Source organism: Dermacentor variabilis, chromosome 2, assembly GCF_050947875.1.
Source record: "Dermacentor variabilis isolate Ectoservices chromosome 2, ASM5094787v1, whole genome shotgun sequence".
Classification (NCBI taxonomy): Eukaryota; Metazoa; Arthropoda; class Arachnida; order Ixodida; family Ixodidae; genus Dermacentor; species Dermacentor variabilis.
The window spans coordinates 53,833,150-54,409,865 of NC_134569.1; the positions used below are offsets into that span (position 1 = coordinate 53,833,150).

The 576,716-nt window shown below is 46.7% G+C and overlaps 17 protein-coding genes, 2 long non-coding RNA genes and 1 pseudogene across 33 annotated transcripts in view; 11 read left to right on the forward strand and 9 right to left on the reverse strand.

Annotated features, from left to right (window-relative positions):
• LOC142571863 (ribitol 5-phosphate transferase FKRP) overlaps positions 1-6,412 on the forward strand; it is an 8,450-nt gene extending 2,038 nt beyond the window's left edge. Inside the window, exon 2 of the mRNA XM_075680536.1 lies at positions 1-6,412. This exon is cut by the window's left edge and continues 322 nt beyond it. Within this exon, the coding sequence (XP_075536651.1) occupies positions 1-479 (479 nt within the window). The 3' untranslated portion in view covers positions 480-6,412.
• Positions 6,413-7,503: 1,091 nt separating this feature from the next.
• LOC142571867 (protein FAM219A-like) lies at positions 7,504-19,377 on the forward strand. Of its 2 annotated transcripts, none has more exons than XM_075680540.1 (5): positions 7,504-7,851; positions 8,534-8,671; positions 11,670-11,763; positions 12,765-12,848; positions 16,402-19,377. In XM_075680540.1, exons 1-5 carry the CDS (start codon positions 7,702-7,704, stop codon positions 16,464-16,466), a joined length of 531 nt encoding a protein of 176 aa, XP_075536655.1. In that variant the 5' UTR covers positions 7,504-7,701; the 3' UTR covers positions 16,467-19,377. The 2 variants fall into 2 exon arrangements, with proteins under 2 accessions (XP_075536655.1, XP_075536654.1); XM_075680539.1 differs by having other exon boundaries at positions 7,516-7,851; positions 8,534-8,618.
• A 7,338-nt stretch (positions 19,378-26,715) lies between these two features.
• COX5A (Cytochrome c oxidase subunit 5A) lies at positions 26,716-30,677 on the reverse strand. Of its 2 annotated transcripts, XM_075680547.1 has the most exons (5): positions 30,200-30,409; positions 30,053-30,101; positions 29,711-29,949; positions 28,985-29,133; positions 26,716-26,822 (listed from the first exon to the last, which is right to left on the reverse strand). In XM_075680547.1, the coding sequence occupies exons 1-4, from the start codon at positions 30,392-30,394 to the stop codon at positions 28,987-28,989; spliced, it is 630 nt and encodes a 209-aa protein (XP_075536662.1). In that variant the 5' UTR covers positions 30,395-30,409; the 3' UTR covers positions 26,716-26,822; positions 28,985-28,986. The 2 variants fall into 2 exon arrangements, with proteins under 2 accessions (XP_075536662.1, XP_075536663.1); XM_075680548.1 differs by lacking the exons at positions 30,053-30,101; positions 30,200-30,409 and adding an exon at positions 30,519-30,677.
• Positions 30,678-31,955: 1,278 nt separating this feature from the next.
• Ncc69 (sodium chloride cotransporter 69) lies at positions 31,956-183,658 on the forward strand. Of its 2 annotated transcripts, none has more exons than XM_075680543.1 (24): positions 31,956-32,429; positions 135,297-135,389; positions 137,438-137,513; positions 139,048-139,143; positions 139,960-140,099; positions 142,184-142,297; positions 143,959-144,070; positions 146,611-146,738; positions 148,439-148,642; positions 149,327-149,434; positions 150,139-150,262; positions 152,918-153,019; positions 155,773-155,928; positions 157,759-157,858; positions 159,189-159,300; positions 161,291-161,425; positions 162,217-162,323; positions 162,517-162,716; positions 163,667-163,933; positions 167,061-167,175; positions 169,395-169,481; positions 171,064-171,181; positions 177,366-177,433; positions 179,433-183,658. In XM_075680543.1, exons 1-24 carry the CDS (start codon positions 32,058-32,060, stop codon positions 179,566-179,568), a joined length of 3,270 nt encoding a protein of 1,089 aa, XP_075536658.1. In that variant the 5' UTR covers positions 31,956-32,057; the 3' UTR covers positions 179,569-183,658. The 2 variants fall into 2 exon arrangements, with proteins under 2 accessions (XP_075536658.1, XP_075536659.1); XM_075680544.1 differs by having other exon boundaries at positions 135,300-135,389.
• Positions 87,697-99,073, reverse strand: LOC142571873 (uncharacterized). The gene is made up of 3 exons (XR_012825967.1): positions 98,788-99,073; positions 91,430-91,564; positions 87,697-87,921 (listed from the first exon to the last, which is right to left on the reverse strand). It is a non-coding gene; the product is annotated as an uncharacterized LOC142571873 (long non-coding RNA).
• An 8,517-nt stretch (positions 183,659-192,175) lies between the features above and the next one.
• On the forward strand, positions 192,176-279,119 carry LOC142571868 (solute carrier family 12 member 2-like). The gene is made up of 24 exons (XM_075680541.1): positions 192,176-192,776; positions 245,910-245,990; positions 246,263-246,338; positions 250,076-250,171; positions 250,794-250,933; positions 251,484-251,597; positions 251,706-251,817; positions 253,055-253,182; positions 253,739-253,957; positions 254,537-254,644; positions 254,810-254,933; positions 255,468-255,569; positions 257,652-257,807; positions 259,571-259,670; positions 261,722-261,833; positions 262,452-262,586; positions 262,684-262,790; positions 265,943-266,157; positions 269,086-269,448; positions 273,053-273,167; positions 273,845-273,931; positions 274,062-274,179; positions 274,285-274,352; positions 277,389-279,119. Exons 1-24 carry the CDS (start codon positions 192,423-192,425, stop codon positions 277,522-277,524), a joined length of 3,366 nt encoding a protein of 1,121 aa, XP_075536656.1. The 5' UTR covers positions 192,176-192,422; the 3' UTR covers positions 277,525-279,119.
• Positions 279,120-281,348: 2,229 nt separating this feature from the next.
• Positions 281,349-324,648, reverse strand: LOC142571871 (betaine--homocysteine S-methyltransferase 1-like). The gene is made up of 8 exons (XM_075680546.1): positions 324,517-324,648; positions 305,326-305,464; positions 302,155-302,273; positions 299,158-299,349; positions 297,865-298,012; positions 287,188-287,370; positions 285,302-285,533; positions 281,349-281,654 (listed from the first exon to the last, which is right to left on the reverse strand). The coding sequence occupies exons 1-8, from the start codon at positions 324,517-324,519 to the stop codon at positions 281,483-281,485; spliced, it is 1,188 nt and encodes a 395-aa protein (XP_075536661.1). The 5' UTR covers positions 324,520-324,648; the 3' UTR covers positions 281,349-281,482.
• A 442-nt stretch (positions 324,649-325,090) lies between these two features.
• On the forward strand, positions 325,091-365,877 carry LOC142571870 (dimethylglycine dehydrogenase, mitochondrial-like). The gene is made up of 16 exons (XM_075680545.1): positions 325,091-325,499; positions 330,405-330,594; positions 332,232-332,330; positions 333,642-333,806; positions 335,834-336,041; positions 348,631-348,740; positions 349,685-349,823; positions 353,555-353,753; positions 354,463-354,582; positions 355,853-356,007; positions 356,283-356,500; positions 357,249-357,379; positions 358,005-358,225; positions 360,598-360,755; positions 362,876-363,070; positions 365,536-365,877. The coding sequence occupies exons 1-16, from the start codon at positions 325,399-325,401 to the stop codon at positions 365,737-365,739; spliced, it is 2,613 nt and encodes an 870-aa protein (XP_075536660.1). The 5' UTR covers positions 325,091-325,398; the 3' UTR covers positions 365,740-365,877.
• Positions 365,878-380,329: 14,452 nt separating this feature from the next.
• eIF3f1 (eukaryotic translation initiation factor 3 subunit f1) lies at positions 380,330-382,460 on the reverse strand. Its single transcript, XM_075680563.1, has 2 exons — positions 381,930-382,460; positions 380,330-380,973 (listed from the first exon to the last, which is right to left on the reverse strand). The coding sequence occupies exons 1-2, from the start codon at positions 382,345-382,347 to the stop codon at positions 380,573-380,575; spliced, it is 819 nt and encodes a 272-aa protein (XP_075536678.1). The 5' UTR covers positions 382,348-382,460; the 3' UTR covers positions 380,330-380,572.
• On the forward strand, positions 381,002-391,101 carry Galt (Galactose-1-phosphate uridylyltransferase). 3 transcript variants are annotated; one of them, XM_075680557.1, is made up of 11 exons: positions 381,002-381,517; positions 382,865-382,955; positions 383,068-383,240; positions 383,379-383,454; positions 384,134-384,324; positions 384,825-384,881; positions 385,297-385,419; positions 385,509-385,641; positions 386,741-386,824; positions 387,913-388,067; positions 390,031-391,101. In XM_075680557.1, exons 2-11 carry the CDS (start codon positions 382,937-382,939, stop codon positions 390,085-390,087), a joined length of 1,068 nt encoding a protein of 355 aa, XP_075536672.1. In that variant the 5' UTR covers positions 381,002-381,517; positions 382,865-382,936; the 3' UTR covers positions 390,088-391,101. The 3 variants fall into 3 exon arrangements, with proteins under 3 accessions (XP_075536672.1, XP_075536671.1, XP_075536670.1); XM_075680556.1 differs by lacking the exon at positions 381,002-381,517 and adding an exon at positions 382,641-382,758; XM_075680555.1 differs by lacking the exons at positions 381,002-381,517; positions 382,865-382,955 and having other exon boundaries at positions 383,010-383,240.
• On the reverse strand, positions 390,951-418,357 carry LOC142571876 (uncharacterized). Of its 4 annotated transcripts, none has more exons than XM_075680553.1 (13): positions 418,245-418,357; positions 417,156-417,306; positions 415,067-415,312; positions 413,386-413,518; positions 410,152-410,213; positions 408,132-408,254; positions 406,822-406,911; positions 405,270-405,317; positions 402,550-402,608; positions 401,774-401,842; positions 399,647-399,731; positions 397,418-397,529; positions 390,951-392,701 (listed from the first exon to the last, which is right to left on the reverse strand). In XM_075680553.1, exons 2-13 carry the CDS (start codon positions 417,264-417,266, stop codon positions 392,301-392,303), a joined length of 1,539 nt encoding a protein of 512 aa, XP_075536668.1. In that variant the 5' UTR covers positions 417,267-417,306; positions 418,245-418,357; the 3' UTR covers positions 390,951-392,300. The 4 variants fall into 4 exon arrangements, with proteins under 4 accessions (XP_075536668.1, XP_075536665.1, XP_075536666.1 ...); XM_075680550.1 differs by having other exon boundaries at positions 406,822-406,914; XM_075680551.1 differs by lacking the exon at positions 418,245-418,357 and adding an exon at positions 417,913-418,022 and having other exon boundaries at positions 406,822-406,914.
• On the forward strand, positions 417,984-439,322 carry LOC142571878 (uncharacterized). 5 transcript variants are annotated; one of them, XM_075680561.1, is made up of 9 exons: positions 417,984-418,117; positions 418,864-419,032; positions 426,175-426,307; positions 426,629-426,748; positions 426,839-426,950; positions 427,090-427,149; positions 432,903-432,971; positions 434,388-434,483; positions 438,979-439,322. In XM_075680561.1, exons 2-9 carry the CDS (start codon positions 418,885-418,887, stop codon positions 439,018-439,020), a joined length of 780 nt encoding a protein of 259 aa, XP_075536676.1. In that variant the 5' UTR covers positions 417,984-418,117; positions 418,864-418,884; the 3' UTR covers positions 439,021-439,322. The 5 variants fall into 5 exon arrangements, with proteins under 5 accessions (XP_075536676.1, XP_075536674.1, XP_075536675.1 ...); XM_075680559.1 differs by lacking the exons at positions 417,984-418,117; positions 438,979-439,322 and adding exons at positions 418,538-418,786; positions 435,721-435,768; XM_075680558.1 differs by lacking the exon at positions 417,984-418,117 and adding an exon at positions 418,539-418,786.
• On the forward strand, positions 422,948-424,723 carry LOC142571874 (uncharacterized). Its single transcript, XM_075680549.1, has one exon. The coding sequence runs from the start codon at positions 423,092-423,094 to the stop codon at positions 423,506-423,508; it is 417 nt and encodes a 138-aa protein (XP_075536664.1). The 5' UTR covers positions 422,948-423,091; the 3' UTR covers positions 423,509-424,723.
• On the reverse strand, positions 425,016-434,444 carry LOC142571881 (uncharacterized). Its single transcript, XR_012825968.1, has 3 exons — positions 434,367-434,444; positions 432,517-432,545; positions 425,016-425,110 (listed from the first exon to the last, which is right to left on the reverse strand). It is a non-coding gene; the product is annotated as an uncharacterized LOC142571881 (long non-coding RNA).
• Positions 439,323-445,093: 5,771 nt separating the features above from the next.
• Positions 445,094-446,919, forward strand: LOC142571882 (RNA/RNP complex-1-interacting phosphatase-like; annotated as a pseudogene).
• A 6,900-nt stretch (positions 446,920-453,819) lies between these two features.
• On the reverse strand, positions 453,820-477,323 carry LOC142571883 (uncharacterized). Of its 2 annotated transcripts, XM_075680564.1 has the most exons (12): positions 477,064-477,323; positions 476,941-476,980; positions 474,756-474,908; positions 470,930-473,626; positions 469,469-469,593; positions 467,426-467,599; positions 465,103-465,168; positions 463,647-463,738; positions 462,958-463,031; positions 462,546-462,777; positions 458,770-458,872; positions 453,820-454,358 (listed from the first exon to the last, which is right to left on the reverse strand). In XM_075680564.1, exons 1-12 carry the CDS (start codon positions 477,204-477,206, stop codon positions 454,118-454,120), a joined length of 4,140 nt encoding a protein of 1,379 aa, XP_075536679.1. In that variant the 5' UTR covers positions 477,207-477,323; the 3' UTR covers positions 453,820-454,117. The 2 variants fall into 2 exon arrangements, with proteins under 2 accessions (XP_075536679.1, XP_075536680.1); XM_075680565.1 differs by lacking the exon at positions 462,546-462,777 and having other exon boundaries at positions 454,249-454,358.
• A 175-nt stretch (positions 477,324-477,498) lies between these two features.
• On the forward strand, positions 477,499-488,515 carry LOC142571895 (peptidyl-prolyl cis-trans isomerase A-like). 2 transcript variants are annotated; one of them, XM_075680580.1, is made up of 6 exons: positions 477,499-477,963; positions 479,395-479,483; positions 481,206-481,310; positions 481,599-481,895; positions 488,034-488,203; positions 488,275-488,504. In XM_075680580.1, the coding sequence occupies exons 2-6, from the start codon at positions 479,475-479,477 to the stop codon at positions 488,414-488,416; spliced, it is 723 nt and encodes a 240-aa protein (XP_075536695.1). In that variant the 5' UTR covers positions 477,499-477,963; positions 479,395-479,474; the 3' UTR covers positions 488,417-488,504. The 2 variants fall into 2 exon arrangements, with proteins under 2 accessions (XP_075536695.1, XP_075536696.1); XM_075680581.1 differs by lacking the exons at positions 479,395-479,483; positions 481,206-481,310; positions 488,034-488,203 and having other exon boundaries at positions 477,513-477,963; positions 488,275-488,515.
• A 1,024-nt stretch (positions 488,516-489,539) lies between these two features.
• Positions 489,540-501,645, reverse strand: LOC142571898 (uncharacterized). Its single transcript, XM_075680585.1, has 5 exons — positions 501,404-501,645; positions 496,303-496,433; positions 495,042-495,118; positions 492,846-492,926; positions 489,540-489,721 (listed from the first exon to the last, which is right to left on the reverse strand). The coding sequence occupies exons 1-5, from the start codon at positions 501,503-501,505 to the stop codon at positions 489,603-489,605; spliced, it is 510 nt and encodes a 169-aa protein (XP_075536700.1). The 5' UTR covers positions 501,506-501,645; the 3' UTR covers positions 489,540-489,602.
• A 24,567-nt stretch (positions 501,646-526,212) lies between these two features.
• LOC142571894 (uncharacterized) overlaps positions 526,213-576,716 on the reverse strand; it is a 118,192-nt gene continuing 67,688 nt past the window's right edge. Inside the window, exons 2-7 of the mRNA XM_075680579.1 lie at positions 555,633-555,685; positions 553,343-553,615; positions 551,840-552,064; positions 547,832-547,924; positions 546,899-546,932; positions 526,213-536,118 (exon numbers count right to left, since the gene is read on the reverse strand). Of these exons, the coding sequence (XP_075536694.1) occupies positions 536,003-536,118; positions 546,899-546,932; positions 547,832-547,924; positions 551,840-552,064; positions 553,343-553,615; positions 555,633-555,685 (794 nt within the window). The 3' untranslated portion in view covers positions 526,213-536,002. The remainder of the gene's footprint in view (positions 536,119-546,898; positions 546,933-547,831; positions 547,925-551,839; positions 552,065-553,342; positions 553,616-555,632; positions 555,686-576,716) is intronic.
• LOC142571893 (uncharacterized) lies at positions 556,477-558,077 on the forward strand. Its single transcript, XM_075680578.1, has one exon. The coding sequence runs from the start codon at positions 556,542-556,544 to the stop codon at positions 557,919-557,921; it is 1,380 nt and encodes a 459-aa protein (XP_075536693.1). The 5' UTR covers positions 556,477-556,541; the 3' UTR covers positions 557,922-558,077.

The following is a 576,716-nucleotide window of genomic DNA, read 5'->3' on the forward strand; positions in this document are numbered from 1 at the left end:
ACTGGCTAGAAGGCGGTAGCCTCCTCGGTGCTGCTAGAAATCACGACATCATTCCATGGGACTACGACATTGACATTGGTGTGTATAGCGATGACGTGCAGCGCTGTGAGTGGCTGCGAAACTCTCAAAAAGGTTCTGTGATTGATGCTGATGGCTATGTGTGGGAGAAGGCCACAGAGGGAGACTTTGTTCGTGTTCAGTACAGCAGCACCAATCGAGTGCATGTGGACATCTTTCCCTTTTACTCCCGAAACGGTGTCATGACTAAAGACACATGGTTCAAGAGCCATCCGCAAGACAGGGAGTTCCCAGAGCACTTTCTGAAGCCTCTATCTACTATCCTCTTTGTAGGAGTGTTTGCATCAGCACCCAACAACATCACTCAGTTTCTGGAGCTGAAGTTTGGGAAAGGTGCTGTAGGGAAGCCCGAGTATCCAAACCCAGCTTTGTTGGCCTATCCGAAAAGCACTGGTGCTTAGCGCTGGACTAGAGCAATTGGTATGTGAATTCAAAACATGGTGATAATAGTTTCCATAGCAATTTGTGCAACGTTTTTGCTTAATTATTGTAGAGCATAACATTGTGAATTTGCAACTTTTTTGTCCTCTTGGATTCTTGTAGGCTTCAGCAAATTCGGTGCAGTGCTTTACCTTCATAGGCATAATGACATAATATCAAGCATTTTATCAATCTGTGATTTACTCATGCCTTGCTCAGAATTTGTTTTCCTTCTGTGGAACCTATAGAATGTTTTGTAAGTCGGCAGCCACTGCAGAGCGAACCTTTTAAAGCAGAAAATACATATTTAAAAGGCTAATTATAAGTATAGCTGTGGCATTTCGTCCTCATTGCTGTCATTGTGTCATTATGTCCTCATTGCTGTTTTTAAAAAGAAATAGGCAGTCATTGACTATGTGTTATGATATGGCGATGTGTTGAAATCTGTGCGGAATCTACGATTACAGCTTTGTTCTTCATTTGCTGCATCCCTGATAATTACACACTCCTTTATGACTTTTCATATGTTCCTGGTTGATTCACAGTTGAATTTCGTTACTGAAGTCTCATCCACATGAAAATACCTTCGTCATATCTGATATTTGTTACTCTGGTATTGGTGATAAACGTATTAGATTTCCTTTGTTATATCCAATAATTTGGTATATGTGTTTGGTACATCAAGGTTGGACTCTGTGTTTCTGAAGGTGTGCCTTCTTTTTGCCCAGTTTGTTTGTATGGTATGATACAACTAATACACTTTATCCAGATGGATCATCACGCAGGCACAGGGTCATCCTGTTGGGGAGTGTGTTAATTGCCACATACCACACCCCCTACCCCTTTTGTTCTGTTTGTTACAAGAAAAAGTGGTCTCTTTAATTGTTTTGTGCATTGTGTGTCATATCGCCGCCACCGACGTCGTAAACACCATCTGGCGAACAGAGGGGCACACTTGTGCAAAGCGCGTGTAACGTAATCAAACCACGCTGAGAGTTGGGCAGGAACTGATTTTAATTAACACAGTCTGAGTATATAAAGCTCTGTGCACTACATGGTTGCATGACTAATGGAGGTGCACTTCACCATCCACTTAAGAACTTAAAACATTGATTGAGAATCCTCTAATTCAGTTTGAATAGAGGAAGACCTCACTTAAGTGAACTCCAAGCGTTGGTAGTTATCCCAAGAAACAGCTTGCCCACCCAAAAGCTCATTCAAGTGAAACATGAATGCGTACACTTTCTAAGCACACTGGGACATTGCATCTGTTTGCCAATATGAATAGGTTGTTCAATTGATGTTCAAGCAAGCGATATTTCATTCTGTTTGACCGTCATGTTTAGCCAGGCGCTGCACACTGGTTGTGTGACCAAAATGTGTTTTTGGGACCACTTTATTGCAGGTGGAAATAGCAGGCAAGACTATATTAGTGCATCACGTAGTAGGTCAGAAGCCATTTTTGTCTAGCATTTTCTTTTATTGTGTTCAGAACTATGGGTTTAGTCAGTTTATTGCATATTTTTGTCAGACAGGGCTAATAATTTTAAGAGAATGCATATCATTTACTTTTTATAGCGAACATTTACCTCAAGTTTTGCATTTCCATGATCAGTACTGTAACCAGAAGCTTTATTCGAGAAAAATTTTTTTCAGCCTGCTAATAGCCTGTTTCAATTTCTCAAGAGGGTGTTACAAAATTTTAAGAAGAGCTATGCCACCGAAACAAACTTCATGGCTATGCCTGCGGCCATGATCATGTACAGAAAACAGAAGTGCTGAGTTGCATGTTTTCAGGCACGGCATGGCAATCAGACTAGTACATAAAGCAGCTTTAATACTCGATTTGTTGCAGAATATTTAAGGAGTACTGACATGGCAACTTTTATATCATTTTTTTGCCTTAACTGAAGGTTCAAATCCTCTGAACCTTGGCAAAAATAATGGCAAGTACCAGAGTGGCCTGACTAATTTAACTCAATACTTGTTTCTGTGAAGCAGTTTCAGTTTTGAGACTGAGGAGTTGGATGCGTCATGATATCGTGACACACCGACTTGCTTCGTTCCCGCGATCGCTACAGCTGCAAAATGTGAGCAGAGCCTGGAGGAACACACGCAGCACTCTTCTCCTTATATCGGCAACGCCATCATATTTAACTTTATTGATACACAACGTTAGCAAATTTGCCATGGCATCATGTTGATGTCAGGTCTGGAATTGCGAGATGACTTTAGCTTCAAGTTAAATGTATCTTCAACCTTCATACTTGCTAAATGTGGTCATTTTGTTCAAGAGGAACGTGTGGTTGAGTATATACAACTTTGAAAATATGTCAGTACTCCTTTAAGCTTTCATATATTTATCTGCTGAGGGGAAATGGGGGGGGGGAGGGGTGAAGCTGGTATGTTACTCATCTGGAATTGCACGAAGCCAGTTTTAGCATGGATGGAGACCTTGTAAGCCAAAAATTGGTGGAAAAAAAAAAGGCTGGTGGCGCCATCTTGAAATTCTTGCAGAAGCTGCCTGTGACATCATAAAGTTTGGCAGCGTGTCTTCACTGCTCATTAACTCGAAATCAATAAACAAATCTCAATTCCGATGGGGGGCCCAATGCAAAAGCATTCATGCACTAAAATTTGGGTGCTAAATAAGAAACCCTAGAGGCTCAAAATTTTGTGACTTTGGGTTTTTTAGATCGAGCTCTACAGTTAATTTGTTTTCACCTTAACACCTTTACTGCTGTGATCAATTTCGAAAAAATGTTAGTTAAAAAAAGAAAAGACGGAGAAAATCATTGTGTATTATTTTCTTGTCGAAATTACAAGAAACTGAATACGTACACATGTGCAAAAATTGCCAAAAATTCACGAGTTCACCTGTCATCGGCACCAAAGGATGCTCATTGTGATGGCGATTTATTTCGTCAGTGGCAGTTAAAGGGTTAAGGGCCCAAAGGCATTGAATAATGGAGGGCCCAATTACGTGTGAAAGTAGTAACTGTAAAAACACGGTAAAAAATAATGATTAAAAAAAAAAGCACTATGAAGTGCCTAAAGTCATAAATACCAAGCACAATGGTGTTCCCAGCAGTGAAAACAAGTTGCATAGAGGAAACACAAAAGGCACAAAAGTAAGGGTAACGAAGAAAAATGTGTAGTATAGGTTGGTGCTTCAACTGCAATGGCAAACAACAAGCAACACAAGGCATGTCCTAATGGGGAACACATAAAAAAAGAAAGTTTTGTGTAGATTGGCTCTAAGTCACATTTGGTTAGTAAGGTAGATGTCTACTTTTTGCTGAATTTTATGCGGTCTGTAGACATCCCAATGCTGTTTGGTAAGCTATTCCAAAGGCTTATAGCATCTAAAAAAAATTAGCTTTGCATATTAGACATGGGGCTTCAGATATGTGCTATAGAAAGGTCGTGACTGGGATGCAAAGGTGTCCTTAAAGGTTGTTTTAGTAGCAGGTTCTGAGTCTTTGGGTTATAATAGAAGGCATGTAAAAGGCATAGTCCTGAGATGATGCGGCGTGAGGCGAGGGTTGTTTGTTCTAGTGATAAATTTAATAGTGTGATACTGGTATGCTTTGCATAGTTTGGTGTTATAAAACGTGCAGTATGGTTCTGAATCTTTTTATTAGTCAGTCGTGAAGTAAGGCTGTCATGGATGCTAGACAGATGATGCATACTCCAATTTCGGTCAACTGAACATTGTGTAGGCTAGTTCTTACTTCAGGAGATGCATATTTCAGATTGCGTCTTAGATAGCTAAGTCTGCTTGAGGCACTTGAGCACATGGATTCTGTGCAGTATGTCCATGTTAAAGATGGGATCATGTGCAAGCCAAAGTATTTGTATGATTCTGCACAGTTGTTTAGAACTGATTTTATGTAATAATTGTTCAGGCTAATGAGCTTTCTGATTGAGTTTAATTGAGTTCAGATATATTGCTGTTACACTTGTTGACCTGCAGATTTCTGAGATATTACATGTTGTTAAACATTTCTTTCTTTCTTTTTCAGTAAAGTGTTATAAGTAAAGATTTCTAATTTCCAACATGGTAGCTTCTGCTCTTTTTTTTTTTTTCAGAGAAAAGTTTTCTTTTCTGTATCCCATCAGCCATCAGTTATAGTATTTACATTAATCAGATAGTATTTGCTCTGTTTAGATGAGCAGTACCCCCACAGCACTGTTAATGCTTCCTGTTACTGGAATACTCCAAGTTTTCAGTTCATTTCATACTACTGAACTACTGTTGCTTCTTGTGTCATAGCATTGCTGTGCACTTAGCAGAATTTCTAGCATTATGAATACTTAAAGAACAATTTTTGCACTGTCTTTATACGTGATAAGGTTAAAAACTTGTGCTCCGTGATGTGGGCTTGGGGTCACAGACCTTTTACCCGAACTGCAAGTGATTTTCTGAGCATTGCTTATTATTGCATTTAAACAAAACTTTGTTTCACGTCTCTGATTTATTTGTTTTTACACTGCAGATGCACTTTGTGTGCACTGTGCACCTGTATTTTTGTTGGAGTACGTATTTGTACGTGCATGTGCCATTTTTAATATTTAATGACGTTTAAGCATTTAAGTTCAATTGCAGTGCCAATTTTCCCCTGCGCGAACTCTTAATGCGAAACTTGAGAGTTATTTTCTATTAATAACTTCATAATTCATGTCTAAATTTTTCTAGTCATATTGTACAATGCTCTTATGTAAGAAAAAGATATTTACCTTCCTCTGTGAACTGGTTGGTGTTGTCATTTTACCCACTACAGCGGATGTGGCATTCTGCTGCTAAACACAGGCTTACGGGTTCCATTCTCACTAGCATTTGCCGCACTCTGACATAGAAGAATGCAAAAGTACTTGCTTGATAAGAAAATTAGTGCTGATAAAAAAAAAAAAGAAAAAACTTGTCCAAATTAACTCGAAGCCCCCACTACAATATCTCATAGCCAGACCTCCACTTTGGGCTGTAAAATCTCTTCAGTTATATTTGATGTTACTGATACCGTTATATTTTATTGTTAAAAAGGAGAGACAATATGAGGGAGTCTGTTAAGGGGGAGACATAATAAGATATTTAATCTTTCTAGGTTTTACTTAATGTTCTGTCATTCCTTTTCTTGTCGTGCATGTTGAATAAGCTGTGATGCAGTTTAATAGAACAAAATAAAGTCGGACATATTTGTGCACCTTTTCTGTGCATTTGAAAAATGCCATTCACCTCTCATTGCTATGTGCTTACACATGACAAAGCCCAAGCTAAATTACTTTGTGTTCTGTCGTGCCTTTCCTTTCAAGGACGTATAAGAAGGTATATGTTATAGGAGAAAGGTAGCATCTTTGTGTGTTTAACTATGAGATTTCACACTCAGGTTGACAGTGTCGTTTGTTTTGTATAAGCAGGCCTGTACAACTTTATTTATGTATATATAAATATATACTAAACACCAGATCTTTAGAGAAGAAAATGGGTATAACAAAAATAAATAAAGGAAAAAGAAACCCACGTAGCACAACAACATGCAATATGATACAGCATTAAAAGGATTTGTTGCTTGGCAATTTGGTGCAGCTTACTCTACATTAATTTTAATGGTGTGAAGGACAGATTCCACACAGGTGTTTGTGTGTGTTGTTTCCTTTATGGTGTCTGTTCATTGCTAGCATTGAAAAGAATGCATTGCATGTACAATGATAAGTGCAGTTGTATTAAAAGAATATTATTCAAGCCAGACACAGTAAAAGGCAAGACGAGTCACATACAATGTTTAGTGAAGAAATACAAACATTGACTGGCAAGAAAAGGAAGAGATTCATTAGTCTGTTATTTATAAACTGTCAGCAAGAAGGTGGTTCATGTGTAGTATGTGGTGTAGATGAATAAAAATGTGTTCTTGTCTTTCTGAGAAGGGACCAAACATTGTTGTGGTGGTTAAAATAGGAAAATATATTGTGTGAGTATTCTGTTGCACTTACTGGGTAACAAAACTGGTGACAAATATTTGTAAAAAGCAAAGGTGACAACACATTCTGCATGGAGAAAAGGACAGCAAAGGTAAAGTGGCTTTCATTACAACAATGTTAATGGTATATATAGTGTAATTAAATGTGATAATATGATGCATTATTCTGTAACGGCTCAAGAAAAATGAGTTTGGTATGGTAACTCCTTTGGAATCTGGCTACTTATGTGCAAGACTGCTTTTCAAGATAGTCGGTTAAAAACGTTGCAGCAGGGCTCGTGTGCAGGGCAGCCGCAGTACTGGACTTTTATTCGAACTACATTATGCACTGTTTTGTTATGCACCAATGTGATCCATGTGTAACCAACCACAACAACACATCACATTTTGTGTTGCCATAGTTCTGAGTACTTGAGACAGTAATAACGCTCGAAATTCATAAATTAGAAGACATTAAAAATTTTTAGAAGTGTTGTGTTCTGTCTGGACCAGAGTCCGTATTCTGAAACTGTACTATCGTCTTGACCACGCCTTCACCATCGGCATGCGCTGACTGGCTGTTTTAGCAAAATTGGATGAGCTGTTTGGCTGTTTGAGCACTACGTCATCCGATTTTGCTCAACCAGCCAATCAGCGCGCACCTGACGGCGATAGTATCGCCAAGTGGATCATTTGAATACATGTGCGATGGTTTGGCTTTACTCCCCCCCCCCCCCCCCTTAAAGCCTACGACGTCAATGTACCTTCATCTAGACTGTTCGTACGGGTCAGAGACAGTCAAGTACGTGACATTCGGACAACTGCCAAGTTTAGCTGATCCAAGGCCACAAGGCGCAAACGTCGTCCTCACGCAAATTGAATTTGGCGCCAATTGCCTTACCTGACGTCAGCGAGGGAGTCGCGATCAAAGGCTAGCGAAGCTAATCGTCAAAAGAAGCAATCATTACACCGTGTTATCGGTTCAAATTGAAAGGTTTATTCAGTGCACAGCGATCATGTCTTCCTCGTACATTCACCCTTGCCTTCAGTGTGCTGTCAGGTGTTCCGCGCACGCTGTTGTCGAGGCTGCAGGTAAAGCCACCCGTCTGCAATGTGTTGATGCGATGCCTCCGTAGCTTCGCGGTTCGAAGGCGTATGTGGGTAGTTTAGCATAGCGAATGTTACAAAATGAGGTATTACACGTGCAACCAAAGGCTAAACGCCCCTCGCTAGCAGCCTTGGTACCATGGAAGATAGCGGGATCGACAGTGATTCCAAGACGAACAGCTGTAATGGTGGCGATCGGCCGCAGCAAGATCTACCGGTTCCTGTGAAGACACTGGATGGCTGTGAAGCGGACATGAACGAAGCAGAAGGCGCTGAGAAAAAACCACAGGCTCGTAGATTTGCATCTTTACCGTAGCTTAAGTTTGTTTGGGTGTTACCCTTCGCCATTTCCTAAACCTTCGTCGACGCACCACAACACACGAGGACGCTGGCAGCAACCATCTGTCCCAGTCGGCGTGTTTTCTTGTTTTATTTATTCATTAAGCATTCCTTAAAAGCCTAAAGAGAGTCAAACATGTGCGGTCTCGTAGTGCCTAGGAGAAAAAATTAATTTCTTGGGTATTCACGCGACGTAACGACGACGTTTGTATTTCTTATTCATTTAATGAGACATCTAAAGTAATGAAAACGCAGTCGCGTTTACGACTTCATCTTATTTGGCCCCTGATAGTGCTTTTCGCGGTTGCTGTAACAATAAGCAGACGTGTTCATTTGTCATCGCTACATACGCGAACACGTTTGCATTTTAAGATCCGCCGAAACAAATTCATAACAGACCATCGCAGGGCTGTCATCGGCGTACTATGTTTTGACATTCAGGTTACATTGCCGTTCTGACGATTTGTACAGTAAACTCCTTTGTCAATGTGCCCAAAAACTATGGCCTTAAAAACTGGAGCAAACAAGCAGTAGTGAAGGCAAGATATCCAGCTAAGGTTCTCATAAATTAGCTGATCTTTACGATTTACCCGTTAATGAAGGCGTCCATATGCATCTCTGCTGCGTTGCAGGAGGCACCGCCAGAAGAACCGCAGAAGACGCCTCAGGAGCAGGCTGCATCAAAGTCGAGAGCCCTTCAACTCCATAGACGATTAGGTATGCCATCACATCACATGCATCATTTGACGCCTCCTCTTCAAAACGTTAAGGTAAAGAAAGCAAATTTATTGGCGGCAACACTGTCATAGTTTGTAGTGCAAAAGGTAACAGGAAAAGAAGAACAGCCGAACAAAAAGAATAACTCGTATAACTAGCTTTATTTAGTGAAAAACGTGTGCATATATTGAACACTTTTATGCGCAGATCCAAACAGCACAACAAAAGTTAATGCCTGCAACCCAAAACGCAATTGCACAGCCATATCAAGAAATTGAAACTCGCTCTTGAAAAGCAACACGGAAGGCTCACTGATGCATAAGCCACCCTTCTTAATATATGCTTAAATTAGCTTCCATGCCCTCATATCATGGCTTTTTTCGAGAATGCGCATGCCCTCAAACTGCAGTGCACAGCCGCATGAGCCACGCTGGAAGGGTAGGGATAAACCAGTTCTATTCTTGATCAAGAGGACATGTTACCACGTTTGGTCATTAACACACCAGCTTGTTTGGCCGATGTGTGTCTTGCCATAGCTCAAAGGTATTTCATATACCACACCTACAATGCTGCGCAAATAGGGCCTAGCGGGCTTCTTCTCGCATGCCAACTTGACCTTCTTTGTCAGAATGCAGGCATGAAACCTCAACAACTAGTTCGCTGCTGAAAACACCACAGGCACATTGTGCCAGTTCGCCATCCATTTCAGGTTGTGGGCGATCTTATGCATGTAAGACAATGCCTGCGGTCTTCTTTTTGGTGGAGTCAGGCCTACTGCCACAACCTTTCAGCCTTGACAGCTATGTACCAACTACCCCAACCTAGTTCTTTGCTGGCTGCAACACAGAATTAGAATATATCAATATATAGTTTTCTTTAGATGCGGCAAGGTTTATGTCTCTTTCAATTGTTTGTATATATGTCAAAGTTACACAATTTTATTGCGAGGCAAGGTAGAAGGCAAGGTGATAAAGGTGAAGGGAAGGCAAGGTGATAAAATGATGCTTTGTGCATTTTCCAGTGAGCCCACATAATCAGAGTAATTGAATTCAATTTATTCAACAGTCAGTTGATAATGTTTTTCTTTAATTATAGTTAAAGGAATTGGATCGTCAATATGAAGCACATGCACAAGTTAATTATTGGCTGCAAGGATTACACAAAAGGAGAAGATATCCATTCACCGTAGCCAACGGAACACAGCATGTCAAACACCCTCTTAAGCATGATAGTACATTTAGCAGAGGGGTTGTATACAGGAATATTCAGCTGATTACAGTGAAATGGAGCAACTTTGAGCATTCAGGGGGTTCAACTTAAGTGGAACACAGCATTTGTGGGTTTTAACACTTTCGCATTAAAGGCAAACTTCGTCCACTTTGGATCGACAGTGATCAGCCCACATATTTTAACAGAAAATTGGGCTGATCTTGAAGGCAGTGCGGTTTAACACAGCATTTCAAAGCGCTAGTTGTCACGAGGAAAGAAAGTGAGATATTGATAAGTGACGCCAAACGTTTCCAAAGAGGGTCTTTGCTGCGAGAGAAGCATGTGTGTGATTGTGGCCTAATATTTAGAGCATTCGGCTGCTGGCTGGAAGACGGATGCTTGATGCCATCAACAGTCATGCATTTCTTTACAGCATTGTAAGTGGACTTCACCCGCTTTGGAAGTACCTAACAGAAAACCCGAGGTGTGTTGAGCGCGCGTGAGCACATCGCAGTGTGCATGAAATCACAAGTTTGTTAGAGACACAAGATATAGAAACGTCACTTTGATAAATGACAACGTGCAAGGTTGCCCGTTACGCTGAGCTGTCAACACATCACAATCATCGCAGCTTAAGTATGCAACAGCATATTTAGAGAAATTGTGGTGTTAAGTTCTTGCCTAGTTCATATTTTGTTGCCACCACCGGGCAGGGGATGTATTCTCGGACAATCACTTTCGGTGATACTATCACCTTCACGTGATATAGCGCTTAACCACCCAATCAGTCATCTGATTTTGCTCAGCCAGCCAATCAGTGTGCACCTGATGGCCAAGGCTATAGTAGTATTGCCAAACGTGATCGTCCCAGGATATGTCCTCTGGACTACGAAAAGCAAGTTGTGTGCACCAACTTGTGTACCGTAACTTAAGGGGATATCAGGCAAAAGGCGGGTGCATACATAAATTACAGGCTCCTTGAGCACATAAACAACGTAAGGGTAAACGAAATTGTCCGGCTGCCTCTGCATTGCAGGAAGTGTGGGTGTGAACCAGTTTTTCATGACACAACCGTGCTAGGCCATGGAAGATATCAGGTTGTTAGTTTGTTGAATTAACTCGCATTATTGAAGGGGAAAAAGTGTGTGAGCATTGGCTCGAGGTACGTCGCTTGAAAAGCAATGGGACTGCTCTCCCATTTCACTTGATACCTACTGTGTTTAACTTGACAGTCATCAGTCGAGCTGTTCTGAATGCATTGTCCTGCACCTGCAGAACATCATTGTGGATGGTACTTTTTTTTAGTAAATTTTAGCTGTAAGAGCGTGCTTGTCTCATGGTCGCCTCGCTGTGTTTTTTTATTTTTCACTTTCTTGTTATTCATGAAAAGGTCTGCAATTTCGAAATGAAAACGTCTCAGGAGAACGAAAAAAAGAAAAAAATAAGAAATGAAGTTCTAACAAGCAGGAAAGGCTAGTTGTGTAGTACAGAGTGAGACATTGCAAAAGGCTTAGTGGAGTGGACAGTCACTGCAGCGTGTATAAGTGTTGCCTCCTGTTTCTCTTTTATTTGTTTATTCTTACCTTTTTCTGTGTGTCTGTAGAGTAAGCAGTATCACCATCACTTCCATTAAGAAAGGTCATTCACATTTTGTTAAGTAGTGCTTATTGATTAATGCTTGACTGAGAAAGTGCTTAATTAGTGTTCTGCACTGAAGCTGCACATGGGGGCACAGATTCCCATAAAGATTGGAAGAAAATTAATTAGGCCGAATGCAATCTGTGCTTGCTCTCTCTCTCCATGTTTGTTGTCCTGACTGCTCTATTTTTGCATTTTGCTCAGAGCGGCACATACAGCAGTCAAAGAAAATTCGGCAGCAGACACGAAATGCGTGCATCGACACTCAGCCCAAAAAGACACTCCTACCACGAAGCAGGTAAAGTATGCTCACATTATAGCCCTCAAAAGTCATACTCTATGTCACAGTGCTCATTCAGTGCAGCTAAGCCTTAGGAAGCATGGGAAACAGCAGAAAAACAGACGTAAGTGGCACTGACACTTAGAAAGACACAACACAAGCGCCATGTTGTGCCCTCCCTACCCTTGGTCCAAATTTTTGTTGTGCCGTTTTCCATGTCTTCTTAGATGAAGCAACTAGCCCAACATCACACCTTCTTTCAGGTAAATTATCAAGTTGAATCATGAACTCAGAAAAATGAGGACACTTTCGCACTGTATCAACTGGAACAGTGCAGGAAGGGGATGAAAGAAGAGACAGACAACACAAAGTCATTGGAGCAGCATTGTGTGTTCCCATGTGCCTAATTCACTTCTTCCTTTTGGCCTGTTTTTGTACTGTTCCACTTTAGATGCAAGAAAAACTAACACAGCCCTTCTGAATTCTCTTGTGTTTCTCCAAGATGTTTGAAAGTGCAGTTACCTTGTCTACAGATACAAACAGTGCTTGCACTGCATATAGCAGGGTCCAGGGTCTGTGTTCTTGATTGCTTAACTTTCACACCATTGACAATATCCATTGGCACTCCAATACCAGAGGTCTAACCTCCATCAAGGTGTACCAAACGGTTTCCCCCACAGTGCTGCCATTTCTTTCTTCATACAGGCATATTACTAAAATAGTATCGAAATTGGCTTGAACTTGCTAAAAAGATTTTGCTGTGGAGAATTTCAGGAAGGAAGATCAGTCATGGTAAACTTGTCTCTAACTATTTCTTTCTCGCATCTTGTGTATTGTGCTTTCCGTTTTCAATATGTCTTAACAACTTGCCTAAAGGAACACCCTTCTAAAGTTTACAGATCCGTTTGTCAAGAAACTGAGACTTGTTTCTTTCTTTATTGCGGGGTAAAACAGCATCAAAATTACGTAGTGCACTGATACTACTTTTCTATTTAATTTTTTTTTTCTCCCACGAACAGGCTTCCTGTGCCCAACAAAGGCCAAGGGTCAACTGCTCAGCCATCAGGAGACACTGAGCCTTTGGTTACATGGAAGTCTGACAGGTGAATGGGCTCTGTTGTCACTTCTGTGAAGTCTGCACAACCCAAGTTATGGCCATTTTAGCTTGAGTCAGTGTGCTTTGGCGTGTCAGCACTTGTACTGTGCACTCACTGCTGAATGTATAACAGTAGGCCCTAACTGAAGGCCAACTGCAACAAACCATAACTGGCCCTTGCGCCATAACAAGCCATACATCATAATCAAAATTACAATCACTTGTTTACAAATGACTGGTGCTATATAACATTCAAGCAATCTCGATAAAGCTGCAGGGCTAATGATTTTCTAACTTTCCCATTAAGAACCTTTAAATCACACCTAAGCAGATGATGTGTGCACCTGGTGCTTAGTGGCTATGATGCAAATCACAGCACGTTGCCTCTGAGATTTTCCGTGTGCCGTGAGTTTGCTGTGCTCATTCTTAATCTTCTGGGTTCTGTTTCATTTACATTGATCAACAATGGCCATGTTCTTCCAGTTTCTATATTCATTGTTGCAAGCTATTTGTGACATGTCGACTCTTACTTCAAACAAAGTTTTGCACTGAGACTGCTCTATATTTACACTTTCTGAAACTAGCCTTCTTATGCAGTGAAAGTTTGATTGGAGTTGGCCATTAATGTATTAATGTAAAGCATTCTTCGGCTCCTCCTAGGAACCTTGAAGTTAGTTCTCGTCTCGCCTTGTTTTTGGTCTTTTCAATAAAAAGAAAATTCAAGTTTCCTATAGTTTTCCTATAGTTTTCTTATTTCCTATAGTTTCCTATAACACAGCAGTCCGATGCTCTATCTATTAAGCTATGATTGTGTGCATCGACGTACCTAGGGCCCCTATTAAGCTATGATTGTGTGCATCGACGTACCTAGGGCCCCCTACCCCCCCTGAAATTAAGCTGCATACCCCCATTGCCTGCCTACTCCACCACTCCTCACACACATTCATAAAGCGCTGACAAATCAATCTATTCGGCGGTAAACATTTTGCTGCTTTATAGCGAGAGCTGTATATGGCTTACCTTACATAGTTTTTTTTGCCATCCGTCAACAGAAAAAGTCTTCATGTGGGTCGATCCTGGTAATAGTGAAAAAAAGGATGAAGCTAAATGTCACATACCCCTGTGGGCTCAGAAACCTGTAACACACCCTTCGAAATCTTTGGGATGGGCCCACGTATGGGGAGTGCTTAACGCCTTCTTCACCTCCGCCGTGGGTCGGCCCGGCATTGCACTACTTTTCGATGAACCCACGTATACGGAGTGCTCAACGCCTGTTTCACCTCCGCCGAGGGTGGGCCCGGTACTGCACTACCTTAGGGTTCGGCCCACGTAGGGGGAGTGCTTAATGCCTGTTTACGGTTCACCTCCGTGGCGGGTCAGCCCGGCATTGCACTACCGTCGGGCCTACCCACAGCGGACGTGAAGCACTTTGCTTTTCGTTTGAGAGCTTTGACTTTCATCAGCTCTCGTTGCCATTCCACCTTCACAGAGGGGAATGGTTGTCCATTTTTTCACTCCTTTTGGATGGCGGTAGTTATTGGCATCTCCTGGGGTGTGAAGGCCAGTTTTCTCATCGATTTGGTGCCCGCGCAATGAACTCGAGATGAGTTCAGTTGTCACCATCTATTCAATGATCATGTGCATCATTGTTGCTTTGTTAGTTCAACCTTTGTTTAGACTGATCCAGGGACCAAGAAAGGGATTCGGTTCATAGCCAGCTGGTCTGTATGCTCGTGGAACGAGTTGTGGCCGGAGAAAATGCCAGTTGCATTAAGCTTTTCGTTTTGCTTCATTATTTCCTCGAGTGACTGCTCGCCACGATGCTAGCAGATGTACCTGCGATATGGGTTAGATAGCGTAGAAAATAAAATAATGCGAAACAACATCCATCATCAGACCCTGCAATAACCGCTAAAACCATAAGCAATATGACTGTTACCCATTACCTCGTCTGGCTGTTGCTTAGTTGTACAGCACCTTTCGTGCAATACAGTATTGGCAACTGGAAAGAAGTGCCACAAGGAGTTGAGAAATTAAGCGATCTACTAAAGGAGAGAGCCAAGGCAACAGCCAAACAGGAAGGAAAAGCGAAAATTAACAAATTTAATCATTGTTTGTGAAAATATTTATGGATGAACATCTCTTTATATAAAAAGAAAGTAGAGAAAATGTTTCCAGAAGTGGAGAATGATTCCGTGTGTTTTGAATTGCGCTTCTACAGTTATCAGTGGAGCCGCCTGACGCGGCCACTTCTCTGCTGTGCTAATGTGAGTGTTGTTTTAACCTTCCGTGATGGGCGCAGTACGTCTAGAACCGCAGCGTCCTGCGCTCTATGTGGTTGTACGGGACTGGTGACCACGCATCGTTATGCAATGTCTCAAATAACATTAGTCAGTTTTGGCACTTAAATTGGTAGAGCAGTAAATGAGGGATCCAAAAGAACTGCGATTGATCTGCAAACATATATATTTCTCTATAATTCTTCCAGGGCTAATTAAGAAAGCGGTACTAGAAATCTTTATTTTACACTTTCCCTTGTTTACTTGTTCTTGGCACCATTCTTCCTACGCTTCTGTCATGCGTGAGTGCATTTGATGTGGTTCCTTGTTTGCCAAGTAAAGGAGAGGTGTACCTCACAGGCGTACCTGTGAGGTACACCTTATTTCAATTCTCTTCCGCGGGTTTACGCATCTTTGTGGGCATTATTCACATTTGTACTAGTAAAGCTACCTCCCCCCCCCCCTCTCGTTTGCATAGAAAGAGTTACCTTGGGTTGCCCCCACCCCCCGAAAAAAAAAAATCCTGGGTACGTGCCTGGTGTGCATGTTTCTCTCGTGCCAATGCCAACTAGCCCTTGGAGACAACTGGCGTGTGCGTCATGTCACATAGCACGAGTCCCTGCGTCAGTTTCTTCCATTGTTGCATCATGGCAGGTAGCTCTTTCAGGCTGTGTGTTAGACTGTGCCGTCAGGATCAGCCCACATTCCCCAGTCGTTTCCTCGTAGCAGATAATGCTATGAAGACGCTGTGCGACATTTTAAGGTCTTCGAGATCAGCCCCGTCTGTAACGGAACAGGCTTTAGTGTTTCTTTACCAGAGTTAACTCAAAACTGCCATCATACTGTCGTCATTTTGCATCTGTCGCTACACACAGGCTCATACAACACACACAATTGCTTGCTTTACGCAAACATGTTGGTCCATCTGGTAACACATTGAAGGACTCCAAATGATGCTGGATAGTTAACTACCCACAAAATGGTTTGCATAACATCTGATTCCCGCAGACATGGGATCTGCATAATTTTTTCCCCAGTTATAATGCTGCCGCAGGCCAGTCCATGTAAAGCTAATAGCATGATTTACACTGTATGCTTCCTTTTTTGGTGTGACTTTGTTATACTGCATATGCTAGAGGGAAGCTAAGTCAGTGGGTCACAGTTTTGAGTGAGAGAGCCCTCCAGATTTGGTTCGTGTATTAGCACACATGAAAAGCTTGTTTGGTTTTTATTCAGCTGGCCATTTAAATGAAAACCATGTTTTCTGTCATTTCATTACAGTGAAGAGGATTTCGAATTTCAGCCCACTTCTAAGGCAGCTGCCCGTGAAATCACCCAACAGCTGATTAGAGATGGGTATGATCTTGACCTGACCCCTGACGATGATGATCTGGACCTTATTCCACCAAAACCACTGACTCAAAGGTGTTCCTGCTGCAACCCATCTCAGACATGCTCCATTATGTGACCAGCTGTTGTTACTTTGCTGACATGATTATTTCTATGTGGAAAAGACAATCTTTTTCTGATAGGAGGCCATGGAGTACAGGTGTGAATGGATTGACTGCCCGGTTTAACATTCCATATTTTTTTCTGCTGCTGCTGCCACTAGCTACATTCGTGTTGTTGCAACAGCTATAGTGGATGAACTTATGATGTACCACGATGATTGTTGCATGAAATTGCACAAAACTCGAAATTTTCTTTGCTGCCTTCCTCCTAGTCACCAGGGGATGCTTCAAATCTCAAAGTTGTTATTAGATGATTCCACTATGTTCAGTGGCAGGCATTGTGTAAGCCTCATTGCTTTTAACTGCCCTCCATTTGCCAGGGGTGTGCTTCAAGTTTTTGGACCCTGGCTCCTGAACTGGCTCATAATGTGCAATTTATTTAATTGCAAAAAAATTGTGGAATCTCTCAATTTGCAATTCTGTATATAATGCCCACTATGCTTTACTGAGACAGAAAATCCTACTATATGTGCTGTGATACATTTGTTCAGCATTGCACTTGAATAATGGTATTGCACAGAAGATTGGGCAGTAGTAGAACCTCGCTGGTTATAAGGGCGACCTATGTCTGTGGCCGTATGGCACATTTTCACGCCGTGGCACAATTTTAGATTGCATAGCAAATTGGACGCAAATGTTACCACCAGAGGGAATGACACAATGATGCATTAATTTTTCGGAGCCGATAAGGTGATTTGTGCGGTGTTACTGAAGTGTTTATAGCCCTGCACAGCTATATTCGAACCTGAGAGTAGTATTAGAGTCACATGATGTGAAACCTTTGTCAGCAGTCTTTATGAGACAAAAGCTTTCTATTTTGCACCAGTCTTGCCAATTACCTTTGAACACATGAACCGAGTTGTCGGGTAGCACAGGCTAAGCTGAAACGTTTTGCATTTTACTGTAGATTTCTGTTGTAGTCAAGGTTGTGTACGTTAGTCAAGGTATCATCGTGGCAGAATCTTCACAATGCCAGCATTGTTTAATGTTAGTAGGAAACATTTCAGTGCCAAAACAATTTTTACACCAGAACTAAAACATTGCTTGATACTCCTTTCTTGCCCTTAGTAGAGCCATGTAAGTTTAGCGAGTGATTTTCTATGTGGACGTCAGACTGTTTGAACTTAACTATGTATTGATTTGTATTTCAAATTTAAGTCAAGTGGCACACGAAATTATGTGCTTTAAATATTTGATGCTGGAACCCGCACTGCTAGTTTGAGAAAGCAAAGTTTATTGTCGTTATTCTGCTACAATTGTGTTTGCATTGAATAATCTGCACTTCCTTAAAACCATGCATTTATTGACATTTGGTACTCGCAAAATGTTTCATGACACTCATTATGCTTGCACTTATGAGTGTTAGCCAAAAGAATGGCCCTTCACATGTGTGCATAGCAGCAAATGTCACCAGTCTTTGCCATTAGCAGTTCATTCACACATCAACCTATAGTTCTCATTACTGTAGTGATCTGTTTTACTGATCTGTGCGGAACAGCTTTGGTTATGAGAATGTAAGAGTAACTTGAAAAGTTACTCTTGGATGTGCTAAAAATTCGTAAAATGATGCGATTCTGTGTATACTCATTGCACTGATTGAAACGACAGGATCTGTGCACGGCGCTAACATCGTTCTTATGAAGAGTTTTATTATTCTGACACTCGGTGACACTACAATTGCGAGTTGATGCTTGTGCATGGCATGCTTTGTTCATGTGAGCTTCATCAGTATTGTATTGCTTCAGAACATTTCCATTTACTCTAGTCATTGCCTTATACGCAATTTACTTGGCCACCTTGGGCGCACATGTTTTTACGTAACTGTTATGCATTAAAAATGTGGTATTTCGATGTCTGGTGCTGTGAATTGTGGGGATGCTCGACTCATACATGTTTCCTGACATTTGTCTTCCCTGCATGGCTCTCACATCTCTTCACGTTCAGCTTCCCCGCACAGTACCCACAAGTGATGGGGGAAGTTGGTGTTGTAGTCATGGAGGAAGGAAAATGATAGGAGAGAGCATACTGCAACGCGATTGAAGCCAACCTCGTGGCCCAACACATGTTCACGTGTCAAAGTATGCGGTTAGTTTTAGTGTTCCCGCTCTGCAGGCAGTGCCATGGCAGGGCAGATGAACAAGCGCACACTGAATAAAAACTACTGGCTTAGCTACTGGGAATCAAACGTTTCAACGAATTTCGATTCTTCCTCCGTTATCTTGACCCAAGAGGTGACGTGTTGGGCCACCACTGCGGCTTCACGGAATGTTCGCTTGCCAAGGCTGGTTGCGTGACTTAATGCTCCCTCCTGTATTTTTCCTTGCTTCATGGTTGTAGTTATGCAGCTGCGATGCAAGGTGGTGTACATGTTCCTATGTGAGTGTCAGTTGATGGCATTGATAACTCGGGTGCGAGAATAACCTGCCTCCTTCTCTTTGGCTTCGCATTGTTGGCACACTCGTAGGCGTGCTCTCAGGAACTAACCTGCAGGAGGCTTCTCGTTCGGTCTTGGAGTACGGCACCAGCTTGGGCAAACGCTATTGCGCACATTCATTTGCAGAATTGCAGCTGTGAACAACTTTGGTGTAGGACACAGGCAAGCAATGCCTCAGTATCCTCGTATGGTGAGTCGAACGTCAGTTTCTCAGTGCATCTTCATTGATTGAGGAGCTATTCCTTGTATGTAGCTCATCTAGCGGGTTTGTTGTATAGGAGGAGCAATAAATGCTCTTTTTGTATGTTCGCACTGCTGTGGTATGTGTTATTTTTACCAAGATCATTCCAGACCCCATAATGTTGTTGCTGACAATGTTCCCAATCCAACATGCCTACGCTGTGATAATACAGATCTTCAGGGTATCTTCAAAGGAGCAAGTGTTGCCAAAGCAAGCCTTTTTCTTCGTTTGGTGCATCAATTACCTGCTCAGATGTAATTGGCTGAAGACATGTCAAGACATGTAGATGCGGCTTGAATATCAAGGCTAAAGGCTAAAAGCAAAATATCAATTCTTGTCGACTGGCTGAACAGAAATGTTGCACAAATGGTTTAGATTTTCACTTTGCCATGTGTGTGTGCAGCATGCGATATTTATGGAATACTTTGCTGCCACTGAGGGTTACGCTGTCGCTAAGTGGAATGGTAATGGTAATGTGGAATGTTTGCCATAAGGCTGTTTCTGTCATAATTAATAGCAGAAGTATGTACGTACCTGTGCCTCTGAATGGACATTAAAGGCAAAAATTGAATCAATTTGGCAGTGTTTGATTATCCTTCTGGAAGCCTGCCATTATTTATGCTGGGGGATTGATCTAGTTGGGAAGTAAGTCGGGACTCGAAGGACTGCAATTTTTAAACAAATTCAAATTGCCCGCACTGATCGAAGTGGGTCACGTAGGTGCCATGAGTTCCAATGGCAGTCTGGGCATCGATAACCTACTGGGCACCACACTGCTGCAAATGGTAAAGTTAGCGGGCTGAAGTCAAAGATTCCACGTTTTGTCATCGTGCACAGAATATCTTAGACATACTGACACATATTTTTGAAGTTGTAGAAACTCTACCACATGCTTTTCTCACATAAAGAGATGACACTTGGCTAACATAAAATACGGGGAACACTATCTTAATTTCGTGCTACAGTTCGTGTCGAAATGCCAGACCTGGTGTCATCAACATTATCATGACTTCTTTACTACTTGGGAAACAAAACAGTCTGCATAATCCAGAGACCTCGCCAGGAGCACCACGGAGGTTGCTTTTAAGTATAAAAGTATTTCTCTCTCTCATCACATCCGCCCCCAGATGCCAAAACTGAAACTGGTTCCTAGAAACAAGTATTGTAAATTATTTAAGATGCTCTCATGCTTGCCGCTACTCTTCCTTGCGTTTAGAGGACTTGGAATCTTCATTTAATAAAAAACTCTGGTGGAACCAACCCATCTATGATGACAGTCAATGTTAATGCGATTAGCATTCAAGAAATGTAGCCACAAACCATATTGGTGTACACATCTTTATTCAGAATCTGTAGTGGTGGAAATGGGCAAAGAATGTTAATCGCATTAATACACGCACGTGCCGCAGTGTCACCACATACCACAGAGTGTACACCTTCAGACGCCACAAAGAAAGCTTCATTAAACGCCGCCAGTCCCCACAGACCATGGCTTCTACACCTTTGGATGCTACAAAGAAAGTTTCACTAAACACAGCCTCCCAACTACAGCCAGTTTTGTCCCGCTGGCACTGTAGTATTAGGGTTCAGCATATCCAACTTCAAATTTGAAGTAGCATTGACGAAGCCGGTCCAGAACCAAAGGCGTTTAATGCCCACAAGCGCGGCCTTAAAGCTGCCAGCAACAGTGACATCATGAAGTGCCGTGTGCAGTCATCAGTTTGCCCCACATTCTGCACTCCATGCTTGCACTGCAACAGAATTAACTACATCATGATTGCATAGGTGTCTATTTCAGGTGTCGGCTCGACGAGCAGGTGCTCTCAGTTGGACATGCACCTGTGGAGTGTACTTGCAGCAATTGAAGGGCGCTATGAAGAGGTCAGGCATCGGCAGGCCAAAAAGTGCGTTAAGTATTGAAAGAATGCTAATTGCATTAGAATGGCAAGTCAGAAATGTCATGTCGGTACTCCTTTAAGGGACTGTCAAGGCAAGGCAGCAAGAAGAATGGGCCTGGCTGCAGGTTTGTCACCCCGTTCCTAAGGGGATGCTCATATATTATTCACATAGCGCTGATGGAGCAGTATGAAGAGGTAGCATCGGTAGGTTCTTCTGTAGACAAATGGTTATATGTCATGGGATTTTCAGAACAGATGCCAAGAGAAGGAAAGCGCAGTACAGGATGGCAGAGAACTAGGTGGTGTGATGAAATTAGGAAATTTGCAGGCATAAGATGAGGTCAGACGACACAAGACAGGGGTAATTGGAGATCGCTGAGAAAGGCCTTCGTCCTGCAGTGGACATAAATAGGCTAGTGATAATGTCATAGGAGCTGGTGTTGCATCTTAAATGGTGGTGTCGATCTTGTACTATGTTTATGTTAATTTTACTGTTGCAAGAGCTCTGTTCTTGGCATTGTTGACATCTTGAAGGGCTAACTAGGGTATGCTTGAATATAGAAATTTCTGAATTGAATGCGATTATCCAGAAAAGTGACCTTTGAATATCAAGTTGAATAATGAATATCTTCTCATTTATAAAATATAAAGTTTGTGAGAAGGCTTATTTACATCATTTGGTACATGTCAACTTGGGTTATGAGAAATTACTGAAACCTAATTGTATCTAGCACACCATCATTATGGCAGCAATCGAAACGGGAACAGCACATCACCAGATGCATGTAGGGTGTATTCTTGAAGGAAACATTAATAAATAAACTGGTTTGCTTACATTAATAAATCAATATCGTAAGCTGCCCAAAGGCAAAGCATCCTTATTGAGCTCTGAAACTGATGCCTCTAAGCAACAGTTCTGGCTTTTCCGCAGCAGAATCATTCACAGGTCTCCTCTTGCATCTGTCCTTTTCCCTGTAGACTGCAATAAGTGCTGTTATGTCTTAAATTCAAACAGAAATGATTATTAATGCGCTGGCATTAGGAGTGCCAAAAAGAAATAAAATTTTGCGAAGTTGTGCATAGCCGGTCATGCGACATGCATTATGTGCGTGTGTTATACAGGATGTTTCACATAACTTGAACTAAGGAGTTTAAAAAAGTAGTTGACTGCAGCTGAATGAAACAAACGACATGCGGTCGTTGGTTACAATAGTGCTGCAATACGATAGCGTATGAGCACAGTCACATGGTTTTATGTCATATTTTGTAATCTTTCTCTACACACCGACCCCCCCCCCCCCCCAAAAAAAAAATATCACCAGGTAGCATGTACATTGCCACAAAAAATTGAATCGGTCTTTTCTGAACCCATGGCTAGAACATAACGAAAGGTGTTTGACCTTAAGGTGATAACATTTTTTTCATAATTGATCAGTTAATTAACTAATAAAGTGTAATATAAAAAATGTTTCGAGGAGCACCACATGATGGCAAACCATATATTGTTGGTTTCACCCAGCTGCGGTTAACCACGTTCTTAAAATCTGTGGATCAAGTTACGTGTAACACCCTGTGTATGTAAACGAGAAGAAAGGGGGTTAACCAGGGGGCCCGATTTTTATTAGTCATATCATGAGAAGCCAACAAACACTGACACCAAGGAAAACATAGGGGAAATTACTTGTGCTTAATAAATGAAATAAAGAAATGATAAATTATTGGAAATGAAAGCGGATGAAAAAACAACTTGCCGCAGGTGGGAACCGAACCCACAACCTTCGCCTTTCGCATGCGATGCTCTACCAATTGAGCTACCGCGGCGCCGTTTCCCCATCCACTTTCTTGGGTATTTATGTGTCCTAGTAGAACCGTGGAAGTGTTAGCCAGCGCCACCACTCACAGACCTTGGCGGCGGACGTGGAACGTTCTTTCTGCCGCAGGTGTCACGAGAATGTGATCTTTTCGGGTGAAGGCAACTGGTCAATAAACCCACACATGCTACCTGAAGGCATCAATGTAGCCGGATTCAAGACCCTCGTTTAATAAACGAAAAGAAGGGGCGTTAACCGAGGGGCCCGATTTTTATTAGTCATATCATAAGAAGCCAACAAACACTGACACCAAGGACAACATCGGGGAAATTACTTGTGCCTAATAAATGAAATAAACGATACATTAATGGAAATTAAAGTGGATGAAGAAACTGTGTGTATGTGGCCCAACCGTGCAGTCATTTGCAGTTCACTCCTTAAGATGCAGGACTTGTCGCGTCAGCTCCTGAACAGCACCTGACACACTTTGCAAAGTTGTTAATGCAGTTTAAATCGTGGATCTGGAGCCGTAAACAGGTGCTGAATTTTCTGACAACTTCAAATAGCAAAGACATTTTGTATCCGTACACAAGTAGCGCTAACCATTTACTTGACTTAATATGTGCCAGAAGTACTTTGTTGCGAACTAATTGGTTCATACTGAATGAGCAACACACTACGCAATATGCATGGAGAGTGGAAAGAGGTCTGCGCTCTGCCTCATGTATTTTTCACAGCGTGTTAGTTTAGTGCATGCCTTTAGCATCTCTTAAAGGGACACTAAAGAGAAAAACGATTTTTTTTGCATCAGTAAATCACCTTTCTACGACGCCAAAAACACCACTCTTACCATGCTTGGTAAGCCAGAAAAAATGCACAAACAAAAGAAGGGTAGCAACGCCTCCTTCAAGTTCCCCACCTGGTCGCTGTGACGTCGTGGGTTTTGATGGCGTCTTCTAGGGCCTACTGATTATATATAGCGGTACAGATTGATTACATTGTGTTCTAAAGCAACCAAATATTAAACATGGCAAGTTTCGGGAACCTTTACTCAGCCAACGTGGCCCAAATGTGAAAACATACTTTGGAATCCCCGACGTCACACTGGCGTACCGGCATCAGCGTTTCGGTGCGAAATTCGAACACCGATACTTCGACCTTCATTTCCTCACCTAATAAACTATTATTTTGAAATGACTGCCTGCAGGGTTCTCATGCAATGTTCTATTAGTCTAAACTGATTTATTGTTTCTCTTTAGTGTCCCTTTAAAGAATGCTGCTGTTTACAGCCACAAACTGCACTGTAAGCATGAAATGCTTTGGCTACACTTCAAATCTCTTTATCCTTTTGCTGTTCACCATGCAAAGAGCTGGTCATCGCATATATAACTCTACTCATGAATGAGTCTTTAACCACCACTTCAAATTCGTTGAGCTTTGCTGTGGCCATTACTCAAAACTATTGCCATCTCACTGGCTGATAACTGCATTGTGCCAGAAACTACAAACCACATGCTTTCCTAATTTTTTTTATTCATGCGCATCCACTTTCTCTCTCTCGTTTCCCCTTCTACATTGCTGCTACCTGTATTATTCCTTGCCGCATGACGGGTTGCTAAATTCCGTAAATGAGTGCATTAAAGAACAAGTGCAAGAGTCGGCTTTTATTGACAGATGCGGTGTTTCCACGGGAGCTTTTCTAGAAATTTTTTCAATGTACTTGAAGTCGACGCTGATTGGGTGGAGAGATGGCGTTTTTCTGCAGAAATCAGGCATTTGTATTGGCTCAAAGGTTGCCCCTATTCTTAGCAACATTTACCTGTGTAAGGTTGACAACTGCTTAGAGAAAGCCTTAGGTGATAGTGTTATCACGATATTTCGTTACGTTGATGATTACCTGATTTTCTGTAATAGGGAAGAATTCGATTCCGCTGCTACCTCAGTAAGTGAGCAGCTTAAACTTTATGGGGGAGGATTAAAGTTTACCAAGAAATTTCCTCAGCGACGCGTAATTCAGTTTCTTGACATTTCCTTGATCTTCGAACAAAATCATGTTTGTTGGCAGTACTCCCCAAGATCTTCGAAGCCGTTGCTAAACTTTCAATCCAAGCATTCTAAATTAGTAAAAAACGGAATTGCCATGTCGTGCCTTAAGTCTTCCCTCACCAGATCGTGCATGCACAAAATGAGCGCCAGTTTTAATGCGCAGGTCCGGCGTCTATTAGAAGCAGGGTATCCTAGTGTAGCGGTGGCCACTGTGGCTGAGCGCCTAAAGAAGTCGGTTTCGAGAGGGACGGACGTGATTACAGAAAGCAGTAATAGCAAAAAAAGAGTAGTGGCTATTCCATATATTCATTCAGTGTCGCACTGGCTTAAAAAAGTTGCTAGTAGATATGATGTTAATGTTGCTTTCACTGCTCCCAATAAGCTAGGTAAGATATGCGCTGCCGTACAGAATAAAAAGGAGCGGGTAAAAGGCAAAAAACGGAACAGATATTTGTCCAGTGAAGCACAATAAGAACAACTGTTTTACTGACTGTCGTATGAGTGTGGTTTATAAAATTCCCCTTAGCTGTGGCCAGTTCTACGTAGGGCAAACGGGACGGTGTATCAATCAGAGGCTAATGGAACATAAAAGGTCGTTAACCGGTGGATCGCCTTCTAATCTTTCGCTTCATTGCCGAGATTGTAACTGCATGCCAGAGTTAGATGAGTGCGCGATATTGTACAGGCATAAGAATAATAATAATATTTGGGGTTTTACGTGCCAAAACCACTTTCTGATTATGAGGCACACCGTAGTGGAGGACTCCGGAAATTTTGACCACCTGGGGTTCTTTAACGTGCACCTAAATCTAAGCAAACGAGTGTTTTCGCATTTCGCCCCCATCGAAATGCGGCCGCCGTGGCCGAGATTCGATCCCGCGACCTCGTGCGCAGGCATAAGAATGAAGATACGCGTCTTATGGTAGAGGCATGGCATATCTATAATGGTGGAAGTGCGTGCGTGAGTCAGCCTTCGATTACTTTACATAAGGAAGAGATTAAGTACCTTAACAGTTATCTCTCACGTAGGCCGGCACGTTTACCCGATCGACACGTGGTGTTACCATTCCTGAGCATGCGCAGATGAGTTTTGTGCCTTCTTTCTTTTTTCGCCTCAGTGCCCCCTTCAGTTGATAGTCGGCGTTCGTGTTGTCCACTTCTCTACTCTTGTGTCCTGTCTGCACGCCTCACTTCTATTTTGCATAATGAATACTTACCAACTAGCTCAGCTTTCTGTCGTTTTAGGATAAGCGAATTTCCCTTGCAGCTGATGTGCAGTCTTCGCACTACTCCTAAAAAGTTATGAAACTTTTAGTTATGCTGCAATCGGGTGCAGATGTGCATGCTTTTTTCCAGATGCAGAAAGTTATTTAGCGGCATTAACAGCTTCATTGGAACAACAAAATGGGGATATTAATCTTTTCAGTGGTGATGCACCCTCAGCATTTGGAGTCCTTTTCTCGGCTATTATAAAATGAACACAATGGTTTATATTTAGTTGTGCAGAAATGAAAAATAACAGGCAAATGCTCTCTTGGTGTGGTCCTCGCATTCCTATCTGACAAAAGGAATGACAAAGAACATGGAAACATACTGTTACATCAGTGACGCTGAAGGGGTTAATGAGAACATAATTGCTAGTCAGAAACGGAGAAACTCTCGCCAGTGCTTCATTTATTTTGTTAAGCCTACGCAGCAGAAACAAACAATCTTGCAGACTAAGCCACGGCAGGTACCATCCTTCCAGCACACAGTCCAAACCTGTAAAGCAACAGAAGATGCATTTAATAATTGGTGAAATTTATTTATTTATTCAGGAACTTGCATCGCCCAGTCGGGCATTATTTTAGGAGGGTCAAAACAATAACCACACTGACAACATGGAAGCAAAGAGGCACACTTGTCACTTGAACATTCATCTGAAGTAGGTATCTTGCAAGGATGAGGATACATATTTCAGGGAACATCTACAACACTTGCATCCAACTGATTCCACTTGCTAACCATAAAATCAAAAGGGAAAAAAATGCACTAATTCATCTGCATGACATCTTATTTCTTTAACTATTTTAGCATGACCATTTCTGTACGATATGTAGTATTTGCTCATCATCTAGAAACTTAATACCACTTTCATCATGAAAAGTGCGATGGAAAAATTTTGACTGAAAATTTTCCTTTGCAGGTGAATAGCTTTCCAACCTAGTTCAATTTAAATGTTAGTTACATTGGAATTAAGGTTACATAGTTACAACTGACAAAGCATGCAGCACAGTTTTGTATGCGTTCAAGTTCATAGATTAGCGCTTGGCCATGAGTGTCGCATAACGTACCGTACAGTCAAAGCCTTGAAAGCAAGAATTTAAAGTGCACTGAAAGAGACCATACTTCCAATGCATTCCTGCAGTAAGACAGCATCACTAGACTAAGCAGTTAAAAAGGCCACACCAGTGTGTTTTCTTCAGCAATGGGTTGCAAGCAACTAATGGACAACCTGGGCAGATGTTTTGATAACTTGTGCACATTTTTAAAACAGCAACTGCAGAGCAAACTTGCAACCTACTCTATTTTCAGCATGGCATTGCTGAGCAATGGAACATCTATATTAAATGCGAGCGCATTTCTTTGGCTACCCTAACCCACTGTGGTCCGTCTATACGACTTCAATACGATGACCATGTTAAAAAAAAAAAAAATAGCCCCTAGGAGGTATTGAACCCAGGCATGCAGTGCAGTATGACGTATCTATCCTCAGCGCCACACTAACAGTTGAGAAGGGGTCTGGCATCCGTGTGACAGTAGCGTGAAAGAGCATTGCCACCATCATGTTATCACAATATAGATGTGCATGCATGGCTTGTGCACGGAGGGTTGGAAGGTCTCGAGAGATGTGCATTTATGTTTGGCTGACGAAGCCAAACAGACACACCGTCACGCTCCGCTCTATCAGCTGTACTGCAAGTTTAATAGTGGGTCTTTGCTGTGTGAATGCTCTTGCATAACTTAGATAATCAACGCAGATGGGCTCTGCCAGAAATATTATGTTGCACAATAACCATTGCTGTTATTGTGACAGAAATGGTGACAAATTGACGGTGTCCACTTGAATGGCATAACCGTAGAGAACACGTTGTGGTCAAGGTTACAACTCGATCAATTGGCAAAATTAAAAGCTGAGCAAGCCAGTCCAAAGAGCACAGTGCATTGTGCATATAAAGCTTGTCTTGTAGAGCCGGCAGCATTGCAACAGTGAAACAGTGATACCAACTGCTGTCCTAACTTAGCAGTGGCATATAGCAATGTGCCAATTTTTGTTTGTCGTTCACAGAACTAGGCGTGAAATCTGGTGCATGTTGCATTCGACTCTAGTCAATTCAAACTCCTACAGACCTTAGACATTTTCTTCCATCATTCGAAATTATATTAACATATTAAGACAGCATTAAGAGATACACAGATATACACACAAATAATTTTTTACAAAGCAGAAGAGTTAGCAACTGGCCGCCATCTAGGTTCTGTTGCAGGCAGAAGAGAAAAGGTCACTGCACACACACACATGCAAGATATCAGAGCTGCAAACCTGCAGTCTGGTTGGTGGCACCACGTGTATGGAGCACCTGCCAACTTACACATCTCAATATCAAACATGGGCCCTCTTTGACTCTTCTTTCTAAAGAAGCGTGCTCTTGCCAGCCTATTCTAGTGGCACTGCTCTGCCTTTGGAAGTCTGAAAGCTTAATTTTACCGTCAGCTTTTAACTGTGCTTCTCAGTGCACTACAAATGCAGTGGGGGTCAACACATCCGATGTTTTGAGGGTTGCTTGGAGAAACCAGAACTTCAAGCTATTGGCGTTTGAATCATCACGCATGGAATGTGCGCAGAAACTGCAAGAAAATGGCTGCAACCCTGCGTGGCTCACCTCTACGTTTCATAGTCCAGGGGCACATAGTACTCTGGCTTGTCGTAGCCTAGCTCCTCGGGGGTGTTGATGCCCAATTCGGTGAGTGTAGGGCGAATCTCTTGAAGGATGTATGGGTAGATCTCCTTCACCTTGCTTCCACACTTGTACTGGATGGGAATGATAAATTTGTGACCACCAAAAGCAAAATGTTTATGGCTGTCTGTATCAAGCTACAAAATATACTTAGATGACGATATGTATGGGGCTTTATGGCGCAAGGCCCAATAAGAAAGATACTTCAACACACAAATACAAATCAATTTCGAGGAACGTATGGCACTCCAAACACAGGGTATACACATGTTCTCGCTTACCACACAGTCTATAACATGGCATTTGTACCGAAATATTTTCCCTGTTTGTGTAATGTTTCACTGCAAAAACATTTTCTAAAGTTGCAATGCCACTTTTGAGACTAGAATGTGCCCTGGCACAAAATCAACAAGAGGCTCCGAAAGGTGCTAGCTTGATTATGTGACATTTCTTAATTTCACACAGACACACATGTTCATTAAACGCCGGATCTCAAGACCTGGACACGTCAAACGTCACACAAGTAACTTATGAAAGCTCGAGCACCTTGGAGAGGTTTATGTGACAGCTTTCACTGATGAAGCATTAATCTGATCAGTGACTGCAACAACAGCACACAACTATTGGCCCATTCGCGACGCTCGAGCTCACCTGAATGGACTCTAGGAATCGAACAGCCAGAGCGAAGTCGTTGAGCCGTCGACAGGCCTTTAGTGCGGCGATGACGATTTTGGGTTCGGGCACCACGTCGAAACCCTGGAGGTCGTTCATGGCCTTGCGGATCTCCCAGCCGTCAATGTCCTTGCGGTTGAAGTACGCTTCGTAGCGGGCGTCGAACTCCTCATCGGTCTCCTGGCTGTGCTTGGACATCTGCCGCGCAGAGGGAATTGCTAGAAAAAAAAAAAAGTCGACATAATACAGCTTTTAATTAATGGCACACACAGAGTAACGCCTTCGTCTTTAGCCGCAAGAATGGGAGGCTTCACGACACACCAAGTCGCCGGCGGGCAGTCAGCAATCGATTATGTATGTTACACAGGTCCTGTGAAGGTCAAGTTGTTCGCATGGGCAAACGAAACTGTCAGCATTACCGAACGTTACCGAAGGTATTGGGCAAGAAATGCAGAAAATAACACATACTATATCGCACACGTTCAGAAAACGCAAGATCTCGGATCGGAAACAGCACTCCGCGAGCCGGCGTAGCACGCACACTGCAAGCCAAGGTGCAAAATAACAGCCAGCGAGGCCCACTGGCACAAATCTGTAGCGAGAGAGGCACACGACGTGAAGCACGCTCCCGAGGGGATGACACAACGGGTTAAATTCGGGCATTTTCAGCGTTCTCCCCTCGATGATAAAAACGCGTACTGAAACCGTGCACACCACAGTCAGGGTTAGCGGCACTGAACGCAACATAAAAAGAACTCGAGGTCAAAAACTAACATCGTGCTCGTACCAATTGGAAGAACTGCATTTTTTGGGATGGTGGCGGCTCGTAGTGCGTTCACACCGGAACGGGCAAGCACCGCAAACATTTTGCACGAAATAGTTCACTTCGACCTACACCGCTCCTTCCTCTCCTCTGCTAGGACAAGTGACGTCACGCCCATTGTGGTCTGGAGCAAAACGCACTAGCGCTAAAGCTTTACCTTTTGCAAAAAATTATCAATTAATCTAATAAATTTAATAATATTTTATTGCAAATAGCGTACACGGTAACACAAGCTATTGTGTAACGACCTCAAAAATGAACCGAAACCGAAACAATATTTTAAGTGAGCGCCTAGTTCGGCGTACTGGAGCTTTTTTTTTTTTTTTTGCCCCGTACTATATTTTGTTGCGCTGAAAAGAAAGAAAGAATAAAAAAAAAGAAGCTAGAAATTAATGAAAGCTTTTACCCGGGTTTCTGCTTTCTGTAATCAGCCGAATGCTTCCTATTTTTCCGAACACTGATTGTTGCGGCTTTTCATCGAATTTTTATATATTTAAAGTCAACGAGCTCTTAAATAAAGAGTATTTTGATTTTTTAACATCGTTTCTCATAAAGTATGACTGTGTCAAAAAAAAAAATATGAAGCACTTTGATTCACAGCAGTAACGAGAACTGTTAAGGGTTTGCGAAACCGACGCTTTTCTGAGATGTGCCTTGCCGTGTGCATGTTACCGCTTCTTTAATTTTCTCGTTTAATCGCGCGAGTTTGTTCTTTGTTTATTCAGCTTGCGATAAACCGCCGCGCATCGGGGGCACGTGTGCATGTTTGTGGACTGAAGAAGGAAGAAGCGAGACACATTGGCGCAGATATATGTAAGTCTCTTGCGTTCGTAAGTACTGTCGAATATTCTGCGCCAAATTCTTTTCTGGCGGCTCGTATTTTATACCAAACTAGCACGCATTTCACAACTAGAATGAGTCGAGAAAACTTGACTTAAGCCAACGAACAAGGGCATTTCACGCACGACCCTGTAAGCGTCGGTGACTGGTGATATGTCACTGACAATCAGTGTGACAGGCCGGCCTGAAGGTTAATTAAGGAGAAAACGCGGGGTGTCTCGGAGGTGAATGGTTCGCTGTTACGCTCTTCAGAGCTCGCCGAAGAATCACGAAGCAGCATTGGAGGCGTCGGTGACGACTGACGGCGCCCGCCGCGGGAGTCTCTGTTTAAGCTAAGGCACTGCTACCGAAGAAAAACAAAAGAAACAAAATATTTAGAGGCTGGAGAGTGGTTCGTTTTGAGGGCGGCGTTCTCTACAGAAAGAGGAGTGCGTGCGTTACTGTTTGTATCATTCATGTCGTCACAATGGCGTCGACCGACTTGCAGCGCCCTCTCTCTACGCATCACTTTTCCCATCCGCTCTCCGCGGGACAGGCCTGACTATATAACCATCGTCTGCTCCAGCGCAGCGCCAAAAACGACTTGCGGCGTCGAGCGATCGCGAGCTTCGCCGGCGCAAGCAAGCAAGCGCAAAAGTCCGAGATCGTCGCGTGACGGCGAACATGGAGCGGTCCTCGCTAGCCGAGAAAAACGAGGAGTGGATTAAGATGGACGACCGCAAGGACAACCCGAGCAAGAAGCAGTCGCGGTTCCAGGTGGCCAAGGTGGACTTCGCCGTCGAAAAGCACTCGGACGACGAGAGCAGTTATGAGGAGGACGGTCATGATCAAGACGCCGACGGCCAGCCGGACGGCCAGTCGTGGAACGCCTGCTCGTACGACACGCACAATGTGCGCAGCCTGCGCCACTACACGCGCGAAGCCCTGCCGCGGCTCGACCACTACAGGAACATCATGTCAGTGCACGGACACATGGAGCGACCCACGCTCGACGAGCTGCACAACGCTACGCTGTCGCTGCTGCCGGACCAGAAGGTGAGCAGCTGGTTGCCGATCCTGTCGCGCGCAGCGCGCTTGTCTTGCCTTCGAAGCTCTCTCTTTCCTTTCTCCAATTTTTCTTTCTTTTTTTTTTATTAGTATTCTCGCGGTCGTTCGTACGGATCGCGTAATCCGATATACTGACTCGCGCGGGCGCACTCACGAGCTCACCGCAGCAACTCGTTTCAGTCGCTGTCGCCCAGCGGCCGTCGTTCAAAATGCCGGTGCGCGGCGCAAGCTTCCTGGCCCGTCCCCTTTCTCAGTCTCCCCTTGCCGCCGACTCATTGAGCCGCCGCTGCTGCTTGCACTGTCTGGGCCGATCGAGGGATGCGGTTCTCGCGCGCGCGTTTTATTATCGTCCGCGATGCCACACTCAGAGAGGCCCAGATCCCCGCACTCTCGCCACCACCACTCTGAGACATTTCAGCCCGTCATCTCCATTTATTGTTTTCTCCTTCCTCGCGACGCGCAGGTTTTTCCGACCACATGCGCACGAGCGCCGGCGAGGAGAATTCGGCGTCTACGTATCCGATCTCTCTCGCCGACAAATAGAACCCGGCAGGAGCGAGAAGGAGCGGATTATGATCGCCGTTCAAAAGGCGGACGAGGAAAAAGAAACGAGCAGACGCCGCGTTACGAAAGCTGCACGAGAGAGATATGCGCCAAAAGTGAGGCAACGACAAAAACAAAAACAAAAAAAGGAAAGAAAAAGAAAAACGCCGCCCGACACGACGGGTTCATCCTTACCGCCCTTCGTTCATTGAAAAAGAAACTAGTAATAATAAAGAAAGAGGCTCGGAACAACGTGTACAGCGCGCTTCTTAAAACGGCGTCTCCCGACACGCTGTTACGTGAACACACACAGCTGTCTGGAAAGGCAGCTACTCCGCATGCGCCGCACTCGGGTCGTCGTCGCTGATACCGGTGGCAACGCAAGCGCGGGCGCGAATTTTAAGCGGACATAGCTGCGCACAGAGCGCCAACCGCAAGGAGGTCCCTCAAAACTTCGCTTACGAGCGCGCTCGCGGCCTGCGAGAAAGAGTGAGCGACGTTGCGAGAGTGTGATGCACTTCCTTTTCTTTTCTTCTTTTTAACTCGCTATTTTCGCTGAAAGAACGACGGCCTTTTCAAAGCAAGCGGGCTTGAGTGCTCTGCTGCTCCCGCAACGGCGGCAGCCACGCCGATTCGGAGGAGGGAAGCAGTCCGCTTTACGTCGTCGTCTGCTACTGTCGTCTACTGTTGCTGCTGCTGAATGGCCGCCGCGGGGAGAACGACTGCCCCCTTCTCGTTTCATTCTTTTCTTGCGCGTGTGGGCACCCCCCTACTACCGTGTTTTCCCGCGCGTAACTTCGCCGCGTCTGTTTTCGGTGATTCTGGCCACAACGATGGGACGAAGCTCTACCATGAAAGTGTATAAAGCGCTTATGACAGTGCTCTTCCATGAAGTGTGCAAACGACGAATGCGCTCTTCTGCGCAAGTGCAATTACTATGTTCGGTTTCCTGACGCTATGACTACTGCTGTTCCGTGCGCCGCAAAACGGTAAAAAACATCCTGTACTGCGCCGCCGCTTTAGCTTCTTAATGCATTTTGCCTGAGTGGAAATAAAAAAAGAAGAACGAGGAAATAGGACATTTCAAGCACAACTATTGCGTCGCTCATTGCGCATTGCGAGCAAGCCCATTTTGTTTGTTCTTATTCCCTTACAACGAAAGTATAGCAGAAACTAAGTCAAATGAGCTCCTGTTGGCTGCCCACGGCACGAAGATCGTGGGTGTTATAGCCGTTTTGGGCTCGCCAGCGTACGAAAACTAAAACCACCAATGCGCAATATTATATACGAGCTTAATAAATCCGATGACGCCTCCTATTTCCCGGCCACGATGCTGTCAACATATCATAACCGAGCACATAAAATTGATGCTGTGAATCTCAGTAAAAGATGCAAACATCGGCTTGATGTGCAACTTTTTAGAATTGGCTTAATATCCACCACTGACTGGAATTTCCAGGGTTCCACATTTCAAATGAAGAGAGATAGAGAAAAAAGCTAATTAGCAGCATGTCTGAGCGCTACCTCCTTTATCCTTTCTATAATGCCGAATTATATAAACCTATATGTTCTTTATATTTTTTTTACTCTGTGTGGTGTTACTGCCGGGATTTATTCATAACCTATCATTTTTGACAATAGAATTACGTTCGTAATTCTTTCTTTTTGCCTCGAAAAAAAAAAAAATGCCACTTTTACGTTAGGTTTGCCTTCACAAAAAATTATTCACAGTTTATATAATGTCTGCTCACGTTACTATCATTATTATTATTTTTTTTTTTGTGGGACTTATACAGGTTGGCTCTAAACAGCCTTTGTCGACAAATATAGACTGTTCGTAGACAAACCGACCCCAGGTATGGAGGCCTAATGGTATAGACATTTAGCAACTTTTGTTGGTAGGCACACTTCATATATAGATAAGTAAAAGAACAAACGTGCTAAGAAATCGCGCAATTCTAATTTATGGGCTGATTATAAAAAAGTGTTTAAAGAAGTACTGCGCTGAAGTAACCTCGGCTAAGAACAAGTACTACTCCCACGACCTACCTTCATTACTAGCTTCTGATCCTAGAAAGTTTTGGCGAACCACTGCTCCAGACAGCACTATCCACCACATATCGCTACAAAATGATGACCAAGTCGAGCTATCAGATCAAGAGAGCACATATGAATTCAACAGGTCCTTTTCATCTGTGTTTACTGCTAAAGATAATTCCGAAATGCCTATTATTCCTGATCGTGAATTTTGATACATGGAGCCCATTGCCATCACAATTCAAGGAATCGCATGCCTCATTACAAACCTTAAAGTATCTTCCTCTGCTGGTCCCGATAACATATGTATGTTCCAAAATCTTGAGGAATACATTGTCTAGCTCTAGTAAAATGTTATATCACATTTTTACACAATCTTTATCAACAGGCCATCTTCCACTTGATTGAAATGTTGGAAAAGTAATTCCAGTGTTTAAAAGCGGTAACAGAAATATGGCGGGGAACTACCGCCCTATCTCGCTCGCTTGCATATGTTGCAAAATGCTTGAGCATATTATTGCATCAAATATTTATAACCACCTCCAGTTTAACAACTTCGTTTTTAATAATCAGCAAGGATTCCGAATATCTTTTTCGTGTGATACGCAGTTACTGGAATTCACGACTGACTTGCACTTTAACATGGATAATAACCTTCAAACTGATTGCATCTTTCTTGACTACTCAAAAGCATTTGATCGCGTTGCTCACTGCCTCCTCATCGCTATAGGCTATCTACTCTTAGACTAGACTCACTAACGCTATATTGGCTTGTAACTTTCTATCTTTTCGCAAGCAGTTCACAGTCGTCAATAATTTTGCTTCTTCCTTTCTGATGTCACATCCGGTGTTCCCCAGGGCAGCGTGCTAGACCCTTTGCTTTTTAAAAATTATATTACTGACCTACCTTCTAACATTTCCTCTTGCATGCGACTATTTGCTGACGACTGCATCGTATACCGCACTATTGAAAGCCATGATGACCATTTGATCCTCCAAAAGGACCTTAACTTCGTTTATGCCTGGTGTGATAACTGGCGTATGACGTTGAACTCGAATAAGTGCAAAACAATTTCCTTTACTCGTAAACAGTCACTTTATAACTTCACATATTCTATAAACAACGCTTCACTGCCCCGTGTGGTGTCATATAAGTACTTAGGCTTGCATCTTTTATCCGACATTTCATGGAAATTGCATATCACCAACATACGTGCTAAAGCGTCACAAACGCTGGGTTACTTACGTCGAAATTTGCGTCGTTGCTCAGCTCATACGCGCAAATTGGCATATTTAACTTTCGTCCGCCCACAGCTTGCATTTGCTTCGTCCATCTGGTCGCCTCATCAAGAGTACTTATTTTCACTGCTGGAAGCCGTACAAGATAGAGCCGCCCGATTCATTTCATGTAACTATAACCGCCATTCCAGTATAACAAAAATTAAGCTGGGCATTCCACTCCAAACGTTAAGTATTCGTCCTTCTGTTGCTCTTTTATGATTAGTACACAAATATATTCACAGCGTAACGCCATCCCCACTGCCACTTGAAAAACCATTACGTACATCCAGGCGCCTTCATAATCGCCTCAGCATCAAACGCATAATTGGTAAAACTAAAGCTTTCAATTCTTCGGCTTTGCCACGAGCCATCGCACTTTGGAACGATCTTCCAGATGCCATTGTTTCAATCACTAACTGCGAATATTTCCGTGAGCGCTTATATGCACATTTTACGAACTGAGACTGTGTAATGATGCATTCTTTTATTTTGCTTACTGTTACTTTTCTTTGTTCTTGTTCATGCTCATCGCGTATTTTATTGTATAATCCCCCATCACTCAATGCTCCAACCGGAGCCTGTGATGTACCTTCAAATAAAAAAATAAAAGTGTAGAAGAAGGCAAATCGCTCTACAAAGAATCTGCGGAAAATCTCTCTCTCTCTCTCTCTCTCTCTCTCTCTCTCTCTCTCTCTCTCTCTCTCTCTCTCTCTATATATATATATATATATATATATATATATATATATATATATATATATATATATATATATATATATATATATATATATATATATATATATATATATACACACACTTGCGGATGAGTAGGTGGCGCTCTCGTTCGGTTGAATATTGAAAGACTCTTGTAATTTGGTGTTTCCGCATGCACATCTCATGCGAATTTTGGTTTCGCTGCCCGTTTCTCTACCAACTTCCCAAAGTCGGATTGGTGGGCAACGCCGTGGCCCTTCTTTCTGGATTAGGTGAGCGGGCAAACACCCTTCGGTGAAAATTTTCGAGGTGCGCATATGTCCGGAAAAATGCGCACTATATGACATGTGACGAGTACGCACACGAGACCAATGTTTTATCTTGTTTGCTTTTTCTGCATGGAACTATTTGATAATTGGCGCCTTTCTTTTTTTTTCTCTTTGAAGCTTTCTTGAGGAGGGATCGGTGCATAAAAGAAAACACAGCTCGTTCGCGCCACTTCGCGGTTGTACAGGCATCATTAGGCCCGCGCGAGCGCCTAATTTGAGGCGGCGCACATGTGAACGCGTCTCCGCATTAGGCTATTTATTGAGAATGCCTGCTTCGGGTATGTGCGTACATCCGTCCGCTGTAAATGCAGCCGCGACATCCTCTTTACTACAGAATACTACTACCTGGCTCTATATATGGTATACGCTCTTGTAATGTAGTTGTTGTTATGTGTATGCTATCTGCGCGGTAATGGTTGCCGTGTGCCTATGTCTGTGCGTATGTATATATTCAACGGATGATTTCTTGACGCTTGTAACTAAAGGTGACAGTGAAAACCCGAAGCACTTCGAGGGGTGCTAGAAGGACTTCTCTCGTGTTTACATCCTCCATTACATCTACATAGCGCCGATATGCGCGTAGTCTTAACACACCGTAATAAGGATGTGTGCAAGTACATCTCGACTCAAAAAAAAAAAAAAATTAACGCCTATAAGGGTTTTGGAAAGATTGGATGCGCTTTGTAGACAATCACAAGGAAGAAGACCGGACAGGCGCAATGACGGACAGGCGCCTGTCCCGTCTTCTTCCTTGTGATTGTCTACAAAGCGCATACAATCTTTCCAAATACAATGAACCAATTGCTCGACAACGCACCCTGCTAAGTCTATAAGGGAGCCGGATGGGTGGTTCAAGATCTATAGCACAAATGTTTTCATGGCACCGGCGTGAGCCAGTAAAAGGTTTCAGCTGCTGCGGTACTGACGACTGTTTGGGATCGCGACACTGGAGCGATCGGATGGGAACTCGGCGCTGACGCCCGTGGTTGTACCTGGGTCGCAAGCCCCAAGGGTAGCGTTGGCCTGGCGGCCTGGGGTACAACTGCAAGCATCCGAAGGTCCCGGCAAAGCATGAGTCGACAGGTAACAACGAAACAACTTGTTTATTTTAACATCGCAAAGAGTTGGCGGTCAGGTTTGACCGAAGTAGAGAGACGGGAGAGCACTTCACTCAACGGAAGAAATCGGAGCCCTCCTCTGGCGTCCGGGGGCAGCTGTTTTTATACTCTCGCAGTTGAGGGCAAGAAGGAACCCCTCAAAAGACGAGCACGTGAATGTACAATGGGCTAATGGTGACGCACACTGTCGTAGCGATGCCGTAGCACCATGTCGTGGCGCTGCGCACGATCTCGTAGCACCTGGTCGTGGCGCTGCGCAGCACACTGTCGTGGCGCTGCGCAGCATACTGTCGTGGCGCTGCCGGTCGGACACAATGACTGTAACGAGAAGATGGTCCCTGCTTTGGCTTCGCCTGTTTCGGGCACAATGACTGGAACGAGATCCCTGCTTTGGCATCGCCTGTTTCGGGCCCAATAACTGGAATGAGATCCCTGCTTTGGCATCGCCTGTTTCGGGCACAATGACTGGAACGAAATCCCTAGGCGGTCGCATCGCCGCAGACGCGCCTGGAAACACCTGGCGATGAGTGTTGCGGTGACGACGATCGGGCCAAAATGTCCGCCGCCCCGCCGCCGTCGCGCCGGCAAAACCACGTGTCGCAGGCGAAACGCAACAGACCGCCCCGCCGGGGAAAGGAGATCCCGATGGACAGGGGACTGCATCCGCTGTCCGGAGGGATGTCGCTCGATGATGCTCATAACCGAAGTCGGGCGTCCCTTGACGTTTCTTGAGCGCAGCGCACAGAGAAGGCCTCGTTCTCTCGTTCAGGTTCGCACGGGACACTGCAAAGTGACTTCGGGAGAGTTCACATTTTTGTTCTCGTTCCCGGCAAGCGTTAGAACTACGCTGAAAACTCAACCGCTCAGTCAGCAAGCACGGCACAACCCTCACTAAGCCCTGCCAGGCTCTTTCCCCTTTTTATACCACTGCCTAGTTCCTTACAGTAGTCTAGCATCACTCAGAACGCGTCCACAAATTGAAAAATTGCACTAGAAAGCATATCATCACTTTGAAACACTAAACAAAAGCAATATGTTAAAAAAAATCCTGCCTCAGGAAGAAAAACATCAGTAACAAACAATTTTGAGGCTGATTCCTACGTTAGGGGCTTCGACTTAAGCCATCGGCGTTACCGTTGAGACTCCCCTTTTTGTAACGCACCTCAAAGGAATATTGTTGTAAAGCGAGGCTCCAGCGCAGGAGGCGGCCATTTTTGGGAGAGATGGTCTGCAGCCATTGGAGAGGGCAGTGATCTGTCTCAATGATAAACCTCGAGCCGGCTAGATAGCATGACAATTTCTGAACGGCCCACACGAGACATGCACACTCTTTCTCGGTGGCGCTATACGCCTGCTCACGACTGGTCAGCTTACGACTAGCATACAGGACGGGGTGTTCTACTTCTCCATTTTCCCGTTGGCACAGTACAACGCCCATGCCTCGCTCACTAGCATCGCACTGAACAATGAACCCTTTTGTATAGTCTGGCGATCGTAGCACAGGCTGGCTTGTTAGGGCACTCTTTAGGGCGCTAAAAGCTCTTTCCTTTGTCTCGTCCCAGACGACTGTTTGAGGCTCTGTCTTTCTTAGAGCATCCGTCAGGGGAGCCGCGATATCAGAGTACCTAGGGATGTACCTCTGATAGTAGCCGGCGACACCTAAGAACGACCGAATATCGGTCTTTGTGCGCGGTTGCGGAAAGTCTCGCACAGCGGCCACTTTTATTTCAGAGGGGCGGCGACGACCCTGACCAATCACGTGACCGAGGTAGACAACCTCGGCCTGTGCTAACTGGCACTTAGGAGCCTTTACTGTCAAGCCTGCTTCGCGCAGGCGGGTTAGCACTGCCCGCAAGTGTGTCATATGCTCAGACCAGGATGCGGAGAATATCGCTACGTCGTCTAGATACGGTAAAGCGAATTCTTGCTGTCCCCGCAACACTTTATCCATGAGACTTGAAAAACAGTATGGCGCGTTCTTCAAACCAAAACTCAACACTTTAGGACGGAATGTTCCCATTGGTGAAATGAACGCCGCATACCTACTAGCCTCTTCTGTAAGTGGAACCTGCCAATAACCCCTGACAAGATCTAGGGTGGAAATAAACTGAGCGCTACTAACTTTCTCAAGGCGCTCCTCGATGTTAGGGATCGGATAAATTTGATCCTTAGTGATGGAATTAAGCCTGCGGTAGTCGACGCAAGGACGAGGTTCCTTGCCCGGTACCTCAACTAAAATCAAAGGGGAGGTATAATCACTCTCACCTGCCTCAATAACACCGAGCTGTAGCATTTTCTTTACCTCAGCCTCCATAATATCGCTCTGGCGGGGTGACACCCGATACGCCTTGGATCGTACTGGCTCTGTGGAGGTAAGTTCTATATCATGAGTAAGTACAGAAGTCCTACCAGGCCTCTCAGAGAACAGACCTTGAAACTCTTGTAATAGCTGGTGTAGTTCGGTTTTCTGCTCAGGCGACAGCGGTGCTTTACTGATAAGGTCACTAATGACTTGACCGGTGTCTTCCCTGTTCGTCACTGAGCCTAGTCCCGGAAGCTCGACTGGAAGCTCTTCAGGAACGTTTATCATCATGCACACCACTGCTTCCCGTTGTCTATAAGGTTTGAGCAGATTACAGTGGTAAACTTGCTGTGCTTTCCGCTTTCCTGGCAGACTTACCACGTAGTTAACGTCAGACAGTTTCTGAACAATTCGCGCTGGGCCCTCCCACTGCACGTCTAGTTTGTTGTTTAGCGATGTGCGCAATATCATGACCTCATCGCCAACCTCAAAACGACGGGCCCTGGCTGTCCGATCATAATAAACCTTGGCCCTCTGCTGGGCCTTTGCCATTGCTTCACCTGACAACTCCTGTGCCCTTCTTAAGCGTTCGAGGAGCTTAAGCACGTACTCCACCACGACTGGGTCGTCGCCCCTACCTTCCCATGATTCTCGAAGCATGCGAAGCGGAGATCGAAGCGAGCGACCGTACACCAGTTCAGCTGGCGAAAACCCCGTAGCCGCATGCGGCGCGGTCCTTAAAGCAAACATCACCCCAGGCAGACACAGCTCCCAGTCAGTTTGATGTTCAAAACACAAGGCTCTCAACACGCGCTTCATGACGGAGTGGAGCTTCTCAACGGAATTCGACTGTGGGTGGTACACTGAGCTGTGTAGCAGCTTTACCCCACACCTTTCGAGAAAAGTTGTCGTCAAAGCGCTAGTAAACATTGTGCCCTGATCTGATTGGATTTCCGCAGGAAAACCAACTCGCGCAAATATGGACAGTAGTGCATTAACTATCTCAACTGAGCTGAGTTCTTTAAGCGGCACTGCTTCAGGGAACATTGTCGCTGGGCAGATCACAGTCAAAATGTGTCTGTACCCCGTGGCTGTTACCGGCAGAGGTCCCACTGTATCAATAACGAGCCGTCTAAAAGGCTCCGTAATGATAGGTACCAATTTCAACGGCGCCCTCGATTTGTCCCCTGGTTTGCCCACCCGCTGACAAGTGTCACATGTCCTCACGAAATGGTCTGCGTCCCGAAAACACCCTGGCCAATAGTACTCTTGCAAGAGACGGTCCTTAGTTTTCTTAACTCCTAGGTGTCCGGACCACGAACCCCCATGTGACAAGCGCAACAGATCCTGACGATAGCATTGAGGCACGACCAGCTGATCGAACTCCACTCCTCGGCGGTCTAGATACTTCCGGTACAGGACTCCACCTCTTTCCACAAAACGCGCAGTTTTCCTGGCGATACCTTCTTTGACATTGCAGCGCACGTTTTCCAGGCTGCCATCCTTTTTTTGCTCGGCTATCAAAGCCGTCCGGCTGACTTTTAGCAACCTATCAAGTCCGTCTGACGTAGGCGCGATGAGCAAATCAGTAGATAGCTCTTCTAACTTTCCCGCGTCGGGATTTTCCTCTCCAGTATCTGGCGCCTTCAACGCTACAGACTCAATTTTATTCTGTTCGGGCGTGCTCTGAATATCAGCTTGCTGCGCCTCTGACCCTTTTTCGTTGTTTGATAACGTCGGCCCCGCAACTACCGCCTTTGCAGCGAGCTCCCGAACCTTCGATCTGGTTAAGGCCTGAACACTAGCTTCACCAAACAAAAGCCCCTTCTCGCGCAGGAGGTGATCGGACCTGTTTGAAAATAGGTACGGGTACTGGGGTGGCAGCATAGATGACACTGCCGCCTCTGTCTCAAGCGCTCCGAAAGGTCCTTCAATAAGCACTTTTGCTACTGGCAGACACACGCTATGAGCTTCCACGGCTTGCTTGATCCATGCGCACTCGCCCGTGAACATATGGGGTTCTACGTAGGAGGGGTGAACTACATCCATTGTAGCTGCGGAATCGCGAAGCACTCGGCACTCTTTCCCGTTCACGAGGAGGTCTCGCATGTAAGGCTCGAGAAGCTTCATGTTCTCGTCAGTGCTGCCTATTGAAAAAAACACAACTTTTGGTGTTGTTTCCGGACACTGCGCCGAAAAGTGACCCGGCTTCTGGCACGTATAACACAAGCGCGCTCGCCTCATCTCGAACCGCTTTCTGCGTTTGGCTGCCGCCGTCTCTTTACGTTTGGTCGGACTGCTTTCGCTCGCATCCGCACTACGCGTGTCCCCCTTTAATCTCATGGGCGTGAACTTCGGCCTCTCAAACTTCGAGCCAAATTCACCCTTTTGACCGTCCTTAGCTCCGCGAGCTCGACGCGTCACAAACTCCTCGGCTAGCTCAGCGGCTCTAGCCACCGTACTCACGTCTGGCCTATCCAAGACCCAGTATCGCACGTTCTCCGGTAACCGACTATAAAACTGTTCTAGCCCGAAGCACTGCAGAACTTTATCGTGGTCACCAAACGCTTTCTCTTCTTTGAGCCACTCCTGCATGTTCGACATAAGCCTATACGCAAACTCTGTATATGACTCACTTCTGCCTTTCTCATTTTCCCGAAACTTCCGACGGAACGCCTCCGCAGACAGCCGGTACTTTTTTAGAAGACTCGATTTCACTGTGTCGAAATCCTCTGCCTCCTCTCTATCCAAGCGAGCGACTACGTCGGCCGCCTCGCCGGGTAACAAAGTGAGCAAGCGCTGTGGCCACGTTTCCCGAGAGAACCCCTGCTTCTCGCACGTTCGCTCAAAGTTAACCAGGAACAAACCAATGTCCTCTCCAAGCTTAAACGGCCGCATCAGGTCAGTCATTTTGAACAATACGCGTTCTCCTGCACCGTGTGCCTGACTTCCATTACGAGCGCGTTCCATCTCTACCTCAAGACGCTTCATTTCCAAAGCGTGTTGACGGTCACGCTCTTGTTTTTCTTTCTGTTCTTTAAGTTCGCGCTCTTCTTTTTCTTTTTGCTCTTTAAGTTCGCGCTCCTGTCTTTTTGCAGTCTCCCTCTCCTCCATGGTCTCAAGGCATTCCGACAGCTCATCATCCTCAGCCTCTAACTCAAGAATAGCCTTTATCAGTTCTGGTTTTCTGAGTTTGTCCGAGACATCCAGACCCAACTCTCTTGCAAGCTCCAACAATTTCGGTTTGCGCAACGACTTCAAATCCATGGCTGCTCTGAATGCTGCTTTCTCTACTGCTTACTATTGTCTTGCCGCAACTAACCCGGCAGCAACGACAACCACAATTACCAGCTCTGTTTCTAACACTAAGAAAAGCCTGGCAAAGCTCAGAAGAAGAAAGTCCCGCACTCACCAAACCTCGCAGGCAGGAATTCCGCGCAGTCGTTCCGCTGCAGGCAACCAGTCGACACACAGGGCTCGTTGCACTGCTCCCGGATCGTCGTTGAGCTGCTCAGCATACAGTCAACTGCATCTCTTTGCTGCTGGCCTCCGTTGTCGTGATCTCGCCGCTGGCAGACCGTTGTTTGAAGTCGTAGGCGATCTCACCGCTGGCAACCAGATATTTGGATCCGACTGCTGGTACGATCTGTTGGGAACTCGGCGCTGACGCCCGTGGTTGTACCTGGGTCGCAAGCCCCAAGGGTAGCGTTGGCCTGGCGGCCTGGGGTACAACTGCAAGCATCCGAAGGTCCCGGCAAAGCATGAGTCGACAGGTAACAACGAAACAACTTGTTTATTTTAACATCGCAAAGAGTTGGCGGTCAGGTTTGACCGAAGTAGAGAGACGGGAGAGCACTTCACTCAACGGAAGAAATCGGAGCCCTCCTCTGGCGTCCGGGGGCAGCTGTTTTTATACTCTCGCAGTTGAGGGCAAGAAGGAACCCCTCAAAAGACGAGCACGTGAATGTACAATGGGCTAATGGTGACGCACACTGTCGTAGCGATGCCGTAGCACCATGTCGTGGCGCTGCGCACGATCTCGTAGCACCTGGTCGTGGCGCTGCGCAGCACACTGTCGTGGCGCTGCGCAGCATACTGTCGTGGCGCTGCCGGTCGGACACAATGACTGTAACGAGAAGATGGTCCCTGCTTTGGCTTCGCCTGTTTCGGGCACAATGACTGGAACGAGATCCCTGCTTTGGCATCGCCTGTTTCGGGCCCAATAACTGGAATGAGATCCCTGCTTTGGCATCGCCTGTTTCGGGCACAATGACTGGAACGAAATCCCTAGGCGGTCGCATCGCCGCAGACGCGCCTGGAAACACCTGGCGATGAGTGTTGCGGTGACGACGATCGGGCCAAAATGTCCGCCGCCCCGCCGCCGTCGCGCCGGCAAAACCACGTGTCGCAGGCGAAACGCAACACGACAAATTGTGACGTCATTCTTTAGCAAAGTGAATAGAACTCTCATCGCTGGCGTGCACGTGTCCGCAGGCAGACTTAATGATAACGAATACATTTTGATGTTTGTTTTTTTCGAAGAATCATTTAGCGCAAGAACACCTGCAGAGGGCACAGTAGCGTATAGACTTCGTTTTCAGAGGGTGCTGGTGTTGCAAGACTCGAACGGGCGCGTCCCAGCTCCTTTCGTCTGCAGATGATGCCGGCCTGATGGGCCTTTGGTGAAGCTATTCGCAGTGCGCTAGTTTGCCAAGGAGGGCTGGAATCTCGTGTATACTGGGTAACATAGCGTCATACTCATCATATATCACCACACCGCGTGACATATCATCACCAGCACCCACTCTATACTAGATTACTTTCACTCCGAAGGCACAGGCAGGGAGGGGGGCAGAGGTAGGTGAGCCGGCAACGTCTCCCTGACTCGCGGCTTATACGGCTACGCAAGCTGTCCCCTTACGGCGCTGCCCGCATCTAAATGAAGGACACATCGACCCTTTTCTTTCCTTTTTCTTAAGGGAACTTATTCTGCGTAGCTACGCCACCGACAATTTGATTGAGACACAACAAAATGAAACCAAAAACAACAAAATAAGTTACGCCCCGCATTTTCTGCCTGCGCATACAAATGTATGATCAATGAGGCAACAAAGCCCTGCTCGTTCTTTTTACTGTAACGGTGCAACCCGTTGCTTCTATAGACTTCTCACTGCACGTGACCTGCTGTATATATTGATTTGTCGCGAACCGAGTGTCGGCTTTCCGCCGTAGTTGCGCGTATGACCTTGCGGAAGCGTCCTGTATATTTGGTTTCTTCGCAAGGAAGGCAGAGCGAGGCGTCGAATACCGCGGATGACACGGTACTGGCGGTTTTCGGCCACCAGTCTTCGGAGGCGCGTCGCGTGCAGCACCACGAAAGCGGCGCGTTTCTGGTCTGAGGGCGTGGAATACGTTCCCGACCCTCGTGGAGCTTTCCGGCACGTCGGCTCGTCTGGTATCAATCGAATCCCTCGCTGTGAAGCGGTGGTCGTTCACTGTAGGCGCCACGTACGTGCTCGAGTGAGCGTAGACGCCCCGCCGTTGCACAGTACACCCTCGAGAACGGGAGCGGCGGACCGCATACGCACGCAGCGTCATCAACATCCACGGCGCTGCACTAAACAGAGAGTAGCGCGCCGCGGAAGGCACCCACCCCAATACTCTCCGCTTCTCCTTCTTCCGAAGAGCAGCATCTTCTACCCGTCTCCGTCCTCCTCACCCCGAATCCGGAGCGGTCCCCAAGGGTTCTTCTCTGGCGTTTTCTGGTCCGGGCTGCACGCGGGTCGCTGTTTGTTTTGTCTCGCCGCCGCCCGAAGAGGTGCGCCGACCGAGCACGTGACACAGCGGGGAGGGGGGCCGGGGGGGGGGGGAGGTCCGTGAGGTGAAGGCTGCCTCCAAGCACCGGTCTTCCCGTTTTAGGCGGCCGCGCGTTTATTTGCCCTTCTTCCTTTTCTTACTTTTTCGGCGTTATTTTCTTTCGCCGTGTCTGCGTCCCTCCCCTCGCCCTCCTTCACTTTCCAACCCCTTCTCTTTATTTTCGAATACTATACTTTTTCACCCGTGGGGGGGTTCCGTCTTCTCTCTTACGCGGGCACCGCGTCGATGCCTTCGTCCCTCGAACCCGCGACCGAGGGAGAGAGGTGTAACAAATGAACCGATTCCAAAAATTTCGTCACTCTCTCCTTTAACTGCGCTGTGCCAGGGTCGGAGCGACCAGTTCCGCTTACATGGCGCTGGTCGTTTTCACCGAGCCACTTAATTGTGCGTATGTGTTCTTGTGGCTTGTCGGACCATTCCTTAATGAAGAAATATAAAAAAAAGAAAGAAGAGCGAAAGAAGCAGAATACGGAACGTTTTTGTATTGTCGTCGGTTTCTTGGGCCCTTTCACATGGCCAAGGCTTAAAACGACGAGTTACAGGTGAGAGGAGTCTCTGGTACAACCGCCATCACAACGACGGCGCACCTATAGCGTCTTAACCAAGGACGGATTGTAATGTGCAAATATTGACTGCTTTGGAATGAAGACGCATTAAGCCAGCACATTCAAGGCACCGTAACCAGAAATTTCTACTATCATTCACAGGAGACGCAAAAAGGCACGTTTGGGTTAAGTACAACGTTGACAGTAATTCGGGGGAAGCAATCACTAGCGCATCGACGGTCCGCATACGCAGCGCGGATAATCGGCTTACGCAGAGCGGGAACAACAATGCGCGTTGGTTTTTCAAACACATGCTGCCATAACATCTGCGACAAGCTCATTCGCGCGGTCGGCTAAACTGAAATGTCTTGTTGCGACAGGCTTGCCACACTTTGCTGCGATACATATACAGCAAGAAATAAAGACAAAAAAGACAAAGAATGGGCGAAAAGAATTATTGGCTAATGCTCAATGGCTCTTCTCCACAGAACTGATATCTTTTGTTGGTCGGCAGTTACCGCTATATCTCTTTTCTTTTAGTTAGCCTTCGCTTGCTCCTTACAGTTGTTTCTCAAGCTTACCATTCATCGCGCCACTGTTTCGGGCCGATAGCTCAGTGCGTGCACAATAGAGCGCTTATGTACATTTTCTCTTTCAAGGGGTGTCGAAAAACTAGCGTCAACAATACTGGAGCCACTGCCAAATGCGCTACAACCTATTTCATTCGTCATGAGATTTCCCTCTCTTCCTCGAAATGTATACATGTGACTCTGACTCTCCAGTGCTCCAAGTGTCCGACTACCATTCGTTAAGCGCTGTTCCTTCAACAGCGTATTGAAGATGCTAATCTTCAGTCCTCTACTCCTAGAACTTGGCGGATCGTGTCCGCGATTATTTGGTACAAGTCTTCCCCAACGTTACTTAATTACAAAGGCAATGTCGTCTCCAAGCCGCATGTTGCCGAGATGGCCTCCGCTAATCCTTGCGTCTAATATTTCCCACTTTTGCTTGAGCGTGGATAGATTTCGTAGATGGAAAGCTCTTTCATGGTGGTGCCGCCGCGTCTCAGAGAGCGACTCCAGGTGCGTAATAGAAATCCGTGTGCTTGTCTGAGTTCGCGCAGCCAATCTTCCCTCTCCTGAAACGTCCCTGGCGAAGTTGCAGAAGTTCTTGCGGTCGGCATGATAGGATTTGAACCGATGTCCAGTATTTGCTGCTGTGCTTGTCAACGCTGTTAACCTCCAGTTCGTTCGCACTGGGTGCAAGTTTTTCATAACTTTTGCAGCCACGTCGTGAGCGAATGGCAATATTTGTTGCCAGGACCCCTCTCATGCATACCTCGCCTGTATGGCGTCAGTCTGAAGCTCAGGAGAATGAAGAACACTGTCCCTCTTAACCCTTGCATTGGAGAAACGAAAGTTGTGCACTCTTACTGAACTAGTGCAGATCACAAAAATAAACTCTGTTGAAATCGATAAAAATGCAACGCCATATTAATACAGTATTAGAAAGCTTTCCGGATGGGTGGCGGACAGCAGTCGTACGAAACGGCTGGATGGACGGGTCCGTCAGGTCGCGCGCGTAATGGTGTTGAAAAAGTAAGAAAGCTTCTTGACAGGCTATACAGGGTAGTCAAATGTGTGAAAGGCGCATATACTCCTTGTTCAAGCAACAATTCTTGCACAAGGCTAGGTTGAAACCTCGCATGGTGACCGTGGTGCCCTAGTTTTCCTGCACAAGAATGTGAACCGTCGTACGTTTCCTCTTTAAACTCTGAATCGAGGGCATTTCACAGCCTTGAATGATAATCAGGGACCATGTTCTTTTTCGAACACTTCCGAGAATATCACTTTCAGTTCTGATTCATTGGGTAAGTCCGCGAACAGGATGCATGCTCGTCGCTCAAATGAGGCTTCGCGTTGGACGTTACTTAGTGCAAAGGTGAAAGTATCCTTGAAAGTGATCCGTACACGGTGCAAAGGTGAAAGTATTCATGAAAGTGATCGATACGTAGTGCAAAGGTGAAAGTATCCCTCAAAGTGATCGGTACGCATGCAGTGCAAAAGTGAAAGTATCCCTGAAAGTGATCGCTATTTGTTGTGCAAAGGTGAAAGTACCCTGAAACTTATCAATATACGAGTTCAAAAGTTAGTTTCCGTTAAAGTGATCGATACATAGTGCAAAGGTGAAAGTATCCCTGAAAGTGATCGATATACGTAGTTCAAAAGTTAGTTTCCCTGAAAGTGATCGGTACGTAGGGCAAAGGTGAAAGCATCCCTGAAAGGGATTGATACGTAGTGCAAAGGTGGAAGTATCCCTTAAAGTGATCGACCATGAATACACGGTCCCAAGAATGAATACACGGTCCCAAGAGTTTTCTTCCTCATTGACTTCGCGTATGAATGTCCATTCGTGAGCGATATGAGAAAGGCGAGCACCGGGTTTGTTTTCAAGGAACGATTACTCGTCACCTGTGAATACGAACGTGTCGTTCGATTACGGGCGAAATAGCTTTGCTGCGGAATATATTGTCTCGTAAAACACTATAGCCCTAAGTAGGGCCGGTCGTTGGGCCAGCGTTGCTTGTCCGTAGTATAGGGCCAGTGTTCTCCAGCGCTTGGCCTTGAATTCCCCTGATTTGAGCACATTGGCTCTGCTTGTAAAGCTGATGTGGTTGTTACCTTCGGCGCACTGGCTGAACCACTGCGGTCTCTTGCATGCAAGTCTGTCGAACTGCTCCGTGCGAGACATCATTTCTCCATAGCGAGGCTTTCAACCACCGCGCACTCCGCTCGGAGTGAGCGACTCGCGATCGCAGCAGGGAGGATGGCGTTGCCCCGCAGCGCGAACCGGTGTGTGAAGTCCGGGGCTTCCAGTTCATGAACACCCTCTCGGTTTGTCGGCGGCCACCACTTTCTGGGAAGCGGCGGCCCCCCCGCAGGTCTTTCCTCCTTGTCGATCGCTGCCACCGCCGCAGCTCGGAACAAGGGACCCGCCGCGGACGCTCGCGGCTGTTACATTTTCTTGTTCTTTCTCGACATTTGCAAAAGGTGAAACGACACTGACCTTGAAGTCCTTGTCGGCGCGGTCTTTCTCCGCCCCCCCCCCCCCCCTGCCGCTTTGGGCGCGGTCTTCTGTCTGAACTCACGCCCGCGTGTCGACGTCTTTGGGGGAGGGGGGCGCGGCTGGAACTCGACATCATTTGGGACTGCTACGTGATGTAAATGCGTGCCTCGCGTGTCTAGATTTATTTTGTCGCCCTCCCTTTCACCCCTTTATTTACCGTGACCTTCCCTCTATTCTTACCCACTCCTCGCTTACCCTCCTAATTTCACGCAAGTTGGAGCGCGCGCACAAACCTCGTCGGACGCAGTCGAAAGCACGGCAGAAGCAGCCGTGTGATAAGTGAAGTGAAAACGCGCCTTAACCGACGTAAAGAGCAAGGACGAGTGAGAAAAAAAAGAGAGTAACTGTGATTCGCTCCTCCTGGATTTCAAGCTTGCCCTAACTTCCATGTCTATACGAGAGCGAGAGTGACGCACCATATAGGGTGTAATTATGTTCCGCGACTAGTCGTCGTTCTTCAACGCACGTTCTTTGTTGGACGCTGTGCGCTGTGGTGTGTGTGCTTTCCTTTCGGGAACCGTTTTTTTATTATTTTTTTCGCGCCTTCGCCGTTCCTTGCAGAAATGCGCAGGCCAAAGATTGTTGGAGAATAAGCGGCCCGACCGAATGACGAATCTTTTTTATTCATTTATCTTGCTCGCTAACTTGAAGAATAACTAAATAATATAATGCTTGTATCTTTGCTTATCTTATATTAATTTAGCTTGGGGATAATGAATTACACCCCAAAGGGATAGCCTCTAAGCATCCCGAATGTTGGAATGAAGTTTGTTTTGATTTGAATTAATGAAATAGAGTGCTGACGACACTTCTTCGCTGGAGTAATCAACTGCTTGCCTCATACTGAACTCCGTTGCCGGAGAGTTCTCTTGCCCACAAAATGGAGCACGAGTTCGAAAATAGGGTTTGATGCGAGACAAGCGTGTTACTCTCGCATAAAAGAGTAACACGCACTCTCTCTCTTGAATTGTATATCCTCGTGCCACCCCTTTTACATTGCGCAGCGCACCGCCTTCATTCCATTCAAAAAAATAACTCGGGTGTGATTACGTAAAATATTCATCCCGCGTATAAGGGCGTATGCATGGGGAACCGTGTTTCAAGCACATTTTTTACTTCGGCTTTTGTTAAAGTGGACGCTAATTTGATCCACACCGTTGCGTCGTCATAGACGACGAAAGAAATCCGGGAAGTGCGTGTCAACTTATAGGTTGGAATGATGATGCTATAGCACACGATGTTACGCCATCATTTCTGTCTTTAAGCGAAGAAAAACGGTCTTTAAGCCAAAAAAAAAAAAAAAAAGCACGAGAGTGATGGTTACTTCCTTCAGGTACACAGATAATTTCGGATGTATTGCCCACGGCCGGAGTGTTACAGGGCACTGAACGACTGTTACGTACACCTTTTTAGTTAATGATGGGAAAACCGAACGTAAAACAGAAAAGACGTATGGTGCGATTCCGCGTGCAATTCGCGACTCAAGTACGGCCGGTCCTGTCCACCAACCGCATCCAACAAGTGTCCTACACATTTTACCGCAGTAGCTGTCTTTCTTTCAGACTTGCGTCGCATCGGACGCCACTTCGTATCACACACGCGTGTCCTCCGCTTAATGCTGCCTCAAATTTATTTCTATTCCCGGCCTTTGCACTTCGCCGCCGGATGTCCCACGCACTCTTTCCATTCGTCTTTCCTGTCCGCTTTTCTTTTACGGGGTTTTCCAGCTCCTTGGGTAGCTTTTAGCTATGTAGCGTGTGCCCGCTGCATTGTGTGATAAGTTCTTTTTTTTTTTTTTTTTAACGCGCTAACTCGGGTTGTCCTGCGTATAACCTTTTGCCGCAACAGTGAACTGGGCGAGTCAGCAGCGCGGCTTCACTGCTATGCATCCCACAGCTCGGTGGCACCCCATTATTGCGCCGCCCTTGTACTGTTCTTCGCGTCGTCTCTTTTTCGTTGGTTCCTATAATGATGGGCGACGACCTGCGGAGTAATCGTTTTCGAACTACAGTGTTCTTGGAAAAAAAAAAAAAAAAGGCGGGAGAAGCCTTCTTTGTCGACTCATTTGTTGGCCGTTGTTCTCAGACTTCACGTGGGGGCCGATGTGGCATACATAATCCGGAGCACCTGTGTGACCGTGTGGAACACGCCGGATGCACAATTACGCACAAAGTATAGTGGGTAGCCACGGTCGTGAGGCTGCGTGTTGATTGCTTGGGTTATAGTTGAAAGAGTCACTGGAACAAGCCGCCCAGCGCCTTGTGCAGTTTAACAGATCAGATCGCCAGAGAGGGAGAGAGACAAAGAGAGAACGAAGCGACAGGCAGCTTTTCGGTTGAACAAAGGCGATGTCACACGTTCGTGGAAGAGCCCCTCTTTTTCCTCACACTGACGTAGTTTTTAACTTGCCGCGTTGTTCTATACGACATAAAATAAGAAAGAAAGGAAATCAGTTGTGCGGAGTTCATTGTACTTGTATTTGCGGGAACATTGTAGCATATTAGGTAACGACGCCTTTTCAGAACTTTCTATATAAAAAAAAGAAAAAAAAACGAAAGAAGAAAGAAAAATTAAGTCATTTGGGATTATCTTGTCCCCAACAATAATCGTTATCAATCTCGCGCGCTTCGTTTATTTAACACTGTGCGCCCACTATATATACTTTACTATCAGCAACGCCATGTTGCGCTTATGCAGGCGTATGTTCGTGATCTGAAAGTACCGGCAACGCAGCGCCAAAGAAAGGAAATGCACGCAAAAATCGATGACGATTGTTCTTGGGGCCAAGGTAAGCCCCACAGTGTGCAAACGTAAGAACGAAATTGAGTGTCGGCGACTCTTTTCGAAGGGTTCACCAACACCCGCATTTGACTTGTTTTTTACAGCGCACGTTTACACAGCGATAAGTGCATAAGTTCACCCCGCGTGGGTCCGATGTGAAAATGGACCTCCTCCACAGAGGAGTGCGATAAATCTCGAAGTCGGAGTAAAGTGTATACACTCTTAGACAAATGTACACCCTTCGGGTCGTATCTTGCCACACAACGATAATCGCCATCTGTCTTGCTTGCGTTTCCTTTCTCGAAAACGCTGCGCTCCCTACTTTCCTGTCGAGAATGCTCTGGCATGCTGATAACTCGCACATATCGTCCGGACTTGGAAGTTCTGGGCTCGCAGCGTTGAAGGATGGAAATGCGGACAAGACAGACGACGATTATTGTTGCGTGGCAAGATACGACCCGAAAGGTGCAATTTTGCTTAAGAGTGTAGTAACTTACGCAAAGGGAGTCAGCAACACTCCTCTTTTGTCCTTAGAGTGTGCCGGCTTATGTACGACTCCGAATAATGTTCATTTTACCGCTTCGTGGGCGAAACCTCAGGACGAGTGCACTCTACAGAGCCTTTGGTGTTTTTTTTATTTTTCTTTTCGAAATTTGCATCGACCTTCGCCTCATCGCCCTGCGACCTGGCTTGGTTAGTCGTTTAATTTCCTACACGTGGGGCAATCTATTTACTCAGGCGAGTTTCACTCTGTACTGCTCGCACGCAAGTTAGGCGGAAAACGCGAAATTCTTAGAAATGGAGCCCCGACGTTCAGCAGTATACAAGAGAGGCGAGGTGCAATATACGCGGGCGGCGATCGGGTTATAGTGCGCGTATTTCTGCGCCCTCACACGTTGTATGTAGACAATAGCGCACGCAGGATGAGTTGGAGCGCAGAAGCGCTCTCGGCGCGTTGTCAATGCCAACTGTACGTGTACTCTGGATAGCTCGTTTGTCTGCGGACCGCTCTTCTGTCGAGAGCGACACCCGTGTAGAAGTTTAGCACCGAAGACGTCTGCTGCATTCAACTGCCGTGTGTAGAGCACCGCGGAGAATGCCGGGGAAACAGCTTTGCAGCCGTCGCCAATGGCCGCAATGAGTATACCGTCAAGCCATTATATGTGCGTTTGAGCTTTATACGTTCGGCAGCCGCTTCTTGAGTTCGTGGGCATCTGCTATAGACATATATCCGGTCTTTGAACGTTATCAGCGTTCAAAGGTCACATCAGGTTCTAGACTCCGTGCTCGATGAGGACAGTCCGAAGTATTTCTAAACTCTACAGGGTCCAGAAGGTATACTATTGTCGTGGATTCATATTAGAAAGACAGTTAAGAGAACGCCGACCAAAATGATGTTGTCATTCTACCTCCCGACCAGACGATATGTCCAATTATTGATTTCGTTGTCATAGATCGAATGACATTTCAGCTTTTAGGTCATGCGAGATATCTATCTATCTATCTATCTATCTATCTATCTATCTATCTATCTATCTATCTATCTATCTATCTATCTATCTATCTATCTATCTATCTATCTATCTATCTATCTCTTGCACTCAGTGTTAACTAATGCTCGCGTGAATCCATTGCATTCTGCGCTGACAGTAATTACATGTAATGAGCACAAGAACATGAAGGTTTGTCGGTGTATAGGGTAGTTCTCGCACAAATGAACGACCTGCAAGTGACTCACTTAGGCGCCTTTAGTGATTACGGTGTTTGGCTGCTGAACACGAGTGAGTGAGTGAGTGAGCGAGCGAGCGAGCGGTGATCGGCGCTTGGAATTTGGCCGCTCCCCGATAACAGCACGGGCATGGCGTCTGGAGGATTTGCCAGCGGCACGAACATCACAGCGGCCGCCTGATCGTTCGTACGCCCTATTGTTACGCCACGAATACCGCATGCGAATCACACTGCCTACATAGTGTACATTGTGTGTAGAGCGCGTATACGTTTCTCAGCGTGCGCCCGGCATGCTGTGCGTGGAAAGCTGAGCCTTCCGCGGTGGATGCCGTTAACAACTGCCTCCGCGTGTGTGGACTGTCGCGACGTTCGTCGCAACCTGTACAGGTGATCACTGCACGTGCTTGTTGCATGCGCTCGAGAAACGTATTTATGAGTCCGCTGTCTGTCTGCATAAGTCATCCGGTTTCTCTGTCTGTTCACCGCGGGCTAGCCGCTTGGAAAAATCACTCCACTCAGTCGCACTCACCAATATTTTGTCTGCGTATGTGCGCTCACATCCGTGTACACCTGCACTCGTCAGCACGCACTATGTACGCTCGAAATCGCGCCCAGTCACGCTCGTTGAAACTTGCTCGCACTCACATTCAAGTTCGCTCTCACTTCAAAGCGGAGTTACTTACAGCGAGTCGAAGGCCGTCGGGCAAGTATGCCAAATATGGCTACTGTGCTTGCGCCCGATTGGTTGCTACTGTGAGAAAATGTGGCTGCGCTCCCTATAGGATACTTTATCGGGGTCTTCTGACAACGGTAGTGGGCGCCCCCCGGGACATTTCCGTATATAACTACCAGTATTATCGAATTTGATTGTTGTGTTCATATAGGAGGTTGTGGCCAAGTACTGCACCAGGGTGCGTTGCCGGTTCTGGTCACCGGGATCAGGCCACACTCCAGGCCTGTTTGTGCAATTTTATCAACACGCGGATTTTTTTTTAATCCGGTGGAAAATTGCCGGCACCGGGATTCGAACCACGGACCTCTTGCACGCGAGGCGGGTGTTCTACCTCTACGCCACCGCTGCAGACTTGTGGGAACAAACGCGAGGGAACAAACGCGAGTTAATGGACATCTTAGTTGAAATCAAGAAAAAGAAATGGGCATGGGCAGGACATTTAATGAGGAGGGAAGATAACCGATGGTCATTAAGGGTTACGGACTGGATCCCAAGGGAAGGGAAGCGTATAGCAGGGGGCGGCAGAAAGTTAGGTGGGCGTATGAGATTAAGAAGTTTGCAGGCATGACATGGCCACAATTAGTACATGACCGGGGTTGTTGGAGAAGTATGGGAGATGCCTTTGCCCTGCAGTGGGCGTAACCAGGCTGATGATGATGATGATGATGATGATGATGATGATGATGATCGAATTCTAAACAGCTTGTTACATGCTTTGCCCTACAACAGCAGCGTGCCCTTGTCATACATATACGAAAGTGTATCCTGTGTCGCGTTAAAACACAGTACCTCCGCTTTCGCTTCATCAGTTGGAATTAAGTCTTGCACACATTCAGTGAGCGACACGGAGTACGCAATCTGTTGCTGTCATTTAAGCTCACAGCTTGCCTGTATGACTTTTCCTCAGTCGTGGCTGTAGTGTGGCCAGATTTATTGCTATATAGTTTGACGAATTTCGTTGCTGATTTTGATACTTGTCGACTGTGGTACCAGCCCTTGTTAACTTGTAACAGATTATATGTACAGTTTGTTCCGCGTAACCTCAACGAAAGTTTCCCACTAGAATTTCGCCTTCAAATGTTCTAGATACGAGTACTTAACATTGACATAAACAATGTTATGGAATTACACATAATTATAGGAGCAGCACAATTGTAATAAACGAAGTTCATGTATGCTGGAGCGGTTCGTATAGAGCAGGCATCTGCCAATCATGATAGCAATCGTATCGTATTACGTATGAAGCGGCTGGTCAATGATGGTCATTCTGAAGTCTTAATTACGAACAAAAACAAATTCGCTAGTCTTTCACTGCGCCGTTTCAGTGCGTGTAACATTGAGAGAAAGTGGAAGTTGCACTGTGCGGAATCGCAGTGATGTAGCACCCATAGTGACTTTTTTCAAGGTGGTTAAAAAGATAAACACACGCACGCACACGCACGCAACCATTTATTCGGCGGTGGATTCGTGTGGCGCTATCACTAAGCCGCTTGTATGAGATAACGATCAATTGTGTCTAAATTGTGTCCTCCTATGAAGGGCATATTCACTCTAGAAACAGCCATCGATCACTTTCAGAGAGCGCTTTGTTCACATGTATAACATGTCTGCATCGGCTGCTGTCTTTCGCCACAAAGACCACGGCCTTCAAGGCGTCATTTTTCCACAGGCCCGTAAGGCGATTGAGTGCATGAAACTCCTTTCTGCGAGAGTAATCACTTGTCCCGAATCTGGCTCAATTTAGGAGAGTCACTCCCTCATAAAGAAGCTTGATCACTCCCTTCGTTCCAAGAGTGTATACAGTATTGCGCCTTCTACACACCTTCATGCTCATACTTACGCTTCGTCCTTGCGGTCTGAATGACGACTGTCAATGCGTAGCCTTTATGTACTGCCTGAGCTAACTGAATGTTTGCGTATACTTACGAATTAATTGATACTTAGCATCAATTATCTGCCGCCCTCGGCGGCGTTTCGCTTCCCTTGGCAGCCATTCTACGATTGCCCTGATAGATCACCACTTACCTGTTCTAGGCATTACAGGCCTGCCCAACTCCATTTTCGTCTCCTAATCTAGTTGCACGTTGTGAATATATCTGCATAATCGTACTCCACGTAGAAGCAACGCTCAAGCTGTAAAGGCGCACGGCATAACGGCGCCGAGGGGAAGCGTTCGCGCGAAGCTTCAGAATAGCACACGATGCGCGCTTGTCTGCGTGGGGGAGCTTGTTTTGGGCGACGCGGAACTGTTCGACAGACATAGCAGGGGAAAGACATAAAAGACAAATAAAAAGGAATGAAAAAAAAAGAGGGTGGGGGGTGAACGAAAGGGAGCCGATGGATGGGTCGCAGTGCATGCGCATGGCGTCTACTAAGATGGAAACAAGCTCTCTCTCTCTCTCTCTCTCTCTCTCTCTCTCTCTCAATGCGGGCTACCTCGTGTGCATACAGATCTTGTCGGTCCTCCAGCCGCTTGCTTTCGGTTTGTTTTTTTCGTCCTCGTTGAAAGAAAAGACGCAGGGGGTGCGCGGGAATGGGAAGTTTCGAATACAAATCAGGTGTCTGCGCGATACTCGACTTTTTTCTTCGATTATTTGGTCATTGCCGAATATATATGTTTTATATATATAGTTGTTGGACCCTTGCCTGGTCACAAGAAGGGCACCAGCTTATAATCAACCGGCCGCTTAAAGAGCCCGCTGTAAGCGGGCAAGGAACTGGGGTGACCGTTTCACCTTTTGCTAATATGCGAGCTGTCCTCTATAACAACACCGATGCGCATATCGAACGACGAAAGTCTGTTTATTTTTACAGCGAAAGCTATATATGACTAACCTTCCGTAGTTTTTTCGGCGTCCGGCAACAGAAACGGACTTAGTGATTTCTAACAAACCCATACGGGTGGAGTGCGGCGGCGCAGATGTCAAAATGCGTAAACAGATTAGAACGCTTGCCGTGAATAGTGACGTAATGGTTATCGCAGTATATAAGCGTATCGGCGCTAAAAACAGCTACGTTGTCGATGGGGCGGACACGTGTAGTTCGTACCCTTGAAGAGCAACATGCGTGCGAGGAGCGCCGAATGGAGCAGCAACGAGAATGTAAACGGCGCCGACGCGAAACGACCACCGACGAAAAACGTTCCCGCGTTGCTGAACGAAAACGACAGTCACGAGCCCGGGCATCTCCGAACGAGCAACGACGCCAGACTCGCAACGCAAAAAAATGACAACCATTCCGCTCTGTGAAGGTGGAATGGCAGCGAAAGCGCTTTGCGTTTCGTTTGAGAGCTTTGACTGTCGTCAGCTTTCGCTGCCATTCCATCTTCGCAGAGTGGAATGGTTGTATTTTTTTCCGTCTCTCTCTTCAAGCTATCTTTATGATACATATATTTCTTCCACCTGTAGAAGCACACATATATGCGACATTCGATTTGGCATTCGGAGCCACTATATAGTTCTCATATATATTCGAGAAATTGCGAGTGGGACAAGTCGGTGGACGAAAGAAACAGGGATAAGAAGGCACGACGTCAGTGCTTTTCTTGTTGTTTTTTTAAGACTGCTGCAATTCCTGTTTTGTCCTCGTCGAGCTGTTTCTGCTTCGATGCCGAATATTCGCGTTCGATTCGTATTCGAAATTTCGGATGCTCGCACACCGCCACGCAAAAACGACGTTTGCGGTCGCCGTATGTGGGAAGCCTGCATGCATACTTGGCATGGCGGCTGCAGTTCCACCGCCGACCTCCACTGCCGGCGCAGTGCACACTGCAACAGTTTTGTCAGCCGCGCGACGCAGCAGCGGTGTGGCTTCGCTTCTCGCAAGCCGCCGTAAGCATGCAGTGCCCCAGCGGCGTGGTTGCGTGATCGGCGCAGTGCCCCTGCGTGCACGTTTCGTTTCCCACCGGTGACGTAAGCGCGCGTCTCTTTCACTCGAGCAGCGGTTACAGCTGCCGCGGTGCTCCTCTCTGCCGCCGCCCACAGTTACAGCGGTATCTACTGAAGGCCCTTCCGGCTCGAGAAACAATATTGCTTCCCATAACAGTATCGCCATCTCGTCACTATGCAAACGTCTGGTATTACTTTATTGTGAACCGCTGAATGAATGGATGAATGAATGAATGTGTAAAATGTTGAAGAAAGTAAGGCAACACTTTTGATTCAGGGGAACCTATGAGAGACGTATGAAAAACGTATGGAACGTGTGAAAAAGAAAAAGAAGAAAAGTGCACACATAGTGTGGCCACGGGGCACAGCTTTGCTCGCGGTGTTCACTCGGTGCATCCTTGTTCACTGGAGATCCCCAAACTAGCGCTCGCATCAAGGCGCCCGTTGCTAAGGTGGTGCATCACCAAATATCAATTGGCGTCGCAAAATCATGGGTATGTGACGGCATTGCCTTCGTCAAAGGAACGATGTGAATGAGCACCTGACTGTGCCCGACTCCGGGACGTGTATAGCATTTTTGTAGCTAATCAGTAGAGTTTAGAACACTCGGTGAGGGAGCTTAACTTGCGCTCTCTCCCCCCAGATGCGTCTAGTCCCATGTGCCACACAGACAAGACCGGATCCCGTCAGGCCCTCATAGCAGCACCCAACCTCCAAGTGACTTCGTGTCCTTTGACAAATGCTACGCGAGCCTATATATTAACCAGGATTATCTTTTTTGTAGAATCTAAACGAAACGCATGTGCATAGCGTGCGGCAAGATTATACGATGCATCTGTAGCTATATAGCATCGCGGTGTGTGTGTGTGTGTGCGTGTGCGTGTGCGTGTGTGTGTGTGTGTGTGTGTGTGTGTGTGTGTGTGTGTGTGTGTGTGTGTGTGTGTGTGTGTGTGTGTGTGTGTGCGTGCGTGCGTGCGTGTCCGTGTGTGTGTCCGTGAACCACGGCTTCTTGACCCCTCGCTGCCTTGGTATACAGAAACGGCGCGCCTCCTTAACTTATCCGCGCAAGCTGCTGAGCTGCGCGTACGTCAGCCGCGCGCGAGGCTATTGCTCGAAGAGAATTCGAGCCTCGCCGTCAAGGTTACGCACCGCGCTTTTTGCCACTCGTGAGCGCGTTTTGTTGTTCTCTTTTAAACTTTTTTGAGGGCGCAACCCCATGAAGATGCTGATGAAAAAACAAGAATAAAGAGGGCACTGTCGTATACTTTGGACGGCGGCTGCATCTAGCGTCCCCTTCCGCCGGCCGTCGCTCTCGCAGGCTGCAGGGCGGGACTTCGCGAATGTGTGGCGGGGCTTTGGGCGCATTTAGTGCAAACAACAACTGCCCGCGTAGTCGTCGGTACTGGTTTGTAAACTTTTGTTTATGAACTTTCCCTCAGGGTAAATGGATGACGTGGCAGTGTACTGCATACGTTTGTTGTCGAAACTTCGTGGAGAATCGTTCGAGGGAGTCATGCTGTGCCGAAGTTGCTGCATTCTCCTGACCAGCGTTAAAAACTTCCACTACGCAGGACGGTTGCACGTGGGGCCCCTTCTAAGAAATAGCGATAAGTCACGCTTTATTTCTTTTCTTTTGTTTACAGTCCTTTGCTGCACGGAAAAGAATTTGTTTTCCTCTTTAGTCAACGAAATGCGTTTCCGCCTGCTCGGTGTTTTCGCACCTGCGTGGTTGGCGCAACTAGTTTTCCGCTCGTGTTAGCAAGCTTGAGGCAGCTGGGCTTTAGGCAGAGACTGATGTGTTTCCTTCTCGAGGGAAGGGAAAACCGACCGATCGGTCGGTTTGAGTTAACGTCGAAAAAACAAGAATGCCTGAGGTGACGAGAGGCGCCGTATTACATAGGTTACTTTGATTTGGCCGCCTTGAGGGTGTTCTTTTCAACACGCACCCAAATGTTAGAACAGTGACGTTCTCGCGTTCCACTCCATCGGAATGCGGCCGCCGCCGCTGGGTATCGAACCGGCGACCTTGTGCTTAGCAGCGGGACGCCAGTATGTCAGTTGGCCGTCGAATTGGGTGAGGGAGAACTGGAAGGAGAGACAGTCTACTCCAGGCCCCCTCCCTCCCGTCTCCTCCTCCTCCTTCAGTGTGGGCAGCTGGCCGGCAGAGATGCTCCGCTGAACGAGCACTTCCGCTGTTTACACTGCGGGGTCGAAACGCGCGTTTCACGCGAGGAATGTTCGCGCGGCCGATATCCATCCTTGCGCTTGCCAGCGCGCGCTCGTTCGATCGCTCGTTCGCTGTAACACACGACGACAGGCAGAAGAACGCTGTTCTTGGAAAGACGTTGTGCGCGCGGCAGTTTGCGCTGACCGTTGCACGAAGTTGCGCGCACTTCCCCAGAAATGTAATAAAAAATGTTACCGTGGGCGTTGAAGGTGCTGCGCCGGGACACACGCAGGAAAAAAAAAAAAAGAGGAAAATCAGTTTCGTAATACCGCGAAGCGCCGAGAGATGCTCCACGGTGCATTGCAGCGACGCGCAGCAATGCCATGCAGCGTCGACCCGTGGGTGTTGAGGTGTGGTGGCGGTGGAGACCGGTTGGGCGAACGAACGAGTAGGTGTACGTCCTCCGTTGAGCGGAATTGAAGATTAAAACGAGAAGAAAAACAGAGTAAAGGCACGCGCGGCTGGCGTGAAGAAGTGCATTCGTAAGAGGCGAAGCGAGGGTACGTGGTCGCAGTCGCCTACAGCGGCGCCGGTTCCTAGCAGCGGGGTTGTATGATAATTTCTCGGACACCTGAAGCTCCGCACGCCCCCGTCCCGGCACGTAGATCTATCTGCGACCCGCTGCGACGATGCCAGACTACACGAGATAGAATAATGGGCTTACTTGAGAATAAAAACGAAGTGCAGCGCCAAACGTGCCGAGTCTGCGCGCTGTAGTGAAGGATTCTGCGATTTTTTAAAACACCTCGCATGCCTTAATGTGCACCCAAAACACGCAACGCGAGTGCTTTTGCATTCCGCCCGCAATCGAATGCGGCCGCCGCGGTTGGGAATCGAACCCGACACCTTGTGCTCGGCAGAAATCCACCGAGCCATCGCGGCGGTTTCTCGCCGAGAGAATAGCAGCAGGGCTTCGCTTTAGAGAGAAAGCGAAGATCGGGCGATAGTCGTTTCGCTATCGCTGTTATTTCACTATAGTTGCGTAGCTTTACGGCCGCCTATCTTTCGGAGAGAATTGCAGTTGTTTGGGATCCGACTGCTGGTACGATCTGTTGGGAACTCGGCGCTGACGCCCGTGGTTGTACCTGGGTCGCAAGCCCCAAGGGTAGCGTTGGCCTGGCGGCCTGGGGTACAACTGGAAGCATCCGAAGGTCCCGGCAAAGCATGAGTCGACTGGTAACAACGAAACAACTTGTTTATTTTAACATCGCAAAGAGTTGGCGGTCAGGTTTGACCGTAGTAGAGAGACGGGAGAGCACTTCACTCAACAGAAGAAATCGGAGCCCTCCTTTTTGCGTCCGGGGGCAGCTGTTTTTATACTCTCGCAGCTGAGGGCAAGAAGGAACCCCTCAAAAGACGAGCACGTGAATGTACAATGGGCTAATGGTGACGCACACTGTCGTAGCGATGCCGTAGCACCATGTCGAGCACGATCTCGTAGCACCCTGTCGTGGCGCTGCCGGTCGGACACAATGACTGTAATGAGAGGATGGTCCCTGCTTTGGCATCGCCTGTTTCGGGCACAATGACTGGAACGAGATCCCTAGGCGGTCGCATCGCCGCAGTCGCGCCTGGAAACACCTGGCGATGAGTGTTGCGGCGACGACGATCGGGCCAAAATGTCTGCCGCCCCGCCGCAGTCGCGCCGGCAAAACCACGTGTCGCAGGCGAAACGCAACAGACCGCCCCGCCGGGGGAAGGAGATCCCGATGGACAGGGGACTGCATCCGCTGTCCGGAGGGATGTCGCTCGATGATGCTCATAACCGAAGTCGGGCGTCCCTCGACGTTTCTTGAGCGCAGCGCACAGAGAAGGCCTCGTTCTCTTGTTCAGGTTCGCACGGGACACTGCAAAGTGACTTCGGGAGAGTTCACATTTTTGTTCTCGTTCCCGGCAAGCGTTAGAACTACGCTGAAACTCAACCGCTCAGTCAGCAAGCACGGCACAACCCTCACTAAGCCCTGCCAGGCTCTTTCCCCTTTTTATACCACTGCCTAGTTCCTTACAGTAGTCTAGCATCACTCAGAACGCGTCCATAAATTGAAAAATTGCACTAGAAAGCATATCATCACTTTGAAACACTAAACAAAAGCAATATGTTAAAAAAAAATCCTGCCTCAGGAAGAAAAACATCAGTAACAAACAATTTTGAGGCTGATTCCTACGTTAGGGGCTTCGACTTAAGCCATCGGCGTTACCGTTGAGACTCCCCTTTTTGTAACGCACCTCAAAGGAATATTGTTGTAAAGCGAGGCTCCAGCGCAGGAGGCGGCCATTTTTGGGAGAGATGGTCTGCAGCCATTGGAGAGGGCAGTGATCCGTCTCAATGATAAACCTCGAGCCGGCTAGATAGCATGACAATTTCTGAACGGCCCACACGAGACACGCACACTCTTTCTCGGTGGCGCTATACGCCTGCTCACGACTGGTCAGCTTACGACTAGCATACAGGACGGGGTGTTCTACTTCTCCATTTTCCCGTTGGCACAGTACAACGCCCATGCCTCGCTCACTAGCATCGCACTGAACAATGAACCCTTTTGTATAGTCTGGCGATCGTAGCACAGGCTGGCTTGTTAGGGCACTCTTTAGGGCGCTAAAAGCTCTTTCCTTGGTCTCGTCCCAGACGACTGTTTGAGGCTCTGTCTTTCTTAGAGCATCCGTCAGGGGAGCCGCGATATCAGAGTACCTAGGGATGTACCTCTGATAGTAGCCGGCGACACCCAAGAACGACCGAATATCGGTCTTGGTGCGCGGTTGCGGAAAGTCTCGCACAGCGGCCACTTTTATTTCAGAGGGGCGGCGACGACCCTGACCAATCACGTGACCGAGGTAGACAACCTCGGCCTGTGCTATCTGGCACTTAGGAGCCTTGACTGTCAAGCCCGCTTCGCGCAGGCGGGTTAGCACTGCCCGCAAGTGTGCCATATGCTCAGACCAGGATGCGGAGAATATCGCTACGTCGTCTAGATACGGTAAAGCGAATTCTTGCTGTCCCCGCAACACTTTATCCATGAGACTTGAAAAACAGTATGGCGCGTTCTTCAAACCAAAACTCAACACTTTAGGACGGAATGTTCCCATTGGTGAAATGAACGCCGCATACCTACTAGCCTCTTCTGTAAGTGGAACCTGCCAATAACCCCTGACAAGATCTAGGGTGGAAATAAACTGAGCGCTACTAACTTTCTCAAGGCGCTCCTCGATGTTAGGGATCGGATAAATTTGATCCTTAGTGATGGAATTAAGCCTGCGGTAGTCGACGCAAGGACGAGGTTCCTTGCCCGGTACCTCAACTAAAATCAAAGGGGAGGTATAATCACTCTCACCTGCCTCAATAACACCGAGCTGTAGCATTTTCTTTACCTCAGCCTCCATAATATCGCTCTGGCGGGGTGACACCCGATACGCCTTGGATCGTACTGGCTCTGTGGAGGTAAGTTCTATATCATGAGTAAGTACAGAAGTCCTACCAGGCCTCTCAGAGAACAGACCTTGAAACTCTTGTAATAGCTGGTGTAATTCGGTTTTCTGCTCGGGCGACAGCGGTGCTTTACTGATAAGGTCACTAATGACTTGACCGGTGTCTTCCCTGTTCGTCACTGAGCCTAGTCCCGGAAGCTCGACTGGAAGCTCTTCAGGAACGTTTATCATCATGCACACCACTGCTTCCCGTTGTCTATAAGGTTTGAGCAGATTACAGTGGTAAACTTGCTGTGCTTTCCGCTTTCCTGGCAGACTTACCACGTAGTTAACGTCCGACAGTTTCTGAACAATTCGTGCTGGGCCCTCCCACTGCACGTCTAGTTTGTTGTTTAGCGATGTGCGCAATATTATGACCTCATCGCCAACCTCAAAACGACGGGCCCTGGCTGTCCGATCATAATAAACCTTGGCCCTCTGCTGGGCCTTTGCCATTGCTTCACCTGACAACTCCTGTGCCCTTCTTAAGCGTTCGAGGAGCTTAAGCACGTACTCCACCACGACTGGGTCGTCGCCCCTACCTTCCCACGATTCTCGAAGCATGCGAAGCGGAGATCGAAGCGAGCGACCGTACACCAGTTCAGCTGGCGAAAACCCCGTAGCCGCATGCGGCGCGGTCCTTAAAGCAAACATCACCCCAGGCAGACACAGCTCCCAGTCAGTTCGATGTTCAAAACACAACGCTCTCAACACGCGCTTCATGACGGAGTGGAGCTTCTCAACGGAATTCGACTGTGGGTGGTACACTAAGCTGTGTAACAGCTTTACCCCACACCTTTCGAGAAAAGTTGTCGTCAAAGCGCTAGTAAACACTGTGCCCTGATCTGATTGGATTTCCGCAGGGAAACCAACTCGCGCAAATATGGACAGTAGTGCATTAACTATCTCAACTGAGCTGAGTTCTTTAAGCGGCACTGCTTCAGGGAACTTTGTCGCTGGGCAGATCACAGTCAAAATGTGTCTGTACCCCGTGGCTGTTACCGGCAGAGGTCCCACAGTATCAATAACGAGCCGTCTAAAAGGCTCCGTTATGATAGGTACCAATTTCAACGGCGCCCTTGATTTGTCCCCTGGTTTGCCCACCCGCTGACAAGTGTCACATGTCCTCACGAAATGGTCTGCGTCCCGAAAACACCCTGGCCAATAGTACTCTTGCAAGAGACGGTCCTTAGTTTTCTTAACTCCTAGGTGTCCGGACCACGAACCCCCATGTGACAAGCGCAACAGATCCTGACGATAGCATTGAGGCACGACCAGCTGATCGAACTCCACTCCTCGGCGGTCTAGATACTTCCGGTACAGGACTCCACCTCTTTCCACAAAACGCGCAGTTTTCCTGGCGATACCTTCTTTGACATTGCAGCGCACGTTTTCCAGGCTGCCATCCTTTTTTTGCTCGGCTATCAAAGCCGTCCGGCTGACTTTTAGCAACCTATCAAGTCCGTCTGACGTAGGCGCGATGAGCAAATCAGTAGATAGCTCTTCTAACTTTCCCGTGTCGGGCATTTCCTCTCCAGTATCTGGCGCCTTTAACGTTACAGACTCAAGTTTATTCAGTTCGGGCGTGCTCGGAATATCAGCTTGCTGCGCCTCTGACCCTTTTTCGTTGTTTGATAACGTCGGCCCCGCAACTACCGCCTTTGCAGCGAGCTCCCGAACCTTCGATCTGGTTAAGGCCTGAACACTAGCTTCACCAAACAAAAGCCCCTTCTCGCGCAGGAGGTGATCGGACCTGTTTGAAAATAGGTACGGGTACTGGGGTGGCAGCATAGATGACACTGCCGCCTCTGTCTCAAGCGCTCCGAAAGGTCCTTCAATAAGCACTTTTGCTACCGGCAGACACACGCTATGAGCTTCCACGGCTTGCTTGATCCATGCGCACTCGCCCGTGAACATATGGGGTTCTACGTAAGACGGGTGAACTACATCCATCGTAGCTGCGGAATCGCGAAGCACTCGGCACTCTTTCCCGTTCACGAGGAGGTCTCGCATGTAAGGCTCGAGAAGCTTCATGTTCTCGTCAGTGCTGCCTATTGAAAAAAACACAACTTTTGGTGTTGTTTCCGGACACTGCGCCGAAAAGTGACCCGGCTTCTGGCACGTATAACACAAGCGCGCTCGCCTCATCTCGAACCGCTTTCTGCGTTTGGCTGCCGCCGTCTCTTTACGTTTGGTCGGACTGCTTTCGCTCGCATCCGCACTACGCGTGTCCCCCTTTAATCTCATGGGCGTGAACTTCGGCCTCTCAAACTTCGAGCCAAATTCACCCTTTTGACCGTCCTTAGCTCCGCGAGCTCGACGCGTCACAAACTCCTCGGCTAGCTCAGCGGCTCTAGCCACCGTACAAACGTCTGGCCTATCCAAGACCCAGTATCGCACGTTCTCCGGTAACCGACTATAAAACTGTTCTAGCCCGAAACACTGCAGAACTTTATCGTGGTCACCAAACGCTTTCTCTTCTTTGAGCCACTCCTGCATGTTCGACATAAGCCTATACGCAAACTCTGTATATGACTCACTTCTGCCTTTCTCATTTTCCCGAAACTTCCGACGGAACGCCTCCGCAGACAGCCGGTACTTTTTTAGAAGACTCGATTTCACTTTGTCGAAATCCTCTGCTTCCTCTCTATCCAAGCGAGCGACTACGTCGGCCGCCTCGCCGGGTAACAAAGTGAGCAAGCGCTGTGGCCACGTTTCCCGAGAGAACCCCTGCTTCTCGCACGTTCGCTCAAAGTTAACCAGGAACAAACCAATGTCCTCTCCAAGCTTAAACGGCCGCATCAGGTCCGTCATTTTGAACAATACGCGTTCTCCTGCACCGTGTGCCTGACTTCCATTACGAGCGCGTTCCATCTCTACCTCAAGACGCTTCATTTCCAAAGCGTGTTGACGGTCACGCTCTTGTTGCTCTCGCTCTTTCTGTTCTTTACGTTCACGCTCTTCTTTTTCTTTTTGTTCTTTAAGTTCGCGCTCCTGTCTTTTTGCAGTCTCTCTCTCTTCAATGGTCTCAAGGCATTCCGACAGCTCGTCATCCTCAGCCTCTAACTCAAGAATAGCCTTTATCAGTTCTGGTTTTCTTAGTTTGTCTGAGACATCCAGACCCAACTCTCTTGCAAGCTCCAACAATTTCGGTTTGCGCAACGACTTCAAATCCATGGCTGCTCTGAATGCTGCTTTCTCTACTGCTTACTATTGTCTTGCCGCAAACTAACCCGGCAGCAACGACAACCACAATTACCAGCTCTGTTTCTAACACTAACAAAAGCCTGGCAAAGCTCAGAAGAAGAAAGTCCCGCACTCACCAAACCTCGCAGGCAGGAATTCCGCGCAGTCGTTCCGCTGCAGGCAACCAGTCGTCACACAGGGCTCGTTGCACTGCTCCCGGATCGTCGTTGAGCTGCTCAGCATACTGTCAACTGCATCTCTTTGCTGCTGGCCTCCGTTGTCGCGATCTCGCCGCTGGCAGACAGTTGTTTGAAGTCGGAGGTGATCTCACCGCTGCCAACCAGATGTTTGGGATCCGACTGCTGGTACGATCTGTTGGGAACTCGGCGCTGACGCCCGTGGTTGTACCTGGGTCGCAAGCCCCAAGGGTAGCGTTGGCCTGGCGGCCTGGGGTACAACTGGAAGCATCCGAAGGTCCCGGCAAAGCATGAGTCGACTGGTAACAACGAAACAACTTGTTTATTTTAACATCGCAAAGAGTTGGCGGTCAGGTTTGACCGTAGTAGAGAGACGGGAGAGCACTTCACTCAACAGAAGAAATCGGAGCCCTCCTTTTTGCGTCCGGGGGCAGCTGTTTTTATACTCTCGCAGCTGAGGGCAAGAAGGAACCCCTCAAAAGACGAGCACGTGAATGTACAATGGGCTAATGGTGACGCACACTGTCGTAGCGATGCCGTAGCACCATGTCGAGCACGATCTCGTAGCACCCTGTCGTGGCGCTGCCGGTCGGACACAATGACTGTAATGAGAGGATGGTCCCTGCTTTGGCATCGCCTGTTTCGGGCACAATGACTGGAACGAGATCCCTAGGCGGTCGCATCGCCGCAGTCGCGCCTGGAAACACCTGGCGATGAGTGTTGCGGCGACGACGATCGGGCCAAAATGTCTGCCGCCCCGCCGCAGTCGCGCCGGCAAAACCACGTGTCGCAGGCGAAACGCAACACAGTGTATGCTCTCCTTGCTATTCCTGTTGTCTCGAAGGGCGTTCGGATAGTTTTCTGGATCACCCTTATTTCTTTTGTATAACCTCGTACTGAGGCGTCGGTGAACAACGCATAAACAGTGCGTCAGCCAAACTTAGTTACTTCTCATCGTCCATGGCAGCCGTTCGCAACCATTGTCGGGGCAGTAAGACGCATGCTATATAGCCGACATGTGAAGCGCGCGTCGCTGGTAGCATGCGTTTTGATATATTTCTCTGTTACGTCATGGTGGCGTACCGACATCTCTCCGGTAAGCTCACGCGGACAGAGTTAGGTTGTGCGCACAAAACGATGACGAAAGTTCGACGTCGCCGGTTTAAACGCCACAGGTTCTCAGTGCGTCGCCTCGCGGCGGTCTGTTTTCACTGAGGGGCGAAGCCGGATTATACGCTGCCGTGCTGCAGTTTCCGTAGATCCGCGACATTTGGAAGCTCTGCACCTCCGTAGTCGGAAGGCGTGAACTATAAGCGTATAATGTGACTCTGCCATTAACCGTGGATAATCGCTACGCGTCCATTCGGTGCGGGCTGGTCGAATGACAGCGTGTGCTCCACTTTCTAAAGGACATCATCTCTCTCATCTTCGCTAGTGTGCAGAAGAAAAAAAAAGTTGCACAGAATCCATAAGAGGTTCGTTGTCAAAGTCAAGCAATAGCTTCCCGAGACCTGTTCAGGTATGCTGCTGGGGACGCGCTTATCGGTTAGCGCTTTTGGTCAATGCTACATGGATGCGTGTGGGTGCGTGTGACATTGCATGCTTGGAGGGTTGCTGCGCGTTATGCAAGCCACATTAGGATGCCTTCGAGGACACTTATCGTGCGCTAGTATCAGGATCGGGCCACCGAGTCAACGCCTTTGATTGCGCTGCGTCTCAGGTCGGCCCTGCTTTCCTTGGTCAGACAGGCCTCCAAGCAATGTGGGTACAAGAGGCTAAGAAAGCTTCGCTTAACCCCACAGAGGCCAAACACCACTCCACATCAAATAACATTAAAACGACTTGTTCACATTTATTTCTGGCCGTGAAGAGAACAATCATACCAAAGAAGAAGAAAAAAAAAGTGAATGAACGACTGATGAGTAAAGTTATCAGTATGCTAATTTATTAATTAATAGATTGCTGATGAGTCCACAACTAAAACGTACCCCCATTTTATGAAAAGCGCTATGCTTATGGTTTTCGCGTTAATCTTAAAGGGCTTACGTATAAATTTCGAGGTAAATACAGCGTATCAAAAAACGACACGTTGGGCTTTGCAAGATTAAAAGAAACGGTAATGATCCGGTATAAGCTTATGGCGCACGAAAAGTCAAGGACGCAGAAAGACGTGGTACACACAGACGCTGCGTGTGCGCGTCTTTCCGTGTCCTTGTCTTTTCGTGCTCTACAAACTTCAGCACGTCGTACGAACACGCCGCAAAACGCTATACGGTAGTGATCGGCGGCTGAGGCTTTTTCTTCGGGCTCGCGCATATACGCGCGCGCACGTGATACGCGCGTTGTATACCCGCGAGCGTTGGAACGTTTTTGCCGTTTGGCCCTGCACTGCAACGGCTGACCTCCGGCATCTTCTCGTTGCCTGTATGCAGCTTCTCCGCGGAGCGATAAGCCTAGAGATTGCGCCCGTGGAGGGTGGCACTATGGGCGTTGCACGTGCTCAAACTCCACGTGCTAAGACTTCGAGATAACAAAACCGCGTACAGATAGGGAAACGTGCGCAACGTAATTACTCGTGCGGAAGATATGAGAGTTCCCGCTAAGCGAGATCGTATCGCTAGTGGCGTTGTCCGCTTCTAATGCCTTAGGAACGACACAAACGGAGAGCTAAACTTTAGTAAGGACGATGGAAAGCTCAGCTAGTTGGCAGGGAGTCGTAAACCTGTGCGTTTAAAGAGCAGGCGTACGAAAGAACACGAACACAACAAAAAGGGACGAAAGGAACAACACTAGCATCCACTGTTAAAAATGTCCCACGGTAGCGAAAAGGGCATTTTTATTGCTCCCCCCCCCCTTTTTTTTTTAATCTATCTTGCGTTCATTTATTTCGTGTCATGCGTGTGAAAACTACCCTCCATGGTGTAGTGATCGAATTGCCACTGCGGCCTTGTGTCGCAGAGTAATAGGTCGCAGGTTTGACTCCAGATAGCGGGCTTCATTTCGACCGCAACGCTGTACATGCAGTATGCCCGCGTATATTGACAGTTCGCTGCTCGTTAACGTCAGGTGGTCACAGTTAATTCGAAGCCCTCCTCTATGCCATCTCCCATAGGCCTGGCGCAGCCTCGGGACGTTTGATCCACATACACGCCGTGGCTCGCAAAGCTGTGACAAAAGCAGTACGTAAAAGAAAAAAAAAAAAAAAAGGTGGAAGTGCCTGCTTAAGCATTTGAAGATCGTGGAGTCAGGGAAAATAATAATAACACAAAGGAAGACAAGAGAGAGAGAGTCTGTCCTGTATATGCCTATCGCTCTTCAAAGTGCGGGGGCAATGTACTTAAGCTCGAGTGGGGATGCCGGCAGCCGCGTCGTCTCTATCGTCTTTCTCACGTTTCTGCAGATGCATGTTCCGGTATGTTGAAACAGGGCGAAGGGGAGGAAGTGGGGTGGCAGTCTATTTCGGTACCCGCCCGGACTCCGTGCCCTTGAAATAGCGCCGTGAAGAGAACTCCTGCAGGGCGGAACAGATGCGCCCACGTGATTTTTTTTTTCCCTTCGGTTAAACCGTAAATATTTTATTTACCATCTCCTGTCTCGTGTTTTCGCTTAGTTTTGGGGCCGCAGAGAGAGAGAGAGAGAGAGAGAGAGAGAGAGAGAGGGGGGGGGGTTGTATACAACAGGCAGCTCGGATGTATCCGTCTCCACCGTGTTACACGGTGGAGGCTCAATGGTTTATTACACTATACCAAGCACAAGGTCGCTTGTTCGATTCCTTGTTGCGGCAGCTACATTCTGATCGGGGCGTAAATGCAAAGCTCTCGTCAACCTGGACAAAATAATAATGCAGTGTCGTCCGCTATGCGACTTCTCTCGTAGTCTGTGTTGTTTTGGCGACGTTATGCGGAGGTTAATTTGCTTGACATTAAAACTCCGCCATGTTTGCATTTTGAGCCAATCGGAGCTAGCCTGATAATATTCGACAGAGTCCAGGTTAGCGCTCCTGGAACGAAATCGCTCCCCGCCTTGCTGTCTAATGTATACCTCGGAGAGTGTTGAAAACACGCCAATTGATAAAGGTTAGCTTCTAAGCTGCGGCTGTCTCTTCACTCTGTCGATTTCGTTTGACGGAAAAGGAAGGAAGGATATTTCCGCGCTTATGACGCAGACAAAACACCGCGGCGGATTCCGGGGCGTTGGCCTCACCGCTCCTGGAAGTCGAGCGTCCCGCGAGCGTCTGCAGTGCGGTGAAGCGCGCGACGGCAACTTCCTCAACTGTGTATTTCACGTCGCCGTGTTCGTTAGCGGACGCCGCATACGCGCGAGCACGGTGTCGACATCGCGCAAAAGTAAACAGAATCGTCGAGCGGCGGGCTCTAAATATCCGCCGGAAGATCGTAGGCGCCGGATAAGGCACGTTCCACCCTGTATCGACTTGGCCGGGGGTATGGGGCGTGTGTCTTTTCCTGCCTTCGCGTGGCCTTGACATTTTCGTTCGATTACCTGCAAAGCGCGCCGCGAATGGGTGACTGTTTCGCTAAGAGCCAGCTACAATAGCATAACTATCCGAAGTAACACAGGATGTATCACGTAGTAGAAAGCGAGAACTAAATGCATGCTGAACAGAAAATTGGGTATCTTAGAAAATAAAAGAAAGTAAACGATTCGGCTTCCACAATGAAATGAAGTTTTGTTCATAATGGCACGGGCAAAACTTACTCATATATGCTACAGCACGCTATTAGATAAGCCTTAACTTAGGGCCCGTGAGTAACATTGACCACATGGCATTCTTCAACGGGCACACAGCGCTTCTATATTTCGCCCAATCAAAATGTGACCGCCGTAGCTGGGATTCGATCCCGCAACCTCGTGCTCGGAAGCAGCGCTGATACAGTGACCACGGGAAAAAAAAAAAGAAAACATGCAGAGGAAAGTTTATGGGCACCGTGTCAAACACTAACGTGCATGACTACATCTATACTGCCGAAGCTAGCAGCAGCGTATATGTAAATGCACTGTAGCTGCACAAGTGCAAGGGTGTAACGAACCACATCGTGCAGCTCTCTTTTAACACCAGGTATTAAACAACGCTGACGGAGCGGGTTCTTTTGGTATCGTGAGCGAATTTTTTTTCTTTCTTCAATGCTGCTCCTTCAGCGCTGATAACAGCAGAAGGCGAGCTGTTTGAATGCCAAGCAAAGGAATTTGACGACGTTCTCTTTCAATTGCTTTACTTGTTTAAAGGCTACTACCCTTGCAACGTAACGCGGAACACAGCTGTTTCATAGCTTTTTGGTTCAGAATATACATTCAGCGGCGATAGGGCTTATATTTCCGACGAGCACGAAGTCGTGGCTCACGAAGTCGTGGCTCTAATTTCAGGTCGCAGTGGCCGCACCCGACGAACGCGATTTCGGTGCTCGTTGAAGAAGGAACGTGCGACCTCTCTCCCGGAATGAGTGCGAAAATGCACGAATAATTAGGACTTGTAGGAGCAAGTGTACCGGTCTATGCACTGGTACAAGCGTATACAAGTTCACCGCGGTGAGGCTCTTAATTTGTCAAAAGCGAACGATACTCGGTGGCGACCTATATAAGAACTCGGCATATGCAAAAGCTCCGCCCGCGAAAACGCACTGCAGCTGCCTGCGGCGCCTCAGCGCTCCGAAACATAGTTCCTGAGCGACGCCGATAGTGAGACGAGTTCTCCTCCGCGATGACGTCGCGGAAACGAGCGAACGTAACTGACTGGCACATCTACACAAATTATCGTTGAGTGCAACAAGCGCCGTATATTTGTCACTGCATTTTCATATATGCTGTCACCGGCTGTGTAGTCATCTGCAGACATTTCCCCAAATTTGGCGCAAATGACAATTTAATAATAATATTTGGGGTTTTACGTGCCAAAACCACTTTCTGATTATGAGGCACGCCGTAGTGGAGGACTCCGGAAATTTTGACCACCTGGGGTTCTTTACCGTGCACCTAAATCTAAGCACACGGGTGTTTTCGCATTTCGCCCCCATCGAAATGCGGCCGCCGTGGCCGGGATTCGATCCCGCGACCTCGTGCTCAGCAGCCCAGCACCATAGCCACTGAGCAACCACGGCGGGTGCAAATGACAATTTCGATTTCCAGTGAACCCGCGAATGACATAACGCGCCGGTCACGCAAGGAGACAAAAAAAAAAGAATTACGACATCGAAAGAGCGACGCAGTTAAAACGGCAACTCGTATATAATACACACGGCACGAGAGCACTGCTGTGTGGCATGTGCAGCAGTTCGATCTATATGCAAGAGCTCTGCAGAACAACAGTGTGCCTGTACACAGTCTACTATATTCGCTCGATCTGTATGACGGTGCACCGACCAATGCAGCTCGAGACGTCTACATAAAGGAAATGGCGCAGCCGCGAACGGCGAACCACCGGTATATGGTCAGTGAGTCCGGCACGTCGTCAGCTGCCTGTACCGGCTGCCATAGATCTCCCGTTGGTAAAGCGCCAGGCCCGCTGGGCAGTCACGCACCCTCACGTGTGTGCCAGTGGCCGAGGAAGATAAGTCGACACCAACCGCACATTCGCGGAAAACGAATTGCCGACAAAATATGTAGTGGGGGATACTTCCGATATTTTGCCACCTTAAAGTGGCACCTGCAAAAGCTCCCGCCAACGCGGATTTTTTTTCTTCTTCTTCTTTCACTCTTCTAATTGCGGACTGGTAGATTATGTCTAGCGAAGTGTGCGAGCACTGTCATAAACAACTGGAACGCTACAATCTCAGCATGTTTAATCTTTATTGCGTCATGAAAATGAGCGAATATCGGGGGCTTAAGGAAAACAGCGAGAAGCCTGTGATTAGCACGCTGTAACACCACTAATCTTAAGATGTCCATAAGTGACAAAAAAAAGAAAGAAAAAAGAAAAGGATTTTTTTTTTTTTGCGAAGTGCTTCGAGCGGCCAGTTGCGCGGCAATTTTGCGTGTAATTCGCGGGCTACTTTCATGCTTGGAAAAATACTTTTATGGAGCACGTATTGAGCAACAGAAAGCTGCTGTATCGGGAGTTTCTCATGTTGCTTTACAATTTTCTCATTGACACTTTTCATCCAATTAAAATATTTTCAGAATTTGAATAATTAACGAAGGCCTAATTATGTAATTAGGCGAAATGCAAAGAAAATATCTGAGTACCTCCAAGCGACGGCCAACAATATTACCCTGGTTCTGTCCAGCTACGTGGCATTTGCATATCTTTAGTGTTTGGCTCGAGTTACGTAGGCCACCTTTTATATATATATGTATATATATATATATATATATATATATATATATATATATATATATATATATATATATATATATATATATATATACAGTCACGTACAAACGCATCCATGTTTCTCTGTTCACTTGTCCAAGCAAATACTGAGTAATGGTATACCATGCAGCTTCTATCCTTAGCGGCGCCATGATGCATATCGTGACGCAAAAGAGGGCCATAAAGATTGCGAAGGGCCTGAAACGCAGAGAGGGTCGCGGTGAGGACTGTTGTAAGGCCGTATATTTAATAACATGCAATGGAAGAGACAACAGAACGTTATTGCGGATTCGTCAAAATTGCCACACGCTTTTGCTCTGCAACGTTACCGTTATACCGCTGCTTCATACAAAAATGCATCTTTGCTTTCTTTAGAACTATTTCCAACTTTCTATCAACTTTGTTAACATCCCATGGCGCCTAGTACAGGCAATGTATCGGGTAACGCTATGCTAAAGCATTCTGTTGACACCATTTGTTTCCTTAAAGGGTGCTTATTAATGTTTCTTTGCGTGTGTGGACAATTTATATTTAACGCGATTCTTGCGTCATAGATAAAGGCATAGAGCGGCAGAACGGTTTAAGAATTCCGATTTTTTTTTTTTTTCGTTGAGCTTTGTGGAGCGGTTCGCGAATACCGACTCCGCGCCTGGACTCTCATAAATTGTAAACGAATGTTGTCGACTATTTCACCCGTATTGGGGCTTTCAAAATCAGCGAGAAACTTCAGCAGTTTGTCTAGCGCGAGTGATTACTATCAAGAACAAGGAAAGAACAGTTATCGCTACACGATGACATTAAACTTGATGTCGCACTATACATGCGTACGCATATATATTTATTCGAATACACTATCTTCTACAACACATATGGCGCGTACTAATAAATTCTGTAGCACAGACAGGACCAATCAAAAAATGATTTAAGATGTACTCAACGCATTTTGAACATCGCTATTTTCATTAGTGTTTACGATTTATAGGCGTTATCTTGACACGGAGCGCATGAGGGGGATATATCGCACTTACTCGAATATAAGCGTTAGATCACCTTCTTTAAAAACTTACAGCTTTGTTTTAATTTTATTCTGTGCAGAGCGACCGCATTCCTCGCGAGATTACGCACCTCTCAGCATCGTATATGGGCCACATTACGGAAGCGGTGAGATCAGGAGATCCCGAAGCGTCAGCTCAAAAAAAAAAAAAAAAAAAAAAAAAGGTCGTAGTGCGGCTTGTATACTACGATTTGCCATATAATAACGAACGGCGAACCCGCCGCGGTGGCTTGGCGGCTATGGTGTTGCGCTGCTGAGCACGAGGTCGCGGGATTGAGTCCCGGCCACGGCAGCTGCGTTTCGAGGATGGCGGAATGCGAAAAGCGCCCGTGCCCCGTGCACTGGGGGCACGTCAAAGATTTCCATGGTTGTCCAAATTAATCCGGAGTCCTCCAATGCTGCGTGCCTCACGAACAAATCGCGGTTTTGGCACGTGAAACCCCAGAATTCAATTCAACTCAATTCGATAGCGAACGGCAAATGAGAGGACGCGAGTAAGTCGTCGAATATCCTTTGTTAGCGCGCTTGCGTTGTGCTAAATAAGTCTGCACTTCCATACATGGTCCTTTAGCAACCAACATTCTGGAATTCTTAGTGGCCAATGCGCCAAGTCTCTCTCTTTTAGTTTAAACTCATCCGTAAGTCGACGCCAAGCACTGCTCTTAAATGTTCAGAGCCCTCGCAATGGCGTATTCGATTGCCAGTTTCGATAGGATGGTTTCTGGAGTTCGTTAATTTCTTTGTGTTTACATTTGTTTGTTTGTTTGCATAGGCGTCGAACGTTCTACCGCTTTGAATGTTTTCTTTCATTCAGGAAATCACGCGCTTTCCTCTTTGACAGTCTCCCTTTGCTTGATTCCGAAAAGGGCCTCCTGGTGCACTTAAGAGCTCAACCAAGGCCAGCCTTCTCTGTGGTGCATTTGCGGGACCGGTTCTGACGCATCCCGTGCTGTACATAGTGAATCTCTGTGTTTCTTTTTAACTTTTGCCGCGCTGTCAGAACTGGTCGCTGCCAAGACGGAGAGAAAGAAAAGAAAGACCCTTCTTCCGTGTTCGGTTATCAGTACGTACCTCTTTCTCAAGTTCATTTTTGGTTACAGAACTGGTTCGTTAAGCGGTTAGCTTCCTCGCGCCTATAGGACAACATCGACTTGGCTGCGAACTCTGTTTTGTTTCTTATCTGTCTGCGAAGTGCCAAGTGTCTGTAAAGGGGCGCATAGTCCTATATAGTTAGACCAAGTATTCGTGCTGGCTTCTCGTCGGCACCCATAACGCGGAATAGCTGCCGAATTAAATTCGAATTAAAACCAACTGCACCAATACGGCCGCATCTGAGTTGTTCGGCCTTCTATCAAATATTTGAAGTTGTACGTTTTAGTACCCCTCGTCTCAATTTCGCATGTGCGTGTTGAATTTAGTTCCATCTGCAGCCAGCACAGTTATGTTTTTTTATAACAATGCTGTCTACTTGTACCAGTTTTAAGGGTCCTTAAAGCATGCGCTTAATATTAAACAAAAAGATACATCCGCATATAGAGAATGCATTGGCAGAAGCACGTGTTTGGGCATAGCTTATATGTCCCTTGATAATCAGTCTCTTAATGTCGTTTGACAATTCGTTGCCAATTTTCGTATAACGCAATTAGGATGTGGTTCTCTTACATGTCTACTATAGCTTCAGGCTCTAAGGTGAGACGGTAAACATTCGAGTGACATCAGTCAAGTTGGTAAGCGCAGATTGTCCGGTCTGGTTAGAGCTTGTGGTAACGTGCCCAGCTGCGCTTGCTTCCCGATCGTTCCGTTCCCCCTTGACATCCATCGATTCTGCGTCGCGACAAGGTTTTTGGCGCGACATGATTAATAGAAAATGTTATACCGAGGCCTAGTTTATAAGAGTAGGAAGTAACGCACCAAAACTGTGTACCGTGTGAAGTAACGCAGAAATGTTAATTATTGATGCGTTTCTTGTCTGCAAGGGCAAGCAAAGTAAAAGCCAAGCTTGGTTTTTGACTCTGGAAGAGTTAGCAAACGCAACACTGTAGGAAAAAGAACGAAGGGCGAGCACCGTCCTGCCTTTATTAGCGTAATGTTTCAGCGACGTGACAGTCGTAATCGGACTCTCATCGCACACGTTCTGTCAGCCACAGTGACTATGTATAATATGCCATTGTCTGGCGGACAAGCGATGCAGACGCCCCACGCTAGCATTATTGCGGCTACAGATCAGTCAGCATTAGGACTGCGTCGACCTAAGTTCTTCTGCCGCGTTACGTAACGGCAAACGTTGTTAGGAAAAAAGCACCGCTGGTGTGCTTATTTCTCGCTGTCGGTCTATACATACGTACATTAGCTTGAGCTTCTTGGATTGTCAGTCAATCAATCAATCAATCATAGAAACCTTTATTACGTGATTTTATATATATATATATATATATATATATATATATATATATATGTATGTATATATATAACCTAATCGCTATAATGACTGGTCCAATACAAACAACGACTTGCAATACTGGTAATAAACGCAAACGATTGCTAAACGCAAGAACTCAATAGTCAACAGTTATTTGTACAACACGAACAACCATGCACTTAATAACCAGCAGTTTCTTTTGGACGCGGGATTAGCCCGGGGAGCGAAAGAGTGGGCCGTAGTGATGTTCGGGGCAGTTTTCGAAAATTTAGACTATATAGAGTCCGTCTTTTTCTTCGTATGAGAAATTAACGGCGAACTTTTCTAGCGGCTCCTCGTGCCATAGTTTTGTTTTGATCGCACCGCTGGTACGATCGGTTGTTGGGAACTCGGCGCTGACGCCCGTGGTTGTACCTGGGTCGCAAGCCCCAAGGGTAGCGTTGGCCTGGCGGCCTGGGGTACAACTGGAAGCATCCGAAGGTCCCGGCAAAGCATGAGTCGACTGGTAACAACAAAACAACTTGTTTATTTTAACATCGCAAAGAGTTGGCGGTCAGGTTGACCGAAGTAGAGAGACGGGAGAGCACTTTACTCAACAGAAGAAATCGGAGCCCTCATTTTGGCGTCCGGGGGCAGCTGTCTTTATACTCTCGCAGTTGAGGGCAAGAAGGAACCCCTCAATAGACGAGCACGTGAACGTACAATGTCGTAGCACAATGTCGTAGCACAATGTCGTAGCACAATGTCGTAGCACACTGTCGTAGCACACTGTCGTAGCGCTGCCGGTCGGGCACAATGACTGTAATGAGAGGGTGATCCCTGCTTTCGCATCGCCTGGTTCGGGCACAATGACTGGAAGGAGAGGGTGATCCTTTGCGGTCGCATCGCCGCAGTCGCGCCTGGAAACACCTGGCGGGGAGCGTTGCGGCGGCGACGATCGGGCCAAAATGTCTGCCGCCCCGCCGCAGTCGCGCCGGCAAAACCACGTGTCGCAGGCGAAACGCAACAGACCGCCCCGCCGGGGGAAGGAGATCCCGATGGACAGGGGACTGCATCCGCTGTCCGGAGGGATGTCGCTCGATGATGCTCATAACCGAAGTCGGGCGTCCCTCGACGTTTCTTGAGCGCAGCGCACAGAGAAGGCCTCGTTCTCTCGTTCAGGTTCGCACGGGACACTGCAAAGTGACTTCGGGAGAGTTCACATTTTTGTTCTCGTTCCCGGCAAGCGTTAGAACTACGCTGAAACTCAACCGCTCAGTCAGCAAGCACGGCACAACCCTCACTAAGCCCTGCCAAGCTCTTTCCCCTTTTTATACCACTGCCTAGTTCCTTACAGTAGTCTAGCGTCACTCAGAACGCGTCCACAAATTGAAAAATTGCACTAGAAAGCATATCATCACTTTGAAACACTAAACAAAAGCAATATGTTAAAAAAAATCCTGCCTCAGGAAGAAAAACATCAGTAACCAACAATTTTGAGGCTGATTCCTACGTTAGGGGCTTCGACTTAAGCCATCGGCGTTACCGTTGAGACTCCCCTTTTTGTAACGCACCTCAAAGGAATATTGTTGTAAAGCGAGGCTCCAGCGCAGGAGGCGGCCATTTTTGGGAGAGATGGTCTGCAGCCATTGGAGAGGGCAGTGATCCGTCTCAATGATAAACCTCGAGCCGGCTAGATAGCATGACAATTTCTGAACGGCCCACACGAGACACGCACACTCTTTCTCGGTGGCGCTATACGCCTGCTCACGACTGGTCAGCTTACGACTAGCATACAGGACGGGGTGTTCTACTTCTCCATTTTCCCGTTGGCACAGTACAACGCCCATGCCTCGCTCACTAGCATCGCACTGAACAATGAACCCTGTTGTATAGTCTGGCGATCGTAGCACAGGCTGGTTTGTTAGGGCACTCTTTAGGGCGCTAAAAGCTCTTTCCTTTGTCTCGTCCCAGACGACTGTTTGAGGCTCTGTTTTTCTTAGAGCATCCGTCAGGGGAGCCGCGATATCAGAGTACCTAGGGATGTACCTCTGATACTAGCCGGCGACACCCAAGAACGACCGAATATCGGTCTTTGTGCGCGGTTGCGGAAAGTCTCGCACAGCGGCCACTTTTATTTCAGAGGGGCGGCGACGACCCTGACCAATCACGTGACCGAGGTAGACAACCTCGGCCTGTGCTAACTGGCACTTAGGAGCCTTTACTGTCAAGCCCGCTTCGCGCAGGCGGGTTAGCACTGCCCGCAAGTGTGTCATATGCTCAGACCAGGATGCGGAGAATATCGCTACGTCGTCTAGATACGGTAAAGCGAATTCTTGCTGTCCCCGCAACACTTTATCCATGAGGCTTGAAAAACAGTATGGCGCGTTCTTCAAACCAAAACTCAACACTTTAGGACGGAATGTTCCCATTGGTGAAATGAACGCCGCATACCTACTAGCCTCTTCTGTAAGTGGAACCTGCCAATAACCCCTGACAAGATCTAGGGTGGAAATAAACTGAGCGCTACTAACTTTCTCAAGGCGCTCCTCGATGTTAGGGATCGGATAAATTTGATCCTTAGTGATGGAATTAAGCCTGCGGTAGTCGACGCAAGGACGAGGTTCCTTGCCTGGTACCTCAACTAAAATCAAAGGGGAGGTATAATCACTCTCACCTGCCTCAATAACACCGAGCTGTAGCATTTTCTTTACCTCAGCCTCCATAATATCGCTCTGGCGGGGTGACACCCGATACGCCTTGGATCGTACTGGCTCTGGGGAGGTAAGTTCTATATCATGAGTAAGTACAGAAGTCCTACCAGGCCTCTCAGAGAACAGACCTTGAAACTCTTGTAATAGCTGGTGTAGTTCGGTTTTCTGCTCGGGCGACAGCGGTGCTTTACTGATAAGATCACTAATGACTTGACCGGTGTCTTCCCTGTTCGTCACTGAGCCTAGTCCCGGAAGCTCGACCGGAAGCTCTTCAGGAACGTTTACCATCATGCACACCACTGCTTCCCTTTGTCTATAAGGTTTGAGCAGATTACAGTGGTAAACTTGCTGTGCTTTCCGCTTTCCTGGCAGACTTACCACGTAGTTAACGTCCGACAGTTTCTGAACAATTCGTGCTGGGCCCTCCCACTGCACGTCTAGTTTGTTGTTTAGCGATGTGCGCAATATCATGACCTCATCGCCCACCTCAAAACGACGGGCCCTGGCTGTCCGATCATAATAAACCTTGGCCCTCTGCTGGGCCTTTGTCATTGCTTCACCTGACAACTCCTGTGCCCTTCTTAAGCGTTCGAGGAGCTTAAGTACGTACTCCACCACGACTGGGTCGTCGCCCCTGCCTTCCCACGATTCTCGAAGCATGCGAAGCGGAGATCGAAGCGAGCGACCGTACACCAGTTCAGCTGGCGAAAACCCCGTAGCCGCATGCGGCGCGGTCCTTAAAGCAAACATCACCCCAGGCAGACACAGCTCCCAGTCAGTTTGATGTTCAAAACACAAGGCTCTCAACACGCGCTTCATGACGGAGTGGAGCTTCTCAACGGAATTCGACTGTGGGTGGTACACTGAGCTGTGTAGCAGCTTTACCCCACACCTTTCGAGAAAAGTCGTCGTCAAAGCGCTAGTAAACACTGTACCCTGATCTGATTGGATTTCTGCAGGAAAACCAACTCGCGCAAATATGGACAGTAGTGCATTGACTATCTCAACTGAGCTGAGTTCTTTAAGCGGCACTGCTTCAGGGAACTTTGTCGCTGGGCAGATCACAGTCAAAATGTGTCTGTACCCCGTGGCTGTTACCGGCAGAGGTCCCACTGTATCAATAACGAGCCGTCTAAAAGGCTCCGTTATGATAGGTACCAATTTCAACGGCGCCCTTGATTTGTCCCCTGGTTTTCCCACCCGCTGACAAGTGTCACATGTCCTCACGAAATGGTCTGCGTCCCGAAAACACCCTGGCCAATAGTACTCTTGCAAGAGACGGTCCTTAGTTTTCTTAACTCCTAGGTGTCCGGACCACGAACCCCCATGCGTCAAGCGCAACAGATCCTGACGATAGCATTGAGGCACGATCAGCTGATCGAACTCCACTCCTCTGCGGTCTAGATACTTCCGGTACAGGACTCCACCTCTTTCCACAAAACGCGCATTTTTCCTGGCGATACCTTCCTTGACATTGCAGCGTATGTTTTCTAGGCTACCATCCTTCTTTTGCTCGGCTATCAAAGCCGACCGGCTGACTTTTAGCAACCTATCAAGTCCGTCTGACGTAGGCGCGATGAGCAAATCAGTAGATAGCTCTTCTAACTTTCCCGTGTCGGGCGTTTCCTCTCCAGTATCTGGCGCCTTCAACGCTACAGGCTCAATTTTATTCAGTTCGGGCGTGCTCTGAATATCGGCTTGCTGCGCCTCTGACCCTTTTTCGTTGTTTGATAACATCGGCCCCGCAACTACCGCCTTTGCAGCGAGCTCCCGAACCTTCGATCTGGTTAAGGCCTGAACGCTAGCCTCACCAAACAAAAGCCCCTTCTCGCGCAGGAGGTGATCGGACCTGTTTGAAAATAGGTACGGGTACTGGGGTGGCAGCATAGATGACACTGCCGCCTCCGTCTCAAGCGCTCCGAAAGGTCCTTCAATAAGCACCTTTGCTACCGGCAGACACACGCTATGAGCTTCCACGGCTTGCTTGATCCATGCGCACTCGCCCGTGAACATATGGGGTTCTACGTAAGACGGGTGAACTACATCCATCGTAGCTGCGGAATCGCGAAGCACTCGGCACTCTTTCCCGTTCACGAGGAGGTCTCTCATGTAAGGCTCGAGAAGCTTCATGTTCTCGTCAGTGCTGCCTATTGAAAAAAACACAACTTTTGGTGTTGTTTCCGGACACTGCGCCGAAAAGTGACCCGGCTTCTGGCACGTATAACACAAGCGCGCTCGCCTCATCTCGAACCGCTTTCTGCGTTTGGCTGCCGCCGTCTCTTTACGTTTGGTCGGACTGCGTTCACTCGCATCCTCACTACGCGTGTCCCCCTTTGCTCTCATGGGTGTGAACTTCGGCCTCTCAAACTTCGAGCCAAATTCACCCTTTTGACCGTCCTTAGCTCCGCGAGCCCGACGCGTCACAAACTCCTCGGCTAGCTCAGCGGCTTTAGCCACCGTACAAACGTCTGGCCTATCCAAGACCCAGTATCGCACGTTCTCCGGTAACCGACTATAAAACTGTTCTAGCCCGAAACACTGCAGAACTTTATCGTGGTCACCGAACGCTTTCTCTTCTTTGAGCCACTCCTGCATGTTTGACATAAGCCTATACGCAAACTCTGTATATGACTCACTTCTGCCGTTCTCATTTTCCCGAAACTTCCGACGGAACGCCTCCGCAGACAGCCGGTACTTTTTTAGCAGACTCGATTTTACTTTGTCGAAATCCTCTGCCTCCTCTCTATCCAAGCGAGCGACTACGTCGGCCGCCTCGCCGGGTAACAAAGTGAGCAAGCGCTGTGGCCACGTTTCCCGAGAGAACCCCTGCTTCTCGCACGTTCGCTCAAAGTTAACCAGGAACAAACCAATGTCCTCTCCAAGCTTAAACGGCCGCATCAGGTCAGTCATTTTGAACAATACGCGTTCTCCTGCACCGTGTGCCTGACTTCCATTACGAGCGCGTTCTATCTCTATCTCGAGACGCTTCATTTCCAAAGCGTGTTGACGGTCGCGCTCTTCTTTTTCTTTCTCTTTTTGTTCTTTAAGTTCGCGCTCCTGTCTTTTTGCAGTCTCCCTTTCCTCAATGGTCTCAAGGCATTCCGACAGCTCGTCATCCTCAGCTTCTAACTCAAGAATAGCCCTTAGCAGTTCTGGTTTTCTGAGTTTGTCCGAGACATTCAGACCCAACTCTCTTGCAAGCTCCAGCAATTTCGGTTTGCGCAACGACTTCAAATCCATGGCTGCTCTGAATGCTGCTTTCTCTACTGCTTACTATTGTCTTGCCGCAAACTAACCCGGCAGCAACGACAACCACAATTACCAGCTCTGTTTCTAACACTAACAAAAGCCTGGCAAAGCTCAGAAGAAGAAAGTCCCGCACTCACCAAACCTCGCAGCCAAGAGTCCAGCGCAGTCGTTCCGCTGCAGGCAACCAGTCATCACACAGGGCTCGTTGCACTGCTCCCGGATCGTCGATGAGCTGCTCAGCATACAGTCAACTGCATCTCTTCGCTGCTGGCCTCCGTTGTCGCGATCTCACCGCTGGCAGACAGTTGTTTGAAGTCGGAGGCGATCTCACCGCTGCCAACCAGATGTTTTGATCGCACCGCTGGTACGATCGGTTGTTGGGAACTCGGCGCTGACGCCCGTGGTTGTACCTGGGTCGCAAGCCCCAAGGGTAGCGTTGGCCTGGCGGCCTGGGGTACAACTGGAAGCATCCGAAGGTCCCGGCAAAGCATGAGTCGACTGGTAACAACAAAACAACTTGTTTATTTTAACATCGCAAAGAGTTGGCGGTCAGGTTGACCGAAGTAGAGAGACGGGAGAGCACTTTACTCAACAGAAGAAATCGGAGCCCTCATTTTGGCGTCCGGGGGCAGCTGTCTTTATACTCTCGCAGTTGAGGGCAAGAAGGAACCCCTCAATAGACGAGCACGTGAACGTACAATGTCGTAGCACAATGTCGTAGCACAATGTCGTAGCACAATGTCGTAGCACACTGTCGTAGCACACTGTCGTAGCGCTGCCGGTCGGGCACAATGACTGTAATGAGAGGGTGATCCCTGCTTTCGCATCGCCTGGTTCGGGCACAATGACTGGAAGGAGAGGGTGATCCTTTGCGGTCGCATCGCCGCAGTCGCGCCTGGAAACACCTGGCGGGGAGCGTTGCGGCGACGACGATCGGGCCAAAATGTCTGCCGCCCCGCCGCAGTCGCGCCGGCAAAACCACGTGTCGCAGGCGAAACGCAACAGTTTCCAACGAAAAATTTAGTACTAAAGGGAACCCTGGCACTTTGGTTGTTCAGCTACCATCGAAATTGCGTTTGGATTTTTCTGATCTTCGTGCTTATGGCTTCAGACGTCTTCGTGGCGTTACTTATTACGCTTCATCTGTCTAAATTTCGAGGAAGTCAAATTTCTCTAAAACGCAAAAACAGCAAGATTCCGCATGCACGCATAAATCATTGCTAATCGTTATATTTATGGCGCAGTGTTTTGTTAAATATAATCAGTTTGCAAAGTCCTTAGAAGCCAGAAATAAGGACAATGTTTAGCCAAATACCCATCATTGCCAAGTACCCAGCATTGCTGTAGTACTGCCCATATCATTGCCATGCTCGGGTGCCGCCATCTTACACCTTCCGTAGGCACTATAGCGCCAGAATTTCCTCTAGTAATTTTTGTGGGGAACTCTGTGGCTCGTGTCAGTACCATGCACTTAGCTAACGGAAGAACCTTTAGTATTAAGAGCAACGACACTGCTCTCTGAAGTCCTAACTCATTGTTACTTGGAATATAGCGCGACACGGTATAGAACGACAACGTGGACAGAAAATAAGAAGTGGCACAAGCGTTTGCCCCGTCCCCTCTATTCCGTATGTTCTCATCCTAGTGTTTTCGGACTTGAGTCCGGAGTCCATACGATCGAACGTGGGGCGCCTATAGAAGCGAGCGGCAGTGCTTTCCGTTTCCGTGACCAGTATCCGTGCACACAGATGCTCTCTGTTTTTTGTACTTCGCACCTTGCGCGTTCTACATCTATATGTGCCTCAGACGTAACAGGATGAACTTGTTGGCGCCTTGGTATGCAACTCACACCGACAGTGTGATCGCCCGATTGTCTCAGCGCGCCTCCAGCAGCTCGTGTATGACAGCATAGAACCTTCATTGTATACGAGGCGAAACCGGCTCCAATGTGCGCAACGAAGAGTAACGATCACTTTTTTTTTTAGACCGCTTACTTTCAAAATACAGCCTGAATGTTGTATGGTAGCCGCCGTAGTTGCTCAGTGGCTATGGTGTTGGGCTGCTGAGCACGAGGTCGCGGGATCGAATCCCGGCCATGGCGGCCGCATTTCGATGGAGGCGAAATGCGAAAATACCCGTGTACTTAAGAGTCAGGTGCACGTTAAAGAGCCCCAGGTGGTCAAAATTTCCGGAGTCCTCCACTACGGTGTGCCTCACAATCAGAAAGTGGTTTTGGCACGTAAAACCCCACAATTAACAAAAAAAAAAAATTGTATGACAAATATTATCACCTCCGTATCGGAGCGATCCGATACGACCTATCGAACATCACAAGAATTTCGTCGCGCGGGACATGCGGAGCTGTCTTCGCTTTAAGTTTATAAAGACTGTCTCAGACCTGTTGCCGTTTGTGCTATGCAGAATTTAGAATCGCGGTCAGTTTCATCTCTTCTCCAAAGCTCTGCCGCCTGGCCTCATGCCTGGGTACTTCTGTAGTGCTTTAGTTGCTGAAAAGCTCTAAGTATTGAGAAAGCACATTGGTCCTCGTTCTCATGTACTTCGGAGTGTCAGACGTACTACTGCTAAATGTCCCGGAGGCAGGTCTTGCATTCCCGAGAGTTGCGTCGAAACTTTCGATGGTCTTCTTCTTTCTGGAGTTTCCTTCAGTCTGAAGAGATCGCGTGAGCGTATTAGAAGTGTGGTTATGCTGCATACGGCCGAGGTGATGTTGCAGAAAGATACCAGCCCGTCATAAGAGCACTTGACTCGTGATAAACGTGACGTATTGATTGAAACTTTTATGCTGCGACCACTTCGCCCAGGAAGGTTACTGATCTCTTGCCAGGAAGCGGCGTATTTTCCACTGCTGCATACTTCCGCCAAATGACCGGAAAGTTCCACGACGCGTCACTTCACTTTTCTCCCGTGTCGCTCACTCGCGCACTCTCTTATCCTCTGACATTCCGGCAGCAATGCAAATGATGCACGTCGACGCTCAAAATTTAGACCTCTCAGTTTTAATTATCAACCATCATTTGTTTGCCTTCTTGCCTTCTGTAAGAACATTAAACTTCTCCGCACTGTATGGAAGTTTGCTTTCTTTCTGCGTCTAAGTCATATTGAAGTATGGATTGTGATAATCGCTTGGTCGAGAGAGCACGATTGACACGGGAATAAGGACCGCCTACATTCTGTAGCGATGATGTACTTTGGAGTCATTTGTTCTACCATCACCCGCCGCGATGACTTAGCGGCTATGGTGTTGCGCTGATAAGCACGAGGTCGCGGAATCAAATCCCGGCTGCTGCAGCCGCATTTCGATGGGGCGGAATGCAAAAAAAAAAAAAAAAAAAAAACGCCCGTGTCTTTTTCATAGGGGGCACGTTAAACATCCCCTGGTGGTCAAAATTAATCCGGAGTCCTCCACTACGGCGCGCCTGATAATCAAATCGTGGTTTTGGCACGTAAAACCCCCGAATTCAATTAAAATATTGTACAAGTGCTTGTCTTCGGTGACAAAATCACCACGCATTTTAACAGGACGGTACGTCGGCGCACGCTACAACCGGCCTACATTGACACTGTTTGTTACAGCCTTTCATTTCAACTTTTTTTTTTTTTCGTTCTGCACCTGGAAAACGCAGGGGCTCGCAAAACGGCTCGCCTTAATGGAACGTGTCGCGCATGTCACATATATAGGTACGGCGTTAATGTACTCGCTCAATTAGTGTTTACTGCGCAGTTGCCGTTGCGCATACGTTCAACTGTCATCGGGATGGAATTCTGCCGCCGCCAACGGAGGCCCGTTTTGCCATAGCCGTAGGGCTCAGCGTCCGACGCCGCATTTCTTCCGTCTTGGGCAAAAAAACGCGGTGCGGATGGACTTCCGAGCCGTTATGCGCGCGAGGAGGTGGGAGAGCAGGTTCTGAGCAAATGCGGTATCGAACTCGAAGCAGGAAACTGGGCGGATCCTATAAAAAAAAAAAAGTAGGAATAAAAATGTAAAGAAAAAGATATAACCGGGGAGAGAAAAGTGGATGTCGGGAATATAAAGAGATAAATAAAGAATAACGGGCGCTGAGCGTATCAAAAATTCCATCGGTGGAAGGAGCGAACTGCAGTGGCACGCAGGAAAGAGAAGGCGTGTGTGTGTGTGTGAGTGTGTGTGTGGCGGGGGGGGGGGGTCACGCCCGCCTCGACCTTGAGTGAAAGCCCCCTCCGGGTCGGCCTTGGGTGACGTGTCGCTGGCGGCGTCGGTGACGGGGGCACGTCCAGACGTCGTGTCGAACTCTCGCTGCTGGCGGTGTGCCCGCCGCCTCTCCACTCCTGCCCGAACCCTTCCCCTCCAGCACCGCCGGCGCTGCAGGGTGGCACCCCGCCTGGCAGCGACGCTAACGTGGTCGCCGCCGCCGCGTTGGCGCCTCGCCGCTCATTTTTCGGTGCCGCAGAGACAATGAGCGTCCATCTCCCAATCTCTTCGTCGCTGTCTCTCGTGCTCGCCTCGCCGAAAAGGAATCTGCAAGGGGGGGGGGGGGAGGGGGGGCAATCGCACGCCCCCTCGGTGACGTTCACGCGCACCCCTCGCTCACATACGCGCCCCCTCACGCTCAAAGCTCCGCGCGGAGCCGTTGCTGCGAGCCGGACGAGAAGGAAGTCGAAGAATTGTCCGCGTAACGGCTTTCGCGGCAGGCGCGGCGCGACCTTTTTGATCGTCATTGCGCGCGCCAGCGAGGGCATCTCCGTGCGCTGCGTGTCGCGAAGGGAACGCGACGAAGGAGGTTGACGATGTGCCGCAGCTAACACGCGCCGGTGTGAGAGGTGGCTGCAGACGGTGGTGGTATACAGTTCCAGCGCTGCAGGATAGGGGACAGGCATAGTGAAACGCGAAATTTTGCCGCGAATGGGAGCCTTTCTTGTGTGTAGTTTTCTTTTTTTATTGTTATCAAGGCCGACTAAGGTCCTGCAGCGCCAGTCCTGTGCATTTCGTTTCTTCTGTAGCGCGGTATACCATTGTTTCGTAATGCCAGTAAGTCGCTCTGCTTTCAGCGATAGTAACAAGGGACAGATGGAAAAAGAACAAAAGAAAAGAAAAGCAAACAGTCGAAACGTTGCAAGCCCAGACAGCTCTGCGGTGGTGCTTCCCTGCCTTGTACCTTTTGCGCATTTTACCTTAGTATTTCCTACAATGTCCCCTATATTACTAAGAAAGCTCACTTTGCAACCATTTTTAAAGCCTGCTTAATTGACCGTTATCGTCGTCTATCTCGTCCTTTGTGATGTAACCGGCACTATTACCCTGTACTGCTGACCGTGTCCGTGCGGACCGCAAGAGTCCCAATTTTGAGAGATGGACCACGAACGCTTCCAGTTTCGGTTTTAGGTAGCCGTACGTGCGGGGCTCTATTTGAAAGAGGGAAAGACACAGTAACAATATCGGGCCACGTATGCCTCAGCCGTGCCCAAGAACGCGAATTAACCTAGGGAAAGAGAGAGAGAGCTAGGCAGAGAGGGAGAAAGCGGATGAACAAGTTATGAATTTAGTGCACATAATCGATGACTTCGACCGCGACGTAGTCGCCTGCATCAGTCCCGCTGGCGCCGATTGTTCGCTGCGTGTCATCGTTGACCTTTATTTCGAGGCCGAAGGAAAATGCGCGCAAGTATGCGACAACGGCATCGCGAGGCAGGTCACCTTGGCATTTGAGCGTCCCTGGTTTTTAAACCTCTGCGGGCGAGGTCGTGCGACAGGTCCCGTAACTTTGCACGTCTCCTAACGCTTAGGCGGCAGCTCTCTTTTTCTTGCGGGAACCGCGTTATTTTCTATTCTTCGTTAACGCGTATTCGTTGCTGCGCGTATTTCACACGATCGGAGATTCGTCGGTGGTAAACTGATAAGTTAGGGCCGTAGCGCAACAGGCATCGCGCTAGCATTGTATCGTACAAATAAAATGAAACATCTGATAATAAAATTTACGAAATGACGCGTGAAGATTGAAATAACTAACAAAAAATGGTCTTACCCTATACAGAATTAACTGTTCAAAGAGCACAGACGAGCCAATCGATATTAGAGATACTCTTAGTAAAATGTAGCTCGCCGATGGAAAGAGCACTTACAAAGGGGAAAAACAAAAAAAAAGAGTCTTTTTTTTTTTTTTTTTGGCCCCAGTACGTACCGTACACTGTATTTTGCAGTTCAGGCGCTAGTACGGCATCTTCGCCGGGCACCAGAAAGCGCGGCATTGATCGAACAAGCAGTGGCTGCACGCTTTGGGAACAACAGATTCCGCAAATTGCCGCACACTCGGAGGCTGTAGGACGCACATGCGAAATCGAAATAGCCTAATGTTAAATGCTGAAGTTCGAAAGAGAGCGATGACAGTGAGTGAGAAACACAGGACACTAAATCAGTTTATATTTAGGTATTCGTGCAAAACTATATTTTCGTTGATCTCGCTACAATGTGTTGATTATTAGAGGTGAAAATGAAGGTCAAACTTGCTTCTCTGAATTTTCGCGCCGAAACCCCAGCGGCTAGTTGTACGGTTCAGGTATATTATTTTTCGCGTTATAGCCGTTGTGGCTTATTGCCAACTTATTGCCAAGTTTGGTCTTATAATAGTTTGGTCCTTTATAATAAAGGGTAGTCCAGATGTAGCGATGAAATAAATAAATTAGGCTTCAGCATGCAGGCACCGTCAAAATGCATTACGTCACGGCGAACTGGTGGCACCCGTCTTTTGATATAGTGTCTTTTCTCGCTTACCCAGCGGCTTTACTGGCACTCTAGAAGGGTAATACGCTAATACAACTCAAGTTATCTTTCTCTTTATTGGCCCTCAAAATCATAAGCGTCTATTATGGGGACGCAGGGGTGCCCTTGCCCCTCCTCCCCGAACGTATGCCCACGGGGCCGCGAGCCTTAGCCAGTTACAAGATCACAATGTTACAAGTTACAATGTTGAATTCTGGGGTTTTGCGTGCCAAAACCACGATTTCATTGTGAAGCACGCCGTAGTGGGGGCCTTCGTATTAATTCTGACCACGAGGGGATCTTTAACGTGCCCCCAATGCGCGGAACACGGACGTTTTTTTTTTTTTTTTTTTTTGCATTTCGCCTTTCATAGAAGTTGCGCCGCCGGAGCCGGGATTCGATCCCGCGACCTCCTTGTTAGCAGCGCAACATCATAGCCGACGAGTTACGATGTCACAACTTACAGTTACACAGTGGCAAGGAGGTTCTTTTATTTTATAGAAAGGAAATTAACCACGCGTAAGCATAAGCTTACAAACTTCGATCACAAGAACGACTGATTTATTTTGTGCTTCCGGGAAGAACGCCACACCTCTGCTTTAAGTGAACGTCGAACAAACCTCTGCGAAATATTCCTTATAGATATCAACAGTCTTGCGTGTACAGCTCGTCATTTGCCCATCGTATTAGCGCGCTATGGTAGCATGTGCGTGTATCTATCTGTATACGTACACCTCGCGTGTCATCATCGCGCGCCGTGGCCATGCTTGACGGGCTCATGTTTCAGGATCGCGGCTGCAGGGAGCTCGCGAGGCGGGAAGGCGCGCACCGCCCTCGACGTCTGTCGGCGTCGTGCGCGAGTCACCCGTATATAACGCGCGCGCTCCATCGTGGAACCACAACCGGCTCGTACACGACTGGCGGCGTGACGCGCGGGAACGCGCTCGCATCCGTGCCTGTCACACACACACATCACGCGGCGTTATGCATAAATCCGTCGCTCGCGTCTTCGCGCGTCGCCTCGGCGCTGTATATAGAACGGCGCACAGAATGGCGCGGTCGTTGCCGTTGTGTGCACAGCGTTATACTTGAATACGTTTAGTCGGTGTTCTGCGGTTGCCTGCTGCTTTTCGTCTTAAATTCGCAAAAAGAAAAAGAGAGAAAGAAACACCGCTCCCGTAATAATAATCCGCCCCTAACATGTCCCCCCCCCCCCGCGCCTCATAACCAGATCATGGTTTAATCGCGTAATATCCCAGAATTTATGTTTTCATTTTTTCAGATATGTACCAACTCGTCCAACAATGCACATTGCCTCAGCATGTCTCTTTGGAGTGCCTCATGCAGTGTCACTCTTTTCCGTGTGCTTTGTCTGGGCGCTGGTCCTCCAAAATCGGAAGCTCTAATGCCGTGTTTTGACCGGTAAATTTTTTTTCTCTGTTCTCTCTTCTTTGTCGCATATCGGCTACTTGTCATAGCTTTGCCATAGTGGAGGCTGCTGTAATGCTGCTGCTGCTCGACCGGCGAATAAGGCAGCCACACTTGTTCTCTATACGTGCCGCCTTTGTCTCACGACCGAGGGTCACGCAGAGACAATTATACCGTAGCCGCATGATTCCATGGTTGCGCGCATAGCAGCGCGTGGCTGCGAATCCCTCAATCAACACGCCGGGCCGCACCACGGCCGGTTGCGACGGCCCGCAGAAGCGCGTTGTCATCACTCCAGAAGAAGTCAAAAAAAAAAAAAAAAAGAAGCTTGGACCTTTGGGCGACGTTGTCTCACTCGATGGAGGACCACCCGCTGACGTCACCCGCTAAAGCATAGCACAGGCGCGGCCATAGCGCGAAGCTGTGCAGCGTTTCTTTGCGCCGTCCTTGCGCTGTACGCACGCACGCACTCGTCGTGAATGCGTTCTCGGATGTTTCGCTTCCGTAATGGTTTTGCGCCGCTTTCACGTCGCCCGTGTTGTTCTTTTTCTACTTTTGCCGCGACTGGTCACGCGGTTGCCTTCTTTTTTTCTCTCTCTCTTTTCCGTGTCTCTTGCTCCTGCTTCACTCGTCGTATAGCTCTTTCATTCGAACCTATCCCCGCCTCCGTCACTCCCATTTTTGTTCTATATTGCTTTTGCAGCTTCACTTGTCCTGCCCCTTTTATGTGGCGCAGGTGTGGCCTTGGGTTATCGTCAGCGCCACACAGCCGCCACCTGTCGCGACACCGTGGCGCAACAGCGCTGCGTGCGCCGCGACTGCACTGATGTACACCCGTGAGCAAAAGTATACGGACCAGGGGTTGCGCAATAAAGCCGTTTTTTTTTCCCTCTGCCTGTAAACGCAAATTGATATTGAGGACTGCAGTCCAAACTTGGCATTTGCAAACTTTTGAGTCTACTCATCAATTCTTTGTTGATTACGCAGAAATTCAGTTTTTTCGGCGATCCTGTGGTCCGTATACTATTGTTCACGGGTGTACCTAGCTGCTCAGCACGCACGCGTGTGTGTATAGTGCGAATTTGTATACGGCGTCCCGAAACGAGGGCACAGCGACAGGGAGTTCATTAGCGGGGGAAGTTTTGTTTCCGCAAAGTTCGTGTTGGCGATACAGCTGGATTCCGATGTGCTTCTCCAGGCCACATATCGACCCAGAAGGTCGGGATCGTCACCTCCATCATGTTTTACCTGAAATGATGCGAGAAGCAGGTTATTACGCGGGAGAAATCCGGTCGTGCAGTTGCGTTGTCGGTATTTTACTTTTATTTTATTTTCCCCGTTTATCCAACATATTTAGGCTGTGACGGCGAATTCCTTGTAACATTCTCGCGAACCACTCCGCGGCTTGCCAACTGTGGAGCAGCCTATTGCTATGCGACTCTTTTTTTTCATTTCTGAGAAAGACGCTGCTGAACCTACCGCCCGTCCTCGGGCGCATTAGTGACTAATTCGTCGCCTGCACAATCATTGTGCGCAGCAAACGTCGCCTGTCTTTTTTTTTTTTTCCTTTTCCTTCTTCTTCGCATGGGCGACTCAGACCGGCCGACCACCGGGTTTCTCTTTTCTACCGTGTCACTTTCAAATAAAACAGGCGCGCTTATGCGTGCACGTTCCAGGACACTGAGTTGTACACTGTCGCCGGTTCATTTCCGTCCTGAGACGAAATCTCTTCGTCACGCAAGCCTACGTCAGCTTCCCGAACGGGCACTTTCGCATGATTGTAGAGCGTCTGGCTGTACGTTCTATCGTGCTCATCGTAAGTACCCGCCGCAGCTGACGATTACTTTAGCAGTGTCCGTTTCCTCGAAATTTCCCATTGGCAGCTTGCGTAACGCTGCCTGTAGCGAATGGAGATAACGCGGAGCTTTTCAATAACAACATGGCGGCTGCAATGACGTCAATGCGCGCACGCTTTACCCAAAGCTGGAATCGTTTAGAAAATCTTTCTTAGCTTCGCGCGAACAGCGTATAGGCCACTCGTCATTTGTAAAGCCAGGAAATGGCTTGCGGGAACGGGTGAGCGCTGTTGCTTACGTCTGCATGTGAATACATTCGACAGAGCACATGTTGGTTGCGTTCGAAAGTGTACGTATCATCTAGAACTTGTGAAAGCGCGTTGGGGTAGCGGTATCTAAATGAAAACCGATCGACATGAAGGACAAAATATTTATTTGCCGCGCTTAACCGGCGTTGTCGGTGTCGCACACCTTTGCGGTATAACGCGGTATCCCGCTAGCGGTAATACGTTTGTTACTGGCACGCGGAATCTCGAACAATTGTTGGGATGCAATACGCGCTAGTCATGTCCGACAACGTATTGCCTGCGGACAATGTCGGCCAAATGAGTGACCAGCTCGACATCGAGTGGCTGATGATACCTCGCCTGGTCGACACGCAGAAAACAAAACGGACGCCTACTGCGATGAATTAATTATTTAATTATTTAGTTACAGTTAACTCTACGGAATTATTAAAAACGACTTTCTGGCCTCCGCACGGGAGGATTTGTTCACAATGAAATGGAAACAGGAAGGGCGCGAGGCTAATGTGCGTCTCAGCACATGATCGACGTAGGATGCCAGTGTATATGGTGTTTCTGCAGTCTTGTCCTTTGTGCACTCTATAAAAGCTCTCTGAAGGTTATTCCATCAAAATATAAGAAAGTTGTCCCGATATATATATATATATATATATATATATATATATATATATATATATATATATATATATATATATATATATATATATATATACACTAAATTTTAGTACTTGACGAATCCTCATCCAGGCCCCGTGCCTCTTCATTCAGCTAGGGCTTTCCGATGAGTTCCACTGTGGCTTAGCTCCCGCAAGGGTTGTACGTCGTGTCGATGGACGTAACCCCATAGACGTCTTAGATTATATAGATCATAGTCAGCTCTCACACGGGTTGTACCTCGTGCCCCCCCCCCCCCCCCCCCCCCCCCCCCCATGCCCGTGCCCGAAACGCGAGCGGTGGCGTCCGCGGCGGAAGTCTCCGAAGGATGGAGACGCAGAGAGAGAGAGAGAGAGAGAGAGCGGGTGGAGGCAGAAAAGGGTCGTCGTCGTCGAAGGGTGGCTGAGCCGTCGGAGGAGGCAGGCATCCGCTTTTCCCCGTAACCGCCGCTTCCGGTCACGAACGCGTGGCGCCGGCTCCGCCTGGGGCGCGAGGCGGCCGCGTGCTCGAAGCGCGAGTTCGGTCGGGACCCGGCGCCGCCGCGTGGTGGTGGTAGCGGGCAGCGGCTGCACGTCGCACGCAAGGCCGCCGCTGCTGCAAGCAGCCGCCGTCGCACTACTCGCACGGGTCACGTGCATTCAGGCAGCGGTCTTTTTTCGAACACGCCTGCTTGGCGCACGCGATGGCACCGCGCCGAACGTTCTTCGTCCTTATAGATTACGTTACCGAAAGTGGGGCAAAAAGAAAAAAGAAAGAGGCACGCAGTTGCTTCTTGGTGCATGTACGGTGCCTTCGTCGCAGAAACAGTGGCCGTTACCACGTAACAATAGTTTCTTTTTCTCTTCTTTTGCTGAGCACCGTAATGTAGATTGAAAAAGAGAGAGAGAGAGAGAGAGAGAGAGAGAGAGAGAGAGCAGCTTGACCGATCACGATAAGATCTTAAACGCTATGGATTTTGACTGAGGGTACTTCGCTCTAGCTAAACGTTTTTCGGTGAATTCTGCATAATCTGGAGGGTCCAGAAATTCCACCTGTCAAGTTTATAGAACTTATGCTGCGCCAGAATGACCCGAATACCAAAATATGCATCAATATGCGTGACGTCACAGGTTCCGGCATTATAGTAAAAAAAAAAGGAAGAAAGAAGGAATATGTAGTTTAGCCTTCATTTCTCTCTTCAAGTATAGCCAAACCTACATCAACAAGTGAATGGAAATAACATTAAAAAATACTTCATGATTTTACTCTCTCACTCTACTTTTTTTTTTTTTTCGGCCATCCGTTATCACTGCCGTTTTGATCGAAGTGAGCGGTGGCTGTGTCGCCGGCGACAAAACGCTGTCGTGTCGCTGTGGTTTACGTTGAAACTATAGATGACACACCGTAGTTGACAACAAGACCGGCACGTCTACTCGACAGCAGTGTCGGCATTTCTCACCGACAGTTCCTGGGTGAATTCACGCTTGCCCGTCACGCTTCCTGTAGACGGCGGCGCGCACCTGGCATGTCGCCTTTCCTCGTTTTTTTAATTACTCTCGGTTTTGTCGGGGCACACGATCTATAGCGAAGATGAATGTGCCGGTGTTTCGAAATCGGCAGCTGAGCGCTCGACGAATTTGCCCCGAGGAAACAGCGTGCGGCACCCGGATATCCTTGTTTCTTCTTATCTTATTTCTTGTAAGTGATGCGCTCAGGGCCAGAAGCGTTACAGATAAGGGGTCGCAACAAGCAAGAGACGTATTGTTACCGGCAGGAACAACAATGTAGATACACACAACGCACAAACCACTTCGTCGTCTTCTTGACAACACCCGATCGCCTCTTCTTTCATACAAATTAGACTTATCATATGAAGAAATGCAGTGAGTTTTAAATATAAAATGCAGAGGCTTAAGATTATGCAGTTTTAGCCAAGGCTTCAAAAATTCGCAGTTAAGTGGCTACAAAAATGAACGATAAATAACATACGCGAGTGCTGCTGGTTGCGAATGTGAAATACAAAGACTTCTTAGGCAATATTAGGTTAAGCTGATTGAAATAATTGGTTATTGATGATATAGATACAACTATCACGGAGGATAGTTCCAATCAATGAATGAACGAGGGAATGAAATGACTGCGGAAAAGATTTAGTGCGACATATTACTTCGAGGCCAACCTTATAACAGTGACAAATTCAAGGAGATATTAGCTGTGGTTGAAGAAACGCATTGGGAAATGTGGTTGACAAATAAGAGATGCTCCGTGGCTCCTTACATTTTGTGTAGTTACTGTCTTTTTTTATTTTAATAAATGTATACGTCGGAACAATTTAGCATTTCCAAGCTCAGATACTGATGATCCAATCGCCGTACTCATTGAATTTTTTTTTTCACTTCGAACAAAACTTTACAAGGAAGGAGTAACCCAAAAAGCTACTCAGATCAGCCGCTCGACACGGTTGCCTCTTTACACAACAGTGTACGAATGCTTAGCAAACACATAACAAACGGTGTATACACTGTTCGCAGAAACAGCACGTAAACATTGTTCCCACATAACGGCTCTTTCACAGACGGTTGCCGTAGAACGAATTCTCTGCGTGATTGAATTCTCACTTTGAAGCGCCTTCCAGCTTTCAGCTCGCTCTGAACTTGTATCTCTCGCGGATCCATAATGACGTACACAGACACGTACAAACGACTCGACGTGTCTCTTACTGAGTGCCCCCGATGTCCTGCACAGTACATTAAACCAACTCCACTCGTCGGCATCGCACCTGGCCACTCTAACATCCGACCTGCGTGCCAATGCACGACGTCGAACGCGATACGAAAGCCGAGATAAGAGGTTTCCATGCGCTCGAATGCTTGAATAAAACCGCACACCTGGACTGGACTCGACTGCGCGGCGCCTCGCAGGCGCCTCTGCACGTCTGTGCGCGCGCGCAATGTCCAGGTGTTTGCACTGCGCAGGAGGACTAGCCGGGGACGCGGCAACGGGGACAGGTGCTCTCCGGTATAGCGCGTGCGCCCCCTACTCCTTTCCTTACCAACCGACCTCCCGTCGCCCGCCTGCAGTGTTGCACGCACTCGCTCACTGCGCCGACGTCCCCGTTTCTTCTTATCGCGTTAACGCGCCAGGTCGTGCCCGTGGAATGTGTACTAACCGCGAGCTGTGCTCAGCCCTTTAATAGTCGAGACACGTTGGTAAACGGACGCACTGTCGGAGCCCTAACCGGCGATAAAGGAGCGCGGCCCGTTACAAGTGTCGCGGCGGTTTTACGAGCGCGGGTTGTAAACGCGTCCCGCCCGCGTGCCCGCGGCGCTACAATGCTCGAGGGTAAAGTTTTCGAAAGGCCTCGCGGCGCCGGACGCCAAACCGCCACGCCTTCGTCGAACTGCGGTCCGCGGACTCCGTGCAGGTCTGTTCGGGGAATTCCGACGAGTGCGCGAAGATCGTCCGTGCAGAGCCATCGCGTCGTTGAGCTTCTGGCGCGACACCTGCCATAAGCCGTTCCGTCGCGCCGTACGCGTATGGAGACGGAAGTTATTCTTTGGCGTTCCAGGTGGTGGTGAGATGGGCGAGCACAGCGCAGAATATAAATGTCAGCTTCTGCTAACGAATAAAAAAAAAACAATGTCACAATCCTCTTATAGAACAGGGAGTAATGTCAAACGATGACGTTTTAGGAGGTGTACACTATATATGCTTATACCCGAAGTTCGGCGTGTTGCATTGTGGCAACTGATACGATGCTGCTAAGAAATGTCCTTGCTTGTATCAGGAGGCCTTAAGCTAATTAATAACAAGCGCGCCTACTTGCATAAGAAAGGTTTCGCATCTTTTCGGGAAATAGCGGATCATCAATGCTGGTGCAGTATCCTAAATAACTTTTTTGTAATTATGTCGACTGTCCAGAGATGGCTAAAAACTTCTTGCTGTGGGATAAGTGTTTTTCTTTTTTTTTGTCATATCCGTACCAAGTTTCCAGAAACCTGAAAGCCAGAACATCTATCGGTCATAATTCGGGACTTAAGAGGAGAATAATATGTACACCCAGCCACAAAATATTACGGATCATAAAATTTGAGAAAAAGCTGAATATCTCCGCAACTTCACAACGCAACCTGGTATTTGCATTTCGGGCATCGACTAGAATATGTTAACAACACAGTCGTATACAGTTCTACTGGCTACTGCTACAGACTGCTTGGAAATTCAACGTTTTCTACAATTCCCTGGTCCGTATACTTTTGTGGCCGGGTGTACGTGCTTGAGTCGCTTGGGCGTTATCCACGTGCATGATCTCGTTGAAACCAAAGACAAAAAGACAAAGTAAGCTGAGTCTATGATAGGACTTGCAACTGCCATTAGCTCCAACTGGCATCAGCACCGTGATTTTAAAAGCTAACATTTCGTACAGGCACAATGTCCGTTCGCGGTAGGGACACATAGCGCATGCCCCTAGTCGGGACCTTAGCAACTCTAAATGACCTTAAGCTATTGCTCGAAATTTTGTGGCTCGTAAGTCTTCGAGTAAGAGAGGGAGAGAAACTTTATTTTTTAACGAATCTTAGTCCGAGCCACCACTGTCGGAGTCCAGCTTGGTCCCCACCATTGGTGCTAAGTCCATTTAACTTCATACATTGCATACATTGATGTGTTTTATGTGTGCCACTGACAGTAACCCTAGTGTAGCACGAAGCTTTTGCGATGAAGTGGTTCAGCTCTCCCAGGTGTTGAAAGGAAAGTGGAATGCTTGAGCGAATTAAAAAAAAGAAAATGTGCGGAAGCGAGTGCTTTGTGGCATCTCCAGTAAGTATGGCGTGTGTTTTGGTATAGTCACAACGTTTAAGTGGGTCAAATGGATCTGCGGCTTTAGGGAATTAGAGCCTGACAGCTCGAAAGCATAACGGGGAGGAGACTAAAAAAGAAGAAAAACAAAAGAGGGAAGCTTGTTGTGATCAACTGCTGCAAAATGCCTGACTCATACGCTCCCCGAACACCTGTTGGAAACATCGCCGCTATAGTAGATGTAAGGTGGTACATAGGCATAGAATCTATTCTTACTCGGAGCGAGGCTGTGCTCGTTTGCGTCGAAATAATAGTGGTTCTTCGCTGTCTTTTTAACGTGCCGCTTCTTTTACTGAACCTCTTGTTCGTCTAAGAACGCCTATATCTGCGTAAGCTACTCTGCTTTCTACAGCACAAAACGTATTGTCCGTCCCGGCGAAGGAGAAATGATTAATTCGGGGTCGATGATCGCTTGGTCCTCCTACCCTTGTCCGCGTTCCTTACTGTGATGCCTAACGTATCATAACGTGCTATGCTGTTTTGGTGCCTCTGACACTGTTTTAATAATTTAAGCACTGGTAATTTTACGCATAGCCTATAGTAACGGTTTTGATACGCTTGAAATAGTTTTCGGTTGTGAATAGCTTATCAAATCATTTACTAATTGCGAATTAATCAATTAATAGACGAATTAAGCAACTCAATGACGTTTTAGTGTTTTTATGCGTGTGTGCGTGCAAAAGAACTCTGTGACGCGAGAAATGAATGGGAACAACCGTTCCTAATTTTCCATTACGCGGAGGTGTGTTTGAGCAGTACAGTGTTAAAGGTGCAGGCAGGATCGAAAGTTAACGGGATGCGTCATCTGAGAACCAGTATATTTTCCGAACCTGGGGTCGCAGTCTGGATTTCAAATGTGCTACGTGCACCAGTGTACGCGGCCAGCATAGCGTTGTACTGTTTCAGTGGATGCAAGTTAAAACTGGGCTGACATTCGACATTATCGCGTAATCTACATCCCACAATGTTTGGCCCTTTCTGTGCAATAAAAATAAGCTTGTAATCAGGTTAAACTAGTATGCCACTCTTGCGACGCCGTTTCTGTATTTGTTCTTCGTGACAATAATAATAATAATAAAAGAAACGTATCAAATTACCTCCCCCCCCTCCCCTCCTATGTTATTATGTCTCCATTGCTTCTTAAATGTCGTGACAAACTGCGGTACCGTTGACGTCATCGATAACGTCACATTTCGTGTTTCGATTTTTTCGTTGTGTGAAGAAAAAGCCTGCGTTAAAGCTGCCGGGTAAAGTTTTCAGTAAATTTTCGAAGCACATTGTAATCACGTCCCTTCTTTTTTTTTGTTGCACAGTCGGCGCATCCCGTTCAGATGTTTTCACATCTATGACGTCACGAGCTGCCGCTAGTGCAGGCATTTCTCGGAGACGTCGCCGCCCGTCAATCTCTTCTGTACGTCACCGTCTGACATATACCAGGTCGATGTCCTCGGTATCGTGCGCGTTCGTTCAGTATTTCCACAGCGCAGTAAACCAATTTAGCTTATCTGGAATATTTTACATTTATGCTGTCCCTTTAGTGAAGCTCGTTACAAGATTGCGCCGCCACATATGTTGTCGCTGTTGCGATCTCTTCTGATTTCTAACTCGCGCCTTTTACAGCACCAGATACGAGTCATTTGCGCTCATTTCAACGCCCGTGTTGGCGAGATGCTGGAAGATGCAACCACGACGTGTTGCGTATACGCCCGCAAACTCTATATCAGTCGTGCCCATAAACGCAAAGTTGGCGTTCGAGTCCCGGCGTTAACGCGATAAGATGCACCGCGGAAAGCCACGTCTGCGGGAACATGTGTCACAAGAATAGCGATTGCGCCGACACCCGGACGCCTGCGTTTATGCACACTCGTGCGATAAGCTCGTGTGTCGTCACAAGAGATAGTATCAGAAGAGTTCCAGGATTCTAGAGCGGCTGCGTGTATAACGGTATAAGCTTGTTCGTATTGCAGTATTGTCATTAATTTTACGTGAGAGCTGTAAAACCGCTTTACAAATGGCGATGCGCTGGCAGTGTTGCATGTGCGTGTACTCTCATGCTTACCACAGGTAGATAGCATGATCCGTCTGCCATCTTATTGTTCTATTCTGCTATTTAATATTATGCGCATGTATTTCTCTACGAGCACCACGGCTATATGGTGGTGCTATTACACGGTATAACGTAGGCGACATTATAAGGAGCGCTGTTAAATTGAGTTTTTTTTTTTTTTTTTCAACAATACGCTCTATTCAAAAGCTTATAGTCAAGGTTGGCAAGGAGTGGCTGCCCCGCGTTCCTTTTATGAAAATGTAGCTTATTTGATATTTTCTATGCCCTCACATACGTACGTACTCCCCTCAGAAGAAAAAAAAAAAAAAGAAAAAGGAGCAGGCATTCCGCGATTTTCTCCTCCGCCTGCGAGTGTAACTTGAAATTGAGGACTGCACTCCAAACTTGGCATTGCGTACTTTCCTGTGCACATGTCAATTTTAATTTCTCTTAATTGCATAGAAATTAGGTTTTTCTTCGTCGAGCCTGTACTCTGTGTACTTTTGCACATACATACATACATACATACATACATACATACATACATACATACATACATACATACATACATACATACATACATACATACATACATACATACATACATACATACATACATACATACATACATACAACCGTGTCCATGGAGGAGGAGGAAAAGCTTTATTTGCTCTAATTGGTTAGAAATTAGCGGTGGCGGATGTTGTGGTCGGCCGTGTCCATGGAAGACTTCCGATCCTTCGGGCAGAGGGAGACATTAAGCGCTGCTTAGTGACAAAGTAGCTTTTTTTACGAGGACTCGCCTTAGCAACGTGTATAATTGGTGTTGGCTGAACGCCACCTCGTACTAGCAACCGTCACTGTATGCGGCCTCTGACGCGCCGCATCATTAGCGAAAGTTTAGAATTTTCGTCATCAGGGCAGGCGTAAGGTCTGCCAAAGACGTGCTCCAATTATTACGCTGCATGGTCAGTTTATACCACTATGTGAACGCTCTTGTGAACAGCGTGAACATTCTTCTTTTTGATGGGTAATTTTCCTCTCCTTTTACAAAGACGCGCCAGGAATTCTATACGCAGCACATTACCCACGTGGCGGAGTCATCGTCAAGGCAAGGGGCCCGTGACGCGGGAGCTCGGGTTGCTCGCCTGCTCTGCGTGCGGTGGCTTCCGCGCAAAAGCCGCTCGTGTGCGGCGAATTTCAGTGCTCTGTGCAACGGGCGTGACGTCACTGGCGGATGAGACGCCGCACGGACTCCTCTATTGTGCATACTCTCTTGACGGTCGCTAATCCCTAAACTCAAGAAACGGGCAATAAATCTCCAGGAACGCGCCATTCTCTTCGGTTCAGAAAAAAAGGAGGAAAAAAAAAACAAGAAGAACGAAAGAAAGAGACGAAAAATAATATGAAGAAGCAAACAAGGAAGAAATCTTGTTAACGGACTAACGCAGAGAGAGAGAGAGAGAGAGAGAGAGAGAGAGAGAGAGAGAGAGAGAGAGAGAGAGAGAGAGAGAGAGAGTAAACATTTATTTCAAGAACGAGCGTGGAATAGTTCTTTCTTTGCTTATAGAGTGGGCGGCTCCCTTAGTGAAACTGAGGAAAGTATCCTGTGAAGTAGCTTAGAAGGGCGGCGCATTTGGCTAGCTGGTTTTTCATAGTGATTGTAATAGATGTGCAGTTCGAAACAAGACGAGAGGTTTGTGCTCCTGTCCTGTTTTGCGCCACCACTGATCGCTGTGAAGTAGCCATACATACATGCATGTATGTATGGCTACTTCACATCCGTTGGTACCAGCAACGTTCCGTGTCTCTTTCCTGCGGTGTTGTACAACTTGTCTGCCGCATTCTAGAACAACAAGAGCCAGCTACTTCAGTATAGGACCAGCAGCGTTAGTGCCTGTAATTTCGTTTGATTTATATGACGAATCCTTTATAAAGTTAGGTACACTGGTCCTCTCATGCTTCACGATGGTGGCAGCTGAGGAATCGATACGCATTGTCCTTTAACTGAATTGAATGTTGGAACTAATGTCGGAGGCCTAATAAATGTGTATTTAATGCCCATGATTTGTTTCCCGTTTCACTAAAGGTTCTGAGTCATTCATGTAGGCAAGTGGTCTATTTAGGCAGGCACGCTGCAGTCTTATGTGACACACCCACACAATAATGTTTATTACGCACATTGTTTAAGAATGTATATATACGCGTGCGTTTCCTGGTTTCGACGCGCTGAGGCGCTTTCCCCTATAGGTGCCGCAACACTTGGCGACGCCTTCGCACACTGCCGAAGAAAGACGCTAAAAGCAGCAACGCATTCGTACGACGATTTCTGCGAACCATAATTGCTACAGCGGCTTTAGCTTCTCGGTCGTGCACGAAGCGCAGCCGACTCGTGACGTGTATTTTGCCGAGCGTATACACACGTATTGGCTTGGCTCCGCGTTTTGCTTGTAGCTTTCTTTGACGCCACAAGGTGATGCATGCGTTTTCCTTTCTTCTTCTTCTTTTTTCTTTCTTTCTTTCTTTTCGAGACGCGCGTTCATTACGTATTCTTCGCCGTGTTGATCACGCATCGATTTGAATTTCTCGTCGGTCGACCGACAAGGTTGAGACCCTCTCCTTTCTTCGTCCCTTCCGCGGCCTTCAATAACGCCTCTACGTATTCACAATTGCACTCTCTCTCCCATAGGACTATCCATTTTTTTTTAGCAAGAAAACACAACCGACGCGACCGATTTCATTTTGCAATTCACGTTGACGAAGTCACAGTAACGCGCGTTTACGTGGCGGGGCAATTTGTTTTTCGTCGTTATACCAGTTGTGTATCACAGTGGAAAAACAGCTAGGGGACTGAAACAGTGGCGGAAAATTCGCTCGTGAGCAGGTCGGAAGCAAGGTACCATGTAGAATTTATATCTGTGAAAGCGACGGTGCTTTGGTATACGACAACGCTATTGAACGCGCATATTTTTTTGCTGCAGACGTCTGGCCACTAAAGCTTCTGCAGTGGCGCGTGTTGTCAGGAGGCTAAAATACTTCGCAGTGCAAAGTTTGCAGCGCCTTAACCTGGCGTGCGTGTGGCCTACGCAATGCATCTCTTAATTCAACGCCGCGTAGCCGCGAACTCTACTTGAGCTTCTACGCCAGTTCCGCGTTCCGTGAACTCTTGTGGGCGAGTGTTGCAGTGCTGAGGTTAGCATTGGGCGCACAAGAAACATCTCTAACCGGAGCCTCAAACTCCGGGATTCATGCTTCTAATCGGTCCACTGTCAATAAATTTGTCCCCATCTTCCCGTGATGCATTTGTCGTGCTTTAATAGTGGTCTAACAAACGGTGTCTCAGGCTGGAGCCAACGTCTCAGTCAGGGCGTGTGGAGTAAGGAGTGAGTTGGTTCGCGTGCGATAAGTTCCCCTGTCGAAACGGTGGCACTCGCCGCGGTATTACAGCTCAGCATGGCTTTGACGTTGCACCACTGAACTCGAGGTCGCTGGTTCGAACCGGGCCGCAGCGGCTGCATTTCGATGGGGGACGAAATAAAAAAATCCTCGTGTAATAAAATTTAGGTACACGTCAAGGAACCCCAGCCGGTGAAAAAAAAAGTAATCCCGAGTCACCTGCAACGGCGTGCCTCATATTCGGATCGTGGTTCTGACGCGTAAAACCTCAGAATTCAATTGATTAATTTAATTAATCTTAAATGGTGCCTCCACCCTGATACGTACATCCCTTGTTCGACCACTGTCTCGTTTGACTTTGTCATGTTCGTAATACTTTCCTGGGTAGTTGATCGGTCTTTGTTGGGCTTTGCAGACCGAATCGCGAACAAAACGAATCTGCATTGTATACATACAAGAGGGTATACACGTTTAGTCGATAGTCTGTGTATTCGCAGTACGGTGTTTAGAACTAGCGGAACCACTGATTCCGCTGAATGGTCTTTCACCGTAGCATTACCGTGGAAATTGAACGTCTTAAACAAGTTTCTTGATTCCGCGGCTGTGCTAGATGCGCAGCGTACGCGTCTAAAGAAATGAAACTTCTTTCGCTAGAATGAAGGGATGTTCGCAATAACCAAGACTAAAATATAGTAAAGAGACGGTGAGCAACTTATATACCGAGAAAGACATGGGGAGAAAGGTTATTTATTTATTTATTTATTTATTTATTTATTTATTTATTTGATTAACAGTACATGATTGTCACGATGCTTGGGGCAAAAGTTGACATTATATAGTCACCTGACTAGGCTTCTAGCACCCCCCATATTAGCATTCATTCCACAAAAAATATTTTGTACAAGACTGCAATTAACATACAGGTCATATATGCACAAGGGCAGAAAATAACATGTAGATTTTACCTACTACAGTGGACATTGACAAACTACAGTTACAGAATATACAAACAGAATTCAAGTAATTACAATATACCACAATATACCACAAGTACGCAACTACAATCAACTGCTGCCAAAAAACGTGTGCACTCGCCAAGAATGAAATAAAAATAAAAAAACCGACGTTTCGGGCCCCGTACGGGTCCCTTGGTCCCTACTACAATCAACTACGCTCTCTGGCATAAAATGCCAGAGAGCGCTCACGTCAACATCCGCCTACATGCAATTCCGTTATCGAACAGGTACGGGCGCCGACGACATCGGCTGACAAACGTTTCGCTCTATTCTTCAAGTCGTGAGTGCTCATCGGGTCAGCTCTGGCTCTTGTAACCTTTTGCGATATGTCGTGCGGCTTGTTTGTGCAACGTAGCTCCGCGATATACGTTGTGTGTGTGTGTGTGTGTGTGTGTAGACCTGTCGCCCCATAGAGCTTTCTGGTATGCAAGCAACCCCCCTTGTAGCACTCATGATGCGTGTCCCCGTATCGAGGTAAAGTGGACGCTTTCAAGAGAGTGATTGCCTGCTTTTGGCTCAACCCGACAAGGGCTCAAGCCGTCGTGGATGGAAACGCAATTGAACAGGCGTACACGTTCGCACGGTTGACGTAGGCGACCAGCGAACGTTCTTCGTCTCTCCATTTATCGCGCCGCATCTGCCTGGACTGTGAAGGCAATCTTTTGTGTCCGTCACAGCTGTCTCAGTGCCGTCGTATTTCGCGAAGCTCATTACTACTAATGATCTTTCTTTTTCAAGGCTATAACGTTAGTGCAGGTCACTGGGACATCGGAGGGGAAAACGGAGGGTTATGTTTTAGGCCAGCTGCTTAATTAACTGCATGGCGTTTATCAGGGAGTCAACATACGAACTCATTAATAAGCGTCTTGAGCAGAACGGAAACGTAACTGAGATGGAAACGATTGGGGTGAAATCGGCTGAGAACAAAGCAGGTCGCATCAAGTGGATGTAAATTAACGGTGGGCTGAATTTGCTGACGGCGATGTCATTTCTGTCGCTTACGTCGTGCTGTCGCATAGCTTTCACGTTGGGGCACTTCGCGGCACGTAGGCTTAGTAGGGACTGTGGTTAAATCGACAGCTCAATTCTCGCTTGACTCTTCTACACAGCTGTCATTGCACTATGTGCTTCAGCTTCTTCGGCATCAGAAGTAATCATGCATGGTGCATCCAGCGGCATCACGCTGGTTCAAGCACGTGCATTCTGAGAGCGCGGAGCAGTACGTCGCCTGTACTGTTGGTTTCGCCTCGTGCGAGGCGATTCGCACAGGCTTTCTGAAGAGCGGCAACTGCATGGAAAGCGTTTGCGACGTATTTCCGTCCGGTTTCAGCGCGTCACCTTCACGTTGCGCGAGAATTATGATCCATTTAATGACCGAAATGGCGTATACTATGATATTTACGTTTCGCTTTGTAGCCAAATGACGCAGATTTGCGCATGTATTATACACAGCTCATTCACACGCGGGAAACGCGACAAGAAATGCTCCCCTTGTGGCGTAATTGTCCCTCTATAGTTCTCGCAAACAGCGCCGGTCACCGCATGGTGTTCTCAAGGGGCGCTCTGGTGCACTAACTTCGCGTTGCGGGGGTCCGTGGCTGTATTTGACGTGCGTGCTGCATACGCGGCCGCGTGTTTCACGCGCCGGTTCGATCTGGTTCCACGCCGGCAGCAGAGACGCGGGCATGACTGCACACACCTCGTGCTAATTCGCTGCACGCTGCGCATATTCCTGTGTGTGGACGCGAACCCTCCCTCCCTCTCCCATTCCACTTGCGCACACACGCACGCACGCACGCACACGCACACATACGTGCACTCGTGGCGACCTAAAAACGGGACACCTCCGCATACTAACTGCCAAGTTGTCCCTCATGTCTTTCTCCCCCTCCGCACGAAGCTATACGTGCACGCCACGCGTCGCATTGACAAGCTCAGGACTCACGGGGAGCACCGACTGCGTAACCCTGCCTTGTCTGAATTTCAAAGTTCGCCCTCTCCTCGCGCGCGCCCTTCCATCCGTAGTCCGCGCATTAATGCGTCGCGCTGGCAGAAGCCAGCCATAGGGCCACCCGAGACGTCGCCGCGCCCCTGCGTGTGTGTGTGCACGGCCTGGCGGCGGCGGTCGGTCGGTCGGTTGCGCTTCTCCGCATCCGAGGATTGCCACCACGCTTGCCTGCACGGCGTGGAAGAAAACTGCGCGAGTCCTTTCTTCGTCTCCCGCAAGGACCCTGTGCCCGGTCGAGCATGCGCGGCGCTTATCGGATCACCTCCGCGGGGTCGAGGAGCCTTTCTCGGGCGATGAGCGCACGCGCAGTTTCTGTGTAGCCGAACGGTACTTCTTTTTTTTTTTTCTTCTCTTCATTTCCCCCCCTCCTCGTTGCGTTTGCTTATATTTGCGAGATGGAACGGAAACCGATAGGCGTAACGTTGAGAGTTGTAGAGCTGGTGTAGGAACTGTACATGGAGAGATGCCGGTGGATGGACTTTGTAGTTGAGATTGACAGTAAGGATCAGAGATGAGCAGTGGATTTGATGCGTAGAATAGATATCTGGTGGACTGTTTGACTAAAACAGTGATTATACCGAGGGATGGCAGTGAAATTGAGGGCTACAAGGGATTACATGGAGCCATAAGAAATTCGCAGGTTCGGTTGACGCAGTATAATTGCAGGTATCATTCAGAGGTGCATTCGTGTTGCAGTAGGCCTAAAATGAGCTACTGCATGGTGTTTCTACCGTTGCTGCTGATGACGACACGAGTAATGGTATAGTAGCTCTGTAGGGCAGTCGTAAGTGCTTTTTTTTTTATTTTGGACAAGACCCTGCGAATACTGATAACGGGACACCTAACCATGGCAGCTCCTTCCGGCGTTGAGATAGACGTGAGTATCTGGCGAAGCGGTTGTCGTGGAGGGGGTGACTACTGCGGCCTTCGAACGAGAGGGTGAGCTTACTTGTGTTTACACAGGCTCACTTACATTCCTGTATGGGATGAAGAGCATTTAACACGTGATTGGGTCTCTCAACATCTGTGCTCAAACTTTTGGAAGTAGCACACAGACACCGTGTAAACGGATCGCAAGCGCTACTATGGGCCCTCTGATATTTTTTGTTTGTTTGTTATGCGCACAGATATACACATGCGTATGGGTAGAAAAAATAGGCAAGCAAGAGTTGGTCTCAATATTTTATAGAACAACCATCTCCATTACAGTGCATAGGGTGTCCCAGCTAAGGTCAACCAAGCTATTATGAGGAACAAATAAGAAAAACAAAACCATGTGCAAGAGACGGTTACAAGACCTACGCTGTTCTGTCGTCAGACCTGTGGCGAACAAATACCGTAGGTTTTATAATTATATCTTGCACCGCGTATTCTTCATAAGTTTTCTTTCCTTTAACAACTTGGCTAACGTTAGCTGGGGCACACGGTATTTAGTAGGTGAAAAAGCACATGCACAGAAAGAGCGCGGCCTCGCGCCAAGAAGCCAAACACAGAATGACGCTAAAGGCAACTTCTCACGTAAGTGTGTGTCGTTCTGGATGAATTTAAAGTAGGAACCGCCGTCAACGTTCCACTTTCTCGATTTGGTTTTTTTTTTTTGGGGCCTTATACCTGTCGTCGCCTTGCTTCTCTTTCGTTTGTATATCATATTTTGCCCAGACGCCTTGTGTGTTTTGTGTGATACATATCTCGCGCACAAAGAGCCGCCGCCGATGTTTGCTGACACGTTCGTACCGTTTTGCGATGGTGTAGGCGTGAAAGGAGACATCCGGGAGCCTTCCTCGCGAAAGATAAGCTATACTGTTTGGAGCGAAGCAACACTCGATGTTGGTAGGTCAGCGGTTCTATGTGTTTCCTCCAAGAACTTAGCATACGAAGAAAGAGCCGAAGGATCGTATGTGCAACCTTTATTTTTTTTTCTCGGTATACCTGTATATGCCACGAACGACCGTACTACGGACGCTTGTATAGCCGGCGAAAGCTTTTGAGTGGACTGAACAAATGACGCAATGTGTAGTGTCAAGTGGCATAGAAAAGGGAAACTCGTTTCGATAGGTAACGTCTAAAACATGGCGGCCATGACGTACTTTAGTCTTCTGCAATCGCTTCCGGCGCATGCAGCCCGCAAAAGGACATCTTTCGAGATCGGTTACTGGTATACTCAGTGCAAGCCGTCGCTATGTGGGCTCGTGGGTTTGATTCTCCTATCCGGCTTTTTCTCCAAGTCGCGCGGTGCGGATTTTCCGCGGGTGCCTTCAACTAACACTCTCTTTACCGCCCATCACTGCGCATGCGTGCAGTGTTAGTCACGTGCATTTTTTGCTCGTCGTGAGGGCCAGCTCGCAAGGTTTTCTCTCTCTCCTCCTTCCTCAACGGACTCCGCTTTCTAATTCATTTTGGCTGCTGACTCGCGCATCGATTTGATTCTGCGCCGCCGCCGCCGCCGCCGCCATCGACTGATTGCGTCACCTACCGCGTCGGGAAGCAGGGGAAGTCCTCTGGACGAGACGCGCCGGTAATTCTTCTTCTCCTCCTCCTGTCTTCGCATGTCTTTTAGTTGTTGTTTCTTTCTGGACCGCGCTGGCAACCTTGACACCGGCTGGTCATTAGCCGAGTAGTCTCCTCTTTGCGTGCGCGATAACCAGATACCGTGTCGGCGGAGAAAACGTTGTTAGAAGCGGCTAACGAGAGGAAGAAGAATAGCCTCATCGATGCGAGGAAGAGGAGGAAGAGCGTGTGGCTCGCGCGTGCTCGGGCGAAGTGCATGCAGATGCGTATTGCGAGCGTATTCCTCTCTGCCGCAGTCACGCGAACGTGAGGGGCGGTTGTTCGTGGCTCGAGGCGGCGGTTGTGGGCGCTTCGTGGAGAGCTCCGTTTGCGTGGCTAACGAGGCCTTCCCTCGCCCCCTCTCCACTCTTGTTTCTCTTCTTCGAGCCGTCGAGTTGGCTCCGGGAAGTGATTGCTCAAAACTGTGATTCTTGCCCATATATCTGCGTATGAGGCACCCGTGTGTGGCACATCCCAAACGACTGTGCAGGGCGTGTGCTATAGAAGACTGCTGACTGAGTGAGGCATACGAATTGGCGCATGCGGGAGCGCGGTATCATTGTGTGTCTCACTCAGTCCTTGTCTTCTAGCGACAACCGCCCCCTCCCCCCCCCCCCCCCCCCCCCTCCCAGGCACAGTATATGAATCACCAACTCGTCCAAGCAGCAACACTCCTACAAAAGAGCGTTCTTTCGGAAACACCATCCCGCTCAACTCGCTTACACGACAACGAGAGCGGGCAGAGGAAGCGTACATCAACCATTCACACAGTGCCGCATCATGCCTTGTAAGAGAACGCTAACTATACGTAGAGTGCATGAGTTGTGAGGACCCATAGAGGATGCGAAAAACGCTCATGTATACCGTGGTTTGGGTGCACTTCAAACAATTTAAGGAGGTCCCAATTAATTCGGTACTCTCCGCTACGGCGTCTCTCGTTCAGTTTGCGGACGTTAAACCCCATAATATAATTTTGACGGGGGCAAATAAATTAAGGTATGATTTAGGGAGCGGCCTTGGCGTATATTGTCTGGGTGGATGTGGAACGAGTATGATTGGAGCCTTGGTTCCAGCGGTTTCACATTAATAGGATGTTAATTATGATGATGATGATGACAGAGAGAAACAGAGGAAATATCTGCTGCCCGTGTGCGAGTCTGGCACCCATGTAGAGCGGTGGGCGAGCGTAACCGCGCAGCGGGAAAAGACGAACGCATTGAGATCGACGCTCTCCTCGCGGCTTGCTCGCGGGGCAAGGAAGGGGCGCCCTGCTACGTACACGCGGCCCTTAACGCCGCCTAGGAGCGGACGCGCCGACGACAATCGGCCGCGATAAAGGGCTATTACTAGGCCCCCGGCCGGGCGCCCGAGCGGCTTTCCGTTCCTGTTTCGCTTCATCCCGTCCTTTCGGCTATACCCGCCCTTTCTCCGCGTCTCCACGGCGGCGGCGGCGGCGTTGTTCCGCCCCTCGCAATCGAAATGCCTGGACGTCCTTCGGGGCGCGTGTCGTGTTATAATTTTGCTGCCCCCTTCCTTCCACATGCATCTCTTGTTTTTTTTTTTTCGTCGGCGCTGCGCGCGCGAGTGGGCTCTAGCGTTTCTCGTTGTTGTTTTCGTCCTGCGGTCACGCGGCGCCAGCGAGGTGCGCGTGCGTTTCCTCGCGCTGACCGCAGCGCTGACCCCTCTGGCGGTGACGGCCTTGTTTGCGCGTGTGCCGAAAGAGCTGGCGGGCAGGCCGCTGCCGCAGCGAGCAGCACGTGACTATGCACGTCGAACCGAACCAGGCAGCTAGCGCCGCCAGCACAGAAAGGACAAATCGCACGCGTACCGCGCGCGGCGTCAGTATCAAGCGCGGGAGGTTGTATACGTATCGGAGACCTGGGGGCCAGCTCGCACGACTGACCTTGCAACAATAGCAAAGATGAAGGAAACGTACAAATACGAAGAGGCGCTTACAGAAGCGTCTTTTTTTGTTTGTTTGCTTGTTTGTCAAAAATGAGTCGCATAACTACCACGGGTCGTGGTCATGATTTTTGCCCCTTTGGTGGTGGTATTACAGCTAAGTGAAAACCTGGACTTGCGCTTCCCGGAAGGTGTCCAGTGCTCTCTTTTACTTCGGCGACCGTCCCATGGCGTGAGTCTACTCGGGGAAGGAATGCGGTCGTTGCTCCGTAGGTAGGTCATCGATTTCCCGGTGGCGAATATCACCAAGGCTCGAGCACTTCCATATAAGGCGCTCAAGCTTATTTACTTGTTCTGCTGGGACCGGGCACAGGAAGCCTGTCTTGGTAACAGACAAAAGCGTTTGTTGGATATATACTTCTCTCACATCGTGCGTCGATTTCTTAGCATCCGGCACGCTGACTCGAAAGACGCTGTGTTGTCCGAGTATTTATTGATTCTTTTTCCGAGGTCACTTGGACGCAACCCTATTGGTCTGGTAATAACGCAAGTCTGGTGCTGTGGTGGCCCGGTGCTAGTGGTCAGTGTTGAAATGTCATGCAGAAGCAGCGATGTGCGGTCACGTTAAAATCATTGAAATTACGCACTGTATCATGTCCTCGACCGTAACGACACTGACGGGTAGTTTCACATAACAGTCTGGGTCTTCCAGGACGAGCTCACTGTTCGCAAAGTGTCTGCATTCTTTATCTCCATAACGGCTGGTCGGCTTTTCCGCGTCATTTTGCATCGCGTCAAGCTCATCGGTACCGTGGCTGTGACTTTGTGATGTCGCACGAACACTTTCTCAGTTTTGTGCATAGTGACGTCGAGTCATATAACACGGCGCCGTGAAACACCGAAAGCGTCTGCAACATCATTTTCAGACAAAGTAAACGATCGAAGCATACCGTGCCATTGGTATTAGTCACAGTTAGAAAACCCTCGTGTTAGCAACCAGTGATGGCGGCGCTACAATGCTTCTGTACAGTAGCCTCAGTTAAGTTTACATTGAATTCGTGCTTTTGGCGGTCCATTTCTTCTTGCGTGTGCATACACCTTTCATCCAAACATCTATTTGGCACACTTGCTTTATACACGTGCTGCCATTTGCAGAGCAGTCACTTGTAACCATTTCTGTTCGTCACTTCAGCACACGTTAGGCCTTCACGATTGCGATGGGGGAAAGCGAATGCGGTGTCTACCATCTCGTGTACGTAGTTCATGCTGTGCTCCAATCCTTGGGGTCGCTGCAAGCGCCGTGCACATTTTCACGTTATCACCCGAGGCACCGACTGGTATACTGCCTATACTTGCTGTGACTGTATCTCCGCGAACCGGCTCGGCTGGTTCGTAGAGGCGCGCGTGGTCGTCGGTGGGCCTTTACGCATGTGCTTTGTGCGGCGTGCCAGCGCGGGAGGCTCGGCGGGGTCCCGCCTTCGGCTAGCGAGTGTACACGTGTCGCTCGTCTCTCGTGTGTGTGGTCGTCTCGAGCGGCACTTGCCACGTTTCCGCGTGTTTCCCAAGCGATGGGCGCGTATACTATGCGTACTGCCTGCTGGCGCGGAGCCAGATTGGTCTAAGCTTAGGCTCATCCTCTGTGAATGTCCCTTCCCCGACCGCTCGTGTACGGGGCATGCAATCTTCGTGCCGTCGCGAAATGCTTCGTCCGCGCCTCGGCGGGGTCTTAGGAATGGCGCTTTTTTTTTTACGGGCTATCTACAGACGAACGAGAGATAAAATTGAAGAGGAATCAAACATACAAGCATCAGCTTTGGCAGAAGGTGGTGAATTGCAGCGTCGAGCAGTCCTGTCCCAGCACGATCGTGTGTTTGCCAAGATCTCGAAGAAGGATGTAGCGAAAGGGCTGAAGGATTGTCATAGTTGGGCTATCGTGCAAAGCTCAAGTGTATTCTTGCTAACGGTGTGTTTGTCCCGCTGGTTAAAGTTTTTCAAGCTAGGTTGTCTTTGTGCTGCGAGGTGAAGACGTAAGCGAGGCGGAGTGATGGTGCTGTTGGAAGGGGCTGTCATTAGCGTGCTACTAGTAAGAAAGCTTCATGTTTCGCACCAGATGCGTGTCGAGGAAAACCGTGGTATAGAGGCTTTGAGTGCGCATTCGGTGACAGAACGATGTCAGTTTAAGCGGCTGGGAAGGTGGTGCTTCAGTTTTCTCCCCTGTGGCGTGTCGTCGTTTGAAACTTGGCTGTTATCGCCTATCCCTACACTAAGGTAACGCAAAACCGTGACATGTAGCCCACTGTGTTTACATCGACCGTAGACAGAAAACACGCAACCGATCATCGCAACGATCCATGACTGCAGAAAAGACGCCGTCGCTCACGAGAGTGTGACTTCACTGTGTGCTGCTGAGCGTTTCTCTCGTCTCGCACGCACGGCGCGCACAGTTGAAGCACGCCGGGCCGAATTCACGTAACATTTAATTTGTAAGTGCTGTTCGCCGCTGGCCAGCCGCCTTCGCTAATAATATGTCCGACATCGCGATCGGCTGTCATGTACTTTTAGGAACAGCTCTCGCGTAAGAACTTTTTTTGTGTGTACGAGCCGAGGTTCTTACCGCTTCGTCTGGTGCACGAAACCGAACGAAGAAACCGAAGTACGAAGGTAATAAGAGGGGCGCGCATGACCATGCAACTAGACGCAGGTGAACCGAGACGTATTCCACGATTTACGCTGCCTCTACCACCCGACGCGCTTGGTCTACAATCTCTCAACAGATTGCTCCAACTGCTTCAAATGCTGCTGCCTTTTTGACGCACGTGAAATTGGTAGTAGGATGCCCGCTTTCATCTCGGAGGCGCTTGCGTTGGGGACCAGCACACTTGTCCGGTTGTTGCTCCCATCCGGGCGGCACGTGTCCACCCCCCCCCCCCCCCCCCAGCAAACGCGCAGAAACAACTCCACTTGTGCGCAACGCCGCAAGAAGCCGCGAATGCGGGCAGTCAGATCCCACGAACGAGCCCACGGTAGCCGCGGGAAGACGTCCGCTGAGCCGGCGCGTGTTCTACAACCATTAACGGAGAGTCGTTACGCGAGCCAGCCTGCACGCCAGAAAGTGGAAAAGAGGGAACAAGAAACAGAAGAGCCCGATCATCTTTCTCCTGCCGAAGGTTCTGTGCAGCGACTAGCAACCGCAGAGAGGCGCCCCTGAACGATCGTGTTGATGTGACAGCGCTAACACTGTAGCGTCCATTACTCTGAATGTGCCCCGTTATGTATACGGCCGCTCGAAATGTTTCTGCACGCGTGTAGACGGTTCTGGAACACAAATGACAGCGTGATGGCTGTTTCGCATAGGCGGAAGACACAAGAGACACAAGAGAGTCTCTTGTGTCTTCCGCCTATAGAAGGTGCGCCCATCTAAACGTGTGCGGATTTTTTCGCTGTTGGAGGCTGAGCGAGCACAGCTCGAGTGAAGCAGTAAATGCATCCTATTTTATTGCGACTTCCCCAGACAGACTGCAGTTTCCGCACGCCTGTGCCCAAGTTTCGATGTCCCATCTCAATCTGTCTTAACGGCTGCGTATTAGAGATGTAAAAAAAAAAAAGTTATAGAAGAGTCCACACAAAAGCTGTTGTACCTTTCCGGGTAACCATAGGCCATGGGATGGGACGAAAGGACAAATTTTTGTTTTACTGAAAAGAAATTATTCCGCGATGCTCAGCCACAGTATGGTGAAATGTAGATCGTTCCTTGTGGCGATCAAAAAAGCTAGCATGGAACGTGCTCAGACGATTTTTGGAGACGCGATGGCACTGTACGTCGACGAACTTCGATGTTTCAACTGTATGGACCATGTATCAATAATTAGCGATCTAGAATTAAGATCGGCTCGCTAACTTGATGGCGAGGGGACAGGTGGTATGCCTGTGGTTGAAGGGCAGTCTGTAACAGTGTCGAATAACGTTTATTGTAATGAAGTAGTTAGACGCACTTAGACAGCCACGTCGCCGTCGCCTATCTGGGAGCCAGTTTGTCTACCTTGCTGAGCTCTTGTGCAGCTGCTGCGCTTCTTGTTGCCGCTTGACGAGCCGTATAAAGACAACTGGTGGAGATGCTGGGACCCGACACTGAGCCTGGAGCTCCGCAACCGGAAACTCCAGCCCGTCTTCGTGATGCCGGAAAAAGATCCTGGACGCCCTGCTCGTGAATGTAAAATTTTATTGCTGATGTAGTATAGCAACATGACCCGAGAACAACCCTGTTTTACCTAGAACCACTTAGAAGTGTCAAAACAGTACGAGGAGACATACAGAACCGCTGGCGGATCTAGAGGAGGGGCCCTCTGGGTCAGCAGGAGGGGCTGGAGATGCAGCTTGTGTTGTCCCTCGTGCTCTTTTTGTCTTCAGCGTCCGGATGTGATTCCGCCGTCACTTGGCAAGTACCGTTTTCGACGTGCTTCCTCAGTGCATGGAAGTTGCGGAGGGCTAAGTGTAGCCAGTTCTCGTTGCATCAGCTTCTGGGAGCCAACGCGCCCAAGGGTAGCGAAGAAGAGCTTTCTCTACGGCCAGCGCTCTCGGGGCCTTTACTGCCTATCCTTGCCCAGGTGTGCGCGCGCGCTCCGCCGCCGACCAAATGGAGATAAATGCTTCGTCGACGGCCGACAGTGGCCCGCGGTCTCTTTCTTTCGCCAGCAGAAGCAGCACGAAGCAGAGGCCTAATGGTCACAAATGGTCGTCGCTGCTTGAACGCAGCTGCAGGCACACGACTTTCTCTCTGGCGGTGGGAAGTGGATGGAGAGGGGAGTAGGGGGAGGGTGCCTAACGCCCCGCTGTTGTCCCGTCTGTTTGTCTATACCCCGCCGTTGTGCCTCTAATGGGGGTTAGAGAGGAGGCAATTGCACGCGTGCTATGTCTAGCAGGGGGGTGCGCGGTTGTCCCCGTTCGGGAGCCCCCCCCCTCCCCCTCCCCCCAACTTGCGTGCGACGCAATGACGCATGCCCCGACGCCTGCAGAACGAAGTGGTCCTCGCGACACAGTGCACTATACATGGCTTCCGAAGCAAGGTTACTCTGCATTTTTCTTTCGTTTTTTTTTTAGGGACGCGTCACACAAGACCGTTACTAACGACGCCAGGGTCCTTTGTATACGCTGCTTGGCGGAGTCGCTGCAGTGATAGTCATGTCCAGCCTGCATGTTCCTGAAGCTGCGAATGAATACTGACTAGAAGGCTGGTGGTTCTTCTCTTTCCGGTCCCTTTTTCCCGGTAACACTTGATCAGAATTTAACCAGTGTTCGAGTCTGCTTTGGTTACTCAGTTCCTTTTACTTGGTTTTTAGTTGTTTTAATACCCTGCGTCAGTTGTGACCACCTTATAGAGATTAAGTATTATTCCTTCGTTCCCATTCCCACACTTGTTGTAGGTTGCTTTGCACTAGCCGTGGAAATATGGCCTTAATGTTCAATTATGTCAGCTAGCATATTTGTCGTGTCTTCTTTTTTTTCCTCAAACACAACTGACCGATCGTACTGCTTGGGTTGCTTGGGAATAGTTATAAACACTTGCTCGCACCTTCAATGTCAGCCTACCAGTATACCTGCTGCGGTGGCTTAGCGGCTATGGTGTTGCACCGTTATGCACAAGGTCGCGGCATCAAATCCCGGCCGGGGCGGCCGCATTTCGATAGGGGCGAAATCCAAAAACGCCCGTGTCCCGTGCAATGGGGGCACGTTAAAGAACCCTCGGTGGTCAGAATTAATGCGGAGCCCCATACTATGGCGTGCCTCATAATCAAAGCGTGATTGTGGCACGTAAAATCCCAGAATCCATCAGTCAGCCAACCAGTGCTCCGCCCTAACCTCGCTCGAAGACTGCGCCAAGTCGTTGACGTCCTAGACTGTTCGCTGACACATAGTTGCGGACGCCACCGTGCGCTTTTCGGAACAACGGAGTGCTGGAACTGTTCTTTGCGGGAGTAACTGCGTGTCGCGCTTAGCGTCATTCTCAGAAGTTTCGTATATAGCATCTTATAAATCGCCTTAACTCTGTCTGCGTTCAGTCAAACTTAACGTATACTTAACTGGGAAACAGGGCGTACAAGAACACCCGGAAAGAGAGTCGAATTGGATCCAAGCAGGTTAGGTTTGGTTGGGTTTCGAATCCGATGTCTCGTTCCGGCCCTCGAGACGCGCTATTCCACAGGTGTTCGAGCATGGGGCTCAACGCGAGCCAGATCCCCCAGCTCGCGCGTCGCGGCAGCGCAGGCGGCGAAGAGCGCGCATCAACGCATAATAGTTGATCCATTGCCAAAGCGAAAGGAGAACGTGTGTCCCGGCCCAGTGACGACGACGCCGGGCCGCCTCTTGTCGTGCGCCGCTGACGCTGATTGACGCGTGCTGCTCGGCTGCGCCCGCGGCAGTCATCGGGCGCTGATGAGGCCACCGCTGCGGGCGACGGGGACGCGCCCGTCTTTCGCGCATGCGGCTTGCCTCAGGCGGGCGTCCGTTTACCTTTCTCCTTATCCCTTTCCTCGTGCTGTCGCTCTCTGCAGAATGCGCCACGCACGAACGCTTGCGCGCGGTCGCTGGAAATCTCGGTGCGTATACGCTTCGTTGCGTGCTCGGCCGGTGCGAGCGGTCGCTTGTCGTACAACTTGTCGGGGAGCCCCGAACTACGAGTGTCGCTCGAGTTGGACGGAAACACGGGATAATTGCGAATACGATGCTTTTCGGAGGTTAAGGATCACGGTGCCGATGAGAGGGAGCAAGATCCAAAGTTTAGTAACACGAAGGGTCATACATAGTGTGTTGCGATATGGTTTTGTTTTTGGTCCCGTGACCACGAAGAATGTCGCAGTTAGGGAGGGTGGAAAGAGGAAGGGGGTCGTGAATAATTTTAGCACGTGCTTCTTATTGTTTAATATACACCCCAAACTTAGTACAGGAACGTCTTGCGTCCGAGACAGGCCATCGTCAGATTCGAAATGATTAGTAACGTTCCAATGAATGCGATGTGTTCGTGAGCACGTTCAACCTTCACACTCACTATTACTAGGCCCCCGACCCCCCTTCCTTGATTTATTTGGTGTCCGTGGTGTGACAGGAGTGAATAACGAATTTGTGCAAGTTGTTGCTTTTCAAGAATGTTTTTCGTCTCAGCGAAAGAGAGGCATGTGTATAGCCGGGACTTGTAGTGGAAACATGATTATTTGGGAGGCGCCTGTGTAGACGCGTTTCTGCTTACTCCCTACAGCTTTAATAAAGTGGAAAATGAGACATCCACCCATTCGTAGCAATTGCTACAAAGGAAACCCATACGGGCTCCTCGAAAGAAAATCCTCGCAGTTGAAGAAAAATTCGTCCTGGTCCGGGACTCGAACCTGGGACCACCGCCTTTCCAGGGCAGCCGCTCTACCATCTGAGCTAACCAGGTGGCTTGCAGATGGCAGGGCGAAGTCAAATTTTTCAACAACTCGAAGCAAAGGCAAGAGTTTGACGACAGCTACAGCTTTGTACTGACCTGTTACCAACTAATACTTGCTGCATGGTTGGTTCATGATTTATGTTTAAAAATAATGGGAGAACGACATGAACGAGAAGGGTCAGAAGGACAGGACAGGCGCTGTCCTGTCCTTGGCCGCGTCCTCTTGCGCTATTCTGAAGCTTGAAGGGCCTGTTACCCAATTGTTCGGCCTACTTACATGGTAGAAAAAAATATTGTGCATTATTATTAAGAAACTCCGCAGTTTTCGTCGGTTACGCGAGCGGTTTGACAGGCTTCCGGTGCGCATAAGCAATACAAGGAAAACTCCTCGAAGAAATCTAGGTCGTCGGCGTGTTTTCGTGGTATCAGCGTGCGCTCCGTTTCGCAACACGCTTGTGCGCTTCTCCGGCGTTTTCCTCCTTCTGCCACCTGGTGACGAGACTTGTTGGGAGTGTGAATGATTCGTGTACGGTCTATAATGTACTTGGCGCGTAGCCTCTGCAATATTTAGCTCACACGGAGTAGATAGCTTGAGTTCCTTTTCTTATCTCGTCCGAAGGTTGTAGACGTGCCCTCTAGACCATAATTGACTAATTCTAGGAGCCACGGTAAGGTTCACATGTTGCAAAAATCGTACAGGCAATTTTTAACTAACCTTACTGTCTTCTTTTTATTTTTCAACGGCAGTGCTCACTAAACAAATTCTCATAGTGCTGGCGATTTTTTTTTGTCGGTCGACGCGAAGAGTGCAGTTGCAAGGCGACGCACCTCTACTCTATACCCCTATACCCCCCGCGTTCTCTAGGAGGCCATGGCAAGCGTGAGGTTGCGGGTTCGATTCACGGCAGGGGCTGCCGCATGGCTGCGACGGGAGCGGGACGCAAAGATGCTCGTGCTTTGAGATTTAGGCACTTGGTAAAGAACTCCAGGCGGTTTAAATTAATCTGGCGTCTGTACCCACTGTGGAACCCTTAGAGCTATCTATTGATTTGGAAAATTAAAACCTGTAAGTTAATGTTTTTCTTTGTTCTAATCATCTTACGACACCCCTCTTCAATCGCTTCAGATGAAAAAAAAGAAAAACCTCGCCATTTTTTATGCCTATAAGATAAAATTGTGATGGTGTCATGGCACTATGTTGCGTAAAACTCAGAAAAGAAAAAAAGAACAGGTTTGATGCTTGCAACAACAACAAAAAAAAGCTGGATGCTTTAACCACAGTGTATCTTGTAAGTGTTGATGCAGAGGCTATTTCGGTCGCCCTTGAAGATAATAACTAGATGTTGTTTCTGCCACACTTTGGAAATTTCGCATTAGTCATTACAGAATATTTTTCATTATGATAATGCTTACTTCTGCATTAACGTCACTACCGTTGACGTGTCATACTGTAGAGAACCCTGCCTCTTGGGCCAAGAAAAAGATCTGCATAACCCACCCAAGCTAGGAAATGATGCAGAAAATAACGGATTAAGAAAGGGTGTGGCCGATACGCTGGATACTCATCATGAAATAACGTGCTTTTACCCCTTCAGTTTCACCTTCTTTTCCGTAATGGATCGTCACCAGGTGTTTCATAATCAGAAAAGTGGTGTGCTTTACATGTGTTGCCACCGAATGCGTTGCTTTGGTGATCTCTCACCGTCGTGCGATGTCCTCACGACGAAGAGTGGCAGTGCTACAAAGACTGACACGTTTGTCACGTAAAGAGTCGTTATAGTTGCATGCTTCGGATAGCAGCATTGCTACACTTCTTAGACGAGTGCTTTGCTGACGGCAATTAAAAAAAAGTTGATGTTAGCACAGTATTATAATATTACACTATTATTATAATAGCGTGTAATTAAAAGAGTAAGGTTGGCAACAAGATTTGCTGTTGATGCTGTTCGTACGCGCCACGAGCACTAAACGACGAAGCGCACAACATTTCTCCGCTGTTAAAGTAACTAAACAAACAAGTTTTGTGAAAGACACAATTATGTCATGACGCAATGACGCCGATGGGGCTTGCTTACTTGCAACTTTTGTTATGGTGCCCCCCCTCCCAAAAGAAAAGGAAAAGATTATTTTAGTAGGAAGCACAAAAAGTCCCCCTTTTTTGAGGAAATAAACATTAACAATGTTCCAATAGATTCTATTGCAACTTAGAAATTATATGGACACTCCAGAGTAATTTTCGCCGTCGCCGTGATGTTCCAATATATTTATGTATACGTACGCTATAAGTTTATCGATGCCGTAGATGCAGTGTACGTGCTATTCCTTAGAATTTTTAAATTTTAGCGCTCAACACAAGAGTCATAAAAATTTAATTCACAGCTCTTGCCTTTTATTTTAAATCGTACCAGATTTCGAAGGAAGTGCAAAACAATTTTAGTGCTCACAATCTCACGAGTGATGTAACTTCACTGGCTGCGGCGTTCTCCTACGGGCAGTGCAATGGCGCGTGTGTGGTGCCATTACAGGGCTTAAGACGGTGTGTGAGAGCTTCTAAGGATGCCAGAAGTATTAGCACATCGGCGTGTAGTCGCACCCGCGTGTAGTTAGAACACCGTCCGAGGAAGTTAAGGCGCAGCGTTACGCATTGCTATCGTTGTCACTGTTTCGGCCTTCGGGTGAAACTAACTTCTTTTTTATTCTAGTGCTTTTCCAAAAGCCCGCACCTTACGCGAACTCCGGTTTCTATTGCGCGCCAGAATAACGGAAACAAGGACTTGAGTGTTCATATACAATCGGCCTTTGCCGCTGCGGGAAGCCGTAAATCGTGCTTCCCCGCAGACACAAATGCATGTGGCGAAGCCAATAGTGAAGGGGAACTATAAGGTTCGTATTTGCTCCCTTGTCTCGGTGCCGCGTGGACTCAGGCACCCTCATAATATATTTAATACAACCTGCCCTATGTGAACCGGTAAATTTGATTCCTGTTTTACAGGCAGAAGAGTCACGTGATAGAAACGTTTTTTTTTTTAATCCTCATTTTGTGGCAATCGACTAAACGCAGAAGGAACACGTACGTTCTCGGTCATGAAAGAAATTAGTTTCGAGAATCAAATAATTAATTCGGTAGTAAAAATTACTTTGCGGCTGCAGAAATATCAATTCTATAAGTGTTCTGTTCTGTGACACCGACATGCTGCGTCATCGCGCCAACTAAGGCGCCCAACGCCTTGCCGAATTAATTTACACGTGCCTAACAAGCAAATATTTCTCGCGTTCAGCACGCACGTATATTCGCTAACATTGGCTTTATTGCCCTCCGCATTGCTTTACTTATAAACATTGCCGCCATGTTACCGCCAGTGCAGCAATGCGAGAAAGCCAGCTTTACGTTTTCATTGTTTTTTTTTTTTAAGCATGGCATATTCTTCGAAACGTTGTGAAGCGTAGATCTGTATGCAAACAGGGGCATAATGACAGACGTGCCTTGTATTATACATCAAATTTGTATCCCCAACTGTATACATCTGAAAGAGAGGCCTTCATTTCTGTGGTGATATTTTCCGCAGCTTCTTAGCTCACTTGTAACCAACACTTCAGAGACATAGATGCCAAAGCTTCTTTCAACCAAATCTCAAAGATAGAGGGTAACTACGTGGTAATACGAGGTTTAGCTTCGCGTTATAAATGAAGCGTTATGCGATGCGTGATACGTTAAGCCCTCTGTTAAGCTCCGCGGAACTGCAGTAGACATGGCGAGAGATTAACGTTTAAGCATACAGTCCTCGTGTATCTTGCTAAAATGTGGAAGAGTTGGGATTTTACAGCGTTCTGCATCGCCAACGTGTCGCCAACGCTAATGCTGTGGTGCCACCTGCTACGTGGAAATCAAAACACTTTGTTTTGCCGCTGTTAGGTCTAAAGAGAGGGTACCAAGCCAACAAACAGCTAATCTCAGTAATAACAAGTAATCGCGAATACTTTGTCCTCAGCGTGACGTGGAACTAAGCGATACCTCATTTTGCTGTTTAGTTCTTGCTGTCGGGCCGGACAGCAAGTAGCAAGGGATAACTCTAATCGAAGCGGATCGTCTGGGGTGGTCTGGGCGCTGCCATGTTACGTAATCGCGGTAACCTGTCACTTTATTGAATGACATAGTAGGACGTGCATGCGCAGTGGGCCTAACGTATCGCGTCTCGCGGTACGGTATCACGCTTCACTCGAACGTAAAACTACCTCATCAACTTGCCCTCCACGCTCTACCCCTCCATGTTTGCTGGCGCTGCTTGGTTTCCGGCTGCCATCTGCGTCGGCCACTGTATGCAACTGATTCGGGAGTAGTTCTCGGCTTATTCTTCCTTGTCCGAGTTAGTGGCCCCATCGGAAGCCTGGCCTCCGCGGGGCTTCTCGATTGACCATTTCCGCGCACCGTACAGTAACGCTCAGCCAAAAGACACGTGATAAATGCGCACAGTAGGGGTTAGGGTGCTTAGCGCGGACAAGATTTCTCTGCGGGGAGTCCGCGGAAGATGCCGACTAAGTAATTTATATCGGCGTCCATTGACCGACGGCTGCGCCGAGGTTGAGTTGGGTTGATAAACGTCTTTATTGGCCGTCCAAAGTGCTTGGATAGCTTAGCTGTGCCGACTCTGAGAGTTATTTCTGAGAAAGAATCTTTGTGTAAGACATACGAACATGGTTAAGCTCCGTACAACATTGTCATAACATTATAGTGATGACGATTTACGCAGTGGAAGTGTGGTTATTTAGCGATACTGTTTTCTTCCACGGATGCTGCATAGGCACGCGCCGTCGTCTCTCCCGCTAGATGCTGCGGGAGTGTCCGAAAGCAATTGTGATGCATTATCAGCCGCAATTTTATTTTAATGTTTCAGAACAGATGCGTCCTCTAATCAATTTCTACTAGCGAACATTTCTTTTTGCCGCAATAGTGGTCACCTCGCGCATACATAACTAGTGGAATGTACGGCATTCTTTATTATGGACTCCCACGCTTTGATTTCATCTATAGCCTTTCTATGGAGAGGCCCATGCCACGACATAAACTCGTAAGATTAGGGTATACATGCACGAGTCGTGATAAGTATATTTCTTGAACCACGGCATGACATTGCGGTGCCATGTAGCAGTCCTGTTCGCACTTCATGTCGCACGCCATGTCGCTTCGAGCTTTATCCTCTCTAAATTGCCGTCCAAGGGAAACCGCAGCCGAAGAGAGAAGCGGCGGAAACCCGAGGAATTCGTGGTACGTTTCCTTGTCAGTGATGTCGATAAATTCACCATGTTGTGATACTTCTTCACTGTTTGCGGGGAAAAAAAAGGAATCAGTGACGATTTAGCAGTAAATGCGAGAGAAAAGTGCGTTAGCATAACATCGCACCTTCTTGAAGTCCAGAATCCACGATATAAACTGCGGCCACCACATCGCAAGGGGTTGTTCAGGAGCTCACTCGACGAGTGAGCTCCCGATAACACGCAGACACGTACGTACACACACACGCACGCACGTACGTACGCACGCACACACATCAAAGAAGTGCGACGTAATGCCAACGCGTTTCTCTTGCATTACTAGAGAGATAACAGCAAGGACGTGAACCAGAGATAGACTATACTCTTGCGAACTCACAGCCTTACGCAGTGCGGTTGTGCCGGTTATGGAAATTTATGGTCCGTTAACATTGCAGAAACTTGTTGCTCACATCAACACAACTTAACCTTCAAGAGGCAGAACTGTCGGCGAGCAACTTTAACAAGCGTGTAAGTCGGCAGTTGTTTGCAGAGAATGTAGACGCGCTTGGTAACAATCGCTGTTGCTTGCGGTGTGGCAAGGACGCTGACATGCGCTTTTTTTGTTTCTTATTTTGCTTGTTTTTTGGGCATATTGTTGGGGAAGCGATTGGTCGTAGTCGACAACGACCTTGCGGTTCACTTGTCCCTCTCGGAACGTTGCCAATAGCTATATACATCAATAAGTTCATCGAAGCGATATATATATATATATATATATAATATGCGTAAACCGAACAGAGAGTATGAGACCTTGATAGGGGCCCCGGGTGCACAGCGCACATGTTTTTGAAAGGTTCACTTCGACAACAGAGGAGGAAACGGCTGTTGTCAAGGCGGCACCTTCAGTACAATTCGCTCGATTGGCCGACAACCTTGTTGTACTTCCTTTATAAGAAAAAAAAAAAATCCTCGTCACTTCTCCCGACTCGCTCAACGCTTTTAAGCGAGACGAGACAAGAATCAGGACTGCGATGGCGTGCGGCAGTATACGTATACTAGAACGCCTCGCGACCCAATGAACTTCCAGAATAAAACTGCTTGTTTGTTTCTCTCGGAGCGCAGCGACTTGACGAGCCACTTACACCGTCGTAACATGAGCAAGGGCTCGTGTTTCCTGTCCAACGTTCTAGGCGCTCTTACGATGCGAGTAGCCCTGAAGGACGCAAAATGACCCATTGTGTGACGCGCATGCGCACTCCTTTCGAGGAAAACGGCGTCTGACGCTTCCTTATTTCGCCAAATGAACGGGGGCGTTGAATAGACTGGCTTGAAAAGTTTCACTCGCGCTGCACTACGCGGCTCCGCGGGCCATGTTTCCCTCGGGGTCGTAAAAGCCCCGTTCGTTTCCGAGTGTTCTCTGGGTTATTTGTATTCTCCCCGCGAGTGATGCTGTGCTACAGGTTGTAACTGCGCCGTGTAATAATGTGGTCCAACAGATAGGAACCGGCTCGTATTACTCCCTGTTCGTTGAAACTCGGCTCACGTCAGTGGTTTAGCCTGCTTCTTTATTGCCGTTAAATTAAACCTCTCGCCGCCTTCGGCTGGGACTAGTCTTTCGCGATGAACTCAACGTTACGACCTTATTGGAGCTTTCAAATAGCGTCTTACGCATTGCGTGTCTTACTTCTTACGTATGATACAGTTGCAGTTTTCGCCGAAAAAGTTTCGAAGCAACTCTTCGCGTTATCGAGACAGTTAATTGTCAGACTGTTTGGAATAGTCATTGTTTCAAACACCTAGAAATATTGCGGATGCCTTAGACATTGCTTCAAGTTGCATTGCGTCAGAAGTTTCAAGTGGTATGTAAGCTATCATGAGACAGGCGCTCGGTGACGGATCATGTGTTGCTTTAGAGCGTTAAACCACTTGAAACTCACTCACTCACTCACTCACTCACTCACTCACTCACTCACTCACTCACTCACTCACTCACTCACTCACTCACTCACTCACTCACTCACTCACTCACTCACTCACTCACTCAATCAATCAATCAATCAATCAATCAATCAATCATGTTCGTGTCATTCGCGGAGTGGTTTCAAAACTTTTCACAGACGGCACGTTCGCGTCGCGCGTAACATGATGTGTTATCCTCACGAAACTTCCCATTAGCTTGCACACTGCTGTAATTTCGCCATAGGTAGCGACGCCAGCAACGCAAGAAAACTGATCGTTGCCAGATTACCATTTTACTTCACCGCATTGCGTCAGCCGATATCGGATGGTTAAACGTCGTTCAGCTTCACTACTTTAATGCATCTTTGTCGTCGTGCACAGGCAGTGTAGTTTGCACGGTTTACCCGTGCTTCATTAGTTTACAACAATGGCATTCTCCAGCGCCCCTCTTTGCACAGGCGCACAATGATGCGATGGCGCGAGCAAGTCAACAAGATTACAGCTTGCGCTCGGGGCTTACCAAGCCGGAGCTTTCGACATCGTTGTTCCCTGCAGCCTACATCGGCCGGCCGATCAAAATGTCTATGCTGGTTTAAAAGGCGTTCAAGCCGCCTTCAGGCCATTAGTGCCGAGTTGAAACGCCGAAAGGGTTCTGAGTGCAAAACGCCATTAACGGTTGTGTAACCACACTGCTTTGTTAAGACGGCTGAATTTGTTTTAGGGCCAGTCATGCCACGGACAAACATGATGTGGTCACGTGGGATTACGACAAGTGTCCGCCGCTGCATATAAAAAAGGGCGTCGCGGGTCGCCTGTCGAGTGTTTTTGTTTGCTCAGCCCGTACACAATAAATCATTCGAAACTTCATTGTAACTAGAATGTATTTAAACCGATTGTTGTCTAATATGCGCAAGTATACAGGCTGCGTTGTCTTTTCTTTCCTTTTTCTTTTTCGCGTGGCCACTGTACGTTGATGAATGGTTACCGCTCTCGAAGCGGTTAATATTTTCCAGTAGGAAGCATTAACCGGTTTGGTCTTCGAAAAGAGCAAAGAAAAAAAAAAGCTTTATTGTCTAGTGTTGCTGCGGTAGATCGCGATCGCTGACCAGGGCACACATCTATAATTTGAGGTGGCCGGCAGCCGTGTACATACGTCGATTGCAAACGCGTCGAGGCTTAGTAATGGTTTCTGGTGCGTGGTTGCTACTACGACGCCGTCTCCCTAATTTTGTGCAGCACTGTTAAAAGGGCGCGGGGCTTCAGTTCACCGAATCTACGAATCCATGGACATTTTCCCACCCAGACAATTATTCGCCTGCTGGATATCACTTGCGGTCTGAGCGACGGTTGCATGGCGATTGTTACACGTGTCAAATTCCAACTGATTTGTCAGCTTGTCCGATGATAGAGCGAACACCGTCGCAAAGCACCAGTACGGGAATGCTGGCCACTGTTTTACGCGGGAGTGACCTCTTGTACCATATTCAAGTCCCTTTGTGAATGTTCGTGTACATATTATTATACGCTTGATATATTTGCGTACAATGAGAATGATGTGTGATCCGTTGGAGTTTGTCCAGCTTACAGAGACATAATTAAGTAGAATGGGTCATGCCTCCCAAGAACCATCATAGAGCTAGGAAGCTCACTAGGTTCTATGCCTTTTCCTTCAACGCAACGTCAAGTTTTAAACTTGCTTTTCTGGTTTATTAAAGACGCTGGCTTAATTGATAAGTTACAGTCTGTTTATATCATCACTTTTACCTCACCTGTACTTAGCACGATAATATATTTTGCTGCATTTCCTTTTCTTTTTCGTTTTGCCGCCCTTCTTTCTCACATGGCCTTCCTGTACCCAATCCCTTTCCACACGCGAAGTAGCATATGGCGGCTACATGGATACCGACAGAATTCTCTGCATTTTGTTACATAGCTCTCTCTCTCTCTGTCTGTCTTGATCACGTTACCAAAGCTCTCCCGTATGGAGTTCAAATATAGAACAACCGGTCACTCACACAAAATGAGTAGCCACTACTCCTCTCGCTCTTAGAGTGCACGCGCAGCTGTTCGACGTCACTGCACGGTTTTATCGGGTAGACGTCTAGTCCTAGCGACGGGAGCAGTCATGGCAAGCCAGCGGGCAGGCGAATTCAAGCGTCGGCCGCGCTTTCGAGCCGGGTATGCGCGCACAAGCAAGTCAGATGACTTTATCCTCTTCTTGCTTTTGTTTTGTCATTTACCCCCGTCGGACGTCCCGTCGGCGGCACGCGCTCGGTCGTGTGCGTGCTAGTCATTAACGAGTATAGCTCTGAGGAGGCTGCGCAGACTAGGAGAGAGTGGCTCTCCGCAGGAAACACCTTTCTTTTTTCTCGCCGCGCACGAGAGTTGCGCAGCAACTAGCTCTGCAGGCTGTCCCGCAGAAGAGACAAAGGAGTCGCCGTCGTCTGTCCGCGCGTCTGACAGACGGCACCAAAAAGCAATTAGCCGGTCGCGCGCGTGCGCGCTAGCTCGCTTCTTGATGGCTCGAAAACAGACGACGCGCCGTTTTGTTTCCTCTCTCTGGTTGTCGTTCTTTAGTTAAGAGTCGTGATCGTAGTCACGACAACCGCGACAGGTTTAACCCCGCTATGATCAAACACAGTCACCTATTAAGGACGATTATAACAACTTGATCACTTTCATTTCTGGCCATGGAGAGTACATTTGTGCATGAAAGAAAAAAAGACAAAGAAAAGACTAAAAGAAAGAACTTAAATATTGTTTGAGTTAACTTATTCAGTGCAGTAATCAACTATTGATACTTGTTTTACTGAACTATCAACAGCTGACAACTTTCTCCAGTGTATCAAAAACGCTACTATAGGCTATGCGTCAAAGGGGCTGACAACCGAATTTTAAGGACCGAGTTTTTTATGGCGCAACGTAAAGCTCACCCTCGGTAGTGCTTACACCAGCAGCGGTTACCTCCAAAAGCGCGTGGTTATTTTGTAAGCAGACATTTTCGATCTGAGTAGCGTCTAAAAAAAGAAACGAGTACCTCCTCCGGTGAAGCGGAGAAGTGAGAGCGATGCCGATAGCCCGCCTCGCAAATTCCTTGTAAATTGTGAAAGCCGTTCTGCTTTCACAGGAGTGAGCGCAGCTGTCGTTAACCACCTATATTTGGACCTTTTCTACCACTTTTGAAAATAAAACGTTGGTACAATAGTTTGCGTTGTTGCACAGACCTTTCTGTAATTTGTACCGCGTTTTCCCCCAAGTACATGCCTGCGTCATTGCTGGCTGGCCCCCGGCGTCGTTATATTGTTGATAGAGAAACCAAGCCAACTCATCGAAAACGAAGGCGAAGGCTGCGCCGCTTTTCTACTCGCTACAAACGAAGACTTAGCTGCACATTATTAAGTTAGAAAAAAAGCTTGGAATAGAAAAAAGTCTTCTGCATTTCAATATTAACAAAAAGACCAGGAACCGGATACACTAGCTGAAGGGTCCCGTGATAGGTCACTTATACATCTTCATGTTTTTGCCGCGTGGGGTGCCAAAGGTAATTTTTCGGTACATTAAGTGATAAGTTAAAAAAAGTCGCAGTTTCGCCCGAGAGGCGAAGCATCGATTGCGATAGCAAATTAGTGGGCAGCTATACGAAGTAAGGCTAGTAGTTTCATCGGCCGCAGGAACTATTAAGCATAGACATGCTACATAAATTAACAAGCGTGGTTTATGTTGGCAACAAGCCAACATAAACACATTTCACTCGATGACCGCGGAAGCTCGCTGTCAAAAGGCTGCAGTGAGGAAACGCGGCAGCAGCAGCAGGCGAATTGACTGTCGTGCCGCCGCTCGCATCAACGCCAACTACGGCGCGAAAACACAGCGCAGCGTGGACTCTGTACCAGTCGCATTTGGCTTTCAAGATACAGCGGCCCTGCCGGGCGCGCACGGGCTAGAACGCGTCCCCCTCCTCCTCCCTCCGAAGCCTTGCGCGCGACAGAAGGCGGCGCGCTTCTTCCCCGCTTTCCGTCGTTGCGCGCGCGATATTGAGCCGTGATCGCCGGCTCAACCTCCCACGCTTATACTATAGCATACGGCGCGCGGCGACCATTTTATCGCCCTTGGGCTTTATACGGAACCTCATGCCGACGGCACAAATTCGCCTGGAGTGTCCATATAATAGCTATCGCAAGAAAATGTGAATCCTATTTTAGTGAGAAAAACAGGCCTCGTTTTAGCCAATACGATAGCCCATCTGCCTATCAACTGAGTTATCTCGATTCATGTTCTGAGCGGTTGTCTTTCGCTTTAAGTTTCCCGTGCATAAATAAAAATAATGAGGTATCAAAATAGCGCAACATACATGATATGTTGCAGGGTTAGAGGAGTACTGACATGACATTTTCAATTGTCGTCTTTTTCCTTCGCTAAGTGAAGGTTCAAACCTCAGAAAAGATACTGGCTATCGTCAGAGCGCCCTGAGTAGTTTACTGTAATACTTGTTTCCACGAGGCAATTCTGTTTTCGGTACCCAGGTTGTGGATGCGTCATGACGTCATGATACACGTGCTAGCTCCGTTCCTGCAATCACTGCATCTGGCACTAGTGAACACGGTCAGAAAAAAATCCGTACTATACACACTTGTTTGTTTTGCTACGCGGCTAAGGTCGTCGGGCGTTGTTATCTAGCCTTGTTGCTACACGGCGTCAGTAAATTTCGCTCTGTGTCATTACGTCATTACAATATCGACCTGTCGCAAGGTCTGGCATTTCGAGAGTAATTTTAGTATCAAATTGAAATGTTTTACTGTCGCTTCCCAGGCTTCATACATTCCAAATGTCACACTTTCACTCTCGACATCACTGTGGCACGGTTTCCAACACTTCGAAATAATAAAGGTGTCAGTGCATCGTTAGGAAGAGACGAAGCCTTTCCTTCGTCTGTTCCTTGTGCTTTGTTTTTGCTTGCTCGTTTCATGGCGTACGCTGTAGTTTCTACTGTGCGCATGTAGCAAGCTTGTGGCTGCGTGGTTGTTTCGTGAACGTGGTTGAGAACATCTAAACTTTACACGTCCGGCACTGTGCGTACAGATTAATGCGTAGTATGGCCAAGCCGTGAAAAAAGAAATTGTGGTAGACGAGATCTTCCGGAGAAAAACCTGCACGGTGGGGGTTATTTTAGTGCTTTCTTGCGTCAGTGCCGTAACACTTAATGGAAACAAACAAATAAACACAACAAAGGAGAAAGAAAAAGCTACAAGGGAACAAAAGAGATAGCCTAGTTTCTTCTTTTGTTCACCTTGCAGCTGTGGCTGCAAGGTGTGTTTGACAGTTCTTCGCGAACGATTAGGCCAACAGAAGTCGAAAGTGAACAAGTTACCCCCCTCCCCTCTTTTCTTTTTTTCTTTTTTCTTTTTGTAAAGTCTTTCGCGAGCTTCTACGAATAATGGAAACCGCTCCCCCGCCCCCTCCCCCATTTGAGCCGAATGCTGCTTGGGTGTCCTTATTGTACTTCACTCTCGGGGCTTCGCGCCCCAGCAACAGACGCTTGTCTTTAAATAGGTCAACTTCTTTTTCAAAGCAGTAGCAGTATACAGGGTGTCCCACGTAACTTGAGCCAAACATTAAATATATGCATAAGCTACGTAGCTGGACAGAACCAAGGTAATGTCGTTTGCCGTCGCTTGGCGATACTCAGCCTATTTTTTTCATCCCGCCTAATTAGATAATGAGTTCTAATTAATTAACCAACTTCTCAAACATTATAGTTAGATGAAAAGTGTCAATGAGAAAATTGTAGAGCGACATGAAAAACTCCCGATACGGCTTTCCGTTGCTCCATACGTGCTACATAAAAGTGTTTTTCCGAGCGTGAAAGAAGTCCGCGAATTAATAATCGAATAGTAAGACAAAGAAGGATAAAGAATAATATTACAGTAAGACAAACAAAAATGCAAACAAGAATAGCGTCGTCTCATCTGCCTTCTTTTCTCTTAGTAGTTGTTTTTTATTTTGTTTCTTTCTGCATGTCATTATCCGCGCGAATACTTGCACGGCATTTGACAGATGTCTCCGGATGCTACACACAGTCACGCGTGGTCTCAGTTTTCTTTAAGCCAGACCCTGAGTCTGATGCTTCTAAGATGGGCTCCTCCAACTGTGTTCCTTTCACTAGTATGCTTCTCCGTGAGCATGGATGGCGCTTCTCCCTGGTGACTTCGTGGTTAATGTCCAGAAACGCGTGCAAAATGCTACTAAAAGCGCGTTCTCGGATGCAGTAAGCCTGGCTGCACAATAAATTTATGGGAAATTACTCGCATCATCTTTACATCACGCCTTGCTAGGTAAGCTTCATCAATAAAAATAAATAAATAAATAAATAAATAAATAAATAAATAAATAAATAAATAAATGAATGGGCAGGAGCCTACGAGCCCAGGCCTGCGATGATTCTCCCTCCCCCACAAATAATAATAATAATAATAATAATAATAATAATAATAATAATAATAATAATAATAATAATAATAATAATAATAATAATAATAATAATAATAATAAAGAAACTGAAACAAAGCCACGAAGTGCGCATATGCAGTGCTTTGAGGCTTGTGTTCGGATATCATTGGTTACTTAAATGGTGGACTAACCACGTGATTTCTTTTTTTGATGGTCTCGCACCGTTATCGACTTCGGTTGGTCCTGACCGTTTGCCTTTCACCTTGTCTTGTGCGCAGCAGTCACTGGAGAAGTCCGCGCGCAACACTGCCGACGAGGTGGTCATCAAGGGCAAGGGAGCCGTCAAGCTGGGATGGATCCAGGGAGTGTTTGTGAGTACGCTCGCAGGAGGCCCATTCTGTTCTCTTCCTTCTCCATATACCTCCTCAGATATGAGCGCGGACGCATTGTACTGTTTCTCCCAGGAAGTGTTTACGTCTCGCTTCATCCAGCGTTGGACTGCAGCCAGTGTCGTTAAGCAGTTTAAAAGAATACTACTCCGTTTGCCCCTGGCTGCGCAGCTTGTCGCACGTACACTAACGCGTTCGACGCCATTTGTGTTCGTGCGCGCGCGTGTGTTTGTGTGTCGCAAACGTAGAACGAACAAAACAACATTAAATGGTGTGACCTTTCATGTCCAGGCGAGTGGTACCTAGCTAAATGACATGAAACAACAATAGCAACAAACATTTCTGGGGATAGCCCTCTCAGGCGATCAGGGTCACCGGAAGGCGTCGACAAGAGAAACGTGCGCAAGATACGTAAAAGGGAATTCGTAAGTTAGAGATCACTGAATAAATTAACGTAATCGAGTTTCCTGAACGTTAACACTGTAATGTCGAAACACTGTTCCATTGCACACCAAGGACAACTATCGAACAATTTATTCACCTTCATTTCTAGCCATGGAGATTGCAATTGTACAGAGGTAAAACAAACGAAAGAAATAGTATTTCATGTAGAATTTAATTAAGTGTAATAATAGATACTTTGTAATCGGTTTACTGAACTATGAAGAACTGAAAACTCACTCAGTCGTATCAAAACTGCAACTACAGGCTATCCTTTAAGTTTACCGTGCTTAAATCAAAATTTTGAGCTATCAAAACAGCGTGGCGTTAAGCGTAGAGACTTGGGCACCTTGGTGGTTCATCTTTTAAAATAACAACAGTGCGAGAGACAGGGACAAACGAAGAAAGAGAAACACAGCACTGACTTCCAATAACTTTGTTGTTGTAAGTCAGCGCTGTGTGTGTTTTAAGCTTGGCCTATTATGGTATACGTTAGGCATCACAGGGCTAATGTACCTCAGATTACCTTTAGCTAGGCTCGTGAGGCAAGGGAATAAAATTAAACGAATAGGCTAAACTTGAGAAATGGCGCAGATCGGTAGTGGAGAATCGGCAAAGTGATATCTGGGAATAGTCTATGCGACTCACACTTTCTAGTAAAACCCGTTTGAGCTTCCTTGTTGGCAACGTTTCCTTTTACGAATCTTTCCGCAGCTTGCTGGACACCGCAGAAGTAATTTGTTTAAATAATGGAGTGACACGTATTCAAGCGAGATTGATGCGGTAAAACATGGTGCGGTAGCAGCAGTGGGACTCGAGTAGTCGCTTTAATCATTCTACAGTTTCCACGTGAATTTTTGTTTTATTTTCTGTCTGCTGAATCAATGTCTCGAGATGACATCTGTATAGCTAACGTTATGTTTTTATATGCATTTTTCCTGTTATGCACACATAAACACACACGCGCACGCACACCTGCTGGCTCTCTGCAAGAGTAAAATGCGACTCTATTTTTCAGTGTTTGTATTCATTAAATTGGAATGTCTGTTCATGATGATTTTTTCCACAATGCGTCTTGATTTATTATATATGATTTCAATGAAACACTTCATTCCGACGTCATAAGCGTCAGACCGTACTCGTATATTCTATGCATAGTGTAGTCAACTGTAGGAAACATAAAATTATCACTGTAGCGTCGATTACAGCCAAGTTTTGTTACCAAGGTGCGGGAAATAATTTTTTATCGATAAATGTTTAGTTAGTGTGTCGCATCATATTTCACGCAATAAATGAAGAAACGTAGAAGTTCTGATGGCTAAAAAAATATATGCGAGTTTACTTTAGTAGTGAATCATAGCCGCATACCTAGCTCCCAAATTTCTGACGCTTCAGTATGCATGTTGCATCTTGCCATTGAGGTTCTTCTTAGCGAATTGATAAAGCTAGTAGCGGATTTTGTAGGACAACGTTCGTTGTTTTTGTGGAACCTTAGCGTGAAAAAAAGAAATGGTAGCAGTGGTGTCCTGTTTCGCTTTGTCCTCGACGACTCCTAATGGGTGCTTCTTTTTTTCTTTCCGGCAATGCAGGTGCGATGTCTGCTCAACATCTGGGGTGTCATCCTGTTCCTGCGGCTTTCCTGGGTGGTGGGGCAAGCTGGAATCGGTACGATTCAGTTGCTTTCACTGCAGAATAAACTTCCGACCGTGTTCTCTTGGCGACGCCCGTGAGCTTCGTGCCTTGTACCACATACAGCCCCGAGAGGCGCGCACAGTTTTTTGTCCGGTTTAAACATTGCTTGATGGCACGACGCCTTTTCGAAAGACGACGATTTCACTCGTTGAACACGTCATCGTAGCAAAAGTTACGTTCGGGAGCCCATGTGTGGGCTTCTATATTTAAACACGAGATGGGCCCGATGTCGCCTATTGTAAGGGATTGAAGTATGGCGAGCCAGCATTTGTGCAATGACGACGGGAGGTCTCTTGAGACGCGCACAGGCTTCCTGAGAGTGGGTGTGTCGCCTATTGGAAACACGAGGGAAGGCGCGGGGACAACACGACAAGATGCCCCTCCCGGGACTTGTGTAAGAGACGCTTCCGTTTGAAGCGGCGCCCGTGCAACATGTTCACGTGTCGGTAATGCGCGCGCAGTCTTAGGAATACTGAATCAGTCAGGCGCTTACGGTTTCAAAAGAAACGGCTTTTCAAGAGGAAGGGGGAAGACAACAGCACGACCCTCTGAAGCGGGGCGCCTCGCTGAGAGATGGCAGGCCGCTCTCCTCAGCGAGGCACCCGAAGACCAGGAGTGGGCCGTCCAGCGGGCCAGGGCCGTTGCCGAGGATCTCGGAAGATTTTCCTCGGGCGACGGACCCCTGGCAGCCTAGCCCCGGGCACCAACAGCAATAACCGTTGGACAAATAAGGTTTAGTTCTTTCCTATCCTAGAAAGAAACGGGAGGAAAGCCCGTACGCACGTCTGGGTGATCCGCGCTAGGCAGGGGCAAAACCCAAGTGGCAGCGGTCACCGCGTTTTCGCCTTGTCGGGACTCGTCTCCGTGGGACGGACTCGCATGGAGAGGTAGCCGCCGCGTGACCATTCGAGGGCTTCTGTCTTCGCCGACCCGTTGGCTTTGGACGCGGTTGGGAGAAGCACTTCGTCGCCCAGTGCGGGGACAAAAAATCCGAAGACAACTAAGCACTAAGTGGCATTGACTTCTTACTCGTCAAAATGGAGCGCAGCGAAATTACGAACAAGCGGGTGGACGCCATCGATGGCTCATGAGGAAGTCCCACGTAATACGTGTACTGCCTCTAAATGGAACTTCGTCGCAGACCCTTTCCCTGACCTACCTTAGTTCTTAGTCCTACAAAGCCTTACTCCCATCGTGCCATCGCTCGTGAGTATGGCAGGTTATGTAAAACAGGATAGTGCCCCTGCTCCAGTGTTCGCTGCAGCAATGTTTTAGGCGTCCGGTGCCTTTATTTTTGTCTATACACCTGGGCGATGATTTCTGCATTGTTTGTTTCAAAAGAAGTGCGCAGAAATTAAGTGATACATGATACCAGTTCAGTGTAGCAATGTGGAGATGTAGCAGTACACATTCTTCCTAAAATAACCTCTCAAATGGTTTCTATCCAGATTAAACTTCCTGCTCACTACTTCGATAACTTATCGTCTCTCTCCGCTCCTCCGTGCAGGCCTGGGCTCCGCCATCGTCATCCTCGCCTCTATCGTGACAATGCTTACGACGCTCTCCATGTCGGCCATCTGTACTAACGGCGAAGTGCGTGGAGGTGAGCGCCCACTGTGTATTAACGAACTTGTATCTTTCCCGTCACGCCAACACTCAAGTAGTGCCGAAAGCAATGACTTGCGGGCGACGCGAGCGGTAACCGAACTATGTTGACTGTATGTGAATGTGGTCGTGCAGTCACTCGACACATTCCTGTAGCAGGAATTTTTACTTATATAGCATTTTCTTAATTCTTATTTTTTTATGTCTGTGCTATCAATCTAGTATTCCGCTACAGTCACACGGATGACACTCTTTTGTTTATTTATGTGCTACCAATCTAACGTTCCGCTACAGCCATACGGATGACAATTTTCCCTGAATGTGATCTTCCACCGGTTGCAGTTTGCACTGATAAGCGCTGCTAAAGAGTTTACGAATAGTTCCGGTTGCCAATTTCGGTCGTTATAGAAGTCAATATTGAGTCTACAGACTCCCTATAGGCGTCGGGTAAACTGATATGCCGTCTTATAAACTCCTCCTTGTGACCATATAAAGTTTACAGACATTCAATGGACAAAAATTTGTAACATGAATTATTTTTTTCAGTAGAATTGAATTGTAATCCATAGGCATTCAAGTCGGATGTTTGTAGAAAGTGTGCACGGACATTAGTTGACAAAAATTGTAAAGCTGTAGGATTTGTGTAGGCGTTTTATAGACTTCACAGGAAGACGTCTACAAGCTTTCTATACTGCGCCTAAATATATGTGCTTTATGTGTGTGTGAGAGGGTATATAATCCGCCTGTCACTCGGCAGTGCACACGACAGTGACATAAAAAATAGTGGCTTCACACGCTTGTTTTGTGTTCGCAGGAGGGACGTACTACATGATATCTCGAAGTTTGGGGCCCGAGTTTGGCGGCTCTATCGGCCTCATCTTCTCTCTAGCCAACGCGGTAGCCATAGCCCTCTACGTGGTCGGCTTCTCTGAGACCGTCCGAGACTTGTGCAAGGTGAGTGAAAAAGCTGGCCGCCTTGCATGTCTCCTTGCTGACGCAAGGAGACGTGCAATAAGTTTGCAATATGACGTGCAATATTGTGCAATAAGAAGCGCAATAAGTTTGCCGGAGTGGTGTTCCTGATAACGTTATTGCTTATTCGCCTTCTGGTCACAATTAGGGAATGGATTAGTACTCTTGTGACCTTTTCTTTAGTTGCTCTTGGAGTTCTTCGTATATATTAAAGGAAAATATTTAATAATTGTAATGCTCGTAATGATTGCTGGGTGAAATGATTGATGAGGGCTGGTTTCTAACATTTGGTTTAATTATTTACGGGGTGTGTGCAGACGAGTGATAATTTTTTTTATTCTGCGAAAGCGATGACGATCAGCCAGCGTTTAACTGACTCATTCAATGGGACGTGGTATCCGTTGCAGTTTCGCACGCCTGTGCTCCTAGTAAAATCAACAGAACGTCAATGTATGCCGCAGTGGGGCGTAATACGTGATGGGGCGACTGGAACTTACTACAGTGCTGGTTCTGAGGAGACGTTAACGTGACGCGTGCGCTAACCGTGCTCCGCGTGCGCGATGAGGGGACGACAGCTCTTTACGTGCATACACGACACTGTGGCTGTTGCAGTGACATTCAGAGTTGATCGTTGCACATATGTTACATCTATTTGCGGATGCGGGCTGTGGTGCCCCTTCTTGTGCCGCAATTACACGATGCTCATTGCCAGCCGTGGTTTCTCGGTTGTTTTGTCGAACTGCTGGCCAAAGACATGGCCGTGGATTCGACACCCGACAGCGGGGAGGGACTTCATTTCAATGTGTGTGGAATGCACAATCATTTGTTGGTGCATTCAGATTTACAGGTGCTCAAACTTAATCCGGAGCGTACCCTTGACGGCGTCTCTTTTAGCGCTTGTGTTGCTTGTGAGCTTAGCTCCGCCAGTCAATATCGATTCTCATTCCTGCACTATCGCACGTTCTGCACTCTACCGCACACGCTACGGATGCCACACTCTATTTTGCGGCAAATCGGAAGACACCTTACGTTCACGAGTAATGATGTGCCGGCGTGATTTGAGAGCTAATGTGATTGGTTGCCTTTTACTGACAGCTTCCTGTCGCTTATCTCGCACCACTTACTGCTTCTGGAATGTTAGACGAGGAAGAATAAGAAGCCAGTCATTCATACTGTACGGTAACTAAAAAGCTCGACGGAAAACGACGCAATTTAGGCATCACTTTGAATACGCGACGACACCATTGCTCACTTTGAGCCATGACGTAATGCGGGAAGTCTTCAGTGGGCACTGGTCCTCCTCTCACCACGTGACAGCTCAAGACATCCGGGCCTTTCTGTTAGCGGGGAGCGGTTGGTTTACGCCTAGCCTAGAAGAAAAAAAAAATCACCTTGTTCGCATATGCACACTTACTGTTCTGGCCTTGCGTAAGGTTCCCTTGTTGACATAAATCTCCTCAAGAGTGCTTTAGGAGATAGGCCGAATAGCATTAAAGGCTCCGTCACCATAATTAATATGCGCTGCTGTTCGTTACATGCCAAAGACACGGAGAGACAAAACCTGCGGTCCTGCTTGGGGCAGTTTCGTCACGTAACCAAAAATTGCTGAGTACACTTTTTCGTTCCCTCGTCACTCTGAGTTAGCTTTACGTTGTTCACGCTGCGCTGGGGTTCTTGCTAACGTGAGCGATCTGTCGGATATAGTATTCAACGCCTGTCGGATATAGTATTGAAACGAACATTGCGTAGAATGATACGATGGCGCCTTTCGAAGCATGATGATTTTTTTTTTAAACAGTAGGAGGCCTGTTTTGGAGACGCGTTATTAATTCGGCCTAAAAAGCGGCTTCAATTGATTTCCTGGAAAGATTAGATTTGTTTTACAAATTTTTGTGTCACCGCGGCAGTTCGCGTTTGCCCTTCAGCGCTCTGAACCAGTCCGTCGCGCCATGCTTCACAGCGTACCTCAGGGTTGGCGCTGCGGCGCACGGGTCGTAACCCGAGTGGGTGCGCTGGCGCTGTTCCGAAACAGTCAAACTTATTACTCGTCCCTTCACCTGCCGCAGCAACAAGGCACCTTCATCGTGGACGGCGGCCTCAACGACGTTCGCATAGTGAGCGGTGTCACCGTCATCTGCCTGCTGGGAATCGCCATCATCGGCACCGAGTGGGAGTCCAAGGTGAGCGTGCACTGGAAGCGCCAAGGTGCGGGCTTTCGTCGTTCTCGCAGTGCAGCTCCTTCCTATTCTGCGTGCACTGAGGTTTGAACGTTTCACGGGCCGCCTGTTAACTCACCCTGCTTGGCCGTCTATGCCGGCCTCGCCGCGCAGAACTTCTGTCCTGTAGCCATTATTAATTCCTTTGGCATGTCGTCGGCAACCGCGAGATAAGAGCGATAACGACAGTAAAGCAACAAAAACAACAGCCAGCAGCAGCAGCAAAAGACAAACACGGCACGATAGAAAGATAAGGAAAGGGTTACTGGACGGACTCCACGTCAAGAAAGAGGGGGGGGGGGATTGCCGTCAGCGAGCCTTCTGTTTCTTTCTGCACGAAATAAATCCGTTTCCTCGAGCGATATGTCAAATGGTCGAGCCTTTCTTTATCACTTTTTAATTTTTCAATAACACATCTGCGCATGAGCGTACCATGTGTGTCTATTTCATGACGATGTTGTGGAATAAACAGTTCCGAGTAGCGCTTGTCCAGTGTCCATCCCCTTTTTATTTCGTGCAGTGTTTCTTCTGCTTTTCTTTTGCGCTCATACTTATGTCACATAGCACCAACTAGGCTCTAAGCAAGCCCTTCTACTTCTTCGACACATTCGACGCTAAGTTTACACCTCCTTCATTATTTGCCCCATGCATTGGCTGCAGACGTGTGTGTAAAGTTACAAAGCACGTTCCCGGCGCAGTTGAAACGAAAAATTTTTCGTGACCTATGCTGGGGGGCACGTCGCGAAATTTGGGAACGTATCACCTCTGTCGGAAGGTAACGCACGATTTCCGTTGCCGTCCGACGTAGCGTTTTAATTTTTTTTTATAAAATCTCTTCCGCGCGTTCCTGCCGGTGACATGAACGCATATCCACCGATTGAGAACGACGGTCACTATCACTCTGTGCCGCAGAAGTTAACTCACAAACGTTTGCGAAGTGAAATTTCGTGATTTCGTGAACTCTGATCTCCGGGTGGTAACTTTACACGTTTCTAAATCGAAGGCTCTTTGCAAACCTCCTCCCGGGTTTTTACAACCCTGGCTGCTGGCTGCTGCATATGTCATGGCGGATATCTTTGCTGAAAACAAAAATAAATAAAAATGAATTACGTGCCCCATGATGGGATCGAACCTAGGCAACAGCGCAGCATCCCGATGCTCCAACCGGTAGCCCACGCTCACACTTATACATCCATCGGGCCAACGATAACTGTATAGCTCTTCGGGATGATCGCTCCCGGGTATCACCTTGCTTAGCAGTGGTGCGCAAGGGCTCATGCGTGCGCGCACCCGAGCAGATGCGGAGGGGCTCAGTTTGGACAGCTTGTAACGTGGATCGTGTTTGGGCGAGGGCCTTCGGGATGACCTTGCACCGACACTTCGACAACACAGAAGCTAACACATGCTTTAGCACTCCTTTGTGCATTCAAACGAAGCTTCGCTGTATTTAGATTCCAACAGAGTGCGTTGAATCTGCCGCATTTTTTTTTTTACTTCGATGTTCTGATGGAAGAGCATGTTTCTTTATTTATGACAACGTTCGTGGAATATCTGCCGATTGGAGGCAATCGGTCGGTGTGCTAACCGCGTCGCGTGCCCCGTGCGCGCTGTGTGGTTGATCGCAGGCCCAGATGGTGCTTCTGGTCATTCTCCTGGTAGCCATGGCGGACTTCCTTGTCGGAGCCGCGATTCCCCCAAGCTTGGTTGAGCAGTCCAAGGGCTACTTCGGATGGTCCAGTAAGTACACGCTCACGCTCAGCGCTTCGATGGACTGGCGACTCGTGAGGCAATCTCGACTCATTTGTCGATGAGGGGGAAAAAAAAAAGAAGGAAATCCTCCTTAGAAGCGTGGTAACGCTGTAAATGTAATACGTATACGTCGGGCTAAAGTTTCTTCACTACCTACGAGTATGTCTTTGCCACTTGACCGTGGCGAGAGGATCTTCGCAAATGTAAATGCAGCATCGCATCTTGTCTTTAGAACTTGGAAGTCGTCTTCTGGCAAACATACCGTTAGCACTTGGCAGGAGTGTTCGATTCGCCCTCTCACAGGAACAACCCACGAATCATGCCTGAGGTGCGGTGGCGCAGTGCCTTTACGGCGTTCAGCTGCTGACCCGAGGTCGCGGGTTTGACTCCCATGCCGCCGAAGCCGCATTTAAATGGAGACGGAATGCAAAAAAAAAAAAAAAAACGCCGGTGTGCCGTGCTTTGTGTGCACTTGTTGACGAACACCAGGTGGTAAAAATTAACTGAGAACTTTTCAATATAGTGCGGCTACCCACTGTGCCAGTATTGAGACGTTAAACCCCACATTTCTTGTTTTGTTTTAAGAGGTGCGTAGTCGTGTCGGCTGTACACAGATAACATGGCAGTCTGATGTCTGATATGATGTCCAGAATGGTGTTTTCGGACAGAAAGGTACGTTTTAACCGTATGGCCAGATGCTTTTCAGTATATGGCAGTGTGGCGTTAAAAAAAAAAAAGAAGAAACACTATTTTTGCTTAGTGTCCCACCATTGGTAAACGTCGTCCGTTATTTCTGCTTATCGATTTGCCGAACGACAATGGGGTTAGCTCCTGTTAAGGGACTGAGCCTTTGAGCCGTAACACTTGTGCGGCAATTCTATTACTTTTCGCGCTTGTTCATTGCGTGGACTTACTCGTACCGGCCTGCACGTTAACTATAACCATGTAATCGACTAGTCTGTATAAACTTAACTATAAACTGAAGTTATAAATGGAGAAGATTTCGATGAAGAGGATTTTTACATTATTCTTTCATCCTCGCTTTTCCTTTCGGGCTTGCAGGTTTAATCAAGCGCACACTTTGCTCGACAATTAACGAAGACGGTCACAAGTGCATACGCTACTCGCAATTAAATTTTATTGAAAGCAGACAGCATACGAATAAATAAGGAAGGTGCGGCAGAATGCACCTCGCGTAAGCGGAAAGAGGTATTCACAGTTATCTTCCGATATAGCGATGCAGCCTATCACAATGATTTTAATGCTAAGCTTTCTATGCCTAATCCTTGAGTTTGGAGCTGCTGGTCGCTTTCAGTTTATCGCCGAGTAAACTGATCCGATACCGGAGGCAGTGCAATAGTAAAGCAGGCCGGTCTCAGAAGCTATGCAACAATGTGTTACTCGGTGGGGCCGATCCTTACACCAGTGCGCGGTATACGTGTCCTCACAAAAAACACTTTGGTGTGGTCTGTATAACGTGAGCCGATTCCGGGAGACAGTGCAATCCTGACGTGTACGTAGCCGATTTGCCTAATGGCGCATTACATTGTCACAACAGGAGCGAGGGGCCGAAGGACAGAGATGAGCAGAGCAGTGGAGCAGAGAGAGCGACTGCTTGCTGTCCAATTGAAACGATCCGTGCGCGCTAGAAGGCGCCTGGGTGAAGGTGTGTCACGTGGCCACCTTCCCGCAACGATTATCAACGCGAACTTCGCTTCTCAGCCGCCATTTGCTGCCACACACTGAACCCAGACGAGGGAAGCGCAAATGGAAATAAAAAAAAAAAAAAGATACGACGGGTTTGCGACTTCCTTCGCACTCTGCCTCTCGCGCGGGAGCAGCGCGGAACTGCCCCCTGCGTCGTCAAACTGCTCCTGTTCTGCCATTGTATCGCAGCGCTCCTGCTTGTCCATTGGAACGGCAGGTAACTCTTGAAAGAGCACTTTGGGGACGCCATTGAGTGCTACTGTTGGCCCAATGGAATGTTCCGTAAGCTAAATCTAAGTTATGGGGTTTTACGTGCCAAAATCACGATCTGATCGCTCCGCTATGATTTCGACCACTCGGAGCTCTTTTTTAGCGCGCCCCTAAATCTAAGTACACGAGCGCTTTTTTGCAGTTCGCCCTCAATGAAACGCGGCCTGCGCGGTCGGGATCGAACCCGCGACCTCGAGCTGAGCAGCACAAAGCCGTAGCCACTGAGCTACGGCGGCAACATTGGTTGTTCCTTCGCCTCGTTCTCCGGGTACGGCGCCGGTGTCTCGCAAAGTATAGACGTAGCGTGGGCTCTCCTTAACAGCTTTGGCGCAGGTAGGCAATAATTACTTAAGTCGGAAGTAGAGGGCAATTGCAAGCGTCCAGTGTTGTTGCATAGCATTTAATTGAAACGATTCGAGAAAGTTTCGCTTAAACACCTGTATTAAAGACGTGAATCAAATCTGCGTGATTTCTTTCCTTCATGCTTTTTTTTTTCTTTCATGCTTTCGTGTCATTGATGCAAACATTCTCGTTCCTTTTTTGATATGCAGCGGCCACAGCCCTGGAGAACGTCGGTCCAAACTTCCAGGAAGGCGAGAACTTCTTCACCGTGTTCTCCGTCTACTTCCCGGCTGCCACGGGCATCCTCGCCGGCGCCAACATATCCGGAGACCTGGCTGTAAGTTGCGCCCGCTGGCCTGCTGTCGTCAGCTTTCGTGAAAGTCTCTCGGTTGAAAATCGTGACGCTTGAGCGGCGCGCCTCAACTCGGTTGTTTGGAGGGAAGCGCAGCGCCCCGCTCCGTGTGCTGCAGCCATCACTGGGCTGCAGCAGCACTTGTCGGCGATCGTTGCGGTTAGACGTTGCTTAAAAAAACACTTTCTGCTATAATAATAACGGTAATTAAAAAAGAAGTAATACAACACACATGAATGGAACAATGAGGCATCCAGCGCTTCTACGTGTCGATCAGTTCGTCATCGCCCTGCCATCTGCAATGTTTTAGCCCGCTCATAGAAAGAGTGTCAGGCGGCGGTCCCGGATTTGAATCCTGGATCCAATCGAAATTTTCTTCATTTGGGAAGTCTCATTTTCGAGGAGGCTGGCTGTTTTTTACAGTGGAGCTGTTAGAACCTCGCTGGGTTTCTCTTGACGTCCGCAGCTTCGCCGAGCTAGGGGAGAGAGAGCGAAAGCAGAGAATAAAAATAGCATCGCGCAGCATAGCGACGCGGCAAGGGTGGGTGGAGCCTAGCGGAAAAGGACGAGCGGCGCGCGGTGGGGACACAGGTGGTGTGATGTCATTGCTCTTCGATAAAAACCCCCACGCGCTGGCTTCGGCGGTCCTCTTTCTCGCAGTGAAAAAAAAATTATGCGTGGCTCTGCTATCGTAAACACCAGAAACCAGCGGAGCTGGGCGAATCCCAGCAAAAGTTAGACTAAGTTTGCGGTTTGGCACTACGTTACTGGCCTTCCCCGAGCTCCGCTGGTCTCTGGTGTTTGCGATAGCAGAGCCACGCATAATTTTTTTGAGCAAGCGATTGCTGGTTTGCCATTTCTTTAGAGCGAGACTTTCTGAGCGTCATTCCCGCAATATTGTATCCGCTTTGTCTTCTAACCTCTTATCGATTGCGTAGGTTCACGCTGCCGTCCTATAGTCCTGTTTCGTCTTATAATATAGTGCCTAATTTGGACCACTCATGCTGCCTGCTTAACTCCAAATGAACATCTTATCAGCTCCGGTCGTCTGTGGGGTTTGACTAAAGATTTGGCGCTACGCGTGTTGTTAGTCGCTCACATTATTTACGACGCATGCGTATCGAAGAAAGCGATTTAAACTGGCGGAAATCGTCAGTACGGGGTCCATCGGCAGTAGCACAGGCAGTTGCGTTTCGCAGGTAACTGGGAAAATGTACTCCGAACTACGAACCAACCAGAAAGAGGCAATTAACGTCATCAGACGCATATAAAAGAGACTGTAGAAGAGTCTTTGTCTCAGTTGTAAATGGCGCTCCCTTGGAAGATCCGCCGCGGAAACAGAAGAAAAGAAACCACCCGAAACCATGGACGCGTCGTGATCTGCACATTGTACATACGATGTGTGGCGTTTAAGTGCACCGCCCAGGAAAAAAAAAAAAGGCGCGCGCGCGAGAGAGAGAAAACGAGCTTCGGTTACATGGACGAACATCAGGGATATGTATTCTGCCTAATTATTTTTTTTCTTTAAGCCCTCTGCAGCTTGCACCCCATTCTTGGGTAACTTCTCTACAACTCTTTGCGAACCGACCTTCCACAGTCACCTCGATTCAGTTTTCGGGGCTTCCCACTCCATCGCCGAAGCTTTGCTCGGAAGCTGACCCTCGCGTAAACGCGTGTGCGCGCAGGACCCCCAGACGTCCATTCCCAAGGGCACGTACCTGGCCATCATCGTGACGACCATCTCGTACGTGTTCTTCGCCGTCGTGTGCGGCTGCGTGACGGTGCGCGAGGCCAACGGGCTGGCGCTGGTGAACGACACCACCTTGGCGGACGTGCGAAACTGCACCCTGACCGGAGGATGCGAGTACGGCCTGCTCAACGACAGCCAGGTGCGCCATTCATTCGTCCGCGCTTTAAAAGGGTCCACAAGTTCGTTAAACAGCTCTCTTTGCTTTGGCGCAAACTATACTGATTTGTTTGATAGAGTTGTTAAACAAAATTGATAAAGAATTTCACATTGATTCATTGTTTGATTATTTGGTTGATTGAAGCAAGGTTGTCGCGGGCTCATCAAGTTGCTTTCTTTGCTTTTCATGCGAACTGAACAGATTTCGTCTTCAAACAACATGTGGAGGCCGCTAAAGAAAATCTATTCTTCAGATACGTACTTTAGCTAGGCACCCATAAAACGTACGATGACACTCATAAACAAGTATTCAGTTACCAAAAAGAAAATTGCTTTCTCTGTAACCCTTCTATAGTTGATTTCGGACGCAAGCTTTAGGCTTTGCCATAAGATGGCGATATAAGTTCGATGTGAATTGCACGTGACATCTGAAGCATACCTGCACTTTCCAAGCCGTGCCTCAAGCCGGCTGCTTAGCATGTTCGGGTGGAAGGAGGAAAATGGCAGTTGGCGATACTCTAGAGCCAGTGGATCGACTATCTTTTGTGCTGCCAAGGAGCTGCCCACGTTTTATGCGAACGCTGAGGCCCCGCTCATCGTTGCGGAGGCTAACGTTCCAATGCGTGTATCAGCAGAGTGTGAGTTGGGTGTGGTTCGCTGGCCGCAGGTGATGGAGCTGATATCCGCCTTTGGTCCCCTGGTGTATGCTGGCATATTCGCTGCCACCCTCTCCTCGGCCTTGGCCAGCTTGGTCAGCGCCCCCAAAGTCTTCCAGGTGAGCGTCCCGCGCAGGACTCGGGTCTGGCCTGCGAGCAAACCGCGCATGCGCGAGGGTATAACCGTGGCCAGGATAGTAAGCTCCGTGTAGGTTTGGGTCCGCTAGCGGAACATGATTACAACTGACAGCTCACGGACCCATATTTAGAACAAGGTAGAAAGCTGGGTGAGTTGGAATTGAATACAGTCTTTGAATCAGCGCAGAAGACGATGGCCACAGGATAGGAGAAGGACACAGGAAGAACGCTGTCTAACAACTGCAGTTTATTAGGAAGGGCGCACGAAACGAAGGTACCGTCTGCTTGCGCGTGCCATTAATTCACATGGAAAAAGATCACCAAGCATTTGCATCTCACAATATATAACAGAGAGATAGACGGTTCCAATACGCAATCATGCAGCTTTTGTATGCCTAAGTCTTGTACGAGTTCACGAGCTTTTCTTTTTTTGTCTTTTTGCTTGGCGATGATCTTGGTTCGATCGAAGAACGCCCTACAACGCCCCAGTTTCTTTCACTTGTGTCATCGTTTTTTTTTGTTTTTTTTTGTCCACCTGCGCGTGACCGCTGGATCGTGCGACGATGTCACGATGCATCTTCGATGCACATCCAAGTCGAGAAAGCGATCGAAACTCTTGTCGCAGTCGTCTCCGCAGCCGACGTCGCTGCTCTTATTTCACAACGCCCGTTTGACCGCGACGCAGGCGCTGTGCAAGGACCGCATCTTCCCGCACATCGAGGTGTTCGCCAAGGGCTACGGCAAGAGCAACGAGCCGCGGCGCGGGTATCTGCTGGCCTGCGCCATCGCGCTGGGATGCGTCGCCATCGGTAAGTCGTGCGCGCGCGCGCTTCTCACCCGCTCGCACTCTTTATCATCCTTGACGGAGACGTGGCGCAAGGACGTTACCGGCCCCTTTTACAGTTGGCGTTGAGCAGCGAACGCGCCCTGCAGCGCTGCTGCGCGCCTGCATGCGCCGTGTGCGTCGACGCCTTCGTATCGGCGGTGAAAGCGCGACCACGTGCGGAAGAGCCAAAGAGAGTTTTTCGCTTTGAAAGTAGAGAGGTAGAGAATGCCAACTCGGGGGGAGCTAGACGTTGATTAAAACGGAGATTCGGTTTTCTTTGCGTCTTCTTCGTTTTGTTTTCTTTCTCACAGCGAAGCTGTCTATGGGGCTACCCTCCGGAAAAATCGTCGCGGCGAATAGAAAACGCCTTGCGGCAAAGCCAACTTTCTCGCGAGTACTCTGTATCTTTCAATGTAATGTCCCTATCACAGAAAAAATGATACTGTAATTAGCCGCGAGGACGACTCCATCATTACTCCGAGTTCCATTTACTTGTCGTAACTAGTTAGTTCGCAGTGAAGTTGTTAACGTCACAGAATTTTCGTCTGCTGTCAATACATGGGCATCTACGGAGGGAGTTTGGTTACAGAAAAGGCATGTAACTCTTGTTATATCGACACTATCCCTAAACAAAATATGTGACAATTAGCCGCTAAGACGACTCTAACATTACGCCGAGTTTCATTTACTTGCCTTAGTTGGTTCACGGTGAAGTTGTAAATGTTACAGAATTTCCCTCTGCTGTCTATACATGGGCTTCTACGGGAGGGAAACGGAGAGCCCCGTGTTTGCCCGCTAGAATAGAACTCAAGTCCTTCCAAGTTTCCTTCAGCTAATTAGCCAGGAAGTATGCTCAATCGCAAATTACAAACGAACGTGTTTTCTTTCGAGCACTCCTCTGGACCGCGCCCCGGTCAACGCATATCGTCGCTCGTGTCGATGCTCGGTTTAACGGCCACCTGCGTCTAAACGGCGCTCCGTCGCAGCCTCGTCGAGTACACTTGCGTCTTTAGAGCGGCGTCGTAAAATCCCGTCCGCTGTAGCTCCGTGTATGATGTATGACGTAGTGTGTGAGGTAGTGCGCGCCTGATATTTCTTCGTATTTCGCATAAATGACATATGCACAACTATATGTACAGTTACATACCCCTCCCCCACCCCCCCCACCCCCGTAAGAAAGAAAGCTCTATACCAACGTAATTTATACCATTGTAGCAGCTTCGCTGGTAAACCGCAGCGTCAACCACAGGGTGACACGGCTCCTCATTTTTTTCTTTTTCGAGTTTCCAGTCTACCGACTTTTCTCTCAGATTACGGTCCATGGATATCGCATGCATTATACGCATGCGCGCAACGCGGCCCTCCCACGGTTTGCACATTATCATAAGCCGTGGGAGCGCTTCCCGACGGGTGAGACGCGCAGTTCACGCGTCGCCGTTCTCACGCGACCGCCTTTGAAACCAGAGCCACGCTAGCCGAGAAAGCGCGTGCGCTCCGCCTCCATTCGGCCGGTCTCGACAGTCCCAGTCAGACCGAAATGCATTTGTTGGCAACCGTGTGCTCTGCTTGACGTTGCTAACACGAGTATCTTCGAAATGAGGCTGTTTTAGCTTTGAGTTCTTTATCCTCGTTTATAGTTCGCTCGGTGTTGTGGTCGAAGAAAACGTTTGCTCTCGTCTGGTACATGTGATTGATGTTCCTCCGAACTGCTTTAGTTCTCTTCTTCGTGCGGTCTGTGCCATGTGAGCCTGAGGTCGCCGGTACGATCTCGGCCGCGGCTGCCGCATTCTGACGTGCGTGCAATGAACTAACGCTCGCGTACCGTGCAATAGGGTGCTCGTTAAATAACCTAGGTGGCCAAAATCAATCCGAAACCATTCTATTACAACGTGCCTTGCAATCAGATCGCGTTTGTGGCTCGTAAAACACCAGAATTTAATCGATTTTTTTTACTGGTCATTTTACTTGCAGCAAAAATGCTGGACGTGAACAGAAGCAGACAAGCATAGAGGAGCAGAGATTGTCATGTGTGCCTTTCTGCTTCTGTTTACGTTTATTTTTGTGCTGTAAACAATTTGAAGATGTAACGACCTGGCTACTGACGCAGATCATTGTTATTCGCGCAGAAAAAAAGAAACCATTTTGCCCATGTGAAAACAACGCTCAAAACTAAGAAGCAGACGTGACCACATTTACTACTTCTTGATTGCTTACGCTTGTTCAAGTGCTCGCTCCCAAACCTTTTTGTATAATTTTGTTTTCACTCTGGCACTTTCCGGCAAATAGCTGCCCCTGAGGTTGCGAGGTTCCTGCGCGGAATTCGTTCCTCGAACAAAAAGGTGGCGACGCCAGTGTCTGCAGCGGTTTGCAGTCTTCAGTCACCAACCTTGTGGCGACCATCGAACGAGTGTCTCGGAACACATTCGGGACTTTCTCGGATTCACGACACGTTGGAAACATTCCGCCCTGTTTTGAGTTTTGGGCCAGTTCGACGAGATGGCAAAGTTGACAGCACGGCGAAATGTGGTAGTCCAGAGTATAGCATAGCATCCTCGGACGGCGTCAAGTGTGGGGCGTTTCTACCCGTTCTCTCGGACCCGGATCTACAGTGGTGCCTGTTCTCTCGTGCGTGACGCAGGTGAGCTGAACGCCATTGCGCCCATCATCTCCAACTTCTTCATGGCTGCCTACGCGCTCATCAACTTCTCCTGCTTCCACGCTTCGTACGCCAAGTCTCCGGGTGAGTCATCGTAAACGGCGAGATTCTTTGTCGCGCATTTCACTCTATTTGCAGTAATTGTTATTCATGTGTTTACTAATGCGTTTACCAATGTGTTTACAAAGCTTATGTATTCACCCAACTATTTGCGCGATGTATGAAATTCGTTGTTAAAGAATGCGCAACAGGGCCCCGACAACCCTCTCATTAGGCATTTGACAATCTTACAAGTATAGTGGTCATGGTAATCGGCAGCTGAGACCAATGGGTCGCAGATTTGATTGCCGTCCGCGTCGGCTGCGTAACCGATGGCGACAGAATGCAGAATGGCTCGTCTATTTAGTTTTATGTTTAGCGTTAAAGAACGCTGCAGGTGGTCGAAACTCGCACAACTTACAGGTGTTCAGAATTTATCTCTTGACACTTCCATCACGGCATCTCCGTTAAACCCGATGAATTATTTATCATTGCGCTGAGCGTAAAATGTTGTCGTTCTCCAACTCAGCACATGCAATGATCAAACGGCATCGCCAATTAGCCGAACAGTCGGCAGTCCTTAACCAATGAACTATTTGTCAATGTTATGACAAGTGTTGTGCCGTACGGTGGACTTGTCTAGTATTCTTTCGCGCTTCATATTATTCGAAGAAAAATAGAAATAACGAAGAAACAAATGGATGGCGTAGCGCCCGTACTTTTCTGTCGTAATATTCTCTTGTGTTTCCTTGGATAATTTCTTTTTCTCTATAACCTACGGTCCTGTCAACAGCACAGGAAGTTTTTGATCGGAAGTGCCTGGAAATGCGCTGCCCCTAGGTTAAACTGAACTAAGCATCTACATTTCTCCTTTTTCTTTCTTTCTTTTTTTGGCGCTAGAAAGTACAATTTGCATACCGAACCAATTTTGGACGTTAATTATACAGGTCTAGAGTTAGGGCTCTAACGAGTTCGCGCATATTCAAGCAAGAAAAAAAAAGAAGCTTTATGAGGCAGGTGATTATATTTCTGACAGGCTGCCATCTAACTTGATATTGTTTTATTCGCCGCCCGGAATTTCCAAAGAAATATGTACAAGAAAGATGCTGGCGCGCTTCGTACAAATTTTCCTAGCGCTCCTGCCTTAACGACCTCACCGGCATATCAGGCGGGGTTTTATCCAACACCGCATCCAATCGTGCATTTAATAAAGAAAGGTAAAATGACCTAGTTCTCTTTAACGTTCTGGACGCCCATACGTGAGGGGCATAGTTAGGTAAAGCTTGCCTGAAACGCAGCAAAAAGAAAAATTGCCGAAGCTTGCAAAGTTAGTTTGTTTTCTGTTAATGTTTCCTTGGGAAATGTCGCTTTGGCGCTTAATTTAATTACCGCGTTCGCGTAGTGGCCCTAGGCGCGAACATTTGCGTGATAGATGCTGCCAGACGGATTAACTTTTATCGCGGGATTAACTTGGAACCTAATGGCGAGCCGGTGAACAGTCTCGCAAATGTACTCTGGCACGTTCTCATCATTGCACCATAGAAATATCTACCATTATCCGGTTGGGCGGCTCGACTAATCTATACGAAATGAAACTGCACGCCTGCGCCTGTTCCACAACACCCATCATCACCAATCTAGCGCACAATGAACGAGCTCAGACGAAAGTACTATTGCTAGCGTCTATTTTTGACCTGATGTCGCGGTATAAAGTTAATGCCGTCGGCTTGAGATCGGGCGTTTTGCACGATTGTTGAACTACAAGAGCGCGCACTAAATACATGCCAAAGTGTGTAGTCCTATAAGACCCATAGCTTTACGTTACCCTGTCCTCTCGAACATGGGGGCTAACGTGAAAACGAGCGAGAACCGGGAGTTGTCATCAATGAATCGCGATGTATGTCATGAAATAATGGTTATATCCCGGTTTACTCTACCAGTTGGTCGCGCATCTCTAATGGTTCCCCACCTATATCGGTCGGTGTGTTGTAAGCCGACTGCTGTAATCATCCATGTCGCGCCTGGTTTACTGTAAGAAGAACGCGCGTCCATCGCAAAGCAGGTAGCCACACTAGGCAACACCGGTAACTAATCTAGGTCGGCCGCGCTGACTTCCGCATTATAACTTATCCTGGCAATGACTCTATCTTCGAGCGCTTCGAGTTCACTATTAATATGCCCTATATATATTCTTACCTATTAGTCTTAACTATTCGTTTGGCAGACAGACTTGTTTCGCCATGCGGTGGTCCCGGGTGCGATTCCCAAACTGCCGTGTGTTTTTCTACATCTACGAAACTTTCTTTCTGAGGATGCAGCAAAACTTTCCTTCGCAGTGTTATGCAACAATCAGGTGAATTGAGGGTTTTTCTTTCAAGGTGAAAAGCGTAGCCAATGTGATCCTTGATTTCTTCTCTCTCATCATGAAGCGTACCGACATTGGCGTTTCACGAATGATTTATGAATCAATTGTTGCGGTCGCTGACCGGGGTACGTATTCCCGGACGATCACTTTCGGCGGTACTATCGCTTTCGCGTGACGTAGCGCTCAACAAGCCAGTAAGCGCGCACTGAAAGCGATATCACCGAAAGTGGCCATCCGAGAATATGTCCCCAACTCAAAGTGCTGGCTAAAGAAAGGAAAGACATTGAACAACCCTTACTGGTAGCTTACAGTCAGAGTATTAATTTCTTCATTATGAGGCCCGACCAGGCAAACTTTCGTCGAACTATTGAGTTTAATTTTCTTGTCAGCGCGATGGACACCTGCCGTACAGACGCCTTCTAATCGACCGCAGGTTTCCGTCCGGCCTTCAAGTACTACAACATGTGGCTCAGCCTGATCGGCGCCATGCTGTGCGTGTTCGTGATGTTCATCATGAACTGGCAGACGGCGCTCATCACCTTTGCCGTCGTCCTCGGCCTCTACATCTACATCAGCTACAGGAAGCCCGGTGAGTTTTAACGTCGCGCACGAAGAAACCACTGAACTAGGAAGAGCGCTATGGACGGGACACGGAAACAGAGCGGAGAGCAGACGATCGCAGAATCTGCTAGTATCGTCTGCGCGCCTCTAATCTACTGCCCCGTTATAGCGCCGGTGTCATCTATGCCTCCTTGCGCGCGTGTTTTATCTGTACCGCTAGTTTAACGTTACGTCACGCACCAACAAGCCGGGCCCTACATTATGCTAAAGAATGTGATTACGTCTTCTCTTTTTTGTGCGAATACCGAAAGTTGAAAATCGCATAGAAGCTGCAGAACGTGACGTGGTGCTGCTGCCGAGATTTTTGCTGTAGGCGAAATTCGTAGCGGGACAGGAGCCAGGGAGCTTGCAGAGCGTGATCAGGTCATTTAGTCAGAATATCAATCACTGAAGTATTGTCGGAAAATATAGATGATATATTTGGTGAGGTTTTCAAAGTTCGCAGCCAATGAATTCATTTGAAGACGTGTGTGTGCTGTGTATTTAGGGAAGATTACTTTTCCTAGAAGCTTATGGTCTCCGTAACGTAATCATTCCTGTGAATCTTTTGGAATAAAGTAAATGCGAATGGAGCCAGTCATGGTCACACGGAGAAAGGCTTATTTGCTTGTTACGCACGCAGTGCACTCAGTTTTGACTTTCCGAGTCGCGTTTTGCAGTTTGTCTTCACTGCATCAAGATAAACTCAGCGGCGAAGCTAACTTTCAGGATTGCTGAAAGTTTCACGCAACAAAACCAACTTTCAAGGAGACCTTTATTGCCAAAGCAAGTATGCATAAAGTTGTTGACGCTTTGAAGCAACCTCGCCCCGCACGACTAGGCAAACGCGCACACACTACTCTAGGTGCGTTATCGCCCTCAGCGGCGCCATGCTCTTCCGAGTGTATCGACGCGGCCCGCTTGCCGTGTGTTCGAGGAGGTCGCGTGATCTGCTGCGATTGCCGGCATCTCTCTGCTCCGTTGGTGCCAGGGTTGAGGAAGGGCGATCATGCGAGGGTGAGCCGAGAAGGCTGGTGGCGGCTGGACGCGCGCTGTCTTTCCGCGCGCCGTGTTGATGACCACGTGATCTGCTGTATTTTGAGAAGGCCCCGGCACAGTGTAAATGGTGGAGGGAAGCGGCACCGCGGTAGGTTCGCTTCGCGATAAGGACGCGCCCTCCCCGGTCTGTCGGCATTCCTCATCACAACGGCTTTGTGACCGCGATGGCTCGCTATCGTTGACTGGACTCTGTTCATGCGTGTCTTTGAAGGCGTGACATTATGCTTGTTAGTTAGCAAGCGAATGTTTAATTTATACTGCGGATAAAACGACGGGCCCTACTTCGTGTAATAGTTTTGTACCTTGCTATCGCTGTTAATGCTTCGCCTCTCGGGCGAAAACGCAACTTTTTTTTTTCATTCAAGTTATTTCGGGTTTCGAAGAACACGCACACAAGTTTCTGTAGCTTTACGTTTTCAGCACCTTGGTGGTGGTGGTTCTTGAAACAGCTTGCTTGTCTTGTTACCTTACTTGAAGGTGTTGCCGTGCGCTAACAACAGTTTAGACGCGGCTCCGTTATCGCATTAATGAGTCCTATTTTGGGCTCCGCTCAAACGTGAGCGTTAAAATTTGCGTTCTGGAACGGAAATCTTTCTAAAGTCAGAGCATATGCCTTTGCCGAAAGAGCTGATATCGTGATGATCTTTCGCTTCAGGGAAGGTTTGGAGAAACTTTGTGAAATATCCAGGCCGACAGTTTCTTGGCGTGCGTAAACTGAACGTATCAAAAGTGTGAGTCGCCTCTTCTTTTGTGATCGCAGACGTAAACTGGGGATCCTCGACGCAAGCGCAGATATACAAGGACGCTCTAAACGCCGTCTACCGCCTGCAGACTGTTCAGGAGCACGTCAAGAACTACAGGTATAAACTCCGGCTTTGCGCGATGCTGGCTCAATTTTCTGCACTCGTCAGATTAATTACTGTCACACTGATGCGTCAATTTATCTCGATATAAGGTATGCAACACTCACATTTTACATTTCACCCTTGTAAAGTCCTGTTTTATGCATCGTTGGGCCGCCGAGTGATTTCTGCGTAACTGTACAAAGTGCTACAGCATCATTTCAAAGCTGCAGGTAGTAGATATATGTTTCTGCCGCTTTGCTAACTAGTGGACTGCTGTTACTATTTAGTACTGTTCCCTAATTACAACTGTTGTCGAAACTAACGTCATTGCAGAGAACACGAAGAAAGGTAGTGCGTCGGGTGACTCCACCTGTAAAGTTCTTGTGAAGGGTTTCGCCTCATGTGAAATTTGACCGCGAGTACACCATAAGGTTTCTCAACAGCACAAGTGCGTGTTTGAATCACTTCCTCAAGCGAATGTAGTGTATGATTGAAAATACGGACTCGTAAATGCAAGCCCCTGTGCATGGCGCATTGATCGCGACGGATCGCTTATTCATGTATTTAGTGGATCTCTCGTTTCCTTAGGCTGATGCAAAACAGAGAGAGAAAGAGAGAGAGAGAGAGACGCTAGTTTTCTTGGCAAAACAAAGGCTATACTGTATTGTTTACACGCATAGAACCACTTCTCCAGCCAAGTGCGGCTGACGCGAAGGGCATAAAAGGTGCAATCCCTGTAAATCTCAGATCGTTCAAACTGCCGCTTAATTTTTTTTTTCGAAGTTGTCATCGTGGAGTGGTCGCGCATGAGCTCAAGACAATTTGACCGAACAGATAGGCGTGTGCGATGCGGTTCTCGCTCGATCGTGGTGCTCGCTCTGTCGATCTACGGAACTTTATTGGCTCTTGTGACCTCCTCCTGCCACACCTAACCACGTGATAGCGACATTAGCATATCCTCGGCGGAATTGTTTCACTGTACCACATGCCAAAACCCGACCGTCGTGAGCTGTTTGTAAACTGCTGAACACATTAATATTGCGAGAGCTGCACATTTTGTTCTTGTGGTCTCAATTATCGCAGGCGTCGATCGGTTTACTTCCTCGCCCACAGGCGGCGCGATTACCCCCAGGTCACCCGGTGGCTTCTCAGCGCGCCGTATTTTGAAACACTTGAGCTATGCACGATGAAAGGATCTCGGATGTTTTTGTTCAAATATACGAAAGTGAAACGATAGAAAAAAAAAAAGAATTTGCTGCGAGATCCATTTTCCGCGACGATGTTGCTTATACAAACGGTCTCGTAGAAGCTAAGTTTCGTGCGGTGTTTTTCGCGGCTGCTACAGGCCCCAGATCCTGGTGCTGACCGGCGACCCCAGCCACCGTCCTCCCCTGGTGGACTTCGCCTACAGCATCACCAAGAAGCTCTCGCTGCTTATCTGTGGCAACGTCACGCCCGTGAGTAACCCTGAGCGTGGGCCACATATTCGCCCACGGAACGAGGTTGCCTTCCAGGTGCCTGACGTCACACCATCAACGCAGTGCAATTAAATACTAAAATGGCATGGACCACACGGAATGTTCGCTACATTGAGAACACTGAGCCGAGTCCCTACAAACACACCTTGGCGACACAGCGTTGCTTCAACGCTGATTGACCGATTTGTTTGGCCGCGGTTGTACATTTCGAAGTGCCAGTAATAAACTGGCGTCATCAATGAAGCTGAGAACAGCGTGAGTGTAACACAACTAAAATAGAGCGAGAGACAGGAGGAACAGGCCTGTCAGGTTTCAGCTTTACTTTAGCTTTCGCTTACAATTGCCGCATACGCATATATACGTTATATATATATATATATATATATATATATATATATATATATATATATATATATATATATATATATATGCATATATATACGTTACTATATAGGGACGTGCCAGAGTCGCACTGTCCGAGGGAGCTCCTGGTAGTGTACGATAAACCAACTGATATGAGCTGCGTAAAATAGAGCAGCAGATTAGAAACAGGCAAAGACAATACTCATATATGCACGGCACATGGTCAACATATTTAAATAAATATGGCGGTACAAGAAAATGAATTTCGGAGTACAACCAACACAGTAGTACAGTAAGCGTTCAAAGAAGCAGCAAACATTTCAGTTCTTAACATTCAGTGAGACAACAAAAGTATGCAGAACAAAATGTTCACTACAAGGTCGAAAAAGACACGTACATTATAATACTCGTAGGTAGACCAAGCAAAAGTGCTTAAAGGGGTAAAAAAGAAAAAAGAAAGCATTAGTTCCTAATCGCAGTCACATCTCGTGTAAAACATTCAGGATGCCTGATATGTTTACCTACTTGAGGTAAACGATACGTGTCTCCGGTGGTCCTGCCTTTTGTGCTGCCTAATCACGAAAACCGAAAGTCGTTCGGTGCTCAAGCAGGCTCGAGCGATAGCAATCTCAAGGCATTACGGTGTGACAACGGGGGCAGGCAGCGCTTCCTGGTGTGAACGTTAATCGCCAGTCGCGGTTGGTTGCACGACCTCTGTCAATCGCGACAGGTCCGAATTCACCTTTAGAGACCGAATGTAACGAAGTTTTGCACCACTTAAGATGCCTAGTCTCAAATAGGGTAGGTATAGCAGCCTCCGTACAAGATATTACGTTTGAAATACCAGTGGATGCGCCACGAGAAACTCGCATAACAAGACCTTTTTAATTCCCAAACTACGATTTGAAAACAACAAGAACAACAGCAACGCCGGCATTACCGCTCGCCGGAAATGACGCATTACCCTGATCGTTGAGAATCAGCGCGGCGCATCGGCATAACCACCGAGATCACAGGTGGCGCCCGCGGGACGCTGGAAATCTCGGAGGCGATGTGATAGGACTTGTGTTACATCCGCTAACCACCAAGTGCATGCGTGGTTGTGCTTCGGCACTATTCAGCAGCTGTTAGCGGGAAAATTAGACAACTACCACTCCCACAGCTTTGCCACGATTGCTACGATCGCTAGTGTCTGTTACTCTTTCGTAACCAATTTAGCCTAAGTGAAAGTTCGTTGCAGTTAGCCCGCGCAAAAAAAAAAAAAAAAAAAAAAACCCCGCCGTGGTTGCTCAGTGGCTATGGTGTTGGGCTGCTGAGCACGAGGTCGCGGGATCGAATCCCGGCCACGGCGGCCGCATTTCGATGGAGGCGAAATGCGAAAACACCCGTGTGCTTAGATTTAGGTGCACGTTAAAGAACTCCAGGTGGTCGAAATTTCCGGAGTCCTCCACTACGGCGTGCCTCATAATCAGAAAGTGGTTTTGGCACGCAAAACCCCATAATTTTTTTTTGCCCGCGAAGAGTCGGCCGTGTGTCCAGCACCTTGGCTTCCTGCTCGCTCCGTTCTCCGCCTGTGGCGTCTGCAGCTCCTTGTTTTCTCTTGCAGCACCGCCTCACGTTCCGGTCGCGCACTGCTCTCACCAACCGCGCCAACGCATGGCTCGAGCGCCGCAAGGTCAAGGCCTTCTACACACTGGTGCGCGACGAGGACTTCACGCACGGCGTACGATCCATGCTGCAGGTGCGTTGGGAGCACTTCTCTCTGGACGCGGGCAGGGAACGCGCGCGCGCCCTCACCTGTCGCGCGCAGTGGTCTCTCCGACTGTCTCCAACATTCGCGACGCTGCAGCGGCGCCGAACCGAAAGATCGTAGACGCATTTTGGCCCACCTCGCGGGAAAAAAAAATATCGTCGTCTCGCACCGATGAACTAAGGAGCGAGATGAGGGAAGAGGAGCGTGCAAAGCTTGATGTCTCAAGTTGAGAAGAGGCAGTGACGTCATTCCAAAGCCAACCATGTTTGGGGGAAAGGTGGCGAAAGGCGTGGCCTCCTAGTTGATTGTGTGCTTGAAATGGCGCAAGCAGAAGGGCTGAGTTCGTTAAAATCGTCGCTAAGGTATCTCATACAGCCGCCGTGAGTGGTCCCACCGCTTGCATTTCGCTTTCGTATATGTATCTCTTAAATATTTGCTGTGTATTCCTGTGTTAGAGCTGCAGGCCTGTCATATGGCGCAATATAGCTTTTATTCTAATATCCGTCATATAAACTGCCGATTGAAACGCGATGTAGTTCATGCTCAGAATCATCGCTGCCGTCCTGATCAATCCTTAGCGGGCACCGATACCCATGACGCAAGAGTGTAAAGCTTCGTTCAAAGTAAGGAAAGTTTCAATTTAGAACTGCAAAAAGTACAAATTCATTTATTACTTTAACGTTCCAGCATCGCTACTCGCGCCACTGCTGCTGTTACTATCGCGTCATAGTCAGGTTGCACCTCGGAAATGTTAATCACCGGCTCTCTTGTCCGTTCAGTCTTCAGGACTGGGCAAGCTCCGTCCCAACGTCGTGCTGATCGGCTACAAGTCCAACTGGCAAACGTGCGACCGCCAGGAGGTGCTCAAGTACTTCACCGTCATCCAGTGAGTATAGAGCGCATTGCGCGTTTGATTCTTTTTTGCCCCTCGGCCGCCGGGACAGCGCGGGTTCCAAGTTTATTACGGTTCCTGTATGTAAAGAGCGTCAGTAACAGGAACTATAGCCCTGCAAGAAGTAACCTGCGTGTTGCATTATTGTGATCATCGTAACACACCTCCTTGTCTCGGCGTCTCGCAGCGACGTGCTGGACCTGTACATGTCCGTGTGCATCTTGCGGCTTCCCGAGGGCCACGACTACTCCGAGTACGCCGACCAGGACGCGACGGTCGCCGCCAACGGCAAGAAGCCCGACATGCTGACCGTTCCCGGAGGCATTGAACGCGAGAACTCGTCGGGTGCCTTCCCGCGGAACATCTCCAGCGCACAGCTCTCCATGGGTGAGACACGAACGACTGCAGCAAGATCTCTCTCGTTCGCAGCCTTACGCTTGGGAGGGCAGTATCAGCGAGACCATTCTGTGCGTACGCACCCTACGGCAGATTAGTGGACGTGCATACCGTGGTTGTGTTTCTGGAGTAGCCTAGGGACTTGTGTCGGGGTAGTAATCACATCGTCTAGACGCGATTGCATCTAGTCGATTGCGTTTAGTTTAGGCTTGAGGCAATTGAGATTAGGACGAGAGGCCCTTGCTTGAATACATTTGTTTTGTTCTTCGTCCTATCTCGCGTCTGTGCAGCAGTGCTTCACGTCGACCGAACGGACACTTTCCACAGAAGCAAGTAGAAGGGTGTTGCATGTGGGTGGCGCGTATTTCAGTCGACCAAACCAGTGCGCTTGATGAGGGTAGCTATGTGGGTTTGTTGGTATTCGCGTCTTCTACTTTGTCCTACTCGCAGAACGACGCGGACACAACAAGGCACATTAGAAAAACACGCAGCGCTATGTCCATGTCTGTACTCTCTGTCCTTCTGCCCGCGATATAACTATGTAGTTATGTATGGCTATAGCTCCAGGTCGGCGGCACCACGGACGCGGCCGATGACATTTCGTGCTATGTGACGCACTGCTAGCATACACGACGAAAATGAGGCGCGCGTTCTCGCACAGCAGTGGTTCTCGCAGTTTCTGCGCTACACCGTGAGTCGCAGCCGCGTGCAACAGCCGTTCAAGGCGACGACGTTTCAACTGCAGAGATAAGAAAAGAGCAGAGACACGAGAGCAGTACAAGGGGGGCACAAGACAGTGTAATCTTGGCTTACTTTCGTCTTCGACGGTTATTGCGCCAAACTGTCTTCCTAGTGTCGGCCTCCTCCCCATGCACGAAACGGTAGTTTCTCGCTTTGCCGCGTTACGCGTGTACAAGTCTCAACGAGGCGTCGTCGCGCAGGCGGCAGCTCCCGGGAGCCCTCCCCTCCGGCGACTCCGCACATGGGCCGCGCGGTGGGCATGCCGGGCAACGCCTTGGAGAAGGCGCCGCTGGCCGAGCCCGAGCCGGCCTCGGTGGTGGTCAACGTGATGCCCCAGCACCACCAGGGCGCCGAGGACGCGAACAAGACGTCCGACGAGCCCAAGGAGCTGCCGCTGGCCGTCAACCAGTTCCTGCGCAAGCAGAGGAAAGGAACCATCGACGTCTGGTGGCTGTACGACGACGGAGGTGAGCACGAAAACTGCTTCGCACGTCGAAACGGTAACGGTGGTCGTAACGATACGTCTTCGTTAAGATGTGGATGGCTCGTCGGTCTGCTAAGGCAGTGGGGTTGGGAGCTCTTGAGGTGTCCACAGGGCCAGTTTTCGTGGAACGCTCCCCCCGCTTGACTATACGTACGTACACGATGCGGAGAATGCCCGATTGCGCAGCCAAGGCGTGTAGCCTTTTCGGGACACTGTTGTTTTCAGCGGGAGCACACGCCTTGCTTCTCGAGCCTTGCTCAGCAGCACCACAGAAGCTGCAGCACGTGAATTTGTACTCAAGCGCAACAGTCCAGAGATTAATAAAAAAAAAAAAAGCCTTATCGCTGTAAGTGGGGCAATAAACATTTCGAACCTTGTGCGAGTGTGAATCGGTATTGTTGAGATGCGATGTATGGATTGCAAATTACTTCACAAGATTGCAAATATTTAATTGTGCGTGATAATCAATGGGTTTTTCCAATCAGTTCCGGGCGGCAGATAAATGTTCGCGTGTGCAGCGCGTGTCGCTGAATGACGTAGACCTACAACGCTCGCACGTTTTAATGTTCCTTGACGCGCGTAGCCCGTAACCTAGGCAACCTGCAGTCTTACGTTGAACAGGAACCCCTCTGCACGTGCAACTGCAGCGCCTCAAGCGTTTGAGCGTAAATCTCGCCGTCCAACGTTAGGCCGGCCGTGCTTAGATGTCAGCGACGAAATTCATTATCATTGTTTTTCTTACAGCGATGGTATCTTAGCCGTTCGATAAACCATTTTACAAATGCAACGGAAATAACGAATTCGATTACAGGGGTTTCGCAAGATAACGTTGAGCTTTCTTAACCGTAGCGCGTTTATCCGATAGTTTTACCATATGGTCTTACCATCAGATAAGTAAACTGCGGGTGCAACACTTTACAGTACATTGTTCACGATAGCGATATCAGGGGATGTCATGAGACCGTTTCAGTATATAATTTGATGCCGAAAACAAGTTATAGCGAATGCGCTTCCTTGGCCTGCTGACAATGCCGGGAAGGCAACACGAACTCCGACACTCATTGATCCACGGCTCGTACGTTTCGCCGAGCCTACATACATTCGCCGGAATCCGCGTGTTTATTTCTATAGGAGTACGGCGCCCCCTCGTCACATCTACCGTCGCAAATTCGTACATGTGTATTTGAAACCGTTAGCTTGTTTGTGTTGTCAGAAGGAAAATGACAACAGGTGTTGGAGTGCGGCCTGTGGTTATATGCCATGCTCTGGTTCTGTGAGCAAATATTACGGAGAACAGCGTCGACACCACAAGTTGATCGGGTCTGCGAAGGAGCTTCGTTGAATGGCATCCTATAAAATTAAGACATTTTGCCGAGTGCACGTATCAACGCGAAAAAAAAAAAAAACGTAACGCAAATGGGACAGGTAAACAACGAACTATGAGAATACCAAACTTTGTTCAGGAATAATACATAAATGTCTAATTAGTTATCCTACAAAAAGAAAATGGTTATGATGCATTGAGGTTCTGATGAATAATCGGGGAACGAATTCACAAAAACCTCTTACGCCAGATTTGTTCGTAAGAAAAAAATTTCACCCAATCCCGATGTTGGACATATTGTTAGTGAAGGCTACTGGCCAATGGCAAATAGCTCTTACGAACATCAAGTTTTGTCAGTTCGGCTCCTCTTCCCTGACTTAAAGAGATTCGTTCGATTTCGGTGCTGATTTATATTTTCGCGTTCAGGTTTCATTTGTTCACCATAGCACTATAGTGGGAAAGGGCAGCTCCGAATTTCAGTGATTATGCGTAGACTCCGTGAATATACTTATCTTCTTTTCGCAGATGCCGCATTATACAAAGTTTTTGCGTCGATAGCACATTGTTCATATGGTGTCGTATCAGGTGCTTCAGGTAAAGAAACTCGCTGCCGGGCCAGTTGGTCCAGATATGAAGAACGCGCAGCAGATGCCAAGTCTTTTCTTTGTTCGCGTTTGTTCGGCTTTGCGGTATACTGTGCGCCCTTGTCGTGCATGTTGTGTGTGTGTGTGTGTATATATCCAAATAATGGCAGAACATCGTGTACATAATCCAAAAAAAAAATGTAGGTTTGGCTTCCAACTGCACAAAGTTGTTTAGTCTACTGTCATTTCCATTTTCGGCGCCGCCGTCCGTTGTCGTTATGCCCTGCTATAAGGCGCATGCGCGGCTCGTGCGCTAAGCAGGGACCATGTCGTGCGCGCCCTAGCGTTTCCTGCAATAATTATGCACGGAGGATTTAGACGCTGGTTAAAAAGGCCCGCAGAGTCGCGGAGTGCGGTTGGCTACAACAAAGACGAGGCGAAGTCGGTGCACCGTCAACGCATACGATCAACGGCCTCGGAGGCGGAGCCAGCAAGGTGTTCTGCTGCCTGCCGCTGCTTGCGCGAGCGTCGTGCGCAGGCGCCATGCAAGCACTGTCATAACGTTCCTGTTGAGTGAGTCTGCTGTGTGTATGCACTGCTCAAACGTCGAGCTAGCATTACCTAATATTTTGCTTGGCACCGACTAATGCATCGATGGTTTCCCGTCCGTCTCATATCTCCTGCACCACTCCGAGGTGCGACGCCTTGCAACGCCTCTGGCGACGCTCCTTCTCACGCCAGCATTGCGAGACGCCTGGCAGCTGTCGGTGCGCTGTTCCACCTGCGCAGCAGCCTCGCGTGCAGCCTCGCGCCAACGTGACGCACCCGCGTACGGTTGGAGCACCGCTCGAGGAGAGTCCAAGTGCAACGCCGAACCTCGCTGTCGCTAACAATGCTTCACCCTTTGGGCGAAAACTGCCAATTTTCTTTCTTATTATTTCTACACTTTAGTTAAGGAGAACAGTTAACTTCCCTTCCGTTTGTTGGCTTCATTGAGTGTTAGATTCATATGGTGGTCAAAACAAGATAATGGTTCACAGAAAGATGGACACTTGAAAAACGATAGATAAACAGTGGTCGAAGAATAAGGGACGTGTCTCAGAATGGGGCCAGCGTTTCGGCAAGGGCACTTGTCCCTGCTGACCACTTGAGTGTGCGTGTCAGCCCCTTTTATAACTGACATTGCGCGGCGGTCGCTGCAGGTCTCACGATGCTCATTCCGTACCTGCTGACCACACGCAACAACTGGAGCGGATGCAAGCTGCGCGTCTTCTCGCTGGCCAACAAGAAGGAGGAACTGGACCGGGAGCAGCGAAAGTGAGCATGCATACCGCACTCCGAATCACCGCGTATCTTCAATCAATGGCCACCGCAAGAACGCCTGGCGCCAGTTCTACCCTAACAAATTTTTTATAGAAAGTCTATAGACAGTCTATAGACGTCTATAGACTGTCTATAGACTTTCTATAAAAATTTGCAAGGGTAGGCTAGCCTAAAGCCCCTTAGGCTAACCCCCAAAGTAAGGTGGTTGAACTACATCCTGTGATAGAACTGTCGGCACATTCTCTTCGTAAAAGCGCGTTTTTGTACTTGGAAAGGTAACGGCCGTGATGGTGACCTAAAAATGATAGTAATGTTGTACGAGTTTTGACGTTTATTTTTCGTTGGGTCTGAAGGGGTCATCAGTCGAGAATAAACCTAGAAGAAATTCGCAGGTATAATTGTGGATTCCGGCATCACGCTTTCAACGTTATGATTCTCGCGGCATACATCTACACTGAACTGTCGTCATTTATTTCATGAATGCGAAAATTGTGAACGTTAAATACTTCATTGCTGGAAATAAACTCTGTGAAGTCAGCAGACAGTGAGATAGAATCTGAAGTGCACATACAGTAAAGGAAGTCACACTTGCACTTTCAGTTAACACCACGGCCCAGTTAAGTGAACGAACTCTATGTGAGCCCCACTGTCATTCTCGCGGTTTTTGAGCGATTGCTACTTCGGAATGCCACCTATTATATGTGTGAAGCTTTAAGCAATAATTAGTGTCCAGCACCTCTGAATTCCCGCATAGTCCTGTTCTCCTTGAGTGAAACCATATTAAATAACGCAGTTATCTGCTCTAGCCGCCTTGACGGCGTATCGTATCTTTGGCGTTGCACTGCTGTGCTGGCTCGAGGGCGCGGGATCGAATCCCGGCCTAGGCCCCCGCTTTTCGGTGGGGGCGAAATGCAAAAACGCCCCTGTACCGTGCATTGGGTGCACGCTGAAGAACTCCAGGTAACCCCACGCAGTGATATCGGGATTTTGGCACGTCAAACTCCAGAATTTAATTTTATGTAGTTATCCACTCGAAGTAAGATATATGATAAGTATCCGGGAATTTTCTCGCGACTCTTGTAGGTCTACCATAGCGACAGAAGCTGCATCTCGGTCGTCGTTGTCACGCTGAACACGCTGGTTCTAGTCAGATAACCGAAACACATCATTCTAGAAACATATAGTGACGAAAACGGGTCGTTTGTAAATTGGCTGGAGGCGCTGGAGCAGCCGCAACCTGGTCCGTTGTCGTCAGAATGGGTTGTTAATATGGCATTATCCCGAGCTGCTCTCTCTTTCCCTTTCTTCTTTTATCTTTTTTTTAAGCGTAAACAGTTTGTCAGGTCTTTCGCCCTGCCTCTGGTGGACTTTGCGTTCACGCGATACGCTCGAGGAACTGCGAAACTAAGCAATATTTGTGTTCGGAGCTGCTGTAATTTAAGCGTAGGTAATAAATTGCCCGCGAGATTTTAATTTCCGCGCCCGCTGCCGGCATGGCGGAGAGAGCCTCACGAGTTACAACGGTTGCCGCGAGAACTGAAGAGCCAGCCTTACGGCGTCATGGCCACCCTAGAAATTGCTATACGTCACTAAGCTTACGAGACTCAAGATCGACCTGTGATTTCGCAGAGGAAAGCATATTGAGTTTTGTACATTCCGAATTTCAATATATACAATAAAGCAACAACCTGTTGCGCGGTTTATTGACACTCATCTTAAAAAGGAAGGGAAAGAAAGAGCCCCGAGGACTAACGACACTTTTTGACTAATACGGGTGGCGCTGCTTCTATGGGCGTTGCCATAGTTCTGACCCTTACATGTATTTCTGAACTGCTTATAGCACTGTGGTGGCATTGGTCAGCGGTATGTGTTTTCCGGAAGCGTTAGCTTTAGTCTTTCACTTTTGGCGCTATGCACTTGCGGATCACTGTCAAGATTCCGCCGCATTGTCCATCTCGCTATCTCGTCAGCTCTGATTGATTCACAGGGCTGCTCGGCTTCTCCGATTGGCTGTAAAACGTCAACGTGGCGGAATTCGACAGTGTAAAGAATAGTCCCGTGGTGGTCCGCTCTAAGCGTGGCAGTGTTACCCGCATCGAAGGGTGTGTCACCTTACCATCGCGGCCTGCGAACTCATGCGAAGTTCACACGAGCAGATAACTGCACGGCTAGTGCTTCCTCAAAGCTGACCACCGCGTCGGTTGCGTTCGCAGTATGGCGTCGCTGCTGAGCAAGTTCCGGATCGAGTACTCGGACGTCACAGTCATTCCGGACATCGTGCGGCCCCCGGCTGAATCCAGGTATGGTACATTTTGCTGTTGTGTTTTAGTTTAAAGGTCTTGCCTCTTGCCAGGTATATCAATCACTTCAACGTCCTTCGAAGGATTTGCACTTTGCGTCAGCGGGCAATGGCTGACGCAAAGGCTAGTTACGAGACTAATACAGTGACTATGGGGGAGGAAATCGGGCTCTTGTGAGACATTTGTGGTGAGGCAACCACTTTAAAAAATCATGTGGGGACCTTCACGGCAGTGCATGAATGAACTCAAGCTGCATTTTAGCGCTAGGCGCAAGCACATCCGCAATGACATGCAGTTTGAGGCAGGACCACTGCCTTCAAGCAGAAAGCATGCGAGGCAAGTGCTGATTTAGCAAGCGAAAAGCATAAGCAGAAAACAAGAGATTTACGTGCAGGTCAATGCAGATATTGCCGGCTCGTCTTTTATTTTTCGCTTTCGGGTATGAGCACGCAGGTCCCTAGTCGACAACCCCGTGGTTGGGCATCACAGTAAAGGGCGGAGATTTGGCCGTAGTATGCGTCTGGCTGTACAGGTATAAATTGTAAAGTAACACCTATTTCGCGTTCTGGTCCATCATGAGTTCTTGTTCTAGCACCAAATTTTTCATAGCTTAGAGAGGCACATTCCACTGGAAGATAACCCAGCAAGTACTAGCGAGTGATGTACGAACTCGGAGTCTTGCAGCAAACTTCGGTGCCTCTTAAACGTTACTTCTCGGTGCCTCTTAAACGTTACTTCTCACATTGGACCACCCCGTACGAAGATGCAGCAACAATACCAGTGCAGTCGGACACCCGCTGCACATATTGTTGGGACAGCTTCGACCGTCGCCGTTCTCGTCAGGTTCCGTATAAAGTCCAAGCGCGATAAGGTTATATCGTGCCGTATGTGTGCGGGAAAGCGCGCGAGATTCAGGCGGGAAGGATGGTGGCTTGATGTGTGCCGTCTTCTCGCTCGCCCACTGTCGTGCGCGCAAGGCGATTGGGGGGGGGGGGTGCAGGTGAGAGTGGGGTCCGTCTACTCTTCTAGCCCGACCGTTGCTGGCTGAGGCGCGGCTGAGCACGGCTCCGCGCACATCTATCTTGCAGGCAATGTGCGGCGGGTGCGAAGTTTGGGCGAGCCCATACGTCCGGTCGCTTGAGTGCTCTGTGTTCTCGCGCGCCTAGTGTCGGAAGTTGCGTAATCAAGCTTCGGAGTCGCTTCGAAGCGAGAGGCAGCGCGAAGCGATCGCTCGCCGCTGCTTCCGCTCTTCATGACGCCAGCGTTGTGACAGTGAGTGTCCGCGGTCATCGAGCGAGATCTGTTCGTGCTTGCCTGTGAGATCGCGATGCCGCGTCCGTTAAGTTAATTAGTAAGCGATTGTTTAGTGCAGTTTAGACGACCGATAAAGCTATGATGCTTACTTCGTGTAGTTGTCTAATACTTTGTTATCGCTATATCACTACCGCCTTTCAGACGAAACTGGGACTTTTTGTTTTGTTACGTGTCATGTCGCTGCTACCTTGGCTGGGAGGTCGCGTGCCCAGTTAGCATCTAATGATGGGCATACATGTTTGTTTGTTTTTTTTCTGCGCCTTTGCAGTAAGCGCGAGTTCGAGGACCTGGTCCGCAAGTGGCGCCGGACGGAGGACGACGACACCGAGGTGGAGCACGACCCACTCGAGATCTCGGACTCCGAGATGCTCGCGCTCAGGGACAAGGTGAGCGACCCTGACCTATCCGTAGAAATTAGTGAAAGAACACGTTTAAGGAGTGGCTTTACGATTGGGTGAATCAGCGGAACAATTCGTAATTATCCGTGCCCGTGCCAATGCATTAACAGCTGATGGATACATCAAACACACGATCAATCGGGCGAATCGTCCCATTTGCCATTTAGGAGGCAAGCGAGGCGCATAAAGACAGATAGCTTAACCATCAGTTCAACGTGACTCATAATTGACATGATTGACTCGTTTTATTGTTTGATATTGTTCGTGCATGGGAACATATATGCTCGAACAGTTATGACACCGATAATTTTAGATATGACCCTGACAGAGAGGAATGAATCGCAGCGTACGTGTGCGTTTCACCAATTTGTGGGCGTAAATTGGCAAAAAGATTTGCGACGCATTACGAGGTGCTAAGTAATATACTGTGTACTTCGAGTCGTCCCTAGGATGAACAAAGAAATATATATATATATAATCGCTACTCCTCGAGCGCAGATGTGCCCGCAGGTCTTCAGAGTAATTATCAACGTCACCAAATCACTTTGTAAAGTTGTCAGCGGCATGGACTAATTGTCAGTAGCAACGCGCCATCGGAAAGCCCAAGCACTTGCACAAAAGTTCACGAATCGATCTTACGTGACAGGCAACTAGTAACGGCCTGCAGCTTTAATTTCTGATGACATTGCTTTTCGTTCCCTTCCGAATTAACGAAATGGGGGGTATTTTTTAGATTGGGTAGTCACTGCACTGCAACATTTACGCAGTCGCGCTTACCTAAGAGGCGTAACCGGAACGCAGAGGTGGCGAACAAATAAGGAACATATATTTCTTTTGCCCTTCTTTGTATGTGTCCGCCATTATTTTGTCATTTCTGTTGTGGGGATTTCCTCCCGTGCTCTTGGGACAAAGGAACGACAACACAGTAGTGCAAACAATCACAAGGGCATTTATTGCACCTTTCATAGATCAATGCCTGCTAGCCGAGTTGCTATCCACAAAACATGCCGATGGGCGCGCGACAAATCTGGAAGTCCGACTCACCGCGACCACATAGCGAGCGAATATGTTCGCCCCATGCTGGATCCCAACGCCTGGTCGTTCGCGCGTACTGTCACGCGAACCGTGGCGCGTTCGAAGGCAGCCACGCTAGACGGTCTCGCAGAAGCACGGGTCGGCGCACGCGTGGCACGGCACGTCCGTACCGCTTGCTATCCCGAATCCAAGAGAGAGCGCCTTCCGCTCCCGCACCCAAGTAACCCCGCCGGTAGCAGCGCTACACTCGCGCCATCTCTCGCGCTGCGCTTCAACCACATCAACCGCCGCGGCCGTCACGCAGGCCACGCGGCGAAGCGGGATTGCAGGAGATGGGGGAAAACAAGATATATGGGACGCGCGAGAGTCGCGCATCCCCACACTGTGTAGTATGGAGTCCTCGGGAGAGGTGCAGTATACCCGTCGCTCCGGTCGGGCGCGCGCGCAAGCGCCAGTTAGCGTGTGCGCGACCGTATTTGGTGTAGGTGCACTGCCGGGTGCTTCGAACTGCGTGGCGTCTGTCCGTTGACAGATCGAGGCGCGGTGTCGCGCTTATCTGTGACGAGAGTGGGATACGCGTGCGGTCAGCACAGGGATGAGATTAGATTGAACGGTGCCGCGTCGTTTGGACTCCTTGTATCGCGCACGTAGTAAGCACGACCACGAAAACGATCGCGGACCTGCCCCCCCCCCCCCCCCCCCCAGCGTCGTTGGGCTGTATCTGCTGACGACGATATCGCTGAATTCACCAAACGTTGCTCAACTGTTAGGAATTACGTGGACCATTCGCATTCTTTATCCCGCACGACCCTCCCCTAAAGGAGAGGCGTGGCGGCGTTTCTGTGCCGAGAGTTACGAACGTACACTCTCTGGAATACCAGCATCGTTTAGAGCAGCCAGGCTGTGGATGACAGAAAGGTTTTGACATTTGTAGCAAGAGTCATTCGTGTAACGGCAGTACTGAAGCGAAAAATAAGAAACGAGTTTTCTTGACCGGAAGACCGTTGCCGCTGCATAGAGAGAGGAACCTTTGGCTGCTGCGCAACTTCGTGCAGAGGCGATGCTGCGGAATTTTGGTCGTTACATGGGAAAATAATATGTCCATCGTCTGTGAGAGAACCTTCAGTTCTGTTCATTGTTTTGATTTCAATCGATGTTCTTTATATATATATATATATATATATATATATATATATATATATATATATATATATATATATATATATATATATATATATATTTCCTATCCTTTCTTCTTTTTTCCTTAGCTGGAATTTGTAGCGCTAATGCTCTTTTTATTTATATATATATATATATATATATATATCAACGTGAAACTAATTACGCAAGCGGCCACAAGTCGCATGAAAAAAAGGCATTTGCGCTGCAAATACCAGCTAAGGAAAAAAGAAGAAAGGATAGGAAAAGAGCGGTAACAGCAAAAGCAAAAATTTATCAAAACACAGTGGAAGTTGCCTTGTGGTGTTGCTTAACATATGGTATGTTTGAGGGCTTTTGAGGATGAGTGTTACTTGGACTTAATTGACTAGTACAACCGAGTCAACCGCTATCGACAAGCAGGCATGGTGTAGGAGCCAACGCACAGTAAAGTCGGTAAGTACGAGAGATTAACGATCGCACGAAACTAAAGATTAATGATGCAAATACGATTTGGAAAAGTTCGCCGAAGGAAATCGTCACTCTAGTTTTGACTCATGTTCTACAGTGAAGGAGCCATTCCTTACTCAGAATTGCGTAATGTTCTTTATCCACGCTTCACTGAGTGAATGACTAACAAATGACTTATCGATGCAAGCCCGCCAACGTCCAGCATAAATTTGCATAATAAATACACGCAGTTGGAGAACCTTGCGCAGATTATGGTAATTTGCTATGCGTGCGAGTTTCGCGTCTGCCTTCTTTCATAACGTCACCTTCGTAAGATAAACTGCCTGGCTGTGATTTTATGCGTACCTACGTTGTGAAAGTAGCGTAACACAGATCAGCCTCCGAACATTCGTCCGCGTTAATAAACCACGAACGCGAACGATAAGCGGCTGGGGTGATTTATTTCGCTAGATTAGGTAACCAACACACCATAAGGCAATGCAGATAAGGTGAATATGTGGAATCCTTAGATTGTGCATCATTCTGCATGTCTCACCTTGCCAGTAGCCACAAAAACGTAGTTATCAGGGTCGCCAGCAATGAAAAAGAAACAAAACAAAAACAAATATCAAAACTGACAGATATGGGGCACACAGAGTCTTTCATTCGACGAGATATCGCGGGACGACGCACGCAACTTGTTCTTGACGTCGTACGCCTCTCGAGATACCCGATGAAACGCCGATGAGCGCCGTTTGGTAACGGAATGTGTCGCGACACACACTTGCGCTACTCGCGCGCCAGGTGACAGAGTTCGGCGCGACTTGGCCGTTGTCTCGCAAGTCGCCTGATAGCGAATCACTGGAAGGCAGGGCGTTACGCACGGCGTATCGCGGGCTTTCTTCCGCAAGACAATCTCTGTGACCTTTGAGCCAACGTTTCTAAGCCGGTGGAAAGTGCACATACGGTGTAGATGCGCACTTCAGCCAAGCTACGCCCAGGGAAAGAAAAAGAAATAATAATGAACGAATCAAAAGGCCGCTACGAACATATGTAGACATTCGTTACACGTAACGAGTGATTAGATCTAATGTTTGCGTGAGCTTGCAGCCGTGAATAAAGCCTAATTAAGGAAAGGCCTATGAAATTCCTCGTCGCTCGCATCGTGGAGCTTCGTATGTGGGCGTGGCAGTTCAGTAGAAGCACCTAATGCGTACTGTTACCGTCTGCTTTATCGGAAGAAAAAAAAAAAATCTCGGCCAATCCACTCCTGTGAAAGTGGTTGGTCAGCGAAGCTGTAGATTCGTTGCGCATAATGCTCGGCAACTTGTCAAACACTGATCCCATCATCTGCGCTCATTACGCACATTGCTGTTCAAAGTGATATATGGCACAAACACACGTTTCAATGTAGGTCATGCCTGACCCCTGCCCTTGAGCGATCTGTTTCTGGCCCTTCAAGACAGCCGTCTAAAATAAAAACTCGCGACGATAAAGATTTAAAAAAAATTTAGATATGTGAACGACTACCGCGTGATGTGTGATTTCAACTCAAATAACGCTGAAACAGTTGCGGTGTTCAATGAATATTGTCTTGACAATCTGGTTATTACGCACGAGCTACCACCAATAGTGCTATCCAGTTTTTAGATATCAAACTAAGTTTCACCGTCAATCATTGCTGTTGGGAATATCACCGTAGGGAAGCAAAGGTGTTGCTTCCGCATGCCTCGTCTCATTCGAAGCTGGCGAAGTTCGCAATCGCAAACCTATGTTGTGTGAATGCGCTTTGCAAATCATGCCCCCACCTGATTCCCGGGAGTTTCTTTTTGAGACAGAAAGAGCGGCTACTGAAAGCAGGCTACCCTATTCATGCACGTACTTTAATCAGTGACGGAAAATGCGCTGAAAAAGAAATCAAGGGAACCGGGTGGTGAGTGCGAGCGCATCCACGAAAACGGAAAGAAGGTGGTTGTACCGCACGTGCACGGGATATCACGTGGTTTTCCAACTCCACAAAGGCTATCAAGCATATGTAAGACCACCGATCCGTCGAGAAAGACGCGCCGAGGATGCGCGAAAAACCATCGGCCGCCATTTGTACACCGCGCACAAGGTGTTGTATATCGGTTCCCTTTCTCGTGGGGGCAAAATGTACACAGGGCAGACAGGCAGGTGCCTCAGTGACAGGTTAAGGTAACGCGAGGAAAAAAAGAAAAAGAAAATTGAACTGTTATCGAGAGGGACGTGTCTCCGTTCATTGTGATGATTGCAGGTGTAAACCACTGATTAAGGATTGTTTAGTCTTGCTTAGAAATACAGATAAATATACGCGGCAAATTTTAGAAGCAGGCTTGATTGCAAAAGAAGGTGCTAACTTCGTCGGCGCTCCGTCGATTTCTCCGAGCAGAAAGGAAACTGCCTATCTGGAAAGCGTTGGGTTGCGCGTGCGATGATTTCCACTCGATTGAGCCGGCATAATTAGTATACCACGCTTTTCTGAAATAAAATTCAGTTGATAGTTAGCGCACGCCCTGTCGCTTTTTCTTGTCCGTGTCATTACAGCGCTATGACTTGAACTGATGCAACTGTAGCCCAAAAATCTGCACTCCTGCAGTTTACGAAATCTTTATTTTGATGATTACATTGAAATGATTGCTGTAACTGCTTTATGGTCGCTTGGTATACGCAGATATTTTCCAGTTCTTACTTTAGAAATGTGTTTGGCCAAAGTCAAATCGATGTGTGACCCGTGTACGGTGGTTGGTTGAATCGGATCGTCTAAGTAGCCGAGGCCGAAGTCTTCTACGAAGTGGATGAGCCACTGCTTCCTTTCCGGTTTTAAGACGTCTACGTTAGTCTCCGACAAAACCACTGCCGAGCGATTGGTGGCAACGTACGCTGATCAACGCGGAAGTGCGCGCGCCTCGTCATCGATGGGTTTGATCAATCATGTGGTTTGAAGGCTGTTTCTATTTGCGCGTTTCGTATTGACACGAAAGCTGTTCTGTACGTGCGCTTCGCGCCTCTGTGCCTTACCGGGGGTACGAGCCATTGCTCCTGGCCCTCCACTGCCTCCGGGATCGGCATATTGGAATTTCTGTCGGCGTGACGGACGCGAAGGCGTTCCGGCATCTCAGCCATAGACACCTGCACTGTAACAAATACTTTATAGTCACTTATGCATAGTTCGTCAACCAACCGGGATTCGCCCTGTGGAAACTGACCGAAACGTCGACGCTGGGCGCCATTCTTTGAATCCCCCGTGCCGCCTGCAGAAGGTATGAATCTGGACTCGCTTATGAGTTTTGACGGGGCAGGAAACGTTCGGCCAAATTTCCGTTTGGTCACTTTTGGATTTGGGTAGGAACATCTTGAACTCGCAGTGCGGCTTGGAGTCGCGAGTGGCTGATGCAGTGGAAGTTCAAAAGAGATGGTCGCTGACCTGCTTGCGACAGCTGTTAAAAAATGTCACATCTTATGACTGTGTTCATGTCATTGTTCTTTCTTTTTTTTTTCGTTTCTCCAGACGTACCGACATCTGCGTCTTCGCGAGCTGCTGCAGAAACATTCCAAGAATGCCACTTTGGTCGCTATGTGAGTACCTCCTCCTTCTATATTTTTCTCTGTCTCTATTTGTCTACATAGAACGTACTCTAAGAATGCTTTCGGTGGTGTCAGTGACACGCGAGCGAGTTTTTTTTTTGTAGAGTCATTACCAGCCATTTCAACCACAGCCAAAGATGTCAACGTCTCTAGTGACAGTTAGCGCGGTGCTCGTATACGTTTATACAAATAGCATCGTCAAAGGTATGTTGATTGTTCGACGCTCTACGGAGCAGGTGAGAAAAACGCATACCTTGAGATGCTCAAGCCGACATCTGGAGTACAAGCAGAGTGTTTTGCGAATATTTTTGTATGTCCGCACACATATATTTTCGTTTTTTACTGATATTTTGAATCCAAAGTACATGCAATCCATAGAAGGCGTTTCTCGCTTTATGTCAATCTCGCACACCTTACAGTGCCGTTAAGGCCTTATCCTGTGAAGCGTGATAGCTGTCAGGATTGAACAAATTTCGCCCGAAAATAACGATGCAAATTGAAGCGGTACACGGGTTGAGCAGCGACGAAAGAGAAAAATGAATGAAATTCAGCATTCGCAACATTCTAGTGCGGGGACACAAAGGAAATTCTCCTGAGTTGTCAATACTTTGAAGCCCCTCCGCTGAGATAAAAAGACCCACTACAACGCTTCGGGAGGCCACCCTCGTCACAAACCCATCGGGAATCGTGCTTCTGGCGAAAAGTAACGTGCTGCTGTGCGACCTTTGTCGGAGGAAACAAATCCACCGGGAGTCTGAGAATTTTATGAGTGACGCTTGCCTCGTGCCGCACCAGCGAAACTCCTAACGCTTCGCCTCCCCCCCCCCCCCCCCTTTGCAGTGATTTCTAGCCTTGCGAATTCTACGGGTGGTTGGCCAGGTCCCACATTCACGATACTTTTCTTGCGTAAGGGCTCTCTGCAAATGGTCCCTCTTGCGGCGATCACTTCGCAATCGCGCCGATCGCTATAACTAGTGGCGAGCGTCATAACGCCGACCAAAAAAGAACGCGCTCTCGCGTAACATAAATTTCGTGAATATCGGCCCAGACGAGGTCCCGGAGTCAACCGCGGTCACGCGCGCACTGCCTTTTAAAAAAAGCGAATAGCTTCCTTCGGCTCTTTTCGCCCGTTCTCGCGGCGTTCGGTGGACGAGCTTTCGCCGTCAATACAAAGGCGACGATGCAAGGGGCTCGAACTCTCGCGCAACCGAATTTCGCGGCGAGAGAGAGAGTAACTTTATTGAATTGGGGAAAGGGGGATAGGGGGTTAGGAGCTTGATGGGTCGGGCCCCAAGTCTAGGGCGCCACTGGCTTCTGTCGGCAGCCGTACGTGACCCAGAGAGCCTTCTGCACCTTCGGGTCTGAGCTGGCGAGTTGAGTTTGTCGCCTTCTAGCTCCTTGAGACGCACGTGATGTCACACGGGAACGTTGCGGTGCCTGAAGGTTCAGGCGCTGTGGGAGAACGCTCGGGAAGGGCGGCCCTCCTCCCTTTCCTACTGTGGTTGGCTGCGGGAGAGGAGGATGGCAATCGCCTTCCACGTCGACGCTCGCGCCGTTGGAGACGACACGCGTGCGACGAATCGGCTTCCACAGATGGACTGGTTCGTTAGCTACGGAGTTGTGCTACGAAACAAGGAACAAGTATCTTCGCCGCGACAAGTATGCCACTTCGCGTTCGGCTACTCGCTTACACTGACAATCATTATAAAGTTTGTTTCTCTTTCTCTCTCTGACAACTACCGTCCGTGATTTCCTGCGCAATTTTCGTCTTTCAGTATTTCTTTCTATATTTTTTTCTTGCAAATTTACAACGAAGGTGCCAAGTAGAACAACGGATTTGCTGAGTGATTCTTTTACAAATAACTTACCCCAGTACATGGCCTGCACGTTCTCTCGGTTCCGTTGGCGATCACGTGATTGCAGGCAGATCGCCGACCGTTTTGCAAAGCGCGCGCGTGAGCCTTATTCTCCCGACCTCTTCTTTCGCCAGGACCCTCCCGATGCCGCGCAAGAGCACCTGCTCGGCCTCCATGTACATGGCGTGGCTGGAGACGCTGACCAGGGACCTGCCGCCGTTCCTGCTCATCCGAGGCAACCAGACCAGCGTGCTCACCTTCTACTCTTAGTGATGTGCCTTCTTCTGCCGCGAGCGCGCCGAACGTCCGCGCAGCGAGACAAGCACCCACAGGCCGCATCGTCGAAGAAATCTGGCGGCGACTATAGTGCGTCTTCGAATGACGACGCGTCTTGATTCCCTGGTGGCGGCATTGTGCGCGCCGTCTCGCTATTTGGACACGGGCGCGAACCGGTGCAACTGGGCTTCCAGCCCCTCCCCTTATTTTTGTGTGCGTGCGTGCGCGCGTGTGTGTGTGTGTCGCGTTTATTGTTTCTTACGGCCACCGTGGCACCGAAGTAGCCGCCGACGCTGCCACGAGCACTTTCTTTCGAGGGTCCACCACACTATAGAACACTCCGGCTGGACAGCAGCCGTGCTAAGGTGAACAGACTCTTGTCGTCGTTACATGATGGTGACGGCGGTGCGTCTCGAAGAGACTGCAGTGTATTGTTGTCCGCCTAGTACAATAGTATTAAGTCGCGTTGTTTACTCTTTTCATTTTTCTTTTCTTCTTCTTGACGCTCTTCTGTTCCGTACTCTTCTTTTATGTGCTGGCGACTATAGCGTCACTTGGTGACGTGTCGCAGCTCGTCGGACATATCGAAGAACGTGGTGCTCTTCCCGAGGCGCAGTCCGATAGCGCGACCGTAGCGCCACCTGTGTACAAAGGTTTCGGCGGCCCTTGCCCCCCTCTGGCGACGCCTTATATATAGCTTGGGTGGGGAAACCCCCTCTACCTCTTATGGAATCCTGTCGCAATATACGTGTTTTGTTCTGACCGATTCGTCACTAAGTGCCCGCGTTCTCAAGCCCCTGAAAACGATTTCCAGATTGTGCTTTCGAGCAGTGAAAAAAAAGAAAAAGTGCTTAGTACTGTAGGAACAGTGCAACACTGTTACAAAATAACCTCTTCTAACTTCTCGTACACCGGTGTAGTGTGTGTTCGGTGATTTGCATTGTGCCATCGAGGAACCATTTGGACCGTCTCGGCCCTTTGTTTAACGCTTGTATAATAATCTGCGATCATGACCACATTTCGTCGTCGTGTGCAAACGTGCGTGTGAGATGTGAGAGTGCAGTCATACGTCATCTCGCCTTCTGCCTTACGAATGCATAAGCACAGAATACTTGCGAGAAAAATAATGGTTCAGGCTGCGGAGCTAAGCAGCGAGCCCATCTTTCATTCAGACGTGCCCGGTCATGCAACCTTTCGAAGTCGCTGCACCGGTCCACCGAATGTCAGTTTTTCCTTCCGGTTCCCTCTTTCTTACATATTAGCTTTTGTGGTGCGTTTGCTCTCCCGACTGGGGTTTTGTACCTTTAAAACCACGCATTTACAGCTCGGCCTACATTATGTCACTAAGAATCCCACGATGTGTGTCTAATGCGACTGTTAGCCACTGTCCCTACAGTAAAGATCGGATGAATGGGACGTAAGCTCATAGAAAGAAGGAAAAGTAGGTTTAGCAGTAAATCGTTGCGTGTACCCAATGTTAACCCACAAATCCGCCCATTGAATGGACTTCCATGTGACCCACCTATATATATATATATATAAAAAGAAAAGTTCTGGGGAATCGTTGTTATGCGTTGAATCGCCTGTAGCCCCGTTTTCTTTCTTTTCTTTTTTTTTTTTTTTGTTGCAGGTCAATACTTTTGATTAAGCTCGTAGTACCGGGTCGCTTTAATAAAGCATAGCTGTATACTGGTTTTGTGCGGCGTCGCATACATATATTTAACACGACGACGCCAATATTTTTTTTTTTTTGTTCCAGTCATTGCATTTATGAGTGTAGAGTTTGCCCGCGGATCGCATTTTAAGCCTGCGGCCAAACTAGCTGAGGCGAAGAATTTTTACAATTGTTAGTCCCTTGTATTGTTCGTCAACTCCGTTGTGAATCTCTCTGTCATTTTGTTCTTTCTTTGCAAGTCTCGTCAGTGTTGGTTTTTAAACCGCTGTCTCTCTCCGGTTACAACGACCCCGTGCACGAAGTTTTACTCTTAGACGACTGTGGTATTTCATCGTTCAACTGCTGCGGTATTCTGAAAAAAAAAAAAGAAAGGCTCACAGGATATTTTTTTGTTTTGCTTTTTAAGAACTTTTCTCACTGAGCAATAGACAACGACCAGCCGAAGAGCGAAATATTGCTTTAACGTCGCGTACTCGCTGTACAGTCTGACGGGCCTGTTTGTTTCCCGGAATGCTATAGTGACGGGGCGAATCCTTACATCGCCTCTGCATCGAGCAGCATACATTAGCCATTGAGGCGTCGCGGCAGTGCCTTTCACGCCACGGCCATCGCGAATTCCTCGTCGTTTTATTCGCCTGATGGCCAGCTTTGGTTAACGCTTCACCGTGAGCCACGCAAGCAGACGGTAGTATGGCTATTTGTGAAGTAGTAGCGCGCTGTTATAGTTTTCTTTTTTTCTTTTTTTCAAATCACGCGTGAAGCGACGTTCAAAATGTCGACTTCCCCCGTTCGCGAGCACGTCTTCCAGCTTCCACTTTACGAGTACTTATCTTGGTGACTTTTCCTTCTGTACTGTTTGCAATGCGCGTCTGTAACTTACTATGTATAGACGTACTGTTGTTAATGGCTCAACTCGTCTTTTCGCGATCTATTCTGTTTTTCTTTTTTTTTTATCGGGGAGCGTAAACGAATTTTTCTCGCATTTTCGCGTTCAGTTACTAAGCGCGGGGCCCTGAAATGCATATCGTCAGAGCTTCAGTTTATTTGCTTCCCAGCAGCGACACCCCCCTTAAAGAAAAAAGAAAAAAAAAATGATTGCAAGCGTTTTCTGTAATGTAGAGATGCGGCAGTGTCGTCCAAGTAGCGTGACGCGTGGAAGCGTGAAACTGTGACGTCACGCTATTCGGCTGGTTACTCGTCCGATCAAAGGCGAGAGCCAGCTACGCGTGAATTACAGTGGAAACGGCCGCCCACTAACGTCGAGTCCGTCTGCTATGTGGAACGCGCTGATTGGCTTACAAGATTTCGCGAAGCACGTGTGGCATCTCCTGTGCTCGGTCAAACACGGTCAACTTCGCTTCACTTTAGAAGAGTTGACTGTTGGGCTAGTTGGTTTTCCATAACTGGAGTAGTCACTTAGCGCGATAAAAACGCAGAAACGAGAAAGGTGGACGAAGACAAGAGTGCTTGTCTTCGTCCACCTTTCTCGCTTCGGTGTTTTTATCGCGCTAAGTGACTACTTCGCTTCACTTTGATTCGCTAATCTCCCCTGCGTATGTTTTACTTTGCCATGCATGGAAACGGTCCCGCGGTAGATGGCGTTCCTTGTGGTGTAAAAAAAAAGAAAAAAAAAATGTGCAGTCAGGCGCAGCTGAACGACACCTCCTATACGTCGGAAGACTTGCGCGTTCTGATCGCAGTGTCGTCTAGGAAGGCCATATTGGCTAAGAGATGTCCGAGCTTTGCAAAGATTTGAAACACGAAGTACACAAGTGTTTATTATTTTTTTCAGGGCCCCTTTAAATTCTGTTGTCATTTATAATAGCGATAGAGCGTAGTTCCCGGGAGATTGCTGTCGATTGAAGATGCTATCAATACAATGCCTTCACAACAGATTTCTTTTTTTTTCCCCTCCACGTTAACTCCGCGTGTAGTTTGTCAGGAGTCGCATCATTCGGAGACGCCGGTCCCGTCTTCGCCACAAATGCCACTATTTTTGTACGGCAATGTAAATAGGAAAACGTTTCGACTACCACTGTAGGCAGTATTTTAGTTGTACATAGTGTTTTGTAGTGTCCTTTTCCATGCATTTCTTTTCTTTTTACGTCGGTGTAAAGTTGGCAAATAGCGCAATATATTTTTTTTGCGCCTTCTTTGGCGCTGACCTGTATCCACTTTTTTTTTTTGTTCGTTTTTTCTTTACGAGTATGCGTAGAAATTTTGCAGTGTCAAAACAAAGTGCCTTTGGATAGAGGGAGCGTGTCTGAACGCGCCTTTCACTGTTCACACTTGTTTTTTTAGGAAACTGAATTTGCCTGACCCGCACGGTCGCTCCTCTGCGTCTCCTCACATTGACTGTTCCAACTTGTTTCTTGGATTTCAATAAATGAGACTATGTGGTCAACTTACTTTCTCGATCGTGTTCTTTCTTTTATCTCGACGCTTCTCTGAAAGTATTTCGCATATACTTTGCATTAAGGTATACAGCCTGAGTCAAAACTTTACGGACAGCGGAATCTGCGAAAGGGTTGCATTACTGAGCAGTTTGCGAGCGTAGCCAGTAAAACTGCAGGCCATTAAAACCCGAATGCCAGGCTGCTTGCCTAGGCTGTGGAAGTAATAGTCTTTTTCTCAGACCTCGCGGTCCGTAAGCTTTCGACGCTGGCTATAACTTGACACGGACGGCCATACATTGGACATTGGTGCAATTTATTTGACGTAGTTGCAAAGATGCGGCGAAGCACTTGCAAACTAAGCTGACGCAAGCTGGAGTAACTTGACAGTATGGACCCACCGCGGTGACTTGGTGGCTACGCATTCCCACTATATATGCTTAACACGGGACCGCATTGCGATAGATCTGCTTTGCGAGAAAGCTCATGTACGGAGCTTTGGGACAGCGTCGAGAAAGTCCCACCCGGTAACAATTAGTAATCCGAGTCCCGCGTTATCGCGCCTCCGATGTGGAGATTGTGACCTTGAAACGTAAAACCTTGGTAATTCAATTTAGCAGACTTTTTCTTTGATGGCTGTACGGATGCCCACAAAATGAAGAAAGCCGGCGGCATCGGTAGTGACTCGCACTGCGGGCAGTTAAGAAAAAAAAATCAATTCTGGGGTTCTACGCGCCAAAATTACGATATGATTACGAGGGGCGCCGGATAGTCGGGGACTCCGGAATAATGTCGACCATCTGGGGTTCTTCGACGCGCACCCGAATCTGAGTACATGGATCTTTTTTTCTTTTCCGTTTCGTCCTCGTCGAACCTAATGCATCGAGCTCAACAGCGCAAACTGCGGGCAGTCCAATTATTTTACGCGCGTCGTTGTACGTAAGTGTGGCTGTTTTCTGCTCTGGTGGTAGAAGGTAATTCTATACATATCTTTCAGGAATATGCGCGCAGTGACATATCTTCGAAGCTTCTTTGAGTTCCTTCTCGTGCGTTGTACAAATGGCCTCGAACGTACCATAAATGTAAAGCGCCGGAGAGCCATCCTCTGGCATTAAACTTATTTTAAGCTTTATTACTTCGGGGGGTGCGAGAACGTAATGTCACGGCGCATCGAAAAAAGGATTGCAAGCTTTCCAGGACGAAGAAGGGCGGCTCGGTATCGCCAACACGTCTTTCATTGAAATCTAAGCATGATAACACCCCGGGTGACTTCGCCGAGGCAAAACAAGAAGAGAAGCAGAACGTGCCTGCTAATGTCACGTAGACCGCAAGTGTTATTCCTGCAAGTCACCGAGACACGCCTACATATCTTGCTGGATCGCCTATTCAATGCGTGAGCATTGAATGTGAGTTGATTTCTAATTCGACGTGTACCTCAGTTCTTGTGACGGTGTAGTGCGCTATGCGGACCTGGCAATATCTTAACAGAAAGCCTGAATGCTGCTACGCTTCAGTAACCAATAAGCGCGCAGAACACTGTCGCGTGTAGCTCCGTCGGCGGTTATTTCTAATTTACGGTGTACTTTACTTCTTGTGACGGGTTTGTGAACTGCAGATTGAGAAATGTTTGAAGGTGCGCACTGATTTGCGCTGCCATCATCATTAAACACGCAGAACGTAGGTTCATGCCCATAGCGCTTAAGCAATGGACACAGAAAGAAGTGCAAACTGTCAAACGCCGATGGTGCGTATGCCCTGTATTGCCGTTCTCAATTCTGGATCCTTCGCTCGGTTTCGCGAAGCTTGAACTTCGTGGCATCCAGCTTGCTTTGGGGTAACCAGCTTTGGGTACCACAAATGTTGAGCTTTGTTGTACCCGTGAAAAACCACCTAGCCCAAAAGTATGTTCTCTTGGACGCAGAACATGGCTTATAAACAAGCGCTTTGAAAATCGCACACATTGTTACAAATATGACGTAGACGCGGCACAACCAAGCACAAACACGTACTGCCAAAATAATCCTATAGTCGCTAAATCTGGAGCCGGTTGTATTCTCAATACAATAAAGTTGCGATGCGGGCTTGCTGTATGCCATCTTGAAGTCCTAGTGTAGCGCAAAGTAAACGAGGAATCAACAAAAACACATAAACACAGTGCCATGTCTGTGCGTTCATCTGCTTTTCTCGTGTTCTCGTTTAGTTTGCAATACACAAGAATTTCGAGTTAAATACACCGCACACACACCAACTCCCGTTTGTCCTCAGAACTTACAGCTCAGTATCGACAGCGTGTATGAAGACTACAGGGTGCCCTTCGCTTAGTTGAAACTATATCTCAAGTGCGTTCTAGACTATTGCACTACTACAACGAACCTAACAAGTCTAAAAGCGGCGCCAGCTCTTCAAAATGGACAGTCCGAACAGTGACTAACAGCGGCACCAGTGCACGAATAAGCTTTTCCGCAGAGCAGTGACGTCGTGCAGCGCGGTATGCATTGTGTATACTTAAGCACTTGACACCGCTCCTTGTCGCTTACGGCGATCATTGTGCAACCTACGCCGTCCTGAGTGAGGATTGCTTTCGAGATATGGAGTTCAATACGCACGCCCCGAGAGACCGTGCGTTCGACAGTTCGTCGCAAGAGCAGTAACCGTTCACTGCAGAACGCTTATATGGTTCATAAGAAACATTCTATATTGAACCAAGCATGCTTCGCATTACGTATATGTCAATTGGAGTCGAGTTTGCTCAAGTTATTTAATGCCAAGCATTGTTGTTGGAGCAGTTTCTGTAAGCAAGACAGAAAACTCGGCTATTCGCATAAAGCTGCGACAGAAGGGACTTGCGACAGCAAGAACTTGCTGTCGAAAGCCTCTTAAACTCAACGTGAGGTTTATTTGCAGACATTGTCGCAGATCTATACGCTCTCTTGGTCATCAAAGTCCTCTTGAGATTAATATTGACGAACTTACGGTAACAAGGCGCAGATACTGCGCACCTAGGTAATGCATAGGCGAATAACGAATTTTCCCGCCTTTTTTTTGCAGCGAAGCTGTATATAGCTAGCCGATTCGTCCGTCCGTCCGTCTATCGCCTGTACACCGAAAGCTTCTCCGGCGCAACCCCATGTACAGTCGCGATCAATTTGAAGCCGATCGCTCGAGCGGCGACCAAAACTAGAAGCAGCGCCACGTTACGTCATCACTGTCGGTCGAGAGGGAAACATCAGATAGCTCCCCTCTCTCTCTTTTGGTGTTCTCTGAAAAGCTGTCACTCCCGTCACCGTTCACGGCGTAACCTGCGAATTCATTTCGATTGCGTTATGAGCTTTTGCGGGGAAGGCCGCGCAATTTTCGGCCGCTATGCTGCTTGGAAGGCCCGCCGGTCGATGCTCGCGCGATCACCTTCAAATAGATCGCGACTGTACATGCACCGATATATATATATATATATATATATATATATATATATATATATATATATATATATATATATATATATAAAGAGAAGCGCGCGATTGGCTGCGCCAGTAGTGACGTCGTAGCTCGCCGTCGCAGTCGAGCGCGCGTGCGCAGCAGTTTCTCTCCGGCTCCGAAATAGGTAGGCCACGCGTCATACGTACTCCTGAGAAGCAGGCAGCTTGCGATCAGCAAAGTCGCGAGCAGAACCGGGAACGAGCTCACCTACGCTGTGCCGACGCTGCGGCCCAGACACAAGAACAGGCTCTTGCAGCCAAACGCAGGCAGCAATTGTGTATCGAGGATCCCGCAGCCTATAACAAGCCGTCGTTTAATGAACCGTCGGGATTAGCACAGTGATAAACACTGGGGCAGCACGTTTCAGCTTCGCTGGTTAACAATCTGTACGGAGTGCTTGGGCACGGCCGCTCAATGGAAACAATGGAAACCTTGTTTCCATTGAGCGGCCGTGGCTTGGGCGGTGATTTTGTTTAACGACGTGATTAGACATGACACGCCGGGAGGCTTCCCGCCACAAAGCTGAGTAGCTATGACATTGCACTTCTGTGTTCTTGGTCGCTGGTTTAGTCCAGGTGGCGGCGGCCGCATTCCGATGGGGCGGACTGCAAGAATATAGGGCGTTGGGTGCACGTTAAAGGACTCCAGGTGGCCAAAATTAATCTGGAGCCCCTCACCTCCCCCCCCCCCCTCCCACTACGGCGTGCCTCATAATGAGATCGTGGCTTTGGCACGCAAAACCACAGAATTTAATTGAGTAAACTAACAAAGAGGCTTCCAACAAAGTGGCGAGTGCAAACGCTGCATTACCTGCTATCGCAAGTAAAATCTTATGTGATTACACATCTAGGAGTCGCATGTTATAGATATGAGACCTAAAGCAAACCAGTGCAAACAATAAGTATAACTTGCTATCTCAAGTAAAATCACGTTCTACGCATTCATTGTAGCTCCTCTCTGTCTGTCTCTCTCTCTTTCTCTCTCTGAAAGGCACTCCGGACGCGAGTTGAACCGAATGTATGCTGTTGACACTGGCCTTGAATTACTCGGGCTATTCTTTTTTATTTTCCCCTTAACTAACGGATTAGCTATGTTTAATTAATCAACTTTTTAAGTATTGGCTACAGACCCCCAAATGTGATACGCATTGTGGTAGAGCACCTTGAGAAACCTCTCAATAAATTGCTTCCGACGCGATATATCTCACGTGGTCCTTTTTTTCCAGCGTTCTAAAGAAAGCCCGCGAAATTTGAAAAAATGACACGTGACAGGGCGCTTGCGCACTGTTATTGTGCTGCTGTCAAGCGTGCGATTGATGAACAAGGTCGGCTGCAGCGAGACTTGCCCGCGACAGGGCGTTATGCCTGGCGTACGTATCTGGGCATGCGGCTCTTGTCGCATGACAGTGCAAATGCCCTGTCGCAGGCCATTTACTCTGCTAAGAATACTACACTGCGTTCTGTCCTGATAATAGAAACAAATAAGTGAATATAAAGCATTGAAAGAAGATCCACCTAATTCTTGCTCATTTTGCAATTTCCTCACAATACACATCTCACGCTGATAGTTTCCACAGTTGACTGCAGCGCCAGTGCACGCAACCTGGCCAGCGGTGGAAGCGAAATGGCAGGAACACGATACGCATTCGCAGTGACAGCTCCGATCGCTGATAGAGAGGGAAGAGTCCATCCGGGCATCGAAAATTTAAAGCCGGACTGTTACTTTCAGGCTCTTACTGACGAGATTGTGCCTCACCCCCATAGAGCGCTTAATTAGACAGGTCTCACCTTTCCGCAGTCGTGTTCCAAATGCGGTCACACGTGGTGCTCCACCGACCACAGGCTCTGGCTGTGCCCGTACGAAGCGGGCTCCGAACTTCAATACAAGTCCAAGTGGGACGCCTTGCTGAAGAGCTCGGAAATCACGTACCAACTACAGGCCGTCCAGAGGGCCCGCGACGTCGCGGAGAGCCACCACCTCCCAGTCCCGTCGTGAGCGGAGCCACCAAGTTGATTGGGGAGCCGAAGTCAAGTTCCTCAGGACATTGCAATAAAGTTCTTGTCAGTTGTCAATTGGACCGTGAATGAATGATCAACTGGCACTACACGCCATGTCGTTTGCCAACAAGAGCTTGGCCAGTGCCTGCACTGAGTGCAGCCGAACCGTAATATCTGGATCCGGCACCATTTCAAATCCGAGAGCGGCACGCAGGTGGCACGCACTGCACTGCTGCGTGAACGAGGACTAATGTGCTGAATTTCTTGAACTGACATGAAAATTGCAGCCAGATTGGAGAAAGCTGATGTAGCTATGCTCCAGCACAGCCTTTGAGCAACCGGGAACCAAATTTTTTCTAATCATAGGGCTTCCAATTGCTCGTAGCTCTGCTCTTCCAATATCGTAGAATGAACCTTATCAAACTGAATCATCTACTATACAAGGGAGCAATTGTGCTGCTTGTTTTGTTTATGCTTTCCTCGCTGTCAACGGTTGCGGGGCAACAAAACGGGGCTAGAACAATTCAAAACAGGAACAGAAAGAAAACAAGAAATATCATAATTAGCGAACTTTTAATAAAATCCTAACTCGTTGTCATCTACAATTATCGGTGTATTGATGTATCGCACATCGTAGTTCTATATAGTAGAGGGTATCGATACCGCTTCTTCATAATGCAAGAATTTGAGCTTGTTGACTAATCATGTTAAATTTAGAACAAGGAAGAACGAGACATGACCAGAATAACTCACACAGGGCTGACTTTCAGCACTTATTTATTCCGAAGGAGCAGACATATATAAATAGACGGAAATAAAAATAATAAAAAAATCAGCGTGAGAAATGCAGCTAATATGTAATCGTGTCGCGGTCACCACCGATATCGAAACTCGAGTAGCGTGAATCTTTACAGGACAATGCCACTGACGTCATGCTAACGCATGACGCTCCCGAGCGCAATCTCATTTGCTTCGAGGATTTATCTTGCTAATGATTGTAATGCCTGTGAAGAATCCTAGAACGCTTAACAAACCCGGGCCTCAGCCACACATCTGGCGACGACTTGCCAATATGGCATCTTCCTTCCTTCTAAGATTGCCTTCATGCTCATTTAGCCTATCATTAATACACCTTCCATTTGTACGTACACTATCGTACTTTATGAAAGGTAACATGTCCCGCCGTGGATGCCCAGTGACTATGGTGTTAGGCTGCTGAGCACGAGGTCGCGGGATCGAATCCCGGCCACGGCGGCCGCATTTGGATGGGGGCGAAAACACCCGTGTACTTATGTTTAGGTGCACGTTAAAGAATCCCAGGTGGTCGAAATTTCCGGAGTCCTCCACTACGGCGTGCCTCATAATCAGAAAGTGGTTTTGGCACGTAAAACCCCATAAATTACTTAGAGGGAACATGCAAGCGCATGGCCTGTGTAGGAACACTGTGCGGCGGTAGTGTTCCTATATACAGTGACACTATATGCGGCGGCTGCTGCTTACAGCGCCATCAACTGACGGCTAAAGAAAGCACGTCCGCTTTTGGCGTCGTCTATTGGCAAACAAAATAAAGAGTCATGGCCGGCGGACAAGCGCTGCTAGATTACCCTCCCTCTCCGCTCGCGCAACGGGCGATGCCTGCAGCGCGTCGTCTGCTGCCAACAAATCGAGCGTGGTGCGCGAGCACGGTCGTCATTTTGTTCGCGAATAGATTTTTTTTATTAATTTATTTAAATATCTCACAGGCTCCTTTACATGGGAGCATTGTGCGAGTGGGACAATATACATGAAAATCGCAAACGCATAGGAGCAAGTACATAGATTGAAGAACGTTATACAATTGTTAGCGACACACACCAGATATTACACCCTTAAAATCAAGGAAAGCAGTTATACAAATTTTAGGTTTCAGAAACGTGGCTATATAAAAACGGAACACAACTTGGCTCAGAAGTAAACAAGAGCACAGTTTCATACATGCAATACATTAGAAAACATTTTGTTTTGGTAACAGCACATAAAAACAAAGATATTAGGTAAGTATGGCGGTTATCCTGTCTCTAAATGCGTTAGTATCTCTGGTGTTTGTGACGTCATCAGGAAGGTAATCCCAGTAGCTTATGGTTTGCGGGACAGGAGACATGTTAAAGGCTTTAGTGCGACCAAAAATGCACCGAAAGCTACTGCGATTGGGAAGACGATGTGGTATACGGCATGGCTGAGACAAGGGCAGCGTGTTTCTATGAGGACTGAAGACCATTTTATGAAATAAACAAAGCAGTGCAACCGTTCGACGTGATTCTATAGATGGAAGTGATAGCGTCATCTTGATGTTAGTCACACTGGAATGTCGGCTATAATCGCGAGCGATGAAGCGCGCAGCACGGTTTTGAACGGATTTAAGGGACTGTGTTAAGTATGCTTGGTAGGGTGACCAGATGGGCGATGCAAATTCAAGTTTTGGGCGAACAAACGTCAAGTAGGCTAGTTTTATGGTCTCGGGTGGCGCACCATGAATATTACGTTTTAGATATCCGAGAGTACATGAAGCCTTAGCTACGATTTTGCTCATGTGTGTCGTCCAAGAAAGGTTAGGAGTAAAGTGGATACCGAGGTATTTGTATGAACATGTCGCTGTGAATGGGCGATTGTTAAATGACGTTAAGAGACGTTACAGATGACGCGAGAAGCGGGCGTTCTTTCTTTAGCTGTCGGTTGATGTCGCTGTAGGCAGCCGCCGCAAAGCGCAGGCCACGCGCTCGCGTGTTGCATTTCACAAAGGACGACCGTGTGTACACATGCTTTACGAAGGCGCGCGTTGGTGACACGGCAGATGGCGGGAGCTTTAAATGCAGCCACTGGAAAAGACCGCGACGGCGGCGCCTCAGGGAGATAGATGGAAAGACGGTAAAGAGAAAAGATTGGCAGGCGAAGGAAAGAATGCGCGAGCCGTCTGCTCTGGCGCTGCGAGCAGCCGACGCGAGCGGCGGGGGAGGGCAAAGGAGGGAGGGAGAGAGAGAGAGGCAGCGAGCGGCATTTCGCGTTCGCGTCGCTCTTCGCTTCTCCTGTGCTGCGCGCTTATAAAGTCGCGCCCGGCGCGAGTCCGCGGGTTCGAACCGCCGAGAAGACGTCGTCGTCGAGCGCTCGGTGGCGAACGAGAGGGAGCGGTGACGAGCAGACGTGCGCGCACGCCGTCGGGTCGGGCGGGTGGGCTCCGCGAAAAAACAGAAACAAAGGAAACACAAAGAGAAAAGCCGTTTAACCTTTTCGTCAATTGCGGCGCTTCGGGGAGCACGCTAGCCAAACGCGATGGCGGAGAAGTCGCGCTTCCAAGTGGCCAAGGTGGACTACGTGAACGAGGCGATGGCGCCGGACGAAGACGACGAGGAGGACGTGCCCGGGACGCCCACGGCCCTGGCCGCCGCATCCATGGGGGGTCCCCAGTGCGTGGTGACCAGCGCGTCGGCGTCGCCCACCGAGCTGGCTAACTACGGCACCGTGTACGACACCGTGAACGTGAAGAGTCTGCTCCACTACACTCAGGAGGCGCTTCCGCGCGTCGACCACTACCGGAACGTGATGTCGGTGCACGGACACATCAGTCGGCCCACGCTCGACGAGCTGCACTGCAGCGGACGCGGATCCATCCCGGGACTCACGCAGGTCAGTGCGACTCGATTGAAAAGACTGGCGAGAGCGAAATCAAGTGCGAACGTCAGGGACGCGGCGCCGAGGAAAACGATGACAGGAACGGGCCTGTCTTTCATTGTTGTGAGCGTAAGCGAGATTCGTTTAAAACGCGAAAAAGCATCACAGAACGCTTAGCGCGTCATTTTTCTTGAAGTGAGGAGCATTTCTGGGAGGCTACGCATGTTGTTGTCACTAGTAATTCTTTTAACTCGGGCTGCAGGGTTAAAGTATTTATACCGGAGAAGGGTGACTTTTCACCGCCGTTTCGCATTACATGTTTCTTTTTGTCGCCTATATACATTTCTTTTTTCTCGAAAATGACATACGAGCAGTTGCACAAGGGGATAAACGGGGAGCAAGACCTATCCGCGAGCGAGAGGGAGCTCAAGAAATGTTGGCCACAGATACGGAAAGCGACCTATCTTGCGCGAGCGTACGTGTGTGCGATTGTTTCTTTCGTTCTTTGAATTGACTGCCTTAGTTCAACAGAGAAGCACTCGCAAGGAGATAGCGACGCTGAATGAGAAGTTCTGGAATCGAGGACACTCAGCGCAGTATATCGACACTATCTTATGTGGGTGCCAGACATAAAAAGAGGACGAGCTTGTCTTCTCAGCATTTTTCGTTAGCTCGCTTAAGTATACTTTAGCCGCTACCGAGCGCCTGAAACTGAACTTCGCAACTATATAGTTTAGGAGCGCCAAATGAATACAGAGTACAAACGCACAACTCGTGTACCCGCATAGCTGACGCCAAAAAACCGCATCTTGGTGGCCCCAGATTAGCGAGGATGCGACAAACGCTGCTCCGCAGATTGTCACGCCGAGATAAATTCAGGCCTCAAGTACCTAACTGAAGCTGACCGTTTCTAGAGGCGCACCTCGATCGCTGGCACGTCCTGCGTATTTGTTGTAGATTCGTTATCTGATATGACGGATTCGGACTATAGCCGGCATGCGCACGGAAACGGCGGCGCTACGCATGCCAGTTCAGGTCCGACTCGCGAGGGTGTTTCCTAACCGAAGCGCTTGAGCACACTCTGTGTACTACGCGATGCATCGTGACGTTCGAATTACGATGCACCAGCTGCGCAGTTTACTCCGCCTCTCGTCATCGAACAAGATCGGCGCGTAGATGATCTATACCAGGGCATCGCGGCCTGTTCAAACGAGTACCTGCGGAGACGCGCGCGAGATGACGCTTTCTGCTGGAATGAGCGCACATGACGCCGACGCGGTTTACCTTTGAATTTCCCGCCATCGGATCCGGATAATTTCTTTTGCAGCGAACCTGTTAGCTAGCCTCTTGCTGGTCGGTATTTCTCGCGGCGCATCCTAAACAAACAAAAAGAAAAACCGCCTTCAGCGATTTAAGCGAAAGGTGCATATAATCTATGATATCAGGCATGCAACACACAATAAGTTTCAATAAATCCTGAGGTGCAGACCATTCGTATCTTAGGAATGCTGGCCAAAACAACACGCACTATGGAGCACCAAGCTGTGCAGTCTGCCTGGTGACCGGCTCGGGGCTAATCGCCGCGTCAGCGACCACCTCGACACCCAAATCGGACGCCGCGGAAAAAAGCAGCTATCGCACTCGCCATGCTAAATCCGGAAATCCGTGTAGTGGTCAGCGACTCCAAGCAGGTCCTCAATAACTTCCTTCGCGGCAGAGTGGCTTTACCCACCCTGTATGTCCTCCGTCCGCTCCCCGCCTTCCAGGAACGCGATGCCATCGAACTGATGTGGGTTCCAGCTCACGCGGGCAATCCGGGGAACGAGGCAGCCCACCTCAGAGCTCGAGGTTTCGTCAACCGAGCGGGGGACCCCTCCGACCCCGATGTGCCCAGCGAGGACCACACCACGTACACCACGACATATTATCGGACGAGTAGGCGACTTTACTACGCTCCCCAACCTCGTCAACTATACAAACAGGCCTTCTCTAATCCTTACATACTTTCCCGTATGTATCCGCGCGACTATGAGCGTCACTGCCCCTCGTGCAATGTGTCCACCACTTTCGCCCACGTGCTATGGGGATGTAGGGCCTTCCCTCCTCCCTCCCAGCTCTTGCCATCTCTCTCGCCGAAAGCATGGGACTGCCTCCTGCGATCAACCCGTAGCCGCATCCAGGCCGCAACCATCCTACACGCCCAGGACGTCGCAGGCCTGTTCCGCCGGCCTGCCACCTAATGGCTCACTTGGTCAGTTCTGCCTTTGGCGAATTAAGTCTCTCGCTCTTTTCAATAAAGAACAAGCAGAAAACAAGCATCCAAACAACATCATTGATGATAAGGCGACCCGCCGTGGTTGCTCAGTGGCTATGGTGTTGGGCTGCTGAGCACGAGGTCGCGGGATCGAATCCCGGCTACGGCGGCCGCATTTCGATGGGGGCGAAATGCGAAAACACCCGTGTGCTTAGATTTAGGTGCACGTTAAAGAACCCCAGGTGGTCAAAATTTCCGGAGTCCTCCACTACGGCGTGCCTCATAATCAGAAAGTGGTTTTGGCACGTAAAACCCCAAATATTAAAAAAAAAAATGATAAGGCGCTCCTGATAACAATGCGAAGCACGTAGCGCCCCCTGCATACGTTTCCCGATAAAGATTACTGTTGCTCAAGCTGCCGCGGCGACGGGAGCTTGCGAGTTGGAGAGTGACGTCACTAGCCTTTCATATATATATATATATATATATATATATATATATATATTTATAATCAGCCTAGCAACTGATTTCATTGTTGCAGCACCGCTACGGGTAGGCAACAGATGCCTACAGGACTACCGAGGGGCAGTGTGAATACGAGGAGTGGCAAAGGGAAAAGAAACGGCCTATACGACCAGCGGCGGCGTGCTGCCAAGATTACCATTACTCCCATCATTCTAATTTACCATTACTCTAAAGCATTGCATGCCCCCCTCAGCAGTAACTTTAATTCCTATAATTTGTACGCGCAAAGTGCAGCTTTGGCACATCGCGATGCCCCTATTTGATACTCGAATAATCAAATGCTTTCACATTCGATTATGTTTGCGAACACTATATAAGTGTCTTTTCTGCTCTTGTTTTCTTGCTTCGATAGGAGCAAACTTTTTAAAAAAAATATCTCTCCCTCTCTCTTTCTGTGCTTTCCTTCACTATCTTTGTCTCCCCTTCCCGGGCGTAAAGTGGTAAAGTGGATATCTATCTTCCGGTTATACTCCCCGCCTGTCGCATCTCATTTATCTCGCCCCCATTAGGACTCTCCGTCGCCAAATTCAACGTTTTTTTTTTTTGCTTGTCTGTTTGTTTTTTGCCTCCCCATACATTATTCGGCCTCGAAGCAATTTCATTTACAGTATTGCTGGCTTTTCGTTCCGTGCACGTCTTCGTACTTCGACGTGCGTAAACGCGTCGCGTTACTCGAACGACACCGCTGGCAAGTCGGGACGACGCGCTTCCAGAGGCGAGCGATTCTCGCCTTTCTGTTCGGGCACGCCGCGATGAGAGGCTCTCGCGCTCGTATAATCCCCCGCTTAAGCAGTTCCGGCGTGACGCGTTCGACAAACGCCGACGTTATTGAAAATGACGGCGCGTCGAAGCGCTCCGTTACGGGCGACATTCTTTAGCCCTATACCGCGCATGTAGTGTTTCACAACGCTCGTGTGGAGTTGTGTCCAACGTGTCAAACTTTACTTAGGACTTCTTTTTTTTTTTTTTCTTCATACAGTTAAGCGACCGGAAAGACAGCTTCTTTTACAGTGAACCCGTCGAAGGGCTTTCCGTAGTAATTAGGCTGGATGCCTCCGCGTGTGTTCGAACAGCACTTCATTTATCCTTATTAATGTTTCATTCGTTGCTTGTTTTTAATATTTATCTAATTCTATTTATTTACTGTTTATAATTGTAGAGTTACAAGGCGCGTGCGATTAATGTCGCTGCCCAGCAAAGTTGAAATGCGAATGAGCTGGTATACGGTTAATTGAGTGTTAGCAACGAGCGCTAATGTCGTCATTTTGGTGTATATTGTACTGTCGCTCGTTAATTTATACTATCTCCTATTTCGTCGTTAGTTAGGTTACGCAACTTCTTTATATATTGACGATTAGGTGCTTAGGCACCTAATAGTCACTACGTGTTGCGGTGGTATATATATACTTGCAAACGCGTCTCGCTTTTGGGTGTAGGATTACGACAATTTCAGGCCTAATTAGCAATGAGCCCATGCAGTAAACGTTGCATCATTGCGCTGTTTCTTGCGTGTAGTTAAGAACGGAGCGAGAAGATGCATTTCATTTTTTTTCCCGATAAGTTACCAGGCATTGCGGTGACCATGCGGCATCGCGAGGCTGACTTTTGCGGCAACAAAGTGGCCTGCATACACGCGTGAAGAGGCGCCTGCCTCGTAGCAAATGTCAGTGTTTAGTAACTGTACCAATGTTCATGGCAGCTAGTTCCTTGCATACGTACAAACTTACCCGCCTCGATGGCATAGAGTGTTGCGCCGCTAAGCACGAGGACGCGGGATGAAATCCCAGTCGTGGCGGCCGCATTTCGATGGGGGCGAAATGCAAAAACGCCCGTGTCCCGAGCATTGGGGTCAAGTTAAAGACGGTCAGAATTAATCTAGAGTCCCCCCGCTACGGCGTGCCTCATAATCAAATCGTGGTATTGGCACGCAAAACCCCATAATTCAATTCAATATGTGCTAAGCCGTTAGAAGCTTATAGTATATCGATTGTACCAACCCGACATTGCCCTTTCGAGTAGGAGGAGGAAGAACACTCAGTGAAAAAAAAAAAGAAAACGACAAAAAAGACAGGCGTCTTTCTGCCTGTGTAGGGAGGCGCCCTCAGTCCATGGCTGTTGCGGCTCTTGCTGTCTCTCGGGCCCGTGACTGAGGGCGCCTCTCCGCACAAGCAAAAAGACACCTGCTTGTGCGGGGAATAGCCGTGCGAGTGAGCTATCAATGTTGGCTATTAAGCGCATAAAAAGTGTGTTTGCTCCATAGTGATGGCGATAAGATAATGTCTGTGTCAGGAAGGTGAGGAGGAAAGCGGCTTGCCTGTTCTGACGCTTTCGTGGCAGACGTTTTACATGCATCTGAAGTGTCACAAACCTGGCATGGACGCGCGCCATTACCGATGTGCCGTGTCGCAAGGCCAAAGGCAAGCCGCTCCGCGAGCTATGCCGCATGAGCCGCAAGACAAGGGGAAACTTTCCCGCACGATAATCGCCGGCCGTAAAGGCGAGACCAAACACACACGCATGCATGCGCGCACGCAAAGGCGAAACGTAACGGACACCTTTCGCACTCATCTGCGAGCCAATTCAACGCATTCTTGACGGCATTTTTTAAAAATCTCGCGCGCAGATGAACCAAACAGGGCCAATCGCTGCATTTTCGATGAAGTAAGCTTCATTGATGTAAAGTCACCCAACATGTTGATTGCTTTTCAACAGAGAGCGCGCAAGCATTATATGCAGTCTTCATGCGACCATAGTGGCACACAAAAGTGCTTAACCGTCTGTGTCATGTGTTGTCGAATTTATTTGCTTGGTGTTGAATGAAAGATTGAGCGAACTTTTTTTTTTTTCAGCAACTGTTCTAGAGGCTCATCTGCGCATGCAACCGAAGCCGTGTTAGCCACGACACGCTTTGTTCTTTAGTTGTTCACTTTATTACGTCTCGAAACCCGTGTGAAGATCCGCAGTCGCGTATACCACTGAGGCTTCTAGCTAAACAAGCTCTATTCTGGCATGTAACGTAATGCGGGGCGCACACCTGCTTCAGCGCGCTCGTCTGAGCATTACGCACCGAGTTTTGCACAGCAGTGCTTTTACACAGCACAGCAGGGCTGTTAGACGGGCCAGTGGGCTGTACGAGCTTCTTGATTCACGTTACCAGTAAGCTCGATAAAATCGGGACATAAAAGGGGAGTAGACGCAGAGACCACAAACGCTGTTGGTGGCGGCGTCTGCTTCGCTTCGAGTCCCGTGTCTGTCAAGCGTTGGTCTTATCCAGCGCGCCTATCGCACTGGTGACGTGAAACGGGTGCTGTTGTGGGGCTTGTGCATCGCGGACGCAGGATGTCATGCATGTTCTTATATAGGATGTTCCTTTCCATAATAGGCGTGCCATCTATACTTATACTTCTTTTTTTGTTTCATCAGCGCGGCCAACTCACGTTTGCACGCTATTGGCCTCGAGCTCCACCACGGTTAAAGCTGGCGCCACCGTCGGCGGGACGTGCTAGGAAGGATCACGTGGACATAGCGGACGCATCGGCTGCTTCGGGCGCGCCGAAGCGAGCTGAAAACGAGAGTTTGAATTCCCTCGTACGCTGCGGTCCTTATTTAGTGGCGAAATTTTCCCGCTTCGAGTGTCTCCTTTACAACGCTTGAAAGCACCACAATAGGTAGTGGCTGCCTTTGAAGGCGCGCAACATGGTAGGCTACTGCTCGGTTCCGCAGGGCCGGACGCACGTAACGGAGGCCGGTGTCAGCCTTATTCACACGTAGCCACAGGACAAGAAGCTGCGTGAAGCTTGGCTCGCGAAACATAAAACCGGCAAACAGTCATCGGCTACAACTCGGGTATGCAGCAAGCACAGACGCGAGGAAGATTTCTGCTACGTCGCCCGGTCTGCGATGTCCTGAAAACGCGCACTGAGACGCTCGCCCGAGTCCGCTGCCCGACTAATGTCATGACGGTTTGGTCTATGAACTTGTCGATGCTATAGGTACTCGCAAGTTCAGTGGAGTGGAAAGGCAGCGGTAAGAAGCACATTTAAAAAAAGCATGGCATATGGTTATGCTTGTGTTATGAATTAATGCACTGGATTACAAAAAAGGAGCAGCGGGAAATTGCACGCTGAGAACACCGATAAACATACAGTGCGACGTAACTCGAGAAATAATATTGAAAGGCCAAAGAATTTAGAAGAAAAAAAAAAGATTGAATCGTCGCGACGGGACATCACAGTCCCCGTAGGCGTCGAAGTCTGTACAATGAAATTATTTTTGAACAGCTCTGATAGCGCCCACGCAACAATGGTTGCTTGTATACTGTCAAATGCTCATACTCTGCGGCGTAAAGCTCATGGCACGGTGCGAGAACGCGCGCGCGGAGAAAGCGAAACAGTGCGCGGACAAGCATGCAGACGTGCAGTCAGTCGCTGCGAATCTGCGCGATCGCTGCATTGAGGCTTCTTTCTATTACGCTCCATTTAGTTATACAGACACTATAAGAACATATTTCACATAGTTTGCTCTCAGCGTTTACCTACCTTTCACGCAAGAAGTCGGTTCGGGAGACTCGATCGCGGCGACCGCGCGCAGTGGCGTTCACTGTGCGTATTCGGTAAGGAGATAGCGTCTGTAAACGATTGTGTGCTTTCAGTTTGCCCAAGATTATTATTTAGACAGTAAGAAACTTCTCTCGTTTCGTAAGTACTTGTAGAAATGTCCGGGAGAGCTCGCGCGTGTTGTTTTCAGTGAGCGCTGACAGCAAAACCTATGAGGAGCGCGCCGCATGATCCCTCATACTACGGCAGCGAGGCGTTTCCGATAGATGGCGACTCCGTAACTTCTCGCCGCCAATACCGAAGAAGCTGTATTTGAATCTCAAGCGGGGGATAATATTTCATTTTTCTTCGCCACACGACGAGGGTCAAGCTTACGATGAGAAGGCGGCTTGACGACGACACGATAGCGACGACGAATTGGTGGTGTGGACGACGCTTTACCTCAAAGGAAATACACGGCGAACCCACTTCCAAGCTCTTAACTGCTGTGAGAGTAATTTCTTTTCTATTTTTTCAGGTATTGGCGGCGAGGAGTTACGGAGTCGCCATCTATCGGAAGCGCCTCGCTGGCGTAGTATGAGGGATCATGCGGCGCGCTCCTCATAGGTTTTGCTTTCAGCGCTCACTGAAAACACCACGCGCGAGCTCTCCCGGACATTTCTATCAGTACTTTCGAAACGAGAGAAGTTTCTTACTGTCTAAATAATAATCTTGGGCAAACTGAAAGCACACAATCGTTTACAGACGCCATCTCCTTACCGAATACGTACAGTGAACGCCACTGCGCGCGGTCGCCGCGTTGGAGTCTCCCGAACCGGCTTCTTGCGTGAAAGGTAGGTAAACGCTGAGAGCAAACTATGTGAAATATGTTCTTATAGTGTTCGTATAACTAAATGGAGCGTAATAGAACGAAGCCTCAATGCAGCGATCGCGCAGATTCGCAGCGACCGACTGCGCGTCTGCATGCTTGTCCGCGCACTGTTTCGCTTTCTCCGCTCGCGCGTTTTCGCACCGTGCCATGAGCTTTAGGCCGCAGAATATGAGCATTTGACAGTAAACAAGCAACCATTGTTGCGTGGGCGCTATCAGAGCTGTTCAAAAATAATTTCATTGTAGAGACTTCGACGCCTACGGGGACTGTGATGTGCCGTCGCGACGATTCAATCTTTTTTTTCTACTAAATTCTTTGACCTTTCAATACTATTTCTCGAGTTGCGTCGCACTGTATGTTTATCGGTGTTCTCAGCGTGCAATTCCCCGCTGCTCCTTTATTGTAATCCAGTGCATTAATTCATAACACAAACATGACCATATGCCATGCTTTTTTAAAATTTGCTTCTTACCGCTGCCTTTCCACTCCACTGAACTTGCCAGTATCTATAGCATCGACAAGTTCATAGACCAAACCGTCATGACATTAGTCGGGCAGCGGACTCGGGCGAGCGTCTCAGTGCGCGTTTTCAGGACATCGCAGACGGGGCGCCGTTGCAGAAATCTTCCTCGCGTCTGTGCTTGCTGCATACCCGAGTTGTAGCCGATGACTGTTTGCCGGTTTTATGTTTCGCGAGCCAAGCTTCACACAGCTTCTTGTCCTGCGGCTACGTGTGAATAAGGCTGACACCGTGCTCCGTTGCGTGCGTCCGGCATTGCGGCACCGAGCAGTAGCCTACCATATTGTGCGCCTTCGAAGGCAGCCACTACCTATTGTAGTGCTTTCAAGCGTTGTAAAGGAGACACTCGAAGCGAGCAAATATCGCCACTAATTGAGGACCGCAGCGTACGAGGGAATTTAAACTCTCGCTTTCAGCTCGCTTCGGCGCGCCCGAAGCAGCCGACGCGGCCGCTATGTCCACGTGATCCCTCCTAGCACGTCACGCCGATGGTGGCGCCAGCTTTTCCAGTGGTGGAGCTCGAGGCCAATAATGGTTGAATGGGGGGGGGGGGGGGGGTCCTGTGATTTAATAGACGAACTGCTCTAGCTATCCGCAGCATCCTGCAGTTTTCCTCGCTCTGTTCAAAACTGTCGCATTGTCACCTCTCCGAACGACTCTAAACGGATGACACACGTGGGTGGGGAGACATACATGTCGCACGCGCCGACACTTCACTGGCTCGCCGGCGAAGCGCTCGCCGCCCTCTTTGCGACAGGAAGCGTGTGACGGAGCTTCCGACCGCAGTGGCCTCTATCAGCTTGCAGTTTGCGACGCGACATTCTTTCTTACGTAAAGTTTGAGCGTTCCTTCGGCGCTGCGTCAGTCTCTTGTGTTGCGTAAGCTTGCACTTCGCGCCGTTGCCGTGCAGTGATGCGCCTGTCGGCTGCTGCTGGTGCTACGTATACTGCTCCTGCCGCTGCTGCTGAGAGAGGTCAATGTTAATACGCTGGTGAGAAGGCGCACGGCTATCCAAAGTGAAGACACCGCGGTAAGTAAAATAAAAATACCGTATGGGAAGCTGACGCGCGGGTCGACATTCCGGTTATTAATAAAAGTGGCCTTATCTACATACATACGGCGAATAGCCGTGTGCACTGGATATCGAAGGTGCAACCAGCACAATAGATAGTTAAGTGGCGCAGTAAAGAGCCTGATGCTACAATTTTGGTAGCACATTATTCGCGTGACGGATAGAAGAGGTTGTCCAGTAATCGCTGGACAGGGGCGATGAAGCAGCCGATGGCGTTACAGATATCACTGTGTTCTTGCGTACTTGTGTGTTTTTTTGTGCTCGAGCCGCGTGAACAAGAGATTGCAATTCCTAGCTTCTGTTTTCTTTTTGTCCTTTCTTTCTGAGCTGAGTGCGTTATTCTTATCAGCTTAATATCTGATACGGATTCTATTTTGAACCAAGATATCAAACTTATTTTTGAAAGTTGGCGGAATCTGCCACTTCTTGCGACTGTGCATGGCGCCACGAGTATCTTATACGCGCGAGTTTGAACTCGGCACCGCCATCCGCGTTTTGCTTTGGGCGCATCTGACGTCATACGCACCAAACCTCGTCACTCGGTAAAGGTGCACCGTATTTATATTAAGGAGCGTAATGGTGCCGTTTTACCTTAATTTCATTGTTGTTCATTGAGTATCTTTTAGATTCCCGAGGCCTTCTTAATGCGAGAGCATTGTAGGCAGACTTCGCGCACCTTGTAATTATCCGTCTGACGAAATATGTGGGCCGATAGCCCGAAGGCTGTGAAGTCTAACACAGCGGCTCAAGTTGCTTACTGCCACGAGGAAAATATGCGAAATACTGGCACGTGACCCGCGCGCCAGACGTTTGAAACAGCTATTTCGCCGCCAGCGTGCGTGCGATCGTGGCCTAATGGCTAGTTAGATTCTAACATATTCTGCATTCTAATATTCTACTAGATTAGATTCTAATATGCTATACCAACACGCCCAAGTCTTCAACCTTGGCTAATGGCTAGATCATTGATAAGCTGTGCCGGAATGCAGAAGTTCGATCCCATCATCGGTCGCGCATTTCTTATACCATTATAGTCAGACTCGACCCACTTCGAAGGTATTAACACGAAGCTAGAGTTGTGTTGAGCGAACGTGATTGGCGTCGCAGTGGGCGCGAAATCCCAAAATAGATACGAGGTAAGAAACGTCGCTTTGTGTGTGAGGTCGCCTGTGACGCGCGCGTGAGCAGCTGTCGAGGTGTCCCAATCATCGAAATCTAAGTGTTCCTACTTAGAGAGCTGGCTGTACTTGGTCCGGGCCTGTACATCACTATCGTAATATCAATATAGTTGTAGTTTTTTTTTTCGTATTCACATTTCTCTCATTTTCATCGTCTATAGCACACTGAACGCTCACATCTCGCACAATGCGCAAACTCCTCGAAGGTTGATCTTATAGTTACGAGCTCTAAGTCAAGCTTTGTTGCTCTGACGCCAACTATTCCCCGAATTTAAAAAAAAAAGTTCTTGAGGACTCGTCTGGTAAAACATTATGAGAAGCCGCTGCGAACATCACTAAATGTATGATAAAAATTTGTTAGTTATTCAACTATGTATTTGCAAATTACTCGCTAAGTTACTTTATGTTGCAGATGGCGGAACTTTCAGTCATTGAGTGCTCAAGGGCTTGTTCGCTGGGTTGGAATTTTGTAGACAGCACGCATATTTTAAATAAGGCATCCTCAAACTTCGGTAGAATTTCTTTGGCGTTCAATCTACTTTCCCGGAAAGTCGTTCTCACGTACTCTGAACAGGGCAGATATTGGCGACGAATATCTCAAAGGTAGAGAGCGGCTGTTTCAGGTTTTCCCGCTAAATGCATATGCCTCGAACACTGGAGCAGCTTCAGTTCCACAATTTCAAAGCGGGGCACAAGTAATTATCACAAGAGCGTATTAGTGAATTTAGCTAATCAACTATTGAGTATCGCGCATTTGCTGACGCCTACCGCCGCTAACATTACGGTGTCCAAGAAAGCGTCTCCACTATAATCACTGCAATGCATTCACGCAAGTTGGCTTTTTTTTATTAATTGGCACAATACAAGGGTGATGTTGGCGCACATGCATGAAGTCCGCTGCCCCTTGTCTCATGAACAGATGGTGCGCTCATATATATTATTGTGCAGTCATGTACCCTCCCCTCCCCTACTTCGTGCACTTTTTTCTTTATTTTTACTTCATTTCAGATGTCCTGCTGTCATATTTAATCCCCCCCCCCCACCCCCACCGTGTTAGTCAGCCGGGGAAGTTAGTATGGAGTAGCCAGCCGGCTTTACATTGACTACTGTTTCTTTCCTGCTCCTCCTTTGTACACTTATGCAAAAGGCTGCGAAACTGCACGTTTGTTCTCGCTCTCATCTTTCTGTTCTCCCGTCCCTCTTTCCCCAAGGAAGGGTGGCCAATTAGACGCTCTTCTGGTTAACGTCCCCGACTTCTCTATCTTCTTTCTCTCTACTTTGTGCAGACTAACGAGCAGAGGAGCGGTTAATGGCACATACAACGACATTACGACTTAAGTCAAAGACAACCTTACGAAGGCGCTCACAAAGCAACGCTGCGGACAAGAACAATATCTTAGTTGGTCGCGACAATTGGCACATCCTAAACGGAACGGAGCGCGCGCCGTCCTGCGCGAGGAAGAGCTGATCGAGCGAATATCGTATGCCTGCTTCTCGACTTCGAGAGAAAAGAAGCGCCCGTTTTTCACGTGCGTTCAGCGGGAGCGCGGATTTGGTTTCCGTGGCTGCTCACCGCCTCGCGTGTCGGCAGCAGCCCCGCGACGAACACGTGCTCCTGGACCGAACACGTATCGCAGTCGCTTCTATTAGAGCGTTCGACGCTGTGCTTGCGATGACCAAGTCATCGATCAACTTTCCGGTCAATCGGTCGAAGCTTTAATTGCAATTACCGTAAGGAAAAAAAAAAACGAAATGTTGCGCCCCGTAACATTTCGGGAAACGGTCTCAACGAAGCTTTCTCTTGTTAATTTTTTTCTAATTCGTGGACTGGAATCAAACACAAAACACAATCTGTGTTTGCGTACGCGTGAATTGTTCTCGGTGCCAATTTTTTCCCGAACGGTGCGCCCTACATGGAAATCACGAAAAGTTAGGTGCACTACGAAATTAGCTTCTGGTGGCGGCACGGGCTGGTGGCAGCAGGCTGAGCTGGTACGACCCGTGATGGTGGCAAAGTATCTGCCGTGGTCGCTTCTAGTGCGGGGCTGTGTGTGCCCTGCTGCTGAACACAGGGTCTCGGATTGAATTACTGGCCCCAGCGGCCGCATTCCGATTGGTACAAAAGCCTAAAATGCACTCATACGCAGATTTAAGTGCACGTTATAGAGAACATCATGTGGTCAGAACACAGAGCCCTCTACTATGGCACCTATCATGTGTTCTGGTGTTGGTTTGGGACAATAAATACAAGTAATCATTGACTTGAACATAAAAAAAAAGCATGGGTTACTTTATAATTCTTTTATGGCAAGGTAACTTGTCGACGTGATTGTAAAGCCTGCCTCTGTCGCGTAGTAACTATATGACGTTCTATACTTCTGAGCAACAGGCCGCAGGCACTTTTGTCAAAGAGCACTATGTCCATGCGCTCGTTTTTTTTTTTCCCCTGTCAGATATAGCGCTGTTCTTTTTCTTTTTTTTTTTTTTGTAGTCGTGAAACAATTAGCCCGTCAGTCAATCTCGGCTGTCTTCTCAGCTGGCGCGGACGGAGGTGTTTCGTGGATATGTGTCAAAAGCCTGTGACAACGTTGCACTTGACCTTATACCACTTTGGATACGTTGTGTATACTAGCTGGTCCTACCCGTTAGGCCCAACTGCAATGCGTATATATACGACCACGCTCCGCGTAGGCGCTCTTTTATTGGTTGTTCTATGCTGCGCTTCTTCTTGTTTTTTTCTTCTGCCTCGTCGGTTCGTGCTGATGGATTCTCGCGTCGCTCGCATACCGACCGCTCGTTCACGAAGCGCTATTGTTTTGCAGAGACTCGCGAGGAAGCCGAAAAATGCGCGGGTCGATAGTGAAAACCATGCGCCGACGCCGACAGCAGCAGCAGCGAAGGCTACTTCCCCAGAGCTATGCGCTGTTTACTTTCAATAATTTTTTTTTCCCGCACGTTTAGTTACGTTTTCGATTTGTTCGCTGTTTATAGTGTTTTTCTGGAGATGAATTTCCTACGCAGTGGCACTCCCGTTTTCTCGGCACGTTTCGAAACACTTCATTCGCAGTTTCGTGCACTTAAATAACGCGTGAAAAGATATGCCAGATAGATGTGGATAGCCAAAAGGCTATCACCGCTGAGCGTTTTTGCCACCCCGTTCACTGCCTCGGACACCGTAGTTGCCTCGCCGTCCGCCGGCAAATGGAAAGCCGGCAGCACTAGGCTGTCTCACGTGTGGCTTCCCTCAAAAGGTCGGAACGAGCCCGTAGCTGCTTAGCTTCGACGGCGTTCGACGCGTTAGTCACCACCGCGAACAACATTCTGTGGCGCTAAAAGGGACGCGACAGGGACTGAGCGTCTGCACGTGTGTTACTGCGCCAAATAGTCCGGCAGAGTCTGACAGCGTCTTCGGTTTCTTGGGAACAGATACCGCAGCCGTGTAACGTATACGCGCGATGCCCTCGCATTTGCCCAAACGCAGAAGAGAAAAGCAGAAAAATTAGAACTAAGTGGCGTACTTTTGTCTTATTTTGCTTCTGTGAATAGGATGTTCGTTTCCTTTTCCCAAGCTTCAATGTAACGCAATCGAGAATGTGGGACTTTCTTTCCGGAGAGCTCTGCTCGCGCTTCGCCTCCGCAGCTTTTCATTCACGGAGACTGACAGTTGTCCGCACAAGTGTATCGGTACTTTCAATGTGGTTGCGTTGCGTTGCTTCAATTGCCTTGACGTTTTCGTCACTGCGCGATATGCTGTGGAAACGTCACCTCAGCATTGTTACCTCATAAACGTGAGTCCGCCATTTTTGTGATCAATGGCTAGGTAAGGGCTGAGCTTTGTCGTGCTTTAATTAGAGTGTTATGCGGGTTTTTTTTTCCTGGTCGTGCGTTTTACAGAGGTTCCCGCATGAGCCAACCAGTAAACACTTTGGGATGACCGCACGATATTTTCCGTCGATATACGTAGGTCCTCGTTTCGTATATCTTATAGTCTTTTACAATAGCCCCAGTGGACCGGTGGACGCATCAGTCTCGTAAATATATAATACCGTGAGTTCATCTCGTCGTTGCCACACACGCGTATACGTAATCAGTCGATATTTCAGCTGATTCAAAACGAAGCGACTTTCCAGGAACATCGATCTCCATAGGTTGACAACACCAATCGAATCGGCTACCTGAACTCGGTTGATTTTTTCTTTTTCTTTTTGCACATTGTTCACATATTAGAGTGGTTTTGATTCCTACAAGAAATTACACCACTGAGGCGAGATCTCAACGACAGCATGCCAGTCGTGAAGGCACAGTTAAAAAAGCTATAAATACATATGCAAGCCACAGCGCTACCGCACGGGCTGCCTGGAACACGCTTCTGACCTTGCACGTGCCTTTTTATGGCACCTGCTTCGTTGACGTGACCTCGACATCGAAGTGAGTTCAAGTCACGGATGCTAGTTCGGAAAACAATTGGGCGTTTCTTGACTGACGGTTCCCCCTGCTCCTTTTGCATGTTTGTCTAACGCTTCTTTTACATTCGTTGATTTCCTTTGTTTCTTCCTGCACCACGAAAGCGCTGAACCGTGCACTAAGCTGTCGTTCGCGCGGTCGTCAACCATGCCCGGGAAAAGCCGGAAAGCTTTGGTTCCTGGTGACATCATTCTGTTTGTTTCGCGTAGTATGCGTTTCAATGTCTTGCACCATTGCACCCCCCCCCCCCCCCCTCATATTTTTGTTTTCGTACACGACCAAGTCCAAGTCCGACATATAGCACCCAATTCTTTTCTAGAAGTGGGTGAGAATTTACTGCTTTGCACTCGGAAATGCTGAAGCGCCACAAGTTACATATAGGTGGGCGAACGCAGCGTCAAAGAAGTACTCAAACCCTGTGATGCCATGGTAGTACTGCACGATTTTTTTTTTTTTGCTGGTAAACGTAAAGTGCATTGGCGTCCGTGGGCAACGCGTGTTGGCACATTCTCTGCACTTCAAGCCGAACGGCGTGAACGGCTCCATTCGCGCGCGAAAAAAAAAAAAAAAGAACCAGGAGAGGATACTTCTCTGACGCATTTTGATGGATCTTCAACGCAAAAGAATGCGAACGCATTAAAAAACCGCCAGTCAAGTGCTCGCAGGCAGCGAAGTTCGAGCAGCTGCTGCTAAGCCGCACCGAATTCGCAGCATCAGGCCGAGAAAGGCTAACCTGTACCACTTGGCCTTACCCGCTGAGAACCAAGGGTGCCTGCTCTGTCCGTGCCGAACGGGCCGGGTTTCAGATGACCGCAGAGTGGCTTGACAGCAGGGCGCGACAGACGCAGCAGGCGCAGCGGACTTGGTCGCATTCAACGTTCTTACTAATTCGCTTAGCGTTCAGCTGGTGAGCAGCTTCTGTAGGCAGATCTTCAGCTTCACAGCTCGACAGTAGGACCAGAGTCCCTTGAATAATTTCGGTGCGACGTAATCCTCTGTCGTCGTGATGAAAGGTAATGCCAATAACCAGCCACAAAAGGTTTTGGGGTTGCCATACTTGATTTACTTACCTTGTCTTGCCGCATCTTCTTTCGTTGTGGACAGGGTTCCCCCTGCGAGAGCCGAAACGCTAACCCTACTAAATCTTTTCTCGATGGTGCTCTTCTCCACATTTCTTCTCTTCGGCTTCTTGTCCCTTTCTCTGTCATATTTTGTCCTCTTCCCCTTCTGTTGCCACACTGGCGACTGATGTTCACACGTCGGCTGCGATTTGGACAGTTGCGCTGACTGTCACAGTTGCTGAGCTGCCGGCAGGCTTTCTCTTCCCTGTCAACCAATATATATATATATATATATATATATATATATATATATATATATATATATATATATCTTTCTCTCTATATTTAACCTGACGCATCTCATTTCGCTCAACGACGACCTTTCATATATGCTATGCGTTGGCTGAAACTGGGTCAGCATAGTTGACCAGGTTTTTTTTGCATTCAATGACCGCGTTTTTGAGAGCTGGAAGCTGCCTCGAGCAGCAGCCGGCATATCTATTATACATCCACGATAAGGCATCGAGCGTGTAAGTATGGCTAAAACAATCAAGATAGATGCAGTGCGCGAAGATAAAAAAAAATTAAGATTAGGATGACTGCCAAAAAGTAGACACAGGCCTTCTCCCGATTCTTGTATGGTCACACGTGTTCTGCTCCTGACTTCTAACATCAATTGTAACCTCATGTGCTGAAGTCGTATATCGCGAAGTGGATTAAAGTTTTTTTTTTTCAATGCTTAGGTTTGCAATATATGATCGTCGATGACGTATTGCGCGCAAGGCTCTAAGGCCCGTCACGTTCTGCCTCCGGAAAGGCTTTGTGCACGTGAAAGTCCGCGCTTTTTCGTCCCTTCGAGGATAACTCGAACAATGGGGTAGGCCAAACGTAATCTTGAGGAAAGCTGAATGAATCCAGCAGTAAGATGTTAAAGCGTTGTTTTAGCCGAGACCAGGTGCTAAGTCCGCACAGGTAAGAGGAAGGAGCAAACGAGTCTTTCCGCTTCACTGCACCGGGAGGCGCAACTTCTACAAACGAATACGACTGTCGCTTCTTTTTGCTTCTCGGGAGGAGATCGCCCGCTCGCACCTGCCAACGCTCACTAAAACAAACACCACGTGGAACAGTCCAAGGTTTGCTGCGCCTTGTATTTCGCCAGCTGTCGCTTCCCATTTTTGTCGGTTCCTTCAAGGCGAGCGCGGGCCAAATAGCGCAGCGTCTCTCCCATTCCCCGCCTGGTACGTTGCCTTTTCATTGGGTTAATATCTACCGAATTCACCCTCGGCTGTCTGCTTAGATTGGGAGCACTCAACCATCAATAAGCAGCTAGTGTGCCTCAATGCCGGTAAACTTCTCAGGGGCTCAGCTAGGTGCACTGTACTGGTTCGCGTTCGGAGTAGTGCCAGGCTTTCCGTCCGTGAAGGAGGCTCTTACCGGACGACCGTGCCGACTAGTGTTCCTGTATATGCTCCCGCAGCATATACAGGAACACTAGTGCCGACCTGAACACGGCGCCCTCTTGTGCAGCGCTGCGTCTTCAGAGACGCGTTCCTATAGCCTGTCCAGCCGAGCTCCTTCCAGGGAGAACAATCGGCGAAATCTCGCACGCACGTTCCCGCTACCGCGCGGCCGGCTTCGGTTTCTTCGGCGCGCGCGCTCTGTGTGGCCTCCCTTCTCGACGAGCCCTATCGCCGGTGTCAGTGCAATAAATATTTCGATCGAGGACGCTCCGAGCCTGGTGTCGGTCCGAACACTTGCAGGTCCCACGAACGGTGGCTGTCAAATAGCAGGCGATCGCGATTTGCTTCGAAGTGCGACTCTCAAAACAATGTTTCAGTGAGGCTGTTGTACTATATAAGGCAGCCCCTAAACGCACACGTGGGCCTTTATAGGTGGAAGTTCGCTGTAAAAGCACTGCGATATACAAAGTGAGCGGAAATATTTCCGTCTCAACGTGAACTTCAATTTCCTAACTGGGAGCTCGGTATGTTGCAGAAAACGTCGCGTTGAGGTCACGCATTTATTAGTATATATTATCCAGCGATTATCGACCAGTTCTATAGCGAGCTTCGATTGGCCAAGACTTGTTAATAACGCTCCTTAATATTGCAAAATGCGCATTTGTCTTTAGTATGTTTAGCGTGCGTGCTAGCATGTATCGGGTTATTCAAAGGGGTTCTTAAAACGTCGTCAGATCTAGAAAGTCTTACCCTGGTATTCATACTTTACTTAAATGTTCTCTGCGTACAGGTGGCCATCATTTCAGTATATATAAAGAGAAGCTTCATTAAAATACAAGGACGTCATGCCTACGTCGCGCGAGCCTTGCCCCGTCAGTTAAACATTATTGATGTGGTACGAAGGAAGCTATAAGGATTGTACACATACGCAAGCGCGCGAACGACGTGTCACCAACCTCGAAAGATATCTCCGTGAGTCATGGCTGCCGCACGTGTCACCAAGGCGCTGTTATGACGCAGGCAGCGTTGTCGTTAAATCCCGATGAAAAAAAAATCATTTAACTAAAGCTGGCGTACACGAAGCGTTGTCTACGCTTTCAATCACCTGGTCACAAAGTGCTGGCAATGGCGCATCACGTGTTCAATCTGTGTGCGCTTTGCCCTCTCACGAGCCACGTTTTTCTCGTTTCATCGCTGTTTTGTTGGCGTTTTCAACAATTTAGGACAAATCGGCAGTTAGAGATAGCCCTACTTCGCTTATTCGGGTGAGTTCCTTGCACAGGCGGGAAATGCCTGCACGACAAATGAGAATGTTTAATTAGCTAACTAACGTTACTTTTCTAGGCAACACTGTAATTAAGCACTTCACTGCACTTGTTTAAGTTGAGGAATTGGCCTTAAATTACGTCCGATGCGACCGTATCTTTATGGGGGCGAAACACAAAATCGCCCGCATTGGTTGCACGTTAAAGCACCCCAAGTGGCCGAAATTATCCCGGTGTCCCCCATTACGGCGTACCTCATAATCAGATCGCAGTTTTCAGTGATGTAATCAGAATTTTTTTTCGCGGGGAGCACATACTTGTTCGGGCACGGGGAGGAAGGGGAGAGGGGGGGGGAGGGGCTTGGACGGCCGCATAGTAACACAAATTTCGGGGCCGGGGGTAGTAAGGGGGGGGGGGCACGAGCGCGGTTTGCCACCCCCTGACTACGCCACTTGTGGCTTTGGCACATAAAACTCCAATTTTTTCAAGTATGCAAAACCAACTCGCCCACATCAAGCTTCTGCTCTTTCCTAGTTCGCCTTAACGACTAAATGAAGATATGTCGCGTAATAGGAATGCCTCGACCGGCTTTGCAAGATAACTATTCCAAGAAAGACAACGTGCAGAAATATAGATTGACGCTGTAGCTCAGTTTCCCAGAATGTCCTCTCCTTGTTTGCACATTTGGGGACGGAGGTCTTTTTGGTGTTGTTGACGCGCTTAATAAGAAAAAAAAACAATAATATTTGCTAGCGTGCTTGCTTCCGGAAGTGTTTCTTGGTCAATTCCTCCGTGGTGGATAAGTGTAGTTCAGTGTAGTTACTTGGGGAGGAGAATAGGAATTGTACAAGCTGTCACTGCTTCGCTTTTTGGAAAAAAAAAGCAGCATTCTTTTTTTCGGTTTGCCTTTAAGTTTACGCTGGCAATACGTAAATTCTGTGCTCCGTATACAGGGTGTTTCAGCGAACACTTGCAAGAATTTTTAAAATTACTCGTGGCAGATAGCACGATTGCAGTCCGTGAGCTGGTCTAATCGAAGAGGCGGGCATTACTTGCACAAATAATTGATTCGTAATCGACTAATGAACAAATTCACGAATAAAGTTTTTAACTAATTACCTTACGGCGCCTATTTCAATGTACAAGATCTCGCGGATTCTAGCGCCAGTGCTGTCTGCTTTCTTGTCTGTGTGGTCTTAGCGCAAAACTCGTTTATTATCTCTAGCGGGTGAAACTGCAAGCGCACCCACTTGAAAAGAATTGTATGGGTGACACAATTTACGAGGTATGCGCCGTCAAACTTGCGGTAAAAATGCACTGCCGTTCCACTTTAGCAAAACTTCGCTTTATTCATTGAAGCACAAAAGTAACTGAAACGCCTATACATATTTCGCGCAATGTTCGGGAATTAATATCTCGAAACTGGTGTCATCCAGGGAATTCGTTCCAAGTGGATCCGCCTTGGAATTTCCGCCTTGAAATGCTGGAATTTGTAAATTGCTATACGTGCCATAAGGTGAGGAGTTAAAACCTTAGTGATTTCTGTTAATTAGTTGATTCAATTAGTGATTCAATTAGTGATTGATGAATTAGTGATTCAATTAGTTGATTAGTTGATTAGCGTTTCAATTTTTTCTTGCAACTACTGTCCACCGTGGTCAAGAATTGTACGATTTGCCACACGCTCTTTTTAAAAACGTTTTTTAATGTGTTCGCTGAAACAACCGGTCTATAGGTGTCCTGAAATTCATTTCATTATCATGAGGTTTTCCCGTACCGTTCAGAGCAAGCAGCAACTTGAGCTGCGAGTTGATACGCGAAAGTCACACGTACACGCCTGTTTTTTCCACGCAACTCGAAGAACTAGGTCTGACAATCGATGTTTCGTGCCTCTTGAGACATATCGATAATGCGACGCTCCCGTCGGCCCTATCGCGCAGCCCTTGTCTCGTTCCGAGAACGTGGGCTTTGTTCCTTTGTTGTGCAAGTGAGCAGGCCAGAAGACTCGGAACTTTCCGGTGGTGTCCACTGTGTGCAAGTCTATAGAGCTCGGCATTCTTTCCGTGTCGTTTACAGGTCACATAGCGAAAGCCGTTATGCCTGAGCAGTCCGCACTGGAAGCTCATGAAAGTCGCATGTTTCAGAGATGCTACTATATTAGTCCATCGTCTGCACGACATTTCAAACTTGCACATCGGCCGCCGCGAACACGTAGAGGCGTGCATATTGTTTCCCTCGTTTTGCACAAGCTTTGCAGTCGTGATTAACTTAATGACACATCGCACCTGCTGCCATTGACTGTGCTCTGGTGTTTCCCCTACTCTTTCTGATATCCGCCGTCCTCGTGTTCTATACGTGTTTCCATGAGCTGCCGGTATTAATTTCTTTTCGCAATTTCATTTCTTTTTTTGCCCTCAGGTTAGAACAGTTTTCTTTTTTTTTCTTGCAACGTTAAGTGACCGATTTCGTGGAGCTGTCATGTACGCTAGCAATTAGCTCATCTTTCTCTCGCCTACAGTAGTAGGAGGCGTGAGAGCCTTCCTCAGTCGACGACGGAGGTTACAACTCATTATGGTCACCTGGGCTCTAGTATCTATTAATGCCGTCAAAGGGACACCGTCGACGTGAACATAAAGTTCTGGTTCGTTAGGAGCGTCAATTGAGGATTTCAACACGACTAAGATAATGCAGTAATATCAACGAAGGGCTTGGACTGTCATCCACACGGCCACCTCCTTAGTTTGGAGTTTGCCACGTATCTCCACTCATCCGCTTAATCTCCGGGTCGTCGGCGGCTTCGTCGCGGAAACTGTAAATGCTTCTCCAGTGTATGTCACACATGACCTCGTGTGAAAGCCATTCATTTTTCTTCCCACCTATTTGAAATTCTGGAGAATGCGTTCCTATCTTTGGCCTTGTGGTGTCTGTTACTAGGCGCAGTCTTTCCAGTTCCTCAACTTTGTTTTCTTCTATGGTTACAACAAAAGCGATAAAAAGACAAGAAAAAGAAAAGGGAATTGCAGCTTCTCTTGCGCACACATCCTCTCCTTCATGAGCTCGCCATTTTCAGGGCACGTGGCCTGCCCACGCACATTCGTTTCACTTTCGCCGAGCTCCAAGGAATTTGGAGACCAGCCGCGCTTCGCCTACTCGCGGACTGCTGTTTTCTTCTGCTTGAGGCGGCGACATTTCTTGCGGCATGCGCTCCTCAGAGCTATAAGACAGGCGTCGTGGCGCATTCCCTGCTGCCGCACATCGCGCGTCTTGAGAGGTTCGTTGATTCCTCTCATCCTTCCCTCGAAGAAGAGAGGGAGCGGGCTTATTCCTCCTTATGCGAGTCGCACAATAAGCCCTTCTAGACCCATCCGGGCTCCTTCCGTCGACGCACGTGAGACGCTGCTCCAGCTGCGTTAGATTCAGCAGTGTTTATGCGGCACTAGATCAATGTCTTTCCTTCCTGGCTTTTCGTGTCTTCAGTAAGACGCGCGCGTCTTTCTTTTTCTGTTTTTCTTGTGTTTTATTTGCTTCCCCACGCTAAACCAAGTTGATGTCAAATGTCACACGGTCGAGAAATACCTCCGCCATGAGCTCAGCATTCGGCTGCTTGACAAGGACTTCTTGGCTCATGCCAGCTGGGCTTTGCAGAGAAGCAGCACAGTTGGACTGTTGTACCGAGTCAGCATAATTGCGACCGGTCATTGCACCGATAAGCTCGCTGTACTTGGGGAACTTGTTCGCTGGTGAATGACATTTTTTCGAGTGCAAAATAAATTTGCACTGCTTGAACTCAAGTTGTCTGCCCCGCTAGACAACGTGAGTCATGGCGGCGAATTACTGGCAGCTACACCAAGCAGTGAAGTGTTCGCTTGAAGCATTGCAGTACTTTCTTTTGAAAGTGTAATTCATTTGGTCAATGACCGCGCTGCTCGCAACGGTTAGTGGTTTTGCGATGCATCATAAACCCAGCGGCCTACTTGCCAAGGGTATTTCACTTCAAAATCTATGTAGCTACGCAGGTACTTTGCACTTGATGAGAATTTTCTGAGCATTTCGTGGTTATTCATTGCATCACGGTGAACGAGCCGAGCGAATCAACCTTGAGGGACAGATAACGAAAGTTTTGTTCCAGAATTCGACAGGAAGCTGGTGAAAGACTTTAACAAAAATGAAAAGAAAGTGCTTTCACTTTTGAAAGGGCCCTGTTGAAGCAAGCGTCATCCGCGTCTACATGAAAAGTTGCAGTCGCTCGGCGCATATATGCCGAAGCAAGCGTGTTTCACGTGTTCTTCGAGATGTATTTCTTAATCGTGCGCCGTCTTTCAGTGGTCTTGTGCATATTTCTACTCAGTTTCATGCGTACGTCGTCAAAGCAGTCGTTTCACGCCTTCGGAATGCTTCGCCTTCGCCGCGACTGAATTTAAGTTGTATACGTGACCGTGTCCGCGTAGCCCTCTGGTGTCACACGTGTGTGGCGTGGCACATTTACATGCCCTCCCCACTCTGGCTCTAGCTTCCCCAACACCAATGCAGACAAGCCTGGTATTCTGCCGCATTGTAAACCACAGCACTGAACGACGTTTTTGCGTTTACGTGAACATAATTTCTGCTAAAGCGAATGGAAAAGACTATTCTTCCGCTATAAGCACAGCTTAGTGGTAACCACACGAACTACGTAGTATGTTTTAAGCTTGTCGAAAGTGTCGCCGTTTAGAGGTTCCCATCACCCTTTCCGGCTTGTATACCGGTAGAACAACGTTATGTTGTAATTAGAAAGCGTCTTGTGACGATCCTGTTTTGGGAGCGTTAATAGCCGACATTTGTGACGTTTCGTTAGCATTGTAGGGGCACAGCGCCGTACCTTTTCTTCTATACTGTAGATTATAAATTAGGCCACGACACAGCCTTCTGTCGGCGTCATGGTCTTTATAGGGTGACGTCAGTACTAACAACTCATACCTGGCTGATAAGTAGTTATCTGGCTCAATATTTTAAATTTTTATGGCTTCACATTTCTTTTAGGTCTACTTTCACAGCTGGCGTTACCTGCTTTCCATCGCTTCTGGTTTCGGGGACATTAGCAAATCGTTCGGATAGGAAATGTCCCGGTGTTCGTCCAATCTTAGAAAATTTTGTTTGCCGAAGCTGAGCACTCAAGCCAGGTGCCGGTTCTCCGGCTGAGTTAGCTTAATAGCACTTTGATCCTGCAGTAAAACGCAAATTGATTTTTCCTGACATATTACACGTCAACTTCTGCAACGTTTCTTGTTGGGAGGAAACCGTTATGTGACTGCCGTTCCTGTGACAACCAAAAGCTTGTTCCTCACACTGCCTGATGGATGTTAGACGATCCTTTCTTCTGAAAGAAAAGATCTCTGGACCGTGATACCTGCTGCTTCTGCGAAGCAGAAGGACACAGGTCTGCTCCTGCGTCTGGATAAGTGCAGGCGTTCTAGTGACTTTTGCAACTAGGCGACGAACACTCGGGAATCGGCGTCCATGCTCGTTCTTGTAAATTGTATCCCCTTAGCTCTAGTGTGCGGTAGCAAACTGGACCGAGTTCTGGCTCGACCACAACCTCGACAGACTACCTCTGCCCGGTTGTCTGTGGCTCGCGCTGACTTGAAGTGGGAATGCTGCTGTAGATTAACGCCTAACAGCACCCTTGCTTCTCCTCTTTTAGAAGAATAACGTGATCGCCATGTGAAATTGAACTGATATGCGAGCACTGGACCAGGCCTCTCGGTATCACCGACCAGACAGCGGGATGTCGTCCGTTTTAGCAAGCTCGAGCACTAACTTCCCGGGGTTCACTCACGCGCACAAAAGAGCCGAAGCTCACTGATGAAGTCTGACAGGCCGAAATTATGCAGGAGCCCCCGCACGCGAGAGAAACGTGCCGAGAAGCGTGTTTTGCAATCCAGATTTAATATTCCGGTCTTTTCAGCGTGTCTTATATTTCTTCTGGCAAGGTAAGATTGATTACGTCCACCGTCGCATGCGGAAGTAATTATCTCCGCGCATTATGCTTGGGGCTGATGACGGCGCTGACAAAATAGATATCGCGTCGTGACCACGACAGGTTTTAGAAGATTACGTGCGCGCACGTCTCCTTGTGCAGCTGTGCATCTGACGATAAATATAATTTTGGATGCCACTGGGACGTACAGCAGCTAAGTGCGACTGCGCAAGATTTCTCGTCGCTGGTAATGTTGTGAGCACTGTATGCACTAAGGCAAAACTTCAAGAAAAAAGAAAAAACACGGCTACAAAAGTTCACGGACAGGGCCCCTACGAGTGAAAGCTGGCATGCGTGACGACCTTGTCGCATTGCTTGACAGCTTGAAAGCTGTACAATGGCAAAATGATTGCTTGGACTGGGACAAAGTTTCTGCAACAGTAGCATGACGGCTTGGTGTGAAGGAGAATCATCAAAACAGAACTTCCTTGCACTAAATTTGTTATAAAGGAAACATATTATACATATTCAGGGTGAAAGCCCAGATGTACTTTAGTAATGTTACTTAATAAAATAACACGCGTGAGTAAGTTTCCGGTCACAGATATCGCATATTGCAAAGAAAAATAGGCAACTTAGTTTGTAACATTAACAATGTTTTTTTTTCATACTGCAGCGGTTATGAACACAATTAGGAGCACCAACAAATTCGAAGGCGCACTTGTAAGCAGTTGCTGATGGGTGTATTCCATGCCGAGAGAGATCACGCCAGGAATATTGTGAAAAGTGTCTGATCCATTTGCCCTTCTAGCGCATCAGTGCACTAAAACCATACGAATGTTTTTAATTTTGCATGAGCCATCAAGATGGTACAGCGCTGCCGGAATCGCAAGCTACGCCGTGGGAAGAGTTATTTAATAATCGTGCGTTCGTGCGTTCGTTCGTTCGTGCGTTCGTCATTCGTTCGTTCGTGCGTTCGTCATTCGTTCGTTCGTGCGTTCGTTCGTTCGTTCGTTCGTTCGTTCGTTCGTGCGTTCGTGCGTTCGTGCGTTCGTGCGTTCGTTCGTGCGTTCGTGCGTGCGTTCGTGCGTTCGTGCGTGCGTTCGTGCGTTCGTTCGTGCGTTCGTGCGTTCGTTCGTGCGTTCGTGCGTTCGTGCGTTCGTGCGTTCGTGCGTTCGTGCGTTCGTGCGTTCGTTCGTTCGTTCGTTCGTTCGTTCGTTCGTTCGTTCGTTCGTTCGTTCGTTCGTTCGTTCGTTCGTTCGTTCGTTCGTTCGTTCGTTCGTTCGTTCGTTCGTTCGTTCGTTCGTTCGTTCGTTCGTTCGTTCGTTCGTTCGTTCGTTCGTTCGTTCGTTCGTTCGTTCGTTCGTTCGTTCGTTCGTTCGTTCGTTCGTTCGTTCGTTCGTTCGTTCGTTCGTTCGTTCGTTCGTTCGTTCGTTCGTTCGTTCGTTCGTTCGTTCGTTCGTTCGTTCGTTCGTTCGTTCGTTCGTTCGTTCGTTCGTTCGTTCGTTCGTTCGTTCGTTCGTTCGTTCGTTCGTTCGTTCGTTCGTTCGTTCGTTCGTTCGTTCGTTCGTTCGTTCGTTCGTTCGTTCGTTCGTTCGTTCGTTCGTTCGTTCGTTCGTTCGTTCGTTCGTTCGTTCGTTCGTTCGTTCGTTCGTTCGTTCGTTCGTTCGTTCGTTCGTTCGTTCGTTCGTTCGTTCGTTCGTTCGTTCGTTCGTTCGTTCGTTCGTTCGTTCGTTCGTTCGTTCGTTCGTTCGTTCGTTCGTTCGTTCGTTCGTTCGTTCGTTCGTTCGTTCGTTCGTTCGTTCGTTCGTTCGTTCGTTCGTTCGTTCGTTCGTTCGTTCGTTCGTTCGTTCGTTCGTTCGTTCGTTCGTTCGTTCGTTCGTTCGTTCGTTCGTTCGTTCGTTCGTTCGTTCGTTCGTTCGTTCGTTCGTTCGTTCGTTCGTTCGTTCGTTCGTTCGTTCGTTCGTTCGTTCGTTCGTTCGTTCGTTCGTTCGTTCGTTCGTTCGTTCGTTCGTTCGTTCGTTCGTTCGTTCGTTCGTTCGTTCGTTCGTTCGTTCGTTCGTTCGTTCGTTCGTTCGTTCGTTCGTTCGTTCGTTCGTTCGTTCGTTCGTTCGTTCGTTCGTTCGTTCGTTCGTTCGTTCGTTCGTTCGTTCGTTCGTTCGTTCGTTCGTTCGTTCGTTCGTTCGTTCGTTCGTTCGTTCGTTCGTTCGTTCGTTCGTTCGTTCGTTCGTTCGTTCGTTCGTTCGTTCGTTCGTTCGTTCGTTCGTTCGTTCGTTCGTTCGTTCGTTCGTTCGTTCGTTCGTTCGTTCGTTCGTTCGTTCGTTCGTTCGTTCGTTCGTTCGTTCGTTCGTTCGTTCGTTCGTTCGTTCGTTCGTTCGTTCGTTCGTTCGTTCGTTCGTTCGTTCGTTCGTTCGTTCGTTCGTTCGTTCGTTCGTTCGTTCGTTCGTTCGTTCGTTCGTTCGTTATGTATGTATGTATGTATGTATACGTAGTGAATGCACCGGTGGGTGAGGCCTTGTTTTACCGAAATGTTAAAGGGAGTAGCCGGGAACGTGTTGCTTTAAACCAGTCCATTTTATTCCTCTAATATCCTATACCTGAAACACGCATGAAATTGGAGAACAGGATTTACTGGCATATTTTCAATCTAACAGATGCCCTTTACTTAAAGAACATTTGTAATTGCTGCTCATGCTTTGCATTATCCTCAGTTTCGATCGCACTCCACGCATAGATAACCACTCGAGAGCTGTCAATGACCGCCACCCTAATCTGTATCCCGTTACTTCTGTCAACGGCTGCTGATAAGTAGAGCGAGCAGCATAATACGTAAGCTTTGTAGTGTTACGGGAAGTTCAAGGTTTTCGTCACGTGATCTGTCGTTAACACATGAACTTGCTTCTCTCTTAGGTGGCGAGCGGCGCGAGAAACCTCGCCGCAACGTTTGCATTGCAAATCAGCCCGTACGGCCTCCACCCCTCGCACGCTGATACCATTCACTGCTGTCTCCAACACGCGCATTCCACAGATATGCCCTGTAAAAGATAAGCACGCACTCTCTCGCGAACTTCTGTAACCTGCGTCTGCTCGAGAAAGCTACCTTTAGAATGTCAAACTGTCCTGGTCTGGTTCCAGTTTCCAAGTTTATTTTTCATTTATGGAAATGATGGAACTCTGGTATTTTTTAAGGGCCTGAATTACGTTTAAATGGTGTTGTGACATTGCAACAACTGTTTATCATAGACAAAAAAACAGAAGTTCAGATGATCCTTTTCTTCTCCTCCTGTTGCTACCGACAGTCTACTGAACTCTGGCGGCACTTCATTATCCAGCCAGTGAGGCTTAGATGGGTCTAAGATCAAATGGAAATAACAACGTAGTGAAATTTCAGCAGAAAAAGATAAGGTAAAAATGAGAAACGCCAACTCCCTTATCTTCCTGGTAGAAGTGGCGTAAGGTATAGACGATTCAAGCTGGTAAAAGCCTCATAGATACGGGCAGATGTAAACCCTTTAATATCGCTGCTTTGACATTAACCACACACACCAAGGTTATCACCGGTATGTACGCACACAACGTCTATTCGATTCCGCTGTTTGGATCTGACTGCTGGTATCATCTGTTGGGAACTCGGCGCTGACGCCCGTGGTTGTACCTGGGTCGCAAGCCCCAAGGGTAGCGTTGGCCTGGCGGCCTGGGGTACAACTGGAAGCATCCGAAGGTCCCGGCAAAGCATGAGTCGACTGGTAACAACAAAACAACTTGTTTATTTTAACATCGCAAAGAGTAGGTGGTCAGGTTTGACCGAAGTAGAGAGACGGGAGAGCACTTCACTCAACTGAAGAAATCGGAGCCCCCCTTTTGGCGTCCGGGGGCAGCTGTTTTTATACTCTCGCAGTTGAGGGCAAGAAGGAACCCCTCAAAAGACGAGCACGTGAATGTACAATGGGCTAATGGTGACGCACACTGTCGTAGCGCTGCGCACGATCTCGTAGCACCCTGTCGTGGCGCTGCGCACGATCTCGTAGCACCCGGTCGTGGCGCTGCGCACGATCTCGTAGCACCTGGTCGTGGCGCTGCGCACGATCTCGTAGCACCTGGTCGTGGCGCTGCGCACGATCTCGTAGCACCCTGTCGTGGCGCTGCCGGTCGGACACAATGACTGTAATGAGAGGCTGGTCCCTGCTTTGGCATCGCCTGTTTCGGGCACAATGACTGGAACGAGATCCCTGCTTTGGCATCGCCTGTTTCGGGCCCAATAACTGGAATGAGATCCCTGCTTTGGCATCGCCTGTTTCGGGCACAATGACTGGAATGCGAGGAGGATCCCTAGGCGGTCGCATCGCCGCAGACGCGCCTGGAAACACCTGGCGATGAGTGTTGCGGCGACGACGATCGGGCCAAAATGTCTGCCGCCCGCCGCAGTCGCGCCGGCAAAACCACGTGTCGCAGGCGAAACGCAACACCGCCAAAGTTTCGGCCTTTGTCTTCTCATTTCTTGCGGCTACCATGCGAAAATCAACGGCAATCTTCATCCTCCATGAGTACGGTGATTAGAGGTGAACGAAACGACGAAACGGGATAGATTGCATAGAAGCTGTGCTGAACGCTCTAAAAGCCCGTTTCTTACGCAGCCACGCATCTATAACGCGCGTCAGTGCTGCACTAAAGACATCTCTATTCTTGTAAAGCAGAAAGCAAGGAAAGCCTCTGGTATAAGTTGCTATGTCGAGGCAATCTATTCGAATTTATTCGTTCCGCGTTTTAATTTGTGGGCACGACGTCGTCAGAACAAAGATTTACGTCTTCATTCTCTCGAGCGCTGTTATTCAATTCAACCGGCCAGGGCGAATGAAACCATCTCTCCCTCTATTTTGCACTGCGTCGTCGCCAGCTGCGCGACACTCGCAGTATCTAAAAATGGATCTTATTTATGCGAACTTCGTTGTGACGTGCGTGGAAGGCGTCTCCCGTTGCGTGCGGCTTTCTCCATTATTTTTGCAAAACACCCGCCACGCCACTGTTTAAACGCTGTCGCCGCTCGCCGCGAGAGCCATAAAGCCCGCTCGAAATTGCGTCGCGTTCTTTGTCTCCCTCGCTCCCTGTTCGGTGACGCGTACACATTGCGGTGCTTGACTGGTCGCGTGCCGGCAGGGCCGGTCCACGGAGAAAAGCAGGCAAAGCCTCGAACATGAGCGCGTGCCATCGACCGCTCGTCTAATGGCCCGGTTTCGCTGCCACTGATTGATCGCTGTTGCCCCGTGGCAACGAGAACGAAGAAAAGTTAACGATATCCAATTAGTCGAACGTTTAATTCTATCTTGCACCCTCGCCGCATAAAAACCTTTCCCGAGAAAAGCGTTCACCTATAACTGTGGCAATAACGTCCTTCTCAAAGCACGTAGCAATAGCATGCAAACTGGTGTCTCACTGCCGAGGATTTGCAGCGACACGGTCGTCGACTAACTGGAGCATTAATCAGTATCAAAATGAGCGGCCCCATATAGTATAATGTTTTGCTGTTGACCCGCCCTCGGTGGCTGAGTGGCAGTAACTTTGCGCCACTGAGCTCGAGGTCTCAGGTTCGATTCGAGATCATGGCGTGGACTAAATCAAATTAAGGTGTTTGACACCACAGCGCAACAAACGGGCTATGGGGGTTCCATAATAGGGGATTCGCCACCTTTGTCACCTGGATATCTTTTTTAACGTGCACCCAGGAACGCAAGCACACGAGCATTTTTTGCACTCTGCCGCCTGAGTGTGCCGCCTCGTGTTCAGCCGCAGAACACCGTAGCCAATTAACTACCGCGGCACTATGTTATTGGGAAATCCGAGATAACCTCATGTGATCAAAATTAATCCGGTGATTTATACTTCGGCGCCTTTCACAGCTGATGGCGTTACTCCGGCACGTTAAAAAAATAAACATCCACTAAGAGAATTCCTAAATTTTATTGTACCCATGCAGAGCGCACATGAAAGTCACAACTACATAGTTTCTACAGAGCTTTAAAGCGAGGGTGATTCATTACTCTTACAGTGAGATCGAAATCTCCATTCCAGATGTCATCGCAAGCTGCTTATTTCCACGTGTACTTCGTGAACAATGGACGTTGCCGGCTCTCGTCTACTCTCTCAGAACCTGGCGCTGCTAAATAGTTTCCAGCGAAAGGCGATGCTGCATTCTCTCTCTCGACCCCTTCTCTCTGCTGATCTAAGCTCAATCATGTCGGTGCGCCGACCCGTGCAGGCAGGCTTCCACTGTTAAGCACCTTTCCGGGTAGAGCCGGCTTTGGGAACGCTGCATGCTGTCTTGAGTTCCAACATTCTTTCATCTCTGCGCTTGACGTCATCTGCAATCCCTCTTTCATTCCTTTCTTCCCTTCCTCGGCACATAGTATAGCAGGTTGGAGCTCACAATGCCACGCCGACCTCTTTGCTTTTTTTTTTTCTATATCTCTCGCTATCTATCAAAATAGAGCTGTCATCTTCTTTTTTTCCCGGCGCTGTTCGCATCGCGAACATGAAAAGGTGAAGAAAATTGTCGAGATGTCAACTACGTACATATAGCATTTGTCTGCTGCATGGTACTCGCGTGCGCTCCTTCATTTTAAACGCTTCATTCGCTTCGCTCCGTCTTCTACGCCCTCGTGCACGTGGGCGCTAAACTGAAAAGCAACTGTGTTCGAAACTATAAGGGAGCTGATGACTGGCGACGACGTCTTCTAAGAAAGTTTTGCAATTGATCATTGGAGGTTTCTGCAGGTCTCACTTTTGTTTTACTACGGATAACTGTACAACTGTGACGTGGGCATGATCCTCATCCTGTTGTCATGGAAACGATGAGGCTCATTTGTGAACGGAGGCTAAAGGCCGCAATCCTCGCCGTGGGTATCCGGTGATGGCCCGTGCATAACATGAAATGGTGGTCATGCCGTTATGGCGACGATAAAAGGCAATATAAGATTTCAAAGACGGTTCCATAAATGGAATCGAAGCTGGGACCTGGAACGCCTCGTCTGAATGTTGGTGCTCCAGCCGATTGCTCAACGATAGCGATATTTTTCTTTCGCAAGATCTTCCCATCGATGACGAAAGTCTTGGCTACGCCACTACCTATTTCTTATGCTTCCTTTCGTACCCATTTTCCTCTTACCCAGTACAGGGTAGCCAACCGGACATATCCTCTGGTTAACCTCCTTCTCTGTACTTTTATCTTTTACCCACGCATCGTCTGACCAATGGTTTCATTGCGTACGCGGGTCGTTGCCCATAGAAGGCGTACGTAGATATTCTTTTAACCCTTCTCTAATCGATTCCCTCCCTCCCTTCTTTCTTTCTTCCGCACTTGCTATATGCTTACACTGACGATATCTGCAGCCATGCTAATCGTGTTAACGAGCAACGCTTGCGGTCCAGAAGCCACCGACTCGCACACTACAGCATTTCTGACCGAGCCTACCCCATACGCCCAAGCAGAAACTTTCTGCTCTTTTTGATCGACTAAGCAAACCACGCAGAATCATTTTACTTTATTTCCTAGCGTCTTTCTTTCATCTTCGTTGATAACACCTACGTCAGCCGTTTTCTTGCTTGAACCTGATTTCAGTACCTGTTGGTCTACCTCGTTTTCCATAACCTCCCGCGAGCGCCGCACCACCGCTCCCACGGTCTGTCAGTATATGTGCTGCATACGTACTCGCAATGGTGTCCGCTGTTCGGGCAGGTCAAACACACGAGCAGTCGAGGAAGGGGGGCGATAACGCCGATGGCTGTGATTTTCTTTTTTTTTTCTTTCTTTCGTGCTTCCGAGATTCGATGCGTCGGACCTCTTTTTGGACTTATTTGGTATTTGCGTTTGTTCTTCCCATTCATTTCCGCTTCTTTCTTCGTGGTTCCCGTGAGGGGAATATTGAGGTGGTTGTGGGGAGCGGATGGGGGTAGGGTGGCTAACAAAAAAATAAAAAAAAAAAGCCAAGGTTCGTTGACCGACCGACGGCGTGGCGACGACGTGCCGTCTGGCACCGCTGGGTCCGCAGCTCTATCCTGACGAGCCGGGGGGCGCAATTTCATCGAGGTGCCCGCTTTGGGTCCATGTAAGAGGCCTGAAGGGGAGAATGGGAGAAAAGGATTGAAGGAAAGAATGGGAGGGGATTTGGGTGCTTTGCAGGCTGCGCACACTGCTAACGAGGGCAACAACAAGAGCGACACACGGAGTCTGATAGAGACGCGGTCGGGAACTCTGGCAGTGTGACAGAGACAGAGCAAACCGTCCTGCTGCTCGACCTGGGCCCCCCTCTCTTTCGAGGAGCAATCGCGTGACTCTCGTAACTTGCGCCGCTGTGTAACTCTCTCTCTCTCTCTAGCCGCTGCTTCCGCGTCCCGCGCCGGAAGCCAACCGTGCCGCCTTGTCTGTGGCTGACTGTGCTTTTGTTTTTACTGCGAAGCATGCTTCCTATGTACTTGGGTGAACGGGGTTTTGTGCCAATTGATTTAGCCCCCCCCTCCCCACCTCGGAAAGGGCACGTCCACAAACAAGAACGTCCTTTTTCTTTTGTTTCTTTTGCTTCCCTTGCTTGGATTTTTCGAAAGCTTTTCTCCCACACGTGCCCAAAACGTCGCTAGTCGTGTCCGCTTTCCGTAACACGTTTCCGGGAGAGAAACAATTGAGAAGGGCAGGATAAAAAAAATTGGAATAAGCCTTGCGCTTTTCTTATATGTGACTCATTATTATTCATGTAAAGCTGCTTAGTGCTCGCAATCGGCCAAAGGATCGCGTGACCCATACTTCAAGTGTCTTCAGTTTTGCGTCGTCGCAGCGTCGTTCGACGCGAAGCGAGTTTCTTTCCGCAGTTTTGGTAACTTAGTGAGAAAGTCGCTAAATTTACCGAGATTTTAATCATATTAGGGGACCACCTTACCTTTTTTATGCTTATCAACATTTTACCGACTTTTCCAGTGACGTAAATAGCCAGCAAATTTTCCGGGTAAGGTTTCTCAAAAGACATTGGCCAAGTTCACTGGCTCGAGCCCATTTTGTGCCAAATGAATATCAGAGCCTCTACGTACCTTATACTGTTGAATACATATGAGAGGGCGTATTAATGAGCAATCTGCGTTCAAGCAATCTGCAAAATGAAGCGAATTATTTATCTGATATGGTTTTAGAAAATGCGTGGTTGCTTCATCTTTTCACATTCTCACCGTTGACTCGCCATCGCAGGAGACGAGTCCAAACTATAGATCTTTAGTTATAATGAACGCGTCTTGAAGCTATTAAAGCACAACAAAAGCAATATAATTGATCATCACCACTCGGCGACTTTTCGCTAAAGATGAAATGCCTTGGGCCATGCCCTGGCGACATCGTCTCAAAAAAGGAGCTACCAGCATTGCCACTATGTATACATTTACGTATACATTTACCGTGCTGTCGTGATTGTTTTACGAGGCGGTAAACAAAGAAAAAAAGGGTTCGGACGGAGTTCGCTTCCTGTTGTTCGGTTGTTCGCTTCCGCCGCGCACTTTCGCCACGACGGAGGCCTTCACTGTCGAGTCTGTCAAGTGCATCTTCGGTAATGGTACCTCGTACGAAGCGCCCCCGCTAACCGCATCGCCCGACCCGCTCTTCTTTACCGACCGCTGACGTGTTCTTGCTTTCGTTGGCAGTGCTGGGAGTGTGGAAAAGATGAGCACGTCAGTAAAGCGCAGTGTGGTTTGAATGTGCGATGATTTAGCGCGAGTGGAATCTCGTGCGTGAATCAAGATGTCGTCGACGTTCCTTACACCAGTTCGGTTCGGTTTTCGTTGGATGATGCACCGCTTATAAGAACTTGAGCTTTGGGATCAATGAAACTGCGCACTGAACTGCGGTCAAGCTACGGCATTGCATGAATTCTTCTTTTTTTTTTTTGAGCTACCAACAGCGCTCGTTCGTCCCATCCAGTGCACAATATACATTCCAAGTGTGCGATCTCGTATGATTATTGTCGCAGTTATACGAGAGTTAATTTGTCAGTATTGTAATGTAGGAATCGCAATGTTTGCCAGGGTCTTGATTCAGGCTTTTTTAGTATGTCATCACGAAAGCATTCAGTATAGCGCAGCTATATTGCACCGACGCAGAGGATAAACAAGATACACACACTACTAACTCAACAACTCGGATGTTTCTCGAAAATACACATATGTGTCCATTTACTATTAGCGCTACGCTTAAGGCTTTCGAAATGACTAGCTAAACAAGCTACTTGTGCCAGGTCTCAAGGAGCACCCCCAGTTCACTTACTCAAATCAAATCACTCTGTTTTCCACATATGCAAAATGAGGTTGCAGTTAACAACGTCATGAGGGACATGTATATAAATAAATTTTTTCGTTCCATCGCTCTTGGCGCGGTCCTTCACTTGTTCTCGAGATTCTTTGTCAACCTCCACGTTTATGCCCTATATGTTAGCACCGGTAGAATGCAGTGATTGTACACCTTCCTTTTCAATGATAGTGGTAAGCTCCCAAGTCAGTCGGCCAAGGTCAGTAGGTCTCAAGTTCCACGGGGTTGCCTTTTTGTAGCCGACTTAAGAAAAGCAGGTTGCCTCGTAGATTCAACTCGATTCATCTCGTTAGAAGATGTTAGAGCTCAGCTCTTAGGCACCCATTCCTGCGTCGGCGTCAGTGTCGGCGTAACCAAGCGAACGAGCACAAGAACGAAGGATGAAAAGAGCGAACGCGGAGCGGCAGATGAAAACAAATCATCGCCCAAGCACTCCGATGGTTAACCAACGAAGCTGAGACGTGCGACCCCTGTGTTTATCACTGGGTTAATCCCGATGGTTCATTAAACGATGGCTTGGTAGGCTGCCGGTTCCTCGGTACGCAGTTGCTCGGCTGCACGAGCTTGTTCTTGTGTCCGGGCTGCAGCATCGGTACGGCGTAGACGAGCTCGTTCCCGGTTCTGCTCGCGGCGTTGGTGATCGAAAGCTGCCTGCTCCTCAGGAGTACGTATGACGCGTGGCATACCCATTTGGGAGCCGGAGAGAAATTGCTGCACGCGCGCTCGGCTGCGACGGAGAGCAACGACGTCACTGCTGGCGCAGCCAATCGCGCACCTCTTTCTCTTTTTCTTTCACGCATGCGCATGGGATTGCGCCGGAGGAGTTTTCGGCGAACAGGCGACAGACGGATGGATGGACGAATCGGCTTGCCATATGCAGCTTCGCTGTGAAAATACTGAAAATGTTCATTGATGGGCTTTATTCACAATCAACTCGCGGCCGGGCTATGAGAGATGCCATGCAGTGGTAGGCTCTTAAATAAATTTGACCGTTTAGTGGTTCTGGCGCACCCAATGCTCATCGCAAGAGCATTTCTCGCATTGCACGTCCGAACAAAAACAAATCAATGATTCATGTCGGCTACCATGGCCACGAGCGGCGCTGGTTGACCGAAGCTCGTCGAAATGCCAGATTGCAATACAAGTAGTGCATTCTGATGAGCGCAAGCAGGTTAGGCGACTGTCTGTAGCCACCTTTTTGCGAAGAGGATGCCAATAATAATAATAATAATAATAATAATAATAATAATAATAATAATAATAATAATAATAATAATAATAATAATAATAATAATAATAATAATAATAATAATAATAGGTCATGCGCAGTGTTCGTCAGGAGTTGCGACGTCACGACGCTCGTGAGCGTGCCTGTTGTCGGGCCTATACTGGGTCATTTGTAAAGCCCACAACAGCTACAGCGGTAAACAGTGACTCTTTGCTGCACGAGAAGCTTTCGTTCTGTCTCTTTTTAATTGAAGGACTATAACGATGCTGTTGAAATCCTAGAAACCTTATGGCATATAGCAGCTGACGACCCCTTCAACCGCCCCAGCTGTTGTCCCCGCCTTTCCGCTTTGCGTTAACGGTTGCGCGTAAATGTCAGGCAGACCGCAAACGCATCTTATTCCCCTCTGCAATGCCGAGCACATTTCCCCTGCTCGGCGTTGCGATGCGGTTGTCTCGAATTGCGACCAGTAACGAAGAAGAAAATGCGAAAGAATGGCACGAAGAAAAAACTTCTTTGCGCGCGTGGCTGCAAGACGTAGACGTTCGGGAACAGGCCGTGTAATGTTACGGAAAGCGGCAATTTCGGAGGCGAGAAGCGTTCGGCGCGTCTTATGCTTCGTTGATTACTTTACTGCCAGAACGGCCTGACGGCTGTGTCCTTCCGTGAGCGAGAACGCGCGGTGCCCCTAAACCCATTCGGGGTCGGGTGCCGTTCCATATGCGGTTGTAAAAGTTTGTTATCGGGTCTCTTCCTTCACTTTTCTTTTTTTTTTTCTTGTTTGAGCAGCGAGATTCATTGCTTTTTGAATGACTCTTTAACGTTGGCATGATGTTCAAGACTGGTGCTATTTGGCCATATATCTGGTCCTTGTGCCTTAAACTAGACGTCGGTGAGTGACCTTCAAAATTATTTTAAGCAAGTGCTCGCTGTGGCAGCGCAGTGGATATGTGGCGTTCCGCTGTTGAGCTCCAGGTCACGGGTTCGATCCCCGTCGACGCGGCCGCGTTTAGGTGGGGGTGAAATGCAGAAACGCTCGTGTAGTTAAGTTTAGGTGCACGTTTAGAGAACCCCGGGTAGATAATTAAGACTAAACCGGAGACGCCCACTACGACGTGTCTCATAATCAAAGCACTGTTTTGGGGCATAAAACGCCAGAATTCGATTTCAGTTTATTGCTTCGAGCGCAGTGTTTTACAAAAAAAAAAATTAATATATAAGTGGAACTCTGGCGGGGTTATCTTTCGGTTACCGTGGGGAATTATGGGAAATACATGCATTTGTCTAACATTCGTGCTCGTGGCTTCAAACGTTCTTGCGGCCTGATTTACTACGTTTTAGTTTTCCAAATTTATAAGTACTCGTAGCTTTCCAGCATAGCAAGGCAATAAGTCCCTGTGTATATGCATGCATATAAGTATTCCGAATTTTCGCACTTGTAACGAACGTTTCTTGACTGACTCGTTATTATTTTTCTTCTTTATCTACTCTTTTCCCTTTCCCCCTTCCCCAGTGTAGGGTAGCCAACCGGGTACGCCCTTTATTATCCTTCCTACATTTCCCTCTCCGTCTCTTTCTCTCTCTTCGAAAATGATCAATTTGCAAAGTCTTAAACCCGCTTGAAGCGGGAAGGACGTAGTTTAGGCGAATCCATGTGTTTCCTATCATTCTCATGCTAGCTCCCTTATGACTCTCGCTCTCTCACCACACACACACACACACACACACGCACACGCACACGCACATACACTCTCACGTGTGTGTATATATATATATATATATATATATATATATATATATATATATATATATATATATATATATATATATATATATATATATATATATATATCATGCTAGCTCATCCCAGTAGACTCTAGTGCCACAATTCCATCTACTGTTCTTTGTAGGTAGCTGATTTTGATGGCGCGCAGCATATATTCGCATATATGTTTCGTGTTTTCTGCGAACCAGTTTCTCTTAAGCAAAGGGCATAGTTGCAGCTTGCCCTTCTTGTTACAAGAATTCAACACTTCTCCAACTATCGACACACAGTTCTCTTGGGGGAGTTTCACAAGACTGTTGTTTCATATGGGGGCACAGAAACTGGCGGGAAAAGAAGAAAAGTAATGAGCTGGCACTACTGCTTTTTTTATTACAGATTTCCAGAGTTATCGATCAACAGCTTCTTTGGCTTTTTCTTATTTGTTTCTTTTTTTTGTTTTTAACTGCATCCGTGCGTCAGGTCTGCTGGTGCGTCAAAGCCTTGCCGAAACTCTTGCGGCCGGAGCATTTTCTATTTCCATTTAAACATTGGGCCGTTTCTATTTACACGAATGTTCACTTTAAAATGCCAGCGAATAAATTCAGTATGGCTCGTGATTTTATAGCGGAGTGTTTAATATTTTTCTTCCAAAGATTTCCGCACGGAATAGCATGCTCTATACGGATATTGTGCCCTGCGTCTAATAATGCCTTATCTTGCTCATAGCGCTTCTAAATTTGTCCGATATTTGTGTTTACAGGGTCGTCAACACTAACATTAAATAGAAATGACGTTTTTCTTCTGTTTACTATTCGTCTTTTAGCATGTAAGCGAAACGGAGTAGCCGGACATTTCTGCTTCCATCACCTCCAGTTCGAACCTTTGCACACTATTCAACCCTACTTTATCTCATTTTACCTTACCTCATCTTCTTATCTGCCCATACCTTACTTACCTTATCTTCTTACATATACTGACCTACCTATCAACCAACTACATTTCTAATAGAGCTTTCATGAGAGTAAATATTTAATTAAGACCAGAATATTAGCATATTGTAGCGTATGTTGACCTCCTTTTTTTGTGCTACAATGCGGCATAAATGAAGCTATGCTCACTTGAACACTAATTAAGTGTCATGCCTGTGGAGCCCTTGTCACTGCATAATCTCAGAGCAGAGGAACAGGTCGGAAGCTGCCAATGTGCCAAAGCACTGTATGTAGCAGTGGACATGTAAGTATGCATCAAATCACTGTTACTGATTAGGGGTAAGATTAGGAGAATGAGAAAAAGACGCGAGGGGATTATATAAGCAAAAGGAGTGGCAGCAAGGCAACAGAAAGAGCGAATGAGCCCACCGCGTGATCGCAATGAGCGACTTGCGGGCTTTGTTTTTTTTAAGCGCAGTGTCAGATATTGTTCAGTGACGTTCTTTGCTGGGCGAGTTGGTGCTTATTTCGCGGGTGGAAGGGACCAGCCAACAAATAAACATGAACACAAATATCAACTGGAAAGGACAAGTTGCCCTGTCTAGTTCTCCTTAATTGTGTTCGTGTTTACTCGCCGGTCTCTTCCACCCACAGGCGTTTCCTCCAATGCATGCTGTTTCTCGTATGCGCCTTCGAGTAAGCACGTCAGCACTGCGGTGTAGCTCTGTTATAGCGAGCGCAGCAAACTGCAAGAAACGCGTGCCTACTATGCTGCGAAGAAAATGGAAGGGGGGGTACGCAGGTCGAACCACTGCGTTTTGTTTTCACTGTCCCACATTGGAGCCGTTGATAAATAAACGCCGCAAATCAATCAACCCGTCGTCCATCAACTGGGAAGGCTGAGTACGAAAAACATAAACTACATTTCGTCTTCGGTACACAAGAGCCAGGAGATCGTAGCAACTTATCCCTGAAGTCGTTACATCTTCCACGCCCGGGTGTATCCTGTTGTTCGCCAAGAAGAGATGTCAAGAGAGCCGTATAATCCGATGCGTAGTACGCGAGACCGGGACCAATACTCAAGTCGATCGCTAAGCAGCCAGTTGGATCAATGCGACCTCGGTTGCCCTCACGCTCCAGGTGTCCGGATTCACATCCACCAGGCGTTCTCAGCGCCACGACGTGGATTAGCGTGGTACCAGCTACGGTTGTTTGCGCTACGCCGCTTCGATCTGACTGACGAGTCGGCCCAGATTGCGAAAGTCGTGTGGGTATCCCGGTAGTGGCTGAAAAAAAAAAAGTCTTGCGCCACAAGAGGTGGTCGGTCGTCTGCCTTAGAACCGCTCAATCAACGACTACTCTTGCTTCTAGTGAGGCCCTCGAGCCGATGAGCCGCAGAGTACACGCACATCCTGTCAGAAATCGCTACAGGCATTCTCCAATTTTAATTTTCTCAACTCCAGTACAATACAGAAACAAACATGTTCAATATATAAGTCACAGGTGCTGAACAATTTCCATATAGCACACTGCTTGTGATGAACCTCTAGTATCGTACCAAAGTAAGGGTGAATATACGTACGCGTAATAGAAGTTTTCAGTCATGCGCATACGCGTGGAATGCCGCCGTACTAACGACTTTTCTGTAAAGAGCACCTCCGAACGTACAATTCGATCATTTATATTGGATCGCCGCCTGTGCCATGTAATTCCAAACTTATTAACTTTATTTGTTGTTCAAACCCTCGGTAAGGGCCCTCAACTCGCGTTTGGTCCGAGTTTTTCTAGATCTACGTAGTCATCAGTACGTTACCACCCGTGCTTCGATTCCGATGGCATGCGCCAGTGCTGGCACAGCTGCACCGTGACTTTTGTGCTTAATATTACGGCGGTATTTTTGTCGCAGCCTCGTCGCACTTATAGCATACTCTGCGCTGCGGTCACGGCTTAAATGTGCTCTCCGCAGCTGCCGCTTTAAGGTGAAATCACTGCAATTCAGCCCTTGTTTACTGTTTACAGTGTCGAAATAGACTTGAACTGTAAACACAGACGCGGCAATGAAGATACGTGGAAACTGTATACGTTAGTTCTATAATTGGTTTCTGCTTCAGTCTGGTCGTGGTACCTGGTATCGTCACTGGCGGGATTGAGAGTGCGACGTCAGGAGGACGGGGCGAATATTCCGTCGGTTTCAGCGCAAGTACACAAGTTCTACGGGCCTGAACTTTTCCCAGAGAAGAGATTAATAATTGAGAGGAAGCTTTAGCTCGGGCCCAACTCCGATGCTACCTATTCAGATACATGTAAAACGCATAAACGCTTTTCTGGGATAGCCACCGAGCCGATTTTAATGACATTTGTTGCATTTAAGAGAAAAAATTAAACTATAATTACTGTCTGAAAGCGGAATGCTGATTTAGGCCTGAATATTCTAGAACAAATTTTCAGAAAATTGGTAAGTTTGAAAAACATAGAAGCACGAAGTTAACAAATTTGTAGCTCTGCACCTAGGACAGATATCGCAGTTCTGTAAACATGATCCATTAAACAAATCAAAGCAAACAAAATTGATATGCCAATTTATATCTCAAGTGAATTCGTTACACTGTCTACAATGGTATTTCAAAGGCTTTCCTCACAAGTTAGTGGTCTATGTGAGAGCCATGTGCGATATGTAAATTTTGGCCGCTTTAGATGTACTGCGAGATGCAATTGAAAGAATAGCGATGCCGTTTTTCATTGTTAAGATAGAGTTGTAAACTTGATAGTTCCGTTCTGAAGATTTTCGATTCCTGCCATTTTTATTAAGAAATTGACGAACCTAAGCCAACAATTTTCAAACAACACTCACTATAACTTTTTCTTTTAAATGCCACAAACCTAATCAAATTTGGCGCAGCAATTGCCGAGAAACCCAATTTCTCCTTTCCTGTGTATTTAGATGGGATGCCCCAAGCTATAAAGCTTCCCCTGAACGACGTCACAAAAGTTACCTATCAAGGCAGCAAACGGCGGACGAGTACAGTGTCAGTAAATTCGTGTGGTCTTTTTGCCCGCACAAAAGTGACTCGCAAGTGACTGCTGTTTCGGGATTTCAATTCGTGGCTGCAGTGAACGCGCATTCCCACGCACATAGAATGCGAAATAATTGCTCGCGTACACCGTGCTTTAGGTGATCGAGGGTGACCTGCCGAGGTGTTTCACCGAGTGTGCTGCGAGCCGCGGTTGCAGCCTCTGGCTGGGTCGCACAAAAGAACTGGTATTAAGCGCCGAGCAATTAAGGTCGCCGTAGGGGGCTAAGGAGCTCCGCGGGTTAAGGTTTAGGACCTTGATACAGCCTGGTAGCGGCGCCGCGTTTCGCTTGAAATTATTCTGGCCTTGCATCTTGCGGAGGGGAGTCAAGTGGATGCGCCGTGCATCGGCGCATTCGACGGCCCCATCTTATCGGTTCGTCTTTGTCATGGGCCCGTGGTATCTTTTCTTTTTTCTTAAATCTCCACGCTCGTCACGTTTGTCCTACTTTAGTTGTTTGCTGTGTCGCTCGCTCTGCCCAGCTCCGGTCGGATGTCTCACAGCATATGCGAGTACACGCCTCTACGTGCTTGTATTATTATTATTATTTCATTCGGGACGTTTGGTGCAGTATTCCTCTAGATGAATCCTGAAGCGAACAAATATATAGTAACTTCAATTGTACCTTCTTGTGTGCGTGTCGTGAGCTGGTCGGTTGGTTTTGTTTATCAAGCCCGTAAGGTACTGGTTTTGAATTTTGGTTATATCACAAAATCACAAAATTCCACCAGCTGCGTGCACGCGAGATGTCGCTTTCGGCATCACCACACGTAGAGGTACATGCTCCAGCTTTCCTACCTTGTCTTGGTTGCTAGAGGAAAGTAATTCTACATTATAATCCTCTTTACTTTCGTATTTCCGCATGTCCTTATATCCCGTTTGTGGAAACATTTCCAAAACTCTCCCTTTTCAGAAATAGCGCTGCATCACTGGGGTTCTTTCTCTCCCGCGAGGCGCGCTGTTTGTATTCTTTGCGGTAACATGAACTAATTAACTCAACTTAGCACATTAATAAGGTATTAACTACAGGTACATTCAGTACAGTCCAAGCGGTCGCGGCGTTATCTTAATTGAATGAGCTGCCATTATGAAGGGATCGTGATAGAAGGTTTGAGGAGAGACGCAATCAAATGATTGATTGTTTGTAACAAACTAGAATTGATTGAGTGATGTGCTGGCTGATTTAATCGGTTCAACAAACGCCTTCGATTTCTTCGCAGCAATTCTTTATTGAATATCACTTGTCACTGCCTCCTTTAGGCTGCCTATTTGACCAACTGGTGTTCTTTAATGTGCAGCCTGTGTACAGTAAAAAAGAAAAAGAAAAGCAATTCTCTGTCAAAAACAAAAAAATAGTGATCTTCATCACCAAAAGAATTGCTTCTCTAGCAAATGCAATGAAGTCATTTCGTTCCAGAAATTAAAAAAAAAAGTAGGTATGAGGCTTCTTAGGTGCAAAGTGAGGCGTAAGCGTATTTAATTTTCTAGGTGCACAAAGGCGTAGACCTATTTGACCGAAGAGGCGGTTAGCTTCTTTCTTGGGGATGGTTAGTAGTACAAGGTGCTTTGTCTGAAGAGGCTCAACAGACAAAATATTGCGACAACGTGACAGCGGATTGCGAGGATAACGTTGAGGGCAGTCGTAACGCCTGCGTTACGTCTGGCTAACTCTGTCTTCTTACTTTTTTTGTTTTTCCTTCTATTTCCTTTACTGGACCTATACCCACTGTTGATGTACTGTCTGTTAATACCTGTACTCGTTCCAAGGCAATTCCTTCGGCAGCGCGTTGGCGCGTTCCTTGACGCGCAGGCAGCACGGCTCTTTAGGCCGTTATCACGTATTACCTTCCTAATCGTGCATCGAAAGATTGCGCAAATTGCGCTGACAAGGACCTATTTCCCAATACGAGTGTCTTATCGATTGACGCACGCGCAAACACTCGAGCGAAAGCTACGCCTTCTGTCTGAAAGCGGGTGACGTAACAAAAGTGTTCAAGCTACCGTTGCACACTCTCGTGCCTGCAACGCACGCAAGATGCATATCGCTTAGGGGCTACACTCGAAGAACGCGTATTCATCTGAGAAAGCGTCTATCTTAGGTCGACAACTGGAGGTTAAGGACGATGTCCAGATTCGACTGTGCACTTAACGCGTGACCAATATTTTAAGGCGACAGCGTGAAGGAGCTCGTGTCGCAGAAAAGCCGGCGTCGGCGTCGTCGGTGTCGGCGGCGTTGGCCGTGAGCAATAAATCCCAGCAGGCACTTCATGAATAAAAAACAACTTGCAAGATGGGTTGGGTGGGAATCGAACCAGGGTCTCCGGAGTGTGAGACGGAGACGTTACCACTGAGCCCCGAGTTTTTTTTTTCTTTAGTTTTGAGCCACGAGTTCGATGCTTCAAAGCGGTACAAAAGCGCCTCTAGTGAACGCGGTGTTGCCTTAGAAACGAGCTGTTTCTAAGGCTCAGGCGTGCGTCGCTTGCTCAGGCGCACATTTCGTTGTCGCGCCGAACGCTGCGTTGCTCGACGCTCACCGCGTCCGATGCGGGGCGCGTAGTCGCTGCGCCGTAGCCCATTGTCTTACACCCCTTGGCGGGTCGACGGGAACGCTGTCGCGTTCCATTCTTGAAGGCGAAGCTTCCTCCAATTTTTGTTTTATTTTTTCTGTTATATGAAAACTCGGGCGACAATTCGACAGCGTAAGATTTGTTTTGTTTGCATGGCTGGTAATGTCCCCAAGTAACAGTGGTGCTATTGGAGACGTCACGGTGAAGAGCTGCCGATTGCGGCATCCGATTGCGGCTGCCGCGAACGGGATTCGAAACCGCGACCATGTTCACAGCTGAACACCGCAACCACAGCGCCGCCCTGGCTGGTCAGACGTGCATTAGGGTCTTGATTTTTGCAAGGTTAAATATAGGCAGTGCGTCGGAATAGTAACAAACAAGGCTTGGGTTCTACGATTCATTCTATCAGCTACCAAGGGAATAGCTGTTTCTTTTTTTATTTCGTAAGTTAGAAGTTGTCTTGATGTGACAGAGATTCCTGTTGAAACCAGATTTGAAACGTGTTCTGGGTTCACATAATTAATGCGCTGAGAACGAACCACTCATCACCATATCCAAACTACGTTGCCACCGCAAAGTGCATGGATTTTCTCCAGGGCTGACGTCATGACGCTGCGTTTGTTCCATGGGATAGTAGCAGCCCTTGGTGGTGGTGGTGGTCCAGTAATCTGCGGAGTAGTAAAAGATCGCGAGCTCGAACATTTATTCGTTTACTTGTTCATGCTTTATTCGTATCTTCTTAGCGCCATTCTGTGTCTGTAAATATGTGAATAAATGAATGAGCGAGGAAATTTCTTTCGTGGAGTTTGGCTAGCATATATAGGGCTTCGTGCTAAACCATCGTGTGGCACGATTAGGGAAATAAAGGAGTTCCGCTTGATACGCGCACCAGGCGGGCAAACTTCATTCTTGCAGTTGTCAAAGCCAGATATATTCCAAAAGAAAAAAAAATTGTTGCAACTATATGACTTTGATGCAACTGGATCATTTTGCAAATACAATATAACGTAGTATAGGCAGACATATTGTAGTTGCATAATTTTTCATTTCTTGTCTTTTTGGGGTGTTGGGCGTGTCCTAAAGCTTAGTATAGTAGTATATATATATATATATATATATATATATATATATATATATATATATATATATATATATATATATATATATAATGTGTGTGTGTGTGTGTGTGTGTGTGTGTGTGTAAAAAATGAAATTTTATGACTATACATTGGCACATTTGATCATTGCAAAATTGAATTACGTTAGTTCAGATCAAATCCGCAATTTAGAGCCAATTTTTCCACCTAACCAGAGTGCTTGTTTGCGAGTTTAATACCATCTCGACCACAGAATACGAGGCGCGGTATTTAGAAGCACGTCCTCGTCAAAATTCCACAAAATGTACTTGCCTCGTGTAAAGATCGCCTTAAAGTTTAAACCTTGCTACATACATTGTAATCATCGCATTTTACATGTCGATAAAGTTGGTTAACTTGTAAAGCATTTCTGAATCTTGTTTCTACGAATTCAGTCTACTTGTTTCATTTTCCGAGGCATGCATTTACTATCGTGATATCGTGACACTTATGGGATTGTCAGTGATCGCTTTGTAGCTGGTATTATAGAGATATCAGCAACGTTTGTAACAGCAGGGGCTCCCATACTAATTATGTATATGCCATCCATTTTCAGAGATTTACAACGACAGCGCAACTGCTGTTATTCGAGGCACTCTTTTGTACCTTACATGCGTGAAATTGGTCACTTTGCATCCAGGAAACTCTCCGCGGTGCCACACTCTGGAACACGGTTTGCAATCTGGGATTTCAGCAGAAGTGATTAAGCAGAATGCGCGTGATGTCGTACCGGGAAGACCTACTTGAAATATTCGATTCGGTCTTAGAGCGTTTTAGTGGTATAGCTGCCTGCTAAAAGTTATATATATATATATATATATATATATAAAGCAGTGCAATAACAACACTGTTGCTACGTCGTGACAAGTGCCGCCATATTCTTGGACACACATTCGATTGTAGCGCATACGTACAGAACAACCACGATTCACTCCATCTGTAACATGTAGTTTCACGTTGGCGATCGTAAAATAACGTGGCAACGCGTAAGAGAAAATGGTGATACGGGAGCAACATGAGAAGTACTGTCGATTCTTTCTGCTCTTCTGTCGTAAATGGTTGTTATCGGGCTTTTTCAAAATGTCTGTCTGTAGATTTGGCAGAAAGAATCCACAGTTAGTTCATTATACTTTAAAACACTGCGATGGCTGCTTTTCTCGTTTTTTCGTAAGAATTCGGTAAAATTTGCTCTAGCGTTGCAGTTATTAGCTCCCGGTTTTCCTTTCGCTCAACCATTTCCCTTGTTTGATAAAAGATAAACGAAAGGGAAACGCAAGGCGAAGGATATTTATCGTCTTCAAGCATGGCCATTGGCGCGTTCTTCAGTGTACAGTGCGCACAATGGATCTTTGTACTGCCACGACAGACTTCATAATGGACGCGCCGGGAGAGAGCCCACTTCACTCGAAAAAACGACAGACGCCCAGCCGAGTCGGGTTTCCACATTTTTTGCTTTATCACGTGTGCACCTGTTTCTCGTGAACATAGCTTATCGCAAGCCACGGGAAAAACAATGGACACAACTACGAACGTGACAGTCGGGCGCAGCATGGCTTGACCGCTTCCAGTATTGACACTTTCGTATCGGCACACCGCTTGCACATCTGCACTCGGCTGACGTCTGATCCGGTGGTATACTCTTTCAAGTGGGACATACTTAGGCCTAGCCGTTGGCACACTATGAGCTGACCAGCAATTGGCACTCGGTTTACGAGTGCATGGACTAAGGACGCTAGCTTACGAAAGCTTTACAGTTGTGCCAGCGGTCACAGAGGTCACGAGGTAATTGTCGAGTTGATTCTGGGTCACCGTTTTGGTCCACCGCCCTCAATCTTTTCGATAACCGATCGCTGTCGGAACGCAAAATATGACAATGGCCACCTTACCACGCACTTCTTATTATCAGAAGAGAGTGCGGACGGTGCGAACGTGTAGAATGCTTCGACATGTTATTTTTTTCCTTAACTTTTTATTTGGACGTTGTGCTCCCTCTACTGCTGCTTGGTACTTTTTTTTATACTGCCTTGCCGCTGTACAATGATTGCCTGCAACTATCGTTTTGGAATGGCGCGACCCGCCGTGGTTGCTTAGTGGCTATGGTGTTGGGCTGCTAAGTACAAGGTCGCGGGATCGAATCCCGGCCACGGCGGCAGCATTCCGATGGGGGCGAAATGCGAAAACAACCGTGTACTTAGATTTAGGTGCACGTTAAAGAACCCCAGGTGGTCCGAATTTCCGGAGTTCTCCACTACGGCGTGCCTCATAATCAGAAAGTGGTTTTGGCGCGTAAAACCCCACATTTTTCTTTTTTTTTTTTGGAATGGCGCACTTGCCTATGTGCGTCAAGTGCAAATGTGAAGAGATCATGGATAATCTTCTGTGCCACTGTGCTCGCTTCGATAAACAACGGCAGGCTCTCTAGTGTGCCTTGAATAGACTGCACAATAGGCCATTTACAGAAGGAAATATCTTGGGAGCCTGTACGAAAGCCTACTCATTTCTCATTGGAATGTCCGACATACCGATCTTAGACTCGTGCAACTGTGAAGAGACGATAGAGCACGTTTTGTTTTTGTAATCTTTATGACAACGAACGCGACGTTCTTCAGACGGTGCTAAACCGATTAGATAACAGACCATTTTCGGAGACTAAAATTCTCGAACCATGGCCCTACGCGTCCCAGGCTTACAAAGCGACGCGGTTACTGCTACGTTTCATGAAAGCGACAGGCCTTAGTGAGCGATTATAGGCGTGGAGTTATGGACATACGCACGTATTCGCACCGATAGTACCTTGTTCCCTCCCTCTCTTGCTACCTCCTTGGGAGTGGCAACTGATACAATGCGATATATCTTTCGTACAAGTCGCAAAGCATGCTCCAGAGTTTGAAATCCAAATGCATTTCCGGGGACTCCAATAAAAATACTCCTGCACGGAGTTCTACACAGATGCATCGAAGTCACGCGACGGGGTGTCCTATGCAGCCGTCGGTCCATCCTTCTCGGAATCCGACGTACTGCATCCGGAAACTAGTATCTTTATGGCTGAGGCCTACGCACTATTGTCAGCTGTAAAACATATAAATAAATCAAAACTCCAGAAATCAGTTATATATACGGACTCCCTTAGTGTTGTGAAGGCCTTGATGTCATTCTGTAACCACAAAAATCCGGTAATTAATGAACTCTATTCCTTTCTGTGTAAAGCGTATATAGGAAACCTGCATGTCATCATATGCTGGGTGCCAGGTCATAGGGGCATCGACGGCAATGTTCTGGTGGACCAGATGGCCACGTCAGTTGCATCGCATTCTGTTAATCCCACCGCCGCAGACCCTGTCACAGATCTGAAGCCCTTCTTACGGAGGAAACTACGGAACCACTGGCAACGCCTATGGGATGCGGAAACAAATAATAAGCTCCACGTGATAAAGCCACAGTTAGGATTCTGGCCTTCCGTAACAAAATCACGCCGGACAGATGTCCTATTCTGTCGTCTAAGAATAGGACACACATTTGGCACACATAACTTTTTACTCACCGGAAACGAGCCTCCAACCTGTGGTAGATGCGGGGAGAGGCTGACCGTCCTCCACGTTCTTCTGGAGTGTCGGAAAGCCGAATCTGAAAGAAAGAAACATTTTCCCTTAGCATACCGGCAGCACATCCCCCTTCACCCAGTAATGTTACTCGGCCCAGAACCGCTGTTTGACACCAACGCAGACCTGGGCTCCCTGAAAGATGTATTACATGTTATTAGCCCCACACACTCGTAGCGTCTCCTCTCTTTAGAGGATGCCGCTGCGATAGCTGTTTCATATAGCACATGCCTCTAGGCCCTTGTGTTTCAAGGGCTCTGGCGAGGCAGTGGTGCTACAACTAATTTCACCATCCAATATATTTTCTGTATTGCATCACTCTTTCACGATGGATTTTATTGCACATAGAACATGTCATTTCCCGTCGACATAATCTTATTACAGATAGATTTTACGCACTCTAGACCGACTATTTTTAAGGCCCCCATACAGCCACTTTACATTAACCCGATAGAACTCATAACTACATTGCGAACTTATCACCACTGCCTTGGCGCTCTTTGGCCACACTTGGCCCTTGCGCCAATAAACACTACATATCATCTTCATCCCTCTCTTCTTCTCTTCTCATAAACCCCCTCCCCTGTGTAGGGTAGCAAACCAGACGTGCGTCTGTTTGACCTCCCTACCTTTCCTTCCTTCCTTTTCGTCCTCCCCCCTCCCTCCTTCCTTGGGAGCCTGGCCTCACAGCTCATCAGCCCAGAAAGCTATTCGAGCTCTTCTACAGTACCTGAAGGCGACAGACTTGAGTGCCTGACTTTCTCTCTCTCTTTCATTCACTGAAACTGGACAAAGCAAACTGGACAAAGTTTGGTTAAACTCCCTGCCTTTCCTTCCTCCCTTTTCTCTCTTGAGGTGGCAAACTAAGAACCAGCTCACATCTGTTGACCTCCGTCCCTACTTTTTTTTGCCATCTTTTAGAAGTAAGGCTACTAAATGATCGTCCGCTGAGCGCAGGCACTACTGGGATACCGTCTCCACTGCTCATCGGACCAGAAGGCATTGAAAACACGCTTTTGCTTTTTGACAATGGCTGGCTTGTGCGAGAGTCTTGAAATTCCATTTCCGTGCACGTGCATTCGCCGTCTTCCCTCTTTCTCTCTTTCACGCACGCATGCACACACGCATGCACACACGCATGCACACACGCATGCACACACGCATGCACACACGCATGCACACACGCATGCACGCACGCATGCACGCACGCACGAACGCACACACACGCACACACAATCTTTCGATTTCCATTTTCCTTTCCCCTGCGTAGGGTAGCCATCCCGACGCTTTCCTGGTTAGAATCCCTGCCTTCTTATTTTCTTTTGTCTCTCTCCCCTCTTCATTTAGAAAACGCCACAGAAGCGTTCACAATGTAATGTTTCTTGTTAACTGTGTGAAACTCGACAAGATTGCATTGCTATATATCGCTGTGTTCTTCGATATTAACGGAGCGTTGAAAAGCGCGACTCACTACGCTACCTTGTATACCGTGTAGTCCACTGCTGAAGGGAGCACCACAATGTGTGATTCTCACTTCGGTGGCGCTCTAACTGCGAGTGCCGGCGCATTTTTTCTTTTTTTTCTTTTAGTACAGACAGACAGTTTATTTCGCCTTCAGTTCTTACCAAGAAGACAAAATGCCAAGACAGGAGCAAAAAGAGGCTTTCCAGCAGCTCGACATGGACTCCGGCCCTGAGGGTATTTGGCAGTGAGAAACATATACATAATATACATGAAACGTATATATGATATCTGACATTCTAATCATTAAATATAAAATAATATATGAACAGTTTTTTACATTGTAATCATAATTTCTACTCGTGATGATTGCCTAGTACAATACAGTGATATCATCAATATTATTTCAGACAACGCAGTACACAGAGTGCATGTGCTAGTGCCACCAAACGCAGGTAATCTTTTTTGAAGCCGGGTCATTGTTCATACATTTATACAAGAAGGAAAAATTCGCACGTGTTCTACACGTATGTGTTTTAACGGTGCGCCACACGGCATGCTCTAAGGTCCACAGAAGGCGGCCATCGTATAAGCAGCTGAATCTCTGGCTACCACTCCAACTCCACCGAAGTGAAAAATATTGGCAGTATGTTATTGTAATCTAGCAAATTAGCTTTTCCTGGTAGTCGACCCTGCCTAGATGTCTAACCTAGTTACCCCTATAGTAGGGCGATGAGCCATTTATATTTCAATAAAGCTATATCATCATTCAGCTAGATGCAAGTCGGTCGAAACAATTAGACTCGCCCCATTCCACGCGTGCATCGCGGAGGATTCGCCTATGGCATCGGAGCGATATGCGCTGCGGATGCCTTCGCAACATCAGGTACGACGTGGTCTGCAGAATATTTTTTTTTAGGTGCAAGTTCAGTGGACAGACTCACTGATGTGCCCAGTGTGTGACGCTCACGAGTGCTTGCAATGTTCTCTGTGTCACTGCAGTCATGACTTCTCAAGCGCCCGATCTGTGGAGGCCGCGCTACAACTTCACACGCGCGGCACGAGCTCAAACGGCGTGACAATAATCTGACCCGAGGATCAGCACACCGCCTGCCTGTTGCGCGCATCGAACGCGCTCCTTGTTATCCTGTGCTGTAGTGGCCTTTAATACGACGTGTAACGGGATGTACCACTAAAAATTTCCTGACAATTTCGTTTACCGCGCATATCGGCGGCAGCACTTTTGCGTGTCAGTAAACAAGGGCGCACTTTCCGTGGCTTTGCCGCATAGCTTTTCTGCGATACGGGGAAGACAATGGCTCGGTCCTACGAGTGCCAAGCGAACAGAAAAGTTGAAAAGGCAGTAGACCACAAGGTACGGGACTCGCGTTACCGGAAATAGAAGTTAACTTATAAAACCAAGACCTTTTGGAGGATTACTTTATTGAGCACATGGTATATCTTGGGCGGACAATGCCAAAATTATTCGTGCATTGTTAAAAAAAAGCGGTGCTGCCACACATGTGGGAGTGCGCATATGAGAGGCAGCGTCATATAAATATGCGTGTCTCCAACTAAGTTGTTTCTCTTTGCAAAATTAAATGCTTCCTGGGTGGCCAGCAAATTATGATTTGCACTGATAAGCCACCGAAAAGCTTTTGACTCACCATTTAGTCTTATCCACAACCTGTACTGTTACTGCGTCGCCTCGACGGCGTCTGCAATTTGTGTTACCAGGTGGTCGAATGTACGGCAACATTAAATCAGTGCCAAAACTGCTCTAAAGATAGTTTATTATGCTTGTTATTATTGCTAATTATCGGGTGCTGTGTGAAAGCTATGTGCTCATAAACCTTGTTCTTTATCCTTCCGCCAGTCGAAGTCCTTCAGCGAGAAAATTCAGGGTGAGGTCAACTCATCGACTGCGGTCAAGTTCGGTTGGATACAAGGAGTGCTGGTGAGTTTCCACATTTTGCAGCAATAGTAACGCTTATGGGGCCTTGAAATTTACAGTGTTAAAAGCGTCGTTGGTAGAAGAGACGGATTCTAGCACGTTCTAGAATTGTTTGTCATCTTCTGTACTCTTATTTCTCTGCCATTTCTTTTTTATGCAATATGCAACTCTGCCAAACAATCACTTTTTATGAACTCGATCCTTCCTTTCCAACGGTTTTTGCCCATGCATTTCCGAGACTTTGACGTGTTCCGTGTATTTCACCATCCGGCCAGGTCCGATGCCTTCTCAACATATGGGGTGTGATGCTGTTTCTTCGGCTGTCCTGGGTCGTAGGACAAGCTGGAATTGGTGAGTGGTGTAATTTTCGATGGAACTGTATAAAGCTGGAGAAAAAATACAGGAAGTGAAGAGTGTGCCAATGCTTTATGTTTATACGCGTAGTGCACGCCGATGGACGCGCCACTGGTGGTGGCCTTGCGTAGAACACACGGGAGAGGAGCCAGGCGCGCGCCGTAGTTTCTTGTGTCCTTGATAGTACTTCTCTGTCTTATTCACGTTTTCAGAGCAAAATAGGCAATGCCCTTCGCATGTGTTGGGTGGCCAAAGCTTCAAGGAATGTCGTAGAATTGTTGCAGGCTGGGGGGGGGGGGGGTGAAATACCGGCGAAAACGTGCCGGCGATACGGTTCTAATCATTTCCCGCAAAGCCTCATCAGCGGGCGGCGGGAGCAAATATGGATCGTCGCTTCGGCGGGAAATTTCTTGTTCTCATCCTTTCCTTTGTCTCGTCAGTGTTTTTTTCCACTCGATCATATTAGACGCGTAAGCGACGGAATTCGTCTGCAGTGCAGCATGCGGTTTAAAGGCATTTCGTAAAGTTCGGAATGCGGTTTGCCACTTATATTGTTTTCCCGCTTCTTTAGCGCGTTACGCTAGCTAGACAGCACGACTACACGAGCACATTGTGTTGTATGTTAAAGCTACAGAAGTTTGCAAGAGCTGAAATTGTTGGTTTTATGTGGCCCGGTAAATCCTCGCACCAGCTGTCGCGCACTTCATGTTTTTACATCTATTTTATGCGTGTCTTCGCACATGTTTAACTGTTGCTAGTTGCTCCATGCATAACTCTTGTTGATTCTTTTGAGCTGCGAGGTTTTCACCCTGCCTCGTTTGTAAAGGGTATAAATCCCGCTGTGTATTATCGGAACGATATCAAGGAAGTGCTTCTTTAACAGCTTTATTCTTTTCCGCTGAGGCCATCTTAGATATTGTTTCTTTCTTTTTGGAAATGTGTTTATAAGATAGGTAGTTCAGGTCGAGAATTGCTAATAGTTGCTGCATATGGTATTTTTGTTCCATTTTTCGCTGAAAAGATCCTGTCACGTTTGGGAAGTCATCACACCTCGATGCTGCCTGAGCAGACTTAACACGCTGAGCGATTTCTTTGTTTCACAACGTAGTCCCTTCTTGCATGTGAATTTTGTACTCAACTGAATTCTTTCTTATTATGCTTACGCTGCAGAGGACTAAACCCGGCCTTGCCGACAGCGCTCATCTACTATGACTGGCGCTGTTCTGCATTTAAATATATCATGTGGCACCTCTCTCTAGTAATATAAAAAAAGTACTGAAAAGTTAGTCAGTCTTTAGCTTTGTACGTTTCCAAGCAGCTCCCTTGGGAAATTTAAATATTGCAAAAAACTGCAGCGGGAACAGCAGTTCATCAGCGTATACGCTGATGAACTGCCGCTGATGAACTGCCGCTGATGAACCCGTGCGTTTGGTGACTTCGTTGACTTGTGTACGCGTTTCAATCAATAAATTCGCAATTACTCTTCTTGAGGCGACTTCGACTGCACATATTCGGCGATGTCACATGTATTCATCGGCAGAAAAATCACAACGGCATATGCAGACCATGCGGATTTGTTTGATATAAGTCTGCACAAACGACGGGTGATGCTTATTGAGGCACAGAAGCAGCATTGCGGCAAGGGTAGAATTAAAGGAAACCGGTCGAGAGGTCGCATTACTTAACGAAATTTATCGGCTAATTAACATGAGCTCCCCTTCATGTAAATGGGGTTCATGGCGTTTGGCTGCGGGACGCACCTGGCACGTATGTGGGCCATGTTGTCCCAAATACCGGTAACATCGTGTTCATATCCGCTCCCACAGAGGTCAGCGTCTTCCCTACAGCTGTCACCGCAGAAGCAGCAGTCTGGCTCCTGAACAAAGGAGAAATCGCAGCCGCGAACTTCAGCTATCCTTGCTGCAAAGGGTTGTCGTCTGCTACTACTCCCGCGCGTGCTGTTGGAAGCGCCCGCTAGGTGGCTATCAGTGGCACAAGGCGTATAGGAGAGAGAGAGAGAGAGAGAGAGAGAGAGAGAGAGAGAGAGAGAGAGAGGGGGGGGTCATTAGATAAAACAGGGAGGTTAACCAGGCTGAGCGCGGTAGGCTACTCTGCACTGGGGAAGCGGGAAAGGGGAGTGAAAGAGAAGGAAGAAAGTAGGTCACAGGCTTCACTGTTACGCCTACAAGCGCCCACAAATCACAGGTTGTCGTACAGGCTGGTGCATTTCAAGAAACGCGCCAGCGCCTTTGGGGCCTTGCACATTGCAGGCGCGCGAGGCCACGGGCCCAAGATCTTCTCCTCTGTGAAAGGACGGTCGTCTAAGTGCTCCAAAGCTGTACGAATGGCACTCCTCTCGTATTTGTGTGCAGGGAAGTCACACAGGATATGTTTGGTCGTTTCTTTGACGCCACATCTGCTGCAATTGGGACTGTCCGCCATTCCAATTAGAAATGATTAGGAGTGCCTGAAATCCAAACACAGCTTTCACTTTTTGAGCATCGAGCATTCAAGCGCACTATGAGTTCTAGTATGGCGTTAGTGTATAAGATATCATTAAATGCATCTTGTCAAGAAGTTACTAGTAGCGTTGTTGCTTCCGTTTGCGTCTTGGTAACCTTATCTTTTAATCCAGAAGTAATACTTGTTTTTCAGAATAAAGATCCCTACTGATATGAAGTATGAAAGAACACTCATTAGCCCAAAGAGTCATATCTGCAGTTTCATAAATTACACGCCGTAACAGTGAGTAGGCTACCGAACGCTAGAACTTCAGGCACTCCATATTCAACTTTAACCGTCATCACGCGCTGGAGGGACGTCGTAGAAGCTGTAGCGATTCTTTGGTGTGTCATTGTAATCACGACCTTCTCACCCGGCAGCTTTTCCACTAGAAGTTTATTTTAAGGCAACACTGGACAGGAATAACTTATATACGCATGTGAATTCTATGTCGAAGTCACCATTGGATCCAGAGCTGACAGTTTTAACCCAGTGTATGCTCGCATGCGTGTAAGCATCGAAAGTTCAGCGATGAAATGTTGCTAAAATGTGCGCTGCTTCAGGAACATTCGCGATTGTGCCTGCGTTTACTCCACTCAATTCTTCAAATAAGACAGTGTTTAGGGTAAGTGACAGCATTTTTTCTTTATCTGTCGTTTTCAATGTCTCCAAGGTTACAGGGTTATTCAATAAAATTGGTCGCTGTTTCGTCATCCAGACTCATAAGCAAGGGCATTTTATTTCACTTTGCGCAACCGTTCAGGAAAACACTGTGGGTGCGTTCAGCACAACGACATTAAAGGAAACGTTGTTTCCGGTTGGCAGTAACTCGAGAATCGGTAGGTCGTAAAAGTACTTTGTGAAATTAAATCTTGATATTGAAACCATGTATAGCAAACCTTGTTTCGGGTTATGAGAGGAGCTTTCGAAATCAGCTGCAAGTTGCAGCAACGAGGAGATAAGGAATTTGGCAAGATACGCATTCTTTTCACTCATTTTTATAGCGTCAATTCATTCTTTAAGTGCGGCACATTGCGTTCGTGCTAAGCGGAGTGAGGTGTAGTCATCTTGGGGTAAAATCTGTCGTTATTGGAAGTATACGATGTAATCGGAAGTTGTACTGCAGCACGACTAAAATGTTCCCGTGACTTTTTTTAATTGCAGTCCAGTGGCTTCAGCTGCTTAGCAGAGGCTTCCAGAAGCGCAAGAGCTTAATTGTTCAATCATTGCAGGTCTCGCCATTGCCATCATCCTACTAGCATCAGCAGTCACCATGCTGACAACGCTTTCCATGTCGGCAATTTGCACAAATGGAGAAGTAAGAGGAGGTACGTAGATCTAGGACGAGTGTGAGGCGAATCTGTTTTGAAGAAAAGAAAGGGAAGACATGAGCATATAAGTTCAGATGGTGCATTTCCTTTCTAACATTTGACGCAAAAGCGTACATGTGCGAACGAGTTTCTACGCACGTAAAACTGAAGCAACAACACTTTCTTGCGGACTATTTGGTTCATACTTGAATTATAAACTTGCTGCGCAAGTTGCACAAAAAGGTAAAAAAAAAAGAGGACTGGACAGAGGGCAGACCGAAATAAAGTTGGTAGTGTGCGCTCTGCCCTCCTTCTTTTATTTCTTGTGCATTTTGAACAGCTCGTTTATAATTCAAGTACGACTAAAACGTTTTAAATGCCAGTATGCCCACCAGCTGAAGCAGTACTGGTAAAACCAACGTAATTAATATTTTTAAACCATTCTTTTTATCTTTCTTACTCACTTTCTACCGTGTGAATTAGCAAACAAGATGCTTGTCTAAAAAGCATCTGTTTGTTTTTTGATAAAAATAATGTTTGTGCATTAACAAAAATCGTGCTCAGAAAAATATAACTCTAAACTGTAGTCGCCGCCATTCTTCGCACTATTCACCAAATTTTATTTAAATGCACAATGCAGGTGGGACGTACTACATGATATCACGGAGTCTTGGGCCGGAGTTTGGCGGCGCCATCGGGTTGATTTTCTCATTAGCAAATGCTGTGGCCGTTGCCATGTACGTCGTCGGTTTCGCAGAAACCGTGCAAGCCGTATTGAAGGTGAGGACTCTAATCATAAGTGTTCCTTGCGCCTCCTTTCTTTTTAATGAAGGCATTTCGTAAAAGGCAAGGTGATGTGATTTATCGACGTGAAAAAAAACATTGTTAACCATCGTTGCATTCTTCCTTTCACATATTTGCGTTTGTGCATTCTTTTTCACTGGATTGTTTAGCATTCTCGTGTACACAATTATGACTCCCCCAATGGCTATAAAAAGGCATCTTATTCTTGTTGCACGTAACTAGGCATAGTAGTACTGGAACGTTAAGCGTATTGATTTGCTATTCGACGTCGCACCACGTTTGAAATGCCATCTACGATATCTGTTTGTCGCACTACGACAAGACGTGCGAGTTTTGATGCTTCAAGTTCTTGTTTTGGCACCGTGAGATTGACCCATGACGAATATCTGCACCGACGCTGGTAGCCCGCATTTGCGACCTGCTGTTAGTATCACCTAAACGACAGGCATTTTCTGCAAGAGATGACTCTGCAATGCGGTTGCGAAGCTTTAAAATGTGGTTTGTGTCGTGGCTATCCAACCTGCAGAGGCAAGACCAGCTCATTGTGGACGGTGACATGAATGACATCCGCATCATCAGCTGCGCCACGGTGGTCGTGCTTCTCTGCATCGCACTCATCGGCACCGAGTGGGAGTCCAAGGTGGGCGGATTTTTGCTTCGGCTTCTCCAGTCGTTGTAGGGCAAGGCGTTCTTACATTGTAGCAGCTATGCTCACTCTTTCTTTCTGACGCATTGCATCGGATACCAGGCGCAAATCGTGCTGCTCGTGATCCTGTTGGCAGCCATGGTTGACTTCGTTGTCGGATCCTTCTTCGCGCCCACCACAGACCTCTTGGCCAAGGGGTTCGTTGGTTACTCCGGTGAGTCAGCCGCGGGCACGAAATGTGGCTCTGCCGGTCTTGCCTAAGCACGCTGCGTGCTTTCTTTGCAATGTGCAGTGTACGCACTCTTGACACTGTGGCGAGCAAGTTACGTAAGCTTTACAATTCGCAGAAAAACGAACTGGCGGAGCACATTTCCGGTTATTACTTTATACTCTGCCCGTGACGTCTCCGATTGTGTGTAGTAGCTTCACTGTTTGTATTTCCACTAGGGCTCACTAGAAATCCTTTCAGATTTTCCCCACCATTGTTACTTCTACAGTAACTACCATTACTCGCTCAGCACAGCTCACAGATGCCATTTGCACTTTTTTAAAGCTTTATGCGGGTGGAGACAGTGCCGCGCACAATCACATGTGGCAAATTTTTTTATGCCGAAGGGCAAACTAACACGAAACAAATATTTTGTTTCGCCACACCGAACAGCGTGTTATAGAAATGAACACACACACAGACCGTCTTGCGCGGCATGTAATTAAGGCCGGAATTTAAAACCCTTTATAAGACAGCAGTGTTGATTAGAGAGCGAACGGGTGCCACCGACATTCCAGCTAGGATTAAAGGAATAAATAGAGATGGGTGGATCGTGATGAATGCGCGGAGCAGACAACCGGCGGTCTGTTATACCGATGCCACAGAGGGCGCTTTCGATCGCGATGGAATCCGATCGGGATCGCATTCTTCAACCGCGATTGGCTCTCCTCCGCAACTTCGGCTAAGGAGCCGATCAATATCAGGATATTCAATTTCAGTCGAGCCACATCGCGATGAAAACTACCCTGTGTGGCACCGGCATTATTCAGGTTGCGTACAAAGGGAAAGGAAATGAAGCGTAGAGGCGGCTGAGCACTATGTTATGTGACGAAATTAGGAAATATGCAGGCGAAAGATGGAGTGAGTTGACATAAGAGAAGGGTAATTGGAGATCACTGGGAGAGGCCTGCGTCCTGCTGCGGGCATAAAATAGGCTGATGATGATGATGATGACCCCGACAGAGCGACTCTCTGTCCATGAGCAAAGTTCAGGCATGTTTTTCTTCTTCCAGCGAAATTTTCACTGCGCAGTTGGGGCTCGCGAAGCGTTGCCCGAAATGTCAAACTTCGAGAAGGGCAAACGATTCAAGTGTCCAGTTGTGCCATTGAACACAATACGTTTTTTCGTCGCGCAAACTCTGTGCACTTTGTGTGAAACAAGTTGTTCGTCTCATTTTTACAGGCACTCTGTTCATGGAGAACTTAAAGCCGGGCTTCAGGGACGGCGAAACTTTCTTCGATGTCTTTTCTATTTTCTTTCCGGCGGCCACGGGTATCCTGGCAGGTGCCAACATCTCCGGCGATCTAAGGGTGCGAAATCGAAAAACCCTCCTTTGTTTTCTAATATTATAGACGAGTCGTGAGCGCATCGCCGAGAATTTGCGGCGATGCCCACACGTTAGGCAATTAACCGACCTTCAATGATTCCTATCTATTCAGGGAGGCGATGAGAAATACGCAACCAGAAGATAATCATGGTTGTTGAGAGGAGATGTCTATATCGAAGGCTTCTGAAGTGTATGTTCTTAAATGCTCTCAATTCACGAACATCAGCCCGTGATAACGAATACAGAACTATGGGAAATAATACTAAATCTAATAAAGCGCTTCAGGCGCAAATTTTAAATCAAGAAAATGATGCGTAGGTATTGTTCGGCGCAAATGACGTTCGACATAGCTGGGCAACCTACTCCTCGTTCACGCTGTTCCTAAATCAGTTGACACGATCTCAGCAAACGATAAACACCCACGTAAATTCACTGACGTTCAAGTGATGATTCAGCCCTGTCCCCGAAACTTCTTCACAGTGTAACAAGATCGAAGTTCTCAAAGCTTTCTTGTTCCCACCCTCACACCACTCGTGCAGGACCCTCAGAAGGCGATCCCCCGCGGCACCCTGCTAGCCATCTTCATCACGACCTTGTCGTACATCGCCTTCGCCGTCATAGCCGGCACCACAGTCCTGCGTGACGCCAACGGCTTCCCTTTCAACCTGACCGAAGCCGGAGTCAACTTCGCCGACATCTCCAACTGCACCATGTCCGAGGCTGACAAGTGCGAGTACGGACTCATGAACTACTTCCAGGTGCGGTCACTGTTTCCCGATTGACCCCCTTTGCGCGCTGGCCCGAAACTGCGCATTTGCGTTCTGATCATGCCGAAACATATTTCACTGAACTGCAATAGATTTTGCTGGAGCTTACAGATTTCTTAAGGTTCTTTACATTCCAGAGTTCGCCTCCCCCTTGTACGTCAATGAAGAGCAGCATCTAGGGCGTGCATACAGTTTTCAGAAACTGTGATGTTTATTAGTCTGATTTTCGGTGGCCTTTAGAAATAAGTGGTAATGCACCAGATATATTTGCAGCATTCATCAATACCAGCATTGGTAATGGTTTCGGTAGACGTATGCTGTAAGAGCTCTTTTCCTCCAATTCAATTTAGTTCTTTATCATTCGTCGCTCCGAGTGGTCATTCCCGGGGATAGCGGTTGCGTGGCTTCGTCCAAGCCAATGTAAGAAAATATCGAAAAATACTTTTTTTTAAAACTGCATTGCAGAATACGGCTCCCGCCCTGCTATATCTAACGAATTTAAACGAACCGCAAAGCAAAACTTGTCGCCTCACCTGTGGTCTTACTGCTGTATTTCAACTGCCATCGCAGGTCATGGAAATGGTGTCCGCTTACGGCCCTCTGGTCATCGCCGGTGTATTCGCTGCCACGCTGTCCTCAGCGTTGGCCAGCCTCGTCAGCGCCCCCAAGGTCTTCCAGGTAAGTGACCACTGCCAGTCTCGTTAACAGACACAGTGGGCACCGATGGGGCACTGTTCATGACTGAGAAAGAAAACGTGGTATTATTTTCGTCCTCGGAACATAACCCCACCAATCGTTGCTATCAGTTTGAAGTAGTGAGCATCCCCGTTTCCATGGTCACAGGCTTTGTGCAACGACAAGCTCTTCCCGTACATCCACTGGTTCGGCAAGGGCTTCGGAAAGAACAACGAACCTCGGCGAGGCTACCTCCTCGCCTTCGGCATTTCCCTTGCGTGCTGTGCCATCGGCAAGTTCATTTTCTTTCTCTGAGCTTGGTTAAGGGTCTGAGGATTTGAAGCAGTAGTTGTGTAAATGCGATGCGTCGATGGTGTCGAGCGCAACCAACTAATATTCTTTGTGCGTGTGATTTGCTCTGTGTTCTTTTTAATTATTATGTCCTTACACGTAACACAACTTGCAATTCAAGATTTCAAAATAGCGAAACGTGCAACAAAACTACCTGTATTTGATGGGGCTCAGTAACCCACAACTGATTAAACCAATAGCTGTTATATCATCTTCACATAAAACGTTCTTCAATATTTGATCGCGACGTAGGTCCTCATTTTCCTATCTGATATTGCAACTAAACAGTTGAAGATCGAAAGCGTGCTTCTAGTTTTTCTAAAGCGTTTCTATACGTTCAATCTTTTTCGCAATTAATGTCCGAATGCCCAAGCTGAGTTTCTTGTACCGTTTATTCTAGCGCCCAGTTCAATATATTTTTTGTTGCTTTATAGACACTACTCACCCGAAGCCATGGTCTTTCTCTTTCTTGCAGGCGAGCTGAATGCAATCGCACCCATCATATCCAACTTCTTCCTTGCGGCCTACTGTCTCATCAACTTCTCCTGCTTCCACGCTTCGTTCACCAGGATGCCTGGTGAGTATACGATACTTTGAGCAGAAATAAGGATAAATTATTCACTTTTCAAAACCCAACATAGACAGACAACTGGCATTAACGGATTTTTCTTTTGTAATCTAAACTATTGCAAAATAAGCTTCATAATTGGTTCGGATAGAATGTGTTTGATTTTGCTTCTACAAAAGCAGATATGCGACGGGCATTAAACAGATTGGAAGGATCACGAAGTCCTATGTTTCTCGGAAGGCTATATTGTTCGGGATAAACATTGTAAAGGGCGAAAAATATAGAGGCGCTACACCGAACACAATAAAAGAAGAAACAAAATTCGCAGTTCCGCCGGAAAGCCGAAGCACCGATTGCGATAGCAAATTAGTAGATAGCTGTACGAAGTAAGGATAGTAGTTTTATTGGCCGTATAAACTTCTAAACATCTGCTTACTAACTAAATTAACAACGATAGACTGCGTAAGCGTGACTCAACGAGCACGTAGAAAGAAACAGATACGTGAAGACAGCGCTGTCTTTGTGTGTCTGCTCTCTCGTACGTCGTTGTTCAGTCGCGCATACACATTCTGTCATGTATTCAAACGAACTAGCCCGTCAACGTGTTTTAACTAAATTAACCAGCACGGTGTCGCGCGCGCACAGGTAGACATGAACACGCATCGCTCGATGACAGCGGAAACTGTCTGTGAAAACGCTGGAGTTGGGAATCGCGGCAGCAGCCGCGAGCCAACTGACTTCCGTGCATCTGTCACTTCAACGCGTGCGAAACGTCGAAAGCACAGCGCATACGAACCTACCGGCACTACGCGCGCTCTGCAAACATCGCAGATCGCTTTGAAGATGAGGCCCGCGCGGGCGCGCACTTTAGCCGCGTCGCAGACCGCTTTCAAGACACACGAGCACCGGCAACGCGTTCCTACGGCGTCCGCGATTCGCGTGGCCAACGCCGTAGTAGACGCCGCGGTTGTCTCCACTCTGCATGGAGCGGCGGGCGAGGAGGACATTGAGGTACTGTAGCAGCAGTAGACGGTGTTAGAAGTAACTGATGTTTTTTTTTAGCGCACGAAAAGGGACGAGAGACAGAGGCAAGACGCGGACACAGCGCTATGCTGTGTTGTCACGTCTTGCCTCTTTCTCTCGTCCGTTTTCGTGCGCCAAAAAGCCTCAGTTATGGATTACCAACACGCCCCAACCTACGCTTTTTCAAGTTGGAAGTAGCCGCCGGAGAAGAACGCCCCTCCTCTCTCGCCTCAGCCCCCTGCCTCCCGCGAGGAGAGGGCACGCATCGGGGCCGCGTTCCTCGCTCGGGCACGCGAGATTGAACCGCGTTCGCCGGCTCCCCCTCACAAGCTTTCACTCCCACGTAACCTCACGGTGACGGCGACGGCAGAAATGCGCCTAGAGTGTCCATGCAATTGTTATCACAATAAAATTAACGAAAAAGGACTGTTCGACTGCCACAGCCTGGTTAACACATGTACTTGGGCTTTCTGTTTGTAAATAAGGCTCCCAAGTGGAGATGGAGAAGTCCTTTTCATTTCGCTAAATTTTGGTTGGCGGAGCATCCGATTGTTACCTTTCACAACGAAAGACTTATTTCCTTGTCGCAGCGCCTCGCCGCTTGTGTAAATGACAAAAAAAAAGGGGGGGGCAGAGAGGGAGGTTAAGTTAAATACTGATTTTATTTATGATGTTAGCAATAACGATAGTTTCTACTGCACGAAAAAGTGAAGAAAAATTAAACACGACTAATTTCATCGTGTACGCTGTATGTCATTCGAGGGTTGTCCTCCGTTACCACACTTGTGCAAAGCGCGCCCATTACGACTCTTTACTATGGTTCGAGCAATCTTCCTTTTTGTTTGTTTTCTCTGACTACGCGTACTTAAAGAGAGAATGAGAAACGTGCCTGCTCATTGCAGGAAATCGTCCCCTAGTGCTTTCACACGTCGATGTCGCATGTATGCTTTTATCGTAACGTCTTGTGGGATGTTTTTCACCGAAACTGCGGCGCGGACTTAGTAAATCCAATGAACGTGAGTGCTGAACCCGATCGTCTTAATCTTCTTTTCTTTTCCATAAATGTAGGTTTCCGGCCTGCGTTCCGCTACTACAACCTGTGGGTGAGCCTGCTGGGTGCCATTCTCTGCCTGAGCGTCATGTTCATCACCAATTGGCCCACGGCACTCGGCACATTCGCCATCATCCTCGGACTGTATATCTTCATCTACAACAGAAAGCCTGGTACGTCCGAACGCTTTCAGCTCTCTCAACCTTCGCCGATATCATCGGGCGCTTTTCAGGCCGATCGCTCGCAAGTTTATTTCGGCAACTATAGCTCACTTATGTGAACTGCGCCCATCGCGCCACTCACCAACTCCGCTGAGCACAGCGCAAGCGACGAATCGTATCGTTGCAGGATGCGTGGGGACGACAGTCAAGAAACCTTGTCGCCGTGAGATGAGAAGTAGTCTCGAGGCGCAGGAACATCGTTGCAGGGAGGCCGGTTTCAAGGACTCGGTCCTTGTCTCATGTGCAGACAAAATCCTCAGGGAGTTAAAACCCTCCAAACTCGACTTGGAGGAGCGTAGTGGTCCGCTTGAAAGGAGTGAAAAAGTAGCGGTAATGCCCTACGTTCATTTTCTCGCAACGCAGATTTTAAAAAGTAGGGGCCAGATATGGTGTCACTTTTCTTTTCAGCTCCTGATAAATATTTTAATGTGGGAGCAGCCGTCCGAAGAAATAGAGAAGGAATGGGAGAGAACACAGGCTTTAAAATAAACCATAGAAAAAAACTCGTCTGCTATAAGGTTGCCGTTGTCTACCAAATCCCTTCCTTCTGCGGCCTTACGTACTTGCATGGGGCATAGCGGCCGATGCATTAATGTGAGGCTATCGGAGCACCAGAATTTTTTAGACAAGAAATCTACAAACCTGGTAAAGCACTGTTTCTAATGCGAGTATAAACCGTTCTTTGATGACACAAATATCCTGTTTGTTCACACTGATAGCAGTACAAGTGGCGGAAGCATTTCACATAATGAGAAAAGGTAGTGGCTGTGTTAGTCAGCCTTCCGTAGCCTTATCTTCAAAGGAAACGGACTTGTTGAACAGGGGTGAACAACGGTGTTCATCTCAGCCGCAACCACGAGGCAATGTTTTGCGATGACAAGTGCTTTATTTTATGTTATTGACATTGAGCATGTGCACACGCTTGATGTAAGGCTTCAAAAAGCAATGTTGTTTTTCCACTAGACGCAGTCGCGAGTCAGCGTCATGTGTATCCCATTCTCTTTTTTGTGTCCTGTGTCGGTAACGATGTTTTTAAACATCATGTAAAACCACCAACTCGCCCAATCTGGCGTTCTTCTTCGCACCTTACTAGTTTGTCCAGATGACTGCACTTCTGCAAAACCTTGACTGCGGAGCGCGCCTAACTATTACGTGATTGTCACGTTCGGCTAAAGTTCCGCTCAAGAGGGTTAGCACCGAACTAACGGTGAGACATGCCGCTGGCTCCTCCCATGCTTCGCTGATATCGTCAAATCACGTTTCATGGATTTCATGAGACGGAGCATTCGTGTGCTGCTTCTAGGCACGAAGTAGTGAGAGATTCTACTCGTAAGTGCAATGACCCTGTTTTAAACTGGGTCCATATACGATGTGCCGAATGCACATACCGCATCCCTGCGCCTAAATCAGGACAAATAATTTGATGATCATTTGCCTTAAGCATTTCTCATCGCTCTTAGGCTGAAGTATGTTGTATTCAAGTTACATAATACGAATCGCTAGATTTTTTTTTTACTCTGAACAGAAAACAGAAACACGCGCATTTGAGACAGGGGCATACACGTGCGATAGCTTTGTGCCCACAGTCACTTCAGTTCTAGCGCCCTGTGTGCCTCGCTATTCCATCTCCCTCAAGGCACGGGCCCTAGAGCTGCTCTTGCGAAGGCGTCTATAGCTATTTGAGTGCTCACTGCCTGCGCAACGCTGTGATGCAGATGTCAACTGGGGTTCGTCGACTCAAGCGCAGACGTACTTGGATGCGCTCAACAGCGTCGTGAAACTCAACCACGTCCGCGATCACATCAAGAATTACAGGTGAGGTGCCCTGCTTTTTCATTCGCTTTGGTTCCTGAGGAAGTTTTGCGATAGGAGCTCGTTGGGGCAGGAGGAGCTCGTTGAGGCCCTTCGAGCTTAGCGCTACCGCACCAGCCACTTGCTAGCTTTGCGCCGCACTATCTAACATGCGCGGTCCGCACCAGGAGCGGCGTCCGGACCACCAGCACCAGTTGTCATCTATTCACACTGTAATCCTTTAAGCAATTACATAACTGCATACATGTAATGGCAGGATCAAACGTTTACGGGATGCGGTATCTGAGCAAAAGAATAGTTCTTGGGCCTGAGTAAACAGCTTGGATTTCAAATGCATAACGTGTACTAGTGTACGCGAACAACATAGTGTTATATTGTTTTAATGGCTGCAAACAAACACTTGGCTGACATGGGACGTATTCGCAGAAAACGAACTCTGTAAACTTTTGATCCTGCCTGTGCTTGTAGGTCAGTAACTCTGCGGTAACAATGGCAACGAGAATGTGGTAGCATTATATGAAATCCAAGGAAGAAGTTAAGACCCTCGGCGTATAATGACGTTTAAAGCCGTACAAACCTAAAAATGACATTTGATAACATAAGAAACCCTAAGAGGAATGACAAGAAAATTCAGGGCAAAAAAATTAAATTATGAGGTTTTACGTGCCAAAACCACTTTCTGATTATGAGGCACGCCGTAGTGGAGGACTCCGGAAATTTTGACCACCTGGGTTTCCTTAACGTGCACGTAAACCTATAAGTACACGGGTGTTTCCACATTTCGCCCCCATCGAAATGCAGCTGCCGTGGCCGGGATTCGATCCCGCGACCGCGTACTCAGCAGCCCAGCACCATAGCCACTGAGCAACAATGGCGGGTTCAGAATTCAGGGCAGTGTACGACTTCAAGGGAGTGTCTTTGTAGATGCAGCATGTTCTTTTGTGAAATGATTGGCAAGGAGTTTCGCGTGATTTTTGTGATCTCTACGTGTGAAAATATTACTGGGGACTTACAGAGAGCTATTGCGCGGGGAACAATGAGTTTAATATGTGCTGTACAGCAGGAAATGCGGGTTGACGGAAGGCTGTGGCGGGGATAAACAGGCTTTCGAAGAGACGATTTTCAACGTTTGCGCTTCGAGCATGAGTGAAAATAGAGAGAAACAGGAAAGGCATGGAGGCTAACCAGATGCACGTTCGGTTTGCTGCCCTGCACTTGGATGAAGAGGTGTAGGGAAGAAAAGAGAGGAGGGGGGGGGGGGAGGATAGAGAGACCGCAGTTTCGCGCTCATGTGAAGGTATTGTATTATATAAAATGGCGAAATTATTTATGGTGTTTTACGTGCCAAAATCACGATCTGATTGTGAGGCACGCCGCAGTGGAGGACTCCGGAAATTTGGACCACCTGGGGTTCTTTAACGCTTGCACCTAAATCTAATGACACGGCTGTTTTCGCGAATTGCAAGCGACGGAAGACGGAATGCGTTTTAAAGGGACAATGTTAGATTTATTTGGAGGGAGGGAGGGAGGGAGGGAGGGAGGGAGGGAGGGAGGGAGGGAGGGAGGGGAAGGCAGGTAGGTTAATCAGAGGCGAGTTTCCGGTTTGCTACTCTGCATTGGGGTGGGGATATAGGGGTTGTAAAGACGACAAAGAGCGAGAGGAGAAAAAAAAAGAACAAGAATTTAATTTTAATTTAATTTTTTTCTAGAGATTAAAGGGATAGGTATTCTTGTTATGGCTGACCAGTAGATGAAACATACTGAAGTTCTGAGCTGCCAAATTTAGACGTGCTAGCTATATGGTAGCGCGTAGTGTGCGTGACACTTCCGAGTAGGTTGTCTTGACGTGTGCGATTATTAAGAACGTTACGAATGGCATATGGACTCCGACGTGTTTACAGCACAGCGCAGGTCGATAAAACTTGCCTTGTGATAGGCATTTGCTTCACGATGTGTATAGCCAAGAAAACGCAACGAGTTTGAAAAACTTGTCTCGCTTAAATATTTGTCGTGTGTGTGAGCGTGTCTTCATTATTTGCCTCCGACTGCTACAGGCCTCAGATCCTTGTGCTTACTGGAAACCCGGCTGACCGCCTGCCTCTCGTCGACTTCGCCTACTTGCTCACCAAGAAGCTTTCCCTCATGGTATGCGGAGACATCCGCAAGGTGAGCTCACGTTTATGACGTCGCTCACGGACGTAGTTGGCGTTCGCAGTACGCGTGCACGTGCTTCGAAATAATGTCAGCGTCGTTTCAATTGCGTGGAGTGGTCCACCATGTTACCAGCAACTGCCTCAGTCCAGCAACTTCGACGTACTGCTCTCGCGGGGGCTGAAGGGATGTGGCATCTTGCCTCGGCCTCGATGGCCGCATTTCGACTGGGACACGATGCGAAGTAACCTGTGCACCTCGAAATTGGTGCATGGTAAAGAACCAGGTTGAGCCGCATTGTGAAAGTTAATACCGTCCTTCCCTTTCATAGCCCCTGCGTTGCTTTGGGACGTAAAATATTATTTGCCATTCAACGAACCAAAGTGGCAGCAGTATAAGCTAAGTGACACATCCCGTTTCCTACCTTGCACTGGGGGAAAGCGCAATGCAAATGATCCGAGGAAGAGAAATGCGTGTGCGCGTCCTGACGCTCAGTTTTGAAATCACTTGTTTTTCTTCTCAATGCCTGGATGGAATTTGACGTAGCCTTTAAGATCTGCGAAGTCAACCAGTCCTCTACTCGGGTTTTTTATGCCAGCTGTTCACGAGCCTCGCGTTGGTTTCCCGTTCCAGCCTCCGGTGTCCTACAGATCGCGCAACGCCCTAACGTCCAAGGCGTACAGCTGCTTCGAGCAGCGCAAGGTCAAGGCCTTCTACAGTGTGGTCGTGGACAACAGCTTTTCCAAGGGCGTCCTCTCGCTGATACAGGTAAGAAGCTAGCGTATGACATTGCCGAGTCATTAGCACTCACTGCTTTCTTTGCTGTGAAGTTGCTGCAGTGTTTGCTGTTTTCTGCTTCCAACAGCTCGTCGGCGTTGGCAAGCTTCGACCCAATGTTGTCCTCATGGGCTTCAAGGCTGACTGGCAGACGTGCCCGAAGCAGGAACTCCAGGAGTATTTCGACGCCATTCAGTGAGTCGGAGTCATATACGAGGTGCCCAGTTGCGTACCCAGGAATTTCGTTCAGAGGGAGGGGGGGAGGGGGCTCACGTTGCAGCTCGGCCTCTTTCTTATAGAATTTGTCGAGGGATCAAATACATGAATATATATATATATATATATATATATATATATATATATATATATATATATATATATATATATATATATATATATAAATGTCTTGTCGCGAGGTTGTGTGCATACATGAAGTGAACTTTGTTTCCAGTGACGCTTTTTTTGCCCTTTATCAAGCTGTATCTTCGTATTTGTATATTTCATTGTATCTGCATTGTTTCATTGTAACTGCATTGCCATTGCCAAAGATGCCGCAAACGAATTCTTGAACGCTATGCACTGTCAATAGAAATAATATATTTATTTTTTAAATAAAAGAATGTATTCGTATGTCTAAAAAACTATGCGAGAAATAACTTATATCAAGGCTTCCAGTTTTTTTCATAATAAGTCAAGAAAATATCACGCGAACTGTATGAATATATCAGTTCGAAACCAGCAAAGCAGTGCATGCCGCTGATATTAAAAACGTAAAGGCCATGAAATGAATAAGTTGAGGACAAACATTTTCACGAAGCTTTGTCATTTAAGAATCTTGTTTACGTTTTTCTGCATATGAAACGACCAGAGAAATATCTCGATGACGCTGTCCTTCGTTCCAATGTATTCCGCAGAAGCAGCTGTCACCGGTCGTGTATTGTATTTTAATTGCACGTAATATAGTGCAATTAGAGAGCACATATAAAAAGCAGGAGTTCCGCAAAATATATGCTAGAAATGCGAAGATACAATGGAATATACAAATACGAAGATACAGCTTGATAAAGGGCAAAAAAAGCGTCACTGGAAACAAAGTTCACTGCATGTATGCACACAACCTCGCAACAAGACATTTGAATATACGTATAAGTCTCCAATAAATCTACCTATATAAGCAAAAGTCGCTGTGTATAATGCGTCAAACAAGGAAAATAAACATGCTGCGCAATCACACATTCACAGAACACAGAATCCTAAGCCCGCGCCCTCTTCTCTTTTCACAGCCCCCGATGCATCGCGCGTGACGGAAGGCAGCGCGCTTCCTCCCCGCTTTTCTTCCCTGCGCGCGCAGAACTGGGCCACGTACCATCGTCGGCTCACTCCGACTATACTCTTTCACTTGCACATACAGCATGCGACGCGCGGTGACGATGTTATAGCCCTTGAACTTTAACGGAACATGAGGACGATGGCAACGGCAGGAATGCGCCTGTAGTATCCACATAATTGCTATCGCAATAATGTAAGAGTATCCGGTAACTGAACAGTACCGTGGCCCATTACTTTCCGCAAAAGAAGTAACAAAGTCGGACTTTCACCATGCGACAATTCGCTGCGGCGCCACAATATATATATATATATATATATATATATATATATATATATATATATATATATATTGTGGTGCAGGCAAAGGCAAGCATGTTGGCCACAATCGAATGCCTACCTTGGGTGCCTAATGTAGCTACCGAAGCAATATCAAAGAAAACGTGAGACGCTTGGTCCACAGAGAACCATACGCACACTGCTCGGTATCCTACACCGGCGAGACAAAGGACTTTCCGGAGAAGCTGCGATAGCGTCGAAGTGAAGGTGATGCCCTCAAGCGAACGAGCTGCAATTTTGAACACCAGGGGATCTTTAACGTGCCCCCGATGCACGGGAGACGGGTGTTTCTGCATTTCGCCCCCACTGAAATGCGGCCGCCGCGGCCTGGATTCGATTTCACGTCTTCGTGCTTATCAGCGCAACACCATAGCCGCTATGCCACCGCGGCGGGTGCTAAGAGGTTCCTTAATTGGACCAGTACATGGCTCTTAGCATAGTGAGTGTGTAAAATAAACGAATTTTGTCATAGCATGTTCGAAGATGACGGCAACAACATGGACACGGCGTTCGCACACCATGTGAGTTGTGTCACTGGGTAACGACGCTGAGAAGCGTAGCTGGCTCAAAATGTTGCGTAGGCACAGTGACGGAAGCTGGATGAATATTTGAGCTGGATACCAGAAACATAGTCACCTTGTACAGGTAGCGCGCTCGATCAAATTGCACATACGCATAAGGCGAGGCCGTTCAAGAGAATAGAGAACTGGGCAAGTTTGTACCGTTTCATGGCTAATAACAAGAGCACGCTGAAGAACGAAGATGATGGAAGGCGTAGACACAAATCAGGCGCTGGCGTTTTGTCTGCGCCCTTCTTCGTTTTTGGTGCACTGTTATTAGCTATGAGGCCATTGCTAGTATATATGTAGTGACATCTAGTCGTTCAGTGAAACAGACAGTACATTTAAATTGTGCTCTTCCAATACTTGCTGTTGCCACTGACGGAAAACGGACTAAGAGATGCGCGCGTACTCGCGACACACAGAATATCGAGCACAATTGCGCAGCAGCACTTCACAAGCGTGCCTACAGGATAAAAGGCTCTCAATATGTTGTAATGGTTCTTATTCGAGTCTATTACTTCGACCTACCCCCAGTGTAGCTCTGTGGCTGTGGCGTAGCGTTGCTGAAAACAAGGTCGCTGGTATGATTCCGGGGGCAGCGACCGCACTTTAGATGGGAGCGGAATGCGAAACGTTCGTGCACCGTATATATTAGCCGCCATAACGGAGCACGCTAATGGAACCTAGGTGGTCAAAATTATTCCGGAGTCCCCCAAAACGGCGCGCCTCATAATCATGCAGTAGTTTTGGCATCTATAAGCCACAGAAAAAAAAAATGTTAGTACTTCTCGCTCTTCGTTATTAGGCTCGAGTGGTGCCCCGTCTATAAGTTGGCACCAGAGTCATCGCGAAGATTAGACCACAGTTTGCCTTGGTGCTTCCTCAGACGAAAGCGCTTTTTTTTTTCTGTTGCTTGCAGCGAAAGAGCTGAGCCACTGAGTAAAATAGAAAATAAAATGGAATAAATTTTCAAGTACAGCAATGGGAAATGTATTAGCGCCTCATTCCCGGCGTACTTTAATCATATGTAGGAGACGAAGTGCGCATCCTGCAAATAGAAACAAACATAATCGAAGAGACTCGAACCACCGGTACACGTGGCGTTTCTTTCTCACGCAGCCACTCATTCGACTCGCACATGTCGCTGTGCATCCTGCGCCTTGCCGAGGGCATCGACTTTTCCAAGTACTCGGCGGAGGAAATGGCCGCCGGCGCGACCTCGAGCTCGGACGCTGCGTCCGCAGTGCCCGCGGGCGTCGAAGGCAGCCTCAACCGGGACGCCTCCTCGATCGACACCCTCCCCAGGCACGGCTCCAACTCGCAGCTCTCGCAAGGTACGCGGGGCCCCCTCGCCTTTCTTCGAACCAATCTCGTGGAACGGAGTGATGTAAGCGGGCTTCTCTCAGATAGTTATGTGTTAACCCGATAAATAGACGTTGGCAGGCACGCAGCTATTAGTGGGAGTGGAAGACGCCAGGCCAATGTGAGCTCTCACCTTCAAACTATAGTTCTTCCTCTCTGCTGTGCCGTTGCGACTGAATTACGAACTCTTGTATGCGCTTGCGTGTGCGCGCTTAGACAAACTATTTTCCTTTGCATCGTTTCGCACCCTTTCTCCCCTTCGACATTGAAGGGTAGCCAATTTGGCTCGGCTTTCTTTACCTCCCCACATACTTCTTGCCACTTTTATTTCTCTCTCTCATCTTCTTCGCCATCTTTTCCATCGGTGCGGCTCCTTTTATCCTCGATACTACCGTCAGTTTTAACCTGTGTGACTAGAGTAAGGAATTCAGAAAAGGAACACCGTTTGGCGGTGCAGAAAGGGACTGGATGCAAGCAGAAAGTTTCTTGGACTAACGTAATAGGCGGTCCGAAGCACTATAAGCATTTAACTGCATAATGCCATAATGCCATAGAATAGCATAAGGCCTTACAGAATACCGGTCAAAGTAGGCGCAAGGTGTAAGAATTTGGCGTATAGAAAAGGCCAGGCCGAGAATTTGACAAGACGAAGCGCTGTCTAAAATCTCATTCTTGCGAGGGACGAACATTTGCGGAAGCAAATCAGCTCAGTTTAAAACAAACACGTAGAAACGTACGCATGAAATGTATGCGGTCACAAGTTTCGTGGTAGACACGCAATTTATCGTTTGTTTGGTACGCGCCTAACGAACTAATATGAAGTTCTGTGGAAAGAATAAGCCACTTGTTGGCCAGACGGCATTTTTTGTCTGCCTTTTCTACGAGGACGTCGTTCGAATCGTTCCAGATTTTTATGAATGATCAATCAGCCGATGTTCACACATCACTGCGCCAGACTCCTAGCAGTTCTTTTGAGCACGGTCTGATTTTTCATAGCACGCGATCGCCAGCCGAGTTCACTGCGGTTGCCTGTATGCGATGACATGGCGCTTTGATGCTCTTTGAAATCGAAGCCTGTGTTGGGGGCCCTAATAAAATAACTATTCGTCGCGCAATGGATCAATTGGCATTTCATACCATGTTGACTGGGTACTTCGGCAAGAAAAAAAGAGGTGCAACTCGCGTTTAGCAAGGTGTGTCGCAAGAATTTACTTCGGGCAACATGGTGGCCCATTGCAGAAAATGTCTGGTCACTCCTTGATTTCGAGTGCGCGTGACATGTTATTCACCCGTTCTTTTATATGCTGGGTGTTGCTTTTCCCTGCAGTCAAATTAACCACGAGCAAAGACACTAGAACAGAAATAGCTTTTGCTTAGTTATGTACCTCCGGTGCTATAATTGATTTCTTTCGCGTAAAAAGTACAAGGCAGCACAAAAGAAGTAAACATCTACGAACCAGCCTCATTCACTGCCCTATTAACCTTCACTTCGTCCGTAGTGTTCAAAACCGCCGCCAAACGCGCGCTGTACTTACGCTCGGCACTTTCTCTGCGAGCGTTCTCAGAACATTGAATTCTTTCACCAAGTGTTCTCTCTCTCTTCTTCTTCTTCTTTCTTTCTCTCTCTCGCTTGCCGCTTTCGCTGCCCTCTATGCAGCCCTGAGACCGACCGCTTCGTGGTTGGTCTTTCTGGCAGCCCTCACGCTGGCCGGTGAGTCGATCGACGCGCACTTCCGCACAGAACACTGATCCAAAGCAATGATGTGATATCCTAATTTATGTTATAGCTTTGTGTACGAAGTATGAATTATTTTCAGGCACGCAGTGCTTCGTTCATAGAGCTTTTTGTTGTTGTTGTTGTTGTTGTTGTTGTTGTTGTTGTTGTTGTTGTTGTTGTTGTTGTTGTTGTTGTTGTTGTTGTTGTTGTTGTTGTTGTTGTTGTGCACTTTTGTAGTATGCTCGTCCCTGAAGTTGGGTTGCACGCATGCGTTCCTCGCAACACTATTTGTTTTGATCCGCATCTGTCGTGTGTCGTGCGCTGTATGTTCCTTGTTTTGTGTTTTTTGATGCTCGGCAATAAATAATTAGAAGAGATACCCAGAGAGTAAGTCTGCAAAAGCCTGCAACTTTCGTCGAAACCATGCTAGGTGACTGACGGGATATGAGACTACGAAGAAGATATGGACTAGTGCTCTTCTACGTGTGTCGACTCGGACATTAAACCTTCTATAAATAAATATAGTGTCCTTCCTTCCCGTAACATCTCTGGTGGAGTCACGTTACCTTCATTGCCGGACACTACAGAGGGCGTATTCCTGTGCCCCACATACGCTAGACTCAGCATATAAGGGTGTGTGTTCCACGTGCCTATCACCTATGTGCTAATTATAGTGTATTGTGTCGTCCCGAGTAGCCAGGTAAATGAGGCTGACACGGCCCTGTGTGAGGCTTGCATGAGTACCTATACACGTTCGCCATCAAATATGTTAGTTTTATGTGCTCCATCGAGTATACTTGTATTGTGCGCGTATTTGTTGTGGGCCTTGCATGTATGTGCGATTGTGTGACAAGTCACATCTTAATCTTTAAGTTGCTTCTGAGGAAATCATTCTAACGCTAGGCATTGACAACAAGGTGGCAATTTGGGCTCGTTGGCACTTCTGGACTTGTATGAAGGGAACAGTGCGACGCGAGAGAGTGATGAAAACACTTGGGGCGCAGCGCTAACCAACCGAATTATTTTATTTCCGGAAAGGCCTGTTATACACGTAAAGCTAATAAGGATAACCGTTATCTGTAACCTTCCTTCCCAAAAGTATTCGGAAGGCAACGCGTTCCAGTGCATGGAAACGACGCAATGTATATAAGATGACCCATTTCTCGATGCGGTCGCGGTGCAGCGGGCAGCTCGTGCGACGAAGACGAGCCCTCGACGGCGCCGCAGACTCCGACCGTGGAGAGGGCGAACAGGGACTCCGGCCTGGGCACGTACCGCAAGAACGCCTCCTCGCCGTCGGCCAGCCCCCGCGGCGGCGCCTCGTCAGGCGGAGGCGCCGGGGCCCCGGTCATCGGCCACGAGAGCGTCACGGTGACGTTCCGGCGCGACTCCTCGGCGCCCACGGTGCTGCAGCGCTGGACGCGGCGCACCTCGTCCCAGGCCCTCGAGCGGAGCGTGCCCAAGAACGTGCTGCACTCGGTGAACCAGTTCCAGCGCAAGCAGAAGAAAGGCTCCATCGACGTCTGGTGGCTCTACGACGACGGAGGTACGTGCGCGCACGTCGCGGCCGCCCCGAGGTTTTGGGTGCCGTGTTGAGACTTGCTTTGAGAGCGGGTTCCCGAGACAGGGCTCTGTTACCCCGTGGCTTTTCTTTTATTTTTTTTAGCAGGCGCGCGGGCACTAGTTCACACACTTCTCTCGGGGCTGTTGCTTGACAAGAGAGAGAGAGAGAGATGAAGAGGAAATGCAGGGAGGTTAACCAGATATCAGTCTCCGGTTTGCTACCCTACACTGGGGATGGGAGATAGGGGTTAGAGAGATGACATAGGAGAACGCAAAAAAAAAAACACACACACGCACGCACACATGCAGACACACACACACAAAAGGCGTTCCAGTTAAAGGCGTTCGCAAAGGCCGGTAGATCGCAGAAAGCGCAATAGCGCTTGCATGGCCTTCTTCTGTGACGTTAGGTCCCTTCGGTGGTGTAGAATTCTTTTCTCCGATAGCGGTTGATCGTCCAGTTGGTCAAGTTCGTGGCGAAGGCGTTCCCTCTGTGGACTGTACTGCGGGCAAGCGCACAAGATATGGCCAATTGATTCGTCATGGCCGCAGTGGTCACAGGTTGCGGTGTCGGTCATCCCTATGCGGCTTTGGTGTAGGCAACGCCCAACCGCAGTCGATACGAGAGCGTGGCGTCTCCACGGCGAAGCTGTGATGGCGCTCGGAGACTTAATGTTGGATCAAGGGAGCACAGTCGAGTATTTCTTAAATGTGGCTCATTCCATTGCGACGTGGTGTACCGCCGAGCAAGCAGGCGGAGCTTCCGTGCTGCGTCAGTTCTAGAAAGTGGAATTGGTACGTGGTGCTCCTCAGTATGGGCTGAGCGGGCAGCTTGATCGGCCCGTTCATTGCCGATAATACCGCAGTGACTTGGAAGCCATTGGAAGGTTATAAACATTTTGTGGCCTGCATCACTTATATGGTGTAATGTCTCTGTAATGTGAAATATTAGCTGCTCGTGCGGTCCGCGCCGTAAGGTTGCTTGAGAAACGTACCTTCACTCCGTTGCATTTGTCGCGAGTGCGTGACTATACGAAAAGCAGTGACTGCGTCAGTCGAGTGGTGTCGCTGCAACCCAGTTTCTCAAGGGGACACTAAAGAGAGGAATAATTTGACCTGTGTTTGCGATTACCTTTCTCAGCGTCTTGGTAAGCCGGAAAAGATGCGAGAAAGAAAGGTGGATCGCGACGCCACCTTCAAGCTACCGCACCATCTCGCCACGATATCACGAATTTCGACGTCGTCTGTTAATCTTTTATCAGTGAAGATACAATGTAATCAAAGAGTGAACTTGAACGTTTTGAACCTCAATGTGCTGAGCCACAACGGCGGTAATGCGAAAAAGTATTTTGAAATCCGGGACGTCAGACTGATGGACTGGCGCTCAAGTTTAATTATTACTTTGCATTAATTTTAATGTGCAGATTTTTTGTTGCGTTCATTCGGTCCAGCGAGCTTCCGAATCAACACACCTGCGTAGCTAAGGACAACGCGTCACCCGTTTCGGATGACCGAGAGATCTCAGCAGTACTGGTAACTTAGAGATAGGCGCTAAATTTATCGTTTAGTCACCTTAATTATAACGTTGCTTGTTCGGAGTCTTAGAAACTTTCTTAAGTGACTTTATTTCTGGTCATATAGGCTTTCCGGCAACATAAAGCAGCTGCTATTCTTTCTTTATTGAATTGAGAATAAAAGAAACAGATGTAGTCACCCCATAATCGTGTCGGCTACTACTTTTCTCATAGCAGAAATAACGATATATAAAAACTAAGTAGTAGGAAAATGAAACTAAACGTCACAGGGTCAGACATCTACAGCATAAAGTCCTATACATTCACGAAGGCAAAGGCAAGCCGCACCACAATGTGTGACTACTTCTCGGATCATTGAACAAGTCAACTGCATGTGGGCACAGCTGAATTCGGTGAGCGCACGCTGGCCCCCGTACACTTGCTTAATGGCCGAGCGGAGGCGGCCATTTTTGCTTTTACCATTAGGCGCTACTTTCACATTTTGCTTTTTCACATTCCGACCGTAGACTCGTCATCACTGGAAGTAATGAAGAACTGGTTTGAAAACATCGTTAAGGAAGGCGTCTATAGCGTTAATAAAAACAAACAAAGCATTAAACACAATATTAACCCGCCGTGGTTGCTTAGTGGCTACACTCTCAAAAAAGTTTGCAGCCTTTGGTTTGTATTTTGTCCCCTAACAATAAGCGTCATCTGTCTTGCCCGCATTTATTTTCTTTAACGCAGCGAGCCCGATGCTTCACAGTCACGAACGGCTTGCCGCGTTATCAGCTTGACACAGCATTCTCGACAGGAAAGTAGCGAGTGCCGAGTTTTCAAGAGAGGAAACACAAGCAATGCAGATGACGATTATTGTTTGGGGACAAGATAAGCGTCAAAGGGTGTAAACTTTTCTTTAGCGTGTGCGATGTTGGGCTGCTGAGCAAGAGGTCGAAGGATCGAACCCCGGCCACGCCGGCCGCATTTCGATGGGGACGAAATGCGAAAACATCCGTGTACTTAGGTTTAGGTGCACGTTAAAGAACCCCAGGTGGTCCAAATTTCCAGAGTTCCCCACTACAGTGTGCCTCATAATCAGAAAGTGGTTTTGGCACGTAAAACCCCATAATTTAGTTTTCATTTTAAAAACAAAATTATGTGCAAGTCACCATCAGTTCGCGACATTTTGCTAAAAAATGATTGTTTCGGGTCGCGACCTGGCGACTGTACCCAAGATAAGTTTGTGCCAACACCGAATATTGATTGATATTGATTCACAAGAATGATTCTAACTTGTGAAGTGAACACCTCCACAGCTGTCAATAGCTGCACAGCTGTCCGCCATAAATTAATTATCGGAATCAGTTCCGTAGGAATCGGCGTTACTTCATGTAGTAATAAATGTTATTTGTGTACCACTTGGAATGAGGACAGGAGAACGACATACACAAGCGCAAACTTTCAACTGGTTTTAATTGTAGGGAGTCAAGTGCTTTATATATACATGCATGAACGTGACGTAACATGGAAGACACAATAAAAATATGCATGTGCAATCAACAAGACAGGCTTGAATACGCGCATTCGTCTGTCGCGCCCCTGTCCTCGTTTCGACTGGTGTGCAAATAACATTGATCACGAATTATAACGAACTAGCACAAGCCACTACCATTTTATGTCGTAAATTGCCCATGATAGTATCTGACGGGGCATCTTTGTTAGCCAACCATGACACCAGCTCGAAAAGCGGCCGCTTGAAGTTATGCACATTTTAACCAACTTCTTATTGAATTTCCTACTTGTGCAAAAAGTATTGCCATTTGTTGGGCGTGTTGGTAAACTGACTTGGAAAGCATATTTATCGCCAGCGAACAAGGACAGAAGGACGACGATGAGGACAGAAGGGAGAAGGGAGCGCTTTGTGGTGTCGTCTCCCTTCTGTCCTTGTTCGCTGGCGCTAAATATGCTTTCCAAGTGCAAAAAGTAGTTTGAATCGGGAGAAATACATCATTTAATGATTTGCAGAGCCACTGACCTGTTCAAGCGTTTTTATTTCTTCGTTTTTGTCCACAGGCTTGACGATGCTTATCCCGTACCTTTTGTCGACGAGGTCCCAGTTCTCAAGCTGTCACCTCAGGGTGTTCGCACTCGCCAACAAAAAGTACGAGCTGGACAAGGAACAGCGCAAGTGAGTCTTTTTTGTGTCAGAGGCAGTGAGCCTATGCAAATTAAGGTATACATAATCAGTATCCTCCGCTACGGCGTATGGCCCTTGCGCCATCAATCATCACGGCTTATTTTATAGCTCACTTGTTGATTTGAGACGTGAAACTCCCTCTTCATTGAATCAATAATTAAGTCTACAAACCACTGAGCAGGTGCATGAATCTCAATCGTTAAATCAATCAACCAAAACCGTACTCCCGTGAGTAAATCAATAAGTCACTCAATATATCGATCAATAAATCAACCAGTCACTTTTAGTGAATAAGTGAATCGATCCGCAATTCAGCATTTCACTCTGGAGAATGCACTTGAAGTGTTTTTGCGAGAAGGAAACTGTCGCTCTTCCTAGCACCCATGTCTCAGAAAGTACATTTTACTAATAAAGGGGCTGCACGGTCTGACTTCGTTACACCGGGTAGAAAGAATTGCATTTAAAACGCGTGCTCTCTAATGTTTAGTCGAATTTTGTTATTTAAAATAATTAATTGCTCTAAGTCAAGAGGAACTGTGTAAACTTGGGAAAGGGATCGTCCGTACCTGTTTGGAACTTGAGAGTGTCTGGTTGCGCGTCGCCTTGCAAGTGCTATGTCTCGCGCGCGGGGTCGTTGAATAACCGAACGCTCTTGCTCCGCTTTTCAGCATGGCTGCTCTCTTGAGCAAGTTTCGCATAGAATACTCGGACGTGACCATCATTCCCGATATTGTGAAACCACCGCAGGCATCAACGTAAGTGTACCTTCTGTCTTCCTATCTTTGTTGTCGGCATCAGACAAAACGCTTCTGTGCGCGACAGGACCGTTTTTACTCTTTCCGGTGGCACATCGGTCATTTCACTACTGTCCTCATTTACTTGCAGCAAAGAAGAATTCTTCAAAATCCTGAACCCGTGGAGGCAGTCGTCGAAAGACGCCGAGTCCGATCAGACGTCAGCGCCGTTCGTGTCAGAATCGGAGATTCTAGCCTTTAAAGAAAAGGTACGCCCTAAGCGTTTGTGTCTCTCAGCTCTTCTCGTAACTCGGCTATTTACTCAATTTTAGGCACAAGCTAAGCTGTCCCATAATGTTTCTTTTTTTTTCCAGACAAACCGAAATTTGCGACTGCACGAGCTTCTGCGGCAATACTCAACAGGTGCATCGCTAATAGTGATGTAAGTCATTTCTTCTACTGACTAGATTCTGCATCACATACGTTATCCGCAACGTAGTTCTGGATGTCCTGAATAGAGAAACATGCTATACACAACTAGACACAAACGTACGCAGTTGACAAACTGTGCGGGCGAGTGTAGCGGAACAAAGAACTTGTTCCTAAGCGAAACATTGTTGCAGCACTTCATAATGAAAACGAAAGGCAAGCTTGCTGATCAGACTTCACCGGTATTCTCGAAGCTGGCACTCGATCTACCACTCGCCAATATTCTATAACATCTTTTTTTTTTTTTTGCATTGGGCGTGCGCAGTAAATAGGCATTATCACATAATGTTGTCGCTGTGAATGCAATCGTTATATTACGGTGTTCCTGTATCTCTGATGCTGTTGAACCCCTCGGTTCCCCTTCTTCTCGTTCATTGCGTAGCGAAGATCTCAACTGCGGCAAGTTTGATGCCTTAAGGTAGCGTGCGAGGCTTTCGATTCGTCAGCTGCCTGCTCATAAGAATTAACGTACTACGGGACGCTACTGGCCTTAAAGGGACACTAAAGGTTAGTATTAAGTCAACGTGGACTGCTGAAATACCATCCCAGAAACCTCGAAACGCTTGTTTCGTGCGAAGAAGAGACTTACTTTAAGAGAAAATGCGTTCTGAAGCGTCCGCGTACCTCTAGCGCAGTTCAAATCACGCGCCCTCCGATCGAGGAGTATTGACGTCATGGTTTCATAGTGACGTTGCGTCGTCGGCGAGTAAAACGGCTCCCACAGACGGCGCTACGGCTTTAATGCGCAAAACGCAAACGCGCGGCCAGAAACAGAGCCAAGACAGAGCCGACAGCAGCACGAAAGCGGAACTATGGTGGCTAGCGGAAGGGAAAGGGCGCGACGATAAGCTTGTTCTTTATTTTATGACGCCAACTTCGACGCTCGTTGCAATGGACGACCCTGACAACTACACATTGGCTCACGATGCTGGGCTCGAGTTCAGCGATTTAAGCACTGATGAACGTGACCTGCTGCTGAGGGCTCGCGCTGCCGGCGTCGTTGCGTACTACTACGACGGCGGCCTGCTTTGAAAGGCACTTCACGAGACTTCAGTAAGTTGGCGTTGAACTCGTAATCCTCTGGACGAAAGTGCAGCGAGCACACTACGTGATTTTTCGGCTCTTTGCCAGCGCGCTGTGGCAGAGGTACGGCACTTTACCATTTCCAACGAAGAGGTTCACTCGTTGGCACACAGTGATAAGTAACGTTGGATTCGCGCTGCAGCTGCCCTTGGCCAAGTTCCGCGGACCGTTCGCGCATCCCACAACATCACATGGACGTGGCATTCTCGCTGCCTGCTCCATATGCAAGTTTTGCGAGTCAGCAGGACCACCGCAGCACGACGCGATAAAGAAACAACTGACACTCCAAAGCGCGCGCGGCGCAAAGTCGAGCGCGCAGATTCGAGCGAAAACGAAACCTTTCGATCACCCGTACTACTCAAGGGTAACGTCAAAATGTTTTTTCTTAGAATCGAGTAGAAGTAGGCAAGTAGCATTTTCTTCAGTCTTATAATCTAAGGAAATGATCTTTTTAATACGAGTAGTTGAGTACTAGTGACATAAATTACGATGAGGAGTGATTTCGTCATCGGGCTAGTACCGGAATGTCGCTGGGGGGTCTCAAATTGTGTCATGCATTTACCTCGATTTCTCGGTTACTAAAGCTCTGTTCGCGATAATATTGACGCCTTAGAAGTTCTAGAGCATCGCTTTATCGCTTTAACTTGACTTCCTGGTAGCCTTTAGTGTCCCTATAAGGATGTTTCACGTCCGACCCCCATGGATATGAGGGGTGCTGGCTAACACTCGCCGGGTTAGATCTTGTGCACTTACATAACCCTTTATTGACGGCACGTATCATTTCTCAAGAGAACTGTGAATGTTATGTCTAAGTGCGGAAAACACAGCGAGTATAAGCATAATCAACGAAAAGAAAAATATCTTGTAACTTTTTCGACAGTAGGGGAAAACACCAGGCAGAAAACTGAAAGTGAGCTTCACCCCAAGTCACCTATGGCTTCGTTCGGAATTTGTGCAGACATCTCTCGACATATGTTAACCATAGGTGTACATTTCGTGTGCTCTAGATTCCGTGTGTCACATCGCTGGAGCTCTTGCGTCGGTCTGTCTCTTTTCACTGTGCTTTCAAAAGAAAACGATTCGCATATCGAACTTATTCCCACCTCGTCCTAGGCTCGTGCTCTAAACCAACGAATGATGCTTGTTGCCTGTCATTAAGTGCTGCCCGAAGACATTTAGCCACAAACTTTGTACTCAATTCCAAAACTCAGCAAGAAAAGACATTGTTCTGGTACGTTGCCTGCAGGCGATATTCGTCACTAAAGTGTTAAACATACAATAATGCAGACATGGGAACAGCCACCGCCGTACAGCACGATTGGTAGTGCAATGCACGCGTAATGCGGAGGTTGTGGGTTCAGCTTCCACCTGCTGCAAGTCGTTTTTTTTTTTTCGTCAACTTACACTTCCCTTTCGCTTGTTATTTCTGCACTTCGATTAAAAACTCAAAATAACGTCCCCTATGGTTTGATTGGCTGCATTAAGTGTTATCGTCTTCATAAAGTTGTGACCAAAAAAAGTACAAAGCCCCTCAATTCCTTTCCTTCTCCTGTAATGTTTTTGCCAAATGTAGAAATACGTGCCTGTCCTATCATACAGTGTAGAGATTACAGTACCACTCTCTCGAACCTAAGCGGATGTCTCAAAGTAATCTAAAGTGTACAGTTATTCTGCTACAAATGGAGGACAACGTGACAGCAACGTCATACGACTCGACGAACGCGCTAGTCACTATCGCCGCCGCCATTTCAGGGCACAAGTTCGCCCAGTACGAAGTTCGGTGTTTGTTCTCCAGTCATTTTCCTTCCTGTATTTTCACCATCGCTACAACGTGACAACATCTGTTCGGCCTCGCGATGGAAGAGCTGCGGGTTCTCTTAAGTTATGCGAACGCTCTTCCTCGCAGGACCTTGCCCATGCCTCGCAAGGGGACCTGCACTGCGCCCATGTACATGGCGTGGCTGGAAATGCTCACGAAGGACATGCCTCCGTTCCTGCTTGTACGGGGGAACCAGACCAGCGTGCTCACGTTCTACTCGTAGGGAACAGCCTCAAGAACACCGTTTCCGGAAAATCCTGCATAAAGAAGAAAAAAAAAAAGCATCGCCCATATGGAGGATGAAGAGCCTTACGCCACATACGGCGAGCCACGGCAAACGGCCCGGTGCTGTGACGTCACAAATCAGTCTCCCTCCACTTATATATAATTTTATATATATAGCTCATCATTTGATTTTTCTCTTTCGTTCCTTTAGTTTTCAGAATTTGTAGTTGCGATTTTATTGAAGAATAACGTGTAAAGCGGACGTAGTTTATGCATTAGAGGAAAAGCAGCTGTCGCTTCATGCTCAGTGCGCGCTCATTTGTAGATATCGTCATGTGCAGTCCAAGTCAGACTGTCAGTCACTCGCCATCGCTTTGATCCTTGCTGCTTTTTTGATTCTGTAGATTTGTAGTGCAGAATATTGAGCGCTTTTAGATGCAACTATGAACTCGGGGATTTAATTCTGCAGCACCGCTCGCGATGGCAGCGCCGTATTTTTGTGCGCTAAGATCGCCTGCAAATGGCTTTTTACTCGAGGGCTCTCGAAATGACCCTTCGTTCTCGACTCATATCGAGTACTACGGTTCGTTAGGAATCCAAGCTTACGTTAACCGGTGGCAGTACTATGCGCAGCCTTAACATTCGTATTTGTAACGCGGGCTTCCTCGCCATCTTTTGGTGTGTAGAACGCTAACCTCCATAGTGCGTGTGAAAGACTACGCACCGCCGTCTCACACGAAGTCTCTAGCTTGCCAAACAGTTGGCGTGACGGCTACGTGCGTTAGCAGGGCTTGTGAAACGACAGTCGGCATTAGCACATCTGATACGATACTTATGTTCAATTAATTCATATATCAAGAACTCCCGGCCAAGTGCCCAGCAATCGATAACCAAAAGAAAAAAAAAACTTAGTCACAGAAATTTCTTTTTACGTCGCACTCCGCAGTCCAGAGTGCTGAAAAGCTCTGTTTAAAGTCAGCGTTGCCTCCCCCACCTCTGTAAAGAAAAAACCTGCAGCAGAACTGATAGTTGGGCGAGTTGGTACGAATTCATAGTAAAATATTTAGCGCGCGCAATTGACAAGGACACAATGAAGGGGGACACATGAGTGCAGTTAGTAGTTGTGAGTAAGCGATCGTGTGTCCCCCTTCACTGTGTCCTAGTCAATTGTGCGCGCTAAATATTTTACTTTGAAAAAACCTTCTACTTAGTACAAATGCAAAGCTAGAGATACTCCACGGGGCGTGACTATAGAGTGTTCAGAGCTGCAGCCTGCGCTTGTTAGTGAACCTAAGGCGAGCCCTTCGTTCATTGACTTGTTATAGTTGCAGGCCCTTTAGCGATCATGAGAGAACTTGCATTCCTGAACGAGTGCAAGTATATTGGTCCCTTCCCCCGCGCCCAACTCTCGCTTTCCTCCCCGATTTGCTGCCGTCGGCTGCGCATAGATCCATGTCTAGTCCTTTCACGAGATCGAGTGTGTGTGCGCGTGCGTTTTTCGTTTTATTTTTATACATATGATGTAATCCTGCAATATATTGTACAGCAGAGAAGATAAATAAAATGCACAAGCCAAGGGCGTTGTTCCTTTTAGCCTGCGTACATTGTGGCTTTCTTCTTCACTAGCGATCATCGCAGAATCGGCTTCACGCCCTTTTGGGAATTGCGGTAAGCATTGTATTATAAAGCGTACATGCTCTAAAACCAAAGTTGGCTGATGGTAGCTATTTCCTCGTGAGTGAGTGTTCGTACCACGTTTATTAGGTCCATCTTAGAGAATTCTTTTACTCCTCTTTCTTTTTTTTTACGCACTTATCACGCTCTACATTTTTTCACGCATTTATCTACACTACTCGGTTGTCTTGCCCCTGAAATAGCCTGAATTGACGGCTGATCATGAACGTAGATATACAATGAAGCCAATAGTTCTCATAGTGAATGTCTCAGGAAGACTCTACACTATGCAATGTTATGAAAAAGACGAAACACTCCTGAGGAGACAAAAAGAAATCGCCGCCCAAGCACTCCGTGCAGATGGTTAACCGGCGAAGTTGAAACGTGCGGCCCCGGTGTTAACACTGGGTTCATTAAATTCGGTTCATTATATGGCGGCTTGGTAGGCTGCCGGATCCTCGGTACGCATATGGTGCTTGCGCTCGGCTGCACGAGCCTGTTCTTATGCCCGGGCCGAAGCATCGGTAGGGCGTAGACGAGCCCGTTCCCGGTTTTGCTCCCGGCGTTGCTGATCGAAAGCTGCCTGGTTCCCAGGAGTACGTATGACGCGTGGCTTACCCGTTCCGGAGAGAAACTGATGCGCGTGCGCTCGGCTGTGACAAAGAGCAACGATGTCACTACCGGCGCAGCCAATCGCGAGCCTCTATTTTTTTTTTTTTTTTGACGCATGTGCATAGGGTTGCGCCGGAGTTTTCGGCGTACAAGCGACGGACGGACAAATCGGCTATCCATATACAGCTTCGCTGTAAAAGACCATCATACTACAGGTCCGCGAAGGTATGCAAGCTATCGCTGTCAGTACCTTGCATATAGGGTCAAACTTGTCATTTTCCTTTAGCTTCTGCATGTGTGCGATAGCACATTCCATTTGGTATTAGCTGGGGTTCGTCAACCCTCTCTCTCTCTGAAGCTTCGTATGTGTCATGTATACCTACGATACGTACGCTCAGCTGGAACTTGCGATAGCAATTTGTAGTTTGTCTTAGCACTCTTTCACGTCATCTTCGTTGAAGTCTGTAGCGTGCCAAGCGTCTAATCGCACACACACACACAAAAAAAAACTAAGGCGGAAAAAGAAAACATGGCGCGCGTCGAAGTAGCGAACCGAACAGCCGTTTAGTTTTTATTGTAGGTAAACCCGCTGCGGTAGCTTACGGGCTATTATAGCTCTGCAATGCAGAGGTCGCGAGTTCAATCCAGGCAATGGCGGCCGCATTCCTGTCGGAATGAAATGCAACGATTCAGTGGTGACTGGCTTCCCACGCTTCACGCGCATACTGTTCTTTTTCACTTTGGCGCTCCTAATGCTTACCGCATTAAAGACGCTCGTGTATGTAGATTTAGGCGGACATTAAAGAACCCCAGGTGGCCAAAATTGATCCGGAGTCCCCCTTTACGGCATGCATGTCTCATAATCAGATCCTGGTTTTGGCACGTAAGTCGCCAGAATTTAATAATTTATTGTAGGTAAATAAATCACCAGGCGATGACAAGCAACCAGACGACGCGTTAGAACTGTTTAGAACGACGGAAAACTGAGCCAGTTTGTGAATACGCATGTTGCGGAAAGGCGAGCGCACGAAACACTGAAACGAGGACAACATAAACACTTCGCTATCTGAGAATTTGGGAGTACACTTGAAATCGCGACAGTGTATCGAAAGATTAGAAAAATAGGTCATTGCATCTATCAGACATTGTTTCAGCCCACACTATGGTTGACCAGTGGAACGCCGTCTAACTTTTCAGTACACTGTCGTGAGTACTACACATCTGAAATCGTGAAGTTCAATTCAGACGTGTGAATGCAGTGTGTCTTATAGTCGAGGCGCGGTGTATTAGTATTATAATTAAGCCCTCTATGATCGTTCATGTACAAAAACTAGCTTTCATGACTATATCATTGTCTTTCGAGAATTCCCCAGGCGTGTTTTGTGAATGACACGTTGGGCGCTGCCTTCTCATGAGCGTACGCACACATATATCCTTGGGTCTTGCGTGCGTGTTTTGTACGCGTGCCTTTGAGCACCATGAATGACCCCTGGATGTTGGATGCGCGACTTCCGTAGTGCTAAATGAAAACGAGCGCACTGTAAAAATGTCTTTTATTTAATCTTAAAAATTTTACTCCTCATGGAGGACAGCGATTAATTTCTGCTTTGGCATTGAGCAGCGGTGCGGAACAATATAAAAAAGGGGGGAGCAGCGCGAGTGGGCGGCGTTCACTTCTTCAGTTTCTGCAGCTTCTTGATCTCTTCGCTCGACGTGGCTTCTTTCTGCTGCTTCAGCTCCTCGTTGCCGGCCGTGACGCCCCAGTTGTCCGGCTGCGAGAAAGCGCTCGAGAAAGGCCGGCCCGTGGACGGTCTCAGGCTCTCCCAATAGGCGCGGGACGCCCTGCGACAAAGGTTGACGAAAGCGTCAGTTTATTAGTACAGTGCGGTCAACTGTTAAGTAGAACACTCCGCGATCTGTGGCTCTCACATTGAGAGCACTTTCAGCTGGAAGTTCCGGCTGAAGATATATGCTCTGTGCAAGGGTATAGAAAGATGATAGCGCCGTCATTCCACAAGTCGATTCCCCGCAAAAGCCGGGCGATTCCATTCTATAGCAGAAAAGGAAAAATTTGCGCGCGCTCTACAATCTCGTGTTCCCTTTAACAGTAGACCGTACAGTAAAGTCGGCATATAAAGTCTGCGGGGCGTGCGTTTAACAAAAGAAAGTCGAGTTTCACGGCAGTTATTGCCCGCATGCCAGTAAAGCTTTACTACACCGCGGTGTTCATATGCTAGTATAGGCTGGAAATCGGCATACCATGTGTGCCCAGGCTGCGGAAATATTAAGCTATTTTCTCAAATTCCGTTATCCGTAAACTTCAGACGCCCAATGTACGTTCGACGAATGTGCTTTCTGGCAGTGTAAATCTGCAGTCAGTGACAACATAAATGGGAAGCAAATAACACAGCTGTTTAGCTCGGAGAACTGGTATAGATTCGTGGGCCAGTAACGTTAATTCATTTTTGTGACGTCACGGCTGTTGCGAGCTCGGAGACACAGGGGAAAGGCGCAGCGTGGTTTTGTTGCTGGAGCTTGTACTCAATTCTTCGGTTGTCACTGAGCACACAGCCAGCAGAGAAGATAGCGTGATGCATAGCGCAGCAACTCTAAGTAGAGTGCGTATATATATATATATATATATATATATATATATATATATATATATATATATATATATATATATATATATATATATATATATATATATATATATATATATATATATATATATAGAGAGAGAGAGAGAGAGAGAGAGAGAGGGAAGGGGGAGATTTGATTGATGGTGTTTAACGTCCCAGAGCAACAGGCAGGCTCTCCGCGTGTTTCGCCCGCCTGCTGGCTTGAATGTGTTGAGGGTGGCAGCTTCTGTCGTAAAGTATTCCGCACATTCCCTCAAAATAATATTGCAGTGGTTCTACAACCAAATCGTACTCAAAAAAGGTCGCATTTATTCATTCTGTTCCTTCAATAATAATAATAATAATAATAATAATAATAATAATAATAATAATAATAATAATAATAATAATAATAATAATAATAATAATAATAATAATAATAATGTACCTTGCTGCATAAGAAACATAGCTTTTGGTTCACAGCTTTCCTTTAGGTATCCCTCACGTCGTTATTTATTACAATGAACTCCACAGCAGGCACAATGAATCTGTTGGCGTTTTGCCGGAGGGCGTCGGAATCCTGCACAATGACCTTTGCGCGTGTCCCTGTAGTGGGCTCACGTGCGCGCGCTCTGCAAGGCGAAGATGAACAACACGTCTCTTTTACTGCGATAGCGACAATAGCGACACACCTGCCGCACTCGTGGAGTCGGTGTCGTAATTTCCTGTGACGAAGGGAGGAAGATAAAATCGACGATAAAGTTTGCACGTTGAAATGAAACCCTACCTTGAAATCCTCCCGCTACCCGCGGCCTGCCTCGGGCTACGACGTTCTTGAGCACGAAGCCCTACGTTAGGAGCGCAGTTGAAGCGGCAGAGCGCTAGCTGCGCGTGCCATAAACGCTGCAGCTCAATGCCGGAGGCGTCACGACGTGGCTATGCCGGAACACGAGCTCGAGTAAAATGCGAAAACGCCGACAGAACAAGCGCCATGTGCGCGCGTGCGTGCGTTCACGGACAAGAAATAACAAGACGAGTTGCGTTGACTATTAAGTTTATTTCATTGCAACGGAACATGGGCCGCATCTCCTTCCCGATTTCTTTTCTTATCGTTTTATTACTGCCATATCCTAACGCTAGCTTCAGAGTGCTCTGACGGCACTGATACACATTATAGCATCATGAAACGTTACGAGAATAAGGCGGTCAACGTCGTTATTTGAACTTGCTTACGTTCGCAGTAAAGTTTGCTTGCTGTCCTACCTGAACTCTGAAGCGCTTTGGAGCGTTATGAAACGACCAAATAAATATACGATGCGAAACGTGCGTAAATTCAATGGCCACCAACAACCGGATGAACCGGAAACGCGAATCAGCGATGTACCGCATGCTGTGCCTTCCTTTTGACCAGTGGTGCCTTTCTTGACATCGTCAAATTCCGCCACATTGTCAAATTCGCCATCTTGTCAGCTCCTATTGGCCAAGAGGGCTGCTAAGGCCTCTCTGATTGGCTCGAAATGACGCAATTGAATTCGACAGTATGGCGGAAATTATGTCCAAAATAGCACCCCTGTCCTTCAAAGGAGAACTGACGCGTATTTTCGAATTTGTAGAACCTACCATATATATTTAATTCCCATGCGTAAAAGCACCGCATTCAGGAAGTATGAAGCTCGGGAAAAACTTGTATGTGTTATTTGGGCGCTAAATTTGTCTCGCAGTGCCAGACCTGGTATCATCAACATTTTTGTGACGTCATGACACAGAGCGAAATTTGCTGACGTCGTGTAACAGCTAAGGCTATGTATAAAGAAAATATAAGCTCTACTGAGCTGCATGCGTTTCTTTAGGCTGCGCTTGCTTGCGGCAGCTGCAGCAGTTGCAGGTACGGAATGAGTTGGTCTATCGTGACGTCATGACGCGTCCGCCTCCCGAGTACCGAAACCGAAACTGATTCGCAGAAAAAATATGTACCAAGAAATTATTTAGGGTACTTTGGCGTTTGAGAGTAATTTTCCTTCACAGAGTCTGGAGGTTTCGATCCTCCAGGTAGAGTTCAAGAATTAGAAGTTGAAGATGTGACGTCCGTACACTCCTAAGATACTTACTCGATACTCATTCGTATACGCATAATCTGACATGGCATACGCACATAGAAAATGTGTGCTCGAAGGCGAATCAGAGACTAGGTTTCTTGAGGTAAAAACTAGGTCAAGGTTCGCGAGATGTAAAGCTGATAGCTTATAAAACTTTTTTTAGACCTTTACTTGAATATGCCTCAGTCATCTGGATTCCCCATCAGAAAGAAATGACTACAAAGTTAGAAAAAGTTCAACTCCGTGCCGCGCGCTTCATATGCTCAATGTACCGCCGTTTAGATTCCGTCTTACTGATGTTGCAGTCTTGTGAATTGGAAACACTAGAAGTACGAAGGCAAAAAAAAAATCGTCTGAAAGTGTTTTTTAGAATACTACATGGACATTTAAAAGTCAACAGAGATGAGTATGTGCAGCTTCCAGGAAAACGCAGCAGTCGTGTTAATCATCAATATGTTTTACGCCCATACTTTGCTCACAGTGATTTGTTCCACTTTTCTCTTTTCCCTGCCCTGATTGAACTCTGGAACGCGATACCAAGCTTTGTGGCAAATGCCAGTGATGTTTGTGAATTTCAAAAAATTGTTAAACATGCATTCTTGCGATTCCGCTGCCGCTTGATGCACCTGTATATATAATCTGCCTGTATTTAAACCCTCCCTGTAAGGACCCTCAGCAGAGGGTTGACAGTATGAAGAAATAAAATAAATAAAGCGCTGTTACGTTCCTCGCCGTGCTCGGCAAAACAACCGCCAGGGTAGAAGGCGCTTACCGTGCTCGCACCCAGGGTTTCGTGTGCATGCGCAGGCCCTCTCCCCAGAGGTCGTGCTTCTGCGAGGCGTCGGGCAGCGCGCCGCCGCGCTCGGCCGACAGCTCCTCGGCGATGGCGCGCACGTGGTACGGCTCGAAGCCGCAGCAGCCGCCGATGTAGCGCACGCCCCGCTCGTAGGCCTCGCGCGCGTAGCGCTGGATGTCCCAGCGGGTGCAGACGCGCGGCTCCAAGGCTGCGTTCGGTCGAGAGAAATCGGATTTTTGTCAGTTCCGGTGCTGCGAGATATGCTCTAGGGTGGCAGCCTGGATGTTATAACGCAGTCGAATCTCGTTATAGCGAAGTCGCGTCCGGTACAAAAATGCCTTCGGTATATTCGCTATAAGGGATACTTATTCGTTCTGGTACACTCGAACCTCAACGAAGTCGCATTCGACACGAGAGTATCTTCGTTTTATTTGATAGTTCTTGTAAGCGATATTCGGTATATGAAGCGCCTATCAATTCTATCGGCGGGTATATACAGTATATGGCATTTTGCTATTTCAATATATATCTTGAGCCATGTAGAAACAAAAATAAGATTGCTTGACTATGACTGACGCCACGTGAGAGTTCGCACTTTTGGTTTCGTTGAAGAGGATGATACTTGGTGAATTGGCACGTAAAACCTCCAGAATTCAGTTCGGTACTTGGAGAAACAGACAAAGTTGGCAACGTTTAGATCTGCTTCGTTATGTCCAATGAATCGTTATATCCATGCTCGTTATATAAATGTCCGACCGCACTTTTTCTTTTCATTCAATAAGGGATATATGCCTCGAGCCATTGTCGGCGAAAGCATACAAAAGGGTGCAACTCCGCATCATGCAGAAATTTCGGTGGCTTTCTGCAACAACAGTCCGTTTGAACTCCCTTGCAGAGGCCAACGGGTGGGTCATGTCGGTAACAGGTCCTACTCAGCAGGAGCTTCCAGATGTACTGCCACTCACGATGTCGCTTAGCTCTTTCCAAATCATCTGGTAATTTCTCTCTCTCTCTCTCTCTGTACATATATATATATATATATATATATATATATATATATATATATATATATATATATATATATATATATATATATATATATATATATATATATATATATATGTGTGTGTGTGTGTGTGTGTGTGTGTGTGTGTGTGTGTGTGGGTGTGGGTGTGTGTGTGGGTGTGTGTGTGGGTGTGTGTGTTTCGAAGTTTGGTCACTGACCGACATGTGAACGAGACTGAGATCGGTTAAAATATACAAGATTTACAAGGCCTTTGATCTTTCTTCGCCTTTTGGGCGTAGGAAGGTACGGTGCTGGACACCGCATTCTTCTGTAATTTTATTGTCAATATGAGGCCACCAGCGTCACGTCTGCCGCCGTTATAACTTGCAGCAACACGACCACGCGACAATATGGGAGTGACGGAATATTATACGTTCGCTTTCAAATAACCTGTCGCTCGTCTTGTGTCGTTGAGCGGAATAAGGGCGGACGAAAACGACGTGGACAAGGCCCGTAGTGTCCTGTGGCCCGTCCTGTCCACATCTTTTTCTCCTGTTCAACCTAATTCGGCTCAACGATAAAACATGATGCACCAACTGGTCCAACAGACAAGGAACCTGACGCTTTGCACCTCTTGAATCGACTGTTCTACCCTCCTATGTCATCTTTTATCCTTCCATTTAATATTTCTTTCTTTTATCTTACCTCCTTCCAGGCCCTCGGTGCAGGGCTACTCTCGCAGCCCATTTTTTATTTTTTTTTAGTGCAGTGGCACTCAACTAGGCACACAAAGAACAGAAGAGGCGTACGAGAGACTCGGCCCAAGTGTTTGGGAGGTGCGCGCATGGTGTCTCACCGAAGGGGAACTCCGGAAGGTCGATGAATCCCTGCTTGCCGGCGTCGGGCGTGTGGTATGCGAGCGGCTGCGTGATGAAGTGCGCCTTTAGTTTAGCAGCGCGCACAGCGTCGATCATGAGCTGCACGCCCTCGAGGACCACGAACGGGTCGAAGTGGCAGTTGATGCCCACCACGTCCGCGCCTGTGCAGGCGAGGAGTGAAAACGGAACCGTTAGATACACTGCAGGCTCGTCACACTTTTGCTCGAATAAAAAAATACGGATACACACACGCGGAGATCAACCTAGCACGCACAAAGCATAGTAAGGCTGCCGCTCATTTCGACACCCATATGATCCAGGGACCCCTCGAAAATTGTATCGAACACTGCGTTCGAGATCCATTTCGAAATGACTCGGAAGTGCTCATACGTAAAATATTCGGCCAGGATATCAAGTCACGTGCAAAGCACAACTGCACAGAAAGAGTTAAGTCGTGTGTTTGCCCATCAGGTTTAGAGAACACTGGCACTAATTTGATCCAGATCGTCGTGTCGTTACAGGCCACGAAAGCCACCTGCGAAGTGCGCTTCGAATATTGAGAGACTACACGTAAATCTAGTATTCAGCGACAACATGTGAACGTACCACGTGACGTCACACATTCATCTCTTCGTTTAGGCGCATAAACGCGGGCTGTATCAAGACAAACATGAAAACGCGGTTACTTAGCACACGTACATGGAGATTCAGCATCTAACCATGGTATTTCAGAAGCTTCTTTTTTTTTTCGCATTCACGACATACCACTCGGTAATAAGAAGCGAATTAAAATAAAAAAAAAGAGCTATTATGTCCCTCAGCTGTCTTTCGTGTCTCTGGAAAATTAAGGCCGAAATAAAGTATCCGGAGCTGTCAAAAAGCATCCGGCAGTTATACGCTATAAGTTCATTCCTTTAGGCGAGACCGACTGTTATTGACCCCTTTCGCGGAGCAGTTTTTTCTAGAGAAACGAGATGGCGCTTTTGGCGGCGCGTCGCTCGTCGCCTTGTTACGTCTCAACACGGCCAAAGGCGTTAATTAGGCGTTTGCCGCGAGGCAACCCCCACCCATCCATCAGCGCCTACCAGGAAGTCAACGCAGCGTTGACACCGACTGCTGACGGGCCCACAAAAGGCAACGCCCACCACTACCTGACAGCCTGAACTAATGATGAAAAGGGCCAACGTCAAATGCTACCAAGTCCGGCACCAACCTTGGATTCTCAGGTTGCTATCCTGCCACATATTCCATGCTTTGGAGGTGCGAATAGTGCGGAGCGTTTCGATAGCATGGGCGTGGTATCGCAACCGATTCGACGATTGTAATTGGCTGCGATACAGTCACCAAATTCCCCAGTCGTGTCGCCTAGGCAAGACGACGGTATTAAAAGCGGAGACTTTTCGTGCAGTGGGGCCAACGTGTCCTGGTGTGAATTCAGACGTTTAACTTGCTCCTGCATGGAGTGGGCTTCCGTAACTGGAACCGTTTAACTATAGTTACACGGTTTATTTAACGCTATAGCGTCAAATAAATCCTTTTTCCTTTATTCCTGCAACTGGACGTATTCGTCGATGGGCTTAGTGGATTCCTTGCCCTAAGGCCACCTCGAGCCGCAACAGACTCAGCGAGAGCGCATGAATACGAAACCATTACCGCTTCCACCTTGCTTTTGTGCGATCAGCTGTCGGAAATGCAACTGTTTTCGCTAACGCGCAGTGTTCCAATCATGCCGGATTGGATCATGCGGATTGAAGACGTGTGCATTAGTTGGCTGCGAAAATAGTGACTGGCATATTAATGAATTGAATGAATCTGTGTAGCCAAGATCACGGACAGTTGCTGCAACTGTCCGTACGCGTTACCGGCACTTCGAGGTGTACGGCTTTCTTCGAGGATAAAGAAATTTGCTCATCCGCCAGCGTTGTATTGCTAACCTTCAAAGAAAGTGCTTCAGCCCTGGGACGTCGGCGAGAGTGAGTAGCATTCGTTAAACAATGACAAAGGGAGTGGCGCCGCCTCCTGTCGTAGTACGTTTCGCGCACAGTATCTACACACATCTACCCCAACTGACGCGGAATCTTACGCCTACCCTATCGCCAACGTGTCAATGAGTGAATGGACGCACACTTTAATATATGCGCACCATATAGGCACAATAAATGACGGACTACCCTGATAGCGCACAAGTGGTCGAAGCTGAATGTTTCGTGACGGTCCACAAGAGTAAGCGAGCTACTAGCGATAATAAATCTTTGCTACAAGGTATTGCAATGTGCAAAACGGCTACGTTTCAGGCCTTGCTCGCAGCAAGTACAAATCTATCGAAACTGAGCACATCCGCGAGCGATTAGGCAGAAATAGTAGTGACCGCACCAAGGAAATTTACTGAGTCAGAAATGTGACAAGCCGCTCCTTCAAGATATTTGTCAAGTAAAGATCGAAGAGCAAAACACACTAATTCTGCTGCAATCGATGAGTGGAAAGTTTGGATAGCTTGGAATATATATTTAACCTCACTTTTAAAACAAGCCCCATATACGCTGCTCGCACCTTTGGATATAGCTTAATCAGTTTCCAAAGCGCTTTTGCGTCTTCTCTGAAGCTGTGGCCAAAACTTCGTGTCGGCCAGCCAGTCACCGTTTACATCTCCAGAAACAGAGGTTTGCTAAGCCACACTGGCTAATACACACCCAATGTAAACGCGCGAGCAACGGAGGCAGTTCAGACAAGCAATGGACGCGTCACCACGTAATCAAACATGGCAGCGCCCACGGGATCACCGTGAAAAGGGTCAATAGGAGAACGTGGTTTGGTCTCAAGTCCAATGTTTAAACTTTGACTTGATTGTGGCCAAATAGTTTCGACGGAGGCAAAAAATTACCGAGAAAGCACTTGGTTGAATTTGTTGAAAAACAGATTAGACGAATCTTTCCGTAAGTAAGTAATATAATGAAGTTCATCAACGTTTGGGGCAGTCAACTCCTGTGCAATAACTTCCAGTCATTCAATACTAACAATGGCTCACCTTTAAGCAGCCATGAATTTGCTGTCTCGATTTACGCACAGCAATATTTTATTTTGCTAGTCGCGTCCCGGTTGCATCTCATTAAAGTGACGTCACACCTCAAGGAACATACCACTTGTTGCGTTTCGCCTGCGACACGTGGTTTTGCCGGCGCGACTGCGGCGGGGCGGCAGACATTTTGGCCCGATCATCGTCGCCGCAACACTCATCGCCAGGTGTTTCCAGGCGCGTCTGCGGCGATGCGACCGCCTAGGGATCCTCCTCGCATTCCAGTCATTGTGCCCGAAACAGGCGATGCCAAAGCAGGGATCTCATTCCAGTTATTGGGCCCGAAACAGGCGATGCCAAAGCAGGGATCTCGTTCCAGTCATTGTGCCCGAAACAGGCGATGCCAAAGCAGGGATCTCATTCCAGTTATTGGGCCCGAGACAGGCGATGCCAAAGCAGGGATCTCGTTCCAGTCATTGTGCCCGAAACAGGCGATGCCAAAGCAGGGACCATCCTCTCATTACAGTCATTGTGTCCGACCGGCAGCGCCACGACAGGGTGCTACGAGATCGTGCGCAGCGCCACGACAGGGTGCTACGAGATCGTGCGCAGCGCCACGACAGGGTGCTACGAGATCGTGCTCGACATGGTGCTACGGCATCGCTACGACAGTGTGCGTCACCATTAGCCCATTGTACATTCACGTGCTCGTCTTTTGAGGGGTTCCTTCTTGCCCTCAACTGCGAGAGTATAAAAACAGCTGCCCCCGGACGCCAAAAGGAGGGCTCCGATTTCTTCAGTTGAGTGAAGTGCTCTCCCGTCTCTCTACTTCGGTCAAACCTGACCGCCAACTCTTTGCGATGTTAAAATAAACAAGTTGTTTCGTTATTACCAGTCGACTCATGCTTTGCCGGGACCTTCGGATGCTTCGAGTTGTACCCCAGGCCGCCAGGCCAACGCTACCCTTGGGGCTTGCGACCCAGGTACAACCACGGGCGTCAGCGCCGAGTTCCCAACAGATCGTACCAGCAGTCAGATCCAAACATCTGGTTGGCAGCGGTGAGATCGCCTACGACTTCAAACAACGGTCTGCCAGCGGCGAGATCGCGACAACGGAGGCCAGCAGCAAAGAGATGCAGTTGACAGTATGCTGAGCAGCTCAACGACGATCCGGGAGCAGTGCAACGAGCCCTGTGTGACGACTGGTTGCCTGCAGCGGAACGACTGCGCGGAATTCCTGCCTGCGAGGTTTGGTGAGTGCGGGACTTTCTTCTTCTGAGCTTTGCCAGGCTTTTGTTAGTGTTAGAAACAGAGCTGGTAATTGTGGTTGTCGTTGCTGCCGGGTTAGTTTGCGGCAAGACAATAGTAAGCAGTAGAGAAAGCAGCATTCAGAGCAGCCATGGATTTGAAGTCGTTGCGGAAACCGAAATTGTTGGAGCTTGCAAGAGAGTTGGGTCTGGATGTCTCGGACAAACTCAGAAAACCAGAACTGCTAAAGGCTATTCTTGAGTTAGAGGCTGAGGATGACGAGCTGTCGGAATGCCTTGAGACTATTGAAGAGAGGGAGACTGCAAAAGAAAAAGAAGAGCGTGAACGTAAAGAACAGAAAGAGCGAGAGCAACAAGAGCGTGACCGTCAACACGCTTTGGAAATGAAGCGTCTTGAGGTAGAAATGGAACGCGCTCGTAATGGAAGTCAGGCACACGGTGCAGGAGAACGCGTATTGTTCAAAATGACTGACCTGATGCGGCCGTTTAAGCTTGGAGAGGACATTGGTTTGTTCCTGGTTAACTTTGAGCGAACGTGCGAGAAGCAGGGGTTCTCTCGGGAAACGTGGCCACAGCGCTTGCTCACTTTGTTACCCGGCGAGGCGGCCGACGTAGTCGCTCGCTTGGATAGAGAGGAGGCAGAGGATTTCGACAAAGTAAAATCGAGTCTGCTAAAAAAGTACCGGCTGTCTGCGGAGGCGTTCCGTCGGAAGTTTCGGGAAAATGAGAAAGGCAAAAGTGAGTCATATACAGAGTTTGCGTATAGGCTTATGTCGAACATGCAGGAGTGGCTCAAAGAAGAGAAAGCGTTTGGTGACCACGATAAAGTTCTGCAGTGCTTCGGGCTAGAACAGTTTTATAGTCGGTTACCGGAGAACGTGCGATACTGGGTCTTGGATAGGCCAGACGTTTGTACGGTGGCTAAAGCCGCTGAGCTAGCCGAGGAGTTTGTGACGCGTCGAGCTCGCGGAGCTAAGGACGGTCAAAAGGGTGAATTTGGCTCGAAGTTTGAGAGGCCAAAGTTCACACCCATGAGATTAAAGGGGGACACGCGTAGTGCGGATGCGAGCGAAAGCAGTCCGACCAAACGTAAAGAGACGGCGGCAGCCAAACGCAGAAAGCGGTTCGAGATGAGGCGAGCGCGCTTGTGTTATACGTGCCAGAAGCCGGGTCACTTTTCGGCGCAGTGTCCGGAAACAACACCAAAAGTTGTGTTTTTTTCAATAGGCAGCACGGACGAGAACATGAAGCTTCTCGAGCCTTACATGCGAGACCTCCTCGTGAACGGGAAAGAGTGCCGAGTGCTTCGCGATTCCGCAGCTACGATGGATGTAGTTCACCCATCTTACGTAGAACCCCATATGTTCACGGGCGAGTGCGCATGGATCAAGCAAGCCGTGGAAGCTCATAGCGTGTGTCTGCCGGTAGCAAAAGTGCTTATTGAAGGACCTTTCGGAGCGCTTGAGACGGAGGCCGCAGTGTCATCTATGCTGCCACCCCAGTACCCGTACCTATTTTCCAACAGGTCCGATCACCTCCTGCGCGAGAAGGGGCTTTTGTTTGGTGAAGCTAGTGTTCAGGCCTTAACCAGATCGAAGGTTCGGGAGCTCGCTGCAAAGGCGGTAGTTGCGGGGCCGACGTTATCAAACAACGAAAAAGGGTCAGAGGCGCAGCAAGCTGATATTCCGAGCACGCCCGAACTGAATAAACTTGAGTCTGTAACGTTAAAGGCGCCAGATACTGGAGAGGAAACGCCCGACGCGGGAAAGTTAGAAGAGCTATCTACTGATTTGCTCATCGCGCCTACGTCAGACGGACTTGATAGGTTGCTAAAAGTCAGCCGGACGGCTTTGATAGCCGAGCAAAAAAAGGATGGCAGCCTGGAAAACGTGCGCTGCAATGTCAAAGAAGGTATCGCCAGGAAAACTGCGCGTTTTGTGGAAAGAGGTGGAGTCCTGTACCGGAAGTATCTAGACCGAAGAGGAGTGGAGTTCGATCAGCTGGTCGTGCCTCAATGCTATCGTCAGGATCTGTTGCGCTTGTCACATGGGGGTTCGTGGTCCGGACACCTAGGAGTTAAGAAAACTAAGGACCGTCTCTTGCAAGAGTACTATTGGCCAGGGTGTTTTCGGGACGCAGACCATTTCGTGAGGACATGTGACACTTGTCAGCGGGTGGGCAAACCAGGGGACAAATCGAGGGCGCCGTTGAAATTGGTACCTATCATTACGGAGCCTTTTAGACGGCTCGTTATTGATACTGTGGGACCTCTGCCGGTAACAGCCACGGGGTACAGACACATTTTGACTGTGATCTGCCCAGCGACAAAGTTCCCTGAAGCAGTGCCGCTTAAAGAACTCAGCTCAGTTGAGATAGTTAATGCACTACTGTCCATATTTGCGCGAGTTGGTTTTCCTGCGGAAATCCAATCAGATCAGGGCACAGTGTTTACTAGCGCTTTGACGACAACTTTTCTCGAAAGGTGTGGGGTAAAGCTGTTACACAGCTCAGTGTACCACCCACAGTCGAATTCCGTTGAGAAGCTCCACTCCGTCATGAAGCGCGTGTTGAGAGCCTTGTGTTTTGAACATCAAACTGACTGGGAGCTGTGTCTGCCTGGGGTGATGTTTGCTTTAAGGACCGCGCCGCATGCGGCTACGGGGTTTTCGCCAGCTGAACTGGTGTACGGTCGCTCGCTTCGATCTCCGCTTCGCATGCTTCGAGAATCATGGGAAGGTAGGGGCGACGACCCAGTCGTGGTGGAGTACGTGCTTAAGCTCCTCGAACGCTTAAGAAGGGCACAGGAGTTGTCAGGTGAAGCAATGACAAAGGCCCAGCAGAGGGCCAAGGTTTATTATGATCGGACAGCCAGGGCCCGTCGTTTTGAGGTTGGCGATGAGGTCATGATATTGCGCACATCGCTAAACAACAAACTAGACGTGCAGTGGGAGGGCCCAGCGCGAATTGTTCAGAAACTGTCGGACGTTAACTACGTGGTAAGTCTGCCAGGAAAGCGGAAAGCACAGCAAGTTTACCACTGTAATCTGCTCAAACCTTATAGACAAAGGGAAGCAGTGGTGTGCATGATGGTAAACGTTCCTGAAGAGCTTCCGGTCGAGCTTCCAGGACTAGGCTCAGTGACGAACAGGGAAGACACCGGTCAAGTCATTAGTGACCTTATCAGTAAAGCACCGCTGTCGCCCGAGCAGAAAACCGAACTACACCAGCTATTACAAGAGTTTCAAGGTCTGTTCTCTGAGAGGCCTGGTAGGACTTCTGTCCTTACTCATGACATAGAACTTACCTCCCCAGAGCCAGTACGATCCAAGGCGTATCGGGTGTCACCCCGCCAGAGCGATATTATGGAGGCTGAGGTAAAGAAAATGCTACAGCTCGGTGTTATTGAGGCAGGTGAGAGTGATTATACCTCCCCTTTGATTTTAGTTGAGGTACCGGGCAAGGAACCTCGTCCTTGCGTCGACTACCGCAGGCTTAATTCCATCACTAAGGATCAAATTTATCCGATCCCTAACATCGAGGAGCGCCTTGAGAAAGTTAGTAGCGCTCAGTTTATTTCCACCCTAGATCTTGTCAGGGGTTATTGGCAGGTTCCACTTACAGAAGAGGCTAGTAGGTATGCGGCGTTCATTTCACCAATGGGAACATTCCGTCCTAAAGTGTTGAGTTTTGGTTTGAAGAACGCGCCATACTGTTTTTCAAGTCTCATGGATAAAGTGTTGCGGGGACAGCAAGAATTCGCTTTACCGTATCTAGACGACGTAGCGATATTCTCCGCATCCTGGTCTGAGCATATGACACACTTGCGGGCAGTGCTAACCCGCCTGCGCGAAGCGGGCTTGACAGTCAAGGCTCCTAAGTGCCAGTTAGCACAGGCCGAGGTTGTCTACCTCGGTCACATGATTGGTCAGGGTCGTCGCCGCCCCTCTGAAATAAAAGTGGCCGCTGTGCGAGACTTTCCGCAACCGCGCACCAAGACCGATATTCGGTCGTTCTTGGGTGTCGCCGGCTACTATCAGAGGTACATCCCTAGGTACTCTGATATCGCGGCTCCCCTGACGGATGCTCTAAGAAAAACAGAGCCTCAAACAGTCGTCTGGGACGAGACAAAGGAAAGAGCTTTTAGCGCCCTAAAGAGTGCCCTAACAAGCCAGCCTGTGCTACGATCGCCAGACTATACAAAAGGGTTCATTGTTCAGTGCGATGCTAGTGAGCGAGGCATGGGCGTTGTACTGTGCCAACGGGAAAATGGAGAAGTAGAACACCCCGTCCTGTATGCTAGTCGTAAGCTGACCAGTCGTGAGCAGGCGTATAGCGCCACCGAGAAAGAGTGTGCGTGTCTCGTGTGGGCCGTTCAGAAATTGTCATGCTATCTAGCCGGCTCGAGGTTTATCATTGAGACGGATCACTGCCCTCTCCAATGGCTGCAGACCATCTCTCCCAAAAATGGCCGCCTCCTGCGCTGGAGCCTCGCTTTACAACAATATTCCTTTGAGGTGCGTTACAAAAAGGGGAGTCTCAACGGTAACGCCGATGGCTTAAGTCGAAGCCCCTAACGTAGGAATCAGCCTCAAAATTGTTTGTTACTGATGTTTTTCTTCCTGAGGCAGGATTTTTTTTAACATATTGCTTTTGTTTAGTGTTTCAAAGTGATGATATGCTTTCTAGTGCAATTTTTCAATTTGTGGACGCGTTCTGAGTGATGCTAGACTACTGTAAGGAACTAGGCAGTGGTATAAAAAGGGGAAAGAGCCTGGCAGGGCTTAGTGAGGGTTGTGCCGTGCTTGCTGACTGAGCGGTTGAGTTTTCAGCGTAGTTCTAACGCTTGCCGGGAACGAGAACAAAAATGTGAACTCTCCCGAAGTCACTTTGCAGTGTCCCGTGCGAACCTGAACGAGAGAACGAGGCCTTCTCTGTGCGCTGCGCTCAAGAAACGTCAAGGGACGCCCGACTTCGGTTATGAGCATCATCGAGCGACATCCCTCCGGACAGCGGATGCAGTCCCCTGTCCATCGGGATCTCCTTCCCCCGGCGGGGCGGTCTGTTGCGTTTCGCCTGCGACACGTGGTTTTGCCGGCGCGACTGCGGCGGGGCGGCAGACATTTTGGCCCGATCATCGTCGCCGCAACACTCATCGCCAGGTGTTTCCAGGCGCGTCTGCGGCGATGCGACCGCCTAGGGATCCTCCTCGCATTCCAGTCATTGTGCCCGAAACAGGCGATGCCAAAGCAGGGATCTCATTCCAGTTATTGGGCCCGAAACAGGCGATGCCAAAGCAGGGATCTCGTTCCAGTCATTGTGCCCGAAACAGGCGATGCCAAAGCAGGGATCTCATTCCAGTTATTGGGCCCGAAACAGGCGATGCCAAAGCAGGGATCTCGTTCCAGTCATTGTGCCCGAAACAGGCGATGCCAAAGCAGGGACCATCCTCTCATTACAGTCATTGTGTCCGACCGGCAGCGCCACGACAGGGTGCTACGAGATCGTGCGCAGCGCCACGACAGGGTGCTACGAGATCGTGCGCAGCGCCACGACAGGGTGCTACGAGATCGTGCTCGACATGGTGCTACGGCATCGCTACGACAGTGTGCGTCACCATTAGCCCATTGTACATTCACGTGCTCGTCTTTTGAGGGGTTCCTTCTTGCCCTCAACTGCGAGAGTATAAAAACAGCTGCCCCCGGACGCCAAAAGGAGGGCTCCGATTTCTTCAGTTGAGTGAAGTGCTCTCCCGTCTCTCTACTTCGGTCAAACCTGACCGCCAACTCTTTGCGATGTTAAAATAAACAAGTTGTTTCGTTATTACCAGTCGACTCATGCTTTGCCGGGACCTTCGGATGCTTCGAGTTGTACCCCAGGCCGCCAGGCCAACGCTACCCTTGGGGCTTGCGACCCAGGTACAACCACGGGCGTCAGCGCCGAGTTCCCAACAGATCGTACCAGCAGTCAGATCCAAACACACTCTACGTACATGTGCTGATGTGTAATTTTCTTGTCTTTTTACTGTCATTCTTACGGCACAAAAGATAATGTACCATCTCCTCTGTTGGCCATGGTCGTACGCTGCTGTGGACGGCATTACATGCATATACATCGAATAACGTAAACTTTTTCCTTTACTGCACCTTCGTATTTCAATTTGTTTAGAATTGAAAAAATATTCAGCATCCGACTCGATATTCGAAGCCTTTTTTTCCCTACAATATTTGTATTCGATTCGATTATGAAATTAAACTAAATTAGTCATTTAACAGCTCTCGTGCACTCCTGCAAAAAAAAAAAAATTTGGCGGTAAAGGGGAAGCGTGGCCTTTTACGCCACAGGAGTATATATAATGCCAATAGAAATTGACTTACCGGCTTTGACCATGCGCACGGCGCAGTCGCCAACGGAAACACCGTGCATGTCTCCCAGGGGTCCGATGCACATGGTGGCCACGACGGGAAGCCCCGTCGCCTTGCACACCTCGATGGCCATCTCGATCTCTTCAACGTGTTCGAAGTACTGCGAACGAGGAAGGAGGAGGCGCACAATGAAATTTGTCGCTGCATGCGCAGATCGTGTGCATTGGCTACGGCATCCGACTGCCCTGTCGCTGTTGATTTCCAGTTAAACGAGCACTAAGGACAAGCAACCAGTCAGACCCGACTGGTACAGCATTCTTCCAAAACTCCAGATAGTTTCGAAATGTTTTCCCGCACTGCATAGGACTGCCCGGGACAGTGGAACAGGCCAACACTCGTTGGCGATCAAAGCAGTACGCTCGCGGGCAGTCCTTAGCGGTCCAGGAAGTCAAATTTGATAGACCTACTATACTTGCATTATTTCCACGGCTGCGCTATCCAAAACTTTCTTCGATTTACTACCGTTAGCGATTTACTACCGCTAGCGAATTCTAAAATTAGACCATCAAGAGATCAGTTGTGGGCAAGTACAAGCCGACACGAGCAAGATGCGACGCGATACAGAAGCACGACGGATAACCGACATCTGTCGTACACGAAAACTTGCTAAATTAAGGATGGTTTTTATTTAACCTAAAACAGCCGACTGTGAAGGCTTGCGCCGGTGCATGCTACAATTCCGGCTTAACAATATTACACGCATCGAAATTGTGTTTTCTTTTGCACTTCGTGGGGATTAATGCGCCTTCGCTCCTCGAACTGCTGCTTTCCTAGACATGTAAGCTACCATAGAGCCCATCGCACGGAGTTGTCCCGGGCTCCATTCCCGCGCCACAGCGAGCTTTATTCTTAAAATGCGAAGTCCGATTTCGAAGAGCCCGTTTTGGTACAGACAATGCGACAGAGCAAGGTCGTTGGCAGCCTTTCCTTGAATGTCTTAGTTTACCTTTAAACTTTCATATCTACTGTACTTGGCATCTTTAAATCTCTCTCTCTCTCTCTCTTGTCATTTTATTGTTTTCTTATTCCACCAGATGGTGGTAAATATGACCCAATTGAAGTCATAGCGCTGGATCGACGCGGACAAGAAAGGCGACAGGGCGTCCGCTCGTGCTGTCGTCTTTCTTGTCCGCGTCGATCCAGCGCTATGACTGCAATTGATGAAACGAACCAAGTAGCTCAAAAATCTGCACTCCTGCAAATATGACGTCCCGCACCGCCTAACGCGTGGTCGCAAAAGCGCACCTCGCAGATGAGAAAGTCGAGCTTGTTCTTGACGAAAACGTCGACCTGCTTGCGGAACACGTCCTGGACCTCGGCCTTGGGACGACCCGTGAGGTAAGAGGGTGTCTGCGAGATGCCGCCGGCCACGAGCGCGTTCTTCTCCTTGGCCACCTCCAGGGCCAGTTTGCAGGCCGCCGCGTTGATGTCGACCCCCTGCGAGCAAGACGAAAACCCGAATGGACGTGGCGGTGAATTGGCGAACATCCTAGCAGGTGATGTATGCCTGGGTTATATTGAGCGTGAAAAACCTCATGCTTGGAGCTAGGCCGTACGCGCAAGAGCACACGAAGTTAGGCTGGCTGGTTTATGGTCAACGTGGTGGACACCGCGAAGGTTAACGAACGGTTAACGTCCCCTGTATATCATAACGCCTGTATTTTCCTTTTTTTTTTTGCAACGACTAAACAATTCTTTGTTTCTTGAAAGAAATAAAAAGAAGAGGCACTGGCGCCCATTGGCACGTAATGCCCCTATACTACACGAAGAGGTGCGAGAAGTTGTTAGAGTGTCGAATAAATAAAAAGACAATACAGGTATATAGAAGAAAGCGTTGAATTTGCAAATAAATTCTCTTTAAGCGCGCATGGCGGAGAAAGGTTCGTGAAAGGAAAAATTGTCATCCACCTGAATATAACAGGATGCTATAAAGGAAACCCGGGTTTCCTTTGTAGCTTCGTGGTACATTTGGGGGGATGACAATTTTCCCTTCCATGAAAGCGTTGAATTGAGACAACTAATGGCATAGGAAGCTTGAAAGCTGGAGTCCTGTTTGAGATACGCGAGTTCTACCAGGACTCTGGTTCTTCTTGTTCTATCAAGAACACTGTACAATATGAATAACATGAATAATTAGGCAGGGTATTTCACATTTATGTGTTCCTAACCATTCCAAGTAACGCTTTAGTTGATAGTTGGTGCCCGTGTGCCCATACTGTCTTTCTTATTTCGTTATTTGTGCATCTCTTCATAAATAGTGGTGGATGTCCCTAACGGTGAAAGTGACTGCTAGAGCCTGCGAACATTTTTAGCTTTTTTCTGTTGAAGTTGAAGTTGAAGTTGATTACGTGTTGAGAAAGTTTTCATTTGGTATTATAGTCACTCGTGCGACACGCACAGGTGCTGGTGCTTGATAAAGTGGAGCCGTTGTCAGTCATTGTGTTTATATTAATATGCCTCCTTTATGCATATGTGCGCACAATCTTTCTTTGAACTTGAATACAGTGCAAACACATTAACACGGTTCTTACAGAGATAAATGCACTCGCTGCCAGGCGACAACAATCAGGATGACGATAAAAATGCCCTTAAGGGACCATGCTATATTTTTAAAAGAGGGTGTTTGGCCGACCAGTCAGCGAAACGAGACAGATGCCTTTCGTGCGGCGCATCGTAATTTCTGTAGCTTGATGCTCTGCTGGTGTGTAGGTTGACGCGTTGGTTCAAAGGGCGCGTAATTTATCACATAAAGATAACACTAGTAGGTCAATCAGACGGGTTTGAACTAATGAATACCAGGTAACAGGCTGACACTGTAGCCCACCGATGCCTTGCAGGTGCCATCAGCGTGCACTTTACGTAAGAGTCTAGCAATTCGCGATACTGTTGCGTGACACCTGCTTTTAAGGGGTGTAAAGACACCTTTCTTGTAGGATGTGTACACTCTTAAAACAGTTGTACCCTCTGGGGTGTATACTTGTCCCACAACAATAATCACCATCTCCTTTGCTTGCGTTTCTGTTCTTGAAAACACTGCGCACGCTATTTTCCTGTCGAGGATGCTATGTCACGCTGATAACGCGCATACCGTTCACGACTTGGAAGTATAGGCTCTCAGCGTTAAAGAAAGGAAATGCGGGCAAGACAGATGACGATTACTGGTGTGGGACAAAATACGCCCCAAAGGGTGTGAAATCTTTAAAGAGTGTATAGCGCACCGTATATATACGGTGCGTGTACGTACGTAAATATAAACCACCCATTTTGCACCCTTTTGGAAGTTAAAAAGGGTCACTGTGTATTTTCTTCCGCAATAATGACGCTCTGGATCGCAGGATCTCCTCCTTAATTCACAATGAGCTTTCTGTGATCCCACAGCTTGGTATACACATTTGCAATTCTACACAAATCTTTTCAATGACAGCTCCCTCACTCTAGAAAAATGCTTACGCCTTTTAGGGCGTATCTTGTCCGCAAACGATAAATGATAATCGTCATCTCTCGTGATTGCGTTTCCTTTCTTTAAAACTCTGCGCTTTCCGCTCCGGTCAAAGAACGTTGTGTTACGCAGATACTATCATGCCGCTCGTGACCGGAAAGTATACCGGGCGCCCAGCGATAAAGAGAGGAAGCGCACACAAAGTAAATGACGATGACTGTTCGGGGACACGATGAGCCCCAAAGAGTGAAAGCTTTTCTTGTGGTGCATTCGACTGCTTCCTAGCACGCTGCAAATTTGTTCGCAGCGACGCGTAGCCTATTCTCGAGATTGAAGCCAGGTAAAGCCTTGTCCAGCTGCTCCCAGAGCAATCCGAGTAGCCACGTGATCGAGATTCTGTCCTATCACGATCGCGCTCCCTGCTCAAAAGTTATAGCGCCTCCGAGCGTTCTGAGCTTGGGCACGGCGCTCTGAATGCACCAGGCGAATGCGTGCCGAAGGCTCGGTTTTGACCAGCCGAAGTTAAACCGCACCTAGAAAGCACTCGAGAGAGCGAGCATTCGAACGTGCCAGAGTGGGCTGGGCGTCGCCGTAATGTCCTCTGTAGTACTGTGGTCCAGCAATAGCCTCCGCTCAAAAGCACTGCAGAAACGGCAGTACGGGCACTTTGCATTCGTACGCAACAGTCCAGAGAGGAGGTATATGCACTTTCCCCTCAAGTTGAACAGTTTACGTGGAACACAGTGCGCGAACGACGAGTTTGTGCGAAAAGTTTGGTGAACACGTAGCGGACACGCGCATACCGTGTAGTGCATGCCGGCCAGGTTGCCGCGGTTGATGAGCTTGTCGTCACTGGCGTAGAAGGTGAACGCCTGCATCACGTCCGATCCCGCGCGCAGGAACTCTCGGTGAAGTTGGCGGACTGGGGTGGGGAGAGAAGAAAGAGAGAATCGATCGCCTGGCATCAGCTACACAGTGCGTACCACAGTGAAGCCGGCTGGAAACTTTCGCCTGGAAAGTGATGGGCTGCTAGCAAAGCCAGCTTTGCCAGCAGCCCATCACTTTCCAGGTGAAAGTTTCGACACATAGGTTGTTTGAGACAAGAATCCCACACTTTTGGGGTGTCCCAACCAGTGACCGCTTCGCGCTCCTGAGGTGGCCTGGCTTGACTGCCTTTTAGTATGGGGTTCGACCGGCTTGCGTTGGGCCACTTGCGGCGCTCTTACAAGTGAAAAAGGAAATTATAGAAATAGTGCTCTAGGAACAAGATTGTGGCTTATTGCAATGCGTACACTTACTATAGATGTTTAAAAACTCTAGCTGAAATGTAATAGTAGTCAATGAGGCTAAAGGCGAGATCGACAGAACGCAGTAATCGCCATCAGCCAAGGCAATTCACATTAAGGTGCGCCAGCTGAAATTTTCTCGCGTTAGGCCCATACGAGCTCTCGCATCGACAACCTATCTCAAATAGAACGGTGATTTATCGTTGGACATCTGCAATTTACGTGAGACGGGAAAAAGCGATAGCCCACAACGTCTCCTGCTTCTTACAAGCGTTACGTGTTAGTCATAATTCAGGTAAGATTTAGGGTTAGACGAGAGCCTTCAGTTCGGTGGGTATACCGCCACATTTGTTTACGCAAAGATTAAGTGCACCCACGTTATAATTGAAACTTTCGTTTAGAGGCGAGTTTGTGCCCGAACCCAAAGTCAAGATAGCGGTTTGCTATCAGCACCCGTGCAATGGCCAGACGGCATGTCTAGTGGCAGCCCATAGTCTCGGGTGCCCCTAGTTTAATACTTCCAAGTGCTTGGGTTATCTCAAGTGTGAAGAAGGCTGTTTTACTGCAGTAATCACGATGAAGACAATGTTATCAAAGTAGGGCCAGTCATTCGACAAAGACTTTTTGAATATCGGTTTGCTTCAGATAACTTCAGACAAATTTAGCGAAAATAATTGTTTATATAGTGTTAAGAATAGTTAAGAATAACTGAAGCTCTATTAAGTACATTGTATTGAGGGAATGCCATAAACGTCAGTTTAACCGTGAGAAGAGTCTATAGTAAGCCAGAAAAGACGTAAAAAATGAAAGATGGACTTAAAGCTCAGGCCCAAGCGTCTTGTAATGACATTAGATTTGGACAGCCGTTCCTACATAGTTAATATAGTATAGTTATAGTATATAGTATGTAGTAATATATTATAGTTCCTATATATAGTTAAACAGTCCTGTATAGTTAATAGCTCACCAGTAAAGCGGACCTACATTATTTCCGAAGGAACTAAATAATTAACATGATGCGTTCCGAAAACTTGTTTTTTTAGTAAAATAGGTTCAAGCGTGCGGAGTACATGAAAATCCGCGACGTCATACTTAATACAGGCGCTTCGACGTGTAATTTGAAAAGGTATACATTGCCCTTCGTTTTCTACGCTAATAAGGGGCCTTTTCACGCTAAGCAAAAGCAAATGGAAGCTTGGAAATATATTGTCTTTTCCGGTCTACAGTCCGCGCCCTCTGTACAGTTAGCAAGGACGTACTTGCGCTTAACCCTACAATGCCTCGCGTATCGTATTTGATAGACTCGGTTTCATACCCCAAAATGCTGACTTGCACTCGGGACAACGTAACACGAAAGTCATAGTAGCGTTTTTGACACACAGGAGCAAAGCTTTAGTTGTGGGTAGCTCAGCAAACCAATCACTAAAAAAATAATTAATCAATTATTAGGCTCAGTAATTTTAACTTAAATACCATTTTATTGCTTTTCGAACGACTCTACTCTCCGTGCATGACCAGAAGTAAATGTCATAAAGTTAGTTTCAATTTTATCTGATGTGATATTAGAGTTTTTTAGGGTGAAAATAAGAGTTCTTCTTTAGCACTCACTCGCTGCATAGTACGCAGGGCCTAATCTGGGCTGGAAATGTTTTTCTAAGAGATTGTCTGAAGATAGAGCACATACACTCGATTCCGCTATGGGATTAAGCACGGTAGAAGGTTGCAGGAGCAGTCAGGCTAAAATTTTTCCACGCATCCTATATTTAAAAAAAAATTAATCATGTATAGTTGCACCGCGCGAAATATTAACCATAAGAACATGTTAGTCCGAGGACTATTATCCGGAAAATACGATACTTTAACACAACAAAACAGCTTTATACAGCTTAACAAAAGAGCTTGTCGGCAATAAGGGCTCGTTGCCGTGATTCACATACACATTTCCAATAAGACTTAGTAGCTGAAGCACTTGGGTGACATGCAATTGATTACCCGCCGCGGTAGCAGTGGCAGTGACGTCGTGCTGCTGAGCTCGAGGTCGCGGCTTTGATCCTGGCCGCTGCGGTAACGAACCCCAGGTGGTCAAAATTAATCTCCGCGTGCGAGACAGTTACGGTGCTGTCAGCGGGCTTCCCACTTTCACTCTGTCAGCGAAACTCTCTCTTTCTCTCTCTGTCTCTCTCCCTCTCTCTCTCAGCACACCCCCGCGAAGCACTTCTCTGTTATTAGCCACCGATCTTGCGGACGGCGTGCCTCATATGCAGATCGTGCTTTTGACTCGTAAAACCTTAAGAATTCGAGTCCCGAGTTCATTTTGACCCTCTGGGATTCTCTGACGTGCACCTAAATCTCAGTACGCGAGCGTTTTTTACATTTTTCTCGATGAAAATTTGTTTGCAGTGGCAGGCAATCGAACCCACGACCTCGCACTCAACACCAGAATGCCATAGGCACAGCGCTACCTGCGGCGGTTTCATACGACGTCGATATCTACTGTAGAGGGGCTAGGAAGACCTCTCAGTCTCTTTGGAGCTTCTACGCCTTCTGCTCTTCGATGTGAAAATTGATTGATTGATTAATTGATTGATTGATTGATTGATTGATTGATTGATTGATTGATTGATTGATTGATTGATTGATTGATTGATTGATTGATTGATTGATTGATTGATTGATTGATTTACGAACCGGCCTCCGGGTGCTCGACGGTCGCCTCGGGGGTCCAGGGGCCGGCCTGAACGTAGCCCCTTTTCTCCAGCGCGAACACGAAGCCGCCATCGCCGATCACGACGCTCTTGTCGAGACGTTCCAGCAGTCCTCCTTTGCTCTGCAACCACATCAATGCGCACAGATGATCGCCCCAAAACGACGACCAAAACAAGGGCAGAGAAACCTAGGGATCTAGGGAAATCTAGCGGCGCCTCTAGCGCCCTCGAGCTGGACGCAATCACTGAAACACTGCAATTTGCGAATATTAATCACAGACACCATGAACTGGAAGTGCTGTGTAAGAAAAATATCTTGTGTGCCTCCTGCAGCAGCGCATTAGGCGTTCGACGGTGCTGCTGGTTGATTGAGCGAGTGATTGATTGATGTGATGATATTGGAAATGTCTGACATCGCTGGCCGCCAACTTTTCCACCGCATTTGAGTGTGTAACGAATATGCAGAAAGGGCATGAATAAATGCGCAAACGAGGAAATACGCATAGCCTTAGTACACTTAAGCAACTGTGCTATTTCTCGCTGCCGAGTTTCGGGTCCCAATCATTGTGAACTTCTGACTACGGGCGCTTATAGAATGAAAAAAAGAGAAAATCAAGGAAATGTTCACTTCGAAGCAAGTGCCTCACGGAGTGCAAGTGCTACTATTTCTTTCAAACAAAATGTCTCTGATGCAATCTATTGCTCTTTCCTTTAATCGCAGTTTTTGCCAAAACATTCTCATTATCTACGATAATGAAAGTGTGGAAATGAACCAGTCAGACTCCGCACCCAGAACCAGCTGGACGTTGCCGCGTCTGTTTCGAGTACCGCGGCAGATCTACTTATCCTTTATGCTAATAGTGAGTTCACTGACTTAGTTCCGGCCCAGGTCTGCTATGTACATTTATTCAATTTATTTGCTCATTTATTCAAGTTAGCTTTTGTTTTGTTTTTTACCGATTTTTACCCAGATGCCCCCCCCCCCCCCTTTTTTTTTCGCGCATGGACGCTAATTTCTGTGGCTAATCAATTACGCACCACTGAACCACTTCACTGCTTCTATTGCTGAGGGACTTTCGGATGATGGAGCCATAGTAGTCGTAATGTTTGTCGGGAGACACCTTTTGGCGGTGGAACGGGTGAATTCGACCCAACTGTCGCGTATTTCAGTAACAATAGCGGGAATTTGAAAGCGCTGGTGCTAAAAAGTAGCTGGCTTATCCTGCCTAATAAAAAGTCCAACTAAGATTATTTTTTTTTCGTCCTGCAATGTTAATTTCAGCGTGACAAATTCCAGGAAAGTTTTTTTCCCCCTTAATTTCTACGTATTAAGCTGAACACAAACGGCTAACAGTCTTGCACCAAAGATTGTTTCCCGTATGCCAACACGAGGAGCGCGAACATGTTGAAGAAACACCGACCTTGCGTCAACATTTGTCTTCGATTGCGAGATAAACACCCACTCGAGACTCGCCCCGGGTGCGTTTGTGTACGAGGCGATCGGGATGGTCACGAGAGAGACCATCCGGCGAGCTCTTATCGTGCAGCGAGATAAATCGACGGTGAAGCGCGGCTTCCTGATAGCGTGCATCCGCAACTGACACTTTGTTTATACGGGACTAGCGAGTTGATCGGCCTCAGCGAAAACAGTTCGCCAGCCTCGCTCCCGCATATACGTATATGCTCAGTCGGGAGGAAAAGTCTACAGAGACGACGGCATCTGCATACAGAAAGAAAGAAATTAATTTCATTTGGCTCAGCCTTGCAACGTGCGATTGCCTTAATGCATGACGCGCGCGAAACAGGAGCACGTAGGCAGTACCACTTGATTTCAGCCTTTATGCCTAGGCTAGGAAAAAAAAAAATTTTTGTTTAGTGCCACCTCTGGTCTTCAGACCTTTGCTCTTGACTGTACATACATCTGACTGGCATGGCTATCTCCACAGCTGAAGAGAACTGTGAATATACCCTGTGCCACGCCCTTGCTTGCGTTATACTACATTGTATACACGTAAACATTCATATCAAAGCATTTGTATTTACATAAGCTTTGGAGTGGCGCCAACGTAGGCTCTTGGGTTTTTAACAACTTTGATTAATAACTATAACAACCAATGCACGGTACAATGGTCAATTCTTATGCGTGAAAATGGCCCTACAAACGCACTCGATGTTCTTAATATAAAAAAATACGTGTAGTAAGTAACCCAATGTGGCAGGACCTATTAACCGAAATTGAAATTGTGTTTAACAAGAACACAATGAATTCTATGTACAAAAATAAAATAGGAAATAGAACGAAATTCGACCAAATATTTTGATCCTTCTGTATCACTTTCTCAAGTTTAATTAGTTCAACTGCCCACTCACCAATGTCAAACACACAAATTGACGTTTCGGGATCTGTACAGATCCTCATTCACGATCTCCTCAAGTTTCGCAGTGGAAGAAAGAAAAAAAACATCAAATTTCTTTTGGCATATAAAACGTAAGCAGCCTGCGTAATTATCGTGATGACATGTCGTCATAGCTATATTAAATCTAGCACTGTCTATCTAAAAGTTCGGTTATATTGTCCCTTTAGGCACGAAGAATGTGTGCCGTTCTTGCAGGTGGAGGGTACTGAAGATTTGTAGACCAACAAATACGTCGTCCACGTCTGTAGGAAATAGACACTCATTGACAAAGGGGTGCATTCAAAACCATTTATTTCAATATCAATATGCGCTGCCGCTTTCCACAGACGTGACATGTCTTTGAGATATAATTGCGTTTATATTTAGTAACCCGAAAAAATATTTTTTTTTCGAAACGTTCTCCTTTGTTTGGCTTCGCTTTATCTTTTCTTGTTTTTGTTTTTTTGTTTCAGGCACGAACATTGGTGCTACACAATGAATCGAGCAGAAGAACGTTTAGAGAAGTCCGTCCTGACAACGTACTGACGTCGGTCGTCATCTACGTCGGCGTAAAGCAATCAGGCAAGTATAGATGTTGCATAAGTACCAGAGGCGCTACATCCAATGCATATGAGACGGACGAAGCGTCAACATGGCGGCATAAACCGAGAATAAATTTTCAGATATGGAAAATCTTTTATTAAGCGAGGCGCACATTCCAGCCTCTCCTCTGCTGTCTCAAACACCTTCCACGATGCATTCGCTTGTTCCCGGTGATCCCTGCCTTTCTAAAAGCCATCGCCAATGCCGTGACCTGATGAGTGGGATGTGTTCTACTCCGCTAGTCATTAGCTTCACAATGACAACTAGTATGCGCGCTGTGACTCATAGGCTTTGGCACGAGTCTCCGAAATCTCCAGTGTGGAGCAACACGCCACGCCGGAGATTTTGGACGCATTGTCGCAGCTATAGCGATACGAATTCGTGCAGCGACTTACGGACTGCAGCTTCATAGCACGATGCTCTACTCAAAAGCAATGAATCCAGGTTCGGGTCTGGGCTGGGGTGATATTTCTAAGCGTACGATTAATATCCTGCACGTAGCCACGTTTCCGAGTATAAAAAGAAAAGAAAAGGAACTACGGTAACGCAAACAGACGGCTATTGGCGATAGACGATAAGTAGGCATTGGTTCAATACTTTTGAATAAGGGGAACGGTCGCCTTTCAACTGGGGCGTACTTACTTGAGGTTTCTTTCCTGTGAAGAACCAAAGGCACAATGAAATAAATAATGCGCGTTATCTACTATAAAGGTACAGTATGGAACATTTAGTTGCGACAGCAGTTGAAAAGATTTCTCGACAAAGGACAGGAGCCTTGTCTGATGACACTCTCACCCTCTGTTTTCCTTTTTGTGTACGCTCTCCTTGAATACACTTCACTAATTTACTAGGCGGAGGGGGCCCAGTGAGACCTTGTAACGGTGCTTAAGTTTACAAACCATGCCTCCTATTAGCGGTTAATATCCTCTGGACCATTTATAAAGCAGGGTTTTCGAACAAGGGTTCAGAAGAGGCCCCCATAAACAGGGCACTTGTTCCCGATAGCCAAGCTGTGGCGTTATGATCCGCGGCGCAGGGTCGGAGCCTTGGGGGAAGGAGGGAAAATTGCGTCAGGCAGCCATTCTCTGTAAAGCCACCCCTTCGCTTTTTCTCTCTCAAAATGACGGCCTAACTCGCGACCCTGCGCTCGGCGGATTGGATTGGAGTGTGCTTGGTTGCTGGTAGTTTTAATCAATGTGTACTTGTTCGGACGCTTCGCCAACCGCTCTGCGCCCATTTTTAACTTAGGTCGCTTTCTTCATTGCGATGCAAGAGTTAGGTGACCGTGCGCTGCAGTCACACCCGCTGTCCTTTCGCCAGAGCGTATACGCTGAGAGCGGCGATTGGCCGGAGACGCTAAAGAAACCTAACACGGCATGATCACGTGCTGCATCGACAGTATCTGGTTTCCCGTTTTATCACGGCTAATCTTTCCTTCTTTCGAGGTCGAAGCGGAGCCTGTGTGTAAGCTCCCCGCTTCGACAAGAGATGATGAACGGAATAGTCGCCGCCATGTCCTATGTCGGCAAACGAGCAAATCAGAATTTGGAACCAGAGGCTCAGAAGGGCTAGCATCACGGTGAACGGCACAAGACACAGAGCGGGTTACGTATGATGATCATTGGCTGCTGAGCTTGAGAGCCGGCGCCTACATGTGCCGCCTCCGCTACGCGTCAGGCTCGCTACCACAGTGGTCAAAGTGCATTAACTACACTTTTCTCGGGCAGGCAATAGCTGAACCATTTAACGGCGCCGTCTACTGAAGACTGCAAGTGAGTGTTTTGTTTAGTTTTTCGTCTTTTTAATCTCCGAGTTAATATAGCGGAGGTCATGCACCATTCAACAACGGAAAGAGCGAGTGACTGAGCAACGCTGTAAAAAGGAAACTGTTTCTCGTCTAATCAATTAATCCCTCTTTAGAGAACTGAGCGGGAAAAATACCAGCGTATATGGAGGCTTCGTTATCTGCTCTCTACTACGTGCCAACGCCAACAGCGCTGATTTGCAATGAACCAGTGGATTAGCGGGTCCGCTTTGCTTCCACGGTGCAATTTTCTTCGACATTGAGTGAAACTTAGTGAAATTTTTACACGGCGCACTAGTTTCACCAGACTTCAACGGTCTTTTGCTGATGCCTAACCTTTAAGGCGCCACACGGTTAAGGCAGAGTGGTATTTTGGGGTGCTGTGCCTGACCGGGCCACCGCTAACGCTCATACCTCCCCCTACCTCAATCACTCTTTCTTATTATTTATTTTCGTCTTTATTGCGCAGAATGCATTAGCTTTAGCCCCTCGCGAGAGCGTTGCGCTCGTAGTCGTACAATTGGCTTGACAGCAACGTCAAAAAGGTCACCTGACAGAAACGGCTTTTTGACGTCAGACAGCCGGTTGCACCTCCCTCAAACTGGCCGCGTTACACAAGCGCTCAGGTGTAAATAGTTCGCGCAGAACAACACATGGCTGTCGCCCTGCGACACTTGTGGCACTGTCGTCAAGACTGTTTTCCTTAATCCGATAGATGACACGCAGCAATACGATAACTTATGCTAACGTCATCGAAATTTGCGACCGCCGGAGAAGGGGCCTCAAAAATAGCGAAAGCGAATTTTATCTATCAATGCCATCATTAGTTAAAACATAAGGCTTATTCGAAAGCGTCATAATTAAATAGTTGAACCACACGCCGGCGTATTACAAACAGCGCGATCTAAAGCACGAATGAGCGACGAAAACATGAAAGCCGAAAGCACACTGGAAGGAGTCGTGTCCTGCCTGTCGGAGTTTCTTAGGCACCCCGCTGCGAGACAACTCGATTACTTTCTCGCCATGACAAATAAAAAATAAAATAATACCAATAATAACAAAAAATAACAAAGCTCGCCCAAGACCACCTCAATATTTTGCTTCTGTCGGGATCACCACGTAGCCAGGCAAATCGGCTACTTATTAAGACGAAAGCCTTAAGTGGCGCGTTGATATGGCTCATATGCGAAAAAAGCGGCGTCTAGTCCTGTGAAGCAAAAGATTTCATCATTGGGAATGGCTCATGCATGCCCCCGTAACCAAGCAAACATGCAATGGCTGACTATGAATGAAGGAACGAAAGAAAAAAAGAATGAAAAAAACGAAAGAAGGAACGAAAGAAAGAATGGAAAAAAGAACGAACCAACGAAAGAAAGAAATAAAGAATGAAAGAAAGAATGAAAGAAAGAACCCTTAGGTAGCGCATTAGGTGCTCGCACATGTCGTTGAGAAGGTCGACCTACAGCGCCATCCGTTTACCTCACACTGCGGCTCGTTATGTCTTACAAGAAGTCTGATCGCCCTCCGATCGTATAACTTAAGGCATTACCAGACGTGCAGCAGGCTTTCGCCTTCACGTGTTACAGGAGTGTAACATGATGCCGATTATTTTTCTCTTTTTCGTCTCTCTCACTTTCTTTTCTTTTCTTTTTTTTTTGTCCTTGGCACAACTGTGCCGTGACTATAAATATCCGTATTTAGTGTCTGTCCTGATAGCGCGGATGCCTGCGAAAATTCGCAACATAGTCAGCATCCAACGACTGAAGTCGTAATTACTTGGTAATTAGAAAACACGTTTTGCCGCGTAACTGCACACACGCGCGCGCACAACCATTAAGCTGGCACCAAAAGTTCTGAAACAGCGTCTTCCTAATAACGATTACTCCGCGGCTTCCCATACACGTTCGCTATACCAGTCTGCACCGACTCGTTAACGCCAATATTAATCGCACGCCACCGGAGAAAACAAGCGCACATGGACACACGTTCGTAATGTGCGCCTGCACTCACCTTCTTTCGGTGGCAACGATCTTGAAGACATGACCTTGTGTCGCGCCGCTCCCCCCCAATTTTGCCGGGTCTGCCCGCATAATCATGCCTTCCTAATGATGGGAACGGCTCCCCATGACCACTGCGGGTCAAGCTGGAGAATTTTCACAGGCGCCATGATGTTTCGTTTATCACGATTATAGTGAGGATTTCCTCAAACAATGGCACAAACCCACTAGGGGCGATTGACAAAGAACCGGGTAGGGCATAACAAGAACGAAAATAGACACTAAAAAAGATCACCATAAGTTAAATAAATGAATGCGTAATACGGCAGTAGCCTTACAAAAACAAAATAATAAATGAGAAGAGTAGAAAATGTTAAGGGAAATTAAAGAGCGAGCGTAGTGAAGGGCATCTTAAAGATTTAGAACATAGCTTTTTTTAAATTTTCTGGAAATTCTAATTTAAAATTTCATGAAGGAGAAACAAATAATTTCTTGGCTGGAGGGGGCGACCAAGCGCCACCATTTTCGCTGCCTCCTTCCTGTTGCCTCATTCAACCAATCTGCATCTGAATCTTCTGTCAGGATACAGGGAGTTCCAGCTATCATGCATTGTGTTTAAAAAAAAAAAGACCGGCCATTCTACGCGAAGATAACCAAGTGCATATTGTTCACTGTCGAGTAGAGTAGCCGTCAGTATTTTTTTTGTTGATGCCATTCAATTTGATAATTAACTGCAATTAGCTAATTATTTAATTAATGCTCCGAATGCCATGCTGTCAATGATTAAAGAATGCAGGTTTTCAGCGATGTACTGTTTGCCCGTTTATATATTCTGGCTGATAAAGAAATGCCACGAAATATGAAAAATATCATATGGCCAACCATCTACCCGAATCAGAAAGAAGTGCCCTCAAACAAGTTCCATAGCAGTTAGTGGCAGAGCTGGCGCTTTATCTGGCGCGCCCAAGCTCCCGTAGCTTCTTACCAGAAAAGGTGAAGCTAATGCTTGCCCCTCCTTCACCTGAAATAGACCCTTGTCGGAGGATGCATGCTTACAGATTAAGTGATTTGGCTCTGTTATTGTAATGATAGGCTAATTAGAAAATAAAAGCTCGTTATTCCCGACGAAAATAGTAATTTTTTCTGAATATTGACGCGTTCTCCCCAATACAGTACGTCAGAGCATTCAGATTTCACTCCATAACTTCTAATACAAACATACACGCAGATAAGTACCTGTCTGGTAAAATAAGCCATGATTGACCAACGAAGTCGATTACCTCGTGGGAATAGTGCGAAAAGCGCGTTTTCATTATTTTCATCGCCTACTTATAGTTGAAACGTGCCCCTCCTGTGCGGCTTCACCTTCGGAACATAGTTTCCACTCCAGCAGTTTTTCTTTAACCTCCTTGGGCGCGCCCCACACACGGCAGATCGCCCACTAACGCCTGTAGAGCGCGCTTGAGGGCGCAGCTTTTTTATGCGGGCAGACAGGTGGACACGTGATATTTTTCGTATTTCGCGGCATTTCTTTATCAGCCGGAAAACATAAACGGGCAAAAAGTATCTGGCTGAAAACAAGGCAGTTTTCCAAGTTTCTTTCAATTTTCTACAAATTCTTCATTGACAGCACGCCATTCGGAGCAGTAATTAAAAAATCGCGAATTGCAATTAATTAATTAAATGAACGTCATCAAGAAAGATTTACTGGCGGCTGCTCTACTGGACTGGGAACAATATGCACCTAGTTATCATCGCGCAGAACGGCCCGTGATGTTTAAAATCGCGATGCACGGTAGCCAGTACACCCTAGGTATAGCTAGCATGTAACGTAAGTCTCACTTTGCTCCGAAACCGATGGCAAATTCTCTTTCAATAAAATTCGCAGCTGTGCTTTCGCCTTCCACAACCAGAGCGGTGTCGTCTACACGTCTGTGGGCAACCACTGCCCGCGTCGACAATGATGAAATTGCATAGCCAAAGGAGTTGAAAGATCAGTATAATGAAACTTCCGCAACTCTACGTTGGAACACTGGACCCAACCAGATCGACGACACAAGCGATTACATAAATGGGACCAAGAAATGAAATTTCGTATGCCTCACAAGCTCGAAAGAAGCCACACGAGCATGGTGCACCGGATTCGCCTTGGTCTCGCATTCACCAACTGTTATAGACTTATGATAGGTGCCAGTGATACTAGCTCAAACTGTGAATGCTGTGAGGTGCCAGAAACACTTGAACATATATTTTGTGTGTGTCCCGCGTACGCGCAAGAACGACAGCAACTTGTCTCTTCGATTGCAAAGATCCATGAGAGACAGCTATCAGACGAGCTTCTTTTAGGTCCTTGGCTTAATGCAAACAGCGCAGCCCTGGTAACAAGAGCCGCCATAGCTTTTCTCCAAGCCACTGGGCTGGAGGCACGGCTTTAGAAATACCACAACTCTCTGAATTTGTATATACCCATCTCTTCCTTATACCATCATCATTCATCAGCCCTTTCCCTTCCCGTCCCTTTTCCCCAGTGTAGAGTAGCAGGCCAGAGCAAGTTATAGCTCAGGCCGACCTCTCTGCCTTTCTGTAAATCTCTCTCTCTCTCTCTCTCTTTTCGAACATACAATTTCATCTTGAAATCATGCCCAAAAAGGGCCTCCCAATACTCAAGAGCTCGATTCTGAAGTGTCGAATTTTCTAACGAGAAATATTGTAGCCGCAACACCACTCGTGAGTTCTGTTTTTTTTTTTTCGCTGTTAATGAGTATTTGACCGCGTAGGCCAAGCCAATCTCGTCCTTATTCGAGGAAATCGATTCGGCAAACGGCCGATAACACCGGCCGCGGTGCACGCGAACAGCGAGAGAGCGCTGATGCAGGTCGTTCCGAGAAAACGACGGTTGGTTCGCGTAGTGGCGTAGGCTCGTCTGGATCGTCGAGATCCCGCGAACGAGTTCTCCCGCTCTTGAACTTCGCTCCCTGCGTAGCTGTTATCACTCTGGAAGAGCCGCCAACTGGGTTGTTTGTTGTATGACATTACTGATCGTCGGACAAGTCAAAAGTGTTATTTCGCATGGCCAGCATAGCCCCTCCATTCACGGTGTACACATCTGTGCACTCAACTTGTCTTCGCCCGTTATGCCCAATGGTTGTGATAAAAAAAAAAAAAACTATCGACGTTGAGCTGCGCCTGAATTGAAATCTCTTAGCGTGACCCAAATACAACGATAGTGTGACTCACTGGAAAGTGTCCTACAGCTTAAAATTTGTTTTAGGGCAGTCTGCCGTAGCTTGGAGGTATTTGCGTATATTTCACACATCAATCGGCAATTCATTGTAATTCGTGACTGAAGGGGACAGAATGTTTTATGAACAGCTCTATGCACACTCCTGGCAGAGGTTCACGAAGAACAGCTTCAGCTGCCACGTCCACTGTTTCTAACCGCCCTACCAAGATTCACTACAAATTTATTATTTACGAGCTTGGTGATTTCACCTATCTACCCTAAGCATACTGAATATCTTCAAAGTTTCGTTTCTTTACGTCCAGATTCAGTACAAATAAGGGCTATGTCTTGTGCGAATGTGCTGCATTTCGCTACTGGTCTCCATTCCTTACCAGCCTAATTCAGACACTGCGTGCAGGGCAAATTACTGTTGATTAATAATTGGTACTCAAGACACTATCTTATTCCTTTCTTAATACCCTTGTTCGCGTTTTCTGGTGTACCTGTGTGGCCCGTGAGATATACAAGTCGCTCTTGGACAGTGTTGCCCACTTTTTTTTCGGGTGTGCCGCTAAACGGTGACGAAGTCGCCAAAGTTCCGCTAAATCTTGGTGAAATATCGCTGAATTTGTTCGACTGTCCAGTGAATTTTTAATAATGTATACGTTATTTTGAGCACTATAACATAGGCTAAGATGACGTAGATCATCGAGTGAAACGACTCACGTTCATCTAATGCTCGTGCACACGACAAATAAACCATGAATTTATCAGAAGGGTGTACAGGGCTTTCATGTTACGTATTTACAAGACAACGGATGATGACAGCTGCAGTTGTGCACTTACTTTACGATTGTAAGGTGACAAATTCAGCAAGGTTCAGCAACGCACGAGTAACCTGATTTTCCAAGCACGAAAACGCATTCAATTAGGTTATGTCTGCAAATTTGCAAGTGTTCGGCGCTTGTGAAAGGAGGATAAAGTTTTGCGGCCATGCTTTCGTCATGTTAAGACATCGATGACGATTCCGTGACCTTTATACGGGTCAAACACTGCGTTCCCACCCATTGACCCACTTGAAAGCTGTGCGCAGCATATGTTCGTCGAAAAGCCGTGAGAAATGCTTTCAAACAAATCGTTTGAAACTGGTGCATTCAGTCTCATGTGAACGAGCCCAGCCGCTCCAACATACGTACGCACTCTTAAATAAAAGTAAAAATGTTTACTTGAAGGGAAGAAATCTACGGTTGATCTGTCTTGTATTATTCATATCATATCATATCATGTCATATCATATTAAAATCGCATGATAAAATTTATAATGTTTTGGTAACCTAATTTACTCATAAGCTTGCAAAGTTTCACCAATCGAACATTTTTAATGAAATTGTAGCACCAACTACGGCAATGCACATTCCAATGGGCTTTATAAAAAATTTAATTGAAAAAAAACATGCATTTGGCGAGAGCAATGTATGAACCCGTTTTCCTCGGCTTCACTAACCGCAGTTTAGACCACTGAGAGTGTAACATAATTCGGTTAAAAAGGCATGAGCGTGTTAAGAGTTATTTACTGTCGCCGAAGAATCGCTATTTATCACATGCAACTAGCTGATCAGCCGTCGCAATGCCGCAGTGTTCGGCTGTACTCTACAATCAGCTACACTCGGCGAAGTGGTGTTGGCTTTCGGGAACGTGATCGGCGGCTGCTTCGACGTGCCAGGTTCTGCGGCCTCTTCTTGACGTTTGCTTCGCACGCATTTTCGGAGATCGGAGTACTTGAACGCACGCTCACATCGACAATAGTTACATCATGCAAGTTTCGTCCCTTCCTTCGTCGTCTCGCAGAGGAGCCAGTTGCATAAATGTGGGTCATTGAGCCACTGTTTTTGAATTTCTGAGCATGTTTCACTTTCGGCTTCCCGCCCACCGTGCGATCACGTGCACGAAAGCTATACAGCAGCTCTCGCCGAAAATTCCGAATCAAAAATCTGAAGTGTGGTGATACAGGTGGGACAAATGTTGTGGGACAAATGTTGTGGGACAAATGTTGTGGGACAAATGTGATAGGACAGATGTGGTGGGACAGATGTGGTGGGACAAGAGAAAATAATGAACGACAGCGTATGACAACGTACGACTTCACGACTTCCATGAGTATATAGAGGCCGCTGCTGAGCCATTTTGCTCAGGGAGCCCACGAGCCGTAAAGCCAATTTCGACCACCTAATTCTAGTTATTTATTATTAAAGTGCGTTGTTGAAATTGTTTTCCGAAGAAACTTGCTGAACTTCAAATTAACATGTGGCCAAATTGTCCGGTCATGTAGCTAAAGCAGTCGCTAGTTGCTAAACAGAAAAAAAATGTCGCTAAAAAAACCCAAAATTCATGAAATCTAGCGGCAAAATTACTGCAGGCGTATAGCAACGCTATGTGTATGCTCACATGTTTATAATACCATGACGCTGGCGCCCATTGCGTTTCCTTCGACCGCGCTTTGATGCGCTACGCTGAAACTGCCAGTTGCATGAGGGCGGTTCAGTGCGGTCGCCCTTCACTGTTGTGCAACACTGCAACGGCGCTTTTTTTACGTTCGCAATGCTCGTGAGAGACCAAAAAAGTCTACCGCGGAAAAGCACGCGACGCAGATAACAGCTTATCTGCTTTTATCGGAAGCCGGATGTGGCTGAGATTGAGCGTGGCGTTTATTTGCTCGCAATGAATTCGTTTGTTTGCCCAGTCCGGCACGTGCCAGACACGTCTGATTGCGCAACAAACCTAGACTGTGTGCACTCAGGATGTGTACTTGTTTGTACCAGCAACTCGCGATGCCTTGTTCCTGTGCTTAGCATTTGCTTTACAGATATGCTTGAGGCCACAACGACCGCATGTACGAAATTGACCGGTCGGTCACTGATATTGGCCCCGTTTCGAGCAAAGCTCGGTGCAGCAATTCAACTATGCTCATTCACGATAAAAGGATAGAAACCAGTTTTATTTGCGACAGAAAGTTTGCTTCGTGCTGTCGCTGGCTCGTGAATGCACTTATCTGAAGCCTTTTGTATGTCATATGTTATAGGTGCACATGCACATTTCGTACCTTTCTTTTCATTTCATTTATTTGAACGTAAATGCAAATTATAGCAATGCCTTCTATCCAGAAGCATTAAAACTAGGGCTGTTTCAATATTGAAACCTTTCGATTTTAATCAAATCCGAACACTCGTTAAAGACTCGAATATCGCGAATACTGCGAATATCGACTCGAATACCGAATATTTTCACATTTATAATAAAGAAGAATATGAAATTTGCGGGGAGTCCAGTCTGGCAAAAAGGGCTTATTTACGTCATTTGACACATGCACGCAATGCCGTTTGCAACCGGACATCCAGTAGACTGAGGAGCTTGTAAGTGATAAGCAATTTCATTCAGTTACCCGGTGTCCCATGACAATGGCAATCATGAAACGAGAGAGAGAGAGAGAGAGAGAGAGAGAGAGAGAGAGAGAGAGAGAGATCAAATGATAAGTGAAAGGCAGTACTGAAAGGCAGTTAACCAGTACTGAGCCCGGTTGGCTACTCTACAATGGGGAAAGGGAGACGAAGAGGGAAAGATTAAAAGAAGAACAGAAAGTCCACTGGGGATACCGATCGGTCACTCAGTACGGATCCCAGACGGTGACTCAATCCGGTAGCTTTCAAATATCGCAGCAGCGCTTTTGTGGCCTTTTGTAGCTGCGGTATGCGAGACCATGGTTCAAAGATCTTGTTCAAGGCAAACGGTTTTCTATCTAACTGATTTAGAGCTGTTCAGAGGCCATGTCTTTCGTTTTCAGAAGGTGGGCAGTAGCACAGCAGATGTTCTATAGTCTCCTCGACACGGCAGGCATTGCACTCGGCGCTATCAACCATTTCAATTAAACACGTATATGCATTGGTGAATGCGACGCCTAAATGTAAGCGGCACAGTATTGTTTCCTCATTTCGCGAAAGCCCAGGTAACAGCCGCAGTCGCATACATGGGTCGAGGGAATGCAATCGATGTTTGGTGAATTCAAATGTGCGCCACTTTTCTAATGTGCGCTAGCTTGCTTAAGTGTTGCGCTGCGTCAGTCCACCATAATAGTACAGAAACAAGGGTTGCGCCTTCGTGTGCTTACTAGCAGCTTCGTCAGCGAGGCCGTTGCCGCAGTTACCGCAATGGCGCGGCAGCCACTGAAACACGACGTCGTGTCCTTTGGCGATCATATATGATGGTGCGTTTCTCGTATCTCTGACAAGAGTTGTTCACAGGACCCGCGACGAAGAGCTGACAGAAGACATTGTAAGGCCGCCTTCGAGTCGCAGAATATTGCCCACCGATGAGCCGGTTGGTCGTCAACATAATCAACCTCGCCGCACGCACGTAAAATGTTGCGCACGTTGGTTTAAAGAGATGTGCCCGGCATGAGATAGGCCAAATTCAAAATTGCTTTGTTTAAATCGAGACGATAAATTCATAGGCTATACCTGAAGAGGAGGCATTCTAATTGAATGACTGGACGTTATTAAGCTAGCTGCTCCAAGCGTTCGTCGAGAAAATGGTGCTTCTCTGCAGTACGCGCTGGGGAATCATTTGCTGTCGTCGACTCTGTCGTAATATATTCAATGAACACAACTTTGCAGCGACACATGAGTGGACGCGCCAGATTAATGATGTCTGAAGCCAGAAGGCTCGCCTGCGTGAATTATGAGTCCGAATCGCACTATCTTTGTACAGACGACCCCGTCACTACAAACTGTACGCCTAATGCTTGCGTGCTACAAGTGAAGTCGGTTGAGCCCACTATTTTGAACACTCTTGCAGTACGAAACGGAACTAATCACTGCTGCGCCCTTTTTGAGTTACACACAGCCGTACTGCTTGGCTCTATTAGGCAAGGGCCGGCAAACTCACTTATGAGTAAGGTCACTCAGGCTCACACCAACCCATGAGTCTGAGTCTGAGAGTGCCCGCCTGAGTGGAATTATGGTGGGTCTGAGTCCCATTGAGCCCGGATGAGAAAGAATTCTCATGAGTCTGCGGAGTCCCAATGAGTCCGTAGAGGTTTGTTGAGTCTTTCCGAGCGAGCCCTAAGTAAAGAATAAATTTTGCGAGTGAGTCTGAGTGAGTTCCGTTAAATTGGATGACTTGTGCCATTAGGGCGAAACTGATGTTTTTTTTTCGCACCTTGAATTCGTCAGTAGTGGCCGCTGTTGTCGAACATCAAGTCCATGCAGTGCAGGAGAATTTATCATCAGCTAACTACAAGGATGGGTGGGGTTGAGTAATCACTACAAATGAATAACAAGAGCGATAACTCGGGAGGCGTCAACCAGCGAGTTTCACTTGCTGTGCACGTTTTCTGGGGGTATCAGATATGCACGTCGCAAGCAACAAGGGGTACCAAGATAAGCAGTTCCCCGCAAGAACATAAACACTGATTTGAATTGCAGGCTCCGACAAGATAGGCTGCGAGCAGCAAATTTGTGCGGCTGTAGGCGCACCGCAATGAGTGCTTGTCTTATCGGAAGTAACGCGCTTTTGCAGACGAAAAAGGTTTAAGCTATCAATACCACCGTAATGGAAACTTAGAAAATATAGCTTTTTTACACCGAAGCTGTTAAGGGCTATGCCGGACCGACCTGCGGCGGAGGTACGTGACGCAGGCGTTAAGCGCTCCCCATACGTGTACCGATCCCGAAGATAGTGCAATACCGGGCCGACCCTTGGCGGAAGTGAAGCAGGCGTTAAGTACCCATATGTGGGCCGATGCCGAAGATATTGAAATGCCGGGCCGACCTGCGGCGGAGGTGAAGCAGGCGTTAAGCGCTCCCCATACGTGTACCGATCCCGAAGATAGTGCAATACCGGGCCGACCCTTGGCGGAAGTGAAGCAGGCGTTAAGTACCCATATGTGGGCCGATCCCGAAGATATTGAAATGCCAGGCCGACCCGCGGCGTAGGTGCAGTTCGCCATTGAGGATCCCACATACACAGCTTCGCTGGTCATGCTCCTTCACACAGTGGAAGGGCACTCAGTTTTTTTTTAATTATTATTATTCTGTGCAAAGCCAAACGTGCGCATGCTTTGCAAGTTTCCCAGGAGGTTAACAAGACGCCTCAAACTGGATTTAGTATTCTGACTGAGACATCATGTTTTAAGAATTCGTTCGTTTGGTGTTTGCATTAAGTTTAGTCAGGCATACAAAAGTATCTTGTCTGCGTGCGAGACGCCCTGCCAATGCGTAAACTTGCGCGTCTTTGCCGACCACTTTCAAACAAGCGAATCGTTCTAAAAAAAAATGCGGTTCATATAGCTCAGTATGTGGAATTATCAAATTCTATTCTTCGTGAACGTGCTGTAGTCACTGATAAGTAAACCGCTGTCTAGCTCAAAGATAATATGTATAGATTAGCCAGTCAATAACCTTCGTTCATTTCTATCCTGTCACGACAGAGACGAACTTCTTTCAATATGAGGGGGCGGTTCCAGTGTGGTTTTATAAGCGGAGCTCGTGCTCGATGTTTATGTCGTTACCGATTTTAGGAAATGTTGGCGAGGCTTTAATTTCGAGCGCTGTGCTATAAAGTAGCATGACATTGCAGTAACCCGAACAAGACAAGCTGTTCATAAGAAAATTGAGACTTCGAGTTATCAACAGTTAGAGAACAAGGGAAGCCTCACAGCGTGTCTCGTCATCGTCAGGGCAGCAGTGGCGTTTCTTGGCGTCGTTTATGCACGTAGCTCAATCCCCGTCAAGGGCCGAGGATCAGAAGCGGCTACGAAAGAACGCGAAGGAGAAGACGCTGCAGTGGGGAGTTAAAAGCGGCACGGCCGACGACTGGCAATACTTAGGGAACTATTGGCTTATTTTTTTTCAACAATTCTTATTTTTCCAGCGAGTCATAGGTGGGCAATAGGCGGGCCATGTTTGTTGGCCAGCTACGCTGGCGCAGAATCGGTCAGGGACCTCGCTCCGAGAACGCAGCAAGACCGTTTCCCTATTTGCTAACGCGCCGGCCGGAATGCGAAATATGGAATTGCGGCGTGTCGCGACATACGGCTGACGCAGTGCGGTCGCAGAGGCACACAGTAATTGGTCGACAGTTTTGTTTTAGTGCGAGATAATTAGGATTTCTCAAATGCCCAAATTACAACCACACGGCTATACCAGCTACGCAGCTCAAGTGTAGTCGACGTCTTGCGTAATCGTTTTAAGCCGACGTCGAAAACTTCGCTTCGTCACACCGCACCCATCGGGAGATGTCGTGGTTCACGAAATAGGGTGTGTATACTGGGTGTCCAGCGTAACCTTTTCGTGATTGGCGCGCTTTCTCAAGCTCGGAAGAAACGTTTGCGTAGCACGTATTGAGCAACAGAAAGCTGGGTCGGGATTTTTTTTAGGATGGTATACACTTTTCTCTTTGATACATTAGCTCTGACTGTAATACTTCAGCGGTTGATCAATTACTACTAACTGATAACTGGCGACAACCAACATTAGCTCCTTCTGTCCAGCTACGTGGCACTTGCATATTTTTAAGTTCGGGTCCAAATTACGTGAAACGCACGGTATACTTTCTGCATTTGCGAGAACCAGACATACATACGTTTGCCTCTAAGAAGTAATTGTTCTTCTCACGTAGCGTCAGCCGGAGTGCAGAGCTCTACGTGCGATTTCGCGGCAAGACGAGCTACGTACATGTAGGCAGCGACAAATGCATTACGCGAAAAATGAGTAAGTAAATAAATATACGATGATATGTACACGGCAATGTTAGGGCGACTCAATACCTATCAAAACGAAGTGTCGAGGTCTACTCAAAAGCACGTTTTTTTTTTTTTATTTCGGATATATCGGAGTCACTCAAGAATTTATGTCGGGCCACCCGACGTGAGGCAGATACCGACCCCCAAGCTACGTTGGCAAGTCTTGCCCTACCAGTTATTGGTCGACCGCTAACCATCTGGCCAAGGCTGGGCAAGAAGTTTTCTTTTTTTCGATTGGAAGATTCGTTTCTGTCTCATACAAAATATCGATATGAGTTATCTGTCAACTCTATTCCTCCCTGCCACCAGGAAGTTGGCCCAGGGGGACCACAGTTGTGCGGCTGCTGCATCATAAGGGCCGTGGTGTGGCCAGCGACTGCGGCGCTGCCGCACGGTAGAATGGGAACCACATCGATAGGGTAAAGTACAACTCCTTGCAAGGTACAACTGCAAAGTTAAGCTTCGATCTCAGTGCCCGGTACGCTCCTCGTAGCGTCCGCAGCAGGGCCATACTATTTTGAAACGTTCTACAGCTCTGTTGCGAAGTATTTGGGCGGCACTGGTGGCCCGAGGCGGGCATGGCAGGAAGCAGCCGCTATCCGCGTGGAAAGGCAGCGGCAGTAGTAACGCCGTGCATGCGGGACGCAGGGACTCGGGAAGTAAACAGTTCCCGGAGGCATGTCGAACAACGCCGGCCGCATCCTGTGCGAACCGCTTTGTTGCTCCTAGTTTATCCACTAACGCATAATAAAAGTTCCGGCGCTGTATATTCGCTCGGTAGGTTTAAAGTAGAATGCGCTACTACAAATGGCGGCACAAGATCAAGAAGATATGTGAAAGGGCTCTGGCAACATTCTGCCTGACAACGAGTTTCGAGTAGAGTGCACGTGTTTTGGCGCACATTCATAACTTTTGAGTCGTTGCCCTCGCAAAGGTTGGGGTTCAGTGATCGAATTGGAAAGGAATTAGACGGAAAACGTTATTATTTTGGCTGTTTCCTGTTTGGACCATGAACCACAAAAAGTTGACACTATGGCCTTCTTGGCAGCTAACACAAGGACAACAATCAAGCTTTTGCCGTAATCACGGGCAAATCATCCAAACCGAACGTCCCCTCAAGCGATTGCTTTGACCGCCCTCAGGTCTCCGAACAGCAGAACGAACGGAAAGGCTCTTTGGAGGCGTCGAAATTTGGGGGTGTCAGAGGAGGCGACCTCCCTTGATAAGATTGAAGGGAACACCGGAGTTTCTGCATGTGGCGTCTTGCCACCGAATAAAGAAAATAACAACAATACTCGGATAAGGAAAGAACTCGCGCGTCTTCGCAAGAAAACGAAGACGAAATTTCAGGCTCACCATGGCGGTATCTGGAAGTCGGGGCAGCAGAGGTACCACTTGTTGCGCTCCGACACCAACAGTGCGACGAAGGAATTTGCCCGTGGAGGGAGGATGCCGCCTAAATAGGTGCTCGATGTGCGCACGGCCCTAAACCCCCGGAGAGCAGACTCCCTCTCTCGTCGTGTGTACATATTCCTGTACGGGAACGGGGGGGGGGGGGAGGGGGGGAGCAGGAAACGAGAATCTATCGATCTTCGGGACTGTATAGTAAGGGCGCTCCCGCTACGGGGCGCGTGTAGCCAACACCGTGTAACGCGCAAGGCTGTCTGCCCTTCAAATCGCCCAGTGCGGAGAATCGGTCTCCGCTCCCGCGGTGGCCTCCCTCTTCTCTATCTGGCCCGCCTCTCTTCTCCGCCGACCGCGGGAGAGGAACTCGAACAAGGAGGAGTGTGGCGGAAGAGAAGGAAAACGCCGTTTCACCAGACAACAAAAAACAGCAGGGACTTCTGGTTCCCATCCGGACCTTGGCAGCCCGCAGCCAGTTGAGAAAGTCGCAGGAGTCGGAAAGAGGAGGGGGGAGGGGGGGGGGGTCCGGTGGGTATGGCCAGCACGTGCCCGGAGTCCCCTACCCCCATGTGTATTCGTGATAACGGCTCTTCAAGAGCGAGAAATGGCCAAGAAAGGGTCTGCATCAAATGTGCGCACAGCCAGCTGTCCTCAGTTCGCACGGTCCGAGCGCCTACAAAAGCACTACGAGTTCGGTTCCGTGACAGTTGATCGCTTGTTTCGTCTCTAGCCTTCCAGCATCGTCGATGCGAGATGCTCTGTTGAGGTTGCGTAAAGGTGCAAGGAGAGAGTCTGATCTTCTTTCACGTGTTGGCACAGCGGCGACGGCAAAGAATGGTGACCTTGAGAAGCGTACCAGCCGAGCTGCGACAACGTGCAAGCCGGCTCTGGCATTGCGTGAGACGCGCCGACCGCCTCGGCACACGGCACCTGAGGTGGGGATTCTCTCTCAGACCTGCAATTTGCTCGCGTTTAGCGAGCTGCGCACGTACGTTGTTCATTACACCGCGCGCACACTTTCGCGAGCTAAAAGAGGCCCCCTCTGCGCAGCGTTTGGTGCTGTTAACATCGAGCGACCTACTCGTCTGCGCGAGCCATGGCTCGAGCAGACGAAACAATTCTCTGGACGGTTCAATGGCCGCCCAGCTAGAGATTGCTTAATCCCGCTATCTCTTTGCGGGCGTTGTATATTCGTCGTTGTGACAATCATTGCACCCGATGCGCGACGCTGTCAGCTGCATGTGCTCCCCATGTTTCCGATCGTAGAACTGTCACGAGGAGTAGATGGTATCAGCCTACCAACTGTCATCATCAGCGCGATAGTTATCGCTCGTTAAAAAATTGGCAGTTTCTTGGGGCCTCCCGTCGAGCAGTATACAGCAAGCGGAGCTCTACACGTCAAAAGCGGTTGCGGAAATGCGAATGCACACATGTTTTAAAGAGTGATCGTACGCCTTTCGTATACAGCAAAAAAAAAAAAAAATATCAGCACAGGTAAATACGTTTTTACGTTTGACAACAGTACAGCTGGGGTGGCAAGTGCAATGACTTGGGATACATTCATTAGACCCAAGCACCGATGGCAACACAGTTCCTTACTTTAGACTCATTTCATTTGACAGCAGAGCAGAAAGGTTGCGCAACATTAATTCCAGCATCCTCAGTATGTCGACACCTGCCAATAGTGCGCTATTGTTCCTTTATCGGAGAACACGCACCGCGTGGCCGCTTGAAATGCGTGCGAGTGTTTTGTCCGTGGCAGGTAGTGTAGGCGCTTCGTAGGAAACGCGATGAATAAAGCGTTGTGACACCACAGTCACTGCACACTAACAAGCCAATTATATAGTGCGCTGTATCACAAAATGAGGATCACATGATCCAACACAGTGAATCACTCGCCGAAGTCACTCGGATAATGAGAGACAAAAAAATCCAAAATGGTCTTATCTCCAACGCTCCTAATCGAGGACTTTCCTGTTGTAGTTCAGAAATTGCGCTAACGGCCAATCACCAAAGCAAGCAAGGTCGTCTTTACGAACGCCGTAGCCTTTTAGCCCCTGCGACAGTCTTTGTGGGACCGTTTGTCACCACAATCGCAGCCACTTGCTACAGCTCTGCCTGTGCGGTGGCGACCTTCGCTGTTAGGCAAACAAACACGAAAAAAAATCCTCAAGATATCTTCCTATCTCTGCGCGCACTCGGCCTCAACGACCCATAGCGTTATCACAAAGACACGTTATCCGAAGATAACGCGCCACCGTCTAATGTCCGCAGGCACTCAACGTGTGTGTTTGGTTGCACTCGCAAATAGCGTTCTCTCCGCGCCTGACTTCGGTATTCGCGAATAAATCATCGCTACATTGCACGAGAGATGCAACTAAAAATGTTAAGAGTAACGTTAAGATACAGGAAGAGGGAGGTTTAGATTAGACAGCAAACGGGGGTAGCCGATAGCTTACTTCAGGGGGGAAATGGAGTCGTGCAGGCCATGTGGTGCGTAGGGCGGATAACTAGTGGTCTATTAGAGTTACAGAAGGGGTACCAAGGGAAGGGAAGCGCAGTCGTGGACGGCAGAGAGTGTGAGGTGACAAGTTTAGGAAATTTCCAGACACTACTTGGAATCGGCTCTCTCAAGACAGGGGTATTTGATGCTATGCGAAAAGCAGGAGCCTTCGTCATTATAGGGTGACTACATCTCTTTCTATTGTTTTTATTTCAATAAAAAATTTAGAAAAGGGTAATTTAAGATCGCCTTCGTCCTGCAGCGGACATAAAGGTATTATGATAATGATGATGACAATGACGAAGATGATGATACTGCACAAATATGCAGTGACCTGTGCCACTTCACGACGCTACAAAGTTTTTGGCGCTGTCAACAGGCACCCTCAGTCTCATACCACGTGTTTCTGCAACAACTGCTCAAATTTAATTCCACTTTTATTCGGACATAGAAATGTCCAGGAGCTGCAGGACTAAAGGCAAACTAAGATGTCGGACGCGTTCCTGGACACCTGCGATGCACTAAGCAAGGCACAACAGAAACGAAAACGGATTGCAGCACTTACAGACGTGACAGGGGCTTAGACACGACAAGGGCCAAATAATGACAATAATATGTATTCGCAAAACGAACACCTGCGAAGCAGTACTCCAAAAATGAAGTTCCTGTGCATGCTTACAGGCATGCTGCTCTGTATGGCTTCAATAACTTTTTTAAAATGTAATTGATTTCGTGTCTAGTAGCAAAGCATACACAAGAGGGAAACGATTAACTCGGAAACGCTCCTGTGGCATATGCAAGTGTCCGAGTGCCGTGCAATGTTCTTCTAGAAGTAATATATTGTAGATGTCACAGAAAAACAGAATCACGCAAGAGATGGCGAACCGCAAACAATTGGTGTTTTTGAATGAGTTATGAAACTGAATGTTGGCATATCTGCTGTAAGCATAATAATTAGCATTGTAACTTATTAATAATCACAAACTAATGAATTATAAACAATACAAAAAAGAAACTGGATGCTTCAATTTGCTGATAACAACATACGTCCGGCTTCATTCGTTTGGAAGGCTCGACTTTGGTTTTCTTTTTCTACTTGATGCTTGACGGTTGGAACACCGTGTATAATTCTGCTCTCCACAGTTCAAGCACTTTTGTCACCAGTTCGCTGCAAAGCAGTCCAACGGCATTAGATGTGTTGGTGACGTCGGCATTTATTTTGGCGTTGCACGTAAACCAAGCAAGTGTACCTGAAAACGCGGGGTCTTACAACAGTTAACCGTGAATTTTTTCTTCCTCGTTCCTTCGGTGCAAGAACAGCTGCAAAGCTTCGCGTGAAAAATTTCACGCGAAACTGTAAGAAGCTGCTTATATTTGTTTTTTTTTTTCTTGCGTGTATATCGCCGAAAAGCGCACACCTGCTGCGCATGCCATGACATTAGATAAAGGCGTTCTGCTTCATCATGAATTTGGGGCGTACCGTAAGGTTGTTTTCGATGGCAGATAGCCATGTGTTAGCCACTACTGTTTTATCGGTCGACTTTGTGCAGAGTCGTGCATGTTCCCATGCGTGGGAGGTTTCTCAAGACTGTCCAAGTTTCTACTGGGCGGAAATTTTTTTTTACTGACAATTTTTTTTTTAGTTGCCCGTGGCAGATGGCACAGTTCCTTGAACTGGATTTCTCGCAGAAGCAGACATGACCTACGCTAAATGTGCACTTTTGTTCCACTTACTTTTCTTAAAAAGTGACTTCTTACGCATTTGGTTCAAAAATAATTGGAACGCCTATATTTGACCGCATAATTTGGGGAAGAATATATCTAAACTGGTGTCATCGTGCGAATTCGTTCCGAGTGAATAAATCCCGCGAACTCATCGGCTACAGTTCGTAAATGGTAATATGAGCCGTAAAGTAATTCGTTTAACAAATTAATTGGTTAAATTTTGTTAATTGTTAAAACTATGCATTTCGACTTCTCGTTCAAGTAGTGTCCGTCTGTCCGCGTTATCCCGCTGAATCCTAGAACTGTGCTATCTTCCACAGGCGACTTTTAAACATTTCTGTCAGTCAAAGGAAAATGCTGCTGAAACCATCGGCGACATTTGTCAGTGTAAGCCTGTCAGTGTCAGCGTGACTGGCAGTGTCAGCCCGAACGAACTAGCGAAGGAACTAACGAACGAACGAAAGCTCACGCACGACATTCCCCCCCCCCCTCTCTCTCTCCTCTTCCTCACACCTCCCTGCAATCGCGCGATAGCATCGTACTGTTTGTTTCCATAGCGGTGCGACCACCTTTGAACGAAGTTGTGACTTGTGTATGCAGCAGTTTGAAGGGCTCAATAATCTCGCCCATTTTTGGAGGGCGTGAGGAAGTGTGCCGATAAAAGGCTGCAACCATGCATTGTCTGAAGGCGGGTTGCAGCCGATAGGAAAATACACTGTATATGGAATCGACAGCTGCGTTCAGATAGAAAGGTAACCCACAATGTTTGACGCATCTACACCTGCCCTGTGAGGGACCTCGTAATGGAAGGCTCCAGGATAATTTTGGCCCTCTGGGATTTCCTAACAGCGCCTAATTCAAAGCCCAAGATCCTTTCTTGCATTCAGGACTGTCGCAATGAAGACAAGAAAAAGCATAGGAATAGCTTACTGTTTTTTTTCCCTGCAACTGTCAAGTTATTTATTGACGATGGTTGAACTTGTAACAAATATTCTTGATAAAAGAAAAAAAAGAAAAAGAAATGAATGTGGAACGGAAGACAACCCACCATCGGTGGGAGCCGTACAAACTTCTACATAACGCATTCTTGAGATGCAGAGTTGAAAAATACGCTCTTCCTTGAGAACCTACGAAGGAAAGACCTTCCGCATGCGTGAGTTTGCGCTTTGTGTTTCCGGAAGGGTCAGTTAGAGTCCGCAAGAAAGCTTCACGTGTTCTTGCGTTCCTGAGAGAGAGACTGGTTTGATTGACGTGTGGTAACGTACCGCCGTGACCCTGCAAGAGACGATGAGGCGCAGCAAGTGCTGCCTCGGTTGCCAGGCTGAAGAAGTGGGCGCTGGCTAAACATGCCGGTTTCTATATACAACCCACCACCACCAATTCAATAGACAAAACAGGTGATTTACCTTGTGGTTTTCTTGGCTTCACGGTGAGTTGAACTCATATGGCTTTAACTTTTAAAAAATCGGCTTTCCCCTCCCCCGACGAACAGCTTCGCTCAATTCTCTGTGCATGTTTCTTTCACGGCACTTTGCTGGTCCAGCCTCGTAATGAACTAACCAGCCATAAACAATGGTATATTGCTAAAGTCCTGCGTTGTACTACTGTGCAGCACGGGAGCGGCAGCGTGTGATACGGGGAAGGAAGCCGCCGCCGAGGCGCTGCCTTCTAACGTTGAGGTGGCTGTGATCGGAGGTGGCGCCGTGGGCACCAGCCTCGCCTACCACTTGGCCCGGATGGGCAAACCAAACGTCGTGCTGCTCGAGAAAAGCGAGCTGACGGCAGGCTCAACATGGCACGCGGTATGCCACCCCATTTATTTATTTATTTATTTATTTATTTATTTATTTATTTAGTGATGAATGGACTCCCAGCCGATTGCTTCCTCTTCAAGCGTTCATATCCTCCTGCTGTATCGTATTTGGTTTAAAGTAGGACTTCATGTGTTACACTTTTCTTTCTTTTCTTTTTGTCAGTATTTGTGTGCTTAAGTTTGAGTTTATTGCACACTATCGAGTTACAACATGTGGATCATATGTACAGGGGGAAGGTCCCAGCGTAGCCAGATTGTAAAGAATATCTCTCATTGTTATTGTGTAGAAAGCGTAAATATACGGCTTTTATACGAGGTGGCATCAAAATGTTTCGAGACTGGCTCTATCTTGAAGAAAGTTGTTTATTTATGTGCATTCAAACACTATCGCCTTCTAAACACGGCGCTTCCAGCACTCCTACCAAATTGCGAACGTGTACTGGAAGTCTCTTTTCCGGAGCGAGTCGAACGACCTTCTGCGATTCGAGCTGGATTTCGAGCCGGTCAAAATGGCGACCTGTGAACCGTGTTTCCGATTTTAGGAAGAGAGCGAATAACGCGGAAAAGAATCCTTACAAATTACCTGTATTTCACGTTGAGGGTCATCACTAGGGACGAAACTTGGGTATACGGGTACGACCCTAAGACGAAGCAACAAGCAACGCAGTGAATAAGTCCAACGTGTTCACGACCGAAAAAAAAAAAAAAAGATGTGTGGCATATTCTCAGCTCGAAAAAGTGCACGCTCATCGTGTTTTTCGGCATTCCTGGTATTGTGTATCAGAAGCTCGTCATGAATGATCACGCTATGAAAAGCTAGTTTTACTGCCAAGGTTTGGGGCATCGAGCAGCTGTATTCTGCACGACGACAATGCATCCTGTCACAGACCATTACACACACGCGAGTTTTTCACCGGAAACAACACGGTTTCTACCCTACTCGTCAGATTCGGTTCTTATCAAAATTAATAACTCAGCTCAAAGGCTACTATTTTGGCATGATCGCCTTAATCAAGCTCGAATCGCAGAAGGGTGCTCGACTCCTTCCGAAAAAAAAAAAAAAAAAAAGACGTCAAGGAAATATTCGCAAGCTGACAAGAACGCTGGGAGCTCTGCATTGCTGCGCAAGGACGCCCTTTAAAAGGTGAAAGTGTTCGAATGCATATAAATAAATAACTTTCTTTTTTCAGAACACAGCCAGTCTCGACACTACCATCATGTATGTAATTACAAAGACGAAGTGTTCCCCGAGTCGGTAACGGACACGAAAAATTATTCTAATATCAGAAGACTGTTGATTATTTATCTCTTGTTGTAATTTATTGCTCGAGGCAACACACTGTTTACGGCTAAATCTCGCCTGCGATGCTTACAGGCATATCTAATTTGGCAACTTACCGGCCCTACCGGACAACTTTTGGGCAAGGTGTGATAGTACATTCATTTCGTTTCCCTCAAGTTAAGTTTTGCTTTATACGTTTGTATCGCACATGGCTTTCCGAATGAATGAATGAATGAATGAATGAATGAATGAATGAATGAATGAATGAATGAATGAATGAATGAATGAATGAATGAATGAATGAACCCTTCACGGACGATGTCTTATTAGCGCTGGTTGTGCAGGCAGGCCTCGCGGCACTCTACAACCCGGGAATCAACATGAAGAGGATCCACTACGACAGCATCAACTTGTTCGCCGCACTTCAGCTCGACACTGGACGAGTAGGTGAAGGGACGAGGGCACCACACTCTCGGGGGTCAATGGCTGAACTCTTGCCGATCCACTGATTCTTTCCAATGCGCCGAGGCAGCTGTAAATGCCGTCGTGCAGGAGTGCAGAATAAGCATGCTTACCTGAAATGCATTAACCTATCGGGAAATCTCCGAACAGGGATCGCTTGGGAGCTACGCAGCGCTTGTTGATACGACAAACAGCCGAACTAAAAAGGGAAAGGGAGAACAAAACAAGATTCTGCGTCACGCCGGAGACGAGACCGGCACCACTTTTGTCAAGATAGCAAAGTCAGAACGAGGTTTGAAGTCCCGCGCGATTCCCTCCACGTGCCTAGAGCACCCGACGCAAAGGTCAATAATTTGCATGTGCTCCTAAGGTGTGCGCCAGCTATATTCGTCGTTTTTTTTCCCGGCCACGGCGGCCGCATCTCGATGGGGGCGAAATGCGAAAACACCCGTGTGCTTAGATTTAGGTGCACGTTAAAGAACCCCAGGTGGTCAAAATTTCCGGAGTCCTCCACTACGGCGTGCCTCATAATCAGAAAGTGGTTTTGGCACGTAAAAACCCCCAAATATATTATTATTTTCGTTTGTTCGAATGAGTACCTCTGGCCAGCAAGAGCGCCACGTGCGCGAGGCCCACCACGCGTGTGAAACTAAAATTTGTCCGATGTAATGGAAGGCCACGAAATAAATCAGGATAGGAAAAAACCGGCCTTGTGTCCGAACCATCCGACGACGAGGTCGCAGCAGCGAAGAATATGAAAAGCGAAATGATATGCACAGGACGTGAGCGAAACGTGCGAAAATAAGATTTGACCAGGCTGAAAAGAATGCGGGATCAGCAAGTCCGCTTAAACTGAAGTCGCCGGTGGTGACGAGGCTGCCGGGTGTTGAACAGGCTCTTAACCCTTGCTAGGAAAGTACAGGGCGTTGGCTATAAAGAGATCACTAAATGAGATTAAAAAAATGCCCTCAGAAGCAGACTTGAGAAAAGGCGCCCTGCGCCAAAAATACCGCTCCCTCTCCTCAAATATTTATTCGATAGCTGCAGCTGGATCCCCACACTCAACTTGAGGCTGTCTTGAGGACAAGTTGTGCGAATAAATTGTCGAGGTGCGCCTGCGGTCAGAATGTGGTGAGATTGGATTGTTTTTAAAGTGCAGTCTACCAAATGTATATAGTGTAGCTTAAGATTTCTGTTCTGTTTGCACTTTGGGGCTGTTTCGGTGTGTCACAGCTTTAACGGTCAGGGCCTGACGAACGCTGTACAGATTTCACATTTTTGGCCGGCTGCAGGACCTTGGCTTTCACCGTCCGGGAAGCATCCGGCTGGCGTCTGACCCGACTAGGATGGACGAATTTCGATACCAGATGCAGCGCCAGGGCTGGAACAAGGCGCCGCAGAAGCTTATCACCGTCGACGAGATCAGGGAACACGTGCCCTTCATCAACCTGGACAAGGCACGTGTTTCTGCACGCACTACACGGCTCATCTTCGTTACATATGTGGGCCTTGGGATTAAGCCTGTGGGAACTTCGACACATAATGGATGGCTTGAGACAACAAAATAGGCAGTCCGGTTTTCGAAGTAGCAAGAAGATATGTGCCGGGTATCATTTAATTTGTCTTTTCAGGCGTGTGAACGGGCTCTTCACAGATCACTCCCGATTCCACGGAACTTTATTGATGTTCGTTGTCTGGCAGGAGACTCGTCTTTAATTCGGTACGGGCTGATTTCTAACTCGACGTTCAAACTGTTTAGTTTGATCGTGCATGCGGAGCCGAATATCGTGCAGGTGATGTGTAGCGAGACGCCCCGCAACGGCATTTGGCGAGACACTCTGGTACCCGCTCTTAATACAGTTCTGATGCGCTCTGTGAGTGCCGCATCCTTCTCAGCTCAGGCAAACGCGCACAAAAACTGAGATGGGCGCAAACAAAGAATGGAAGTTACTGCGTACAATATCCACTTATAATACGCTATTAGTTTACTTCAAGCTAAACGATGGCGTCTGGCCCAGAATTAATGCCAATTTACCAAGCCTGTTTAATGGGCTCTAAACCAGCTACTTCAGCAGCGACGACAAGTTTTGCTCGCGCACCCCCCAATAGCGCTCATTTCCTCATCCCGCTTTCACTATGTAAGCAAACAAAAGCTACAGTTCATCGAGTGGTGAAACTGCTGCGGCTGACCCGCGCATCGCACCCTGTTAAAGTAAGTATCAGTTTCGTTCGAAAGGTGAAGCATCGATTGCGATAGCAAATCAGTAGACAGCTATACGAAGTAAGGATAGTAGTTTTATCAGCTGTATAAACTTGGAAACATTCGCTTACTAACTAAATTAACAAGCATGGAGTCAGCGCTCACAGACAAGCATGAACACATCACACTCGATGACTGCGGAAACTCGCTGTCAAAATGCTGGCATGAGCAAGCGCGGCAGCAGCAGCGAGCGAAGTGACATTCGTGATGTCTATCGCTTCACCGCAAACAGCGACGAAAACCAGCACGCACAAAGGTATGAGCCGTCGGCAGATCGCTTTCAAGGTACGCGCAAAGTACGCAGTTGCTACCTCCCCCACCCCCCACCCCCCGCCCAATTTCTTTCGCACTGTCTCACCACTTTCCTCCGTTTCGCGCGCGAGATTGAGCCGCGATCCTCAATACCCCTTGCTCCCGGTCTGAAATGCGCAGCTGCTGCCGGAACCCAACGCCGCCCCTCCCTCCTCCAATCCCCTACGGCTTTTCGTGCGACGGAAGACGGCGCGTTTGCACTCCGCCTTCCTCCCTCAGGCGCGCCAGATTGAGCCGCGATCATAGGCTCCCCTCGCCCGCTTTCGCTTGCACACACAGCATACGACGCGCGACGATGGTGTTATCGCCCTTCGACTTTACACGGCACATCACGGCGACGAAAAAAATGCGCCTGCGGTGTCCATATAATTGCTATCGCAATTAAAAGAAGTGTCCAGATCCACGAAATGGGAGCCAGTAAGGCAAAATGTCGCATTACAAGACACGCGCCGCAGATTTCAATGACTAACGTACGTGTACCTCAGCCACCATGGTAGACCTTGAAGAGAAAGTGGAAATTTCATTCAGCATCAAAACAAGTTTAATCACAAGGCACGGCATGCTCGACCTTGTATAGAACGCGCCACGGCGACACGGCACGATGAGAGACGCGCAGTGAATTCGGCGACGAACGCATCCCCTAACTTCTATCTTCATCGTCAGCTAAAATATGCGCGCGCTCACTTATCTATAAGTAAATTGTTGCTATGTGACGTGCTTATAACGCGCCGAGCGTCTCAAAGCGCTGCTTGCACAAAATAAACTCGCAAAGATGTTTCCGTTTCTTTAGGCACGCGTCCGTGGTCACATAAGCGGCCAGACAGCAACATACGTGCACACAAATTGCGAAGTGGGGGAAGATACCAAAGAAAGGCTGTCGCTTTTAATGTGTGGTTCCCGCCTATGGCGCAGGTGCTAGGCGGCTTGTACAACCCGGCGGATGGCCACATCGACCCGTACTCGCTGACGATGGCCATGGCCTCCGAAGCCAAGCGGTATGGAGCGCGCATCTTTCAGGGTACGGCGGTGCTGGGCCTCCGAAAGGACCACAAGGACGACCGGTGGTGCGTCGAGACAAGCCGAGGTCCCGTACGTGCGAAGCATGTCGTCAACTGCGCCGGTGAGTCGTCCAAGGTGTTAAGAAATTCGTTACGGCGACGGGGGGGGGGGGGGGGGGAGTAAATAATGTGAACTAAGTGCGAAGGCGGTCAAAGTGGAATAGGAGTAAAAGAGCAATGAATAGCGCGGAGGACGAGACAGTAAAATTGTGTATGTCTGAATTTTACTGTCTCGTCCTCTGCGCGCTATTCATTGCTCTTTAAATCATGCACCAACAAGCGCAAAAAAGCTATTACGCTGCTGAAGTAGGAGGTCCCATTATAGTCTCGGACCTCGGGATCTCCTTGTAGGTCTGCGAAACGGCACTTCCGTGCGCAGTGCCAAGAGCGCATGCGCGAGGAACCACGTGACTTTTCTTCGTGAGCTTCAGAATGAATAAAAGTTCAGTTGTTTGGGACGCGTGGTTGCTTATACTCGCTTAGCTCAGCCTTGCAGCGCGTTCCAACATCCTCCAGTGTTTTATAATATTGCATTATACCTTCTGTCCTCATAAACCTCACTAATTCATCCCAAAAATGATAGTTAGCGAAACTCTGGAGAACCGTCGCGCCACTTGTGATACGTCACCTTTCCTTTTTCTCAGTTCCACTTGGTGCCTCCAGAAGCGCTGTTGAAAAATGCGCTTTAGCAACCTTTTCTCCAATTCAGGTTTTTTCGCTGCTGCAACTTTCTTATCTATTGCAAAAACTCCTTCCACACTGCCCGACAGAAATGACTTGAAGTATTAATATCTTCCTGTTTTGCAGAGATATTTGGACGTAATAATCGTTAGATTTGACGCGACACTGCCAACAGTTTCGGTTGTGACATATATAAAGTATGGTCTGTGTCGCTTACGACACGAGTTACATCGGTGGCATGTACTAGTATTTCGCGCTTACGGTTGGAGCAGAGTGTATATATGATAGAATGATCAAGCGACGCGGGATGATTCTTCTGTTTAGCCTGCGAATAATATATGTTACGCTCAACGTTGTAAGAAACCTAAGCGGATGATATGTATTCGGCTCACACCGGCGGCAAGTTGTTTTTTACAAGCGAAGCTTGTCTATGTCTATAGCCTGAACGTCCGTGTCCGTTCGCAAAAATCCAGTGGTTCATACCCGCGTAAGCAAGCAAAAGATGCAATGGCTCATACGCCCGTAAAGAAGAGGCTACAAGACTCTAACGTGGACATTTTCAAACCAGAACGGCTGTAGCTGATTACATTAGCGGCGCGGGTGCAGCGATGCGCTGATAAGGTTACCGGGTCGTGTAGTTCCGTGTTTTTCATTGTGCGAAGCCTATAGGCACCGCGTCGCATACAAGAGCAAATGAAATGCGTGAAAGTCGGTCAACCAATGCTCTGAAAATTGTGCTTATACTGGCCTCGCGGGTCGCACTTGACGGAATCAAAGCGTCCGCTGTCCAGCTAGATAACGTGTCGAACGCACTTGAACATTTAAAACAAACTTTAATTACACTAAGAAGGTAAAAAAGCAAGTTAAAAATACACAAAACGTTCAGTTTTTCAGCCCGTAAAAAAGTGGTCCTGTCTCTAGGGCCGGCGGGGCAAGTTTGCCCGTCCCGCGTTTTTCGAACCGCGGTTTCCAACCCCGTCGCCATCCCCTAGGCCCGGGAAACATCACCCGACACCTCCAAGCGTCGTCACTGGGTCGCTTCCAGGAACGTAACGGAGGGAGCGGGTACTTTCTCTCGCGCACAGCTCGGAGTCCACGGGGGGTCAGTGAAACCGACAGCAATAAAAGTAAGGAAGGCTCGCTTCCCTCTTGAAAGAAAAATCCGGCCGTGCGTTCGCGATGCGTACAGAACAGTGTTCTATATAGCGTTTATTCGTTTCCAAGGGCAAGTGAGGTTTGCTATACTTGAGCTTGCCAGAAGCAGCAACAGCTGTCCGTTACAGAGGGACAGGCCTGTAATGAAAAAAAAAAAAGGATTTAAGAGCGCTGAAATCAAGCCACCGGCAGTCTTGGGGTCTAGCTAGTAACAAGGTCATCCGTATAGGCTTAGAGGCTTAAGAACGCTAGTCCAAAGTGCACTGTAAAACAATTTGCACCCTTAAAGTAAATAATGACGCAAATCGGTTTAAAATCGCAATCTTACGCCATTGTTCTGAGGGTGTGAGTTGCAGACCGTTTACACCCTCATTCACTTCTAAGGGTGGAAATTATTTTACAGTGTATACTCCGTTTCTCAATAAGGCGATATGCTGTAGCTGAAGATGCGGTCTGCGTCAGCCAATCAGTAGCGCGATCTCGGGAATGCACGTATACGTGTCCGTGCGCCACCCCTAGCATCAGAGAGATCCTTTGCTCAACCTCGAGCAGTTTGCAGCAAGCTGCGACAAGCTTTCCACTTTGCCAGCTTGCTAAGCAAGAGTCTGCATGAAAACGCGTGCGACGTCAGCTGGTGCGCCACAAACGCACAACTTCCCGCGACTCAGTAGGTCCACTCTCGGAAAATGACGTAAAGGTGTATCTTGACCGCATTCGGTAAGTGATCTCTAGCATCATCTACCGGACTAACGTTCTTTCGTTCAGCCACATCTGCTAGTGTTGCCGGCAGAAGAGGGTATACGTTAGCAAAAACCTTTCAAGAAGCCGCAGACTCAGAAAATTGCCGGAGAGAGAACTTGCGGGCTAAAGATGGTCTACAAGAGAAGGCCGGTGCAAATTCGTATAAGAAAAAAAAGAAACGAAATGTGGGCTGAGTGCTTAAATAAATATCATTGTTCTTTATCGTCGATGCGCTGCCGCACAGGCAGCTCGACGGCGCATCTGGCAGGAGGTGAAGTCAAATGGGCCCGGGAGTTGACCCAAGCCATCGTTATCAGTGCTATTGCATCAAACCTACGAGCACACTTTGGCTAAAGCGGAGTAGACGTCGTAACTGTTGCTAGGAGTCGTCGACTTGGAGCAGGCCAGAAAGGAGCCCATCGCTTCCCGCCAAACGCGGCTCGCCTGCTTACTGGTGTCTCACTTTTTCATGCGTCGTGTTGTTGTGGCGCTCGTTTTCCTCATTGGCGCTCTGCCAAGCCGCACGCAAGACCTCCCACGCCGCCCGCTCCCGCATCGATACGGTATCGCATTGCGATTGCTGCATGAGCAGGAGAGCAGTGATTGCTGCATACAAAGAGACGTGTAACGCTGTTCCGTGAGGAAAAAAAGAAATCACTGACGATTACGATACTCCCCTAATGAGAAATTTAAGCGCAGCTCTATACGTGTTTGCATTTCGCGATATATTGGCTTGCGCGGACAATTTATCCCGTGCGGCGCGAGACAGATTGTCCGCCCCAGATATATGCAACTCACACCGTTTTCTTCCTGATGTAAACTGTGTACCTATATAATCATAATACAAAATATTGACGCGCGAAATGAAAACATCCCTTATAAAAATGAACGTTAACATTCTTTAGAACTCCTACCAACTTTCTATTAACTTTATTGACAGTCTATTAACATTTACATTCTAGTAACATTTGTTCATACACAGTCAAAAGACTTTCTTCTTACTTTTGTATAAAGAATGTTTTAAATACACTGTTAATAGACTTCCTTCTTACTTTTGTATAAAGAATATATATAATACACCGTAAAAGACTTCCTTCTTACTTTTGTATAAAGAATATATATTATACACTGTTAACAGACTTTCTTCTTACTTTTGTATAAAGAATGTTTTAAATACACTGTTAATAGACTTCCTTCTTACTTTTGTATAAAGAATATATATAATACACCGTAAAAGACTTCCTTCTTACTTTTGCACATAGAATATTTTAAGGTCCCCACCAACATGTATTTTTCTCACTTTTACCTCTATAACCACTTCAGTACTGCGTCAGAAGGCTCGTTACTTTTGTGTAAAGAATGTTGTACTATACATCATCGAGCTATATTTTTTTGTTTGAAGGACATGTATCCTCAGTACGTCCACAGCTCGTACTGTTTGCCAAAAAATATTTAGGATGGGAAGTAACTTGAGAGTTTTTGATAAATTTTTCTAACACACATTAAAGCCGATATATGACATACTCAGGAGTCAAGCTCTTTGTTTTAAATCATAGTCCCAATCCAAATCGGTAGCCAATTGTTGACGGAGTGCTCCTAAAATGTTTAAAGAAATATGTTCGTAAATTGTTAGAACTAATCTTTTAGAGGATCTACTGGACTACGTGAGCGTGCGGTGACGTCAGCACACTCCGAGAAAATTTGCTTGCGCTACACCACCTGACCGGTGTGATAGCGGACTACTGTGCAGGCCGCACACCAGTTGCAGAGCTTTATCCCGACCTTCGGGCTGGTTAATTAAAGGCCGATTTACGCTTGAGCCGTGACGCGTGCGGTCGTGCAGAAAACTGTGCATTTCGCCCGCTGGTTCACACATTTTGGCATACACTGGGCTCGCACATGCAGTGTAAACCGAAGTATGTGTACCAGTCTACGAAATGTGCAAATTTTCACCCGACCACATGCCTGCGGGCAGGCGGGTGGTGTGGTGTAAGGCTCGAGCGTAAATTTGCCCTTACCACGCACTGCTATTGCAATGCCACCAATTAGCTTTGCAACGAGATAATTAGGTCAGTGCAATCTGCAATATAAATAGTACGCCCTAAGCTGGAACGTGTCAGCATAGTAGCGTCATGATATTTGTTAAAAAGAAGAAAAAGAGCCGAAACTCAGGGTAACACGGCGCTGGAACGTTGCCGCTCAAATGTCCAAAAGGCTGCAAAATGCAACTACTGCTGAGTGAGAGCGGGTATTGACCTGAGAAGCGCACAGGTCGAATAGAAAGAAAAGCTGAACTCTGTGCAAGCAACATTTTTCTGTGAAAAAATAATTAAATTACCCTTACAGTGTAAAAAATTTAGCTTTCTACGCGTTCCTATTCGCACGCTTTCGTCCCTGCCTCCTACCGACGGCTTCTGCACATTAAAGGAAATAGGGCCTTGCATCAAAGTGAAGGCAAGGTAACTATGTCAACTGATGTGCTTTATGGCGATGGTAGCTTGCTGTGTGTGAAAACAGATCGAAAAGAAATAATTATGCACTCTTAACATTCAGTGATCTTGCTTCACAACACGGCGACAAAATTTTGAGCTCCGACAAGGGATCATCATGACATCCGTAATAATGGCATTCCGTATACCAACAGCCAGGATATCAAAGGCCATGCTTTTGCCGTGCTTCGGGCGTCTGAAAACTGCTGTCGTCATAGCCGCGACGCTTCGGACAGGTATTTGACTATAAAAATAGTACTACAATGTGCTTCACCGCTGGGCGCCAGGGAGCAATGTTTTGTCTTTGAAAGCAGCAAGTGCTAAAGGATGCTCTTGCGCAAAATAGAATATCCACATAATTTACCCAATATGATTTTATTTTTCTATGTATATTACATTTCGAGAAAAAAGTCGGTTTTCAGAGCAATAATTGTTTCGAAAGATAAAACTATACCGCCCCTAATGCCCAACAAAATTGAGCCGGCTGCCTTCTCAGCTTTTTTTTTTTTTTCAACCTCGGCCATGAGGAGCATTCCTCCCTCTAAGTGCAGTTCCCAGAAAGGGGTGCGTACACAAAGGCCGGCCACAGCTTTCACCAAGAGGCGAGGAATGTCTAGGTGTGAGTCAACCATCGCAAGGTAGCGGGGGGGGGGGGGGGGGGGGGGGCATGTTTCGGCTTAAAGAGGGGCTTTAGTTCCGCGGCGGTCAAGGCGAAGCAGGTGGATGGAAAGAATGTCACATGCCTCCCCGCGCATGCGCACAAATTTGACAGTTGGCCGAGTCGAAGCAAAGAGGGAGACCATCGCAATCGCCATCAGTTCCTTTGCGACGCCAGCATGGTACGGTCGCAGCGATGTAGGTGTTTCGTGGCGTATTGTAGCAGCAATCTAGCTGTTTTTGCTGCTATTTATGCTTATGCTGTGTTGTAGCTAATTCATCGATGCAAGCCAACCAGCAAGGTGTTTGCGAAGCCCACGGTGCTTTCTTCGTTCCGTGATGTGAGCGTTTCTGGAACTTCTCTGCCAGCTGCGATGCAGTGTCGTGTGAAGTGATTTAATATTGGCACTGTCCGTGTTTTAAACTGCACAAATAGCGAACAGCTGTTCCTCAAGACTGCTATGCGCCGAAGTTTTCTCTATCTCCAAATTATAATAAAAGGTATGTTCTTTTCCATCATTTTTCATAAACATATTATTTTGATGTTATTTCATTTCAGTTTCTTATGCCGCATTTTGGCAGGTTATTATAGCGCGAACTGTAACGACGTGAAATGTTTTAAGAACGATTTTCTTACCTTCTTCAGCTGCCCCGCGTCATGAGGTTCGCTTGAAGTTGCTATAAACACGAAGCGTACAAATACTTCGTTTTCACAGCGTTCGCAATGACCTAAGGTCTGGTAAATATTGTCTGATCATGAACTCATTCTTTGCTCTTTCCTACTCTGGCTGCACAGGATGAGAAACAGTAAAATATTGAGCGTATAGCTTCACGGTTCACAATTACATATTTTTCAGCGAACCGGTTCACAATGACATAGGTTGCACTGGATAGACAAGTGCGAATGTGAAAGAAAATCATTCGCACCTGTTTAACCACTGCAACCTATGTCATTGTGAACCGGCATTTTTTGACACTGATATTTTGTTTTCGAGTAAAAATAAACGAACACGTCAAATTACAGAAGCGTTCCGTATAATAAGGCGTGCTTAAAAATGCATCGGTCAGCCATTGCTTGCTATCACTGACAAAGTATTTGTATTCTTGTATACTGCTTGAAGCTCTGTAATCTGCTTATATAAAAATGGATGACACGTTTTGCACATGCTCGGTGCAGCTAGCTGGCGCTGTTACTTTCATTCCTTCCAAAAATAACCAGCTTTGAGTAAGCGCTCGCGTGACCACCTTCTCTGCGTCCGTGTCTATTGTGCGTGCTACAAATTTCACCATGAATAAACCATGTAATTAACTTTTTTAGTGAGTAACTCATTTATGCAGTTAATTGGTAGAGAAACCCATTTAGTACACTTTCCTAATTTTAATAACACGTAGTAAATACAACGCAGCAAAGGATATGCATTGAATAATGTGCCCCATCCTTGCCATCTCCTCTGCAAGTAAACAGGGATGACGGTTAGAATTTTATCATTCATGTGAACCTTAAAAAGCTGTTCTATGTATGTGATATGCTAACCTGAACATGATGTTAACTGTCAAGGATTGGTGGTGAGGTAATTCGCACTCTCCGAACAGGAGGGGATGGGGCGACAACAAACCCACCCCGCGTGCGTTATTGAAGGTTCGACTGCTGACCGGCGATAAGGTCCACGCCTGATCGACCGTGAACCAGAGGCATGAGACGGGAGGCGACGTACAACACCCACACTCAATTTAATACAATAAAATCATGCGCGAGACATAATGAAAGAAAAAGAACATACAACTTCCAGTAGTGAGTCCTAGCTCGCGGAAGGCGTGCGGGTCACACAACACACGCCCTGACGCTACTCGCGCGACACTAAGCCCACCACGTGGGAACCATTAACACTCGCGAAATAACAAAAAATCCGCGACACAAATGAAAAATACACGCGACAATAAATACGGCAAACACTACACTAACAGAACATACAAAGATTAACACGCGATGGATAAACAAATGAAAGATTAAACGCGATTAGAAAAGAGAGTCCGGCGGAAAGTTCTGAGAGCGGGCTGGAACACGAGGCTTATCTGGGGCGTGCTTGCCGAGGTCCCGATCTGAAGAGCGTCGGGCTGCTGCGACCTCGCTGCCGAAGATCCTGACGGACTTGCACCGTCTGTCGCTCGGCCGGCGAAGACTTCGGCCTGGAGATCTCAGCCTGCCGACCACATCTTCAGCTGTCCCCCGGTGCCCGACCCCGCTCCTTCGTCCTCCAAGCTGCTCTGACGGTCGCCGAGCCGCCTCGTCCCTCCGTCGCGCTCAGGCGATCCACGTCACCAACCGGTCCGGCGAGCTCAGGGACAATGGGAAGCTCTCTTCCCCATCGCCGTGCAAGCGGCGTTGCTGCTGCGGCGGCAATGGCGGCCATCTTGAGAGGGGCGCCGGCATGCACTCTGTGACACCACCCCGACGACAAGAATGTTATTCTAATAACATTCAAAACTATCACATAGTCATGCACGCGCACAATCACGTCGTCGTGTGGGTCGCGGTTCGGGAAGTCCTCCGCAAAAGGCACTTGTCCGCGCATATCGCCGCCACGCTCTCAGCCAGTCAGTGCACTCCGCAACACCACTACAATGCCAGATAAAACAAAAGGACTGAAAATCAGCTGCTAAAAATTTATGTGGTGCTGTATTGTTCCCCTTGGGTCGTGTGAGTACTGGCGCAAACCACGGCAAAGCCGGTACGCGCAGTCTACACGCAACCCGTATCACACACACACAAAACAAAACATACAAAAATAACAGATCGGTGAATTGAAGGGCAGAAAAATGAACGAATTACACAACTCGGTACAAGATAAAAATAACATGGCCGGACCAACAAACGAGACGATCAGTTAAGGGCAGGCTGCCCTTCTAAATTCTCGCTTCCCCTTTAGTCGTACTCGCTGAGGTCGCATTGCTGCTATTCCCCAAGCACTCCCGGCGCAAATGTGGCGAGACACAAAAAGCGCCCCGCAGCGACATGCCGCTTCGCGCCTCGGCTGCCTGCTTTTGCCTCGTTGATTGTGGTACACTGACCCCTGCCTAGTCCTCACCCATGCACAGCGCATGAGTAACTGGGTGCCACGAAGGGCGCGGCTCAGTGGTACCTGCCGTCGATGAGCCGAATATATCGCTCGCGCTCTCTTTCGCGGCGACGAGCAACGCTCCGCGCCCGCCAAGCTCTGTCGACGCCTCCGTGACCTCTAAGCCATTTTGCGCGGCCTCTTCCTCACCCTCTGGTGTCTGCCAGGGGTCCGCACCTCGCGCCCCCGCGGTGTGTGGTAACTCGCCAGCCTCCGCCGCGCCACACACTTCGCCGCCTCTCTCGGCTTGCGATGTAGGCACCATTTGCCTGCGCGGCGGCTGACGTTTTTCGTGGCCAGCCTCTGACCATCGTCACCCACCACACCGCCAGATTCCCGAAGCACCGGCCTCTCGTTCGCTTCGAGGGCCCCGGCACCGAAGGGCTTAGGCACGAGGGAGGATACGGGCTGTGCACGAACCTGCGCAAGGCTCACTCCAGAGGGATGAGGTTGGTCAGCGGCGACGGTCGAGCCCGGCAGGCACTCTGTGTTCCGAATGCTCTCGACCTTTCCTGTGTTCTCGACGATCCGCCTCCTCTTTGGAGCGCATGTCGCGCAAAAATTCCCGGAGCTGTGGCCCCTCGAGGCCCATCTGCCTCCCGACGGCCACGATGCGCTCCAATTCATCGAGCAGTCCCTCAGCCATATCTCGGCCTTCTCCCGCTCGCGGCGATACGCGTCTGTTCCGCCCGCTATGCCTCGTGGTCACGGAAGATCGCGGTCAGCGAGTCCTGCCGCGGACGCCAGTTGTCAAGGATTGATGGTGAGGTAATTCGCACTCTCCGAACCGGAGGGGATGGGGCGACAACAAACCCACCCCGCGTGCGTTATTGAAGGTTCGACTGCTGACCGGCGATAAGGTCCACGCCTGATCGACCGTGAACCAGAGGCATGAGACGGGAGGCGACGTACAACATACACATTCAATTTAATAAGATAAAATCATGCGCGAGACATAATGGAAGAAAAAGAACATACAACTTCCCGTAGTGAGTCCTAGTGTCGCGCGAGTGGCGTCAGGGCGTGTGTTGTGTGACCCGCACGCCTTCCGCGAGCTAGGACTCACTACGGGAAGTTGTATGTTCTTTTTCTTCCATTATGTCTCGCGCATGATTTTATCTTATTAAATTGAATGTGTATGTTGTACGTCGCCTCCCGTCTCATGCCTCTGGTTCACGGTCGATCAGGCGTGGACCTTATCGCCGGTCAGCAGTCGAACCTTCAATAACGCACGCGGGGTGGGTTTGTTGTCGCCCCATCCCCTCCGGTTCGGAGAGTGCGAATTACCTCACCATCAATCTTTGACATTAACACTGACCATCTTGTTTCTGTGCAGGGTTGGTTCATTCTGCAAGCATTCTGAGACATCAGCTTGCATAATCGATGCTTGCTAGAGATTAGGCGACAGCTGCCATGCCGTAATCAACTAAGTCATTATTCATTTATTTTTTCTTTTAATTTCTTTACTACTTCTCTCACAATTCTGTGTAAATATTTTTGTGAATAAACTTCTTTCAGTGCAAACTTGCATTTGTTTTCCATTTACGTGCACCTTCTAGGGTGCATACTGCCTTTTACCAACATGTTCACACATACTGACAAATGTTTACACTATGCTACTAGGTCGTATGTGGGACAAATGTTACTAGGGGAATAGTAAGACGTCAATAGCAAGTACATAAGCACATGTAAGTAAAATATTGCCAGAGTGGTACTAAAGAGCCTAAAGACTTGTGTTGGTTGACGGTTAGTACAATGTTTACAGACCATCTATGAACATGCTTCAGTTGAAGTACGGTAGCCAATTCTTGATAGGATGTTACTAGGGTGTATAAAGACAAATGTTAATAGGTGATTGGTAGGAAGTCAACAGAAAATATATGAACATTTTTCTTTTGAAAGAATGTTAATACGGTGTATAAAGAAAGCTTGTTAATAGGGGGTTGGTAGGAAGTTAACAGAAAATATATGAACATTTCTCTTTTGAAAGAATGTTACTAGGGTGTATAAAGACAAATGTTCATAGGAAATTGGTAGGAAGTTTAAAGACATCCTATGAACATGTTTCTATTGAAAGTTGGTGGCCAATTGTTTCTAGGATGTTACTAGAGCGTTGTTAGGATGTATAAAGACAGCTGGTAGGATTTCAATTGACTGTTGGTAGGTTCTAGTAACAAAAGTCTATAGACTGTCTAAAAAATGTTGCTAGAAATTTTTATAAGGGATGTATAGAGCTGCGCCCAAATATCGCATTAGGGAGTATCGTAATCGCCGGTGACGTTTTTTTAGCTGATTGTACCAAATCTTTAAAAATTGCTTGTGCCCTATAGTGCTATCCTAACCCGTGAGGTAAATTACGCAATGAGGTGCACATTACTTCTATGAGAAATCGAAATGCTTAATATTACCTCAATTACACAAAGTTGTTTTAATTAATTGCTTTACGGCAAATATCTTAATTTACGAATTGTAGCCAGTGAGTTCACAAGGCGCTTCCACTTAGAACGAATTCTCAGGACTACGCCAGTTTCGATATGTTAATTTTCAATGTGTCCGACGGAATGCAATGACGTTTCTGTTGCTCTCGTCCTTCAATGCATAAAACAGTATTTTCTTGAAAATGTAAGTGGTGCTACTGTGCATTTTTACCGCAGGTATACCTTAAAGCCGGTGCCATACGCACAATTTGTTCCAAGTGGATATGCCTAGCAAATTCACTGGCTACAATTCGTAGACTGAAATATATGCCGTAAGTTCATTAATCAAGAGGGTAATACGTGAAATTATGTTAAGCATTTATTTAAGCGCTTTGATTTCTCGTACAACTAATGGCCGCCTCATAGAGTAATTTAGCTCAAGGGTAACAATTTTGCTATCTGCAACTGACAATTTTTTTTTAAAAATTGGTGCAGCTAAAAAAAAAAACATCCGTTATATTTAGGTGCACGTCAAAGATCCCCAGGTGGTCAAAATTCATCCACAGCCCTCCACTGTGTGGCACCTCCCATAGACGCAGTACGTGTTGCTTTGAAACTTTAAACCACATGAATCAATCCACGTCTGCTGCCCACACTGCCTCCTCCGATAGCGGAGTCATCCTGACAGCTAAATTTGGCCTCCTTAAGTCCTGAGAAGGGTGACATTATATGTGATCTAACGCTTACGAAACGCATGACGTTTTTGTCGACAGAGCTTTCGATACCGTGCTCGGGTGACGCAAAATACTGCATTCAAATTTCTTCGTGCCTCCCAGTTAACTGGAGTCGACGCCTGCGGAATGCATGCGACGGAGAACGGTATGTATAATATAGCACAAACGCAGTTAACTGCAGCGAATGTAAATTCTAGTCACGTAGACATACTGCACAATCATAGCATGCAGCACTTGGATACGGTTGTCATCGCGTCGCTAAAGGAAGTATAGCGCGTACACACGCGACGCTGAGCGCCACCAGTACTGTAGTGATGTGTCTGTACGTGTATGTGTTCAATGAGTTAGCACTTGTAGAAGTATCACCTTATCGTCACGCTGCGTTAAGCGTCGCCGCGACTATGCAATGTGCATTTTATTCCACGCAGTGATCAGCTAGTTATGAAATGGAAACGGGTGAAAGTTGGTGAAATAATTCGACGCAAGAAGAGACAGTTGTCGGGTTTGTTTGCACCAAACATTGGGCTTCTGTGTGACCGAAGGCCTCACGAAGGCCATTTTGTTTTATCGTCCGCTTAGCTCGGCTTACTTGTCCGCCTGATAACGTACGTGTTTCTTGCAATAGCGATTGGCGCCACTCCGCACTCTTCATATATCGCAGGATTCTGGGCCCACGAGGTAAACGCCCTAGCCGGCGTCGACCTTCCGATCGTTCCCATCCATCATCAGTACTTCATCACGAGTTCCATACCAGAAGTGAAGAATCTCAAGGTACAATACGGGAGCCAAACCGTGTACACCGCTGTTCCGTACGTGTATACCTCCAATTGAGAGCACCTTAGCGAACAGCTGTTAATGCCACAATCGGCGCTAACCGTGTCCGTCGCGCTTACCATTCGAAACAGAAACCCCCTCTTCGCCTCTCCAAAATCGTGCGCGCGTCTGTTCTCTCTGAGGCCACAGCGTAATGTCGCAAGTAACTAAGCCATCGTTACTAAGCAGACGCTGCTAAGCTAACGCAAGTTAACCAGAATTGCCTAGAGGGAATAATGGCGCTGACAGGGAGAGAGAGAAGGTGAAATGAAAATGCTATTGTATGCATATAGGAGTGCTGGGAAGTCCTGGCTTTTTGTCGACACCTTTTTCCGGGAGCCAGAACATCTTGGCGACGTGTCCGGCTAACCTTCTCCTCTCCCACTTCCTGTGTTGCGTGTCTCACGATAATTTACCCTTTTCTAAATCAGGACGTAATGTGCTAGTTTTATTGCATCGCATGAAGACATGATAGTAACAATGATCGTCTATCTGTCAGCACTGCGCAACTTCGGCATAATGACCGTTCGCTGTCTGTGTCGTCACATCAGAAGTCGGTCAAGGCGCGCTGTTGAACTTTCCACGTTCGAGTAGCATATTACAAACACTTTTCAGATTCGTGCCGGCGTGCTCTACCTCCTCAATTTTTTCTCTTTTCACTCGTTTTCTTTACTTCTGCGCCATTCCTCCCGTCGTACTTTCCCACTTTCCTCTTCCACAGTGTAGACTAGAAAACCAGCACCCTCTCTTCCGGTTAACCTCCCTGCCTTTTCCATCTCATGGCCTTCTTTCTTTCTTTCTTTCTTGCTCTCACTCCCTGTGCGTGTGTGTGATTTAGCCGACCAAAGTCGCGAAAATCTCAAATAGCACTTTCTTTTCTGTACGACACCTTCTCATTGCAGAAGGAAATACCCGTCCTCAGGCACCTGGAAGGAGGCTTCTACATGCGACAAGAGCGAGACGGCCTACTCATAGGTCCTTACGAGCACCAGGACAAAATGAAGATCTGTGACGACTGGGTCACCAACAGGGTGCCTCCCGGTGAGTAATCACGATGTATACCTTGTAATAGCGGCGCTGCTGTGTACACGTCTCTGCCGCGTTTTCTTCACATTTCATTTGTGTTACTCAGAAGGTGGGCGGGGTGATAATGTTTCATTGGCGCTGTCGCTTGCGTGACGCAAAAATCTTTTGACGTTTTACTTAAAAGAAGAAGAAAAAAAAACGGAAAGTTGCGTTCTTGTGTTTGCTGTGTTAGGCCGACTGCCGCAAGTCAAACGTCTCTTCTTGAGCACGAGAACCCACGCCATCACTCACCTCATACCATTTTAAGCACAATGTGTCGCATTTGGAGCAGATTATCTCGCACACAACATACTCCCGTCGATTTATTATTGGTCTCACTGAAGAGGGGGGGCGGGGGGGGGGCGATCACGACACTTTCGTGATCCTTGTCACTTCTCCAGTTTACGATTCCATGACTTTAGTTAGAGGGGAAAAGAGGTATATAGCTGGTTGTCTAAGTGTAAGAAACTACGTTTCCCGGCGATAAGAAAAAAATGCATTGTGTTTTACCACCCGAAACTGCATAGCGGGTTATGAGCTTAAGAGGGACGCCAGAGTGAGGGCATCCGGGCGAACTTTTAACTAGAATTCCATGCACTCGGTGCACGATACACAAATGTCTTTTTGTTTTGTTTTGTTTTGTTTTATACCTCCCACATAGAATGTGTCCGCCGCAGAATTATAGGAATCGATCAAGCAACCTCGTGATCAGGCGGAACGCCTGAACCAGTGAGCCACCCCGGCGGGTATTAAAATATATATATGTGTTCGTGGAATGAATAACAAATAGAGAAAGGACAATGGATCCAGTATCTTTCCTATTTCTTCTGTAAACATTCGCACTGCTGGAAAACACGGTACATAACTATTCGCTGATAGGCGCATACAGGCCAACATGTAAACCATAAAATTCGAAAGAAAAAAAAAAAATAACCGCGCGGACATAAAATTGAAGGAAGAAGAGAAGTGGAAAATGACACGCTTTTTTTTTCTTTCAAGTTTGACCTGCACCCACACCTTTTGTGAGATACGTACGCACTTGATAAACAACGATTTAGCTCAGATGCAACAGACAAGCAACAGAAAAAGATTGAGGATTCTTAAGCTTCGCCTTTAAGAGGAAGCTTTAGCTCGGGCCCAACTTAGACATGGCCTATTCAAATACATGTAAAACGCAAGAATGCTTCTCTGAGATAACCGCCCTTACCGATTTTAAAGAAATTTGTTGCATTTGAGTGAGAAAGTTAAATTCTCTTGACTGTTAAAGCGTAATTTCGGTTTAGGGCCTGAATTTTGTGAAAATAATTTTCAAATATTCGAAAGTTCGAAAAAAATAGAAGCACGAAGTTTACAAATTAATAGCTCGGCATCAAGAACAGATATCGCGCTTCTGTAAACGGCATCCATTAGATAATTTAAATCAAATAAATTCGATATGTCAGTTTATATCTTACGTGAATTTGTTATGTTGTTTACAAGGGTTCTGGAAAAGTTGTATCTATATATTACTACATTTTTTTCAGATTCGTGTATAACAAGTCAATTTTGTCCGCTTTAGATGTGCTATTAGATGCAATTTACAGAATCGCGGTATCATTTTTCATTGCTGTGTTACAGAGTTGTAAACTTGATTGTTTCGCTTTCTGATTCTTTAAAAAAAATTTTAATAAAACGTTGATGACCTAAATCAAAAATTCGAAACAACATCACTATATTTTACGTTTTGCTTTTAAATGCAACAAACCTCGCCAAATTTGGTGCAGTCGTTGCCGAGAACAAAGAATTCTCCTTTTACATGTATTTAGATAGGAGCACCCGCCGTAAAGCTTCCTCTTCAGAGGAAGATTTGTCTGCTTTGAATGATCTAATGGATGCCGTTTACAGAACCGCGATATCTGTTCTTGATGCAGAGTTATTAATTCGTAAACTTCGCTCGTCTATTTTTTTTTTTCGAACTTCCGAATTTCAGGCCCTAAATTGAAATTCCGCTTCCAACACTCACAATGAGTTAACTTTCTCTCTCAAATGCAACAAATTTCATTGAAATCGGTCATGGGTTATCTCAGAAAAGCGTTTTTGCGTTTTACATAGATTTGAACACGCCGCGTCGGAGTTGGGCCCGAGCTAAAGCTTCCTCTTAGGAGTGGAACGCGATAGCATTCAAAGATCCCTCTATTGATTCTCATGCTTCCCGGCAACTGGAGCGTATGTAACCGTAATGTTTACCGGGAAACGCTGCGGGATTTCTGGTAGAAACACTGCCTCTTGCGTGGGCCGCAGTGGGTGGATGGATGGATGGATGGATGGATGGATGGATGGATGGATGGATGGATGGATGGATGGATGAATGAATGAATGAATGAATGAATGGATGGATGGATGGGTGGATGGATGGATGGATGGATGGATGGATGGATGGATGCATGCATGCATGCTATGAGCGTCTCCTTGGTAATGGGGCGGTGGGTTGCCCCACCAAGGCCTTATTATATTTCCTAATGTCCTATCTATGTTAAAAAGAAAATATGCGGCGGAGGCGAGCGCTATCTGGAGGTATTGCATGGAACCGGGCGCGCCGCTCCGTAGTCTCCAAGATACGCACGCGCCGGCGCGCGCAAATAGCGGACGCCGTGGACGGATATGCATGGCAGAAAGCTGGAAAAGGGGTTTCTTTGTGTTTTCGGGTAACAGAATTATGTTTTCTCGTATAGTCAAATTACAATTCGACGCTATCATGTCTGTAGGTTGTGTGTAAGTCATACTTTACAATTTTTCTGTGTATTTTAGCTTGAGAAATTGAATTAGTTGAGTAACTTCCTTGCGCCACATGAAGGGCCTGGGCATGGGTGGTTCGAAGTCCACGGCGGATCTTATGCGACACGGGGCCCTTAACGCAATCGCGTTAACACTTCTTGCAATCAACACACTGTCTATTTAGAACATGGACTTTTTTTGTAACTTCGCTGTTTATTTCGCCTGCGTCAGGAACTTTCCTGAAAGCCGCCGTGGTCGCTTAGTGACTGTGGTGTTGGGCTGCTAAGCACGAGGTCACGAAATCGAATCCCGGCAATGGCGGCCGCATTTCGATGGGGGCGAAATGCGAAAACATTCGTGTACTTAGGTTTAAGTGCACGGTAAAGAACACCAGGTGGTCCAAATCTCCGGAGTCCCCCACTACGGCGTACCTCATAATCAGATCGTGGTTTTGAGTTTGAAGACACATTCGTCCACTTCTGCAGGCAGTCCGAATTCGTAATAATAATAATTTGTCGCAAACAGGATGACACAAGAAAGCGGACCAGGACAAAGCGCTACTGTCAACTGACATCTTTATTACGTCACACCCCTACTTACAAGAAAGAAAACCTAAGGAGCATGCGCGAAAAAGCCATCGTGACAGATAAATCAAAACAGCAAATCAAAAATTTAATTCCAAAATAGGAAAAAGTAATAAGGATGTCAGTTGAGAGTAGCGCCCTGTCCGTTCTCCTTTCTTACGCCGCTTTGTTTGCGTTAAGTGTCGTTACGAATACGCACCAGCTAGCCCGTCAAAGCACCCTGCCGAATTCGTAAACTTCAAGGGAAATTCGGGAGAGATCACGGGTATGTTTCACGGGTATGTTTCACGGGTATGTTTCACGGGTATGTTTCACGGGTATGTTTCACGGGCACTGCGACAAGTCACGCCTGTCTTCTCCGCGTGGCAGGCTTCGGCAAGGAGCTGTTCAACCCCGACCTGGACCGTCTCACTGATCACATCGAGTCCGCCATGGAGCTGGTGCCGGCGCTGAGGACGGCGGAGATCCGCACCACGGTATCGGGGCCCATCACGTACACGGCTGACAGCCTGCCTTGCATCGGACCCATGCCACGATTCCCTAACTACTGGGTGGCCATTGGATTTGCGTGAGCGCTTCTATACATCTCTATCAAATCTGTATTTTTCTGAAAACTGCTGATTGCGCTCTGGCTGTTGTAGTAATAATGCGAACAAGTTTGCATGTGGAACATAATTTATTGACTTTTACATAATGCGCTTGCCGCGATCGGTATCGAATGTGTAATATAGTAGACAGCGGTACACCACGTTGAGAGCCCGGGAAGCGATGAAATTTAGTTTGCGGCTACTGTGTCTTAAAGTGTGTGTACCAGTTGAAAAAGATCTTACAATGAATATCCTGGAGCATAGGAAGATTTGATGTCATAAGCGTGACGTCTTGTCTCTACGCCATAACCTTCTACCTTCGCGACAGAAGTTGCCTCGCCAGCAGTAAGACGTAAGGCTGCCCCTACGACAATACAGACTGTGTAGTGAGGGCAGGACGTCTCATCGCAAACTAAAGAAATTTCAGTCGATACAAAGGCAATTTCTGCCGCTACGACAAATGTTTCTGATTTGATGACAACAGTTCGTTACGAAACAAGACAAACATTTCTATTGTTTCCTGTCAAGTTCTTTTTTTTTTTTTTTTGACAGATATATGTGTGGCCGGCTGCGTATTTTCACCACATATTTGCCAGAACATTTCATATAGCTTTAGTTTATTTCTTCGCTAGGACAATTGCATAAAAGAAAGTTATACAGAAATACTAAATTTCGCATTTTAAATTACAGGTACGGAATCATTCACTCCGGAGGAGCGGGTCGGTATCTGGCGGAGTGGATGACAAAGGGAGAGCCGCCTTACGACCTCATTGAAACTGACCCGGGTCGGTTTGGAAAATGGGCAACAAGGTGTGTCAATCTGAAAGAACTTCGCACTAAACATGGCTTCCGCGACGAAGTGGCGCCCTATGCGTAAGAATAGCGGGGACCACGGCAGCGCTAATACGCGAACAATTCTCCCCATATATGCACGAATGCTTCGCAGACTGCAGCTGGCGAATAGTGTCCTGTCCTCGCATTTCTTACATTGGACGTTACTGGTGTTGCGCTGCTGAGCACGAGGTCGCGGGTTCGATCCGGGCCCCGGCGGCTAGATTTCAGTGGCGGTGGAATGCGAACACGGTCGTGTACGCTTGTTAAAGACGTTAAAGACAATAAAGGAGGCACGTTAAAGAACCCCAAGCGATCGAAATTAATCCAGAGCCCTTCACCGCAGCGTCCCTCATAACTCATTGTGCAATTACGGTACTTTTGACCTCACAATTTAATTTTTTTTAATATTGAACGTTTTTCTTGTTGTTGCTTTGTCATGTTTTAAGGTTCCGAAAGGCGTCATTAAAGTCACGGCGAAGAAATGGATTGTTACTGAAGCACTTTTTCCCTCAGCCATTTGACGTAGGCGACAAAATCTAGCGAGTACAACGCGACTCGGAGCAGGCGTGAGCCTCCGAGATCTCCTTCCCGGAACAACGCGCCACGTGGCAAATTTTGGAGGCCATGTCGCATCTGGTTATACACACTAGTGTAGCGTTTTGCGAGCAGAAGGAGCTAGTCCGTGAGCTAGTTTTGCCTCGGTTCTGCAGGTAGATGCTAACGCACCGTCGCAACTAGACCCGAAGCTAGCAGGCATTCTTACACGCATGCACGCTCGCTCACGTGGTCAGCGAGTAGCGTTGACCGCAGACTCGGTGAGGTCGACGATGGTGAAGGCACCCCAGACGAAATTATACTGGCTGTACAAGCGACGACTGACGAATAATTAACCGAAGCCTAGTAATGTTTGCGAGAAATTTCTGAGGCGCCGATTACGGATCAAACTTCAGCGACCCTGAAATCTACAAACAGTTGCATCTTAGAGAAAAAAAGATATGCATCGAATATACTACCTGTGAGTCCGTAGATGCTAACTACGCCTGTTTGATTCCTTGCGTGTCAGATCTTAATATAAGCAAGAAAATAAAAGCTATATCGACGAGCCACAGCGATCATTCATTCTTTTTGTTAAATTTACTTCATACATTAATTGGAGCATCATACCAGGCGAAACGCCAGGCTAACATCTCCAGCATCTGATTAAAGCTTCTCTCTATCTCTCTCTCTCTCTCTTAATTCACTGCAGGTCGTACCTGTTCTCCAAATCGAAGGAAACGTACGGCATGAACAACAGCTTCACGTTCCCGAAGGAAGAGCGCTGGGCGGGGAGGCCGACGGAGCGGGTGAGCGGCATTCACGATCAGCTCGTCGAGCGAGGAGCCGAGATGGGATTCCACGCCGGTGAGCACCGCATCACCATCGTTTCGCCTGTTGTTCGCGTACACCCATATTTGCATTTCATATCCATTCACACTTTGCATACATTCACGCTCGCCCACAAGTGAGATGGACCAGACGGGAGCATGCTACTGCCACCGTCTTTATCTGTCGTTACAATTGGCTCTACACTAAACACTGATGGGACAGCACGCGGGCGTAGCCTCGGTGTAAACTCCAGTCCCATTAACAATGCCAAGTACGTTCACTCGCGGCGCTGCTCTCCTTCACGCCCCAAGGTTGGGAGCAGCCGGCGTGGTTCTCGCAGCCTGGTGACGTCAGCGGCTACCAGCCTAGTTTCCGGCGCAGCAACTGGTTCGAGCCCATGAAGCGCGAGTGTCGCAGCGTCCTCGACAGCGTCGGCGTCATCGACCTGACGCCGTTCGCCAAGTTTCAAGTGACCGGCAAGGGAGCCAGTCGATTCCTCGACAAGATTCTGGCAAACAAGTTGCCCGCGGTGAGTCGACGCACTCCTGGCAGGAGAAAATGTGGCGTGTTCAAAACTGTAAGCGCAGAGATAAAATATTGTAAATTCGGTATAACGTCTCGGAACGCAGCATGCATGCGGCGTCAACCGTCCTGGACACTTTTTCGTAGACACAAAAATATATCTGGTCACTCGAAATCACCTAGGCACTAAATGCCTGTCATTAAAGAGGGTGCCGTCGGAATACGTCATTCTCGGAAAGCTGTAATTTTTCGCGATAAAGAAAACACTGCTTACGTTTTAAGATAATAATAATTGCAGAGAAAGCCGGAGGGATGCGATGTACATGAGAAGGGAGACTCGGTGGCATCGCTGCGCCATTAGACAACGCAGAAACTTTTCTTCGGTATAACAGCACCAAGAATTTCTGTTTTAATTCGATATTTCCCTTCTACATAATGTTCTTAATTCATAACTGCGCAGACAGCAGGTATTCTGTCATGACCTCCTCCTCTGTGAACCATCAGTTTATGAATAGTAACACATCCGCAGTTAACACACGGTATTAATCTAAAACCTGAATCTCAGTCAACCGCCCGATTCTACCAATACACGCAAGTATAATCGACCGCATACGCAGCAACGAGCGAACCTTTTCAAATGACAATGTGGGCTCGTTCCCCGCCATCTGATCTGTGCCGCTGCGTTAATCGATGTGTATGTAACCCGGAAAATATATCTCGCTCTACAAAGTCGCGCGTGTCGCAATGGCGCGCAGGTGAACTCAATCAACATCTCGCACATGCTGACGCCCAGAGGTAGAGTCTACGCCGAGGTGACGGTGACCAGGCTGGAGGAAAATCGCTACTTCATCATCACGGGATCCGGCTCGGAGCTTCACGACTTCAGGCAAGGCTTCCCCGAAGTACAGAAGCATTTGTGATATCGTATAGTCTTGCCGTGGCCCGACACCTGCTGTAGGTTTCGTTCCCCACATCGGTAGCCGAAACCTTCATGAGAGAGCGTCCAGTCCATAGACGCAATGTCACCTCCAATTATCCGTGGCATTTTCACGCGTTCGCAAACTCAGACGGACTGTGCGCAAGTATCCGCACATGCTTAAAAAGATATGAGGGCAGCTGAGAGGCATTATCAAGCAATGGCAAACAGTACGTCGCGAATACAAATTAAAAAGGAACGCCCATAGTAGAGGATACGTGACAGCATAATGTTCCTGGTCAAGTACGAGTATGCCATAACGCCAAACAAAGCACCGCATCTCACGCATTTGAGGCCGCTCTCCTGCTAAACACACTTCTAATAAATATTCGCGTCATCGTTAGGCGAATTAGAGGCGCGCCGAACGAGTGCAACCCAACTTCAATGAACATACAATATCAAAAGCTATAAAACAACTTCTGGCTACATTTTTTGACAAAGGCTTGCAGCAGTCGCAGCCTGGGCTGTGCGGCAGGTTAAGTACGCTAACCAAACGCAATGCACGCTCTGAAAGCCACCAACATTCCTGGCGCAGGTGGATGGACGATCACCTCAGGCTGTGGAAGATGGACGACGTCAAGATTGATAACGTCACGGACAGCGTAGCAGCGCTCGGCATAGCGGGTCCGCATTCGGCCAACGTGCTGGCGTCGCTCACAGACGTACCGCTAAGCGACGACAAATTCCCATTCCTGCACGCCAGGGAGATCAGCGTTTGCGGCATTCCCGTGACCGCCATGCGGGTATCCTACACCGGTAAGCCTACGACGTCTCTCTCTCTCTCTCTCTCTCTCTGCATATCAGGCCGGCAGTGGGGTGGTGCGGGTAGTACTAGCCTTCCTTGCATCGAAATGTCGCCCATTGCAGAAGGTGCGACACGTGTTTACATTCACTGTTCACATCGTGGGGCGCTAGTTACATGCACGGAGAAAATCGGGAGTGCCGTTCATAATTGACGCTCCAGCTTTTACTGAAGCTCGCGTCTCCTCTAACGGCAGCTTCACCTCAGTAATTGCAAGCATACGGTGGTGCACTCTTTAAGACTGAATTTTTTTAAAAAGAGGAAAAGGAAAACTAAGACTGCAGGGAATGCTTTTTTATTCCATGCCGTGAAAGTGCATCTGTGTCTTCGCTTTAAAAAAAAAATGGTAATTCAGTCGCGCTCCCTCCACATGGAGAACTTGGTTAGCTACCAATACTGTTCATAAAGCGGAGAAGCAAATGTTGATGTAACCAAATGTCATCATAACAAATGTTGACGCGAAACAAAGATTTTTTTTTAGAAAGGGCACTGTAATTAAGGTTTGTTTCTGGGTATTTCACTGCGCACTGAAATTTAGGTTAGAAAAAATCTTAGCAAGTTAAAGAGACTGTACTGGTCACCACCACATTTTCAACAATCGCAAGCGCGTCGCGGACCACGATGGTCGTGACTGCAAACTTTGCATCGACGTCATTCCCAACGACGAAGGTTTCACTGAAAAAAAATAATTGTATCAGAAGAGGAAGAGATGTCTCATGTGAAAAGCTACAGATTGGTTACGAAGCTAGAACGCAGGCGAAAACAAGAATGTTCTGTCACCTGAAAGACGTGGGAAACCCAGCTTTCGTCTCAGAAACACGTACGCTTCGGAGGGCGCCTGAGTACCGGAGCTATCACGTGGTTGTCGCGGCCATACAGTCACTGACCAATACTGCCGTGTCGACAGCTATACGGATACTACCGCCGGCGGAACGTCGTTCGAGTTTCCCCGCCAGTGTGTGCGGGGCCTTCGGCTCCTTTCATCTATAGGAGACCACTGTAACATTCGCGGTGTTGGTCGCATTCTACGTTGTAATCTGCAGTTAAGATTGCCCCGCTTGCCGCGATATCTTCCTTTCTTTTGCCACTCTATGATTGGCTGCTTAGCGCTCAAAACACGCGTCGCTGAAAGAATAAACGTCATTGTTTACCTGGCGCTGCGCGGGTCGTCTGTTCCTTGGGCACTTCGTCCTGCCGCCCTCGGCGTCTATAGCCGTCGAGCACGTAACACCACCATGCCGACGCTGTTCACATCTACGTGACAAAAATACATGGGTTTCCTCAGGCTTTGTATGTTTCCGTCCTTTCCACTGTCCAGACGGCGAGTTTACATATATTAACGAGCTGCAAAATGATTTACAAAGTTTGGTACCCGCATAAATTGTCCGTAATCCGAGTGGTCTGTTTATCAACAAAGTCGGCCATAAGAGGGCACGGCTGTAATAACACTACGCTATTTGTGCCTCAAAGCCCACGCCGTACCTATCACAAAGAAACATCAGGCAATGACAACCACGTGATGCAGTTCTAGTGTGGCACCCACGAAACAGCATCTGGCGCTGCGCGAGATCCACACGATTCTGCAATCGGAAACGGGGGAGAAAAACCTGGTCGGAAACCGTCATAGAGCGATACAAACAACGCTGCCCTCTTCGCTTCTATTTTACAGCTCTTAGATACTTCATTCTGTAACTAAAGCTTTGTCCAAGCGAAATGCGTTGTTAAACAAGAAAACTGTCAGCGGGAAAACAAGGTTGCAGAAAAAAGTAATGAAGTAGAGAAAAAAGGAGCAAAGCCTGTTCTGCTGTCAATTGTTTCTACAGTTCTTTCTGCAGTTAAGTTTCAAGAGAGAGAGAGAGATGATGATGATGTATAGAAAGGCAGGAAAGTTAATCAGAGGCAGATCTGGTCGGCTACCCTTTTCAGGAGGAAGGGAATAAAATATGAAGAAAGAACAGGAGAATGGGAAGAGAAAAAGGAAAGAGAAATAATGAACTATAAACCGCATACACAATCCAGTGGTAGCAGGCAGTCTTCTATAAGTCTATCAAGTAGGTATGTATACCTTACAAACTTGAGCAGCGCAGATTCAGCCTTCCGCGCCGAGTTACTCAGTTTAGAGCACCAGCTTAAGCTTTCTGTTCTGATAGTGGACTATTGTCCAGTCTGTCATGCACGGCGCTCATCGGAGAGATGAAAAGAAGGTGTATAAATGTCTCGTCACACTTGAATGCGTTGCACGTGGGTGTTCGCTGCAGGAATGCAGAAATAGCGCCTAGGTTACCCACCCGAGTGACGTTCTACTTTTTTTTTTTTTGCGTTTTAGGTGAACTCGGATGGGAGCTCTATCACGACAGAAAGAACACCGCCGCACTGTACAACCAACTGCTCCGATTTGGCGAGCCCTATGACATCAAAGATTTCGGAACATACGCTCTGAACAGCTTACGCATCGAGAAAGGCTTCAGGCTTTGGGGTGCCGACGTAAGTAAACAGGCCAGTACATAGATGGGGCTTGTTGTGAATTTATTTATTTATTTATTTATTTATTTATTTATTTATTTATTTATTTATTAAAGACGAAGGTCCTTTTTGGCGAGTTGCCCCACTTTCCCGTGTGGGGTATTTGTTTCTAACCTCTTTCGTAGGTCGATCCCTGAGATAGTGCAGTCTAGATAAGTGCCACTGGGGCCACTAGTATGTGGTGCTGGGTATGCGGCACTGGGTGTGTCCATACCTCTGGGGCCACTGGATACGTCATGACATTGCGTATAATGGGGCCACTGGGGTCACTTGGTATGTGGTGACTATGATGATGATCACAAAAATTACGCCAGAACCGATGACTGTCGGCAGTAAAGCACTAGCATTGAATCAATATAGCGACGTTACGTATTGCCATCGCCAAAACGGGGTATGTACGAGGCGTGTATGAGGCGTGTACTGCAGTGGGACTCTTCTTTCGCGCTTCCCTGAGAATGCCCAGTGCCATCTAGCGCCGCCGCAGCGAAGCTTGCGCGTCGCCTCCAAATTGCACGGAGCGCCGGTGCGTGGCGTACGCTGAGAAACGCGTCAGCGGCAATCGGACTCCTCTCTCGCGCTTCTTTCTGGACGCGCTGCGTCATCCAGTGACACTGCCGAGGCACTCTGAGTCAAGAATCGTGGCACGGCGGTGCCTGCAAACACTGGGAATCGTTCCCTCGCTTGCCGTACACTCAGTGGCACATATTCAGTGACACAGGTTGGCGAGAGGTTCATTGAAAAGCGGCCCACACTCAGTGCTTTCATGGCGCAGCTCGCTAAAGTGTTGGCGTGAAAGGCTTTTATTGAAAAGCGGCACAAAGCCAGTGCATTTGCGGCGCAGCCTGCTAATGCGTCGGGTCGCTGTCCTCGAAGAACCCTTGTGACGTGGGCCCGATTCCGCTCAGTGTCGGAGAAATTTAATAGATCTTTTCCGTCATTGTAGAACGGCACATTCCCAGTGGCACATATATACCTAGTTACCCAAGTTGGCGTTAAATACGTCCATTGAAGAGCGGCACATACCTACTGGCGCATACCCAGTAGCACAAGTTGCCATCAAAAGAGGTTCATCGGAGACCTAACAGACCGAGTGGCACACACCTAGGACTTTAAGTCAGCGTCAAAGAGTTCCTTAGAGCAGCGGTTTACTTACTCAGTCCTTGAATGTGTAAAGAGCAGGGCGCAAAGATCAGGACAGAAGAAGAACACAAACGACAGGACCGGCGCCACTCACAACTAAGTTAATTTCCGCAACAAGCTTGCCTTATGTAGGAAATACAAGTTGTGACTCACAACTTGTGAGTGGCGCCGGTCCTGTCGTTTGTGTTCTTCTGTCCTGATCTTTGCGCCCTGCTCTTTACACATTCAAGCATGAACCAACTAGCCCAAGCTAGAGTTTTACTTACCCAGTCCCACGTCTACAGTATGACCCATGTCGGCGTGAAAGAGGTTCGGTGAAGAGTGGGACGTATGTACACATTGCCACATACTCAGTGACTCGATTTGGTCCGATGGTTGTTTTCGAACCCTGTTACGTCAGCACAGCAGCCCGATGCGCGGCCACTGGCTACCCAGTGACTCAGGTAGGCGGGAAAACGATCAGATACAAGCATACATAGACACAAACATACCTATACATAGATAGCCCCTGGAAAGCGCGTGAAATACCCAAAGAATGCTTACGCATTAAAATTCGGAAGGTGAATTAACGTCTTGGTGACGTCGATCAAACGTTGCAGTTCCAGCGCGCCTCTCGCAATAAATTATTTGCTTCATGCGCCCCGTTCTAGCCCCAAGGCTCGCTCAGGAAGACTGTATTTTATTGACGTCAACTAGAGGTTGAATCGCCTTCCATTTTCTTTCTTTTACTCGAGGCTAAAGAGAATTTGCTTGTATACAGGCCTCAAAGCAGCTTTAGCATATACGTTTGCGTTGTCGTTAGCAATTTTGAGTGCTCTTAATCTGTTTTGCGTCCCCCCTCCCATCTCTTTGTTTAACGGTTACCGCTGCCCAATCCTCCGCGCGTCTGTAGAGTTGCAATGTTTATGTATACGTTCTCGTGTTTTCAAACATGTTCATAGATGACTGTCGACACCAATCCATTTGAAGCCGGTCTCGGACCATTCGTCAAGATGAAGAAGGCCGCTGATTTCATAGGGAAGGCCGCTCTTCGGCAAATCCTGAGCGAAGGACTGTCGCGAAAGCTGGTTCACCTCGCCGTGTACGCCCCGGAAGTTGATCCAGAAGGCAACGAGTCCGTCTGGTGTTCAGACAAGGTAGGTGCATCGCAAGGAGAAGGCCATAATCAGCATTAACGAGATCCTTGCGCACAGGCGGACAGTTTTTATTCTTCCGAGGGGGGGAGGGCTTTCCGAACTCCATATGATATGTAACGCAGGAGACATGGCGGTCGTGCGAAGCTCTGTTTATTGCAAACCTCGTCTTCCTCCTCCGCCACTATTGCACCGTACCATTCTGTTGCGATTCGTCATATATATATATATATACGGCGTTGTATGAGTATATACAAGACCTCATAGTAGGAGACAGTTAACTTTCACAGCCTGAGTCCTCTCGGTGGTGTAATCGTCATTGTCGCACACTTGGCTATCACTAATACTGCTTCGCCTTTCCGGCGAAACTGTAGCCTCTCTCTCTCTCTCTCTTCTTTTTTTTTTTCTTTTTCTGTGAGTCCGACTATAAGCGCTTCTGCGCATGACTGCTGTTGATTATGATTTCGAGTGAATTCGGCTTGCCCTCATTTCGGTTACTGAGTGTATTACACAGTGTTCGCCAAATGTCATGCACCAAGAGTTACAAAAAGAGCAGTTGCGCTATTCGAAGAAAGCCTAGTGCATATTGTTTCCAGTACTGTGGAGTTGCCGCCAGTAATTTTTTCCTTACTGAGAATTAATTCGGTAATTGCAGTTAATTATCTAACTCGAGAAGTACTGTCCTAATTTTCAAAGTGTCAATGAGGCATTTGTACTCCAAAATATGCACCCCAAAATGACACCTAACTGCGGTATTTTCAGTGATGTACTAATAATTGCGTACAATTCTTTTCCGACTGGCAAAGAAACCTCACGAAGTATGAAAAATACCACGTGAGTGGCGCTCCCACCCGCATCATAAAGCAGCGCCGTCAAATAAGGTGATTGAAAGCAACTGCATTGCCTGTCGCAACCCGAAGAGACAGCGCATCACCTTGGTAATGGTACGGAAGGAGCACCAACAGCAGGTTTCGCGGCTTCGCATTCCTTCCTCTCATTTCTACGTCACACTTACTATCCGTCTCTCAAGGCCGACTGATCACATTGATAACAAAAGCACGTTGATAATGCGGCCGAAGCGCCGCTCTGACCACGCATGAAATGTGAAAAGCAATGTAATAGGCATAGAATGTTTCAAAATCCCGGCTTTGCTCGCGCCGCATCGAAAGAGTGCGCACGAAGCTATATTTCAGGTCAGATACAGCGCCTACACCCCCCCCCCCCCCGAAGCCTTGCGCGCGACGGAAGGCGGCGCGCTTCCTCCCCGCTTTCTTCCGTTGGGTGCGCGAGATTGAGCCGCGATCACCGACTCACCCTCGCACGCTTCCACTAGCGCATATAGCATACGGCGCGCGGCGACGATTTTATCACCGCTGGAATTTATACGGAACCTCGGGGCGACGCCGACGGCAGAAATACGCCTGCAGAAATGCGCCTGGAATGTCTATATAATTGCTATCCCAATGAAATCGCGGAGTCCCCTGGACGAAAGTGAACTCCCAAAAGCACGCCTAAAATGCTCGTTCGGAATCCCGTGCCTTCCAGGGGAGAACAGGAGCAGGAGCGCTGCCACCCAATGACACAAGAGCCCCATGGCAGCGTCGAGAGTACTCGAGAGGCTTGCTTAAACTTCGCACTGCATGCACTTGATCGCATAAAAATGAGAGTAGAACGGAAATAAGACGACTATATTGCATCAGATCGTTTTGTTTCGCTTGTGTTTTGCTTCAGCCTCGGTGCGCGAACAATGGCATCAGCAAATTGCAGCGATTGGATTGATGTTGAGACGAGCAAAGCTTGGGACACGTAGGATTGCATCCTGAGGAACCCATCACGTTCGCCGTCAAAATCACGGGGATTGGCGGCTCAAGCAAAGTGTTCCTCTTCTCGCCTAGGTGTCCGGAACATACGACAAACCTACAAGACAAAACACTTAAAACGAGGCTGTAGGAAAATGTGGACGCCGATTCAGTGCTGTCGTTGCTGATCGGCGACCACTGGCTAGAGCTTGAGTTCAATGTCCACCGCGGACCCCGAACACGTGTTTTAAAGCCAAGTGGCATCTGGAAGGCTAGGAAATCTTGCGACCACTCTCGCAGCTGTTTCTTAGACCGCAACGAGTGTTCCATTGGCGGAATAGAGGGTCGCGCTATCACTTCGCTACTGCTTTATCATCACTTATCGACGTCTCTGTTCCTCTTCTGCCGCAGGAATGCGCCATAAATAAATGGAGCAGAGTGGCAACCGTATGATTTGCTATGAACCTTATGACCTACTACCCGCTCCGCATCCGCCCTCTCCCCCACCCTTCAGACGAACACTTTTCTAGTCTTCGATATGAGTCATCCATATACAATGCGTACCGCCTTTCACTTAATTCCTACTGTCGCGTTTCCCAATCGCTCGTCCATGGCACTTCAATTTCGCCTTACGTACGACGCAACCAACCATTTGATGCCCTTTTGCAGGTAGTCGGGTACACGACCTCCGGATCTTACGGAGTCCAGTCCCAACAGAGCCTGGCAATGGCATATCTCCCAATGTACCTCGCAATTCCAGGAAGCGAGGTGCAGATAGAGCTGCTCGGGAAGCTCTGCTCGGCCACGGTCTTGCCGTCGGCACCCGTTGCCGTGCAAGTCAAGAGGAGGAAACCACCCAGAACAAGTAGCTGATTTGCAATGAATGACCCGCATACATCACTTCCCATGCTAATGCACGTACTCACGAAGATGTACACGATGAATAAACGGAGTTGGGCGGATTCATTTTCCTGAAAAAAACTAAGCCTATAGCCCATTAAAATATCGGCACAGCCAGGTCTAATCTATTGTCTCAAAAGTGCTGGATCGACGCATACATCACTCCCCATGTTAATGCACATGTTCACGAAGATTTACGCGATGAATAAACGGATATGCGTCGATTCACCTTTCTGAAAAACAAGCTAAGCCTATAGCCCATTAAGATGTCGGTACTGTCGGGCCTAATCACGTGTCTCCAAAGCGTTGGATCAACGCATACATAAATCCCCATGCTAATGCACTTACTCACGACGATGTACACGAGGAGTAAACGGAGTTGGGCAGATGTCCTTTCCTGTAAAAACCTAAGCCTATAGCCCGGCCATTAAATATTGGCACAGCCAGATTTAATCGATTGTCCCCAAAGCTCCGGATCAACGCATACATCATTCCCCACGCTAATGCACGTGCTTACGAAGATTTACGCGATGAATAAACGGATATGCGCCGATTCACTGTTCCGAAAAACAAGGTAAGCCCATTATTATGTCGGCACAACCAGGTCTAATCACGTGTCTCCAAAGCACTGGATCAACGCATACACCACTCCCCTTGCTAATGCACTTACGCACGAAGATGTACACGATGAATAAACGGAGGTGGGCAGATTCCCTTTCCTGAAAAAACCTAAGCTTATTGCCCGGCCATTAAAATGTCGGCACAGCCAGGTTTAATCGATTGCCGCCAAAGCTCTGGATCAACGCATACATCAGTCCCCATGCAAATGCACATGTTCAAGAAGATTTACGCGATGAATAAACTGATATGCGCTGATTCACTTTTCCGAAAAACAAGGTAAGCCTATAGCTCATTAAAATGTCGGCCTTGTCGGGCCTAATCACGTGTCTCCAAAGCGTTGGATCAACGCATACATCAATCCCCGTGCCAATGCACTTACTCACGAAGATGTACACGATGAATAAACGGAGTTGGGCAGATTTCCTTTTCTGAAAAAAAAAGCTAAACATATAGCCCATTGAAATATCGGTACAGCCAGGTCTAATCGATTGTCTCAGAAGTGCTAGATCAAAGCATACATCACTCCCCGTGTTAATGCACATGCTCACGAAGATTTACGCGATGAATAAACGGAGTTGGGCAGATTCCCTTTCCCGAAGAAAACCTAAGCCTATAGCCCATCAAAATATCGGCACAGCCAGGTCTAATCGATTGTCTCAAAAGTGCTGGATCAACGCATACATCACTCCCCGTGTTAATGCACTTGCTCACGAAGTTTTACGGAATGAATAAACGGAGTTGGGCAGATTCCCTTTCCTGAAAAAACCTAAGCCTATAGCCCGGCCATTAAAATATCGGCAATGCCAGGTTTAATCGATTGACTCCATAGCTCTCGATCAACGCATACGCCACTCCCCATGCTAATGCACATGTTCACGAAGATTTACGCGATGAATAAACGGATATGCGTCGAATTACCTTTTCGAAATACAAGGTAAGCCTCTAGCCAATTAAGATGTCGGCACTGTCGGGACTAATCACGTGTCTCCAAGGCGTTGGATCAACGCATACATCAATCCCCGTGATAATGCAGAGGCTCACGAAGATGTACTCGATGAATAAACGGATATGCGCCGATTCACTTTTCCGAAAAACAAGGTGAGCCTATAGCTCATTAAGATGTCGGCACAGCCTGGTCTAATCACGTGTCCCCATAGCGCACGATCAACGCATACATCACTTCCCATGCTAATGCACCTACTCACGAAGTTGTACTTGATCAATAAACGGAGCGTGGCAGATTTCCTTTTCTGAGAAACAAGTTAAACATATAGCCCATTCAATTGCGGTACAGCCAGGTCTAATCGATTGTCTCCAAAGTGCTGGATCAACGCACACATCATTCCCCGCGCTTATGCACGTGCTCACGAAGATTTACGCGATGAATAAACGGATATGCGCCGATTCACTTTTCCGAAAAACAAGGTAAGCCTATAGCCCATTATTGTGTCGGTACAGCCAGGTCTAATCACGTGTCTCCAAAGCGTCGGATCAATGCATACATCACTCCCCGTGCTAATGCACTTACGCACGAAGATGTACACGATGAATAAACGGAGCTGGGCGGCTTCCCTTTCGTGAAAAAAAGCTAAGCCTATAGCCCATTAAAATATCGGCACAGCCAGATCTAATCGATTGTCTCAAAAGTGCTGGATCAACTCATACATCACTCCCTGTGTTAATGCACATGCTCACGAAGATTTACGCGATGAATAAACGGAGTTGGGCAGATTCCCTTTCCTGAAAAAAACCTAAGCCTATAGCCCGGCCATTAAAATATCGGCAATGCCAGGTTTAATCGATTGACTCCAACACTCTGGATCAACGCATACATCACTCCCCATGCTAATGCACATGTTCACGAAGTAGTACTCGATGAATAAACGGATGTGCGTCGATTCACCTTTCCTTAAATCAAGGTAAGCCTATAGCCCATTAAGATGTCGGCACTGTCGGGCCTAATGACGTGTCTCCAAAGCGCTGGATGAACGCATACATCACTCCCCATGCTAATGCACTTACTCACGACGATGTACACGTTGAATATACGGAGTTGGGCAGATTGCCTTTCCTGAAAAAAACCTAAGCCTATAGTCCGGCCATTAAAATATTGGCACAGCCAGATTTAATCGATTGTCCCCAAAGCTCGGGATCAACGCATACATCATTTCCCACACTAATGCACCTGTTTACGAAGATTTACGAGATGAATAAACGGATATACGCCGATTCACTGTTCCGAAAAACAACGTAAGCCAATAACCCATTATGATGTCGGCACAACCAGGTCTAATCACGTGTCTCCAAAGCACTGGATCAACGCATACATCAATCCCCGTGCCAATGCACTTACTCACGAAGATGTACACGATGAATAAACGGAGTTGGGCAGATTTCCTTTTCTGAAAAAAAAAAGCTAAACATATGTCCCATTGAAATATCGGTACAGCCAGGTCTAATCGATTATCTCCAAAGTGCTGGATCAACGCACACATCATTCCCCGCGCTTATGCATGTGCTCACGAAGATATACGCGATGAATAAACGGATATGCGCCGATTCACTTTTCCGAAAAAGAAAGTAAGCCTATAGCCCATTATTGTGCCGGTACAGCCAGGTCTAATCACGTGTCTCCAAAGCGTCGGATCAATGCATACATCACTCCCCGTGCTAATGCACTTACGCACGAAGATGTACACGATGAATAAACGGAGCTGGGCGGATTCCCTTTCCTGAAAAAAAGCTAAGCCTATAGCCCATTAAAATATCGGCACAGCCAGGTCAAATCGATTCTCTCAAAAGTGCTAGATCAACGCATACATCACTCCCCGTGTTGATGCACATGCTCACGAAGATTTACGCGATGAATAAACGGAGTTGGGCAGATTGCCTTTCCTGAAAAAAACCTAAGCCTATAGCCCGGCCATTAAAATATTGGCACAGCCAGATTTAATCGATTGTCCCCAAAGCTCTGGATCAACGCATACATCATTTCCCACATTAATGCACGTGCTTACGAAGGTTTACGCGATGAATAAACGGATATGCGCCGATTCACTGTTCCGAAAAACAAGGTAAGCCAATAACCCATTATGATGTCGGCACAACCAGGTCTAATCACGTGTCTCCAAAGCACTGGATCAACGCATACATCAATCCCCGTGCGAATGCCCTTACTCACGAAGTTGTACACGATGAATAAACGGAGTTGTGCAGATTTCCTTTTCTGAAAAAAAAGCTAAACATATATCCCATTGAAATATCGGTACAGCCAGGTCTAATCGATTGTCTCCAAAGTGCTGGATCAACGCACACATCATTCCCCGCGCTTATGCACGTGCTCACGAAGATTTACGCGATGAATAAACGGATATGCGCCGATTCACTTTTCCGAAAAACAAGGTAAGCCATTATTATGTCGGTACAGCCAGGTCTAATCACGTGTCTCCAAAGCACTGCATCAACGCATACAGCACTCTCCATGCTATAGTGCATGTGCTCATGACGATTTACGCGATGAGTAGAGTTGGGCAGGTTCCCTTTCCTGCAAAACAAGGTAAGCCTATAGCCCATTAATATGTCGGCACAGCCAGGTCTAATCACGTGTCTCCATAGCGCAGGATCAACGCATACATCACTTCCCATGCTAATGGGCCTACTCACGAAGATGTGCTTGATGAATAAACGGAGTTGGGCAGATTCCCTCTTCTGAAAAAAAAAGCTAAACCTATAGCCCATTGAAATATCGGTACAGCCAGGTCTAATCGATTGTCTCCAAAGTGCTGGATCAACGCACACATCATTCCCCGCGCTTATGCACGTGCTCACGAAGATTTACGCGATGAATAAACGGATATGCGCCGATTCACTTTTCCGAAAAACAAAGTAAGCCCATTATTATTTCGGTACAGCCAGGTCTAATCACGTGTCTCCAAAGCACTGCATCAACGCATACAGCACTCTCCATGCTATAGTGCATGTGCTCATGACGATTTACGCGATGAGTAGAGTTGGGCGGGTTCCCTTTCCTGCAAAACAAGGTAAGCCTATAGCCCATTAATATGTCGGCACAGCCAGGTCTAATCACGTGTCTCCATAGCGCAGGATCAATGCAGACATCACTCCCCGTGCTAATGCACTTACGCACGAAAATGTACACGATGAATAAACGGAGCTGGGCGGATTCCCTTTCCTGAAAAAAAGCTAAGCCTATAGCCCATTAAAATATCGGCACAGCCAGGTCTAATTGATTCTCTCAAAAGTGCTGTATCGACGCATGCATGACTCCCCATGTTAATGCACATGCTCACGAAGATTTACGCGATGACTAAACGGAGTTGGGCAGATTCCCTTTCCTGAAAAAACCTGAGCCTATAGCCCGGCCATTAAAATATCGGCAATGCCAGGTTTAATCGATTGACTCCAATGCCCTGGATCAACGCATACATCACTCCCCATGCTAATGCACATGTTCACGAAGATTTACGCGATGAATAAACGGATATGCGTCGATTCACCTTTCCGAAAAACAAGGTAAGCCTATACCCCATTAAGATTTCGGCACTGTCGGGCCTAATCACGTGTCTCCAAAGCGTTGGATCAACGCATACATATCCCCGTGCTAATGCACGGGCTCACCAAGATGTACTCGATGAATAAACGGATGTGCGTCGATTCACCTTTCCTTAAAACAAGGTAAGCCTATAGCCCATTAAGATGTCGGCACTGTCGGGCCTACTGACGTGTCTCCAAAGCGCTGGATGAACGCACACATCACTCCCCATGCTAATGCACTTACTCACGACGATGTACACGTTGAATATACGGAGTTGGGCAGATTGCCTTTCCTGAAAAAAACCTAAGCCTATAGCCCGGCCATTAAAATATTGGCACAGCCAGATTTAATCGATTGTCCCCAAAGCTCTGGATCAACGCATACATCATTTCCCACACTAATGCACGTGCTTACGAAGATTTACGCGATGAATAAACGGATATGCGCCGATTCACTGTTCCAAAAAACAAGGTAAGCCAATAACCCATTATGATGTCGGCACAACCAGGTCTAATCACGTGTCTCCAAAGCACTGGATCAACGCATACATCACTCTCCATGCTAATGCATGCGCTCATGACGATTTACGCCTCGAGTAGACTTGGGCAGATTCCCTTTCCTGCAAAACAAAGTAAGCCTATAGCCCATTAATATGTCGGCACAGCCAGGTCTAATCACGTGTCCTCATAGCGCAGGATCAACACATACATCACTTCCCATGCTAATGCACCTACTCACGAAGATGTACTTGATGAATAAACGGAGTTGGGCAGATTCCCTTTTCTGAAAAGAAAGCTAAACCTATAGCCCGTTGAAATATCGGCACAGCCAGGTCTGATCGATTGTCTCCAAAGTGCTGGATCAACGCACACATCATTCCCCGCGCTTATGCACGTGCTCACGAATACTTACGCGATGAATAAACGGATATGCGCCGACTCACTTTTCCGAAAAGCAAGGTAAGCCTATAGCCCATTATTATGTCGGCACAGCCAGGTCTAATCACGTGTCCCCATTGCGCAGGATCAACACTTACATCACTTCCCATGCTAATGAACCTACTCACGAAGGTGTACTTGATGAATAAACGGAGTTGGGCAGATTCCCTTTCCTGAAAAAACCTAAGCCTATTGCCCTGCCATTAAAATGTTGGCACAGCCAGGTTTAATCGATTGACTCCAAAGCTCTGGATCAACGCATACATCAGCCCCGTGCTAATGCACGGGCTCACGAAAAATGTACTCGATGAATAAACGGATATGCGCCGATTCACTGTTCCGAAAAACAAGGTAGCCAATAACCCATTATGATGTCGGCGGCACAGCCAGGTCTAATCACGTGTCTTCAAAGCGTTGGATCAACGCATACATCACTCCCCGTGCTAATGCACTTACGCACGAAGATGTACACGATGAATAAACGGAGCTGGGCGGATTCCCTTTCCTGAAAAAAAGCTAAGCCTATAGCCCATTAAAATATCGGCACAGCCAGATCTAATCGATTGTCTCAAAAGTGCTAGATCAACGCATACATCATTCCCCGTGTTAATGCACATGCTCACGACGGTTTACGCGATGAATAAACGGAGTTGGGCAGATTCCCTTTCCTGAAAAAAACCTAAGCCTATAGCCCGGCCATTAAGATATCGGCAAAGCCAGGTTTAATCCATTGACTCCAAAGCTCTGGATCAACGCATACATCACTCCCCATGCTAATGCACATGTTCACGAAGATTTACGCGATGAATAAACGGATATGCGCCGATTCACTTTTCCGAAAAACAAGGTAAGCTTATAGCCCATTACTATGTCGGCACAGCCAGGTCTAATCACGTGTTTCCAAAGCGTCGGATCAACGCATACATCACTACCCGTGCTAATGCACTTACGCACGAAGATGTACACGATGAATAAACGGATTTGGGCAGATTCCCTTTCCTCAAAAAAAGGCTAAGCCTATAGCCCGGCCATTAAAATATCGGCACAGCCATGTCTAATCACTGGTATCCAAAGCGCTGGATCGACCCATACATCACTCGACATGCTAGTGCACATGCTCACGAAGATTTAATCGATCAATAAACTGATATGCGCAGATTCATTTTACCGAGAAAAGGTAAGTAAGTCTGTAGCCCATTAAAATGTCAGTACAGCCAAGTCTAATCATTTGTCTTCAAAACAGTGGCTCAACCCATTCATCACTCGACATGCTAATGCACGTTCTCACAGAGACGTACGCGGTGAATAAACGAATATGCTCAGATTGCCGTTTCCGAAAAAAAGGTAAGTCTGTAGCCCATTAAAGGGACACTAAAGGTTACTATTAAGTCAACGTAAACTGTTGAAATACCATCACAGAAACCTCGAAACGCTTGTTTCGTGCCAAGGAGAGACTTATTTTAAGAGAAAATGCGTTCTGAAGCGTCCGCGTACCTCTAGCGCAGTTCAAATCGCCCGCCCTCCCATCGAGGATCATCATGGTCTCATAGTGACGTTGCGCCATCGGTGAGTAGAACGGCGTCCGTAGACGGCGCTACGGCTTTTCTGCGCAAAACGCGAACGCGCGGCCAGAAACAGAGCCAAGACAGAGCCGACAGCGGAGCGAAAGCGGGAGTATGGTGGCTAGCGGAAGGAGAAACGAATTACGTCCCACATTACGTCCCACGGCACACGGAGAGTCCGCTTCCGTTAAACTATAGGCTGCGGCGAGCTCGCAGTGTGGTCGGCGTGGTCTGTGAGAAGCGACGAGCCTTTTCGCACTCGCAACAGGGCATAAAAATGTGCGAATCGACGCAAAACTCGGCCTAGAAACGTGCTTCGCCACAGCCAGGGCTCAATACGACCCAAGCTGGCACGACCCAGATGTCGTTTCCCGCACCGCCACCAGGCGCCGCTACTATACCTCAAAATCCAGCGCAAGACGCCCATAAGCTGGTACTTCATTCTATGACGCTAACTTCGACGCTCGTCGCAATGGACCCTGACACCTACAGATTGGCTCGCGATGGTGGGCTCAACTTCAGCGATTTGAGCACCGACGAGCGCGACCTGCTGCTGAGGGCTCGCACTGCCGGCGTCGTTGCGTACTACGACGGCGGCCTCGACACCGGCTCTCCGGAGCGGGAAAGCAACGAGGGCTTCCCGCGACATCACATGGACGTGGCATTTTCGCTGCTTGTTCCAAATGAAAGTTTCGCGAGCCAGCAGAACCCTCACAGCACGACGCGATAACGAAACTACTGAAACTCCAAAGCGTGCGCGGCGCAGAGTCGAGCGCGCAGAGTCGAGCGAAAACGAAACCTTTCGAACACTCATATTACTGAAGGGTAACGTCAAAATGTTATTTTTTCTTAGAATCGAATAGACGTAGACAAGTAGCATTTTCTTCCGTCTTATAATCGAATGAAATGATATTTTTAATACGAGTAGTTGAGTATTAGTAACACAAATTATGAGGAGTCCTTTCGTCATCGGACTAGTACCGGAATGTCGCTGGGGGCTCTCAAATCGTGTCATGCATTTACCTCAATTTCTCGGTTACTAAAGCTCTGTTCGCGATTATATTGACGCCTTAGACGTTCTAGAACATTGCTCTACCACTTTAACTTGAGTTTCTGGTAACCTTTAGTGTCCCTTTAAAGGGACCCTGAAACGCTTTTGACGATTTTATACAAACGTACTGAGTCGTCAGAGTAGGTCCTTCTGATCATTAATTGACACATCTAAGTGCTCTGCGTAAAGCGTGTAATTTATTATAAGGTTTTAAAAATGCACATCGCTGCCGATTGTAGCGCACTGCTCGGCGGAATTTTAAGCCGCCCCTACCCATATGACCAAAATCACCCATATGACGTCAGTGGGGCGAGCTATCCGATTGGCTGACCAGGGCACTTGATCGATAATTTTTCCAACTTTATGGTAAACAAATGATCTTCGTAATAGTTGGAATGTTAGTTAATTTGTTCTTATAAAAAGAAAGTAGCATAAAGAGAATGCACAAGAACAATTTTTCAGTACACTTCAGCACTTCCGGCACACAGCAAGTGTCGTCTGCTTGTGTTACAACGTACAACGACGAGAGCTCCGCGTTTAGAGTTGGTCTCAGTCTTTTCGCGAGCACTATGATTCGACTTTGTTGCCTTGTGGACTGCAAACGTAGCGACTGGCAATATGTCAAGCTGCGACATCGTGTCCCTCTGCAAGGCAGCGTACGAGCGCACTGGCTGCTGCGCATCGGACTGCCGCTATACGATCGGTGCCAGGATTTGCGCGTTTGTGGCCGTCACTTTACACCGGAAGATTACTAACGCAATAGCGTTTCGCGAGTCCCGTATTAGGGCAAATATAAGCGCAAGGGGACAGGGTCTGGCCGCTTGACTGTGCCGTAACGGGATGAGCCGAGATGAGCAGAAGGGCAAATGTGAATGGTCTGCACGGTGCAGCCACCTGGTGGCATAGAGCTCAACCATACACAGTAGCAGCAACGAAGCGTATTCTTCTTTGCTGCTGGTGCGTATTTTTCGCAGGAGTGTAATCATCAACACGTTGTTTTTATAAATGTTTAAAATGTTTTACACTTGGTTACAGCAATATTAGCGCTTTGTTTGGCTGGTTAAGCGCTGCGCCAACAAGTGTCTGGACCGTGCAGACCGATCAGGCCGCTCACGTACGTCTACGCCAAAGTTCCTTCAACAGCTTGAGTTCATGCCTCCAGTCATTTGCCGAAATGACCAGCTTGCCTGTGGTTAACGAAATACCAGACACGTTCGGCGCTACGACAGAATGCTCGCAACGCACGCTGCTTCGATAGCTCTCGCTTGGGGTCGACAGCCAAGCGGCTAGCGGAGAGGTTTCGCGCGGGCGGGCTCCAAAACAACCGGAAGTGGACGATGTGACGTCGCATCGTGACGCAGGACCAGTGAAGGCGGAGCTTAGCTCCGCTCGCTCGGTGAACGAGTTGAGGAGGAAAAGCGTGGCTGGGGAGGAGGGTAACTTCTAATCGCTTGTAGCTCCATTAATACGTAACGCTTCACTTAAATTGTGGTGCGAATGTTCTACTTAAGCTGTACCCTACGCGTCTACAAAATTTGTCCGAACCGTTTCAGGGGCCCTTTAAGATGTCGGCACAGCGAGGTCTAATCACTTGTCTCCAAAGCGCTGGATCAACACATACATCGCTCATCATGCTAATGCCCGTGCTCACGAATATTTACGCGATGAATAAATGGATATGTGCAGATTTTCTTTTCCAAAAAATCAATTTGTCTTGTTTGTTTAAAATCTGTAGTGGTCGTTTTTAGACTTCCGTTGCTTTCGATATACCTGTGCGTCGTACATTGACTCTGGTATCCCCCCCTTTTGCTATGACACTAGCTTGATAAGGTACGGCATGAACCCAGCGGCAGGCGACTGTGTGACGACGCAGTGACGATGGAATAAGCTCAATGGAACGGCAAAAGCGGTATGACGACGATGGTGTGTCGACTATGGTAACGACTGGAATGATTATACTACGCTTTATTCGCTCTCTTTATAACATAGTGAGTACCGTGGTCACTCTAAGTACACAGCGCTTAGCGGGATTAGGATGGTGTAAAGACGACAGCGTGATGGCGATGGCATGATGATAATGGGATGATGAATAGTGTATGACGATGATGGCGTGACGACAACAGTATGTCGACAACCAAATGACGAAGCTGGAATAACGACGATGGTAATACCACAATTACACTGCGTGGACCAAGACCGAGCGAAATCGCGATCGAAAGTGAACGTGTAGCAGCGCTCGGTACAGATCAAGCTTCATTGTGATCGAAACTGTGCGTCATCATGCCATCGCTGTCACGCTGTCATAGTTATACCATCGTAATCCTAACAAGCACTGTGTGCTCAGAAGGACCACAGTATTCATCGTCACTGCGTCATCATACAGTCGTCTACCGCCATGCTAATGGAGTACCTTGTCAAACGATGTCATAGCACAGTGGGCCGATACCGGAGACGGTATATGACGCACAGGTATATCGAAAGCAATGGAAGTCTGAGAATTACTACATATTTTAAACAAACATGACTTCAGCATAATGGTGTGTGGCAGCATTGCTTGAATGCTAATCGCTTTACCATCAACAGCCATCGGGAGAAATGACTGGGTCTGGCTGTGCCAACATTCTAATGACCTATAGGCGTACCTTTCTTTTACAGCGCACCTCTTGGCGCCCATTCCTGCGGGGAGCGTCGGCGTAACCGAGCGAACGAGCAGAGCAATGATTGAAAGAGCGAACTCGGAGCGCAGCGGGGGATGAAAGACGGGAGGACGGTGTCGCGAAAGCGCGAGACGGAAAGCGTAGTGCGGCGACGATGGCTGCGAGGTGGCGCCAGAGTACCGTGCGTCGTCTGGGGTGTCTGTCAGCGGCAGCTGCTGTCAATCGCACCCACGCGTAACCCATGCGCTGGCTCTCGCGACCTCCAGATTAGCAAATCAGTCACGCCATGCTTCGCTCCGTTTGTAACCTGCCACACGAGACAGATTGTCCGCGTCAGTCAATACATCGCGAAATGAAAGCACGTATAGAGCTGCGCTCAAACTTCGCATTAGAGAGTATCGTAATCTTCGGTCAATTTTTTCTGGAAAATCAATCTGCATGTATCAGTCTATTCGTCGCGTAAATTGTCCTCAGCCCGTGCATTAGCAGAGGGAGTGATGTATGCACTGAACCAGCGTTTTCAAAAGAAGTGATTATACCAGGCTGTGCCAATATTCTAAGAGTCTGTAGGCTTACTAAAGCCCATCTGCACATATCCGTTTATTCTTGTAAATCGTTGTTAGCGCGTGCCTTGGCATGAGCTTTCTAGACAAGTGATGTGACCTGGCTGTACCGATAGTCTAATGGAATATAGGCTTCTCTTTCTTTTGGGAACGTTAATCTGCACATATTAGTTTATCCACGGTGTGAATTGGCACCGGCACGTGCATTAATTAGCAGGAGGGGTGATGTATGCGCTGAGCCAGCACTTTAGAAAGCGATAGGGCCCGATTGGGCCAGGCTGGGTTGACATTGTATTGGGCTACAGGCTTACCTTTACTCTTCGGGGAAAGCCAATCTGCGCATATTCATTCATTCATTGCATAAATATCCGTCAGCACATGCATTAGCACGAGTAATGCATGCGCTCAACCAGTGTTTTTGAGTTTAGTGAATGTGCCTGGCTGTGTCACCATCGTATGGGATATAGGCTTATCTTACTATTTTCAGGAAAGTGAATCTTTGCATGTCAGTTGATTATGTAGATCTGCATTAGCACGTGCATTAGCATGGAGAAGAATATATGTGCTGAATCAGCGCTTTTGAGAGAAGTGATTGGACCTGGCTATGTGACTATTCTAATGCAATATATAAACTTACCTTTTTTTTTTCTTTGGTTTAACCAATCTGCACATATCCATTTATTCATCGCATACAGAGCATGTGCATTAGCATGGCGAGTGAGGTATGCATTGAGCCAGCACTTTCGAGACAAGCGGTTGGACCTGGCAGTGCCGATATTTTAATGGGTTAAACATGTAAACAATGGGCTATACACATAAACTTTTCATGTATTTGAATCTTAAAAAGTATGAGTTGGCCCCGATCTAAAGGCTTCTTTTAAAAGTGAATAGAAGAGTCTGTTTAACTGCAACCACAGAGAGGAAGCAAGAATGAAAAGTACGTATTTTTTAAAATGAAGCAGATTTTAAAGCTGAGCTTTAAAATTACGTATTAAAGAGGACATGAGCACCATGAGCTGTTAGAGAAAAGTGCACCTTCGATGCAGTACAAACATGTTACTGTTTTGTCGGTGCCAAAGGTCGCCATCAGTTCTACTAGGACCAAGCAGCCAAGTCCAAGTAGTATCATGAACATATCAGGAAGCAAGAACATCAGTTCTATATCAAGGACTAGTTACATGATTAACCAATCTGAGCAAATTGTGACAGAATCTTCTACAATGGTTCAACTTTGATTTTCCTTAACATTCAGTGCAAGTCTGTGTTTATAAGGGCATCAAGGGTCTATCCCACTTCCTTCCTGTCTTGTCCTTTACTGCCATCATATGCCACCTTTGCAGCAAGAACTGCCACTTTTCCTGACCATAGCAGGTGACTAACATACTGGTTAAAGAGAAATATGTTTCAAATAAGGTAGAATGATTATAGCAGCCGATGAAAGATCTTTTACAAGGACTGTCTTCCAGCAGCTACTGAAAAGTGACTTGGAACCACCAACATGACATTATCAAGCATCTGCTGTCACAAACACATGTAAACATTTTTATGAAAGCATGTGCTAGTGCATTTAAATTAAGGAAATAAAATTTTTTATACTTTGCTACTGAACTTGTTACTTTATATATGGGTCTTGTAGAACTTACAGAACTGTCCCATGAATATGGAACTTGTCAAGTGGGGCAGCTAAAATAATGATCAAGGTGCTAATCAAGATACAAGATTGAGTGTCATCCTTCACCTGTGAATATGCTGGCTAATAACCTAGTTAGAGGGGCATGTTAATTGCAGTTAAACTACACTCAGTTGCAGCCTGCTACAGTTATCATCAGTTACGGAGGGCCTAACCGCATAGGTGCTTACTATCATTAACGGAAAAATTCTGTATTACCCTTTCCAAATTTGTGTTTATTACATTTAGATGCAACTGTATAACACTGCATGGCTAAAGTAGCCCTTAATTGAGGTTCAGCTTAAACTTGGTTATTGTTACCATGTGGCAAGGACAAAAGGCAAGAAGAAATGGATGTTACAACACCTAGATTAGTGACTTTTATAGTAAGACCTTAGTGGCAGGAAATGACCTAAACAAGGAAATAAAAACAAAAGTGAATCATCATCGCTTCATGTTATGGGAGTAAGGAATATGGAGAAAGTCCAGCATTCAAGTGCAACTACCTCCACGAGTAAGCTATTTCCTTTTTCCAAGACTGCTAAGGCTGTCCAAGAATGTATAATGTACCTTTCTATGCTGATTCGGCCATTTGCATTTTTGGGACTACTGACATGACGTTATTTACTTGTTAATTTTCTTATTTTAAATGAGAAATCGAGCCCTCTAAACCTTATAAAATATACAGGTAAATGGCAGAGTGCCATAACTTGCTATATACTTGTTTCAAGGAACGGTTCCTGTTTCATTGCCTAAGAGGTGGTTGTATCATACCACGATCACTCCGTTCCTTTGATTGCTGCAGCTGCCACATGCAAGCACAGCCAGGAGAAACTTGCAAAGCAGTCTTTTTTTTTTATGAGCCTTATCATCATACTCAGACTTATTGCAACACCAGCAAATTACTCACATCGTCACGTCATCATAGTAATGTCGATGACACCAGGTTCGGCATTCTGAGATGAATTTATTAACAAATTAAAATGTTTTGTGCTTCCCAACCTTCACACTTGCTAAATGTAATCTCTTTACGAGCAAGAAGCATATTGTAGAGATTACACAACATTGAAAATGTGTCCACATTCCTTCAAGAAAAGATTTTTGAGGGAGATCTGTCTGGTAGGACAAGCAACACTGCGTGCGTTTATTATATACTTGCTCACAATGAATAACCCAACTGTCTTAAGTGCCTAAAGCAAGCTCAACTTCTCATTGAGAGCAAGTTGGGTCTTTGTAAGCTGCGAAAGGTAAACAACCATAAGCAAGTCCTTCATGTTGCCGTTGAGCATGTTCTGGAACTTGTCATTCTCCATCTGAGGGATGCTCTGGATGATGTCCAGAAGCATGCGCCCCACATGGTTGTCTGGTGGCGTTTTGCCCGTGAGAACATCATCCACGTAACTAATGACCACCTCCAGGGTCTCACGCATCTCGCGGCAGGACTGGCCCACGGCGTCGAAGTCCGGCACGCACTCGACGCTCCGCTGCTTGCTGTGCTTTGTGCCCTGAGTAAGCTTGAGGCCCACCATCTCGGCCTCATAGCCGACAACCTCCACTTTGCATGGAGTAAACATGGTGCCCACATTCTTCCCTGAAAATGAAAACACAGGGAAATGCAATAAAACAGTGTTTCTCAAATAGTCAGTTGTGTACCATATGAGCAAAAATAAGAACTCAAAAATGAGCATTGCAACAAAACAAAGCACACCGTTTCAGTCAATTAAGTTTTCAGTGCAGCTATGTTATGCTGAACAGAAGTGGTCAGGAAATCCTGACTGAATGAACGATAATGTAAAACACAGCAACACGGAATTCATAAGGTGCAAGTCATCTTGTTAACAACACATCCAGGTACACCAGAAAGAGGAGATATACTTTCTTTCTTCTTTTTATCACGCGCGTGTCTGTGCCCACCGATATGCAAGAGGGGCTACTTTAGCAGTTCTAAAGAAGTGCAGGGGCTCTGCTGTGTTAGAGGCGTGTTTCAGCCATATGTTGCACACAGGCGGAACAGCTGCCTGGTTTTCAGCTGCTAACTTACAACACCTGCTAATAAAGCCACTAGAGATAAGAAGAAAAAAGAAACAGTCGTCAACCACATTCGCTAGCTCTACTGTACCTGTTACTCTTACAAGGTAAGCTTTCTTTTTTTTTTCTAGCAACTAAAGAGCCAGAGAGCTCGCGAAATGAGACTGCTCTAATTAAGCTACAATTATGGAAAGGTGAAAAACTAACCAACTAGCAAAAACGAGTAAAAACTCAGGAACGGCACTTGCTCAAAGCATTGTAATGGGATCATAGCGACATTTTACTGCATCAATAAACGAAACGTCACTCAAGTTCTCTCGTATGGTAGTGCATCAGGCCACCAACTTTTCGTAAACCTGTTAAAGTATACCATCGCCAAGAAGTCCTTCATCAGCACGCTACTGGCCACGCCATGTGCCCGTCGTTGCAAAAAGGCAACCGCTCAGGCTACACATCTGCACTTCATCGCGAGGGCAGCATGCAGCGCGCAACATTGGTCGAATTATTCGCGCCCTGTACCTGGGACTCCGAAAGGCGTGCTCGTGTACGCTTTGATGGTAATCTTGTTGTCTGCCATCAGGGTGTCGAGTGTCAAGTGAATGGGGCTAGTAGCCTCACGGCTGTAGTAGTCGTGGATGAGTACAGAGTGGCTGGTCACATCGGGGCCGGTCGCGTACCAGCCGACGATCACTTCGGCGGGGTTCACTTTCTTGTGCAGTTCAAACATGTTCTTGGCGAACTCCAGGTCGACCGCAACTTCATCCTGGGACTCGTTGTGGGGCACGCAAAAGCAGTTTGTCACTTCTACGCCTCCCTTCTCATAAGAGCCGAGCAAGGTACCGATGACGCGCTCCGCGCCGTCATTTCTCCGTTCGTAGGAGTCAACGATGGAGAAAAGTACTACAGGGTGCACTTTCACCGTTATGTTCGGAGCCATGATGAACGCTGTAACGCGGCACAACTAGTGAAACTCACTTAAAGCTGTCACAGAATATCACTTTCCGGCCGCCCGGCTAAACATGCGTCAGCGAAGAGGAAAATTCAACATGGCCGACATCTCTGCGTTGCTAGACTCCTCACCGCCTTCGCTTCTTTTAGCCGCAGAATGCATCGTCTTTCTTGTACCTAAAAAGGCATAAAATGAAAATCGTGATGTGGCGCTGCACATATTTAGTTTAAAAAACACAGTTCGGCAGCCAAAGCTCCTATGTAAGACTGCTTTCTTTTATCTTTTAGAGCAGACGATGTGGCAAACACGCTGTGCTGCGTGCGTGTTTCGCGTAGAAGCTGTGGACACCGCGTTCTTGCTTTTACTTAACAATTAATTATGCTTTTACTCTATGCTCAGGTCTGTCTTATTCTGTCCTAACGTCAAATGACATGCTGATAACATGTGGAATCAATACGTGCCTCCTTACAATTGCTGATAAAGATTTCTCATCATGTGTTCGCAGATACAGCGAGCGAGCCGCCCCTGAGTTTTGCTGTTGTGCACTCGTCAAATTTAACGGCCGTTACAAACAAAAATGACGTTTGTCGCCAAAAGTAGGTATTTTTAAACTTGTGTTCTCACATTCTATTTCTCAATGTGCATGATCGGCTTATATTCCATATATGGCAGAGGTAGGAAAACGGTTTGCTTGCTTTCTTACTTCAGAGCACCCTCACATTCGATACAACCCACTTAAAGACGAATGGGTCCTCGTGTCTCCGCAAAGGACACTTCGTCCTTGGCAGGGTAAAACCGAGAAAGCTACCGACATGTCGACTGCGCGCGCTTTGGATCCAAACAACCCACTCTGTCCGGGAGCCAGGAGAGCTAATGGCGAAGTATTCACCATTTGCTACTTGTCTCGATATAACGAAAGTTTCTGTATTTTCTGTGATGTTCACCACGTGCACGCAATGTTCCGTCCACTTAATTGTATGTCCTTTCGACATGTCTCTTTTGTCATTGCTGCTTTACAGGTCAATCCGATGTATGAATCCACCTTTACATTCAGAAATGACTTTCCAGCTCTCCTAGAGGATGCCCCAAGTCCTGGTATATGTTGTTACTATCATCATCAATGTCTTAAGCCTGGTTTAGCTCCACAGCAGGGCAAAGATTCTTTTCAATAGTTCACATATATATCTCTCCCTCTTTCAGCTTCGCAGACATGTTCCTTTGCCTTGGCATGTCTGGTTCAATATATGTTAAGCCAGTTTTGCATGCCAAGTTGTCGTGAGGCAGAATAGTAAGGCAAACCTCTGTACTGAGTGCATACATCTGCAGGCAGCATTTGTATGACTTGCAGCAAATAAAGTGAGAGTCATATCCAAGTCTTAGTGAAAGCCCACTCTGTCATGTGTGGAACCGTTGAGCAGCAGTCTTGAAATATAGAACACTGCACAGCTTCATGACTGAGGGCCTGTACTGCCAGACAACATGCCGCTCTAGACAGCACTTTCAAAATCTGTAACATGATTGCATCCTTAATATATATCAGGTACAAATAACCATGTAGCAGCACAGTGCAAACATTGACATGCACACTTCAGCTGAACAGTCACTTTCCTTTATCTTTTTCGAGGCTTTTATGAGATGCTGAAACACCCATCATGGCGTTAATACAGTTAAACAGCATGCGGAGAAGGCCTGCTTTGGCGTGGGCGAAAAAGCTGTTTAATGAACTTGAACTCAATGTTTGCAACTCTTTTCCTCTGTCTCAAATGCATTGTAGAATCTGAAGAGAATGCTGATGAATCAGGCCTCTTCCGCATGGCCGAGGCTAGAGGCACTTGCAGAGTGATGTGCTTCCATCCATGCTCCAACGTGACTCTGCCCCTGATGAGTCAATCCGAAGTGGAGACTGTGATCGACGAGTGGGCTCTACAGACCGAGCAGTTAGGCCAAACTTATACATGGGTTCAGGTTAGTGGGCGGAGCACAGTACAAACTTTGCACTTTCAAGTACTTTAATTTCTTGCCTCTCTGCCAACACACATGTGCATGCAGGGAAAGTGAGTAGAACACAGCTCAGTTACCTGTGTGACCTGATGTACAACTCGGTAATAATTGGGAGATAGTATGCTAGTCATGGTAGCACCATTCACATGTGAGAACAACAGTCCCCTTAAATCCTGAAAAATCACGCAACAAGATAATTTGATCGCAGAAAGGTGTGCTTAATTAAATTGTGTCCATCAAAGCGAACTGTCTTAGGTGTGACCACGTTTGACCTAATAGCATCATTAAAGCTACACCACAGCTAGATCAATAACAACACAGACCTGGAAGTATTCATGCAATTCACGACAGGTTCAGTTCATATTAATATTCTCTCCAACTCAGCTGTTCTCCTCTGTATTAGAACTTTCACTGTTCCATTTGTTGCAAAAAACAAATCTTGCAGTTGTAATGTCTTCTTCCAGGTTTTTGAAAACAAAGGTGAAATTATGGGCTGCTCCAACCCTCATCCACACTGCCAGGTAATGCTACGCACTCGTTTAGATTTAGGACATCTTATACCTGCACTTCAGCTTAGTGAAGCTCCGTATGCTTTTTCCAATATCCCATTGCTTTGCCAGTGGCTTCCCTTTGTTCTTGTTCCCTAGAACATAGCTTTCAAAGCCCGTCCCTATGGCAATAATTTGCCTCACTTCAGTGTCAGGAGTTAATCTGTCTTCTTGCATAGCAGACAGCTGAGCTGTATGACTACGTGTAGATTGTAATTGCTAGGTGTGCCTGATCAAGCTTGTTAGTGAAATGCTGTAACGGTGTTTATAGCGTAGCATAGACAGCAGTGTGAAGTTTATTGCCAGCTGCAAAACGATCATCTTTGGCACATTCTAGCTTATTTTCTTCAAGGCAATAGGTGTGGTCCTTCATTCTTCCCTAATGCAGATTTGGGCAAGTTCATTTATGCCAAATGAACCAAGACTGAAGGACAAATCCCAGAAGGCTTACTTTGAAAAAACTGGGAAACCACTTCTTGTGGACTATGTGTCCCGAGAACTGAAAAAGAATGTGAGTGCCTCTCCTGTCTGGGATTGCTGCAGTGAAATGTGATACCCTGATATCATTGTGCGTGCTCTTGTTATCTGACTGCCCTTCAGGAACGCATTGTTTTGGTGTCTGACCACTGGGCTGCTCTGGTGCCGTTTTGGGCTGTATGGCCATATGAGACCATGCTCGTACCTAAACGTCACGTGACCAGGCTGTATGAACTGAACGCTGCAGAAAAATCAGGTGACATGACAAGCTTCGAACACTATACTTACGCAGATGTGCATTTCTTCTTGCTTTGCTGACATGTTGTTAAACAGTTTCTTCTCATCAACGAAATTGTGAAGTGGCAAATACTGCACAGTCAGCACCATAGTTTATAGACTGCAAGATCTGAAAAAAGAAAGCTGAATATTTCCACAGCCTGGTATTTGGATTTGTAGGCAGTACTAGTATATGCAAATAACACATTGTTTTGTGGTTCTACTCGCTGTAATCAAACAGAAAGACGATCATTACTCATATCCTGTGGTCTGTAAACTTTAGATGCCGACTGTACTGATAAGGTATGTTGTGGAAATGTAACCTTTAATTTTAGCTCTCTTGCATTGCTCTGTGCTTGCCTCAAACTTGTGAGTAAAGCTATAGGCTGCAACTCTGTGACAGTTTCATAATTTAATTTGTTTGTTTTAAACAAATTAAGCTTAATTGTAGCTGTTTCACTGGAACTATAGAGGCTGAGCAACTGGAAAAGACACAGAATGTAGCCCACAATCTTGCTATACATGCTCTGTACTCTCCAGCATAAAAAACATGTGCTACAGACATGCTGTGAAACTGAGTTTACCTATTGATGGTTGACTTGAATTTGTAGGAATGCAGCTTGTTCGTCATGCACTAGCATTAAAAGAAAACATCTGCTTTCCTGTGCGATTCCTTGTCACACTCCTCTCTTCATCTCACTGAAGCCTTGCTACCCTCTTGCCTTGCTAGCTTCTCCGCCTGGGCCTAGGGTGTGTGAATATTCAGGCTGTCCAAATAATGAATAGAATAAGAAGGCACCCAATGTGCCATTTAAACACATGTGCCATTTGATTTTAGGAATACATCCTGAATATATTTTGTATTATATTTAGCAATAGAGAACTTGATAAAGTTTACCTTTGAGTAGCTGTGAGTGGTACCTGTAGCTATGCCATGTGGTATGCACGAGGCTTGGACACCTCAAACACACACACTTTCACTGGGTTTCTACCATCGTCAAGCACCACAGAGAAAATCAGTCATGCACACATCCACTAAAATGCTTATTGCCCCGTGTGTTTCCATGTTGAATTTGCAGATTTGGCAAGTATCATGAGAAAACTGCTTACAAAGTACGACAACCTGTTCAGTACCTCATTCCCATACTCTATGGGTTGGCATGGTGAGATTTTGTCCTTAACATTATTAACCACATGTTACCCGGCACATAGCAGACTACTATGTGCCGGGTAACCTCCTGTTATAATCCCCATTGGGATTGACAGTACTGTATGTATAGATAATAAAATAAATAAGTATGCAGAAGTGTATATAGGAGGCTATGCCCAGCACTGTGACAATAATTTGCGAGGTTCACAGTTATTCAATCATAAGGTGCTGCTTGACAATAAGTATCATTGGCCAAGTGTGTGTCTTTTGGAAAAAGCTTCAGTGCAGAGGTAACATTATGGGAAGTAACACTCAAGAGCTTTGAAGAGTGTGCAGATTTTCGGTCTACATTCTATGTTTGAACAGCATACTTTTTAATACCCCTCGTTCCAACTATAACAAAAAAATGTTGACGGACCTGTTTTCTTCTAGATAAGAAAAAAAAATTGAACTTTGTGAAAGGTGTACTAACCTCAATATTAGGAAGCCCAGTACCTTAATTGCTTGCTCTGTTGTCATCCAAAATGAAAAAGCACGAAAGCACACATTGCTACCACAGTTCTTACTCTATATATAATTCACTTGTACACACCCCAACACATTTGTCTACAGCACAAAAGCAGTGAGCTGCAGTGCGTGTTAAGCGCCATATGCTGGACGTTCCCAGGTGAAAACAGGTTTCTGTACTTCTCATTGAGCAGCGACTAATCAGCAGGCCACCAATAGTTGTAGTGTTCTCCGACAGCAATTACTACTGCAGTGAACTGACAAAAAAATGCAGGGAAGGAAGGAACATTGCCCTTTTAAGATTGACGAGGCTTGCCTAACAAAGAATATAGCCTTTGACAAAAACACCATTTGTGGAGAGAGAAGTGCGAGCAGTGGCAGCATCCATCAGGCAATGCATACTCAAAGCCAGCTGTCTCAAGCCATTTGCCTCCAATAAATGGCTCTAGTGTATCTTTAAGTGCAACACTCCTCCCACTTCCAGATAACTGCGCTAGAGGCTGTACATGTTGCAAAGCTTGCCACTTTGTTTCATAATTTGTCAATGTCTCAGTGGAGCACGCTGAAATGTAGTATTTGCATTCTTCGTGCTAGGCGCACCTACTGGCAAATACTTGAATGAGGATGCGTCACACTGGCAGCTACATGCAACCTACCTGCCCCCGCTGCTTCGATCAGCTACCGTGCAGAAGTTCATGGTTGGCTACGAGATGCTTGCTCAGCCTCAGAGAGATCTGACACCAGAACAAGTATGTCAACTGCTTTACCTGAAAAGGAATTTGCATAGTTGCCATGCTAGTTATTACGTCAATTTTCGCTGGTACAAGTGCATCCATCACAGCTTCTCACTTTTACCTTTTAATGTGTTCGCATTAAGAGTGTAAAAGTGAGAAAAAAGTGCATGTGTGAGTGATGTATGGGAAGCCAGTCACATGTCATAGGTAGAGAGGGGATGGGAGACCTTAGAAGGGCATGTGTGTGTGTGTGTGTGCGTGTGTGTGCGTGTGTGTGCGTGTGTGTGTGCGTACTGTATGTGGACATGGATCTGCAACCTTACAGAGATGCGACATAACGCCCTTATGCATTTCTGTTGCAGTTCCCGCTAAATCACCACTGAATTTTTTATTTGTTGCCTTTCGTGTACAAATTCTCTTGCTTAAAGAAACAAAATCTGTTGTTAGTACTATGTGTCACCTCTTCCCTGTTGTTTCTGTGCTGTTCCAGTTAGATGCAAAACTTTCACATTTGCTGCTCGAATTGTCATATACTCAAAAATATGCTTTTTAGTGGGGTATTGAAAGCAATCACAAAATCAAACTGTCTGAAACAGTAGTACTAATACCCTCAGAATTTATTTGCTGTGGAAAAAAGCCTACCTATTAGTGCAGAAAGTTATACTACAAACTTTATTTCTCTCGTGCTCCAACAGTGAATCTGATGATGTCATTGTGTGCATTCTAGTATTCCATTCCGTTGAAACAAATTTCAGTTCTCTTTCTGCAATAAAGAACAACTAGAAAGATTGTTTAGGTTTAACTGTTTATTAGTGAAATTGTAATACAGTACAATTTCTTTAACATTAAACAAATGCCATCTGAACACAAATAGCATACAAGGGCTAATTAAGGGGCTGTGAAAGAAAGGCAAAAAGGAGAGCTCCAGACTCCAGCAACTCTTCAATTCCATTTACCTCAGTTACTGCGGAGCCCCTGACCCTTCAATGCGTTGAAGGCCGTCACATTATTTTTGAGAACCCCTTGTACCTTTGCAAAACTTTTTCGAGTGAACCGCAGTACCACTCCAAGGAAAAAGAGCCGGAGCCTAGCTTTCGCGCACCGCACTATGTCGCAAAGGTCACAATGGAAACAATTCATCTAGTGTGCAATGTTCTGCCCAGCTACGGAGGCGCCCCCCCCCAGCTGTATCCATTTGATGTTACTTTCCAAACCACACAAGTATGTACATCTAAGCCTTTCTTTGTGAGAGCTACATTACATCCAATGCAATTCCTTGCTGTATGACGTTGTGTAGAATGTTTGTTCACAGAAGTATACGCAAAGCACACATCACAACATGCACTAATTTTGCTTATTCTGGATATTTTTCCATGTGGAAGGGCAGTTGACCAATGAAATACCGGCGTTATTAACCTGTTCACCTATTTAAAGCACCTGTGGTGTAGTGCTTATAATGCTTGGCTTGAAACTGAAAAATCGCTGGTTCTGTAATGGTACATCAGTGCAGATATCCTTTCTTTTTCTCTTCACATTATGCTGTGCCATTTCTGAATCAGTGTGAATGAAGAAACAATAATGATTAGTCCATTTATTTCTTTGCTAGCAACCATCTGCAGTAATAAGAATGTTGTGTGATAAACATATTTAGAATATTTAGGTACCTAAACTTTTTTTTACTTTGATTATACGTGAAGCAAATTTGATGTTCTGCAATTTTTTGGTGTTTTAGAGGTGCTATACATGTATTATATAATACAAATGGGATTTCGTTAATTAGCCACAGAAAAACAAGGTAACAAGACCACGATACCCCAGAAAGCTCATGCATGAATGTAAAGGTAGCCTAAGCACCAGTCTTTCATCTTTGCATTAATCAGGCAACATAGCAAGTATTTTCTGCCAGTATAAAAATAGGCAAGAGCTTTTCCTATAGTGTGTGCAGGAATTACTCGCCCCCTTCTTTTTTTATTTTCAGGCTGCCGATGTGCTACGTGCCCAGTCCGAGGTTCACTACACACAGTGCTCAAGCTGATTAGTGACAAAGCTGGTTCTGCTAAGCTAGTCTTCCTTATTTTTTACACTATTGGCAGATAACCTGCCTCTAATATATATATATATATATATATATATATATAAACAACCTGCGATTCGATGTTTTCTAGCGTTGCGTATACTGCACATGCAATTTTGTACACTGCATTTTTCTCGTGATGCTAGAGGTCCGAAATATGCTGCAGAATGAATTTCAGTTTGCCATTTTTACCATTTTTATGCACATACAGGCAGGGTCAAAACTTTACGGAATGCAGGTTCCTTGAAAAAGTATAATTTCAGCCCAGTTTTAGTTTACAGACATTGAAACAGTACAACATTATGTTGCTTGCATAGGCTAGTACAAGTAGCACATTTTAAATCCAGGCTGCATGCCCAGGCTCAGCGAATTTTTTTCCCAGATCCAGCATCCCATAAACTTTTTACACTGCCTGTATATATAGCATCAACATTGCCGGATCAGAAAAAAATGTTATGAAGTAATTGTTATACTACTAGGGTTAATGCCGCCATTTTGTTTGCGGCATGAGAAATGGGTGCTTGCAGGTTTTCCATAATGTTCATAGCCAAACTGGATGTGCATAGGTTGTTTGAATGTTAAGATCTAGTCCCTTATATAGCATGTTCGAGTCAAAATCGAGTTCATAAGCAGGGAAGCTGCTGGTCCTATTTTTTCGTTGATATGCACGCATAGACTTGCTACTGACAGAATATTAAAGCATTCTTTTTACTCAAGAACGACAACGTGCCATTCTGTACTTTGGTCGCCAGTGCAAGCAGAATTTCTTTCATGGTCATGCTCTTGTTCTGCTAATCCCACACATGACACTGCACACAGAAACATAATTTCATGGAGGCTTTATTTCAAACACCTATACGATGCCAATGTGGTGTCTATGCATTCTCTCTGAATCACTCATGCCAATGATAATCAAGTTGACATCCACTCCAAGGGGAGGCAATGAAAAAAAAAGGGGGGGGGGGAGACCACCACTCACCAGGTAAGGAAGAAGTGTACAGAGAAGTTAGTCAAGCACCCCATCATCGGTGTGATACATGTGACAAAAATATATGTATATAATAGTATGTTCCTTGTAAATATATTGCAGGTGTTGTAAAAACACAGCCATCTGCAGGGACACGAAGAAAAAAAAACTTGACAGGCCAGCGCAAAGAGCCCTGCACCTCAGTGACGACAAAACACACATGCTACTTGCCCATGAAAAGCTGTGTGGTCCGCGAATCGAGGATAGTATAGAAACAAGAGGAGGAATGGTTGCAAACTACAAACACCAAGGCAAAAGGAAAGAATGGGGGAGGGGGTCTCTTTGGGTCTTAGCAGACATCACAAAACAGTAGCAAGTGGCACACAGCGGTTGACACGACAGGATCAATGCTAAAATCTCTCGAGATGCCTGGGGCACCGGTGAGTATGTCCCAACCAAGACATCAGCTAGAAACTTAAAGTTCTGTAAAATAGAACATGACACTCCATGCTCGGACACTGTTAGAGAGGTCAGGTGTGTTGCTATTTTATAACAGTCCTTACCTGACCTATCAATTTGTCTGCATCATGAACTTGTGAGCTAAGTGTACATGCGTTTGTCTCACATTACATGTACACTAACAGAAATTAAAATAAAGAGAAGGGTCACAGGTGAACTGAACACAACAGATGAATGAGCTCAATAATCAAGCACCTCTCCTGGTTGCAGGGAAAGGAGGCAAAAAAAAAAAAAAGTGTAGGGGAGGAGAGAATAAGGGAAGCACTGGAAGCTCTTTTTACACAAGCCTTATAAGCAACTACGTCAAAGTTTACAGCATATCATCTGGCAATGTCTGCAAAAGTAGCCTTGCTGTGTACACGGTCTCCCTCTCAATCACCGAGCAGCTCTACCAAATAAATCCTTTGTTTTACTGATTCACAAGAAGTACTACATTTGACTTTTACTCGTTCATGTGATGCCAGACTGAAAAGGCCGAAGTAATTACCTATAATGGGGAGAAATAGAGTGAGAGAAAAAAAGAAGTATGCAGTCGAAAAGCAGGAGGCTTGCAAAAACAATAAACAGCCTCCTACATGCCAGTTATGGGATAAAAAAGAAAGAAGAGAAAAATGTGATAGGGACATAATCAGCTGACCAAAGAGCGAGTGAGAAGAAATTGTGCATGCACAGATCATAGGCCTCGTTGTCAGGCCTGCCGCTGCATCTGGATCACCACTGGATGGTGGTGCAGACTGTTGTTGTGAGATGGTAGCGCACTGTAGTTTCCAAGCCGAGCCCTCTTGTCTGGCGGGATGGTCATGGCGGTGCCCACTGGGCGAGCCGTGTCTTCAGACACTGCTGTCCAGTGGCGCTTGCCTCCAGCGAGGCTGAAGCTGAGGTCTAAGCCCCAGCCTAGGCTCTTGCTGGAGGGCGGCGCCCACTTGGACGCTTGTGATGAGGGTGACGGCAACGATGCCGAGACGCCCTCGTCGTCCGAGGCGTCAATGTCCTCCTCAATGTATTGGGCTGCAGCCTTGGTGGCTTCGGTGTACTCCTGGTGGAAGTCTCTCGTTGGCTCCGAGGCATACAGCAGGGAACGAGAACGCCCTGCATGCATTTGACAATCACAATAATTGACACATATCCTTTCTTTTTTTTTTCTTAGAGTGGTTTGCCCTGTGGCACAGATGTGTACTTAAAGGGGCCCTGAATTGAACGACTCTTTTAACGAAATGGAGAAATGCATTTGAAGTTAAAATTAGGCTATTTCAGAAATACTTTACCACAAGAAGTACTTCAAAGGGACACTAAAGGCAAATACTAAGTCGGTGTGGACTGTTTAAATGTCATTCTAGAAAACTCGTAATGCTTTTGTACCAAGAAAAGACTTAGTAACGAGAAAATTGCATCTGAAGTGTACAAACACTTTTTCGAAATTCAAATCACCCACCATCCAACTGGGGGGAGTGGTGACATTGCATATGCCATCACCGCCCTTTGCTGCCATGAGTGAGTAAAATGGTGTCCGACAGATGGCGGTACCGAGCCAAGACAGAACAATGGATTGGCCGCTGCAGCTGCTTTTTGATCAAGTGGCGTAGACCGTTTGGCATCTCGCGACATCACATGGAAGTTGAGTTCCCTGCTACTTGCAGTTTGTGCTAGTTTCACGAGCCAGCAAAACCAGTGCAGCAATACGCGATAACGAGACTACTGAAACGCGAAAGCGTGGATGGCGCAGAGTCGAGCGAAAACGAAACCTTTCAACCGCCTGCGTTGTTGTCAAGGGTAATATCAATGAGTTCTGTTTTCTAAAAATAAAATAGAACTTGACAAGTAGCATATTATTTCATCTTATAATACAATACAAGGATGTTTTTTGCAACGAGTGGTTGAGTACTAGTGCCAGCATTTAACTGAGGAATGCTTTCATAATCGGGCAAGTACTTGAATGTCTCGTCAAGGTCTCTAACCATGTCCTGCATTTACCTCAATTTCTCTATTATTAAGGTTCTATATAGATAATATTGACGCCTTAGAGATTCTCGAGCACTAATCTATCACTTTAGCTTAACTTAATATTTGCCTTTAGTGTCCCTTTCAATGAGCTGAACAGAAGTACGCTTATTGGCAATTGAACAGTGCTTCCGCTCCTTCTTCAATGCCTTGCACTGCGAAGGCTATGGCAAAGTGGGGCGTGCCCACAACATCCTGCCTACTGAACGTCACTGTAGCACGCAGTTTAAATTCGGTTTTGCATGTTCACGTAAACCCCACTATTTCAAATTTAGGCACCTACAATAAGCAAAATGTAAGCCAAACATGGTTGCCCCAGCAAGCCGCAGTGCACTCAGCCAGTGGACTCGCTGCAGCACCCGCAATGGCCACGGTATCTACGCTACGTAGCAGACCGCACCTACACGCAACTATGGTTTGTATGCGCATTTGTTTTGTGCACAACAGGGTCAGAGTGTGTGCTCATGCTAATCAGTCTGGCCATGCTGCATGGTGCATACCAGTTTTGTCCTGCACCAACTTGACAGATGGCTAGTGCCCACATCCAACTTGTGCACTGTGAAGCACTATCAATAAATCAATATGAAGCAGTCTGTCAAGGCATCTAACCATGAGCAGCCAGGAGTAATCGGGCACGCACTGGCAAGCATGCATGTTGTCTGACCTTAAAAGGGCCCGAACCAACCCTTGGGCTTGCTGAAAAAAACAGTCTGCCGATAGCATACGCCGCTGTGAACATCCCAGCCAAGTTCTGCCGTTGTACGCGGCGTGTGGAGGTCACATGTAGAGTGCGAAGTCACCTTTCTCTCACACGCTCTCTTTTCAATAGACGCCTACTCCTCATTCTATTCTGGACGCTTTATTCGTAACAAAGTGGATTCCCATAAGCAGCTGTTATTGGCCAATAGGTGATCTCAATCAAGAAGGGTGTTTGGATCAGTGCACTTCTTCCTACTGTTACTGTGCATATTTATTGACGAAGTTCAATAAACAGGCTGAAGGCTGAAGTAAGGAAAAGTGTGCATTTGAATTTCAATAATAATTACGTACTTCTGGAAGAAGCCGACTATCGTCTGCTCACGTACCCTTGGCCACAGGTGCCTATGTAAGAAATAACTTTGGCCACCCTGCTTATCGGTGTTGAGACCAGCAGGTCTCGCTAATTTCGACTAGTTTTGAATGCTCAACTAGCGTTGAACCGTGGGAACCTTAAAATTAGACCACATGCACGCTTGCCAGCACGCGCTCACTCCTGGCCGCTCCTGGTTAGACGCCTTGGCAGAGTAACTGACAGTGCTTTAAAAATGCGCAAGTTGGATGTGGCTACTAGCCATCAGTCAAGCTGGTGAAGGACAATGCCAGTCCGCACTACGTAGCATGGTCACACTGTAGCATATGAATGCGAGCACGCACTGAAGCCCAATCATGCACAAAGCAAACGCTGCACATACACACAACAGTTGTAGCTGCAGTCTTCTACGTAGCATAGACACTGTGGTCGCCATGGAGTACAGCTCACTTTGGACAGTTCGCGCAGTCTTCACATTCACTTATTCCTATTTTTAAATTTCTTAATTCCTTCCCTTTAGGTCAGCTGATTTTGTTCAGTCTTCTACTGTCTCATCAACATTTATAACATTTCCTGTATAACTGGAAATGATTTGCCATCCCTGTAGTACAGTCAGACCTAAATATGCAACTTCGAGGGACTTCAATATACATTTAAACATTGATATAACGAAGTCGGTAAAATCGGCAATTTGCTTTGATTGGAACTTTTGCACTAATATGTACAGTCGCTGATGGATTTTTCTTACCCGAAAGGGACGGCAAAATTTTTCTAATCATCAGGCGATCAGAAAAAGCAAATTTGAATTAGAAAAGAAATTCATTTTGTGGAACTTGAGAGTCGGTGACGAAAGGTAACAGTTTCATGCTACGGTGACGGTATCTTCACGTCAGCGGTACAAAGCGAAGCCAGCCAAGCTTTTGCACCCACTCTGCCCTCGTGGCTGATAGCGTTGCCCGCAGTGAAAACCGCTGGCAGCCGGGAGCGAATGCTTCGTCTCTCGCTTTAACGCACCTCCGAAACTCAAGATTATTACAACCTCCAGTACAAAAGGCATGGGAAGACAGTGCACATGATGCCACCTCGTCTCGACACGCTAACTCTTCGCACACACAGCTGATTATTTCTAAAACACAGCGTGTGGGCTGCATATGCGCTCAGTCACGCTAGAAAAGGAGGCACGCACCAACCTACCCCTCACTTCCTCCCCCAATCTCCCCTCGCGTGCGACTGACCATGTTACCGCGACTTCGCTCCCCTCCTGCCCTTCCACTTTGGTCACGCGCGAAGATGCCCAAGACTGTGCTCATCAAACCGCCATCCCTCTCAGCTCACCCTCGCATACTTTCACTGGCACCTTAAGTATATAGAGCATGGGACGCAAAAGAATATTATCACACTTGGACTCTATATGAAACATGACACTGCTCCGCTTTGTGGTCGCTCTTGGTTGCGTGGCGTGTGACTTGAGAGGTGCGTTCACAAGCAGCCACTTGTAATTCAACCACCTGACCATCTGCATCTGCAGAAGTTTCCATTAATTAGGTGGTTTTAGTTGTGCACCGCTCCGCTCAGAGTTCAAGTACTGAGACAATGCAGAGAACTGCGTAGATTTCACATTTGATAAGCACGTCTAGCCGAGACACAAGCGACATGCTATCAGTTTGGCTGCAAAAAAGCCGAGAAGCCAACTAGACGTGCTCTCACACTCCGCTCAATCGGCTTTGTAAGCGGAGCGAGGGAAGCGATCTTCGTTTCGCTGCTGGCATGAGTGTTGTGCACAAGCATACTAGCATTCCCGCAATGCGGTTGTGTAGGAATTGCTAGCGTATGCAGGTCTGAGCAGAGCGGATCGTAAACGGTCGACTAAAACACTTCATTGTCTCAATATTCCTTTGCGTTGGCAGTGAAATTTCGTTATATTGAAGTCACGTGTCAACACACTTCATTATACTGAGGTTCTAAATACATTGTAAAGAGTTAAATACTTCATTATATCATGAATTTCATTATATTAAGTTTATTATATCGAGGTTCCACTGTAGTCTGTTGTATCAATGGCTCAAGATATACATGTATGTTGACGTAGATGCTAACAGCAACCACTGTCATTATTTATTATATCGCAACAGATTATAGCCAGGACCCCAAAACTAATGTTTTCCTTACCAGTAGCCTGTGCAGCACGCCCAGGAAAAGTAGACCTTGCAGGGCCGCAGAGTTAAACTTCCATGCTTTAGGGTCTCTCTCAACTGTCTTGATCCAGTATACCACAATTTTTTATCCATTGTTTCCAGGGGTGCTTGATGGCCCTTTTCTAACTTTAAGCTGGTCCTGTGCCTCTTGAACCATCGCTAGCTACACAATACTAGTTGATGTTTTATGGCTTGTAATTTCTCAAATCTTAGAACGAAGTGTGAAATTTTATTTGTGTCAACCTTGTCGTATTGGTTTGTTGAGCTGGTTTCATTGTGAGCCTGTCCTCATCTGTTTTCACTGTCAGCATGAAGAATGCAACACTGGTTCCATATCGTCCAGCATTCACTGGGCCTACTTTTTTCTCTTCACAAATTCCTTCTTTTTCATTCTTTTTTTCCTTTGCCCACTCATGTTCTAAAGCAACACACACAAAAACAGCCAACCAGGCTATGTTTGTCCCGCACAATAAATAATGCCTATACCAACATTACACAGAGCGATAGTAGCAACTAAACAGGAATGCAGGAGAGAATGCATGCCTGAAATCGGGGCCAGTTTTTCAGACGCCGACTTCAATATGAGATCGAGGTTGTCCCCGGAGTTTGTACGCAGGTTGGGGAACAACAGCAGGGCAAAAGAGAGCAGTAAAACCTGCACAAGAAGAAAACAATGAAAAGAAATTAGAATGTCGAGTCCACAAAGACAATTAAGCTTAGAGGAAGACTTAAGTTTAAACATGGCAGAACTGTGGCTGGGACTACCAGTAGCTGCAGCTTTTAGTGGAGTGAATGGCAGCTGAATGAATTTGGCTGGTCAGGTGTCAAGTTCCCTGCTATCCTATACCAAATGTCACACATCACCTGGCAGCTGATTAAGCACAGTCACAAAGTATAAGGAGACCACCAACACAACATATGGCCAAGCAGTGCCTGCACCATACGCACTTTAGAGGAACGCATCTGCACTTAGTGTGCACTTAATATGTATACACTTACAGGAACGTACCTTCACATTCCATAGGCAAGGCAAGGCACGTCTTCAAACAGTTACTGGGGTCTGTTGTAGGTCTCTTTGCCTTAAGCAAAACACAGCCAATTTTATTACTACAGTAATAGAGTTTTATGATGCAAGGGCTACAACGGCCAAAGAGTGCGGGTAATGATGTTTAGCACCGCGATACAGTGCACAAAAACATGGCTGCAGGTATAATGGGTTGCGATGCCTGTAATCTATTGCGGTGGCTGCAAAAGGGTCTAAAATAATAGAAACAGTGGTCTTGCATTCCTTGATCGATGCTCATGTAGCATTTGGAGGTAGATATAGCGCTTTCCGGCGATCACCACACCAGCCTCTTTGTGGCAAGGATGTAGAGAAGCCAGAATGTTCGCCTCAACAGAGTAGCAAAGCCAAATTTAAAAGCGGCAATATATATCGTATTTACTCACATAATGAACACACTTTTTTTTCTGAAAGATATGCGCAAGGTTGGGGGGTGCGTTTATTAGTGAGATAAAATTCTGAGTTTTTTTTTTTTTTTTTTTTCTGGCCACCTTTAAAGAAGTCAGTTTCACCCGAAATGTGGATTGTGATAGCAAATGTGTAGACAGCTATACAAAGTAAGGATAGTTGTTTTATCGGCCATACGAACTTGCAAACATTCGCTTCAACAAAAAATGAGTGGCAAGAATGCACAATGCACAAAGGCATGAGCCGCCATCAACTCAGCCCCTGACGCAGATCACTTTGAAGATATATGGCACGCCGGGGCCGCGCAACGCGCAGTTGCTGCCGGAGTAAAATGCCGCCCCCCCCAGCTCTCTCCGCTCCCCCCAGCACCATGCGTGATGGAACACTGTGACTTTCCTTGCCACTTACCTCCCTTGTACGCGGGAGATTGAGCCACCATTGTCGGCGTCCTTCGGGTGCAGTTGTGCAATTATGCAGCTGCTGGCAGAGTACAACGCCACCGCGTCTACCTCATGAGCCTTTTGCGCGACGAAAGACAGTGTGCGAGGTTGAGCTGCAATCATCCACTTCCCTCGTGCACTTTTACTCACACCTACACCACGCGGTGCACGGCGACAGCGCCAAAAATGTGTCTGGAGCATCCATATAGTTACGATAGCAATAAAAGTAGGAGATGCGGTACGATTCAACGTTTGACATGGTGTCAGACACAATCGCACCCACCAAATGCCATATCAAAAGCCGAATCGTACCGTGTGTCTCCTATTTCACGGCAGCAAGTTCAGGGTGCGATCATTATACAAGAAAAAGAACACACTTCTTGATTGGGAAATTAGGGGCTGCATTCATTACACGAGTGCGTTCATCATGCGAGTAAATACGGTATGCTTCAATAAGTCCACATCATTAAGATGATTTAACAGGTTCTTGAGGGCAAACATTGGCTCAGTTGGTAGAAAAAGCCCAGGCTGCATAAGTAATTTGTTGAGGTTAAGTTCACGAAAGTATTGTTTTCGCGAAGTTTCCATGCCAGGGCATTGTCTGAGGACATGTATGACTGTGAGTTCACTTCCACATCTGGTGCAGACTGGTGGATCAGTACCGGTTAGCAAGTGTGAGTGAAAGCCAATCGGAGCCGCGAATTTTACAATGTATCCTTATGGTTGCTGACCTTGCATAAAGACTATGTGATGGTAACATAAAGCTTTTGCCTCATGCTCATAGTTAGTTTTGATTTTGAGTGAATGTTTAACACACCGAGACTTGAAAGACACCACACCATCAAGAGATAGATTGCTCACCATGACGCAAGTGCTTGTCTGTGCACTGCGGCCAGAAGAATTTGCAACTAATGCTTGTAGACGCTTGAGCTGAAGAAGCAGAGAGCTGAAATGGAGTGACACAATTACTTTGGTTAGCAGGGCTAGGGCAGACAGAGATTGCAAACAAAACAGGCTATAATGAATTAACATAGGATTAGCAATTATACATCTGCTGTTCTATACCAACAATAACTCGGAATACGAGCACATCAAAATGGTGTTTGATTAAATATTCAATGTGGCAGCATGCATGGCATGAAAAGTCCACCTTAGTGCCAGCTCCTACTCTGTCAACAGCACTATCTGTCGTATTATCATTGTTTTATTATATACCGTGTTTATTCAAATCTTGGCCGACAGCATTTTTCAAATAATCATATACCAAACTCTAGGGTCGGCTTAGATTCGAGGAGCTTAAAAAACGCACTACTTTGTAATTGAATATGATTAATATGGTGCATAGCTAGCGCCATCTAGAAAAGTCAATATCACAGCTGCTGTTAGGCGCACCAGTAGTGAACAGAAGTACACGAGCAACGTCACTTTTTGACCTGTGTCATGCCGGCGTGCGGCATCTCTATGCGTGCAGTGTGGCCCATAGCGTGGCGTTATCATAATGGCACCAAACAGGCGATGCCACTACGTGCCGCTTTCAAACGAAAAGTTGTGCTAGCCGCAGAGGCATCGTCATATGTTCAAGCCAGGCGGGACTTCGGCATTGAGAGAAACGTCCGTCGTTGGTGGGGGCAATGGGGGACGCTTTTTGCATGTGCCGCAATGAGGAGATGACAGCAATAAGGAAAACAAGTGCGCGATAAGAGAGAGGAGCTGTTCACCAAGATCGCGCCTCGTTTCGATGCGTGCGAGCCTTGCGGCACCGTCTGCGCTTGCGGACGCGAGCTGTGGTCTGGGCTAGCAGCGATGATAACGTAGAGTAAGCTCAGCATGTTCGCATTAAATAAATGCTGTTTTCATTTTGTAAATGCTGTCCTTACTTTTTTTGTTCGGCCTACATTCAAGCTAAGTTTTTGACATTTTTTCTGTCTTCAGACATTGGGGGGTTGGCTTAGAATCAGGGCTGACCTAGATTCGAGTAAATCCGGTATTATTAGCATTTATTATTCATATGTCATTGTATTATCAAGTCAATGGCCCCCTGATCATTGGTTCATTTTAGGAGCTGTTGCCATTTGTTGTCCTCATACCAACATATGCACATTTTATCACTTCAATTTTCTGTGGGGTACCTGCTGAAGGTAAAGAAAAATAAGAAACAGTGCTTCCAGGTACATAACATGCAATTAACCAATAAAAGCTTTTCCATCAGCTGGAGCATATGGACAACCAGTAAATCAATACACAATCAACCTTACAGTTTTGTAAGAGACTCCTCCTAAGACAAACATGTAGACCAACTGGAGACCTGTCAGATGCAGTCTGCTCTGACATGTAGCTCACGCTACAAAAAGATCTACTGCACTCTGTGCTCCGGCCAGAACAAGTATTCCTTCTTCTGTAAATAAGTTTGTCTCTCCTATGTAAATAAACCCCCTGTTCCATTTCTCCATCCTCTCGACCTCGTACTCTTCAATAAAGAAGCAACCTTCGTCAAGAAAGCTCAGATGGTGGCATGGGCCCGCTTAGCCTCTGTGCAACGCCCAGGTAGCGTAGGCCAGCTACCCGTCACGAGATGCACCAATGGCCATTGGTGCATCTTGTGACGGCTAGTTGCCGCCGACTCCGAGGCCACGACCCCCGAATCCTACAACAACGATCATTCACACTCTCTGAAGAGTGCTGTGCGTGCAAAGAAATGGCTTGTTTGCTCCTAATGCTCCATTTGTGTTTTTAATAAACAATGCTTCATAATGTACTATGTAACAACAGAAACTTGTAAACATTAAAAATATTGGGATGTGAACATTGTTTCATATTAATTGTGATAACAGTTATTTATTGTTTGAAAGTTAGTATTCAATATTTGATCCTGGCACTATTCGATTCTTGCTCAATTCGGTCTCAAAAATCACTATTCGCACACCCCTACTAAACAGAGTTCATCCTAAAATGAATTTTCTGTGTGTAGATATGTTTTCTTCAACTCACCCATTCTGTTTTTCGAGCAGCTCTACTTTCTTCTGGAGCTGGGCATTCTGTGCAGTGCACAGTTTAACTCTGGAACAAAGGTTGAGAAAAACAGCTGTCATAATTGAAACCCAAAAGGGGGCAAACAACATTTTTGACCTACAGAATTAGCTACGGCTAGACATTCAATGAGCAAATTATGGTGCAAATGCTATGAACAATATATTCAAGAGTTTCAAAACTGGGTTCTGAGAAATGGCTCGGTTTCTAAAAACACCGAATCACGATACCACCCCTCTCTTAGCTTTTGTTCACAGCTCTAAAGCTACCAATTGTCTTACAAATAAAAGCCTGCATTAATAGATAGGTTAAGTGCCGATGTTTGTCTATGGGCTGTACACACATAAATTTAATGTGTAAATGCGACAAGGACATCTTGGTTTCTGTAACGCTTTTGAAAAACCTAGTGAAATTACTTGAGGACAAAAAAGGTGCACATCATCTTGTGCTAGAAGCAAAATATTTGAGGTTGACATTGTGTCTCCAAGCAAAATATTGCCCTGACGAAGTAGACCATACACGCACTTTGCAGCATAGCATTGTCACTTTAAATGCTCTCTGTGATAAACCAACTGCAACAATTTAATTGATTGAGCACAGATAATTATCGGTAGGCTATGCATGTTTACTTTGTATGCATGTATCTTGATACGGAAGTCATGGGGATTTCTCGGCACTTCAGTGATTCCTCACAGCCAAATTAGAGAACCCCTCATAATGGTGAGCGCCTTACTCACCTACTCTCTAATCCGTCAACATATTCTTTCTTTCTTTTTCGGCTGTCCTGTGCTGATTGCTGCAAAGAAGATCAAGGAAGTATTGTGTTATCAGTTTAAGAACAAACAACAAAAGATTGTGCATCTATATAACAACAATGAAATGCTCTTGAAGACATATACATGCTGCCTACCCTGACCATGACGCTTTATGCTGGTGTTCACAAAAGCTGTCTTGAACTGATTTGCATTCGTAAAGCAAAAAAAAAAAAAAAGCTTTTCAGGACAACAAGAGTGCTTGCTGGATGCAGGTTATTTATTAAAAAAAAGTGCTTTCTATAAAAACACCCAGTGGGCATTCAGGTCATATGGAACTATTGTGTTGGTCTGCATTGCTACCTGGATGAGCAGCATAGTTACAGCAATGGAGAGTGATTTGTTCCAAAGCTTCATCATTCTTCAAACCAAGTGCAGTAAGCTGGGTAATAAATGAACACACTCAAAGGATACAAAACTCTACATATAAAGCATACAATGCTCCCCTAGTAGAGCATTGCTTTGTGTCAATATACTACTAATTGCGTACTATGCTCACATCAAGATTTAAGCATTGCTGCAAGCTTTATATATACAGTAAAACCTCGTTAAACCATACCCGCTTAAACAGTAGTTGCGTTTTAAAAGTAGTAAAGCGGCCATTGAACATAATGTGTTTTGTACCTGCATAAACCGTACCAGCTTATTGCGTACGCATCGGTTAAAACGTAGAGTTTCAACTTTTCATCGCGCAAACACGGCAGTGCATCGTCTCCATCGGTCAGCCCGGCAGAACAACAAGCCTCAGTGATCGGAACAACGGCCTCCAAGCGCCCTGTGCGTTTGCGCGTGAAGCCACATCAACATCAACATCATTTCGACGCCGTGCCAGAGAGCGTTATGGCGTTGTGCAAGTGGGGACTCGCGTCGTTCCGAAGCTCGGATAAAAAAGACGCCGGGTGCTCAGCATAGAAGAAAAATTAGACATCATCAGTGCTATTGAACGTGACACGAAGAAGTTGGCACTGGCACGCAACAGGGATCTGCTGTTGACTACAGTGCATGGCATTTGGAATGCGAAGAAGTTGCTCGGTAGCGCTGCTGCGACCGGGAACACATGCCGGCTACGAGGTTCGACTTTTCGCCATCGCTGCCTGTGTTCCTGAAGTGTCGACTAGCGACAGCGATTGAGGATGACACGGAAAGCAACAGCACGGACGATTTAGGCCCGACAGTGGCATAAGCTGCGCGTTACGTCAGCCTCATGAATGCAATCGTTGCGACGAGAACAGGGGCGCGATAACGTAACTCTATTCCAAATGAAAAGTGTTCCAAACTCCGGCACCCGGCAATGAAAAAGGCGCCCCAGGGACTTCTGCAGCACTACTGCGCACGTGCACGGAGAATACGTAACGCCAGCGAGGAATCTGCCATGCGAGTGTTTGCCGAGAAGAGGGGGCGGGCTGAAAAGCTGGCATGCAGCTTCAGTAAGTTTGAGGACGCTGTCGTCGTCGTGCTAGGCCGCCGCGGCATCAAACGAAAATAACATTTTTGTCGCGCGAAGTGAATAAATACTGCATGTTTTTTCCCCCTTTCATCGCACTCTCTCCGAGTTCCGTTTTTGGCAGGTAAGTGGGTGGTCTCATGCTATTTCGGTTAAACAGTACTACTGTTTAGGACGTACTTTTTCCGAGCTCCGGCCAACTACAGTTTAACGAGGTTTCACTGTAGGAGGTACCTTTTTCCCCTTCTGATAGTTCTAATCAGAGATCATGTTATGTGTTGCGGGCAGGCTATGCAGTTGACTCTCGTTGCAACGGACCCTGATAATACGATACAAAATTCCTGAAGTCCATAATATTCGAAACGCCTCACTTTCGAAACTTTCATCGCAATGTCTAAAATTTATTGCAAAGACTGAGTGACGAACGTCTGAGTAAAAAACAAACAAAAAAGTCGCAGTTTTGCCCGAAAGGCGAAGCATCAATTGCCATAGCAAATTAAGCAAGATAAGCGCAGCAGCAGCAGCGAGAGAATTGACTGTGCTGTCTCTCACTTCCACGCGAACTAAACGTTGAAAGCACAGCGCATACAAAGCTACCAGCAGTGGGTGCACTTTGTCCTCGTCCACATCGCAGATGGCTTTCAAGATACAACGGCCGCGCGGGCGCGCTCTTTCTTTACATCACAGATCGCTTTCAAAATACGGTGCCCGCACGAACGAGCACTTTGTACACATTGGAGATCGCTCTCAAAATACGGCGGCCATGCCTTAATCAGCAGCCGCCAGAGTGGATCACCCCTCTCTCTCGCCTCCCCAAACCCGTGCCTCGCATGTGAAAGAGAGCGCGTTTCCACCCCGCCTTCCTCCCTTGTGTGCACAATATTGTGCTCGCAATGGTCGACTAACCCTCACAATTCAGTTGTCAGCCCGTGTCGACACAGCAAAAGTATGTGTTATACCGCCGATTTTTTAAAAAAATGGACACTAATTTTGTGCGTTGTAGCGCGGTCCGTTAAAAGTGAACTTTGTTGCATTAATAAAATAGGCAGAACAAACTAAGGTTGAAATATAGTCCATTATATCCGAAAGTCTGTTGTACGCGGGCCCGTTATGAGTTTAGACTGTACCTACATGCAAAAATGTGCTACTCTCATAAGTCAACAATGACAATCAGCATATGATCAATGCGGTCATAGCCTACCTTGTTTCGAATTTTTCTTCGAATTTTTTTGAGCTCCCTTTCTTCAGCCTGCAACACAAACATATATGTAAACATATAAGCTTCTCTACCTGCAATAAGTCAGCGAACAACTGGGCTCTTTATGCTTATACAATAGACCCAGCAATCCCACAAACATCAGTGTTCTACACCACTGGGTGATGTGGAATTTGCCATATTAGCTTACCATCAAAAACACAGCACAAAAGAACACAAATGTGAAGAGATCTGCAATATATCAGCAAGGGAGTGGCAGATTAAAATAGAGAATGCAACTTGTCACTGTGCCTGTGCCATATACAGACTTCTGAATTTCTGGTTTGTGTTTGAATCAAGCTCAAGAACAACGAAATAGAAGGCAAATATAGAGCATTACTAGTGAACTATAAGTTGTAGTAATAAGCTATGCTTGACTTCTGTTTTTTTAATGTGTCTTCGCGCTATCACACAATTTATTTTGGGATAATGAAGCAATGTCGAGGCACGACAGAGCAACAGAGTTCCCCCTTCCAATTACTAGGCCTTCGAGCTAACCAAAAAGAAATAAAAAACATTCATCATTCACCATCATCTTCAATTTCCTGAGTCATATAAAGTACATGTCTAACACAGAATTCAAAGGCACAACTAGAAGCTGATAGCGGCTGGGAATGCAACATCAGCCGGCGAAGCACGAGTGTGACATCATTCCCACACTGTCATGTTTGGGACAAAAGCATTCTGCAACGCATTTTTCGTCTTGTCACACATTGTCTTCACTCTGAGATGCATGCAGAAAATTCTGTCTACTTTTAAGAATGCTTTTTGGGAATCTTTGGTAATGACTGAAACAGTGCTTTTTAAAACAGGTCAAAAGGCAGACGACACACTTTCTGCTGACACACGCGTCTTGAGCACCATAGAGACTCGTGTTGTAACATTCCGAGGCCATATTTTATAACTTTTTTCCTTTTCCTATAACAATCATTTTTGTATCATGACAATGAGCGGCAGACTGTGACGTGTAGGCCAATCAGAATGTGCAAGCAAGCATTAAGGGACAAGTTGTGACTTGCCAATTTACAGAGCCAAATGAATTCTGGAATATTACGTGCCAAGCCCCCACTCTGATTATGAGGCATGCTGCAGTGGGGGACTCTGGATTAATTTTCACCACTTGAGGTTCTTCAACGTGCACCTAAATCTAAGTATGTGAATGGTTTTGCATTTTGTTACCATCGAAACGCGGCCACCGCAGTCGGAATCGGACCTGCTACCTTGAGCTCGTAAGTGCAATGCCATAGCCTCTGGGCTACTGCAACGGGCAGAACCAAATGTGGATAAAATTCTCGTTTTATATAACTGTCCATGTGGCTCTGTATTCTGCCTACAGCTTTGTAATGTTCAGAAATTGTTCTACGTAAGTGATAATATGATTAAACTCAATTTGATACAACAAAATTTGACCGTATAAAAGCAGTGCAAGAGGCAGTGGCTCAACCCATTAGTATCCAACTACGCACTACAGCACGTGATGCCAGGTGTGCCGACTCACCTTAGTGAGGGGCATTGTTGTCGGCAAAACAATGCCTTCTTTGTGCATGAGCCGTTTCTCTTCTTCTGTCAGGTGTAAAACTTCTTCCGTCTTCTGAAACACAATTGTGAAACACCACAGTCACGTGCGTGGATGCAGCTATACATGCATTCTCTTGTAATCCCCATCTCACACTTCTTTTCCAGCACTGAACTTCCTAGCAGAACGCACAAGTGTTCCCAAGAAAATTTTCAGAACACGTGGGCGACAAAAATGTGAATTTCACTATGGTCGAGGCAACTGGAATTGCTATTCAGTGCACAGACCATGCACACAGATGCATAGAACACTCTCCCAGTGCCTCATTACATTTCTGAACATCATACTTTTCTATGGTTTTAGTGATTTCTTGTAATGCTTGAATTCTGCAACATACTGCAAATTACAAGACCCTGGACTGACACTTAAGTCCCCAGCTCAGTGCTGGCCTTTATCTAACAAGCAAGAATGCACACATTCATGAACAGATTTAGCTCATTTTTCTTACTTTAAAAGCTGAAAAAGCTGGTCATGTATTGCACAACCTCCTTCCCCCCCCCCCTAAAAAAAATTGCATGATATGCATGTGGTGCATACTTACACATATGCATGCATGCACATGCAATGCGATAGCGAGCTGTAAAGCCTGTTGCTGCCTACAGTGAAAGAAATGCAGGTTGAATGCAACGAACCATACCAAATCATTCATCCAGATTAACAAATGAAACTGGGTTGGTGTTAAACATGAACAGCAGCTTCAAATGCCACCATCTCTCTCTCTCTCCTCTGATGAGGGGAAATAGTGCAACAAAAGACACACAACAGCAGGGGAGACGAAGACAAGCGTTCGTCTTCATCTTTGCATTTTTCTTAATGCAATATTATCAACAAAAATATATAATGTCCCTTGCTAACATGTGAGAGGGACAAAATATCTGTGATGAGCAGAAGTTCAAGGATCAATTACCTAGCCAAAGCCTACAATGTCTGTATTCTCAATCAATACCCCCATTTTCAGATATAGTACTAGTATTGCTTTCAATCTACATGGACTAGCTAATCCTGCAGAAGCAGATGTGACGAAAGGATTGGCACAGCCAATCAGCATTACTTATAGGCCTTCTAGTTGTTTTGGTGCATTGAGGGATGCCCATCTATCACTTGAAGCAGTGCCTTAGACCTCATGTCGCACAAAGGCAAAAGTATTCCCAACAGCGTTCGATTAAAAAAAATGGCATTAATAGGTGATACCCCACAAGAGGTAACTTAGAGCTACAAGAAGTTCAAACAACCTTATTGGATCGGCTCCCGGCACTTGGGGAACTGTGTGTTGAACTGCAGGATGACATTGCAGAGGGGCTCAGTGGAGCTTCAGGGCTGTCAGGAGCTTCCAAGATATCAGGCAGTACAATGTCCTGCATTTAAAATACATGCCAAACAGTGCTATAATGTCAACTATACAAGATTGTGCAGGTGTTATGCATAATCAGACATGCAAGCTGTACTCTTACTACAATCTGTTGCTCTAATCGCAATCTGATTCAGCCAGGTTTCATATGAACTGTACTTGAAGATGCAAGCTGCACCAGCAGGACAGTGAATAAGAGACAGAAAAATGAACTGGTTAGAGCCAACACCCCCTTGCAATTAAAGATAGCATTATACTACATTAAGATTAAGAAGCATATGAAGAATACTGCTTCATGATGGGAGAGATCCATCACATATACGGACATGCACTAGATACGTGACACTGCTACTGATACTTTTTAGTTCATCTGCCACAATACCTAAAACCATGTAGCCATGTGATTAAGGGCACATCCTATTTAGAATCAAAAGGTCCCCCTCCCCCTTTTTCTTTTGTTAAATCATCGAGCACTGATGAGAACATAAAATTGGCGCTCTGTCATGGTACACATTTAATAAGGTACAACAGTAATTGCACAATATTTGCTCCACACAAAACATTTTTTGAGGGGTCGAAACCCTTGTTACATGTAGCTCTACTAAAGGGATAGAACTTTAATCAACAGTATCGCCAATATACTGTAAGGATTCCTTTCACTTTATTCCATGCCATTGTTATTGACCACCGTCCATTGTTGACTGATCCTAGTGATAACATGGACGGAGCACCATCTGGACCAATTAAGCATAAACAATGGAAACCCATTTGGAACAGCATTGTTACGTTATCCAGGCCTAGATCATTATTTGTGACTAAAGACCAACCTCCATGGAGCGAACTTTCACGACGAAATTCACATGACAAAAAATCCAGCGTGAAGCGCCGTCGCATATTCGTCATACCATATTCCATGCAACCAAGAGCAGGCGAATGCCGCCGACCATGCTAGAGTGTACGCTGTAACCGTGCTGTCGACGCAGCTCATGAGTAGTCATTGTGGCCAGACGAGTTAGACTACGAAAGCTATGTCACCAAATAAACGCAGAAGGTAAAAATGCGCCTAAACCAGCGTTTCTTACATGCAAAATAGGGCAACTGACCTGAAAAAGTGTGCACATAAGTGTTCGCTGTTAGATGGTACCTATTTAATTGGTACATTTTTTTCTATGCAATATGTTGGTATTTAGCTGATATTATCCCTCGTCTGTGATCCTGTGTTTGTTTATGGCTCACTCAGTTCGCGCGCAGCTGAGTTTTTCTCCCGTCTGTTCCCACCTTCAAGCCTGCCCTGCAATTGAAGAAACATGGAAATCTATTTATGTGACGATGGACATAGTAATCGTCCATCAAAATCGTACTCTCATGCTGAATCATGTTGTGGGTCTGCACGGGCTGAGCATCATCAAGGAGCCAAGCCTCTAACTGCATAGCATAAACAAAAGAAGCAGTGGCCATATATTATTCACTAGAACATTAAGGCAGAACAAGCAACAAGGAGGAGAAACAGGGCTGGAAAACAAGCATTTGAAGCAAAGGTAGGTAATGGCCCACCAGTAGCCAAGCGTCAACAACCAAAACTCCTGCCGACGTGCAACCAATGGAAGCCAAACTCTGTGGTATGGTTAGATTTGACCCCGCTCTCTGCCATGCGCAACAACTTCAGTTAGCGGCAGTTTTCTGGGTGGCAAATATCTGGAAAGAGTGGATCAGTGGCGAACAGCCAGATTTTGGACGTCGGGCAACCATCGCTGATCAGTGGCCGCTGAAAGTTCGCTTTTCTTTTTCTTTTTCTTTTTTTTGCTCAGTGGAGGTTGGCCAGGTACTACCCTGCACCTTTCTGGCAATACTAGTAAAGAAAGCAGTGCAAAGCAAGTGAGTTTCCCACATAATTATTTACTTACATCAACAATCACCACAGGCTCACACTCTTTTGCATCCGTAGTAGCAACAATCACATCAGCCGCTGCAAAATAAAGAAGCACATTGACCAAATGTCTGCTTTTTGGCAACGCCAAGTAAAGCTGTATGTTGGTCACACTGATGAAACTAAGGATTCCTACTGACAAACATGAGAAACCAGAGAGAGCAGGAACAACATGCACGCACAATGTAAACAAAAAATAAATTATGCATGAAAAGTTAGCACATCACATGCCTTTCAAGAAATGCATTATTGCTACAGAAAATGAAAACAGTCACTAACAGTTGGTCATATTGTGTAGAAGAATGAAATTAGTCCCTGCAAACTTATATCCAAAACATCATGACTCGTTCAGTAGCATCTGTCAAAGCACACAGCAGCCTGAACATGAAATATGGCTGTGTTATTCTCATGCCTTCTCAATATTCTTTCAAAAGTTCGAATTAAGTGAATTACCAGCAGGTTTCATTTCAATTAAACAGTTTCAAAGCGCTTTGAAAATCTAGAGTCAACAAATTTTTTGTGACTGGCTTCAAGTTCAGTTTGACTTATCCAAATCTGTTGACTCCAATGAACTTAGTTTCACTGCCCCATAATATTAAACAATGTGAAGAGCACTTAAGCATAGCCCTTTGGTGAATATTAAACATGAAACAATCAAGTGGTTATGCGCAGTGTAGTTACATGCAATGTGGTTTACAGCCGATATACTATGTTACACAGAAAAAAAAAGTAGCACACATGCTACTGAATAGACTTTTCTTGAGTTGGGAAATAATGCATGACCATGTGAAAACATAAGATAAGCCAATATCATCATTAACCCTCCCTGGTGCTGATTAATTCTGTTCATTGAAAACTTACTTTCACTGCATTTCTTGTGTCTTCAGAATCATTAAACGCACACAGCTGCAAAATAGACTAAGAATTTTCTATTCTTTAATAACTTTTGTAAAGTTAACAGAATGTGAGCTCCATGGCAAGAACTCACACATCAAATATGACAGCATCAACTATTTCATGTCCAGCAGGCTTGAAAAGCACTTATCTAGCAACTTGAGAATAATGCCTGGTACAAGACAACAATGTGAAAAACAATGAAAGAAGTGAACCCGCTACATACGACATACTGACACCGAGCAAAAACCTCCAACAGTCTACCTTCCCACTCATTTTACTAAAACCTTTTGCATTTTCTATTCCAACTTGCAGCACTATTCCAATCAGAAGTGTTTAAAGATGCGTGCAACACATTTTAAATATTTACTTTTGTCAATGCTTTTGTTGTTGACGCACTATCTTGGTGTACACAAATCATGTACACAGCACCTTAAAGGGTTAAGTTAGTTTAATATGGTCAGGGTTCGTATTTTAGGAATCATGTCGTATAATTCATCATCGTCAGCCTATATTATGTCCACTGCAGGATGAAAGCCTCTCCCTGCAATCTACTATTACCCCTGTCCTGCACCAACTGATTTCAACTAGCGTCCGCGAATTTCCTAATTTCATCGCTCCACCTTGTCTTCTGCCGTCCTCGACTGCGTTTACCTTCTCTTGGTACCCATTCTGTAACCCTAATGGTCCAACGGTTATCTAACCGGCGCATTACGTGACCTGCCGAGCTCCATTTCTTTCCCTTAATGTTAATTATAATATTGGGTATCCCTGTTTGCTCACTGATCCACACCGCTCTCTTCCCGTCTCTTAAGATTACACCTAACATTATTCGTTCCATCACTATTTGTGTGGTCCTTAACTTGTTTCCAAGCTTCTTTGTCAATCTCCAAGTTTCTGCCCTATACTTCAGCAGCGGTAGAATGCATCGATTGTACACCTTTCTTTTCAATGATAATGGTAAGCTACCAGTCAGGATCTGACAATGTCTGCCGAGTGCACTACAACCCATTTTTATTCTTCTGTAAATTTCCTTCTCATGATCAGGGTCCCCTGTGAATAATTTACCTAGGTAAAGGTACTCCCTCACAGACTCTAGAGGATCACTGGCAATCCTGAACTCTTGTTCCCTTGCCCAGCTATTGATCATTATCTTTGCCTTCTGCATATTAATCTTCAACCCCACTCTTATACTCTCTCTCTTAAAGTCCTCAATCATTTGTTGCAACTCATCCCCAGTGTTGGTGAACAGGACAACGTTATCTGCAAATCGAAGGTTACTGAGATATTTGCCGTTGATCCTTACTCCTAAGCCTTCCCAATTTAATAGCTGGAATACTTCTTCCAAGCACGCAGTGAATGGCATTGGAGAGATTGTATCTCCTTGTCTGACACCTTTCTTTATAGGTATCTTCCTACTTTTCTTGTGATGAATTAAGGTAGCTGTGGAATCTCTGCAGATATTTTCCAAGATATTTACGTAAGCGTCCTGTACTCCTTGATTGCACAATGCCTCTATGACTGCTGGTATCTCTACTGAATCAAATGGCTTTCTGTAATCTATGAAAACCATACAGAGAGGCTGATTGCATCTACTCTGCGGATTTCTCGATTACCTGATTGATGACGTGGATGTGATCCATTGTAGAGTATCCCTTCCCGAAACCAGCCTTGGTTGACTAAATCCAGTGTTGCCCTTATTCTACTGGAGGATGGATACAATACTGGAAGTAAGCTAATGGGCCTATAATATTTCAATTTTTTAATGTCTCCCCTTTTTGTGGATTAATACAATGTTGGCATTCTTCCAGTTCTCTGGGACCCCTGAAATCGATAGACAGTTCGTATAAAAGGCAGCTAGCTTTTTAAGCATTATGACTCCTCCATCTTTGATTAAATCGACTGGTATTCGATCTTCTCCTGCTGCTTTTCCCCATTTCATGTCTTGCAAGGCCCTTCTAACTTCATCGCTAATTATAGAAGGAGCCTCTGTAACCTGTTCATAACTACTTCGAATGGAGGTATTGTGGCTGCTTTGGGTACTGTACAGGTCAGTATAGAATTCTTCCCCTGCTTCTACTATATCTTCGAGATTGCTGATGATATTACCCAGCTTATCTTTCAGTGCACACATTTTGGTTTGTCCTATGCCATGTTTCCTTCTCACTGATTTCATGTTGCGTCTATTTTTTACTGCTTCCTCAATCTTTCTCACATTATAATACCGAATATTTCTTATTTTCTCCTTGTTGATCAGCATTGACATAATGTTCAATAATTCTATAAATCCTATAGCCCATGAAGGGAGTGCACTCACCGATGTCATCTAAAGGTGATGATGTCGATACACACTCTTCCACAACTGAGGATGGTGAAACTGAACTGTTGTCATACTCTTCTAAGCCAACAACGTCCACATACAGGGGATCATCAAAGTCCATTGCCTCTTCCTGCAGTTGAGACGACAGATAAATTAAACTCCTAAGCAGGCCCTTAGCAGAAAGTTACAAGTATCAACTGAACATCATAGACACTGATGTACAATCAGTGTAAACATTTTACAGATGCAGAACTCGTGCCTGGAAAACTTAGCTAGTGATTTCTTTAACTTCTATAAAAAAAAAACAGGAACATAACTTTTGCGTGCACTTGTCAAAGATGCAAAAGTTTATGAAAATAAAATAAAGTAAAATAAAATGTAAATGCATACAATAAGACACCATGATTTGCGTTCTATATCTTCCAAATGGGAATGTGCAGGTTCTTTTGTTAACAGTAGATATGTATGGTGAGCATCAGGTGAAATGTCAAAGGGACACTAAAGGCAAATAGTAAAGCTGAAGTGACAGATTAGTGCTCTAGAATCTCTGAGGCATCAATGTTATTGCAAACAGAGCCTTAATCATTGAGAAATCTAGGTAAATGCAGGACATGATTAGAGACTCCCCTGGGACATTCAAGCGCTTGCCCGATGACGAAAGCACTCCTCAATTAAATTCTGTCACTAGTACTCAACTACTCGTTGCAAAAACCATCCTCGTATTGTATTATAAGACCAAATAAGATGCTATTTGTCCAGTTCCATTTCACCTTCAGAAAAAAGAACTCATTGAAATTACCATTGACAATGATGTGGGCAGTCGAAAGGTTTCGTTTTCACTCGACTCTGCGCCGCCCATGCTTTCGCATTTTAGTACTTTCCTGATCGCGTAGTGCTGCAGTCGTTTTGCTGGCTTGCGAAACTCACACAAACTGCAAGTAGCAGAGAATTCAACTTCCATGTGATCTCGTGGAATGACTGAACGGTCTACGCCACTTGACCAAAAAGCAGCTGCAGTGGAAAATCCACCACTCTCTTGGCTCGGTGCCGCCATCTGTCGGGTGCCGTTTTACTCACCAACGGCAGCAAAGAGTGGCGATGGTGTACGTAACGTCACCTCTCCCCGGGTAGGGTGGCAGGAGATTTGAATTTTGAAGAAGTTATTCAGACCCTTCAGATAAAATTTTCTTGTAAACTAAGTCTTTTCTTGGCACGAAACAAGCATTGCGAGGTTACTGCAAGGGTATTTAAACAGTCGACATCGACTTAGTATTTGCCTTTAGTGACCCTTTAAACTTGGCGCATTATAATCTGCACGGCTGCTGCACCATTAAAAAAAAAAAAAAAAAAAAACCTAATCATCACGACCCTTTAAACAGTTATCCACGTAAAAGTCCGCACATGTTTTATGCTTCTATGCAAGTTACCTGAGCAATGCAGCTCAGACTATCAAGAATTCAAACGTGCACCCCTATGGGCATATGTGCAGTCAAGCTTCCTTGCCCACTGAAATGGCTATGCTCAGTTGAACCACAATCGAAACTGGCAGTTGTGCACTAGGAAGCATGACGACAGCTGCCTCAGCTACCTTGATTGCATTGTAGAGAAACCTGCTTGAGGAATTTCACGAAGGATCCCAACTATGGAACTGGGCAAGCCCCACTGGCAGAAGTCCTACCTGATGGCCATCTAGTGTGGAGAATTCAGAGCTGTCGGACCCCGGGCCTGTGCGAGGTGACAGCAAGCTGGCCACGCTGCCGTCAGGAGACAGGCTGTAGCTGTGCTCCTGAGACGGCAACGCTGGCAACATCGCCGACACAAGGTCTGGTACGGAGTCGGGCACGTCATCGTGCAGTGAGGGCAAGGCAGAGTCTCCAATCAGATATTTGGTCCAGAAATCGATGCTTTCACTCTCCAGTTCCGGCTGCAAAGGTACAAAAGAGGTGGAAAAAAATGCACATGCATTTTCATTTGCAAGTGGCCAAGAATGCATTAAAGAGATGCATAATAATAAGGAAGTTCTTAAAACAGAAGATTACTAAATGAGAAAAACCTTTACGAAAATGGGTGGCCAAAGCACTTTGTAAGTGGCAAGGTGAATGTGAAATGCAAGGAAAATGAGTAATGAAAGAGCTGCTTTTGCAACTCAGAGTGCACAACAGGTTGTTTCACAGTGGTACTGACATGCAAAAGTGCATGACTAAACACAGTTCCAATGACTGCTGCTTATTAAACACATTTTTCGTAAACCAGAGCCATCACGCAGCCTTGAAGCCCCTTTGACCATGGTCACCAGCGTTGCAGCTCATAATGAATGTGACTGTACATTTACAAAAGGTGACATGCACACTGTTACTGTCAAACAATACTTCTAACATAGGGACAATCAGGGAAATCACTAAATTTTTTCCATACTTATCTACCTATAGCTTGCGTCATGTCTATGGGCTCATTGACACCAGTGACTTATGGAGGTCATGCGACCGTTTGCAAGTGGCGACCAAAAAGCGACTCAAGGCGACCAATGTCCACTCCATGTGCAACCGGCCCATCCCCATACTGAAATGTATCGCGATTGATGGAGTTTGTCTGCTTGCTACATAAAATAAGGGTCAGCGTAAACAGACATCTGGTTCATTCGCACCTGATTAGTTCAGAAACTCTGCAAGTGCAGTCATGTGACTGAAGACTCGAGCAGTGAGCAAATGACCCAAAACAGCCTCTTTTCAAGAAAAACAACCATTTGCAACCAACTTGGTTGTGCAACCTCTTCAAGTCGCCGGCGTGAACGAGCTTTTATAAAATACTATGTAAACACTACAATAAAAGACTATGTAGCTTTGGAAGCTTGCCCTTGTAGTGTCACTGCAACAGTGAACCAATAAGTAGCCTTTTAACATTACCAGTTTCTAACTGCATATCATAAGTTGGCTATAGAACTTTACCAAGACAAAGTTCATATCATGCACTCCCATCTGCATAATGCTAAAACAGTCCTCTCTCCTTCTCTTTTTTCTTTTGCAGAATACTCGAAGTGCGTTCAAGACCCCAAGCAAACTCTGCAATGATAACATGTGTGCTGCATCTTACTGACTACGTGTCAGCTAAAGCCCTCCTGCTTGAAAACAACTGCACCCAGCTATGCATTATGCAACTGCAAGAGAGTTAGAAAGACTCAATGTCACCTTTTTATTAAGTGCATGACTTGCAATAAGGAAGGTTATATAAGTAAACATAGCAGGATATTACATATGCTGCCACGTGACATGTTCCAATCAAGAACCCCACAGAAGGACTTCCGCATAAAAAACCAACAGCCAATGTTCAAGCATGGTATCAAATAGATCCACAAATGGCACATGGCTGGCAAAAACATCAAAACATGGTAGGTGTAGCATGCCCAAGTAGTCGGCACATTTTGCATCAGCAAATTCCATTGTGCTAAAGATACGAACTATTTCACATGAATTCTGGGGTTTTACGTGCTGAAAAACTACGATTTAATTATGAGGCACTACATAATATGTACTAAAGCCTAAATTAGCAAACATTCTCTGAGATGTCGGTGCTGTTGCGTGCTAACGAGCAGGATTTGTCATCGTAACGCGCCACGCGCACAGCGTTGATCACATGTTGCACTGAGGTGCATGGAATCAGGCCACGTGCATCTGATGGAAACAGCCGGTACCGCTTTTCAGTGACATTACGCCCAAAGACGCTCCCATACCGCACAGGTCAAACAAACAGAAAGTAAAACAGACACAGACCAACAATCCGGCGTCCGGAAGTTCGCTGGTGAACAGGCCGCCGGTATCCTTGAGGAAGGGGTCCTCCTTCTCAAAGAGGTCAAGAATGCCTAGCGTACTGCCGAACGACATGTCGGCGGGGTTTGTTCGTGCAGTCTTCCGAGGTCAGCACCTGGGCACGATCAAAGAGAACGAAACGAAACGTTCGCCAAGAAAAGTAGGACACACCATAAACGAAGCGGCTTTGATAAGACGCAGCATAACATCTACATCGCCGCACGTGTTAGAGCACATCCATATGGCCTGCAGCACTATACGCCCTGCACTTCGCTGTCGACGTCAGAACGATCATCTTCCCGGGAGTTCCGCCCTCGAACGGAGGTATTTTCGTTAAAATTGAGGCACACTGCGACGAATCTCCGATTGCGCCGCGATTCCTTGAATGTCACCGTGATTACTGGAGTCGAGGTAATTAAACAAAAATAAAACTGCTCCGGTTGTGTACGCAAGCAGGCAAGGAGGTGAGGACTGGTTGTGACGACAGGTGCATATATACTACGTCGATCGCAGCAAGTGGAGAAGCCGGCTCGCCTCACAGTCACGTTTTTTGCATGCAGCAACCGTTGGGACAGGGAGCCCTCTCTCAAACGGCTGGTCGGAATTAAATGCGGGCAGCAGCAAGCGACGCAGCCTACTTTGACGGCCCGGCGCTGATCATCGCGACCTTGCTCTAGAGCTACGCCGTTGAAAGATGCGAGAAGCGACGACGACGCCTCACCCAACTTGTTCCGCGATTAGTAGGCGGTCAGAACAAGCAGCCCAATCGTGCGAGCTAAATATCCCCGCGACCAACACCCAAGATGGAACCAGGCTGCAAATTCAACACTTTCGTGTTTACGTTTACATCTGAAACACCCGTTGGATGACTCAAGACCGTTCGGGCAGAACGAAGTACTGCAACGAGCAGTGCGTGCTGTGGTGAGGTGAGGCTAAGCTCTCTGGTGGAGCTTCAGGCGGATCAGTGAAGGCTTTCCGTAACGAATTGTGAGCCGTTATTTCAGACTGTTATAATAGTTCAATTCGAGGAATACATAAACATGCCAAAATTACCACATCTCCCTTTTTCCGCGACCTTGCCAACTCCACAAAGTGACGTCACGACAATTATTCTATTTACGCATGCGCGTGCCCAACGGCGCGTGCCATCGTAATGATGGATAAATAATGTAACTGGAAACTGCTTGAAGCAAAAGAATGTGCAGCGCCTTTGCATCAATCGAGCGTCATTGAATGTCAAAAATAAAAATAACTTTACTGCGCAACTATTGAAATATTTCATGCGTAAAAGTAATTTAAAACTTCTCATGTTCTTATTCAGCTCATAGATACAACTATCATCATCGTCAGAACCGTTACACTCGCTGGTGATCGGCTCATGGTCATCGTTTCAGACGAGATCGGTTCAGTGGACACTATTCTATGGTGGACAGGCGGGTTGTTCGTATCGTAGCAGGCGACGGGTGTCTGCAGTTTCAGCAAAAACGTAAATATATGATTGCTGTCGAGTAAGAGAAAAGTAATATCTGTTCCAAAATATGGACAGTAGTTCCCAACTAGTCGAGGACGCTACTCGAGGGGAGCAAGAGAAACAGGTTTTCTTTTTACTTGACATACTTGCAACGATAAACTTGCTACGTGTTGTATGTTGACTCTCCGGTTCTGCTTTCAGGTGAGAGCCTGGCTTCGCAAAATGCTCAAAAAAGACGTCAAATTCAGAATGGACGAAAAAACGTTCATCGCTTTGCGCAAGCTAATGGCTCTTCAAGAAGGTGCAGAAGCGGACGCATGTGACCAAATTAAAGCTCTGGAAGAAAGGTCCAAGTTTTTCGTCGAAAAAGGTAGCGCATGACTTTGAATGTTCTAGTTCACAACTGCCAGCAGTTCTGGACTTTTCTGCGAACGCGTCTGGTCCGACGCCTCACTAACGAGCGTCAAACAGTGCCTGCTGAAAGTGAGATCACCTCAGTGATTTATATATATACACACACACACCTAACACCCCACTCCCTTAGGAGGAGACAGACACTCCTCCACCAAATATATATATATATCCCGAACGAGACGCCCTACCCCCTTTCTCATTGCTAAATGTCACATGGGCGGGAAAAGACAAGGAAAAGATTTGGCAGAATCAGTACTTGATATCTACGTAATGTGAAGTGAAAGGCTAAGTAAAGATTATGTGCTGTAGTGTTTATATTTATGATAAGTAACAGATAGTAATGGCATATACCATGTGACATAACGTGACAAAGCACTCAGTGGCCATCTGGGTGTACATTGTAGGAAGTATGGTTGGCCTAATTTTGAAAAAAAGGAAATGAAGTGTTAGCAAAGAAACAGCAACTAAATGATGAGGAAAATATCTGAAGCCCATACAACAGCAATATTGAACGAGAAATGTATCAGTGAACCATCTGGTTTGCTATCAACAAGGAAATTGCATACTTATCTGCTAACCTAGGACCAGACGCATTTACTGCACACATGCCATGCACCTACACCATTGGGTATGGATGGTCAACCCCTGCCTCTTTTTTCATGCTTTTGGTGACTCACTTTAGCGTATTTAAATGATTGTTGGTCGCTATAATAAATCAGCTGATAGACAGCACAACATGTCATTTTCCATGTGCCTTCAGCTGTGTTCATGCCGATGCTTTCAAATTAACCCCGCATAGCCATTTCTATTGCAATATATATTTGGGGCAGTGGTACATACAGCCGTTTACTCAAACCAAAAGGCTCACTGAAGACAGAGCAGTCCACGATGATGATAATCACACACAGGCACATAAAAGGAAAGACATACAGCTGATGACAACGTACAGATAAGGAAGAAGTTTAAAATAAACTATCTCTCTATCTACGTACACACATGTATATATCATCATCAGCCTATTTTTACATCCACTGCAGAACGAAGACTGCTCCCTGCGATCTCCAATTACCCCTGTCTTGAGGTAGCCAATTTCAACTTGCACCTGCAAATTTCCGAATTGCATCACCCCACCTAGTTTTCTGTCATCCTCAACTGCGCTTCCCATGTCACCCAGTCTGTAAATCTAATGCTCCACCCGTTATCTACCCTATGCATTACATGACCTACCCAGCTCCATTCTTTCTCTTAATGTTAACTAGAATATCGGCTATTCCCATTTGCTCTCTTCCCGGCCACGGCAGCAGCATTTCAATTGGGGGAAAATGCAAAAACACCCGTGCACTTAGATTTAGGTGCACATTAAAGAACCCCAGGCGGTCCAAATTTCCAGAGTACCCCACTACGGCATGCCTCATAATCAGAATGTGGGTTTGGAATGTAAAACTTCATAACTTAATAAATTTTTTAAGATCATTTGCTCTCTGATCTACACCATTCTCTTCCTGTCTCTTAATGTGTCGCCTATCATCTTTCGTTCCATCGCTCTTTGCATGGTCCTTAACGTGTTCTCGAGCTTATTAGCTAACCTCCAAGTTTCTGCCTCATATGTTAGCACCAGTAGAATGCAGTAATTGTAAACTTTTATTTTTAATGACAGTAGTAAGCTGCCAGTCAGGATTTGGTAATGCCTACCATATGCACTTCAACCAATTTTTATTATTCTGTAAATTACCTTCTCATGATTAGGGTCCCCTGTGATATATATATATATATAGAGAGAGAGAGAATCTACATCTCCCTACAATTTCGTAGCAACACCCCCCCCCCCCCAATACCAGAATCCTGGATAAATGCCTGTGTCACCGAAAGGTGATTGACCGAGAGTACCATTTACCAGCTCCAGTGTTCATCGTGCATGTTTGTATACTGCCAGTTTTTTAAAACATGTTTCTATTAGCTAGGTGACAGTGAATTAGTAGACAGCTGTACGAAGTAAGGATAGTAGTCTTATCGGCCATATAAACTTGTAAACATTCGCTTACTAACTAAATTAACAATGATAGAAATTGTAATTGTGACTCAATGAGGATGTAGAAACAGAGACAGCGCTGTCTTTTTGTCTCTGCTTCTTTCTACGTCCTTATTCAGGCACGCTTACACATTTTATCATGGATTCAAACCAACCAAACCATCAACATGTTTTAACAAAATTAACCAGCACCGTGTCGTGTGACCGCAGGTAAACATGAACAGGTCTCGCTCGATGACAGTGGAAACTGTCTGTGAAAACGCTGGAGTTAGGAATCTCGGCAGCAGCCGCAAGCCAGTTGACCTCCATGCATCTGTCGCTTCATTGCTAACGCAACATTGAAAGCATAGTGCATACAAAGCTACCGGCACTATGCGCACTTTGCAAGGATGGCCGGATGGCCAAGCGATAGGTGGGCGCTATCATTAAGCTTGTGTTTGTCAGGCGAAGCCTTGAGCGTGATCGGACGCATGGCTGCGGAGGATGTCACAGACTATCAAAAGCTGAAGCAAACTTTATTGCAAAGGTTCCGGTATACGGAAGAAGGATACCGTGAAAAGTTTCGCGAGACTAAGCCTGAGAATTCCGAGACAGGGCGGCAGTTTGCTGGTCGACTGCTTGGTTACTTCGATCATTGGCAGCAGATGGCAAAAACAGAGAAAACATATGACGCATTAAGAGATAAGATTGTTTCTGAACAGTTTTTGCTACGTTGCGATGAGAGGCTCGCCATCTTCCTGAAAGAGCGAGGATGTCGTGGCCTCGACAAGCTAGCCGAAGCAGCTGACCATTATTTGGAGGCGCAAAACCTGACAAACCTCACCAGAGGAAAAGAAGAAAGAGGGATTAGTAAAGCACCCCTGCAAAGCAAGAATTCCGAAACAGAGGCCAGGAAAGGTTGAGTGCTTTCTATGTGGCAAGCAAGGACACCATGCTGCAGATTGTTGGACGCGGTCAAAAGGACCAAAGTCCTCGTCTTGCTGGAAATGCACGAAACATGGACATAAAGCTGACGAGTGTCCGAACATAAACGACAGCAACACGGAGGCGTCTAGTGCCATTGCTGGCTGCAACAGGATGCCTGCCGCCCGGAACAAAGCAAGTCCGGCTCCTACCACTAAATCTGAGGATAAAACAAGGCCCCCTGTAAAACATATGGAGAAGACATCTGCCTTGGTCTTCAGACACAAGAGATGCCGACGGCAAGCGGATATCTCAATGGACACCCTGTGTCGGTGCTGAGAGATTCCGGCTGCAGTACTGTGGTCGTCAGGCGTTCGATGGTGCCGGAAAATAATTTCACCTGTATCATGCGTACCATCTACCTTCTGGACGGTTCGTTTAAGCGAATTCCAGAGGCAAAGGTCTATGTAGACTCCCCCTTCTTCCGAGGAAGGACACTGGCACTCTGCATAGAAAGGCCACTCTATGATGTTGTTCTTGGGAACATCGACGGAGTGCTCTACCCTACTGGTTTCAACCCGTCACATGACCTGTCTGACGTGTCAAAACGGCACAAAGACTCAGCGACAGCAGAGGAGCCTGTTCGACACCAAAGCGTGTGCCCGGATAGAGCTACCGTGAGTGCTGCGTCAAATCCTGCAACTGTGTCGACTGAGGCAACCATGCAGGAGACGGAACCGTCTACTGAAGCAAAGGATGAAGGTGCTGCTGAAAGAGCTGGAGAAGGGCAGGAGATGAGCGTCCATCCGGGCCGATGGGCATGGGAGTGAAAGCAGTCTCGGTGGCCGTCGCAAGTGGCGCAAGTCCAGAAAGGAGGCGGATAGCCACAGCCAAAGTGAGCCCGAGGGCATTGACTGAAAAGGAGGAATTCCATGTCGGGGTGGGCTCCGTTCTTACCAGCGATGCATCCCTCGGGACCGTTCAGGCACAAGGTCACGTATTGATGTTGATGAAAGCATCCCCGAGTCACATCGTTACGTCTGGGCTGATGACACCTGCAAGTGTTCATTGTACATTGGGAACATGTCAAGCCAGGTGACCAAGGATGAAATTCGTGCCCTGTCAGATGCCATCTGCAGTGTCCGCTTTATAAACAGGCACAGTGCATTCCTGGATTTTGAGAACCCAGAAGTGGCTACTGCACAGCTGGAGCTCCTGCGCAGCAAGCAGCTCAAGGGGAAGCCAGTGCAGGTGGAGCCTAGCAGCCCCCGGAGCAGTTCCGCATACAAGTCAGACCGCCTGCTGTATGTGCGAGGACTTCCTGATGCCTTGCTCATTGATCGCCGTGAAGGCAAAGTGCTGCTGAGATTCAAGGACCATGAAAGTGCCATCAAACAAGTTATTGCTCATGATGGGACAGACTACAAGTTCAGCTTTGCTGCTGTTCGTCCTAGATGGAACCACCGGTGTCTGCCCCGAACAGTGTGGCGCGAAGGGTAGCGAAAATGTAGGCTCTGACTACGTGAGCCGAGTGTGAACTTACAGCGTGAAGTGTGCCTACTGCATTTATTGCGTTTGTGAAGACTTCAGGAACTACTACTGCGCATGCGGAAAGACTTTTGCATGTGAACACTTTGTGCCTTACAGACTGTGAACTTTGACCATGTACGTGCTTTGAAAAGTTGTTTTCATGGGACAACTTCTTAAACTGGGGCGTGAAATGTCATACTATGTAAGTGCCGCGAGTCGCCCCTAGAAGATCGGAGCGGCCACCAAGCTCCGTGAACGACGAGGAGGACAACGGGTGCACAAGCACGGCAGCACGAGGGCGCGCTCGCTGTGTTCGACCCAGGCGGGCAGCAGCTCCGAGCTCCTGGGTGGAACGAGGCGAGGGTTCCTGCCAGGCAAGACGTCCGTGGCAAGGTGTGAAGGACCGCGAAGCCGAGCGTGGACGTCCCAGGGCCCCTGCTGCCAGTGCTCGAGACGCTGGCTGACCCGAGGGCCGCCGGTCCCTGAGCTGCCGCACCTGAGCGTGCCGAGCAGCGTTTCAGTCTGGCACAGATGTTGCTGTGCTAGACGAGGGCCTCACGTGTGACCGCCGCACGTGGATTGCGAGCGGCGCTCGAGCTGGGCACTGAGATCGTGCTGGACGTGCGACTGTAGCACGTCGGTTGCGAGCAGTGTCCGAGCCGGACATCAAGGACGTGTAGAACAAGGCGTCCCCTGGCTGCTGCCGCGGCGGCTTCCGAGTGTGCCGAGCCCGAGAACTATGGTGAATGGGGCCCGAGCGTGTGGTCGTCGTGGTCAGCTCCAGCACGGGTGACCGCATGGTGCTGTGACCAGCGAACTGTGAGCCTCGCGACCCGGGACTGTTTCAGCCCATGGACACACTGACTGCAGTTACGCTGTCATCAACTTTCTGTATATATTCATATTTTAAAGGTTGCTTTGAGTTTTATAAACGCACATAAATGACTCTGTCTTTCTTCCGCATCACTGCACACTAGCGAAAGTGCCGAACAGTCCTAATCACCACAGGCTCGAATTCGACGCCTGGTCACGATGACCACATTTCATTGTGGGCGAATTGCAAAAATGCTCGTTTACTTCCCAAAGCCTTGCGACAGTCCTGCTTTCAAGAGGCTGTAACAGCTCAAGATGCATGCGCCCCATAAAAGCGTTCAATCAGATTAAACGTTCAAGACACAAGCTACTAATTACATACTAATGCGTTAGATTTGAATCCACACATCACAAGTAATCGTTTTATAATATAAAATTTTAAAAGCAGCGCCATATTTACAGTCTGGAGTTGTTAGGCAAATCGATGCAATTAGCAATCTATGTTATGACTGGCGTGTAATCGGTGATGATACACTTTATATATTATGATGAATATTATGAAGAGTGTCATGTACCCGGCGGCCTAAGTTACTTGAAGAGTGGTACATATGTAGTGACACAAGTTGGCATCAAACAGGTTCATTGTAGAGCTGCACATACCCAGTGGACCTCCTTGATTATCCGTCCCTGACAGTCTTGAACTGCCCGAGGTGGTGCTTTCAGCCAGTGAGCTTTGCATATGCAGCATCTCAGACAGTCCTGCACAGTCCAGCACGACCAATTGAAGAGGCTCAGTGGCAGGTAGCGAATGGCCCAAGTTGGTATGCAAGGAAGACTTAGATCCGGGCAGAGATAGATACCGGAAAGTCTGTGGCATATCCTAACACTGCTAATAGCATTCAAACAAATTCAGTGTTCCTATTTCCTGCAACTGTACTTAGACTTAGGTGCATGATTAAAGAACCCCAGATGGTCAAAATTAATCTGAAGTCTTTCACTACAGTGTCTGTGCTAGACAGGATTTCAAGGGAAAAAAATCATGAATCAGTAAGTCAACAGCCATGATAGCCATGTCTTGGTGGCTAAATAAGTAAGATTCTGACGCAATCAAGCCAATCAGTTCCTATTGGTGAGCCAAGAACTTAACATTTTTTATAGAATAAACTAGTGCTACAGTTGACCCTTACTTTAACAAAGTCATCAGGACAGGAAATGTACTTGGTTATAAGCACTATTCTGTTAAAAGTGAAGGGGCTTTAAATGACCTAAAGTAGGGTGGGACTTGTGTTCCAATAGTGCAGAAGCATAACCCGTTATATTGGAACAAAGCCACTCAATAGTGGCAACATCACAATGGCGAACATCTTCCAACACACGTGTGCAGCTGTGTTGTATGTTGGTTATCATCACTTGATATGGTTAGTCTCAAAGATCTGCCACCACGTGCTGGAAGGGCCTTCGCAGCTCTCTTTGCGCCTCCAGGTTCATACTGACATGTGTACTTGTTTATCAGGTGACCGCATAACGAAACACACAAGCTCATAAAGTTTTTTGCATCAAGCAATCTTGTGCAGATTTCTCGTTTCGCATTAACCATTGTCCAGTGCCGCACCACTTATAATAATAATCTAAAATTGCATGCAATCTGATCAGTATCACAAACTTCGAATAAAGCAACATTTTGAATAACACAAATTTCATTTTAACGAGGGCCTACTACTTTAAGCTGGAGAGAGAAGGCCTTACAATGGATTTAATTTGATTGTGGATTTCCCACAAAAGTGCTCTCTGAGTTATTATGATGGATGATGATTACGTTGCAGCTGAAAACCTAGAAGCTGGTCTCCGAGCTGGAAACATTGCACCAGAACAATTGCCCAAAGAAGCACGTGGCACCCTTAAAGATCTGGCACATGCAGGAACCCTTCTCGACTGTCATGATTTGGACTCTGAAAGGTGAGAAATTTATGCTATTGCCTGTGGTAATTAGGCTGCAATGGGTTATCATAGTTAGGGCTTTTTCTTTTTCAGGTAAATTTTCACTAATGTACATTTGGCCAACTTAGACTGCCAGCCAACAAGGGACAGCACTTTATTGATGCAACTGCATTGCTGTAAAGAAATTGTAGCCATATAGCGCTTGATCAGAAGAAAAGAAACATGAAAGTAAAGCACACCTAATCAAAAGTTACTATCACAAGTGAACACACAAGCTGTTCAACTTTTACATTGGCATTGTCTTATCTAAATGCAAATCTCTAACTTTCTGTATCACAGCTTTGGAAAAAAGCTTGAAAGGCTTTGCCAACAACGTAAAGAACTGCAGGACCAGCAATCTGAGCTGCAAGGCAATGTTGCAAATATCGAACAGCTCACCCATACAATGGAGCAACACTTGTAAGTGCTAAAAACTTGCTTTAATTTAGGCAGTGGCTAGAACATCATTTCAATAAAAGTTCCTTCTTGTTGCTCATCCATGCTACAAAGGTTGGATGTGGCCAACAAAGACATGCATACTACAGCAGCAGATGAGGAATGCAAACTTAGAAGGTGGAAAAGACGCATGATGAAATACAGGTCAAAAGTGACCAAGCTGAAGGTAAGACATGCTTCATGTAAGTGAAAATAATCCAGTCCTGATTATGCATAAGCTGCCTTTGCTTGTACAAGTTGCATGCACAGTGCGAAATCTTGCGATTGTACATGCTCAGTGATTTATTCATTGTTGACTCTTTCAGAAACATCCAGTCAGCAGCAAAAAGATGCCAGACCTAGAAGACATCATTTCTATCTCCGAGGTACACATTGTCACATGTTTCACTGTCAACTCTGTTGTTGGCTTATTGGGAGTTGATGTTTTCACTTGACACAAGTACAACTGGCCTAGATTTCCAAAATTCCAAAAGTTCTTTGAAACTTTTTTGAAATACAAGCCACGCATTGTTTCATCATCATCATCAGCCTGGTTATGCCCACTGCAGGGCAAAGGCCTCTCCCATACTTCTCCAACAACCCCGGTCATGTACTAATTGTGGCCATGTCGTCCCTGCAAACTTCTTAATCTCATCCACCCACCTAACTTTCTGCCGCCCCCTGCTACGCTTCCCTTCCCTTGGAATCCAGTCCGTAACCCTTAATGACCATCGGTTATCTTCCCTCCTGATTACATGTCCTGCCCATGCCCATTTATTTTTCTTGATTTCAACTAAGATGTCATTAACTCGTGTTTGTTCCATCACCCAATCTGCTCTTTTCTTATCCCTTAACGTTACGCCTATCATTCTTCTTTCCATAGCTCGTTGCATCATCCTCAATTTGAGTAGAACCCTTTTCGTAAGCCTCCAGGTTTCTGCCCCGTAAGTGAGTACTGGTAAGACACAGCTATTATACACTTTTCTCTTGAGGGATAATGGCAACCTGCTGTTCATGATCTGAGAATGCCTGCCAAACGCACCCCAGCCCATTCTTATTCTTCTGATTATTTCCGTCTCATGATCCGGATCCGCCGTCACTACCTGCCCTAAGTAGATGTATTCCCTTACACTTCCAGTGCCTCGCTACCTATTGTAAATTGCTCTTCTCTTCCGAGACTGTTAAGCGTTACTTTAGTTTTCTGCAGATTAATTTTTAGACCCACTCTTCTGCTTTGCCTCTCCAGGTCAGTGAGCATGCATGCATTGCAATTGGTCCCCTTAGTTACTAAGCAAGGCAATATCATCAGCGAATCGCAAGTTACTAAGGTATTCTCCATTAACTTTTATCCCCAATTCTTCCCAATCCAGGTCTCTGAATACCTCCTGTAAACACGCTGTGAATAGCATTGGAGAGATTGTATCTCCCTGCCTGATGCCTTTCTTTATTGGGATTTTGTTGCTTTGTTTATGGAGGACTACGGTGGCCGTGGAGCCGCTATAGATATCTTTCAGTATTTTTACATACGGCTCATCTACACCCTGGTTCCGTAATGCCTCCATGACTGCTGAGGTTTCGACAGAATCAAACGCTTTCTCGTAATCAATGAAAGCTATATATAAGGGTTGGTTATATTCTGCACATTTCTCTATCACTTGATTGATAGTGTGAATATGGTCTATTGTTGAGTAGCCTTTACGGAATCCTGCCTGGTCCTTTGGTTGACAGAAGTCTAAGGTGTTCCTGATTCTATTTGCGATTACCTTAGTAAATACTTTGTAGGCAACGGACAGTAAGCTGATCGGTCTATAATTTTTCAAGTCTTTGGTGTCCCCTTTCTTATAGATTAGAATTATGGTAACGTTCTTCCAAGATTCCGGTACGCTCGAGGTCATGAGGCATAGCGTATACAGGGTGGCCAGTTTCTCTAGAACAATCTGTCCACCATCCTTCAACAAATCTGTTGTTACCTGATCCTCCCCAGCTGCCTTCTCCCTTTGCATATCTCCCAAGGCTTTCTTTACTTCTTCCGGCATTACCTGTGGGATTTCGAATTCCTCTAGACTATTTTCTCTTCCACTATCGTCGTGGGTGCCACTGGTACTGTATAAATCTCTATAGAACTCCTCAGCCACTTGAACTATCTCATCCATATTAGTAACGATATTGCCGGCTTTGTCTCTTAACGCACACATCTGATTCTTGCCTATTCCTAGTTTCTTCTTCACTGTTTTTAGGCTTCCTCCGTTCCTGAGAGCCTGTTCAATTCTATCCATATTATAGTTCCTGATGTCCGCTGTCTTACGCTTGTTGATTAACTTAGAAAGTTCTGCCAGTTCTATTCTAGCTGTAGGGTTAGAGGCTTTCATACATTGGCGTTTCTTGATCAGATCTTTCGTCTCCTGCGATAGTTTACTGGTATCCTGCCTAACGGAGTTACCACCGACTTCCATTGCACACTCCTTAATGACGCCCACAAGATTGTCGTTCATTGCTTCAACACTAAGGTCCTCTTCCTGAGTTAAAGCCGAATACCTGTTCTGTAGCTTGATCTGGAATTCCTCTATTTTCCCTCTTACCGCCAACTCATTGATCGGCTTCTTATGTACCAGTTTCTTCCGTTCCCTCCTCAGGTCTAGGCTAATTCGAGTTCTTACCATCCTGTGGTCACTGCAGCGCACCTTGCTGAGCATGTCCACATCTTGTATGATACCAGGGTTAGCGCAGAGTATGAGGTCTATTTCATTTCTAGTCTCGTTCGGGCTTCTCCACGTCCACTTTCGGCTATCCCGCTTGCGGAAGAAGGTATTCATTATCCGCACATTATTCTGTTCTGCAAACTCTACTAATAACTCTCCCCTGCTATTCCTAGTGCCTATGCCATATTCCCCCACTGCCTTGTCTCCAGCCTGCTTCTTGCCTACCTTGGCATTAACATCGCTGATTCCACGTCTTCATAGAAGCTTTCGACTTCCTGGTCATCATGACTGGATGTAGGGGCGTAGACCTGTACAACCTTCATTTTGTACCTCTTATTAAGTGTCACAACAAGACCTTCCACCCTCTCGTTAATGCTATAGAATTCCTGTATTTTACCTGCCGTATTCTTATGAATCAGGAATCCGACTCCTAGTTCTCGTCTCTCCGCTAAGCCCCGGTAGCTCAGGACGTGCCCACTTTTTAGCACTATATATGCTTCTTTTGGCCTCCTAACTTCACTGAGCCCTATTATATCCGATTTACTGCCCTCTAATTCCTCCAGTAGCACTGCTAGACTCGCCTCACTAGATATCGTTCTAGCGTTAAACATTGCCAGGTTCATATTCCAATGGCGGCCTGTCCGGAGCCAGGGATTCTTAGCACCCTCTGCTGCGTCGCAGGTCTGACTGCTGTCGTGGTCAGTTGTTTCGCAGCTGCTGGGGTCTGAGGGCCGGAATTTGATTGTTGTGTTCATATAGGAGGTTGTGGCCAAGTACTGCACCAGGGTGGCCATTCCTGCTCTGGCGAGGGAGTGCGTTACTAGTTCTGGTCACCGGGATCAGGCCACACTCCAGGCCTGTTTATGCAATTTTATCAACACGCGGATGTTTTTTATTGCCGGCACCGGGATTCGAACCACGGACCTCTTGCACGCGAGGCGGGTGTTCTTCCTCTACGCCACCGCTGCACCCCACTGTCACGCATTGTTTAAAAGGGGATTAAACGCAGATGCTAAATCAAGCTGAAGTGGTGGTTCAATGGCCCCTAAGTCTCCGGAAGATTAACTTTTACAAAGGACAGAACTCTTGGTAAACACGAAGGTGACACGAACGTTGGATATTATTTGCACCAGCACCTTAGAAACGTTGATCCAGCCTCCTTTGTCTTGGTGTTCTTTCTAATTGATGCATAGCAATCAACCACTGACAATTAGAGTTACTGCATATGCTCCGCAAAGCGAGCACCTACTGTACCTATATTAATTATATACTAAGTTAACTATATACAGCAACTCTACTTATAATAACAGACAGTGCATTTGAATGAGAAAAAATCATTTAAGCTATGATGATTAGATTCCGCTGCGAAAAACCTCACTGGTGCACTTGTTAGCTTGATTTGCAGGAGCGTCGGCCTCACTATGTGGTCCTCCAAGGTTACTAGGGTGGTAACGCCTGACATAGCATGAACTCCAAGATTGCTGGCTCAGTGCAGCATTCCTGTGCTATACCATGTGGATGACACACTGCCACTTGTTTTCTTGGGTGATTTGCTGTCTTTAACATAGTTTTTAATGCAATAGCGTTAAGGGCCCCATGTTGCAAAAAATTTGATGTCAGCGTAGGATGTCGCTCGGCGAAAAATTATTCCGAACCACAACCATGCAGGCCCTCCGCGTGGCGCGCACGTGTTACTGAACTGAATTCCTCAAAGTGAAATACATCAGAAAAAATCGTAAAATACAACCTAAACACAACCTACAGACATGATAGCTTGGGAGTTTAATTTGAATATACCAGAAAACATAATTCTGTTACGCAGAAACTCAAACACAAACCCCTTTTCCAAGCGGCTCAGTTCCCTGGAACAACAGCATCATGCTCAGCTCTGCGCATCTGCTAGAAAGCTGTGGTTGCTGTGAAGCGTGACAAGCAGTCGGGGACCTTTGAAATCTATTGCATTCTACTCTTAAAGGCAAAGCTTAAGCGTCCTCCAAATTTTGTTTGTGTGTGTGCGTATGCGTGCGCGAGAGAGAGAGATTTAACCAGTTAAACCTTGATTTAGCAAACTTGTGGGACCCGATAAGTACTTTGGTGAATCAAAAACTTTGTTGCATTGCAAAACTTGTACTACTATGAATAACATATTAGAAGGGGTAAGAAAGGTGGTACAAGCTATAATTTTTGCCTGTGTGTACACCTATCGAGGACAGTGGGCATGTTGAGAGTGTCTTGGGTTCCTGCATAGGTACGGCAAACTATTTTAACAGGTCAGTGAGCATGTCATTTCAACTAAAACCCGGTACGCCACTATTTCTCCTCGACACATCACTAAATCAGGCAAGACGTTGAGTCCACTATGTTGTTACAAGATTTTCAGCCCATTGGGGGGCCCTGTGAATGCGTCAGACGATCGAAATTTTTTCACTTAATTGAAAATTCCATGAAATTGGGTATCATTAAAGGGACACTAAAGAGAAAATTACTATATTACTGTATTAGTACCCTAGTACAGTGCCAAAGAAGCCACCCTTACCGTATTAAATTACTGTATTACTGTATTAGTACCCTAGTACAGTGCCAAAGAAGCCACCCTTACCGTGAGAAAAGGCTTGGTAAGCCAGAAGTTACGCAACAACGAACAACAAATGCTGATGCCGTGTTGAAGTTCTCTTGCCAGAGCACCGTGACATCACAGATTTCGACTAGGTCTAATAGAGTGTAGTTAATGTTGTATTGGTTATAGTCCACATTGTATTATAGAAGAGCCGAAGGCTGCATTCAGCAAGTTTCAAGAACTTTTACTAAGCCAAATATGGCTAAAAACAATAAGATTTGTGACGTCATATTGATGTCACTGGGGTTTCGGTGCAAAATATAAAAATTCAAATTTGGCCTTCATTTTCTGTTCTAATAATCAACTTATTACTGCAAAATCTGACTGAGGTGTGACTTTATTGGTTGCACAACAAGCTTTTGAGAGAATTTCAGGGCTAGCTAGCCTTAACGTTTCCCTTTACTTTCCCTGTAAAGCTACATGAGTAATGAACTTACCTTACCAGGAGGAAAACCCTGCCGAGGCCCTGTAAAGATAGCAGTAGATGTTTCTATTACATTCTGACGTACTTGTGACCTACATGAAGCTGCTGAATGCAAGCTTTATATTATATAGAGGACAACCTGCATGTATGAGCGTGAAGCCTAGGAAGAGTCAAAAAGAAGACAGCAAACTCTAGCTGCAGTACCATTCAGGTGCCTGCTTTTTTGCTGCCTTGAATTCTCACTGCATTACTTTTGAGAATAATTTGCGCAAAAAAATTATGCACACACAGGAAGAGCAGTGTGTACTAATTCCCCTCAACAGTTATACAAGGCCAATTAGTCGTAACAGCTATATTCAAGTATATTTCTCATTGCATTACATTGCTTTTTCTCTTCAGAAGCTCCACAGACTTGAGCTACGGATAAAGGAAGTTGAAAACAAGCTGCCCACACTTGACCTACCACCGGTTAGTCCAAAGTCCTTCATTACATTATTGTTTCACTGATTTGAGATGTCAATTAATTTTCCTTCACCCAAAAATCCATCTGTGCTAGCCTCCTGATTAGCTCATTTGGCAGGGTGACACCCTGGGAAAAAAGGTGCCGCACGGTGCTTGCTCTATGCTAATGTGTAGTCATTTCGTTCGGAAAATTCATTACACTATGACATGCACATTGGAATCAATTCCGAAACCAAAACAGCAATAGGTGGAGTCTAAATCTTCCCTTCCTTTAGTGATAACAAATTGCTGTTTCTCTCCCAAACTGTAAAATACAATCAAGGGTAGATTACACTTGAGTAAATACACTAATTTAAATTACACTTTCATTTTCAGTAACTCCTGTGGGCCTTTGTTGCTTTGCATTACCTTTGGATAATACCCGCCATGGTTGCTCAGTGGCTGTGGTGGTGGGCTGCTGAGCACGAGGTCGCGGGATCGAATCCCAGCCACGGTGGCCACATTTCGATGGGGGCGAAATGCGAACACACCCGTGTACTTAGATTTAGGTGCACGTTAAAGAACCCCCGATGGGAAATTTCCGTAGTCCTCCACTACGGCGTGCCTCATAATCAGAAAGTGGTTCTGGCACAAAAAAAACGTAATTTAATTAATTTTGCCTTTGGATAAATGCCACATTTATGTTTTATAAAATTTGATCTACATTCTTTCTCGTCTCCATGCACAACAATTATACACTGAAAATAATGGGCATTGATTGATGCCAGACAGTTGTGTGCTACTGTTAAACTGTATTGCATAAGGAGTAGCATTCTGTAAACATTAGGTCGGAGGCAGGAGCGAAAAGTTAAAATGTTGGCACCTGAAGCTCAATGGTGAGGGCACAACAGCAGACCAAAACGATTTAAAATGGTATGTTAAATTAGCCAGTTTAATGTCATTTCCTTTTTCCTTTTTGTCTTCCATGTATTCATGCAAACCATAGTTTGACTTGCTGCTTCTGCTCTAGGAAGCTAGGCCACAGCAGATCTGCAATATGTATCATGCATCCTTCACAGATCAGGATGAAAGACTACTTCGCAGTTTTCAATTATTTGTTTGAGCTGTGTTATTGTCCCAAAGCTAAACCGAAACTGACCACTTAAATAGCATTGGTCCAAAGTCTGCAGCCTCCGTACAACGAGGGGGCATGAAATTTTTCACAGCTTTTTCACCCTAATCTTGACCTTCTGTTATTGTTGTTGCAGCTGCATAGCCAGGGTATTAGCAGAGATTTGCATAAATCAAACTAACCTACAGCTGCAAAACATAGACACGAATTGTGGGATTGCTTTGTTTTTGTATGCTCATAAAGCCATTGGCTTTGAAAGAAAGAAGTGGCAGTCATCTTGATGAACTTACCTTTAGTTTTACTTTGTGCAGGATGAGGACGCAATCAAGATCGCGCTTGATTCTGTGACTGACCGTTGTGAAGAGTTGGAGAAGGCCTTCATAAAGAAGTTAGAAAAAAATCGAGGTGTAAGTAAAAAAAAAGAGGCGGTTGCCTCATGTTATTTCTTCTAGTGTCGCTGGCTGGAAAAAACCAACATTTTTGTCACGTGACCTAAGCGCATTGATAGAACTGTTTGGTCCATGATAATACTGTCCATGACAGAGCTGACCGCGCTAACCTTTTTTGTTTGTAGGAATTGTTTGTCATTGTCTGGTTCCTGTTCTTACAAACCAATGGTAACATAAAATTACTCAGGAACAAGGGCCAAGAAGTTTACTACTATTGCGTACTCTAGTTATATATCACGTATGCTTAAGACTGCAGGATATATATTAAGAGCTTGTGAAATTGGCCTTTATAATGTAAATTTCCAGCATTGTTATAAGTGTAATAAACTGTAAAAGCTCTGGTAACATTCTACTCTGCCCTCTCTTTTCTTTCTTTTTTTTTTAGAACAATAGTTTGCAATGCTACAATGATATTTATTTATAAAACTGATAAAATGCGGAGGCACCTTGTTGTGAACAATGATGAGACTGGAAATGAGTGCTTACATGTAAATCATGGAAACGAAAAATGGTTTGACACTTGCATAGCGCCATCGTAGTAAAACTATGCTCAGAAAGAGCAGTGCCACCGCACTGTGGTGTTGAAGCATAGCCATAATGCCATAACAGTAAATCTGTGAAATGCTAAATACACAACACATGGGATGAGAAGTGACAACGCAGTGGCATTTTTCGGGGGCTAGGTCACTCATCTGTGGCTGAGGCAAGACCATTTCAGAAAAATGTCCTTGGATGATGAGCATTGAAGGACGAGCGTGCCGCTCCACTTTTCTGAGTTTGGCAGCTACAGAGCTGTGCTGCCAACTCCTGGCAGAGTAACAACCCTTTTCACGGAGTTTGCAGAACGGGTAGTGAAGCAAAAGTGCATTCGTGTATGGCTTGAAGCCCTTGCAGTCATTTCTGCAGGTCTGGAAACTTGAGGGACTGCTTTGAAACCTAGTCGTAATACTAACAAGCCATTCTCTAAGAGATTATATTCTAGTGTACACTGCTTATCTGTTGTCTATGCGACAATTATATACATTTATTGTCCAGATCTGTGCCAATGAAACCAAAGAAAGCTAGAAGTTGATAACAGTGACAGTTCTCGCAATAAAAAAAAGTAAAAAAAAATCTGCATCTATATTTTGCTAAATTGGTTATAAATAACCATTATGTACCACTGAATCAATTTCTGCAAACTGCACCTATACAGGCAATGCATGCACCTGGTGATTACCGTCTGTGATGCAAGTCTTAGGGCACTGCGAGTGCTGCCTAATCTCAGAGGCTGTGCTTCAATTCTGGCAAGTGGTAATGGCGGCTTTTTTCTTTCCTTCGGTTTCACCATCAAGAACAGTTATTTTTACTAGCTTTTTGCGACACTTACGTTCATATTTCAGATGTAAAATTTTGCACAGAGGCTCATCTACATTTACACTATGTTAAACTAGGCTTTTGGTGGAGTCCAAATTTCATTGCAGTTGGATTTTAAACGTCACCGTTTTTAGATTGTAGTCATGGGCTGATGCGATTCTTTCTCATGCACTTGACGTTTAGTGCATCAATATTTTGGCAAAACACATCAAGTCGGTACATATGCATGGCAAATAGTATGTAAAGTATATGTATTTGATTTAGCAGAGATATGAGCCTCTAGAGATGCATACTACAACCAAGGTGTGAAGCAAACGTATTTGAAAAATAAAATGCACCTTTCCACATAATTTTCCACACCCAAAGTGCAATAACGCCGATAGCTTTGGAAAGTAGGCAATGCATATAGTATTGTTATTGTGTCAACAGTACTGCCTGAGACCATGAGTGCATACCGAGTGGTGTGCAAACATGTTAGCTCATTAAATGGGGCAGGCCTGTTTAATTGGCTCGACTGTTATAGCAGAATACACAGTGGTTTACATGCAGAACATCGCTCACCAAGTTGTTGCAAAAAAAAAAAAAAAAATGTTTTCCCAAGAAAACAAAGATATGATACATAAGTATCAGTAAGATTTTACTGTACAAACAGGATTTGAGTTTGCAGTGTTTTGTAATTTCTGAGACTTTATAGTGCGTCCATCCCTGTTGTGTGATGTAAATAATTCATTTGTCACTTTTTCTATAATTTGTGCAGCCCGTGGTAATGTCTTACATGATCACTAGCTAGACAAAGTGATGGATTCACTGATTGTGCTCCTTCATGCACCTGTAGATGTCAAACTGGTAGCCGCCAACACCTTCAAAGCTCATCCTCAGGGGACACATCAGTATATATGACTGCTCCACCTTCACATAGAGGAATGAAATGTTTGAGAACATGGGAGCCTTGCCAAGAGAACAGCACAAAATGTTTTGTAGAACAAGCAGACAAAAAAATAAAAACTGTTTAATTAAGAAAAAACTTAAATTATGGGGTTTTACATGCCAAAATCACAATCTGATTATGAGGCACGCAGTAGTGAAGGGGACTCCGGAAATTTGAACCACCTAGGGTTCTTTAACGTGCACCTAAATCTAAGTACGCAGATGTTTTTGCATTGTGCCCCTGTCAAAATGCGGCCGCCGAGGCCGGCATTCGATCCCACAACCTCGTGCTTAACAGCCCAACACCATATTCACTAAGCAACCACGGTGAGTAAAAGCTGCTTAGAGGGCCCCTCACCATGTCTGGCTATTTAGAGCTGACAAGCGCAGAGCATACAATGTGCGATAACTATTGTGTCTGCAAAGTATTACATCACTATGCGCTGCAGAAAGATCTGAAACTTCAAACCGAATGCTGTTTGCCATTCTCTTTGCTGCCGCCGCGCTCCAAGCCATGGGTTGATATACACGTGCTAGTGTGCCTACGTACACATCTTTGTGCTGTGACATCGCTTGTGGTGACACATAACTTTGAGAATTATTCAAGGCAATATGTTATTTGTGTAATATGTTGCTTGAATAGACGAATTAAAGCTTAGAGAAATAATGAAATACACAAACTGAATGTCGGCGTGTATTTGTTTTACTTTACATCGCAGCAAGAGATGTACTTCCGTTTCGTCTGCTTGGTCCCACGTCATGCAGTCGCACGTGCAGACACCAAAACTGTCATTTTCTACCGTGCTCCAGCATGTGATCCGCTTGTGTCTGCCTCAGTATTCGTGTAGCTCTGACTAGTCAGGTGTCCTCATGCACAGCATGCAAAATTGTGCGCTGTACAAAACGAGACAATCACAACAGCTCTTGCACGACGGCGTCATTGGAAGTGCGCCGCACCACAATAAAGTGAGGAGAAAAAAAAATGAAGGCAGGGCCCGTGACGTATGCGTCACGTGATCCTTGAGCTCCGGTATGGGAGAATGCAAGAAAGGAATTTCGCTTGCGGAGGCTAGACGGGGCAAGTGGAGAGAGCGTCTATGTTTGCAATGAAGCTCGCATCCTAAAATCATGGGTTCGTGGCACTGAAATATTTCCACCTCGGCTATTAATAGGCTGATTTGATACATTTTTGCTGCAGAATGCTCCCTAGAGGACACGTAACAACTGCCAGCGTATAACCAAAGTTTGCTGTGTGGCCTGGTGAGGGGCCCTATAAGTAATGAATACACCATGGTTTCTTAAACACCATCATGGTGATCTTTCAAAAGCTGCTTAAGTATTGAAATATTACCATGATGTTGCTTCCTAAGAAACCGTGGTGTAGTAGTTTTTTTAATGAACGAATAGCGCACACACACACACAAGAAGGCTGATACATTGATAACAAGGTTGAAAGATAATGACAGACATTAAATGTCTCTTTAACTTGTTTTCTTTTCTGTTTGGAGCAATGGAAGTGGCTTTCTAACTACTATTAAGCACTCATAGGATTTCCCAAGCAATGGCAAACCTTTTAACAATTTTCTTTTTCTGCACCAAACATGTCTCTGAAAATAATTGCAAATCTGGTGCTGGTTGCATTCTGATGTTCAAGTTCCTTGCTGAGCCATTGTGACAGTCAATATTCCCATGTGTAACGTAAGCATATTTTGTGTGTATGTGCTGCATGTACACACTTGTTTTTTTCATCTTGCTAATACTTTACGACCAAAAGTAGTTCCATTTTCTTTTTATTATAGAACTCTAAAAAAAATGTTGAGAATATTTTAAATGTTTGTGTGCAAGATCTTAACCATTTTTGCATAGGTGGGGCTTGACAGTATTGTGTGAGAAAATGAATGCTGTAAGAAAACCAGAAAGTACCATTGCCAAGCTGAGCTTGTCCATGGCCACAGAGTGGGTTAAATAAACAAACAAAAAGCTCTCACAGGGATGTGGCTGTAATTCTATTTGCAGAATTTGTGTTTTGCAATTTTCCTGCGACTGTTTAATTTCAGCAAGCCTAAAGTTAAAAAAAGATGTTACCTAAAGCAGAGCTCTGTGCTAAGTTCAGTGTGATATGAAGAAGTCACTCATTATTGAGCCCTTTCTTGCCATTTTTCCACTGCAGAAGCAGTCAGAAGAAGAGACAACAGCGTCATCAACAAACTAGTACAAGAATCTGTCTTCTACAAGACCACAACTGGAGCTTGTCTGCTGATCAGTACGCCAGATTAAAAAAAAACCACCTGTTACGTGCAGCTAGTGCCAGCACTTGAAAACCTGCAGTTTGCTCCGCTGTCAGCAATTCCTATATTTCCTCAAATTGTTCTTTTACTTTATTGTACCCCAAAGTGCTTGTAACGTGTCGTGCATCAGAGTAACCAAATTACAGTGGTTATTGCATTCCAGATCTTGTCCAATAAACTATTAAAGAATCTTTCTGCACAATAAACATGTCAGTTCCTCTTTGTAGATTTGTATGTATCAAGTATGTATAAATTATGCATGTGAAGCACATGATGTGTACATATATGTGTACAGGCACAGTAGAACCTTGTTGATACAATCCCATTTTACGCACCTGACCTGATCACTAACGTTCGCGATCAAAAACACAAAAAGTGACGAAACACAGTTACACATCTTTTTTGCCAGTTAAAGGGATGGTGAAATGATTTTGACAATTTTGTACAAGCACATGGAGTTGTTAGGGTATGTCCTTCTGATCATTAAGCGGTCTGCATAAATCGTGTAATTTGTTCTAAAATTTTAAATATGTGCATCACTACCGATCGGAGCGGCACTGCTCCCCTGAGTTTTCAGCCCCATGTTACCATCTCCGTCGCGGGCATGCATGACTTCAGTCAGGTGAGCTTTGCCCCCAATTGGCCACTCACATTGCGTCAATAATATTTTCTAACTTTATGGTTAACAAATGTTTGTAGTAGTTAGTGTTCGTAAACTTGTTTTTACAAGTTAAAAAGTCACAGAAAAAGAATACTTGTCGATTTATCACTACACTTCTGGCACACAGCAATTGTCCTCTGCTTGTGTTAAAACATGCTCCGTGTTTACGCAAGCTGCATGGCCAGTGTGTCTCAACGCTTTTCGCAAGGATTATGAATCGCCCTTGTTGTGTTGTTGGCTGCAAACCTAGTGATTGGCAACATTTCAAGCTGCAACATAATGTCCCTCTGCAAGGCAACAAGTGCGTGAGGCTGTCGGTACCCACTCGGCAGCAGGATCTGCGCATTGATGGCTGTCGCTTCATGCTGGAGGACTACTGCCACAATAGAGTTTCAGTGTGTCCGGTATGCCGGTAAATGCAGGCAGACTGGGGATTTTGCCAGATAGGCAGAGGCGCAAACGCGAACATCCTGCAGGATGCAGCCACCTGATGTCGCAGAGCTCAACCAGACAAACATTGAGCTAATGTAGTAGTAGCTAAGTTTGGTTACAGTAATATTAGCTCCATGTTTGGCTGCTTAGGGTCTGTGCCACCAGGTGGCTACATCATGTAGGCAGTTCACCTTTGCGCTAAAGCCCCTTCATCACAGTGGTTGTAGTATGGAGGGGATTTAGTTTACGCCTCTGCCCATGCGTCAGAACGACCGGCTCTCCTGCGTTCACTGGAATACTGGACACGTTCAGCGCTGTGACGGAACGCTTGCAACACATGCTGCTTGGATACCTCTTTCTGGAGATCAGCAGCCCAGGCAGCTAGCAGACAGGTTAGAGCGGGTTAAAGAGGCTTCATGCACTGGCTCCAAGACACCAAAACTAGATGGTACAATGCATCATGATGCAGAGCCAGTTAAAGTGTTAGGCCTGATCACTCAGCAAACGAGTTGAGTATCCGTGGCATTGTGCCGCTGATCCTGAAGCCAGATTTGTTCCAACACTGGGAAGCCTTGTGTGTGTAATTTAGGTGCACGAAAAATTTTTTCATTACAGCATTGGTGTAAGCCTACCAGCCTCTGGAAGTGCCTACTGCTGATATTGGCTTCTCTCCTGCTATCAAAAGAAAATTAGGTAGGGCTGTATTTGTAAATGGTGCTTCAACAATACCGAAAAAAGCATTCTTAATGCGAGCCAGAAAAGATGCAAGCTCTAGTAACTCTTGCAAAAGCCCTATCCCAGTGAAAACACTTCGTCTGTAGGATGTCCAAGTCTCATCCTAATGTCCATGCACGGTTTCGGAGACACATAGGACATCCAGTTTTGGATATTCTACCACAGATGTCCCAAGGATATCGTATGTGGACCTTATTTGGATATCCTACCCCGGATATGCCAAGGTTATCCCACATGGACCTTTCTCGGCATGCACATAAATATTTGTCCTCCAAGAAGCTTTGCCATTGCGTTTCCTCGTAACAGAATTAAGTTTTCTCGCATCTTCCAATTACAATCTGAACCTATTGTGTCTGCAGCTCGTGTGTACATAGTAACTTACTTTTCTGATGAAATTTACTTTGGAAACTTCAATTAGTTGAGTAAGCTACTTACACTGGCCAAAAGGCCTAGAACAATAAGGAATATGCTGCGCTGCCGCACACGTGCATGTGTGCACGCAATGCGTCTGTTCTTGATGCATAGGCACTCTGCCCATTGCATCGGTCACACAGTGTGTGCTGTGACATTAATGACATTATGGCAAACACTGCAAAAGACCCTGGCATATGTCTGTAAAATGTATGTGGCATGTCCTCGTGATGTCCCTCTCGGACATGGAAGGAATGTCCGCAGGACAGGGAAAATGCAGCCAAACTGTCTTTTGAGGGATGTCCACAGACAGTATTCAACACATCCCTGGGATATCCATTTCCTGGCAGTGGATGCCCATAGGATATCCATTGGGCATTATTGTTGTCACTGCGAGGGTGGCGACACTACATTATAGTTTTCGCGCACCAGCTTTCCATGATGCAATAAATTTTACAGCGAAGATGTTAGCCTGTGGTTGGTCGGGATTTATTGTTTTCGCCGGGGTAGTGCTCATACAAAAGCAAATGGCAGCTGGAAAGCTTTGTGTTTAAGTTTCTACATAACAGAATTCTTTTTTCTCATATATTCGAATTACAATCCAATGCTGTCATTTCTGTAGGTTGTGTGTAGGTCTTACTGTACAAATTTTCTGACACATATTACTTTGAAAAATTCAATTAGTTCAATAACATGCTTGTGCTAAGCGGAGGGCCTACAAGAATGAGGATGTATGCGGTGCTAACGATACCACAACCTAGCAGCCGCAGCCACTCAGACAGATCTCAAAGGTCTTTCACTTTCAGTGTAACCGATTTATGTTTTTTTTTGTATGTTTGAATAGCAAATGTTTGAATGATAATCTGAAGCTGTCATTTCCGCAGCTCTTATAGCGCACCTTCCTGCGTTTCGTGTGGTCCTTTGGTGTAGTCAAGTGAATAAGCACAGTGAAGGATGAAAGAGCGAATGAAAGATGGCGATAGTGAAGAGAGCGTGAGGAGGAGGTTATGGCGAAAGTATGAGAAGAAATGCCTAGTGCCGCGCAAGACGAGCTCTGCGGCGACGACCGCTACAAGATGGCATCAGAGCAGCGCGCCATCTGCACCGTTGTCTGTTCACCGATAGCATGCGGTGAGCGCGTCCACCAATACCATATACGGAAAGAAAGCGCTGCGTGAGTGAAGGTACCTATGTCTGCGACTGCTGTGAATTGCATCCACTTGCTGCCTCTCACGATCTCCCAATTAGTGAGGCAGTCGCGCCACACTTCGCTTCATTAGCAATGTGCCACATGAGATAGATTGTCCGCACCAGCCAATATATCGTGAAATTAATGCACATGTAGACCTGCGCTCAAATTTCGCTTTAGGGAGTATCGTAATCGTCAGTGAATCTTTCTTCTGACGCAATTTACTTTTAAGCATTTAGTTCAATAATACACTTGTGCTAGGCAGAGGGCTTAAAATGATGATGCTCATGGCACTATCATACATGTGTGTATATGCGTGATGTATGTCGCTTGTGGTGGTGGTTCTTATGTAACATATCATCTATCATCAGTTAGGGTGGTGGTACTTGTCTAATGTCGGCAACAGCTTCGCTGTAAGTCCATTTTCACAGGGTGGAATGGAGGCGGACTTTATTGCCTGATTTATTTTTATCATTAAGCATAGATTGCGTTGCGTTTATTTAAAGGAGCCAAAGACTGACCTTGGAAAGTTCTGAGAACTTGTATGTACTGCACGCTTCAAGCTGTCAAACTACGAGGAAATACACTTTGTAGTCTGCGACGTCACACCGGCATGCTGGCACTGTGATTTCGGCGCTAAATTCATAATATGGAAGTTTAGCCTTAATCTTCACTGCTAGTATAAACAACCTCTTTCCATGAAATTCATGAATATAGGGTATTAAAAATATGCTATATCTGTCCATACTCTTTTGTCTTCAGTGTTCCTGCAACTGCTTGGTTACGGTACGACTAGCATCGTATACGGCAAGGGGATCTAGCCTCTTATTGATTCTGCTAGCTGTTGCACAACTCACCAAAGATTACGATACTGGCGTGGACAATATGTCTCGTGCGGTACATTGCAAATGGAGCGAAGTGTGGCGCCACTGCCTCGCTACCATAGGGTAGCGCGTGTGCACGATTTACAGCAGCAGCTGCAGATAGACCTCCGTTCATGCAGCGCTTTGTCTCCGTATATGGTATCGGTGGCGTGATCAGTGAGCAGGCGACGTGCGCTACTCTGGCGCCATATCGTAGCCACAGTTGCCGCAGAACCCGTCATGCACGGCTCAACGCTTTCCTTGTCACGCTTTCGCCATAACCTCCTCCTCCTCGTGGTTCCGCTAGCTGCACCCTCCTCCTCCGCTTTCCACCTCGCGCTCTGTTCGCTATGGCCGTCTTCCATCGCCCGCTGCGCTCCCACGTTTGCTCGATTCAATGCTCGCTTCAACGCTCGCTGCAAGAACGGGTGCTGAAGAGCTACGCTCTGAAAAATTTTTCTTTCCTATGTTTTCCGAGGTGTCTGGAGTGTACCACCTATGGCTTCACTTCTTATTTATTTCCTTACGCAGCCCCGACATCATGGTTTCAGTTAACGTCAGGCGACCTATATACAAACTGATTATAGGTTTTACAGAATCTTGCAGGAAAGATCACTTGTGGCAGATGGCATAATTCCATTCCTTGAGCTGGATTATCCAAAGAGGTGGACATTACTTGCACGAGAAATCAATACATATAATCAGTGAAGTGACGGACATTCACTAATTAACTTCTCAATGAATTACTTTACGGAACCTATTGCATTTTACGAATCGCAGCCGGTTAGTCTACAAGGCATATCCACTAGCAACACATTTTCAGGATGGCACTGGTTTCAAGATACGCTCCATCAAACTCACTGTAAAAATGCACTGTTCCACTTCTTTACCGAAACGCTCTGTTATCATTGAAGCACAAAATTAAGTAACTGGAGCACCCATGTATTTCGTCGCACACTTTGGCAGTAAATATATCGAAATTGGTGCCATCCTGAACATTCATTCTAAGTGGATGCGCTTTGCAAACTCACCACAATACAATTAGTAAATATGTATATGTGCCGTAAGGTAATTTCCGTTAATTAGTTAAATATGTGTTTTGTTTTCTTGTGCAAGTATGCAAGCCTCTTTGAATATTCCAGCTAAAGGAACGGAATTATGCCATTTGCCGCAGGCCATATTGTCACGTAGTAGTGACGGTGAAGAAGGCAGCAAAACTGTGATTATAGAAACTAGCGCGTTTTATTGGGCGAACTTGTGCCCTCAAAAACGGGCTACACTCAAAAGAACAACGATAGCGGCGAACACACTCGGCGATCGTCGAAAATCTAATCAGCGGGTCAAGCGCGTCGGCTTTTATACAGCAGTCGTCGAATGTTCCAGACTAATCGCTGGGACCCGCGTGTGTTCCACAAAGTTCTACACCATTCGCGTCACGCGATGAAATCATATAACACAACGTTCTGCGACAACAAACAGTGGATAGAAGCATCGATAACATTCCAGAAACTTCCGATACAAGCAGGCGCGTCCCGCGTTGTGCGATAGCATTTGTTAGGCGGCGAAACGTGGTCGCCCGATATAGATAGGCAAGTGCGTCAATATCTTTAAAAATCCCGTAAAACTTAAAAGTGTTAGTGTTCTAGAATAGCTGTCTTTTGGCGTAGTGGCACAATGACCCGCGTGGTCGGCCAGTGAGCTCCGCCCATTTGGGCGTGGCACCCGCCCATATATTGGCTGGACTCGAACCATTCTGACTTATCACGGAGGGTAATGGCGGATTTGGAATAAAAACAGATTGGAATAGTTTTACGTTATACCTGTTTTTATTTCAAAACCGCCATTAGCCCTCCGAATACGAAACCATGCGCCATCTTCTGTTTCTGCTTTCCCGCTCGTTCCACCATGCGCCTTGAGGCGCGCCGTTGTCTTGTACACACGGTAGGCTCATTAATTTTCAGCTGCGATGAAGGAAGGCTGTAAGGCCGTGTGAAGGTAAATACCTACCAGAAATAGCTTGTGTGTATACCGGGCAAATACATATGACCCCGTCCAGGAACGCCGTCCCCAACAGGTGGCTTGACTACGCAGACCACGGCAGCAACGTTCCTGGGACGCGATTCGTACCGTTCAAGGTGCGGCTTCGCGAAGCAATATGCTCGAGCCTTCCAAGTGACAGGTGGTTCACGCCGGAACGCTTGCTTCAGCAGGTACTGCTTTCTTTCTCTATGGAATATACAGGGCCTAGGCATCGTCATCGATCTGACGAACACGGACCGCTACTACGATCACAATTGCGTGGTCTCCCGTGGCGTCGCCCACACCAAGATCATGTGCCCCGGTGCTTGTGTACCCAACGAGCGAGTCGTGAAGTCGTTCTTCGCAGCCGTCGCCGAATTCATCGCGAAGCGCCAGACAACGATGACAATCTCGTAGGGGTTCACTGCACGCGCTGTGTCAACAGGACCGGATACGTGATGTGCAGGTGCATGGTAGACAAGCTTGGCATAGCACCCGCAACGGCCATTGAAGGTTTCCAGAAGGCCCGAGGACACAATTTCGGCAGGCAAGAGTACGTCAGCGACCTACGAGCGAGAAGTCTGCAATCGCCGAAGTAGCGCGCGAACAACCAGTTGTGCCAACGGATCGCAGTGTCAGCGATGTTTTTAAAATAAACTGGCTGTTTAAATTGCTTCCTGTTGCTAAACGCTTTCCTTTTGTATGTGTGTGTGTGTGTGTGTGTGTGTGCGTGTACGTTTGACATTGCCATGGACGAAGAAATGAAAAACCAGAAGCGTGTGAAAATTGCAGTTGAAAAAAAAAAAAAGAATGTTTCCTTTAGCATGTCCATAAGTATGCCCAACTGCATTAAACCTCACCTTTTTCGTGTTGTGATGCGTTCCTGAAATGTTGCAGAGCTTTTGTTTGACTCTCTAGTGGCAATTCTTATACAGGCGGTTCAAAGAGATGACTCCTATGAGAATTCCTTTACTCTTAAGCAAGCCGTGAGTGGCTTGTTGATTTGGATCATTTAGCCAGATACTGGAAATTTTAGTGAAAGGTTAAACAACTTTTGCAATTTCTGCAACGATAGCAATGCTCTGCCCACTGCTCATTTCTCATATTTCCGTGGTGTACTTATAGCAGTCGCCCATCGTGGATGGTGTCTGACTAAGGTGCCGTGATAAAATGAGCAGGACAGATTAATAATTGGCACTTCCCTGTTTCCTAGAAAGAATGGAAGGGTATGTCTGCATGTGCCCAATGGCTGGCATCTATGGACTGTCACAGTTCGTTTTAAGTTCATTGCTGATGTAAAAAGAACAGAGGCTTACCAAGCAGTCTCTTGTGTGAAATTGTTAGCTACCTGCTGCATGCACGGGAATAATATTTGGCTTGCACGTACACATACACACACATATATATATAGATATAGCAACATTGTCTGCAGATAAGGAATGCTGTGGTCAAAATATGTTCCAGTGTCGCCTTTAATGACTGCAGTTGGCTAAAATAAACATGGAGTCCTCCATTTAGGTGTCCTTTGCAGCCCACTGTGAAGCTTTAGAATGTTGAACCTGAACAGTTAGTCTTTTTCTGCGTAGTAGTTGACTGCCATAAATATCAGTTGCAAAATAAATATTTGTGTCAAGGGGAGAGAGAAAACTTGCCTGCAGAACTAGCGAGTACAAGTGGCATACAAGCAACATAAAAGTAAAACGCATCTAATCAATAGTTAACATCACAAGTGTACACAGAAGGTATTCAGCACTATCTACACTGGCAATGCCTTGTCTAAATGCCAATCCCTCGTTTTCTAAACCACAGATTTGAAGGAAAGCTTGCAAGGCTTTGCCAGCAATATGAACTGCAGGCCCAGCAACCAGAGGTGCAAGCCATTGTTGAAAATCTTGAACAGCTCACCCACACAATGAAGCAGCATTTGTAAGCACTAAAAACTTGCTTGAATTTAGGCAGTGGCTAGAACATCAATAAAAGTTTCACTTGTCATTCATCCATGCTGCAAAGGTTGGATGCGACCAACAAAGACAGCATACGACAGTAGCAGGTGATGAATGGAAAGTGGAAAAGGCTAGAGAAGACGTACAGACAAAAAATGACCTAGCTGAAGGTAAGACATACGTCATGTAATTGAAAATGATCCAGTCCTGATTAGGCATCCTTCAAAGCTGCCTTTGTATGGACAAGTCGCATGTGCAATGTGAAATTGTACAATTCAACATTCTCAGTGACTTGTTCATTGTTGACTCTGTCAGGAACATCCAGTCGGCAGCAAAAAATTGCTCGACATAGCCCACATTTTTCCAAGGTACATATCTCGCGTTTCACTGTCAACTCTGTTGGCTGATTGGCATTTGATGTTTTCATTTGACACAAGTACGTCTGGGCTAGCTTTCAGTTGCTCTTTGAAACGTAGGCCACACATTCAAAAGGGCATTAAAAGCAGACAAATGAAACTGAAGTGGTAGATTAATGGCTAACATGTCTGGAAGAGTCTCTTTTTCTGAGGACAGAACTTCTATAAGCACAAAGCTGACACAAACGTTGGATAGTATTTGCACCAGCACTGTAGAAACATGGATCCAGCCTCCTTTTCATGCTGTTTCTAATTGATACAAAGCCATCAACCTGCCCCCCTTAGGAATATATTTATTGTGTATGCTCCCCAATCGGAGCATATGCAGTAACTAAATTATATATTAAGTAATATAATTTAAGTAACTGTATACAGAAACTCTACTCATAATAGAAGACAGTACATTTGAATCAGACAGAAAAAAAGGTAGTTCAGCTATCATGATTGTATTTTTTTTCAGAAAGCCTCCCTAGTGTACTTGTTAGCACTCTCAGTGCAGCATTCCTGTGCTATACCATGTGAATTACACACTGCCACTTGTTTCCTTGGGTGATTTGCTGTGTTGAACAATTCCTTTTTAGAGCACAGCTCTTAGGCAGCTGTTCCTGTCATGAGCGTAGGCGTGACAGAGTGAACAAGGACAGGGAAAAATGAGAGCAAATGCGGCATGTAGCTGGGGATGAGAAATGTGGGGAGAGGAGGTGCAAGGAGATAAGCGAAGAGGAAGGTGCAGCGGGACCATGATGCGGAAAGCAGAGGAGGGTATTCCAAAAGCGTGAGGAGAATAGCATAGTGCGGCGATGGTGGCTACGAGAAGGCGGCGGAGTAGCACGCGTTGTCTGGGAGGTTTGTTGGTGGTGGCTTCTGTGAATTGCGCCCACATGTCACCCATGCGCTGGCTCCACGCGCTGGCTCTCGCGATGTCCAGGTTAGCGAGGCAGTGGCAGCACACTTTGCCGCTCTTTGCAACATGCTGCACAAGACCGGTTGTCCAGACCAGCCAATATATCACAAAATAAAAACATATATAGAGCTGTGCTCAAATTTCACATTAGGGAATGCTGTAATCGCCTGTGAATTTCTAATGTGTGTGTGTGAGGCTAATTTACCCAGTCGGACTTTGCTTTAACAAAGCCGGCGGTGCCCAATAACTTCTTTGTAAAAACAAGAACTTTGTTGCATTGGAAAACTCGATAACACCATTGTGAATAGCATACTTATTAGGAGGAAAAGGGGGGAGGGGGGATACAATTTTTGTCAGTGCATGCGCTTATAGTGGACACTGAATATGTTGAGTGCGTCTTGTGTTCATTCATGGGTGTGGCAAACTATATTAAAGGGTCAGTGGGCGTCTGTCATTTGAATTGAAACCCAGCGACACCTATATTTTACCCATATTTCTCCCCGAAACTTCATTAAATTGGACGAGACATTGAGTCCACTATGTTGTTGCAAGGTTTTCAACACATTGGGCTCCATGAATTCATGTCAGAGGATTGAAATCGTTTTGTTTAATTGAAAATTTAATAAAATTAGGCAACACTGAAGAGAAAAATTACTTGAGCTGTGTTATTACCCTACTACAGTGCCAAAGAAGCCATCCTTACCGTGAAAAAAGACTTGGTAAGCCGGAAAAGATGTCACAATGAAAGACGGGTGGTGATGGCATATTGAAATTGCCATGCCAGCCTGCAGAGACATCACAAATTTTGAACAGGTCTCATAAAGCCTAGTCAATTTTTTTTTTTATCAGCTAAGATAGACTGCATTTAGCAAGTTTCAAGAAATCGAAGTAAGCCACGCGACTCTGAAACAAGGAAAAAAAAAATGGACAGTACATTGATATACTGGCACTGGGGTTTCAGTGCAAAATTCAAAAACATTAAATTTGGCTTTCATTTTTTGCTCCAATAACCTTGTTACTGCAAAATAAACAATATATGTCTAAACTGATTTAGTGTTCCTCTTCAGTGCCTCTTGAAATAGAGGGTTTGAGTGCATTGGTTACAAAAAAAAAAACTCTTCAGAGAATTTCCGGGCTAGCTAGCCTTAACATTTCCCTGCAAAACTACATGAGTAAAGAAATATAATGTATATAACATACCTAAACAGGAGGAAAACTGTGCTGAGGCCTCGTAATGATTGCAACAAATGGTTTGAATGACATTCAGACATACTCGCGACAGATATCAAGCTGGGCTGCTATAATACAGCAATGCCTTTTTCGATGCTAATGCCTTTTTGCGCTTCTTGTAATGGTGAGTGGTTGCGGTCGACATGGAAGGCGGAGGACAACCTGCATGTATCAGCATGAAGTCAAGGAAGAGTGGGAAAGAAGGCAGCAAGTTGCAGTAGCTCTAGCTGCAGTATCATTCAGGCACCTACTTTTCTTGTTACCCTTGAATTCTCATTGCATTACTGTTGATAAGAATTGGTGCTAATAAATAATGCACACACAGCAAGAGTGGTGTCCCCTCAGCAGTTATGCAAGACCAATTAGCCCAACACTTGGTTCTAAAGTATATTTGATATGCATTGCTTAAATTTTTTCTGCAGCAACTACACAGACTCAAGCTATCGATAAAGGAAGTTGAAAACGTGCTGTCCACACTTCACCTGCTGGTGGTCAGTATTAAGTATTTCATTTCGTTATTGTTTCACCAATTTCAGATTTAATTAATTCACCATCGCCCAACAACCCATCTACGCTAGCATCTTGATTCGCTTATTTGCCAGAATGACACCCTTGGAAAGGTGGTGGCACACGGTTTTTGCTCTATTGTAACGTGCACTTATTTTTTCCAGAATAATTCACTAAAATATGGCATGTATATTGGAATAGAGTCCAAAACCAAAATGACAATAGGTGGGGTACAAATCTCCCTTTCCAATATAGGACAGGGACGAATGATGCCCGGTCTACTATTACTTTAACTTTGTTCTTTTTTTTTAGAAACAAGAGCAAATCTGTTTCTCTCTCTGGCTGCGAAAATCAGACGCACATTATAATCTAGGGTAGATTAGAATCAAGTAAACACAGTAATTTCTTAAGTTGCACTTTCGTTTTCAGGTATTCGTGCGGTTGTTTGTTACTTTGCCTTACCTTCAGACAAATGCCACTTTTAGGTTCATGAAATTTGATCTACATTGAAGGGATGGGCCTTCTTTCCCATTTACATGCACTACCATTATTCTCTGAAAATCATGGGTGCTTACTGATGCCAGACATTCATGACTTACTGTTAAACTGTATTGCATAGAGAGTAGTATTCTGTGAACATCAGTGCAACCTGCACTAAGCGTTTTGAAGCAAAATTTTAATGTGCAAGCAGACCAGAGGCAGGAGTGAAAAGTATAAATGCTGCCACCTAATGCTGCAGTGGCAAGGGCATGAGAACACACAAAAATGTTTTAAAATGACATGCTAAATTAGCAGTTCCTTGTATTCATGCAAAACATAGCTTGACTTACTGCTTCTGTTCCAGAAAGCTAGGCCACAACAGGTCTGCAATATGTTGTGTTCGGCTGTGGCATCCAGTGCTGAAATTGGCTCCTTCACAGATTAGGATGCAATACTACTTTGCAGTCTTGAATCATTTGCGTGTTTCTTTGTCCCAAAGCAAAACCGAAACTGACCACTTGAAGAAACATTTGTCAAAAGTCTGCAGTCTACATGCAAAGAGATTGCCTGTGATATTTATAGCTTTCTCGAAAGCTGAATTTCTGGTTCACACTAATGCCCGTTTTCTTCTATTGTTGCAACTGCTTAACGAGGGTGAACTAACCTACAGCTGCAGGCACACATGCGAATTATGGGATATTTTGTTGCTCAGTGTTTTTCTATGCTCATAAAGCCATTGGTTTTGAAAGAAAGCAATGGCAGTCATCTTGCTAACTTACTTTTACATTTATTTTGTGCAGGACGAGGATCCCATGAAGATTGTGCTTAAGTCTGTGATTAACCATTATAAAGAGTTGCACAAGGCCTTTGCAAAGAACTTAGAAAAAGAGCTAGCTGTAAGTAAAAAAGCGGTTCCCTCATGTTATTCCTTTTTATCACTGGCTGGGAAAAGCTAACACTATTGTCACATGTCCTGAGCACAGTACCATCCAGAACAGAGCAGACTTGCAAAACTTTGTAGGAGCTGTTTGCCATTGTCGAGTGCTTTTCTTACAAACCACTTGTAACATTTGAATTAATTCATAAATAAGGGTCATGAAATTTACTGCTATATTGTGTAGTCCAGTTATACAAGTACATCATACAGTAAACTCTCAGTTTTACAAACATCGGTTTAACGAATATTTCAGAATAACAAACTTTTCTAATATTTCCAGCGGTTTCCTATGCATTCTATGCAAAACTCCTTCAGTTAAACAAACTTCTGAATAACGAATATTTCAGTTCAATGAACTTGATCAATGGACCTGGGCTCATTTTTGAAATCAGTTCAATAAAGTTTTGCGCTCTGCAGCGTTGGCTTAGCCGATGCCCGCCGCCCCCGAAATCACCTTTGCAGCAGCAGCTATGCACAGTGTGACAGTGAGCTTATTACCTGTGCTGAACTGTCAGATCTGGAAATTCTTTCCAGATCTGCCCTGCAAACCCCAGAGCTCACATCCATTGTCGACGTGGCGCGGTATCCCGGATCAAACTCGTACGTGGCCACGGTGGTTGACCCCCAGGGCAAGATCCTGAATGCGGCGTCTATCCAACGCTCGACGGCGTCCGTCACAGAGCAAGTCGCAGTGGCGCTGGCTTTGTGCGAACCTGGGCGCACGCAGATCTTCACGGACTCAAGGTCGGCGGCGATGGCCTTTCTCGCCGGCTCGGTCTCGGTCGAGGCTGCGGCGGTGCTGAGGACCCGCAAGACTGGCACGGCCCATCATGTCATCACTTGGTTCCCGGCTCACATGGGCCGGATCGTCTCCCCCGGCTCGATCAACCCTAATGAGCTGGCCCACGACCAGGCGCGAGGTCTCATCAACCGCGCCAGTCCGAGGGGCCTGGCTTCGCAGGGGATCGACCGAACCACGGACCCGTTGCTTACTTTCCACGAGATCACTACTCATTACCAGCTGGGACGCAGACAGTATCCGGCTCCTCACCCGAAGCTGGGCAGACCCCAGGCCTCGGTGCTGAGAATGCTGCAGACGGGCTCCTTTCCGTCTCGCTCGAGGCTGAGCCACTACACTCCGGGTGTAGATCCCCGCTGCCCAGACTGCGGCGAGGAACGGTCGACCTTGAACCACATGCTGTCCAAAGGGCCTGCGACAGGGCTGAAGATCACGGTCTTCCGCCCCCGGCGCAGGTGCGGCCCGCGACTACGACAACGTAGTCCCTTAGGACCAATTAAAGTTTCTTGTCTGTCTGTCTGTTTCCAGGGTTTGTCCCGAAGAAGAAAAGTGCAACGAGGAAGATGCAACGTCATAGGCAGATTTGAATCCTGCAATACTAGCCGAGGCTGTAGGATGCCTTGGAAAGTTGCGAAGCTTCGTGTCTCAACAACAAGCTGTGCCAGAGGAAATGCATAACATAGGCTCTCTGTCTGGATAGCTTTGTTATTTCTTGCACTTTGGGAGCACTAGCGCAACCAAAAGTTATATATAACGTAACTATGACGCACTTTGTATATATTGATGTACATAACTCCATAAATTGCATTTCACACTTTTGACCCGATGTCTGCTGTGCCCTATGCTGTTCCATGTGCTCGTGAATGTTCAGTTTAGTGAAACTTCAGTTAAGTGAACTATTTCCTTGGGTCCCTTGAAGCTCACTCAAGTGAAAGTTCGCTGTATATGCGGGGTGTATACTGAGTTTGTAAAATCGGACTATATAATGTAGATATTGTGATCATTGTTATAAGTGTACTGGACTGTAAAAGCTTTCATAACCTTTTACTCTTTCCCACTTTTTCTTTGTATGCATGCATATCTGTTTGTCTGTCTGTCCATCCATCCGTTTGTCTATGTATGTGTGTGTGTGTGTGTGTATATATATATATATATATATATGTATATATATACACACGCGCAGAACAACAATGAAGTTTACTATAGTACTACAGTGATATTTATTTCTAAAACTGATAAAATGCAGACACACTTGGTTGTGAACAAAAATGAGACTGGAAATGAGTATTTACATGTGAAGCATGGAAACAAAGAATGGTTTGACACTTGTGTAAAGCCATCATAGTGAACCTATGTTTACAAAGGGCAGTTCCACCACACAGTGGTGTTCAATCATAACCATGATGCCATAGAGTGAATCTGTGAAATGCTAAATACACAACAGATGGGATGAGAAGTGACAATGCAGTGACATTTTTGGAGAATAGGCCACTCATCAGTGGGCAAGGCAAGAGCGTGCTCTTTTCTTTGTAGACTGTGTGCTGATGCACTTGAGAAAAATATCCTTGGATGATGAACATTGAAGGATGAGCGTGTCACTCCACTTTCTAAGTTCGGCTGCTGCGGAGCTCTGTTGTCGACTCCTTGTAGAGTGACAACTCTTTTCGAGCAGCTTGCAGGAAAGGTAGTGGAGCCAAAGTGCATTTGTGTATGGCTTGTAGCTCTTCCAGTCATTTCTGCAAGTCGTGAAAATCGAGACACTGCTTTGAAAACCAGCGGCAATGCTAAGAAACCATTAGCTAAATTAGATGTTATGCTAGTGTACACTGCTTATCCATTTCCTATACAATAGCAATTATCGTCCAGATCTGTGCCAACAAAAGCAAAGAAAGCTGGAAATTGGTGACAGTGACAATCAAATTTTCAGTCGCCATCACACATCGCAGATGAAGAAAAAGTTGTCGCAATAACAGAAGTGAAAACAAATGCGCATCCTTAATTGGCTAAATTGGTTATAAGTAAGTAGTACTATATACCACTGAAACAGTCTCTGCAGGGCCGGTAATCATAATTTTCTTATCTTTAGCAGCCTGCAAACAGCACCTATTCAGACAATGCATGCCCCTGGTGGTTAGCGGCTATGATGCCCAGTCCCGGGGCGCTTCGGGTGCTGCCTAATCTCAGAGGTCGTGCTTCAGTTCCGGCGAGTGGTAATAGTGGTGGATAATAGCGGGCTATAGCGAAATAAGAAATGAAATTGACTTCATACTTTCTGCTGATGCCAGCATAGTGGAGGATGTAGAAGTGATAGGTAGGGTAAAGTGCTGCGCAGTGATCATAGGTTAGTGAAGGCTAGGATTCACCTCAATTTGAAGAGAGAAAAAGCAAAATTGGTCAAGTAGAAACACGTCAACCTAGAGGCAGTAAGGGTAAAAGCAGACAAATTCAGGCTGGTAGTTGCAAACAAATATGCAGCCTTAGAACAGAGAGATGATGATGACATAGAGCTAACGAATGAAACCGTAACTAGGCTGGCTTAAGAGGCAGCAATTGAAGTAGGAGGCAAGGCACCAAGGCAACTAGTAGGCAAGCTCTCCCAAGTAACAACGGACCTAATAAAGAAACGGCAAAGAATGAAAGTGTCCACTGCAAGAGATAAGATAGAATTCGCGGAAATGTCAAAACTGATCAACAAGGTGAAAATAAGTGACACTCGAAACTATAACATGAGAAAGACTGAAGAAGCCATAAAAAAAAATGGACACAGCCTGAAATTAGTGAGAAAGAAACTTGGCATAGGACAAACCAAGATGTATGCACTGAAAGATAAGCAGGGTAATATCATCAGCAATCTTGAAGATATAGTAAAAGAAGCGGAGAAATTCTATACTGACGAGTACTATACCCAGAGGAGTCAGGATACCTCCATTAGAAACAGTAATGAACAGGACACAGGAACTCCTCCTACACCTATACTCTGTTTCATACATCAGGTGCAACGCTATGGAAGCTAGAGATACTTTTTCCAGTGGCTGCGTTCGCACTTAGAAATAGCTCGGTGTTTCTTTACCTGATTTTCGTGAAAATTTTCTTTATATAAGCTGTTTTGAATGAAGAAAGGAGGAATTTACTCTTAGAAACAAACAAACTATGTACTCATGCGGCTGATAACACATTGTTTTAAATGAATTTGCGTTTCGTTGTTTCTTTTCGTTAGCTGTCGCAGCAGCTTCATGTGCATGCTCGCGTGGTCAAACGCCTCCTGGCGCACAGTGAAGCACAGACTAGAACGCACAGAGTGATAAATTTTGGTGACCGGACTTCTTGCGTAGCTTCCACAGTGTTGCACCTGATGTATGAAACGGGGTATAGCGATGAGGTCAGAACGGCCTTGCAAGACATGAAATGAGGAAGAGCGGCAGGAGAAGATGGAATAACAGTCGATTTAATCAAAGATGGAGGAGACATAATGTTTGGAAAACTGGTGGCTCTTTACACGAAGTGTCTATCGACTGCAAAGGTCGCAGAAAACTGGAAGAATGCAAACATTATACTAATCCACAAAAAGGGAGACATTAAAGAATTGAAAACTGATAGGCCCATTAGCTCACTCCCAGTATTACATAAAATATTTACCAAAATAATCTCTAATAGAATAAACGCAACACTGGACTGTAGTCAACCAAGGGAACAGGCTGGCTTCAGGAAGGGATACTCTACAATGGATCACATCCAAGTCATTATTCAGGTTATCGAGAAATCTGCAGAGTACAATAAGCCTCTCTATATGGCCTTCATAGATTACGAAAAGGCATTTGATTCAGTAGAGATACCAGCAGTCATAAAAGCATTACGTAATCAAGGAGTGCAGAACGCTTACGTAGATACCCTGGAAAATATCTACAGAGGTTCTACAGCTACCTTATTTATACACAAGAAAAGCAGGAAGATACTTATAAAAAAAAGGATCAGACAGGGAGACACAATCTCTCCAATGCTATTGACTGCATGCTTGAAAGAAGTATTCAAGTGATTAAACTGGAAAGGCTTAGGAGTAAGGATCGATGGCGAATATGTCAGCAACCTTCAGTTTGCTGATGGCATTGTTTTATTTAGCAACAATGCAGACGAGTTACAACAAATGATTGAGGACCTTAACAGAGGGAGTGTAAGAGTGGGGTTGAAGATTAATACACAGAAGATAATGATGAATAGCTGGGCAAAGGAACAAGAGTTTAGGACTGCCAGTCAGCCTCTTGAGTTGTGAAGGAGTATGTTTACCTAGGTCAATTAATCACAGGGAACCCCAATCATGAGAAGGAAATTCATAGAAGAATAAAAATGGGCTGGATCGCATACGGCAGACATTGTCAACTCCTGACTGGAAGCTTACCCTTATCATTGAAAAGGAACGTGTACAATCAGTGCATCTTACGAGTGCTGACATATGGGGCAGAGACTTGGAGACTGACAAAGAAGCTTGAGAATAAGTTAAGGACTGCACAAAGAGCGATGGAATGAAGATTGCTAGGCATAACTTAAGAGACAGAAAGAGAGCAGTTTGGATCAGAAAGGAAACGGGTATAGATACTATTCTAATCGACATAAAGAGAAAAAAATGGAGCTGGGCAGGTCATGCAATGCGCTGGTTAGATAACCGTTGGACCATTAGGGTTACAGAATGGTTACTAAGAGAAGGGAAACGCAGTCGAGGACAGCAAAGAAATAAGTGGAGCGATGAAATGAGGAAATTCGCGGGCACTAGTTGTAGGCGGTTGGCGCAGGAAAGGGGTAATTGGAGATTGCAGGGAGAGGCCTTCGTCCTGCAGTGGACATAAAACAGGCTAATGATGATGATAGTGACGACGATGATGATGATGAATAGTGGGCAAATATAGAGGCTCCTCTATATTTATACTATGTTAAACTAGGCTTTTTACACAGTCCAAAATTTCATAGCATCTGTCCTTTAAATGTCAACCGTTTAGAGTGTAGTCATGGGCTGATGCGATTCTTTCTTATGCTCTTATGCACTTGATATTTGGTACATGAACATTTCGGCAAAATACACGAAGTCAGTATGTGAGGCATACATATGCATGGTAACTAGGATGTACAGTATATTTGACTTAGCAGAGATATGAGCCTCTAGAGATGCATACTGCAACAAGGTGTGAAGCAAACATATTTGAAAAATAAAACTCACTTTATGGTTTGCTTATAATTTTCCCCACCCAAAGTGCAATAGCTCCAATAGCTTTGGAACGTAGGCAATACATATAGTAATGTTATTGTTACAATAGTACTGCCTGAGACCATGAGTGCATCCCGAGCAGTGTGCAAACATGTTAGCTTATTAAATGGGGTAGACCTGTTTAACTGGCTCGACTGTTACAGCAGAATCCACAGTGGTTCACCAGTAGAACCTCACTCATCAAGTTGTTGCAAAAAAAGAAATCTTAAGAAAAGAAAGCTATGATCCACAAGTATCAGTGAGGTTTTACAGTATAAACAGGAATAGAGTTTGCACTGTTTTGTAATTTCCGAGCCTTTATAGCCTGCCCATCTCTGTTGCATGATGTTGGTTAATTCGGGTTTAATGGTGCAAAAGTGAATAAGGCCACTTCATAGGTCACCTCATATGGTGACCTATGAGGTGGCCTTATTAAGGTTCTATGAGGTGACCTCAATAAGGTCACCTCATAGAACCACTGCTGGTGAGTGCTTTATTTCCACTCAGCGAGCAGGAGTTTAGTTACATTTATGCAAAAGTTCCATTTTTGTTGGCATTTTGATCCCAGGGCCTTATGAATCGCTCGGATACTGTCTTTGTATTGAAATGTTGCACGAGTTATGCCTTAGTGCACTGCCATGGATGCACATCTATCTGCTGTTTCATTCCCTGATATCTCAACATGGCTGGGGACCTAATAGAATCGTATGGCTCTTCCTTATTTGTTATAAACTACCATGTTTAAGATATCCCCCAGCAGGGGTTCACACGCGGAGTTTAAATTCAAAGCTCTGAGTGCACTTAACGGATTGGTATAAAAGCTGCGTGATGTAAATGATTGATTTGTCATTTCTATCATTTGTGCAGCTGGTTGTGCTTTGCATGATCAGTAGCGGGCAGAGTGATGGACTCACTGATTGTGCTCTTTCATGCGCCTGTAGATGTCAAACTGGTAGTCGCCAACACCACCAAAAAGCTCATCCTCGTGGGACACATCAGTATAGATGACTGCTCCATCTTGACACAGAGGAAAGAAAAGTTTAATGAGAACCTGGGAGCCTTGCCAAGAGAACAGCACAAAATATTTCACAGAACAAGCAGACAAAAATATAAAATCTGCTTAAGTGTTTAAGGATTACCATGATGCTGCTTCCTAAGAAATCTTGATCCGGAAATTTTTTGAGGAATGAATAACACACACATACAAAGCTAATACATTGGTAACAAGGTTTAAAGATAATGACAGAGTTAAATGTGTCTTTCAAACTAGTGTTTTATGTTTGGAGCAATAGAACTGGCTTTGCAACTACTGTTAAGTACTCGTAGGATTTCCCAGACAACAGTAAATGTTTTAACAATTTTCTTTTTCTGTGCCAAACATGTGTCCGAAAATATTTGCAAATATGGAGCTGATTGCTGCGTCTACTGTGAAGTTCAAGTGCCTATCTGAGCCATTGTGACACTGTCAATATTCCCATGTGTAACCTAACCATATTTTAAATGTATGAACTGCTTGCAAATTATTCTAAGAAAGGATACACAGTTGTTGTTTTAGTCGTTCCAATTGTTTGCACTTTCCCATGCCACGCTATTATGATTTCTGACCGAAATAGCCTTTCTTTCACTGCATAATTGTTAAAAAAATATATATACACAATATTTTAAATGTGTACGTCTGCTAAACATAAATCATTCTTGCAAGAATTGAGCTTAACTGCACTGTATGAAAAAATTAGAATTGTATGAAAATCAAAAGTACCATTGACAAGCTGAATTCGTCCATGGCCACAGAATGGGTTAAACAAACTAAGCTTTCACAAGGATGCAGCTACAATTCTGTTTGCAGAACTTGTGTTTAGCAATTTTCTAGCTGTTATTTAAACAGACACTAAAGGCAAATATTAAGTCAATGTGGACTGTTCAAATGCCATTCCAGAAACCTCGCAGCACTTGTTTCATGCCAAGAAAACAGTTAGGTTAAGAGAAAATTGTGTTTCAAGGGTGTGCATACCTTTAGCACAATTAAAATCGCCCGCGCCTGAACTGGGAGTGATGACGTTGCATACGCCATCACCACCATTTACTGCCATCGGTGAGTAAAACAGCACCTAAGAGACGGTGCTACAGTTTTTCGCGCAAAACGCCAATGCATGGCCACGGAGAAACTGAGCCATGACAAAGCTCTTGGTCAAGTGACACGGACTGTTCGGGCATTCCACGACGTCACATGGACATGGCATTCTCTGCTACTCGCAGTTTATGCGAGTTCTGTCTGCCAGCAAAGCCAGCACAGCATGATGCAATAACAAAAGTGCGGGTGGTGCAGAAATGAGCGAAAATGGAACTTTTCGACCTCCTGCATTATTGCGTCAATGAATCCTTTTTTCTAAAGATTGAATGGAACTGGAGAAGTGACATTTTTCTTTCACCTCATAAAGTAATTATCTATTTATTACGTGTAGTTAATACTAGTGACAGAACTATAGTGAGAAGTGCCTGCGTCGTTGGGCTAGTACTTGAATGTCCCGGTGTAGTCTCAAATCATGCACTGCACTTCCCTCAATTTCTCGATTACTAAAGCTGTGTTCACAATATGAACCTCCACTACACCTTTACCAATATGTTACGGGGATGTTGCGAGTATAGAAGGACTATATTTACAATATATATACAGGATGAGTCAAAGTAGTTAAGATGGCTGACCACCAACAACACGCAGCACCCAGCGTCTCCGATCCCTTCTTCTTCTTCTCTCTTCTTTCATCCTTTTGTAACAATATTGATGCCTTAGACTATCACTTTAACTTGACTTAATATAGCATCCTATTAATTTCGGTAAGCCTAAATTTAAGAAGAAAAAGAAATTTGACTAAAGCAGAGTTCCGTGCTGAGCTCAGTGTGATATAAAGAACTGACTCATTATCGAGCACTTCCTTACTATTTTCCCACTGCATGAACTGCCAGAAAAAAGACAACAGTGTCATGAGCAAACTAGTACAAGACAACTGTAGCTTTCTCTGCTGTTCGCATACACCAAATTTGAGAAAGCCACCTACTATGCGTGAATAATGCCAGCGTTTGGCGAAAATGTGCATTTTGTTTTATTGTCAGGAATTCCCATATTTATTTCCTCAAGTTGTTTTTTTACTTTATTGCACCACAAGAGTGCTTGTAACGTGTTCTGCATGAAAATAACCAAGTTACGGTGACTACTGCATTTCAGCGCTCTTGTCAAATAAACTGTTAGAAGCGTTATGTGTAGCAAATGCGTTATGGTTCCTCTGTAGATTTGTATGTATCAAGTATGCGTGTGAAGCATATAATGTGTACTCCTTTATATGTATATGGGCACAGTAGAACCTTGTTGATACGATCCTGTTTCATGCAGTTGCCTGGCACCAACACTTGCAATTAGGAACACAAAAAATGACCCACTAGTCTTTTTTTACATGTTAATACAATCTTGGAAAACATTATTTTTAGGCACCAACATTCAGTACATTGCCAAAATTTGATCGTATGATATGTTTTCCGACCGCTAGATTCCATGAGAACAAGAAAAGGTGCGAGGCACATGTGATCAAGTGCGCTAGGCGCCTCCCATGGTAGCTTCTTCACAGTAATTCCACCCGTGTCATGCAAAAGTGCCAGCATGCACTCAGTTTCTTCTTCCAGTACCAGCAAATCTCAACATCTTCTTGCAGGTTGTCACATGTCGCATTCACAGCTATCGCTGCTGACTTTATTGCAATAAGCATGTTTAGCTATATGTTTCACAGCAAGTGTGGCGTAGTGCTGTTGGAAGTGTACTGCATGCTTTTAAGACAATAACTAAATCATGCAGTTTTTCCTGTTGGAGGCAGCACAAAGTGAGTGTCATGTTTCGCTCCCGTAAGCATCATAATCCGGCATCGCCCACCAGCTCGATTTCGTTTCGGCTTCCCGATGCCCTCTTAGAACATTGCGCAATAGGAAAACAATAAAGCACATCTTGGGCTGCTCAAGCCCCGCCAACTCGACGTGCGTGCCACTATGATTCTTGCCGAGTGAACACGCTGAAAGTTCCTGTCCAGAAAAGCTGCTGAGCCAGCCCGAATGTGAGGAGCACATAAGTAGGCTGAAGCCGCAAAAACAACAATGTGCGTCGTGGGCTGCTCAGGGCCCACCGGCTCATTGTGCAAGGCTTTGCATTACGTAGAAGTCAACTACACTTGAGTCTGCCAAGTTGTTTTGCGACTTCAGGTCATACATTCTCCTGTTTAGTACCCTCCCCAGTCAAGTGGGTCAAACAGACAAAAACAAAGGGAGCCAAATACTGCACAAAGCAAGTTTCATGACATTCGATTGAGCCACAACCGCACAAATACAAGAAACGTCACACTGACGCATATATAATGCCGGGCCTGGTTTCGCCGTGAATTGATAAATATAAAACTCTGACCTTCATTTCATCTTTTAATAATGAACCTATTGCAGTGAAATAAACTAAAACAGAATTTTGAAAGAATGCATTATCAGTTTAAAACTGATTATGTCTATTTATTTAGTCCCTTTAACATTCCAATGGAACATTTGGCCATTGTTTGATTCCACAGCTTGTAATCAGAAGTACAACTTCACACCCAGCAGCAGAGCACTGAAGCCACTGATCCACTGTGGCAAGCAATACTAAAATGCATTACATGGTTACCTTTGCGTAACCTGGACAATGTGTAGTCAATCACCGAGGCCAGAACACCATTTGTTTCAAGACTGAAGCTACCCTCAGGCAGATGGCACTGAATGTGACGTTGCTTCATTGGCGCCACCAAAATGTTTCCCCAGTGGAGGTCACGGTGCTCAAACTCTAGAGCAGTTTCAGCGACGGCCAATGCGCAAGCAACTTGGAGGAAAATGCTCCTGGCTTCTGTTGCAGAGTTTATCTGCAAAGAGAATGACGCAAAAGCTGCTACCAAAAAACACTTTATGACCTGAATTACTTGCATGAAGGAAAAATAATCTGATTTCATTTAGAAATGCTTCTATGGCTGAAAATGCCTAAAACTATTATACTCATCTGCTGCTTCAGGGTACAGCAGCAATATATTACTGAAATGACTGACCTCATAATCTTCTAAGGATGTTCCGCCATCTGCAAACTGAAACATGATAAACTTCTGGTCTGCCTTGAAGCAGTCTGCAATAAGGAAAAACAAAAACAAAGAAAATACATTGCCATGTGTTCTTATGGTAGATGTGTTGACATTACATGATGTTACACTAATGTAGGTACCATTTACATTATGAAGAGATGTCGTGCATATGATGACATTGCTTGCATTGAAGCAGTGCACAAGAATGAATTAAGTTGACTTCTTTATCTCTTGAATGTAGTGAATGATCGTCACTGCTTCACATTCGAGCATACTTATACCCAATATGGCTTCCACCACACACTCAATACAGAGATGGTTGGTCTCTCTATGCAAATGTAAATGCCAGGAGGGGGTGTTTGTAGTGAGAAGCACATGTAACACTTCACATTTAATACATGATAACTTCTGATTTAAGGCATGATAAACTATTGTGTCCTACTTGGCAAGACACCTACACTAAAACCAGAGAGAGAGAGAGAGAGAGAGAGAGAGAGAAATAGCCAAAATAATTTTTGGTGTCCTTTTAAGCACACAACAGGTTTCTTTAAGACAAGAACATAAAGAGAGGAATTACAGAAACGCATGAATATTGATCCGTATAAATCACACACAAAGACTTGTATATTTAAGTGTTCACCAGTGCTTGAGTGCCTTACCTGGCCTATCGTTTTCGCTTGCCCTTTTGGAATCAAATGCATCCCACTGCTTCAGGAGGGCTGGGTGGTACCTGTCTTGAATGTAGTATAACCTGTAAGAGTAACATAGTGAAACTCTCCTTGCATAAATTGACTCACAATCAGAAAGAATAGATGCTCTTCAATGACTTTCTACACACTGTGTTGCAGGCAGCGTAACCAGTTGCTAAATGTGCTGTAGACGCAGAGCTCTCTGCCAGAGACCAAATTGCGCTAATACCACATTCATCCGTACATTTAGCAGCATGGGACTTGCGGTATCTAGACATGAACTTAATATTTATTGTCTAAATTAAATTCTGTGGTTTTATGTCCCAAAACCACAACATTATTATGAGGCATGTCGTAGCGGGGACTGCGGATTAATTTTAACCACCTGGGGTTCTCTAACATGCACTCAATGCACAGTACACAGCTGTTATTGCATTTCACCCCCATTAAAATGTGGCCACCACGGCCAGGATTTGATCCAGTGCCCTTGGGCTTAGCGGCATAATGCCATGGCCACTACACCACCACGCCGGGTTATTCATAATCTCCAGCAGAGCACATTTCACAATATGTGTGTGCTAGTTTTTAGGATACAAGAAGTAGGAACGGAAAGAATAAAAAAGGAACATTACAAAAAAGCTGCTGTAATAACATGGTAGCCCTCTTTGTTCAGGTTGCTTTTTAGCTTTATTTAACCCTTCTTCTACTATTGATGAGTATTTTCACTACTGTAATGTATAAGGCTATAGCTGTCATGAGAAATAAATACCTGGCAATGTGAACTGATGACGAGTATACCTATCAGTTTGCTTCTAGTTACAGTTTTTGGCACAAAGTGGCAGCACTGGCATTGTGTGTATTTTGGGAGGGGGGGCTGCTTGAATGCTTTTATTGGAAAAATATGGCTGTCTGCATGCCTCATTTCTTAGAACTTTCTGGGAAATGGTACAATTTTGGTCACTTGCTGCTATACAGAAAAGATTAAGATGAAGTAGGTCAGGCAACTTGCTTGACGTGCTGCACACACGGCAGAATCAGTGTGTACTACTGCCAACTGAACAACTTGCATGCATCCTGGAATTTACTGGCGCAGTGTGCACATGGGTGACCAGAGAAATGTGCCTCTCAACCTCGGGTTATGCAACCAGGCAACAAACTCGCAACTCCTGCAGACCATAGACTTCTGCTGGCAGTAGTGTATCACACTTTCTTGAATTTATTAAGCTCCCACATTTCCTATACTGGCTATCGAGGAGCGCCAGAAACCTTCTGTATGGCAAACATTCTGTTTCCTTCAAATCTATCTACCTTACCCACTTTCGTCAACGTGGGTATAAAAAGAAAGGGATACTCAATTTAATGTCAGTAGATATCAACTAGAAGCACAGAAAAAGCTGCACGTGTGTATGAGTGCGACTTCAATTACCTTTTCACTTCAATAAAATTTGGGCAGATAGTGTTTCGTCCCTTCTGGGAAAGAGCACTCAACTCCCTGCAAAAAAAGGAAAAGGTATGACAATGATGCTTCACCTCACAACATATTCAAGCTAAATGCCAAGTGTGACAGTACTTATGCTCTTAGACACTTCTTTCACAAGATTCACACTCAGCCACAAAAGTTATGAGATGCAGGAAGCCTGGGCACATTGCTTCAAATTCAGTTTCAATCTGTAGAAGCACTCTGCATTCATACAGCTGAAATTCACATTTGTCATGGAACCTGTGTCTCAAACTTTTGCAGCTGGTTGTACAGCAACACTGAAACCATGCAAGACGAGCAACTGTGAATATTCGATGTAAGCGCCTCAGGATTTCCTGGTCAATGCCAGATGGGCTCAATGCAAGCAGCACAAGCTGGGGTGAGCACGTTTAAAGATGTTGCAGCCAGGCAGTATGGCCAGTATAAAGAACGACAAGTACAGCAACCTGACCTTTCTTGGAGGCTAAACAAAGCACACAGTGAGTGGTTAATACCGACAAATGAGCAACCATCATTTGATGCCAGCACAGACGCTTTAATGATATGACTTAAGAGGCGAAAACATTGGCATTGTTGTTGTTCAACCGTGGATTTCAAGTGAAGACAAACGCAAATGTGCCTGTAGACACTGTTTTTAAAGAAATAGCAAGTTATAAATGGGTACTGACACAATGACAAAAATAAATAATTGCAGATGGTTTAAAATTTCAAATTGACAGCATGGTTCCAGAATTCTACAAATGCGCAACAAATTAATTATATCCTATTTTGATGTGAAATGCGCCCCAGAAGCAGCATGGCTTCCCAGCATAGACGAACACTCCTTTTACATTACCAACAATGTGTGAGGTATCACAAGTCACTCGCAGACCGCTCAGGCCAGATTCAGTGATTGCAAGTGACACCATGGCCATGCCACCAAAGGTTTGGCGCATCACATCGGCCGTTTATTCTGTGCTTTTCCATATTTGACAGGAGAGAGAGGGAAACATTAACGGCAAAAAGGAGAGGTTGGCCTGAGAAGTTCCTTTGGCCTGCTACTTCCCCATATTTGACAAGAAATCTCTGCTGTCAGTGCTCGAAAGTGCACAATGCCCTTCTGACCTTCTCTCCCCCATTATCTTATTATGCTAATGCTTTCAGCAAGAGAATTACAGTGCGCCTTCGGTTACTGCACCGACATAAGTGTCAGAGACATATCATATGCCCACAAGCCTAAATTTTTGTGACGTTTCAGAAGCTCTTCGCTCACACACTCAGCATCACTTATTTGGCACACGTCTTAAATTCCTCACTCTAAAGGCTAGCACAATTCACTAATTATTGCCTGTTCAAGGAAATTAAGGCTTGAACTGTCATTTTGGAGTTACCAGCTATCTACGTAAGAAAAAGAAAAGGGGGGGGGGGACATTTTCTATCAGCACTACTTTAATTGGGGTGAAACTTGAACAGGAACGTGTACATGTCACCTGCAACATACAAACTACAGCACCTTCAAGTGGTGACGCCTGGTGCCAAAAATTAAGCAACACGCACTCAACAAGTAAAGCTACATCCATCATATCTTTTTTCGGTGGTTTAACCAACCGGTGTGCACTGAAATTCACGCTCCTCAAAGTAAGTTATCGAGCATGTAGCCTCAGTAGAAGCAACAAAAGCATGTCATCCAGCAAGCCAGCATGCAGTCATTCCATGGTGTGTAGGTCATCATCATCATCATCAGCAGCAGCAGCAGCAGCAGCAGCAGCAGCAGCAGCATTCTGTTTTATGTCTACTGCAGAATGAAGGCCTCTCCCTGCGATCTCCAATTATCCCTGTCCTGCGCCAACAGATTTCAACTAGCACCCGTGAATTTCCTAATTTCATAGCTCCACCTAGTCTTCTGCCATCCTCCTCGACTGCATTTCCCTTCTCTTGGAACCCATTCTGTAACCCTAATGGTCCAACGGTTATCTAACCAGTGCATTACATGACCTGCCCAGCTCCATTTTTTTCTCTTGATGTCAATCAGAATATTGTCTATACCCATTTGCTCTCTGATCCAAACCGCTCTCTTTCTGTCTCTTAACGTAACATTATGCCTAGCAATCTTCGTTAAATCGCTCTTTGTGCGGTCCTTAACTTGTTCTCAAGCTTCTTTGTCAGTCTCCAAGTCTCTGCCCCATATGACAGCACTGGTAAAATGCACTGATCGTACACCTTCCTTTTCAGTGATAATGGTAAGCTTCCAGTGAGGAGCTGACAATGTCTGCCGTATGCAGGTACATACTGACAAATGATGGCTTCTGGAAGAATCTGTGCAGCAGTTTTCTGATTTTCTCCATTCACAGGGAAGGAACCCTCAATGGGCACAATCTTGATGGCAGACGCTTTTGATCCATGTCCAATTCGGAATACTTCTCCATATGTGCCCTCGCCAATTTTCAGGCACTGCTTGAAAGCACTGAAGGAAGAAATAATGTTTAAATATTGCACATTTTTGCCACCAATGCATGAATTACTGTATGTTTAACTGTTATAAAACTTCTCCCTGGTACTTAAACATCTTTACTTGGAAACTATATCAGAACATTGTGATGAAAATTGCCTTCAATCAGGCAGCTTTTGAGCATTATAGTAAAAGCCGAGCGGGTAGTTCTTTAAGAGAGCAGTGAGGAAGTGGGTTATACATGAATTTTGTCTTCACAAACAACTTCACAACAGAGCTGTATGTCTAAGACAAAATTTTCACATTTGTGAAACAGTGAAAGCAGTAGTGACTGGGCTTACAAAACAAGACTATGTCTGAACTTTTGCTTTATGCTCACAACTGTCCCAACCACTTTTACAAAGATTTGAACATTGTTGTATCTTTTTTTTTCCCCTCTCATGAGGGTTGTAATTGGCGGTACAAGTACATGCACAGGTGGGCTTTGCACACAGAAATACGGTATACATTTAAAACAATACAGTCACGGTAAATACAGCCAACTTTAACTCATCTGACCTTTTGCTTGTTTTCATCATGGTCAAAGGTCGTGATAGGTGTTCATACGTCTCCATGCATAAGAAATTTTTTAAATTTAAGCAAGACTCATTTTTCTGTGCTAACACAGAACTCCAATGATTCATCATCGGCGAGCCATGACTGTCAATCAAGCAAACAGGCTGCACTTCACTTCAACCATCAGGTCACAAAATTTCACATCTATTTTCTCTTTACTTGGCGGTATGCGAATATTTGAAATTTTGAATTTGAACTGAATGAACAGGTCTCTTCAATATGTATTCGGTATGAGGAATCACTGTTCAAAAATGTCAAATACTCATTTTTGTTCGAATATAAGAGATAACAGCACTTGTTTGAGTCTACATGAAAAAAGACTCATGCAAGAAATGACAGTTCCCAATGAATTGCTGTCGGCGAGCAGCGGTAGTCGCATAAGGGAACCTTTTTTTTTTGCTGAACTCGTGGAGCAAATGACTTCTGTTCAATAATTTCGAGTCATTCAATAAAGATTCCTTGCCTATATACAGCCTACATGTACATGAATTTGTAGTCGTGAAAGATGCAAGACAATTTATTGCTTAGCCAGTCTCAACAGGTCAATGGGAAGAATTTGCAGTACAGTAGCATCACACTTACCTCCTTTAATGATCACAAGTCTCTGTGCATCTGGTGACATGCATCTGGTGACGTGTTGCTTGTCTGTTTCATTACTGTCATCGTTGCGGTGCACCAGATAAAAACACCTCTTAGCCATTTTTCATTTATAAGCTTCTTAGTTGACCGGACGTCTAATTGTCAATGGCGTTATATGTATTGGGTTATGTAAACAAAGCTCTTCATCAAATGGACTCGACGTAACCTTTATATTTTATTTGGTTTAGAAATAAAACTATGAATATTCAATTTGATATTCGAAGGTCATTCTTCTGCAATATTCATATTCAGTTCAATTAGGAAATTTTGCACCCTTACTTATTACACGTTTCTGAGCAATCTCAAGAACACAAACTGAATCAGCCCAGCACAGGAACCAACCCTATGCTGGACTGTCAACTGGAATGGCAGTACATTGCAGTTGCAGCTCCCGTGTGGATTCTCAGTGAGGTTACCGAAGTGCATGCTCAAGCAGTACAGGAAAACATTAAATTGAAACTGGCAGAAAGAGTTGCTTCACTAGAGTGAAAAAATATTAATATGTCGTGTTTTATGAAAGCTATTTAGAGGGATGAGAAATTTTTTTTGGATAAATTGAGGTTAATTGTAGTAGGAAGTTGCATCTAGAACAAAACAAGCAACAATTAGAAGTCAAGGAACTCAACGCACCTGGCACCAAGAGCTTGCTTGAAGGTCAAGGCTTTGCTCTGACGGCACATATCGAGTAGCATTCGATTGGCATCCAGTGGCACTCCTGAAGGAACTGCACTTTTGCGAGCCATGGTGAGTCTTGCCTGAAATTGATACAATTTTGAAGTTTTGAATAAGGCAATGTCCACATAAAAGTGTTATCGTTTACCAGATTCTTAACAAAGTTATATGCATGCAAGAAAACAAGGGCCACAGCTATTTAAAAGTAATTAAAACAAATACTACAGGCCCCTCCCGAAATACTTTATAGCTTCTTTGAGGTGTGGAAAAAATTTTTGCCCAAGAAACTGCATTTCTAGGTTTTTGTAGTTTCATGTGACATTATGGGTCAAGATTATTAAGGAATTTAACTACATGCATTAGTGCTATGGTAAATTGTGTTCACTGGCTGGTATCATCGACGCAGTCGTAACAGAAGTGACAATTTTTAATCCGTGCTTGCAACGTGAAAAATGACGCTAGTGCCGTGCATCTATTGCCGTTAGAAAGCTTGCCTCAATACCTCTCAAATTCAACAAAGACTTGCAGTGCGGCGAGAATTGTGCAGTGGCTGGCAGAAGAGGTTTATGCCATAAGTGATATTTAAGTTCGGACCGAGATGCCATGCTGCTTCATGATGCTCAGAGATAAAGGAATAGAGAAACGTCGGTGTACCCTGAACACTCCTGTATTCCTTTTTTTTGCAAGACTGTTATAAGAGGTTGCCACATCATTTCGTATCTGATGCTGCTAGTACAAGATTTCCAAACAACTGTTCTGCAATAGCAGCTATGAGATGCACCTGAGTGTACGCTACAGAAAGGTGAAGTTGCTCGAGTGTGAGCCGATTTAATTTGGCAGATGTGCTTGCATGCATGCCAAAAGCATTTTTTTTTAATAGTGCACTTTTTTTTACCAAAGGCCACACTTAAAAAACCATCCTTCCCATGCCAAAGAAGCTATATACAAGTTTTATGCTGTGTTACTTAGATACAATCTATTCTGGAAGGCTACTGAAGGAACAAGGTTTTTTAGGTAAGCTAGAGGAGGAAGAGGTGATGGTGTCATCTTATGATTGATTTTCGTTGTGAAAAGCAGTGTAACCCACAGAAATATACAGCAGCATACACTGTGCCCTCCTGAGACAATACAAGACCCAAATATTGCAATCCATCATTTAATTTAGATTGATAGGACATATGCAAGCGTAATCGCATGACTTGCATGAACTGTTAACTGTTTCAAAGGTTAAGATGAAATAAAATAATTTGTCTAGAGGCATACAACTGACATCGATGTGCCCTCCACATTTTCTGAAACCTTTATTAATGCTTCATAAGTCCACTTTCTAGCACCAAGCCTTTCCTTAAGTAATTACTGACTGCAAGTCTAATTATCATGCCATTAAGTTCCAACTGTTATCTGTCATGCAATACTGACCTGTCGTCTCGGGCAGGCAGACCAGTTGTTTTTACAAGCACTCTTATTTTGTGAAGAGTTGCAGTTAGCACCAATGATGCGCTCTTCTGGCGCACAGTCTGACCGTCGATTATTTGAGCAACTCATACGTTGTGCAAGTCTCTTCTTCAGTGTAGCTGAAGGAGGAGGAGGAGGTTGCACGAGCTGGTGCTGAGTGTCGAGTCTTTTAAGAACCTTGGTCTCCTTGAGCATTTTAAGCTTTTCGTTGAGTCGATTGCACATGCGTAAGCATGGTGCTAAAGGTTGCGCAGAGTCAGTTTTGTGCTTGGAAGAGGCATACGAGCTGGGTATCATCTGTGTTGCCGAACCACCAGTAGCACTGCTCATGGTATTTTCGGCGTCACAAGTCAGAGCAACAGTTGGCAATGACAACGGTTCATTCTCAATGGCCCTGCCATGTTGTCCTTCTGACCTTTTCCTAATACTATTGGCATATTTGACACTCTTGTTATCATTATTTTGTGGAAGCTTTTGATCCACTTGGCAGGCAAATGAATTGATAATTTGATGACACTTGGAAATCAGAATGTCAGGACTACATGTGGCGACTGCCATGTCTGCCTTCTCAGCTTCTGAAAGCTCTCGAAGACAATGCTGAAACGGTGTGTTCATGCTTCGATGCACAAGATTGCCCCTCTCATCCAGATGAGCACTAATACTGTAGAACAGTTCAGAGGAGCTTGTTTGGCTTTGATGGTGTCTGTTCAACCTTTCCGCATCAGCAAAAGTTGCACAAAGTGGCTCATGTGTAAGCAACTCTCCACACGAGCTGGTGTTGTCTGCCTGGACTTCATTTTTGGGCTGTATTGCACATTGGTCTCTCAGATCTGTCAGAACAATACGTAGATCTTTCAGCTGGAATTTTTCCCACAGAGCACGCTCCTTTGACAAGCATGACTGCATGTTTTCATTAGCGTGAGTGCACTGTGACTCACGTGCTAAGGATGCACCACATATGTCACTATTGACTGGATGGGCTTTTCTTTTGCTTCGAATTATACTCCGACCTCTCACATATTCCATTTGGAACTTTTTACATGTGGCAAACTCCCTTGATGGGAGTGACTGTTCAGCATCATTTTCATCACCCAATAAAGATGTGTGTGGTGAGCAATCAAGTGCATTTTTGTTCAACCTTGTTTCTTGATGTTTTAGGTCTGTGAGAACAACACGCAGCTCCTTAAGCTGGAACGTTTCCTGTACGACATCTTCCTCTGACAACAATGCCTCTTCACTGTCACTTTGAGCAACTAACAAAGATGAACGCAGCAAGCACTTATCAGCATTTGATGTTTTCATAACGTCAACAAGCTTGACACGCAGATCTTTCTGAAATACGAACAGCTGTGAATTGTTTCCTAGTACTTGATGTGAAGCCTCTGGCTCGATAAATAGGCGACTCTTGCTTTTCTCAGTGTCACACAGCTTTCCACTCCCTTGCGAGTCTAAAACGTCAGACTTAGCAGAATATACAGCGAAAGTTGCATCTGGTTTGCTCAAGGCTCCTCCTTGAAGGTCTGCAACCTCAACAGAAAAATCTTCTATCTGAGCTTTTTCCTGTTGAGTTACAGAAAGCTCAACAGAACTCTTATCATGTGACAGAGGCATGATGCTGCATTCTAAATCAGACCTGCAGTGGCTGGTCGAAGGACTCATGTGCCTGCTACTGTCTCTCAATTGGCTTCTGGCTTTCACGTCGCTGTCTGGAACATTTTCCCAAAACAAGTCACTGTTGTTTTTATTTGAGGGAGCTTGAAACTGCACTGCACTGGCTAGCTTTCGCTTCAGGCTACCCTCTACATTACGCGACCCAGTTCCCTGGACTTGTTTTTCCAAAATGGCAGAGTTTTGTACTATGACAGAGTTGTTACAGATGGTGGCTGGTGCAACACGTGGTGTCTGCAATGCGCAGTTGAGGAACCACGCCTTTCTTGCTTCCACTCTGTTGACTTGGCCGTCAGACACTGGTGTGCTGACCAGGACTGGTGACCATTCTTCTGCCATAGGTGTATCCCACACTGAATTCGAAGCGTCTCCACTTGTAAAGGTCATTTTGACTCTATTTCTATTTATTCCATCATCGCGCTTGCACTTTGTTCTATTTCTCTTCTTCCGTATAGTAATCCAGTCGCTGTGATCTCCTGGGATGAGAAATGAGGGAACCAAACCATCAGCAGTGTGGGTTCGTTCCTGTCTAGGCCTTTTGTTTCCTTCATATGCAATAGAGCTGTCATTTTCCATAAAGCGAGGGCTGCTGATATCAATGCTATTCATGTCACTCAAACTAGACAGCTCGATGCAATCTGTGTAGGCCCTATCATTCCGTTTTATATCATTTTTTGGTGTTGAGCTAGTGGGGTTTACTGGACTGCCAGGAAGCCTTACCCTGCCGAGGTATAATGAGAATGACTCATCATCCTTGAGATGATGCCTAGGTATCTCACATGATGATGTGGAACTAGTGGAGCTGTGACTTATCGCAGTCGACTTGCTCTTTTGAAAATCCCCTTTCCTTATTGAAGTTGGTGGCAACTGCTGTGTCTGCGGCTTCTTGCTCTTAAGTGACAGTTTTGTTGGAAGTCTCTTGACATTCTGCCGCCTTGGTCTGGCTTTCCTGTTTGCCAGGCTCTGTGACACACCATTCTGCTGGGCTGCAGGCTGTGGAAGGATGAGATCAGAAATTAACATTGGGATTACAACAACTTGTGTTGATGGGGTTTAATGTCCCAAAACTGCACTGTGGGCTATGAGGGAAGTCATACTGGAAGCTACAGACTAGACTGATTGATTGACTTTTTTTCTTTCTATTCTAACAGTAAATTTACACACATCAAGTGGACTCTAAGTGGACACTGAGTGCACACACTGGGATCTGAGCACCTGGAATCTTTCAGCATTTACATAAACAGGAGTAAACAAGCAGTTTTACATTTCCCTCATATTGGGATGCAACCACCATGATCTGCACTTGATTACACTTCATTGTGCTCAGTGGAACCACTTAAGTCATGATTAGATGGGCTAGGTCACCTAATTGCGATCCTTTCTAGTACAGTGGGCCCTGTCCTTTCAATCCACTTGTTTGTTAATCCTTTGGAGTCCTTTTAGCAATTGTCTTCTGTGCATTCTATTTTTGTTCCGTCCTTACATGCACCTCTTTAACCATGTTTCATCACTTAAGTCACCTTCAGCTCTAACAGTTCTAATTGAGGCTAGGGCTTTCTTGTCTTTAACATGCAGCTTTTCCTCATGGTGTGCTTTAATAGAGAGCAGGCTTTTCAGCAAGCTCGTGGTTTTCCTCCCTCTCTGCCCCTAGGATTACCCTTAACGTAAATACCCCAGCAGATGAAAGATGATACTCAAGCTTCTTGCCTGCAGCCTTCCAGAAATTAATTTTTCCCCATGCTTCAAGTCCAGCTACAAAAAGCACTGCCTCTGGAGATGCTACTTCTGTGCCGCAGCATATGAGCTCCTGATGTCACATTCAGCAGATAAAACAAAAACCTAGTCTCTCAACCAGCCAAGAGACATGAAGTGTGAACATTATTTCGGTCATGCCAACGTCCCCCAATAACTGGCGTCAGCTTGCAGGATGGTTAACAGCCGGTGAACGCTACAAGGAATTGTAGCGTTGCTGCTGCTGTCAACGCATGACACGCCTGTCATCAACTAGCTGCTTGTGCCATATGTCCTCACCACATCTATAATCCCCACTGTGACAGTTACGTCCACAGAATGTCTGCAATGTAAGGCAATGCAGTTATATAAACTTTTGCACACTACTCACCCGTTTCCTATGGGCTTTGCAGTTCTGTTGTGAGCGCTTCCTACAGGCTCGGTCGTCAGTACGTCCACAGGGAGGTCCGGACTTCTTTCGATGCTCATTATCAGATTGCTCGGAGCTGATGTTGAACAGGTTAGTTACATTCCCATACTTTACCTACAATGAAAAATCAGAAGCGATTACAATGAATAGAGACAACTTGCTCAGGTCAGAGGACCTCGCGACTCTTTCAATTATGCTAAATGTGTCGCCAATACTAGTCCCTGGGCTGCGAAAAACAATCCAACAGCCCATCAAATGCCGAGAGATGCTTGTTTGAGTGTTAAACACCAAGTTTTGCCCAGTATAAAGCCCAAGCTTGGAAATGTTCGTGCTGCCACGTTCTAAAATGACACTTGCTTCACAATAAGCACTCCGAAATGCCATCATGAATCTGATGGCATGTCTCCAATTTTGCTTGTTTCACTTGCATTATGTGTTCTGGTTCTTCTGTCAACTGTGAGAAGCTTCAGAGCAAGGTGCCGTTACAGATATGATTACTACGCATTAGGCATGCATTGTTTCGAGAATCTCTGAAATGAGAGGTGTGCCGAAGAAGACCACTTTCTTGACCTTTAGATCAGTTTAAAACTTTTCAAAAATGAAAAAAAGATATAAATGGAAAAAAAAAGAACTGTGCTGAAACCACAGATGATGATTGTGAATGTTGTGAATAGCTGAACACTTCTAGGAAGCTATTTGCTTTATTAAAGGAATCATGCCCTTGGAGGCCAACATTTCATACAGTGAAGATATTTAGGTAGTGTGTGTTGTTTCAATGCATAATACTTTAGAGAACAGAACCATTAACCAGCACATCTGTAGCAGTAGTATACGTGGACCGCACATGCTTGATTCTGGACAAAGCTTCCATGTGGGAGCCGAAACGTCATTAAATTTGGTACTATTTCGGACAGTGCATCATTTCGTGCTTTTTTAATAAGTGATGTAACAATTGATGTTCCATAACGAATATGCCCCGCAACTCGGTTGAGTGAGAACGCACACCCTTTGCATGAAAGTTCAATCTCTGATCCCCAAGCATCTGCCACAAAAATATGCAAAAGAGCGTGTTTCACTTTAAGAGACTATGTACACCAATACTGTGCCATACATGTCTTTGTCCCTTGAATGCAATTGTTGCCATTAAAACGGTTAGCAGCACGTCATGACCAACAAATTTCAGAAGCATTATTTTGTTTTAGTGTGTGTTTAGCGTTTTGTCCAGCTGGAACAATAACTACTGGTACAGTTCTGTTCAGACAAGTATTGAAAGTCAGGAGCTGCTATGTTCTTCCTGCGCATGCCTATCGAGTATACCTTGGACGTGCCTCCAGAATAGCAAAGGAGAAACAGTGACATAGCTGGAACATGGACTGATCTGTGGGTTGTGGCCACCAAGACCACAGTGTGCCAGGGGATGTTCGCATACAAGGTTGGCTGCGGACAGTTGATCTGGTACAACCCGGGCACGCAGAGGCCTCAGTGACCTGTGTTATTTTTGAAACCCCACTTACCGTTGAGTTTCCTGGAGTTACTATGCTGCCCACTTTATTATAATCTTAAGGCCTTCCTTCGCCGCTAATATTCTAATTTTCTCATGCTGAATGATTTCATGGGACCAAATCGCACAGTAAACGTAAATTCCTTCCTGCTGAGAGAAACTCTAGCACAGCAGAGAGAGAGAGAGAGAGAGAGAAATGCACATATGTTAACCAGAGGTAGTTCTGGTTGACTACCCTGAGCGGGGGAAGAAGTAGGAGGATAGAAAGAAAAAGCGCGGAAGAGAGAAAGAGAAAGAGGGACCAGCACAAACCTACCGCGTACGCTATAGAGCCGGTAGCAAGCGGCGCTCTTACGGTCTATTATGAAGGCGTGTAGACCTCAGGAAACTGAGTAAGGAAGCGCAAAAGAAAGAACAGGCGTCCAAACGGAACGCTACCTTCATGAATCATCTGGAAAGAACGTACCGCGTTTGGATTACTTCTGGACGGAACGCTACCTGCAGAACTCTTGCGTCTGGCGGAAAGTTTAGTATTTGTTATCGCTCCGTTTGGACAGAACGATAGACACTTCGTTTGTTGAAGCTGCTAGACCGTCATATGCACGAGTTTCCGCGCAAACAAAAGTGAAAAATCTTCGAACTTACCTTCCCTCTTGGAGCACGCTTTATCTTCGCCGTAGGGTTGCTGGTGAAGAAAGTGATGGCATGAATAAAGCAAGCTTCTCCGGGAAGCAATTGATGCCATGTTTATAAAGTTCATGTACCTACCATAGGCTGTCGAAAAGAATTTCCGACTGATTTCTCGGCGGCGTTTGAAGCAAAACCACCTCGGGGCTCCAGACGCGTTTGGTATTGGAAACTTCGAGGAAACTCGATTTGTATCTCCTGCCATATGTTTTCAGGAGCTTCATTGTTCACGAATTTAAACGCTCACACTGTTTACACATCGCTCTTGCTCGCGCACCACAATGCAGTACAAACCAGAAGTTGCTACGTCTGTTACTCCAATTCGAATCAGAGCGCTACGACCTCAGCTTGGATTGGATCTGGCTTGATAATAAGTGACGCCTAAGGCATGGCGACCATGACACGTTTTTACGCATAGAGTTTCATATTAGTATTTATTTAGAAACTCTTTGTTTTTACGTATAGAGTGGTCTAACACGTCTCGCATGAAGAAAATTTGCCTTCGAGATATATTACCTACTATTGCCCAAGAGTAGCAGTCGAAATAGGTGGTGTTCAAATATAGGTCACAAAAAGTGGTGCTCTTTAGATCTTGAATCCGAATCTTAAAGGCTATGCTTTGGCTGGTTGAATACGACGGAAGCGATTTTGGGAGCCGAAAACACGTTATCGACGTCGGGTTTGAGCCAACGTTGGTTTGAGCACCATAGGATCGGATCGGATCGGAAAACATTTAGTGGGCTCTAGAAAAGAGATCTTAGCGGCTGCAGACGGAAAGCGTCTGACTCCGCGCTTCGCCTGACTTCGTACTCACTGGCTGCGTACATGCCCTTGCCTGAAACTAAACGCCAACGTACCAGTTTTCTTTCATCAGCAAATCTAGATAAACTGCAGGGAAATACATCGCGAATGCGCGGTGCACGAAGACAACTTCTTAATGCGTATAATGCAACGCTGAGTTTGAAACAGCCCGTGCCATCCGTGAGTAAGATAATTTTATCTTGTTCGAATATTAGCTCACCTTCTTCTGTAACACATTGTCATGCCGGCACTTCACTACAGTCCATGTAGCGAATATTCATTATCGTCGCTATATCAGCGCCGACAGCCACGCGTTTTCAACGCCAACCTGCTTGTTTGCTGCTGCCTACACTCATCGAGATCACAGTATAGAAAGTGTAGTTTTCATGCAACACATTGCTATAAAAAATGACTTCGTCTAGGTGGGTGGAGCTACACTTTTTACACCAAGTAAAAGAAATGGCGACTTCCTACACTAGCTACACTTGTGTAGCCAGTGAAGGTATAAAAAAAGTAATAATAATAAATAACCCTCATATATGGGTTAGATTCGGACATTATTATGGAAAAATTATTTTCCAAAAGTCTCTCTCGCACAAACACACACAAAATACGGCTCTTTCTTTTACGTGGCCTCTACCAGCCTCTGAACTCGTGCGCGTAGTACGTTAATTACGCGAGATATAGCGCACTGAAAGCACCAAAATCGTGTGTTTAAAACACAAACACAATTTTCTATCAAATACCGCACCCTCAATTTAGTAATTAAAAAGCGCTTTAATCAAACTAATTCGCAATAGTTCTATTATGAAAGAAATAATCCTGGTGGGGTACGTCACTGCTGACAGAATACCATTGGTTGCGTCCACAAATGTTTACCGGGAAACGCTGGCCGCGAACGCTATGCACGAAGGCGGGCTTTCTGGCAGAAACGCGGCCTCTTGCGTGGGCCGCGATGCGACGGAGACGTGCGCCATCTGGAAGTATTGCAAGGAACCGGGCGCGGCGGACGCCGTGGCCGGTCTGTGTATGGTAGAAACGCTGGAAAAAAAGTTTATATATGCATTTATATATATGCATGCTTAGAAGGAGTTTTCAAGCAAATAGTCTGAGAAGGCTTAGGAGTGAGGATCAACGGCGAATATATATAGGCAGGGGTTGAATATTAATATGCAGAAGACAAAGGTAATGTTCAACAGCCTGGCAATGAAACAATAATTCATATTATTAATAAATTGTGAGGAAACCATGGCTTCTTGAGGAACCCAAGTGGTGCCCGTGTTGTAGCCACCAAATATTGAAAAGGGGAAAAGCAAACTGTAAGATTATGTCGAGGACGGCTGCACAGGCATTCGCCGCGTGCTTGGGCAAGCTTTTCTACGAAACAATTTTCGAACTTATTCCTCGCCTGTATTTTGAAAGTACGACTCCTCAAAGCTTCTTAATTCTCTTAAAATTCTTCTGATGTCTGCAGCTCTACTTTTTAATGGCTCACTGGCGAATATGCGTCACATGTATACGTTAAGTTCAAAGTCTTATTTTTTATTTACGATTATTATTAATTTTAAAGTCGTTCTAAAACCATTTGTTTCTTGGCGAATCCGCCAGCAGTAGTGGGTATGGAACAAGAACGGCAGCCATGCACTGGACAAGAACCAAAATTGTCAAATCGGTTTGCTTAGCTGCTGGACATGGATAAGGTAAGCTAAACCGTGCGCCATATGTTTGCACAAATAACGAATCTTTCTTCTTTCTTGCGGCGTGCTTTTAAGAAAATGCAGAACTTTCTTGGTCAAAATACCAGTTATTTCGCATGTAACTCGGCGGGGATGCTCAGATTGCTGCCCAGGAAAGTCTGTGCCATATATATATATATATATATATATTCAAGGGCAAACAAATAAGAAGCGGATATTTTCACATGACTTCCCAGGAATGCACTTTTCCTATCATGCGATCTGCTTCTGCGTTCCATCCGCGAAGAAACAACGGCGAGGAATGTTGTGTACGGTCGTGCTCCACGATTATATAACAAGGGACCAAAGGACGAGAGAAAAAGAAAACTCGCACGCCTCCACTCGCACAAAGGCTCGGAAAGGGGTGGCAGTGACCACCATGAAATCAACAGTGGAAAGAGAAACTTTATGGCACCGCCAATGTATACAATATGTTATCCACCTCTACCCTTTTAGCAGCACCACCGATATGATAACTATATATATATTTTAGACCATACAGTTTTTTTCTTTTCTAAAAAGGCTGTATGCGCAGCGGACGTGGCGTCTTTGCAAGCAAGGCGGACATACTTTGCCGAATAGCGTGAGCTTCAGAAGACTATAATGAATAAAAATTTATTTACTTTTTTATTAGTGCCTTAGGGACAGTTGCTTAGATGACGAATTTGAAGGCAGCCACAATCTTCAAAAGTCGCACCTAATCCGAGATATTTGTGATCGAATTCCAACGGTAAATCCAGGCAATGTCGAAACCGAGCGCCGCGGGAGCGCAGGAAACGCGGTCCCGCCGTATCGTATCGGACCGAAACGACATGCCCGTGATAACGAACGCGAGGAAATTTCAACCCACACTTCTTTACGGGGCGCTGCCGTCTGACGCGCAGCTCAGCCTCGATATCGCCCCGACTGAGCTTTGGAATTTGAGGCTGAATATCTTGAATTAGGTGCGATGGCCAAGATTTTTAAAAGATGGGTGGACATGAAAATGTCACTGCCTCCAAATTTGCCACTTAGACAACTGCTCCCAAGGTACCTATAAAAAGTTAAGGAGTTAATGTTAATTAGTCTTCTAAAGCTCACGTTATTAGCTGCTAAGTCCGCCTTGTTTAAGAACTAGTCTGCAAGAACGCCACGTTCACTGCGCTTATAGCGTTTTTTATGAAACATTTGTATTCTCTCCCAGAAAAACTAAACAAAAAAAGACACCATGTATAGATACAAGCAGCCCATCTGTGCGCGGAAGCCTCGTGTATACTTACATTTACGTACACGTTAAAGAACCGCAGCTGGTCAAAGTTAATTCGGTGCCCTCTACTACGGTGCGCAATCGTGCAACGTGCAGTTTTGGGACGTTGAAACCGCACAGTTCATTTTATTTAGTTTAGGCTTGACTTGTGTCATCTCTGTGCGGTCCGTGTGCCAAATTTTGCCCGAGAATCCAGTTCGCGGGCATTAAAATAAATGAATCCCAGTAATATTTATCTTTATGTTCAGCCGCGGGGGTGCTAATTCTGTATACACTGTCAAATTCCACCGTATTCTCGAATGTCATCTTGTCAGTCCTGGCTGGCTCAGATGCCTGCTACGCGTCCTCTCTGCTTGTCTCAAAACGTCAGCGTGGCGGAATTCGACAACGTTCAAAACAACCAAGTAGGAAGTAAAGACAGGCAACACGACGTCATGCAGGCAGCACCTCGGCAGGCCAAGCTCCTCTCAGGCCCTCCCTCTCTTCGGGGCCTATGTGCACGTTGGCTCTCGAGAACGCCCTCCAAGGTTGTCGAAACTGTCGAGGTATTGTTTGGTTTTTGCTATAAGTTATAGCTGTATACCCCGTAGCGGCCGGCCCTCTCCAATGTCCTCTGAACTCTCCCGCGTAAACATTATACCTTTATAGCCTATCACGTGCCGAGGGCCTACAGATTTCTCATTAGTATTTCCTTTAGATTTATTTTATGACTATGCTTCAATATTGTCACGTGACGCTCCCTAGCTCTTAGCGCCTTTTTCTTCCTCCATGAGACTAACACCCCGAAGCCACACGTGGTTCATTTCCCTGCCTGCCTCTCCTCCTCGCGCAAGCCCGCAGAAAAGCCGCACAACAAGCAGCAAGATGAGCAGCGTTGTCGACGGTCGTCGCACCACGAAGACCAGTTCGAAGATTGCGAGACGACGCTGGACGGGTTGACGTCCAGGAACCCGCACTGCTTCCTGGAGCTGACGGCCAAAGGGAAGCCCCTGGGCCGGCTCGAGATCGAACTGCGGGCCGATTTGGTGCCTAGGACAGCCGAGAACTTCCGGCTCCTCTGCACGGGAGAGAAGGGCTTCGGCTACAAGGGCAGCACGTTCCACAGGATCGTCAAGGACTTCGTCTGCCAGGTATGCTCGCCTCGAAGGGAACGTGGCGGGAGTTGGTGACCAACTGACACATTCAAGCGTATAGCTTTATGCGAGGTGGCTGTGCATGACGGAAGCTCGACCCCGCGCTCGTCTCTTGCGTGCTTTTGTCGTCCGTTCACGTGATGGTCGTAGCAATGACCAACCTAATCCCAGTGAACAGACGGGCAGTCCTTCGGAAAAAAAGGCCGTAACATAAGCGGCTCGACTCGTTCAAAAATAGCCGCGAACAAGTACAATATTGTATCCGAAGCTTCCTGAAAGCGCATATGTGTCATGACGCTTTTGGACTTCTCGTTCCTTCTGCGTTGAACGGTGATGGTTTGGGCTAGTTAGTTTTCCATGAGACTGTGTGGACTTGTCCTCGTTTTTCCTGTGCCCCTTGTCATGCTTCGCGCTGCACCACACGGATTCTGCGTTGAATGAATGTCGAAAAAAACAATCTCATCTTTGTTAACCCATCAGCCTATTTTATATCCGCTGCTGGGCGTAGGCCTCTCCCAGAGATTTTCTATATAGGTGGGGTCCAAATCCACGCCCCATAGACGGCTGCCTGTAGGGAACAGCAATTAATCTGGAAGGTCATGCGCTGGCTGGTTGCATATGCGCCGGAAGCAATTACGGAGCCGGAAACACGCCGCAAACACCACGTTTTGGGCATCACCTATTGCTCACATGACTTCATCGTATGCCTGTAAATTTCGCAGTTTCGTCGTCCTTGAGTGGGTTTCCATTCCCTCGGCATCCATTCTGTAATTCCTATAGTCCACCGGTATTCTGCTCTGGGCATTACATAGCCTAAAACAGCCGACTAAAACTCGGAGAACTATATATATATATATATATATATATATATATATATATATATATATATATATATATATATATATATATATATATATATATATATATATATATATATATATCATCAGCCTGGTTACGCCCACTGCAGGGCAAAGGCCTCTCCCATACTTCTCCAACTACCCTGGCCATGTACTAATTGTGGCCATGTTGTCCCTGCAAACTTCTTAATCTCATCCGCCCGCCTAACTTTCTGCCGCCCCCTGCTACGCTTCCCTTCCCTTGGAATCCAGTCCGTAAACCTTAATGGACATCGGTTATCTTCCCTCCTCATTACATGTCCGGCCCATGCCCCCCCCCCCCCCCCCCATTTCTTTTTCTTGATTTCAACTAAGATGTCATTTACCCGCGTTTGTTCCCTCACCCAATCTGCTCTTTTCTTATCCCTTAAGGTTACACCCATCATTCTTCTTTCCATAGCTCGTTGCGTCGTCCTCAATTTCAGCAGAACCCTTCAGAGTGGTTGGAAGGCATACTTTCTTGGGAAAAATGGCCGCCCGTCGATGGGAGCGAACTCTAGCGGCTTTAGAGACAAGGAAAAGCGTGATCACGTGCTAGGCGAGCGCGACACTCTTAGCGTTGGAAGCTAGCCCAAGTAACTATCTCACGAGGGCGAAATACCTTCGTGCAACTATAATAACCCTAATAAGACTACTTTCGAATAACAGAACGGCCGAGAGGGCTGTACTACGAGTGCTATGACTGATAATTTTCTCTCTCTCTCTCTCCCTCTCTCTCTCTCTCTCTCTCTCTCTATATATATATATATATATATATATATATATATATATATATATATATATATATATATATATATATATATATATATATTCATCTCATATATGCGATCGAATGCGAGCGCTGTTGCTTTGTCTCTGCGTGTAGTAGTTAAGAGAACGAATTTAAGGGAGGAGAAGAAGAAAGGAAAGGGAAAGTTTCTGAAGCATAGTTGCAGCGCCGTGGTTTTAAAGCGCACCCGCGGTAGAGAAACGGAAGGAGATATAAGCGTGCCTGGTCATGATACGCACACGACAAACTGCCTTAAAATATTTAGAGACTTGAGAGAAAGTTTCGTGAACAACCGACAACAGGGCAATCAGCACTGGAATACGACGAGAGAAATTATTGAGACGTGGAAAATTCCCTTGAACTAAGTATCGTTTGCGAGACAAATGCTTGGAATTATTGAACTTTTTAAAAGATGAGGGGAATATGCGCTCACCGAGAGGACAGCGTCCGCACGAGATCACACCAGGCATCTTACTGAGACATGGAGCGCTTTGTGGCCGGAACAAAGCCTCTTTCTCTGCCGGCCAAGTGCAGAAAACGTGCGTTCCGATGGCTCAAGGCTTCGCGGGCATAGTATAGCTCTAGAGTCTAGGAAAAGCTTAAACAGGTGCGAGCCCGGCACTCTTAGCGTGGGAAGCTAGCCCCAGTAACTATCTCAATGACTGCTGCTCACGAGGTCGAAATACCTTCGCGTGTAAATATAATAACCCTAATAAGACTACTTTCGAAAAACAGAACGGCCGAGAGGGCTGTACTACGAGTGCTATGACTGGTAATTTTCTTTTATATATATATATATATATATATATATATATATATATATATATATATATATATATATATATATATATATATATATATATATATATATATATATATATATATATATATATATATATATATAAACAGAGGGTGGTCTCAGCGAACACAGATGTCTTAAAGTTGCCTGTAGCAGATGGCACAATTCTAGCCAATGAGCTGGTCTACTCGAAGAGGCGGACCTTAATTGCGCAAAAAATTGAAGTGAATAATAGACTAATTAACAAGAATTACTGATTAAGTTCTTAACTAATTACCTTATGGCACATATTGCAATTTACAAATTCTAGCGGGTGCGACAGTAAGGCACATCCACTTGCAAAGAATTGTCTGGGTGACACGATTTACGAGATACTATGCGTCGTCAAAGATGCGGTAAAAATGCACTGTCGTTAACAAAACATCGTTTTATGCGTTGAAGCACAAAAGTAACGGGAACGCCAATGCATTTCTCAGCAAACTTCGGGAATAAATATCTCGAAACCGGCGTCATCAATATTTTCCGAGCGGATGCACCTCGCCGGCTAGACTTCGTAAATTGCAATAAGTGTCATAAGGTAATTACTAAAACGTAATTGGTGAATTTTTGTTAATTAGTCATTTAGGCATTTCAAAATTTTTGTGCAAGTAATGTCCGCCTCTTCGAGTAGACCAGCCCACGGATCACGGATTGAAAGTGTTCGCTGAAACACCCGGCATATTAAGCGTTGCGGAGCCCTAAATAAGTTTAGTACAACACTTGCTTCTACGAAACAGCGTGATGACGACATTATAGTTCAGCTCGCTCCGTTCCCGGAGTCCCTGCCGATGCAACATGCTAATGCAACGAGAAGAAACGCGCCCAGCACACTCGTTCATTGTTTTTTTATGAACGACGCCACCGTACCTAGCCTGTCGCGTCGTGACGTCACGATGACGTCAGGCGTGTCATTTCGAGACTAATTTTAGTGTCAAACTAAATTTCTTAAAGCGCTCGCCGACCTTCTGGCCTCGGAAATTATGCCATCCACCTTCTAAATGGACATTAAATTCGCGCACCGAATCAATTTTACTTGTAAGGTATTCCTTCAACACCTCATGTTTATTTACTTGAAGAGAAAAAGTCGTTTATTAATCGACACGATGAAAGCTAAACTTACCTCTCGAATTTAGCGCTGATACCTCCGCGCCGTCATTCATTCATTCATTCATTCATTCATTCATACTCTCAGCACATGCCTAGGCAGGAGTCGCGGTTATATTGTTGTCGTGTACAAACTAAACATAGTGCATGTTTAAACAATACAATAAAAATCAATCAGGATAGGAAGGTACAACATATAAACAAATACGAAAACAATAAATCACATGAGCTACAATTAACAAGTTATATCACCGTATAGGTCAACAAAATAATTAAGGAATTTTGAAAAAAGAAAAAAAGACAAGTGATGCACCATACTGCAACCGAGAAACAGCTAACAATAAAACGTATTCTCAACCGTTTACAAATAATTGGTAACGCCTTTTTTAAAAGCTTGTAAATCAGGACATTCTACTATCTCCTGTGGCAAGTTGTTCCAATCGTCTATGTTTCGAACCAAGAGCGAATGCTTGAATGATTCCATTCTATAATTTATAGGTGTAATATGCTTTTAACGTTTTGTTCTGGGGTTAACGGCATTCTGTAATGTGATGTGTTTTTTAAACTCTACTTTATAGTCCCCGCTTAATGCGTGGGAAAAAAAAAAGAATGTCAGCCTGTTGAGCTGTATCTTCTGCTTGACAGTCATGCTTCTATATACGTTCGGTGACGGACTGGGTTCTAGCGTATGTATTAAAGACAAATCCCAAGGCCTTATTTTGTACGCGCTCACATTTGAGTTTGTTTTGTTGTGTGTACGGCTCCCAAACATGACTTGCATAGGTCTGTACAGGAACCATAGTAATTTCGTAAGACATTTCTTTTACTTCTGGGGTGGCGTCATGAAGTTTTCGTCATGATGACCAAAGTTTACACATGACTTTATTACAAATGTAGTCAACATGTACCGACCAGTTAAAATCATGCGTGAGATGAACCACTAGGTACTTAAATTTTTTAAGCTCAGCTAATTCTGCTCCGTTGATGCTGTAGGGGAAAATTAATGGATCTTTTTCTACGCGTTGTAGGCATGCAAACAGTTTTTGATGCGTTCAGCTCCACTTGGCGCTGGTCACACCGGAGAATGAACTTTTTGTAAGTGGTTACTATGTTGGTTGGTCAGTAAGTGTGCATATTTTAGCATACGCAATGGTGTCATTTGCATAATGTTTCATGGATATTTGTGGTTCTTCACCACAAATATCCATCATATTGCCCATATTGCTGAAATATATGGAGAAAAGTAAAGGGTCTCTAACAGATCCTTGCGGCACACCCGATCAAATTGATTTATTGATATATACAAAAAGAATTTAATGACACAAATTGTTCCCTTTCTGACAAATATGCCTCTATCCTTTTTAATAGCGAAGTATTACCCAGGAAACGAGACAGCTTCGTAAGCAGTTATGTGTGGGATATTCTATCGAACGGTTCGCCGAAATTGATAAAGATAATACTATTTACCCTTTCCATCAATAAATTTACCGTTTTCGTGTGTAACCTCAGTGGGACTAGTGACTGTCGAGTGCCGTCGTCTTAAACCACGCTGATTTTTACCAAAAATGTCGTTTTCTTCCACAAATTTCTTTAGGTGGGTTGTTAAAGCATGCTCAAGCGCTATCCAACATGTACTTATCAAAGAGGTTGACCGCTAGCTAGTGACGTCATGTTTGGAACCATGTTTGTGAATTGGTTCTACCTTAGCCCGCCTCCAGTCTCTCGGAACGCCTCCGGATTCTAGAGATGTAGTACAGATATCCGAAAGGAGAAAAAAGCACCACTCGACATATTTTCTCATCGAGCTTAAAGAGCAGATTCAGAATGTGATCTTGTCCACTGGTTAGCTCAGGTAGACATTGCTTAATGGAAAGCCCTGTTTGGGATGTAGAGCCATCATCTCATAATAAAACTGATTCAAAATATTCATTAAAGAGGAAAGCCATTTCAGAGCTGTTCGTGATAGGCTTATTTTCCTATTGCTTCTTTCTTTATTTCCTTGTTTATTGTCAAAAATTGAATGCCAGATTTGGTTCCCGAAACATAGCTCCAAAATTTTCTTGGTATACTTGAAAAAAATGTCCAAAACGTACGGTATATACGTCGGTGCGCCGGCACAGATTTGAAGGTATCTTATATTTGTATACCGCCTTTTGGCACAGGGAGATTTCCTCGAAGCTTACTAAGTCGAGGCTTTGGTTCGTTTAGCATGCGTTGCAGCCACTTTACCGACAAACAAGCAACTTGACCGTAGTAGATCGTTCTAGAAAATCCCTGACATCGCGGGCACCCGCATTTCGTTTTTTATGCCTTATCGCATATAACAAGCCTATTCTAACGGTGTCTTATTTTGCTTTTGCGGTAGGGTAATCTGCTATTAATGCTTAATCTAATAACCCTCTTAAGCGTCTCTTTAAAATGTGTTGATCGTTGGAACTAAAGCTGCGCTGTATTCGTTGTATATGGGCGTGTCCGGTCACGGGCTCATTTAACGGAAGTCGGGCGAACCGCACAACGGCCACATGCAGGGCGGCGCTTTCGAAACGTCCACGGGCAAAAAGTGCGGCCGATCGGCGTACGAGCAGCGGTTCTTCGAGGACGAGAACTTCGCGCTGAAGCACACGGGACGCGGCCTGCTTTCCATGGCCAACCTGGGGCCCAACCGGAACGGCTCGCAGTTCTTCATCATGCTCGCCAAGCAAGTTCGCCACGTCCTTCGGAGCGCGGATGGGGTGCCTGTGTCTTATTAAGGGCTGTTTGCTTTTTCAGGGCGCCGTTCATGGACAACAGGCACGTGGTGTTCGGCAGGATCACCAAGGGCATGAACGTGGTCAAGACCATGGCCTCCTACGGGACCATCAGCGGCAAGCCGACGACCGAGGTGGTGATCGCCAACTGCGGAAGCCTCTGACCGCGCACATTCATCCGGCGGCTGCAGGCCACAACGATCGCTAAGCGGAACAGTTGCAATCTGTTAGAAACAACGCAATTACCCCATCTATACAATTTAAATTGAATCGCGCTTCGATTAAACGACGCGTCCTTCCGAATTTCCATAGATACCTTATGTGGGCGCCCTTTTCACGTTCTTAAAGGCGTGCATGCATCCAAGTGTTATGTGCAGGCAGGGCTCATTTATGCGCAAGGAACGAGAAATCGAACGAGAAATCGAACGAGAAATCGAACGAGAAATCTCGTGTACCCTCGCAGTTGAGTCCGCCCGCCCCTTTTGGGGGAGGTCGAGCGTTCAATACCGCGCTCTCGCCAACAAATAAATTTTGTATGTGCTGTGCAGTGCATGTGAACTCACGCAGGGATTATTAGCTGAACGTGTGGTTTTTATTATGAATTACGTTTATTCGCGCCCATTCAGCTATATACAACAACCTTATACTCGCTGTCTTCCGCGGGTATTTCGCGCTTTACGGGTATCCTCGATGCAGCCGACCTCTTGGAGGTCGGCTGCTGTTTTTATATTTCCCGGGTTTTCTTTGAAACCCAGAAAAAGGACTACGTGAGACGTATTGTAAAGGAAACAACTCGATCGGTGGTTTATGAAGGTGCTCTACAAATCTGCGTATCATACTTGGGATCCTCAGCTAATAACTAAAATTTTTGGTTAATTAAACTTACCTAATTAGTGAGTTATGGGGAAAAAAATGTTTGAGTTACTACAGGCTATTGCGAACAGTATGCGTTCGGTTCAATTCGCTTCCGACGCGCCTTTCATTTTTAAATTCTTGGCTGAAGTTATGTGGGACACCCTGTATATTGTATACGTTGTGTTTTGCGTGCTTCCTTCAACACCTCAGAGCTCCCGAGCACTGATGTTCGGGGCTTACTTGCATAATGCTAAGGTGTAGTTGTGTAGCTCTTTCCGTGTTGTCTGTGGCTCAGCGCTGTCTTTGGTCGAGCGCTTGCATAATTTGCGCAATTTGCGAACGCGGGACATTCAGAACGACATTGAGATATGCTGCATACCGTTTTGCACGGGCGCAAAATGTTTGTTGACCGACCCATAGATCAGGCGCCTGTCGAGGCCATTGCGATGGTATCATCATTTATTACCGTACGAGATGCACTTGCATTGCTTTCGTTTACATCGGCGTGCATTTCTCTGTGCTTCCGACTTCGTTTTTCTTCATTATCGCCTTGGCTTCCTCCAAGTATTTGGGATCCAGCGTGGGCGTTCTGGAGCTTATGCCGTACACGGGTGCTGGAACAGGTTTAAAAATGAGATCACAATTTAACAACTTGCAGTACGAAGAAGGTTCTAAATCGTGAGACAGGGAAATGAGCAATACTTTTCGGCTGCTTTCACCAAGAACAACAAAGGATAAGTAGTGACCGCAGTTACTTCTACACGAATGAATGAATGAATGAATGAATGAGATCATGAGTTCAGTGGTTGCGCGACACCTTTGCAACTGTGAAACCTCTACCTTCCTTGCCTCTCGCGAACCCCGTCACCGTGGGTCATCGCGAGTCAGTCACCGTGTGACCACTTGTCACCGTGTCACCGTGGGTAAGCGACCCTTGCTGACGCGCTCGCGAGGCGACGCACGGAGAGACATACATTGGGCCTTCGGATACATTGCGCACGTTGTCCTCTTTGGTCGGCGTTTTATTCGGCTCGTCGGGACTCCCGCGACGGTCACACGCGCCCTTCCGTTGCGTCGATTTCCCGAGGCATAGCCGTATACGATCGTGCTGCTGCCTGTTTCTATGCATCCCATTCGTCCCTGATATGGGCCGGGTACGGAACGGCGAGAGCGCCGGCCGAAGGATAGGTGGCCCCTCCAGACGGGTCCTATATAATATGTATTCTGCTCTGTCGGAGTGTGCCGTTCAAGGGCACCGATGACTATGTGAACTCTCTTGTAATCATGTTCGATTCTGTTGCAAACGAGCCAGGGAAGACCTGTACTTGAAGCTTCTCTTTATTGCATATAGTCAGCAATAGTATACCCGCGTGTGAATAGTTAAGAAAATGACTTCTTTAGTACCTTTTTGTTATCGTGAGTGCCCGGTTTGCCGTAGCGCTAATTATAAATAAATGCTTGCAGACCTCCTTCGTGAAGAATCTGCGCAAATTGCTTATAGAACTTGTCAATATATCATTCATAATTAACGGTTCGTGACGTGAACTGATTTTTCCGTGTGCCGGCGCCTCTAAGCACTTTATTTTGTTGTGGCTTTTGCCCCTGGACCTTAGACACAGCCATTGCAAATGAAGAACACGTGCTGCAGACCCGGGGGCACTTCGGGCACTTCATGTAAGAACGTTCAGGTGATGCACGTTACTGTTCACGTTTCTGAAGGGGTAAGGGTCTCCCCAACTCGAAGTCTCCCGAGGAAGACTTCCTCCACCCGAGTTAGGTTACCAGGAAGGGAGCATACACACGAGGGAATCACAAGCACTAATTGATAAGGTCATTGCGCGGTTAATGACATAAGAATGTAAAAGTTTCTGCATATACAAACAACTACACAACTGTGTTTTACAGCGTAATCCAAAGCTTACTCGCTGCGTCGTTTGACTTTAGAGACACGCCACGCAATTACCTTAAACAACCTCTTAAGGATCATTAAAGAAGTCAAGAGACAAAACGCGATGCATCCTGGAGAATGACCCGCAGCTATTTGCTCAAATTTCTTTTAACGGCGTGTAACGAATAATGAAGGGCGGAGTTCCACAGTTCCACAAACGCTTACATTTTCTCTTTCGATTAAAGAAAATCAGCGGTAATCATAATCTGTTTTCCATTGAATGACGATCGAGAAGAGACCCGAGGACAACGAGTCCATTTCTAGCTGGAGCGGGCCCGATTATATATCTGCGAGCTAACAATAATTATGCGCATCGAAGGTTATGTAGGTGGCTTCGCTGCCCTCCGCTATGACTAAGCCACGTCTCTCCACGTGCGTGACGTCGCTAGCTGTCGTAAAACCACATGCGAAGGAGCTTATCTGATGATGATGATCATGACGACGACGACGACGACGATTTATTGGTATCCCCTTCGAAACGGGGCGGAGACAAATAGGCACCTTGGGTCACCAAATATTCAAAGCTTGAGCTAATCAATTATTATTATATGATGATGATGACTAATTGGCATCACCTTTGAAACGCGGGGTGGTGACTAATAGTCACCTAGCCAGCTTGAGTTAATCAGGTATGCTATAATATCCTTATACCTTAAACCATACCATACAATATATATGAGGAGGGTGTGCGTTAAATTACATACGAACCGGTGTGTGAGCACAGGGCTCCCCCCACATGTGCTCATGCCTATGCATAACAGATGATGACCTGCAGCGCTGGCTAACGACGTGCTGAGGCACATAAGCTTTCTGTTTTAAATGAGGCCGTCAGGCTGTGATCAACACCGCCCTGCAGGATTACTGAAGCTCCATACTGAAAATCCAGCGTGGAGGTCAGTGGCGTCCAGATCATCCATCACGGAGTAAACAGTATACATCAGCATCACTGCAGGGCAAAGGCCTCTCCCATACTTGTCCAACTACCCCGGTCATGTGCCAATTGTGGTCATGTTGTCCCTGCAAACTTCTTAATCTCATCCGCCCACCTAACTTTCCGCCGCCCCCTACTACGCTTCCCTTCCCTTGGAATGCAGTCCGTAACACTTAATGACCATCGGTTGTCTTCTCTCCTCATTACATGTCCTGCCCATGCCCCCCCCCCCCCCATTTATTTTTCTTGATTTCAACTAAGATGTCATTAACTCGCGTTTGTTCCCTCACCCAATCTGCTCTCTTCTTATCCCCTTAATGTTACACCCATCATTCTTCTTTCTATAGCTCGTTGCGTCGTCCTTAATTTAAGTGGAACCCTTTTCGTTAGCCTCCAGGTTTCTGCCCCGTAGGTGAGTACTGGTAATATACAGCTGTTATACACTTTTCTCTTTAGGGAAAATGGCAACCTTCTGTTCATGATCTGAGAATGCCTGCCAAACGCACCCCAGCCCATTGTTATTCTGATTATTTCAGTCTCATGATCCGGATCCGCGGTCACTACCTGCCCTAAGTAGATGTATTATTCCCTTACCACTTCCAGTGCCTCGCTTAATGCCGAAAAACACGAGGCGAAACCACATTAACCACTGCAGATTCACATGGCAATTGCCTGACAGCTACATATACTAAACGTGGTGCATAAGAAATTCCTTCATCTCAGCGCCCGTTTTCCGGAGCCGCTTAGTATTTACGAATGAAAGTGTCGACACAAACTATACGTGGACGACTGTGTGGGTGTGCCCTGTATTTGTGTTGTCTGCGCCAGAGATTATAGTACACTTGATTGGGCATCTCACTGTTTCCGTAGACGTAGCCGAAGCAGACGTTCCAGTTCTTGTAGTCCGTCCCCAAAAACCGCACTGCTACTTTCTGGTTGTCTGAAACAAGGACAGTTGCATATTTATATTAACATGGTGCCAGGAAAGTGAGTGTCTCACAAACCGCACCTCTGGAGGTGCTAGCCTCAGGCGTGCGTTAGAGAGGCAAAGAGCTCGTTTAAGTAATGTTTGAATGAACATAGAAGAACTTATCTCTGGGCTAGTTGGTAGTTCTTCTTAGTACGTTGCTTGAGAGCGCAAAAGAACACACTCATATGTACGCACTCACTCATACACACAAACACTTGTTTGTGTGTGTGTGGTGGTAGAGGGGTGTCCTTTCTTGGGGTGTTCGTGTGTGTGTGTGTGTGTGTGTGTGTGTGTGTGTGTGTGTGTGTTTGTGTGTGTGTGTGTGTGTGTGCGTGTGTGTGTGTGTGAGAGAGAGACAGACAGACAGACAGACAAAGAACTTCACTAATGGTCCTGAGGAACAGCGTTAGGTTACCTCCCTTGAGAGAGAGAGAGAGAGAGAGAGAGAGAGAGAGAGAGAGAGATAGAGAGAGAGAGAGAGATTTAGTGGCACAAAGGGGGGAGAGGTCGGCCTCAGTGACGTGCCTCTAGCCTGCTACTCCATGCTGGAGAAGTTCGGGGGAACGACAGAGATAGAATGTGAAGAGGAAGGAAGGTGGTGGTATGGCGAATATGATGCTGATGAGGGTTCCACAACATACTGTTTCTGTGCAACACGTACGAGTACACCACAGCACAGCACAGCTCATCTTCGCGGGAAGAGGTAGAAGTTACTGCAGCGCAGCAAGAGACTGTCTATTGCTTTCATAATCTGTGCCGCTGTTAGCGCAACTGGCGTATTTAAACGAGACAGTAGCAGCTGCAGGGCGTCGAATATTCGTCGCAGCATGGCTTTGATGACGGACTCAGATGGCGATATCTGCAGTGCACTGTCCTTGCTCGCGCTGACAGCCTATAGGCCCGTGTGCGCGTCGGCAAGCGGGGCCATACATTAGATTCCGGGCGTTCGCGGCTCGCTTGAAGCAACGGTTCGGAAAGATCTATCGATGCCGATTCAACTACGTTCTACTGGACCTGCGGAACTGGAGACAGGGAGCTCTCGTTTGGACCTACAGCTTGTCCACGTCGACGACGAGATCGTCTCCTCCGTTGTTGCACTGACGCTGCCGCCTCTTTGTGGGACATACTTGTCTTGCTCATTTGCTTCAGTATTTTTTGTCATTTTTCTGTTTAGGACAATCCTTGGAATTGGCCTCGTGGGGTCCATCGCAATTCGAGCATTTCATTTCTTTTACTGTACATGAAGATACGTCATGGATGCCGGCACAGCAGAGGCGTGCCGTCTGGCCTGTGCACACAGCGCTGACATGGCCTAGCTTTAAGCACTTGTGACATATTGCAGTGGTCGGGGCACATAAGGACGCACGCGGTCTCTCACGTAGCCCACCTTGACGTGACCAGGTAGCGTGCCTCCCTCGAAAAGAAGCGTGACGCTCGTCGAGCCACCGAAGCAACGTACCGATACAATCAACACACACACACACAATTTTATCCAGCGGCCGTGCACACACATAAAGGAAGAGCAGAAAAATCACGATTCGATCACAAAGCACGCCGTGGGGGGGAGGGGGGTGCGATTTCCGGATTAGGTTTGCAACCACATGGGGTTCATTAACGTGCGCCCAATGCACGGTACACGGGCGTTTCTTTTTCTGTCTTTTCTTTTTTTTCGTTTTTTTTTTTTCATTTCGGCCACATCGAAATGCGGCCGCGGCCTAACGCCCAAGCCACTACGTCACCATGGCGGTACAGAGAAGAATAAAAGACATCGCTCTTCTGCATCATGCCGTTCTCCACTTTTAGCACGTGTGAGTGTATTCTTATGGAAATAAAAGAACTGTGTTGAATTGAATTGAACTGCAAAACTGAAGCGCCATGCGACGCCAGGCGAGTGTGGCGAATGACGTCAAAAAAGAACAGATGTGATGTTCGTGCTCGATCCACACAGAGCCTTCACCGCCCGATTCGTATGCCGATCCCCCCAGGTTGGGTTGCGCCATTTCACTAAGGAACACGAATCAAAACAAGAACATCTCTCTATACGGTTCAAAGCAGCCGCCTGCATAGGCTTTACCAAACTCTTACCTTGATCCGCGAAAAAGAACTGAGCTGGGTGGTCGGAATCCTCTAGTACGCGAAACGTATTCTTCATCATCTCATTCCTGCGAACAGTATACATATATAACAAAGGTTAACGCGCAGCCCGTCTGTTACAAACTTAAAAAAAAAAGAGAAAGAAAACCAGCCGATACCAAGCAAGCAGTGTCACCTTGACCTTGATTAATCACAAGTACGCTCAGCAGCGCACTAACAAGCTTGTTATCGGCTTTTTTTCTTCTATGTTCATTAGTACATCTGAATATGCCACTGTGAACCAGATCTGGCAGGTCGCGAGTGTGCGATGTAATCGGAGGGTTTGAAGAAGTACCGAGTGAAAACGGCTCGCGTCCATTGTGTATATATCCAAGAAATAAGATATGTAGGGCGTACTGGGCATGCGTATATATGATCCGAAATCTTTTGTTCGCGTGGCCAGGCAGCGTCGGTTAACGCGTTGAATACACCATTTCCAGGATTCCCTATTCTGCAGAACGTTGTGCTTAACAGAATAAACTGAATAAACGCACGGCGCCAGCGCTGTGTCTGCGCGTTTATGTGCCCTCCCGATGTCCTCGTCTCTCTTTAGCTAAACATTTTGACTACGCGCGACTTCGCCATACGCGGCTTGTCTTTATTAATTCCGGAACGATTTGCTCTAACTGTTGGTTCCAGTCGGGGTGTTCGTTTGTGAGCCTAACCCGAGTTCTTTTCGTCGCACCATCTTGGGATGAGAAATTTCGCGTGCAGAAGGGCGAGTGCTCTCGGAGGCCATATTGCGACATCATTTTTCGGGTTAAGAGTGTCTTTTTTTTTTAAAGTGCCACGGATATTTTCGAGCCATATCTGGACACAAAAGCACCGACATATATCGCAGTAAATTCGGCATTTGAAAAAAAAGAAACTGTAAGAAAAAAAAAATGACCGGTCTTATTCACAGGCAGTTTTAGGCAGAAATTTAAAGGGATTTTTTACCCTCGCTGACAGCGCTATAGACGTACAGCACGCAGTGTGTATGTTCATTTAATACTTGAACCTGCTCATGCGCTTTGAGCAGGTTCAAGCAGGTATATATAGCAGAAGCAGGTATATATATATATATATCTGTGTGTGTGTGTGTGTGTGTTTTCGCGGAATCATGCTTCACATCCATGGGTGTGGGTTTCGCAATGTAAGATGTTTGCGCTTTAAATGCGTGAATATCCTAACTGTTGTGATCATTGTTAGCCTCAGAACGGTGTGTACTCACGACTTGCTCCGGTAGGTGAGTTGCACCTCGTAAACCATGCCATCCTTGTGCTTTACCTCGTACATGGTGCAGGTCCCCGAGTTGTTGTAGAGAGTGCCGGTCCTTTCGACACTGTACCAAACGCCCGCCGCCTTTACACGTGAGAGCAGAAAACAGGGGTCAGCCGCATAGGTGCTTGGTCACATGACTGCTAGTGATAAGCAACGAACAGTCGACCCCAAATGTTTACAAACCACCGGACCTCGGCAAAGCGTTCTTTCTTTTTTTTTTCTCGGGCAGCCTGTGTAGCCAGTAAAACAGCGCATAACAATGTTAGCATGTTAGCATGTTCGCATATACTATATTAGGGGCTGGGAATGCGAATACCAGGCTGCGTTGTGAGGCTGCGTAGATATTCGTTTTTTTTTTCTTATCCCGTGGTCCGTAAAACTTGGTGGTCGACAGTACAGCTGTGAGTTGTCTCTGTAACTTTTTTTTTTAATTTGGAGTCTTAGACGGGTGTACACGCAATGCACCGACGGTCTTTAACGGCGTTGCAAACGCGGAGCCCTGTTATGTACAGCACCGTCAACGGGGAGACATTGCGATGGCGTGCAAGAGTCCGATAGCCTGCGAGTCATATATGCACCAATCTATTCAAACGCGACCAGCGGAGTGCGTGGTTTTTCCCGCAGCCTAGCCAAAAGCAAAGGGCACGGATGTGTATCACCCACACAGTTTCCTATGACAATCACTACAGAGGGAACGCTGGCGCCGGTGTCTATGGGAGCCGCAACCATGGCGGCTTACCACGAAGATCGGACAAATCAGTCTATTAACCATCACTCCTTGTGTAGCTGAATGACCGTATCGTCAGAGCTGAATGAATGAATGTTTGATGTTTAGTGGCCCAAGGCCCTACTCATAGGTAGATGCTCTTTCGGTATCTACTCATAGGTAGATACCGAAAGAGCACGTATCGAGTAAAAATTGTAAAATATAATTAATTGGCCGACTATTTAGTCTAATTGGAAAATTTATTCAAAGCCATTATTTAGCGCTCCGGGAGTATGTGGCCATTCCATTTCAACTCCATACCGGAATCTCGGGCTTTCATTCCGTTCACGTTTCATCTTCCAGGCTTGTTCCATCATTTCATTACCATTCCATACCGCGTGTTTGCATATGTGGAACGATTCCGGAATCATTCCAACTCCGGAGTTGGCGTTCCGCAACTCTGGTATACGCATATATATCCTTAACCGTCAACTCTGTAATATTGTAGGCCGTAAAAAATGTACACAAAGCACGAATCCATAAACATTGAGAGCTAAGCCTCCACATTTAGTCTCTTTTGCACAAGTAATTTAAGTGCTTTTAACTTCTCACTGAGAGGCGTATAATAATTATCGGGCACTGAGAGCACGCAGCCTCTTCTTTTTGTCTTCTTCTAATATCTTTATCTCACGTGGAGTTAACAGTGAACACATACACACATCATTCTATATATTCTTGCGAGCTTGTTCGCGCTCTATGTCCTTTTATTGCGTTTCCGAGTTTACTGTATATTTACGTCTGCTATAATTATAAACCCCTTGTCAATCGCACATATTCTCAAACTCTGTACTCTTTAAGTAGGCAAACCAGTAGAAATATTGCATTGATGTTGCTTTTTTTTTTCTTCCTTAATTTCCTTTTTCGTTGTTTTCAAACTTGATTCCAAGTCCAGACAAACGAATCCTTCCCACTTCAACCCCCACCCCGCCATAAGATAAATAAATGAATAAATAAAATAAGAACAATGATAAAGCTATACAGGCGTAGCGGCCCCCATACTGTATAGCTAAATTTATAATGGCGGCGTACATTGGCAACAAAAAAAATGTAAGCGTCCAGCGGCACAGCTAGTGTTTCGCACGGGATTAGGTCGCTGTACACGAAAAACACACGAAAGATTAATTTGCCTTTGGCTGTGTTTCCATTTTTGGTTTCGTTTCTCTTTGCTGCACCAGACTCAGGCGAAGCCCATTAAGGGACCCGACACTGGAGCAACTTTGCACGAGGACATACACGCCAGTACAGGTTAACTTACTCGTACATGCTTCTGGCAAGGACATGCACTTCACACTTCTCCATCATCTAATCCTGATGGCCCGCGCCTCCCCCTTTTTTTTTTTTTCGGTAGTTTGCGGCCATGTCACTGCTAGACAAGTGCGTAATGACGCGTTTCTCTCGACACGACGGGTGCCATGGTTACACCGACACTGTTGAAAAAAGAAAAGTAAACTCGCGGGTGTGGAACAATGAAGTCACAAAGCACGCACTGTCGTTCTCTCTATATATGCCCTTTCAAATTGTTTATGTTGGTTAAAAAAGGGGTTGGGTGCACGGAGTTTCACGCCATGATTAATAACACGCGTACTTACTGCACATATTCGTAGCTCTCCGGCTGCGTTATAGCGGCGTTAAATTCCTGGCCAAAATTCTACTATATTGCAGCAAAGCCGTTACGACTACAAGTGCCGTAAATGCGGGCGGTCTTCTGAAGTATATACTTGAGTTACGCTGCTACAGTTCGGCAAAATTCGATAGACTGTCGAAGGGGCAACGTCCAAAATTCCTGGGAGTGAAGTGGGCAACGTTCCCTAGTGTTTTAACATCAGCGTCTTTTATTATCCTTTAGGAAAGGGCAAATATCGGAAAGAAATAGGGTTTGGCCCGATTCTCGTAAAACGTGTTCAGGGCGCAAAAATCGGTAGTTATCGGATTTTACCCGGAAACGAATTAATAGACCGTATAGTTATATGTAGCGCTACGTTGCAAGCCTGCGGATTACCGTCATCGGTCGCTATAGAGTCAAAAATAGGCGAGCAATGACATTCTTTACACTTTCCGAATATTTCAGTAGGCTACATGCAGGGAACCTGCTAAGTGCCAACGCGGAGGCACTGTGAAGGTGCGTCTTGTCTCTCAGAAGCGTTGTAACGGAATCCGCGCATACACAATTTTCAACTCTGAGAGCAGGGTAAAACCGAAAGACTGAAAGGTGGACACGTTGCTGTATGCTGATTTATAGGTTACTTGAGCAGCACGACACAACACTGACCAAATTTACTACGATAGCCGTGAACAGTACAAAAATTGGGGGGAGCTGATCAGCTGGCCCTAGCTCCCCCTCGCTCCCCAGCCATCCCCGCTGTTCCGGTAACGCGCTCTGTGATTGGACGATCGCACGTCGCAGATTCAGCGCGCTAGCTCTGACTATGCATACTGCATTGCAGGCTATGCCCGAGTTAAGTGATGCTCTGTATTCCTCCGCTATCTTGCCTTTGTTGCCTTTCTTCCTTTTCCTTGTTTTCTTTCGTTTTTTTTTTTTTGTAGTTGCTGGAGTTTATTTCTGATCATTGGGACAGCCGGCGCTTCGGTAGCCGATTTTCTTACGGCCTCATCGTTTAATAAGCAACAACAACCGCCGGTCACCGCCGGTCAACAGCCGGCGTGGGTAAAACCTGCATGCCTCTGCGCCAGCGTGCAGCTGGGAGCTGGGCGCCCAAATATCCGCTGAGCTATCGCGCAACATCCACACTTATTGGCCGATTAGGCGGGGTTTTGAGCGCAACGCTGAGCCTGAGATTGGTGGCGTCTCATCGCGCATTTCGGGGTTGACAGCAGGTTATAGTGTGTAGCGTATTAAGACGATCGTTCTGCGCGCAGCAGACAGTCGTCATCGTCGTCGTCATCATCATCATCATCCTGGTTACGCCCACTGCAGAGCAAAGGCCTCTCCCATACTTCTCCAACTACCCCGGTCATGTACTAATTGTGGCCATGTCGTCCCTGCAAACTTATTAATCTCATTCGCCCACCTAACTTTCCGCCGCCCCCTGCTACGCTTCCCTTCCCTTGGAATCCAGTCCGTAAACCTTAATGGACATCGGTTATCTTCCCTCTTCATTACATGTCCTGCCCATGTCCATTTCTTTTTCTTGATTTCAATTAAGATGTCATTAACGCGCGTTTGTTCCCTCACGCAATCTGCTCTCTTTTTATCCCCTTAACGTTGCACTCATCATTCTTCTTTGCATAGCTCGTTAGGTCGTCCTCAATTTAAGTAGAACCCTTTTCGTAAGCCTCCAGGTTTCTGCCCCGTACGCGAGTACTGGTAAGACACAGCTGGTTATACACTTTTCTCTTGAGGAATAATGGCAACCTGCTATTCATGATCTGGGAACGCCTGCCAAACGCACCCCAGCCCATTGTTATTCTGATTATTTCAGTCTCATGATCCGGATCCGCGGCGCACTACCTGCCTGAAGTAGATGTATTCCCTTACCACGTGCAGCGGTGGCGTAGAAGTAGGGTATCCGCCTCACGTGCAAGAGGACCGTGGTTCGAACCCCGGTGCCGCGCAATTTTCCACCGGATTAAAAAAAAATCCGCGTGTTGATAAAATTGCACAAACCGGTCTGGATTGCGGCCTGATGCCGGTAACCAGAACCGGTAATGCACTCCCTCACCAGAGCAGGATTGGCCACCTTTGTGCAGCTCTTGGCCACAACCTCCTATATACGAATACAGCAGACAGTAAGGTATTCTGAAGAAGATAGCGGTGTCCTCGGTGTGTGAGTTCAGAGGCTGAAGAAGCGCCCGAAGCGCGCTTATTTTTCGTCTCCTCTCTGGCCTACAAGCTGACACGCGAAACTTTAGAAGCCAGGAGCAAATGACGGTAGCGGGCAGGAGAACACGATCGATTCTACTAACAGAAAAAAGAAGAAAAGGTTATATCTGCGCAGAATCAGTCTATCAGCCTAGAAAAGGGATTACGACAATAAAAAAAAAATAAAGAAAGAACAGCACTGCTGTGGTTAGTATCTGCTATGCGTCAGAACCAATATTAAACGTTCTGTTGCTAGTCCATCGGTATGTCGCGCGTCTTCTTCCATTCTGTCGGTGTTTGCGGCTGCAAATCTTTCTTGCAGTGCGCATCCGACGAGCTCAGGCGAGCACTATTCTCGAGCCGTTTCTCTGCGACTTGCCGCGCTGCCCAAACAAGCTGTATTACACGGGCTTCCGCTTTACACGACGTGTACTCGGTGCGCTTTCGTGCATGCAGTACACTCACCTGCTCAGGGTCAAAATTTTCCATGAGGATCATCTTTTGCGCAAGGGCTCCGTTGAGAAGGACCCAAGCAGCCGTACCCAATAAGTATGCAACCGACCACATGATTGCCAGAGGATCTCGAACGGTGACAGCAGACCTCGACGTGTACAACAACGGTATCGCGAGGAGTTATCTATAGTGTGCCGATCGCTTCTTATATCGGCACTTCGCTTGTACGCACCCGTTCGCAGAAGCAAGCGAACGAACGAAATTACAAGCTGGTCAAACACGAGGTACACCTTCGAGTCACCGCTCGGACTATATACTTATACGACAACCTACGCAAGGGGGGGGGGGGGGGGGGGGGGCAACCTCTTGACTCGCAAATTTGCGCTCGCCAGTGTATAGACAAAGCTGCCACACGGCAACTGCTTGTTATTGAGAGGAAAGGTGTGCAGCTACACCCGAACCATCGATGTGGAGAAACGCGCCACTGCTTCTGGAGAGCTGCGTTCGTTTGCAGTCCCACATGTTCCGCGCGTGCTGCGCAGGCCAAACATCGTTGATTTTCTGGAGGAAATATCCGCAAATATATATGAAAAAGAGAAGGATGAAAAAAAAGGAAGCAGAAGAGATAGGCAAACAGCGAACCGAAATTAAGGCTCGATCGGCTTAAGAAGTGCCCAGACTTCATTTGTAAGGTTTGTTTTACCCTCGCAGCAAGGTTATGTGTACTTATACAGCGCTGGCACGACTGAAGCCTGTGTGTTTGCACAAGGGCTGTCACGAAAGTACGCCAAGCTCCCAAGGCGGGAAGCTAGGTGCTGCGCAAATAAGACGACAGCGACGAACGCCGTGCGCTCTTTACGCAACGCCAAGCTTTACAGAAGCCCTATAATGCAGGTGGAAAAGGAGCGCATGCTCCGCGTGTGCCGACTTTTCGGCCCGAGTACGCGCGGCCGCTACTGCGAGTGTACCGTGCAGCACGTCTCGTCTGACTGAACAGTGTGAAGACGCTGATCGCACGCTCTACGTGATGAAGTGGCAGCGCCGGCGAGTTAACTGCTAATTTCTCACTAGTAACTTGCGAGCGTTGGCCTATACACTAAATTAGCGCTTGCAGATATCCGTCGCAAACCGGCTATCCGATTTAACGGGAGGGTAGTGAATCCGGTCTCGAAAGCCGCGGTTATCCAGTCATCCAGGTTTCAAGAAAGGGATATTCAGGATATCCGGTTTAAATAATCGGTTAGCCGGACATTCGTATATTCGGACACGGATATTTAGTTTTTAAACAAGGAAATTTGTAAGGATGGTCAATCGGAGCAGAAGTACTACAAATACAAACTACAAATATAAGAATACAAGAGAGAAAGAGAGGTAATTTCGACACAAGTAAAGAAGAACAAATATCCGGCTATCCGAATATCCGAATATGCGGATACTATAGCCGAATAACCAAGTGTATAACCGATCACTCAGGTTATGCGATTTACAGATTCGAATAACCAGCAAACAGAATAACCGGCTTTTCCGCAAAACCGGTGTGATGTTGCTGCACTACTTGAAATCGGAATCTGTCTCGTTGACCTCGTAAGGTTACCTAAATATAGCAATTCCTGTGACACCTGTGTTGATTATTATATGGTTGACTGTGTTGCACAAATAACTATTTACTAATTTACATCTTGCGTATATCAATAGTTTGCATTTATCAATAGTAAGAGTTTGTACAGTATTGCCAGTCACCATTCATATTGGACCAGCCACTGGCCATTTAAGTTATCGGTCCCCGATATCTGAATGAGCTCTTCCTATTATGTATAAAGTTTCCTTTTACCGACCGACCAACTGATACCTTTGAGATAATCTCGTAATTTCCACGGCTTTTACTGTCCGAAAAATGCCTACCGCTACTACAAGAAGAGAGATAGTTTAATAGTATCCCGTGAGGTAAGCCTATAGTGACAGGCCTGGCACATATACTATTCCAGGTAATATGACGAGAGACGAAAGATGGGGATAAAAAAAAAAGGATAGAGATAGGGATAGAGAATAAAGGCCACGGTCTGAGGACGAACCGTGGCTCAAGTCGTGTGTCGTGTTGTATTTCGCTAGAATAGCAGCTTGGGGGCTTGTTGGTTTTCCGTCCTGCTATTAACAGCGCAAAATGTAGACAAGAGACGAGACAGCGCTTGTGGTGTCTTCTTGTCTCGTCTCTTGTCTACATTTTGCGCTGTTAATAGCAGGATAGCAGGGTCGTGTTGTATGCTGCGAGAATTCGTCAAGACAGCCATTGAGGTACTAAAGCTCCTAAACATGCGGATTAAATGGTCTCATGAGACATAGTAACTGCAGTTACTATAAGTGGCGTTGCAAACTGTCGTAAGCGTCGTACACGCTGCCGCTTATTTTACGTAAGTATTTACGCGTTGTCAACATTCAAAAGGATCTGGCCCTCGGAAATGGTGTCTGTAATATTGCCTCGTTTCTGAGTAACGGTATCAACTCGCTACGCCATTCACGCACTGGATGGCGACTCTTGAAAGCAAGATGCTGCTTCGTGCAACTGCTTTCGTATAGTGGGTTCCGATCTAGCACGGTCATTTGCCAATTAAGTGATTCGGATAATCCTCGCTTAGAGGTGAGTTTACAAAGTCCTCTGAAACCTGTGCACCAGTGGCTTTGTTCGCCTGTGCATATACCACCTCGCGCACGCCGCCGTGGCCAAAGGAGTCGTAATCAGTCAAACAAATACGATGTGGTAGGGGGAGGCCCACCGTCCGATTTCTTGCAAATGTAAAAACGCGCCCTCAGGTTACGCCACTACTATGCGACGGGCACATAACAGCGGTTCGTTACCCTGATATACATTCAAACTGCACTGCAAATTTTAATGCGTAAGCATTCCTTGGCGAGTATCCCGGAGAAACCGTGTCTGTCCGGTATAACGCCTTGTAGCCGGGAATATAGCGCGTTATTGGTCAAGACGTTTAATCGTTGTAATAGTGTATCTGTAGCTGACTGGTAGCTTTAGAATCGATAAAGAGAAACTGGTCATGTCGCCGTCTCCTCGACATAGCCATTTGATGCATTAAAACAAGTACAAAATAACGACAACAGGTTGGTTGATGTGGTTTGGCAAAAAGCGCGTTGGGGTATAGCGGATAGGCTCTGTTCATACGATCCCCTTGAAGGGGTAGAATGTGCCGAGACGAGTTCTTGCGATGACACCAAAGAAACGTAAGCTTGTTGAAACGGAGAAGAGGCGCAGGAGTGCTGAACGACAACGGGAATATCGTAGTCGGCAGAGGGAACAACGACAACAACAAGAAGAGGAAAGGAGGTGCTCAGAAGCGAATCGGAAATGACGTTATAGGGCGACGCTCGACAAAAAGAATGCTGCCGAAACTCTGTGAAATGTCCTCTAATGCGTAAGCATTCTTTGGCTCATGAAAAAGCGATAGGTAGACATGCATAGGCTAGAAACATAAGTAGGCAAAAGCGAAGTAACAGTCGAGCCAAAAAATGCTTATGCATTACTAGACAATTCTCAGAATTTCTGTAGCACTTTCTTTTTATCGAGCTTCGCCCTCTAACCTCAATAATTCTTTTTTTTAACATACGTATCGCTGCTTCGATATTTCTTACGAAGAAAAAGACGCGAGATCACATGAAGAGACAACCTCACTAAAAAAAACGCTCTCTCCTGTCCGGTCGTTTGTTCACGTGGTTTCGCATCTTTTCCACCGTATGAAGATATCTAATTTTCTCGTTACAAAACTGTCGAAAGACATAACGATGACAACGTAACGACGTGACGAAAGGTGTAACGACGTTAACATTTAGTTACGTATAGACGTTACGTAAAATTCTGCCCAGCGGCCATGTCGAGTGATGCGCCTTCAGAGTTCAAACTCAATAGTCAAAACCACTTCCCAAATTCAGTTACACCATCGCAACGCCGCGGTGCACTCGGACTCTCGATCTCTTTGTCGGGCGCCGTTGTTTCTACTCAACAATCGACGCTTGTCTGCGGCCAATCCAAGACCATCTAAAAGAGCGTATGGGAAAAAAAAAAAAAAGCCGGCTTTACTACAGGCATTAGCCCTGCGTCTGGAGATACCGTGCAGTAGGCCCTATAGAAGGGGTCATATATACTGCTCTCAACTTCTTCTTCGGTACAGGAGCACGGCATATTACTCGATTAAAGCAAAGTGAAACAAGGTTATTATTACGTAAAGTTTGATAAAGTAACAAGGTACGGGTCTGAAAAACGGGTGCAGCTATACAAGCGCGCATTAAACAATCCCTGATTTCCTTCTACAAGCGTCTCTATAGCTGCTGATAACATTTTGAAACCCTATGGCTCTCGAAACTAATTACTCTGCATTTTCTTCTCTTGCGATGACAGGTCGCGGTGACGAAAGACCTGGCGAAGCTCGGTCCTTCGCATATAGCGTCCCCAACGTCTTGAGCTCGTCTATCGCGCGCGGCAAACGCGCGAAACGTGCAAAGTAGCCAAAGCAACTGCGTTCGATATAAATATGCAGCGCAAGATGAAATAAAAGCCCGCCGGTTGCCACACAGGCACCGATGGAGCCCCAGTCTGTGAATATACGCGCGCCTTGCGGTAACAATATGTGCGCGCGGCGTGATTAATTAGCGCGCCGAGAGGCCGGAGGAGACACGGGGCAAAATACTGAGACTATACCTGTACATGTATGAAAACACAACGCGCAGCGAGACACCGTGTAGCAGCATATGCCAGGTGCAAGTAAATTCAAGCAAAGCGCATTTTACACAACCTTCTATGGCATGCAGAACACGCAGGTGCACACAAGCATATATAAAAAAGAAAACAAGGTGCGATCCTGTACACGGCAAAAGAAGTTCGCGCCTCAACAAGCCAGCCCGTGCTCAGATTTGCACGCAGAAGGGTACGCGTGCTGCGCAGTTAATGAAGACAGAGATAATTAATGAAGGCAATGATATGAGAGGCGGTTGCCTTCATAGAGTTCGCTCCGAAGCGGATTAACGAGTACCTCGAACTCGTTCTTTTAATTTCGTTTGTAAGTGTACGTGCGTGGTGTTCGCGTCTTTTATAACGGTTCTATAGACCATTCGAGTGCATCTTCCAAAAATAGCGGTTGAAATGTCAGACTTTATTAGCGGCTGTAACACAGGCTTCCTCGCATCTGCCGTGCCCAAATAAATGAGCTCGTGAAGCGGAACTGAAACGCTCGCAGTTGTACTTGGCTTCGGAAGCTTTTTATTTGTTTTTATTCTTGCTTTCCGAACGTCAGTGGCTTAAAAGCGAACGAGTTCTTTCGAACGAGTGTCCAATTCACCGGTCGCAGCCTGTTTTGCAATGTTGAGGGTTCTTTTAAATTTCTCTAACTGCGGAATATGTTTTTTATTGAACGCACCACATCGTTATTCTCGACACGGAAAGACCAGCAGACCTAACTCTGCAGTGAAAATGGAAGCTCCCATTTCAAGCTTAGCCTAAACCCGACTTTATTTAGTCATTCGCAAACTAACTAATAGGTAAAGCAACTTAATACCAGGCTGGTATTTGCTTGATATATACTCGGAAAAACGGGCTCCGGCTGAGAAAGAACAAAGGGGGGGGGGGAATCAGGTATAAATGAGCGAGGAATACAGACCGGCCGCCATTTTCTACACCGAACACAATTAACGTCATGTCCGGTTCTCTATGATGATATGCGTCGATCTTCATTACGGTCGCCTTAAATGCACTATATAGTTCTCAAAATACGTGGAACTTGGCAGCCACGGGATCGAAACGTAAAGTGTGCTTGTTTTCTGCGAAGCATGCGACGTCGATCGTCATGCCACTGTAAATTGAAAACTTCCGAGTTTTCCGAAAACTTCCGAGTTTTTCACTTCCGAGTTTTACTTTCGCGTTTCTCGGTACTGGTTGCAGCCTGAAAAGTCTTCACGAAAACCGAGTTAAGCCGGTTCATTTCCCCAACATTCGTGTTCCTCAGCTAACTTGCGCTGGTGTGCATCGTATACCTCAACAGCGAAGAGCCGCCGATAAGCGGATAGTGTATGTCGAAAATGGAAGGAGATCGAAGCCTCGCTGACACGACCAGTCACATCATATACGATAACCTATTTATGTTAAATTACGCCGTCCATATACTATTAGCACCGTCTTACAATGATTATCACTTCTAGTTGTCCTTCTATATTGAAATGAATGCGGTGATAATATAACACACTGGTCCTAATACAACTGTACAATTTCTAGATGTGATGCAGCTAAATTATACTCAAGCGTATCTGGCTCGCTTGCGCTCTTAAACAAATGTACACCCTTTGGGTCGTATCTTGCCACGCAACAATAATCGTCACATATCTTGCTTGCGTTTCCCTTCTTGAAAATGCTGTGCTCGCTACTTTCCTGTCGAGGATGCTCTGCGTGCTGATGACGCGCATGCCATTCTTGACTTGGAAGTACCGGGAAAGGAAATGCGGACAAGACAGATGACGATTATTGTTGTGTGGCCCAAAGGGTGTAATTTTGCTTAAGAGTGTGGTTGCACTGATCTTCATCTAACAGTTTAAAAAGATTATGGGGTTTTACGTGCCAAAACCACTTTCTGATTATGAGGCACGCCGTAATGGAGGACTCCGGAAATTTCGACCACCTGGGGTTCTTTAACGCGCACCTAAATCTAAGCGCCACGGGTGTTTTCGCATTTCGCCCCCATTGAAATGCGGCCGCCGTGGCCGGGATTCGATCCCGCGACCTTGTGCTCAGCAGCCTAACACCATAGCCACTGAGCAACCACGGCGGGTATCTAACACTTTAAGTAATTCGAGAACTAAAATCTGATCAAGTTGTCATGTATATAAGAGAAGTCAGATTATTAGAGCCCATCAAAGGTGAAACGCGTCCGAACCTGCAAGCAACGAGTCGCACTGCTATGTGCCATTCCTGCAAATGTGTTGTTAATGTTACCGAGCTGTCATGGCAGTCCTTCCGTGTTGCCTTCTGATAAGTCACCGCGGTTATCATGTAGAGATGCGTGTTGTAAATATTACACACGTAAATCGCGCTACCACTTCTGGCCGACATCAGGTACTCCCATAAGCGTATACATCAGGCAATGGAGGACAGGGCACTGTCGCACCATCCATCAAAGTTGCCTCCGCCAGCAAATTTTGCGCGCGTAAGGCGCTTGAAAGTGCGGTGTCTGCCGTCTATTTTAACCGTAGCTTCTTTTTTTTTGAGGGTGATATACATCAAGGCGCCAAATGCGACACGTACACGTTAATATAAAGAAGGGAAAACTTGGCACGTTTTTCACTATATTCTATCGAAATACTCATAAGCGATCTCTTGCTTTCCTTTTCCCTTTCTTTATATTTATATATTTTCTAAAAAATCACGAATGAGGTCGCGGCTCCTATTTGCGCCCTGGGTGGTCGCATTTCGACGGAGAAGCAATGATAAAAAAAAAAAAAAGAGTTCGCGTACTTAGATGAACAGGTGCATGTTAAAGAACACCGTGTGGTCAAACTGAAACCGGATCCCACCACTATATACGGCGTCCTTCATAACTTAGCGTGCAGTTTTGAGACGAAAAACCCCGACAATTTTATTTTTATGCGCATGTAAAATACAACGCGTAATTCAACAAGCACAAACGCACATAGCAGCGCTCGCTGCACTGCTCCCGCTTTCCAGGCAAGCCATTATTTTTTGCTTTTTCTCTTCTTTTCTTTGCTCCCGCATTTGCCAGCGGTGACCAAGCGAGGCAGACAGGCAATTATGCGCAAACCTAAGTGACTTGGTTAATGTTCAAGTTGCCGCCGATGAAGCGCCTTGACCTGTGTGACTCTCTCTTTGCGTTGCAGCCTTCTTTAGTTAAGCTCCTGCCATAATGAGGCAGAGGGCGCACAGGGAACAGAGTTAAGGTTCATGTTTTAGATCTAGCAGTGCTGTGTCGATCTTTCTGTCTGTACTTTATGAGTTGGTTAGTGTTAAGTGTTGCTACTACTCGTCATCATTGTACCGGCACCTTTTTATCGTCCCAGTCTTTCTCTTGTCCTCATGCCCAATACGACCGTCAAAAAAAAAAAAAAAACACCAACCCACCTTACGCGCCGTCATGCAGAGTGCGCAAGCACCAGCTATAACCGCGCTCAGCTGCCGAAGTCGAACAGGCCACGCGCTTCGATGTACTCTCTTTTTTTTTCTTTTCCTTATTGGCGGCCGAACTAGATTAAGCACTTCGTGAGAAGAAAAACTTCCGTGCAAAGTACGGTTGCTTACCCAAGGAAAACGCTTTTAGAGCTACGCTTTCTATCTATATGTTTTCATTTTTAAAATTTCCTTTTGCAAAGCCTAACCGTGACAGGCCGCGATGCTTTCAATCGAAGCCCGCTATGCTAGCTGCTTGAAGGAGGAGCTCGTGAATGGCAACTTTGAAGGCAGTTCTTCAGGAATCGCCATTCAGGTCAGAGCCAGCAGTCGCTGCACTGGTTCAACCGCAACGAAGAAAGAAAGAAAGAAAGAAAGAAAGAAAGAAAGAAAGAAAGAAAGAAAGAAAGAAAGAAAGAAAGTGTGCGGCGAGACTGAATGTATTTGCTGTTAAAAACTCAGACTCGGATCACTGCTTCGGCTACAGAGACATGTTGGGGCAAATGAGAGAGAGAGAGAGAGAGAGAGAGAGAGAGAGAGAGAGAGAGAGAGAGAGAGAGAGAGAGAGAGAGAGAGAGAGAGAGATCGTGGAGTTGAAAAAGCGCTATTTTCTGCAGCCCATTAGGGAGCACGGCCCGTTAGGATCGGCCTGCAGGGGTACTGCCCTGCAAAGCTATCTCAGCCCGCTGCAGGTGCTTCCATCGATCCGCGGTGGTGATGCCCTTGAGAGTACCAGCGATGACAGCGCTAACCAACCATGAACTTACTTCAGAGAACTGCGGAGTACAGCAGCTCTGGAATTTGGAGGCGCCGAACAAGGGACAACCGGCGGCCACGCGGCTGGGGTCGGACGTGACCACCTGGCTACGGGGACGCAAGACAATAGACGCCACGACGGCCGCGTTGCGAAGGTCAGCTCCGAGTGCTGCGAAGGTCGACTGCCCTCGGAGGGGGAGGCAGTGAAAGTGCGTTTGTGTGTTTGGAAAGCGTCCCGCAGAGAGCCGGCTTGTTTACGATTTCGTCGAACGTTTTGCCTCACCTAGGGATGTAGGGAACACGAAGTGTTTAAAAACGGCTGTTTGTCGGCTGCTAGGTGTGCTCGTCGTCGTGCTCTGTACTCGTGCTCGTACTCGTGAGCTGTGTGCTCGTAAGCTGTGTGCTGTATGCTCGTGTTGCGTGCTCCATTTGGGAGCCACGCTAGACTGTCGATGTATCTCTTGTTTAAAATGTAAATACTGTAAATAAACCCTGTTCACCTAGTTCCTCCCAAGTTGCTCTCTACGACCTTCAACCCTTACAAATGGTGGCAGCGGCGAGATCGTCCGACAACTCCTACAACTGTACGGCCGCGGTGGGATCGTCCGACGAATCTAATAGGCCCAGCGCCATGAAAGATTGGGGGGAGGGGTAAAGAGAGAAAAATACTGCCACTGTTTGCAAAGCGCAATGTACGTAACTCATCAGGAGTAAATAAGGAGGATCTTCGTCAAGAGAAAATTGTGAAATTAACAAAGAGTGATTAAGGAAAGGCTCGTAGTATAAAAGTCCAACTGAAAAGTTTGCAATATTAATTTCCGGTCACTCTTGCACGCGGTGCCTCTAATGTATGCCAATTTTAGCTACAGGGTCACTTTTCGACATATTAATTCCCGAATTTCGCGATGAAGTGCATTGGCGATCCAGTTTCTTTCTTAACAAACCGGTATTTTATGCATTGAAGCACAAAAGTAACTGAAACGCCAATGCATTTCTCCGCAAAGTTATGGAATTAATATATATCGAAAACCGGTACCTCCTGAGAATTCGTTCCAAGTGCGAACTACACGGCTAGAATTTGTAATTTGTAATATGGGCCATAAGGCAATTAGTTAAAAACTCAATTAGTAATTTTTTTGTTAATTAGTCGAGTATGCATATGAATGTTCTTTCCCAAATAATGTCCGCCTCTTCGAGTAGACTTGCTCATTAATTAGAATTTTGCTATCTACATCGGCCACAAGCAAGCTGTAAAAATTTTGGAAGCGTTCGCCGCAACACCCGGTACGGTATATATATATATATATATATATATATATATATATATATATATATATATATATATATATATATATATATATATATATATATATATATATATTACAAAGGGAGATATACAGGAGCAGAAACAAAGGAACGGCAGGAAAGTACCAGCTCAGGGAAAAGAGACAAGCGGCCCTAAAGAAATAGTAATGGAAAAGGGTGAACAGAGAAACAGAAATCAGTACTTGTTCCCTGGAGTCATTGGCTGCTTTAGAATGAAATGTAAACCTTATCCGTCAACATCTCGCTAATCCTGAGCAGGCGCTGCCAAAAAAAAAAAAAAGAAAGAAAGAAATCCGTGACGTCACGTGTAGCAGGCGCGGAAAAGTGGCGGAGCCACCGATCGTTCGTTCTTATTGATTTGTTGTCGTCTTTCGCGTCTTTGTCCGGCTTGTAAAGCCTCCGGTAGCGTTATGACTCACCTTTTCAGTCGTCCAAATCTGTTCTCTGTCAAGACGGCACTTCGCATCACAGGCGCGTACAGCTTCACCAAAAGATGGATTGAGCCTATAGTATATGAGATCAATTAGCTCGATAAGACGAACGATTACAAGAGTGCTATAGGGCCTCAAGCCGGGCGTTGGCAGTCTATAAATTGTGGGCGGAACGGCCGCCTCGGATCCGGCTAGATCCGCACGCGCGCGCGAACGTCAACGCTGGTATATATAGACCGAAGCGAGCAGCGCGCGGGGGCGCACGCTAGTTCCTCGTCAAGAGGTGAACTTGTGGATCGAAGGCTCTGCAGAGTGCTGTTATGCGAATTAAATTGCCCTCCTTTCTTTCTTTCTTTTAGCGTCCGCCAGAGATAGTGCTCAGCTCCTCACAGTATATGCTGAACCAATCGTTAGAAGAATTCAGCACAGAACACCTTTATGTCGAACCGGTTGTGACCGAGATAAGTACTCTTTCTGCAACTGAAGTGCGGAGTTCTCCTACGAGAGAGGGCGCTCCAAACGACACACAGGCTCACGCGGGATTTGGTTCGCAACTGATGAAGCGGCACATATGCTATAGATTTAATTACAGCAACTGCCTTACGAATAATAACAATTAAAAAAATCTGAAGCACGAGGAATCGCGTGATGATCGCCAATGGGTACCTTCCTATTTAAAACTAATATTTTCTAGATAATGTCTTTAGCTGTTTAAAAATATGGATCGACAAAATAGGGCGCGAATACACTGTACATGCATACGGTTTCACGATATATGCTTTGCTCACGAAGCTTCCCTTATCCGGACAGGCACCGAGCAGTCGGTGCAAGTACACGGGCTCAGTGTTCAGCTAACAAACAAACAAACAAACAGACAAACAAACAAACAAACAAACAAACAAACAAACAAACAAACAAACAAACAAACAAACAAGAACTTTTTGAAACCCGTCACGTAACACTGAGTCCATGCGCCGAGATTTTGTTGCGCAATTCACAAAAAGAAAAAGGAGAGAAAGTTGGCCTTCAGTTTCCGCACTATAATCATTCTTTCTTCGTAAAATGAATACAGTTTTGAAAAAAAAAAGCACTTTACCAGCCTCAACTGATTTAGCGTTTGTTTCATCAGTGTCTCTTTCTAACCTAACCTAACCTAACCTCGCGAAATACAAAAAAAGGGCAGCGCGACCAAAGCTGCAATTATAGAGTATTAATGCGGAATGTGCGCGTCGTTGCCTAAACAACCTAACACTCTTTGCTTACGTTAGGTTGTGCACTGTCTGAATGTTTCACATTTTCGTAAGAGACTTGTCAAATACTCGTCAAACGTTCTCACACTGTGGTTACAGTGTGACAATACCTTGGCCAACGCCGGTATTCCTTTATTCAATCCAATGGTGGCGGACAACTATCTAACATATTTTTTTCTTTACTTGCCTACCTGCTCAGAAAAAGTCAACAATTTTTGCCTGCCTCTAAATGAATGCCACAACTCAGTCATCTGAACAAAAATAACGTAAGCATGCAGAGTAATGTTCCCTCAAATTGATTGAACCATATTAAATTGAAAGCAGACAACAGAGAATGTGCAAAAGCAAAATTCTGTTTTGAAAAGCAAAGTACACTATTTCATATGCGTAAAAATAAACAAACGACAAACTGAACAGAAACCAAACATTTGTGAAGCCATCCTGGGGTCAATTAATCAAACGAGACGCACCTATTATTATAGGAAGATAATGAAGCTTTCACCGCTGTTTTTCATGCGGAGAAATTTAATATGGTGGTCGCGATCTCTCAGTAGCCCCATAATCAGCTTAAGCTCGTATGTAAATGAAGGACGCCTCGCCTGCTTTAGAGTGATTTAGACGCTATTTCCCTTTCTTTATCTCCGACGTCGCGCTGTCTTTTTCTTCTTTAAGCGCAGATTCTTCCTCTGAATCAAATTTAACTTGCATATTCAGACAGCGAACATTCAACGGCGACTAAAATTGCTAATGGAAATAAGGACAATGGAAATTTTGGCGAAAAACTGAGATAAGGAGAGCATTATCCTTACCATATGAAAAGGGATGTGCAATGCGTGGATCACTTTCTTGTCGGACTGAATTCCTTATCATGCTTGTATTGATCGACCTGCGCCGCTAATGGCAGAGACAGTTAAATTCTTGTGAATGAAAAAAAAAAAGCTTGGAGAATCGTGTAAAAATATGTCAGCCAATATCAAGCGCAATCCATTCGACACTTGCTTCATACAGATATTATTTCTAAAGAGAGATTGCCCCATCATTCATATTCATATTCATTCATTATATTCATATATATATATATATATATATATATATATATATATATATATATATATATATATATATATATATATATATATATATATATATGTACACACACACACACACACACACACACACACACACACACATATATATATATATATATATATATATGTGTGTGTGTGTGTGTGTGTGTGTGTGTGTGTGTGTGTGTGTGTGTGTGTGTGTGTGTGTGTGTGTGTGTGTGTGTGTGTGTGTGTGCGTGTGTGTGCGTGTGTGTGTGTGCGTGTGTGTGTGCGTGTGTGCACACTGACTAGCTCACGGGAGGACGTGTATACTAGTCTAAAACTTCTGGCAAGAGCTCTTGCTTTTACGTCTAAACACAACCGCAGGCGTGTGTTTCTCAAATGCCCACACAGAACTATTACTGTTCTCGCAAGAAGAAAGTAGCGTAAATGCTTCGATGGAAATCGACGAACCAAAAACATGTTAGTCTTAACTTTTGTCTAAACCAGTGGCCTTCTAACAGAGATCGGTCGACTCAGCCACTGAAGTTTTGTTTCGAAAGCAACGCTTTCTCGGCAGTGGTGGCTTAAGTGCACCCTTCCGTTTGGTGAATCGGGTATTAATAGATAACGAGAAGCGTAAGTGGCTGACAAAATTTGCTTACACAACACATACACAACACAGCTAAGCCTTATGTTGGAACCGCTCTCGCAGAGATACGAAGTAAACCCGAATATTTAATATCTCACCTTTCTTCACCGGTAGTTGGTGGCTCCTGCCCACACTGTTCGTGTTGTCGCAGCAACGACCTGGGATCACTTATTTGGATGGCTAGGGGGCTACGGCGGAACACTACCACGACCATCATTGTCAACATCATCGCAACCAGTCAGCCTCTTTTATGTCCACTGCAGAACGAAAGTCGCTCCCATCGATGTCCAATTACCAATGTATTGCGTCAAGTGACTCCATCTTATGCTTGTAAACTTTCTAATCCCACCACCTAATCCTAAACCAATTCTGTAACTACGCAATACGTTACCGGCCCTAATCTATTACATCCTCTTAATGTGAACTAAAACCGTCGGCTACCCCATTTCGTTCTCTAATCCACACCGCCGTCTTGCTGTCTCTTATCGTTACGGATATACCATTTTACGTTCCATCACGGACAATGCAGCTCTTAGCTTACACTCAATTTCCTGTGTCGTCCTCCAAGTTTCCCCGATATCACAGCTCAAGTCGAATGCTTAGCCTTAGTATAAGTTCCAGTCCTACGGCTTAGTAGATGTAAAGTGCATTGATGGCATACTTTTCAAGGTTATCGGCGAGGTGGCGTTTATAACTCGAGTGATTGCCATAAACGCTCCAACGCGCCTTTATTTTTTATTGTCCTTCATCCCTTCATCGGAGTACTCTGTGACTACTCGTCCTGGGTAAGAGTATACTCCTGATGTGACAGCTTCAAAAGACCTACTACAAATCGCGAACTTTAGTTTTCTTGCAAGGTTACCAGACGTTATCATAGCCTTGTGCTTATTAAACTGCATAGCTGACTTTTCAACTTTGGCGGTTCAAGCTCTCCTAAATTTTTTTTAACTCATCTTCAGCGTTGCATAAAAGGACAATGTCATCTGCAAATCGCAAGTTGCTCAGATACTGCCCGTTGATCCTTACACCCAACCCTTTATAAAGCTAGCCTCATGAATACTTCGTTCATACGTTCAGTGGATTACATTGGAGAGATAGTGTCTCGTTGCCTAACACCCTTAATCTGTGTTTTCCCGTTTTTTTTTTGTGTGTGTGTGTGTGTGTGACTATGTGTAAATGTGGAACCTTTGTAAGCAATGCTTCTAATCTTTGACAACGCAATGCCTAAATGACTGTTCGTCTTTCTACTGAATCGAACATATTGTAATTTCCAGAGGTCATATGTAGAGGCTAGTTGTATCACACAGATTTCACAATTGATTTACGACACGGATATGGTCCATTGTTGAACACCCACTTCTAAGCCAGCCTGTTCTTTGGCTTCTTACCCTGATTCTACTCTAAGTTACTTTAATGAATATTTTGTACAATATAACTTTGCTTATAAAAAACTTATACAATGTACAATATTTTGTAGAAGTGAATGCAAGTGAATATTTTGTACATCCACAGAATTCTTTAGTTCCTTAGCATCTCCTTTCTCATGGATTTACACGGTAATGACATTTCTCCAAGTTCCTGGTACATTTTAAGTCATGGTGGATATCGTATACAAGGTCGCAAGCTTTTCAAGTAGCACAGACTCACCATTCTTCATCAGATAGACCGTAATTCATTTTGACCTGGCGCTTTTCTTTTGCAGACTTCTTGCAAGCCCCATCGAAGTTCATTCCTATATTTGCATAAGGGACCCGCTACAATCAGGCGCCAACTACGAGTGCGCGGAGATGAATTGAGCGCATCATGCTAAACAGTTTGATGAATCATTTATACGGTACGGGTTCATCATGTCCCAGTCTAGCTAACGTTTATTTCAATCTCGAAAGGATGCGAAAGGATGTATTTTGTCAGGCGTGAACAGAGAATTATTTAGAGCGGACGTTTTTTTTTTGCATTTTCATTTAATTCGACCCACCGGATAATCCGTTCAATTTCGTCGGGCCTGTCAAGGTCAAAGTATAAGGGAAGTCTTCTGTTTATCATGGATTCGAAATGTTGCGTGCTACATACGTTGCTGCACGCAGCGTATGCTGCATATCTCATTATGTCACTTTGCATGTCGTTTGATGGCGCAGGAGGAAAGCAGGGAGAAACACGGCAGAAACAATTAAAAAAAAAGGAGACATTTATTTGTCTTTCAATGCCCAGGCATAATGACCACGACAAGAAGTACAAAGGATTCTGCCGCCTGCCAACAAAATGGTGGCGACGTGTACGTGCCTTACGTGTGTCGTTGCACGGTGTGTACACACTCAGGACACCAAGGTGAACACTTCGGAGAAGACATCTTGACGGGTGCGCCATCACCAGGCTGAGCACAGCTAATCTCTCCGCACAAGCAGGGGGCAGATATGCCCACATTAAAAAAAGAAAATGATGTATAAGATCACGAGACACATTCAGCATTGGCTGCCGCGACACAGAAACAAGGAAGAAGAACGGGCGGGTCACGTGACACCAGAGAAGCGATAACACCGAGTGAGTTGAGTGACCCGCATTGCAGAGCGAAAAACATGGCGGGGGGAGGGAGGGAGGGGTGGTGGTGAGCGGAAGTGCACGAATCACAGAACGTCAATCCCACCGAAATTGTTCGCAAGTCCGCACGTGCACTGAGCTTGAGGGGGGAAGCTTGCTCTGGCTATGCTTTCTGACCCGAACGCGTGCAGGCAGTGGTCTGGCTGCCACGTGACGACGCATTTATAGCGCAGTCACGCATCACGTGATCAACAACGGCCGAACAGAGGAGGTGTTTTTCGTTAGGACCGGAATTGCATCTGTTGCCCTGACGAAGCACGTCCCCTTGTCGGAACGTTGGCTACAACCACTGTAGATCACCTCGTCTCCATCTTCCTGTTAACTTTTTTTTTTTTTTAATCAAACATTAGTTCGGTCTTATACAGGCCGCTCGGACAGTGAGTGTATGTTTTAGATGTCTATGAATTGTCACATTTTCGTGAAACGCTTTCAATTCGGACAAGAAACAACGATCATCCCTTACGCTGTCACACCGACTTCCCGTCATGATTCTGAATGCTGTCACGTGTGCTTGTGCAAATGGGTGAATTTTTATACGATTGGTTCCATTTTTTTATATGATGCTGTATCCATGGGGTGCCAGACGGATACTTAAGTAAGCGCTTTCTTCCTTTCTTTCTTTCAATAAATGATGAAGTTAGAGTTAGCACCGCTTTTGACCTATCTTTCTGAGCCCTTCCGTGTCATCGCCAGTTAGCACTGTTCTAGGGTTGTAAATTACCAATTAGAGTAAATAATGACCCAGCGTTTCCTACAAGTGAGCAAGTATCATCAACCTATTTCCGCTGAACTCCCCTGGAACATTCGTGGGGACGTTATGGTTTCACGCCACCAGTTGATCTATTCTCTACTGCTCGATTAGATAAAATGTTCCTCTGCTCGTCTTCAAAAAAGAGATACCACGTGGTCTCGAACACTGGCGCGATACTACCGTCAGGCCAGCTGAACGTGTTCACGTGCGGTAAGGCGCCGAACCGTATGTCCACCATCTGATATAAAATGGCTTCACCATGTCTGCTGTCGTCTAGCTGCTTCGCATGAAGATACTAGGATCTCACAATTCGTGCTAAGTTACGTTTGCGCAAGTTAACGTCCCAATAGCGTTGCAAGTTTTAAGAAAATTGAGATATACATTGATTTTCTTGGCACCTTGCACAAGTCGTGTCATTCATTGATCTCGCGGAAACTCGTTAAAGCGAGAAATCACGAGAAACTGTCCGTCAGGCTTCACACAATAAGTCGTTTTTACAATGACAGCTTATTTGATTATAGCCCAGAAAAATATAATCAATTCAACAGTATAGATGACACGAGCATAAAAGCGTCTGAGCAGTGTCCGAACGGCCTCTTTTAAGTTTAAGTCATGTTATACCAATTTTAGAAACATTTGCAGTGCGTACGTCAAGTTGCCATGACAGAATAAAAATTATTATCGCGCAATTGATTAGGTTCTCAACATCTCACTTCTTCGGGCCACAGAGCATAGTCAGAACAGACAGACCCTATGCAAGATTCTTTTGCGACTCGTCTCGCCTAAGGCGATCGTTGTTCATTACAGCAATGATAAACTATGCCAACGATAACAACAGCGATAACAAAGATTACATAGCTCTATATATACCGAAATACAAGCTGTGCTCGTGATGAACAACACAATACCCAAGGTAGCACACACAAAAAGAGTATTGGGAACTGATACATTGAGTCGCAGGCTACTCGGATGACGTCACATCGTGCGCTTACTCGGAAACGCTGTCTGATGACCACAGCGTCCGTTTCTGAAAGGATTTTCTCATCGGTCTAAATGTCGGTCTATCATTTTACAATGATCAACAAGATGTTTCTTTTGAGTGCAGTGAAGTTCAACGAAATATAAAGCCAGTATCACGTAGCAAATGTCAGAAAACACGTTTCAGTTACGCGTAAAAGATAAACCCACGTTTTTTTATGCGATACCGTTAATGCTGTGCCGACAGCTTAACGGTAGTAGCAATGGGTGCTGGCATATATTAAAACTTTTTTTTCATCTTGCGCAAACCGCAAATAAAGAAAAGTTGCATGCAACGGAAAAAAAAGGAGAAAAAGAAGTAACATTGTTGTGTATAGGCCAGGCATCCAGCGCGCTGCAGTGAGATTGCTGCAGCCACAATAGCGATGAGCTGCAAAGAATAGCAGCTATAGTTAATCAATGCCCGTCTGAGTTTTGTAAGGCAGTCGACGGTATATAGTGACCCGTCTCTGGCTGCTTCTTGCATTTCGCGTGTACGTAACTCCGCTAAAGATATTGTAAAGTTTGAAGGGACATACTAAAACAGGGAATGAGCATTACGTTACAGACTGGCAGGTTAGATTTCCGCAATACCCGATAGGCCAGTCTCAGCGTGCTCTGGAGCATCCTAAACCAGACAAAGCGCAACTATACGAAGAAGAAGAAAAAAAGAAAGGATAGGCGGTGACGCCAGCGTGAAATTCCCGCACCAGCTTCCTGTGACGTCACGGATTTCGACAGCGTCTATCATGGGCAAGTTTTATTCGTTTGTAAGTCAAGAAACATCAATGTGCGTCCGAAAGTGAGCAATGACTAGAGCTGGCACCAGACATTTTGCGAATTCTTTTTTTCTGCATAAAGCTAAGCCTAAACGCGCGAAATCGCAGCGCAAAATCCGTGACGTTTTTCGGCGCGAATTTCAATAAGGAAAACGCCCAGTCAAAAATTTCCACCGTTATGCCGTTACAAAATAACGTTTTGAAAGGATACTGCACCAGTCTAAGCCGACTTAAGTGTTGTTCTTTAGCGTCCCCCTTTAAGCAAATAACTTCGAGGAGGCACTAAGAACGTTACACTACGCAGCTTGAAACATAGCGCTCTTCGCGAACATGCACAGTGGTCACACGCATGCACACACACGGACAAAAAGAAACCAATGGACCTTCGCGACTGAAAGAAGAAAGCAAAACTTTCAATCCTCGCAAGTTGGCTAAATTACACTCGACCACCGTCCGCGAACTTGCTCACCGTGGACCCTGCGAAAAATCGACGAGCCGCTCGGGCTACAAAAATATCAGCCGCTAATATTTGCGCTCTTTCCTTGCCGGCGAACCAAACTCCTCGGTAATATAGAACCACTCGCACTCGTGTACTATAGTATATATATACAGCGGAAGTCCCTATCCCCGGTGTGCAAGAGCCTTCCTTCAAGGGTTAGGTATCGACGTCACATTTTCTCTTTCTCTCCTCACACACGCCACGCGCCCCAGATGCACGTGAACGCATTAGTCTTACTTTATTATTCAAGAGCAAAGAAAGAGACGGTGCGGACTTTCTTCGAAAAGCAGCTCTCTTGCAAAGCGACACATCCGAAACGAGGTGTGGTGAAATACATTCCCTGAAGGCCCAACTCTGCCGCGGCGCTTGCGATATAGCTCGTCAGTGCATTAAACTCAAAACTTCTATAGAAGACTGTCGAACGGTCACTCCTGGGGCCAGACACTTTATTTCAAGAGACAAACTTGGAGTAAGTTGGTTATTCGTGTTTAACAGCTTTTCCTTTAAGCACTTACAGTCCAAGATGACGCATAAAAGCAAGATACACGGAGCGCTTCGCGTGCTTCGCGTGCTTCGCGACCATTACGTCCTTGCTTGCCATTGCTAAACAAAAGAAGTCATTCCACTTCATTTTTATACAGTCAACAGCACTACGGATGGATACTGCCAGCGCTGCAAATCTTTTGCTCATCTCTAAAAAGCCAAGTATGCATACTATATCGCGCAGGATAATAAGCATCAAATTTGAACGCAAGATGCCGATGTCCTCCATTACAACACGGAGAGGATGCCTAAGGTAGATGCAGCGAATGCAAGCTGCGATCAATAATGTCACGAATGACTTTCTCCTCTTAATTTGCTGACAACCGACGGACTAGAAATAGCCGATCTTTTGAACAAGAATAGACGTGCTATCTTGGACACCGGACCAAAAAAGCACACGAAAAAAAAAAAACTAATAAAGTTGGAAGATGATTCAACCTCAATTTGAAGTCGATCAAAGGCAATGTCTTCCTGACCGAGTTGAGGGTGAGAGTGGGGAGGAGTCTCTGCGCAGGACACTAAATCCCGTCACGCCTCTCTTTCAGCGATGTAGGAGGAGCGTCGGATTGCGTAAATATTTTGACGGCACAATCTTCGAGATAGGCTCACGTTTTTACACTGCGCACACTCATGGGAACGGTCTAGATTTTTAGACAGCACGGCATTTTCGGGATCCGCATACATTTTTTTAGATACATATACCAACGCAAACGGCCCACATTCGCTTAGACTACGCTACCTGCGATATCGGTCCACATTTTTGAGACTGCACTACCTTCGGGATTGGGCCCCGGAAAAAGCTAGAAATCCAGATACCCGATGCGTAAAAGTGATGGTAACTCGCTAAGAATGACTTCGCATTAAAAAAAAAAAAAAAAAAAGAAAGCCGGCACGTCTGTCGAGAAGGACACAAAGCGTGCATCTTCGGGGACGTTATATATTTAGCTCATGCGCGACGTGAGGCGGTACAAATTCTGTTCGAAAAAGCAGTCCGTGCGACATTGTCATTCTTACGCCGTGAAGCGTATACTTCAGAGCACACACACACACACACACAAAAGGAAAAGCCGCTTTCAGCAGGAAAAAGCGCTGCCAGGAAGAAAAGACAAAGAAACTGGCACAGGCAGAGAAAGAAAAAAAAAAGCAGTAAATCGCGAGCTCGCCGTTCGGGTCCCTTTGCGTCATCCCTAATTTGACTCGCACAGCAAGCCCGCTTCACTCGGATCGATACCTTTTCCCTTCCACACAAAAGCGGTGTGAAAAGCGTGGCTTCCATTATGGCTTTCTGCGGGGAACCGCTCCTCTTCTTTCGTGGCCACCCGTCTTGTGATCGCGTACATATATCCACCTACATTGACGTGCTTGAAGGTGCGCGGCGAAGTCCGTAGAAATAATCTCTCCAGGGAGCGCCCCTGATCCGCCATTTACTGCTGTTTACTCCCATTTTACTCTTTTTTTTCCCTAGAAGTGGTTCTTGTTATTTTTCTCCCTCGCTGCTTCGAGCTACCTCTGACGAAGAGAGATAGGCTTTCCCGAGAGTATCTTATGTATAGTATACGAAGTTTTCCTCACAACGGGCTTTAGTGCTCTCTGGAAACATGTGAGTGCTAATAGCAGAAGCAGAGACCATACTGCTACCGTGCGGTGTTTTCTATGCATAATACAATGACTTGGTTGCAGTCGACGGCGTTCTTTCTTTTTTCTTCTCTTTAGTTTACGGGGAATAGCATCAGAGTTTCCGGAGGAAAGTACTCCGCTGTGGGAACGCGCTGCGCGATGGCTTGCATATTAGAAGCGAGTTGCTGACTCAGCCACATGACATACCGCATACGCATTTTTATGTAGTAGTCGTATTTTTCGCCAAGAAGCACACACACAAAAAAAGTTAAAATAATTTTCTTTTACATTTCCCATATTGCCCAGATTGCATTGCTCATTGTCTGGTGTTCAGAACATCGTCATATAGAAACCGGCGTACATGCGGGATATTACGCCAACTATATGCTAACTTCTGGATCGTTCTTTTTTTACTTCCCCTGCATGATGTCTCTTGTTTACTTTTTCGTGCTGCATTGACCAGCTAGTATATGCATACATCAAACAATTTTTTTTTCCCGAGTGCGTCTGATTCTATCGATTCTACAGCCGCCTGGTTCACGCTGTGCGAGTCTTCCGGTACCTTCGATGAAGAATGGTGCATGTTCTATCATGGTGCAGTTATCCTTTCATGCCGTACCGAATGCATGTGCACATTCAAGCGCAGTAGGAGCAAGCAGTAACGGTATCCTAAAATTCATTACAGCGTAAATAAAGAATTTAGGTACTCTTTATAAAGAGTACCTAAATATAGACGAACGCGCAACGACCAGCAGTGAGGAAACTTCTCAAAATGACCAGATTTTTTTTTTTTGATTGACTAGCCTTAATTGGAAGCAGGCAAATGGCACTTTTGCAGAGGGATCAACACAATGCACCGGCGGAAACAGCGAGAATATGGTTTTTGCACGCAAGTCAATTTAGTACATACAACCCAAATAATCCAAATAAATCTAATCCAATCCGCAATCCAAACAAATCGGATTTAGTAATTCGCCTATATCTAAGCAAAGCGATGTGATATTTTTGATGTAATACACGATTCAAAGTAACTAAACGAGGAGCGAAGGAACCGCTTGCGTGTCATAAGTATAACGTAAACGGAAACACGTCACGGAAAAGCCGCCAAGCGGCAGGAGTGGTTCCTCAAAAGTTTCGCCACAGAACTAAAGAAAATTAAAGAGCGCTGACCACAACAGCAAGTTTTAAAGAATATAAACAAACTTTACAAGCTCACATCAGTGCTTTTAAACAGTACGATTTTACTTTGTTCTCTCGGCGTAATAGGAAAGAACTGCAGCAAGAAAAAAACCGGCAGAAAAACAAAAACAAAAAAGACAGTAAAACCATTTTTATGGAACAGTAGGGTGAACTAAAACGCCACAGTGGACCTTACGAAAACATGAGCTTCGGCTTTTGTTCAAACCTAAACGTGAGGCCCCCCGTAATGTTCAGTGGCGCGACTTCACGAGAATATCTGAAATTTCGAAGCGTTTATTATTATTATTATTATTAAGGTGAAATGAGGTTTCGATGTCGAACAATGGTGACGGCTACTCTTTTTCACATATATCAGCGATAGAAAGAAACAAGGTTCAGTCGACAATGTGCCATGTGCAAGAATTTCTGTCTTGTTTTGTCTGGCAAGCAGATGCAGCGATAGTGCGTTCCTAATTAGTTCGGAAACAGAACAGTAATTATATCATATTGTAAGACAAGAACATAAAGACACAGCTCAATTTTCTATACCGGGCATTTCGCGTAACTTGAACCGAGGATTAAAAAAAAAAAAGAAAGAAGCGGTAACCCGCAGCCGGGTGAAACCAACGAGATATTGTCTTCCGTCGTGTGGCGCTCCTCGGGCGCATATTTTATATTACGCTTTATCAACTAATTAACTAACACGAATCATGAAGTAATAATATTATTCGCTTTAGAGGCAAGTACGTTTTGTTACGTTGTAGAGGGGATTCATGAACGACCGATGCAGTCTTTTGCGGCAACGCACCCCCTGCGTGGTGCTTCTTTCTGGCATCCAAGAAAGACTGCGAAACACGAACAAATAAAGACGTGACTGCGCTCGCGTGCTATCGTATTGCAGCGCCCACGTAAACGAGTACCACCGTCTCTGATAAACGGCAGCCACTATCCGTTTTCGCTCGAAACGCACGTAGCAAAAAAAAAAAAAAAAAAAAAAAAACACTGGATCGGTTGTTTCTGAACCCCATTTACAACGTAACGAAACCCACTTGAACCTAAGGCTGATATTAACGGTATTTCGTAATTCACATTAGTTATTTAACCATTTAAGCGGAATACATACATTATATATATATATACACACACACACACACACACACACACACACACACACACACACACACACACACACACACACACACACACACACACACACACACACACACACACACACACACACACACACACACACACACACACACACACACACACACACACACACACACACACACATTATATATATATAGCCTCTGCGGAGCGCAACATGACATCAGAAATATGTCGTTGCTTTCACGGCAGCTGCAGTTTACCGCTTAATTTCTTTTTAATCCTTGGTTCAAGTTACGTGAAACACGTGCGTACCCGCGATATACCTGCAAGACCATGAGCCCGACAGACTGCGCTCTCGCTACCGCGGTGGGTGGCAAAGTGGATGCTGCACAGGTTAACCTCTCTGGCTTCAATCTTGTCCCCCATGACGCAACTGCGAAGAACGAGTAAAGGAATGCCGATAAGTGTTACCGTCTCGCTCGAAATGAAGAAATACCTTCTCCCATTCGACGCCGGCAACGGGCTTGGCAAAGCTCACTCGAAGACAAAGGCTGTTAGTAGTACATTGTTGGCTGTTATATGGGTGTTACATAACATGTCGAACTACACGTGCGTGTGCTCCTCCATCGGCACGACATTATCGGCAGTCCGTGGGGCATTGCCCTCGCCGCAACGATCGATATTCCATCAAGGGTTCGACATATAAAGAAAAGAATGTTCGCTGGAAGTTCGCGTGGCCAGTCCTCGCGGCGGAAACATAGGGGGTGCAGTCACTGACCAGAGACGTGACGCGGACGAGTGGGAAAGGAAAGGGTAAGATAAGGCGGCGGGTAGATCGACGTTTTGAAACCATCGCGAATTGCTTAGTTCGCGACGATCGGGTCTGTAGGCTTCAACGCGCTTAGACAAGACTCATCTGATTGTGAGCGTAGATGCTGAGTGAAGTCTACTTCATCTTAAGCGAAAGCGAAAGACATCCGCGCCATCTAACCCGTTGATGGTATTGAGTACTTTTCTGTTCTACCTTATTTTGAGCAGGCCTGCAACGGTCACGTTTCCTCAGCGTTGCTGTAACTTGCGCTTTCTTATTTATTTATTTGTTTTCTATAGCTTCCAGTTGATCGTCACTGGCCAAGCACACTGTCTATAATAATCGGCAGAGAAGGTTCGTTTCTGCACATCAGACAGAGGATGGCTCGTCGTTCTTTGACGTCGACGACGGGTCGCACACAAGCGCGGCGAGGAATGAGGAGGCGACCTCTTTTCAGACTGCCGGTCGCGTTATTAATCGCCATTCTTCCGGCGTGATGACAAGCCGGGATCGATTGCATCGACAACACAGGCGCGGCGAGCCAAGGGAAAAGGACCCCCGAAAGAGGAATCTATTCACCTCGCGATCCTGCCTCGCCGTTCAGTCGAGCGAACGGCGCCTTCTGTGGCCGTGAACCTCGCTATGCACACACAAACACGCGTGGAGGACGATATATAACGTGGAACGCACTGCCTGGCCCGATGGCACGACTTTTGTCCAGTCAGTTTGCCTAAACCGTACAGCTGAGGCAGAGATCAAGCACGGTTCCGGTTAAAGCGCGGAGTCAATGGGAAAGTTTGCTGTATTCGCTGCTGGTTTGCTAAGCGTATACAATGAAGGCAGATGTAAGACCCTATTACGATCGACGCACAGTTTCGTGATCTTTCCGAAAAGGGAAAGTTTAATTTACCTACGCGAACGACATACTTCAGGCGCCCGCATGTGCTCGAACAGGCCAAGCGAAAGGGTTCTCGAGACGAATGTAAATATAATTATACCCGCGGCGTTGAGGGATAAGCATAATGAGAAACAACTTTTATTAGTTGTCTCCTACGCATATCTTCCTCATCCTTTATCCAGCCATGTAAACGAGTCTGAAGTTCAGCAGCTTTCCCGTTTAATTATACGCTGATGGGCTGCTGCCCGAATAGAAAGCACACAGAAAACCTTAAGACTCAGCTTTCGATGGTAATGCCTCCCGCCCCAAACTTTCCACCATTAAAGAAAAAGAAAGAATACACAAGCACTACCTTTCAAGTAAGCACAGTCATTGAAGCGAAATCGGAGAGCCCTACAAGCACGTCCAAAACCATAAAGTGTCACATATTAGTATAGTATTGTCAGCCCTCATCAAAAGTCATTTGCCATCTTAACAGGTGGCCAATCAATTTATAACGGAGGCCGGCCAGCCTTTCTCTACGCACGGTCAAGACATTCCATAAGTCATTTCTTAGGGATTTCGTTCAGTGTATTAGCGCATACAAAAAGGCTACGTAGGACAGCCACAGCTTGTCAGCTGCATACAAAAATAGCCAGCGCTCTCACTCTTTTAAGCATAACGCGCGCTCGCGTTAACTACTGCGCATTGCATATGGAGGCACTGCTTCGTATACGTTCCGTACATCGACAAGTGCACACCTTAAAAGCGCCACGAACGAGGTTGCTTGCAGTTTATGCTGCTGCATATTCTCGAATAACCTCCTCTCCTCTTCTACACTATTATTATAACGTGTTTCTACGAGCAGGACACCCAACGAATTCGTGTTTGCCAGCGATTGTTGCATCCACTTGTGTTGTGCGTGGAGATCTATACGGATAGGTCCGGTGTGTTCCGAGCCCGCGAAACTATAAAAAAGGCGTCGACACACCTCCGCGACGTCAGGGGGCACGAATTTGATACGTCAAAGAAAGGCTGCGTTCCAGGTCGGCTACCTGGAATGTCTCTGTGACACCAGGCGAAGCCGTCTTGACACCACATCTGCCGCAATAAGGAAATGCACGCGACGCCTCTGACGAGAACTGCTACTTACGAATGGCACAGATGGCGAATTGAATCATCGCTTGAGGTCTGTATACACGCTGACTCGCGAACAGAGAGCAAGAGAAACCGGCGTGGTAACAACGACAAACAGACACCGAACGTGCCGCCAGAGCGGCGTTTTTTGCACAGTGCGCTGTGCACGAATACGTGTACACGTCCAAGGATATAGCCTCCGTTATGGTCCGAGGGCGCCGCCGCTGACCTTCAGGTGTTGCATTACCGGATTAAACCGATTATCGCGAGACGGTCCCGCTCTATATGGCGCCGAAGTCTCAGTGAGCGTAGGATGTCCACACGTGAATTCAGGCGGGCACTTAGACACCCTACACGCGTGAGAAAGATGCAATGGCACAGACAATATCACGAGGGGAAAAAGAAAATTACGCTCGATGGAGCCAGCCATGTGCGAGACTGGGAGGCAATAGCCAACAGACTGCGGCATTCGCCTGCTATTAATACTGAAACAGGTTGCGGAGAGCAGGAGCACGGGGCTCGCGCACTCGCCTTCCACAGTCCCAAAAGCACGTGCCTCCGCGGCGCCGCGAAATTATCTACCCTTAGATAAACGTCATAGAAGGCGTGGAGGTAGGTTAACAGCTACCTATAGCACGACGTAGAAGTGTGGCAAGCGCAATAACGTCATTCGCGAGGCAAAGCTGCGCCTATGGAGGCCTGCACGTCTTCAAGAAGAACGCCGTCGGTGAGTCGGCGATCATGATGTGCAATAAATAGATATAACGCTCACCACACTCGAGTTGAACAGCAGGCAGTGTTCTGCAGTCATCGCTAAAACGTGGCTGCTAGTGTTTTCGGCCTCGTGGCGCTGTCGACGTGAGGGACTGTACACGTGAATGTGTCGAGTGATACCACAGCGAGCAAGATCACGCATATTTGGTGCGCACTCTTACATCGGTGCATAGCAAGAGTCGCGCCACTTTGAGCACGCCGTCAAGTCACGTGACCTGTACTCCTGGCTCCCGCCGTGCGCGAGCCATTTCTGCAGTACACCAACGGCGCAACGACACGTGCAAGAAAACCAGAACGCCTTCACGTGGCCACCCAACGCAACATACGTTTTCGCATGTACTATACGCAGTATACATTATGACGCGGCTATCGCAAACACTGACAATGACGTCACCTGTTATGGAAATGACGAAAGTGAGAACGGTTACGTGAATACACATTGAACGGTGTGAAACGGCATTTTACTGAAAAAGTGTGAGCGAGATCTAATGATGGGCAAGGGCGAATGTAGACAGATTAACTTCTCTTCATATAAAGGTTGCGCAGGCATTCTTCTCATCGCTTTATTAGTTCTCTTTCTTTTCGCCTTTCTCAGTTAGTCGTGTCCCGTGAGAACGTGCTAAACCCTGTACCACTGAGCCGAGTGAGCACCGCGCTTCAAACAACGCGCGATGCGGCCATTTTAAGGGAGTGAGGGCGTAAGTCTGCGCGGCGCTGGTGCGATTGTTCAAGTGACAGCACGTGGCCGCCATACGTGACAGCATGGCCGCTTTCAATTGCTCTGGCAGGTGCGTTCTCTTGAGTGAAACGGTGCAAGCAGGCGCAGGAATGCGGCGTTAAATGGCGAAAACACACGGCGAGCGGCACGTGAAAGCGCTTTTGCCTGTACAAGTGGGATTAAGCGTGAGGGTCCTTCGCGCGAGAGCTTGTCTCACTGCCAGACGCCGGGCATTTGGCTGCCCGGGCAGAAAGAGGTGTTAGAATGGGTGAACGCATCAACCTCATTAAGCCGAGCGGCAGCCTTTCCCCTGTAGAGCTACGGCGACAGTCGCTTGCCGCATTTCTTCCTCGGTCCACTGCTGCACGTCAATGCTATTAATGCGATTAGCATTCTTCGGGTATTTCGCACACTTACCGGGGGCAGCCTATCTATCTAGCTATGCCGCTAAATGTTTTCCCGCTAACTTGAATATTCCGTGATCCTTTAAATTTATCCGATGCCCGGCGCAATCGAACACGAGTCATGCGCATACTTTACGGCGGCGTCGCCAGATGGCGCAGAGTGTGCATAAGAATCGCGATAAAACGCTGAATAATGTTTCGACGTTTGCAATACAGTATGCCGCTACATTTATTCAACGCTATAATCGCATTAACGTCGACATTCGTCATGAGATGGGTTCTGCTGAATTTTTTTCCCCCTCGAGTGTGTCTTTTCTAAACGCACAATAGGCAATACACAGAATTCCATAAGTGGGCGCTTCTCTTCACATCTCGTCTGACCTTACCAATATGGCAGACCTCGACCTATAGAATCGTACGTAAGGAGTGCGTCGTCGGGTAGACCGGGGTGTCACCATTCCTGTCCACCTACGGCTCTAGCGCCACCCATGTTTTTGCAGAGGGCCTCTGAGTTTCTTCAGTGCAGGAGGTCAGCCATATTGGCTAGGCAAATGCTGCGCGGGAAAACACGCGCACAGAACTTCGCATGTTATCTACCGTCGCCGTGTATATACCTGGGAGCGCTCGTCAAACAAATCTGCCTTGGAGTACGCCGAAAAAGACGACCTACTCATCAACAGTCCCCGAGTGTTTTTTTTTTCTCTCTGTCTCTCGCTAAGATGAACGTGTGTGCCGCCTCACTTGGTACTTTCGCCGACGTTGCCGCGGTATACCTCAAAGTGGCTATGGCGTCGCGCTGCTGAGCTCGCGGTCGCGGTTGCGCACACGGCCGCGGCCGCCGCATTTCGATGGATGGCAAAATGCAACACTCGTGTACTCAGGCTTAGGTGCACGGCAAAGTGCTCCACGGGTGATCAAACTAAAGCCGGAGTTCCCAAATACGGCGTGCCTTACAATAAGATCATGCTTTGGTACCTAAAATCCTGGCATTATTTTCTTTTTATGTCGCACCTGCTCATTGAGTTCGTTCATGGTACGCGTTTAATACCGCTAGCCGTAGCATTCTTTTCACTCAATCCTAACCTTAAAAAAATCATTCAAAAATCAGTTATAGCTAAACGTCAGACGTGCCTATTAAGGCTTTCGTTCCTCATCTTTGTGTTTCGCGCGCTTACGCACAGATGGGACACAAGATCGTGTGGTATTGATCGCACACAGGCGCGACAGCCAGCACTGTCGAGGAGGCTTTTAAACAGCGGAACAAAAGTCAGCCCATATGTGACTGCCTGCATACATACAGCAGTCGCCAAGCAATTTCGTGTTTTGATCACGTGTACAGTGTCAATATAATCATATTTCGGCGGGCCGTACCTCTTTCGCCAGCTCTTTGTAAAGTTATATTATAAAAAGCAATCCATTTGGAAAAGTATAGGCGCCTAAATTTCCATCTATGCTTCCGCTGGCAAAAGTATGCAAAAAAAAAAAAAAGAACGCTGCGACAGCCTGTTAACACGAATAATAAACCCGAATGCAAGTTGCAAGGCCGTGACGATCGATTTGCTGCGAAAACAATGACAGCGGCACTGCGAAACTCACACAAGACCCGGCTTGTGTATACATAATATTTCATCCGTAGTCTGTTTGTTAACGGATCCCGTGGCATAACAAAAGGACGCCAAAGCGCTGCCGCCGTGGTCGTTCGAACTCTGAAATTCAATTACGCTATAACGTATAATGACAGCGCTCAAACTATCTGTCCGCCGGCCACTGTATAATCTAGCTCTCTCTATATATATGTAATAACGCTTTCACGTGCCTCACTATTTCCCAAACATTCGTCGACTGTGCTTTGTCATGCAAAAGACACCAGCCAACACTGGGTGATTACCATGCAGTACGAAAGAACAGCAACAAGCGAATTGCAATACAGGAGGCTAAGTATACTATTATACTCCATTAAAGGGCCCCTCACCAGGTCTGCCCATTTTGAGCTGACAAGCGCAGAGCATACAATGCGCGCCGACAGTCGTGTTTGCAAATAATTACATCGCTAGCGTCGCGAAAAGGTCTGAAATTTGAATCCGAACGCCATTTTTTCCCTTCTCCACGGGGCCGCTCCGCTCCAAGCCGGACGGTGACGTACTCGGGTCCGCAGTGCGACGTCGCTCGTGGTGACACGTGACTTGGAGAATTATTTAAGGCGCCATCTGGTTATTTGTGTGATCTATTGCTTGAATTGACGAATCGAAGTTTAGAGAAATAATAAAACACACAAACGGAATGTCTGCGTGTTTTTTTTTTTGTTTTGTTTTACTTCGCACCGAAGCAAGAGAGATGTACTTCTGCTTCGTCTACTTGTTCCCACGGTCGTGCAGTCACGTGCGCAGGTACCGAAACTACGCCATTTTCTACCGTGTTGCAGCGCGTGATCATGCTCTGCGATCCACTTGTTCTGCCTCAGTATTCGTGTAGCACTGAATAATACCGCTAGTGATGTGTCCTTGTGCACCGCGCGCAAAATCGTGCGCTGCGCGAACGAGACAACAGCTCGCGCGCGATGCTGTCAGCGGAAGTGCGTATCGCCGAAAAAAGAAAGCGAGGACAAAAAGAAATGAAGGCGGGGCCTGTGACGTATGCGTCATGCGATCCTCGAGGTACGGTATGGAAGAACGCAGGGAAGGAACTTCGCGTGCGGAGGCTAGACGGGGCGAGTGGAGAGAGCGTCTTGCTTGGCACTGGAGCGCGCCTGCTGAAAGCATGGGTTCGCGGCACTGAAATATTTCTACCTCGGCCATTAATAGAGTGTTTTAGTTGAGCGTGTTTACGCTCCGCTAAGCAGTTAAGCGGAGCGGAAGCGCGAATGCGCATGCGCCGTCCGCTTAGCCGTAAGCGGGATAGCGGAGCGAGGAACACGGTCCGCTTAGAAGCTGCCTGAGCGGAGCGTGCCGCACTTTGGCTAGCGTTGGCGTCAGAACGGATTGGATTGGATGCAGAAAGCAAGCGCGCTGGCTAACACGTGGCGTTCCCCAAGACGGCGCTTTATTTTACATTGGCAAAATGGACCGGTAACGCATTACAAGCGCACGTCTAGATACTTCATGGAGAAATAAGTTATATATATACACATACACGTTTTACTGTATAAGAGTGATAATAAAGTGTTTTTATTTTCTTGCATTAGCCTGAATTTAGCCAGGGGGCGCTGCAACTACGAAAGGTCCGCTCCGCTGCGCTTAACGTATAGCTAAGACGTGAAAATCGCTCGCCGCTCCGCTGTGGCTTAGCGGGGCAGCTCGGAGCGGAGCGTACCGTAAAGACGCTCAACTAAAACACTCTATTGAGCCGATTTGAAAATTTTTTTTTTTTTGCGACAGAACGCTCCCTAGAGGACACGTAACAGCTTGCAGCGTATGACCAAAATTTTCTATGAGGCTTGCAAGCGGGCTTTCACATGCTGCATCGGGCTCACGCCTTCACGTTAAAGCACGCTTTGCAGTGACGAGAGGAAGACAAGCCTTATATAGCGTGTTCCAGCTAAAGTTAGCCATGCTGTTGAACGAAGAAAGAAAGAGAGAAACACGGTGCAAGATACGAGACCTGGTGTTCTGTTTCAAGACCTGTAAAAACCGAACACCGTACGTTTTGTAATTGTATCTTGCACCGTATTTTTTTTTCTCAGTCGTTTCGTTATTTTTCGTCGAATGCATTGTGTGCGTTCCACTGACGTATGACGTAGGCGAAATGCGACGGTCGCCTTCCGTCTATATATAATTATACTTCCAAGGAGGCTTTTCAATGCAACCCACATGCTGGCGAATTCTTTCGGCGAAGGTATACAACTAAGTGCACGAACGCCGCTGCCAGGCGTTCGAGCAATCGCAAACGGCGAGCGCATTATATACACCTGAGTTGGCAAATATTGATTCGAGCACCTGTTTCATTCACTGGGGCGTTATATCGAGGGAGGTACGCCCCGATCCATACGAGTACACAGAGGCACTGCGTACTAACCGTACCTCGTGAAACGGTGTCGATGCTGCACCTTGCCCGCGGTGAGATGAATGCATTTTCGATCCGCGGCTCCAGATCTGTTGCAGACGCATTGGTTGTTTTCGCTTCACCGGATCAAAATTTCGTGCCTATACTGTCTAAACTCGGCTGTAGACGACGAGCGCGGTATGTTGGCGCCATCGTACAGATAACCAGCACTGCCGAGTCAGTATATATACGCTTCCGCACGTACACTTTCTCGCCTTATCAACACTGGGCAGGTGGCGTGGCTACTTATAATGCAAGGATTCTCGCAGGCAAACCCGGAACTGCGGGCCCACTTCTAATCGGACGTCACAGATTCGACGCAGCTCCTTTATACTCCAGGCGTCAATGATTAAGAATGCAGCAACCACTGCAGTGCAACAACATAGGTAACATTTCCATCGCATTTTTTTAACGCGAAGAGATGAGAGAGAACTTTTAGCATGCGAGCGAATGATACCTTGTGCACAGTGCGCATGCGTGCATCGCAACGAAAAGTGAACGGCACGCTCACGCGGCCAGCACGCTGTTCGCACGTAACTGCGCCGTTCTCGCCTAGTTCGAGACATCGCGAGACTCCTCGTTAAAGAATGGAAATGGCGGCGTCAAAGGAGAGCCGCAGCAAGTGGCTCCAGCTTTCGGTTTACCTACACGTGCACTCTGGTGCATTAAAAGCGCTGTCTTGATCGCACTGTCCAAAAAGCGCTTGCGTTGTACGCAGTACCCAAATTCTGTAATGTCATTTACTGTGACAAAAACAGTCCGAAGATGGGACAGTTAGCGCAACGAACAGACACGGCGACGCGCCGTAATGTGTCCTCGCATCAGAGGCAGGATCGACCTCGTAGAGTTTGTCTTCTACGCGCTCATATTTTTGTCTCTTTTACAGAATCCGTCACGTAGGCTAGCCCGTGGTCTAACCACTGCGGACCGATAGTCTCAAACACGCTACAGAGCGGAAAGCACGCTGTGGAAAGGACCGGCACCTCGGCTCGATCAATTTGAAACAGTTTTTACTGTTGCCCGATGGCACGCCGATTTACGCTGCGCAACTGTGCTCCACAAGAACATAAACGAAGCACGATACTCGGATCGAAACTCTTTGTCACGCTATAACTCGTATAGGCCTCGCGCATTTGGGCTTCAAACACGCCGAGCAACAGTTTCCTGCGGCGCGTCGCCTTCAAGTTCCCGTCGGTTTAATAACCAGCGCAAGCGTCAGAGCACAGAATCGCGTGTTCTGTTCGCCCATCGCTTACGCGGAGGCCAAGTGAAGCATGACTAGACAAAGACAACCTCGAACGAGGCCTGAGGCGTCAACTTGAAGCGCCATGTTCGTCCACGTTTCTCAGTGCTCGGTTTGGCAGGCGCGAGCGCCACGACGACGACGCAGGCCCTCGCGCGCCGCTAATTGTTTGTTAATTAAACGCTAACTATACCGGCGTTGACTCAAACTCGACGCGCGTGTTTGTGACCATGCAGTCATCGGTCGGTGCGACGATGAGAGAGCGAGCAGGTGCTGAAGGCGCTCTCGACCAGCACCTGGCGACAGCGGTCGATATACGAGGTTATAGCGCCACGGACACTTTGCCGCGAATACGTCGGCTAAGACCTTATACCAACCACAAGGGCGAGCACATTCCGGGAAATACGTGACACAGCGATGGAGATCGTACACTCGCGTATACGACTCCGGTATCGTTTTTTTTTTTTTTTTCACGAAAGGAAGAACGACATTAAAGAACAAAACGGTTTCTACGGCAATCGCGCACGCAGGGCATTGAGACGGAGCCTTCGAGTACAGAAACGATCAACAAAGAACGAATTCACGGTTCGTACGTCGGGACTACCTGGGCGTTTCCGTATTCCGACGGGGGCAGAGTTTATGGCCGCGAAAAGGAAGCAGCGCATACAATGACACCAGGGCCGCACGTACAATTCAACTACCAGAGGCAGCGGTGACACATACAGAAAGAGATGCGCAAGCCGACCTTCTTGGGAGCCGCGGTAAAAGACAACGGCGCAGCGCGCCGAGAAGACGACGGCTGCAGAGCGGACCGGCACAGTTGATGACGATACAGTGAATTAGCCGGCGGCCACGGCGGCCAGCCGGCCGGCAACCCTGTCGGCGGCTTCAAGGCGGCGCCTGCCTCCGGACGACGCACAGACATCCGGTGCGAAGGCAGCGGGTCACGGCAGCCCGGATGCGGGAGTACCAGGGCCCGGCGGCCTTCTTCAGTGCCGTGTTCTCTGCGAGTGCGAAACGACAGAATTAACGGAGCACGGAACCTCGATTATAGGTTCACAGCAGAACGCTGACTGCGCAGTAAACAAAGCAAGACAAGACGTGCAGCCATGGCACGTGTAACGATGTGAATGCAACTATAATCGTAGAAGATAGACAACTATAATAATGGTATTTCCCTGGTTTCGTTGTCTGTTGACTTTGTATTGTTCTAACTAGCAAAACATCGAGCCCCCCAGATTCCGTTTTTTTATTCTCGTCCTCTGTACAGCGAGCGTCACGACTTCGGCAGCCTCGATGCCATGAGGTATTAGCATGGGAGGGTTTATTAGCCAGTTGCCTGCTCCCAATCCTGCCTGCTACCCGTGACGCCTATACGCCTTGAGTGGCGCTTGCTAATAGCACTCTGAAAGGTAGACATAGAAGTCTTAAGGAAGAAAAAAAAAAGATTAAGGAGGTGTATACAAAGTACTCAAATTGTTCTCGAGCTTCTTTGTTAACCTCCAAGTTTCTGCCCGATATGTTAGTACCAGTAGAATGCAGCGATTGTACACTTTGCAGCGACAGTGGTAAGCTCCCAATCAGGATTTGGTAATGCCTGCCGTATATGCACTCCAACTCATTTTTGTACTTCTGCAATGGCAAATTCGGCAAATCGTCGTTTTCGCCCTATAGACCATGGGTGAATTTACCATGGGCGCCCCAATGCGCCGTCTCATCCAATTACCGTCGCCTATTAGTAGTCGTTAAACGTTAAGAAACAGGAAGAGAGCGGCGCGCATCAGAGAGCAAACGCGGATAGCCGATATTCTAGTTGACATGAAAAACAAACAAACAAAAACATTGAGCTGGGCAGGGTCATGTAATGCCAAGCGTAGACAGCTGGTGCACCATTAGAGTTACAGAAATGGGTGCCAAGGGAAGGGAAGCGTAGTCGAGGACGGCAGAAGATTAGGTCGGGTGAAGAAATTAATAAACTTACAGGCGCAAGTTGGAATCAGCTAGCGCAAGACACGGGTAATTGGAGATCGCTGGCAATGGACTTCGTCCTGCAGTGGACATGTGATGATGGTGATGATGAGAAATGCGCAGTGGCGTAGCAACAGGGGGGGGCCGGGGGGCCGTGGGCCCCGGGTGCAAGGGGCCAGTGAGGGGGGGGGGGTGTCATACATCTGAAGACACCTCTCTTTCCGCCGGCTACACCCGGGGAGTGGAGTGACAGAAGGCCTATGGGCCCCGGGTGCCAGACGACCTAGCTACGCCACTGGAAATGCGAGACCGAAAAGCATGTATAGCATACTTGATAACTGAAGCACACTAGGTGACTATTTGAGACCGCCCCGTTTCAAAGGGGGCGTCACTAAGTCATCGTCGTCGCCGTCGCAGGTATATCTAGAACACTACATCAATATCCAAGAAAGTGCACCGCCGCCGCGGAGGCTCAATGGTAAAGCATCGCACGCGCAATGCGGAGGATGTGAGTTCTGCTTCCATCTGCGGCAAAATGTCTTTTCGTCATCTTCCATTTTCCTTTTCCTGATTAACTAAAGAGAACAGTTACTTTCCCCAATGCTTTCCTAGGTTTATTTGTCTGTTGCCTTCATTTAGTTTCAAAAAAAAAAAAAAAAACCTGAGCCTCTTGGTTTAGCTTGTATGCTCGCTCAAGATGAACACAAAAGTCTGAGAAAGCCGCCTTTACAAAAAGAAAAACAGAAGAGAGCGAGAGACAGAGAGAGAAAGAGAAAGATGGGGGAGTGGTTGTTAAATGCGGGGATCGTGGAGCAGAACGATAGCGCTAAGAAAAGCAGTCTAAAATCTGCGCTTATAGATAACCGCCCTCTAGGATTCACCGAGTCTAATTAGTGCTATTAATGAGCTTGGCTGTACGGTGATCTCACAAGCAGGATTCAGCAGAGTGACATGGTCGAAAACCAGAAAGGTATAAACGCTGCCGTTGAAAGATCGGTACCCGGCCCTGACTTCCTTTCTTTACAAGTTCAGCCTTAATACCAAATATAATATGGCAACAAGCGAGAAGCCTCTATGCACGTTTCAAAAAGGGCAGTTCGCCCCATGTCGCCGTGCTGAATGCCTGAATGCTGGTCTGTGGTAAGCACGCAATGACAAACTGACCTTTTACGCGTTTCCAACATCGCATGTGAATTCTGGCTCTACGGCATGAAAGAAGAGAATGTGCATGCAGGCAAGAGCGAAGATCGTGTCAACGCAACGCATTCCTTCGCAACATTCCATTTAATTCACACTGTTTTTCGGTCGATATGATTTTTTTTTTCATGACACTGCAAATGGCGGACAGTGCTTTTCGGATGCTTTGAAATCCGCCCTTTCTCTAAATGAGCATGATTTGCAGGTTACTTTGTTGTATCATGGTTGCCCAGGTATCTTGGACAACCAAACTGGACGTCGCTTCGATGCGATTTTATTGTAGTATCACTTCTACCACTGAAGCGCCATGAAGAGTCAAGGTCCAAGCAGCACGTTGCTGCCGCAATAGCGTTATCATTCAAGCAAAGGTGCGCCTTTTTACTGTTAATTTCTCGAGGCACGTGAGCGACGACAATGAACGATTCGCAAAATTCCGTAAGCAGGCTTTCCTACACACCCATCTTGCCATAACCAAGACGGCCGTGTTCCTGACAGTAAGAGACTGTTAAAGCTGAGACGAGCATTTAGAAAGCTTGAACGGCACAGGGAGGGACAAAAATAACGACGTCACCAGCCCGCATATTGACACCTTAATTACGATTCTAGTCCAAGGTCTGCCATGTTGGCTAGGTAAAACGTTGTGTGCGGAGAAGCGCACCTGCGGGTTTTAGCAAACCGTCGTTTCACTAGCACCACTGAAGCAATCGTGACAAAGCTACAGTGCTGGCAGCTGTCCAGTTTTCTTATTAGCAGCCTTCAGGTGACACCTTAGCAGACGACGCGTGCACCTACTGGTTAGCAGATGTGACGCAAATCGCAGCACATCGCCTCGGAGATCGGCGTACAGCGGGCGCTGTCATGCCGAGGAGCCGCGCTGGTGCTCAACAGTCTATAAGCTCTGCTCCTGGCGCATTACAGCCGGAACCGGCTGCTGCACAATTAAAATCCAAATTTACACACTCAACTTTCTATAGTGTGTGTGTACATGTTCCCATACAAAGGGCCACTAACGTTCTAATACCGTCTGTCCCAGCTAACGTTAGCCAGGCTGATCAAACATTAAAGGATGTAAAGAACGCGGTGCAAGATACGAACAAAAAGCATACGGTGTTCAGTCGTCAGCGGTCTGGACCGGAAACCAGAGGTATTAAAATAGTACCTTTCACCGTGTTTTTTTTTTAAACTTCTTGTTTCTTGTAACTGCTTGGCTAACACTAGCTGGATCACCCTATACGTCATTTTCGGCGAGTGGTAGAGGCGACGTTTACCTTCGCTTAGAGATAAGAGCCTTCCATTTCCGCGAGATTTTCGTGACGCATTCGTAATTTTCATTTCAAACACAACATTCTGCGCAGAGGCCGCTGGATGTATGTACACTACCTGAAACTACACTATAGCCTTTTAGCGGTCCAAAATTTGGTAGCTGTTGGCCACGACCTGAACCTCTTTGTATACCGTGAACACAGGATCACGGTACGCAAGCGCATTTTACATTCTGGCCCATGTGAATTGTTGTCGCAGCGGCCGGGAGTCGAACCCGCGACCTCGTGCTCAGCAGCAAAACGCAACAGCGATTTAGAAGCTACCGCGGCGGATGAGAGATTTTAATGGAGAATTGAATAAATTTCTTAATTTTACTCAGCGAATTAATTGCGCAAAATTTATATCGCGTCCCGTATAAAGGTCGCCTGAAATACAAACGACATAAGATAGAGAACAAACGTTTCGCTCTATGCACCGCAAAGTGCACGTATATTTACTACATACCGTCTCGCGCAGACGATCGCTCGGAATGGACGTCGAGATTGAACATTGAGGATCAATTTCAGTTTACTCCGCAAAGCGCGCAGGCGGGGCGATAGCACCCTTTCCGCTACATGGGAGACGGAGCTAAATATAAATGCGGTCGTTTGTCCAGGACGTTCAGATCGACGGGAGTGGAAGCTTAACGACGATGAAACCGAAGGTTAAACGAACGCTGTTCTGCTCCCAGCGAAACTTACGTAATACCCTCCGAACGATCCTTCGAAAACCGCTATTTTGAAGTTTCAGAACGTGTTTCAGAAGAAGAAACGAAATACCGATAAGAAAAAGAGGGACGCGCAAACGGTTTTTAAACAAGGAACAGCTTAACGCTCGCGATCTTCGCGTGTTCATTGTAAGATAAACCTAGAAATGTCGTCTATATAGCAGATCGTGTCTTACTCAGCCTTCCGAGGCAAGCGCTACAACGTAACCGTATACACGAAGGCGATTTAAGAGTATAGGGATAACCGTGGGGATACAGGGGTGAGGAGGTTTTGTCATAGTAGAAAGGTGAAGTGTGAGAGTCCTTTCGCGTCCAGGCTATGGCGGACAGCAAATTGTGTTCGACGCCACTGCCGTTGCCATATACGCGCGTTCAATGCGCAAGGAAAACGGTTCCTCGAGCAGTATCGATTTCTCGTCCAAGCGAACACATGTCAGCGGTGTTGCGTTATACGCGTATAAGCGCGCCGGCAAATCTACACGGATCCTCGTGCGAGAAGAACAACAAGAAATGCGTATATATGTCGGTGTATAAGGAGGCGTCGCATATATCCATTCTGAGCAGAATCGAGTAGGACGTCTGAGGTTTCGAAATCGCGAACCTGTTGCGGACGGGCCCTTCGCTCGACGACAGATAGCCGGCATACAGATGTGAATCGAGGTCTGCAGCAAAATGAAGAAGCCTCGAGTCGGTCAGGACATAGCCACGGAGTTATATATACTCTCTCTCATCAAATCCGTGCAGTACAGTCGAACTTAGAGGGCGAAGAAAAAAAGGAGCGCTTTATGCAACGGGACACGTAACAGTATACGGCACGCACGAAAGCTGACAACAGCGCTACAGAAAAGGACATGCAGCAGACGGTGCACATAAGCTGTTTGCTTATATATTGGCTGCTGCGATCGAAAGAGTGGGGCAGAGTGTAGCTCGGCTACGCCATTTTCCCATTATCTGTGTTCTGCAGCAAGAAATAAGTTAACAATGCTAAAGAAAAGAGTCAACGATGGTTACGACACTCCATAACGCGAAATTTGAGCGCTGATATTTAGGTGTTTTCAATTCCACTGGCTGCTTCGCTCACTGACCAGAAAGAAAGCGCGAAAGCGGGAACGCGTGGCTTCACGTGGAGCGCATTCTCTAGGGGCGACGGCGCAGGCGAAGTGGCGCATGCGCGCTGGGTCCGAAACCCACGTCAGCGCTTTGTGTTCATACATATATGGTACCGGTGGATACGCTCGCAACGTGCTTTAGTAATGACGTCATCAGCAACTGGAGACGGCGCACTAAAGCCCCCGAATAATTACGGCGCACGCTACTATGGCGCCATCTCGTAGAGGGTCGCCGCCGTGGAGCACATGTCGTGCGGCACTCCGCTTTCCTCCTCGCGCTTCTCGCTATCGCCGTCTTTCACACTCCGCTCGTTCGTTCTGCCGGTTACGCCGACGCCGTGGCTGACGCTCAACACAGGAACGGGCGCCTGAGAGCTGCGCTCTTAAAAATTTCGAGGACGTTTAAGCTTCGCCTTTAAAGGGGTTGGGACACCAAATTTTGAGGCTATAAAAAGTATGTTGTAGGCTGCTTCCATATGCAAGGACACCCACGAGGTATTGGACGCTGCAAACATTTCAAAATAATTTTAATTCAGCTCCAAAAAGTCATTAAAAGCTCCTTCTCGTGGTCGACACCCAAGCGCGGCAGTTATGACGTCACAGCGGAGGAACGAAAATATTGACGTCATAGTACACTAGCACAAAAACGTGACGTATGCTGAGTAGCGATGAAATGCCGATTAGGGAGCCTGCTGAGCCGAGCGACCAAGCATAGCCTCCACTATGACCGAGCTACAGGCATATAGAAATCCTTTCTTAATGCAAAGAAGGGGTAAGGCGTGCAGACACGGGCACAGGAGGAAAGAAGTGGACAACATGAACGCCGCACGGCGGCCCGCGAACGGCAAACTGCGTGCGGCGAGTTGCCGTGCGGACGGGCCTTTTTACACGTTGAGTGTAACACTATAGCCGGCCGACTCCGATATGGACCAGGATATGTGGCGTTCATGTTGTCCGCTTCTCTCCTCGCATAGTTCGGCAGCTCGGAGCGGTCTCTCGTTCGCTTGGCCTTTCTCAATGTGAAGGCCCGTCCACGTTACCGGCGCGGAAACTCGCCGTACGCCGTTTGCCGTTCGCGGACCCCCGTGCGACGGTGGTTTTGCTCGCGAACGGCGAGATTTCCTTGCCGCAGAGAGGACGGGCCTGGGAACCATTTGTGCGGCAGGCGTACGGCGAAGCGGCCAATCAGCGACCGAGGAGCGGTCACTCTGGCACCGACGGCAGCCTCACCGCCTCTGATCGTTCGGCGCCGCCGATATCGTCGCTAGGCCTTTTCCGGTTTACTTCAAAGCTAAAGCTTACGGAGCTTCGGAAAGAATTACGGACTCTCACAAGCCGCAATATTTTCTTACCGCTGTTGTCGCTCTTCGCAATAATTATAATAATCGCGACATTCACTTCGAATCGCCAGTTCTTTACCTCTGCTGGCAGAGCACGGGTATGCGCGAGCAGACGACGCAGCATAGTTTTACGTCACTATTTTTGTGACCCACGTGACCAAGCCGTGTTGCGTTTCCTCTCCTATGACGTCATAGCATCACCCGGAGCCAAGAAACCGAAACCGAAATTTCTCGGTATAATAACGCTATTATTAAATTATTTATCGGGTATATATGAATTCCGTGGTGTGTATCGTGCTTCCTGAAGCAGTACGCAACGCTTGAATTGAAGAACGCATGAACGAAAATTTTCATGTCTCCACCCCTTTAAGAGTGGAACGCCACAACAATCAAAGGTCCCCAACTGCTTGTAACGGTCCCGACTGCTAGTAACGCTTCCCGGCAACCGCACCTTTCTTGCGGACACGCGGAGGCGAGCGCCACCTGGACGGTGGTGCAAGAAACCGAGCAGGTCGCGTCGCTCTATGAATGGTAGAAACGCTGGAAACAGGGTTTGTGTTTGAGTTTCCACCTAAAATAATTATGTTTTCAGGTATATTCAAATTACAATCCTACGCTATCATGTTTGTAGGTTGTGTTTAGGTCGTACTTTACGATTTTTCTGACTCATTTTACTTGGACTAATTCAGTTAGTTCAGCAAGGCCTCTGCGCCACGCGGCGGGCCTGCGTGTTTGTGGTTAAACCGTAATTATTTTTCGCGAGACGACGTCCGACGCCGACACCAGACTTTTCACGACACGGGGCCATTAAGGCTATCACGTCACAAAGAAGACAGTTTCACCCGAAGGAGGAAATTGACTTTTTTTGTCTAATAAGGATATTGCATGCATGCTGGGAGCGATATAGAACCCATTGCGGTAGCCCACTGGCTCTGGCGTTGCGCTGCTGAGTTAGAGGTCGCGGGTTCAATTCCCGCCGCGGTGGCCCCATTCCGTTGGGGGCAGATGATAAAAAAGAAAAAAAAAAGACGCTCGTGTAACGTGCATTGGGTGCGTGTTAAGGAAACCCAGGTGGGCAAAATTAATGCGGAGTGCCCCACTATACAGCCTGCCTCATATTCAGATCGCCGGTCTCGGCCCGTAGAAAATTTCCTTGAATTTCTCTTACAGCGATATAGCAAGGTTTACCGTCGCTCTCAAGCTCCTCGGACGGTGTTCTATAACTAATCGTTATATAACTATAACTAACTAATATAACTATAACTAAAACTAAACTCGACGCAGCAAGCGGGGTTAAGAGTTTATGCAGCAGAAACAGCGCCCTGGTAGCTGCTATACACACAGGCGTCTCACAACGATGGCACAAGGGAGATCGCAATCACTGGCGCTGCAGACGCCGCACCTCGGTGGTGCACTAGATCAGATCAAAGACCGAAGAAACACCGTCGGCGCTTGTATACAGCTTGAAGAAGTTTACTGGCCGTTCCTTTCGGACCACTGCATGAATACCGTTGGCATGAAGCGCGGTCCATGGGCTCATGCACCAGCACGCTGGAACACGATAACTGGCGTTCCAGAGCGGCCGTGTTCACAGTAACGTTGGCCTTGGTGCACGGGGTATCAGCGGCTCAGTAGAGAACGCTGCAAGTCTGTGTGCGCACAACGCCCGTGATGATAATGAAAAACTTTATTTATCCCTCTTTAAAGGGAAGGGGGCAACAAAATAGAGGGTGGGGGGAGGAACTACTTTAAGTAGGCCTCCTCTATCCTCCCAGCCCACTCCAGGATGGCCTCCTGAAGGTCGGGCCTCGAGCTGCGCAAGGCAGCCTCCCACTGCTCCTCACTAGATATAATTTGCTCGAGGAAATGGGGAAGGGGTGCCATCAGTGAGAGGCAGACTGCTGCTCTGGCTACGCTGCAGAGCCGACGGAGCCGAGCGCTCATGTTGCGCCCACTTTGCTCCACCGTTTTAACGCGACAGCGTTAAGGAGCTCGTGTCGCAGAAAAGCCGGTGTCGTCGGCGTCGGTGTCGTTGGCTGTGAGCGATAAATCCCGGCAGGGACTTCATGAATAAAAAACAACTTGCAAGATGGGCTGGGTGGGAATCGAGCCAGCGTCTCCGGAGTGTGAGACGGACACGCTACCACTCAGCCACGAGCTCGATGCTTCAAAGCGGTACAAAAGCGCCTCTAGTGAATGCGGTGTTGCCTTAGAAACGAGCCGTAGAAAGTTACACTGCGGTGTATATCAGTAATTATGAACATGTAACTTACAGAAGTCGCAGTTACACGAGTAGCGAAGTGCGTTTCCGCTACATTTTTGTAGCCAAATGCAGTGCGCGTCTCCCGCGTCTCTGGAGACATTCTAACATTCTGCGCTTATGCGGCGTCAATAGCGTGACAGCGACGACGGCGCGAGCGCGGGCCTAGAGTATCCGTATAGTTACTATCGTCATAAGGTTAATAAATACTATTGCTATGGCACAGATAAATGCGATGACCATAGCAACCGCGCGCGTCGTCTGCCCTGTTCTAAAGCGCCGTTATTAGTCGTGCGTTGTCTGCTGCATATACCGGCTGCTTCAGCGAACACTTTCATAAATATTTTTCAATTGCCTGTGACAGGTAGCACGATTATAGTCCATGAGCTGGTCTACACGAAGAGGCGGACATTACTTGCACAATGAAATTGAAATTCTCAATCGACTAATTAACAAAAACTTCACGAATTAAGTTTTCACACAATTACCTTAAACAAATTTATGCCGGAGAGTTCGCAAGGTGGATCAACTTGGAATCAATTCTCAGGATGACACCAGCTTTGAGATATTAATTCCAGAACTTTTCCGAGAAATGCAGTGCTGTTCCAGTTACTTTTGTGATTCAATGCAATAAACGACGTTTTGCTAAGAAAATAAGAGGAATGACAGTGAATCCTTACCGCAAGTGCGACGCCGCGTATATGGTGTCATCCACACAATTCTTTTCAATTGTACATGTCTTGTAGTCTCACCCGATAAAATTTGTAAATCGCAATATATGCCATAAGATAATTAGGTAAAATCTCAATTAGTGAATTTTATGTTAATTAGTCGATAGTGCATTTCAACTTTTTATTGCACAAGTAATGTCCGCCTCTTCGTATTGACCAGCTCATGGACTCATTGCTCATGGACAGGCAAATTTTAAAAAAGTTTGGAAGTGTTCGCTGAAGCACCCTGTATACCCTGTTCTATAAAGCGCTATTTCTTCAGTCATTAGTATGCGGCAAACGACCAGAATTATCACTCTAACAAAGCAAAAAGATCGCGACAGCCAATCGGCAACGAGAGCCAATGTAGAAAGGCTCGTCCACTTGCCGACACTAATCCCTCCACGCATGATGACGACGCCAAATGGACGGAGGGATTACGGACGGATTAGCGACACACAATCACCATAATGAGAGAGTGGTCGAACCCCTCCCTGTATTCTTGTTACTCAGTGGGCTTATGCGAACCGCGGAGCTTTGACGGCACTGCACACGTTCAATGAGACGGAGAATGTATATATATTATATATATATATATCGATCCCACGTCCTTCCTGTAATGCGAAAGATGTGGAATCGTTCCCCACCTGCGGCAAGTTGTTTTTTTCATCCTCTCTCAATTCCATTAACTTATAATTTCTTTATTTCAGTTAATAATTATAAGTAATTTCCCCTGTGTTGTCCTTGCTGTCTTTGTTGGCTTCTTATGATATATATATACTGCGCGGAACGCCGCAGAAAAGAGAAAAGAAACAAACATAGGCAGGAGGAAGGCTTTGTTCCTTCATTTATCCTGCGGGCTCGGTGAGCCCGGTGAAAAAGCATGCGACTGCTCCGACACAAGATATGAAACGGAACACGAGGAAGCGAGCTATTGTCCCCACTTTTCGTCGTGAAAAATAACTCGAACGACACACCACACACACACACACACACATACTATGTCGATGTCGAGTTACTCCGTTTTTTTTTCTTCTTTAACTTCTTTGTTATTTCTTCGGTTCAGGCTATCAAACAACGGCTCAAATCAAAACGAAGAATCGGGCTTGTGCCGTCTGCCGCCGCCATAAGCCCCGAGATATTGAAAACACGAATCGCCGGAAAGGCTCACCTGTCACAAGTTCCTCGGCTTTTTCCGGCGCTCTCTGAAAATTGAGACAGAAAAAAAGAAAAAAAGGAGGAGGAGAGACAAAGGTGATTAAAGAGAGAACAAGTCTATAGTCTGTCCATACAAAATACAGGAAATCGACATTTTGCGCGGGTGCATGGGAGATGGGATGGAGGACACAGATATAAACAATACTTCTACACTTGGAGCAAACGTAAGTGGAAGACATGTAAGTCGATGCGCGTCTGTGCAAGGAGACTGAGCGGGTAAGAGAAACCAAACACAAAACAGCGCCCTGGAGCCGACAGCACCGCTCTGTTTAATAGAAAACCGCTCAGGATCGTATCGACAGAAGACAATCCGTGGACGAAGTGCTTCGCCGGATTTTCTTTTTCAAGAACATGGAAGAGAACTAAGTATATCGCAGAAAATAAAAAAAACCACTAGAGCAACAAAAGCGCGAAAAAATGCCCACATATTTGCCTACGAAAACCATTTCAACTTTTTTTATCAATCTAAGCTCGAAGGGGCTCAAAATTGAACTGGCATTTGAATGAAATCGTTGTGAAAAGTACGGCGACCTCAGAGAGCACTACACTGATTCGAAGAGAATACAAGCTGAAAGGCCGAGTACAGAAAAAAAAAATGCATGCGCGCGGACGGTTCTTATAACTTGATTACTCCTTCGGAGATAACTACGCTTGGAACTACGCTTAATTAACTACGCTTAACTTACAGCTTACAGCTTGGAAGAACTGTCCTGCGTCTTGCACTGGCTTCAAAAAATAAAGTTGTGAGCGGCACCTGCGTGTGCTGTTGTCTACCCTATACGAGTCTTCTTCCTTCGTGCGGTTTCTTTTGTGCCAGATACCAACTAGACCAGCGTCAAGCCCTACCCATGCCGGTATGCGTGCACGAAATGCGGGGTATACTGACCTCTTGGGCAAGAACTTGAGCTTGCTCCAAGATTCCCTTGATGTAGGCGACGGCAAACTCCCGGAGCTCGGGATCGTTCTTGAGGTTGGCAATCTGTAGCAAGAACCGCAGTTTTCGAAAGAGCGTTAACACAATAACGACGAGAAAACGCCGCGACAACGCAGGCTCCTGCACACGAATCGTCAGATTGAGTATCATGCAAGTGTTTATCACATGTTCATCCAAAATCAAGAAGGGGCCGACAGATATACAGTGGCACACTGTCACTGTGGCACGTTGTCCAGCCTTTATGAGTCTAGAAGCGTACGGTGAGGGGCTAGTTGGTATGACATTATGAGAACAAAGAAAAACTACGCCTGTGTCGTGTGGTTCGTTCTCTGTCTTGTTCTTTTTTTGCGCAGTTTTTCTTTGTTCTCTTTATGAGTCACTTTATCCCTGTTGATGTGACTTATATTTTCACATGTGAGTGTGACATATGAGGACAGAACACACGGCATGCCAGCCGATGTGAACCGCCTACACTGGAGGTCACTGCAGGCCGGTTAAAAGTAGAGTTCCTGTGTATGTGCCGGAGAGCGCTTACGGCAACTATAGCTAAATGTTACTGAAAGAGAGAGAAGCTCGTTCACTGACCAGCTCGCGTCGACCTCGCTCGTCAACTCATTCGTGCGGACATCGACTCGTGACCACTCAGCCCATTCATACCAGCCGTCAACCCATTCTCTCGTTTGCACTACCATAACGTACATAAAGACAAGGTACAAGCAGAAAGAACGAAGGACAAGGTGAATGAAATAGTGAGTCAGAGAAACAAAGAAAATATAGAAGAAAAGGAATCTGAAAGGCAGGAACAAACAAACAAACAAACGAAAAAAGGAGAAATGAATGATACAAAACTCTGTACAAGTAATCGACGATGATTGCCAATGTAAGCGTATAGCCGAACGCTCCTACTTTATTGTTTTAGAAATGACGCGCTCGAAGACTCATATTTTTCGCAGCGTTATTGAGATAGCGTTTGTTGTTTCATTGCACAATTCCGTAAAACAGGGCAGTTTAGAGGAAACTTCAGCTCGGGTGCTCCTATCTAAATACATGTGAAAGGAAAATTCGTTTTTCTCGGCAGCAATTGCACCATATTTGATGAGGCTTCTTGCATTTAAAAGAAAAACGTGAATTCTAGTGACTGTTGGTTTCGAACTTTTCATTTAGGTCGTAAATTTCTTATTAAAAATTGGCAGAAATCGGAAATTTTCATAAAACGAAGCTATCATGTTTACAACTGTAACTCAGCAATGAAAATTAAATCGCAATTCTGTGAATTGCATCTAATAGTACTTCTAAAGCGGGGAATATTGATAGGTTACACATGAATTTTAAAAAAAAAATTGTAATATGGAAATACAGCTTTTGCAGAACCCCTGTACGCAACGTAACGAATTCACGTAGGATATAAATTGACATATGGAATGTGTGCGCTTGGGGATACCAGTTCATCAAGGAGGAGTGGGACTCGCTTTTGCGTAGCCCCGCTCTAGAAAAGCAAATCCTGGCCGTCCAGCGTGCCCGCGACCGGGCCGGTGGGCTAGACCTGCCGGTCCCGACGTGGGACTAACCGGGTGCGCGACGAGTTCGCGTCCTCGCCGGACCTACAATAAAGTTTATTCACTCACTCACTCACTCATGTGTGCGCTTTGAATGTTCTAATATATGCCGTTTACAGAAACGCGATATCTGTTCTTGATGCAGAGCTATTAATTTGTAAATGTCGTACTTCTATATTTTGTTTTCGAACTTTTAAATCTCTAGAAATATTTAAACAAAATTCAGGGTGTAAATCGAAATTCCGCTTCCAACAGTCAACAGAATTTGACTTTCTCTCTCAAATGCAACAAATTTCATTAAAATCGGCCCAGGGGTTGTTTCAGAAAAGCGTTTCTGCGTTTCACGTGTATCTGAACAGGCCGCCTCGAAGTTGGGCCCGAGCCACGGTGTAAGCCCGAGCTAAAGCTCCCTCTTAACCAGCACCCCTGTAGCGATGGTATATGGACCGAACGCCACACCACGTCATGTAAACGCTGAAGACGCCCCAAAGCTGCGCCTGCGCCTCAACGCGCTCAAAGAGCGATGGATGCACACGATCGGTTGCGCGAGAGCACGGCGGCCTTTGTCATCTCGCCTTTGCATAGGCGGTGAAAGTCCGACCGGCACCATCGTGCATCGTCCGCGAAAACGGGCGAAAGAGGCAAAGAAGTCTACTCGTTAAAAAAAAATTAACAGCAAAGCAAGAGTTCTGCTTCAGTTCTCAGCGCTCTCACGGCTGTACGTAGCGTGCACAAGAATGTCACGCTTTCCTGGCCATTACAGCTACGCCACCACGTTCTTGGAAGCCAGGAAGACGAGGAACGCCTAATTCCTAAGACTAAAGCGAGGTCGCGACAGCGAGAGTACTATAACGCATGTTTCTTTTTACTTATTCGTTTCATTTCTCTTTTTCATTTTTACACACACACACACACGTATATATATATATATATATATATATATATATATATATATATATATATATATATATATATATATATATATATATATTCGTTTTTACAGCTTCAAGGTAGTACAAGTGGCAAAATTACGGGCCAGCACTCTTCTTAAGGAGGCCAATAATTATCTCCAGCCAGCGTGAGCGGTCAGATTACAAGAAAAGAGAGAAGGTAACAAAAAAGAAGGCGAACACCAAGACTGGGAGATAAGGCAGCTCCGTTATGAAGTCCAATGTTTCTAACTGGGTACTTGGTATGCATTCATCCTTACTCGCGTGTTCACCTTGTTTATCGTTGTCTTCGTTCCAAAAGCCCATGCACAACGACTTTTCATCGCGGACAAAAGACCATTTGCTCTCAAATAGCTAGTAATTCTCTCGAGCCCCGGCTTCAATTGAATTCCGGGGCTCTACGCGGCAAAACCACGATTTGATTGTGAAACACGTCGTAGCGGGCGACACCGAATCAATTTTGACTCCCAGGGGATGTTTAACATGCCACCAATGCATCGGACACACGGGAGTTCTTGCATTTCGCCCCCATCGAAATGCAGCCGCCGCGGCCAGGATTTGCTAGCGGCCGACACTGATAGCCGGTAAGCCACCACGGCGGGTATGCCTGGCTGTACCGTGATCTACCGAGCGCACAAAGGAGAATATCTAAGCCAAGCTAATTATTAGTGCACATACACAGCAAGCGATACCTTTCCGGACCACAAGCTTAAAACTTGAGCTTTTCCCGACGAACTGGTCCTGTTATGCGCGGCCGTGGCAATCGAACTAAGCTGTACCGCAAACTCAAATTCGGCAATGTTGTCGACTTCGCTCTCTTCCATGTTTTCATTGGCTCACAGGGCGCGTACACGCAATCGCTACTTGACTCAAAATCAAGCGCGACTAAATATGAGAATGTAAAGGAAGCAACCCTGCTCTGAGCGGTAGCCTCGTAGCTCACTCACTCACTCACTCACTCACTCACTCACTCACTCACTCACTCACTCACTCACTCACTCACTCACTCACTCACTCACTCACTCACTCACTCACTCACTCACTCACTCACTCACTCACTCACTCACTCACTCACTCACTCACTCACTCACTCAAATAAGCTGACTTCACTCAATCACATGACTTCACTCAATCACATAACTTCACTTGCTCACTCAATTATACTCACTCACTGCCGCACGCTATCTCACTCGATCAGCGATTCAATCTTCTCTTCTAGAACTCCCTAGACTTCATCTACTCTTCTAGAATCACCAGTCCTCATTCACGAGATGTGTTGTTAGGTAATTTTAAAAATAGCGTACCCAAAGTCAGCGTATATCACCGTCCATACAAAAGAACGGAAGCCTAATTTGGGTTCGACGCATGCACGCTGCAGCATTGCTGGTACTGTACTTTTTCGAGTAAGCTATATCTAAAGTCCCACATCGTGACAAAGGCACGACGAGGCTCACGTCCTGACAGTCCTGCTGCTGCGAATGTGGTTCCGAGATGAGCTTGGCGCGCGGAGAACTGTCCGGGCTGGCTTCGCCGCTCGTGTCCTCCTCGCTCTCGGACGGCTCCTCGTGGAGAACCACCACTTTCTTCTTCAGCGACCGCTCGGGCGCCACGTACGTCACCACCTCTTCCGGACTGGGCGTCCGGGAACCCACCAGGTCCACCTGGATCTCGGGAGGAGTCTGCGTGCGCATCGAGATAACTCGGCTCAGTCTCGTCTTCTCCATCTGCATAGCATCTCCATCTGTCAGCCCCAGAGCGCACACTGTGCTCTGGGGCTGACACCATGGAATCGCCCAAGACAGCGCTTGTCGCACGCTGCCGTAACGTTAATCTTACGAGTTGAAGAAGAAGAAGTCTGCCACTGTCAATATGATCTCATTGCTGCGTGCATGCTGACGCAACTGCTACACCGAACGTTCCTCTCCACTCCCTCGCCTCCTCTGTTCTTGCTTTAAAATATCACATTACATTATTTTTCTTACGTTACTTTTGAATTACTACTTCCACCGCGATATCATTGTTATTATGTTGAAGTTCTATCTGCAATCAACGTCGTGGTATAGCAGCGAGAAAAAAAAATCAGTTTTTTTTTCTTTTATTTTTTTAATTTTTTCCTTAGCTGAACTCGCCCAGTTTGTTGTGCTTGTGCACAACTACATCAACGTCATGCGGTCTTGATGTCAAAATTTTCCGTCGTCACGACTGACGCATCCACTTTAATAAAGAACGCTTGTAGAAGGACGGGGACGTCGCGATGCATGGCTCGGTGAGTGAGTCACTCAACACCAGAAACGGGCACACTGTGTCAGATTAGTAGTGCAAAAGCTTTAATGTAAAGCCATGTAAAAGTCAAACACTGCATTTACCATCAATACTTTTCCTTCTAAATCTGCACTGTGCGTTGTATAAAGGCCGACAACTTTGGACTTCTCTGAAAGTATATACACAAGTGCCGACGAGCTGTAGGCGCGCCCATCTTCAGTTACAGCAGGCGGCACAAGATGCCAACGCTATAGAGACTGCGGTGACGTAAAGCCCAAAGGAAATAAAGGCACTTCATAAGCTCGCACTCCAAGGTCGCACTCGCATGGTGCACACGAGCGGCCGATGTGGAGGGTTCCATGTACTAATGCACCCAGATTGCAGTATATAGCATACTCGTTTGTTGCGTGCGTGTGCATGCGTGTGCGCGCGCGCGTGTGTGTGTGTGTGTGTGTGTGTGTGTGTGTGTGTGTGTGTGTGTGTGTGTGTGTGTGTGTGTGTGTGTGTGTGTGTGTGTGTGTGTGCGCGCGCGTGCGTGCGTGCGTGCGTGCGTGCGTGTGCGTGTGCGTGTGTGTGTGTGTGTGTGTGTGTGTGTGTGTGTGTGTGTGTGTGTGTGTGTGTGTGTGTGCGCACGCGCGCGCGCGCGAGTGCTCGCCTACAGCACATGCGGAACTATATGAGGGAAGGTGACCTGCCTTGACTGGCCCCGCCGTGATGTCGGTGAGCCTCCGGGGCGGCGGAGCGTCTTCCTCCTCGTCTTCCTCGTCGACCTCGTCGATGCGGAACTGTTGCCTCTGGGCCACCTCACGGGCACGGTGGATCAGGTCGGTCACGAACTGACTGGCCACCTCGCGCAGTTCGCACGACGGCGCCTCTGCTGCTTCTCCGCAGGAAGAGCCCGTGCCGGAGATCGTCTTGCTGCGCTGCTGCTGCTGCTGCTGCTGCGGCTGCAGTGGCTCGCATTCGCCCTGCGGAAACAACGAGAAAAAAAAATGCTCGGGGTTCTTCGCACAAAACCGCGTCTGCGGGGAATTTTTGTAGCTAGCTTAGGTCTCCGCTGCACGCGGTGCCGCTGATCGACGGCTGTGAGCTACATGAGGAGCAAACACCTAATTCATTTTTAAACAGCGATTACTCGCGACGCGTGAATTCAAGTATGACAACTTGAACGCGTACCGACGCGACATTTCCGACTTGTTAATTTTTGCGCGAAGGCTCCGGACCTAGAAACCATAAAAAAATATTGGCTAGCGTCGGAGCGTCCAAAACAACTTAATATAGTGGCGGTTCCACGAACCAGTTCCAATTTCACTTATCAGAGAGAAAAGTATTATCAGCATGAGTAACAAAGTAGAGCACTTGGTCACTAATATAAAGAATAAGAATAATGCGTAACAAAAGAAGAAAAAGATCAATTCTAAAGCAGCACGATACAAAAGTTGTAAAACTTATGAACAAATTGCTGGATTATTGTAATGAACAGGAAGGAACAACAATAAGGCATCAGTTATCACGCAATAAAAAAAGAAGAGAGGAAGAAACGAAGCAAAATTGCAATAAATGTCACGAACGAAAAGCAAGAACTATAAACAAACAACGAGGAAATAGAATTGCGAAAACTTAATACCCGAAGTGCGCGGTCGCACTAAATATTGAAGGATTGCGTTCAGCGACGATTGTTCGAGTAGTACGTACAGGTATATTGCATTCCGCTATGGTACTGGGTAAACGTGAGTTGTTAAAGGCGTTGGTAGTGCCGTGGAGACGTTGGGGATACAAGAAATTGAAAAGGCGCCGAGAAGTGCGCACCACAGAGCCAGAGAAGAGTACCATGCAAATTTTTGAAAATTATAATGTATCTTGTGGAATAGACATAGTTGCGCGATTTTGCATCTGGACTCTAAAGGAAGGACACTGGGGGAGGATTTTATGAGAGTAACACTATGGTAATTATTGCGGTTGGAAGAGCTGTAAATCGTGCTGATCCGTTTTGTATTGATTCGAGAGTGTTAATCAGGTAACTCTCGCGTGAGATCGCAAATTTATGCAGCGTACTGTAATTTTGTGCGAACAAACCTTTCATAAATCGTTTGGCGGACAGAGGGGACAATGACAGATTCCTTCCGATGAAGCCAAGTGACCTTGAAGCCAAGTGTCCTCAACACGTACTTGTTGAGGGTTTCGTGAGGAGGCATCCCCTTGCTTGCGGCGCCGTTTCTGGCTCAAGCCGGACACTCTATTTCGGCTTAGAAGGGAAGTCACCAGCACTCGACATCACCAAGCGGTCTCTTTCCCAAGTACTGACTAAGGAACTTGCTGCTTAGCTTCTGTGAACTCACGGGGATCGGAGTATTCATGACAAAGAGCGCGACAAGGGCATGCGGGATCCGAAAGGGGGAGGGTAGTCGCCAAATTTTAAGCTGGGTTCGAGTGACTAGTTTAAGATCTTACAAGGGAACTACCAGTTTCATTGTTTCATATGAAAAAATATAAAAAGAAAAGGAACAGCAACTATACTGTGGGACAGGGCTCAAGAATATAGGGAAGGAAAGTTAGTTCTGTCACTTCAAATATAAAGCGATCTTATTTGTCATGACGTTTACTCGATTCGACCACACCGACGCGATAAACAAGTGTCGTTGAAACAGCATATACACGGAACAGGCAAAACAAGCAAGTAAATGGATGAGCGGCAACCGATAATAGACAGTGAGAGACTTATTGACAGAAAAGAGGAAAATCTGCTGACCACACCGTAACTGTCTAGCGCGCGGCTGACACCTGAATGTCAGTTAGCAGTGCGGGTAGGGAGGAGAAGGGGAGGAAATAATACAGGAGATAGGAAGAAAGAGGCGATCGGTCCCGATACCAAAGAATAAATATTAATAATAATAATAAATAAATAATAAAGACAGAAAATCAAGGGGTAGGAAAAAATAACAAGGCCCTCACGCGGTAGGTACTTTGGGTATTGAATTCGCATACCTGGGCGATGTCACCATTCGGCTGATCGGTAGCTTCGGTCGACAACTCTTCTTCTGGAAAGAGAGAAAAACAGGCAAGAATTATATGTAAATGCATTTACTTTGCACTCAGAAGTGCGACAAAGACGATAGTAGCCATCGACTAACTGAAAGCACGAGGAAAAGTCGGAATAAAAGAAACAATTAAAAGAGAGACAGAGAGAGAGACAACGTATCGATAGGAGCACAGCCAAACACACCGTTTCCCTTTATTTTTTATTATTGCCAAATTCAGAAAAGTCGGAAAGTCTTGACAGCGGCCGGGAGGGAGAGGGAGGGAGGCTGGGCAGGCCACTATCAACAAAGAAATTGCGGAGGAGGGGCCGGGGGGGGAAGGGACAGCGCACACCATGTGCTTCCTCCTGGCCACACACACACACACACACACACACACACACACACACACACACACACACACACACACACACACACACACACACACACACACACACGAACGCACGCACACGCACACACGAACGCACGCACGCACATAGTGATTTCAAGCGCGAATTTGCAGATATATTTGTCGTGCCTGGAATGAAAAAAGAAAGAGATGTGCAATAGTCCTAATATTACTGTAATATTCAAATGAATTTGGATCTAATCTATAATCGTTAAATACAAATAAAGAATATGCAATTTACAGCAAACCAACGTCGCAAGGCAGTGCGACAACAAAAACGAAACCGAAACTGAACAAGCGCGAGTACGAAACAGCGCCTAGCAGCGGCATACTGAACGCGAATGCGAAACCACGCCTCAAAACGGCGTAGCCATATTCAACATCGCACTTTTTTTGCCTCGCTGTATGTCGTCTCGTGCTTCCCGTTTGACGTGACGACCCCAACGACCGTACCAGTCCATCTGCAACATGGGCCGTGCTAAAACCATTCCCGACCGGTGGCTAGACTACAATGACGTTGGAGGTGTTGTGCCCGGTACGCGTTTCATAGCTTTCAAGGTGCCGCTTCGTGAATCGATAAGCTCTCGCGTGCCAGCGAGCAAGCGCTTCACACCGAACGAGCTTCTTCAGCGGATATACGGCCTAGGCCTCGTGATTGATTTAACGTGCACGAACCGTTACTATGACCCCGAGTCTCTCATCAGTCGTGGCATCCTCCACACCAAGATAATGTGCGTTGGTCAACAAATACCCAGCGAGGTTGTGGTAAGCGAGTTCTTCCGTGCCGTCGACGCATTCGTCGCGAACCCGGCGAACGACGGCAAATTGATAGGTGTGCACTGCACGCACGGCGTGAACAGAACAGGGTACCTGGTCTGTAAGTACATGATTGAAAAGCTTAGCGTAGCGCCGACGACAGCGATAGAGCAGTTTGAGAATGCCCGCGGTCACAAGTTTGACAGGAATGAATATGTCATCGACCTCCAGCGTATCGGTGGGCAAGAGCCTACGCTCGATCTTCGTAGTGCCGACAGGCGAGTACATGTCAGCGAGCCTCCTCAAGCCGTCGGCAGGCACGAGTACGTCAGCGAACCTCTGCGAGCATCAGAAATGCAAGACCAATACGTCCGCGACTTTCTAAGTATCGACAGACGACAATATCTCGGCAACATACAATGCTCCAGAGACGCCGGCAGTAAGCCTGCCGAAGTTGCTATTCCTACTCCCTCCGTTTGTGACGCCTACCGTGACTTCGACAGCCGGCCAGCAATCAGCATGCTTCCTTACAACGCATGGCAAGTCGCACCGAGTGAAGATGGCCGTGTGTATGGTCATGCGGGTGACATGCCACGTTCGCTGCCACAACAGGGCAATGTGTCTGATATACAACCACAAGGGCAGAGTTATCACAATGACACGCCGCCTCGGCGCAGTGCGTTTGTCCAAGTACGTCCACAGCAGCACAGTTACAGTCACGCACGTGCCTTGCCAACGCAAAACAGCATATACGCTGCGCAGTCACAGATCTACAGTTACCCCGGTGGCATGGAACCTTCATTGCTGCCTCAGTACCGCGCGTATGATGCACGGCAACAAGGGCAGGGCTACAGCAATATCGGTGGCATGGCGCCTCAGCACAGTGGCCTTGATGCTCAGCTGCAAGCCCTCGGTTACAGTCAACCCAGTGGCATGCCAGTCCAGCAGAGTATGTCTGATGCACAATCACTAGAGCCGGTGCGATCCTCATCCCGAGTGAACTGCCCAAATGTTGTAACTGCTAGCATGTATGGCGGGCACGGCCAGTACAAGCCATATAGTGATGATGACAGACGGTACTGGCGACGTTAGGAGTGCCAACATGACTGTGTGCAATGCCAAAAAGTGTTCTTAGTCATACAGACTTAGTCACTTCGCCTTTTTACCGAGACCACAAAGAAAAAAAAAGGTGTATGTTTTTTTAATGGTGCATGAAGCACACAGAATAAAAAAAAAAGTTGTATAAGAGTTTGCATGATGGAGACAGAACTACTTATACATTTAGGTTTTCATTCTCAACATACAAAATGAAGTTCAGTGTTGCTACTGCCAGGGTGTTTAATACAAAGTGTATTATGAGACTTCTGGCAGTAATACATTGAAAGTGTCACAGGCAGCATGATTCATGTTTACTGAAAGTACCATTTTAAGTGCCAGAGTACTTTTTTGTTATAGCAGATGTTCAGCTTATCCCGGCCACGGCGTCCGCATTTCGATGGGGGCGAAATGCGAAAACACCCGTGTGCTTAGATTTAGGTGCACGTTAAAGAACCCCAGGTGGTCAAAATTTCCGGAGTCGTCCACTACGGCGTGCCTCATAATCAGAAAGTGGTTTTGGCACGTAAAACCCCAAATATTATTATTATTATGTTCAGCTTAACTAGAATGGAGCTTAAGAAACCATACATTTTTTTGGTGACTAAGACTGACAGGATATTGCTCTCAGTTGTCCTGAGAAACTTAGGATAATTTTGGTGCATGTTTATTTTGCTATAGGGGCTACATGCAATGAAGATCGAAATGACATTCTTTTTTTCATGAGTATTGTTACTTTAAGTGAATAATTGTAAACATTCATTTCATTTCAGAAAAGAGCCAGAGCAATATGCCACTGACTTAATCAATCTACAATGCAGCACATTTCTTGAAATTTCGTTAAATTTAAGGGAAACATTCTAGTAACTTGTTATGTCATTAAATGATATACTAGTGAAGCACCTGTACTTTAGGCCTTGTTTCAAGAGTCCATTGGGCAAGTTTTCAGTTTACCCACTGAAACATTGGTTATGATGGTCTTAGTGGAAGCCAGTTGCTATCCTGTCGCACCTTTGGCTAAACTGGCAGATTGCAACAATTTAGATGGCTATTATCTGTTGCACATCGTTCCCGACCACCATTTACACTGTCGTCAGTAATAGTGACAGCTTTTCCTGCACCATTACGAATGTATGCCTTGTCCTGTATCAAAACATTTCTCTTATAAGAACCCTTAGTGTTAATGAAGCAGTGCCACATAAAAGCTCATATTGGCAGAAATGGTCATGACCTTTTATTAAACTAGTGGCTGGCAGCTTAGCAGATCATATCGGCAGTAATGTATCTTCCATTATTGATACCTAAACAAAAGGGGCTAGTCACGGTTCATAATGGTTTAGCAGGAGCAAAGTCCCTTTCACCAGCAGTTCTACATGCGTGATCTTTACAGATATTGGGTAAGCTGCAGTTCTAGGCTCTAGCCAAAAGAAATAGTGTCAGGAATGCCACGTTAATGTTTGTATTGTATGAGGATGAATAACCACTAATTTAACCACTGCTAAAAAAGTAAAATGAGTTTGCGGTTCCATGTCACAAAAATATGCAGCGACTGAATATGCCATACAACGCAATTGGCAATATTGCAGCATGGGTAACAATTCAACATCTATGGTGCGGTTATGGTGCATTCAGACTTGCATTTGTGCTTTATACAGGGAGCCACCAGAAGGAGACAGTTTGCTTGTAAGCATGCATTGTACAACATGGTGTCTTCCTGGGGAGGTATTCTGTAAGAGTCCATTTCGACCGTTCCTGATTGGCTAGGGCTGCTCATATACTCCTCACTTGTACAGCTGCATCCAATCAGCAGCAGCCGAAATGGACAGTCCACGAGGTGGACTTTTACACAATACCCCCTCTGCTGTTTGCATATCTTGCTGTTCAACAAAGGCAACGTATAGGAAATGCATAGTAATGACATGCCTTCTTTTGCTGCAAGTCAGGCCAATGCTGAGGCTGCCAGATATTCGCGTAGGCTGACCTTGCAGATGCGGAATAAATGTGCCGGGTGCTACACAGCAAAATGTGCAAATAGTGGTGGGTTTGCTGTCTGGCACAAAATGTTCTGAAGCAAGCTTATACCTGTGTCACACGGGCACATTTGGAAGGCCTTCCAGTCGATGGCCTTCGAAATACCACAACTCTATAGACTCAAAGGAGTTGTCGTGCTGCTACATGGCACTTTCGAAAGGCCGTTGAGTGGTTCAGGCGTTTCTCGTAAAATTGTGTGGCGCTGCGGATCCTTACTTTCGTTTTCATGTCACGAAAAGTTAAGCAACATTAAAACCACTTAAAAGCACTATAATTTCTTTTATGTTTGTTTATACATTTAAAGAAATGTTTATACATTGCCATACATACATGTTTAGTTTTTAAGTTGTTGAGTAGTGAAACTGTGGCAACGTTCGCGTCGCTGCATGTTAATGTTGTCGAGAGTATGTGCAGTTCGCACATATCAAGTGGCAAAAATACTTTATTGAATAATTAATAACACTCATATATAGTATTTTTAGAGCATTTTGGTTTGATTTGTTCTTTCTAACCGATAGTACGAGCACACTGTGAACGAGAGGGCATGTTCGCACTGTTTCTGTTTCTGTTGCTCAAAGGCCATCGAGATTTTGATAGATTTGTAAGGTGCTCCGTTGACTCGATAGACTATTGACTCGGCGGCCTTCGAAACCGCTCGTGTAGCAGCTCGAACTTGATCTTTGAGTCAACTGACTATCAGTTGGAAGGCCTTCCAAACGCCCATGTGACACGGGTATTAGTCTTCAACTTATAGCTTTGTAATAATGACAGAAACTCCAGCACGCCACTTTAAGAACGCTGTTCAGCACTTGGAGCTGTGGTGTCGTAGACAAGTGAAATGCAACGTTGAAGCTGACTAGGGTGCATTCTATCTTATCCGCTTTCACCACTCCATGCGATGACTGCATGAGTTTGCTCTGTACGCTTAGTTTTAGGACCTATACAATCCTTGTCAACCAGATACATAGAGATGTGAAGTTGCATTCTTGAGTTGTTGCTCATGAAAGCTGTGACGGGTTTATGCTTTCCGACTTGCGTTCAATTTGTCCAGACTAGTACAATGTAGTCATGTGATACTATGGAGCCAAAGCAGTCTGTCAATGCAAATGCTACTTGACAGCCAGGCAGCTAACACTGTACGAGTTGGGCGGCTTTTCAGATATAAATTACAAAGCTATTCTTTAAACAGACAGTGTGAGCATGCACCAGAATCTACCAAAGCAAGCTTCAACTACATGCAAGCCGGGCTGACTTGTGACAGGATGTCATCAATTGTGCGCTTTCTGAATATGGTTTTAGTGTAAGTAGCAGCTTAGGTGAGTTTTTTTTTAAATGTGTTGTGAAGGTGCCATAAATAGTGCCACATAGAAAAGGCTTCACTTCTTTTAGTATAATTTTGCCTCCGGTCACAATTCCTATGCAAGTTGTGCAGTTAAGCTACCATGATACGAATTTCCTTAACTTTGGAATGGTTGTAATCTACATAAAACCGTTTCTATGTGGTTATATAAATGCTGTCACTAAGACAATTGCTTATGGAAAAATAGTCGCACATATGTGGAAGTTGGTAGGACTGGTGGCCTGTGATGCTACTGATGATCAGAAAGAACAATCACATGATTTTGACATATATAGCCTGATATTTCATTTGTACAGGCATGGTAACTTCAGTTAAGATGAACCTCACTGATAACCTACTGCAGGTATGTTCAGTTGCATGAACCTACATGCAGTTACTTTAATAACTGTGATAACACTGCATGTAAGTACAGTTAAAATTTATCTTATAGCTGTGCTTAACTACAGTACTTGAAGTACAGTTTAACCGCAGTTAGCCTCAGCAGATGTCACTTGACAAGCATCTCTCCTGGGCAGTTGGTGTTGAGACTGAGCACAAACGTAGAGTTGGCCAGCTTTTTAGATAACGACAAGTCTGCAGTTCCAGGCATATTTGCTACTCCAAGCCAGTTCAATGTATTAAATCAACTGTGATAATACTTAAATTTTGAAAGGAATCTTTTTTTTACCTTCAGTATACAACATACTTAAATTGTCACTGACATTTTCACAGGGCATTGATGTCAAGCATGTCTTATATATGTAAAATGGCAGCTATTGTAAATTTGTAACACCATGGTTATAATACTCAATTCATTCTGAAACAAGAATGCAAAATCACATGCTTTTTTTAACTACAGAATGTTTTCAGTAAACATTGATGTGAATGCATTTGTGAAGGTGGGACAGCTTTCATAAGAGTCCTTTATATGGCTTACGATCATTGAAACATTGATTAGGTTCTGGCAGGTGCTTCATTTTAATGATGTGCACATGTTTGTCTTGCAAAAAACCTGTGTATGTGACAAAAATATTAAAATGATCAATTTTTTGTTTCAGATCTGCTGTATGAGTGGTGTGGTTTCCTCCAAGCATTGTACAGCAGTCGTTTTATCCAACAGCAGTAAAAAAAGAGAAAAGAAAGGTGATGAGAAAAATGAGAACAAGGTAAAAGCAGGAGCCAACGTTCCGACAAGTGGACTTGTCTTTTTCAAGCTTTGAAAAAGACAAGTCCAGTTGTCGAAACATCGGCTCCTGCTTTTACCTTGTTCTGGTTTTGCTCATTGTCTTGAATTTCCATCTCCCACCTTCCCCGTGTCTTCCCAAATGAAAAGTGAGATATTTAAAATGCTGGAAACAGTTGTATGAGCAGCACTGCAACATTATTGACTCTTTTTGCTTTTGTAGAGTACATGTTATAGATTGTCTTTTGAATGGGTTCATAATTGACCCTAGCCTTTCATTGATTCGACTTGCTGTGAGCCATCTGCAAGGAGAAAAATGTTGGAACACCCTTGTAGCCAGGTGCACAGTTCCTACCTTTGCCTATACAACCAACTGATCGAAATGTTGGTACTTTCGTGAACGGCGACTTATTCCTTTTCGAGATGTTATTCCTAAACACCAAGAGAACCAATGGTGGTGCACTGTTTATGTCAGGTCATCGGCCTTTTGAATTGTAAAACTCCTTCACACTCAAACTTTGTACATGACTAATTTTCAAGTGCTAGTAGATGTAAGTGCCCAGCAGATAAGGGGCACGCTATTATGCATTTGGTGACCAATTTTGGTATGAACACAATTAATAGGATGACAGTAATATCACATTAATCATGCTTGAGTGGACCTAACTTGCAGTAGTTCTCGAAGGTTTCTCAGCAGAACTCCGCAGTATGGCGTTCTGTTACCGAATACAAACTCGATGCTTCGATTTCAGGCCACTGTGGCGCTTGCATTCTGACAGGGTCGAAGGCAACAAAGCTCGTTAACAGAGTTACCGCAACTCGGTTTGTTATCAAATCATTATCCGGAGGCCTTCACTACGGCGTCTCATCCCAGAAGGCACGAAATGTCCGATGGACGGAGTACATTGTCTTATCATTTTTTATTGGTTACCTCATAGCATGCAGTGAAATCACATAATAAAATAGCTATAATTTCCTAGTAGCTGTTTGCGCACCTAACATAGTGATCTTCCACTAATTTGACTCCGGTTAATACGATCACGACTGAAGGTCCAGGCCGGCGCCCGTGCATTCCTTTGCGCCCAAACTTTCGTTATTTTAACCCTGAAATTTGCGTTCGCCGGATAATATGAACTTGATAAGTCAGCACGCACGCGCCTGACCACTATGGTCTTTACTATGTGTGACCCCAATAGCGACCGACCCCTTTAGTGCAGCGTCTGCCTACAGTGAATGCATTGAACACATACGTCACTTCCCGCCGAAAATGCCTATTATCGGTGTACCGTAGGAGTATTTTCAAGCAATAACCATAGCTCACAATGTTTAATTACGATATATGCCAAATTCTAGCGCAAGCAATTTTTTTTCAAAATAATTAGGCCGCAAATTGCCAACGCAGCGCAATCGGACACGAAACCAAGCCTACCTACGCTGCGTTTGTATGCTTTGCCGCATAACATGGATGTATTCGGACACGAAACCAAACCTACCTACGCTGCGTTTGTATGCTCTGCCGCATAACATGGATGTATTGCGACAAAGCTGACTTCACAAAACCATGCGGCAAAGCTGATATTAGAGCCTTGCCCATTCTTATTGCTAAAGAAACGGGTGCGCGTTCGATTGCAATTTTGCTTAGGAGCTTTTAATGTCATTTTTACGTTATTTTTCTATTTCCGACACACACGAGTTTTACTCGGGGACGTGTTAGAATAGGGCAAATACTACCAAATGGATCAAAGTTTTGTCGTTTCCTTTGCATCATGTTTAATTCGACCCGCCAGATAACTCGATCACTTTCGTCTGTTCCGTCAGGTCCGAATTAACGGAAATACTTAGCTGATGTGCATGTTCACATATTGTTTTCCCGCCAGGTCGTCTTCATTTCTACGGCTTTCACCGTAGATGCCTGTTAAGACGAATTACTTTTTATGTTGCTACTTATCTCATTCTGATTTGTTGCATACTTAGTACACAGTGTTACAAAGTAGTGAAATGTTCTAAAGTAGCCCAACACCAGATTTTTATCAGGAAACATGCTTGGTAATATTCTTACCTACAAAATATGAATTCACTTCTTTTCATGACCATTTCACATGTCGCCGTTTTCCAGCCAGGACACCTAATTTCTACGGCTTTCCCCTGATGCCTATTAAAACGAATGACTTCTTATGTTGCTACTCATGTAATTCAGATGAGTTACATACTTAATAAAGAGAGTTTATAAAGTAGCCCAACACCAGACTTTAACAATTATTATCGTGAAATATGCCAGGTAACATTCTTATCTCCAAAATATGAATCGACTTTTTTTCATAGTAATTTCACATACTGAAGAAAATTACACTTTATAGCTGTTTTATTGGGCACGCAGATTTCTCTCCTACATTAAGTGACTTTTATATAGTGAGATGAACTGAGAATTGCCTCCGTAGAAAGCGCTGTATTCTCGTGGTCAAAAAAAAAAAAATACGAATAAATTTGAGAACGTCAGACGTCCCTTTTCGAACTTTCCGTGGACGCCCTTGAAGTTTGCACTGGTCTTGCGTCGGATTGTCATTGAGATAATCAGAGAACGTCCTTCATAAAAAAGAAATCTAATGGCGATTTAGCGGTAAATGCGATAGAAATGCGTTAGGCATTACGTCGCATCTATTTGGGGTCCTGAAGCCATGACTTAAACAGCGTTCACCACATTGCAAAGTGTTGCCCAGGAGCTCACTCGATACACGTCTTGCCTCTTCGAGAACCGAAGTGCACATGAGGGTGGTACGCTCTTCCAAGGTCTCTCATCGCCCCTCTACCACGTGGCCGGCTTTCCGCACTTCAAACACGTACGCTTTCGTTCCACTTCGACAGTCCTAACGCTAACGCATTAAAGAATACAGTGCATATCCTGAGGACCCGAAAATGCCGTTTGCCTTGTAGCCCTGTGTCGCATCGGCGCATTTGACCTCTTCTTGAACATTACCTTCACCGTTAAACACCACTGCTGAATGGGAAAGTGCAGCGCGCTTCGCCTACAAGCACTACGCCAATGCGGCAAAGCTATACCAACGCTATATAGCCCACTCGTGGAGCGCGCACAAGAAATATTTCGCGCTCCCACTTTTCACAGAACACGCTACCAGATAAAGACGACCAGTATTAGTTTTCAATTATTAGCATGCCACGGCTGAAAAATTCAAGTTGCACTGACCACGGATATCTTGTTCTAGCGCCCTTTGGAATACGCACCTCCTACGTGCCGGAAAGCGAAGTTCGATTACACCGGCTTTTTTTAGATAACACTGATTTTTTTTAAAAATCACCTGTGCCACATAGCATAATTCTAGTCATTGATCTGGGTTACCCAAAGAGGCGGACATTACTTGCACCAGCAATAAAAATCGATAAGTGATTATTTAACAAAAATAGACTAACTAACTGTCTAATTATTTACCTTACAGCGCATATTGCAATTTATCAACTGCAGCCGGTGATGTTTGCGAGGCGTATCCATTTTGAACGAATTTTCTTCATGACACGCGTTTCGATGCATTTATTCCCAAAATGTGCGACGAAATACGTGGGCGTTCCAGTTACTTTTGCACTTCGATGTTGTAAATTAGCGGTTTGCTAAAGAATTAAGAGGAACAATACCGCCACTTCACGGCAAGTTTCACGGCGCATATCTCAAACCCGTGAGCTCCTTAGATTTCGTTCAAAATAGATATGTATTACAAGCTCACCGGCTACAATTCGTGAATTGCAATATGTGCCATAAAGTAATTATTTTAAAAACATAATTCGCGAATTTTTATTTTTTAGTCGATTATGCATTTCGATTCCTTGTATGAGTAATGTCCGCCGCTTGGAGTAATGAAGCTCAAGGATTACAATCACGCTATCTGCCACAGGCGATTTTTAAAAATTCTGTATGATCTAAAAAAGAAAAAAAAGAGCACCTCGTACACGTCTGACATGTACTATATGAGGAGTACTATATTAGGCGATTATTCTCATAAAATAATCGGAACGTAAAACATGACGGCGGGCTCTGCATGTGTTCTGACGCTATTTTTGGCCCTTGCGCCAGCTAGAGACAAAGAATCAACCAATTGACCATTCTAATTTGAATGTTGGTTCCATCATCTGACACAGCCGAAATAGAAATGCTTTGTGCGTTTTTTCACCAATTAGTGATGGCTATAGGGCAAAAGCATTTACAATATCTGCCTGCGTTTTTTGAAATCCGATTACTTTCCATATATTGATAGTATCCTTTGCGTTATTGAAACAACGATGTAAAGGAATAAAAATAAGAAACATACATGCTCAATCTTGTTGTCAGAAGCCGCTTCCAATTCGACGTGGATCTGCTAAACAAACGCGTTCACAAGGAGCGCGAGTAAGAAAATTATGACCGATCGCCATGGCGACCTCGTGAATACGCGTAGACATATGCGAGGCTGGGAGGCGTCATAGGCACTTGTATGCCGTGGACCACGTTGTGGCCTTTCGTCTACATTTCACATTAATTCTCTTTACTTATGCGCTGTTTCACGAAAAGTGCATGACTGTCGGCATTGCTCTTCGGTGCACGTTTGTCCTGTCTATCGAACATCGACTAGCCAGACCCGCCGCGGTTGTTCAGTGGCTATGGTGTTAGGCTGCTGAGCACGAGGTCGCGGGATCGAATCCCGGCCACGGCGGCCGCATTTCGATGGGGGCGAAATGCGAAAACACCCATGTACTTAGATTTAGGCGCACGTTAAAGAACCCCAGGTGGTCGAAATTTCCGGAGTCCTCCACTACGGCGTGCCTCATAATCAGAAAGTGGTTTTGGCACGTAAAACCCCATACTTTAAAAAAAAAATCGACTAGCCATCGCATATGACACCGCAGTCCTCTTATAACAGCGACACCCTCGCGAGCCGTTTCTGGTAGCCGTCTCGTCGGCTATCGCCAAACACGCATTCGTTTCATCGACTTCAACTGGATCATAGCATGCAGTAACGCGCACACGCGAGAAGTGATTATAAGCCATGATATCCGCACGGGGAAGCCTGCCTCGACAGTAGGATTGCATTGAATGGATGGATCTGGATTGCTGCACGACAAACACGGTGCGAAATCTCGCAGACGTAGCGTGCGAAAGGGGCTGCGCTTAGCGCCTGAAAGGCGTTCAGCTGCTGTGCACGACACGACAGTATCGATTTTAGCGACGACGTAAAAGCCGAATGCAAGCAAGAACGCTCGGTACATATAAACATTTTACGCACGTTAAAGAACTTGGCCCTTACAATCTTTTCAGCTAAAACAAGACAAATCTGAAAGGAGAAAAATAGAAAGCTGCATATGCTGCCTTGTGTACGGACACCCAAGTACCTTTTCTTTAGGGCGACCGGCCAAAATTTTGTTGGAACCAGACATTCGATTGATTGCTTTGTTGGTTGATCGATTCAAGGTGTTCCACTCGTAAATCACTATAGGCACACAGTACTTTAATTACATGCGAATGGGCCCTTTTACAACTGGAGCAGCTGGCCACATCAATACATCTATAGACTTCAGCCCGCTTAGCTCGACGGTCGTGCTATATATGCTCGATAACTGACTGCTCCGGCTGCGGACGTTCTCGAGAATCGGACGCTGCCTATGCGCTGACTGATCAAAACCCTGCACACGCGTTGGAACATATACGCAAGCTGTTCGCGAGTCGATCTCAGACTTCAATTCTCTCTTCACAAGTTACATCGAAGATGTCATTGACCTGTGTAAGCGCGTGAATCCGTCAATGGCGGAACGGGACAAGATAAAACACATTATGAAACGCATTGATGAGGACGCATTTCAAATGTTGTTAGCGAAGGATCCGCGTACCGTGGCCGAAGTTATCAATTTGTGCCAAAGTTTTGACGAGCTACGGAAACAACGCATCTTAGCTCGGCGCCCACCGCCTACGGAAGATTTGTTAGCAGCATTGGTTATTGGCGACAACCATACAACTTTGCTGACGCAAATAAAAGAATTTGTGCGCGAGGAGGTCGCGCGACAGCTCTCGATTTTGCCGACCACGGAGAAGCCTCCTCAATATTTGGCTCCAGTGATCCGACAGGCAATTCAAGAGCAAGTGACCGAAGCTCTTCCACCTCCGTGTTTCAGCCGGCTAGCGTGGCCGCGCCTCTGACGTATGCTGAAGCCGCTGCACAGGCGCCTCGTCTGCCGGGATTCTCTCCTCCGCCTTCAGCGCCTCTCCAGCCGGTGTTCTCTCATCCGCCTTCGCCTCGCCAGCCAGTGGCTCCCTTTTTCAGCGCACAGCAGCAAGGTACAAATCCTTGGCGCAGTGCTGACAACCGCCCAATATGCTATGCCTGCGGTACACCGGGACATGTAGCGCGCTTCTGCCGCCGGCGCTTGCCGGCCTTCGTGGGCGCCGCGCGACCACTCAGCTCCGGCTTCCGACTATTCCGTATGCTTCAGCGACCACCACCGGAAGTCTACGCTGCTGATGACATACCAGCACCGCAGTCACAGCTCTACAGTACTCGTCGCTCGCCTTCCCCTCGTCGGCGCTCACTCTCACCCATGCGTCGTAGGCCCAGTCCCAGTACTACTGAGGCGGAAAACTGACTTCCGCAGTTCCTGAGGCACGAACTGCGTTATCGTCGGAACATCAAAGTCCTCGTTTTTCCCCCGCTAACGTTATTGAAGTGTCCGTTGATGGCATCAAATGTCTTGCGCTCGTCGATACAGGTGCTGCTGCATCCGTGATTAGTGAGAAACTTTGCCGTGAATTACGGAAAGTGACCATGATGCCTTCGGTACTACTGCTTAGAACAGCCAGTGCACAACAAGTTCAGCCAGTCGCTATGTGCACTGCCAGGGTGCTGATTCGAGACATATTGTATTCGATTGATTTCTTTGTGTTAACTTGTTGCTCCCACGATGTGATGGTTGGGATTTTCTGTCGCGCCATCACGCCGTCATTGACTGTGCACGTGCTGAGGTTCAGTTCTCCGTTCTGTGCGATTTGCCATCTCACGACTTTCAAGTTCAGGATGTTACCAGGATCTGTGTAGCTTCAGATACTGACCTTCCACCTCACAGCGCGGTATTTGTCCCTCTTTCATGCGCATCGCTTGCCGAAGCGACGGTCATGTTTTCACCCGCTGCCGTCTTCATTCGCCGCCAGCCTATATTGTTGCCTTTCGCCCTCCTCACGGTTCACCATGGGGCTGCAGAAATACTGATTTCTAACCCAAATTCGTACACTTTGGCTTTGCACTCTGGCGAGACTATTGGTACCATCCAGACTGTGGACGCTGACGTTATTGTGCATTTCCCTTTTCCCGACGACGTGGATACTGCCAGCGTAACAGCACTGGCACCCCATGTGCCATCTAACCGAGTATCACCGGATGTTTTTTGTCGCTCTATTGCCGATGACCTCGAGCCGATACAACGTGAGCGGCTTATTACTCTTTTAAAAGATTTTCACGCCTCCTTTGACTGCAACCAAGCACCATTAGGCCGCACAAGTACCGTCTCTCACCACATCGATACGGGACATCACGCACCATTACGCCAGCGTCCGTACCGCGTGTCATCCACCGAGCGTCGTGTCATCGCCGAGCAAGTTGAAGACATGCTTGAACGTGGTGTTATCAAGCCATCCTGCAGCCCTTGGTCGTCGCCTGTAGTACTCATTAAGAAAAAAAGATGGCTCGATTCGTTTCTGTGTGGACTATCGTCGCCTCAACAAGATTACACGAAAAGATGTCTATCCTCTACCGCGCATAGATGACGCCCTGGATTGTCTTCATGGTGCCGAATTCTTTTCTTCTTTGGACTTGCGATCGGACTATTGGCAAGTGCCAGTGGATGAATCCGACTGCTCGAAGACAGCTTTCATTAAGCCTGGTGGCCTGTATGAGTTTACAGTAATGCCATTCGGCCTCTGCAATGCACCCGCGACATTCGAAAGGATGATGGACAATATTCTACGAGGCCTCAAATGGAAGACGTGCTTGTGTTATTTAGACGACGTGGTAGTTTTCTTCCCTGATTTCACCACTCACCTCTCTCGTCTACGCGAAGTCCTTACTTGCCTTACCACCGCCGGCCTTCAACTTAACTTGAAAAAGTGCCGCTTCGGAGCCCGCCAGCTGACCATACTTGGCCATGTCGTGTCCAGAGACGGCGTCCTTCCCGACCCTGACAAACTTCGTGCTGTCGCAGAATTTCCGCGGCCGACTACACTGAAAGAGCTCCGAAGTTTTGTCGGTCTTTGCTCTTATTTTCGACGCTTTGTGCGAAATTTTGCCTGCATCATCGCTCCCCTGACGAAGCTCCTGACTGGCCCTGGTGACCTTCGCGACTGGACTCCGGCATGTGACCAAGCCTTCACCACTTTGCGTCGTCTGCTTACCTCACCGCCTGTTCTACGCCACTGCGACCCGAGTGCACCGACTGAAGTTCATATCGACGCCAGCGGCGTTGGTCTTGGAGCCGTCCTTGCACAACGGAAGCCTGGCTTTCCAGAATATGTGGTTGCATATGCGAGTCGTGCTCTCACGAAGGCAGAATCCAATTATTCTGTCACGGAAAAAGAATGTTTGGCTATAGTTTGGGCCTTAAACAAATTTCGCCTTTACTTGTATGGCCGTCCGTTCGACGTTGTGACAGATCACCACGCGCTCTGCTGGCTTGCGTCACTGAAAGACCCGTCGGGGCGTCTTGGACGTTGGGCTCTTCGACTCCAAGAATTTGCCATTCGCGTCATTTATCGATTGGGGCGCCAACATTCCGATGCAGATGCGCTCTCCCGTTCGCCCATGCGATCCGACGAAACGCCACCTTCATCCATAGAGTGCCCGGTTGCTATGCTTGCTGTTACTGACATGCAGTCTGAACAGAGAAAAGATCCGTGGATTGTGTCTCTCATTGACATTCTTAGCAGTTCTTCAACGTGTACATGCCCTCGAGCCCTTCGTCGCCAAGCCACCCACTTCGCGCTACCGGACGCCATCTTGTACCGCCGAAACTATCAGCCAGACGGTCGCAAATGGCTGCTAGTCATCGCTCGCCATTTGCGTTCCGACGTATGCACGTATTTCCATGCAGACCTACAACAAGCTCATGCTGGCGTCCTGAAAACCTACGAGCGGCTCCGCCAGCGGTACTACTGGCGCGGCATGTATTCTTATGTCCGCAAATACATTCGGTCATGTGCAGCCTGTCAGCGACGCAAGACATCTTCTCATACGACAGGCCCTCTGCAACCTTTACCGTGTCCTGCACGTCCTTTTGATCGGGTTGGCATTGACCTTTATGGGCCTCTTCCATGCAGTGCTAACGGAAATCGTTGGATAATTGTCGCAGTAGACCACCTCACAAGATATGCTGAAACTGCTGCACTTGCTTCGGCTGCTGCTCGCGATGTCGCCGCATTCATTTTACGGCATTTCGTCTTACGGCACGGCGCACCGCGAGAACTGCTCACTGACCGAGGCCGTGTCTTCTTGTCCGAAGTTATTAATGAGCTACTCGCCGCGTGCCCCACTATTCACCGCACCACTACGGCGCATCACCCACAGACTAACGGTCTAACGGAACGATTCAACCGCACTCTTGGGGACATGCTCACCATGTATGTTGCGTCTGATCATTCCAACTGGGACGATGTCCTCCCTTTTGTGACGTACGCATACAATACCGCCGTTCAGGCTACGACAGGCTTCTCGCCATTTTTCCTTCTTTATGGACGCGAACCATCCACTACCCTCGACACCGTGCTACCATATCACCCGGATGCCTCTGAATTCACCCCTCTTTCCGAAGTTGCTCGCCATGCTGAAGAGTGCCGCCAGCTCGCTCGTTCACGTCGGATACCCAAGGAATCCACAAAGATCGCCACGACAACGATCAGCCCACACAGTCCTTCGCCGTGGACTCTCACGTCTGGCTTCGGCTGCCCTTCCAAGCTCCAGGCCTTAGCCCAAAGCTTGCTCCGAAATATCAAGGTCCGTACCGGATCGTCGCGTGTACTTCGCCTGTGAATTATGTGGTCGAACCGGTGACGCCATCTTCGGACAAACGCCGCCGTGGCCGCGAGACCGTTCACGTCAGCCGCCTGAAGCCGTACCACGACCCCCTTATCGTATCATCACCTTAGATCGCCAGGATGGCTCCTCTTCGCCGCGGGGGAAGTTGTAGTGGGTAACATGCGTGTGGCACAGTGCGGACTGCCACCGCTGCGGCGCGAGACCCGAGCTCGGGCTGTTGATGCGAAGCGCTAGGACTCGTGATCTAGAGCTACCTGCGATCCCTCGAACGAGCTGCAATAAACCCCATTTCATAATAAATAATAAAAAAAAGGTCGCGCATCGCGCTCTGTTCTTACCTGACGACCAGTCCGGACTAATGTAGCAGAGATACTCGCGGAAGGAATCGTCGCCTATGAGCATCCTCTCACAAAAAGCACCGGCGAGAAAAATCTCCCGTGGCGGATGAAGCACAGTCCGTGTGCGCCGCGAAAGAAATTTTGACTACGCATATAGCACTCGGCCAGCGCCGTCGAGGGCTGGTCACTTCTCCTCAAGGCCAACGGTAGAGGCCAACGGTATGCCCTCTCCCACTCAAACTGCCCACCGCCAACCAAGAAGGTACACCCCACGCCAACGTGCGCGTCCACGCACGCAGCGCGTGTTACAATCGATACAATGCACGCCTTTCCTCGCTGTGGCGCACGCACGCATACGCGAGGAGGGTCGTGAGAGCGCCGGCAGCTGTGAGGATCCATCCCGTGAGTACTGGCTCCAGCATCCCCATCTTCCTTACCTCCTCTTTTCCTAATCCGCCCTCCTCCACGCACGCGCCTACGCGGTGCGAACAACACCCGATATCGAGAGTCTGCTGAAATAGCGCCGCGCGCGCGCATGTCAATCGCCGACGCGCAACGTGACAATGGACGAAACACCCACGTATACACGGAGGTACAAACCCGAGCGATGCAAGCATTCGGGGGTCTCTAATCTGTGTCCAGGTAGCGTGCGAGAATTACGCCGCAGTGGCTTGATCAATTCGCCCGTCGGGCCGAATCTGCCGAATCTGAGAAGAGCAGAGAAGTGCTTCAATACACTTGTTTCACAACGTGGCACGTCAGAGGGCAAGCTTCGAGGCGCCTCCCGCAGGCACTCGATATCCCGAGCAGACAACGCTTTGACGCGTGTAGGCACAGGCGGCGCAGGGACACGTGGGTTAGATTGGCCGCATTACTGGCCACCATGAAGCTGTCACTTGCAGCTCCCGCACCAGCAACCAAGTGTTAGGACCTTTTCCAACAAGAGCTCGCTGGGTGTCGACATAAAGCCCTCTGCATACTGTAGCGAGCCCGCGTGAACGGTTGCTCAACTATAGGAACGGCGGCAACACGCGCGCTGTACCAGCGCGCAACAGCCCCGGGAAAAAAGTGCTCCTGCTAGGATGATGGATGGATGTTACGAGCATCGTCTCTGAAGCCGGGTGGGTAGTTGATGCTACCAGACGACTATTTGTATCTTCATGCTGCGTTTATTATCGACCCTTAAAGGAGTATATTGACGTTCCGTTCTCGATTTCTTTTTTTTTTTTGCACGAAATGAAGGCCCTCGATGTCAAAACCCTAAAAGAAAGAAATACTGGAGAGCGTCAGAGTGCTCTAAATAACTTACTATAATACCTTTTCTACGGACCTGGTCTATTTTCGTTTCCAGGAGGTGTTTGCGTCGCGATGTAGTGACAGGGTGGCAACGTGGCAGTAGAACAGCGTGAAGTTTCGGAAGTAGCTCCGGCGCGTTCGGTCGTCTGCTATGCTGCTACATATTCTGCGCGCTCTCACGCACCTGGCGGCTTTATCCCTTTGGTGGGCTAGTTGGCTCTTGTTCAGGAGGCAGCGCACATGTGTACACACACGTAAAACAACTGAAAGAGATAAACACAAGCGCTGTATACCGTGTCCGACAAGCTATGCATATACGACTCCTCTCGTTCGCGGGAGGCAGCTCACAAAGCTCTCTGTGGCTGTCTAGTGAAGTCGCATCTCCCATCCCGACCCGACTGTTCTGACGGCGTATACAGTGCCGTGCAACAAGCACTCAGTGGTCTGACAGAGCAAGCGAACTGCAGGTCAAAAGCTGCCTTGTATAATCGTTGTATACCTGTAAATAACGGTATATAGTTGTTTTTTTCTTGCCGCCTTATATCCCCTCTGGAATTCTTATCCCTTAACCCCTTGCCCCTGCGTATAAGGCAGCAAACCAGACGCACGTCTGTTGTTTGACATCTTTATCTTTCCTTCTTCTCGTCCTCCTTTATGCGTGTATGTCCCAACTCTCTATGCCGGCGGCCGTTAACGCGTCAGCAGCCTAAAGCTAGACAATTACAGTGCGGTGTGCAGAACTTTTCCTTTTTCTTCCCCCCTCTTTTCATCGTGGAATAAAGGGCCAATTATACGCGTTTAAGTTTCTGGTGCCCATTATTTCGGCGCTCGTCACTCAACTGTCAGCGAGGCTCGACGGGCGCAGATCTGGAAAACGGGAACGACGGGGCCTTTGGGAAACTCGGCCTTCCTTCGCTCAACGAGCGCCTGGGCGAACAAATTAGAGCGGCGGCCGCGGAATGCGCTGCGTCAGACGGCGCCGCCGCGATGCTTCTCCCGTGGCCGTCAATTGATTTTTTGAGAGACGAGCGAGCAGCGACCACGGATGAAGAGGTCGAGGGGGGGGGGGGGAATCGGCGACCTGCCTCCGCCGGCGCCGCCGCTGAGGACGTGGAGGATGAAGGGGGAGGCGAAAAGAAGGCGAGAGAAAAGGCGGTCGAGGTGGCGCGGGGGGATCAGTCTTATGGGGAAGAAAGGATGCCCGGGAGAAGTACGTCTATTAATAGACACGTCCCGAGGCGCGCAGCCTGTTGCGGACTGTCTGACCGCACCACCTTCGGCGACAGCTGCATTGCGTGGCGGTGCCGTCGGGGTCTCGGAACACCGAATGCGGGGGGAGATGCGCGCAACTTTCAGCAGCGACAGGCGAAGAGACAGACATGCCGCATTAAAAAAAAGAAAGAAACGATCACAATCACGTGACGTAACGAGGTTTTTCAGATTAAGAAATTTAGTTTGCAGGCACAAGATGCTGTTGGGTGATACAGGGCATGGTTGAGCGAAACGTTCGTTTTGCAGTAGACTTAAAACACTATGGTGAAAATAATGAAGAAATTTTAACACATCCCTGCAATTACGAGACGTGCGGATGGGCTTTTTCCCGTCGAGCGTCAAATTTTAGCTCTTCCTATCAGAGCGCTTTTCTAACGCACACAGGCAGCGCGACAAGCGCACTGTCTTTCTGATTTATTTAAAAAAAAATTTTTTTTAGAACAAATTTTGAGCGCATGAGACGTTTCTCAACTCTTCGAACTGAAGAGCTCTCCGCCCACTTACCACGACCACAGTAGGGAACAACGTGGAAATCCAAATATTGGGAGCGCAAGCTTAGCCTTCAAAAGCCCAACTTACTTTTCTTTCCACGTCCATCGGGATATGGAATGGAACGCTGCTAATTCTTCAAGAGGAAAACCACTCATGATATATCAAAAAGCGAGATGCCTGAACTCGGAGGAATCAACAATTGCTTGAACAACAGAGATATTTGCCAAATCACACGAATGGGTTTGGTAGAGCAGGTATTATAGCGCACTCGTAAGATCACTTATTAATAGAGAGTAATAACTTTTACGTTAAAAGATTGCGTTCTTTCCAGTTCTGTAGAGCTACTAGTTAATAACATTACTTAGTTAACAAGTTACTAAAGAAATACAAATCATGGCGAAACTGAATGTTGCAATGTTGTCGCATGCTAAGCACTTCGACATATGCACATCAGACAATCTTCATTACGTTTACTTCTTAATGAGGTCAAATTAAAATGAGTAGGTTGCGCTTGAAAAAAAAAAGAATCGTACCACACGTGTGGAGTTAATTCCATATTGAAACTATAGCTTTCTTTTTTTCTTCGTTTACATCCAAAGTTCGAAAAACATTGTTTTAAGCATCGAGGGCCTATATAAAAATCTTCTCTCCACAGTTAGTCAAATTAGACATTTTCTGAGTGCAACAAATTTATTTTATATCGGTACGGCGGTTGCCTAAAGGAGGCGGTTATGCCCTTTACTGGAATTTTGATAGGAAGGAAAGAGCGGCAAGCTTCCTTTTAAAACA

Coding starts and splice junctions, on each gene's coding strand:
- LOC142571867 (XM_075680539.1), top strand. CDS start 7,702: ATGGAAGATAGCGGGATCGACAGTGATTCCAAGACGAACAGCTGTAAT. Junction 7,852..8,533: donor GCGCTGAGAAAAAACCACAG/GCTCGTAGATTT, acceptor GCTGCGTTGCAG/GAGGCACCGCCAGAAGAACC. Junction 8,619..11,669: donor TCAACTCCATAGACGATTAG/GTATGCCATCAC, acceptor CATTTTGCTCAG/AGCGGCACATACAGCAGTCA.
- COX5A (XM_075680547.1), bottom strand. CDS start 30,394: ATGCCCGAATTTAACCCGTTGTGTCATCCCCTCGGGAGCGTGCTTCAC. Junction 30,102..30,199: donor TTCTGAACGTGTGCGATATA/GTATGTGTTATT, acceptor TGACCTTCACAG/GACCTGTGTAACATACATAA. Junction 29,950..30,052: donor GACTGCCCGCCGGCGACTTG/GTGTGTCGTGAA, acceptor TTTTTTTTCTAG/CAATTCCCTCTGCGCGGCAG.
- Ncc69 (XM_075680543.1), top strand. CDS start 32,058: ATGGAGCGGTCCTCGCTAGCCGAGAAAAACGAGGAGTGGATTAAGATG. Junction 139,144..139,959: donor TAACGGCGAAGTGCGTGGAG/GTGAGCGCCCAC, acceptor TTGTGTTCGCAG/GAGGGACGTACTACATGATA. Junction 140,100..142,183: donor CCGTCCGAGACTTGTGCAAG/GTGAGTGAAAAA, acceptor CACCTGCCGCAG/CAACAAGGCACCTTCATCGT.
- LOC142571868 (XM_075680541.1), top strand. CDS start 192,423: ATGGCGGAGAAGTCGCGCTTCCAAGTGGCCAAGGTGGACTACGTGAAC. Junction 257,808..259,570: donor CATCTACAACAGAAAGCCTG/GTACGTCCGAAC, acceptor GCTGTGATGCAG/ATGTCAACTGGGGTTCGTCG. Junction 274,180..274,284: donor TTCTAGCCTTTAAAGAAAAG/GTACGCCCTAAG, acceptor TTTTTTTTCCAG/ACAAACCGAAATTTGCGACT.
- LOC142571871 (XM_075680546.1), bottom strand. Junction 298,013..299,157: donor TCGACTTTCTCATCTGCGAG/GTGCGCTTTTGC, acceptor CCTCGTTCGCAG/TACTTCGAACACGTTGAAGA. Junction 287,371..297,864: donor CGTGCGCATGGTCAAAGCCG/GTAAGTCAATTT, acceptor TCGCCTGCACAG/GCGCGGACGTGGTGGGCATC.
- LOC142571870 (XM_075680545.1), top strand. CDS start 325,399: ATGGTGACCTTGAGAAGCGTACCAGCCGAGCTGCGACAACGTGCAAGC. Junction 330,595..332,231: donor CAGGCTCAACATGGCACGCG/GTATGCCACCCC, acceptor CTGGTTGTGCAG/GCAGGCCTCGCGGCACTCTA. Junction 348,741..349,684: donor CAGAAGTGAAGAATCTCAAG/GTACAATACGGG, acceptor TTCTCATTGCAG/AAGGAAATACCCGTCCTCAG.
- eIF3f1 (XM_075680563.1), bottom strand. CDS start 382,347: ATGGCTCCGAACATAACGGTGAAAGTGCACCCTGTAGTACTTTTCTCC. Junction 380,974..381,929: donor CACGCCTTTCGGAGTCCCAG/GTACAGGGCGCG, acceptor TTTCATTTTCAG/GGAAGAATGTGGGCACCATG.
- Galt (XM_075680555.1), top strand. CDS start 383,025: ATGGCAGAGGTAGGAAAACGGTTTGCTTGCTTTCTTACTTCAGAGCAC. Junction 383,455..384,133: donor AGAGGATGCCCCAAGTCCTG/GTATATGTTGTT, acceptor AATGCATTGTAG/AATCTGAAGAGAATGCTGAT. Junction 384,325..384,824: donor AAACTTATACATGGGTTCAG/GTTAGTGGGCGG, acceptor GTCTTCTTCCAG/GTTTTTGAAAACAAAGGTGA.
- LOC142571876 (XM_075680550.1), bottom strand. CDS start 417,266: ATGTCGTTCGGCAGTACGCTAGGCATTCTTGACCTCTTTGAGAAGGAG. Junction 410,214..413,385: donor ATCACCTTTAGATGACATCG/GTGAGTGCACTC, acceptor TTTATTTTGCAG/CGGCTGATGTGATTGTTGCT. Junction 401,843..402,549: donor GTTGACGGATTAGAGAGTAG/GTGAGTAAGGCG, acceptor CCTTTGTTCCAG/AGTTAAACTGTGCACTGCAC.
- LOC142571878 (XM_075680558.1), top strand. CDS start 418,730: ATGGACAGTAGTTCCCAACTAGTCGAGGACGCTACTCGAGGGGAGCAA. Junction 419,033..426,174: donor CAAGTTTTTCGTCGAAAAAG/GTAGCGCATGAC, acceptor ATTACGTTGCAG/CTGAAAACCTAGAAGCTGGT. Junction 426,951..427,089: donor CAAAAGTGACCAAGCTGAAG/GTAAGACATGCT, acceptor TGACTCTTTCAG/AAACATCCAGTCAGCAGCAA.
- LOC142571874 (XM_075680549.1), top strand. CDS start 423,092: ATGTCAAGCCAGGTGACCAAGGATGAAATTCGTGCCCTGTCAGATGCC.
- LOC142571883 (XM_075680564.1), bottom strand. CDS start 477,206: ATGAAGCTCCTGAAAACATATGGCAGGAGATACAAATCGAGTTTCCTC. Junction 467,600..469,468: donor AAGCAAGCTCTTGGTGCCAG/GTGCGTTGAGTT, acceptor TTCTTCCTTCAG/TGCTTTCAAGCAGTGCCTGA. Junction 462,778..462,957: donor CATCCTTAGAAGATTATGAG/GTCAGTCATTTC, acceptor TTCTCTTTGCAG/ATAAACTCTGCAACAGAAGC.
- LOC142571895 (XM_075680580.1), top strand. Junction 481,311..481,598: donor AGGTTGTCGAAACTGTCGAG/GTATTGTTTGGT, acceptor TCCTCGCGCAAG/CCCGCAGAAAAGCCGCACAA. Junction 488,204..488,274: donor TTCTTCATCATGCTCGCCAA/GCAAGTTCGCCA, acceptor TTGCTTTTTCAG/GGCGCCGTTCATGGACAACA.
- LOC142571898 (XM_075680585.1), bottom strand. CDS start 501,505: ATGTGGTCGGTTGCATACTTATTGGGTACGGCTGCTTGGGTCCTTCTC. Junction 495,119..496,302: donor CTCACCTACCGGAGCAAGTC/GTGAGTACACAC, acceptor TACTGTTCGCAG/GAATGAGATGATGAAGAATA. Junction 489,722..492,845: donor CGGCTACGTCTACGGAAACA/GTGAGATGCCCA, acceptor AACCTGTTCCAG/CACCCGTGTACGGCATAAGC.
- LOC142571893 (XM_075680578.1), top strand. CDS start 556,542: ATGGGCCGTGCTAAAACCATTCCCGACCGGTGGCTAGACTACAATGAC.